The sequence below is a fragment of the Capricornis sumatraensis genome, chromosome 2, assembly GCF_032405125.1.
Source record: "Capricornis sumatraensis isolate serow.1 chromosome 2, serow.2, whole genome shotgun sequence".
NCBI classification, from domain to species: Eukaryota; Metazoa; Chordata; class Mammalia; order Artiodactyla; family Bovidae; genus Capricornis; species Capricornis sumatraensis.
The window spans coordinates 189,361,532-189,819,929 of NC_091070.1; the positions used below are offsets into that span (position 1 = coordinate 189,361,532).

The following is a 458,398-nucleotide window of genomic DNA, read 5'->3' on the forward strand; positions in this document are numbered from 1 at the left end:
TGTTGACTTGAAGCTGGAAGGGTAATGGGATGAAAGAGAAAAGATAATAGGAGTTATTGGGGTTGGCTAAAAGTTTGTTTGGGTTTTTCTAAGATCTTACAGGAAACCTGAACTTTCTGGCCAATCCAATTATCTATCTATCTAGAATGGGCATTCCCAGCACAAGAACATCATATTAGAGGCATGGCAGCAAGAACTACCAGAATGTGTTTCCCCTGTCTGTACCCACAAAGTGGTCCCATATTACTGTCCATGGTGAGCTTAGACGGTGGTAGGTAGAGGGATATGAGCTTGCAGTTGGAGGCAGGGAGGGACCAGTTCCCGAAGTGCCTTGCACTCCATCCTGGAGAGTTTAGACTCTGTTGAAAGTCACAGGAAGCTATTGGGGCCTTGTCATCTGGGGAATTAATTGATCACATTTGCTTTTGGAATCAGTCTTGAGCAGAGGGTGTGAAGGGCAGATGGAAATTGACAAGAAAAAAGTCAGAGATGTGGGTGAGGGGTGTCAGAGAGAAATAATTAGGACCAGAGCCAAGAGAGTGACAACAGGAATGGGGAGGAGAGGATATGTGTGTTTGGGGCGCTCAAAACGAGGTTCCAACGATGCTTCCTGTTTAAAACAAGACGAAGGGTTGAGGCATGAATCGACAGTTACCCTTGTGGCGTAATAGAATGTCTTCGAAAGTTTTTCTAAAAGAATGACATTAAAAGCAGGCACACACAGCTGGAACAGCTTCAAGGGCCCTGATGGAAAGAGGGAGCAAAGCAGAGCTGGTGACATGTCTTGAAATAATGTTCTTGCACCTTCAGAGTGGGCAAGGGAAGGAGAAGTTTGTGAGAGGGAGTGGGATTCAGTGATAATGCAAGATAAGGGGTCAAGGAGAAGGAAAGTGATACAGTAATGAGGAAATAAACAAGGAACCTAAGGAGAAAAGCAGAAGGGGAAATGAGCTGTGTGGATGGGGAGCTGGGCACACTTGTTCACTTCACAGAGGGCTATCTTTGTCTGAGATGCACAGAGGAAAGAAAGGGGAGGGGAGAAGAGCCTTCAGAGAAAGACAGAGGCTGAGAGTAAAGCATGATGGAAGAGGGCAGGCCAGCTGTAGGTAGGACCCCAGCTGCAGAAGGTGGAGAGATGCAGGAGAGGGGAGGGAGCCTGGAGCTTGAAATGGAGCTGGTGGGCAGTCTGAGGTAGCTTGAGAAAGAAGAGCGGGCACAAAGGAGCTTTGAGGAGTTCAAGGAAATCTCACCATTCTAGGAAAGAAAACCTGCGCGTGGACCTGGGAGCACAAATAGCATGAGATACCGAACGCCTGAGGAACTCCGGCAGAAGAGAAGCCTGTTACAGTTTTAGCACAAGGAACAAAGCTGTCTAGGGTGATGGGTGCTGTTCTGTGTGAATCAGGACTGCTAGGCTGGTCAGTAGGAGAAACACTAAGGACAGGAATGTTGTTTAACAAACATTGGGTGGATGGGTGGAGGGTCATCTTTGTTGACAGACGTCCAATCTCAGGGTTTGTTTACTTAGAAGGGGAAACACTCACACATATGAATGCACATATCCCCCAGGAAGAAATGTGTGAGGGAAGATGAGAGGTCTTCACTGCATGCGGGGAAGGGTTCTGGCTGGGAGGGCCTCCAGTGATTCTTTGAGATCCGGGAAATGGACAGCAAGTAAACCTTTGACGCTTTTGTTCAGAATCTGTTACATGACATGAGGAATAGGGTGGAGTGAATATATCAGTAGCTGATGAAACATGAGCAGTCCTTGCAAATACCTCACTTCAAATTTGTTTCTTGCTTTTCTAGCAGAGCAACCTGCTGCCAGATATTTGACCTTTGATCCTTAGTTTCCTTATGGTTTACAGTGTTACTATGATGTTTAGAAAAGGGATGGTTTTTGTGTGTATGTGTGTATACATGATTTGGTAACAGAACTTTTTATCACTAAAAGCAAAGGTATGAAGTTCAAAAGTCAGAGATGGATCAATGAGAATTTCTGCTGTTTCTTTTGGATAAAGTGTAATTCTGATATTATTTCTGATGCTAACAGAATAACCACTTCCTCCTCCTCCTCCCAGGTACCGTTACTGAGGCGTTGCCCCTTGCCCAGTCCCGTGCTGCCCCTTTAGCATCCTAATCAGACATCATAATTACACCTCAGGCTTACAGAAGTGGGTGGCATAATACTTATTTTCAGATAGGGTAACTCAGATTTAGGGAGGTTAAATGACTTGCCTGAAATTTCACCTAGTAAGTGGAAGAGCCAGACGCAAACCTTTGTCTAAATTGAGAGCCTTACTGTCAATTTGAAAGGGGTGGAGGGGGGAATGGAGAGCTGGATCGTATCTTTAGAAAATAGGGTTAGACCATTCATGCTGATGCCACTGCTGTGATCCCTGTGCCTTCCCAGCCAGGTTCCTGGGAAATTTTCTGTGGCCTCTGGGAATGCGAGAGCCCAGATGATCCAAAGGCAGCTCACAAACTGGCTCCTGAAGGAAGAGAGAGCTGGACTTGTCTCCAGCTTAATGCTATGTGGGCTGCAGGGCTTCGGGTATTAGAAGGTAGAAAGGGGTAGAGCCAGCAGACAGTTGTTGGTATTCCTTCTTCATCTGAGGACTGGTGTGGAGATTACATTCTGTCACGGTGAAACACAGAAAAGTACATACTTGAGAAGATAATGAGGAAGGAGGCCGCATCTGAAGAGGGGAAAGCGCCCCGTCTCGGGGGCAAGCACTGAACCAAATGGAGTGACCCTCGGTGACTCGTGTGGTCTTTGTCCATCTGGAAAGGGAAGGAGTGGGTTCCTTCCATCTCTAGGGTCCTTTTTAGTTCTAACAGATTCTATTCTAGAATATAGGAAATACAGCAAGGTCTAGTCACTCTCTGGTTCTTTTGTCACCAGTTTTTGAGGCTTATCCTTAAAGACCTGTGAACTCTATTGAAGCCTCTAGGACTTCTGTGCCATCCTTTTTATGGAGATAAACTAGACAGGACCCTCCTTCCAAGGGCCTTAAGAAGTGGAGAGAGGAAACACGTTGACATGCTATCATCCTGTGTAATTATGTCCATCTGACCCACTAGTCTGGAGGCTTTTTGAAGACTGCGAACTCTGCTTTATCTTTAACATGCCCCCTCCCACTGGTCATGTCTGGAAATGCCTGATGAAAGAGTGAATGAATGGTTGAATACCATCCATGCCATTTACAAAGTGCTAGCTGTGTGCTGCGGAGAAGGCGATGGCACCCCACTGCAGTACTCTTGCTTGGAAAATCCCATGGATGGAGGAGCCTGGTAGGCTGTTGTCTATGGGGTCGCACAGAGTTGGACACGACTGAAGCGACCTAGCAGCCGCAGCAGCAGCAGCTATGTGCTGAGCACATGACACCGATTTCCTCGTGTAAACTACACAGCAATCCAGTAATGTAGGAGCCGTCCTCTCCCCCTCGTTACACTGTATATACAGACACCAGACACTAGTGAATATACAGTTCTGTATATACAGACACTAGACAGTTCAGTCAGTCACCCAATACCTCACAGCCAAGGGGTGGCAGACACAGTTCAGATCGAAGCCTTGACTGTTGCTGACTGTAACCCGTGCTCTTAACTCTCTGGAATGTGCATCTCTCAAGAGGAGGCTGAGGACACCGATAAATCCCTCTCAAAGGGAGCGGTCAATGAACCACCCATTTCTTTGGAAGCAAAATAAAGTCAGAGAAGCATCAATGGGCCATCTCCATGGCACCTTGACATTTTGGGAACATCTTTAATGGGAAACACTGCCATTTGGCTGGAGTTTAATTGCACTGCATTCTAACCCAGTAACTTTTTAGCCCCTTCTTTTTCATTTTTGCTGCCATGAAGCCTGAATTCCACTCTTACTGAGGTATTTAGTCTTTCCTGGAGTATGTCATGCTATCTCCTGCCTCTGGATTCTGCACTTTTGAAATGTAATCACAGGTTTTTGCCTTTGATGCCTCAACTCCATGAGTCTCCTGGAAGGCAGAGCCTGCATCTTAATTACCAGCTAGAGCTGGCATATGGTAGTTGCTAAGTGAATGTTTGTTGAATGAATGTATTACAAATGATTCAAAAGGTGATTTTCTTATGCCCAGAGCCTGCACAGAGAAATAAACTTGTAAAGCTCATTTCAACCACACATCTTGTTGTACGCAGGCTCAGCCAAGTCTGTGATCAAGCCAAGTCTTATGAATTTCTCTGAAATTCAGAAAAACTGAAGGGAGCTAACACAAATCTAAGGAAGAATTTGTGTGAAACATCTAGACTCAGTGTTGCCCTAATTCTCCTGTTTCAAAACATGGTACCATATTTTACTTGTGTTGACTTGCAATGTTTGAAGAATAGTAATCCATCAATACTTCATCTGGGCAGGGGAAAGAAGACAGTCTGCCACACAAATCTTGCAAACTGGTGTCCTGCGACTACTGTGAACCATGGGCAGTCACCCCATTTTGTGTGCTGTATCATGGAAGATCTGGGAATGAGTGTGTGCTTTTGTAAAACCCATCACTTCTTATCAAAGAGCATGTCAGAGCACAGGGGTAGTGCTTACAGTTCTAACATAATTTGCAAACATCCTACATGTGTATTCCTTACTGATCTTACATTACTGTTTTTTTAATTGAAAAAATTTATTATAGCAAAATGCACATACTGTACAATTTACCATCCTGCCTATTTTTAAGTGTTGTGCAACCAGTCTCTAGAACTGTTTTTCTTGAAGAATGCAGTAAAGAACTGTGATTTCTCCTATCCCATAGCCCATGACATCCACCATTTCACTTTCTGTTTCCATGAACTTGACTACTCTAAGTACCTCATATAAGTACAGTCACACAGTATTTGTTTATTGGGGTCTGGTTTATTTCACTTAGCATAATGTCCTCAAGTTTCATCCATGTTCTATGTCAGAATTTCCTTTTTATGGCTAAATGATATTCCATTGTATGTAAGTACCACATTTTGTTAATCCATTCATTCATTTATGGACACTTGGGTTGCTTCCACTGCTTGGCTATTTTGAAAAATGCTGAGATGAACACAAGTATACAAATACCTCCTCGAGACTCTGGTTTCAAATCTTTTGGTTACATACACAGAACCAAAATTACTGGGTAATACAGTGATTTTATTTTTAACTTTTTTAAGAAACACTATACTGTTTTTCCATAGTAACTTAACCATTTTATACCGCCATAATTAGTGCACAAGTGTTCCAGCAGTTTCCTCTACATTCAAGCCAATACTTATTACTTCTTTTTTTCTTTTTTTTTAACTGGGAGCCATTCCTATGGATGTCAGGTGGTATCCCATTGTAGTTTTGATTTGCATTTCTTTAATGATGAGTGATATTGAACATTTTTTCATATGCTTGCTGGACATTCATATGTCTTCTTTGGGAAAAAAATGTCTAAAGTCCTCTGCCCATTTTAAATTCAGTTGTTTTTATTGTTGTTGTTGTTGAGTTATGTGAGTTCTTAATATTTGACCATATATGCGAGGGTTTATTTTTGGCCTCTCTAGTCTACTTTTTCAGCCTATAGTTCTGTCTTTATGGTACTACCACCCTTTTTTTGATTACACATACTGATTTTTATTCTCCAACTAGTGTGAAGTTCCCAGGGTAAGTGCCAGTCCATCTAGAAAATCTTTGAGGTCCAGAGAAGGAAATTGATGTTTCCAGGTCTCACAGCCAGTCATTTGCAGGGCTGGACCTCTGTACTCTTCTGCCAAACGTCCAGCATACTTCCATCAGTATGCTAGAAAACTTGTCTCATACTGGGCCAGGTACTCCACTCTTAGAATCAAAGGGACAAACTTTAACTAGGGTTCTTCATAGGAAAATCATCACTGTTGAAAGGGAAACATGAGCGATTATGTGCTAGATCCTTTAACTCTTATTTCTGAAATTAATGGCCTCTTAATTTCCCGATCACTGCAACCCTTTCATGATCTCAGGTTCATGCGTTCTACCCTCTCATATGTATTTCCACCATCTTTAATACTAGAGTCTGCCCCCCGACCCTGATACTCCTCTTTACCTTCTTTCGTTGATATCTGTTCCACAGTACACAGAGCATCTAACATACTGAATACTTTGCTCTTTTTTTTTTTTAATGTTTGTTGTCTCTCCCCACACACTAGAATGTTTACTCCCTGAAGTAGGGACTTTGCTTTTGTTCACTGATGTATACAGAGTGTTCCCAGGTGGCTCAGTGGTAAGGAATCCACCTGCCAGTGCAGGAGATGTTGGCTTGATCCCTGGGTCAGGTAAATCCCCTGGAGGAGGAGATGGCAACCCAATCCAGTGTTCCTGCCTGGAAAATCCCATAGACAGAGGAGCCTGCTGGGCTACAGTCCATGGGGTCACAAAAGAGTCAGACATGACTGAGATGCACATATAGAGTGCGTGTATAGAGTGTGTGTTTGTGATAGGCAGAATAAGGACCCCCATATATTTCCATGCCTCAGTTCTCAGGGCCTGTGAATATGTCACCTTATGTGGCGAAAGAACTATGCAGATAGAATTAAGATTAGGACCGCGAGAAGAGAAATTATCCCGGATTATCTAGGTGGGCCCAGTCTAGTCACACAGGTCCTTAAAAGCTGAGGCCGTTCCTGGCTGCAGAGAACCAGAAAGATGGCAACATGAGAAGGAATCAACCTGCCATTGCTGGCTTTGCAGCACATGGGAGAAGGGGCCACAAGCCAAGGAATCAGCAGCCTCTGGAAGCTACAACAAGCAAGGAAATGAATTCTCCATTGGAGGCTTCAGAAGGAAAGGTAGCCCTCTTGATAGTTGATTTTAGCCCAGTGAGACTGTTGTTGGACTTCTGCAGCAATAAATGTAGTTACAGTTGTGTTGTTTGAAGCTGGTAAATTTGTGATGATTTGTTAGGGCAGCAGTAGAAAACTAATAGAGTGCTCAGTAAATATTTGTTGAAGGAAAGAACAAGCGAGCCTCTTACCAACATAGAGAGGTGAGTATTCATCCTCATTAAGAGGGAACAGTCTCAGCGAGGGGAAGCCACTTGGCTAGTGGCTCATAGTAGGTGATTAGCAGAGCAGTATCTCTAATCCGATCCTCAGCCACCTCCTTGCTGATGTGTGAGGATGTTGGTGTGTAATTGATCTTCCCAGCCACACACAGCATGTCGCCTGTTGATGCATCCTGGGATGAGGTGTGCAGCAGTGTGGGTGTGTCTCTGGGCTGAGAGAGCAAAGGAGAATGAAAGCACTATTGCACCCTGTATGCTTGAGAGACTTAACTGAAAACCTAAGCCTCAGAGCACGTGCTCTGTACAAACAAACAAGTAAGAGGGCCATCCAGCAGCTTCTTTGCTGGTACCTGCAAGAAGCAGCCACAGCTGCCTTCAGCATCTTGTCTTGGGAAAATGCTCTGGGTCAGGACATCCCAGGACCAGGGGTTAGCATTAGATCTGGGAAAGCAGTGAGCTAAAAATTTAATTTCACACCATCAGGTCTGAGAGAAACCTTGAAACCAGTGCCCCATTGTTAATATGAAGGGGTTGGTAGGGGCCACAGAACTGTAAAGTTGTGTTCTTTGAGAATTGATTGTACAGGCACCACAGATTTATTTCAGTATTTTGGAGCCTCTGTGCATGCGGGTGAGCCAAGGCAGATGGTGTGTGCGGGAGAAAATAGTGGGGAGACTGGTTTCCTCATAAAATTTTTCCATTAAAAGCTTTGCTAGGGCGGTGGTGGGAATGCTTCTTGGACCTGAAAAAAAACAGAGACCAAGCGGACCACAGTGAGCAATCTGTATGAGTGATGTGTGCAACTTCGCTGTACAAGGCAGTACTTAATCTACAGGCGTTGGCACATCATCAGTATTTTAAGAGTAACGTCTTCTATATAAAAATACTCAAGAGCCTTAAGCTTTATGCTCTGGCCCCCACAATGATTACACGATCTCCATGCCTCAGTGTGAGAAGCCCAGATTGATTACCCAAGACTTGTTTCCTGTGGTTCTCTTTCCCTCTCATTTGACAGGTAGCAGTATCCATTTGTTTCATTATCTCCTGAGTTTGAATTGGAAAAATAAGCTAAATCAGAGCAGTCTTTCTTGAGTTATAAAACCAACCATGTGAAGATGCTCTGAATGCCGTTCTGCTTGTATGTAACTAAGAGCCAGCTCCTCACAGTAATTTTGCAGGTGATTAGCCTGTCACAGAGAAGGATCCCTTTGGGAATGACAAAGGAACACAAAGTTGTATTTCTTTACAATAAGCAGATTACCCCAGAGGTTTTTTCTCTCTTCCTCGTCCTCCTCCTGGAAGTCTCTGGAATGAAAATATTTTAGGAAAGGGGTGAAACAAGCTTGGCGGGGGGATATAGGAAATTCATAGTCATCACCTGTTTACATTTCAGATGTCATCAGCAGGCTGTTATGTCTTGCCTGGCTGGGTTATGGAGAAGGACTTAGACACAGCCTCTCTGCTAGGAATGCCCTTTAATTGTATATTTGATGAACTCCTCTTCATCTTGTGTGTCATAAATCAAAGGCTGCCTCTTCTGTGAAGCCTTTCTTGATTTTTCTTATCAGACACAGATCTTAGCTCCTGCTGTAAAATGTTCCATTGTGTGCTTGGTACTGCTTTATGTGTCTCCTCCTTAGACTTATACCTGTATGAGTGGAGAGACCTATGCTATTTCACCTTTATATCTCCAGTGCTGGCATGCAATAACAGTAATAGTAAACACGCTGTTGTTGTTATTGTCATTATCATTATGTTCCAGGCTTTGTACCATTCTGTTTATCTGAATTATCTGAGTTGCTAATCACTTATTAAAAAATATCAATATGTAGAATCATTTTGTCTGTATAGTCAAAGCTATGTTTTTTCCAGTAGTCATGTACGGTTGTGAGAGTTGGACAATAAAGAAGGCTAAATGCCGAAGAATTGATGGCTTTGAAGTGTGGTGCTGGAGAAGACTCTTGAGAGTGCCTTGGACTGCAAGGAGATCCAGTCAATCCTAAAGGAAATCAATTCTGAATATTCATTGGAAGGACTGATGGCTGAAGCTTCAATAATTTGGCCACCTGATGTGAAGAGCTGACTCTTTGGAAAAAACCCTGATGTTGGGAAAGGTTGAAGGCAGAAGAAGGAGATGACAGAAGACGAGATGGTTGGATGGCATCATCGACTTAATGGGCATGAGTTTGAGCAAGCTCCAGGAGATGGTGAAGGACAGGGAAGCCTAGCGTGCTGCAGTCCATGGGGTCACAAAGAGTCAGACATGACTGAGCAACTGAACAACATCAATAATGTAGAATAATTTTTTTTCTGTAGAACAGAAATTAATACAACATTATAAATCAGCTGTACGTCAATCAAAAAAATCTAGACAAAGTCACTTTCAGTTCAGTTCAGTTGCTCAGTCATGTCTGACTCTTTGCGACCTCATGAATTGCAGCACGCCAGGCCTTCCTGTCCATCACCAACTCCTGGAGTTCACTCAGACTCACGTCCATTGAGTCAGTGATGCCATCCAGCCATCTCATCCTCTGTCATCCCCTTTTCCTCCTGCCGCCAATCCCTCTGAATATCACAGTCTTTTCCAATGAGTCAAGTCTTTGCATGAGATGGCCAAAGTACTGGAGTTTCAGCTTTAGCATCATTCCTTCCAAAGAACACCCAGGGCTGATCTCCTTTAGAATGGACTGGTTGGATCTCCTTGTAGTCCAAGGGACTCTCAAGAGTCTTCTCCAACACCACAGTTCAAAAGCATCAATTCTTCGGTGCTCAGCTTTCTTCACAGTCCAACTCTCACATCCATACATGACCACTGGAAAAACTATAGCCTTGACTAGATGGACCTTTGTTGGCAAAGTAATGTCTCTGCTTTTCAATATGCTATCTAGGTTGGTCATAACTTTTCTTCCAAGGAGTAAGCGTCTTTTAATGTCATGGCTGCAATCACCATCTGCAGTGATTTTGGAGCCCCCCAAAATAAAGTCTGACAGTGTTTCCACTGTTTCCCATCTATTTCCCATGAAGTGATGGGACCAGATGCCATGATCTTCGTTTTCTGAATGTTGAGCTTTAAGCCAACTTTTTCACTCTTCTCTTTTACTTTCATCAAGAGGCTTTTTAGTTCCTCTTCACTTTTTGCCATAAGGGTGGTGTCATCTGAATATGAGGTTATTGATATTTCTCCCGGCAATCTTGATTCCAGCTTGGGCTTCTTCCAATCAGTGTTTCTCATGATGTACTCTGCATATAAGTTAAATAAGCAGGGAGAGACTATACAGCCTTGACGTACTCCTTTTCCTATTTGGAACCAGTCTGTTGTTCCATGTCCAGTTCTAACTGCTGCTTCCTGACCTGCATATAGGTTTCTCAAGAGGCAGGTCAGGTGGTCTGGTATTCCCATCTCTCTCAGAATTTTCCACAGTTTATTGTGATCCACACAGTCAAAGGCTTTGGCATAGTCAATAAAGCAGAAATAGACCAGAAGTTAATGTCTGTTGTCATTCTGTGATAGCAACTATTTAAAACATTTTTTAAATTTATATAGAGCATAGCAAAAATAATTTTTAAAAGCTATAATAACTCATATCCTCACACCATAGAAACATGCGCTGACTGCTCTAAATTTTTTAAGATCAAGAGATAGTTTTTTAGAAATCTCATGAGGATTTTCTGAGGTGCCAGAATATGTGAATAACACAGATATAGTTTTTGAGTATTATAAAAATTGTTCACCCATTTAATAATAATATGAATCTATACCAAATTTTAAAAAATCAGTATGAAAAGACAAAGGTGTTAAAAGTACAAAGATGGTGTATAATTGACTCATATTAAGGAAAAAGTGTACTAGACAGTATGGTAACATAAATGATTCTATCAATGACTGTTTATTGATAGACTGTTTATTAAGACCTACTCTGGGCTAGCTGAATTATTTGCACAATACCATATCACCTTTATAGCAGCATCAAGGAAAGATAAAGCCTAGGAGATTTGGGTCAGACAGTTTTTAGTTTGTTGTTAATAATTTCTCTAAGGCTTGATTTTCATATTTGGACAATGGAGACAATAATGCCTTCTTCATATTTGTTGTAGGATTAAATGAAATAGGAACTGTGTCTAGCCCCTTGTAGTTATTGTTGTTCAGTTGCTAGGTTGTGCTGGACTCTTTGTGACCCCATGGACTGTAGCATGCCAGGCTTTCCTGTCTTTCATCATCTCCCTGAGCTTGCTCAAACTCACGTCCATTGAGCCAGTGATGCCATCCAACCATCTCATCCTCTGTCACCCCTTTCTACTCCTGCCCTCAATCTTTCCCAACATCTGGGTGTTTTCCAAAGAGTCAGCTCTTTGCATCAAATAGACAACGTATTGGAGCTTCAGCTTCAGCATTTGTCCTTCCAGTGAATATTCAGGGTGGATTTCCTTTAGGATTGATTGGTTTGATCTCCTTGCTGTCCAAGGGACTCTCGAAAGAGTGTTCTCCAGCACCACCGTTTGAAAGCGTCACTTCTTGATACTCAGCCTTCTTTATGATCCAACTCTCACATCTGTACATGGCTACTGGAAAAACCATAGCTTTGACTACATGAACATTTGTCTGCAAAGTGGTGTCTTTGCTTTTTAATATGCTGTCTATATTTGTCATAACTTTTCTTCCAAGGAGCAAGTGTCCTTGAATTTCATTGCTGTTTGCGGTGATTTTGGAGTCCAAGGAAATAAAATGTGCCATTGTTGCCACTTTTCCCTATCTATTTGCCATGAAGTGATGAAATAGGATGTCATGATCTTAGTTTTTTGAATGTCGAGTATTAAGCCAGCTTTTTCACTCTCCTCTTTCACCCTTATCAAGAGGATCTTTAGTTCCTCTTTGCGTTCTGCTATTAGTGTGGTATCATCTGCATATTTGATATTTTTCCTGGCAATTTTGATTCTAGCTTGTGAGTCATCCAGCCTGGCATTTGCAGGCTGTACTCTGCATAGAAGTTAAGTAAACAGTGTGACAATATACAGTCTGTACATGCTCTTTCCCCAATTTTAAGCCAGTCCATTGTTTCATGTCTACTTCTAACTGTTGCTTCTTGACTTGTGTACAGCACCTTCTAGGTACTCAGTAAATGTTTGTTGAATGGTCTGTTCAACCTTGACAAAGTGCTTGGCACATTTTAACTTATTGACAAAAATGATGAAAGCAATAGCTACCATTAACCGAGTGTTTACTATATCCCAAACACTTTTCTATGAATTTCACATGGATTTACAAGTGAAGTAATGTCTTGTGTTTGCATTTGGCAATTGGAAAAACTGGGACCAGATTGATGAGGTCACTTACCCACAGTCAGTATTCTTGAGTGATGGAGTTCTAAAACAAGTCCTTGACCTTCAACACAAAGGTTTCATTTCTTTCTTCCATGTCTCAGTTTCCCTGTTCGCCCAGTGGAGGAAATGGTAAGTCATATTTGGTGTGTGATTTGGAGATTAAAATTTATCCAGTGAGTGATGCTGAATCTTGTCATCATTTGCATAATTTGGGAGGTGGTTTTTCCAGCTGGTGAACAAGCAGACAGTATTGTTTGTTTTCCCCTGGGGGCACTGCTTGGTTGAATGATGCAGGTCATCATGTGTGTTTCCATCCATAGGTAGCAGTTGCTAACAGGTAGTGATCAAACTCTCACTAAAGCAACTAAGCTATTCCTGGAGCAGAAGACCCAGTCTGTCTTTATTATAAAAAAGTATTTGTTACAAACCTGCCTGTGAGCCAGAGTATTAATTTCATTCTGAGTAGATGATTCTTACTTTGTAGCTCATTAGGTACATTGGTTCACGCTTTAGACTGGAAGGAAAGTTTGGGGAAATACTCCTGGTTTCACAGCTTCAAATGCAATGGGATGTGATGGAGTTCAAAAATCTATCTCATATTTTAAGGGATATTAAAGATCATATACTTTGAAATGTTTTCTTTTTGATCATGTGTTTTGTATGTTAAGCAGTGAGATTCTACCCATAACTCCACACTGTGAAGTTGTTAGAGGCCTGTAAAGGGTTCTTAGGTAGTAGCCCCTCCTCACCACCTCCTCATTCTCACCTTCAGGGACACTCCTGTTAGGCCTTGAGACAACTGCAAAAATCACCCTCAGGCCACCCATATCACAGTTTGAAAATTCCACATTAGCTTCAGCACCCCACAGGTACAACTCAGCTGGTGATAGAGTCAGCATTGCAAAGCCAGGGTCTTTGGGCATTTCTTCCATGATCTTCTCACTTCCCTACCATTCATTTATGTTAAAAGGGAAACTAATCAAAGGTAGAAAATGCTTCAAGTAGCAGCCATTTCAGTAAGCAGTGATAGCCTCCCTGTTCCCCTTTGGGTTCATGAGAAAGGCTGTTAAACATATGTTCTTAACCCACCTCCAAGTTGCTGAGGCATGCTGTGCTACGATGCCAAATTCAGTGCATCCCAGTGACTCCATCTCCCTAATGCACTGCTAAAAATACGGAAACTCACATGAAAGCATATGTTGTGGTTCGCCTTTGATTTGGGCACAGATCATTCAAGTGTGAAAACAAAATGAGTTGCTCCCTCCTCCTCACGCTCAGATTTTGCACATCTGCACTGTACTTAGGGGGGCAATTATAACTTACATTTTATAGGGCTTGGCAATTTCAGGAAGACACTTAATACCCAATATCTCATGTGATGATTAGGGGAGACATTCCAGTGTAGGCAGAGTTACGGGGCTTTATTTATACCCATTTTGGCATTGAGAAAGACATTCAGACTTGAGGTCCTGTGCCCCAGGATTTTCAACAAGGTCGTCAACTCTAAAACTCTTGTTTCTTTGATGACTGCATCCCTCTCATTTTTAGGCAGAGGTGGAGTGTTCCCAGTTTTTGTTTTGTTGCCAAATTCACCTTGGGACTGTGCATGATAACTTAATGGCTGTTTCAATTGTTGGGATTGCCTGGTGGCTCAGACTGTAAAGAATCTGCCTGCAATGAGGGAGACCAGGGTTTGATTCCCTGGGTCGGTAAGATCCCCTGGAGAAGGGACTGGCAAGCCACTCCAGTATTCTTGTCTGGAGAGTCCCATGGACAATGGAACCTGGCAGGCTACAGTACACAGGGTTGCAAAGAGTTGGACATGACTGAGTGACTAACACACACATGTATGTTGTTAATTATTGGGAGACAGTTGCCTTCTGGCAGAGAAGCTGCAGATATGCAGTGACAGGATGGGATTCTGTTCAGAGATCTGGGGATTTGTGCTGAACATCTTCCATTTGTCTCTCTGGGTCCTGGGAGGTGAACCTCTGTGATTCTGTTAGCCTGCTTGTCCTCTGGCTTCTACTTTTGTTTTCCTGGTGGCAACTTGGGCAGGGGGCTGATGGAGGGCCCCGAGTAAAGCTGGGGACTTTTTCTCCATCTCTCTCCCTTCAGGATCACCGCAGGCTGGCTGCTTTTTTCCGCCAGAGGTCACAGACCCATAGAATGGTCTTGTCCACCCAGCCTCTCGGTATTAAGTTCTAATAACCACTCTGCCTGTCCCTGCAGGTTTTGGGGTTGTAGCAGCTCCCCAGGAAAGGCTCCTAGCCCTTCGTCCTGCCCTGTCCCCTTTGGCTTCTCTGTAACCCTGCCTGCACCTTTGTACCTGGTCATTTTATCAACCTCTGCTGTGGTCATCCCAGCTTGAGGAGTTCTTCTAGACTTTGCCGGGCCCTGACTGGTAGAAATTTCTGAGGTAACGTAATGTTATTTTTGAGTCTTTGAGTTACTAAGAGGGAGGTCTCACTGAACAAAAGTCCTCTGCATTACCTTCTAGGTAGTTCCTTTTGCCTAACTTTCAAATACACCCTTCCTTGGTGGTAGCTAAAGTTGAAGACTATATATGTTAATATTTTGTTGCCTGTGAAAAGTGAAAGTGAAGTCGCTCAGTCATGTCCGACCCTTGTGTGACCCCATGGGCTGTAGCCTACCAGGTTCTTACGTCCATGGGATTTTCTAGGCAAGAAGACTGGAGTGGAGTGCCATTTCCTTCTCCAGGAGATCTTCCCAGCCCAGGGATTGAACCCAGGTCTCCTGCATTGTAGGCAGACGCTTTACCATCTGAGCCACCAGGGAAGTCAGATGCCAATGTGGGTGCAAATAACCTGGAGAGCTTGTCAAAATTTCCAGTTACTGGATGCCTCTCCCCCAAAACTCTGATTGTGTAGACAGGTAGTAGGGCTGGGATAGCTTCATTTTTAACAAGATCTGTGGGTTGATTTGATGTAGGTAGACCTTAGACCACTTCTGAGAAATACTTCCTTATATGAATAGACTGCTTATCAGTTTTTGGCCTTTTAACTCTGTCGGATTCCATAATCAAATTCATGTCTTGCAGGTGGACTTAACATAATTCACTGAGATTCTGTGTTCTTGCAAGTGTGTATGCATGCATGCATGGGCTTAAGGGAAATTTATATTTCCTTAAAAATTAAGGAAATTAAGAAAATTAAGCGAGATAGCACCCTGTCTTGTCCCTTAATAAAACTAGTTGATGATGGTAATTTGTTAGTAGGCTTTGTGTTTTCATGAGTCTCTTTGTCTTAGGACAGTTTTCTATTTTTCCCTCCACCTGTCCATTCACTGATTCATGACACATTTATTAAGCATCTATTATATGCCAGGCACTTTGCTAGGTACCAGAGATTAAAAAAAAAAAGTCATCCCTGCCTCCAAGAAGCTCACAAGTAGCTGAGAACAAACATGTAAGCAAATAGGTATTTTGTATTCATCCAACAGATATTTATTGAGCACCCAATATGTTACCAGGGACTGTTTCTGGCCCTGGGGATACAGTGGTGAGTAAAACAGTCTGGTATCCCTGCGTTCATGCAGGGATGAACTTCATGTATGAATTCTTGCAGTTCATACTAATCCTCTAGCAGTAGACCATATAGTGAGAAACAAAGAATCGAATTTTCCCTTACACCTAGAGGAGGCTAATGGACCTTTCGAAGCTAGAGCAGTGTAGGCATTATTCCACTAGGCAGTACAAGCTTCCCCGTGACAGTTCCCATCAAGTGAGTAAGACCAGACCAGACCAAAGCAGTGTGATACTCTGCCCATTGAGCTGATCACTGTAAATATCTGATGACAGATTAGAGAAGCTCAGGGCTAGGAGTAGAAGGGACTCAACCAGGGGCTGCATACTTCAAAACTGCAGTGCTTTGCCATCAGCCCTGGCATAGCTGCCAGTGTTGGGAAATTCTTAGGAAAAGTAGCATATTTTCTGGGTTGGGTGGATATGGAAGACAGGACAGTGGAGTCATGAAGCGGGGACGCTGGGCTTTCTGTGTTACTGTTGGATCATTTGTAGTCCATCCCTTCCCATGCCTTGTTTATTTCTCTGTGAGCACACTTGTCATGGTGTGTGACAGCTGTGTCCCTGCCTCCATACTTATATAAACTCCCAAAAGACTACAATCACAATCGGGTCATCTTCCTATCCCTGGAAGCTACAGAAGGTGGTGCACAAAATGTCAGTTGAATGAAGGAATAGATACATGGATAGAGCAGCTCTTTATTAAATATGCTGGGTACTGTATTAGATTCAAAGGAGATGGGAGTGAGTACATGCAGGTGGCTTCAGCCTGTGGTGGAAGCAGCCACTTATATCACTACTGCGCAGGGTCCTGAGAGTGATGACAGAGGGCCACAGGAGCTGCTGTCACCTCCAGGACAACCTAGTGTGGTGGTTGAGAAGGGGAAGGGGATGAGTGGTCCAGAGTTTGGACTTTAGAGCCAAGCAGCTTGGACTCAATACCTGCCTTGAACATTTGCTAGCTCTGGGACCTGGCCATATGGCGTATTCTTGTCTGTGCCTCAGTCTCCCTGTCTGACCAGCCACATAGGGGTCTAGTAGGATGAAATGTGCAAATCTATATAAAGAACTTAGTGCAGTACCTGGGTCAGAGCAAGCACAAAGGGTTTGAAGTATGAGTGCTGTAGCCAGAATGTGGTGTTCTCCCCTCCCCCTGCCCTAGTTCATATTTGATCCCTAATTCCAATGTAATATTTGGAGGTGGGACTTTTGGAGGTGCTTATTCAGTCATGAAATTAAAAGACGCTTACTCCTTGGAAGGATAGTTATGACCAACCTAGATAGCATATTAAAAAGCAGAGATAATACTTTGTCAACAAAGGTCCATCTAGTTAAGGCTATGGTTTTTCCAGTAGTCATGTATGGATGTGAGAGTCAGCCTGTAAAGCAAGCTGAGTGCAGAAGAATTGATGCTTTTGAACTGTGGTGTTGGAGAAGATTCTTGAGAGTCCCTTGGACTGCAGGGAGATCCAACCAGTCCATCCTAAAGGAAATCAGTCCTGGGTGTTCATTGGAAGGACTGATGTTGAAGCTGAAACTCCAATATTTTGGCCACATGATGTGAAGAGCTGACTCATTGGAAAAGACCCTGATGTTGGGAAAGATTGAAGGCAGGAGGAGAAGGGGATGACAGAGGGTGAGATGGTTAGATGGCATCACCAACTCAATGGACATGAATTTGAGTAAACTCCTGGAGTTGGTGATGGACAGGGAGGCCTGGCATGCTGCGGTTCATGGGGTAGCAAAGAGTTGGACACGACTGAGTGACTGAACTGAACTGAACTGATTCGGTCATGAGGGTGGAACTCTCACGAATGAGATAAGTGCCCTTAACAAAGAGGCCCCAGAGAGATGCTCTCCCCCTTCTGAAGGTGAGGACATACTGTAGACAGCTATTTACAGACTAGAAAGTGGACTCCATCAGATACCATATTGGCTGGTACCTTGAGCTTTCAGCTTCTAGAACTGTGAGAAATGAAATTCTGTTGTTCAAGCCACGCAGTCACAGTGCTGTGTCATAGCAGCCTGAGCAGACTAGGACAGGTGGCCTCTGTCATCAGAGGTGGGTTCATGTCTCACCTTGGTAACTCCCTGGCTCTGTGGCCTGAGGCAAGGACATCGCCTCAGTTTCCGCTACTCCTTTAGTGGTGCTCAGAGTGCTGCGTGACTTCAAGGGCAGTTCTAGGGGTCAGCAAGCACCTGTGGGTCAACCACTTAACATGATAGTAAGGACTCAGCTGTGGTGGAGGAAACAAATGGGAGAAGAGACAGCTATGTGCTTGCTTGGATTGCTTCTCTTAGGGTAAGCTTGAGACTAAGCCCACGGGAACCCCGTTGTCCCCATGTGTGGTTACGTGCTCAGTCGTGTCCGACTCTTTGCGATCCCACAGACTGTAGCCTGCCAGGCAGGCCCCTCTGTTCATGGAATCTTCCAGGCTAGAACACAGGTGGGTAGCCACTTCCTACTCCACGGTGTCTTCCTGACCCAGGAGTTGAACCTTTGTCTCTTGTGTCTCCTGCCCTGGCGGATTGTTTCCCACTAGCACCACCTGGGAAGCCCTGCATTGTCCCTATCAGCTGCCAAATATGCTATCCTCTGGCACAGCCAAGGATAGACCAAAGGGTCTATCAGGGTGATGAAACAAGCTGTAAATGAAGGTACCATCATTTCAGATTAGTGTCTCCAAAACCAGGCAGAAAGAACCCTGAGACCTGGGACAGATTGGCAAGTCATAGCAGGACCCACCACTAAAAGATGGGATGCTGAGCCCTGTGAAAATTTAGGGAGGACTTTCAGCCTTCCAGCCTTACAGGGTGGGCTTGGAGCTACACTCCTGGGATGAGGCAGAGCCCCCCAAAGCTGGCTGTATATTAAAATTTATGTAATAAATACTATGCACGGGCTAGTTCCAAAGCAATTACATCATCATCTCAGGGAATGCAACTTAGGTGATTTATGAAAGGTCCATTCATAAGTGTCTGTAATGTGCCATCAGGACTGAGACCTACCCAGGCAGAACCTTCAGAGGGCGCCAGGTTGTCCTATATGAGAGCAGAGGCCAAAGGGATGACAGGGGCTGGGACTGTGGAGGGAATCGGCCATGTCTCTCAGAAAGGTTAAATCTCTTTGCAACTTAACACTTTCATTATTTTTTCCCCCAAATAATACAGCTCTGAATTTATCTAGGCAGTTTACTTTGGGATAAATTTCTTTTTATGTCAAATATTAGTAGAATGTTAAATTGTATGATCATTTCCCTCCATCAAAATTTTGCTTTCCAGGCAAGAATTAATGTTAATATAGATGTTTAAAATGAGTTAATAAAGATTTACATGTTCTTGATTTATCAGTGATTCATGCATTGAAATGACAGAACTTTGTACCGTAAGGTGATCCATATTATAATGGCTTTGATGAAAATGCTTATCCATTCTTAGAGCTTTTTTGTTTCTTTTCTTGTTTACTTTCCTGTCAAAATATTTAGCCCTTTCATCAATAATAAAATAATCCATTTGTTCATTCGACAGATGTTTACTGTTAAGCTTTTTGTTTGTTAATTGGTTTGTGTGTCTTAATTTGTCACGAGTATACTTAGCATGCCTGTGTCAACAAATTCAGATACCTGCAAAGGGACCTTTCTTCCTGGGCATGCCATAGTAAGGATTTTCAAGCCAGAATTGTACTCACTTAATTAAAAAGCACATACTGCTTTTTCCCCTTTGGGATATGCTTCCTGAAGGGGTCTGAAATAGGCTGGAAAAATCATATCCAGTTCTTCTTTAATAATCCTTTAAGTATCTTCTGATGTGCATTTCAGAATGGTGATTCAGATATAAAATTGTAGTGGGAAAAAATTGAATTTTACAAGACCCAGCGATAATGTTCTTGAAATATGTTCATGTCTGTGCCAGTGTCAAGGGGAGCCACCCTCTCTGATTTATTCCCCTTGGACCAGAATTTGCGACTACTGATTTCCTTTCATCCACTTTTGCTAATAGATTCAGGAAGTAATTTCCAGATGTGGAAACAGTAGCTCATAAATGATAAAATGTAGAGCCTGGGCAATTTGGAAAGGAGATAAACTTATTTAGTCTGAGAAGTTGAGATCTCTTCAGACCACTCCACCTTGCTTTGGACTTGCACTGTTCTCTTTCATTTTCCCGAAGGCAATGGCACCCCACTCCAGTACTCTTGCCTGGAAAATCCCATGGACGGAGGAGCCTGGTAGACAGTCCATGGGGTCGCAAAGAGTCGGACACGACTGAGCGACTTCACTTCACTCACTTCATACTTTGTCACTGGAGAAGGATATGGCAACCCACTCCAGTATCCTTGCCATGGACAGAGAAGCCTGGTGGGCCATGGTACATGGGGTTGCAGAGAGTCGGACATGACTGAAGTGACTAAGCACACATGCTTTTATTTTCCATTAAATACAGGCGTTTGCAGCTAGGCCTGGAGGGTCGTACCAGGACTGTTTCTGTTAAACACAAACACACACACTCTCTCTCTCCTCTTTCTCCCCTCTCTCTCTCCCAGGAAACTTTATATGCTCTTAACTGCTCACTTGGATTATCAGCCTAGCTATGTGTTGTTAAAATTTTATAGCCTCTGAGCATCATTAAGAGGTCATGGAAGCTGGTCAGAGGAGGCAGAGGGATGGAGCAAACAGACCAGCAGCTAAATGTGTCAATCAGTGGTCATCTTGATTTATTTGTAAGGTAGCCATGGAAGGGGAGAGAGATTGAATTTTGCTTGTAAAGGGGATGAACCAAGAAATTTATTATACGTTCATCTTAAAGGTCACATGTATGAGTGGAGAGAGTTCTTGAGGACAATATCATATTATTACAAGATAATCTGCCATACATACTGTGCATGTTGGCACTATGAAAGCAAAGTGATAGTTTCTTTTTTTTTCTTCTGTCTGGGCTCTTCAGCTTTGGGAAAAAAAAAAGACAACCAAAAAAAAAGAAAAATACGAGCTTAAATGTATTATCTTGAAGGCAAAGGCTGTGAAAATCCTTTCAGGGAGCTTGTGTGCCAAAGCATGCTGTGTTAAGTCAGCCGGAGGTCATTACTGTTTTTATTAGGTGATTTTATTATAAATATGATTTGGGCCTCAATCATAAGCAGATCCTTTATGTGTGTTTCTGAACATTCTGGTGGCTCCAAAGCGCTAAATTCCAAATTGGAATATTGATTGTCTGATGGTTGAATTACAGCCTTCTTCAAATCTTGAAGGAGGCCTCAGGGCCCATGTGTCTTTCTGGAGATAAGTTCTCATAACTGAGAGATATAAGGCCTTAAACAGTGGGTCCCACAAGGTGGAAAACCAAAGGCAGACTGGAGTACTGTTCTCCCCCTGGTAAATCAGGAGGTATTAAACACCCCATTTTATGGCATGTATAAGAGAAATTGTCATAATTTGTAAATGTCCCTGAATTTCCTCTCGGGTAAGGCAAACATTAATGCACCCTGCACATGTTTATTATTTCCATGCAAATCCAACTGGACAGTTTTTTTTTTCAATTCTGTAGATTTTTTTTTTAAACTTAACCACAGGCACCTTTCTCAATTTTCCAATTCTATAAATGTCTCTTAGTTTTAAAGTTTAACCCTAACATTTTTAGAATGGCCAAACATACTTTCATCAGGATTTCTCAATATCAGCATTGTGCTCAGTCATTCAGTCGTGTCTGACCCTTTGTGATCCCATGAACTGTAGCCCACCAGCTCCTCTGTCCGTGGAATTTCCCAGCAAGAATACTGGACTGGGTTGCCAGTTCCTCCTCCAGGCTATCTTCCCAACTCGGATCAAATCTATATCTCTTGAGTCCCCTGCATTGGCAGGCGGATTCTTTACCACTGTACCACGTGGGAAGCCCTTCAGTCTTAGTACCGTTGACATTTTGTGCCAGATGATGTACAGTATAAGATGGTTTGCAGTATCCTTGGCCTGTACCCAGTAGATGTCAGTAGCATCTCCTCCTACCATTCCGACAACCAAAAATGTCTGCAGATATAGTCCCCTGGGGGGTAAAGAGCCTCTGGTTGAGAATCACTGCCTTGAAGTGGTGTCCACTCAGAGCACTTCGACATTCTAAACACAGAGCAAAGTGACATCTGAGACTTTTGAGATGCACATGTTCCCCATCCTGAACCCTCCTCCCTCCTCCCTCCCGGTACCATCCCTCTGGGTTGTCTCAGTGTGTCAGCCCCAAGCATCCAGGATTCATGTTGATGTATGGCACAACCAATACAATATTGTAAAGTAATTAACCTCCAATTAAAATAAATAAATTAAAAATAAATAAAAGGAGAGGCACATTCAAACCCCAGGGATACAAACCCTTGTTCATATGTTAACTTCTCCTCCAGCAAGTGAGGCCTGAGGGCAGGGCTGGCTGTGTGTTTTCTGTATCCCCATGGCCTGGGACTTCGAGTCAAGTAATGGGTCCCTAGGAAATATGTGCTGGATGAAGAAGAAACCAATTACCTGTCTCTAAATATGTATTTATCTTTCATAAGCATCTTCTTTTATATATTTATGTATATGCATATGTATGTATCTGTCCTTCCATAAAAACTTGGCTGAGAATTTTTTCTTTTTTTCTTTTCTCTCTCAGCATATAGTGGCCAGCACATAGCAGATACTCAGTAGCTATAGGTTGAATGGCTACCTGGCATGTAAAAAATACATTGAAAAGATGAATTAACAAAACATCCATGGTCACATGCCACCATAGGTGCATTTTTGTGGCAATTGCAGTAGTCTGAGGTTGAATGTGGGATGCTCCACAAATGAACACTTAAGAGGCCAGATACTTTGCCACCTTTGAACATTACACTCAATGCCTTGGGGGCCCAGGTCCAGGGAGGCCTGTTGAATCTTTTTGAATCTGCACTGGCAAGATGGAGAATGTTATGGTTCAGTGGGGGATGAATTATTTCATTTTACACTCCCAGATCATCACAGCTATGCATATAGCCGCTTCCCATTCCCAAAACTGCCCTGGCTGCTCTTCCAGAGTTGTGGCCAATCTCACCGTGATGACTGTATTTCCAAGGACTACATTTAAAGTTATAAACAAGTCAGAGCATCACAACCATTCCCAAGATTGATGCTGAAACAGCATAAAAGTTTACTATTATTGGAAGGTATTTGAGATCACTTTTTAAGCTTTAGATTTAAATTTGTCCTGTGGGCTTGACCAGTACAGTGGTGTGATTTTTAAATGGACCATAAAAAATATTTACAAGGTCCAGTGGATTTCTAGGTCGGGGCTCAAAGCTTGAGGAGGAAAATAGAATCAAAAGGCACTTCAGTTAAAATCAGAAAAGATGGTTGAAACGACCTGGTTCAGCCTTCGTGAGTTACAGATGAGGAAATTATTGGAGATGATATGACTTGTCCAAGGTCACAGATTTTTTTGTGGGAGGGGGGCTTGTCTTTTAAATATCTCACTCTCTCCCCACCCCACCCCAGTAAAATTAGTCCAAGATTCACACACACAGATAAACAATAATTTTCCTAGATTGTTAAAACATAGATGTATTTGGACTTAGAAAATGATAATTTAAAAATAGTCAAGTGCAAATATTTTCTTTTACTTTGTGAGTAAACTAGAGGTCCAGAGAACGGGACCTTTGCTATTATTTATTTAAAAAGCTAGTTACTAGCAAAGCTGCACGTTGAATCCAGGAGTCCTTTCTGTTGAGTTTTCCTTTGGAAAAGCATGCAACTTGCTTATTATCTTATTTTGCACTCTCCTGATTCTAGTCATTTGTTAGCTGATATTTCCTGGGCAGCTGTTCATGCTAGACAACAAGATACAGAGGTTTTCAGGACACGGGCTCTGCCTTTAGGAGCTCACATTTTGATGGAGAGACTGAGAAACGATCAGACAATGCCTGCTGGATATAATATTCAAGAAAGAAGACTGTTGTTTGGGGGCTATTAGTGGAAACTGGCAAAGAAAGTTCTTGGCTGGAGGTGACACCGGCAGCCAGGGAATGTGAGGGTCACCGCAGGAGGAGTGGTGTTTATCACAGGGGCTGAGTGGAGCACTGAGCCAAAAAGAAAGCCTGAAAAGACAGTTAATCAGCATAGTGCCATGCAAGAGCATAGACCTTGATTCAAGACCTGGTTTCCTAACTTCTTAGTTGAATGATCCTGGTTCAGTCCTTCACTGATGTCACCCTCATTCTCCATAATGAGGATGCTCATTAATAATAACCCTTATTTTCATCATACTCACATGTGGACTTGTTTGAGTGCTAGGTCCCCGACCTTGTACATGGATGTTCATCCTGACCACACGAAGAACCCCCATGTTCCGAAGAGGGAAGTTTCCCAGTAGTTCAGAGCTGTCCGTGATTTCCTCTCAAGCCTAAACCCAGAGCCAAGTTTAGAACCTGTTCTGGCTCCAACTATAAGACTCTCCTGAGGATTCAGTGGGCTGTTCCCATTACAGAAAAATGTACGCCATTTGTTTTGTATAATAACATTCCCTCTGTGTCCACTTGGTAGGCCCTTGCTTGGGGACATATGTGTGCATCACTTGTATTTCTTATCCACAAATTTTCTATTCATGATGGATGAGTGAAATATGGAAAAGGAAAATATTTATTTAGAGTATCAAGTTCTTGGTCCTGGAAATGTGGTTTTCTCTGGGTATATGCCTAGGAGTGGGATTGCTGGGTCACATGATAGTTCTATTTTTAGTTTAGTTTTTTTTTTTCTTACTGTTCTCTATAGTGGCTGTATTAATTTGCATTTCCACCAACAGTGTAAGAGGGTTCCCTTTTACAATAAACAGCATTTATTTTTTGTAGATTTTTTGATAATGGCCATTCTGACCGCAGTGAGCCAATACCTTCCTGTAGTTTTATTTCACATTTCTCTAATGCTTAGTCATGTTGAGCGTCTTTTCATTTGTTTGTGGCCATTTCTATTTCTTCTGCATAGGTACCAACCCCAGGGGAAGGGCTGGATCTCTTTCCTCCCCTTCTCTCATCCCACGGTTTGAGTTCTTACTTCCATTGATTAAGCTCTTGCTCGCTGCCAGCCACTGTGATACATCATCATGGCATTCATAGCAGGAATGAGGACATCAAGGCCTGGAGAGGTTGCCTGACTCGCTGCTAGCAAGCAGAGGAGGTAGTGTGCAACGCAGGGTCTGTCTCCATTGTCCCAACTTTAACCATTAAGCAATATTGTCTGTCCTCCTAATTCTTTGGGGAAATTTTTCTGCCACTATGATGAGGCAAATGTAATATTCACTTTTCTAGAGTCCCAAGCGGAGAAGGCAGTGGCACCCCACTCCGATGTTCTTGCCTGGAGAATCCCAGGGACGGGGGAGCCTGCCGTCTATGGGGTCGCACAGAATCGGACACTACTGAAGCGACTTAGCAGCAGCAGCAGCAGCAGCAGCAGAGTCCCAAGCTATTTCCTTTCAATCCCTATTCAGCTGTCCCCTACCATAAAGTGTGACTTTTTCTTAGTGTGTTTCTGATATCAGCCTTTGGCTAGTTTTCGGAGGTGAGAGGAAAAATACCTCTTGGGTATGTTTGCCCATATGCAATGGAAAGACACGTGCATGGCGTGATACTTAAGACTTGAACTTACCAGGTTTCTGTGGGTAGCTGCATTTTGGGGAGCCTTTGTTGTTTTGCTGACTTGATTCTCACTGCAGTGTGCTGATATAGATGTGACTGCCTTCATTTTGCAGAGGTGGAGATGGAAACGCAAATATAAACTGACACCAGTGCTAGAATCTTTGAAAAACTGATGCCCACTCCCAGTAGGTCTCTGAACACACGTGTAGCTCAGGTCTCCAAACATGCAAGACATCTAGCGCTGATTGGAAACTGTCTTTCACACTCCAGGGCTCTTGCGTTTTTCCAGGGTACCATTTTATGTGAGCTTTGTACAGTCATTTTACATTTCTGCGCTTCATTCTTCCCATCTCTTCTAATAGATGCTCAGAATAGTGATGGGAGTAAAAACACAGGTGCTGGAGTCAACAGCCTGGATCCTCTCTTTTTTCCTCCCCAGCTGTGTGACGGTGGATAAGTTCCATCATTTGGAATCTTAGTTTTTGAAGTGAGGATAATGACAATACTAATCTAATGATATATCTATCAAGATGAAATAATTTACATAGATATAATGCTTATAATAGTATCTTACGTATGATAAGCTCTTTCTATATGTATTAGCTACTATAATTATGAACTGGCATTATTTACCATTCAAACATTTCATAAGCCATCACTGTGTGCCAGACACCGTGCTGGATAGTAGGGTGGGTTCCTGGCATCCCTTTCATCTCTGACGTTCCATGATGGATATAAACAGCCAGACCCTCCATCACTGGTGGAAGCATTGTATGGTTCGCTTCAGGGGACATTCTGACTCTATGCTTACAAATTGTTATGTGTGAAATGAAAAATGCATTTAGCTATTACTTTCTTTTACCCATCTTGTTCACGTAGGTGGATTGTATTTTACTACCTAATTAAGAGTAATGGGAAAAAAATGGAAGGGAGCACATTTGTAGCTGATGTGTGGGTTGAAGTTTCCTGAGATGAGAAACAAACTCATAAACAAGAGAGACAATAGCACTATTTAAATGAGGAAATCCATGGATAGCAGCACACTGAGTAATGCCATTTTGCTGTTTTGGGGCCGGGAGAAGGAGAGCATGAACATATTTGCACCTAGTGACCTTGGTCCTGCAAAGAGCAGGACACATTTGGATATGAAAATTATTTTCACCCTGTCATGTTAGCGTCATTCTATCTCTCTGCGCACCTTTCCACTGCTGCACAAATCAGAGATAAGTCCGGGACCTCACGCAAGCCAGATCAGAAGAGGATAAACTGGAGAGGCTTAGCCTGTTTCCTCTTTTTGGGAACTAGCATGTGAACACCAGTTTCTCCTTGCCTCTAGTTTACAGAATTTAGCCACACATACTGGAAAGAGCCTGTTACTTTAGGGTTAGATTATGACTCCTGCTCTTTTAATTATATATTCCTCGCCACCCTTGAGTAAGACATATCTTTCTGAGGCTCTTGCCTTCTTGGGAGTATGGGGCACAGAATTAGACTTGGCCTGATATTCTGTAAAGAAAGCTGAGCGCCGAAGAATTGATGCTTTTGAACTGTGTTGTTGGAGAAGACTCTTGAGAGTCCCTTGGACTGCAAAGAGATCCAACCAGTCCATCCTAAAGGAGATGAGTCCTGGGTCTTCATTGGAAAGACTGATGCTAAAGCTGGAACTCCAATACTTTGGCCACCTGATGCAAAGAACTGACTCATTGGAAAAGACCCTGATGCTGGGAAAGATTGAAGGCAGGAGGAGAAGGGGACGACAGAGGATGAGATGGTTGTATGGCATCACTGATTCAATGGACGTGAGTTTGAGTAAACTCCTGGAGTTGGTGATGGACAGGGAGGCCTGGAGTGCTACAGTTTATGGGGTTGCAGAGAGTCGGACACGACTGAGTGACTGAACTGAACTGATATCCAAAGCCTGGTATGGTGGGAAGTGCATGGTCTTTGCAGACAAAGAGATCCCACCTGACTCATGGCCGCTCCTCTTTACTGCACTGCTCAGAACCTCAGTTTCCTCTTTTGCTAGCTGAGCACAATATTAGCTGTGTCTCTAGGCTGTTGCAGGGTCTAATGGTGTATCATGTGTTTGGTTGGAATGTAGTAGTCCATTTAAATTAAAGTGTTGGGCCCCCTTAGACCTGTTTCTTTATCATGAAATGCAGAATATGTGCAAAAAAGTTTATGATCTCATATGTAGACAATTAATGACCTCATATGTAGACAATTAATGAACAATAAGCAGATGTGATTCATGGGGTTGCAAAGAGTTGGACACGGCTGAGCGACTGAACTGAACTGAACTGAACTGAACTGAAGCAAATAAAAATAAAATGAAACCCCAGGTACCCACTCCCCATGCCACAAAAGAGAACACTATTAATCACTTGAAACTTCCTAAGATCTCCTTGATAGCATCCCCCTGCCTACCCCCCGGGTAACTTCTAGCTTGAATTTCATGTCAATCATTTCTTTGGTGTCTTTTCATAGGTCTCCCTAAACAATTTGTATTTGATTTCATTTTTCTGGCTTTTTAACTTTACATAAATGTAATCTTACCAGAAAACACTTTTGTTTTGCATTGTGTTTTCAAAATTTCTTGCTGTCGATGCATGTACCTATAGTTCATTAATTTTTGCTGCTGTGTAGTATTCTGTTCCTGGGATCTCTCTCTATCTAACCTAGTAATGGAGTCATTTGGTGAGTTTCTACATTTTTTACTGTTATGAAATATGTTGTTATAAATATTCTTCTATCCCTTTGATTTTGAAGCTGAAAAGGTCTTTCCAGATGGTTTGTTTCTTTTTGATGTCTGATCTTATCTGTTACTCTTAGAATATGGCGTTTTTGACTGGACTCAGACTTAAAGGTAGAAGCTCTCAGAGAGGACAGCCTGCATGTCGTGGGAATCTGTTCTTGGTATTTTTCTTTGGCCTGCTTCATTCTTCTGGTGCAAAGCTTAGCGCATTCTGCAGCCTCTTTCTTGTTTTTCTTAGCATGCTGTTTCTTCAGAGCAATAGGCCAACATTTGTGTTGCAGAAGAGGTTTAATAAGACGCGGAATCTCGGGTGCTTTGGTTCTAGGTTCCTTACCTTCATTGTTTAGGGGCTTTCTCACAGCATACTGGCAGACCTCATCCTCTTTAGAGAGATTAGAAAGTCTGCAGATTCTGCTAGCTCCTTTGGGCCCCGGGCCATGAGGAGTGTCAGTGAGTGTCAGTGAGTCCAAAAATATCCTGCTCCCCTTTTTAATGATGATCAAATTGAGAACATTCAGATTGGCACCCACAGTACAACCCCGTATAGACTTGCACTTTCTTTCTTCAGTCCTCCTTGGTCTGTAACAGGAATGCCCTTTACTCAGTAGCAGGTGGGCTCAACCATGGGTCAAGACACCCTGCTTCACTGGGAAACCTTGTTTGTGGTTCCCACCACTAATTCAAACCACAGAAACCTTCCATTCTTCACTGGAACATCAGCAGCAACTTGTGTGGCCATACACTTCTCATGAAAGGCATAACGTTTTCATTCACTGTCCACTTCAATGAGTTTTTGGCGGCCAGTGGGAGGGAAAGAGATGTTCAGCTTCATCCCGAAGCAGCCGGTGACCTCCGAGGCACCATGACAAAGAGCCAGACAGATTTGTTAAAAATAAAAATGCTGCACTTTCTTATTAATGGCTGCATGGGGTCTTCATTGCTGTATGCGAGTTTTCTCTAGTTGCAGCACGTGGGGCCATGCTTCATTGCAATGTACAGCCTTCTCATGGCAGTGGTTTCAGTAGTTGTGGCTCACAGGCTTAGTTGCCCTGCAGCATGTGGGATCTTCCCAGATCAGGGCTCAAACCAGCATCCCCTGCATTGGCAGGTGGATTCTTAATGACTAGACCACGAGGGGAGCCTCAAACAGTTTATTCTTATATCTTACCTCAGCCTAGTTGTTTTCCATATCAGACAGCTGAGGCCTAAGAAAGCAGGGCAAGTCCCCAGGTTCTGCAGCTAGTGAATGGCAGTCGGGGCCCATCACCCAGATCTCTGGTCCAGTTTGGCTGATGGCTGTGGTAAAGGCCCATGTCTGATAGTTTGCCTTTTTATTTTAAGCAATTTCCCATACTTTTGATATTATAATTTTGGAAGTTTTATTTGGGAGAGCTCTTTAAGACTCTCCTAGAAATACGCTGGCATTTGCTGTTGAGATGGTTTTTCTCCCTATCTCTGAAGTTGGGGCTATGCTGGCCTCTGTCCCATTAATGCTGGCCTTGGGCACACCCCATGGCTATGGACCTATCATAAGCTTCTACCCCTTCAGCAGTGAGAGCCCCTGAGACATGTTTCAATCAGGGAAGGAATCAAAATAGACCCAAGATGGCCAGGGGGAAAAACTGCTGAGGAAAGAGGGATCTGATTCCTTACAAGGCACTTTCTTAGGAAATGTCCCTTTACTATAAATAGGAATGGGATATTCAATTTTAGGCCCCCTTTAAAAAAAAAAACAAAACTCTCTAGGACCAAAATTAGATTGGAGGCTGATGGAATGAATATAGGATGGGGTGATTCTGTGCTGAGACACGTCTGAAAGTTTGAGCAGCTGGTGCGGTGGAACAGCTGAGCCGCAAACAAATAGCAGCTTTAGCACTTCTTATTTCAAGATGCCCTGGTTTGTTAGCTCCAGCACTTGACTCACTGGTAAGCTCTTCTTGGAGCCCCTCAGCGTCTCATCCCTCTCTGCTACCCGTAAACTGGGCTACCTTGGTCAAGTGATGCCTCTTTCTGGGCTTCAGCATCCTGCATCCTGTCGTGGGAAGAGTAGCCTGTGTTTGTTAAGAGCTTGTCATGTGCCAGGCACCATGCCAAGCACTCTGTGTGGATCACCTTATTTAGTTTTCACAGTAACACCATCAGATGAGAACGTTTATGTTTTTTGTATACGGACGAAATTGAGCACAGAAAATTGAGTTGCATTCAGCACATTGATCCCAGTGAAACAGGGAATTGGGGAATTGTCCTGGGAGAGATCTCTTTGGGCCTCTGTCCCTCATACTTGTTTTGGACTTCTTTTTTTCTTTCTTTTTTTTTTTTTTGCTGTCTGTTTGTTTTTTGGCCATGCCACATGGCTTGCAGGATCTTAGTTCCCTGACCAGGGATTGAACCCAGACCCTCAACAGTTAGCGTGTGGAGTCCTAACCACTGGACTACCAGGGAATTTCCTGTCCCTCATACTTGGAGCAGGAACTATTGTGTGTTCTAGGTGTCCCCCTTTCCACAAGGCCCTTCACATCTGACACCTGGCCATCACATCACATCTGTCAGCTGTGGAACCACAGAAAAGAATTTGGTTAGGATTCAGAGTTTGTGATTTGCATTTGTTTGGAGAGAATGCCCAAGTTTACTGTCTCCCTTTCACTGACTTCACGTGAAAGTCACTAAGACAACAAACCACTGCAGTCAACCATTTGAAGACAAGGAAATAGACTTGTTTTTCTTATGAATGAATAAATTTTCAAAGGCTTATACTGATTACTTTTTAATGATCTGACCAAATATTTTGAATTCATATAAACACAGTGGAAATTCACTGTGAGGAATGTATCTTCAAACTCAGAGTGGTAACCTGTTTTGTGAGTTAAACTACGTATGCACTGCTGCTGCCGCTGCTAAGTCGCTTCAGTCGTGTCCGACTCTGTGCGACCCCATAGACGGCAGCCCACCAGGCTCCCCCGTCCCTGGGATTCTCCAGGCCAGAACACTGGAGTGGGTTGCCATTTCCTTCTCCAATGCATGAAAGTGAAAAGTGAAAGTGAAGTCGCTCAGTCATGTCTCTTAGCGACCCCATGGACTGCAGCCCACCAGGCTCCTCCATCCATGGGATTTTCCAGGCAAGAGTACTGGAGTGGGGTGCCATTGCCTGCTCTGTATGTATGCACAGTCACGTCCAATTCTTTGCAACCCATGCACTGCAGCCTGCCAGGCTCCTCTGTCCATGGGATTTCTCAGGTAAGAATACTGGAGTGGGTTGCTAGCTCCTCCTCCAGGGGATCTTCCCGACCCAGGGATCGGACCCAGATCTCCTGTACTCCTGCACGGGCAGGTGGATTCTTTACCACTGAGCTACCTGGGTCTTTTCCAGTGAATTAGTTCTTCACATCAGGTGGCCCAAAATACTAGAGCTTCAGCTTCAGCATCAGTCCTTCCAATGAATATTCAGGACTGATTTCCTTTAGGATGGACTGGTTTGATCTTGCAGTCCAAGGAGCTCTCAAGAGTCTTCTCCAGCACCACAGTTCAAAAGCATCAATTCTTCAGCACTCAGCTCTATTTGTGGCCCAACTCGCACGTCCATACATGGCTACTGGAGAAACCATAACTTTGACTAGACAGACCTTTGTCAGCAAAGTAATGTTTCTGTTTTTTAATATGCTTTCTCTGTTGGTCATAGCTTTTCTTCCAAGGATCAAGCGTCTTTTAATTTCATGGCTGCCGTCACCAGCTGCAGTGATCCTGGATCCCAAGAAAATAAAGTCTGTCACTGTTTCTGTTGTTTCCCCATCTATTTGCCATTAAGTGATGGGACCAGATGCCATGATGTTAGTTTTTTGAATATTGAGTTTTAAGCCAATGTATACACTCCCCTCTTTCACTCTCATCAAGAGGCTCTTAGTTCCTCTTAGCTTTCTGCCATAAGAATGGTGTCATCTGCTTATCTGAGGTTATTGATATATATCCTGGCAGTGTTGATTCCAGCTTGTGCTTCTTCCAGTCCAGCATTTCACATAATGTACTCTGCATATAAGTTAAATAAGCAGGTGACAATATATAGCCTTCATCTACTCCTTCCCCAATTTGGAATCAGTCCATTGTTCCATCTCGAGTTCTAACTGTTGCTTCTTGACCTGCATACAGCTTTCTCAGGAGGCAAGTCAGGTGATCTGGTATTCCCATCTCTTGAAGAATTTTCCACAGTTGGTTGTGGTCCATACAATCAAAGGCTGTGGCAAAGTCAATAAAGCAGAAGTTGATGTTTTTCTGGAACTCTCTTGCTTTTTCTATGATCCAGTGGATTTTAGCAATTTGATCTCTGGTTTCTCTGCCTTTTCTAAATCCAGTTTGAACATCTGAAAGTTTTCAAGTCGCATACTGTTGAAGCCTAGCTTGGAGAATTTTGAACATTACTTTGCTAATGTGTGAGATGAGCGCCATTGTGTGATAGTTTGAACATTTTTTGGCTTTGCCTTTCTTTGGGATTGGAATGAAAACTGACCTTTTCCAGTCCTGTGGCCACTGCTGAGTTTTCCAAATTTGTTGGCATATTCAGTGCAGCCCTTTAATATCATCATCCTTTAGGATTTGAAATAGCTCAGTTGGAATTTCATCGCCTCCACTATCTTTGTTCATAGTGATGCTTCTTAAGGCCCACTTGATTTCACATTCCAGGATGTCTGGTTCTAGGTAAGTATCACACCATCATGGTTTTCTGGGTCAATAAGATCTTTTTTGTATAGTGTTTCTGTGTACTCTTGCCACTTCTTCTTAATATTCTTACTATTCAATAGTAATAGTAATCAATAATAACATTTGCATTTATTGAGCACATATTATATTTGGCTCTCTTTTTAGGACTCTACATGAATTAACAAATATAATTACCAGAACTGCAGTTTGAAGTAGGTACCAAACTACTTTGTTCATTTTACAGAGAAGAAAATTGAGGTGCAGAGAGCTTAAGGATTTGTCCAAGGTAAATCTGAGACCAGGCCAGAATGTGTCACATTTAAGTCTGATGGCAGATATTAATACAGAGCAAGTTAATATAGTCACTCTTTGGATGACCTTCATTATAATTCTTTAACTCTGAGACTTTTGCCTCTTCCTGAAAGGTCTAAGGTGAAGGAATCAAACATTGCTTAAATACCTGACAGGGGACAAGTGTTTTCACATATGTTATTGGCTCTTCAATACTGTTCCAGGCCTGTATTTATCATGGCACTTTGTGGTGGTTGTAGGTTTACCTGTTTGACTTTCTCTTTGGCTCTGAGCTATTCACTTATCTCTGTATTGGTGACCTTTTCTGTAGTTAACAAGCCACCCCCAAATTTCAGTCGTTATTCAGGTCAGCTGTATCTCTGCTCAGCTCAGTCCCAAGAGTCTGGTCGTTCCAGAAACCCAGGCTCTGAGGTTCTCATGAAAAAGTGCAGAAATGCCAAAGTCTGCACTGACCAACATTACGTGCCTTTAAGGTTTCTGCTCAGTTGGAGCGCACGTTATGTTTACTTGTATCCTCATTGGTCAGACTAGGAATGTGGCCATATCTGCCACTGGGGCAGGGGACATCCTCTGTCTCCCTTGAGGTGCTGGCAGTCATGTGGCAAAGGGCATGGATGAATAAACCCCTCACTGGGAAGGGCACAAGCAGTTGGGGATCATCACGCAGTGTACTACCATCTGAATGATCTTGGATGAACAACTCTCTTTTATTCAAGAGAAAACTGAAGCCTGGAGATACTATGTATGTGCTCAATTACAGAATTCTGACTTGAGCAAGTTTTACTGATTCCATGTGCATGCTCGTTCCCCATCTGGTTTCCAACATCATCTCTTTCTGCTCTGAAATGTATATTCTATTCTTGGGCCACACTGAGTTTTATGTAATTTATCAAAGCAATGTGTACATTCATAATCTGTGACTTGGTGTATAATGTTCTGTTTGTAGTTGCATTTTCCTCTTCCTATCCTGATAAATGCTCATTCTTTTCCTGAATGCTCACGGCCCCTGAAAGCATCACTTGTTTCTCCTAGACTTTGTTGGGGGGAGCTCCTTCACTCTTCTCTGGTGTTCTCTTACCTCGGTGCTATGTCTTTGCATTTTAGTTGTGTGTGGACTTCTCTCTTTCCTCGGCCAGGCTGAGATTTTCTGGAAGGCAAAGGGGGAAGGGCTGCTTTTTAGGTGTGGGTGCCTACAACAGTACAGAGAAGGGGCTGTAAATGTGCTTTGAGATAATGAATAGATGAAAATTTCCTACCTAAGAACGACACTTGTCAGTGTGGGTCAGTAGTCTTGAAGTTCATGTCTACATCAAGTAGGTTGGATTTACATCATCTCAGAACAAAAGGCCTATGAAATCGGTCCACTGTCATGACGTACATGTATTCCAGCTGCATATTGTTCTTTCTTTTAAAACTCGGCAGTTTTTAGACATGTTTCCACATTGAGTGATTTTTATCCCTCCATTTTCTGGTCGAAAACAGGCACCAATTATTCTCTTTAATTAAGTGGTTTTATGTTATTAATTGTTTCTAACTTACAGAAGTCCCACGAGACCCTTTATATGTTTCGAAATGAAGCCAGGAAGAAAAGTGCATTAATTATACACACAAACTCCTTTTGGCGAATTAAACATGATGCACAGTGAACATGAAATGGCTCGCCCTCCTGGGCTGTCAATCTTGTCATTAGTGATGGCTTGTATTAGTAGTATTGACATGGGCTTATCCAAATTGGATTCTGCAAAGAGTCATTTTAATTTTGCACAAATGTGAAAAGATGAAGTAGTTTGACGTGCCTTTTTTTCTTAACTCCCTCCGTTGCCGAGTGACTGGAGCTTCTCTGGTTGTGATACCAACTTCATATTTTATAGTCCTTGTAAAACACCAGATGTTTCCTTATCAGGCCACAGAGCAACTGTAGGTGAGTCTCACAGGTGGAGATATTGACATTCTGCAGTTAAATCAGGTCATGCCTCTTAAGTCTGCAACCAGAAAGGGGCAGATCCTTCAGAGTTATTCACATTTTTAAATATTTCTCTGAGCAGGGATATGAACAGAGTTATGTCTAAGCCCCTTTCCGATCATTTTCAATGGGCAGCAAAAAGGAATTATTCGTATTGTTTGGGCACCAGTTCTGTTCTAAGATGTGAAAGTGAAAACGTTAGTCGCTCAGTCATGTCCGACTCTCTGCGACCCCCATGGACTACAGCCTGCCAGGCTCCCCTGTCCATGGGATTCTCCAGGCAGGAATACTGGAGTGGGTTGCCATTTCCTTATCCAGGGTATCTTCCCAACCCAGGGATCAAACCTAGGTCTCCTGTATTGCAGGCAGATTCTTTACTGTCTGAGCCATCAGGGAAGCCCCTCTAAGATATATTGATGAGAAAATATGTTTTTTGAACACGTATTATGTGCCAGGTGCTGTTCTAAGTGATTCACAGGACTGGCTCAGTTGATCCTGAGGTGATCCTCAGTTGATCCTACCCTGTGAGGTAGGGTTATTATCATCCTAATGCGTAGTTGAGGCAGAGAGAGATTAAGTCACTCTCTTAAGGCCACACAGCTAGAAAGGGGCAGAGTTGAGATTCAAGCCCAAAAGTTGGGCACTGGATCCCAGGCTCTTAGCTCTGCATCTCAGTGCCTCCCCAGCAGTGATATCATACCCTTCTATTAAGGGGCATATGATCCCCTGCAGGAGGCAGTCAGAAATTCAAAGCAATATTATACATGGCTGTAGTTACGTATGATGATGCCATGGAACATGATCATCAGTCCCCCAGGAGGCATGCATACAGGATTCTGGGACTGTTCTCGGCTACCGCTGAGTTTTTGTCTTGAAACTGCATTGTCTGAAAAGCACAGTACATTTCCAAGGCTTCTTTCTTTCTGAAAAGAGCTTGTTGTGATGTTTAGAATACTTTAGGGAAATGACTCACCTTCTAACCTAAAAAAAAAAACAACAAAGAATCCCTTAGGTTGATTGTCTCTGATGCAATTCACTGAGGACCTGTGTGTGCTGGGTGATTAAGACCCTGAAGAGCGTCCCAGGGAATTGTGTATCCCCCAAAGCAGAAAATAGTTGTTGAAGTTTATTGAGGACTTACTACAGGTCAGTCACCATCCTCAGTTCTTTACACAATTTTTTATTATAACTACTTTAAAAATAGGTGTTTCACCTGCATTCTGCTGGGAATTGAGTATGAGTAAGTTTGAGCTATGTGTCTACTTTAAAGGCAAAGTCTTCCCTCGAAATAAAATGTTGAGATGATTGAGTTTTACTGTCTCTGAAAAGATCATAATATTCAACAATATTCATGGAATATCTCCTATATGTTAAATATTAATAGTATCCTAGGTCCAAGGGAAATAGCAGTGGATCAAACCAAAATGCTGCTCTCAAAATGGAGCTAACATTTTAGTGGAAACAGACAATAAATTCAATGAGCAGATCTAATACTAGATGCTTAAGAGTGATGGGAAGAAATAAAAACGGGAAGGGGGATCAGTTCAGTTCAGTTCAGTTCAGTCGCTCAGTCGTGTCCGACTCTTTGCGACCCCATGAGTCGCAGCATGCCAGGCCTGCCTGTCCATCACCATCTCCCGGAGTTCACTCAGACTCACGTCTATCGAGTCCGTGATGCCATCCAGCCATCTCATCCTCTGTCGTCCCCTTCTCCTCCTGCCCCCAATCCCTCCCAGCATCAGAGTCTTTTCCAATGAGTCAACTCTTCACATGAGGTGGCCAAAGTACTTGAGCTTCAGCTTTAGCATCATTCCTTCCAAAGAAATCCCAGGGTTGATCTCCTTCAGGATGGACTGGTTGGATCCCCTTACAGTCCAAGGGACTCTCAAGAGTCTTCTCCAACACCACAGTTCAAAAGCATCAATTCTTCGGCGCTCAGCCTTCTTCACAGTCCAACTCTCACATCCATACATGACCACAGGAAAAACCATAGCCTCGACTAGATGGACCTTAGTCGGCAAAGTAATGTCTCTGCTTTTGAATATACTGTCTAGGTTGGTCATAACTTTTCTTCCAAGGAGTAAGCGTCTTTTAATTTCATGGCTAAAAAAGGGAAGGGGGATAAGTAGTGAGTTAATAACATTGTTGTGTGCATTTTCACTCAGTTGTATCTGACTCTTTGTGACCCCTATGGACTGTATAGCCTGCCAGGCTTTTCTGTCCATGGGATTTTCTAGGTAAGAATACTGCAGTGGGTTGGCCTTTCCTTCTCCAGGCGCTCTTCCCAACCTAGAGATCGAACCTGCATCTCCTGTGGCTCCTGCATTGCCAGGCAGATTCTTTACCACTGTGCCACCTGAGAAGCCCCAAGTAGTGAGTTAGTTGCACTTTTAAGTAACCAGCTAAGAGAGGACCTCTGTGTGTGTATGTATTTATTGAAGTTTAATTAAAAATCTAGTCACCACCACCACTTCTGCTTAGGATCTATGATTTTTCTCCATTGCTTTCATAAAATCCTTATGTACACGGGCTTTCCTGGTGGTCCAGTGGTTAACAGTCCACCTGCCAGTGCAGGGGACAGACACAAGTTCAAGCCCTGGTCTGGGAAGGTCCCACATAGCATGGAGTAACTAAGCCCACGTGCCACAACTACTGAGCCCCGGCCTGCAAATACTGAAGCCTGCATGCTGGAGAGCTTGTGCCATGCAACAGGAGAAGCCACCACAGTGAGAAGGCCTCGCCACAAGGACAAGTAGCCCCCACGCACTGCAACTGGAGAAAGCCTGTGTGCAGCAAAGACCTAGCGCAGCCAAAAACAAATGAATACAAGTGAAGAAAGAGCCCTTATGTACAAAGTGTTTAACAACATGGCCTTGCCTACCTCTCATTTCATAGAGCCTACCCCCGCCCCCCACCATAAACTGCGCTCCAGCCCCACGGATAGATCTTCGTTTCCTTGAACATCCCACATCCTTTTGTCCTCTGCCTTTTTGTGTGCCATTTCCTCTGCTGGCAACATGTTCTCACTTCATCGAGGAAGATTTTCTGGACATCACTCACTCCTCTAGTTCCACTTCATTCCATCCCACTGTGTCTGACTTAAACTTTATTGGGGTTGTCTTTGCTTAATCCATGTAAAAGGAACGGGTGTACATAGACAAGGAGGAAGGGAAGAGAAAAGGGGAAAAGGACAGGAAGATAAGCCTGAAAGGAAGGGAAATTAAAGTTAAAGGAGGAAGGAAGGGAAAAAAGGAGGGAAAAAAGGGAGAAAGGATAAAAAAGAGAGAAGGAAAGGAAGAAATTAGTTTAAAAAATTTTATTGAAGTATAGTTGATTTACAACCTTGTGTTTAATTCTGCTCAACAGAAAAGTGATTCAGTTATATATATTCTTTTTCATATTCTTTTCAATTATGGTTTATCATAGGATATTGAATATAGTTCACTGTACTGTATTGTAGGACCTTATTTATTATCCATTCTGTATATAATAGTTTGTATCTGCCAATCCCAAACTTCCAGTCTTTCCCTCCCCCCACTGAAATCAGAGTTTTTGATCAGACACCACAAGACCAGAATTGTATTTTCAAGACAGGAGTCTGGAGATTAATTGTGGAGAGGAAGTCATTTAATTCTGGCAGTCATCTGCCCCACTTTGGCAGCTCTTTTGCAGTTTCATTCTTTGAGTCAATAAGACACTGAATTTTCTGTGGCCCCTGGGACTGAACTCTGCTGATAGAAGGAGGGAAGGTAGGGCTGATGAGGGAATATGCTTCTGCAAACTCCTCTTGCCTCTCCCGAAGCATGATGAATCGTAGAAGTCCTGATTGAAAATTCTAATCACAGCTTTGCTGTCCTACAGACCCCACCCGTTGACAGTTGATTCACTCTTTTTCATGCCTGCTGCCTCTCTCTAGTATGGTGGCTCTTATGCAGGAGTCTATCATTAGCAGACAAAGCATGATAAATTGGCCGGGGTTCCCTTCGTCCTTAGAACGTAGGATAGGCTGCTTTTTTTTAGACTGTCAGGGCCTGTGTGGGACATGGTCATGAAGGAAGGAAGTAATACAATATTGGGTGTGCCTGTTTGCTGCTGCTGTTGAGAAAGAGAATGATGCATTATGAAGAAAAGGTAGATTGCGAGCATCCCAACCCCCCACCTGCAACCCAAGAGCAACTGATGCGGAAAATCATTGATCACCATCAGTGCCCCAACGGAGTCTGCGATTTCATTGAAGATGTAATACCCCTTTCAAAATCAGAGTAGTAAACAATTTCTAAAATTAAATCTCAAAAAGAAAAATCAACCCGCATAAAGTCTTTGGACTTTTTTAGGTGATTTAAGATCCAAAAGGATTAGGACTGATTGATTTTGATCTTGGAAGGAGGTTCACAGCAGTTCTGGAATCTGTGGTTTCCCTGGATATGACGCTATGAATGTCAGTCAGATACTAGCTTATTTTATTTTTTAATTTGATTCTAGGACCCCGAGTCTGTATTTAATGTTTCAGTGAGCAGAACAGTTATGTTTGGCTCCAGCGAAAGATTGATAGAAGCGATTTTCGGCTGTGGAATCAAAACATAGTGAAAAAATGTCACGTTTAAATAAAATGCAGTACTTGGAGGCATCATGTGGTCTCATAATAAATGAATTCATGGCACAAAGTTGACACATTTTGAAGGAGAATTTCTTTCAAAAATTTGAGGTGATTCATTTTTATGATTAACTGCAGTAAAAACAATTATGAAAGCATTTTTAAAGAAAAGAAAGAGGAGCTTTGAGGTGTTCGTAGATAACATCCTATTGTCTTCATATGTATACGTTGCCTTATGCAGCCTATGAAGTTGTATGTTTGTGAAGTTTGGCTGAAGGCCCTGGAGCTCTGGGGGTGCTCATTCGTCTCAGGGCTCATTTGTTATTTGTAGTTTGGTAGGGGGAGGGGCAGGGAGCCTTAGCAGAAGCAATGATGAGAAATCCACTGGATTTGAATTCAGAGAGATCTGAGTGTGAATAACTCTGTGTGACCCCAGGCAGGTAACCTAGCCTCTAGACATCTCCCTGTCCGTTCCTAAAAATTGGGACAAAACAAGGTAGAAATGAATACTCGGTGTCTAGCATAGGGCCTTGCATGTACTTAGTAAAGGGTCAAAAACATAATGGCAAGCATCAGTAGTGTTCATTTTGCCAACATGGTTGGGTATTTACTCTGTTGTCTGTTTGAAGCTCTGTGCTTGATATCACAGATCTCAAGGATCTTATAATCCAGAGAGGAGTTGGGTGGACTAACAAGGAGTGGGAAACCAGGAGTAGGAGAGGACTGAACTGAGAGTAGCGTCTCAATTTTGTAATCAAGCCTAGTGCAGTAACTAGTTCATGTGGAGCTCTTGGAAAATATCTGCTGAATAAATTGAGTTGAAAAGGCAAGAAGTGAGATTAGAAGGTTAAAAAAAATCTATGAATTAGCATCCTCCAGAGAAGCAGAACCAAGAAGATGTGTGTATATATAGAAAGGCTTATTTTAAGGAATTGGCTCATGTAGTTATGGAATCTGGCAGTTTCATTTAATGAACGCCTATGTATGCTTCAAAACCCGATTCCTTGTTTATTATCTCTTTATCTCCTTAATGCTATGAAGATATACACTATTATCTTCAATCTACAAATGAGATTATTTGGGGGGGAGTTCAAATTTGAAAGTTGCCTTTTCATGTAAAGGGATTATTGGTACTCATTTTACATTTACTTTTGATTCTCTACTTTGCTTCATTTCCTTTTTGACTATATAACTAGGATCCCTAGAAAATGACACGTGCAAAACACACACCATTTTACATGTGAGGTAGCCTAATAGTTATTTCTGAACAGGGAGAAATGACACGCAAACATGTGTGAGTGCTTGCAGTAAGGTCACGGTCACTGGACTGGGCTCTTTGCAGCTGAATGGCCCCATGAAAGTCAGTGATGGCCATAGCTGAACTCCACTTATTTTCACTCCCATCTGGGGCTCAGTAAAACTCAAGTTTGTCTCTGCTTGAGGAAATCACATAAAAAGATGTGTATGTATGTGAGTGTTCACACACATGTATGTCTGACCCTTTACCCTCTTCCCTTACGTGTATTTGCAGGCAACTTGTTATCCTTATTATCTTTCTCCCTAGAATCATTTGATGTAATTGCTTCACAGAACTCCTTGCGACTCCTTAGTGGGCTGTGATCTTTTATGCCTCCAAACTCCTGAGTTCTTCCTGCCTTGAACGTTCAGCTTCTTCCTCTATCCACCTGACGGACTCCTAGGTATGCTTCAAAACCTCATTCAGATGTTAGCCCTCTGAAGGATACCCTGCCTTTTCTTTGGGCCCCCAGTGAGTTCCGTTCTCTTTGGTGGCTCCTCTTGGACTTGTGTTTGCCTCTGTTGTTGGCCTTATGATGCTGCCGTATAATTAGTTCTGCCCATGAATCTAGTGCCTCTTTGTATTTAACAGTCTTTAGAGTCTGGAAAAAAAACAACTAGATTTGAGTCCGAGATCTGCTCTTTACTGATTTTTGAAACTTGAGCAGGTGACTCAACATTTTTGGGCCACAGCTTTCTCATTTGCAGACTGCAGATAATAGTGTATCTCTTTGCAGTATTAAGTAGGTAATAAAGCAGCTAGCACAATGCCTATCCCATGGTGAGCATCCAAGAAGTGGGGTGCTGGTGTGACTACCTCAGTGTGCCTTTTCCTTTTGTTTTCATTTGAGCCTCTCTGAGGCCAGGAGCCTTATCCTCTGTATTTCTGTATCTTTAGATAGATATAGCACAGCATGCTCAGTTAATCGTGAGTAAATTCTGTGTGAGTTGAATCCATAGAATCATTTTACAAATCCATAGGCTGTGGTTTGCAAACTTTATCGTGATGATTCATTAAGGGGATTTTCATTTTATCTTCATGTCTGGGCATGGGACTGCTTCTCTCCCCAAGAACCATTCTACTAAGTTGATCTGAGTACATACAGAGAAAGCTTGTTCAGTTCAGGCCTCAGGGCTAATTGGAGGCTGTGTTTTCCTTCTCTTGTGCATCTCTCATGAAGCATTTAACATAAGCAAACAATAGCATGTGGTTTGTTATTACACAGCTTTGAACACACAGATGTGGTCATTCCTATTCGTGGATGATAGTAGTAAGGAAGGAAATAGTAGAGAGTGATGAAATCAAGCAGATCTGTTTTCAGATTCTGGCTGTGCCATTTAAAAGGAGGGGTGTGCAAAGACCAGTTCCTTAAGCTCTCTCTGCCTCAGAGTCATCATTAAAACTAAATTGATGCCTCCACTGTGGAGAACAGTATGGAGGTTCCTTAAAAACCTGAAAACAGTTATATGATCCAATAATCCCACTCTTAAGCATTTACTTGGGAAAGATGAAAACTCTAATTTGGAAAAATACATGCACCCCAGTATTGATTGCAGCACTATTTACCATAGCCAAGACATGGAAATGACCTAAATGTCCATCAACAGATGAATGGATAAAGAAGGTATGGCGCATACATATAATGGAGTATTACTCAGCCATTAAAAAAGAATGAAGTATTGCCATTTGCAGCAACGTGGAGAGACCTGGAGATTATTATACTAAGTGAAGTGGGTCAGAGAAAGTCAAATATCAGATGATATCATTTATGTGTGGACTCTAAAAAATGATGCAAATGAATGTATTTACAAAACAGAAATAGACTCACAGACATAGAGGACATAGTTATGGTTACCAAAGGGAAAAGCAGGGGAGGGATAAACAGATATATACTGCTATATGTAAAATAATCAACAAAGACCTACTGTATAGCACAGGGAACAATATTGAATATCTTGTAATAGCCTATAAAGGAGAAGAATCTGAACATACACACACACACACACACATACACACACATATATATATTACTGTATACCAAAAACTAATGCAACACTGTGTTATACTGCAATAAAAAAAAATAACAAAGACAAAAATTAACAAAACAAGAATAGGATAAAAATAGCGTCTGTCCCATAAGCCTGAAAGCCAACTTATTTGATGGGTATGTAGCTTATCACAGAGCTCAGCACATGATAAATTCTGAATAAAGGGTAGCTGATCAGGATAGCAATTTGGGGTGATGTGCCAACGCGGGCTAGAAGAAAGGGCACTAGGCTTTTGCTGTTGAAGGAATCAGGTCCATTTCAAAATGTTTGTGCCACTGGCAGTGGTTTTTTTGTGCTGAAATGAAGTTTTCCATGCCTGTCTTTTCCTGCCCATGAATGAATGAATCCATTTCAGGATAGCTACACAATGGTGAGATTGTGCAATTGGTAAGAAAAAGAGACTACAATCACTGTTTTAGTCATATAAAAATATTCTTTTGTAGTGACTCTTGGACAAACTGCAGATGAACGTGATTCAGTTTTGTCCATAGCTTTTTTTGTGTATGTATTCTTTTCCCCTTAGTGGGGAAAATTCTCCCCAGTCACGTGAAAGGACCTGATGTGGAATTCCACCGTAGCCACTGAACTAATGCGTGTTGCTTTGTCCTTGAAGGTGCCTAAGTGGTGGGACTATATGTTAATCCTGTCCTGAAAGGTGTCATTTAGCAGCAGGGAAAATATGTTACTCTGTGCATTAATGGAAAAGGGATTATTTTCAAACATTTCAAAACCCGGAAGACTCTGTTCAGGGACCTTCCCTTTTTTTCACTACCCATTTAGAGAAAAGATACTGTAGCTATCCACGATTTAGAAATAGGGCTTTAAGTCTAGGGAAGGAAACTTAATGTCAGAAAATTAAAGGTGAAATGTGTGCTGCTCAGGCAGTCTGGATGCTACACAGAGCCCTGTAACATACACACACACACACACACACACACACACACACACACACACACACACACACACACACACACACACACACACACACACAAAACCTTTTACCCAGAGTATGGTGGTGATTTTACAAAAGCAAGGTTAGGGTTACAGAAGTGCTCAGAAATTCTACCAATGCCTGATGGTTTGGGTTGGAAAATATCCCACTTAAAGCAGGAAGGAGAGATAAAAGCAAAAAAAAAATGGAACAAAGGAAGGCTGTGTCAAAGGATGTGGGGCTGCAGAGGAAGGAGACTTAACTCTGTTTCGAATGGGGGAGAGGGTCAGATCACCTGCCCAGAACCTGCCAGGAAGGAAATGGGTCTGAACTGGATGCTGGCTGTCATGGCCTCCCCTGCAGATGGCTGGACCTCCCTCTTAACCTCTGTAGATGGAACCGTGTTTGGGGGAAGAATGAAGGAGCTAGGCAAGTGTGGCTTTTCCCCTGGAAAACTTTGGAGTTTTCTTGGAGTGAGAAAAAAAAACCCATACTGCAGATTGAGGGGTAAATTAGAGGCATTTCTAGATGAGAAAAGCCAAGTGACATGGCTCAGACTTTGTGTAGTCAAGCAGGAGAGAGTGGGCTGCTGGTTGGATACTGAGCCAGCATCTTGGAGATACTTGTCAGGGGGAGAAACACATCCTGGTTGGTTCTTGGAGGGCAGATTGGTTTTCATTCCTGACTCTGGCAAGAAGAGTGAGGCAGGAAGACTATGTGGCCTTTCCATGCCTCAGTTACTTCACCTGTACAATGGGGTGATAAGACCTGTGTCACCAGTACTTGAGACCTTAAATGAGGCAATACAAGATCCATACACATACACGTATATATGTATATAGTGTTGGGCTTGACTCTTAAATATTTCCTGCTTCTCAGCTACCTTCAAGTATTTTGCAGCCATTTGTTTATATGGCAATCATAGATAAGGGTCACATCCTACATGAACAGTTTCTAAAGCTGGACACAGATGCCCCCTGTTCCTGGCTTTTCCAGTGTCCTCTTCTTTTGTAGTCCCTGTGACAGTTTAGCGGTCTTGGGAATTTCTCAGCGGTCTGTTTCCTGCAGTGGACAGTGAGTTTCTGAGGAGCAGAGAAAACCTACTCTCTCTGTACCTGCAGACCTTGTTTCATGGTGCTTCACTTTACTGCCTTCTCAGATACTGCGTCTGTGACAAATTGAAGGTATACGGCAACCCTGCATCGAGAAGTCTCTTGTTAACCTTTTTACCAGCAGCATCTGCTCACTTCATGTATCTGTGTCACATTTTGGTAATTCTTGCAGTGTTTCAAGCCTTTTCATTATTGTTGTATTTGTTATGGTGACCTGTGATCAGCGATCTTTGATTTTACTACAACTTGCTAAAGGCTCAGATCAGTCAGTTCAGTTGCTCAGTTGCGTGTGACTGTTTGTGACCCCATGGACTTCCCTGTCCGTCACCAACTCCCGGAGCCTGTTCAAACCCATGACCTTCACATTGGTGATGCCATCCAACCATCTCATCTCTGTTGTCCCCTTCTCCTCCTGCCTTCAATCCTGCCCATCAGGGTCTTTTCCAGTGAGTCAGGTCTTCATATCAGGTGACCGAAGTATTGGAGCCTCAGCTTCAGCTTCAGTCCTTCCAATGAAAGGCTCAGGTAATTGTTAGCAGTTTTTCACAATCAAATTTTTTAAATTGAGGTATGTACATTGTGTTTGTAGATGTAATGCTATTGTACACTTAGTGACAATAATATAGTGTAAACATAATTTTTATATGCACTGGGAAATCAAAAAATTTCATGTGACTCTCTTGGTGGTCTGGAACTGAACCCCCAATGTCTGTCTCTGAGTATGTCTGTATTTCTATCTCTTAGCAGCTTGCCTGGCACAGAGGAAACACTCAGTAAGTTTTAAGAACTACATCACTTGTCAGTTTCTTTTTTTCAGGTTCGCGTTAATATGTCATTTGAGGTGAATTTGTAGTCTTATGTTCCCCAAATACTCTCTCTGATTGCTCCAGGTAATTGTGATCAAAGGAAGGGCCAAATTGCGCCATCTACTCCATCTAGAAGGGAACCTGGAAAGTTGTCGAACTTAGTTCACTTTCTTGAGCTTAGAATGAAGACAAAGAAGTTTTGCTACAGTGTCAGAGGAGTGATTGCACTCTGACACTCATCCACAGACCGCATTGTGGTAGCACCCTCGTTTTTCCCCTGCATCTCTCACGTACCTGGAAGTTGCCTTTTTTTTTTTAGCGGTCTCTGCCTCAATAGAACTGGGAAGGCCCATCTGATACTTCATAGCAAAACCTTAAAATACAGCTTAAACCAAATAAGAATAGGCCTTTTGGCTTTCCAGGTGGTACTAGTGGTAAAAGAACCTGCCTGCCAATGTAAGAGTCGGGCACGACTGAGTGACTTCACTTTCACTTTTCACTTTCATGCACTGGAGAATGAAATGGCAACCCACTCCAGTATTCTACAGAGGAGCCTAGTGGGCTGCCGTCTATGGGGTCGCACAGAGTCAGACATGACTGAAGCGACTTAGCAGCAGCAGCAGCAGACTTAGCAGCAACCGCCAGTGCATGAGGCATAAGAGACATGGGATCCATCCTTAGGTCAGGAAGATCCCCTAGAGGAGGAAATGGCAACCCACTCCAGTATTTTTGCCTGGAGAATCCCATGGACAGAGGAGCCTGGCGGGCTGCAGTCCATAGGGTCGCAAAGAATCAGACACGCCTGAAGCGACTTAGCATACACATGACAATTTTGTCTCTCATTATGAGTGCTGATAATAAGCGAGTTAAGGATGGACATTTAAATTATGGCTTAGACAACAAAACATCTCTAGGAATGAAATTACTGTTCAAGTTACTTAATGAGATCTTGAAATCACTTAAATGTGAATCTAATCAACACCATGATGCTGGGGGCTCTGAACTCAGAACCAAAGTGGATCATTGGAGTAATGATAAAAAGCATTGTGTGATGACCATTATCTCACACATTTGTGCAATAAGCTAGAGTTTATAAGCCTCTTTCATATCAACAGAATCTTAGCAAATTAGGACAGGAAGGGATCATAGAAATCATGTTGTAATGCAGCCCCTTTATCTCATGAATGGGGGAAATGGGATTTTATTTCCATTGCTTTAAAATCACTTCAAAATGCCTGGAAAATCAGAGCTACTATTACCTCAAGTTTTTCTGGATATTCTTGAATTTTGTATTTTATTACAAATGTTTTGTAAGTATCGTCTTGAACCTGGCCATTTCTATTTTAAATCTAAACACTAAAAATTGAAGAATGAAAAACAGCCAGGAGTCATTTTTTTTTTAATTAAGGTATCATTGATATATACCTTTGTATTAGTTTTAGGTGTCCAGTGTAGTGGTTTGCTGTGTGTATATTTGGGGAACTAATCACTACAGTCAGTTTAGTTAAGAGCCATCACTACACATTATGTTATTCCAACTGTTTTTCTTATGGTAAGAACTTTTAAGATCAACTCTTTAAGCAACATTGCGCATTTACAGTATAGTCTTGTGAATGGTAGTGACATGCTGTATGTTACATCCCAGGGCTTGACTTCTCTTGTAACTGGAAATTTGTACTGTTTGATCACCTTCACTCATTTTGCCCTTACTTCCCCACATCCTGGGAACTGGGATGTTTCATTTGATTGTCCTTGCAGGCCTGTTTTGCAAGGTAGGCAGGGCGAATTTATTATTCCTACTGCACCAGAAGAGGAATACAAGGGTTGAAGATGAGAAATGTCTAGGTCTGTTGATACGCTTTGCTGCTGCTGTCCTGATGCTCCTGAGTCCTCTCCGACTTTAAGTACCCTTCCTTTGTTGACACTTCACCTGCTCTGTCAGCCTTCCCTGCCCTTGAACTGAACTGGCCTCCCACCTTCACTGTTTGCCCTGTTCGATGTCTGATTACCACCTTTTGTTATGGAAGGTATATTTTATTTTATCTGTTGGTTTCCTCCATCAGAATATAAGCTTCATGGGCTTTATTTATTTTGTTCACAGCTAGAATCCAAACACCTGAAATAGATCCTGCCACATGTAGTTACTCAATAAATGCTTGTTAAATGATTGAATGAATAATTAAAGAGGTAGATGGCAAACTCAGATAGTGTGAGGTAAAGAGACTTAGGAAAAAGCCTCACTATATTTTGAGAAATTCGCCTGTCCATTTGATCTGCTGTAATCTCAGCTCTTCATTCATCCATTGAACAAATATTTCAGAGTAAATATTGCTTCTTGTGTTCTGGACAATGATCCAGGTGTTTGGAAGCCACAGTGACAAAACAGATTAGAAAGTCCTATCCAGGAGCGCTTCCACTTTTTTTGAGGGGGGGATGAGTTGTGGAGATGATAATAAATTTAAGAAATAGAATTTATAAATAAATGTATTTATAAATTTATAAATAAAATATATACATATATGTATATTTATTTGTAAATAAATATATAACTTTGCAACTGTATTTGTGGGGATAAGAATTAAAATATGAGGAGACAAGCAAACTAGAGATAAGAAGTATGGGGGTTCCATTCTACATGTGGCTAAGAAAGTCTCTCAGAATTGACTTTTCACTGTTTAATGAATGAAGATGCAATCAGTAATTGTTGAAAGGATGAATGTTTTAAAATCCCAATTGTTTCTGCATCAAAATAACCATGAGATAGCATTCTTCAAGTAAAATGCATAGAATGCTTTCAGACTAGTACCTATGAAATTAAGTTGAATCTCAAATCTAACCTGGTGTGTGGATTCCTCTTCCAGCTTTTCCCTGCTCCTCTGAAATGGGTAAGAACTGCCACATGGGAGCTGACCATGGTGAAGCCATGATGTAGACATTGCTCAGCCCAGTTAAGCCCTTTTGTGAGTAAAAGTACATATCCATGGCAGTCAAACAGCATCCAGGTCCAACCTCACTCACCTCTTCCACTTTCCAGCTCTGTGACCTTCACATTTCCAGGGTTTTCATTCTTCCAATGATGCTGTTAATTTCTACATTAGCCATCTTTCTAACGTGCCTCCCAGTTCCTGACCTACAATAGTAGGTCAACAAACATTCATTTCTCATTCCCTTGTGTATCTGTTTTGCATTAAAATTGCTCTGTTATGGAGGGATTAGAGTACCATGCAAGTGTGAAAAAGAAACAGTCCTTTTCTGTGCACATGTACCAGCAGTAATTGCAGGGCTGTGATACATGATAACCATCTCATGTCAGCTCATAAACGACGGTACATTTTAATCAGATTTTAGATGTTATGAAGGCTCCAAGTAATTACAGTTATTTTTGCCTTAAAATTGTACTGCTCTTATTAAAATTCTTTTATTAAGTCTCTCCGCACCCTGGTAGTTATGGAAGCTTGTAGAATTTCTAAGTCAGGTTAACTGGGCAGGAGACGGCAGTCAGACAGAAGCTCTTATTATTTAGATTCAGGAATAGGTCCAAAGAGATGCTGCTGCAGATCCTGGACTTGCTGGTAGCACTGGAACTCAGAGGGGAGGCAGGCTTTCCTGTTATCTCTGCTGGTTCCTGCTCATTGTTGCTCATCTTTATCCTGACATAGTGCTTTATTTCTCCTTTACAGACTGCCCTCTGGTCCCTTTTCTGTGAGGCAGTTATTATTAAAATGAGAAAAGAGATGCTCAAATACATTAGTATTTGTTCATCCAAAACCCTTTACCACTGGTGTGCTCTGTGTTAGGTATTGAGCCAGGGGATCAAAAAGTCTGTGCAGATGTCCCTGGCCCAGAAGGAAGGCAGATCCAGGACGGGAACACAGATCCCCAGGTGCAGCCTCAAGGTTCTTTCCATTTCACTGTGTCAAAGACTTAGGACCCACTTAAGGGCCAAACTGTAACATTACCAATGATAATCACTCTGAAAAAGATTGGGCTGTAAGATGATACAGATGGGCCAGGATCATGAAGTAAACAAGACTGTGTTTCTGCCCTCAAGTGTGCATACCCTGTCAGGGTAGCACTTGACAAGCCTGACGACATCATCAAATATCACCAGTCTTCTGACCAGGGAGGCACCATGCCAGGGGTGTTACATGCATGCTGTAAAGTCCGAGCAAAGCTTTCTGATGACTGTAGTGTTATCCCTGTTTTACAGATGACAAAACAAAGGCTCTGTGTCTTACATAACTCACCCCAGGCAGGTGTGCCCCAGAGTCTGTGATCTCATGAAGCACTAGTGTTCAGGGGCTGGGGGTGGGGATGGGAACTGCATTTTAATGGGATTGCAGACAGGGGCAGATGTATCAGTGCCCAATTTCCTCACAAACCGCTGACACTTCTCTGTATTTTTTTTTCTGGAACCTTCTCTGGCTTTCCCCTTGGTTCATTGGGGTGACCATGGGAGCCTTCTCATTTGAGAAGCTGCTGGGTATGCCTAAACTCACACCTTTTGAGCTAATTGTGTACAATTTAGCATTCGCAAAGCGCTGACAGTCCTCATTCAAACCAAGTGTGAAAGTTTTTAAATTAGCTTTCACAGTTTGATTCACAAGCAGCAAATGCAAAATGGCATAGGATTCATTTTTTCCAACCACTGTCATGATGGCATCACTGAAGGCTATCTTAGCTCATTTCCTTTAACAGTTAAGAGAAGAGGCTGGCCAGGGGCACTGTTCTTAGTAGACGAACGTTCTAGAAGAGATTGCAGTGCTGTGGTTTGTAAAATAATAGATCCACCAATTACATGTTGGCAGCCTGGAACAGCATGTGTGAAGAGTAGGAACTTTGGAATTGGATGGTCTTGGGTTTGGTATCTTAGTTCAATTGCATACTGGGTGTTTGCAGCATCTTATTCTTGCATACTGGTTGTATGAATTTGGACAGGTCAGTTAAACCATTCTTTAGCCTCAGCTTACCACATTGTGTGGCTTCCCTGATAGCTCAGTTGGTAAAGAGTCTGCCTGCAATGCAGGAGACCCCCAGTTCGATCTCTGGGTTGGGAAGATCCCCTGGAGAAGGGGAGGGCAACCCACTCCAGTATTCTGGCCTGGAGAATTCCATGGACTGTATAGTCTGTGGGGTCGCAAAGAGTCAGACACGACTGAGTGACTTTCACTTTCACTTTGCCTCATTGTAAAATGGAGCTAATGTTTCCAGTTATTAAAAGGCTCTGGTGAGGATAAAATGATAACACTGTATGTCAGCTTGGCACAGCAGCTGACATCAGAGAAATCTCAGTGAGTTAGAGCTGTTAGATTCATCTTGAACTTTTCCTGCAAATAATATTTGCTGTCTTGGAATTTTTTTCCATTAGGAAACATTTATTGAGCATTTGTTGTGTGCCAAGTGCTGTGGAGATAAGTTGATAACAAAACAGTCCTGCTATGAAGGACCTCTCAGTGCAGAGACAGACACATAAAAACGGCCTTATGATACAGCGTGATAAGTGCAGTGGGGCAGTGGGGGTGCAGAACAGCTTCTGATCACCTTGGAGGGAGTGGTGATAGACAATCTTAGGGAATCTTCAATGGGGTATCATCGTACACTGGTCAACATGACCATTATAAAAAAGTCTACAAATAATAAATTCTGGAGAGGCTGTGGAGAAAAAGGAACCCTTCTACATTGTTGGTGGGAATGTAAATTGGTGCAGCCATTGTGGAAGATAGTATGACGATTCCTTGAAAAAATAAAAATAGAGTTACTGAGTATCCTGCAATTGTACTCCCGGACATATATCCAGAAAGAACTAATTTGATGTTCATAACAGCACTGTACACAATAGCCAGGAGGCAATCTAAATGTCCATTGACAGAGGAATGGATAGAGAAATTGTGGTACATATATACAGTGGAATATTACTCAGCCATCAAAATGAATGAAATAATGCCAGGGTTGGACCTAGGGATTATCATACTAACTGAAGTAAGCCAGAGAAAGACAAATATGATAGGATAGTGCTTATATTGGAAGAAGGATACAAATGAACTTATTTACAAAACAAATAGATCCACAGATATACAAAGCAAATTTATGCTTACCAAGGGGGAAAGTGGGGAGGGATTAATTGGGAGGTTGGGATTGATATATACATACCACTATATATAAAATATATAACCAACAAGGACCTACTATAGAGCACAAGGAATTATACTCAGTATTTTGTCATAAACTATAAGGGAAAGAAATCTGAAAACTAATTTATATTTATATATGTATTTATATTCTCTTTATTTACTCATGTATTCTTTTTATAAACTGAATTCCTGTGCTGTACACCTGAAACTAACAAAATATTGTAAATCAATTCTACTTCAATTTAAAAAAAGGAAAACCTTGGGAAGCAGCATAGTTTTGAAAGATACATATGAATCAGTGAGGTAAGGAGAGTTTCAGGGAAAGAAAATAACCCACGACAGAGGCAGAGAGGTGAGAAAGAGTAAAGTTCATTCAGGGAAATTCTAGGTGTTTCCCAATGGTTGCAGCATACTGTATATGAGTAAGTAACTTAACCTGCCTCCACTTTCTCACCTGTAAAATGGTCATAGTTATAGGCCCTGTCTTATAGGGCTGTTGTCAGAATAAAATGAAGCAAGTCAAGGAATATCCTTGGAATACTCCTTGGCACTAAGTAGCATAGAATGTTCTCAATTACCATTAAGCAGTGTTGAACCGTGTTTAACGGATATCATTACTTAAGAGCTTGAGGACTTTGATGATGTCAGAGTACATTCTGTTATCAGAAGGGGTTTTGTACATGTGATATTCCCTAAGCCTGCTTGACCACTAGCTGGATGGCGAACACTTATTTTTTAGAGTAAATTCTTGGTGGTAATCTTTTCTCAGGACCTTTGTGCTCTAAAGTTGGGGAGTACTGTGGTTAGATGCAAGAGATGAGATCTGTGTTCTTGTTCTAAGAGAAATTTACCTAGTTGAGATTCTAACAGTTCAAAAGAGAAAATTAAAAGAATTTTTTATTTCTTTTTGTTTAGGGACCTCTGTTTAATACATGCACAGACACACATACACAACACAACAGTATTGGCGTTGGAGATTTGGAATAAAAACACACATTCAGAGGAGATAGAACCTGAAGGTTTAGAAGGAATGACCCTTTGTTTATTTAAATGTGTTCCTGATATTCATGTCAAGCTAATAGGGTTATTGGGCAGGTGTCAAAGGCATTATGTGGACAAGTGAAAAATCCATAGGGCGCAGAAATGTTTTCTGGCTTATTTGTTTGCTTAGCACTAAAACCAAGATTTGATGCCAGATGATCTCCCTGCTTATTCCCACCATGTACCAGAGAATGAGCCAGGCAAGCTCCCTAGATTTGAATGTCGGGAGGAACTGAGGTGGAGGGGAAGGGTGGGCAGGTTGGACATAGCCCCCAATCAGAGATGCAGCCTTAGGGTTAAGAGCATACACACTGAGCTCAGACCACCACCTCAGGATGTCTGCTTGCTTACCAGTTGTGTAACCTCAGGAAACTCACTGATTTCCATGGGCCTCAATTTTCCCATCTGTAAAATGGGGACACAGAGCAGTAGCTACCTTGTGGAGCTGCCGAGTGTTACCGTGTGAAATTCTTAGGCCAGCCCCTGGGTGTCAGGAGGGCCACGGATTCTACTCTCCTGGAGCAAATTAGCCTGCTTCTCTGAGCCTCTGTTTCCTGTCTTCATCATGCCCATCATCTGCAACTGCTGGAAGGTTGGAAAAAGAGGTGAAGGGGAGTGGGTGCTCAGGATATGGCTCCTTCTGGTGCAGAGTTCAGGGGGCTGGGTACTGGCTATGAAGCCTCTTGCTTCTGCTTCCTCGGCACACACGCCTGGGGAGCGTGTGACGGATCAAACATACAGTGCATGCATTTAGCACAAGGCCAGGCCACAGACTGAAGCACAGTGTTACCTGTTGTTGTGTACTGAGCCCGGCTGGCCAGATTGAGCCTGCACGCTGCAGCCTCCGAAGGGATTGAAGCAGATGTAGATTGTGTCTCCATGTAGCCAGTGAATAGTTACGGTGACTGACTCTCCACAGTGGCAGCGGGAATCAATACAGATGGCTGCCTGATCAATTTCAGTACAGTGTATCTGATAGACTTCACAGACCACGACACACAGATGCAGAGAGGGGATCTGAGGTTTTGCCGAGCCTCCACAGCAGGATGGATTCTCACCGTTTGCTCCTCATTAGACCCAGGGTGCTTATTTTCCAACACAGAACACATGCAAATTGACAACAGGCCCATGCTTTTAGATGTAATCTAGAAGAATGAGCTCATGTACAAGCATTAATTTGCTTAGTTCAGCATCAGGGTTTCCAGAGTTTTGTGATGTGTGTTTCAATTTGGGCTATCTTCTTTCTGGAGAGGGGCTTAAGCTATATAATTAATATCTTACCTCTTCTTTCCCTTTTCAGATGAATCAAAGAGGGTAGGGTTGCAGCACTGTCTACTATGCAAATTCCCTTCTACTTAGGGTAGCTGGAAGGGCACAGGATTTTGCTCTGCTCTCTGGCATCTTCCAAACAAGCCTGAGTGACCAGCCTCAGAAATTTCCATCACAGGACAAGTCTGTTGAATGAATCCAAAGTATTTAGACCTTGCTCCGTCCCTGCCATCTCTACAGAGCCCAAGAGCGCTGCTTCTCTGGAGTTCACTAGGATATTAAATGCTGCTTCAGAAAACTATATCTATTGCTGAATCATGAAAACCTTTTGTTGACACAACAAAGCACTTTTTGGTGCTACATGTCATTTTGTCATAGCTAGATTATAAAGGATCATATCTTATTTTAATTTGACATGTAGTTCTAATTATAATCCTTGAAACCTCTTACCACGTCTAACCTAATAGTGTGCACCTAGGGTAGGTTCAGCAAATACATGTTGGACTTTGATTAAAAGATAGCTTTTAAAAAATGAGAACATAAGTACCTTAAATGTGTCAGCTAAATTCATGTGTCAGGCCTGAAATCATTGGTCTGTAATCACTTCTCATTCCCACTTACCTTTCTTAAACGTGCCTTTAGAAATGGCAGTCTAGTAATAAGAATATAACAGAGTGCTTTGTTAAAGGCTTTAGCAATGGTTTTTTAAAAAGAAGTGCTATGTTTTCGTAAGTCAGGAAGGAGGAGATGAGCAGAAACAGTGATTGACAGGTACTGAGAGGGACAGTGTGTCAGAGTTTCCTGTGTACCATCTCTCATCTCATCTTCACTCAGCACCCAGCTGTTCATGCTGTTTTCCAGATGAGGAACTGAGGCTTAGATAAGCGTGGCCAAAATAATGTAGCTTCTATGAAAAAAAAAAAAAAAGCCTCTGATACTAGAAATGAGAAAAGAAAGTATTTTCTACTTCCAGTCACTACTAGGCTAAAGGCTCTAGCTAATGCATAATGATAAGACAAGAAAAAGAAATAAAAACATTTTAAGAATGAAGGAAAAGATTAAGCTATAATTATAAGCTGAAAAGAAGATAATATAGCTTCTAACTGCTTAGAGTTTATAAACTACCTGCAAATATATATCTCATTCACCCTTTTCAGTAAACTCATCAAGTGGGAATTTTTGACAGTTTTGTGGTTGAGACAACAGAGCTAGAATGTCCTTGTCCAAGGACCCTTAAACCTATCAGGAGTGAGGCTGTGACTAGTACACGGGACCCTGGACCTCAAAAACTGCACTTGAATAATACTGCGTGTGGCATGCTGAGCACTCATTATGTGAAGAATTACAGGCATAGATGGGGTTCCACAATACAATTGTAAGCAGAAATAGATACCATATATGTTTTTAACTAGATCCCTTTGCCTTTATCAGGTTATATTAGATGTCTACTTGTTTCTAATTTTAGAAAAAAATGTTTCAAAAACTGAGCCTTATATCCAGATGCTTGGATTCAGGCTACCAGCTCAATATTGAGAATAGCCAGTGCAGGAGGGGAGGGGATTAAAAGGGCAAAGGACACATATCATAACCATCATCAAAAATGAACAAAATGACACATCTATATGTGTCCCTTATGTTATAGGATTTAAATTTTTCAGGGAAAACGGTCTTTCCCAACTGGGACACAAGGAATGTGAATAAGGAAGGGGGATGGAGAGGGAGGGAAAAGAGACGAAAAGATCATGAACAGAAAGACCTTGGTCGATGCAATACATAAAACAGATAACCCACAAGGACCTAATGTATAGGACAGAGAACTATACTCAGTATTTCATAATAACCTATAAGGGAAAAGAATCTAAAAAGGTGTGTGTGTGTGTATAAACGGAATCCCTGTTGTACAGCTGAAACTAACACAACATTGTCAATCAACTGTATGTGAATTGAAAAAAAAAAAAAGGCCTTAGGGTTCCAGAATTCATGGGGGAACTAGTCTTCTGTGGGCACTCCTGGAAGACCAAAAAATGTGAGAATTCTCTTCTTTCTCTGCACTCCCTCCCTCTCTCCCATGTTCACTAGCACCTACTCCTGCAAACAAGCCCCGTCTAGGTACCAAAGATGCAGTGGTAAGTCAAACAGTCTCTGCCAATGGAGCGGTTCACTTGGTAGCTGGGAGATTTGCATGAGAAACACAACTCACATGCCAGTTACACAGTGTATTAGCATGTGCTTTGGAGGAAAATGTAGTAGAGGAGACAGCTTGAGTGCACAAGGGGGAGGGCTTGTAATTTTAAACAGACACATCAGGGTAGACTTCCCTAAGAAAGTGACATTTGAACCTAGACTTGAGGGAGGTTGCAGGGTCTGCTGCTTTGCTCACTGAGACCAGTGGAGCTGCAGGTGCCAAGCTGGTAGCACACCATGCTTATGGGAAGAATGGCAAGGCAGCCAGTGTGCCTGGAACAGAGCAAAGAGGGGAGAATGGCATCCAAGGAGATTAGAGGAATAAAGGTGGTGAGGCAGGAAGGTCATACAATGCTTTGTCCTAGTAAAAAAATCCCTGATGCTGCAAAAGATTGAGGGTAGGAGGAGAAGGGGGCACCAGAGGATAAGGTGGTTGGATGGCATCATGTATTCAATGGACATGAGTTTGAGCAAGCTCCAGAAGATAGTGAAGGACAGGGAAACCTGGCGTGCTGCAGTCCATGGTGTCACAGAGTCGGACACAGCTGAGCGACCAAACAACAGTGATGAAAGAATCTGATGTGTTTTGAACACCTGCTGTAGGGCAGTCTAAGCAGAGGCAGAGAATGTATGTGGTTAGGAGGCTGTGGCAGTAAGTAATCCACAAGGAAGATAATAGCAGTTTGCAGCAGAGTATTATCTGAGCCATTGATGAGAAGTTCATATTCTAGATGGAGTCTTTCGAGTGCTTATTGGGTTTGTGCTTAGGGGGCTTCCCTGGTGGCTCCGATGCTGCCTGCATTGTGGGAGACCCAGGTTCGATCCCTGGGTGGGGAAGATCCCCTGGAGAAGGAAATGGCAACCCACGCTAGTATTCTTGCCTGGAAAATCTCACAGATGGAGGAGCCTGGCAGGCTACAGTCCATGGGCTCATGAAGAGTCGGACATGACTGAGAGACTAATACTTGTGCTTGCTTGCCAGGTGCTGAGGTGCAGGGCCGTGAAGGGTTAGAGCATCCTTCAGGAGCGAGTGAATAACACAAGCTCTGCGGATGTTCTCCAAAGAGACTAATACTGGGGAGAGGGGCTGTGCTGTGTGAGTGAAGGAGATTGACCTTCAGGGCTCCCATTCTGTCCTGCCGTGTGCTAGGAGGGGGCCCAGAGTAACAACCATTTAACCTGTTTTCTTATCTGTAAAATGGGAAGGTGGTATCTATTTGTATAATTCCTATGTATATAAGTAACAAATACATGTTGCTTAGGGAAATCATATCTATTTGTACATTTGCTATGTATATAAATAACAAATACAGGTTGCTTAGGGAAATATTTATTGGACTGATGCTGAAGCTGAGGTTCCAGTACTTTGGCTACCTGATGCGAAGAACTGACTTACTAGAAAAGACCCTGATGCTGGGAAAGATTGAAGGCAGGAGGAGAGGGGGACAACAGATGACAAGATGGTGGGATGGCATCACCGACTTGATGGACGTGAGTTTGAGTAATCTCCGGTAGTTGGTGAAGGACAGGGAAGCCTGGCATGTTGCAGTCCGTGGGGTCACAAAGAGTCGAACACGACTGAGTGACTGAACAACAAAGGGAAATCATGTTAATAAATAGGGTAGACACAGAGAGGTAACATCTAGAGGCATTTAAGTGTCTGAAGAATGTTATGTTTAGGAGCCACTCTGAAGCCAGACCTCCTCCAATTCCCAGGCAAGAATACTGGAGTAGGTTGCCATTTCCTTCTCCAGGGGATCTTCCTGGCTCAGGGTTCGAGTTCCTGTCTCCTCTGTCTCTTGAATTGATGGTGGAGTCTTTACCTGCTGAGATATTGCGGAAGCCTCTGTAACTGTGTAATTATTGACAACTCACTAATCTTTCCATACCTCATTTGTATAGTGGAAAAGGTGGTACCTGCCTCCTTTAATATGTAGGTTAATATGTGAGCATGTAGAACATACCTAACACACAGTAATCATAACTAATCCCTAGCGTTGCTATGAGTTCCAGGGAAGTTGTTCAGAATATCCTCAGATCATTAGCATATTTGAGCTGCATTGTACCTATTTCCAGGGCATTTTTTAATTTCCATGTTTTCTGAATTCAGATTTTTATCCCATGGTCAAAGAATCACAAAGAAACCAAACCCTTCTATTTGGTTCTGTGTTTGCTCATCCCATGCAATCAGAGTGTCTCTTTAATTTCTTCTTGGATTAGTCATGTTTACCAACAGCTCTAAAAATATGTTCCAGCTTTCAGAAAGAAAACAACAATAGCTGTAACAAGGTATTAGAGTCTATATAAACTTGTCTTGCTTGAAGTTAATGTGAAAAATGTACAGGAAAAAAAATAAAGAGGGGAAATTTGGGAAATTGGGCAATGATGTTTAACCAGAATGACATGTGCATCTCTGAATGTAAAATGCACAACTGCGTTAATGCCTTGCTGCTGCCTGCCATCCTGAGGTTTTATCACATCATAATGCTCTGATGAGGTATTTCTTTGCTTTTTTAGTTTTTCCACTTGCAGATGCCAACAATGATTATTTGTAATTTCAGAAATAAAGATGCTCAAAAGCAACATCTGTGATTCCATATTTTTCTATGGGATTCAGACTGCATGTCTTATTCCTGTCTGTAACCGGGGAATATTTGCAGTCAAACATAATTCCTGTGTACTTGATTTAGCTCTGGGCCAGACTGACTAAAAGGTTTTAAAATGGGGCCCATGCACTCCGTATCTACACTGTGTGGATTCCCGACCTTTTAATCCCCATTTTCTTTAATACAAATAAAGGAGAGTTTATCAGTTGATTCAGATGAGTGGGAGTGTGCCATGTAAATTTCAAGGAATTATGTGCTAAATTATAGGACCCATTTGGGGGCTTAAATATTATTCGCTACTACACAAAACTGGCGTGGATTTTAGTTTAACTGAAATGGCACACAGTGGCAGGCAATTATTTTTGTTATTGTATTTCCTATTCTGGCCTCCAGAACCTAAGGACAATGGAAGGGGATATTCATTTATAGTTTGACCTCTTGAATTGTTCTTGAAATGTAATTTAATCTTCATATCAAGCAAAGTCTAATGCTGTATTTGCCAGTAAAATAGTCATTTGCATTTTTTATTGACAATACAAATTGTGTTTAATCAAGCAGTTGGCCTGTTAGCATTTCCAAATGATTGAAGACCTAGTTTGGTTCAAACTACATCCAGTTTGGGGTCAGATGTATTTTGTTCTTGTTAATTATCGGAGTACATAAAGTTGCTTTTTTAACATTGCGCTGCTTTTTTTCCCTGATGTCCAGGTCCCAAATAGCCGCGATCGCTTATCTCTGGAAGAAAGCCAGAGAGCTCCTAAATTTTTGTTTCTGCATTTGCAAATGTCAGCCCAGCTTTGAAGAGTAGGTAGTATATATTTACCTAATAGAACTAACTTATTTGATCATTGAAAAGACTGTGCTGAAGTGGATGGTAGTCCTGGACCACAGATCAAAAGGCTATGGTTTGCTGATCATTACCAAAAAGAAACAGTTTTCCAGTTTCCAGCTATGTGATACCTCACCTCTCTGAGCCGTTGTTTCATTATTTATAAACAAGGAGGACAGCAATGTCCTTTCACTTACTTTAGGGTTTTCTTGAGCTTTTATCCTTTGAGAGGTAGCGTAGCTAAGCTGGAAGGGATGCCAGCCTCAACCTTTACTATCCAGATGACCTCAGGTAGGCTCACTAATCCCTGCCTCAGTTTCTTCATCTGTATAGAAACTTCACCTATATAGGCACATGAATAGTATTTACTCCGCAGGGTTTTTGTGAGTCACAGTTAATACATGGAAAGCTGTAAACAATGCCTGACTTGTGGGAAGTGCCAGTTTTGCTGCTGTTATCATCATCATTCTTATTGTGAATAGCATTTCCACATAGAGTTATTGTGCGGACTAAATCAGTTCCTATTTGCAAAGTACTTCAAAGAAACCCTAATGCATAGTGAGTCCTCTTAAGTATTGGCTACTGTTTTTATTTTTAGTTAGCTGCCATTTATTAAGTGCTCACTGGATGTAAGGCATTAGGTTAGGAATCCTTGTAGCAATGTGTGGGGAGGAGGAGTTGCTAACATCACTTTACAGATGAGAAAAAGGCTCTGAGAAGTTAGCGCCCCAGCCCTCATGGTGGGGAGCCGGCTGAGTGAGCAGCAGTCAGGCCTGGAGGGCATGCAGTCTGACCCCAGGCAGTGCCCTTTCACATCTGTGTCTCTTCAGTCCTGTGCTCAGGTCCCAGAGTCCTCAGCTTGGAGTATCCCTCAGACACCTGTCCTTTGAGCATTGTTCCAGACCCTTGTCGCACACACGGCTGTGCATCTTTCTTTGGCCTTGCTTTGATCATGGTGACCCGGGTTGGACCACTCTGCCCCACTCACACCTGCCACGGGAGCTGCTACTTGGCCTGGTTGTCTCTACTCTGAGGGAACAGGAGTCTGAGGCTGAAAACCTATTTCAGTTTTCTTTTTCCCCCTAAATACCTATTGCATCTGTTTCTCCCCCTTATTCCCTCCTCCGACCTGCTCTCTGTTATTCCCAATACAGTACCTCTTGTCAATAAATGTATAAGGACAATGATGATGACAGTGATGGGTTCTGGTTTGTCTCAGATTTAGACATTCAGTGATAATTGAAAATATCAAATGTGCTTGGATTTGTTCACAAAAACACAGGTGATAATATTAGCAGACATTAATTGAGAGTTTACTATGTGCCAGACCTAGTCTAAGCACTTAACTGTCTGACGCACCAGTTACTTAGTTATTTATCTAATTTTCAGGGCTAGGTACTGATACCAACTGCAGTCTCCATGGTCTGCAGGGAGGTGGGTAACTGTTAGGAGCAGAGCTAGCGGAGCCTTCGTTTTCTTCTGTTCATCTTTTTTTCTTGATGTGAATTGGTTGGTTGAGCACCATTCACTTGGCACCATGCCGGTGATGCACATGGAGAAAGAGAAGGGCGAGGAGCTGGAGTCTATTAAACACGCATGTGCTAGGCATGGGGCTCCATTCTTTACCCATGTAGTCATCTGTCACGTTGACGACAATCCTGTGAGATAGGTATGCTCTTTCTCTTGTTAGATGTGAACTAGAGTCGTTCAGTGACGTATTTCCCTGACACTGTTACATGACAAAGTCAGGATTTGAGCCCAGGTCTCTCTTTGCACGAAGCTCAGACTTTTGCGGGGGTTTGAGTTCTTCGCTTTCTCCTCCCTCTAGTTTTAAGACTACAGTGTAAACAAAATAGACAATGTGCCTGCCTTAAAGAGACTTACATTCTAGGATAAGGAAGATGTGGTACAAACATACAATGGAATACTACTCAGTCATAAAAAAGAAAGCAAGAATGTCATTTGCAACAACATGGATGAACCTTGGGATTATCACACTAAGTGAAGAAAGCCGTGAAGAAACAGACACTGTGTGATGAAATCACTTATATGTGGAATCTAAAATATGACACAAATAAACGTAGCTATTAAGCAAAGACAGAAGCACAGACATGGAGAACCGACACGTGGTTGCCAAGGGGGAGAGGACGTGGCGAAGGGATAGAGTGGGAGTTTGGGGTTAGAAGATGCAAAGTATTATATACAGAAGGAATAAACAACAAAGTCCTACTGTATAGCACAGAAGTATATTCAATATCATGTGATAAACCATAATGGAGGAGAATGTGAAAAATAATGTATATGTGTGTGTGTATATATATATATATGTGTGTGTGTGTATCATTAATCACTTTGCTGTACAGCAGAAATTAACACAACATTATAAATCAATTAAACTTCAATAAAATGTAGAAAAGAAGGAAAGATTTCGTGGAAGACAGTCAGAGGTCACATCATGCAGGGCTTTGTGGAACAGGGTAAGTGAAAGTGAAAACTGTTCAGTTATGTCTGACTCTTTGCAACCCCATGGACAGGCTCCTCTGTCCATGGAATTCTCCAGGCAAGAATATTGGAATGGATAGCTATTCCCTTGTCCAGGGGTTCTTCACGACTCAGGAATCAAACCCAGGTCTGTTGCATTGCAGGCAGATTCTTCCACCTGAGCCACCAGAGAAGCTCTTACTGGAATAGGGTAAGAACCTGGGAATTTATGCCAACTTCCTTAAAACCTAGAATAAAGTTAGCCATGTGACCTTGAGCAATCCCTTTATATCTCTGAGTCTGCAGGTCTTTAATCTGTTGTGTGTGGGTAGTAATGCCTTTCCTATGTATATCTCAGGAATTGACCATCAAATGACAAGGAAATTTAGAAACAATCTTCAAAAGCCACAGAGAAAGATGGCTAATTTACCAGATATATTTTTCTCTGTAAAAAGAGAAGTCTTTGGAGAGCTGATTTATTTAAAAAAAGAAGAAAAAAAGCTGAGCAGTGGAATTCCTGAGTGCCAGGTCTCTCATTAACTAGTAGTAGAAATAGAAGTAATAATGATGATGATAATAAGAATAAATATTCAGTAGGCTCTTACTGTGTGCCAGAAACCAAGCTTTGATATTTAAATATATTGCTATTTAATCCTAACATCACTGTATAAGACATCGATGCTGTTACTACCTTCATTTGACAGTTGAGGGATGCAGCACAGTGATACTGTCTCTGTTTCCATGTGTTTGGTTGTGAATATCAGAAAATTCAACAAGTGGCCTGAAGAATTAAGATATTTATTTTTGTTATATTATTATATTAAAAGAAGAGTGATAGTAAACTAGTGCTGGGAAATCTGCTCAAGAAAATCATCAAGAACCCAAGATCTGCTGCTTTTCTGATCCATCATCCCTACTGTGTGGTTATTGTTTCTCATGAGAGCAGAGTAGCTGCTGTAGCTCCAGTTTTCTTGTTTCAGTTCCACATCAGGAGAAAGGAGAACCATTGCAGGCAGGGTAAAAGCATTCAACTTGTGAGGCTTTGCCTTTGGGGGGAAGGGATACATTTATCTGTATCTCCTCTGCCTCCAACCTTAGCTAAAAGGGAAGCAGGATCCTGGAATTTCACTTCTTAGCTGAGCAGGCCAAAGTGACAAAGTATGTTAATGAGCCAGGCGCAGTCACACTGCTGGTTAATGGTGAAACAGGTTTCAGCCAAGTCATTTAGACTCTTGGAGTCATAGCCTTTACCACAGTGCTATGGTGTCACCCTACTGGGAGAGGCTTGGGAATCTTGGGCCAGTTATTAACCTCTCTATGCCAATGTTTTTATTTGTATAAGGGGAGTAATAAGAATATTTAAACAGTTGGGTTATTGGAAGAATAAAGCAGTCATAAAGGGATTCCCACAGTGTCTGGGATATAGTCAGTGCACACCAAGTAAAGGCTGCTTGTTTTCCTCTCCCTTTACTGCATGTTGCAGACGTTGTGTCTTTTACAAATTGACGTTTTGTGACAACCCTAGTTGAGCACGTCTGTTGGTGCAGTTTTCCAAGAGCATTTGCCCACTTCATATTTCTGTGTCATGTTTTGCTAATTTCTGCAATATTTCAACCTTTTTCATTATTGTTATATTTGTTATGGTGATTTGTGATCAGTGATCTTCACTTTGATTCACTAGAGGCTCAGATGGTGGTTAGGATTTTTATTAATAAAGTATTTTTAAATTAAGATATGTACATTATTTTTTAGACATAATGCAATTGCACACTTAACTCAGTATAGTGTAAATGTAACTTTTAAATTAAAGTATAATTGATTTACAGTACCTTAGTTCAGGTGTACAACAGTGATTCAGTACTTTTATAGATTACATTCCATTTAAAGTTATTATGAAACATTGGCTCTATTTTCTCTGCTATACGGTATATCTTTGTATCTTATTTATTTTGTACATAATAGCTTGTACCTCTTAATCCCCTACCCCATCTTGTCCCTCCTCCCTTCCATCTTCCCACTGGTAACCACTAGTTTGTTCTCCAGATCTGTTTCTGTTTTATTATATTCACTCATTTGTCTTAGTTTTTTAGATTCCACATGTAAGTGATTATGTACAGTGTTGGTCTTTTTCCGACTTGTTTCATGAAACATAATATCCTCTGGGTCCATCCATGTTGTTGCAAATGACAAAATGTCATTCTTTTTAAGGCTGAGTAGTATTCCATTTATGTTAATACACCACTTCTTCATCTGTTCAGCTGTTGATGGACACTTAGGTTACTTCCATGTCTTACCTCTGCTGTAACTAATGCTGCTGTGAGCATTGGGGTGTATATATCTTTTTGAATTAGCGTTTTTGTTTTCTTTGGCTATATACCCAGGAGTGGAATTTCTGCTCTATTATTTATAGTGTACTATAGACTATAGGTATAGTAGACTATAGTTATTTATAGCCTTTTTTTTTTTTTTTTTTTTTGGCCATGTCACCTGGCCCACAGAATCTTAGTTTTCTGACAAGGGATGAAATCTGCATTCCCTGTAGTGGAAATGTGGTTAACCACTGGACTGCCAGGTGAGTCCCTGTTATTTGTGGTTTTTTGGATGATAGCCAGACAGCTGTGAGGTAATATCTCATTGTGATTTTAATTTACATATCCCTGGTTAGTGATGTTGAGCATGTTATCGTGTCTTGTTGGCCACCTGTATGTCTTCACTTGAAAAATGTCTACTCAGGTCTTCTGCCCAGTTTTAATCAGGTTATTTGGGCTTTGATATTGAGTTGTGTGAGCAGTCTATATGTTTTGTATATTAACCCTTTATCAGACACATCATTTGCTAATATTTTATCTCATGCAGTTGGTGTCTCTTTGTTTTTCTGTCCATGGCTTCCTTTACTGTGCAAAAGCTTTTAAGCTTTACTAGGTTCCATTTGTTTATTTTTGCTTTTGTTCCCTTTGCCTGAGGAGACAGATCCTCAGACACAACTTTTTTTTTTCCTTTTTTATTTTTTATGTGCACCGAGAAACCAAAAAAATTGAGTAACTCTCTTTATTGTGATATTTGCTTTATTGTGGTGGTCTGCAACTGAATTCATATCTCAGAGGTATGTCTGTATATATTAGCCATTTTTACTATTACATTGTTTTTGTCCCTACTGTTAGCAGACAGTTCAGTTTCTGTGCCAGCATTTATGGAAACAGAGAATCAAACAAAATATGACATAACAAGGTTAAGTTCAGTGATGGAGTGAGGGGCAGCAGTAACAGGTGTGAAGGAGATATTGAGGTTCCTTGGAGGTAAATCGAAGAGGTAAAAGAGGTCTAGTGGTTAGGAGTCCTGGTTATCACCCAGGTGGCCCAGGTTTGACTACCGGTGTGGAAATGCCAACCAAAAAGGGTCGGGAAGATCCCCTGGAGAAGGAAATGGCAATCCACTCCAGTATTCTGGCCTGGAGAATTCCATGGACAGAGGAGCCTGGCTGGCTACAGTCCGTGAGGTTGCGAAGAGTTGGACGCGACTGAGCCACTATCACTCTCACTCAAAGAGGTGAGGAACTCAGGGATGAAAAGATGATTGTTTATAGAGATGATGCTCTTTAGGTGGCAAAAAAAAAAAAAAAAAAAAGATGAAGCTGGGCTCATCAGAAAAAAAGAGGAAAGGTTATTCCTGATAGAGGGAACAGCATACGCTGAAAAGGTGCAAAAGCACAGAAGGGTCAGAGTGCAGCACCTCCTGGGGGAAGAGCAAGGCTTTCCAACAGGCTAAAAAGCAGTGTGGGTGTGGGCAAGACTCCTGAGCAATCTTCTTTATGCCAGGTGTTCCCTGAGCCCTAGGGACACGGTGAGCAGTGGGGGGCAACACCTGCTCTCAGGAAGCACCTCCTGTTGGCACTGTATCTTCTCATCTGCTGTTGCTGCTAAGTCGCTTCAGTCGTGTCCGACTCTGTGCGACCCCTAGTCGGCTACCCACCAGGCTCCCCCGTCCCTGGGATTCTCCAGGCAAGAACACTGGAGTGGGTTGCCATTTCCTTCTCCAATGCGTGAAAGTGAAAAGTGGAAGTGAAGTCGCTCAGTCGTGTCCGACCCTCAGCGACCCCATGGACTGCAGCCTTCCAGGCTCCTCCGTCCATGGGATTTTCCAGGCAAGAGTACTGGAGTGGGGTGCCATTGCCTTCTCCGTCTCATCTGCTAAAAGGGGAAGAAACCTACGTGTTGTTAACTATCTGCTCTGTGCCAGATTAAAGGCTAAATGTTTTGTGGACGTTGTCTCACCTAACTTCAAGGTCGTTAGTAAAGTGAAAGGGACTCAGTCATGTCTGACTCTGTGCGACCCCATGGACTGTAGCCTGCCAGGCTCATCTGTCCATGGAATTTTCCAGGCCAGAATACTGGAGTGAGTAGCCCTGTTCCCTTCTCCAGGGGATCTTTCAAACCCAGAGATCGAACTCAGGTCTCCCGCATTACTGACAGATTCTTTACCACCTGAAGCAGGGTCGTTATTACTCTCTCCCTTTTACAGGAGAGGAACTAAGACCCAGTAAAATTAAATCAGTTTTCCAGACTACCCAGCTAGTCGGGGGTACTGCAAGGATTCTGACTCAGTTTTCTCTGACTGCAGAACCTGTGCGCTCTGCTTCCCGAAACCTGCGTAGTGGTACACATCCACCCTCCCCACCCCTCGGTGATAAAATGCAACAATAACCAAGGGCACTTTAGAGCCAAATGCAGTATAAAACACACCAAGTGCTGAGATTTTGTATTTTATTTTAAGAAAAGGGAAAGCCCTTTACTCTTACAGTACATTTCCACCAGCTTGTCAGTTATTCCTCAGCCAGGCTGAGTAGCCAGAGTGGAACTGTCCACGTTGCTTACGTGAAGGCAGATGACTTGATTGTAGTTCAATGCCTTAGCTGTCACCAAGCCGCCTTCCTAAATATGATCCTTATTGCCCTGCTAACCCCTCTATAAACACCACTGCAGTGAAAGCATAAAACATTAAAAACATCCCCTGGGTGACTGCTATTGCCTTTTGAATTAACACCAGAAACGCTCATCTGAGAGAGGTGGTTTAACTCAAGCGCTATTTCTTGACGGGTTAATGAAGATCATATGTTATACTTTAACCTAATATAACACTATCAATTATTTAGTTATTTTTATTGATTGACCTCTTCCAGATTATTTAATAGTAGATTTTTCACTCTATAGAAGATTTAATGCTGAGCACTCAGGCACCTGCTTTCACCATTATGAGTGTCCTCTATAATATAGAGGTATGTATGTGTGTATGTATTTTCTTTTTCTTTTTGGAAGAGACAAATTGCAGACCATCCTGGAATTAATGAATGTGATGCATAAATAAGCTTGCTGAGTCTAAATGTAACAAAGATTAGAACTACAGATGACACTAGAGAAAGGTTTCAAGGCAGATCATCAAACCCGGATGATTAGAATTGCTATTTAAATATGCAAAAAGCAGACAGGCAGCCCTGGAAAGGGAGAGTGCATGGCAAAACTAGTGTCATTACCAACAGTGAGAAGTAGCCCATAAAAAGCATCTATGTCATGACTTTGTAACTGATAACTAGAAAGAGATAGGGAATCATGTCCATTTAGCTTGTGTTATGGAATATAGTATATGTTCCTATGGGCTGTGCAGGGAGGAAAGAAGATGAGACTGGAGGCAGGCTGCCTGGCATCTGCTTCTCTCGTGACACTGGAAAGGGTTTTTTTTTTTTTTTTTCATTTATTTTATTGATGTATAGTTGATTTTCAATGTTGTGTTAATTTCTGCTGTATAGCAAAGTGACTCACTTGTACGTATATATACATGTTCTTTCATATTCTTGTCCATTATGGTCTATCACTGGATATTGAATGTAGTTCCTTGTGCTATACAGGAGGACATTGTTTATTCATTCTGTATGTAATATAGTTTCTCTCTGCTAATCCCAAACTCCCATTTCATCCCTCCCCTTCTCGGTCCCCCTTGGTAACCACAAGTCTGTTCTTTGAGAGTCTGTTTCTCTTTTGTAGATAAATTCCGTGTATGAGTGATGTATGATATTTGTCTTTTTCTGTCTGACTTACGTCACTAGTGTGACAATCTCTAGGTCCATCCGTGTTGCTGCAGATGGCATGATTTCCGTCTTTCTATGGCTGAGTAGCATTCCATTGTACACATGCTCTTTATCCACATCTTCTTTATCCATTCCTCTGTCCAAGGACGTTTAGGTTGTTTCCCTGTCTTGGCTGTTGGAATGGGACTGCTGTGAATACACTGATGAGTCTGGTGATGGTGGGATGCATTGGTCTGCTAAGCCACATCCCTTGACTGGAGCCTAGCTCTCCTTATACTGAACTCCAGGTGCTTTGTGGCTTCTGTGTGAGGGCTGGGATAGGAATACAGAATATGAACAGTAGAATTATGGAAAGGTAGGATACTGGGATGACAGGCATTTTCAAACGCAGGCAGATTAGCTTGGAATTTGTTCCTTGAAGTGTTGTCAACGTCAATATATTTTTCTAAGGCCCATTCCCTGCCAGCCTTTTAGTCCTCTCCATGTATGTATACTCAGCCATAGGTATACATATGTCCCCGCCCTCTTGAACCTCCCTCCCTCCCTCCCACCCCTCTACGGAGCCCTGGTTTGAGTTCCCTGAGTCATACAGCAAATTCCCTTTGGTTATCTGTTTTACAGATGGTAATGTGAGTTTCCATGCTACTCTCTCCATGGACCCCGCCCCCTCCTTCCTCCCTCTCCCCATGTCCATAAGTGTGATCTCTATGTCTGTGTCTCCACTGCTGCCCTGCAAATAATTTCATCAGTCCCATCTTTCTAGGTTCCATATATATGTGTCAATATATGATATTTGTTTTTCTCTTTCTGACTTACTTCACTCTGTATAATAGGCTCTCGGTTCATCCACCTCATGTGTTCCTTTTTATGCCTGGGTAATATTTCATTGTCTATATGTACCACAACTTCTTTATCCATTTATTTGTCGATGGGCATCTGGGTTGCTTCCATGCTCTAGCTATTGTAGATAATGCTGGAATGATCATTGGGGTGCATGTATCTTTTTCAATTTTGATATCCCCTGGGTATATGCCTAGTTAGGGGGATTGCTGGGTCATATGGTGGTTTTATTGCTAGTTTTTAAGAAAATCTCCATTCTGTCTTCCATAGTGACTGTGTCCATTTACATTCCCACCAACAGTGCAAGAGAGTTCCCTTTTCTTCACAGCCTCTCCAGCATTTATCATTTGTAGACTTTTTGATGATAGTCATTCTGACCAGTGTGAGGTGATACCTCCTTGTAGTTTTGATTTGCATTTCTCTAATAATGAGTGATGTTGAGCATCTTTTCATGTGTTTGTTAGCCAACTGTATCTCTTTCTGGAGAAATCTCTGTTTAGGTCTTCTTCCCACTTTTTTATTGGATTGTTTATTTTTCTGGTATTGATTTGTCTCAGCTGCTTGTATATTTTGAAAATGAATCCTTTGTCGTTTCATTTGCTATTATTTTCTCCCATTCTGAGGGTTGTCCTTTCACCTTGTTCATAGTTTCCTTTGCTGTGCAAAAGCTTTTAAGTTTAATTAGGTTCCGCTTGTTTGTTTTTGTTTTTATTTCCCTTTCCCTAAGAGGTGGGTCGTAGAGGATCTTGCTGTGACTTATGTCATTGAGGGTTCTGCCTGTGTTTTCCTCTGAGTTTTATAGTCTCTGGTCTTACATTTAGGTCTTTAATCCATTTTGAGTTTATCTTTGTGCATGGTGTTAGGAAGGGTTCTAATATCATTTTTTTACATGTAGCTGCCCAGTTTTCCCAGCACCATTTATTGAAGAGGCTCCCCATGTTCTTTTTCTTAAAACATTTTTATCTCTTTGGCTTTGGGGAAGAATCACTTTGGCAAAGTCAGTGATTTGGCTACTCACATCTCTAGGGGCCATGGTGGAGCCACCTAGCCCATGGAATGGAAATCCTTTCCTTTGCATCTGGTTTAGTTCTCTGGCAAGCTCGAGCATGTACATTTCCCTTCTCCTGCCAAGGCACAGGAGGTGTGTTCTGACACATGCTCTCATTTTGGTGATCTCTTAACCTTCTTTTTTCCCCTGACATCCTCCATGGCAGAGCGAACCATTTGAACACTCGATTGCCAGATTTGGCAGCAGGTCTAAAGAGGCCCCATCTGCAGCCCTGGAAGCCTGGACGATCGTTTCCCCACAGGTCATGGAGAGATGCACTCATACTCTCAGGAAAATTACTAACTCCTCTGTGGAAGCCACCTGGTGCTGCATAACGGTGATGCGTGGGATAATCCCTTGGAAGATCAGTGTTGCTCTTTCTCTTCTCCAACAGCTCATACTCTAGATTAGCCTATGAAACCCCCAAGTGTGATCCTGGGCTTGTAGTCCCACCTAAAGTTCTTGTAAAGAGGGTTCTGTGTGGGAAAAGGTTGGGAAATGCTGCCTGTTATGGACTGAATGTTTGTGTTTCAATAGTAGTCATATACTGAAACCCTAACCCCCAGATGTGAAGATATTTGGCTTACCAGGTGGTGCCAGTGATTGGTCAAAATCTACCTGTTAATGCAGGAGGTGCAAGAGATGCTGTTCAATCCCTGGGTCAGGAAGATCCCCTGGAGGAGGGCATAGCAACCTACTCCAGTATTCTTGCCTGGAGAGTCCTATGGACAGAGGAGCCTAGCAGACTACAGTCTGTGGGGTCACAAAGAGTCAGACACACCTGAGTGAGCACTCACAGGAGAAGATATTAATGGATGGGGCTTTGGAGAGACACTTAGTTTAGATGAGATCATGAGGGTAGTGCCCCCATGATGGGATTAGTGCCCTGTAAGAAGTGATACCAGAGAGCTTTCTCTCTGTCCCTGCCATGTGAAGATACAGCAAGAAACCCCCATCTGCAAGACAGGAAGAGAGCTCTACAGAAACAATCTGTTGGCACCTTGATCTTGGACTTGCCGGCCTGCGGAAGTGGGCGAAGTAAGCGTATTACTGAAGCCCCCAGCCTGTGGTCTTCTGTTATGGCAGCCTGAGCTTACTGGGAAGCTACCTGCACCATCTTTTTGGTGTTGAGCAGAACATCATTCTTCATTTCCCAGTGAAGGGGAGCAGGGTCGGGGGGGGGACTCCTGCTTCATGAAGGGTAACAAGGGTCATCACAGTGCCAGCCACCAGCAGTAGAAGTCCAAGCACTTCTGCACTCTGCACCTTGGTATCAGAGTTGCTAAGGAAACAGTGCAGCCAGGCACTGGATGGAACCGCTCTTATGTGGCGAAGAGACAGAACAAAATCAGCCCCAATAGTGGGTGCTGCTCCCTCAAGGCAAAGGCAAGGCAATCGGCCTACACACCCTGACCATGTTGCGAGTGTACCCGAGGGCCACTGATGCACATCCTTAAACACAACAGAGGCAAACACACTGAGTCTGAAACAGGAAGAAATATTTCCATAAAGGCAATAAGCCGGACACAACTGTTAGCCCCTGATAAAGGAAGATTCCAGGCCCCTCAGGGACCATTCTTATGTGGCTGAACAGAGGTTGAGGGATTCCATGCAGGAGACTGCCATTCCCAACAGAGAATCACAGTGTTCATGGAAACACTAAAGGCTCTGAGAAATCCTGCAGAGGAGAGGAGAGCGTTTTCCATATGCACCTGTACGTAGAACCCATTTTCAAAACACTTCTGTTTCCTAGTTTTCTCCAGAGGTCACTTTTGGAAAGGTTGGATTAGGTCATAATTTGCCCTCCCTTGCTTCCAGCTTGGGAATCTATGTGTCTGGATCAGACAGAACATGAGCATTGTCTTTTTTGTTTGATCGTGAGAATGGATGTCCCGATGATGGGCTTGTGTCTTAGTTTGGGCTGCTGTGATAAAGTACCATAGAAACTATGCAGCTTATAAACAATAGAAATTTATTTCTCACAAGTTTGGAGACTGGAGGTCTAGATCAGGGTGCCAATATGGTTAGATCCTGGTGAGGGCCCTCTTGAGGGTTGTAGACGGCTGACTTCACTGTGTTATCACATAGTAGAAGGGGTGATACACACACACACACACACACACACGCACACGCACACACACTAATCTCATTTGTGAAGGCTCCACCCTTATTACCTAATCACCTCCCCAGAACCCCACCTTCTAATACCATTACACTGGGGATTAGGATTTCAACATAGGAACTTTAGGGGGGACACAAACAGCAACTTGATTCCAGAGCTTTAGGGAAAAGAGCAACAAGACATGATCTCTAGCCTTCTGAAGCTCACAGTCTGAAAAATAGTAAAATATGTAAATATCTGGTTATAATCACAGCACCTCCATAGAACCAGGCTATGCATATAGTGTTTCATTTAGTCTTCACACTGAACCTGCATGCAGGTGATGTTTATCACCCTTTCGGAGGTGAGGAGAACAAGGTTCAGGAAGGCTACGTGGTTTGTTGAAAGCAGCAGGGTTGAGTTCTGACCTTTGCCCTCCTTCCCACTCTGCTTTGTTGTGTAACCTATGCTTACAAAGCAGACTGACCCCCTTTAGCTGCAGCAAAAACACGGGGGTCTGAGAGTCCAGAGGAGGGGCAGGGCAGTTTGTACTAGGGATTCAGCAAGGTGTACATTAAGTGCCAGCGGAGGTGAGCCTCTTGTCTGCCTGCCTTCAGCTTGAGCTTGGCCTGAAAGGAACTTGGAATTGAAGTTCAGGGAAGTCTAGTGGCTTCTCTGGAAAGCGGAAGTAAAAGGTGAGGAAGGCGCCAACAGAGGGTGGGCTCTAGAGCCCGTGTGCCTAGCAAGCAAGGCTTATTTGGGAAGGGGCAAACATTCCGAGAGCCCCATTCGGGGCAGGACACCAAGATGTCAGTACAGAAAGGAGGCAGCCTCAACCCCGAATCTCGAGTGGTTCTGAAGGAACCAGGTGATACCCAAACAGAGCTACACATGTGGCTGGAGCATGGAGGAGGGGAGCTGCTCTGTGCTGTGCTGGTGTGGAGGGTGGTGGGAGGCGAGACAGGATCAAGACTGTTTTTAATGGATGCAGAGTGGAAAGTGGGGTTCCCTGGTAGCTCAGCTGGTAAAGAATCCACCTGCAATGCAGGAGACCCTGGTTCAATTCCTGGGTCAGGAAGATCCCTTGGAGAAGGAATAGGCTACCCCACTATTTGGGGGCTTCCCTGGTGGCTCAGACAGTAAAGAATCTGCCTGTAATGCGGGAGACTTGTGTTTGATCCCTGGGTTGGGAAGATCCCCTGGAGGAGGGCATGGCAACCTACTCCAGTATTCTTGCCTGGAGAATTCCCCAAGGACAGAGGAGCCTGGTGGGCTACAGTTCGTGAGGTCAGATAGAGTCTGACATGACAGCAGCTAAGCACAGCCCATAGCACAGAGTGGAAAACAGTGCCTTAAAGAATACTTGGGAGCTTACTGGAAGCAGACAGGAGTTGGCAAAACCAGGGCAGGGCCTGAGCAAAGGCTTCAAAGCTGAGGAGGATGGATGTTGGGGGGAGGAGGACTGGCTAGAGATGTAGCTTGGAGATACAGGTAGCAGGAAAGGCAGGTGAGGGCTACCCTGGAAGACCTGCAGAGCCCTGCCACGTGAAGGCATTTAGACCATAAGCAATTCCCATCTTAGTCTCCTCTCCAATATACACTGCTAATTGAATGTTTTTTTATAGACTCCAAGGCCCGCATTAACACGGTCTACTTTTAATTCCATTCAATGGGGGGAAAAATCTCTTGGTTTTATTGACTGCTTCTTTATCTGACTTCACCTAATTGGAAAATAAACAGATAAAATGATACCTTTACTGCTAATGAATAATTCATGTTCTCTTTGTCTTTTGTCATAAAAGAGAGAGCCCAGCAGATCTGTCTTTGAATTAGGATATCTGGTAGGTGAGAGAAAAATGTGAGTGATTAACTCCAAATTGAGTTTCGTGTGCATTTCTGAGAGTCGGCGTCCTCCTCTGTAATGAAGTTTAGATTGGTTCACGTAACAGTTCACCTGGCTCTGGTGGAGCCCAAATTCAGAACATATGAGTGCGATTGACCTGTTAATTTGAAATGTTTTAATCTGCATAAAAATGGATTGTATTAATTGTTTCCCATTAACCAGGACTGACGATAATGTCTGCTTGAATTAGGCTGACTCTTCCTCTGTCTTAGCCCTTTGCGGTTTCATGTGCCCCAGACACAGGTAACTTCTCTCTCCTCCACGTCAGTCATCTGAACGGGATGGGCTGTGTTGCTCTCAGATTAGACAGAAACCCACCCACCATCTGCAGATACAAGTACACATCATCCTCACACCAACTCCACCTCTTGACCCCTCTCTCAGAAGTGTTCCTTTTTTCTAATTAGCCTTGGTAACATTTCTCTACCCTAATCTCACTGGTTTGCATCATTTTTGAAATCTCAGTAAATAACTTTAACTCCTTACAGCAGTCTGTGCTTCAGGAAAAAAAAAGACTGGAACTGAAAAATCCGATTTAAAAAGTAATGTTACTCTTAATTATTTTACAAACATACTCTGAGCTCTCTAGGGGCTGGTCACTTTCCTGGGGACTGAGGATGTCCAATGTGTTTGGACCCGATTCTGCCCTTGAAGACATCATGGTCTGGTTGTGGAAATATTGCTTCCATGTAATAAAAGTTCTGTTATGGTTCAAATCAACCTTGTAGGGAAAGTTCCAGGCCACAGCTACAGTTAAATGAGTGATTGAATCCACGGAACTAAGAAATACTGAAGTTCCCCGAATGTGCCCTGGGTTTTGTTTTTCCTCCCACGATTATAAAGCTAGGTCTAGTGCTTTGATGGGCCTGGGCTAACTTTCCTGTGTATCAGTTCAGTTCAGTTCAGTCGCTCAGTCGTGTCTGACTCTTTGCGACCCCATGAATCGCAGCACGCCAGGCCTCCCAGTCCATCACCAACTCCTGGAGTTCACTCAGAGTTGCATCCGTCAAGTATAATTCAGTGAAACCATAGCCTTTTCTGGGAAGCCTTCCTCAGCCACTATCAGCCTCTTGTCTCACTGGGTGCCCTCTTCTGGGCTCTCACAGCTCCTGTCATAAACAAACTGCCGTTGTATTTATCTTACCATTTGCTTGTCTCTTTCAGTCAGCTGGAATGAAAGGTTCAGTGTGCAGTGAATGAGGAGGCAAGACTGAAGGTGGAATTAAGGGAGAGTTAGATGGTATATCTTAGGCCTGCATCCCTTAATGGGTGGTCCATGGACCAGCAGCTTTAGCATCTCCTGGCAGTGAATTAAAAATACAGAATCTCACCCTCCACCTCAGACCTACAGACTCAGCATCTGAATTTTTTTTTATTATTGAGTTATACTTACTTTACAGTGTTGTATTAGTTTCAAGTGTACAGCAAAATGATTATACATATATATTCTTTTCCAAGTTCTTTTCCATTGCAGTTTATTATAAGATATTGAGTATAATTCCCAGTGCTATACATTAGTTCCTGTTGTTTACCTATTTTATACATGCTAATTCCAAACTCCTAATTTATCTGCACACACACACCGTCACTATCCTTTTTGGTAACCATAAGTTTGTTTTCTATGTCTGTGAGTCTGCTTCTGTTTCATAAATAAGTTCATTTGTATCATTTTTTAGATTCCACATATAAGTGATCATATGATAATTGTCTGTCTTTGTATGGTAATCTCTAGGTTCATCTTGCTGCAAATGGGATTATTTCATTCTTTTTTATGACAGAGAAATATGCCCCACTCCAGTACTCTTGCCTGGAAAACCCCATGGATGGAGGAGCCTGGTAGGCTGCAGTCCATGGGGTTGCAACGAGTCAGACATGACTGAGTGACTTCACTTTCACTTTTCACTTTCATTCATTGGAGAAGGAAATGGCAACCCACTCCAGTGTTCTTGCCTGGAGAATCCCAGGGACAGGGGAGCCTGTTGGGCTGCCGTCTATGGGGTTGCACAGAGTCAGACACAACTGAAGCAACTTAGCAGCAGCAACAGCAGCAGCAGCAGCAGCAGCAGCATATATACCACATCTCCTTTACTCATCATCTTTTGATGGACATTTAGATTTTAGCACCTGAATTTTAACATATCTCAGTGATTCATATGTACATTAAAGCTTGAGAAATACTTGGGTTTGTCTAGGCTGTTGTTTCTCAAATTTGGCTGTGCATTGGAATCACCTGAAGGTCTTTGTAAAGTACTGATGTTTGGGTCACCCATACAGCTTTTGATATACTTCATTGGGTTGTGTGCAGCTAGAAGCTCTCCAGGTGATGCTCATATGTGGCCACATACATGAGCCACGTCTGGACTCTTGTTTCCTAACTTCTGTCTCCTATCTTAGAATTTGCTGTGCTGTGTAGTCATTTTCATTTGTTGGCCTGTCTTCCCTGCCTCTCAAGGACAAGGGCTTTCTTATACATCCTGAGACTCTTACATAGTATCTCTTACTGACCACTGGTTTCTTAAAGTAGATGGAAATGAACCAGAGTGAAGGTCTTGAGTGCTGGATTTGAGGACGAGTGTGTGTGTGTGTGTGTGTGTTAGTCACTCCATCATGTACAACTCTTTGCAACCTCATGGGCTGTAGCCCACCAAGCTCCTCTGTCCATGGAATTCTCCAGGCAAGAATATTGGAGTGGAGTGGGTTGCCATTTCTTCTCCAGAGGACAACATTTAGGAGAACCTATTTTAAAAAGTACTGTCAATAGCTTGGATGAAGAATTGTGGCATGGTTATTAATATAGATGGCACAAAAATGATTCACAATGTTCTCAGTTGGTTAAAGTCTACAGGATATATCAAGTTGTGGGAGCTCAGAGTTGATGGGAAGAGGGTTGGGTGGGGAAGACTCAGTATATTCTCTATCAACAAGAGAAGACTTCCAGGTTTAATTTAGTTAACCTCATGCCCTTGATGCTGCAACAGTGATTATTTATCTGGCTACTAAGAAAATCGCAATACAGTTTTCAAATGCATTCATGAAAGTACAGTATTCACTCAAACAAGTACTAAATGGCTGTATCTCCTCTGGATACCATGCTTTAAGAGACATCATTTTGCAGGCAAAGGTCCATATGGTCAAAGCTGTGGTTTTTCCAGTAGTTACATACAGATATGAAAGTTAGACCATAAAGAAGGAGGAGTGGCGAAGAATTGATGCTCTTGAACTGTAGTGTTGGAGAAGACTCTTAAAAGTCCCTTGGACAGCAAGGAGATGTAACCAGTCAATCCTAAAGGAAATCAACCCTAAATATTCATTGAAAGGACTGTTGCTGAAGCTCCAATACTTTGGCCACCTGATGCAAAGAGCCAACTCTTTGGAAAAGATCCTGATGCTGGGAAAGATTGAGGGCAGGAGGAGAAGAGGGCAACAGAGGATGAGATGGTTGGATGATATCACTGACTCAACATACATGGGTTTGAGCAAACTCCAGGAGATAGTTAAAAACAGGAAAGCCTGGAGTGCTGCAGTCCATAGGGTCACAAAGAGTCGAACTTGACTTAGCGACTGAACAACAGCAGCCACACTTTGAGAAACTAGCGAACATAGTGGATAATATAGAAATCATGTCAAGGCAGGGGGTGTGTGGGAATGAACGATTTCAGAAGAGAGGGTGTGGCAGGGACCTGATTGTTGTTTTCTGAAGGATTGATTGTTGTGTGAGAGCAGAATTGTGCCGCGCTACTCTGCAGGGCAGAGCTAGGGCCAATGGAATTCATGGAGGCAGATTTTGGCTCAATGTAGGGAAGACTTGATGCCAGTGAGAACCATCCAATAATAGAAGCAGCTGCCTGGGGAGATGGTGCGATGAGCGAGCTCTCTATCTTTGGAAATGTTCTAGCAGCGCCTGGATGGCCATCTGTCGTGGGTATTGTGGAAAGATGCATGCATGCGGTGTATGAACAGAATTTTGTGGATCATTTTACTAGTAGTAAATGTGACTGCTGTGTACTGAGTGTCCATGACGTGTGCCAGGTACTATGGTAAGCAAGTTTGTATCCATTATCATCTTTAACCCTTCTACAGCCTTAATAAAGGTGACAGTTATTCCACTTTAACAGAAGTAATGGGCTCAGAGCTAGGATTTGAACCCTGTGCTTCCTGACCTCTAAACCATAATCTTATAACTGTTAACCATCTGCCTTTTGTGGTCCCTTCCCTCTCTAAGATTCTGCAATTTCAGGTGCATTTAGACACCAGATTTGAAGTGACCTTTAAGCATCTGTGTAGAAATGGTCCATTGGAGAGCTGGCCATGAAAGCTTGGGAGTTGAGAAGAGTGGTCAGGATGGCAGGTGTGGACCTGAGCATGCTCTGCCAAGACCTGAGGGTTGATGCCATTGCCTTGGTAAGATTCTCAAGGTGGTGACTGAGGGCCAGAGAGAGGTCCGGAGCAGAGAGAGAGTGTGGGTTGACTCCGCTTTGCTGGAAATCAAAGCCACAGGAGAAGCCATGAGACGTGCTTTCTAGGTCGGAAGGAATGGATTGTTACTGCACGTTGGAAACTTGATTTTTAACCTAAGTAAAATGCGAATGCGACTACAATGTTCATGTTCTAGATGAAGACAATGCGAGTCAAGTGGTGAAACTGGACTCAGTATAACACAGTGACTCATGGTAAAGCTTTCACCCGGCTTGAAATCTGAACTCTGCTTCTCTTAGCTGTTATGTCCCTCCACACATCACCTTCCTGTGCCTCAGTTTCATCATCTGTAAAATGAGGATGGTAACATTCTCTTCAGGCTACCCTGTAGGTTTATTAGGAAGCTTAAGGAGAATAATGCACATAAAATGCTTGACAGTGGCGGATACATGGAAAGCACCTGGTGTTTATATGCAGATTAGTTATTAAATCTAAGTAAACCCTAAAGTAACACAAATATAATAGTTTACTTAAGACATTCTGTCATCTCCTGTATTCAGATCGAGCCACACTGTAAGAAGTCAGCTGTATTTTAAAACATTTAAATGCACAACCAATACCATTAGTTAATCAAACATTTTAGGTTAAAATTCCATCTATTTTTTGTGATTTCTAAACTATTAATATACTTCCTCATTATAGTACCTAGTCTACCATACAGAATTGAGACAGCACAACATAGATGTTAAAAGAAGGAATGTGTGGTCAGACTCCCTGGGTTTAGATTTTAACTTTATTGTTTACTTGTCCTGTGACTTAGAGCAGTTTATTTAGTCTGTCTAAGTCCCTGTTCCTCTCCACTAAGGTGGAACTAATAGTAATACCTACCTCACAGGGCTTAGAGATCAAATGAGATTATATTTAGAGGACTTAGAAAATTGCTTAGGTGCCTGGAGAATCCTAGGGACAGGGGAGCCTGGTGGGCTGCTGTCTATGGGATCACACAGTCGGACATGACTGAAGCGACTTAGCAGCAGCAGCAACCCAACATAGTAGGCGTTCAGCAAATGATGAAGATGATGATGTATCTTGTAAGACAAAGAAATTTAAAATGTCTTGGAGCCCTTGGGGTTCTGTATATATCAGTATTGATTATATGATCCTCTGTGTATGTGTGTATAATCTATATCCAAGTTTTTCTATGAGCAAGAAAGTAATGCATTATCCATGGGTGGGCTTGTAGGGGGTCTGTGATACTCCTGAAATTGTAGGCAAAACTTGTGGGTATGCATGTTTTTATGGGAAAGATCTATGCCTTCATTTACTTCTCTCTGACCTTGTAAAGTTTAAGAAATGTAAGCATGAGAAACTTGAAGTGGAATGTGAAATGGTTAGTGAGAGCAAAATGAAACCCTGGTTGACAGTGATCAGGAAAAAAGTAATTTTGTTATCTCATGTAGCACAGATTCAGAGGTAGGTGGTCCCAAGATCAGTGTAGTAGTTCAGCGATGTGATCAGGTACTGAAGTTCTTTCTTCTGTGTGTCATACTTAGATTAATGCTTTATGGTCCCAGAATAGCTACCATAGAAACAAGTACCGCATCCTTACATGACATCACTGAAAACAGAAAGAAGCCGTGACAGCCAGGATATTATGGTAGGGCTTTCATTATTTGTCTCCTTTCTTTTATCATAGGTTTAAAACAAAACAGACCAAAACCCCCAGAAATTCCCCAGGAAGAACTCTCAGAAAGCAAGAGGCCTCCATCCCTGTTGATTCTTTATGTGCCAGAATGGATTCGTATCACCACTTCCAGCCAGAAGGGAAGCCAAGAAAGCACGTGTTTGGCTTTTTCAGCATCTCTAAGGGAGGTGGGCAAGCAGAAGAGACAGTCTGGGCTAAAGAGCTTTCTAACATCCATGCACCAAAGAAAACATGTGAGCTGATGTGCCACACAGAGGTCATGCCAAGTATTTGCATGTTGAGGGGAGGGACAGTTGTTTGTAAGAGACAGACAATATCTAGAGAAAGAAGCAGGGGAAAGAGGCAGGACTTTCAATGGCTTCAAGATGCTTTACCCTAAGCAGGCATCATTCATCAGTGAGTAATGTAGAGGAAGTGCCTGCATTCCAAATATATGAGTAGAAAAGCTGTCATGGAAGAGTCAGCCAGCAGCTCTTGTTTGCAGCTGCTGCTGCTGACCCACATTTGCCCTCCGCCAGTCCTCAGCTGCTGATCCCACCTCCTGGGAGCTGGTCCGTGAGCGCTGCCAGGATGCTGATGCCCATCTCCATAGCTCCCCCCACTGCTCTCCAGATAAGCTGTTCCTGGGGAAGGAGAGTGGCACCTACAGTAGTAACAGGTCTAGTAATTAGCAGCCGCCCCGGGGCCTTACAACATTTCTGAAGAAGACGAGGTGATTCAGTAAAATCTGTCACCGCCCCTGAGAGTCTCCCAGATGGAAAGACAGGTGGGGATCCCCAATGCTAATGACAGGGAGGCCTTTAACCTGCAGTTGTTAGAGGGCACGGGACAGGAGATGTGGGACAGATGCAAACCACGTGGACATGGAGTCTGCATGTCGGTTGTTGATGGAAGAGCCTATTTTTATACATGACCTTGACAAATTGTGCTGCTCTAAAGGGCAGAGAATCCACTGAACTGTGATGGTGCAATCATGTCAAAATAAACATGCAAAATGTGAAAATACTCTGCAAAGCCCAAACATTTCTCCGTCTCCTCACTGCTTAATCCGGAGGCTCAGGAGTTAGATGAACGTTCATTTTTGTGTGTATTTATTGGTAAATAAAAGTTTGAGTGTTTAATAATGCATTTGCCATACTGAATCAAATACACTAAATTACCGTAATAATTATTTTCTCCGATAGAGTGGATGAATACAGTAAGATCAGTAAAGAATTTGTACATCTCCCTTGGGAGCTAGGGAGCATCTCAAAGAAGATATAACGCTTGAACTGATTCAGGAAGGCTTAGTAGCAACCTGCTCGTTTATGGAGGTTGTGGGTATTATCAGGGCTTTTGTGTAGGTATTTTAGGTGGAGAAATTGCACCTAAAGGGCAAAACATTGTAAAATTCAACAAGCATTTGATATTCTGTTCACTAGGCACTTTCTCCCCCTCTTCAGAAAAAGAAAATCTGCTTTTCTCCTCCTGGAGATGCTTCTTTACCACCTCAACTGTGTGGTTGGATTGCAGCAAGTATTCAATTCTGGCTCTGTAGATACATTTCACTGGACTGGAGGTAAATGGTGTTTCAGGACCAATCAGAATTATTCCTGGCATCTTTTAAGCTGCATATGGGAGAGAGATTTCAGTCAGCTCATCACTAGGGACAAACTGAGAGTAAGGTATGGGGTTTGTTGAGGGCTCTGACCCTGTTTGGAGCTGCTCCTGATGCAGAAACCACACACTTAGATCAAAGTGGCATTGGTTGTAAAATTTCATAAGCATAGTCCCTCTATCTCTCTCATTTCTGTGTTTACCTTTGCAAAAGCAGACTGGGTTCTTCCAAACGGTGGAAACCAGGATCAGCAGTGACTTCTGTATTTCGCTTCTTACTGGGGTCAGGTGAAATGTGAGAGACATTAAAAAAACCAGTAAAAGTTTATAAATAAGACAGTCTTGTAGAATGTTAGGATAGTGTTTTTCAGACATTCATATCCTGTAAATCAGCTGGAGAATTTCCTGTCACACAGATTTTGACTTGGAAGATCTGGAATTGTCCTTAAGATCTGCATTTCTAACAAGCTCCTATGTTGATATTGATGCTTCAATTTCAGAGACCCCACTTTGAGCAGTGAAGTGTTTAAAAATGATGCTTAAGAATTGAGGAAATTTGAAAAGCTGGTGTATTATATGGTAGCATGGGAACACAGGTAGACTTGAGTTGTAATTTTTCAGTAGGGTGATTAGGATAGGCTCATGAAAGTGACATCTGAACAGACTTGAAAAAAGATAATTGTATTAACATGACTAAAAATAAATGTTTTATATATATATATAATTTTCTGTTTTAAAACACCTGTTGGTTAGCTATTGCTAACCCTCAAACTTTGCACCTTAGACCAAGAAGCATTTAGATTCCTCCGTTATGGTAGGTGGCCCTAGCCAGTTAGCTGGTTGCTCTTTCTCAGGATCTCTAATAAGACCACAGTCAAGGTGTTGGCCACTGCCGCTGCACCCGTCTCAAGGCTGGCATGGGACGGATCTGTTCCCAAGCTTGCTCTTGTGGCTGTTGGCCGGCCTCCGTTCCTCACAGACTGGTGGCCAGCGGCCTCCTTCAGCTTTCTGCCATGTGGGTCTCCCCATAGGGCCGATCTGAAATATGGCAGCAGACTTCCATTGGAGTAAGCAAATGGGGGGGCAGCTCGGGGTGAGGGGCACAAAGGGTGGCCAGCAAGAAGGAAGCCAGAGCCTTTCTGTAACCTAATTTATCAACTGACATCTCATTACTTTTGCTATATTCTAATTATTAGAAATGGGCCACTAGGCCCAGCTCTTACTCAGAGGGGAGGAAGTCACCAAAGACGTGAGCACCATGAGTCAGGACTCACTGGAGGCCATTTTAGAGGCTGCCTACTGCAGTGTGTATTTGTGGACCCTATCAAAAACTTGTGTGCCTTACGGCTTAAAACAGATCGTTGTTATTGCCAGTTTGTTTAGCAAAGAGAATCATGGGAAATTCTTGGCTCCCAGCAGAAACCAGGATGGGCTCAAATGGTTCTGATCGAGCTAGATAGAGTTGGCTTTGGCCGATCTTCAACTCTGGAGGTGGGTCCAAGCCTGCTTCTTTTTTGAGACATTCGGGCAGAGCCTCGTAGGCCACCTGTGGGCTTGTGGGCAGCTGAGCTCTGACTGACCCCCTGGCCATTTTAGTGCTGCCAATAAAATTGCCTGAGGAGCCTGCCAAGGAGACAGATGCTGCTGCTGGAGAAACACCTTCTGTAGCCTGGCGTTTGTCCGGTAATTGCTCTCCAAGAGAAAATAAACTCTTCATGTGAGAGGGAAGGTGGATGGTGCCTGATTGTCAAGTAGAGAGATGATTTAGAACAAGTGCTACAAGTAAAGTGCCAAAGATTTTATTAAAAAATAGAAGACATTTGTTTGGAGCTAAAGTTAGGCTTTTTAAAAATCTACTGACTCAGGAAATGCTTCCTGTTTTCCAGGCATAGACTAATACACAGTGAATTGAATTACATGCAGAATGCCTCACCTGTTCCCTCCCTCTTGTTCTGTTTGCAGTCATATTTCTTTTGCCATGGAGAGTACCACTATTTCCTTCTGCTTATAGATTCATAATGTAGAAGGAAAACACTGGCTTAGGACTGACAGTAGTCTTGGGCGATAGGTTCAACCTGTCAGAGATACAGGTTTCATCCTCAGATTTGTTTTCTTTAAGCTGGGATAGTAAACACTTCCCTCATAAGTTGTTTTCTTTATTTTTATTCATTTTTAATTTTTATTGAAGTGTAGTTGATTTACAGCATTGTCTAAGCTTCGGGTGTACAGCAAAGTGGATCAGTTATACATATAACCACCCCACCGCCCTTTTTTAATATTCTTTTCCCATATACAATACTCTGTACTGACAGAGTGTTGACTACTGTTTCTTATGCTATACAGCAGGTTCTTATTAGTTATTTTAAGTATAATAATGTGTATATGTCAGTCCCTACCTCCTAATTTCTTCTCTCCCTTATCCCCTGGTAACCGTAAGTTTGTTTTCTGTATCTGTGACCCCTCTTCTTTTGTGAATAAGTTTGTGTTTACCTTTTTTTAGGGTTACATGTATAAGCAATATAATATGATATTTGTCTTGCTGTGTCTGGCTTGGCTCAGTGTGACAGCTTCTCGGTCTGCTCACACTGCTGCAGGTAGCATCATTCCATCCTTTCTTGTGGCCGAGTAGTGTCTCATTGTGTGGATGCACCACATCTTTATCTGCTACTCTGTTGATGGACTTTTAGGGTGTTTCCCTGTCCTGGCTGTTGTAAATAGTGCTGCAGTGAACACTGGGATACATGTGTCTTCTTGAATTACGGTTTTCTCTGGGGTTATGCCCTGGAATGGGGTTGCTGGGTCATATAGTAGTTCTGTTTTTAGTTTATTAGGGCACCTCCATACTGTTCCCCATAGTTGAAAATGAACATGAAAGTTGCTCAGTCGTGTCTGACTCTGAGACCCCATGGACCATAATTCAGTCCATGGAATTTTCCAGGCCAGAATACTGGAGTGGGTAGCCTTTCCTTTCTCCAGGGGATCTTCCCAACCCAGGGGTTGAGCCCAGGTCTCCTGCATTGCAGGCAGATTCTTTACCAGCTGAGCCATAAGGGAAGCCCAAGACTATTGGAGTGGGTAGCCTCTCCCTTCTCCAGTGGATCTTCCCAACCCAGGAATTGAATTGGGGTCTCCTGAATTGCAGGCAGATTCTTTACTAACTGAGCTATCAGAGTCCCCATAGTTGCTATACCAATGTACATGCCCACCAATAATATAAGAAGGTTCCCTTTTCTCCACACCCTCTTTAGCATTTACTTTTTGTAGAATTTTAAGGATGGCCATTCTGACTGGTGTGAGATGATACCTCATTGTAGTTTCAACTTGCATTTCTCTAATAATTAGAGAATAATTAGAAAATATGTTGAACATCTTTTCATGTGCTGTTTTAGCCATTTCGTAAAGTTGTTTTAAAGATGAAGTTAACACCAGGGGAATATATCTACTCTCCTTGCCACAGAGTAGATATATTAGATGCTATCTTTGTCAATACTGTACTTACAATAACAAGACTAGGAGGAGCTTTAAATGTGAAGTCCTCCATTATAGGCGGGAAACTAAGGCCCAGAAAGCTAAAGGCATTTCCTGTGCTGTGCTGTGCTTAGTCGCTCTGTCTGACTCTTTGAGACTCTAGGGACTGTAGCCCACCCGGCTCCCCTGTCCATGGGGATTCTCCAGGCAAGAATTCTGGAGTGGGTTGCCATGCCGTCCTCCAGGGCATCTTTCCAACCCAGGGATTGAACCCTGGTCTCCCACATTGCAGATGGATTCTTTACCATCCGAGCCTCCAGGGAAGCCCTACAGTTCATATAATAGTTGTGTTCCACCCACCAACCTATCCATACATCCAGTCATTCACTCAACCATCTAATCATACCCACCCAGCCACTCATCTGTTCAGTATTCATTGAGGTGTACTCTCTGACAATGCTGTTCTCATTGCACTGGCTATAAAGATGTGAAGAAGTCAGGAAAACTGCCTGCCCTCAAGGGATTTGATAGACAGTGAACAAACATATTACTGGTAGATTGTAAATGAAATAAATACTGTAAATAAATAGAGATTGAAATGATAGAGAATTACTAGTTGGAGGGACGCAAGGAGGCTGCTGCAGGTTAGGGATCTGGGAGAGGCCGCTTTAAGAATGGCATCTGAAGGGAGACATGTAAGATAAGAAGGAACCAAGGACCCTGATGCGGAGGAACAGGAGGATGGCCGGGGTGGTGGGCACTTCCCGGATCAGATGGGATGTCTGTGGTCATGCCCAGAAAAACACTGGCTTAAATGAAATTGTGAAATTTTGGTCTGAAAGGTAAAGTGGGTTTCTTTAACAAAGGATCTTTCAACATTTTTTAATATACTCATTCATTATGATTTTTCAAGAGATTGGGGACAAATATATAATGAAGTCTTTCCACAAGTTTTTAACCATGATAGCGTTCCTTTCCTCTTCCCTTCCTTCCATCCACCTCTCCCTTCTTCCATCTGTTTCTTTTTTATTTTTTGTTGTTGAGGTATAGTAGGTTTACTATGCTGTGTTATTTTCTGGTTTACAGCAAAGTGATTCAGATATGTGTGTGTGTGTGTGTGTGTGTGTGTGTATATACACACTCTTAATATATTTATGAAACATGAAATCAATAAATAAATTTCACCTGATATATATATATTTATATATACTGAATCACTTTGCTGTACCCCAGAAAGTAACATAGCATATATATATGAGCTTCTGAGGTGGCTTTATAGTAAAGACTCCTCCTGCCAATGTAGGCAACTCGGGTTAGATCCCTGGGCTGGGAAGATTCTCTGGAGAAGGGAATGGCAGCCCACTTCTCCCAGTATTCTTGTCTGGGAGATCCGATGGACAGAGGACCCTGCAGGCTACAGACACTGGAGTCACAAAGAGTTGGACGCACTAAGTGTGCATGCACACATGCATGTATATATATTCTTTCTGGATCTGCCCATTTCTTATTTTTAAAGAGCATCCTAAAAAATAGAGAGTTCTATGGGAAACCCTGGGGGCTTCCAGTCCCTGGCTGCAGTTTCAGCCACAGAACCTGGGATATTGATTTTTCTTCCGAGTGCTCTGATACGTATTTTATATATATATTTGTTTCAGTTAATAGCCCATAAAGAAAGTTGTGGTGAAATTTCTCTTTGGAGAGAAAATGTTTCCTTTCAAGTTCATTGTCATTATTCAGTATGCGCCTGTATTGAATAATGGCCACATTCCCAAAGCTATGGGGAGATTCAGAGGAGTTGATAAATGAGTAAATCACATAGGGAACAAACTCATGCCTGTCTCCTTCCAAAAGGCTCACAGTCTTTGAAGAATGGCTAAGTTACATTTTCTCAGGAATAAAAATAATGTAATATTAAGACCAAGGTCCATGAATCAAGGTAAATTGGAAGTGGTCAAACAAGAGATGGCAAGAGAGAATGTCGGCATATTAGGAATCAGCAAACTAAAATGGACTGGAATGGGTGAATTTAACTCAGATGACCATTTCATCTACTACTGTGGGCAAGAATCCCTGAGAAGAAATGGAGTAGCCATGATGGTCAACAAAAGAGTCCAAAATGAAGTATTTGGATGCAGTTTCAAAAACAGCAGAATGAACTCTGTTCGTTTCCAAGACAAACCATTCAATATCATGGTAATCCAAGTCTATGCCCCAACCAGAAATGCTGAAGAAGCCAAACAGTTCTATGAAGACTTACAAGACCTTTTGGAACTAACACCCCCAAAAGATATCCTTTTCATGATAGGGGACTAGAATGCAAATGTAGGAAGTCAAAAAATACCTGGAGTAACAGGCAAATTTGGCCTTGGAATACAGAATGAAGCAGGGGAAAGGCTAACAGAGTTTTGCCAAGAGAATGCATTGGTCATAGCAAACACCCTCTTCCAACAACACTAGAGAAGACTCTACACATGGACATCACCAGATGGTCAACACCAAAATCAGATTGATTGTATTATTTTCAGCCAAAGATGGAGAAGCTCTATACAGTCAGCAAAAACAAGACCAGGAGCTGACTGTGGCTCAGATCATGAACTCCTTATTGTCAAATTCAGACTTAAATTGAAGAAAGTAGGGAAAACCACTAGAACATTCAGATGTGACCTAAATCAAATCCCTTATAATTATACAATGGAAATGGGAAATAGATTTAAAGTACTAGATCTGATAGACAGAGTGCTTGATGAACTATGGACAGAGGTTTGTGACATCGTACAGGAGACAGGGAGCAAGACCATCTCAAAGAAAAAGAGATGGAAAAAAGCAAAATGGTTGTCTGAGGAAGCCTTACAAATAGCTGTGAAAAGAAGAGAAGCAAAAAACAAAGCAGAAATGGAAAGGTATTCCCATTTGAATGCAGAGTTCCAAAGAATAGCAAGGAGAGATAAGAAAGCCTTCCTCAGTGATCTGTGCAAAGAAATAGAGGAAAACAGTAGAATGGGAAAGACTAGAGATCTCTTCAAGAAAATTAAAGATACCGAGGGAACATTTCATGCAAAAATGGGCTCAATAAAGGACAGAAACGATATGGGCCTACCAGAAGCAGAAGATATTAAGAAGAAGTGGCAAGAATACACAGAAAAACTGTACAAAAAATATCTTCAAGACCCAGGTAATCATGATGGTGTGATCACTCACCTAGAGCCAGACATCCTGAAATGTGAAGTCAACTAGGCCTTAGGAAGCATCACTACAAACAAAGCTAGTAGAGGTGATGGAATTCCAGTTGAGCTCTTTCAAATCCTGAAAGATGATGCTGTGAAAGTGCTGCACTCAGTATGCCAGCAAGTGTGGAAAACTCAACAGTGGCTACAGGATTGGAAAGGTCAGTTTTCATTCCAATCCCAAAGAAAGGAAATGCCAAAAAATGTTCAAACTACCACACAGTTGCACTCATCTCACACACTAGTAAAGTAATGCTCAAAATTCTCCAAGCCAGGCTTCAACAATATGTGAATCGTGAACTTCCAGATAAGCTGGATTTAGAAAAGGCCGAGGAACCAGAGATCAAATTGCCAACATCCGCTGGATCATGGAAAAAGCAAGAGAGTTCCAGAAAAACATCTATTTCTGCTTTCTTGACTATGCCAAAGCCTTTGACTGTGTGGATCACAATAAACTGTGGAAAATTCCGAAAGAGATGGGAATATCAGACCACCTGACCTGCCTCTTGAGAAATCTGTATGCAGGTCAGGAAGCAACAGTGAGAACTGGACATGGAACAACAGACTGGTTCCAAATAGGAAAAGGAGTACGTCAAGGCTGTATATTGTCACCCTGTTTATTTAACTTATATGCAGAGTACATGAGGAGAAACTCTGGGCTGGAGGAAGCACAAGCTGGAATCAGGATTTCCGGGAGAAATATCAATAACCTCAGATATGCAGATGACACCACCCTTATGAAAGAATGTGAGTAAGAACTAAAGTGCCTCTTGATGAAAGTGAAAGAGAAGAGTGAAAAAGTTGGCTTAAAGCTCAACATTCAGAAAATGAAGATCATGGCATCTGGTCCCATTACTTCATGGCAAATAGATGGGGAAACAGTGGGAACAGTGTCAGACTTTATTTTTTGGGGCTCCAAAATCACTGCAGATGGTGACTGCAGCCATGAAATTAAAAGGTGCTTACTCCTTGGAAGGAAAGTTATGACCAACCTAGATGGCATATTGAAAAGCAGAGACATTACTTTGCCAACAAAGGTCCATCTAATCAAGGTATGGTTTTTTTAGTAGTCATGTATGGATGTGAGAGTGGACTATAAAGAAAGTTGATTGCTGAATAATTGATGCATTTGAACTGCTGCTGGAGAAGACTCTTGAGAGCCTTTTGGACTGTAAGGAGATACAACCAGTCCATCCTAAAGGAGATCAGTCCTGGGCGCTCACTGGAAGGGCTGATGTTGAAGCTGAAACTCCAATACTTTGGCCACCTCATGCAAAGAGTTAACTCATTCGTAAAGACTCTGAGGCTGGGAAAGATTGAAGATGGGAGGAGAAAGGGACAACAAAGGATGAGATGGTTGGATAGCATCACCAACTCAATGAATGTGAGTTTGAGTAAACTCCGGGAGTTGGTGATGGATAGGGAGGCCTGCCGTCCTGCTGTCCATGGGGTTGCAAAGAGTTGGACATGACTGAGCAACTGAACTGAACTGGATCCCAGGCATGGTGCTGGATGAATTATAGATTAAACCAATAATGCTCTCAAAGGTTTTGTAAGAAGGTGCCATCAATTCCATTTTTCGGTTAAGAAAATCATGGCCAATGTAGCCATTAGAGCAATAGCGCCATACCTCGGGCCCCACTGTATTTTTAGGAGCCCAGGATCAATGTTTTAATTTTTTAAAATCAGAAGAAGGAAATGAACTTCTAGGGTCAAAGATTACATTTGTTGTTAGACCAACACTGTTGCGAATGGAACTTTAATATATAAGAAGATGGGGCCTCTGAAAGTCACCATTGTGGGACCAGAGGAGGGCGCAGCAATATTGAAACTTTTTTAGAGCCCTGTGGGGACAGATAGACACAATCCCAGCCCTGCGTTCTTTCCCTCCCATCCTGAGGCCCTATTCTCAATTGCTTTGGTGTTGTGTTAGTTGATCAGTCATGTCCAACTCTTTGTGACCCCATGGACTGTAGCTTTCCAGGCTCCTCTGTCCATGGTATACTCCAGGCAAGGATACTGGAGGGGATTGCCATTCCCTTCTCAGGGGTCTTCCTGACCCAGGGATCAAACCCAGGTCTCCTACATTGCAGGCAGATTCTTTACTGTCTGAGCCACCAAGGAAGCTTTTAACCACCATTTTTTTTTTAGTCTAAGCATCCTTTCACAGAAACAGTACTTGAAAACTAGGACTCTGTATTGTTAATTTCGGCACCCTGTATGGTCTGAGAGAACAAGACAGGGAGGCATAGAACCTTAATGCAGAGGGCTTCCTCTCAGGATTCCTGGACAAAGGCACTAGCCCAGCCAGGGTCTTGATAAGAAGGAGGAGAGTTGATAGTCAGATTCTGCCCTGTTTAAGCAGACAGTTCAGTCCCACCGAAGTTAGACTGAGTGTGGAATTCTTCTCCTGGGCCCTTGGATGATGAGTAAGTGGAAAACAGGTGGAAAGCAACAGTGTTGAGGTTTGCACACAGCGCCACAGCCCATCAGCCACTTTTCTGCCAGTAAGAACCTTTGAAAAATGTGGCCTTCATTTCCCTGAGCAAGAGTCCAATGTCAGTGGGGGCCAGTTTGCATTCAAGGCACAAGGCACTTTCCTCCACTCTCCTGTGTAAAATGGAGTTTTACTAAAGCCTTTGGATGATTCTGGATTTCACAATGACTACATTTGATCCTGGGTACATTCGTCCATGCCCTGGTGATGTTTCCCATGGCATTTAGCTTCTGAGGCCATGCTGTCCTTTGACTGAGTTTATCATTAAGAAGAAGTCTCTGAATTGTTACAGAAGGCAGTTGCTTTAGTAAAGGTATAATATGGTCCCTCTTTGAACCTCCATTTCCCTGTCTGTAAAATGAAAGGATGGGATGATTTCTAAACTCTTTTTGAGCTCAGTTTTATTTTTTGAGCTACTACTAAGTGAAAGACCCTAAATTAAGGACTGGGATTTGTTTGGGGGATCATCTGAGATTATAGATGGAAAAATGCCATGTAAATCTTATTCACCTTTATTTTAATGCAGAATAACAACTCTCAGTTACTAGGGAATTAGAGTGGCCCAAGAATTTTACATGCATACTCATTTTTTATGTGCTTGTTGTTCTCCATAGTAATAAAATTGTGAGATGAACCTTAGTGTTTGTATTTCAGAGATGAGGAATTTAGGCTTAGCGAGGTTAGGACACAGTAAAGCTCAGAAGCAGGAATTGAGTCTAAGATTGACTTCACCTCATGGCTGCTGCTGTTTTCATCATCATCATCCTCATGCTATATGTTGCTTTTGTTTCACAGTCCATTGAGAAGAAAGCTCTGTACATAAAGACAACACACTAAGTCGTAGCATGTTAAATTGGCTCAAGTTCAGTTGTTCACAGGTGACCTTTGTCTAGATACAGATTCTGTTGAAAAGGTGTGGAACATTCCGGGGAGAAAGGCGACCAGAGCATGTTCATTTCTCCTGTGAGTTACACTGAATCTCGGTATATTGGGAGCAAAGTGCACTGCAATAAACACATGCTAATCTGCATGACCGATTTTCTTTCCTCTCCTTTGGATGGACTGGGGGCAGGAAGTCTTCTTTTAGAGAGGACTAAACCCCAGACATCCTGGAATGTGAAGTCAAGTGGGCCTTAGAAAGCATCACTACGAACAAAGCTAGTGGAGGTGATGGAATTCCAGTGGAGCTATTTCAAATCCTGAAAGATGATGCTGTCAAAGTGCTGCACTCAATATGCCAGCACATTTGGAAAACTCAGCAGTGGCCACAGGACTGCAAAAGGTCAGTTTTCATTCCAGTCTCAAAGAAAGGCAATGCAAAAGAATGCTCAAACTACTGAACAATTACACTCATCTCACACGCTAGTAAAGTAATGCTCAAAATTCTCCAAGCCAGGCTTCAACAATATGTGAACCATGAACTCCCTGATGTTCAAGCTGGTTTTAGAAAAGGCAGAGGAACCAGAGATCAAATTGCCAACATCCGCTGGATCATGGAAAAAGCAAGAGAGTTCCAGAAAAACATCTATTTCTGCTTTCTTGACTATGCCAAAGCCTTTGACTGTGTGGATCACAATAAACTGTGGACAGTTCTTCAATAGGTGGGAATACCAGACCACCTGACCTGCCTCTTGAGAAATCTGCATGCAGGTCAGGAAGCAACAGTGAGAACTGGACATGGAACAACAGACTGGTTCCAAATAGGAAAAGGAGTATGTCAAGGCTGTATATTGTCACCCTGCTTATTTAACTTATATGCAGAGTACATCATGAGAAACGCTGGACTGGAAGAAACACAAGCTGGAATTAAGATTGGTGGGAGAAATATCAATCACCTCAGATATGCAGATGACACCACCCTTATGGCAGAAAGTGAAGAGGAGCTAAAAAGCCTCTTGAAAGTGAAAGAGGAGAGCGAAAAAGTTGGCTTAAAGCTCAACATTCAGAAAACGAAGATCATGGCATCTGGTCCCATCACTTCATGGGAAATAGATGGGGAAACAGTGGAAACAGTGTCAGACTTAATTTTGGGGGGCTCCAAAATCACTGCAGATGGTGATTGCAGCCATGAAATTGAAAGACGCTTACTCCTTGGAAGAAAAGTTATGACCAACCTAAATAGCATATTCAAAAGCAGAGACATTACTTTGCCGACTAAGGTCCGTCTAGTCAAGGCTATGGTTTTTCCAGTGGTCATGTATGGATGTGAGAGTTGGACTGTGAAGAAGGCTGAGTGCCGAAGAATTGATGCTTTTGAACTGTAGTGTTGGAGAAGACTCTTGAGAGTCCCTTGGACTGCAAAGAGATCCAACCAGTCCATTCTGAAGGAGATCAACCCTGGGATTTCTTTGGAAGGAATGATGCTAAAGCTGAAGCTCCAGTACTTTGGCCACCTCATGCGAAGAGTTGACTCATTGGAAAAGACTCTGATGCTGGGAGGGATTGAGGGCAGGGGGAGAAGAGGACGACAGAGGATGAGATGGCTGGATGGCATCACGGACTGGATGGACGTGAGTCTGAGTGAACTCCAGAAGTTGGTGATGGACAGGGAGGCCTGGCATGCTGCGATTCATGGGGTCGCAAAGAGTCGGACACGACTGAGAGACTGAACTGAATTGAACTGAAAGCCCATCATCCTAAGAGAGCTATAGGGAATTTGATGTCTGACACTCTTTTCAAGTTTAGCTCCCTAAGCCTCAGAGAGATAGGTAGCTGCCTCAGGTTCCCAATGTGATCAGGCTTCTGGAAGCCAGACTCACCAACAGAAGCCAGATAGGCTTAGTCTTCCACCTATGGGATGGGGGCTCCCACGTGTGGCCACCCAGCTCTCATCCTACGTAACGAACTGAGTCACTTGCACAACCACAGCCACTGCGAGGCCATGCGACTCTTTCCACACTGCATGTCATTAAGTCGTTTCCAGACATCATTTTTCTGGCCCTGTCATACATGAAGCTCATAGCTGTGGCCCTTAGCATCACAAAGACCCATGTTCAGATCCTGGTTCTGACACTACCTGTATTTTTTTTTTTTTTTTGAGCAATAGCTGAACTCTCTGTGTCTTAGTTTCATATCTGCCATTGAGATGAAAATATTAAACCCACGTGGCTGCTCTGCAGAGAAAGAGAAGTGACATGTGGGAGTCTAGTGTTTTGAAATCATCTCACTCCAGTGGTAGGAGCTGGATTAGTGGGATAAATGAGATGAGGTTATGATTGTTCTTAATTCATAAAGGTTTTCCTTTCCCAGGTTTGCACGGTGAGTGGATACTGAAGCCGCTGCTGAAAAACCCAGCCTGGTGGGGAGCGTTGCTCTTTGGTAGCCTGTCACCTGTGAAGGGTGTGGTGCCCGTCCTGTGTGCCCTGGCCTCTGGCTCTGGTCTCTGTCTTGGCCTCACAGTTTGCTTCTTCCTCCCTCTCCACTCTGGTCCACACCAGCTGTAGCCGAAATGCAGCCTCTGTACACTGGTGCTTGATTAGACCTTGGAGACAGTTTTGGGTGAAGCAGGAAGAAATAGCTTTATTGCTTTGCCAGGCAGAGGGGGGTCACAGCAGGCTAATGCCCTCAAAACTGGGTGTCCTTGCCCTGGAGGAGATGGTGAGGATGTGGTCAACTTAGGGACATTCTTCTGACTGGCTGGTAGTGAGGTAACTGGGAGTCAGCATCATTAACCTTCTGGTTCCAACCAGTCTGGGGTCTGTGTGCTGTGGGCACCTTAGTTAACTTCTTCCAGCTGGTGGGAGTTTCAGTACCTGTGAAGCATCTTAAAGGACATGGCTCAGAATATTATCTGTAGTCCTTGAGGAGGAACTAAAGGTCTTTGACTGTTTCATGGCTAAATTATTATTGTTTTATTTTGCTTGACTGTATTCCTACCATTCTGTATTTTTTCACTTTTCTGATTAAAAAAGGCAGACAGAAGACATGGGTGGGGGTCTATTCTGAGAAGGCCTCCTAGGGTCCTGCTTGGTTGCACAGCATCCTCACTATGTTTCAAAATGATTGGCTTTTGGGGCTTGCTGTCCATTCTATTTGAAATGTTCATCCCCCAAGTCTGCATTGGTATCACCTTTACCTTTTTAAAAGCTTCTCTAAGTCATATCTCAGTGAGGCCTGCCCTGACTACTCGTTGGGAAATGGTCCCCTTTCCAGCACTTTTTCCCTCTCCACTGTTATTTTCCTCCTCAGCACTTCCCAGCTGTCTGACATATTGCATACATACAGGAGTACCTTATTAAACTGTACCTTGCATTATTGCTCTTCACAGATACTGTTTTTAAGCTTTTTATTGACTGGGAGATTTTTGTAGAAACTAATGCCTGTGACCAACAATTTCTGTTTTGGCTCAGTTCAGTTCAGTCGCTCAGTCGTGTCCGACTCTCCGCGACCCCATGAATCGCAGCACGCCAGGCCTGCCTGTCCATCACCAACTCCTGGAGTTCACTCAGACTCACGTCCATCCAGTTCGTGATGCCATCCAGCCGTCTCATCCTCAGTCATCCCCTTCTCCTCCTGCCCCCAATCCCTCCCAGCATCACAGTCTTTTCCAATGAGTCAGCTCTTCGCATGAGGTGGCCAAAGTACTGGAGCTTCAGCTTTAGCATCATTCCTTCCAAAGAAATCCCGGGGTTGATCTTCAGAATGGACTGGTTGGATCTCTTTGCAGTCCAAGGGACTCTCAAGAGTCTTCTCCAACACCACAGTTCAAAAGCATCAATTCTTCGGCGCTCAGCCTTCTTCACAGTCCAACTCTCACATCCATACATGACCACAGGATAAAACATAGCCTTGACTAGACGGACCTTAGTCGGCAAAGTAATGTCTCTGCTTTTGAATATGCTGTCTAGGTTGGTCATAACTTTTCTTCCAAGGAGTAAGCGTCTTTCAATTTCATGGCTGCAATCACCATCTGCAGTGATTTTGGAGCCCCCCAAAATTAAGTCTGACACTGTTTCCACTGTTTCCCCATCTATTTCCCATGAAGTGATGGGACCGGATGCCATGATTCGTTTTCTGAATGTTGAACTTTAAGCCAACTTTTTTGCTCTCCTCTTTCACTTTCAAGAGGCTTTTTAACTCCTCTTCACTTTCTGCCATAAGGGTGGTGTCATCTGCATATCTGAGATTATTGGTATTTCTCCCAGAAATCTTGATTCCAGCTTGTGTTTCTTCCAGTCCAGCGTTTCTCATGATGTACTCTGCATATAAGTTAAATAAGCAGGGTGACAATATACAGCCTTGACGTACTCCTTTTCCTATTTGGAACCAGCCTGTTGTTCCATGTCCAGTTCTCACTGTTGCTTCCTGACCTGCATGCAGATTTCTCAAGAGGCAGGTCAGGTGGTCTGGTATTCCCATCTCTTTCGGAATTTTCCACAGTTTGTTGTGATCCACACAGTCAAAGGCTTTGGCATAGTCAAGAAAGCAGAAATAGATGTTTTTCTGGAACTCTCTTGCTTTTTCCATGATCCAGCGAATGTTGGCAATTTGATCTCTGGTTCCTCTGCCTTTTCTAAAACCACCTTTAGTTCACAGTTCACATATTGCTGAAGCCTGGCTTGGAGAATTTTGAGCATTACATTACTAGCATGTGCGATGAGTGCAATTGTGGGGTAGTTTGAGCATTCTTTTGCATTGCCTTTCTTTGAGATTGGGATGAAAACTGACCTTTTGCAGTCCTGTGGCCACTGCTGAGTTTTCCAAATGTGCTGGCATATTGAGTGCAGTACTTTCACAGCATCATCTTTCAGGATTTGAAACAGCTCCACTGGAATTCCATCACCTCCACTAGCTTTGTTCGTAGTGATGCTTTCTAAGGCCCACTTGACTTCACTTTCCAAAATGTCTGGCTCTAAATTAGTGATCACATCATCATGATTATCTGGATCATGAAGATCTTTTTTGTACAGTTCTTCCATGTATTCTTGCCACTTCTTCTTAATATCTTCTGCTTCTGTTAGATCCATACCATTTCTGTCCTTTATCGAGCCCATCTTTGCATGAAATGTTCCCTTGGTATCTCTAATTTTCTTGAAGAGATCTCTAGTCTTTCCCATTCTGTTGTTTTCCTCTTATTTCTTTGCATTGATCACTGAAGAATGCTTTCTTATCTCTTCTTGCTATTCTTTGGAACTCTGCATTCAGATGCTTATATCTTTCCTTTTCTCCTTTGCTTTTCGCCTCTCTTCTTTTCATAGCTATTTGTAAGGCCTCCCCAGACAGCCATTTTGCTTTTTTGCATTTCTTTTCCACGGGGATGGTCTTGATCCCTGTCTCCGGTACAGTGTCATAAACCTCAGTTCATAGTTCATCAGACACTTTATCTTTCAGATCTAGGCCCTTAAATCTATTTCTCACTTCCACTGTGTAATCATAAGGAATTTGATTTAAATACCTGAATGGTCTAGCGGTTTTCCCTACTTTCTTCAATTTGAGTCTGAATTTGGCAATAAGGAGTTCATGATCTGAGCCACAGTCAGCTCCTGGTCTTGTTTTTGTTGACTGTATAGAGCTTCTCCATCTTTGGCTACAAAGAATATAATCAATCTGTTTTGGCTGCCCAAAAGTTAATTCTGTTATTTCACTAACACTTTGCAGGTTGTCACATTTAGTGGTTATAACTGACACACCTGTAAAATCTTTTAATTTTTGTGTAATGTTGTCTTCAATGCACTTTTCTGAAGAAGCAAAGGAGCATACTCCAGCACCATGAGTTTCATTTTCCCTTTACGTATCAGAGTCAATTTCTAAGATTGTTTGTCTTTTTGTTGGTCTAATATTCACATTATCTGAATCAGAACTGTATTTGGAAGTACCGTCATCCCCTGAGACACTAATATATATGCTGCTCCGACTATCAGAAAGTATCTGCTTAAAACTCACCGAAAAATTCTCTTTCACTCAAAATTTTGTGATACGTCATTTTTAAAAATGTTGCATTTGTAATATACACCAGGCTGGAACAAAAACCTAACGGAGCAAAATGTGAATGATAATGACAATCGTAAGTTGTATAATGAACCCTTCATCAATTTTAAGCTCTAACAGCTCTGCATGGTAGTGTTAATTATATCACCCTCTAAAAACACTCTCTAAAACTCTAACACTCTGTAAAAATGTCTTCAGTCAATAACATCCAGGTAACAAAAGACCTAACCGCTTCCCTGGGGCTCAGTGGTAAAGAATTGCCTGCCAGTGCAGGAGTCATAGGTTCAGTCTCTGGGTCAGGAATATCCCTTGAAGGAGGAAATGGCAACCCACTCCAGTATTCTTGCCTGAGAAATCCCATGAACAGAAAGAGCCTGGAGGGCCACAGTCCATGCGGTCACAAAAGAATCAGATGTGACTTAGCAACTAAACAACAGTAATGAACAATGTATTAACATATCTCCAGTCAGTAATGTGTTAACAGATTGAAAGTGTGGGAAAACCCTGTGTTGAACAAGTCTACCCTCACCATTTTTCCTACAGCATTTAGTTACTTCATATTTCTGCGTCACATTTTGATAATTCTTGCAGTTATTTCAAACGCTCCACTAGCAAAAAGATTATGACTCACTGAAGGCTCTGGTGATGGTTAGCATTTTTCAAGTAATAAAGGGTTTTTAAATTAAGGCATGTATTTGTGTTTTTAGACCTAATGCTAATGCACACTTAATCGACTGCAGTGTAGTGCAATCTTAACTTTTATATGCACTGGGAAACCCAAAAAACTCACGTGACTTGCTTAATTGCGCTGTTTGCTTAATCGCAGAGTCTGGAACCCACAACATCCCTGAGGTCTGCCTGCACTTGACTTTTTCATTTGTTTTTGTCTGTCTTCTGTCACTAGGACAGAAGCCACATTCCCACAACTGGGCAATGCATGGCAAACAGCCTGCAGTCAGTAAATTAAACTCTTTTGCCTGAATGAATAAAGAAATGTATTTGGAGTTGGAAGGGGGTGGGTGCTCTGCTTGCACTTCCTTGCTTTGATGGTGTTCATGGCAGAACACGTATGCTTCTCCCCACGTGATCACACCTTGCCAAACCCCTTCTCTGGCAATCACTGAAACTCCTAATTGTGATTCCCAGCTGTGAACTTTGTCCTTCCTTCTTTGTGGGGTGGTTCTGGGCTGGGCAGTTGTCCCTTCAGAAGCTGTTCTTTGCAGGCTGATCATATGGGTAATGTAACATTTAATTTTTAAAAGTCTCTGAGTAGAGCTCTTTATTAGAAATTAATTTGCTCAGGTTCTCGGGTGTTGTTTACTTCTAGTGTGCTGAAGTGTCTCCCCTGGTAGGATCTCTTTCTGTCCTCTGCCTGAAGTTCTAGGGAAATGCTTTCTAGAATGTCACCCTGTGCAGCTCAGGTGTTGTAAATTATGTTCTGAGCAGGGGGCACCTTCTGTCTATATCGTGAGCTGAAGTCTAACTCTCCTTTTTTTTTTTTTTTTTAAAGGTTTCCTTTATGCTTTTTGAAATGTTTAAAAAAACAGCTTGTTCTTGGGGCAGGAATTTTGTTAAAGCAAATGATACATTAGAAATTGTCTAATAAAATGAAACTGAATAGAAGTGTTTTCTGTGGCTTACGTTATAAATGGTATATATGTTGGACCGTGGTGGTGTCAGAAAAGGACTAGGAATCAGATGACGGGGCTAGTTGTTTTATATAGCTTATTATTTGGGTACTCTGGGCAAACCGTTCAATCTCTCTAAGATACAGTTCTTATTTGAAAATGAAGTCTCTAGGCCATGGTCTTAATGGCATCCAAGATCCTTTCTAGCTTTAGAGCTCCTGACTGGAAGCCTAACAACTTCAGTCTTAACTTGGATATAGCTGGTTACTAGTACTGGGCCTCTGGGTAAGTCAGCTTCTTTCTCAGAGCTCTAGCTTCTCAGTCTTTCAAAAAGAGACGAAGAGTTTGTGTTTTTTCCAAGGGCATTAAGAGAATTTTATTTCGACACACAAAGGTGAGCATACTTTTTAGCTGTAGAATCCTGATTTATTAGAAGCAACTTCTTACTTTATTGTGATTTCATGGCACTGTGCCACCAGAATGGTTGGATAAAAGGAGATGAAAAGTCATTACATATCAAATTGGCAGTTTTTAAATGGTACTTAAAAAATATATGGATGTTATGATTCACTTTTGATTTTTTTTTTTTATTCCCATCTTAAGTTCTTGACTTGAGCTTGGGGAAGGGATTCAGGCATAGCTTTCATTTTCAAAGGAGCATTTTCAAAGGAGTATTTCATGTCCCTGTTTTTAACCACTGAATTTTTTGTGGGTATTTCTCCCTGGAATTCCTGGGGAAAGAGATCTTTTCATGCTTCTTCTGATCATGTATCCCTTCCTCTGTGGACAGATATTAGCAGGTAATACCTACAAAATCACAAATGCCATGTGAATGACTCTTTGCAGGACCTGCTAGCTGCTTTCTGGAAACCTATTGATAGGCACCTGATTGACAATGACTCTGGTTTTTTTTTTAATTATTAATTTATTTATATTTTATTGAAGGATAATTGCTTTACAGAATTTTGCTATTTTCTGGACACTGACTCATTTTTAAAAAATAAGCCTAATTAAAAATCTGGAGTCATTCATTTACCAGTTTGGCTCTTGGAAGTCATTTAGTATTGTTATCTCTATAACAATAGAGTTAACATGGGTATTATTTCTAATGTAATGAATATTCCTGATTTTGACTGTACATTTGAAATGATGAATATTCCTAATTTAGACTGTAAATTTGAATGACCAGAGGCTGAAGTTCCCTCCAGGGAGGGAAAAGACATCATTTTATTGGGGCCAGTGACTCTACTGGCTTGGCCCAGGTGGCTGTTCAAAGGTACAGAGCTCCATCAGACCGGAGGAGGTGTGGCCTGGAGTCAGCAGATAAAGGAGGTGTGGTCTTGGCAGCTGGGAGTGAGAGAGGAGGGTTGGGACCAGCTAACATGCCAGGCATCCTGGCCATAGGGTCCTGCCCTCTTACTCTCATCCCGCCCTCATCCCCATAGTATTAATTTTAACTCTAGATGATCTACAGGAAAACATAAGACAGAGCTAGGTGTCAAGGTATGAAAAAAAAGATCTTGGAATCCAGAAGACGTGAATTCCAGTCCCATTTTCAACACTACCCAGCTGGCAAACCACTGGCCCATCTCTTCTTGTCCGAACCTGGCGAAATAGGGACAGCAAAGCCTACCTTCCTGCAGTGTCATGTAGATGAAATGAGTGTGTGGACTGGATAGTAGTTGGCAAAACATTGACAGTCTTTAGAAAGGAAATGTCAAATGAGTGCAGAGATGAAGGGGAGACCAGAGGGTACCCTCTAAAGAGAAGCTAGAGATCTTTTCCTCTTCCTGTTGCTGTGTTCTGACAAGGGTGTGTTGTCTTCCTACCAAATGAAGATGGGAGTGTGGAATAGAGCTGTTTGGGCCTCAGACTTCAACCTCCACATGGAGCTCAGGCCAGCTCACCTTTGCCTCCCTGCAGAGAGGGCTAAAGGAGTTAATGATAAAATATCAGAAAGTCATTTGAAGGCTTTTAGAAACACTCACCAGATAACATTGCACACATGTAACCATGTAATATCAATTATTCAGAGCTGCATGGTTAAGTTATTTATTAATCATAGTGTATGTGTGTGTGTTTGTTTTCAAATTAGTATTAAAGTCTTGAACCAGAGCCCATTAAAATAAAGAAACTATTGTTGGGGGTGCTTAAGGAAACTAGCAAAATATTTCTTTTAAAACTTTGTTTAAGAGAAGTCTACCCAGAATCCTCATACTTGGCAGGCAGAAATTCATCTAAATTGTTTTCCAAATTTACCAAGTGCTTTCCTGAATAGACAAGGAGCCTGGGGGTATTTCTTGCAGGAGTGATGAGTTGTGAATCCCAATATGAGATGTGTGTAAAAAAAAAAAAGAAAGTCTGTTTAAAGAGGAAAAAGAAGTTTCTGACTGTTTGGCAAAACAGGTTATTTTTAAACTGAAGAAAAATAGGATTGTGGGGATTTCAAAGATTTTTGTGATTTTATTTGTTCATCTATAGGTGGGATTTTCTAACATCTCATTAGCACAGGGGCAAACTGAGATGTGAAAGGAATGGAAGACTGTCCATCACCTCAGGTGGCCTTCATGCTCATCAGGGGACAAGTTGTAGGCAGATCAGAAAGTGGCAATGTATGCAAGGCAGGGTGACTTTATGGAAATAGTGTGATGTTGGGAGATAGGTGCACGTGGGTTCTAGATCTGGATCCACCTGGAGCTTGATGTTTCATCAGTTCCATGCCTCAGTTTCTACTTACTCAAAACAAAGGTAATAAACCTTCCTAGGTTGTAAAGATGAATGAGACAAGGCATGTAGAATGCTTATCACAGAATGTGGCATGTAGTAGTGTAATCACAACTGTAATTATAGTTTCCTTTCTTTGTTTCTCCCTTCATGCTCTGTCACAAGAGACGTATAGGCTTGACATTCCTTAGGAATGCTGAAGGCTGTGACTAGCTTCCGTGGAGGAGGAGCCGCCCTTGGACCTTGAACTGGCTGTCTTCTGCCAGCTCTTCCAGGATGCACTCTGCTCTCCCTCTTGCCTGCCTCCCTCTACGTGGACTGCATCCATGGGCTTCCTGGCCTCTTGGCCTCTTCTTAGAAATAGCCAATGCTGAGTTCTAGCAAGAGGCTGGAGGGTGGGCAGGAAAGAGAGTAAACAAGTCTGTGTGCTTTGCTCAGCCTTTAGGCTTTCTCTTATCTGGGTTGCCTTGGACTTGCTATATCCTAGACTGAATTTCACCACTCCATTTATGGCAATGTTTTCTACTGAGTTTGCGCCCCATTCTGGTCACCCTTCCCTTCTCTTACCCCTTCAAGCCTAAGAGAAGTAACAAGTTCTGCTATTCTAGCCCTGGAATCCTGGCCAATCCTTCAAGGTTAAGCTTCCACTCAGCCCACTCTTGGGCACATAATCTTTGTACTAATTCTTTGCAATAATACTGTCTTCAGTTTGTCATCTGTTTCACGCTGGGACTTCAAAGAGTGGGCTGTGTTTGATTAGGTGAGGAGGTATGGCATTGGGTAACCAAGGTGTGCTCTGGGGTCTATGACTGATGTAGTGTGGCCACAGCGTGTGTTTCCTTCAAGAAGGATGGACTGGACTGTAAGTCTAGGGAAGATGTGCTGGATGAGAGCCTGAAGGTCTGGTTAACATATCAGTCTTCACATCATAGCAGAGGTGGTTCTTGGTAATTGTTTCCTGATTCATTTTGACAGGTGTCTATTGAAAAGTTAATAGGTATATAGTATAGGAAATAAATAGCAGAAATTTCTCCCCTTTCCTTCCAAATAATGATATGCAAATGAACTAGAGGGAAGGGAAAGAGAACAATATGGCATGATTCTCTCCTGTACAATTTGCTTATATCATCTTATTTATTCTGCTCAGCTGCCATTAGGGGTAAGGTACAAACTTCAGTGGAGTTGCCAAAAGTCACAGAACTGGGACTTAGTGGAGCCATAATTTGAAAGCCCAAGGCCAGTCTGTGAAATGCTGATGTTCATGAATTTCCACCATTGTCAGCTGCAAGATATGAAGAGTGATGCAATTAAGGGTTCAAATGAGAGGTGCAGGCAAGAGCAGCAGGGTGTGAGTCATAGGCTGTTTGTTACAGCCCCACCCCAGGAAGGAGTGTGACATTGTAAGGCCATGCACAGCAGGAATTTCTGCAAGAGTAATCTATGCAGAAGGAGTTCCTCTATAATCTCAGAGTAGTCACACAGCCTGGCATCCCAGACATTGGGGTGTGACTTCATAACAGAAAGGATCCTGGATATCTCCTGGGAACTAGGTCAACTCATTCCAATTGCACAGGACATCGTTCTCTCTCTGCCATTGGGTTTTCTACTTCTACTGAAAGTGATCCCTGTCTCTCCCCTGCTGCTGCTGCTGCTAAATCACATCAGTCATGTCCGACTCTGTGCGACCCCACAGATGGCAGCCCACCAGGCTCCTCTGTCCCCGGGATTCTCCAGGCAAGAATACTGGAGTGGGTCGCCATTTCCTTCTCCAATACATGCATGCTAAGTTGCTTCAGTCATGTCCGACTCTGTGCGACCCCATGGGTAGCAGCCCAGCAGTCCACGGGATTCTCCAGGCAAGAATACTGTAGTGGGTTGCCATTTCCTTCTCCTGTCTCTCCCCTAATTGAACATATATTTCTCTGCCTGGTGGCTTCTCCACTTCTGCTAACTCATAACTTCTGCTCAGTCTCCCCTTGCTGCCTCAGAGCCTCTTTATGTGTATCTTTTCACTTCTGGCCCTGTTACTTGTGGACAGAATCTGTATTAACGAGTTCAGATTCTTGGGAGAGAGAATATACCCATGTTTTCATAAGTCCGATCTGGATCTAACTCTTTCTGAGGGGCCAAACTGTGACTCTGATCATCCAGTCAATTGTCCTTGGGTAAGGGATAGACTTAGTCAAAGCTATGGTTTTTCCAGTAGTCATGTCTGGATGTCAGAGTTGGACCATAATGAAGGCTGAGTGCTGAAGAATTGATGCATTCAAATTGTGGTGCTGGACAAGACTCTTGAGCATCCCTTGGACTGGGAGGAGATCAAACCAGTCCATCCTAGAGGAGATCAGTCCTGAATGTTCACTGGAAGGACTGATGCTGAACCTGAAGCTCCAGCACTTTGGCCACCTAATGCGAAGAGCTAACTCATTGTAAAAGACCCTGATGCTGGGAAAGACTGAAGGCAAAAGGGGATGGCAGAGGATGAGATGGTTGGATAGTATCACCAAATCAATGGACATGAATGTGAGCAAACTCCCGGAAATAGTGAAAGACAGAGAAACCTGGCATGTTACAGTTTATACAAAGAGTCAGGCACTATTTAGTGACTGAACAACAATGAAGAATAGACTCTGTGAAGCTGAAAAGTTTGTGCCTTACCCCTAGTGGTTGCTAAGCTGAGACTCAGATTAGGGAGTGGACATCTCCAGGAGGGGGCATTATTCTGACTATTTTGGTCCACTTTCTGGCCCCCCCAAATTCACATCAGTCCAAATGCAAAATACAGGCAAGGCCTCTCTATGACCTCATCAGTTCAGAAGTCCAGATTCCCATTATCTAAATTATCTAAAATCATATTCCATTGACTAGGGCATGGACGTCTTTGCGAGGTAGGGTATTTTCCTACCTAACCCCAGCACTTATGACTGTGTGTTAAGCATCTTAAATAAATTATGTCATTTAATACACTCACCATATCTGGTGAATATTCTCAGAGCCGTTGTATTTTGCAGTGTTCAGAGTCAGGGGAATCCAATAAAAGGCCCAGTCATGTGGAACCAGGGAGTGAGTCACAAAGGCCTGGAAACTTGTGAATTCTCTTTACCATTGTGCCTGCATTTCCCTACTATGTTGCTGCATATTCAGATTACTTGGGGAGATTTTTAAGCATCCCAGTCCCCAGGTGGAACCTCAGAGCAGTTAAATGAGAACCCTGAAATGGGCGTATGTGCTCAGTTGCTAAATTGTGTCTGACTCTTTGCAACCCCATGGACTTGAGCCTGCCAGGCTCTTCTATCCATGGGATTTGCCAGGCACCAGAACTAGAGTGGGTTGCCATTTCCTCCTCCAGGGGATCTTCCCAATCCAGGGGTGGAACCTGGGTCTCCTGCATTGGCAGGCAGATTCTTTATAACTGAGCCTCCTGGGAAGCCAAAAGTAAATAGTCTTTCCACCTCCTCAGATGATTTCAATGTGCAACAAAGCTTGGGAGCCTCTGCCCTGCGTTGCTTTACTCATCACTAGAGGCCAGTGCTCCAGGGGAAGGGTGCAGATGGTAAGGAAGCCTTCCCCACGGAGGGGTGCTTCAGCTGACAGTCCAAGGCATTGGCTGGGTGTGACAGTGCAGAGGGTATTGTGTGGATAGGAGACACCTACTAGCAGATGGCAGGCCTCCCTGATAGCTCAGTTGGTAAAGAATCTGTGTTTGCAGTTTGCTTGGTATTTGCTGAATGTGATGGAAGTTTTTTAAGATCCCGTGAGAAGGTTCACATAAATACATTCACTAATCAGGAAACAACGGGAAATATGCTCTCCTTTGTCAGAGCATCCGTCCTCATTTATGGCTTGAGCAAAACACAGACCCACGGTTATCACTGTTGTGGATACGTTTTGTGGGTGAGATAATTGTGGAAATTGGGTTGCTTCCCATCAAAACCGAATCCTTTTGTAGAGAAAATTTGAGCTATCCATGTATTCCATTTTACAGTAATTGAGATTGGACTAGCAAGTCATTAGTGAAGCAAAGGAAAATGATGGGCTCTTTAGTTTCTTTTTCCAAAGGAAGGTAGAAAAAACTGATGTTTGAGAAGAGAGAGAAGAATTAAAATGGGTTGTCAGTGGTGGGAGGGAACATGCCCATCTCTTGGCTCTCTGGTTAATGAGAGGGTGGCATCTTTGTGCTGAGATCTCCCTTGAGTGCAGCCAGTAGGAAGGTTCCCCTTGTGGTCAGAACAGGCACTGGGATGTAGACCATCTAGGGATGAGCCCATGCCCAGGGCCACCCTGGGTACCGTGCAGCTTGGGGACATCTGTCTCTTTCTCACCCAGCTTACCACTGGCAGATGTTGGTCTGTGTGGTTCTCTCCCCCACTGTCAACTTTGGAGATAATGAAATGCAGCTTGAGCAAAGGAGAGTCAATAACAGCAGTATATATTTTAGATACATCAGTAGGTGAGGCTGCCAAATGTGATGTTTGCTTATTTAAAATCTGCTTCACTGGGAGGGCCTCATTAAATACTTGTCTTTTCTTTCTACAAGGCCTCAGGGAATGGCCATAGTTCCAAGTTACTCAGTCACATCATGGAGGAAATGGGGATGATAGTAGAGGGCATTCAGTCTCCAAGAGCAAATGGACATTGTGCCCCGCAACGTCATGTGGCTTGTGTGGTTAAAATGAGGACAGGCATTGGCTAAAAAGCTAGGTGATGAGGGAGGTAGAGTTTTAGGACTGGTGCTGGGGAACAGGTATGAAGACCACCTGAGGCCAGTCCCTATCCCTGGGAGGGTGTAGCAGTCACCAGCCTTTGATTCATCTCTCTCTGTAACTCACCCATGTAGTCTTCTGTGTACAGAGTAGGTGCTTAGAAACGTATATAGAATTGATTTGGTTTACAGAACCAGTAACTTGCCGGCTACGTGCTGAAGGAGTTAGAGGTATTTGTTCTTTGAGTATCTTTGGAAAGAACAATTGAAGAGCCTAAGCTTTTTAACTCAGGGGCTCCGCTGATGCAAGCAGTCTCCCAGTTGGTCCCCTTGTCCCCACCATCATTGGTCTACAGCCCCAGGGCGATTCCTAGGTTAGCATCTTCTTGAAAGAACTGACTGTGTCAGCCACTCCCCTCTTCAGTCATTGTGGTAGCCCTCTGTCACTTGCTGGTGAGGTGAAAGTCGCTCATTCGTGTCCAGCTCTTTTCGACCCCATGGACTGTACAGTTCATGGAATTCTCCAGACCAGAATACTGGAATGGGTAGCCTCCTTCTCCAACCCAGGGATCAAACCGGGGTCTCCTGCATTGCAGGCGGATTCTTTACCTTCTGAACTATCTGCTAGTAGATGTTTCTTTAATCACTTCTTTCACCCACTAATGAATCAATTTGAAGTTTGCACCTGGCAGCAGCATGTGAATTTTTAGATACAAAAATTTATATACATATGCTACTGTGAATCTTCATGTTAAAGGAATAAACTATCTATTTTTCATATTAAAATAATTATAAGTAGCGATTACAGAGATTGATGTCTTCACTCCAGTGGACTTGTTTTCAGTCCTGCCTGGGGTCTCCGGATTGCCCATTTTACAGATGAATAAATTGAGGCTTAGACTAGTTTGATAGCTTAAATGCCTAAAAGTATATAAGCGGTCAGTGTTGAGAGTAAGGCAAGAGTCCAACCCAGCCCTCAGCTATTGCTTTAGATTCTGCCAGTTTCTGATACATTTTTGTAAAATCATAGGTAAAGATTTTAGAAGATTGGTTAGAAGTCAGGCCCCAAGAATTGAAAACACTAATGGAATTGTTTTAAGCTTATACACTTTTTCTGATCCTCTATTAGTTTATGTAATGAATTTTCATGGTACAGTAAATACTCAATGAAACTGTGTGATCCATTAGTTAAATGAAATGTTCCTAAGTATGCTGTGTTGCTGTCACATAAATTCCTTCAATATTGCTGAAATCTGGTTCTGACTTTTGTGAGCTTTGAGTTTGATTAAAGAAACACCTTCTGTTCCTCCTGTCATCTCCTTACTAAAGGATGTCAGATACCTGAGTAATAACAGTACCTGCCTTCTGGAGTGGAGCATTTTATTTTCCCCAAAGTACTTTCACGTTACTTTCATTTATTCCTGTTCGTTTAATCCCATGAATTATAGCTCACATTATCCCATTTTACAGATGAGTAAACTGATGGCCTATTTAGGTTTTTTCTGCCCTAGAAATGTCAGACCACCAGATAACTGTATAGCAAGATCCCAGTGGTTTATTTTTCAAGTTAAAAGAAAGCGTGCTTTGTTCAGAGAGAGTTTAAAACAACTTGAGTCAGATTGTTTTGACTGTATTTAAAAATACTGCTGCTATTATGCTTTAGGGGCTTCCCTGGTAGCTCAGCTGGTAAAGAATCTGCCTGCAAGGCAGGAGATCCCAGTTTAATTCCTGGGTCAGGAAGATCCCCTGGAGAAAGGGATAGGCTACCCACTCCAGTATTCTTGGATTTCCATGGTGGGCTCAGACAGTAAAGCATCTACCTGCAATGCGGGAGACCCGAGTTTGATCCCTGGGTTCGAAAGATCCCTTGGAGGAGGGCATGACAACCCACTCCAGTATTCTTGCCTAGAGATTCTCCATGGAAAGAAGCCTGGCGAGCTACAGTCCATGGGGTCACAAAGAGTCGGACATGACTGAGCGACTGAGCGCATTATGCTTTAGTATTACACTCTTCACATAAGTTAAGGAACACTGAAAATTCCCTGTTGGATTTTTTTTTTTAAAGAGAGAGTGCTGATGTTCATGTCCATGGGACCATACACTGTTGATTTTATGAACACCTATAGACCCTTTTCATTTTGTTTCTGGCTTGAGGTATTTGGGCATGGCCTTTGTGGAACCTGTAACTGATCATATGTCCATTTTTGCTCTGTCCTCTAGGACTGTCAAGAAATTTACAGCTTATTTTCTGCAACCTCAAGATTGTTTTTGTGCCCTATTCTTTTTTCTACCTCTAGCTTCATTTCCAATTCTTTGTTCCCCTTCACTCCAGTTTTCTTCATTCATTAATTTTATCCTTTTCTGGAAAATAATTGTATATAAAACTTTATATAAGCTCCCTGACTTCTTTTTATTTTTTTTTTCTTAATGTCAGGTGAACATAACCAACAAGCAACACAATGAACCTGATGTCTCAGGCCAAGAGAGGTCTCCTACTTCTCTGATTTTTTTCCATCCTTTTCTGACATATACAGCTGTGGCAAAACAGGTCTGCTGTGAGGTTGTTAATTTATCAACTTTGTGGCCTTCAGAGTTTTAAACCCAGGATATGTTCTATCAATGTAGGTGTCTTTCTGGATGGGTTTGGTCTAAGCAAATGATGGCTATGAGGATGGTGCTGTTTTATCAGTAGAGAGATGTACTACCTTGAGATATCCTACCACGGTTTTTGTAGCCTTTGTACTTCTGATATCCCTGGCAGAATTAAATAAGCACTGCCATTGGGCTCCACAAAACCTTGCTCTTTCCTGTTCTCTTGACCCTGAAAAGACGTATTATAGAGAAGGAGCAAATTTTGGGCAGTTTCCAAATGGAATATATCAGATTAGTTAGCCCTTGACATTAAAAAAATAGAAAAAGGGTTGACAGTTTAAAGTCATAGTCCCAGGCATGGAGAGGGAGATGGTCCAACAAAGGCTAACTCTGGCTACATAATTAGCGCTACCAACCAGGGTTCTTGGCCTCTTTAATCAATAGAAATTGATCAGAGGCCAGACAAGAAATCCTTTATTGGGGCACCTGCTGCAGCAGCGGTGAATGAGAACAAACAGTAGGTTCCCTTACTGGCTGGCTCCCAGAGAGGGGCAAGCTTTTTCCTTATATGGAGTGAGGATAGAGGTGTGTCCAGGGGTCAGGCTGGGTAGATGGCTTAGGTGTTTTGCCCACCCCTTGGGTGGTGTTTCATGCAAGGGGCATGCACAGTATGCTGCTTTTTGCTCCCAGCTCCTCCAAAGTAGCAATTGGGTTTTTGATTTCCTTGTATCTTTGGGGTTCAGAATTTGCCCCAACTGCACATGCATGCAGTTCCATACAGTTTCTTTGTATTTTATTATTCCAGGAGAGGTATGTTCGGTTGCAGGCATTGCAACACTGAAGCAAAGGGTCCCTGTTTCCAGGCCTGTCAGAAAAGGAGCTTGTGGTGATTTCTGGGGTTAATAGATTAAAATAAAAAGTCTTAGGGTGCAACTCCTGGCATGGAGGCAAGTCTGGAGGGGAGGTCCAGGGCTCAGGAAGAGAGAGACCTGCTTGAAACAACCTTGGTCAAGAGACTTGTGTCAAGTCAAGCATTCCAGGCAGATACAGGATGAAGTTGGAATCTATAATAAGAACTGACAGCCATAAACTAATTTTAAACTCAACTAGCCTTGGGAATTAGAAAGCAGTCCATCCAGGGAGCTGGAATTGGGTCTCAGATTTTTTTTTAAAAAAAGAAAGGTGTTGCCAGAATTCGCTTTGTTACATACTTGGGTGTGTTATGGTCTGAGCTAGGCTGTTTTTTTTTAATTTGAAGATAATTTTAGAATTACAGAAAAAAGTATAAGAATATACAAAAAATACCCTACACCCTTTACTTAGATTCACCTGCTAATATTTCTATCACATTTGCTTTAGCATTTGTGTATTCCCTCTGTGTGTATCCATAGATATACATACACGTATGCTGCATATACATACATACATGTCCGAGATTTGTTTTTCCTGAGTCATTTGGATGGTGCATGTAGCTTAGCCCTTTATGCCTAAATATTTGGTATGTATTCCCTAAGAATGGGCTTCCCGTGTGGTTCAGTGGGTAAAGCACCTACCTGCAATACAGGCGATGCAGGCAGACGCGAGTTTGATCTCCAGGTCAGGAAGATCCCCTGAATGAGGGCACGGCTGCTGCTGCTAAGTCGCTTCAGTCGTGTCCGACTCTGTGCGACCCCATAGACGGCAGCCCACCAGGCTCCCCCATCCCTGGGATTCTCCAGGCAAGAACACTGGAGTGGGTTGCCATTTCCTTCTCCAATGCATGAAAGTGAAAAGTGAAAGTGAAGTCTTAGTCGTATCTGACTCTTAGCGACCCCGTGGACTGCAGCCTACCAGGCTCCTCCGTCCATAGGATTTTCCAGGCAAGAGTACTGGAGTGGGGTGCCATTGCCTTCTGCGGAGGGCATGGCAACCCACTCTAATATTCTTGCCTGGAGATTCCCATCTACAGAGGAGCCTGGCAGGCTACAGTCCAGAGGGTTGCAAAGGGTTGGACATGACTGAAGCAATTGAATACGTACACACACATTCTCTAAGAATAGGTATATTCTCTTACATAGCCATAGGAAACTTATCAATTAAAATAAATTTAACATTGATAGAATATTTTTACCTAATTTGCCATCCATATTCAAATTTGTCGATTGGCTCTCTGATTTCCTTTGTAGCATTTATTTTCTCTCCAAAAAGAGGATCTAATATTTCATTTAGTTGTTGTACCTGTTTAGGTTGTTTTCATCTAAAATATTTCCACAGCCTACCTTTGTCTTTGGTTTGCCATTTTTGAAGAGTGGACTTTTCTCCACATTTTTGTGTGCATGTTCTTATTAGATTCCTGGCCAGGATACTACATCACAGTGATGTGGTCTTGTCAGGATATTACCTGATATCCATCTGCTCATCTCTGTTAATGTTAATTTTGATAACGTGATTGAGGTGTTGTTCAGTGTCTCCATTACATGATCACAGATTTTCTGCTTGCAACTACAGACAACAAGTGAGAAGACACTTTAAGACCTATGGATGGCTTCCTGGATTTAGCATTTACTGACTTTCTGGGACAAAAGATACATTGGGCTCATCTTGTACCTGCCCTCCACAGCTCTGGAATAACCCACTTCTAGAAACTGTCAGTCTTTTGACTAAGAGTTGTAGTAGAAACTAAAATCTGAGTATTAAGGTATCACCTTGTCACTAGGAAACCTTGCTTCTAGACCTGTTCAGTGGACAGGGTAGGAAAATATATGCATATAAACACGTGCACACACACCTATATGCAGATGCATGTTTATTTATAAACCATGAGTTTAAACCCTGAAATCTCCAGTTTCCAAACTGTCCCCACAGTGCTCCTTCCTGGCTTCCCCCTTTCCATATTTTAATGGTTATTCTTGAACAGTGAGAGTCTTAGCTCCCAAGAACATTAAAGAATTTACTTCTTTGCCCAATCCTATAATACATTTAGAATAGTTTCATAATTGCTTTTCCCATAACACTACCAAAAAAAAAGCCTACTAAAAAGAGTTCAAGGTTTGTTTGTGGTGTTCTCTGCCCTGGTTTGGTCCTGTTCATGACAGGTTGTAAACAGTTAAATTCTGTGTTTGTAAGTTATTCATATTAATGATTTCTCTCCCACCCCTTCAGTGACTGTGTTTATGATGCTCCTTTGAAATACAATTGAATTTGTTTCAGTTCACTTCCAGTTTTAGCCCTTCCTCTACTTTCCATTGCTGTTAATTTTACTTTTTAATCTGAGATGTGAAGCATTAATATGCTTCCACATGTAGAAATTAAGTAAAAATCTACTCTGATAAGTGGGACCCTTTGCCATGTCTTTCTACCTGGTCATCCTGTGATTTTAACATCTAGGATCTCCCCATGTAGAGAAACAGCTTCATTGTTTTCTGGTTTGTTTGTCTTGTTTCTTAGCAGATTTATGTATCCTCCTTTCTTACATAAAGACTGGCATACTGTATATTGAGCTAGGCTTTATAAGTGCCCAAATCTCATGATCTTCCAAACCTTGCACTCTTGGTGGTGGTCTTCCCATTATCCTGATGTGGAAACTGAGATTCCTTATCTGTACTGTTGCGAACCATTGTGCCTTATTGATAAGCAGCCTGTTTTCAGTGGTTTCTACTTTAGATGAAAGTGAGTAAGATGTGCCAAATCATGAAGCATCAGGTAGTGGTACATACAATTTTTCATCCTTCAAATTGCTGCCACTTGAAGTCCTACTTCTTGGAAGTCTACCTCTTCATCTGGTTTTTAAAACTGGGTGTCCCTTTAGACTGGAATTTTCAGTGTCTTAGCATCTCACACAATGCTTAAATAAGGATGCGGCACCTGGCCCGGAGAGTTGTTTTTGGCTTTCTGTTTTTCCTTTTTAAAATTGAGATGATATTCCCATAATATGAAATTAACCATTTTAATGTATATAATTCAGTGTCACTTACTTTACTCATAATGCTGTTCAACCGTTACTGGTATCTAGTGCCAAAACACCTCATCTCTACCACAGGAGACCCTGTCACCATGAAGGTGTCAGTCCCCGTCCCCTGCTTCCCCCAGCACCTGGCAGCCCCTGCTCTGCTTTCCATCTCCCTTTGGATTATTTGTTTTCGATAGTCTGGAGGAAAATGGAATCATTTTCACAATAAGTGACCTTTCGCCTTAATTTCTTTCACTTGGCATGTTGTTTGCCAAGTTCATTCACCTTGCAGCCTGTATCAGTACTTTATTTTGTTTTATGGCTTGGATAATATTGCATTGTATAGATAGACTATTTTCTTAATTCATTCTCCAGCTGATGGACCTCCAAGGGGGTCTTGAGTGAAACTGGGGAGATGAGTGGCTTGTACCACCCTGCCTTGTTCTGTAGCCTACTAGCCACGTGACTGTGAACCAGGTGCTAAGCTGACTTGTGCCTCCCTTTTCTCATTTGTCAAGTGAACATAATAATACTATATAACTTCAAGTGACTGAAGGGTCGGATAAGATAATATATGAAAGTTCATAGAAGAGAACCTGGCGAACAGTAGTAGTAATAGCAGAGTAAAGCGAAAAAGTTGGCTTAAAGCTCAACATTCAGAAAACGAAGATCATGGCATCCGGTCCCATCCCTTCATGGAAAATAGATGGGGAAACAGTGGAAACAGTGTCAGACTTTATTTTTGGGGGCTCCAAAATCACTGCAAATGGTGACTGCAGCCATGAAATTAAAAGACGCTTACTCCTTGGAAGAAAAGTTATGACCAACCTAGATAGTATATTCAAAAGCAGAGACATTACCTTGACGACTAAGGTCCGTCTAGTCAAGGCTATGGTTTTTCCTGTGGTCATGTATGGATGTGAGAGTTGGACTGTGAAGAAAGCTGAACACCGAAGAATTGATGCTTTTGAACTGTGGTTTTGGAGAAGACTCTTGAGAGTCCCTTGGACTGCAAAGGAGATCCAACCAATCCATTCTGAAGGAGATCAGCCCTGGGATTTCTTTGGAAGGAATGATGGTAAAGATGAAACTCTAGTACTTTGGCCACTTCATGGGAAGAGTGGACTCATTGGAAAAGACTCTGATGCTGGGAGGAATTGGGGGCAGGAGGAGAAGAGGACGACCGAGGATGAGATGGCTGGATGGCATCACGGACTGGATGGACGTGAGTCTGAGTGAACTCCGGAAGATGGTGATGGACAGGGAGGCCTGGCGTGCTACAATTCATGGGGTCGCAAAGAGTCGGACACGACTGAGCATCTGAACTGAACTGAACTGAGTAGTAGTGTTAGTCGCTCAGTTGTGTCCGACTCCTGCAAGCCCATGGACTGCAGCCCACCAGGCTCCTCTGTCCGTGGCATTCTCCAGGCCAGAATACCGGAGTCGACTGCCATTCCCTTCTCCATGGCAAATTGTGGGTCCTCATAAAATTAGCTGTTTGACCTTTGGATTGTATGAGGGTGGGAGGGAAGGAGAGTGAACCTAAATGTGTATTATAGTAGGTGTTTTAGTGTGTGTTTGTTGTAGCTGCTCAAACCTTTGTACTTTGTTTTATTAAAAAAGGCCTATCTGTTTTCTCTGCTTTGTGGTTTGGTGTTTTTGCACCCCAGCCCTCCCTATCCCCCCATCACTGAACATGGGATTTTACATTTAGAAGCAGTTCAGTAGACAGAATGTCTGTAGTGGAATGTTACATAATTCACATTTAGATTTGAAGAGCTCATTATAAAAAACCTGACACACTTCAGGAATATTAAATTACTGCAGATTGTGTGGAGCAAAGAAACATTATTGAAGCATTTCAAAATTCTAGGCGAGCCTGAATTTAACTGATAGGGTTTCACAGCTTTTACTGGGGAAAAATGATTTGAGTTGTCATGTGGTTTTCTGGGCCTAGAGGACTTTAATCTCCTTAATTACAAAGAAACGAATTTCCTAAATAATTTGGAGCTACTTCACAGCATTTGCTCAACCTCTGGCTTTTGGAAAATTAAAGGGAATGCCAGGGCCCTGGCTGTAGAATGTTCTCTTCTTACTGAAGCTTCCTCATGCACATTTTTATTCAAGATGATGCTAGTTTCCTTTCTTTATTGATATGGGGATGTACTTTAGGAATTCACAAGTAATGCTTATAACACTTGAACACAATCTCATTTTGTTAAACAAGTCGGACACTGGAGATGCCCACAGAATAGACAGAGGTGCTGTATTATGGCTTACAAAGTCAAAGGGAAAAAAATGGTGCAAATCTAATCCAGTTTTTTTTTTTTTCTTTTCTAACTTTTTTTTTTTTTTACTAATCCAGTTTTATACACTGACTTTTAAGAGTGCTTGAAATGGTTTAAAACCCACATATTTCAGTCCATGAAAATGTTTATGGATCAGGTACCTACTGTGTGTAAGCCCAGCATGATGGAAATATCTTAGCTCCTACCATTTCCTACAATTTGTCTTTAGAAAGTAAATTTAACCTGCCATGGTTTCCTCCTCTGTGAAAAGAGGATAGCAATATGACGCTGAGTCTGTGTTGTGACCTTGTATTCCTGTGTTCATAACACAGGAAACTGTTAGTGCCTAATATTTATTGAGTACCTGCCAGGAGATGTGTCAGACACTCTTCCAAGCATGTTACATGTGTGATCACAATTTCCTTAGCCACTCCATTAAGTTGATACTGTTACTCCATTATAAAGGTAGAGAAACTAGGCAAAGAGGGGTTCAGTTATTTCCTTAATATCACATTGCTCCTAAGTGGCTCAGACTATGAAGATTGCCAAGAATCAGATCTTAAGTAAGGAGATACAGTTTCCAGTGAAAGCTCATACTGCTGCTGCACGACAGGCCCCAATAAGTCAAGAGATAAGTTGTTGAGGCAAGGAATAGTGACTTTATTTAGAAAGCCAGCAGAGCAAAAAGATAGTGGACTAGTTTCTCAAAGAACCATCTTACCTGAGTTAGAATTCAGACTTCTTTTATACTAAAAGGTGAGGGTATATGGTTGGTTGTTGCAAACCTCTAGGTGTTTTAATCCTTTGTTCTTGCAGCTGTCCATGTAGGTCAGGTTGCAATGTTTCTCTAAACCTTCAACAAGACAAATGTTTCTTTCTGCCTTACAACTTTTTATCTCTATATGAATGGGAAAATGTTACACCTTTAAAGGTCAGAGCCTTGTGAATGGGCTATCCTGTATATTTCAGGCTATAGACAACATTCTTATCTTACAGCAAAAACAATAGAGTACAAAGGTTAAAGTAAAAGAAACAGATCCAGTATGGAGTCAGATTTGTTCTTCCCTATTACAGTTCCATTTAACAGAGAGATCAGGAAATCTTTCTGCCTAAGATACCTCTTTGAACTGAACCTTGAGAATGTCAAGGTAGACTTGAATAATTCCACAGAAAAGTAACAGCACAATTGAAAACTGGGAAGTTAGGAAAGTGTATCACCTCCCTACTAGACTTGTGCTTTCTTTTGTTGTTTTGGTTGTTAACTTAAAGCCTCCCTGGACATGCTGATACTTCTGCCTGAGACAATCATTTATTCACTTATTATACATGCATTAGTACCTGTTGGTCCTTTCCCTTGCCTTCCACCTGACGAAAGCATCATTCTTCAAGATCACACAGTGCATAGCTTCTTGTCTGTGAAGCTTTATTGACTTTCAAACAAAGCCGAAAACCTTGCTCCTTTGTGCTCCAATCTGGTTTTGTTCAGATCGTGTGTATTTCAGTGCCTTACACGACTAACACCTCTGCTAGACTGAGCTGCTTTGAGGCTAAGAGGTCAGGCCCTGAATCCGTGCTCTTGGGTTGCATGGTTGTACAGTACACATCTGTTGACATGAATGAGCCAGCACTTGCACCTGGCCCTTCTTATGTTCTTAGTAGATATCTGTTACAATGAAGTGACTAGTATCATTAATAAAATTATTTATTCCCCTGTAGGACCAAATTTTGTGACTCTGTCATCTCTTAGGGAATGTTGTCTTTTGGGGGCAAGAGGTTAGGAAGGAGATGAGAGCTTTAGTGGCATGATACAGATAGATGGCGCAAAAGTGGTGGGAAAAGTGCTCATTTTCAACATAGTTTTCCATGTACCCCATTCTAGGAAAGTAATATTCCATTTTCTTTAGTTGCAGTCTTAGGTCCTATACTTTAAGTACATTCATTCAGGGCTACTGTCCTTGTTAAAAAATAGTTTGTTAACAAAAAGCCAATAAGATATCTTTGGATAAAGGTGTGAATTTCCCCATATTTAAGCCCTATTAAATTTTTGTGTGCCTTTTACATTAAACATTTTCTAGTTAAGCCATCTTTAATTGGCATGATTAAGGGGCTTGGGTTATTATTCTTATCGAGCTGAAACTGGCATTCCGGGTCACCCTTTTCAGATTAAACAGTTCTAGAGCTATTGCAGGAGCTAAGAATGGGCTGCACAGTTTGAAGATCCATTTCCAGTAGCTTTATCTTAATATTCTTCAAAAATGGATAACTCCTGAATGTTTATTTTCAACTGAACTCTCACATGTAACTATCAGAGATAGAGACTCACTGGGAAAGATTGTTGACTTGACACCGGGAATACATTCATTCAATTTAAATGAAATCAAATGAGATAATGTATGTGCAGCGGGAGCTGAGGGCAGAGTATATAGTAAATGTATAGTAAATACTGGCCGTAATTGAAGTGGTAATATTATCATGATTATCTCTTCCCAGCACAGTGTCTGAGCTTAATAGTATCTAGTAGTGTGCAGTGCATGTTTATTACAGAAAGAGGGGTGAAATGTGTGTCTGCCTGCTCCTTTTCCTTTTCTCTTCCTCCCCACATTAAATGCTTGTCTGCTCATATAGCTGGGGGGGAAAGCTGACATAAAAATTGGCTTGCTGGAAAGTTTCTCAGCCCCATTTGTCACCTTACCCTTGAAGCCCAATTGTATGTCAGCTGCATGTCCCTTCTGATGCCTGCTCGTGAGGGACACACCACAGGTCACTTCCCTATGATCTGCTTCAGCTGCCAAGGCTCTGGTCAAGCTTGCCTGATGGATGATGGGTGCCTTATTGTTGGAAATGCCTCCACGGAGCTGCTCAGGAAATACGTCTGTGCTGCCTTTTCTGGGTGGTTTTCCATGCTTGACAATAAGAAACATGGAAAATAAAGCATTGAATTTTGCTTTTCTTGAAAGTCCAGTGTTTTAAAGATCTGCTGTGTGTTTTCTAGTTTGAGTTTTGCAAATAAGGCCTCTCAAGCTCTTTGTTTGAGAGCATATGAGCCCTGTCAATGGCTTAATGAAACCATGTGGGCAGTTTTTACATGGAGACCAAGGGTTTCCTGTTTTTGTATGTTTGACAGTTCTTTTGTCCTTCTAATTTCTGATTTCACCAGGGTGGTTATTCTTAGTATTCTCTTCTCTTGATTTGCAGCGCTCGGAAGGAGTGAATGAAATGTGCAACTCGGGGTGTCATTTCTGAAAGGAGTCATTTTCTTGACGAGGAGTCCTCAATGAGCCTGGCCAAGGCCCGGGATCTGTGTGAAGTGGACTAAGGATTTAGTAGGATGTCAACTGAGACAGAACTTCAAGTAGCTGTGAAAACCAGCGCCAAGAAAGACTCCAGAAAGAAAGGTAGGGCTCAATCTGTTCCTTTCCCAATGGCTACTTATTGTGCAGGAGTGGGTTTTCGGTCTTTGGAATAGTACTTGGTACTATCTTTGTGATTGCATATAGTTTTAGAGTCACCAGCATTATTTGGTGTCTTTTTTATTTACAGTATCATGTTTTAATGGCTCATCCTTCTCTGGGTAAAGTCCAAAAAAAAAAAAAAAATCTTCATAATATGCAAGGCCCTACTTAACCTGGCTTCTACCTCTCTCTCCATCCCTCTAGCAATATCACTGCCTAAATCTGCACCACATCCCCACCCAACCCTATTTGCATTCCTGACATTCTGTGTCTTGTAGTTCACATTTGAATATATTAGGTTTGTCAAAAAGTTTGTTCAGATTTTTCTTTAAGTCTTACGTAATGAACAAACTTTTTGTCTAGCCCAATGCCAGTGATTCTCGAACTCCAGGCATGCAAGCATGACATAGAAATTTGTCAAAATACAGACTGCTGAGTCTTGTTCCTGGAGTGTTTGGTTCACTAGGTCTAGGGTGGGGCCCAAGATGCATTTATAACAAGTTCTCAGATGATGCAGATGCTGGTAGTTCAGAGACCAGATTTTGAGAGCACCTAGGCTATCAGGTACGCCCCAGATCCTTTTGTTGCTCTCCACTTTTTCTTAGACTGACCTTCTCCTCCTTATTTTCCAGGGTTGAGCTTAGAAGGGCTCCTGAAGGGCCTTTCCTTACTCCCCAAATTGGGTTACTTCTTTTGTTTGACCAGCACTGTATTAGCTCACTTTATTAAAAACACCCTGTATTTTCACTGGAGAGCTGTACTATACACTCCTTCAGAGCTGGATCTCTCGTTCACCCTTTTAACTCCCAGCAATTAGAAAGTGTCTGACATAGAGAAGGCACACAGGCATCTGGTAGAGAAGACTGGCGTGCATAGTGTGATAGCAGAATGATTCTATTGCTGTTCATGATTTTTGGAGGATTTGTTCCTATGGCTTTATGACCATGTCTCCTTGTTATAATTAGATGTAAGCAACTTGTTGCTTGGTGTATATGTGTGTGTGTCTGTGGTGTGGTGTGTGTTTTCTGTCTGTTTCTTCTCTTTTCCTCCCTGTCTTTAAGACTGTGTATAAGAGGATTAATAGAACTCTCTTTCAAGTCTTAAAATCTGTCAGTATGGGACTGCAAACAAGCTGTCGTTGGTTGCTTTGTATAGGCAGTGATTTGTCTGAGACATAGCCATGCCTGCCCAGTCATGTTTTCTGATGGCATTGTCTGATGCTCCATAGGAAGCAAAGGACATAAATGTAATATATATGCAGTACTTGGACAGTCAGAACCCTAAGAAGGACTATAAATTTTGCTTTAGATGTTTATTTGAAACACAGGTATTTTGGAAGAAGTCTATTTTATCCTTTAAAACCTAATATAAGCCTTGCTTTTTCTGCATGAGAGTATAAGAATAATAGAAGGAAAGCAAGTGAGAGAACAGGTCTTAGGAGGACTGCTACATGGAAAAAAAATTATTGCAGAGCCTGGTATGTACTAGAATTCAAATGCTTTTTCACTGGAAGCTGACAAGTTATATTTTTGCTTCAGATTTAACCTTTCCACTAAATGTATGCTCTTGAATGCTTAATACATTAGAATTGTACTTAATGCATATCTTTTCATTCTTAATTTAAATACATAAAAGCTGCAGCATTCTAAAGAGAGGATTCAGGTTTTTCAGAACATTGGCTTAGTTGAAGATTTGGAATGGGACTGTGAAGGTGACCTTTTGAACTCCTCATCTTCACGTCTTTGGTAGGTCTAAAGTCAACAGAGTACCTGTGCAGAGAGTATCCTCTAGTGAGTGGCTAATACTATGAAGTCTGGGCAGGCAGACCTGTGTTCAGATTCTGCTATATTACTTCCAAACTGTGTGAGCTTAGCATGTGACTTCACCTCTCTGAGATTCAGTTTCCTTTCCCTTAAAATGAAGATGGAATATTATAAAGCTCAAAGGCTCACTAGGAAGATTAATTGAAATAAGGCAAATAAAACACATAATATAGAACTTGGCATATGTTAAAATCTCAAAGAAGTTTATCTGTAATCTTCTCTTCTTCCCGTTTCCCCTTCCTCTTCTCCTTCCTTCTTCTCATCTTCTTCTTTCCCTGTCATCTTTCTCCATCTTTCCCACCTATGCCTTCTTTTTCATGTTTCTTTTCTGCCTTTTCCATTCCACGCTCCCCTTCTTTCTCATCTTTATCAGAATCATCACATTGTTTTCTCTTACCCAAGGCGATCGTAAAAAGTATATAGCTGATTTGTCCAGAACAAGATTTTACAATTATTTGTAATTATGCAACAGTGTTCAGTTCAGTTCAGTTGCTCAGTTGTGTCCGACTTTTTGCAACCCCATGAATCGCAGCCAGGCCTCCCTGTCCATCACCAACTCCTGAAGTTCACTCAGACTCACATCCATTGAGTCAGTGATGCCATCCAGCCATCTCATCCTCGGTCGTCCCCTTCTCCTCCTTCCCCCAATCCCTCCCAGCATCAGAGTCTTTTCCAGTGAGTCAAGTCTTCGCATGAGGTGGCCAAAGTACTAGACTTTCAGCTTTAGCATCGTTCCCTCCAAGAACACCCAGGACTGATCTCTTTTAGAATGGACTGGTTGGATCTCCTTGCAGTCCAGGGGACTCTCAAGAGTCTACTCCAACACCACAGTTCAAAAGCATCAATTCTTTGGCGCTCAGCTGTCTTCACAGTCCAACTCTCACAACCATACAGGGCTACTAAAAAAACCATAGCCTTGACTAGACGGACCTTTGTTGGCAAAGTAATGTCTCTGCTTTTCAATATGCCATCTAGGTTGGTCACAACTTTTCTTCCAAGGAGTAAATGACTTTTAATTTCATGGCTGCAGTCACCATCTGCAGTGATTTTGGAGCCCCAAAAAAGAAAGTCTGACACTGTTTCCTTGTCTATTTCCCATGAAGTGATGGGACCAGATACCATTATCTTCGTTTTCTGAATGTTGAGTTTTAAGCCAACTTTTTCACTCTGCTCTCTCACTTTCATCAAGAGGCTTCTTAGATCCTCTTCACTTTCTGCCATGAGGGTGGTGTCATCTGCATATCTGAGTTTATTGATATTTCTCCTGGCAATCTTGATTCCAGCTTGGGCTTCTTCCAATCAGCGTTTCTCATGATGTACTCTGCATATAAGTTAAATAAGCAGGGTGACAATATACAGCCTTGACGTGCTCCTTTTCCTATTTGGAACCAGTCTGTTGTTCCATGTCCAGTTCTAACTGTTGCTTCCTGACCTGCATACAGATTTCTCAAGAGGCAGGTCAGGTGGTCTGGTATTCCCACCTATTGAAGAATTTTCCACAGTTGATTGTGATCCACACAGTCAAAGGCTTTGGCATAGTCAATAAAGCAGAAATAGATGTTTTTCTGGAACTCTCTTGCTTTTTCCATGATCCAGCCGATGTTGACAATTTGATTTCTGGTTCCTCTCCTTTTCTAAAACCAGCTTGAACATCTGGAAGTTCATGGTTCAGGTATTGCTGAAGCCTGGCCTGGAGAATTTTGAGCATTACTTTACTAGCATGTGAGATGAGTGCAACTGTGTGGTAGTTTGAGCATTCTTTGGCATTGCCTTTCTTTGGAATTGGAATGAAAACTGACCTTTCCAGTCCTGTGGCCACTGCTGAGTTTTCCAAATGTGCTGGCATATTGAGTGCAGCACTTTCACAGCATCATCTTTCAGGATTTGAAAGAGCTCAACTGGAATTCCATCACCTCCACTAGCTTTGTTTGTAGTGGTGCTTTCTAAGGCCCACTTGACTTGACATTCCAGGATGTCTGGCTCTAGGTGAGTGACCACACCATTGTGATTATCTTAGTCGTGAAGATCTTTTTTGTACAGTTCTTCTGTGTATTCTTGCCACCTCTTCTTGATATCTTCTACTTCTGTTAGATCCATACCATTTCTGTCCTTTATCGAGCCCATCTTTGCATGAAATGTTCCCTTGGTATCTCTAATTTTCTTGAAGAGGTCTCTAGTCTTTCCCATTCTGTTGTTTTCCTCTATTTCTTTGCATTGATCACTGAGGAAGGCTTTCTTATCTCTTCTTGCTATTCTTTGGAACTCTGCATTCAGATGATTGTATCTTTCCTTTTCTCCGTTGCTTTTTACTTCTCTTCTTTTCACAGCTATTTGTAAGGCCTCCTCAGACAGCCGTTTTGCTTTTTTGCATTTCTTTTCATGGGGATGGTCTTGATTCCTGTCTCCTGTACAGTGTCACAAACCTCTGTCCATAGTTCATCAGGCACTCTATCAGATCTAGTCCTTTAAATCTATTTCTCACTTCCACTGTATAAACATAAGGGATTTGATTTAGGTTATACCTGAATGGTTTAGTGGTTTTCCCTACTTTCTTCAGCTTAATCTGAATTTGGCTATAAGGAGTTCATGATCTGAGCCACAGTCAGCTCCCGGTCTTGTTTTTCCTGACTGTATAGAGCTTCTCCATTTTGGGCTGAAAATAATATAATCAATCTGATTTCGGTGTTGACCATCTGGTGATGCCCATGTGTAGAGTCTTCTCTTGTGTTGTTGGAAGAGGGTGTTTGCTGTGATCAGTGCGTTCTCTTGGCAAAACTCTATTAGTCTTTGCCCTGCTTCATTCCGCATTCCAAGGCCAAATTTTCCTGTTACTCCAGGTGTTTCTTGACTTCCTACTTTTGCATTCCAGTCCCCTGTAATGAAAAGGACATCTTTTTTGGGTGTTAGTTCTAAAAGGTCTTGTAGGTTTGCATAGAACTGTTCAACTTCAGCTTCTTCAGTGTTACTGGTTGGGGCATAGACTTGGATTACTGTGATATTGAATGGTTTGCTTTGGAAGCAAACAGAGATCATTCTGTCGTTTTTGAGATTGCATCCAAGTGCTGCATTTCGGACTCTTTTGTTGACCATGATGGCTACTCCATTTCTTCTAAGGGATTCCTGCCTGCGGTAGTAGATATAATGGACATCTGGGTTAAATTCACCCATTCCAGTCCTTTTTAGTTCTGATTCCTAGAATGTCGACGTTCACTCTTGCCATAGCAGCTTCTATTCTTGTTACCCTTGTCTGGACCAAGGCACAGGAAAGCACACATATACATTAAAAAGAGAGAACAAGAATGTGCTGGTAATAGGATTAATTCATTTCCTGTTCTTTAGTTTCGGCTATGAGATTGTATAAGGATTCCATTAAACAAATGTTGCTAGCTGGGCCAAAATAAGTAGAACTTGGAAAGGAAGTAAGTAGTTTATATATTCATTGGTCTTGAATCTTGAATATAATAGTATTACTAAACTCTTTTAGTAATATTTTTCTATGATTCCTCTTTGATTTTCTCATGAAGCAGTATATAAATAACCTTATAAGTAAGTTTCCCAATCTTTAAATATTTGTTCTTTTTCTTATTTATTACATTGTCTCAGCCTAGTAGTACAATAGACTTTCCTGGTGACTCACATGATAAAGAATCTGCCTGCACTGCAGGATACCCGGATTCAGTTCTTGGATTGGGAAGATCCCCTAGAGAAGGGATTGGCAACCCAGTCTGTTATTCTTGCCTGGAGAATTCCATGGACAGAGGACCCTGGTGGGCTACAGTCTGGGGGTGGGGGGAGGGTGTTGTAAAGAATCATTAATATGATATTTAGTAGAGAGTAGGTCATGACATCTGGTCCCATCACTTCATGGGAAATAGACGGGGAAACAGTGGAAACAGTGTCAGACTTTATTTTGGGGGGCTCCAAAATCACTGCAGGTAGTGACTGCAGCCATGAAATTAAAAGATGCTTACTCCTTGGAAGAAAAGTTATGACCAACCTAGATAGCATATTCAAAAGCAGAGACATTGCTTTGCCGACTAAGGTCCATCTAGTCAAGGCTATGGTTTTTCCAGTGGTCATGTATGGATGTGAGAGTTGGACTGTGAAGAAGGCTGAGTGCCGAAGAATTGATACTTTTGAACTGTGGTTTTGGAGAAGACTCCCGAGAGTCCCTTGGACTGCAAGGAGATCCAACCAGTCCATTCTGTAGCAGATCAACCCTGGGATTTCTTTGGAAGGAATGATGCTAAAGCTGAAACTCTAGTACTTTGGCCTCCTCATGCGAAGAGTTGACTCATTGGAAAAGACTCTGATGCTGGGAGGGATTGGGGGCAGGAGGAGAAGGGGACGACAGAGGATGAGATGGCTGGATGGCATCACCAACTCGATGGATGTGAGTCTGAGTGAACTCCAGGAGTTGGTGATGGACTGGGAGGTCTGGTGTGCTGCGATTCATGGGGTCGCAAAGAGTTGGACACAACTGAGTGACTGAACTGAACTGAAATGAGGTATCCTTAACTTTTTCTTAAGTTAATAGAAATGCCTTAAATTACTTCTAAGTGTTTACGTTTTTTTTAATATTCATTATTAGTTCCCCTTCATTTATCATTTCTGGGAATTATTTTTTAAGTCTTGAATTTTCATGTTGAAGTTTATGATGCTTTTTCTATATTCATTTCAATGATTGTACATGTATTTTTTCGTTTAGTTTAAAATCAGTAATAAATCACTTATTTCACTGATAGATTTTCTAATCCTCATTTCTGTTTATGATATCTTATTTTACAAGCCCTGTGGTTTTAGTTTGATGTTTTACTTAATATTTTGTTATTTATATTCATCAGCAAGGTTGGTATATATTTTTCTTTTCTTGAACAATCTTTGTGCCTGACATAGGTCAAATTTAATAACCTTACATAATGATATTGGTGGTAAGGAAACACAATAATTTTAGACTTCTTTATGAACAATAAATATTTTTTTCATTTTTGATAGTTTCATTAGACTTTTAAAAAGTTATAGATGCCTATTACTGAAAACTAGAAAAGACAAGGTACGCATGCATAATCCTAAAAATTAAAAATAACTTATTAACATTCGAAGTTACTTCCTTCTGAACTGACTTTCCGGGGTAATATATATACTTGAGATTATGCTGTTCATATGATTTTACATGCTGCTTTGTCATTTGACATTCTATCATAAGTGTATTTCTCATTTTACTACCTGGTATTACAGAATGGAAGCGTTTTTCTTTTCTTGGCAAGATTTAGATGGTTGGTGGGGCAGACATTTTGCTTCCTAAAAAAAAAAACACCTGGTAATGTGAGACATCTATCATGACAAACAGCGGCATAAAGAATGTTAATAGGCCGTTAATAATTCTTCAGAACCCTTTCAGCCTAGTTCTGTGACCCAGGCTGTTGAAAGTAAGTCAGACAGATGCACAAACAAGTCACACTGGAGCATATTTCACCACACAGTGAGTTTCTAGACAGGCCATGTATGAGATGCAACTAGAGTATTCATAGTTCACATAAGGAGGGGATGAAAGTAGTGAGAAATAAAGTTGTTTCCTTCATTTCATTGTTATTGGATTGTGTCACTAGACATGCAGCTTGTCAGAGGTGCTTATTCTGGGAGTGGAATTTGATGGAGGACCAGAAAGAAAGAACGTATACTTTCAGGTTCATTATCTGCTGTTAAAGGGAGAGGGTCAGCCGACACAGTCTGTGGTGATCCTGGCCTTAGGACACTCAGTAGAAGACTGTGGTAGAGGAGTGGGTCCCAGCATTAACAGACATATCTGGGGGTGACTTTAGTGAGCGCCATCTGGAAGCTTAGTGTCGTGGAAGAGTGCTAACTGTGGAGTCCAGCAGACCTGGTTTTTCCTTTGTAACTCTTGTTCTTATCTATTGTGTAACCAGAATTTAGCTCCATTGACCCTTGTCTTTAAGTGTGTGATTCAAGTGTGTGTGTAGGGGGAGGTGGTGGGTATTACTACTCTGCTTGTTATCGGAAAGGTGAGTGAAATTATCTTGGATAAAGGGCCAGCTTGGGATCTGCAATATGGTCAGGGTTAGCTTTTTTGTCCTCTTCCTTCTGAGATCACGGGTTAGTATTTTCTCCCTATTTTATAGAAACACTTGGACATAAACTTAGTCACTTTCCTTATATTTATTTTGGAGCTCTACTCAAGGATAATTGATGAAGAACAGTGACACAGCAACATGCTACCTGGTTATTTCCTCCCAAACTCTGTTTGAACCCTAGCTGTGTGCCTTAGTAGCTGTGCAGACTTTGGGGAGGTTTCTTAGAAAATTTCTGTCAGTTGTGGCAAAGGAATGGTTTCAGGAATGGCATGCTCAGGGTCCTAATCCCTCCACTGACTGGTGAGTCCTGGGAAAGAACTCTGTTAATAATAACTGGCTTACCACTTAGAAGCTCATAAACTTTCATATTTATTATCCCACTGGTCCTTAGGACCTTGGGAGAGTAAATTTGGAAAGTCATATCAGCCCTTTGGTGCAGAGAGAGCTGCTATTTCATCACTTTTTTCTGCTGCTTTTATCCTGCAGGGAGGCAGACTTGGGGTCATCAAGACCTTGAATTTGTGTTTGTACCCCAGACCCCCCCGCTCTCTTGTTGTTCATCTCCAGGCAAGTCACTTCCACACTTTGAGCCTTACTTTCCACAGGCATTCAGTGGATGTAGAACTTGTATTTTCCACGTGTGACATGTAGAAGAGGCATATGTCATTAATTACTTTGTCTGCAAATGTTTATTCAGTCCTAGCCATGAGCCCAGTGGGAGCTTGGTGTTCTGGAATTGGAGCCGGGGGACAGAGACACTGGAGAAGGAGATTCGGGCTCCAGCCAGTACCTATAGCCTAAGAACTTCTGCCTGAGGGGAGGCTCTTCGGACTTCTGTAGGACTCATCCTTGTGGCTCAGTGGTAAAGAATCCACCTGCAGTGCAGAAGATGCACGTTTGATCCCTGGGTCAGGAAGATCCCCTAGAGGAGGAAATAGCAACCCACTCCAGTATTCTTGCCTGGGAAATCTCATGGACAGAGGAGCCTGGCAGGCTACAGTCCATGGGGTCAAAAAGAGTAGGACCTAACTGAGTACCCACACATGCATGTATCTTTCAGAAAACAAACAAACAAACAAACACATATATATATGTTTCCATGTTGCTACTTTTCTTCATTTCCATCTGTTACTATTCATAAATTTTGTGTTTCATTTTTACTCCAATTTATATTTACCAAGTGAAATACTTGGACTGTGAAGAAGGCTGAGCGCCGAAGAATTGATGCTTTTGAACTGTGGTGTTGGAGAAGACTCTTGAGAGTCCCTTGGACTGCAAGGAGATCCAACCAGTCCATTCTGAAGGAGATCAGCCCTGGGATTTCTTTGGAAGGAATGATGCTAAAGCTGAAACTCCAGTACTTTGGGCACCTCATACAAAGAGTTGACTCATTGGAAAAGACTGTGATGCTGGGAGGGATTGGGGGCAGGAGGAGAAGGGGACGACAGAGGATGAGATAGCTGGATGGCATCACCGACTCGATGGACGTGAGTCTGAGTGAGCTCCGGGAGTTGGTGATGGACAGGGAGGCCTGGCGTGCTGCGATTCATAGGGTAGCAAAGAGTTGGACACGACTGAGTGACTGAACTGAACTCAACTGAAATTATGAAAACTTTTTTCACTGCTTTCCTGACCCAAAGCAGGTGGATTTCAGCTTAATATAAGTAACATGATACTCCAGATGTCTATTTACATTAAAACATGAATAACTTGTCTAGAAGTACAGGAAAGTTTAGAAGGAATTAGTGTTTGGGGGCTGGAAGAGCCTCTCTTTCAAGATGCGTTCTTAAGAGAAGAATGACTTGCCCCGTTAGTCGCTCAGTCAGTTAGTGGCGGAGACAGAGCTGGAAGTCAGGAATAACTCCCTGGATGGTGTTGCTTGAGTTTGTGGATTATCAACAACTTCCCTTCTTAGGATTAAGCTCTTCATGTGTTTGCTCCCTCTTTTGTGTTGAAGCCTCCTGGAAGAGCTCATGCTTTAGAATCAGACAGACTGAAATGTGCAGTCAAGGCTCAGCACCTTTACTACATGTATCCCTCAGGCTAACTGCTTAATTGTTTCAAGTCTCAGCTCCTTCATCTTAAAATGGAGGTAATAATACCTGTCCTAAAGTGTTGTAATGACTATTATATGAGTCAAAAATATAAAACACTTAACAGTTCTCTGTATACAGACTCAAGGAAATTTTCCCTTTCCCCTCTGGCCCCCCAGCTGCCTGCCTGAAAGGTGACCTTTTTCTTAGTGCTGCAGGATATTAAAAAAACGTAGAAGGTACCCTTTTTCCAGAGGTGCATGGGGGTAATCAGGCAGTGAAAAAAACATACTGGTCAGTCTTCAAAAGGATGCTTTTTCCAAGAATAAGTGGGAAGTTAGACAGGAAATACAAGGGAAAATGGACCATGTTGTCAAGCTACATTCATTAATAACCATCATTTCTTGTGTGTTTCCTGCATGCTAACCACTTTAGATAAATTGTCCCCAATGAGCCCAAACCTTACATTGCCCCATGGAACACATAAGAAAATAGTGTTCAGAGAGATCAAGGGACTTGCCCTAGGTCATATAGCTGGTCTACACTAGCTGGAATGCACTAACAAGTTTGTCTGATGTGTAAGTTGGTGCCCTCTAAACACACGCATTGGCCCTGTGCCTTGCTGTGGGAGGTGGGAAATGTGAAAAAGGGCTACACTCTTTTGGGGGGATGGACATAGAAACAGGTTAGCCACTTGAAGTCAATTTATGGCACCATTTTGTTTTCTCAGAGTTGGATCTTGGTGAGCTAATCACTCTACTGGTGGTGTGATTTACAGGCTTTGGAAATTCAGTGTCAAGGATTCAAGGATTTAGTAGCAAGACAACATACATTTCTCTGGGGTTGGTCCATGAAGTTCTTGGGCTAAAGGGTTTGAAAAGGAGGAAACACCATTTTGGGTCCCAAAGTCTAGTTTTTATGGAAAGACTGCTGTATCACGTTACATGCAGTAGGCAGAGTCTTCTGTATTCCCCACAAGCACATGGCCTTGAACTTATTACAGGACGCCTCACCCACTGTGGCCATTCCCTGAAGATAAATTCGTTTCTGGCTTCATTGGTGACTTTATTCTAACTGGTTTCTTTAGAAAGTCGGTTTTCTTCAAATCCCGCTGCACACCTGCTCTCCTCCGTGAACATATTTTGTAACCCCAGCAGAGCAAGCTGCAGCAGGCAGAGCAGGAAGCCAGCCTCTGAGACCTGGTCCATGCCTCTCTGCCCCTTTTTCTCTCCCCATCCTGCACCATCAGAGCCCTGGTCTCAGGACACACTTCTGCGACTTTCATGCATGCTGCTCCCTCGCTTGGATCATCTTTCTCACCCTTTTCTCTGGACTGACTCTTGATCATCCTTCAGAACCCGGCAACCATTTGACAGATCCGTCGTCCTTGACACTTCAAGCTTCCAAGTGCCCTTGATGAATTAATCAATGATATTAGTTCCTGCAACCTCCTAAATATCTCTCAGATCCACTCATCCTCTCTCTCCACACTCCCCCTCTCCTCAGGATAGTTTGGGCTGCCTTCATCTGTCATCCAGACCATCCCATCACCCTCCTGAGCAGTCCTCAGGTTTTCAGAATCATCTGTCTCCAAGCTCTTCCTGACACTGCTCACTGATGGGAGGATCTGATCACTTCTGACCTTTGCTTCAGACCCTTCTGTGAACGGTCCCCACTGCCCTCAGGATAAAGTCCATGAGGTTTATCAGGGCTTCAGGGAAGCCTTGCCTGGCCTGTCCCCTTCTTATCTTTCCAGTCACATTCCTTACCACTCTTCCAGAATGATACTACACTCCCTGGCTTAACAGAATTCATTTCAGTTTCCTGATCGTACCATGATATATTTTGCATTTGGAATTTTGCAAATGTTTTTTCTTCTTCCAAGAATAGTACTTAAAAATAATTCTCTTCAAAGCAACTCCACTTCTGCTTTAGCTTCAAGCTAGCTATTACATCCCTGGAAATATTCGGGGGACCCAATGCAACCCACCCAATGCGATCCCCAGTTGTGATCATGACCAGTCTGTGTGCTCACAAAGCACCTCATTTTGCCCATCTTAATACATGGTTTTAATCATCTTTCAGTTCCTCTTTATCCCTCTCTACGCTGGGAGTTCTATGAGTGCAGGAACTCCATCTGGCTTCAGTTTAAAAAGAATAATCGTAATTTAAAAATTTTATTTATTTTTGGATGTGCTGGGTCTTTGTTGCAGCAGGCTTTTCTCTAGTCGTGACCAGCAGGGAGCTACTCTGGTTGCAGTGCTTGAGCTTTCGTTGCGGAGGCTTCTCTTGTTGTAGAGCGTGGACTCTAGGGCGCTTGGGCTTCCGTAGCTGTGTTTCCCAGGCTATAGAGCACATGCTCAGTAGCTGTGGTGACTGGGCTTAGTTGCTCCATAGCACATGGGATCTTCTCTTACCAGGGATCAAACTCATTTTTCCTGCATTGGCAGGCAGATTCTTTACCACTGAGCCATCAGGCAAGCTTCTAACTTCACTTTTACCACTAAGCACAGTGTTGGAAGATGTAGGTGTGCAGCCTTGTTGAATGAATAAGTGAATGAATGACTAAAAAAGCCTCTCATGCCTCGATTTGTGAAGGCTCTTATAGCATACTTCATTTATTCAAATCATCACATCTACCGCATTTTTCTTACACTTTTTTGTTTATTTCTCTGCCTCTGCCACTAACTATGAGTTCCCAGCACAGCATTTGGAGCATGGTAGGCATTCATTAGATGTTTGTTGAATTAATTATCATAAAGTGTGGGGGAGAATGATTTGCACAAGCAGAAAGAAAATTTAAAACCATAAACATTTCCCTTAAGAGCTTGCTCTAGAGATTCTTATTATGTTGCACTGAAAATTCCTCCCATTCAGTGAACCACCTCTCCCTTTTGCAATGTGTGTCCAATCATGTCTGGTGCTATAATTCAGCATGATGTGGGCCATATTGGTAGTAAGAGCTATAAGATTTGCCATATTAGTTCATCCCACTGCTTCATTAAGCTCAGTGTGCTGCCTCTGGCAGTGGCTGGGCTTGAATTTTGATGTTTGGAAGAACAAAGCCCTTCATATTTGCCCTCTGATTTCTATGAGTCAGGTAAAGTTACCGTCCTGCCCAGTGTCTGAGAGTCTTCATCTTTGCAGATATTCAGTAAGTGGCCCAGAGCATGGGGTTTTATTATCTGTGTGGATTTTCTGAGCAGACAAAGAAAGCCCCAGGTGTGTCAGGATGTGAGCAACCCCATCCTATAGTGACAGTTTCTTGGATGGTCAGAGTACAGCATGGTGCAGGATTACATGTTTCTGCCCAGTCCATCAAGAGAGCACCCGTAGGTCAAAGGGAGAGGTGAGGGTCGGGTGGAGATGTCTCATTTAAGCTTGAACACAAGCATCCCCTTATTTCATGAGAAGCAACTGAGGCTCAGATTGATGAACAACTTGCTTGAGATCACACAGCATGTGACAAGTTAGGGACACATTTGCACCTTAATCTCTCTGATCGCAGAGCCTATGCCTGTGCTGAACAGTGGACTGAACTTCTCCCTACTGAATGAGTGTCCTCTTGTTAATTACCTAGTGATACTTACACTGAAAGACATCTTCCTACAGATTCCAGTAGTCACACCATTGGGCTGAGACGGCCTCGGCGGCATAAAGGAGTGATAGTAGACCACGTGGTGGAGGCAGAAAGGGAGTTAGCAAAGCATAGAAGCCCCAGCACTTTACCCCTTGTGACTGTGGTGTGTGAAAGGTTGCTACCTATAAGGGTTCTAGAAGCTGAGAAGGAAACATTTTGCTTTCTTTACGAGGATGCCAGAGAGTCCAGGCTTTCCAGATGTTTTCCAGTTTTCACAGAGTTCAGGATGAGGTGTACTTGAAGGATTTTGGCTGCATATAAATTAAAATACATTTTGATCTGAATTTGGAACAGGTGCTCTGATTTTTCAGATGCCCCAGTTCCGTAAATAGTATCCTTGGCTCAGTTTACCTCCCAGTGGGCACCCCCACATCAGAAATACTAATGAGGATGATGGTGATGAAGGTAACTACTCTCCGCCCACAATTACAGAATCATAGGCAATGTATTCACGCTTTTATATGTATTTTCTCTTGCAGAATAGCCCCTTGAGGTAGCTCCTTATTTGGAATCTCATGCTTGCAGGGGAGAAAACAGAAATAGGAGAAGGGAGACAGAGTGAATGCTGTAATCTCAGAATGAATGCTCTGAAGAGCCCTGTGTTTCTGTCTCACGCATCCATTTAGCAGGTATTACATGTGCCTTACACATACCTGGCACATTCTGAACAGAGTGACCTGCTTGAACCTCCTAAACATGCTTGAGTTTGCTGCAGCAGCTCTCCTTTCAATCTGGAAAAAATCCCCTTCTCTCCTGCTTGCTTTCAAGGTTCATCTGATCCTCTGAGCCCCAGCTAGATGGCATCCCCCTCCTGCACGTAATTCAACCTTCCTTTCTCCATGATTTTCAGCATACCATTTTAGAACATTTTTAATTTAGATGAAGCTCTCCTTTCTTTCTTCCATCTATTAACATTTCACTTACAGACTTCTCTTCCTTGCCGGATTGATAGAGGGGACTGTGTCTTGTGCATCATTTTATCCTCTCAAAGTTGAGAGGAGGAGAATTATTAAAGAATTCCCACTGAGAGAAATGGGAAATGGCATTAATTAGTTGACTACTCAATACAGGCAGAGAATGCAATGAGAATCCAAAAGATTTATGAAGTCTGTAGCCCTCCCATTTTTCAGATGAATAAACATACTCAGATAAGTTCAAAGTTTGTTCAGCATTGCTCATCATGTGAATGGAAGAGCGAGAATTTTAAACTCAGGTCTAAATGATCCAGAGCACAGGACCTTTTTGATATATTCTGTGTTTTCTCCACAGTGGTCATTGAATAGAACCTCAGTGCAAGCTCATTTCCTAGGGGTCTGGTTGCTCTTGCAAAGCAGTGGCGACATATGCAGTTTACTTTTATAAAGAGTTCCTATATCAACATTAGAGATTTCACTTCCTTCTACCTGGGGACTGTGGTCACTTAAGTCTTTCAACCTTTCCTGGCTGGCACTGCTGCTCTAGGAAGAACATGCATTCTAATTGTTAAACCAGAGGCAAGAAAAGCCACGCAGGAACTCACATTGGAAGAAGCCCAGCAGATGATGAATAGCAGACCTGAATCTTATCATGTATTTCAGGATGATGTACGGGACTGTTGGAAACTGCCTTTGACAAATGTGCCCGGGAAGGGGAATTATCTCCAACAATGAAAAATGTTCTTATTATGTGATCCTAAAAAAGGATCAGGACCCCTATCATTGGGGAAATGATTATCCCCACATCCTTTATTAACAGAGATATGGAAGTGTGTGCTAAAGACGATGGACATGGCAATGATGCTGTGATGGATAGCCGTGAGAGCTGAAGTCAGGCTGGACTTAGGAAAGGTAGCCTGATGCTTGATGGCAGACGGGAAATGTGTAACTCTCTCAGGTCGCTTTTAGCCCTTGCTTCCTAAGCTCTGCAAGACTTGTCCCTGCTGTCTTAGTTGAGTATTCAGGGGCTTTTGGCCAGGCTGAGGCTCTGATTAAATAGTAGGAGGGATATAAGTTTGTAGGAAATAAAGCTATTTTTATAGGGGGAAGAAAATGGTGTGCCCAGCATGTTAAATATTTAATCTCATTTTATTTTCACATTTCACATTCATATGTAGAAACCTGGAGTCATAGAGATTCAGTAGCCTGTCCAAGGCTGGAAACCAGCAAAGAGAGGATTTGAACCTGAGCAGTCTGATTTCCAATTCTGCATGCTTTGGTAGCTTTTAATAAATAACGTTCTGGCTGGAGTTCAAAACAGTGGGAGAAGCAGCTAAATGAGGTGTGTATGTGAAGGTGCCTGCTGTCATCTTTAGTACAGAGTAGATGTTCAGGAATGCTAGTTAGGTCAAGACTTTCGATACAGCACAGAGAGCTCAGGTTGATGCTCTGTGATGACCTACATGGGTGGGATGGGAGGTCTTTGAAAGTTCCTTCCTTTCTTCTCCCCTCCCCTGTCTCTTTCCTACCTTCTTCCCTTCATTCCATTTGTGAGCTTTTTCTAAAGCCAGGCAGAGTGCTGGCCACAGAAGAGGATTGTAAACAAGTCCCTGGCTTAAAGACCCTAAAATCTAATATGAAAGGCAGACAACTGAGAAGCAATTATAGTTCCTTGGAGTTAAGTTAAAATCCCAAAACAGAGATAACCAGGTTTCCAAGGACTTCCCAGGGTTTGTGAGATTTAAATAAAGATTCTTGGAGTTCAGATTTCTTTTTTTTATTCAATGAATGCTTTGTGAAATATCTCCTGTTATTACAGGCATTATCTACCTATTAGATTTAAGCCCCCAGTTGCGAAAAATAAATCTTACTCTGTCTTCCAGTGAAAGGAAGGCCAGTGGATCAGACATCTCACTGGGTAGCAACTTGCTCCCCCTTCTTCTTGAGTAAAATCTCCTTCAATATACACACATATTTTATTCATTTCCTATTATGCATAGGACCAGGTACATAGTATGTGCTCATTAAGTGTGTGTTGAACAACAGAGCAAACTATATTAGAGGTGATTCTTTGGCCTTTGGGCTACATTTTACTAGAATCAGTAATTTATATTCCATTAGTTTTCCTTTGATGTTTTAAAATAATGATTACTGTAGTTTCCCCTGCTCACAGAGTTATAGATTGCAAATAGATTTTGTGTAATTCACCAAAGCCAGTCAATTTTAATGGCTGCTTGGAGCACTGTGTAGAAGATTCTGAAATCGTATCCTAGCTTTGAGTGAAAGCAGTTAACACTCAGGTGTATATCTTTTCAGGCTTTTTAGTTTTTTTAGTTCTGCATAAAAGTGTGTGCACACAGGCCTGCAAACACATACCTTCTAGTTTGATCTTCCTGTGCATTTAATTCCACGCTTTTTCACTAAACCTTACATTTTAAGCTGTTTCATGTCGTTATAAACTTTCGACAGTCATCATTTCCAAAAATCCCAAGTGATCTCGTTTTCTTTAGCTTTTACTCAGGAAATATCTCTCCCAACCCTTCTGTCACTGTTGCATTCTTCAGTGGTCCATTCCCAACTTTGCCAAATCTTGCTGAAGTTGGGGCATATACAGAACTGTTTCAGTAGCCAGTGATTCATTTTGCTTTTCCTCCTTCAGCTGATGCAGTGTTTGTCTTCCGTATTTTGTGGCCTAGGGAACATGGTAACTTATTTCGTACAGTGAGAAGAAAACGAGAGATTTTGGGGTGGGCATGGGCCACCAGCATGGGCCACTGTTCTGGTACAACCTTGGCCTTGAGCTTTGCCAATGGAGGCCTCTGAGCTCTAGTGCTTTTGCCCTTCAAATCTTTTAACCTCAGCTTATCAACTTTAATACATTGTCCTGGTGCCTTGATTTTTTGGTTCATCTATTTTAATGTGATGAAATGTAAAAACCAAGCACAGCCTTGTCCCCTCACAATGACTTTAGAGTTTTTCAGCTGATAACCTAGCTTTCATCTGTTAAGGATTCGAATTTTAAACAGTCAAAAATACATTTTCCTGGTATCTATCATCAAGTGATTAGTGCAACTATTTAGTTCTGGTCGTCTTTCCTATTCTTGGTAGATTTATTTTCTCTTCTTAGAATTCTTCCATCGCCCTCTCTGTCTGGGAGACTGGAGATGTCATTTAAACCTTGCTTATTAGGATTCCATTATTTGTCTCTCATATATAGTCAGCTAAATCAAAAAGTCAGACAGTGTTTTTAAATTGCAAATTTAAATGACAATTTATAGACCAGGTCTACTGGAAATTTTCTGTCCTTGGCATCCATCATTGTTTGTGTGTACATAATTTTATGTTCTCCCTTTTTATCTTCTTGAGAGCACAGCACACATGTCTATCAGTAGAATCAGAACTGCTTGCAATCGAACAAAAAAGGCAATAAAGATCTTGAAAGGAAATGAAGACAAACACCCTATACCAGATCTTACTTAAATATTAGCTCTTTTCCTCCTCCTTCCCCTCCTCTGCCTCTTAAAGAAGAAACTTGCATTGTCACTTTTCCTTTTTTTAAGTATTGAAACTCATGGTTTAGATTCAGAGAAAGTAAACATTTGCCCAGGGCCTGAAATATGCCAAATACTCTTAATCTCAGTTAATCTTTTTGATAAACCAGTGACCATGACACTGTTATTGATATTGTGATAGCTAATATTTATTGAACACTTACTCTGTACTGTGGATTGTTGTATCTTTTGCTTACTGTGACTCATTCAAAATAATAATAGATTGTTTTCTGAAGGGGGAAACTGACATTTCATGGGAGGCAACTTGCTCAAGGCCCAAAGCTGAGTGAATGATGCAACTCCCACTTCCAGTTAGAACTCTGCCCACCACACTAGTTTCTATTTTTATTTTCAGTAAAGAAAATTTTGTTTCAGTAAGAAAATTAGGGACCTATTTAGTATCTCTCTTTTATAAGAATGACAAGCTGAAAAGTCATCTCACTATGCCTTGCTGAGTTTTAATTTTGAGCAGGTTGCCTTCGATGGGGTAGCTTTAAACCTTGAAATCATCTTCTTTTATCGGTCCATTTTCTCTGGGATCAGAGTAGATTGGCAAAAGCATTATGATCTTCCATTTCAAAGTTGAAGGATTATCTATCTTGATGGGGCAAATCATCTCTAAAATCCTTCTAAAGCCGGCTGCAGAGGTTGGTACATTTCAGAAAATAACCTGTGGTACCCAGGAACTTCAGTGATGGGAATCAGTGGAGTAAGATTTACACTGGGAGGGCCCACCTTTAACACATGGTCCCAGGGCATCTGTTGTGTCAGGCATTTCCATTTGTAGCAGGAGCCTGAAGTTCCTCCTTGCAGCCTCAGCTCACTGCCAGGCTACAGTGTCAGCAGCAGCTGGTGGAGTCAAGAATTTGTAGGATTCCAGTCAGACATGGGAGATGAGGATATGGGGCCATGAGGAGATTTCCTTGTGTCTGAAAAAAAAAAAGAGAGAGAGGGAGCCAGAGGAGGCTAAGGGAGCCTTAAGACCATAAATGCAGGTTTGACCCTATATGAAACAAAGAGGAAAGGAAGGAAGATAGGATGGGTGGAAACATCTTAGACATCCACAAGGTCTTTGTAGAGTCATTGAGCCAAAGTCGCTCATCAGAGGAATCCTGTATCTCCTGGGAATGGGTTGGCCAGAGTATTCCTGCCCTGATCTATTTTTTGTCTGGGAACAGCTTGTGGGAAGCATAATCTTGGTGCAGATGGATTTCTTTCTGTTTCTGATTTTTATTTTATATTGTACTATAGTTGGTTTACAGTGTCATGTAGGTTTAAGGCATTTAGCAAAGTGATTCAGTTATACATAGGCATATATCTATTTGTCAGATTGTTTTCCCATGTCGGTTATTGCAGAACATTGAGTAGAGTTCCTTGTGCTGTACAATAGGTCCTTGTTGATTCAGTTCAGTCTCTCAGTTGTGTCCAACTCTTTGCAACGCCATGGATTGTGCACACCAGGCTTCCCTGTCCATCACCAACTCCTGGAGCTTACTTAAACTCACGTCCATTGAGTCAGTGATGCCATCTAACCATCTCATCCTCTGTCATCTCCTTCTCCTCCTGCCTTCAATCTTTTCCAGAATCAGGGTCTTTTCCAGTGAGTCAGCTCTTTGCATCAGGTGGCCAAAGAATTGGAGTTTCAGCTTCAGCATCAGTCTTTCCCATGACTATTCAGGACTGGTTTCCTTTAGGATTGACTGGTTTGATTCCCTTGCATTCCAAGGGACTCTCAAGAATCTTCTCCAACACCAAAGTTCGAAAGCATCAATTCTTCGGTGCTCAGCTTTCTTTACAGTCCAACTCTCACATCCATACATGACTACTGGAAAAACCATAGCTTTGACTAGATGGACCTTTGTCAGCAAAGTAATGTCTCTGCTTTTTATATGCTGTCTAAGTTGGTCATAGCTTTTCTTCCAAGGATCATCTATCTTATATATAGTAGTGTGTATATGTTGATCCCATCCTCCTAAATTTATTTCCCTGCCACCTTTCCCTTTTGGTAAGCATAGTTTATTTTTCATGTCTGTGAGTCTGTTTCTGTTTTATACATAAGTTAATTTGTATCTTTTTTAGGTTACACATATAAATGATATTATATCATGTTTGTCTGAATTACTTTACTTATTATGATAATCTCTAGGTCCATTTGTGTTGCGGCAAATGGCATCATTTCATTCTTTTTTATGACCGAGTAATATTCCATTGCATACATGTACCATATCTTTATCCATTCATCTGTCGATGGTTGCTTCAATGTCTTGGCTGTTGTGAATAGTGCTGCAGTGAACACTGGGGTGCATGTATTTTTTCAAATTATGGTTTTCTCTGGTTATATGTCCAGGAGTGGGATTCTTGGTTAATATAGCAGCTCTAGTTTTAGTTTTTTAAGGACCCTCCATACTGCTCTCCAGAGTGAATTTCTGAGTGTAGCACCTGGGGCACCAGGCTATTTTCTTCCCTGCTGTTGATTGTCTGCAAGATGCGCCCTCATGGCCCTCTCTTGGCACCAAACTGATACTCATAAAGCCCAAGTATGATAAGTTGTTATCAGACGTTCCCTCTGACTTCTTCATCTTGCTGCCATTTGGTGCAAACCAGCCATTCAGAGTCCTCTCCCCAGGTCACACTATTCTCAGATAGAAGTGGGCAACTGTGGGGTCGCAGGTGAAGCTCAGTGAGCTAGATTCTCTGGCCAGTTAGTCCAACAAGTTCCAGAACATTCTGTCCTTTCACAGCCTGCAAGGACCAAATAAGAGGGGAGCTACAGCAGCTATTTGGTTAACAACCTGAGAAGAAAGCTTTCTTAGTACCTAGCATTCTTCCTGCACACAAAAGGAGAATGGCTGTCCCAGCCCCCACTGCTCCCCCTGGCCACGAAGGCCTGGAGGTCACATATCTTGAACATCTTGCTGATGGCTGGTGTGCGCAGGGCCTTATTTAAGTCAGCTCCATCAGCCTTCACAACCTGTGAGGCATATAGCCTAGTGATTGTGTTAATGTCTTCAGAATTACGAAGTGACTAGTCACACCTCTTTCTGTTTATTAAGTTATGTGAACTTGAAAGTGAAAGTCACTCAGTCGTGTCCGACTCTTTACGACTCCGTGGACTATACAGTCCATGGAATTCTCCAGGCCAGAATACTGGAGTGGGTAGCCATTCCTTTCTCCAGGGAATCTTCCCAACTCAGGAATTGAAGCCCTGTCTCCTGCATTGCAGGCAGATTCTTTACCAGCTGAGTTACCAGGGAAACCCTATGTGACCTTGGGCAACTTCTAAATCCTTTAAGCCTTACTGTTCATATGTAAAAGGGGAGTGATAGGACTCATCTCTGGGGGAGATAATTCAGACCAAATGAAATCATATATGTAAATGTCCGCACACACACACTCTAGTTTGCTGCTCTTGTGACCTTGACAAAACTAAAGCCCATGTATCATGGCTGATTGTTGGGACCGTAAGGTTTTGAGGGGTAGACTGTGCAAGGCCTTGTGTGTCTGTCTGTTGCTGCCTGGCTCTGTGCTGGAGGTGCTGCTGGTGGTGGAGAGATACCATCTGCCCCCTGCCTGCCTTCAAGCAGGTCACAGCTGAGTGCTCCAGTGTCACCTATTGGTCTCTAAGCACACCGGGCTACTTCACGGCTCCCTGCTCAGCCTTCACCTTGGCCTCCCTCAGAATCACTGTTGCTTGGAACAGAACCTACTCATAAAAGAAGCAACCTGGAAGGCTGGGCATCCTGAGGGCACAAGCCCCACCCTAAGAAGCCAGACACTGACCTGCCCCCTTTCCATCTCTCCAGAGCTGTTCTTGCGTTTTTCAGCTCTGCTTCCTGCTTCTCCCTCCCTGCAGCAGGCTTTCCTCGGTCACTGTGCTCGTGGCCAGCTTTACTGATTTGTTCATTCAAGATGCCAAGTAAGACTTGAGTCACAAAATCCCAATTCTAGGGAAAGAAATTCTGTAAATCTCAGCCCAGTTCTGACAGTGGTCACTCCTGGTCTTCAAGAGTTAGGGATATGTAATATGAGCCAGGTATTATAGCCCACCTTATGGGTCATGGGAGGAGATCACTATGCAAAGTAAGGAGGCACAGGCTGAATACAGCTACTGAAAAGGCTCAGTTTAGATGTCACTTCCTCCAAGAAGCCTTCCTGGACCAAGCTAAACAAGGTGCAAGGATGGTTTAGACCCTCCTGTGTGCCACTTGAAGTTGGGTCTCTGGCCTCTGTTACATTAGATCTCAAGTTGTGCTAATGCGCTTTTCTCAACCCCGTGTCTGTCTTCATACCACATCCTGCCTCCTACGAGCAGGAACAGGATATAGTTCCTCTTTGCAGTCCCTTCCTGTTGCACAGTGCCTGCTGCACAGTAGGTACTCTGTAAGTGTTAACAAATTTGAGCATCACTGGGGATACAGACACATAATTGCAATGTGGAATGAGAAATACTTCCTCGTGACAACACGAAATGGTCCCGTGGGCAAAAATAACAGTCATCCCCAGCCTTCTCCCACCCAAGGTGCCTTCAACATCCATGGATAGCAGCAGAGTGATGGCCATTTTTCCATTTATACTCATGTTCTGTGTCTTTGATTCCAAACTCTTTAGGTTTTGAATGTTAGAGCTGGCTGCAGTTCCTCACTTGATAGCCATCCTGTGCCCCACCCGTTTGTGCCAGTTAGCCACCAAAAGATGAAAAGTTGGGGTTCATAATGAGCTGAGTTGGCACTTGTTCACTCAGCATCTCTTGAGCTAATTAAACTGCTGGAAGGTATCAGGCTTAACCTTTCTGAGGAAGGGCTTACAAAGGCACGTTTGCTATAGCTTTTTCCAACCCTCATTTTAGTTTGGGTGACTGACCTCAAGATCTTAAAGTGAAAAATCTTATAAACCCAGGGCTCAAGCCATACCCATATGCAAATACCCATCCCAGACACGGCCCATGAGAGCTGAGACACGGAGAACAGGCAACAAGGCAGAATGTTAGTGCTGGACAAAGAACAGGTGTGACCTTCCCACTGGCCTGGCCACTTAGGAGAAGTGCAGTAGGCCAAGTGTGGTACCTGGTGCCAAGGTTCTTGTTATTCAGTCGCTGAGTCGTGTCTGACTCTTTACAACTCCATGGACTGCAGCACATCAGGCTTCCCTGTCATTTACCATCTCTCGGAGTTTCCTCAAACTCATGTCCATTGAGTTGGTGATGCTATCCAACCATCTCATCCTCTGTAATCCCCTTCTCCTTTTGCCTTCAATCTTTCCCAGCATCAGGATCTTTTCCAATGAGTTGGCTTTTCACATCAGGTAGCCAAAGTATTGGAGTTTCAGCTTTAATATCAGTCCTTCCAATGAATATTCAGGATTGCTTTTTTTTTTTAGGATTGACTGGTTTGATCTCCTTGCAGTCCAAGGGATTGTCAAGAATCTTCTTCAGCACCACAGTTTGAAGGATCATTCTTTGGCAGTCAGTCTTCTTTATGGTCCAACTCTCACATCTGTAGATGACTATTGGAAAAACCATAGCTTTGACTTTGCAGACCTTTGTTGTCAAAGAAATGTCACTGCTTTTTAATAGGCTGTCTAGATTTTGTATTGCTTTTCTTCCAAGGAGCAAGCATCTTTTAATTTCATGGCTGTAGTCACCATCCACAGTGACTTTGGAGCCCAAGAAAATAAAATCTGTCACTGTTTCCATTGTTTCCCCATCTGTTTGCCATGAAGTGATGGGACCAGATGCCATGGTCTTCATTTTTTGAATGTTGAGTTTTAAGCCAGCTTTTTCACTCTCTTCTTTCACCTTTACCAGGAGGATCTTTAATTCCTCTTCTCTTTCTGCCATAAGGGTGGTGTCATCTGCATATCTGAAATTATTGGTATTTCTCCCAGCAGTCTTGATTCCAGCTTGTGATTCATCCAGCCCAGCGTTTCTCGTGATGTACTCTGCATATAAGTTAAATAAGCAGGGCAACAGCATACAGCCTTGACGTGCTCCTTTCCCGATTTGGAACCAGTCTGTTGTTCCATGTCCAGTTCTAACTGTGGCTTCTTGACCTGCATACAGTTTTCTCAGGAGGCAGGTCAGGTGGTCTGGTATTCCCATCTCTTTAAGAATTTTCCACAGTTTGTTTGATCTACAAAGTCAAGGGCTCTAGTGTAGTCAATGAAGCAGAAGTAGATATTTTTCTCTGGAATTCCCTAGGTTTTTCTGTGATCCTGTGGGTGTTGGCAATTTCATCTCTAGTTCCTCTGCCTTTTCTAAATCCGGCTTGTATATCTGAAAGTTCTTGGTTCACGTACTGTTGAAGCCTGGCTTGAAGGATTTTGAGCATTACTTTGCTAGCATGTGAAATGAGTGCAATTGTTTGATAGTTTGAATATTCTTTGACCTTCTTTGGGATTTCCAGTCCTGTGGCCACTGCTGAGTTTTCCAAATATGCTGGCATATTGAGTGCAGCACTTTAATAGCATCATCTTTTAGGATTTGAAATAGCTGAGCTGGAAATTCCTTCACCCCCACTAGCTTTGTTTGTCGTGATGCTTTCTAAGGCCCACTTGACTTCATACTCCATGATATCTGGCTCTAGGGAGTGATCACACCATCGTGGTTATCTGGTTCATTAAGATCTTTTTTGTACAGTTCTTCTGTGTATTCTTGCCACCTCTTCTTAATATTTTCTGCTCCTGTTATGTCCATACCATTTCTGTCCTTTATTGTGCCCATCTTTGCATGAAATGTTCCCTTGGTATCTCTGATTTTCTAGAAGAGATCTCTAGTCTTTCACATTCTATTCTTTTCCTCTATTTCTTTGCATTATTCACATAGGAAGGCTTTCTTACCTCTCCTTGCTGTTCTTTGGAACTCTTCATTCAGATGGGTATATCTTTCCTTTTCCCCTTTACCTTTCACACAGTGCCAAGATGCTCCATACCTATTGAGGGAAGGATTGTCCCCGACACCCTGCAGTGTCACAAATGAGAGTATCTCCTTCCCAAAGACACTGCTGTGTCCATTGCAGTGTGACCAGCACCTCCACCAGTGCCCAGCACATAACACGTGCCTGGTAAATATTTGCTGAGTGAACAAACGAACCAATGATGAACAGTGAATAAGAACTCTTGAAGGAGAGAGACTTCGATTTGAATCTTGCCTCTCCTACTTCTGAATGTGGTTAACACAAGTCTTTTACTCAGGCTCTTTCAGATCCTGGTCCTTCACTGTTCATTGAGAAGACCAGTATCTCTTATGATTTGGGGCTTAACTATGAAACACTTAGCTTGGTGTCTGGTGTCTGGTATGTAGTGGGGCTTTCCCGGTAGCTCAGATGGTAAGGAATCTACTTGTAGTGTGGGAGACCCTTGTTTGATCCCTGGGTTGGGAAAATCCCCTGAAAAAGGGAATAGCTGCCCATTCCAGTTTTCTTGCCTGGAGAATTCCATGGACAAAGGAGCCTGATGGGCTACAGTCCATGGCGTCACAAAGAATCAGACAAGAATGAATGACTAACACTTTTACCTTTTTTTCCTCGTGGTTTGGGGCTTAACTGTGGAACACTTAGCATGGTGTCTCGTATGGGCTGTACTGTGCTTAGTCACTCAGTCATGTCCAACTCTTTGCAACCCCATGGACTGTAGCCCGCCAGGCTCCTCTGTCCATGGGGAGTCTCCAGGCAAAAGTACGTATCTAACAAATGTAGCTGTTTTAGTAACTTCTGTTGTTAATGGAGTAACTTTAAATACAGCACTTGATACCATGTCTCAATCTATTCATTTACCAAATGAAAATGCTCTTATGTGCTATACAGGGTGAGGGCTAGTATAAGATGGGGAACAGACCTGTATGCCTGGGATCAGTGGTTGATAAATGGTGTATGAGACACCAGCACCTTTAGTAGAAGACCTCGAAGGCTCAGCTAGTAACCCCTCACCTCCCAGAGCAGCAAGCATGTTTGTAGCCAGGCCTGTCTAGAATGTGATGGCAGCTTTCCTGGGCAGACACCCAGGCTCTGCCCTTTCCTTGGCCTTTCTCCCTGAAAGAACTCAGGCTTTTCACAGGCATCTGACTGTATTATCAGACTTTCACCTAGCAAGCTGTTCTTTTCAGCAGCCCGACTGTTACAGTTCTCATAACTGAGCACCAACCCTTCTTTACCAAAAACCCCTTAATCCTTTGATCTTGTCTCAGTCACAAGAAATGATTGTCTGTTACCCTTGCCATACAGGAGTTAGAGAGGATTACCAGGCAGCAGCCTCAGTCCAGCCTTAACCTTCTTCTCCCCCAACAGCCAGTCGTTTCCCGATATGAAATCCTTCTCCTCTCTCCAGTCCCTGGAAAATATCCTTGGGAAGAGCAGAGCTGAGCAAGGTAGCTGGGTTAGAGCAAAGGGCATCTCAGGATGGGGCTGATGGGAATATCCTGGTGGTAGGAGTAGGGGTTCCCTGGTGGCTCAGAGGTTAAAGCGTCTGCCTGGAATGCGGGAGACCTGGGTTCGATCCCTGGGTCGGAAAGATCCCCTGGAGAAGGAAATGGCAACCCACTCCAGTACTTTTGCCTGAAGAATCCCATGGAGGGAGGAATCTGGTAGGCTACAGTCCATGGGGTCACAAAGAGTCAGACACAACTGAGCGACTTCACTTTCACTTTCACTTTCACTGGAAAGATATACAGTACTGCTAAGTGAAAGAAAATCTGCTGTGTGGTTCAGGAACACACCAGGACCTCACAGTCGACAAAGGCCCAGTGTCCAGGCCATCCTGCCTGGCCCTCAGATCAGCTCCAGGAGTTGGCAGTGCCAGGCATAACAAGTACACGATGCTTTTCCAAAACAAGCCCAGGACTTGTGCAGCTTGCATGTGATCACGTGGTGAACAGTGATATTTTCAAGACTAGATCTCAGCTTCTTTTCATGATGTAGTGTTTTTCTGTCGGCAAGGTCAAGGGCTGAGAAGTAACCCAGGTCTTGGCATCCTGATCACTTGCTTGTTTGCTCTCAGATTCATCCTCTACATGTGCATGGCAGGGTACTCTGTGTATCCCAGGAAACGGACATTGCAAACTCCATTCCCTTAAGCTCTCCGGACATTGGGTCTTCCGGCTGGGCTCAGCCAGTAGGAGGTCATGGCGGGAGATTGGAGGTGGGACAGAGGGAGAGCTTGGATACTTTTCCCTCTCCTTCTTCTTCCACTCGTGGCTTTGGCAGTCACTGCGTGTGCTCTGTGGATCTGGGTCCTGCTGGACGGTGGCACCGCCCTGCACCACACAGCCATAGTCCCAGTCCCTTGTCTTGCATCCTGGTCACAGCATCTCCTTTTTCTGTTGGTCTAATCCCAGGACTGCTCACAGCTTCCTGTTCTCGCTAATCCCTGGATCAGTTCCTTTCTCCCTGGCTTTTCAGCTTTTCTAACACCATTGTAAGGTTTCCCCACATAAAATTCTCTCTTTGAAAAGTTGGCAAGGACTCTGCTTGTCTGATTGGCCCCTGACTGATTCCTTTATTTCAAACCTGGCTCCACATTATATGAGAAAACTTAGGACAACCTCTTTACTCACTCAGAAAATGAAGATTTTAGTATTAGAGATGAGATACATATATAGAACCTAACAGAGGGCTTGGTACATAGTAGGTATTTAAGAAGTGACAACTCTTATTATTATTATTATTTTTGCTAATCATTTAGGGGTAGAGTCAGAACGTCTCAAGGAAGGAACCTGGTCTTTTTATTTTTCAATTCCTTGCAGGATGCCTCACATTTAATAAAGAAAATGAACTTAATAAAGTTATATATACATACATATATTTATATACACACACAGAGACACACACACACACACAGATGTCTCAACTGAAAGAGCTGGATGAATTGAGAGACTTTGCCAATGTTATTCTAGGATTCTTTTTTCTTAATTAATTGACCATATATGTGAGAGTCTGTTTTTGTCTCTCTTTTGTTTTCTGTTGGTCTAAATGTCTGTTTTTATGCACCATAGGGCACCACATTTTTAAAAAATTGTTTATTTTTGGCTGTGCTGGGTCTTCCTTGCTGCGCATGAGCCTTCTCTAGTTGCAGCAAGCAGGGGCTACTTGTGTGCACGTGCTTATTGAGATGGCTCCGCTTGTTCCAGAGCATGGGCTGTAGGACATGCAGGCTTCAGTAGCTGCAGCGTGCGAGCTCAGTACTTGTGGCTCAGAGGCCCTAGAGTGTGGGCTCGGTAGTTGTGGTGCATGGGCTTAGTTGCTGTGTGGCATGTGGGATCCTTCTGGACCAGGAATCGAACCTGTGTCCCCTGCATTGGCAGGCAGATTCTTATCTACCGTACCGCCGGGGAAGTCCTATTCTAGGATTCTTCAATTTCTTGGTGAATTCTCTAGGGAAATTATATCACTGTTTTCACTTTGGAAGCCCATTTTAAATGTTAATCACCATAAAGTTAACAATTGGAAAATACCACAGGGTCCTTTGGAAGGTACTTACTATAGCAACATTGTCAGTTTCCTCTTTTTATGGAGGGAGGTGTCACTGATTCTTCTTCCCTAAACTCGCTGTTCAAAGCTGAATGCCTTAGCAGTTCTCAGTGATCATGGCTGCACCCCAGGCTCACACACACTGTTCCTTGCATCGGGACTCTTGCAGGAGTAGGCAGATGTTCCCCGTTGTGGGGTGGGGGATTGTAAGGTTCCCTTAGTCACACTTGGTAAAACTGCACAACTTCCAGGGGGCTTGTCAAACATGCGGAAATCCCTATGTGTAGATATTTATGGATTAGGAATCCAATGTTAAATATTTACTTCAGCTCCTTGGAATTAGAAATGAATTAACAAACCCTTTGGGGAGTTGGAATGGCTTTGGTTTAGAACCAGCCCATATATTTTTCTTCCCGGCCCCCACTCACTCTTTTATGACATAGCAGCATTAGGGAGATGCCCATGAAAAAGATGGAGAGCTCAGCTTTTAATTTGGAGGTTGGGTTCATTCGTTTTTGCTTTCTATATTGCATAATCTGTATTTTCAGAGTGGGCATTCACACAGGACTGTGAGGGCAAAAACTCCACCTTTCAGTGCCAGCCTTCACAACCACACTGTAACACAACCACCTGGATGTTTATCAGAAAACAGCCCTTCCTCAGATCCAGTGAGTGGGCATCTCCACAGGTAGGGACTGAGCATCTGTATGCGTCCAAGCTTGCACTGAGAACCTGAGGAGGTTTCTCTCTGTGGAGCCCCTGGGAGGATCCTGACGTCACAGAGAACACAGTCTTCAGAATGAGACCGGCCCAGATCTGAATCTCATCTCTGCTGGTGGATAGCTGTGTACCTTGAAAAAAACTTTTCCTCTCTCGACTTCAATTTCCTCATCTTGATAGCAGAGATAAAAGTAACTCTGTACTAGTTTCCCAAGGCTGCTGTAAAAAATTGCCACAAGCTTAATGGCTTAAAAAAACAACAGGGACTTACTTGGTGGTAAAGAATCTGCCTTGCAGTGCACAGGACATGAGTTCAATCCCTGGTCTGGCAAGATTCCACATGCCATGAAGCACCTAAGCCCACACACTGCAACTAAGATTCAGTGCAGCCAAATAAGTAATTAATGTAAAAAAATAACAGGAATGTATTCTTTCACAGTTCCGGAGGCCGGAAAGTCAAAATCAAAGTGTCCATGTGAAGGTTTTAGAGGAGAATCTGTCCCTTGCCTCTTCTGGCTTCTGGTGTTGGCTGAAATCCCTTGGTGTGGCCACATCTCTTTATCCTCTTACTCCTCCACATTTGTCCTTGGATTTAGTACCCACCCAAATAATCTAGAATGATCTCTTTATGTTGAAGTACTTAAATATATCTGTAAAGACCTTTATACTAAATAAGGTCACATACACACACAGGATCCCCAAATTGGGACACGAAAAAGATCATTTAAGGGTTGCCATTTAGCCCATTATTGTTGTTCAGTTGCTAAGTCGTGTCCAACTCTTTGCAACCCCATGGACTGCAGCATGCCAGGCTACTTTGTTCTCTGCTATCTCCTGGAATTTGCTCAAAATTCATGTCTGTTGAGTCAGTGATGCCATGCAACCATCTCATCCTCTGTCACCCCCTTCTCTGCCTGCCTTCAGTCTTTCCAAGCATCAGGGTCTTTTCCATTGAGTCAGCTCTTCACGTCAGGTGGCCAAAGTATTGGAGCTTCAACTTTAACACCAGTCCCTCCAGTGAATATTCTGGGTTGATTTCCTTGAAGATTGACTGGTTTGATTTCTTTCTTTCTTTCCATCAGTTCTGAATGGCTAGTACCCATGCCATGAATTTACTTGTAACAAGCCTACTTTGTAGAGATATTGTGGTTGATTGAAATTATATGCATGTACCTATATGCCTGGGGCATAGTAAGCATTTATTAAACAGTAGCTTCTTTTGTTGCAGTTTACAAGGTCTTCGCATGTATAATTCATCCTTCATTCGGTTGTTTATTCATTCATTCACTTTATATTCATTTAAACAGCAGTTGGTGGAGTACCTGTCTACCATGGGCCAGTCACTAGCCAGGCCACGAAGATATAAAATATGAAACACAGTTTCTTTCTTAAGACACAAGCCCTATGTGAAAATAGACAGTGACTATAGCTCAGTGTGACATCTTCATGTAGGTATTTACCAGGGATTGGAGAACGCTTCACAGAAGAGGTAGCCTTCAAGCTCACTTATGAAAGTTGATTAGGAGTTGACTAAACAAAAGGAAGACGTGCATGAGCCACTTGCAATGCTGCATGTATTGAGGCATAAGAAATCATAGCGTTTTTGAGGGATGGTGACAAAGTCAGGGTGTTGGGGCACAAGGTTTATGCAGGGGAGATGAGACAGCCATAGGAAACAAAAGCCAGATTTTATGTGATGCTCACAAAGTAAAAGTAGTATTGATCTCATTTTACTGGGGAAGAAAGAGAAATGGACTTGCCCCGCATCATGTACCTGGTTAGCAAGAGAGCTTGTGCTCAGCTGTCTGCCTCTCCTTTCTCATAAGATGAGCATACCTGAATGCCCTTCTTCCACTGTCTGCCAGGATTCTCTGCAAGGTATTTTTATTCTCTCTCTATTGTGGTCCCTTTGATGCTAGGGGCCATGCCTTGTGACTAGCATGCACCCCTAGCCTGCCTTATGCCTGGCACTCATTCGGCTTCAAGCAAATCTTTGTTAAATGAGTTTCATTGCAGCTGAAATTCTGGTATCAAGCAGGAGAGCTCGCTGTGATTCTTTTTTAAGTCCTCCCTGACCTCAAGCTTCTAGATTGAGTTTGCTAATGTGGGAAGGTGAGGTTTTCTTTGGGGGTCAAAAGACATGGATACCACCTGGGGCCTGTTGTTACTTATTTCTCTGGGGTAGCAGGGGAGTATTGTTTCCCTGCAGAGCCTACTCCCCGTCTGTCACATGCTTTTTTATTGGTTTACAAGGATAGATCTATTTATATTTGCCGTCCACGAGTGCTGCTTTCTCAATAATTCATGGAAACGTCGCACAAAATTAATCTACAACAAGAACTTGAACTTGACTGAAGCTGAAGCCCTTGCTTGCAAATGTCTTTGTTACTGACAGCATATCCATTGGAGCTCTTTTCAGCATTTCCCAAGTTCCGAATTCTCCTTTAAGAAGAAGCAGATTGAGGAAATCATTAATCTCTGACAGTTGTATAGATATAATTAAAGATATATGAATTTAAAAATACCTGCTCTTTCAAATTACTTCCTAAAAGAACAGGGAAGGGAAGAGAGAGTGCTATTTAAAATGTCAGATACAGACACATTAGGCTGGGTAGTCAAAGCACTGTATGCCTGTCACTCATGAAAACTGACAATTAGGTCCATAAATAGATTTTACAGGCTTCCACACAAGAACACACATCCTGCTCTTCTTATCCGCATGAAGATGAGCGTGGATGGCAGCCTCCCCTGACTCGCTGACTCACGGGAAGGGAGCAGGGCTTGGGAGATGCTGAATGAGACATTCAGAGCAAATTCGCTGTGCCTGCGGGCTGAGTGTGGGGCTGGTGGGAGGTGGGGAGCCCACTGATGTTGGAGAAGGATGTGTCAGAGAAGCCCTTCCTGGCTCTTCCATGTAGCACCCACGCAAACTCTGGCTGGTCTCATCTTTCCTGTTGTAGGTTTATTTCCCTATGTGCAAAATGAAATTGGCAGTAACCATCTCTCCCATTCCCATCTCCTACTTCCCAGGGTTGTCAGATCAAATGAGGTTAGAGAACTCCTGGGAAACTTGGAAAGACTGTACATTCATAAACCATTGATTTATTATTACTAACTTGGTAATATTGACAGCTGAGATATTGACATATATACCAGGAAGAGATCGAGTAGATGATCAGAAAGGTGTTAAGACCAAGACATCAGAGGATCAAAGAGAAATGCCAGAGTTACACTGAAATTTGCCTCACCTTTGAGAACAGAAAATTCAGCCACACCCACGTGGGTGAGAGCCTGGGAGGTTGGGGGACAGGCTTGGGAGATTAGGAGACCAGCTTTCAATATTTAGGCTGCATGCTCAGGGGTCTTTACTCTCTAGGGATCAGTCTTCTTCTCCACAAAATAGGGCAAATGGTTCTGTGCTTCCCTTCTCCACAGGATCAATGTGAACTCAAGTAAAATCTCAGATATGTGTTGCAAATTATAATGCCAATATAAACTTTCTAGTTGAAAATAGGTTCATAATCAAATTGGAAAGGGGTCAGAGGCAGGTCAAGCACTCACCTTCTGTCATTCATTCATTTGTTAACCTCATTAAATCCCAAGTGCCAAGAAGGGTTCCCATCATCTGGTAGGTGAACAGTAGATATTTCATGAGTTAAGTTTGTTACATGTTAGGTATTAGGATTTGGGCAGGTGCTTGGGTACAGAGAAGACTGTTGTCCTTCAAAGAGTTCATCGTTTGGTTGAGGGGTTAGTGTAGGGGAGACATATGAACAGATGAGTCTAAAGCAAAATGTTAAGAGCAGTATGATATATACAGAAGATATATACACTGTTTGGGTTTCCCTGGTAGCTCAGCTGATAAAGAATCTTCCCGCAATATGGAAGACCTGGTTTCGATCCCTGGGTTGGGAAGATCCCCTGGAGGAGGGCATAGCAGCCCACTCCATTATCCTTGCCTGGAGAATCCCATGGACAGAGGAGTCTGGCAGGCTACAGTCCACGGGGTCGCAAAGAGTTGGACATGACTGAATGACTAAGCACAGCACAGCACACACACATACACCATATACATATAATATTGCTTATTATATGTATATAAATATATGTTAAGATAGTTTAACAAAAAAATTCAGGATTTTCCATAACATCTTATAGAAGAACTGAAAGGAAGCTTTTGCCCATCCCAATAAGCAGATTCAGAGATATATAGAGAAAGTAAGAAGTGAATACAGATGTATCAATATTTATAGTGAATATATATAGAAAGTCGGGGAGCATAAAAGAAGGTATTCTCCCAGGCCAGAATAGGTGTCTGTATTCCTGGTGTCTCCAGTTTGCCCACTGTGTTCTGTTGTATGGCAAAGAGCGTGGTATTCTTGGACTGTGGGACCCATATTTCCTGAATCAGAGACGACTGCCAAGAGACCTTCTGTCTTAGACTTGGGCTGCGGGCAGAGATGCGAAGGTGGTGAGCCTCTGCCCACGCACCCTCTGAGATGCTTTGGATCCCACTTCACATGATGGGCTCAGTACCTTACAAAGAGGAAGAGTAGCCCCAGTGGCCTGGCTTGATGCAAATGAGCCTCTTAGAGATGCAAATGACTTTCCTACAAAGAGGAAAAGAGCTCTGGGTGTGAGCTGAAAAACGGAGTGACTTAAACCACTGTCTGCTGAAAAAAAGGAGGCAGACTTCCCTCAGGGACTTGCCAGCTCATTAGCGGCCCTGCTTGGTGGCCTGTAGAAATCTATGGGTCTATTGCTCATCCTTGTGGGCAGCCCTGGGGAGAAACCCCCAGGCCAGAGCACAGATCTTGGGCCCTGGAGTTCCAAATCACATGGTACCAGAGTTGTTCACAGCTCTCTGGCAAAACTAAACTTTTCTAGAACTGTTTTGCCTAATGATTGTTATATGATGTGATTGCAGTCCAGCAGGCCTGGTTCAAATGTGACTTCTGTCATATAAAGCTGTGTGACCTTGGATAAGTTACTGGACCTCTCTGAGCCTTGGTTTCCTCATTGGTGCCATAGGAATAGCAATGCTCCGTGACAGGATTGGTTCTGAGTATTAACAGGGACAAGCTCCCTGGCATGTTGAATAGCTTCGTACCTCACTGGGTGTATCCCTTCTTCCTCTCTCTGCCTTGCGTTCCTAGATTCCATTGTTTTGGCAGTCATTTCCTCTGTGGACTGGCTGGAAAACACCCCCTCCCCCAAAGCCTCCATGCTTTTTTCGGCTGTGCCGTGTTCATTTGAGTTTGCTCAATGCACGTCCTAGATGGATGATGAGTAAATGACGTCCCTGTCATTCCATACACAAGAGCAACAATGACATTTCTGTACTTCAGTTTGGAAAAGTAATTTTACTATTCACTTATTGTTTAGTCTGCTTACTGTTCTGTGAGACGGGATATATTGTTATCATTTTACAGTGACTTGCAAGTGACTTGTAAGTTGCAGTGACTTGCCCAAGGTCAGCCTGCTGGTATGTGGCATGTCTCACGCTTCATTCACTTGTTAGCAAGTGTGCATGGGGCACTTCCTGTGTGTTTGCAGAACAAGGACTGTGTTTGGAGGTTCCCATGGGAAGCAGATTTGATTCCTGCTGAGACCCAGCACTTCAATGAGCATTTCTAGCTGCTTGAGATGAGCCAGAATAAACATGGATCACTGCCTTCATAGAGCTTGCTTTCAGTTGGTGGGGACAGAGTGCAGGGATAAGCAGCACATTCTGGGCTTCCCTGGGGACTCAAACTGTAAAGCGTCTGCCTGTAATGCAGGAGACCTGGGTTCAATCCCTGGATCAGGAAGATCCCCTGGAGAAGGAAATGGCAACCCCTCCAGTATTCTTGCCTGGAGAATTCCATAAGCAGAGGAGCCTGATAGGCTATAGTCCACGGGGTTGCAAAGAGTCGGATACAACAGCGACTAACTTTCGCTTGTTAAATGAGTAAGTTGTCAAGAACATTAGAAGATGATACCAGCTATAGGAAACAGATGAGTTAAGGGCTCTGATAGCTCTGAAAGGACTCTTTAGCCTCTAACATCTCTGGTTATAAAACAAATTTTCTTTGATACTGATTTGCTGCTGCTGTTGCTAAGTCGCTTCAGTCATGTCCCACTCTGTGCGACCCCATAGACGGCAGTCCACCAGGCTCCACAGTCCCTGGGATTCTCCAGGCAAGAACACTGGAGTGGGTTGCCATTGCCTTCTCCAATGTGTGAAAGTGGAAAGTGAAAGTGAAGCTGCTCAGTCATGTCCGACTCTTAGCGACCCCATGGACTGGAACCCACCAGGCTCCTCTGTCCATTGGATTTTCCAGGCAAGAGTACTGGAGTGGGGTGCCATTGCCTTCTCTGATACTGATCTGCATTTTGAGAAAATATATGCCAGATCCCGAGGAGATTCATTGCCAAATGCAAGAGTTAAATCCAGGCAGTCCATGCTTTCTTTCAAAGGCTGGGGTGGTGGTGGTGGTTGCAGGAGGGTATCAGAGAACCAGAGTGCCAGTGTATCCCAACAGATTAGGAGGGTATCTTAGATATCTGAGTTCCTTACACGTAGTAACTCATTTAAACCTGAGAACAAACCTGATTGATAGCTATTGGGCCTCATTTCATGCAATGGAAAACTAGCACAGAGAGGTTAATAACTTGCTCAAGTTCTAGGCTGGGAACCCAGGCTGACTGTCTCCAGAATGAGCTCCTTTAACCGTGCTACCTGCTGCAGAGTAGAAACCAACCCCCTCTGATTAAAAGAGCTGGCGCTGTGTGGCCTGAAAACAGCCCAAGTCCTGTTGACATGAGCCGCAGAGTGATAGGGGCAAATGTATAGCAAAATCACTCTGAGTGCGAGGAACCAAGAGTGCTGGACACTTCCAAGTTGTTTTTGACCTTTAGTGGGTCACCTGACTGCTGTGTACCTCAGTTTTCTAATTCATACCCTGGGGGGTTATTGGGTTAGAGGATCTTGTAAAGACCCTTTTCTGTGCTATGTAGCCTCAGAATCTTTGCGATTTATGCCATTGCATTGGCTCTTGACAGTCAAGTTGTCAGTGGCAAAGGTTCTAAGTTTGGAATTCAACCTGATTTAAGTTTGAATTGTGAGTCTATGTTTTCCTGAGGGTAGTGAAGTGGCTTGGAAAAATAGCTTAAATTGGGTAGCTTGAGACTCAGTTTTATGGTCTGCTAAATGGATGTGCCAAATGATCCTGTCCCATAAGGTTCTTATGAAATTTAAATGAGATCATGCATGCAGTGAGTTTGCTATTCTCTCTGGCATTCAATAAGCATTCAGGTGCTGGTGGATTCCTCTAACCATAATATGGTGAGAATTGTCTGGATCACCCACCCTGAAGTGTGGTCACCTTGAAGGAAGGCAGGGACTGTGTTCTCCCTTTCTCCCTGCTCTGGACCCGAGGATGACACCTGGTGTGGAACCACCCTTGTTGAGTGTGGGTGAAGCAATGGAGTCTTTCTGTCTCTGTCTCTCTGCCCACAGAACTGGGCAGCAAGGTGCTTCTTGGCAGTGTTCTTTGTGTATCTGAGAGTCAGTGCTGCATATATTGTATAGTTCTGAGTCTTTAAGGATGCTTTCCATGTTGATTAGACAATGAAGAACAACCTTGATGTTTGCAAACTTGTGTCATTTTTTAAAAAATCACCTCACTCCGTTCTTGCTCAGTATAATAGCAAACAAGAATAAATACAGGATAATGTAAAACCACAGCTACAAGAACCAAAACCCAGACCTGATTATCTTGAAGCTGTGAAAGCCATCTCAGTTAGTTTTGAGGTCCCGGTCTGTTTTTAATCATTCAGATCCCACAGCAGGATTGCATAAACCAGCAAAATCATTGGCAGCAGTTGGCAAGGCAATAAATTTCTCTTAAAACTTATTCATAATCTTTTTACTACTTTTTGTTCACTAGTTGGGCTTCCCAGGTGGCTCAGTGGTAAAGAATCCACCTGCCAAGCAGGAGACATGGATTTGATCCCTAGGTAGGGAAGATTCCCTCAAAAAGGAAATGGCAACCCACTCCGGTCTTCTTGCCTGGGGGAATCCCATGGACAGCGGAACCTGGCAGGCTGCAGTCCATGAGGTCGAAGAGAGTTGGACATGACGTAGTGACTAAAGAGCAGCAGCACACTAGCTGCCTTGTGACCCAAGGAAATTACAAATAACAGTGCCTTCACTTGTGTGTTATTTGGTCTGTTTAGTTTCTCACCATTGCTTTGCTTTGCCTTTGCCCACCAGGAACTAGCAGGGCCTCAAACCTCCCAGAACCTTCCCTGCCCTCTCCTCCTTTAGGTCTTTGCATGTGCCCTCTTCTCAGCCTGGGGTGCTCCTCTCCCTCTCTCAAGGCCAACTCCTGCCGCGCCAGTTAAGAATTAGTTCAGCTATCCCTCTTTCTGGAATCAGATGCCCTGATGGGCTGGCCCCAGCTTGATTGAGGTAACTTTCTTCTCTACTCTTCTAGGATAACCTGCTTCCCTCCTCCAGGCCTCACTTCACTGTTTCAATCACTTCTTTACTTGTCTGCCTCACATCTAAACTATGAGTCTCCCAAGGACAAGAGCAAGTTCTGTGGTCATTACGTCCTCAGCTGGTTCTTAGTGTATTTCGTTGGCTGAATGGTTCATGAACAGGAAGAGATACAACAGGGGCCTGGATGCAGTGAACACCCTGCACAGGGAAGGCAGAGACCAGAGGATATGCTGTAGACACAGGGACTTCCACTTTTCACAACAGCTACTGTGCAACTTCATCTAGTTGTCAATTAACTGTGTCGTGTTGCTCTCCAAGGTGCTTAATCAAACCCATCTCATTAATCCTCAAAAATCTTCCAAGGAGGCGAGAACGTAGAATTTATTTCTTTGTAGCATGAGGAAATGAGACATCAAAGGTGCTGAACCTGCTGCATTTGGATATTCATACAGTTAACTCCCCAGCTCCTGGGGGAGTGGTCCAGAATTCACTCCCCACCTTGAGCCTGCACCTCCCATTCTTTCTCTGACATCATCCTGACATGTCTCCCCCACCTCATCCCACCACCCACCTTCCCACTGCCATCTATTTGTGACTTGCCGTGTCACATCCAGGTTCACAGATGATTTTAGAAGTGGAAAGCCAGCAGTTTAACCAGAATCAAAAGGATTTGGATCATTTGCGTAATTGGGCTAGCCAGATGGTAAATGTAGTTCAAAGTACAAAAATGTAGAATAATTACAAGGAGAAAAAGTAACGCAGTTTATAGATGAGGGAAGTGATTTGGGAGAAAAACTCATTGAAATCATTATCTCGATGTGTTAGGAATGAAGGACAAATAGCACCACTCTGGGTAATAGAGCACGCAGAGTGCCCTGGTGACTCCCCACCTGCTTGGAATGCAGGAGAGAGGGCATTTCCTGAAGCTAGGAAGGGAATGGATGGGGTGGAGAAGGGTCTGGGAGAAGCGATGGTGATTGGTCAGGCAGAAGAGCATTCATGTTCACCTTGTTGGGTGCACGCCTCACGTGCTTCCGTCTTAACTTGTGACCCTCAGTGAAAATCTGTGTCCCCCTGAGCTTCGATTTCGCGTGCGGTAGCATGAATAGGCTAATGCCTGCTTTCCTGATGCTTTGAAGAATATATGAGATCTTGGATGTGAGAAATACATGCACATTGTTCTGGAAACTGAGAAAGTTCACTCTTATGAATATTAATACTATATTCACAATGCCAAAAAAAGAGTCCAGTGCTTTCAATGAAAGGAAGTTGGGAATGGATTCTTTACTAATATGATAGGCTGAACAATGACCCCCTAAGGTATCCATGTCCTAATCCTAAGAGCCTGTGAATGTTAACATTCATGGGACTTTGTAGATGTGATTAAATTACAGATCTGGCATTAGGGAGATTGTCCTGCATTATTCAGGTATAGATTAAATGCAATCACAAATTTTTTTTTAAAGAGGGAGACTAAGGCAGATTGACATAAAAGAATGTAACGTAACCACAGAGGCAGAGATAGGAGTGATGAGGCCATAAGCCAAGGAATGCCAGCAACCATCAGAAGCTGGCAGGGACAAGAGTAGGATTCTCTCCCAGGGCCTCTGGAGGGAGCACAGCATTTCCAGGACTTTGATTTCAGCCCAGTGAAACTGACTGTAGACTTCTAGCTTCTGTAACTCTGAGAGAATAAATAGCTGTTGCATTAAGACACCATGTTTGGGATAATTTTTTTACAGCCACCACAAGAAGTTAATATAAATAGAGAATCCAACCAGCGCAGAAAAGATCTGGATCAAGTCCAGTCTCTAATTTTCACTTCAGTGGCACCCTGGATCATCTAATTTTCTTCATCTTTAAAATGGGATAATAGCATTTTCCATATGTGGATTGTTGGGAATACATAAAAGAGATAATGCAAGTACCTTAACCACTGTAGACACTTTAAAAACAATTGCTGTGCTTAGTTTCGAGTTTTACATCAGGTGGTATTTAGCCAGTTCTCAGAGTTCCAGAGAAGCTGACAGGGCACAGTTTTGGAGAATGGAGGTAAGAGTCAGTACTGTGGAGGCTGCCGGCAGTGTTAATATCCCCTGCACAGTGTGTTAGGAGAAGGCAGGACCATGGAACCAGAAAGAGGCTCAAGTCTGACTCCTGTCCTAGAGAAGTTTAGGGTGGTAGGCAGAGCAATCCAGCAGAACCCAGGATTTGTGCAGGGAAGTCATTCTGGGCCTCTTGATCCCAGGTCTGACTGCCAGCTGAAGAACCTCAGGTAAGACTGCTGGGCCCAGAGCCTAGGTTTCTAAGGACAAATAATGCCAGGCCCTAAGATTTTGAAGTCAATGATATAAATCCTGCTTTCATCAGAATGGGCCCAGGGACTGATACGGGTCTGGTCCAGGAACAATGACTGCCAGACTATTGGGGTCAGTGAAGGCTGCTTTGAAAAATGGGACCACCTGGTTAAGGAAGTATGAGCTGGACTTAGATGCTTCTAGAGAGGGCCAGGGTTTGTGCCACTTCAAGGAACAGCCAAGCTGATCAGTTCACACCTTGATCAAGAAGGAAAACCAGAATATAGAGCTGGCCACAGTCTTCAAAGATTTGAGTCTGAAGGACAAAGCAAGGTGACAGGAAGTGAGGCACAAGGTCAGGATCTGAAAAGATCAGCCATGTCTAGAAAGCTGGGTGCCAGATGGGTGCGAGCTAGCGGTTCTAGCTAAAACTGTGGCTGAAGGTAGGGCCTGAGGGACCCTCGGTGTGTGTGGGTGTGATGTTGGCTCTGATACAGGGAGGCTCTGATGGATAAATATGGAACCCAAAGACCAGAGGGATTTAGCAACTTGCTTAAGGATGTGCGATGTTAGAAACAGAGCTGGACCTAGACATTTTGTCCTTGGCCAAATTTTTCAGCTGATCAAATATCACCTTTTTGTAGGTCTCAGAGACACTTTGCTCTTGCATTTGCAGAGCTTCAGTTCCAGATCCTGCCTCTGTTCTAATCAGCATTCACCATGTAACAACTTTTGTGCTCTCTGATTACACCTCAAGTTTTTGACCATCATTTGAGGAAAGAATGAGCAGGGAGAAAGGGAGAATTCAGGAATAAAAAGTAATTAAACATAATAAGTCTGTTGAGATTAGCCATTAATTTGGATGTGAAATGTAAAATTGCCTTTAAAGTAATAAGGGATAATATTGAGCAATTGTAATATCCAGCCTGGGAAGTACCATGCTGATAATATTGCATAGGGCAGGATAATACGTGTGGCAGTTCCCTGATTTTTGTAGAATTAATGATGTTGGTTTCATTTCACTGCTGATTTAAGATATACATTTCACAAATGGCACATTAAGGCAAATGTATCAAAATTGCACCAAAAGAGCTGAATAGTCGGGAAATGGCAGCCCCTTGAACTTAGCAATTTGATGATATCTTATGTTTAATGCTTAATCAGTAGATATTTACAACTGTTTATTTTAATGCCTTGAAGTCCCAGTTCAATAGACTTATCGGAACTATTGTAAGAGAGGCTTTTTAGTATGCTGGGATAGCATTCTGATTTAGACAGTAGAGTGGAAAAGAGACCAGATACTCTTAAAGAAAAGACACAGTATTTTTTTTTTTTTTTAACAGAACAGAGGGCCTGGATTTTTCTTGTCATCCTGGAAGAGATGTGTTGTTTGGATTTCAGAGAATATATTGATACATAAAGCATATAATAAAGTGAGTTAAGACAATTTCATAACCAGGTTTGACACATACTATATTAACTCCAGACTTTTATCGTGATGGTGCCTGCTTCTGACCTAATGGTTTCTAGGAGAAGCAGTGGGATTGTACAGCTGAATTATTTCAATGTTTTCAGGGTAAAACCGTTCCTTCATTCATTGTTTGTTCTTTTATGCTATTTAATTTATCCTTTCATCAGATGTTTATTGAGTGCCTGCTATCTGCCAGGCACTGTTTTGAATGTTGAGGATTCAGTAATTAAGAAAGAATCAGTAGTCTCTTAAATTCTGTGTTATGGTCTTAAGATAGAGTATCATATGCCATAAGTTTTTTAAAATGGTTAAGGACTTGACAAGATTCTTAAGATCTCAGTGCAAAAGCAGAATGAATGTCTGCTTCAATTTTAACCTTCAGTTTCATCTCTGTGTGTATGTATGTGGGTAGGAGTAGAGGAATTAATTATTAGAGTGAAACACTCCAGATAGTAAATGTGTACACTTTGATTTTGTAGATTAAGTGTGCATTTCGTTTTCATTTCTGTATTTGTATTGTCTTCCACAGTAAATATTCATGGCTTAGCAAGATAAGAAAAGGAAATGGGTATCCAGAATGATTACTGGTTATATAACTGACCAGCATGGATGAGTAGAGGATTTTTAGGAGGTTAGCTAAGGTACAGAGGAAACTTTGTATAAAACAGTAATGTATTTGGATCCTTTGTTTATTGTGTTTTAAAGTCAAGAAGTCCTCTTCTTTCTTTGGCACATTCTTATCACTGACAAGAGCAATGATTTCTGACATGATGAAGGGATTTCACATTAGTGAAGGATTGTTAAAAACTAGCCGCTTTTGGTAATTGATTATTTTGTGTGTGTTACCTTAATGATACTGTCTGAAGGATGAAATATCTTTTCTGCATTTGCCAAGGCAGCCTTCTGTAACCCTGGTGACACTGGGTTTTCCTCACTGCCTTTAATTACTCCATGCAGAAGCCCCTGTTTCATGTCTGAGTGTGCTTCACCCACAGTGAGGGGACCCAGCTGATGAACTAGCCCACAAGAGCTTCCAGAGCTAGTCATGGAATTTGGAAACCATTAGAAAGCCGGGCAATTTCATTATTCATTCACTTGAAATAATCCTGAGACTGCTTTCAGTGACATGGTTCCTTCAGCAAATAAAGATAAGCCAAATCCCTGGGCACTCAAAGAAGGAGAAGATTCTCTAAATTAATTCCAGGCTCAAATAATTCAGCAGTATTTGTAATATTCTGTGCATAAATTGGCAATTTGCTAGAGAGATCAGGAAATGATAAAGGCTTTCTTTCCCCTCCCCCTTCTCATCTTAACAACTGCTGAGGCAGCTATTGGGATAAAAGAAATGTTTTATCCTTAATAAATGTCCTATCGGGTAATGCGCTGATTAAGGATGTCCAAACAACATCCGCCCCTCCCCCTTCAAAGCAATTATTTTTCATCAGAGAGACTGAAATACTTGGGACGTAGAAGATGGTCTTAACATGTCTTTTTTTTGACACAAAGAAGTTTTATATGAAAAATAAATATATACCAACAATGTCAAGAAATACAGAAATATTAGTGCTAAATTCCAGGGTTTCCTCTTGGCAACTGAAAGGTGTTTTAGTGGTTTTGTTTTGTGGTGATTTTTGAAAGATCATTCACTGATGTACTGCTGATCCAGATCCCAAATCCAGCCTTCAGTATCTCTGAAATCTCTTTTTGTCCTTTTCAGCCCCACTGCCATTTGTATGATTTGGATTCTTCTTGGGGAATAAGAGTTACTTACTTGTGTGTCCCTCTCTCTCTGCATTTTGAGCTAACTGCAAACGTGACATGGGGAACCAGATATAGAAAATACCTACATGTTGCTGGCAAAGCTGGGCCTGGAGTATGTGGCTTAGATCTAAGGTTGGAATCAGTCTTCATCCTCCTTGCCCTCCGACTCTGGAGAAGGCAATGGCACCCTACTCCAGTACTCTTGCCTGGAAAATCCCATGGGTGGAGGAGCCTGGTAGACTGCAGTCCATGGGGTTGGACAGAGTCAGACACGACTGAGCAACTGCACTTTCACTTTTCCCTTTCATGCATTGGAGAAGGAAATGGTAACCCACTCCAGTGTTCTTGCCTGGAGAATCCCAGGGATGGCAGAGCCTGGTGGGCTGCCATCTATGGAGTTGCACAGAGTTGGACACGACTGAAGTGACTTAGCAGCAGCAGCAGCCCTCTAAGTCTGTATCTGGAGACCTCCTGGAGTCAAGGTCACAGTTACTCAGCTGGTCAGGGAGGGGTGAAGACAGTGTTATACTAATATCCTCCCCTTGCTTCTTCCCCCACCCAAACAGGGGCAGAGGTGGGACTTGCCCTGATGGGCCCAACACTAGCGCGCTCACTCTCATTATGTAGATCCTGAAACAGAACCACAGATGGTCTGCACTCCACTCCCCACATTCATTCCCAGTCCTGAGGATCAGATCACACACCGCTTCTCTAACTAGAAATGGCAATAGAGAGGGATGAAGGGGCTAATGCTACCCTCCAGTCCTTTGAAAGAGGGTGAGGGGCTCCACTGGGTGGACTCGCTTCAGCTTGATCCATACACCCACCTACCTGGCCCTTGGATGTCTGACATCATGTGTCTAAAACACAGAACTGGTCCTGCTACTCTTCTGCTTTCTAGTCTTCCAGGTTAGCCTGGTTTTAAGCCCATTCATGATGTGCCCGCCATCTACTCCCCTGATTCATAGCTACACTCCGGCCATGCGCAGCTGTTTGTTGGTAGGACCTTAGAGCCTGTGCTCTCCCAGCCCTGAAGCTTTCCTCTAATTCATGCCCCATTGTGCTGGGGGTGGGTGCCCTTCCTCTCAGAGAGCCAGGCATCTGCATTTATTTTACATCCATTGTGTTTCTTAACCACAGCGTATTTTCACTGGCAGTATACTTTTCCATATCTCCAACTAGACATGTGAGATGTCATATTTGGTACACAGTAGAGGTTCATTAACTTATAGTTGAGTATGTAAATGAATGCACATTTGGAGAAAAAGAGCAATTAGCCTTACATCGAATCCATCTGAAAGGAGGTTATCAAACTGATTTCTTGTTGCATTTTGCTTTTTTGTTTTCACGGAAATAAATACTACTTAATGCAGTTCTTCATTGTTTTAAAGATACCCTTAAAATAGCCCTGAGGTTTGTTATTATGATCACTGGAATCAGAATAAGAGCCTTCACCTCATCTTGGCTCCTTTGTAATAAGCTGCATGAGTTCTTCATCCAGTACTTAGGTTGCAGGGACTGGTTTTACTTGCATGACATTTTATCTTCTTGGATGCAGAATCAAATAGGAGAACATGGGCTGTGGGCCAGGTTTGTACTGATAATTAGCAATGGATGAAAGATTTTTTTTTTTTTTTAATATAAGAGAAGGACAAATGAATGTATCTTTGTATTGGCTGTAATAGGAATTTTCCCCTATTATTAAATGTATTCTTTTCAGTTATAGAGAGCCCTTCTTTGATGTCTCTGACTCACTAATATTGGGGTAACAATGGCTGTGATTTATTCTTAAGGACTTAAAGGAAAAAGAAGACAGCCGCAGGTGTGTTTCACTTTCATCCTGCCCAGAGAGTCTCTGCTCAGTGTTCAGGCTTGTGGTCCCGGAGGTTTCTATGGAGCGTGGCTGCTGGAGGGCTCACGGTGACAAAGGTCATTCCCTATTAGTGCCTTGCATCAGTGAACATGGGCCCCTCCCACACCCTCTGATCGCATAGAAAGGCCACCATTTTCTGTTTCCAGAATCACAGTCTCCAAAGAAAGAAAGAAAACTTCTCCCAGCAGGTTTTGTTTGGAAGAAAATGGTTTCAGGGACCAGGAAAGAAAAAAAAAAATCCTTTCTCTTTCCATAAGCAAGCTAAAAGGAAGAATTTTTTTTTTTTTCTTTGCTTTATTTTCTGTTAAGGCTGAGCTGATAAAAGTCCTGAAATGAGAAAATCAGGGGGGCAGCAGTTATAAGCGCTTGTCTAATGATGTCTTTTTCTGTCTCCTCAAGAGTGAGTTTAAGCTTCTTACTGACCATTTCAGTGTTCTTGGGGTTACTCGCTGTATCACACACTAAACCTTTTAAATACTTCGTTTACAAAATTATTCATCTCCAGCAGGCTAGACAGTTTTAAAAGGTTGGCCTCTTAAGGAGCCGTCTGGGTAGAAGATGAAGCTGTGTACATCCTTATGAAATATTCCATAAATCTCAGTATTTCAATAGGTGCTAAGGACACTGGTAAGTAACAGTGATATCAAGGCAGTATAATGACTGGGTTTTCAGAAATGGCCCTGGAAGCTGGCAGCCCCAATGCCATTGTTTTTCTGCTTTGAAGCAAGATTTTACACTTCAAAAAAATGTTTCACATTTACACAGTTGACTATTTAAACTAGCATATTTAAGGGACTACCATTCACATTGGTAAGATGTGTTGAGTTTCTTGGTAGCCCAGGGTGACATGGGGACAACTAAACATATCAAGGCCTTTATTTAAAATAATATATGGGGTCTTCCTTGGTGATCCAGTGGTTAGGTTAAGGCTCCGTGCTTCCATGCAGGAGACACAGGTTTAGTACTTGGTCGGGGAGCTAAGATGCCATGTGCTGCATTGTGTGGTCAAAAAAATTTATTTGAAAAGTTTTTAAAAGACATATTATTTGCTAAAAAAATTTAAAAATAATATATGATTTTGTCTATTAATTCAGTGATACCACATTTTGTTTTACCCAGCCGATTAATACTACCCTTCCCCCTGCCCATGGCACTACCACACACACACAACTTTTGAACACAGTTTAAATCTTGGGTCGCAAAAATGCTGTCTGGATGACTTTAACCAAGTTAGTTCACCTTTATGGATATCAGATTTCTCTTCTGTAAAATAAGGAATAGAAGCATTTCCCTTAAAAGAAATACATGAAATTATGCATATAAAGCATTTAGTAATTTACTGATGTAAAAAAACCTAAATATGTGTATTTACCAAAATAATGAATTAATGCAAAGCTGTTGGCTGGTGAATGAATCTTTGCTGTGGGCCCATTATTCTGTATTGATAAGCATGCACAAATTATGAAAGGCTATACATTTTTGCTGTAATGTCAGGAACTGGAAAATCTTAAAAAGATTTTTGGAGTGAGTCTGTTTTTTATAGACTTTATTGGAACCTAGCTTTCTGTGCTAGGTAATAGGAAAGTCCAATTAAAGAACTCTCTCAGTTTGTCCTTAAAGGATTTTATAGTAGGGTAGAAAGAGGAAGCTAAATGTTCTAGTTTTTAGTATATTTGCCATCTCCCTAGGTTATGACCCCCTTGTGTAGGAACTACCTTAGTTTTACATATTTTTATTCCTTAGTAAATATAATCTGATTATAAAAGATTGAAAGATTACTGACATAAATAGTTATAGTACAAAACCTAGACAGATGGATGCACTATATTCTGCCAATTGAAATGAGGAGCTAACATTTGTCTCCAGACAAAACTGCAAACCACAAAGTTGATGGCAGTGTATTTGGTTCATCTGAGCAAGGGCATGAATTGGTTTCAGCTCTTCTACCAACTAGTTCTGTTGTCTTGGGCAGGCACTTCCATTTCAGTGGGATTTGATTTCCTTCTTTGCAGTTGAGCTTAGGACAGCAAAGGTTGGCTGAAGTTTTGTGGGCCAGCTGATTCTAGGCCCTGGGACCTAAAGGTGGAAGAGACTCAAGCCTTGCCTTTGATTGCCACCTTTGGAGAAGAGGTAGACCTGTACATCCCAATTGTGTGTTAGTTGCTCAGTCGTGTCTGATTCTTTGTGATCCCGTGGCTCCTCTGTCCATGGAACTCTCCAGGCAGGAATACTGGAGTGGGTAGCCATTCTCTTCTCCAGGGGATCTTTCCAACCCAGGATCAAACCCGGGTCTCCTGCATTGCAGGCAGATTGTTTACTAGCTGAGTCACCAAGGAAGCCTGAATGTGCCAAATGCAAAAAGAAAATTATTGCAAGACACACAGAGTAGGACAGGTTTTAGTCTAAAAAAAATAAATTCTCAGAGCAGTATAATAGAGGAGGAAATGCCCAGGCAGAATTTTGAATGGAGATAGTTGTCAGACACAGGAAGTTAAACAGATGGAATGGAGTAATGGAAAGAGCACCAGGCATTCTGGGTAGAGAGAGAACATGTACAAAATCAGAAGAGATATGGTATGTTAAGATCAAATTATAAGCAGGACTGTTTCGTCGAGAGCTTCATGAGAGTGGGGGACATTGTTTTATACAGAGATATAGCTCCAGTTCCTAGAATAAGGTCTGGGACATGATACTCAATAAACTAAAAAATGATGGAGTAGATAAATCAGCATAATACAGAAAATGGATGTTTTTCTCTATATGTCCAAGGACCACATCAAAATTCTGTGCCTGTGCTCAATTGTTTGTCACATCTCACAAGTAAATCATGCATTCCTCACCAGCAAAAAGCACTTGGAAGGCCTTCAGTAAACACGTGACAGTTGAATAATCGGTTCAACTGTGAGTCACTGCTTAAAACCTTTAGAGAAGGTCTAACTTGGCACTGCCCATATCTAGTGATCCTGAACTTAACATGCCTCCCTTGTTGACGGGCATCACAGATCAAGAGGGTTAATTCTCATGATTGTCCTGGGAAGCCTGTTAGTGAAGGCAACACAGCATCTGCAAGAGACTTGACTGGGTTTCATAAGGAGAAGAAAAAGTGTTAGGGAAAAATTCATTGACGATTAAATAACATCCCATACACTATAATGAGGGCCTGAGCAAAGGCAGATACCTGTGGTTAAAGAAAATCACAGCTCCTACCCTCCCAGCACAATTGTGGGCGTCGGGGACCTTCCTGCTTCATTATTCTGAGGAATAGCATTATCAGGGAATTGCAAAGATTTGAGCTTCAAAATCAATATGTGCTGAGAATTACACGGCAGGAAAGCCAGAAACTATAATACTTTGAACACTGTTTTTATAGTCAATTTTGACAAAGTCCATGAAGTCAAACTCAAGGACACATTTTCAGCCCTGACACTTGTTAGCTGATGTAGGTGTGGGTTTCTTCATTTTTTTTCCCCCTTCATTTCTTTTAGAGGCCTTAGATGAGTATATACCATTGGCCAAGCACTATTCTAGTTCTGTGGTATGTTCAGTGCTGTGGATCTGGGTGTCAAGGAGCATACAGTGGTGTTAGTTTAGGAGAATTCCAGCCACTCAGCCAAAATGCATAATTCAAGAGAAAGCAGAGTGAACTTCTTTCTCCTGTAGTAGCCCTGGGCAGTTGATCTGATTGGCAGGCATCTCTTTTCCATGAGCCGTTCAGGAATATAGGCTAAGGAAAGTCCCACCATTTCCTGTAAATAGGTCCAAGGCCTTCCTGGTGCTGGTTTCCATTCTAGAAAAGTAAAAAAGGCCAAGGGAAGAGTGTCTGTAAGTGGTCTTTATGAACAAGACCTGAAAATGGCCCTTTTCATTTCTATTGATACTTTTGGTCCATGGGCTAGAACCAGTCAGAAGCCCACACCTAGCTGCAAGGGAGGCTGGTAAATGTGGCCCAGTGGAGGGGTACAGGTTGTAGTCTCTACCATAGCAGACTACATGAGAAGATAAGTTAGATTCAGAACCCATGGTAATATAAGAGAAAGGAGGACCATGTGCATTTATTGGCTACTGGGTGATAAGCCCCTCGCTTTACACTGCCCCATGAATTACAGCATGTTGTCCTCCAAGTAACTTCAAATTATATATTAAGTTATTTTACAAAAGAAGAAGTGGAGATGTGGAGCATTTTAAGTGACTTTTGATGGTGTTTATTTGAAGCTACAGGTAGAGAATGAAAGGAAGATTTGATGCAGTCCCTGTGTCTATGATTTGCAGGGCAAATGTTTTCACTGGTCAGGAGTAACAATGCAGTAAATACTATTCTGCATCTCTCAAGACAGGGTTTTCATCTGGAGATCATCTGCCCAGGTTCACCATTAGCACATTTTGGTGATATGTGACTTCCAGTAACAGTTTAGTGGATAACACTCCTCTAAGGCATGGAACGGAGAGTCATTCACTTGTTTGACCATCTATCCACCTTTCCTTCATTGGTCCATTTGTTCGTTTGTTCATTTTTTCTTTTATCAAACATATCTAATATTTACTGTGCACATTGAATGTGTTTAGCACTATGTTAGGTATTTGGAATACACAGGATAAGTGTGGTGCCTTGCCTTTGACAAGTTCACTTTGTAGCCAGGCAGTCAGACAGAGAAAACAATAATTAAAATGTTGTAAGATTTTGAAAAGGACATGGGGCAGAAAATGCAATTGGACTGAGGAAAGGGAAAACTGATTCTTCCAAAAAGGGGTCCAAAAGAGAGGATGCACAAAAAAGGAATACATAGATTTGGGGAAATGGAAAGTTTCCCCAAATTAAAGAAGCAACAGGCAGAACATTACAGGTAGAGGAAATGGCACAGATAAAGGAAAAGAGGCATGTGAAAATGAGGTATGTTCAAGACTGGTTTAAAAAACAAAAGCCACGAGGTAAATGACTGTGGGGAGTGGCAGGAGATGTGCGTGGATTGGATCTGAATGTTAAGAATGTTCATCTGTTTCAATGGTGAGTTGGGGTCCAGGTGGTTGTCAAGGTTGGTCTGTACCCTTGGTATGCAGGATGTCACCACCACTCCCACTGTTTATGTCACATAATAGGCAGTGCCAGGATCCATCTGCCCCAGTGGACCTCTCCAGAGTCTGAAAGAAGACATGACCTCTGCAAGGAGTAAATTTCCAGTGCATCAAAAACTGGAATTGCCTTGTCCAGCAGGCAAGCCTGACATGCAGAATGAGTCCTAGAGGTCAGACATTGGACAGATGCAAGATCCAAGGAGACAGCAGCAGAGAAGGGACAAGGGAGGCGGGGAACCAGGGCTTTGGGTATGAGCTTGCTTGACCGCCCCCCATTCCTGGCATTCTTCCTCCTTCCCCAAAACATGTATGTGCACACACATGGATTGTGATTCTTCTACCTAGTGAGAGCTTAGAATTTTTAGAATTTTATTAGCTTAGTTATAAGGGAGAAAACACAGACTTGGGGGCCAAAAAGTGATGGAAAAACTTCTGTGCATGTCAGGATGCGTGGGAGAGATGCACCATTAAACCGGTAATCCTCTATGGATGTTTTCCAAGTATGTCTCAGCTGTTATATTCATTCACAGTGATTTCAGGGACCACTTGTAATTACACCAAGTAAGGCAGTCTTTAAGAATGATTAAAGTAAAAATAATAAAAATAAACATGAAGGTATTAATGCATCATGGCTGATCAGTCATATCTTTTCCATTTAGCGGGTAGATAATTAGCACTGTTAACAGGTGGGATGGCTCAAATGTAAACCAGAGTAGCTCAGTCAAAGGAACCTCAGAGCACCCACTTCAGGACTTTCACAGCTGACAACCCATTTCAACTCACAGCTTACAACCCACTCTCACAGTGACAACCCATTTCAAGTCAATTTAGTAAGTATTTATTGAGTATCTACTAAGCACATGAATTGTGCTGCCAGAGTAACAGTGATCAAAGGATGCTGACCTGAATGAAATTCTGCTTGAAGTTTTTTCCAGTTGGTTAATTATGTTTAGAATTGTGGCTCTAGGGGATGACAAATGGAGATAGTCTGAGAACATAGTTCTGTTTAGATGTGTTTTGAAATGCTTTGTGAGACTTTAGGCTCTTTTATAATGAAAAGCAGGTTAAAATTTGCTTGAAGAATGGCTGGAAGGTTAATGACCTTTAGTATTAAAATATTTGGCAGAAATTAGGAGTCATAATAAGTGACTCCAAAAATTTTAAATGGATTGGGAAAAATTAAGTTACATAGATGAATTATTTAAGCATGATGAAGCAGCCAGCAAGGGGTTGTATGTAGACCTGAGGAGTTACATGCATGTTACTCTCGTCATTGTGAATGTCCTTGTATTTTTCTTCCTCCTGTTTTTACTTTTTTCTTAAGAAGTAAGAATAAGGAAATTGTAAGGGCCAATAGGTCCTGAGATGGTACGTGTTCTGAGCATCTCCTTTAGAAATGCGGGCACCTCCTGTAGCTCCCTGATGTCTATCTCCCTCCACCCCCACCCTAGGAAAGAGCCTTGGCCCTTTTTCCACTCCAGAGGAATCCCTTTCTGTCTCTCTGCCTTTGCCCAAGCAAAGTCCTTTATGACCCCTTTGCCCAGAGTTAGAAGATTAAAGGCAGAAGGGAAGGACCTGAAAATGCTTTTGTCTCCAAGATGCTCTGAATCCCCAAAGGGGGACAACTGTAAAGATGCTTTTAACTCTTAGAAAAAGTTCAGGGAAAGTTTGAAGGTTGCTTTTTTCTAAGACCTTGGAGTTGGGCTTTAATAATTTCAACCATAAATCTATAACCATTTACTTGTGATATCTTTTTCACATCCAGTACCTAGAAAAAAATATATGAAGTGATGCATATATACACATATGAAAAGATCATACAAGTGAAACTAGCTCCCGCAAACCTAAGACTATATGGCTGTCATAACTCAAGCAGACTCTTCTATGAAATTTTGTAACTTTAATGTAAGATTGAGAAATAGGAATTAGGGGAAATTACTTGACTGAGACTGAAGGCATTAACAAGCCGTAGATAGCTCTTGAAAATATGGGCTTTCCTTCAGCTGGTCTTAGAATGCAGGGGGATTAATAATGTAGCTTGGGCCTCGCTGCAGAAGGGATAAACACTGGGTGTTTGAAGCTCTGCAAGTTAGAGGAACAGCCCCATGGCTTCCTTTCCATGGCAGAACCCAGCCAAGAGCTCATAGCATGGAGAGAAGAGAAGTGAAGTTGCTTATTCATGTCCAACTCTTTGCAGTCCCATGAGCTGTGGCCTGCCAGGTTTCTCTGTCCATGGGATTTTCCAGGCAAGAATACCAGAGTAGGTTGCCATTTCCTGCTCCAGAGGATCTTCCCAACCCAGGGAGTGAGCCCAGGTCCCCTGCATGGCAGGCAGACTCCTTATCGGCTGAGCCAGAGGGAAGTCATAGTAAGAAGAGTAAGGCCCTAATTCCCAGGATAGGATCTGGCAAGGGCTCGATGGACTCAGAAAGACCCTCTATGTAAATGGTGACATTCCCATTTCCAGTGAGAAACACTGTGCAGCTGCCGAGCAAGTTAGCAATACAGTCCTATCCTCAGGGCCAGGTTTGCAGACAGACAGTAACTCAGTTATTCTCTGGATGTCCAGGCCCTGTTCTAAGCTATTAATTAGGTCTATGGCCAGATGACCAATTCCAGGCCCTACATTCTAGTGAGACTGATGATCTATTTTCTGCTCCGGGTGATAGACTTGAGACTTGATAGGCTAGAACCTGGGATGTTTCATATGCATGTCTTATTTCTCGATTAGAGGAGGACTGAAGAAGGCCGGAGAGGGCTGACAAAGGTCATAGCCATATAGAACAGTTTATTTCTCAAGGCTTTATTCCTGCTCTTCTTCCTCCTTCTGCTTGTTACATGGAATATTTGTGTTTTCCTTTTGGCTGTTGTGCAACACATACTGTGTTGATTAATAGTTGGCAAGAAACACAAAGCAGTTAAGTTCATGAGTACAGTACACTTATATGGAGCACCTAATCTGGGTCAGGAGATACAATGGTGAATGAGATAATATCTGCCGGATTTCTATATTGCACCCTCAGTTTTCTTTCTTAATATACCTACTGTGCTAGTGGTTACATACACAGAAAAGATAAATGCACGTGTAACGGTTGTCCATTATTTAATATATTTGGATGTGCACAGCTCAGATAACCGTACCAGGAGGTACAAGAAGACACAAGGTCTGCATTTATCTTAAATAAGGCCTTTCCCAGAACAACAGTCAATCCCCGAGGGAAGGTCGATATAATTAACCAAATGTTGATAACAATAGTAATCTCTGTAGTTTAATCACATACATTGAATCTGCAATGGTAAACTCCATGTAATGACTGAAATTTTAATTTCCATAGTACTATCATATCCATCCTTCATTTTCCAAGCCCATCCTCCCCAGCTCATTCTAGCCTGTGTTCATCATTCTTACCTTTCATTAGTTAATTTGTAACATTAGAGGCAATGTTGTCTAGTGGAAGAAACAGTGGACATGCAGTCAGAAAACCTGAGTTTGGGTCCTGGTGCCTGTATTATTTGTGACTTTGGTCCAGGCTTTCCTGATGGCTCATACAAGGACGAATCTGCCCACAGTGCAAGAGACCCAGGTTTGATCCCTGGGTTAGGATGATGTCCTAGAGAAGGGAATGGCTGCCCACTCTAGTGTTCTTGCCTGGAGAATTCCATGGACAGAGGAAGCTGGTGGGCTGAAGACTATGGGTCACAAAAAGTCAGCCACGATGGAGCCACTAACACTCTCCCTTTCACTGGTCTGGCTACCATCTTCTGAGCCTGAGTTTTCCTCATCTGTAATGATTCTGGCATTTTAGGGTTGGTGAGTCCAATCAGATGATGCGTGAAAATTGCTTAAGAGTGGAGCTGTTTTTCCAAAACACCTTGCACTGTGTATGGCACTTGGTAGACGATCGATAAATGTGTGCAGTAAAACCGTTATTTGTCATATGTCTGTATGAGATTCAAATTTGCCTTTTTGAGTGTATTCTTCTTTGATTTATTACATTTCAACTTTTTATAAATGTCTTGTCTCTCTAATCAGATTCTCTGCTCCTTAGGGAAGTGCCTTTTCCTTTTATTTGTTTTGTCCCTCTTTCTCCCTGCTCCCAGGTCTTATCACAGTGTAGAGGTTTAAGAAATGCTCAGTAAATAGTAAAATAGTGCTTCTAATTTCTTTTCTACCACCAATTAATACATATTTGTCATCAGTATGAATGATGTCACTGCTAGCATGCCTAGCATGTTTGATGGTGGGTGAGGTTTGCAGTGTGCCATAGACAAATGAAATAAAAAAAATGAATACTAGTTCAGTTCAAAATAATCAGGGTCAAGAGACAAGAAAGCTTAAGCTTCTGGAAGATACAGGCTGTTTCATTTCTCATCTATGAATTCCGGGTGGAGGGACTGGTTCACAACAGCGGCTCCTTAAAAGTTTGCCAGTTGGATGGATGGATAAATTAATTAGTTAACTGACAAATGACTTGACAAACAGCAAAAGTCTTTGAGAATCAGACGGCAAAGAATTTATTAATAGAGTGTTTTTTTTTGTTGTTGTTGTTTTTCTGAAGAGGAACCTAATTAGTCTGTTTGGATTCTTTCAGGATGAAATAATCTTTTGGGTAAATGAAAAAAGGGAATATCTCTCCAGGCAGGGGAAACAGAACAGGCAAAACTTGTCTTTAATTTTCTTATGTTGAAATCTAATCCAGTCTTTGAGATCTACATATAATTCATTTTAGTTTACTCAAAGTGTTTTCCGTACGTGTGGTAGGAGCTTCTTAGATCAACCTGGTTTTCAGTTTTAACTCTACCTCATAAAGCTTTGAATCTTTGAATAATTTGGAGAATTGCTCTGAGCCTTTACTTTTTCTGTAAAATGAAAATGATGATTAGAAACTTTCAAGGCTATTGTTGGGATCAAACTCATCAGTGCATGGGCAAATGTTTCATAAACTGTGAAGTGCTACTTAACACTAGTTATTTGGGCTATTATTTTTTCTTAGACTGTGTCCTATATACTCAAGACTATTAGGAAAATTATAATGAACACTTTTGCTTAGCTCATTAGCAGTAGGAAATAGGAGTGGCCTTATGAGAAAGAAAGAAAATCTTTCTGTTTCTTTATATAGAGCCCTGATGCTAAAGAAATTCTTTTGGTTGGATGATAAATGTAAGCAGGGGTAATTTATTTTCCAACTTAGCTTACTTCTGGGCTATTAAAAATAAGTCTCAGAGGTGGTTCGTGTTTAATTATAAAGCTTCCCTAAGAGAAGATAAGTCATCTTCCCTTGGGGAAACATTGCCTTTCATCTGGGCAGTACCTGCTTCCGCTCAACATATGTTCCTCATGTCAGGTCCTGAGCTGGGCACTTTGGGTATACTCCCATAGAAGAGGGACAATTTCTGCCCTCAAAGAATTCAAATCCAGTAGTGACAGGTGTCAGAAATGCCCACCACCACCATGGGATATTCTCTCTCATCCACATGTACGGGGAGGCTGGGTCCCTTGAGAAGAGAGAGTGGAGATGGAAACACCCAAAGAATTCTAACTCAGTGTTCTCCTATAAAGCTGCCACTTGCCACACATGGCAAGTTTAAAATTCAATTAATTTAAATGCATTTACATGAAAAATTCAATTCATCAGTTGCACTAGCCACATGTCCAATGCTCACAACCTTCATGTGGCCCACAGCTATCCTATCAAACAGCACAGAATATTTCCATCGTGTTAGAGGGTATGATGAGGAAGCTCCAGGAATCCAGTTCCTGTGCTTTCTCTAGGGGCCTAAGGACCTGATGGGATCCATGGTGTCTGTTTTCACTTGCTTTCTGTCCCTTCATCTTGATCTACCCTGGGATCAGAGTGATATGTTTTACTCTCAAATGGCAAGATTTCTCATTTAGAAGAAAAATCAGTCCTTAACTTCTTATGCAGTGAGAAAAAAAGAAAGTGTTCAGCATGACATAAAAAGAGCATCCTTGGGATTCTTCCCTGTGCCCTCCCTATCCCATGCCCCATGAGTGCTATTGCTGTGTTGAATTCACCATTTTTCAGTTACAACTTGTAGTTTCATTCTCCGAGCTCTTTGCCTACCTCTTGCCCCTTCCCTCTTATCCACATTCTTTGTGTCCATCCTTCACGGCAGCTGTTAAATGTCTACTGACAGGGACTTGCCTGGTGGTCCAATGGTTAAGAGTCCATCTTGCAATGAAGGGGATGCAGGTTCAATCCCTGGTTGGGGAACTAAGATCCTACATACTGTGGAACAACTAAACCCATGTGCTGCAATTAGAGAGCCTGTACACCGCAACTAAGACTCGATGCAGCTAAATAAAAAAATAAACTGACTTTCAAAAAAAATGTCTATTGACAGTTGGTCTCTTCCTTCATTGTGCTTTAGAGCTTTGCTGTGGCATTTCCCATGTCCTACTATAATGAACCTTTAATGTGTCCCTCTTCCTCCTCGACGGAGAGCTCCTTGTGAGCAAGACCTCACTTAGTCACCTTTGAAGGCCATGCTTCTCATAAAAGACAAAGTTGAAAGTGACCATTTGAATGAATGGGTTCCCACATGAATGAATGGACTGCAATGCAAATGGGTGAACGAAAGAGTACGCATGGGACTTCCCAGGCCAAATGAGAATGAAAGAGCCTTGTTAAAGCTTTTGGATCCCCAGACCAATTCTATTCTTTTCTTGGTGATAGAATTCTACCTGACCTCTCAGTGTCCAGAGCCAAATACCTTTGAACTTAGGGTGTTAACCCAAATACTAGGGCACTACCCCCCAAAATGAGTTAATCATACTAGGGAAAATGTAGGTCAGGAGATAAGGAAGCATGCTGGCTTCTGTTGAGACAGATGTTGCTAACAGGCCCTGTGTGTCCTCCTAATGAAGTGGACTATCAATTCTGTGCTGTGCACACCGCAGCAAGAGGGGATGCTGGCATTGTGATGAGTCTGCATGATTCTGTGAGCTTAGCGTTAAGGGGATTAAAATGCAAGCCATAAAATTGTGCTTACTGTGGTGGGTGCAGCAGACGTGATTCAGTAACACACTAGGCGATTGTTATTTGAAAGTTTCAGATGGAAAGCACAGTGCTAAGGACTAAGACAGGTCTAAGTTTGAGTTTTGGCTGGCTCTGCTCTCATTTAATGAGGGACACTGAATAAATTACTTGACCCTTTCTTACCTGTAAAGCACCGGTAATAATAGCTCAACACCTGACATGGATTTGTGAAACCTACATGAGAAGACACACCACCATGTACAACATAGACTCCAGGAGGAAAGGAACTATTGTATATCAGGCACCTTCTGTGACCCAGGCCCTATACTAGATGCTGTATCACGGTTAATTCCCATCACAATCCTCAAAATGTAATGTGATCATTACCACAAAATGATGTCTCCTGTCTTAGACCATTCTCTCCATTTCTGACTTCTTTCAGACATTAGTTAATTTCCCAGGTGGAACTTCAGTAAATCCTCGTAATAGGTAAACTAGTTCATAACATCCTCCACTTAATTATGATGAGCTGACTCACTCGAAAAGACTTTCATGCTGAGAAAGATTGAAGGCAAAAGAAGAAGAGGGCGGCAGAGGATGAGATGGTTGGATGGCATCACCAACGCAATGGACATGAGTTTGGGCAAACTCCAGGAGATAGTGAAGGACAGGGAAGCCTGGCGTCTGCAATCCATGGGGTCCCAGAATTACTTAGTGACTGAACAGCAACAGCAAAACTGTGATGAGAGAGACGTTCAGAGAAATTAAGTATCTTGTCCAGAGGCAGAGATTAAATGGCAGAGCGAGAGTCTAACCCAACATTACAACTACAACTGAGACTTGCCCCACTCCCTCAGTTGGCTATAGTTGTGTGCAAGACAGCACTTCTAGTATTATGCCCTGATCTCTGGAATCTGTGCTATGATGAGATGCCAGTCTAGTGATTGCATTATGTTATGTGCATAGTTTACATTCAGAAGGAAGATTTTCCAGGTGGGGATGATCTAATCACTCAAGCCCTTAAAAACAGAGAGATTTCTGCTTTTAAGGTAAGATTTTAAGATTTCTGCTTTAGAAAAGGAGTCAGAGAGGTTCAAATCATGAGGGCAATTTACTGTGCTGCTGCTGTCTTAGAGATGGAGAAGGGCCCCTAAAAGGTATTGGCATGAACTTGAAGAGCCGTGAGTGGCACTAGCTCACAGCTGTAACTACAGAGAACCAAATTCTGCCAACAACCTGAATGTGTTTGGGGGTGGGTTCTTCTCCAGAGCCCCAGATGAGAACACCTCTGGCCAGCACCTTGATTTTGGCCTGGCCAGATCCTGAGCCAAGAAGCCCGTTGAGCCTGCCTGAGCTGTGAACTCATAAACAGGTGTGAGGTTAAGCTGCCAAATTTGCGATAACTTGTTACTCAGCAACAGGAAACTAATACAAATGCTTTAGATTAGTTTCTGTTTGTTAATAGCGTCTATCTGATGAGGTTATGAGGTGAAAAAAAGTATAAAGCACATAGCACTATTCTTAACATTTTGTTGTTGTTATTTAGTTGACAAGTCGTGTCTGACTCTTTTGTGGCCCTGTGACTGTAGCATGCCAGGCTCCTGTGTCCTCCACTATCTCCTGGAGTTTTCTCAAGTTCATGTCCATTGAGTTGGTGATGCTATTCAACCATCTCATCCTCTGCCACCCGCTTCTCCTTTTGCCTTCAGTCTTGCCCAGCATCAGAGTCTTTTCCAATGAGCCAGTTTCTTGACATTTAGGAAGAACTTAAAAATTGTTCTTCCTTTTACCATTGCACTGATTTTACAGATTGGGAAACTGACGTTAAATAGGTTAAATAGCATGCCCAAGGCTATAGAACTGGTGGGAGTGATGGTGAGAATCTGCAAGAAGGGCTGCCTCTTAAAAAAGTGTGTTCTTTGTGCATAGACCAGTGATTTTTAACCAGGAATGCATGTTGGAATTATTGGCAGAACTTGCTGAAATACCAGTTCTTATGTCCTGATTAGTTATTATGATTCAAGGTCTTGGTTGATCTTGGGTAGCTGTCTTTTGTAATAAAAAGCTTTGTGGACACTTTTAATGTATACACCTGTAGAGTTATTGCCCTAGGTTTTTTTTTTTTTTTAATTGAAGTATAGTTGATTTATATCATTGTGTTAGTTTCAGGTATACATAAAAGTGATTCATATATATGTGTGTATGTATGTGTGTGTGTTTCAGATTCTTTTCCACTATAGATTACTATAAGATATTGAATACAATTTCCTGTGCTATACAGTAGGTCCTTGTTCTTTATCTATTTTATATATAATAGTATGTATTTCTTAATCCCAAACTGCTAATTTATCCCTTTCTTGATCCTTCCTGCTTACATAATCATAAGTTTGTTTTCTGTGTCAGGAGTCTGTTTGTATTTTGTAGATAAGTTAATTTGTATTTTTTTAAAGATTCTATATATGTGATATATAATATGTGACTTCCCTGATGGCTCAGATGGTAAAGCATCTGCCTACAATGCGGGAGACCCAGGTTCAATCCCTGGGTCAGGAAGATTCCCTGGGTCAGGAAGATTCCCTGGAGAAGGAAATGGCAACCCACTCCAGTATTCTTGCCTGGAAAATCCCATGGATGGAGGAGCCTGGTTGGTTACTGTCCATGGGGTTGCAAAGAGTCGGACACGACTGAGCGACTTCACTATCTGTCTATCCACTATATAATATTTGTCTGTCTGACTTACATCTCTTAGCATGATAATCTCTAGGTCCATCCATGTTGCTGCAAATGGCATGATTTCATTCCTCTTTTGTGGCTAACAGTCCATTGTACAAATACACCACATCTTCTGTATCCACTCATCTGTGGATGGACATTTAGGTTGTTTCCATGTCTTGGCTATTGCAAACAGTGGTGCTGTGAACAGAGAGGTGCATGTATCTTTTCAAATTAGTTTTTGTCTTTTCCAGATACATGCCCAGAGAGTTTGAAGAATCATATGGTACTTCTTTTTAGGTTTTTAAGGAGCCTTCATACTGTTATCCGTAGCGGCATACCAATTTATGTTGCCACCAACTATGTAGGAGGATTTTCTTTCCTCCACACCCAGTTAGGGGCCTTTTTAATCATCATCATCACTAAAGGACCTGAACTTGTAAATACATGGATATACATGCTACATATTATCCTTCCAATGGATTGCTGGGACTTTACTGTTTCAGCTAAGGTCCCATTGACCTTGCAGTGGTTGTGGGTGAAAATGCTTCCCTACCTTTCTCCTAAATCATCCAATCTTGGTGAGTAACATGAGCCCAACATTGAATGTATCTGACAACTCTCAGCCCTTATGGGTAAGCCTCCCTGGGCCCTACCTCCACAGTTACATCCATGTCTATAGTTTTTTTTTTTTTTCCTTAGTCCATGGAGGAGGCCTTGCCACTCATCTGACAGCAGCAGGTTTAAATAAGTTTAAGAATAGGAGCAGGAGCTTGCAGCTGTATTGCTGCGATGGGCAAAGCCGCCTTGAGCTGGCAGAGCTGTTGGAGAAGGGCAGTGAAATGCAGCGGGGAGCAGGAGCGGGGTAAGCCCGAGAGGGAGCCCAACTTGAAGTGCTGGCACTTGGCTTTTCATTTCAGGCTCAGAAGTAGGTGCCAGTGTCTTTCGGTTTCTCCTACTCAGTTTTACCTTTAAAACAGTTCCCTTTTCTCCAGACAGCCCACACAGTCCTGTTAGTAATAAATCATGCAATGAACACCTTCAAGGAGACAAAGGAAGGCCACTCTACCTCCTCAGAGGCATTGGCTGCCTGCTGAATGTTTGACTGGACATGGTCGTGATAATGACAGTCCCATTCTAAAAAATTTATACGGCTCCTGCTGTCTTTCCAAAGAAACCACACTCTGCTGTCAAATTAGTTTCTAGTGCTTCTGGGGAGCTGAATGCCAGGCCTTTTGAAATGTCCCGGCTTACATGGTGCCTAATAAATGCCAACTCACATGTTGCTCATCAGATGGGTGCCGTCTGGTGTATTGGACAGAGATTTCAATTGGAAACAGCAGAGAAACGGGCATTTACTAGACTTCTGGGTCTGAGTTTCCTCTCTCAAACTGGGAAAGAGTGTTTAGACAATCTTTAAGGTACATTTCATCTGTTAGAGCTCAAGCAATATATTAAGGATGGAAGTAAGCTTCGTGAGGGGTGGCCATCTGTCTTGTTCATTTCGTATTCCCATTGTCTGGCATGGTGACCAGCAGGTAGCAGTTGTAGAGTAAATATTTGTTGAATAATGCCCGACTGACTGAATGGATGACTAAACTAATGTCAAAGTAATGAAGAAATCCACGGCATGTATTATTGTCTTTTATGCTCATTTTAATGGGATTTATGGAAAAAAAAAAAAGGAAAAAAATAGCTGCTTATATAGTGCCTTTGACAAGTGTATTAGCTGTGATGTATGAGAGTAATGATAGATTTGTTCCTCTTGACTCATCAAACCCCTGGACAGTTAGTCTCTTTATTGGTCTTGGGTGTTTTATAAAAACTTGCAGCGTACCAGTCTGAATTAAATGTCCTGATGGGCTATGGTTGGCAGTGGCCACCAAGGGTGGTGAGTGAGAGAACTCAGAATTCATTTTTCCCTTAGACTTCAGGTTTAAGTTGCTAAGAGATGAAATCTAAGAAACTCAGTTTAGACAAAATAGAGAAACTTTACAGGTTGAGAGCTTAACCTGGGTGGCTTAACCTGGGCTTCCCATGTGGCTTTAGTGGTAAAGAACCCATCTGCTAATGCAGGAGATGTAAGAGATGCTAGTTTGATCCCTGGGTCTGGAAGATCCCCTGGAGAAGGAAATGGCAACCCAATCCAGGACTCATGTCTGGAAAATCCCATGGACAGGGGAGCCTGGCAGGCTACAGTCCATGGAGTCACCAAGAGTAGGACACGACTGAAGTGTCTTAGCACATGCCCTACAAGTAATCCATAGGTTAAGGGAGATGGTGTACAGACCCAGTGAGTGAGAAACTCAGGAGAAACAGTTAAGGAATAGGGAGCTTGATATCCGATATCAGAGTGAAGACTGGATGAGTCAGAAACAGATGTTTCATGCTAGGGCCCCACACGTGAGAGTCTTCATTCTAAAAGTTCCTACCTGCCTCCACTTTTCCCAAAGAGAGTTTGTTCTGTAAGGTGGGTGATCTAGATGAATGGAGAGAATAAGAGTTTCAGCATTAGACCAAAGCGAATTTGAAAGCTGGTGCCATCATTTACTACTTTCATACTCTGGAATGGCTTCTTTCTCGGAATCTTGGTTTCTCCATCTTTAATATGTAGTTAGTAACCGTGCCTACTTGCCAGTGTTACTGTGAAGACTAGGTCAGGTGACAGGTATGTAAAGCACCTAATTCTGTGTCTGGCACACAGCAAGTACTTGGTAAATGTTTGTTTTGTTTTCTCTTTCTCATTCCTAGTCAGTCATTAATTGTTCATTGAGCACCCAGAGTTTGGTAAGCTCTGTGCTTGACACAGACGTGAAAGAAACAGTCTCCTCTCCCCTGTAGCTCACAGCTGAGTGGAAGGAACAGTAAAAACAGTAAGTATACTAGAAATACAGAAGTATGAACTGGGAGTATCGAGAAAAAGAAATGCTCAGTTCTGTTTTGAGGAGTCAGGAAATTTATCCACTTCACTCCATGTCAGGTATTTTGAAGATGCCTACAAAGATCCCCAGTTTGGGGAAAGAAAATGTTCTCTCTTATCTTAAATGTTGTTGTCTGGGATTTTCATTTTAAAGGTTTTAATTCTTCATTTGAGTTGTAGGAATCAGGAACACTTTCTTGATGATCTGTTAAAAATAGCAAGGTCTCACACATGTCAATTATGTGTGGCAAGTGATAATAATAATAGCTAATATTTATCCCTGGTGGCTCAGACAGTAAAGTGTCTGCCCGGGTGACCCGGGTTCGATCCCTGGGTTGGGAAGATCCCCTGGAGAAGGAAATGCCAACCCACTCCAGTATTTTTGCCTGGAAAATCCCATGGATGGAGGAGCTTGGTTGGCTACTGTCCATGGGTCTGCAAAGAGTCGGACACGACTGAACGACTTCACTATCTATCTATCTAAGAATATGACTAATAATTACTAATTCATCTTTATTATGTGACAAGCATTTTTGGAAGCCCTTTCATTCATCATCTCAGTTAATTCTTCACAGATTCCTATAATATACATTTTATTATCCCATAACACTTTTGTTATCCCCATTTTACAAGGGAGGAAAGTGGAGTTTACAGAAGTTAAGTGATTTCTGCAAGGTCACCAGTTAATAATTTGCAGAATTGTGACTTGAACCCAGTTTTGTCTTCAAAATTCATGCTCTATAAGAGAACACGCTGCCTCCAGAAATCTCTTTATTTAGAAAAGAGAAATAACATGGTTGAGTTTAACTGCAAATCCAAATTAGAATATTGGAAATGATGTTTGTTCATTTCCATATAATCATTTAATTTTAATGATCCTATTTCCTTATCAGGATGACATTCTTTTGGAAGATCTGATGAGTACATTTGATATCTTTGTTGTCATTTAATTCACTTAACATCTGGAGCAGCTGTTCTCCCCACCCCACCCCCGCCCTAAGGGGTGGTAATTGTAATCTTTAGGGAAAATTTTTGCTTTTTCTTATACATCTTCAATATTGAAAAACAAAGCAAATGGTTAAACCAATCTCTGAGTCATAGCTGACACATTTTCAGAGTAGTTCTTAGCTTGCATAAAAAAAAGATAATGTAGACACTGTCAGAATGAGAGTTAAAGAGCTCAATTTTGGGTTGCTAGAGAAATCATCTGTAATCATGAGAGAGATTACTTGAGTGTTCATTGAGTTTAGAGCTCAAATATAGAATTCTCTGTAATAGTCACATATTTTTCATATGTTGGGAAGGAGAAATGTATGCTTCAATAAACAAGTCTTGGTGATAAAGACCAAATAAGGAAGGTGGGAACTGTGCATAACTCAAATCTTAGGCTCTTGCAAATTTCCCTCTGATGTTTGGGGCAACAAATCAGGGCTGCTCATCTCAGATAGAGTTCAGGTGAAAGACACTCAACTCAAAGTGAACCCCATAGAAAAAAAGGCAAATTCAACTTTTTTGACAATGAATGTAACACAGGGTATTTGCTTTTGCTTGGAAGCAGAAACATAATTTTGGGAAGGTGCATATGGCCATATAGTTCTACAGATGGCCACCAAAATGTTGAAAAAGTCTCACTTGCAACCCAAAAAACCATTCTGATGTTTCATTGTTGCTTTTTAAAATTATGCAGATTTTAAACATGCAGATAAATACAGAGGCTATTATTATAGATATCAGCATATCTACTTCCTGGTTTGGACAAAGCTTCAGGTTTTTTTTCTTTAAGAACGGAACCTATTCCATCTTTCCTCAAGTGGAAATCAGTATTTTGAGTATGATGTTTGACGTTTCTTCAAGAGTTTAAAATTTTACTGCATATGACATATCTAAAACAAAATGTGCTTTAGATGCTGTGTATTTTAAAACTTTGCAAAAATGCATTCATACTTAATATGAAGTTATCTCTTTACTGTTTGGGTTTAGTATCAATTTTGAGATTTATCCCTGTTGATATAGAAGTAGTTCTGATTCATTCATTTTAACTGCTACTTAGTATTTAGTTAAATGAATATAAAAATACTTATTTACCACGTCTTCTGATGATGAACCCTTAGGTAGTTAACAATGTGGGGCTATAAACAATCTTTAATAACTATTTTTATCTATCCCTTTGGCCTCAAGTGAGAAGATATTGTAAAGCAGAATGTCTAGGACCAGATTGTTGGATCTTGCTATATATGCATTTTCAGTTTTAGTGGCAATTTCCAAATTATATTTTAAAGTGGGTTTCCCAGTTTATATATCCAGAAGCAGGGTGTATAAGAGTACCCTGTGCTCCATATAAAAAGCAATAACTAAATCATTTGTTACTGTTAGACTTTCAGTTTTTGCCAATCTTATGGGCATAGAATGATTCTTCATCTTTGTTTTAATTTGCATTTGCCAGAAATACATTTGAGGTTAGGCTATTTTTATCTGTTTATTGGCTATTCAGGTTTTCTCTTCTAGGTTTCATGTTCATACCCCTTGCCCTGTTTTTATTTGGAGTGAATTTCCTTTTTCTTATTGATATGTAGATCTTATGTGTTCTATCTACACATTTTTTCTTGGTGCCTTTTAAAAATTTTGGCAGTGTTGTTTTTGCAGATGATACAATAAATTCAGTGCAGTCGAGCTCAAAATCCTAACATGTATGGGTGTGTTCGTGTGTTATTTGATGGCTTCTAAAAACTCAGCAGTGGCCACAGGACTGGAAAAGGTCAGTTTTCATTCCACTTCCAAAGAAAGGCAATGCCAAAAAATGCTCAAACTACCGCACAATTGTACTCATCTCACATGCTAGTAAAGTAAAGCTCAAAATTCTCCAAGCCAGGCTTCAGCAATACGTGAACCGTGAACTTCCTGATATTCAAGTTGGTTTTAGAAAAGGCAGAGGAACCAGACATCCAATTGCCAGCATCCGCTGGATCATGAAAAAGCAAGAGAGTTCCAGAAAAACATCTATTTCTGCTTTATTGACTGTGCCAAAGCCTTTGACTGTGGGATCACAATAAACTGTGGAAAATTCTGAAAGAGATGGGAATACCAGACCACCTGACCTGCCTCTTGAGAAATCTGTATGCAGGTCAGGAGGCAACAGTTAGAACTGGACATGGAACAACAGACTGCTTCCAAATAGGAAAAGGAGTACATTAAGGCTGTATCTTGTCACCCTGCTTATTTAACTTCTATGCAGAGTACATCATGAGAAACACTGGACTGGAAGAAACACAAGCTGGAATCAAGATTGCCGGGAGAAATATCAATCACCTCAGATATGCAGATGACACCACCCTTATGGCAGAAAGTGAAGAGGAACTAAAAAGCCTCTTGATGAAAGTGAAAGAGGAGAGTGAAAAAGTTGGCTTCAAGCTCAACATTCAGAAAATGAATTTCATGGCATCCGGTCCCATCCTTTCATGGGAAATAGATGGACTGTAGCACACCAGCCTCTTCTGTCTTCCACTATCTCCCAGAGTTTGCTCAAATCCGTTTCCACTGAGTCGTTATCTATTTTGTCTTATTGTACATCTTCCTCTTTAGACTGTATGTTCTCTGGGGATAGTTTCCTGTATTCATTGCTGAACCAACAGCTCTAGAGTTCCGTAAGATACATTATGTAATAGATTTTCAAATAGTACCTGTTGAATGAATCTATTCTATACTTCAATATCTTGTCTATGTATTTCAATTCCACCAAGGCCTAGGATATAAATGTAGTTTGCATTCAATGTACCAATGGCTTCTTGACAGTAGGGACTTATGATTGAGAGTGTGGGCTTTGGATTCAGAAGGAGTTGGTTTTCAATCATTCTTTTTCTACCATTTACTGGTGGTATGATTGTTTACTTAACCTAAGACTATTTCCCCCCTGTAAATGTTGACGTAATTACAGCACCCTTGAGGAACAAGATCTGACTTGCTTTTTCAGAGACTTGCTGTGGTGACTGCAGTGGGGGCAAGGGAGGTAAGGGAGTGGTAAGGGAATGCACATGGAAACAAGGAGATGATGAGGGCATGTAGACAACTGGGGTGATGAACATCCTCGGCTTGGAGAGGAAATGCTGGAGGGCAAGAGAAACAGCTAACTTCCCCATTAATTTTAAGGATAGAGCCTGCAGAGTTTAGTAAGAGTTTCGCTTGTAAAAAGGCAGTTGAGAATGTCTCCAAAAGTTTGGGGCTGAGAAATTGGGAAGGTTGGAGTTGCCATTTACTAAGCTGGGAAATGTTCAAGGAAGAAAAGGTTGGGGGAGTGCTACTATGGACATTTAAGTTTGAGATGTGGTTTAGATGCCCATGCATAGTTGTGGAGTCGGCAGCTGGGTGGAGGAATCTTGAGTCAGGAAGGATATAGATGCACTCAGAAATCATGAGAACATGTAGAAGTATTGAAGCAATGAGTTTGAGGAGAGGAGAGAAGAGTTTTGAGGTCTGAGTTGTGCTCTCTCAACATTTAGAGGGTGAGGAGATAAGAAGGAACCAGTGAAGAAGACTGAGAAAAGTGGCCAGTGAGGAAGGAAAAAATCCAGGAGAGTAACAGCCAAGAGAAGAGGTGTTTCCAGGAGGCAGGGGCGGCCAACTATGTTCGCACTGCTGGCCTGTCAAGTAAGATGAGGACTAAGAATTGACCCATATTAAGTTAAATGTAAATAGTTCTCTACCTTGTCTTAAAGGTATGTGTGGTGGAGTTTGACCCAGGAAACTTCTCTGACGCAGGATACAGCATGCTTGGGGTTGGTGCATGGGGATGACCCACTGAGATGTTATGGGGAGGGAGGTGGGAGGGGGGTTCATGTTTGGGAACACATGTAAGAATTAAAGATTTTAAAATTAAAAAAAAAAAAAGAAAAAAAGAAAAGACAGACAAAAAAAATTCCCTCCATAATTGATCTCTTTAAAGTGTTCATGAATTATGCTTTTCAGAGACCATTGATTTATAGCTGGGTGCACTTGAATTGGCAATCACTTAGTTGTGTTTTTTATTTTAAAGACTTTTATAGAAAACTTTTAGGTTTACAACAAAGTTGAGAAGAAGGTATAGAGATTTCCCATATCTCTCCTTCCTGCACACAAACATAACCTCCTCTGTTATCATTATCAACAAACTAAAGTGGTACATCCACTTTCACGAAGGATGAACTTACATTGATACATCATAATCACCTAGAGTCCAGAGTTTACCTTGGTATTCACTCTTGGTGGTGTACATTTTATGGGTTTGGACGAAAGAATAATGAGATATATCCACCATTATAATACATACAGAGTGCTCTCACTACCGTAAAAACCTTTTGTGCTCTGCCTGTACATGTCTCCCCTCTTCCTCCACATGCACCACTGGCAAACACTGATCTCTTTATTGTCTCTGTAGTCTTGCCTTTTGTAGATTAACATATGGTTGGAATCACATTCACCTTTTTTTAGATTGGCTTCTTTCACTCAATAATGTGCATTTAAGGTTCATTTCTTTTTAATTGACTAATATTCATTGTCTAAGTGTACCATGGGTTATTTATCCATTCACCTACTGAAGGACATCTTGTTTGCTTCCAGGCTTTGGCAATTACGAACAAAATGACTATAAACATATGAATGCAGGTTTTTATGTGGACATACGTTTTCAGCTCCTTTCATTAAATGCCAAGGAACACAATTGCTGGATCAGATGGTAAGAGTGTGCTTAGTTATGTTGGAAACCTCCAAACTGTCTTCCGTAGTATCTTTACCATTTTGGATTTCCACCAGCAATGAATAAGAGTTCCTGTTGCTGCACATCCTTGCCAGCACTTGGTGTTATCAGTGATTTAGATTTTCCCATTCTGATAGGTGCATAGTGGTATCTCACTGTTGCTTTAATTTGCACTTCCTCATGATATGTAAGGTAGACTGTATAAGTTTTCACACACTTATTTGTCATCTGTGTATCTTTTTTAGTGAAGTGTCTGTTAAACTCCCAGCCCATTTTTTATTTTAATTTTTCACTTTTTTAATTGGAGTATGATTGCTTTACAGTGTTGTATTGGTTTCTACTGTAGGGGAAGACTACCCCTTCCCACATCAGACCCCAGCTGCAAGAATAACCAGAAGAACTATTTTTAAAAAAGGGGGTCTTAATGACCCACACAACCATGATGGTGTGTGACTCACCTAGAGTCAGACATCTTGGAATGTGAAGTCAAATGGGCCTTAGGAAGTATTACTATAAACAAAGGCTAGTGGAGGTGATGGAATTCCAGCAGAGCTATTTTGAATCCTAAAAGATAATGCTGTTAAAGTGTTGCACTCAATATGGCAGCAAATCTGGAAAATTCAGCAGTGGCCACAGGACTGGAAAAGGTCAGTTTTTGCTCCGACCTCAAAGAAGGAAAATGCCAAAGAATGTTCAAATTACCACACAATTGCACTCATTTCACATGCTAGCAACGTCTTGCTCAAAATCCTTAAGCTAGACTTCAAGAGTACGTGAACAGAGAACTTCAAGATGTACCAGCTGGATTTAGAAAAGGCAGAGGAACCAGAGATCAAATTGCTAACATCCATTGGATCATAAAAAAGGATGGAAATTCCAGAGAAACATCTACTTCTGCTTCATTGACTACAGTAAAGCCTGTGTGTAAATCACAAAAAAACTGTAGAAAATTCTTAAAGAGATGGGAATACCAGACCAACTTACCTGCTTCCTGAGAAACCTGTATGGAGGCCAAGAAGCAACAGGTAGAACCAGACATGGAACAATGGACTGGTTCAAAATTGGGAAAGGAGTATGTCAAGGCTGTGTATTGTCAGCCTGCTTATTTAACTTATATACAGAGTACATCATGCAAAAATGCCAGGTTAGATGAATCACAAGCTGGAATAAAGATTGCTGGGAGAAATATCAATAACCTCAGATATGCAGATGACACTACCCTAATGGCAGAAAGCGAAGAGGAACTGAAGAGCCTCTTGATGAAGGTGAAAGAGGAGAGTGAAAAAACTGGCTTAAAACTCAACTTATAGAAAACTAAGATCATGGCATCCAGTTCCATCACTTCAGGGCAAATAGATGAGGAAACAAATGGAAACAGTGACAGACTTTATTTTCTTGGGTTCCAAAATCACTGTGAACAGTGACTGCAGCCGTGAAATTAAAAGATGTTTGCTCCTTGGAAGAAAAACTGTGACATACTTAGAGTGGAGACATTACTTTGCTGACAAAAGTCCATGTAGCCAGAGCTATGGTTTTCCCAGTAGTCATGTACCAGTGTGAGAGTTAGACCATAAAGAAGGCTGATCACCAAGAATTGATGCTTTCACACTATGTTGCTGGAAAAGACTCTTGACAGTCCTTGGACAGCAAGGAGATCAAACCAATCAATCCTAAAGAATTTCAATCCTGAATATTCATTGGAAGGGTTGATGCTGAAGCCCTGGTACTTTGGCCACCTGATGCGAAGAGATGACTCATTGGAGGAAACCTTGATTCTGGGAAAGATTGAGGGCAGGAGGAGAAGGGGACGACAGAGGATGAGATGATTGGATGGCATCACTGACTCAATGGACATGAGTTTGAGCAAACTCTGGGAGATAGTGAAGGACAGGGAAGCCTGGTGTCCTGCAATCCATGGGCCTGCAAAGAGTCAGACACGATGGAGCAACTGAACAACAGCAACAAAATAAACCCACACTTCTGTCTGGCTCTCTACAAGTTGAGGGATTTGCATGGCCTCTTCATGTTCAGAAATTTGTTAGAATACCTCCCAGAACTCAAGAAAGCGGTACACTTGTGATTATAGTACACTTGTGATCCTCCTTTTATAATAGAGGATCCAGATGAATAGCCAAATGAGGAGATACACAGAGCAGCCAAATGGGGGAGGGTAGGGTGTGAGAACATTCATCCCTGTGGAGTCAGGGTGCCCTCCAGTACATCAGTATATTCATCAACCAGTAACCTCCCTGAGCCTCACTGTTCAGAATTTTTATTGAGGTTTCACTATATAAGCATTATAGAGTGCATCATTGGTCACGTGATTAAATTCAATGCCCACAGAGGGCAGGGGACCAAGCTGAAGTTGACCCCTCCAGTCACGTGGTTCGCCTCTCTGGTGACCAGCCCCCATCCTGAATCTATATCAGGGCCCTTCCAGAAGTCACCTTATAAGCAAGGGATTTTTGAATTCTCTTTCAGGAACTGGGGATATATATTTTTTGTTAGACCACAGTGATTATCTTAAAGAGGACTGAAGGAATAATTGAGCTCCAGATCTGCCTCAAAGGAAGATGCTAAAAGTGAGATGCTGTCCAAAGAAAGACAGAGGAAGGACTCCAGTGTGACTCAGGCTGGCACTGATGACCAAGGAAGGCCTGGCTTTTGGGTGGTGTTGGGTAGGACATGGCAGTCAGACCAGTTAGTTAGTTGGCAGCATCTTGGCTCAAGAATGGTCCATCCTTTTGAAACAATATTCTATCATTGCCAGAAGGGAGGTGGAAGATAGGTTGATCCTATTCTCAAACAGTGGTTTAACTAAGATCCTATTCTCCAGCCAGGGGGTTATTAGCTAGGCTATATCTAGTAGGTAATAATTGAGGTTGGCCATAATCCCAGCAGAACCCAAGTAGTAATCAGGGAAGAGAAGGGACAAGGTTAAGAGAAACAGCACTTATTAAGGGCTCCAGTGATGGCCCACTGTGCCAGGTTCTTTACACCTTCCGCAGCCGTCCTTTCAGGTAGAGATTCAGTATTCATCTACATAGGTTTGTTGAGTTATGTCATGTCTCAGGCACTGTAGTAGTCACTGGGGATAAGACTGTGAATAAGCCTGAGGTGGTATCTATTTGAGGAACTTTAAATCTAGTTGAGGATAGTTACAAACTGGCAAGAACAGTAAAATATGTTACTCACAATGCAGGATGCTTGATAAATGCATAGAAAGAAGGTAATAAGAATTAGCCCAAACAGTAAAGAATCTGCCTATAATGTGGGAGACCCAGGTTCGATCATGGGTCGGGAAGATCCCCTGGTGAAGGGACTGGCTACCCACGCCAGTATTCTTGCCTGGAGAATTCCACTGGACAAAGGAGCCTGGCAGGCTACAGTCCACTGGACCTCAAAGAGTTGGATACGACTGAGCAACTAACACTTTACTTACTTAAGTCTGTCTAGTTAAGGATACCTACAAACTGGCAAGAACAGTTAAATGTGTCAAGCATAATGCAAGATGCTTGGGAAACGCATAAAGAGAAGGTAATGTTATAAGAGTCAGAGACAGGCTACCTTCCTACAGCCACCTAGCTGATAAGTGGTGGGGCCAAGAGTTGAACCCAGGTTTTTCTGACTCCACAGCTAGTCTTTCCACAGTGTCACAGTCTAACCTGAAGAGGCATAGAGGTGGGAAGAACGGCTATGCACCGTGGCTCCCAGCCCCAGGGACTGTGGCCCTGGGACTCACTCCCGCCTTGCCCATAGGTGTATGGTGATTGCCATGTGGGCTGAGTGAAGCTGGAGTGCCCACTGAAGAGCATCTATGCTGACTGCTGAGTAGGACTGCCCCAGAGGACCCACTGGGGATGCTTCTCTTTGTTTATTACAGTTCCACCGCAGAGCCCTAGGTATTCTACAGCATCTGCCTGCCTCTGTCCAGATCTGCTGAGGCAGCACATTCTGGGATGGGCTTGGCTTCCATCCACACTGCTAACTAGGAGGTGGTTGGTGTGAGAGACCACTTCTTCTTTTTACTTACTGAACGGATAGCTCTGCTGAGCATAAGAACCAGAGACAGGGCTCCAGTCTGGTCACTTGTAGCTCAAAGAGGAAGTGACAGATAGGGAACTGCAGAGACCTGCTGTCAGTTTCTAAGCCAGCAAGGCTAATTTCCAATTTCTGGCGGGGGGAGACTTGGGCCATAAGGCCCTGGCAGATCCTGTACTTGGGGACAAAAGCCTTGCTGTTACCACACAAAGCATCCTCCTCTGTAACACCTCGTTTTGAAATCTCTTTTTATCTATTTTCTTCTCTCCTTTAAAAATAAAATTGATTCCCAAAGTCGTCACTGAAAGTGCTTTTGGAAACCTCCACTGTCCAGAGTGGTGGTTATTCTCCTCGGCCTCTTGGTCCCTTCTCCCTTTTGCTTCTCTAACAAATGACTACATTGATCGTACTCTGAATAGCACTCGCCTTTGGTTTCTGACGAGCTGAAACAGTGGAGAGGTTTCTGTGCAAAGGTGAGCTATGCGCTGAGCCCTACATAGGGGAGCTCTTGGAGACCTTCTCCTGCCAGGGCATCCAGAGGAAGGATGGGGAGATTTTATACTGCTACAAGTACCACTGCAAGGCTCCACCGGAAGCCATGCTGGAATCTTTGTGCCCTGATGAGGCATCTGGTGTGGGGCAGCTGTGCCCAGACTCAGGCGTGAAAGGCATTACAAGCCATTAATAATAAAATACAAACAATTGCCAATATGTACTTGTTAAAAGAACAGTTAGATTGGATATAGGATTGTTCCTGTCATTAATTTCTTTGATGTTTAATCCTTTCATTTCCCAATGGGAGAAAAATGGGGATAGATTTTCCACTTGCATGCGTGAAATTGAACATCATTATATTTACATCTCTGAGAATGGGTCAACTATGTGAATGTTTTGTGACTTGTGAGTCTAAAGGAAATCAAAACATGTGAGCCTGGGCTGTGGTCGAGTAACTCTAGATTCCTTAGCGTTGCATAAAAGCCCCTAGCCTGGGTTGCCCTGTCCAGCTAGCTGTATCTCTGCCACCCGTTATTCACATTCTGTATCCCAGATTTGCTAACCACTGATCTGCTGGTGCCAAGCCTCCTCGGCTTACGTCCACCTGCACTGTGTCTCCTGAAGCTCATGCCCACCCCCAGCCCCGTGGAGGACTCAGCTGGGCTTTACCCACAGCTCAGGCACTGACCTTCTCCAGCTTCCACTACCCGTGTGTAGTCCCCATCACAATATTGCAGACTTTTCTATTATTCGCTACGTCAACACTCCTTAGAATAGAGCCAGAACTTTGTATCCCTAGTGGCAGAATTTGTTCATGTATTTGGAAGGAGGTAAAAGGGAGGGAGGGAGGAAGGAAAGAAAGAAAGATGAAGGACAGGTAGGTTGGAGAGTCCTGTGTGCTTGGTACCTTTCAGAGTTTTCCTGTGTCATCTCAAGCAGATCTCTTCAACCCTTAAGGTTTTGTTTCTTCAGCTGGAAAAAAAAAAAAGGAATAACAAAAATAATATTTTCCTCACTGAAGTATTACATTTGTAAAAGACCTAACAGTGCCTGGCCCTCGGAAAGTAAGATTAAATGCCAGTTTCCTGCCCAAGTGGTCGCTTTGGGCAAAGAAAAATAAAAAGGAATTCTTGTGAAAGGAACTGGGAAAAATAATCTATAAAAGCCCCACCCCCACCCCCACTGCCACAATCAACTATTAACTACTGCCCATTTTAGGGTTAAAAAAAATTCTGTTCTTTAAATATGATGCAGAGGGCAGTGTTGCAGAGAGCAAATGATATCTTGGGATATTCTGTGGCAGAGAATGAAACGATGTGTGTATTTTTAATCTTTTTCTTAGAACAGTTCAGTCGCTCAGTTATGTCCAACTCTTTGCAACCCCATGGACTGCAACACACCAGGCCTCCCTGTCCATCGCCAACTCCCAGAGTTTATTCAGACTCATGTCCATCGAGTCAGTGATGCCATCCAACCAGAACACTCACTGCAAATTTTGTCTTGATTTCTCAAGGCTAAAGTAGAGAGGGTGTGATTGTACTGAAAGCATGAGTTAAGTATCTTCATGTTACCAATCTCCAGGGTCTTAGCTCACACTTGCTAGCTCAGGAGGGAATGATGTGGAGATTAGGATTCTCATAAATTGTGGACTCAAGCCCCATGTGTGCCCGACAGTCTGATCATAGTTTTGTGAAAATATCACTAGATCTGGGGAAAAGAGATTGTTTATATTATTACTGATTAGGTGACCTTGGTCATGTAGCTCCTCTAAACCTTAGTTGTACAGTGAATATACTGCTTATAATATCTGATGTCAGAAGATTGCCAAAAGGATCACGAGTGATGATGGGTAAGCAGTCTTTTGTGAAATCTGCATGGTGTACCAAGGTCAGTCAGGGTTATGGTTGCTACCAAACATGTCCACAATTCAGGCCTCACCCCATCCAACCTTCTTGGGAATTTTTGTCTTAGACCTCAGGATGAAACAGTTCAGTTGAATGTCTAATTTACAGCTCAGAACACACAGTCTACCAATGCTCTTTCTACTAGTGTCCTTGGGAAGATCCTCTTGGGTTTCCAGGAGGATTCTTGCAACATGACTGCAGCCCAGAGGGATGTCAAAGGATTTGGGAACCAAGGAGACCACCATGTTGTAGCTACAATTGCATGGTTTCCAGGGCTTTGGAAACCTGAAAAACGGAGGCAACTCTTACTGACAGCCTTAAGCCAGGGCTCCTCCAGATCAATCTGGAGCGTGTATTCCCTAGCATTTATGTGCAGAACCATTTCTGGCCCTGTGAAATCTTTTCTGAATAAGCTGGTGAAAAGGTTAGTTGCTCAGTCCTGTCTGACTTCTTGCAATCCCACGGAGTGTAGCCAACCAGGCTCCTCTGTCTAGGGAATTCTCCAGGCAAGAATACTGAAGTGGGTAGCCATTCCCTTCTCCAGGGGTTCTGCCCCACCCCGGGATTGAACCCGAGTCTCTCACATAGCAGGCAGATTCTCTACCATCTGAGCCGCCAGGGAAGAGAAGAGTCTTGCAGAATTTATGTAATCACAGGAGTCAGTGACTGCCCTCTGACTGTGCTGTATTTTGTTGAGAAGAAAGAAGTAACAGGACCTGCCAGCACTCAAAGGCAGCAAACTATACAGAGGCATGGGTCACATCGAGTGGGTCTCCTTTGGGTGGATCAGTCCCATATGGTGTCGGGTAGGGTCTCTAAATAAAGAAATTTTAAAGCACCGACTTGCCTAATCTGAGCTGGTCTAGTTTTTAGTAGGAAAAATAACAGTCTTGTGTATTTTTCATAAAGCCATATTGATTATTTTGAGACAAAATTTTATTTTGGGACAAATTTTCTATATTTTAGTGTTTAAATGCCTTTCTTTGATGAAACAACAGTCATAGTACATATATTTAAAAAAAAAATTCTTGGTGAGTTAAATATGAGGATAGCAATACTATAATAGTTCTTGTGAATTTTTTTTTATTGAAAATTTCACTAATGTGTAAAAGTCCACGACTGAAACTCATTTAATGCATTAGCACTTGATTACTGTCCACTTGAGGGGCCTAGATGATCTTGTATCAATGTAATAGAAAAAAAAAAAGTTAACATGTTTCACTTAGGTTATTTATAGACTAAGCATAGTTTTGTCAGTTGCCCTTCCCCTGCAAAGCTTTACCTTTACCCTGAAGAATACCCTGATGGGAGCGCAGAGCATACCGATCTGGCTCTGTACGTCCCTCTCCCACACCTGTGCAGCCGTCATCCTGAGGCAGAGGCATGGGGACTAAGACCCCAGCATCCTTTGTCTTGGCCCAAGCTGCTTTGTCAAAGCACTGCACCTGTCACCTACGCATGAGCCCAGCTCTCTTCTTGACACTGTTACTTTGTTTCCTTGTCACCATGAACACAGAGCAGACTGTGCAAGGTGCTAAAATGTGGGTTATGGGAGCAAAAAGGAAGGAAGAGAAATTTTGTCTTTAATAGTAAACAAAGACGATTTAGAATCGTTCAAGCTAGGTCCTAACAAAATAGGTAAAATTTTAAGACGTAGATGGAGTGAAGATATTGTAAGTAGATAGAGGCTTAGGTGGTACTAGTGGTAAAGAACCCACCTGCCAGTGTAGGAGACGTTAAGAGTTAAGGGTTCAATCCCTGGGTTGGGAAGATTCCCTGGAGGAGGGCATGGCAACCCACTCCAGTATTCTTGCCTGAAGAATCCAATGGACAGAGGAGCCTGATGGGCTACAGTCCATAGGATCGCAGAGTCAGACATAACTGAGGTGGCTTAGCATGCACACATACAGAAAGGCTTTTACGCCAGAAGACACAAAACCAGGAGATGCTTTTTCTGTCCCCTTTTTCTGCCTGTGCTTGCGCTGTGTCTTCTGCCTTTCCCCAACCTTGTTCCATTTGTGAGTACCATTACTGACTTTCACAACCCGGCTCAGCTGTTTGAGACCTTTTCTGCTTTCCTGTAGCATGGTATGATACCGTCCTAGGGTACTTGTCAACCTTCTGTAATTATGGGCCTCCTTTTCTAGACTGTGAGCTCTTAGAGGCCAAGGATTATTATGTGTTTTACATCCCCAGTACCTGGAGACAGTGTACTCACGTTTGGATGTATGAATAATGACTGAATGGTGATTTGGCGAAGGCAGTGTGAATGTGAGCTCTGCTGCTGCTGCTGCTAAGTCGCTTTAGGCGTGTCTGATTGTGTGTGACCCCATAGATGGCAGCCCAACAGGCTCCTCTGTCCCTGGGATTCTCCAGGCAAGAACACTGGAGTGGGTTGCCATTTCCTTCTCCAGTGCATGAAAGTGAAAAGTGAAAGTGAAGTCGCTCAGTCGTGTCCAACTCAGCGACCCCATGGACTGTAGCCTTCCAGGCTCTTCCATCCATGGGATTCTCCAGGCAAGAGTACTGGAGTGGGGTGCCATTGCCTCTCGTGCCCGACTCTTTGCGACCCCATAGACAGTAGCCTGCACCAAGCTCCTCTGTCCATGGGATTTTCAAGGCAAGAGTACAGGAGTGGGTTGCCATTTCCTTCTCCAGGGAATCTTCCCAACCCAGGGATCGAACCCAGGTCTCTCGCATTGTAGACAGACGCTTTACGGTCTGAGCCACCAGGGAACTGCACCATCGCCTCTACAAGGAGGCATATCTGGATATCAGGGGGTGCAGCGGGAGAGGGCGCTGGTGCATGGGATCAGGTCTTGGAAGAGTTTTAATGCAATTGCAATCATTTACTCCTCAGATTAGGGGGTTGTTGTCTCTGAACAAGACAGTGGCACTGTCAGAACCATGGCTTAGGGCGATCATTTTATCAGGAGGGTGAAAATTCCCAGCCTTCCCCTTCCCTGGCCCTGTGGTTCCGTCAGCCTAGAGATTTGCCAGATACCTTCTGAACTCCCTTTCTGTCGTCTTGTTCTACGTGCCTGGCCTGTTTTGTGTTTCAGTGCTCTGCTTCTGTATTTTCAAAGTGTTTCTTTTTGAATTCCTATGGCCAAGGAATATAGTGACATAAGTTGAAGTTCACATGATTTTGTTTCTGAACCAGTTGGGAAGTGGTCCTCGGGACATGTATCCACTGCCAACAGAGAGCCCAGCTCTGCCTGGTCCATTGTAGCATGCTGACCTTCCCACAGCCCTCAGGAGGTTGGCCAAGGTGTACTAGAGTTAAAATCAATTTCCTTAATGCACTTTAGTGTAGAACCTAAAACACATAGTCTTTAATTTAAATATTCCTATCTTAGAGTGGCATAAGAAGTCAATTAAAATACCAAGTCCTTTAAGTATTGTGAAGTAAATAAGAGGTATTTAGGGAGGAAATTACAAGTGATACCCTGCTTTATGAAGACTAGTTTCTTTTCTTAGGCAGTCTTCCAGTAGAATTATTTGTGCCAGGCTGAAAAGGCCAGTCGGTTTGGCCTTCCACTTCAGATCCTAGAGGGGCTGTGCTTAGAGCCCTTTGCAGGCGTGCTGATCAGTAATAGGTTCCAGTGCCACTCACCCTTGCCACACACAATTACTTGTCTGGGCTGGTCCAAAAGGGGACTTTCTGAAACCTCTGGACATTCCTCAGAACCAATCTGAATTTGTGCAGAAGGAAGAAAGGAGGTGCAGATCTGCCTAGGTCTAGTCGTGGAGGAATAAGGTTGATGGAAGGAGGCAATTTTTTACTTTCAGTGATCATTGTGTTTCCATTAGGAGCAGATGACCTTCTCAGAAAGGTTATAGGATTGTTATTAGAGATCGTCAGAGCTGGGTAGACATTGGATTAATGGCAATTTGTTAAGTTTCTATAAAGAGTGCTTGAACGCAAAATTCATGGGCCAACACAAAGACATATTTTCAAACCTCAAAGATTGTGTGCTCAAAAGTTTTTGGCTTTAGGAGGCTAATATATGTGTGTGTGTGTGTGTGTGTGTGTGTGTGTGTATGTGTGTGTGTGTGTGTGTGTGTGCACGCATGCACACACGTGCGCTCAGTCCTAATTCACAGTGCGGAGTTTTCAGGTGAACCGATCAAGGGTGGGGCTGGCTTTCCCGGTGATGCTTTGATTTGATTTCCTCTTCTCCCACATTCTGAGTGCAGTGTCAAACATGGAACAGTTGGTTTGTTCTAGCAAGTCCTCCTGGGAACAAATGTTTTCTGTTTTTATTAAGTTTCTACTTGCAGATTCTTCCTGAATGTTTTGTCTCCATCTGATTTGGAAAACTGCTTTTTCCCCCTCCATGTTTCATATCAAGCTAATATTATGCATCCATCACAGCATGGAAAGCTGTGAGATCACAGCTTAGGCTGAAGCCCCAGTGCTAACAGCCTCCAGGGGATAAGTGAACCTTCACCATCTCAGTCGGAGTAGGAAAGAGATTGTAAGGCAAGTGGTCATTGCCTTACAAGTGCCTCACTTGCCTTAAGGCAAGTGATCATTCCCCAGTCTGGAATTCCACATGGCCCCTGATGCTCAAATCTCATGAATCCTCATGATTTCTCACTCTGTGTTTTGTCATTTTGTTTTTCTAATCTGAAACAGAAGCCATGCCTTTGTCCTCTAAGGCTGGATTGGCAAACATCAATGTCAAGTTTCTTTGCTTTGGATTTGGATTTATCAACTTATTGTGACCATACTGGAAGGCTCTTGGTTACACTGGGGAAGAAACCTGGAAAAAAGAAATGATGACTTAGTAACTGAGGATGACAGATAAAAAAAAAAAACCTCATCTCTTTGAGGCAGTTTATGATCCCCTTCAAACCAAAGGCTGGTCACATTCTTTCTCCTTGTTGACCCCGTTATACTTTGCATCCCTCTAAAATACCTTTTTGTTCATCTCTTTCCCACCACACCTAACTTCTGAGGGCAGGACTGTGTTCCTCAACTCTAAGTCCCCAGCAACTAGCATAGGGATTGTCCACTGCACATGCTCAGTGGATGATGAAAGTTTATACAGGAGGAGGACCAGAGGGAAATGGAGGCAGGTAGGGAGAAAGATTGGGAGAGAAGGCATATTAACAAGTGTATTAGTCTAGATTCTCCAGAACCCATATGATATAGACATATGGAAATATTTGTGTATATGTGGGTGTATATATATAAATATGTATCATATCTATTGATGTGATATGTAAATGATTATAAATACAGACATATAGAGAGAGATTTATTAATGTAAGACATTAGCTGACATGATTATGGAGGCTGTGACATTCCATGATCTGCCGTCTGCAAGCTGAAGACCCAGGAAAGCTGGGAGTATAGTTCCAATCTAGTCCTAAGGGCCCTGAAGGTGCAAGTCCAGGGACAGGAAAAGACAGGTGTTCCAGATCAAGGAGTTAGGCAGCAATTTCTGTCTTCTTTTGTTCTATTTGGGCTGTCAGTGGATAGGGGAATGCCTGCACCCCCATCAGGGAGGGCAGTTAGCTTTACCCAGTCTACTGACATAAATGCTAATCTCTTCCAGAAATATCCTTCCAGACACACCCAGAAATAATGTTTACCCAGATAGCTGGTTATCTCATGGCCCAGGCAAATCAACACATAAAATTAACTGTCACAGTCACCCAAGAATGAAAAAAAGACTGGTGAAATATTACAAGGATCCTGGGTTAGTCAGATCATCTCATTTTATAGGTAAAGCCTCAGGGTCTAAAAGAGGTCACCTGCCTATAACACACTGCACCCCAAGCTTTGTTCTGCAGTTTTGGTACCTTCTGCTTCCTCTCTCATTCTTTCCCCAGGGAGAGAAAGGAGGAAGACCAGGCCAATGTGATTGGCTTCCTTTTTGTGTTCTGGGTGGAGACTGCGAGTTGTGTGATGGTAGACTCAGATGAGCTGTAGGAAAAGTACTGTCTTTCTCCTCTTCCCTTTGGGTCTGTCCAGGACCCAGAGATCAGGACCTGGTCCCCTACCCACTGCCTGAACTCTAGGTCTGCACTGTCCAGGATGGTGGCCATGGAGCACCTGATTGTGTGATTAGTCAAAAATGGGAGGTACTGGGAGCAAAAAATACACCCCAGATTTTACTACCTTGGTACATAAGAAAGGAGTATGGTGGGAGGGGGGTGCAGTATGGGGAACACGTGTACACCCATGGTGATCCATGTTGATGTATGGAAAAACCAATACAGTATTGTAAAGTAAAAAAAAAAGGAGTATGGAATAGCTCATAAGTGATTTTTGCATTGAGTGTATGTTGAAATGATAATATTTAGATGGGTTGAATAAGATATATTTGTGAAATCCACCTGTTTCTTTTTACCCTTTTCAATGTGACTAGGAGAAAATGTTCACTTGCATCTGTAACACACATTTGATTTCTTTTGGACCTCAGTGCTCTAGATCTGCTAGTAATATGCTGGGCCTTCAGCCACACAGTTCACCCAGCGCTTGGACTCATCTCCCACCTGCTGACTCTGTACCCTCCTGTTCGCTGTTGCGGCCAGCCGCTGCCCATCCCTATTCCTGCCACTTTTCACTGGCCAGACTAGGTCCTCAGGTTCCCGGCTGCCTTTTCTGTAGCTCAGTTGAGGATGGTAGAAATCGAGGTCAGATCCAGCCTTCGGTCTACATTCTGCCACTGATTAGCCAGTTAACCTTGGAAAGGTCAATGCACCATTTTGAATGCTGGATTCTCCCTTGTTTAAAATGAGAGTAACAGTATTACCCTGCCTGTCTCATAGGGTGCTGTCAAGACAAGAATAAAAGAGAATTAGTCCATATGAAGGTGATTTGTAAATTATTGGGTTGGCCAAAAAGTTCATTTGGGTTTTTCCATGGGATGTTACAGAAAAACCTGAATGAACCTTTTAGCCAGACCAGTACAAAGTGACATGCACATGTAATATTACCACTGGTGATGTTTTAATTTTTAAATTCATAATCCTTATTGCCATTATTTAACTGCTGCCTCTAAGTTCCTTTGTGGCATTTGAAACATAAAAGGGTAGGCTGGGTATTCCTCCAGCTCCGTGACTTTATGGCAGGATGCAGGACGCTGTGACAGAGAGAACAGGAGTTTGAAAACTGCCAGCTCCCTGCTCTGGAACCATAGTTGGGTCTCTCTTTCTGGCTCCCTCCACAGAGTGGCTGGAGTGGGCAGTGTTCTGCTCATGTGAACACTATAGTCTCTGCAGTGGTGCTGGGGGCAGCTTCATCCTGGTTGGTATTGTATCATGGCCCTTGAGATGGGGAAACACACTGGGGCCTTCCCAGACCATGGCTTCTTCGGGACTGGAGCTCAGGAAGCTGATCGAGGCTGGTTAGCAGGGCATGGCAGATCACAGCAGTGCTCAGCAAGGATGCCTTCTGGTGCCTGCAGCCCTTTTGTCCTCACCAGCAGGAAGCCCAGGCTCTCAAGGTGGTGGATCCCATCCCCAAGTAGCTGCTACTGTGGTACCCTGCTCTTGGGGTTTCCAGGCCAAGGGCTAAGTGTAGTGAGGGATATGCCCTGCCCAGTAGTCAAGGAGGCAATGAGAGAGGGTCACAAACATTTTTAAAAGATTTTACTGGAGTATAATTGATTTACAATGTTGTGTTAGTTTCAGGTGTACAGCAAAGTGTCAGTTATACATCTCTGTGTGTGTGTGTGTGTGTGTGTGTGTGTGTGTGTGTCCATTTTGGGGCTTGTTCGTTGAATGACCACAATCATTTATCCTTTAAAATAGAAGTGTAGTTGACATACAATAGTTGTTTCAAGTACATATAGTGAGAGATGGTTACTAAACTTCTCCCCATTCTCTTTCAGATTCTTTTCCCATTTACATTATTACAGAATATTGAGTTGAGCTTCCTGTGCTATAGAGTAGCTACAAAAACCTAGGTTTTTGTAATCTGTTTTATACATGGTAGTGTGCATTTGTTAATCCCAACCTCCTAATTTGTCACTCCTCCCCTCACATTTCCTCCTTGAAAACCATAAATATGATTTGAAAATCTGTGAGTCTGTTTCTGTTTTATAAGTTCATTTGCATCACTTTTTAAAAATTGGATTTCACATATCAGAAATATCACATGGATTTGTCTTTCTCTAGTTTACTTCACTTAGTATCTCTAGACACATCCGTGTTGTTGCACATGGCATTATTTCATCCTTTTTATGGCTGAGTAGTAGTCCATTGCACACATGTACTTCATCTTCTTTTTCCATTCCTCTGTCGATGGACCTTGAGGTTGACTGGATGTTTCCACAGCACTTTGAAATCCTTATTCTGTAGCCCTAGTTTGCAGATGATTTAATGGAGACACCCAGTGGTTAAGTGATGTCTTCTAGGTCATTCATCTGTAAAATGGGAAGGAGCGTTTGAATGGGTACCTCATATTCCTTCCTATGCATCATGTATCTGGTAAAATATAGAGAAGAGAAAAATCTTCCTTTGCAGTTCAGTGTAACTCTCACCCCTCTTCCCTGTATGGCCTCTGTGCAGATGTTCCCCTCCTGACCACCTGTGGGGTCCCACCCCTTTCCAGTGGTGAAGCATTTTAGAGACTCCAGTTCTTTCTTCCAAAAGCTTCCTACTGAAGAGCCTAAATGAACCCTCAGTGTTTTCATTGACTTTTCTGATCTTCCAACTCAAGTTAAAAGCATCATTTTGCTTCGCTGTCAGTCAATTTCACTTTTGTAAGAATTTTAAAGATGTATAAGCCCCTAAGGTGACAGTCTCAGCCTGATGCTGTCACACTGAGCTGTGTCATATTGAATTCTGTCACTGAAAAGAAACGAAATGAAATGCACCCAGGTGTAAAATTCCAGGCCTTGTTCCTTCTTATCAATACCAGATTAGAATGGCAGTGTCTAATATTATGAAATGGATATGATGAAGATGGATGTTTTCACTTTAATGGGTAGGTAGTAAAATGTATCATTTGTGTATTTATGCACACATGGTGAAAACCAGTTTATTTGTCCCCCTTTTACATTTTAAGTGTGTTCTATTGGTAATTAGACTTGATGCCTGTTAAAATGTAAATACTCTCTTTTTGTCCTCTTTTTGAAACCCAATGAATTTGATTGCAACCACATGGTGTTTCCATCAAATTTACTGATAAGTCTATTGGTTTGAGATGAACTTTTATCTGCATGTGTATATGGGTATGTGTATTTAGGTCTGGTGTCTTGCTGTGTTTCTCAAAATGCAGATTATTTTTTGAGATGGCAAGTTGATGAATGAGGCCTTTGGTATACTGCTGATGAGACACAGCAGTCTACAAGACATGAGGCTCTTATAACATTTACCAAGAAACCACTATCCCTCAATCTCCATGTCCCCCAACAAGCTGGGTAGGCTAGCTCCTGCTGACTTTACCTCCAAGGAAACAGGCTGGGATGTTTTATTTATTACTTTTGAGTTTTATCTTTATTCAGTAGAACAGTTTATTTTCAAGAGTTTTAATGGCAAGAAAATTTTAAACGGCTGTCTTATCTTACAATCTTTTTCAAGTATGATTTTGGTTATGTTTTCAAATTATAGCAATAGACATTTTCCCCTAAAATATTAATGGAAACTGTATGTCTTTAAATCATACAATAATGATGACTCTAGCAACATGATGCTCATTAATATTAATACCAGTGCTAATGAGAGTAGCTTCCATAGGTCAAGTTTTTAAGCACTCATTCAGATTTTTTTTTTCTATCTTCCCATTTAATCTTCACCATAATCCTAGAAGTTAAACATTATTATCTCAGTTTTCTTAATGAGGAAACCGAGGCTTAAAGAGGTCAATTCATTCAGCTAAGGTCACACCATTTGTAAGAAGCTAAACTGACATTTTAGTTTTGGGCTTTTTATTCCAAGCTATGTGACTTTTCTATAATAATATAAAGACCTTTTCCTACAAAATTGTGTTGTGTGTATATCACAGTAGACCAGGTATACTGAGGAAGTGCCTGGTGTGTATGAGGGAAAGATTGACGATGCAGGTATTGGGATCAGAGGAGGGGAGCAATGGTGAGCCATTGAATTAAATAACAGTAAGAGGGCAGTGTGTTGTGAACCAGGCATTATGCCCATTGCTTTCTCCCACTTTGCAGTTGCTGGTTATCCAGTAGCAGTAGTCAAAGTTCAAGAGCAGATTAAGGTCAAATAAATCAGCCAAATCTTAGCTGTCAGATCTGTTCATCTCAGTGATGGGAGATGTGAGTTTTATTACAGGGAGGTCCCCTTAGCTGGCAAAACAAAGGTGTGGTGAGGAATGGAAGCTGACTGCGAGGCATTCACTCCTTCCTTAGGTAAAAGACAGTATTGATGGCAGCAAGCACAGGCCGCAACAGAGGCACAGGTTTTGGTGAGGTCGGAGTGATAGCTTCCTGTGAAAGGTGTCGGATTCGTGATCTCTGAAGAAGAAGATGTAGCTTCGGGACCAGGGACCAGGCTTGATCACTCAAGAGCTTTTGTGTAGCAGAGTTTTATTAAAGTGAAAAAGGGAAGAGAAAACTTCTGACATAGACATCAGAAGAGGGTGGAGAGTGCCCCCTTTGCTAGTGTTAGTGAGGGAGTTATATACTTTTTAAATTATTATGATGAATCAAAAGAATGTCTCAAGGTTGTAAAGATCTTACTAGACCCACTCCCATAATTTATATTTTAAGATAACAGGATTAGCCAGAAGGTTTTCTGGAAGGAGAAACTGTCCTCAAGCAGGATACATTGTTGTTACATAATCCTTAGCACAGAGTTTAAACTGAGTTGTTTGTTGTGTAATCGTCAGTTCTGGGCTTAAAGAAAAAAGACATTTCATGTGACTTACACTAAGCAATGTAGGTCTGCCCTCTGATGCCCTTTTGCAACACCTACCATCTTACTTGGGTTTTTCTTATCTTGGACGTGGGGTAAGATCATGGCATCTGGTCCCATCTCCTCATGGGAAATAGATGGGGAAACAGCGGAAACAGTGTCAGACTTTATTTTGGGGGGCTCCAAAATCACTGCAGATGGTGACTGCAGCCATAAAATTAAAAGACTCTTACTCCTTGGAAGAAAAGTTATGACCAACCTAGATAGCATGCTCAAAAGCAGAGACATTACTTTCCCAACAAAGGTCTGTCTAGTCAAGGCTATGGTTTTTCCTGTGGTCATGTATGGATGTGAGAGTTGGACTGTGAAGAAGGCTGAGTGCCAAAGAATTGATGCTTTTGAACTGTGGTGTTGGAGTAGACTCTTGAGAGTCCCTTGGACTGCAAGGAGATCCAACCAGTCCATTCTAAAGGAGATCAGCCCTGGGATTTCTTTGGAAGGAGTGATGCTAAAGCTGAAACTCCAGTACTTTGGCCACCTCGTGTGAAGAGTTGACTCATTGGAAAAGACTCTGATGCTGGGAGGGATTGGGGGCAGGAGGAGAAGGGGACGACCGAGGATGAGATGGCTGGAGGGCATCACTGACTCGATGGACGCGAGTCTGAGTGAACTCCGGGAGTTGGTGATGGACAGGGAGGCCTGGCGTGCTGCAATTCATGGGGTTGCAAAGAGTCAGACACGACTGAGCGACTGAACTGAATGGAACTGAAGGAATGTAGAGAAGAAAGATGTTTATTCTTTTTCCTTCTTGAGAAGTCCAAACCGCTATCTCCTCCTCAGGGACCCTGGACTTCTTATCGACCTGCCTAGGAATTGACTCTCAGGAGGGAGTTGGTCTTCTCTAAGGGAGCATTATGATCTGTGGCACTTAGATGAGAAACCTTGTTAGAAAGGGGAGCAGATGGTCCTGGGCCCTTCCGCATCCAGATCCATTGTCCTCTGCCGTTCCAGTACCATCCATAGCTGCAATTCTGTGCCAGCTTTTCTGGAACTGAGGATAGCCATTCTGCTAATCAGGATTGTTGACATCTCTTGCAGCCCTTAACCAATGGCTCTGGCCTTTATTATATAAATACCCCAGCTCCTTCATCCTTTGGGTAGAATAGTTGAGGTTGTGTGTTTTACTCTATTTTCTAGACTTTTCTGGCTTCTGGTTTAATAATGGACTTTCTACTAGCCGTCTTCCTTCCCTGAATCACCTTTCCTTCCCCTGCCAGTGTTTCTTTCCTCTCCTGAGTCAGTTACCTGCACTGGAATCCTTATTTCAGGGCCTGCTTTAGGGCATCTAAAAGTAAAACAAGGAAGTGTTTTCCCAGCTTGGTGTCCCAGAAGGTCATATGCTATTTCAAGGTCTTTGACCTTTGTGAACACTTTGCACATGACCTGACAAATCGGCCATCAATTTGTCTTGAGCTGTGGCTTTATTAAACTTTTAAGAACTAAGCCCTTTAAGATATAAATACCTAGTCCATCCCAAGACTTGCAGCTTAGCCAGAGGAAATAAATATCTAGCAAAGCTTCCCTGGTAGCTCAGTTGGTAAAGTATCCGCCTGTAATGCACGAGACTCCAGTTTGATTCCTGTGTTGGGAAGATCTCCTGGAGAAGGGAAGGGCTCCAGTATATTCCAGTATTCTGGCCTGGAGAATTCCATGAACTGTATAGTCCTTGGGGTTGCAAAGAGTTGGACTAGACTGAGCAACTTTCACTTTGAAACTTTCACAAAGGCAGCTTACGCTCCTTTTGAAAAGAGAGAGAGAGGTTAGAAATTTAATTCATTAAAGTACTTCTGTAAAAGGACACACACTTTTTTCTTTCTTTTTTTGCTGCTCTTCTTTTGGGGAAAATCACGAACTGAAGAAAGTGTCATCATCTACATTCCCATGATACCTGGAGTAAACGGTATTTGTTAACAATAAAAATAAGTGTGACTTTCTTTGGAATGTTCTACACAAGTCAGACATTGTACACACATGACACGTGTGTGTTGTGATGCCCTATCTGACACACGAACTTCAAAGGGGCTGAAGGAGCATATAATTAAGCCCAGGTCTTCCTGACCTCAAAGCTCCTTCACGTTTCCCTTTGTCTACACACTGCCTCTTGATGGAGCCCCATGCTTGGGACTCAGCTCTGATCTGTAGACACAGGCCTGCCGCAGAACCGAAAGGATCGTGGACTTTTACATGGGTCTTTAGAGGAAAGAGAAACTGTGTGAGAGCCAGATCTGAGCTGCAGCACAGTCCTTTGAGGAAAAGAAACAGCCACCAGCCGCAGCCTGGCATGTGATGGTGCTCCTTTGTCTCGTCTAGTGAGAGAAACAGCACATGGAGGAGACAGGCCTGGGTCCTAAAATGTTCACTGAAATACAAAGGAAAGGTGAAAATAACCCGAGTGGCGTTGAAGACTCAACGGTTTTTTTGTAGAAACTTAGACTATTCCTACATTACCACTATGCATGTGTGTATAGTCATGTCTGACTCTTTGCGACCCCTGGACTGTAGTCTGCCAGGCTCCTCTTGCCCATGGAATTTTCCAGGCAAGAATACTGGAGTGGGTTGCCATTTCCTTCTCCAGAGGATCTTCCCGACCCAGGGAATCGAACCTGCATCTGTTGTGTCTTCCACATTGGCAGGCAAGTTCTTTACTAGCTGAGCCGCTGGGGACACATCTTACCAATAAGGCAGTCAGAGTTAGGCATTTGGGTAACCAGAGCCTGGATCTCGGACTGCCCAGTGGAGCGCTGTCTGGTAGATGGAGTCCCCACTCCTTCAAGGTGGGGAGGAGGGTGGTGATGAAAGAGATCATCTGGTCCACCCTGATGTCTTTAGTTCTATTTGCTGAGCATTCCTTCCTTCCTTCCCTTCTCCCTCCTCTCTCTCCCTGCCTCCCTGCCTTCCTTCTATCCCCACCTCTTCCACAAAGCCTTTCTAACAAGCTCTTTCTTACCTTAATTACAGAACAAAACCAGCTTCCTGCTAACCCCTTTGGACTTCAATTAAAGGCATATTTAACTGTGTTCCGTGCTCCAGCACCATCAACCCTAAATAGCACATGAGCACTTTTGCAGTGCTTAATGTAAATTTGTTGAAAGTGTACATTATTTTTCATTGACTTTAAATTGCATAAATGCTCATTGAAAAGGATAAGGTGAATCGTTACTGGAGAGAGCATTAAAAAAGAGAGTGACAAAGAGAAGAGCCAATAAAGGCGTGTGGTTTCTAAATGCAGATGTGCTAATTTTCCTTTGCAGCCCTCATTTGGTTGCACTGTGTGAATGTACTTGGAGATGTTGTACATATTAATGAAATGAGGTTTGTTAAGCTTGTGTACTAGAGATCCAAGTTGAAATAGCATTGCCTTTGAGACTAACAGTCTCAGGTGGCCGCTTAGTTAGGTGCCTGACCTGAGCAAGGAAGTTTGCCTTTTTTGAGGTTCAGTTTTGATTATTAGAAAATCTGGATGAGATGATGTATTGAAGGTGGTTCAGATGGTGAAGAATCTGCCTGCAGTGCGGAAGACCTAGATTTGATTCCTGGGTCAGGAAGATCCCCTGGAGAAGGGAATGGCCACCCATTCCAGTATTCTTGCCTGGAGAGTCCCATGAACAGAGGAGCCTGGTGGGCCTAGTCCATGGGGTCACAGACAGTCAGACGTGACTGGACAACTAATGCACTTTCGCTTTGGTTATTAGAAAACTGGATGAGATGACGTATAGACACATCCTGGTCTCTGATGCATAGTAGGTGGTCAGTTACTCAGTTCTCTTTCTAGGTAAGTAAAGTCTCTGACTTTGGGGGCTCTAGTAGGGGGAACTTTGACACCTGATCCCCTATTGCCTCTTTTTAAAAAATTTTAATTAGAGTATAATTGCTTTACAATGTTGTGTTGGTTTTTGCTGTACAACAACATGAGTCAGCTATAATTATACATATGTCCCCTCCCTCCTGAGTCCCCTACTTGCCTCTTGATTAAGTTCAGAAAGTGCTAGACCTACCTTTTTTGTTTACTGCCTGGCACCTGGAAGGTGAATAATAAATATTTGTTAGAAAGAATAATGGGTGACATTAGCTGAACCAGCACATTGCAGTGGAGGTAGAACTGCCGGGAAACCCAATTTCGTGAGAGGTTTTGGTTTTCAGGACTCATAAGGTACCCTGTCTCTTATTAGATGGTCTCACAAATTCTCTTTTGTGTTGGGTGAAGAGGGACTTTCACCCCATGCTTTAAGACAACCAAGGAACTCTTTAATAATGAGAGAATACAGGAAGGATCCCAGTGCCTTCAGAGGAGCCCCATTTTTTTTTTCTGGAATTCCATTAACACCCTTCAATGGATGGCCTTGAATTTCCCACAGAGCAGCTTTGTTTTCCAAAGGTGACAGACTCCTCTGGGAAATTGCTGCAACCATCTTTTTGTCTCTGTACTGAAATCTCCTTAAAATCAGTGTGGTGATGCTGCTGCTAAGTCGCTTCAGTCATGTCCGACTCTGCGACCCCATAGACGGCAGCCCACCAAGCTCTCCTGTCCCTGGGATTCTCCAGGCAAGAACACTGGTTGCCATTTCCTTCTCCAATGCGTGAAAGTGAAAAGTGAAAGGGAAGTTGCTCAGTCATGTCCGATTCTTAGCGACCCCATGGACTGCAGCCCACCAGGCTCCTCCATCCATGGGATTTTCCAGGCAAGAGTACTGGAGTGGAGTGCCATTGCCTTCTCCAAAATTAGTGTTGCCATTTGTATTTTAATGGGGGAGGGCGGTTGAAGATCAGTTGCTATTTTTCAGAGCCTCCTAGACATATATCTGATCACAATGAATAAAAGACAACTTTGGTAAAAGTCAATGGCAATAATAAACAGCACATCAGCCTTAGTTACACTTGCTAATTCAACTTATATTTACTGCTTCCCTACTCTATGAAATATTTTACATACACTTCTCTAACCCTCCTGACAGTCCCAGCAAAGCCTTTGTTAGGGTCCCCATCCCTGCTGTGCCTAGCAGGAGCCTAAAATGATTTTTCTGAGATTATGTCATCAAAGTGCCCTGGAATCAAACTCTGCTGACCCCATCAGAGACTGGGTTCCTTGATGTTTCAGGTATGGACTAATTCCTAACCTCCTAGACCCACTTGGAGAAACATTCAGCATTTTTCTAGACTGCTAGAAAATTTTCTAGACTGCTAGAACATTTCTTGTTCTGTGGATCTTTAGATATGTGGAGGTTCATCGGGAGTGGAAGCAAGGGTGAGTCTGAATAAATGCTACCCATCCACCCCACTCCCATTTCAAAAGATCTGTCTTATTATTTTTTTAGATTTGAGGGTTTCTAAATACTATTTAATTTGGAAAAAAATCTGCTCTTATTGTTTTTAAAGCACTGCTCTAAGAAGACTTTGAGCCAAGCCCACAGAGTGTGCCTCCTTGTCCTCACTAGTTTTCCAGAACTAGACTATGTTGTGTTACACCCTTCAAGGAAAGAGGCCTTGGGAGTCTTAGAAGATGAAAAACATAACAACGTGGGCTTGGGTTGGAATGGAGACAGTGTATCTGATGCAAAGGCCACAGAATGCAGTAAGCTTTACCATTAACAGTCCCTCAGAGGCCTTTCTTCAGCTGTCACGTGGTGGGGTTGTGTAAGGATCCCCACTGGCCAATTTGTTCTTGGTCAGTTTAGTTTAAAGGCTGGCTCAGTTGGTTTTCTAGCTGCCATTGCAACTGCATTGTGACAGCCGGTCTCAGGGGTGACTGATTCCTTTCCCCCCAAAGGCCCCTTTCTCACTGTCCCAGGCCTCTGCTCATCCACACACTTGTGTGTCAAGTCCCACACTTTCCTTTCCTTTCCCTCAGGGAGCTTATAGTCTAGCAGAAAGGGATACATGCATAGGCCAAGGTAGATGGAGAAGTCAAGAAAATGGACAGGGAGGTGACAAGAGGGGACTTGAAGGATTAGTAAGTGTTCATCTAGTGCAGAGAGAATGAGGGGTCTTTCTGTCAGATTGTCTGAAACTTTGATGTGTGACCAGTGGCTGGCATTTAATTTTGGGGGTTGTGTTTGGGGTTGTGAGCAGGTGACATTCTTTCTCCTACTGCTTTGTAGCCAGTTTCCTCTGCCTGAAACCATCTCTGCATGACTACTCCAAACATCTCATCCACGTAACACAGGTCCCCACTTAACACATGTCAACTTAAATCCCCTTTCCTTCAGAAGTCCCTGTGATGGGACTTCTTAACATGCATTTGCTCAAATTGATTGTCTGTCTGTTTTCCCTGCTTGTACTGAAAGATCTTGGGAAACAAGGCCTGTGCCTGCATGCTCATCACTGAGGAATGAATAATGGAAGACACACCTCGGAATGTGGGTTAAATCCAGTTACGGCAAGCCTTGACTTTGGACTTCAACTTGAAAGCAGTAGGGTTCCTCTGAATTTACTGAAGTGGGGAGCTACATGATCTGATTTGTACAGAAAAAAGATAATTGGTGCCTATGTGATAACTTAACCATAGGTTTTCAATGAGAATCAAATGAAATAATGAATAGATGTGTATTTTTTTTTCAAATGCTCTTCTAAACTGTAAAGTGCTTATCCGAATGGAGGGAATAGCCACTATATATATTTTTTGACATCTGCTGTTCAGAATTAGTATATCAGAGAATGAATCCTCTCCATCATCTTCCAGTTTCTAATCTTGATTCAACTGTTAATTCAGTGATTAATTCCACATTCCATTTTCTCTTCTTCCTGAGTGAATGCAGGTAAAGGGATCCTAGTTAGAGACCTGGCCTCTCTTTGCATCTCAATACGCTCCCACGTGGAACTGCCAAATTCCAAAATGCTATTAAAATGAGCAGCACACCAGCAAAAATCTGTCCTCATCAAAAATTCAGGAAAATAAAAAGATGTAAGGCCGCATTTTCAAAGGATTCAGCTTGGCCCCTTGTGCTTCTTTGTGTGTGCGAAATGTATTTTTTTGCACCTGCAGGCACAGTCTCTATAAGCCAACTATAGCCTCCAAATTGCCAGGGCTTAAAAAAATAAATCTGCCTTTCAAATCCAGCCCAGAAGCCCAGCAATGAAACAAGAATGGGGGGGCAGGGCTGCCTAAATCTATTTATAGGAATATTGGGTGAGATAATTACCACCTTGAAGCTTGTTCTCAAATACCTCTGCTTGGCAGAAATATGTATACCACACTCAGAGATTGAAGGGAATCCTTAAAGGTGGCGGATTACTTGAATTTGTGACAGTAGCAACTTGAATGCCTTCTTTTTCCTTGTGTGTGCTTGCATGTGGTCAGTTGTGTCTGTGTCTGACTCTTTACAACCCCATAGACTATAGCCCATGAGGCTCCTCTGTCCATGGAATTTTCCAGCCAAGAATACTGGAGTGGGTTGCCATTTCCTTCTCCAGGGGTTCTTCCTGACCCAGGGATTGAACCTGTGTGTCTTGTGTCTCCTGCATTGGCAGAGATATCCTTTGTCACATGAGAAGTTCTTTTCCTTGACCTATTTTTTAAAACAATCTATACAAGATGTTTTTGGAATTTGAACTGCTCACTCACTCATTCATGTATGCAGTCATCTTTCATTGGAATTTCATAGAGCTCATCTATTAAGTACCTGCCAGGTTTCAGGCTCTGTGCTAGGCTCTGTGGATTTATTGGTGAACACAAAGCCAAACCCCTATTCTTATCCATCTTCCGCGTAAGTATGAATTACAGCCAGCTATTGATCATTCAAAGAATTCTTTACAATTGTGATAAGAGCTCTGGGAGAAAATGCTACCTCTGTCTAGAAAGGAAATTTTGATGAGAGCAGTGAGTTTATCTGTTGTGTTCCTTCTGAATTCTCAGGTCCTGCAACTAACTGTCCTAATATACCTTTCTGCATGAATTTAGAAACACAGAGTGTACTTTCAGAGTACAGATGAGAGGGCTGACATGGACAGTGAAGCCCAGGAAAGTGGACTCTTCTCAGGATGTGACATTTAAGCTGAGACCCGAGGAGTGACTGGGAATTTGCTGGTTAAGAATGGGCACAGGTAGGGAGTGGAGAGTTCTGAGGGAGGGAAGAGTTTGTGAGAAGGCCTTCCAGGGAGACTGAGCTGAGTGCCCTTGATGAGCAAGTCTGGAGACAAAAGCAGGACCTGGGTCATGTGGGTTGTTGAAGGTGACAACCAACATGTGGAAGAAGTGCTTAAAAGGGTCCTGCTCTGGGATAGTCCTGCTGGGGGAATCCAGAAAACTGTGCAAGGTGGTGGCATCACGTGTGCTGGATCTTACAGGACTGGTTTGTGGGAAAGATTTGGAAGCTGATGGATACTGACTTTTGGCCAAGGCTGTAGACACACAGCTAAGTTCCAGGGGAGTAGGGTGGACACAGAGTGAATGTTTTTTGACTAACAATGAATGAATGAATGCTACTCATACCCACCATGAGTGCCTACTGTGTGTCACGCAATAAGCGATTTTATTGACAAAGGTACAGAAACTCGATGGCAAGGGGGTTTCTTTGCACTTTTTCTTTTAAATTTTATTTATTTTTGGCTACTCTGTGTCTTTGTTGCTGTGCATGGGCTTTCTCTAGTTGTGGCGAGCAGGGCTGACGCTTGTTGTGGAGCATGGGCTCTAGAAGGTGCAGGCTTCAGTAGTTCTGGTGTGTGGGCACAGTCGTCGCAGCTTATGGGGCACATGAGCTTAGTTGCCCTGTAGCATGTGGGATCTTTGCAGACCAGGGATTGAACCTATGTCCTCTGTACTGGCAGGCAGACTCCTAACCACCAGAGCACTGGGGAAGTTTGTCTTTGCACTTTTTTCTGATGGCTTTGCAGAAGTAGCAGTAGCTTCTGATGTCAGACTTAGCTCCTAGTGTTGCTTAGCTGTATGGCCTTGAGAGAATCACTAAGCTCTCCGAATTTAATGTACGTAATGCATCAAGCATAGTGGCAACCTCATAGGAAATGATACCCTGAGAATCCTCTCATCTTCATTTGTTCATTCAAGAAACATCTTTTGCATACCTAGTATGTCTCTCACCCTGGGCTTAAGTGCTGAGGACCCTATGAAGAATTAAGACATTAAGAAAAATGTCTTGCCTTGCCTACCTACTGCAGGTAGCTTTGTTTTATCAAGTGAAAATATGTATGAAGATGTTTTGTAAATTGGAAAGTCATGTATAAACATGAGGTTTTTTTATTCTGTAAACTTGCCTGTTTATTGATCATCACCTTCAAGCATTAACTTACAAAATTATAAGTGAAATAACTTGTGGGGTTGGTCAAATGTAATTATTAAAATTTTCACTAGCATTTGTTTTAGTTCTTATTAAGTTCTAGGTGCTGTCTTAAGGGCTTTATGTATATTCACTCATTGAGGCTTTGTCACATCTCTGTGCAGAAACTGAGGCCCAGAAGGACAAAAACTCTTGGCCTAGAGTATACCATGGCAAGCACCAGACTGCAATTTGTACCCAGACTGACCTGCCTCCAGATCACACTGTGGTCACCAGTGTATAACATATTGTACCAAGATTCAATTTTTATTTCATCATCAGGTTAATCCTGGCTTAATGCCTCCCCTCTGTGTCACAGACTGAACTGCATGTTACATGAGGGCTGAGACCATGGAGATGTTTACCCACTTTGCCTAGAACAGTACCTGGCGCATAGTACGTGTTCAATAAATATATGCTGGATGCATCCTTTCTAGCAACTTAAACACATTATTTGAGGCAAACCAGTTGACCTCAGGCTAGAGTGTTGCTGAGCCACGGCTATGCAGCAGCTAAAGATAGTCAAGGTGAAAGGGGGACAGGTGTGTGTGCGTGCTAAGTTCTTCATTCATGTCCTATTCTTTGTGACCCTGTGGACTGTAGCCTGCTTACCTTCTCTGTCCATGGGATTTTCCATACAAGAATACTGGAATGGGTTGCCATTTCCTTCTGCAGGGCATCTTCCCCGACCCAGGGATCAAACTCGCGTCTCTTATGTCTCCTGCAGTAGGTAGGTGGCTGCTCTGTGTGCATGGACTTAGTTGCTCAGTTGTGTCCGACTCTTTGCGACCCCGTGGACTCTAGCTCACCAGGCTCCTCTGTCCATGGAATTCTCTGTGCAAGAATACTGCAGTGAGTTACCATGCCTTCCTCCAGGGATCTTCCCAACCCAGGGATCGAACCCAGGTATCCCACATTGTAGTTGGATTCTTTACCATCTGAGCCACCAGGGAAGCCCAAGAATACTGGAGAGGGTAACCTGTCCCTTCCGCAGGGGAACTTCCTACCCAGGAACTGAACCGGCGTCTCCTGCATTGCAGGCGGATTCTTTACCAGCTGAGCCACCAGGGAAGTTTGTGGCTGCTCCATGGTCACCAACAGTTTTGTATCCAGTAGGGGGCAGTATTCAGTTTTGCCTAAAGTATTCAGTATCCAGTTTTCTAATGATCTCATCTGAAATATAGGGACTTGATTAAATGAAATATTGGTTTGCTTCACATAGTCCTACGAGGACTACAGCATTGACAGCGGTGATATCTTAGAGACCAAGATCTCTTGGTTCTAAGCCCATAGGCTTCAGGAGTGCTCACAGTTCAGGAGCTTGGGGACCTGTCCTTGGCCACACAGCTTGTTGATGGCACAGAACCAGGGTTTAGGCTCAGGAAATAAAGTGACGGTCTGCTATACCGATAGTTCTGGGACTGCTGTTTTAGTTCGTGTCCCATGTTTTCCAAATTTTGAGACTGACTGATTTGGAGGTCAGGTAGGTGATCAACATGGGGATTGACAGGAGAGCAGGAACAGCCCCAGGGCTTCTCATTCGGGTCCACATTCATTATTCCCCTTCTTGGTGAACTGAAGGGAACATATTCCCCTTTTTTAAGCCCTCGTTGCCTGCTCATATGCTATAGGAAGATTCCTGTGTTCGCTTTGCAAATGGATGCTGCAGGTTCTGACTCCTGCCTCATTGCCACCATGCCCTGCTCGTAGCACCCTCCTGACCTCAGGGCACCCCTCTACCATATCTGTGCTCTCGCTTCCTTTCCTCCAGCTTCCAGCCCTGCTCACCTCCTGCTCAGATTATTAAACTCAGCACAGACATCACCTCCTCCAGGAAGCCATCCTTGAGTTCCCCTTCCCAAGCTTTTGGGGCCAATCCCCTTTCCTCCCCTACTATCTGGTGCTTGCCTGGGGGTGCTAACTACTGTGAAAGTTTTGATAGAAGGCTTAGTCTAGATTCTTCTGTGAAATCAGAGTTGATTTCAGTATATGGCACACAGTAAATACGTAATACATATTTGTTCAAACATGGAAGTAACGAATTAACTATTCCGCTAGGTGGCAAATTATGTTGGGTGGGCCTCAGCTCTCTTTCACCTATCTTTGGAACTCTTTATTTTATGCTCTTTGCTGTACCTTTCTACTCAAGTGACCCTTATGGCAGAAAGCGAAGAGGAACTAAAGAGCTTCTTGATCAAAGTGAAAGAGGAGAGTGAAAAAGTTGGCTTAAAGCTCAACATTCAGAAAATGAAGATCATGGCATCCGGTCCCATCACTTCATGGAAAATAGATGAGGAAACAGTGGATGACTTTACTTTTCTGCACTCCAAAATCACTTCAGATGGTGATTGCAGCCATGAAATTAAAAGACGCTTACTCCTTGGAAGGAAAGTTATGACCAACCTAGATAGCATATTAAGAAGCAGGGACATTACTTTGTCAACAAAGGTCTGTTTAGTCAAGGCTATGGTTTTACCAGTAGTCGTGTATGGATGTGAGAGTTGGACTATAAAGAAAGCTGAGCACTGAAGAATTGATGCTTTTGAACTGTGGTGTTGGAAAAGACTCTTGAGAGTCCCTTGGACTGCAAGGAGATGCAACAAGTCCATCCTAAAGGAAATCAGTCCTGGGTGTTCATTGGAAGGACTGATGTTGAAGCTGAAACTCCAATATTTTGGCCACCTGATGGTGAAGAGCTGACTCATTTGAAAAGACCCTGATGTTGGGAAAGATTGAAGGCAGGAGGAGAAGGGGACCCCAGAGGATGAGATGGTTAGATGGCATCACCAACTCAATGGACATGAGTTTGGGTAAACTCTGTGAGTTTGTGATGGACAGGGAGGCCTGGCGTGCTGCGGTTCATGGGGTCTCAAAGAGTTGGACACGACTGAGTGACTGAACTGAACTGAGCCTGAATGCTCAACCTGGCCAGACCTTCCCCCACCCCCAACAGACTCTGGACCCTCCTTGAGAAGGTTTGTGAGACTATGCATTGCATCTTGGACTTATTTGGACCCCTCAGTATGCTGTTGTGTGTTAGCTCTACTTGGCACTAGGCTAGACCATGCTGCAATGGACTGGTCATTCTTCTCATTTAATGGACAATGAAGCATGGGCTCAGACATGGGAGTCTCTTGCCTCATAGGCACAGAAGTGGTCATGGAGCTGCCACTGGGCCTAGGACTTCTGACTCCAGATCCCATCATCTCTTCTTTCCACATGGCCCCGTCTTTGGTAACAATGATCTTATTCCCTAGGCATCCACAGTTGTGCTACCAATGACTTCCATGATATTACTATAGTCAGAGTTGTTCTTGCACCAAGAAAATGTGGAAGAAATGATCCATCCTCTTGCTTACTCAGGGGCTTCCCTCATAGCTCAGTCAGTAGAGAATCTGCCTGCAATGCAGGAGACCTGGGTTCGGTCCCTGGGTCAGGAAGATCCCCTGGAGAATGAAATGGCAACCCACTTGAGTATTCCTGCCTGGAGAATCCCGTGGACAGAGGAGCCTAGCAGGCTACAGTCCATGGGGTCACAAGAGTCAGAAACGACTTAGCGACGAAACCACCACCACCACTTGCTTACTTGTGGCTGTCATGGCTGTGGTCACATTTCCCCCCCAGTGTGACACAGTTTCACGTAATGATGGCCACCAGGCCATTAGGAGACAAGCCAGCTGTTGCTTCCCTCATGTTTGGGAGCTCATGTACACCCGTGGTGGATTCATGTCAATGTATGCCAAAACCAATATTTTGTTGTTGTTGTTTTTAAAATTTAGAAAAAAAAAATGCAAAGGAGAAAGAGTTTGGGGCACTCACTGAGGGACTGAGGAAGGCTTATATTCCTGGCATGTAGAGAGAGTAGTGGGAAATGAATCTCTAAACTTAGGGCTTTGGGACTATGCTCAGGAGTTTGGATTTTACTCTGACTGTGGTACAGAGGTTATGAGAGGTTATATTATATTTTGCTTTAGGACTATGTCTGTCTTCCCTTCTAGGCTGTGAATTTCTTGCGGATGGAATCATACCCTCAGCACCTCCCTTGTCCCCTCCCCATCCTCCTGCCATCTCTTACTCTGTATGTGGTGGGTGTTAGTACAAGTTCAGTGTTCAGTAGAATAGGTGCCAAGGAGGGAAGGCTGACATAATGAACCTAAAGATGCTAGAAGTTATTAAGATCCCTTCTCATTTCTCCCAGCTCATGTTTTAATGTCTTTGAACTCTATTGGTAAAAGTTCGGCAGACAGAATTTATACGAAAAGCAAGTTTTCATTGATTGTAATTGATGTTTATTATGTATATGGAGCCTCATTATTTTATGTGCAAAGAATGTTTCTTTAGTGATACTCTTTGGGGAGATAATGCAAAGAGCCCTTCTCTTTCATTTTTACTAACACCTCTGCAGTTTGCTAAATCATCACCTTCAAACCATAGTCTAATCCACTGGATTGCTTTCCAAAGCACTTCTTCTAACATTACATTCCCTGGGTATTAAAAAAAAAATAACTGACTCTAAAAGAACTAATAACTGACAAGTGAAGCTAAACAGGTGTTTGTCCCCTTCAGCCTTTTGGTGTCTGTGTGCCCATCTCTCATAGCTGAGTGATGGAATTTGCGGTCTTGAGGAGACGATGTTACTCAAAGGGGATGTGATACCATGCTCTCTAATGAGTAGTCTCTGGATATGGAGGGAGCTGAATCTGGTTCTAAAATCAGGCTCTACTGCTAATTAGCAGTGTGAGATCTTGAACAAATCTCCTAATACATGAAAGCTCCAGTGTCCCCATTTGTAAGTAAAGTAAGTATTCATGTTGTGGTTTTAACATCAGTGTTTGAAAAGAAAATGTAGAAAAGTGCTAAGAAGAGTTCAAACAATAGCAAGTACTAAAGAAACAGCAGTTGTTGTCATTTATAGTTAAAACCTTGCTTCTTGCCATGGGGTTTTAATCGAGTTAGTGAACTTTGGTGCTTCCATATCTTTATCTCTAAAATGGGGAGTAATGTTAGCAGTAATAGGTGTATTAAGTGGATCACGTGATCAAGAGTTTAGGAAGTGCTTGGCATATGGTAAATCCTCGATTAATGTTAGCTTCTCTTATTACTAATATCAGTTATCATCAGTATGGTTGCTTCCTACTTTCAAATGCCAAATAAAAGTGAATTTCCAGACTACATAAAGGCTAAGTTTTGAACAAGCAAAAGGGACTGTATCAGACATTATTGATACTTCACTTAATGTGATATGCCTGGAAGCTAAGAGTATTTTCAGTTTCTGATTTATCTGAATGATTGTCTGTGTTGTGGTAACTGTAGTATTCTGGAGTCTCCCCAGTTTGGTTGATGCCATTGAAGATGCCCAATAACTCAAGGCTCAAAAATTATCTTCATTAAACAGAATTGTTACTTCTGCTTAGATCAGTGTTGGGTGAAGACCAAGAATTATTAAAATGGTCCGGTCACAAAAGGACAAATAGTGAATCATTTCACTTATATGAGCTACCTGCTAAGTCGCTTCAGTCGTGTCCGACTCTGTGCGACCCCATAGATGGCAGCCCACCAGGCTCCGCCATCCCTGGGATTCTCCTGGCAAGAACACTGGAGTGGGTTGCCATTTCCTTCTCCAATATATGAGCTACCTAGAGGTGTTAAATTCATAGAGTCAGAAATAGATTGGTAGTTGCCAGGGACTGGAGTGGGGAGGAGAAATGGAAAGCTATTATTGAATGGGTACAATATCTCAGTTTTGAAAGATGAAAAGAGTTGTGGAGATTGGTTGGACAACAATGTGAGTATATTTAACACTACTGAACAGTATACTTAAAAATGATTAAAATAGTAAATTTTATGCTATGTGTGTTTTACCACATTTTATAAAAATACAGGATGTGATAAAAGCACAACTTAATGGCTTTTAAAGAATAGGCATGATAGTGGAATTGTAAGGTTTTTTTTTAAGCAAGGGAGGGCTAAACTGCACCCCCTCTGCACGTATCATCAACACTGCTGTGCCCCTCTGTGGAGAAAGGATAGGAAGGTACCCAGAAGGGCCCGGCCAGCTGCAGGTGGAGAGCATGGACTGAGGGGACGGCAGTGCTATAGTAAGAAAGACAAGTGGCCAAAGCAGAGGAAGGATGATATGGATGGTGCTGGTACAGCAGTTCGCCCTTCCTGAGTGCAGGGCACAGTTCACAAGGCTTTGCCTGTTTTAACTCAGTCCTCTTTCACAGGTGAGTAACCTAAAGCCAAGAGAGAGTAAATGACTTAGCCAAAGGCACACCTGTAGTTAATGGAAGAGCTGGGATTTAGCTTATATGCAGAGTACATCATGAGAAATGCTGGACTGGATGAAGCACAAGCTGGAATCAGATTTCCAGGAGAAATAACAATAACCTCAGATATGCAGATAACATGACCCTTATGGCAGAAAGCAAAGAAGAACCAAAGAGCCTCTTGATGAAAGTGAAAGAGGAGAATGAAAAAGTTGGCTTAAAACTCAACATTCAGAAAACGAAGATCATGGTATCTCGTACCATCACTTCATGGCAAACAAATGGGGGAAACAGTGGAAACAGTGACAGATTTTATTTTGGGGGGCTACAAAATCACTGTAGATGGTGACTGCAGCCATGAAATTAAAAGATGCTTGCTCCTTGGGAAAAAAGTTATGACCAACCTAGATAGCACGTTAAAAAGCAGAGGCATTACTTTGCCAACAAAGGTCCGTCTAGTCAAGGGTATGGTTTTTCCAGTAGTCATGTATGGATGTGAGAGTTGGACTGTGAAGAAGGCTGAGCGCCGAAAAATTGATGCTTTTGAACTGTGGTGTTGGAGAAGACTCATGAGAGTCCCTTGGACTGCAAGGAGACATGAGTTTGAGTAGACTCCAGGGGTTGGTGATGGACAGGGAGGCCTGACGTGCTGTAGTCTGTGGGGTCACAGAGAGTTAGACATGACTGAGCGACTGAACTGAACTTAATTTTCTGAAGGGCTTCCTCAATGGCTCAATGGGTGTGAATCCACCTGCAATGCAGGAGACATGAATTTGATCCTCAGGTCAGGAAGATCCCCTGGAGAAGGAAATGGCAACCCACTCCAGTATTCTTGCCTGGAAAACCCCATAGACAGAGGAGCCTGGTGGGCTACGGTTCATGGGGTCACAGAGAGTCAAATGTAACTTGGCCTGCACGCACGCATGTAGGCCCACAGCCCATAGTTTAAGTACTGTGCTCAGCCGCGGTGCTGTGTTGTTTTTCTGACACTAACAGCAGTTCCTGTGGTTTCGTCTATTGCAGTGCTGCACTGTTGTTACAGTATGGTCCTCTGTTCAATCTCACATCCATCCTATCTTTTGGTTTTCACCACAACCCTGGGAGATCAGCAGGAGTGGGCATTATCACCCACTTGTTACAGATTAGGCAGTTTTGCAGCTCACTGACCCAAACAGAGTCACTACCCCCTTGAACACCAGGATTTTTCCCTCAACTCTGCATGAGTGGTCCAAGACTGACTGTACACTCTAAACTTTGCACAGGTTTACTTCAACATTACGATCAAGATAGAAATCTCCCATCACCGTTATGGAAGTATACGTGGTTCAGAACTTTGAGTGGAATGGTGATTATAAAGGTTTGTTTAACTTTCTCTGAGCAGGGGATAGGCAGGGGAGGATGATGGGAAGTTATCAAGGAGGCCGGAGGACATGGTTCTCAGAGCCTTGCCTCAGGAGCATGTGAGAGGGCACAGTCAGGGTGACCCTCAAGACATGAGTCAGTGGTAAAGGAAGGGCTAATGGACAGCCAGACCCAAGTACAGACTGGACAGTGACTGGGCTATAGGTAATGCCGAGTTGTTGTTTTGAGTCTTTAAATCTGTTCAAGCATCCCCTGAAAATTCTCAGATCTGAAAGTGTGCCATGAATACAAAAAGATAAAACGTTGCACCATTCTGTGAGGTCTTGCAGGTGGAGGCATCTCCATACCTTAGTTAAGGAAAGCCAGGCCAGGAAGGTAATAGCTTTTTGATAAAAATGCAAAATCCCAAAGTAAAGAAGTCAAGGTCAAATTCTCCTTGAAGAGCTCCTATTTTCAAGTTCCTTTCTCATGAGCATGCATTCCCCATCAGTCTTGATTCCTATTGCTTATGTTTTGGCAGCTGACAACTCACCAAATATATACCTATTTCACTGTATATATTTCACCATAGCATTATTTCACTCCTGCTGCCCTGTGTCCTTTGAAGTAGTGTGGCTCATGTTGGCAGCTCCTGTTTTCAGGTGAAGAAACTAAAACTCAGTGGAGTTAAGAGACTTAACTGACAAGTCAGTAATTACTTCCCGATATTAAGTCTCATCTTTAGACCAGGTGCACAGTCCTTGGTACCAAACAACATGTAATTCTGAAGGATCTCCAATTTTCCACTTAGACGATAAGTCACAGAGCCGCTTAGATGGTACTGTAGCACGCCACTCTTCCAGACCCCCAACAGAATCCAACTCTGAATTGCACATGGTTCTGTTTCTCTGTACTTCTTTTATGGTGGTCTCTGGGTGGTGCATGTGCCTTCCCCTGTGCATTTCATCTTGGGTCTGTTGGATTTGGGCAAAAGTCTCACAGAATGGATTGAGTTGTTGTATACTGGGGGAAAGCTCCGAATAGGCATTTTACAGAAGACGGAGTAGTCTCAGGAGCTAAGAGGTCTTCCTGAGGTTCATCAGGAACTGGAACTTTTTTCTTGAGAACAAATGTGGCTATTTTAAGGTCTCGAGGACCCTGATTCTGATCCTGGATCTGCTCCTTTATTAGCTGTGGGACCACGACCAGCTCACTTCACCTCTCTGTGCCTTAATGTCCTCATCTGCAGAATGTGGTTTAGAAAGTCTGCTTTTGTGCTTAAAAAAATTGAGTGAGAGCGTCCTTATGGAGTGGGAAGCACTTTGGCACATGTTGGTTATAGTTGAAGCTGATGTAACCCTCGTTGCTTTCCCTTCTCTTCTCGGAAGCAGTGGTTCTCAAAGTGTGGCCCCCAGACCAGATTAACCTCACCAGTGTACTCAGCAGAAACTCACATTTTAGGCACCTACTCTGGGGACCGGGTCGGTGATCCGTTCCTTAACAAGCCCTCCAGGTGATGCTATGCTCACGCATATTTGAGAACCATTTCTCTCAAGTCATCTCCCTTTGGGAGTTTGTTCCTGTTTCTAGCTTCTGAGTGGGAATGAACACTGATTTAAACATGATGCCTCAGGCTCTGGGCCCTTCCCTAACACCAGTTTCTGTTCAGCCCTAGCGTGAGCTGCTCTACACTCCTGGATATCCTGCATGGTCCCTCGGGCATGATGGGCCATTATGGTAGTTTTGTTTAATTTATTTTCCCCTCTGCTATTCTCTGCCAACAAATGTTGAACACTTTTGAGAGCCGGCCAAATATCCCGGTTTTAGACAAGCCTCCTTGTCTTCTTAATTGCTCTCCTGTGTGTCTCCCTGGAATGGCTGTGCCCATCCATCCAGGCTCCTCTGCAGACAGTGGGTGGACAGGCCTCATTCTCCTCATCAGTGACAATGCGGTGGCACCTTTGTCGCTCCAGGCTCAACATCATGACCTGCCTGCCCTCTCGCTGTCAGAGATGACAGGGGTCTCAGGAAAGCAGGTGGCAAGTGCTCTGGAGAATCTATTAGGGTTAGTGATTCCTGCAAAACCATTTGCTCCAGCCAAGAGATTGCTTACAAATAACTCTGTCTCAACAAGCCAGGGTCTGTTATCCACTAATTATTTTTGGATTAGGAAGGGCTAACAGGACTTGGCCTTGGGAGGTCAGAGTAGTTTGAGTAGATAACTAGGTTGCTACGTTCCCCAGAGGAAAGAAGGATCTGTGAGATCAAGGCTTCAGCATTTTGACTGAAAGGAAACCATGCTCTTGTTTTTTCTCTGATAAATGTGGATAAAGGACTACCTTCGTATGATCTGCCAAATGTCAGCTATTGTATCTTGTGGTTGAACCACTTGGAGGATACTGATGCTGTGGCATCAGCAGCAAAATTCTTAGTAAGTGACAAGGAGCAGGAGAAGAAGGAAAGACTAATGATTAGGAGGTGACTGGGATCATCCAGATAAGTGGTAATCCTGATTAAGGCCATGGAGTGGAGTGGTCAGGTGAAGTCCAACAAGCCTGGACTTGAATTTCTGTGCCCTCTCCCTCCCCTCTCCTCTGAGACCTTGGGCAAATTAAGAAAGAGTCTCTGTTTGCTGATTTCTCAACTGAGAGAAAATAAATAATCCTGTGGCATCACTATGAAGATTAAGTGAAAAACTTTTGAAGATGAATTTATTTTAGCCAAGGATCCAGTACATAGTGAAGACTCAGCAAAGGCGGGCTCTAGTTATTCTTACAGGAATAGTGGTCATGAATCGATGTGGTGAGTGAGGCAGAGAGAAATGTCTAGGACGGTACCCCAGGAGTCTTGGGATCACTGGTAAATGAAACAGTTTGGGGTAATGAGAGAAACAAGATGGAAGTCAAGCCAAAGACCAGAAAGTAGCAAGGAGAAGCCAGGTAGATGTGCATAAAAGCACTGAGACTTTGAGTAAGTCACACACACACTCACCCCGCTTTGATGATGACATCAGACAAATGAGGTGTGAGAATATTTAAATGATGGCTCCCAGTGCCTCTTCTCTGGGTCATTATGAAACAGTGTCCAATTAGCTATGAGCCAAATTCTGATCTTATTTTTTTTCATTAGTCCGGAACACTTTTTTCTCTGTAAAGCCCCATTTATAATTTATTTCTTCCTTCGTACCTTCTCTTATAGATCACACACATTGAACCATTATCATATGGTAGTGACTCATGATGAAAAATTCCATTTCAGAGTGTAAATGGTCAATGTGCCTAATTGAATAGGAATTCTAAATTAATTCTGAGGTGGATTATCAGTGAAATGGTTTGCCTGAGCGGTCTCTGCACTGTACTCAGGCACGGCACAGGGCCATAGGGCATGGCCTTTCCCTTTTCACTCTGTTTGCTAAAGAGCCAGACAGACTTTGGGTGAAATCCCAGCTCAACCAATTATTGGGCAAGTAATTTTTGGCAATTTACTTAACCTCTTTGTTAGCCTTACTTTTGTCGCCTTACAGTGGGGATAAGAACATACATGTGTGTCTTATATTTACAAAGTCTTCCCTGATTTCCCCAGCCTGGTTTATATGTGTTTCTGCTGTGTTCTCACAGCACCCTAGACCTTCCTGGTCGTGGGCTTTTGCATGTTCACTTAGAATTATCTGAATATCTGTCACCCTTAGATGTCTGTGTTGTATATCGTTGTGTCCCTGGCTCCATCCTGAGTGTGCAGAATATAGTAGCTGCTCAGTAAAGACTGGCTGAGTTGAATTGAATAGTGTGTCTTTGAGAAGTTGCTTTGTCCTGCCACTTTCATGTGCCTCTTAGTCATCTTCAGTCTCAGGAGGTGACCATGGAAAGATTCTTGCCCTATAGATTTTTATTAATAACAGTCCTTTGAATCCATTGACTGCTTCATTGTTCCCATAGCCCTTTTGTGTCTGGGACATCCCTGGCAGGTACAGGGCTTGTGCAGCTGAAGGGGGCAGAGTGGAGCTCAGCAGACAGGCACTAGGTCTCTATCATCACAGGTATGAAGTCAGGTCAGTTGAAGAGAACTGCTCTCTGCACCCGAGCTAGCGTGACTCCACAGCCCTTGTTCTTTGGACTGTGTGTTCCTTCTCCTAATTCCTCTCTGTCTTGGGGTTTGCTCTTAGATGTATCTCCATCACTTTTCCTGCCAGTATTTTTTGCCACTTCTGTATTGGTTGCCTGAAAGAAGATGACATTCTACATATGATATAGGAAAATTTGCTCAACCTAAGGATTTAAAGATCAGAGACCCACCTCTTTCTTTAGAGATAAGCACAATCATTTTGATAACTTTGATCAGTTGTTTTAGAAGTTGATCACTGATGTGCCAGGGTTAAAAATGGAGGGAAACTTCTTCCTTTCCGTAGTTAATTTTGAGCTTCTATCCTCAGCCCCCAAACTTTATTCAGAAATTAATGCTTTTATTCTTGACTCAGATGTTCCTTGTGGGTATTTCTGGGGTACTCTCCAGCCTTAACTTGGCAATCTCAAAGGACAGGATAGCAATTCTCAGGGGGATTGTCAGCCCTAAGGGAGGGGTGCTGTGTGAGCAGTGGCCACATGACCAGATTTCCTGGGAAATTTCTAGTTTTCAGTATGCTGTTGCACAAGCCATCAAGCCCATTGACACCTTTGGTACGTGCACTTTCCAGAATCACTTGGAATTTGCTGTGATGCATTATCATAAGATGTGTGGAGTTTCTTTACATTCTACCTTACTACAAAGATGATGTGAGTAGATTTATAGTGATACCTAATTATAAGGCATATTAGTTACATAACTAATATGAAAACAAGAGATAGTGGATAAAAATCATGCAGTAAGGTCCTGTTGTTTGGTGTGAGCCACAGTTGTGACAAACACAACCAGTTTTAATGTTTATAGTGTCAGTTCAAAGCAGAGTTGGTCAGGGGAATCACAGAAGGTATGTGCTTCATTTAATGTGGCTGCACATTTGTAAATTCAACATGCAGTATGAGGTTTTTATACCACATGCATGCTAAGTTGCTTCAGTTGTGTCCCAACTCTTTGCAACTCTTTGGACTGTAGCCAGAGAGTCTGGAGCCAGGCTCCTCTGTCTATGGGATTCTTCAGGCAAAAATACTAGAGTGGGTTGCCATGCCCTCTTCCAGGGAAGTTTTTATACTACTGACTTAAAAATTGGAAAATGTGTATCCTGGGATCTTTTCAGATTGTACCTTTCTGGGTGGGAAAATGACAATAGCCATCAAAATTTGGCATTCCAATACATAATGGAAATCAAACAGCCTTGAACTAACAATTTAGGAATTTTCTAGACCCACTCAATAGACAAATAGACTGTTATTCAATTATAGAACATATATTATTTCTTATGTAATTGAAAGAGAGTAATTTCCCAGCAAAGCATCCTAAGACTGCTGGCAAGACTTCATTTGGAACACAGATGTCTTTACATCACTAATGGAACTTCACTAATGCTAAAATTCTTTAAGTTCAGCACTGAAAGAAGACTGTTTTGCACACTTTACAAATAATATGCCTCTGTGGGGGTGAATGCTGACTCGTACAATTCAGGTGGTGGCTTATGTGGATATTCATAAGGTCCCTCTTTGCTGATTATGTCAGCACAACCTCTATTGAATTATGGATTGGGTATTTAATCAAGGCCTGTACCTTATTATTAGCTGTGTAACATTCCATTGTTTCAGTGGAAAATGAAATTTGTAAAACCTGATTCACATGAAGAGCTAGGGGTCCACTAATAAATAATGTTTTACAGGGTACTCTTTTTTATTCTTATAATCTGTACCTGCCAGGGAAATGAGAATACATAAAGTACACCTCGCACCGGTGGATCAGGGAAGCACTCCTGTCAGTGGTGGCTAGCTAGACCCCATGTGCATGTTTCATGAGCTTGCTTCTCCTATCATAATCCTGAACTTTGAGTCAGGGCTGTTTCTGGAGAAACACTAATATATGTTAGAGAGAATTTGTATTCTAATCACTCAGGAGGTTTGATTTAGTCTGGTGATTCTGACCTCTTGGTTGCATCTTAAGTAGAACACTTAATAGTACCATTGCCAAGGATGTCCCTGGTGATCCAGTCGTTAAAACTTTGAGCTTCCAATGCAGGGAGCATGGGTTCGATCTCTGGTCAGGAAAATGAGAGAGGGGAACGAATCAGAGGAGGGCAGGGATGGAAGCAGTATAACCTCTAACGCGTGCTCGCTCATTGAATTAGAGAATCCTTTCCCTCCAAAGTATGTTACAAGTTTCTACCTGAATCAAACTGTTGTAATTTGCCAGGTCCTGAAACACCTATGACTCACAGAGGGCTTTCACCCGCATTCTCCTTCCCTGAGTGGGAGGGGAGAGTCTTCTCTAGCCCTGAGGCCCATGTCAGTGTAAGGAGGAGTGAGGTGCCTGGATGTGGAGAAGCAGAGGTTCTGACTCTTTTCACATTCTTGTTATGTGACGGGCACTTAACTCTTTTTAGGAAAGTCTTGATTTAAAAAAAAAAAAAAAAGATGGTAAGAAAAAGTGGAGTGCAGCAGGGAGAACTGGTCCATTCTTAATAAATTCCCTCCCCACCATCAGTCTTGTCTGACGATGCCCTTTCAGGCTTTAAGACAACTGCATCTCCTCCATGAAACCTCCCGCACTCTCTTTTGCTTTTCTTCCTCTCCATTCTCCCATCATTTTGCTGACTTCTTCTGGTCTCCCTAATAGCGTCTGTTTCATGAGAGCACTGCCTGTCTCCCCTGGAAATCATGAATCCTCTGAAGAGAGGGATTAGTTACTCATTTTTTCTAATTATTTTCCTCCACAGTCAAATGCTTGGTGCGCAGAAGGCTTTATTGCTCCAGGTAAGCTGGTTTATGGCTCACAAGTTATTAGGAAACAACTGTAGTTTGATGAAATGGCCCTGGGGTTTCTGCATCTGATTGCCTGGTGGGCATCTCCATCAGAAAGTGCCAAAGGCAAGAGGTAAACATGCCCAGAAAGGAAGGGATCAACTCTCTCAGCCCCTTTCCAATCTCCCTTCTCTGTTTCTCCCCCCAGGTAATAGTAACGTTATACAAATATGTTTTCTCAGCCCATGATCCTGGGAATTCTTTCTTCTTCCCCTCTCAATACACCCAATATTGATTCTCTGGCTTCATCTCCTGCGTATATTTCTCCATATGTTCCTGTCTCTCCATCTCTACAAGTTTAAGCCCAGGTTTAACTGTGCTTCCCAGAGTATCTATGCCTTGTTGTCTGCGCCTTGCAGCTGGAATGACCTTTCTAACACCCAGACATGTTACCTAAGTTTTCTATTTAGAATTCTCAACAGCTCACCATCATCTTTGCCTCCTCGTGATCAGCTCTGTACTTCCTCCCCCAGCCTCTTCTGTTTGTGCTATAATGCTTTGTATTTTATCGTCTAAAAATCTCATCCTCCCTTGCTGTTGCACTGAATTTTTTGTGATGATAGAAATAGTCTACATCTTTGCTCTCCAGTATGGTAGGCATTAGCCACATAGGCCTGTTGAGTACTTGAAATATGATTGATGTGACAAAAGAGTTGAATTTTTAATTTTATTTAATTTTACTTAATTTAGATGTGAATAGCCATATACTTGGAGAAGGCAATGGCACCCCACTCCAGTACTCTTGCCTGGAAAATCCCATGGACGGAGAAGCCTGGTGGGCTGTAGTCCATGGGGTCACTAAGAGTCGGTCATGACTGAGCGACTTCACTTTCACTTTCCACTTTCATGCATTGGAGAAGGAAATGGCAACCCACTCCACTGTTCTTGCCTGGAGAATCCCAGGGACGGAGAGCCTGGTGGGCTGCCGTTTATGGGGTCGCACAGAGTCGGCCACGACTGAAGTGACTTAGCAGCAGCAGCAGCAGCCATATATTAGTGTCTCCAATCCATGTGCAGTTGCAGGAGACATGGGTCAGGAAGATTCCCTCAGAGAAGGAAATGGCAACCTGCTTTGGTATTCTTGCCTGGGAAATCCCATGGACAGAGGCCTGGCAGGCTAGAGTCCCTGGGGTCACAGAAGAGTCAGACATAACTTAGCGACTAAACAACAACCATATTGGACAGCACTGTTCTGGGCTCTTTATACGAAAGTATCCTTTACTGCTATACCTTGGATCAAGGTTTGCTCTCTCCACAATGCTCGTCCCTGAATCCTTTCCAAGAAAACTCGTACCGGTCTGTAAGAATCAGCCCTGCTACTCTCTACTCTCCCCTCACTCCTGCTAAAACCTTTCCTGCAGATGAGGCTGAATGTGGTGCCGCTTCAGCCTTGTCCTCACCCCCACCATAAAACTCATCGTGTATTTTACTTTTACATTGTACAGCCTCTTGCTCCTGTCTTTTCCCTTCCGTCTCCTCCACTGAACAGAGGCTACCTCTGGCGTGTGCATGCTTCAGTCCCTTCTGTCAGGGCTGATTCTATGCAAACCCATGGACTGTAGCTCACCAGGCTCCTCCATCCATGGGATTCTCCAGGCAAGAATACTAGAGAGGGTTTCCATGCCCTCCTCTAGGGGATCTTCCTGACCCAGGGATCGAACCCACATCTCTTGCACTGGCAGGTGGGTTCTTTACCACTAGTGCCTCCTGGGAAGCAGCTGCTTCCAGAGTAGGAGCTAAATCTCTTCCCCATGGTATTCCCAAGGATATTGCACAGTACCTGCTGCCCCCAACACAGCAAGGAGCCTTGTGATACAGGGTAAGTGGACAGGCAGTTCCACATTCTGGCCCCCTTTCTGCTACTTAACAATTCTGCAGCCTTGGCCAAGTCCACCTCCCTGAGCCTTAAGCTTTTCGCCTGTCAGTGGACCATTATGATTCCTTCATTGTTCAAGCGATTATGAAGATTACTGATAAAGTACATCAAGTCCCTGGGACGTGTGCACCCTTGGTAATTGATAGCTCCTTTTATTAGATGTTCTGTACATGTTTGAGCCTTTCTCTCTGCAATTCCTCAGGTACTTGAGTGCTAATCAGTGTGTTAACCAGTTAATTAGGATTCACTTTTTACGACAGCCCTAATAAGGCAGTTATGACTATCACATTTGATGGTTGAAGTCATACGCCACAGCTAGGATAGTGGCTTAACTGGGATGCAAACCCAAGTTTGTTTGAATGCAAAGCCCACGCTAGATTTCCCCAAGACCACTCTCACATGAATTTGTACTTAATTCCAGGTAATGATGCACATATTCAATTAAAGCAAATCATGGGGGAGATCATTTTAACACAGCCAACAGAATAAGTGGAGAAGGCAGTGGCACCCCACTCCAGTACTCTTGCCTGGAAAATCCCATGGACGGAGGAGCCTGGTGGGTACAGTCCGTGGGGTCGCGAAGAGTCAGACACGACTGAGTGACTTCACTTTCACTTTTCACTTTCATGCATTGAAGAAGGAAATGGCAACCCACTCCAGTGTTCTTGTCTGGAGAATCCCAGGGACGGGGGGCCTGGTGGGCTGCCGTCTATGGGGTCGCACAGTCGGACGCTACTGAAGCGACTTAGCAGCAGCAACAGAATAAGTAAAACAAGCAGACTTGGGAGACTGCAGTTGCATTCTTTGTACAGAGTTTCCATTCCCTACCTGCAATTTTTAGGTAAAGAGATAAGGAAGCATTTAATCCTTCCTCTCAATTAGACTGTGTAATAGATTGTCAGGAGCATTTTCAAGATAAGTATTCAATGATAGTATTGTGAAGTACATTGATCAGCTGCATTCCCAGAAGTCTCATTGATTATCAGGTCTGTGTAAAGCAGAAAGGCTGCTACTGTCTGATCCTTGGGGGACTCAAACTTGAGGGTTTGAAGGTGGTTCATAGGAGCTTCAAGTCAGGCCCTCACTTTCTGTATCTGTACAATAAGCTTTGCTTTTGAAGAGACTCAACTGGAGCTGAGATGCTGGCCCCTTTATTGACATCACTGGGTTCCTTCCCCTTCAGTTGCTTTTTGTTTTCTGAACATCAGTTCCCTTCTCTGCCACTTTAATGGAGTATCTTACTATATAAAGGCACTAGGTTTTATGGGCACTGGGTCAACCTGCTTCTGGAAAGGCACCTGTCACTGAGATAGAGCTCAGCATTGACGTTTGAGTAGACAGCACCAAGAGGCCCGCATGTGATGTTAGTGAACACCTGTGGTAAGAAGCAGCCACCACACCTAAGAGCCTTACACAGAGCAATCCATTTAATCCCCACCACAGTCCTATGTGTTAGATACTGTCTGTCCCCATTTTATAACTGGGAAAAGAGACACACAGAGATTGCGTAACTTGCCAAAGACCACACAGCCAGTAAGGTTAGAGCTAGGATGTGAATCTAGGGAGTCCAGCTTTAGAGTCTTTGCTTACACTTACAGCGCTGTATTGCCTTTCCATTGTCATATAGATGATTATAATATGAGGTCAGATGGTGTTAGTGGTTAAGATTGGTTCCCAGAAGTCTACATCACAGGATTACTCATATATTAAAAGCTTTTTAGTAAAGACCACTGCAATGGATCACTATAGGTTTACTGAGTCTGAATCCCTAAGAGAGGGCCCAAATTAAAAAGTATCCCCAATTGATTTATATGGACAGCCAGATTTGGGCATCACTACCATGAGAAAAGCACAAGCTGGAATCAAGATTGCCTAGAGAAATATCAATAACCTCAGATATGCAGATGACACCACCCTTATGGCAGAAAGTGAAGAGGAACTAAAAAGCCTCTTGATGAAAGTGAAAGAGGAGAGTAAAAAAATTGGCTTAAAGCAAAAAAGAAGATCATGGAATCTGATGCCATCACTTCATGGGAAATAGATGGGGAAACAGTGGAAACTGTGTCAGACTTTCTTTTGGGGGGCTCCCAAATCACTGCAGATGGTGACTGCAGCCATGAAATTAAAAGATGCTTACTCCTTGGAAGAAAAGTTATGACCAACCTAGATAGCATATTCAAAAGCAGAGACAATACTTTGCCAACAAAGGTCCGTCTAGTCAAGGCTATGGTTTTTCCAGTGGTCATGTATGAATGTGAAAGTTGGACTGTGAAGAAGGCTGAGCGCCGAAGAATTGATGCTTTTGAACTGTGGTGTTGGGGAAGACTCTTGAGAGTCCCTTGGACTGAAAGGAGATCCAACCAATCCATTCTAAAGGAGATCAGTCCTGGGTGTTCTTTGGAAGGACTGATGCTAAAGCTGAAACTCTAGTACTTTGGCCACCTCATGCGAAGAGTTGACTCATTGGAAAAGACCCTGATGCTGGGAGGGATTGGACGCAGGAGGAGAAAGGGACGACAGAGGATGAGATGGCTGGATGGCATCACCAACTCGATGGACATGAGTTTGAGTGAACTCTGGGAGTTGGTGATGGACAAGGAGGCCTGGCGTGCTGTGATTCATGGGGTCGCAAAGAGTCGGACACAACTGAGCGACTGAACTGAACCATGAGAAAACAGTACACCCAAGTGCTGTGACGGTGCGGATGAAGAAGTGAACCAAAGGCAGTACTCAAGAGGCAAGTGTTGGTTAGAAAAGGAGAGATTGCTTCATTCAGGAGGCCAGCAACCTGGGGAGAGGGTGGGCTTATGTCCCACAATCAACTCCGTAGATTCTGCCTGGCCATGAAAGTTTTTAAAGGGAAAAGAGGGAAATGATCTTAGTTAATCTTTGAAGTTGGGGATCAGATTCTTCCTCATTTTCCATTGCATGCAGATTTGCTGACTCACTGTGATCTTTCTTTAGATGCTGTCCTGTTCACACAGTTTGCTTACAGTGTTACTGGGAAGCTGGGGAAGAGATGCAGTTATCTGTTGATTACTTATTCTTCATTCCTACTTCTTTAATCTGAGAAAAGAATCAACAAGTTATATACAAGGCATTGTATGATCAGGGAGTTGCAAAAGTCATCCAATTTTGATGCCTGGGGCATGTGCTCCAGGGGTTAGATTAAATATTGCCTAGTTATCTCACAGCTATAATTAAGATTTTAAAGTTTGAGGTGAACAGAAACAGGCAAACAGGAAACGACCAAAAGAGCTAATTCTTCTGCAGAATTGTGAAGTGAGGAGAGAGCAGGTGTTAAGGAGAGTTGGCATTTGGACTGGTATTGAAGGATCAATAGTGGTTAGCTTGGTTTCCTCTGTGGGAATAAATCTGGATTGTGCCTGGAAAGTTATGGGCTCTCAGGAGAGAGAAACAGGGACAGAGACACCTGTATTACTTCCTCTTCAGTGTAAGTGTATGTAGGGAGCTTAGTGATAAGAATGTCATGTTACCCAGGACCAAAATTAGAGTGGAATGTGTGCTGCAGTTCATAGGGTTGCAAAGAGTCAGACATGACTGGGCAACTGAACAACGACAAGCATGGCCTATATGGAATGACATCAGAGCCTTCACAAAATTGCTTCTGAAAATCCTTGCCCATATGTCCACAAACCTTGAAATCTCTTCCAGTTTTGCTTTTTGGCTTACTTTTGCTTGCAGCTGGAAAATAAAAAGTCCTGGGTGGCTGACACATTAAAACGTTAAATATTAATAACAGCACAACTTTTAATTTTTACGGCATATACCCCTAGGGCCATAGTAGAACTGAGGGTACAGGTAAAAATTGTTATTCAACAAAATAAAGTTTGGGTTAAAACTACTTGTGAAAATAGAGTGAGATGGTCCTGGCTGAGGAGGGGGATGGTGGAGACCAGAGGTAAGAGGACAAGACAGGGATCCTTGGTCCCCTTTGCTGTGCTCTGTTACCCAAGACTCGCTGGTAATTTCCATAGTCTGTAAACCAGATTGTTCTTAGAGTCTCTAGAAGAGCGAAGTGAAGATTTATAGCTTGGTGGGAGGATTAACTTTAGCCGGGTGTGAAAAGTGTGTGCTGAGGAAGGGGTTCTTACAAGGCTGCCACTTTTTCATTCTTCTTTCCCTTTCCCTCCCTCAACTAAGACAAAAAGAAAACAGAGACTAATTTGAAAACACTAGAACTGGTTGGTGAAAATCGGCATGCTGCTGGCATCCTCTGGTTGACTGATTAATATCCTAGGATCCGTGTTCACCATCTGTCCTTATGCTATTCTTGTTTAAATAGTACTTTTCCTTATTAGATATAAAAACAAGCCATTGGGAAAACAACAACAACAACAAAACAAGCCATTAGATATACTACTACAAACTTACAGGAAACTAAAACTTCATACTGCCTCTGTCTCCAGCACACATGCCCACACACACACACATGCGCACACACCCCGGAAACACACACACACACCAGGAAAAAATTCAACTTAATAGCTAGTCATTGTCTCAAGTGCACAAAAATATTTCATGTATGTATTTTCTAAAGAGGATTTCACTGCTTTCCCCCGGCTTTTAAAGCAGGTAGGATTGAGGATTAGAGGTGATTTATTTGGATGATTTCAATAATAAAACTCAAGGGGAAAATTGGTTCATACTGAATACAACCACTTTTCATAAAATGCAGCTAAAGGCCTAAGAACGAATCTGAAATGGAGACTAGACCTGCCATTTGAATCAGGGACAAATACACACTTTGCATCTGACATAAATTCTCCTAGGCTCCCATTAGGAGTGAGGCAAGCAGGCAGTGAAATTGATATCTCACCTGTTGTTGCCCCTTCCTGAGCTCTGCTTCTAGAAGCGATTAAGTGACTCCAGGTACAATGGCTGGGATGTAGCCGTTGGGGGGTTCCCCCGTCCCTGAGATGTTTAGCAGATTGCTGCATGTTAGGCCTTGATCCATCATCCACCTAGGCTGCTGCTGCACTGGAATCTCCTTTAAATAAAAGCAGCAGGGGTCTCTGAGCGCCACAGCCTGGAAGAACAGCCTTATGTCATTAAACCGGGTGCTGAAGCCTCACTTCTAATCCACCTCAAATCCCCAGGTGCCCTTAGGCTACGTGGTAGAGTCTGAATATGGAATTTCAGGATTGCTATGTAAGGTTGAACTCTGATGATACTCTTCTCCCCAAACAAAATATTCATTCCTCCTCCATTAAAAGTAACCTGAGTTGATTGTTTTCAGTTAAAGAAAACCTTTAAAATGTTATATAATATTTTGTGTCTCATTCTCAGCGAACCTTTAATCTCTAGGAGGCACAGAAGGGGTTGGGGGGCAGCTCCCTTTTATTTCACCTAATAGATGCCACACACTTTGCTAGGTACCTGTGTGACTGGGTATCTTTGAGTTATTTTCAGTTTTATATTATGTGACATGATAAAAATAAAAAAGTACAGAAACATTAATAAGACATAAATGGACAGCCTAATGAATGATTATAAAATGAATGCTTATAAAACCCATATCCAAATCAAGACATTATAACATAACCAGCATCCTTAGAATTTTCCCATGTCCCTTCTTAAGCATAGTCCCCTCCTTTCCTCTAACAGAAACACTCCTGTTTTTTATGACACTTTCTTCCTTGCTTTTCTTCATGTGCTGCTGTGCTGCTGTTCTTAGTCCCTCAGTTGTGTCCAAGTCTTTGTGACGCTATAGATTGTGGCCTGCCTGGCTCCTCTGTCCACAGGGATTCTCCAGGCAAGAATACTGGAGTGGGTTGCTATCCCCTTCTCCAGGGGATCTTCCCAACCCAGGGATCAAACCCATGTCTCCCACATTACAGGTGGATTCTTTACCATCTGAGCCACCATAGTTGATCCATAAGTAAAACAATCCATAGTTTTATTTTTCAAGATTTTGAATTTCATATAAATGTGAGCACACAGTGTATATTCTATCAGGATTATCTTGTTTTGCACAACTCTATAATGCATCCACATTGCCACAGGTAATAAAATATTTTTTAGTTCATCTGTGTTTATTGGCATATAGTATTCCATTGTGTGAATATGCCACAGTTAAAAAAAATCCATCGTAAAACATCTGTGCTTGGAGCTCCTAGAACAATTTTTTAAAGTGTATACTCTCATTTACATTAGCTTTACATTCAGATGAAATGGGACTGCTAGGTTGGAGGATGTATATATGTTTATATTTAAATAGAGGGTTTATATTTAAACATAGAAGGACACACCTCTGCAATATTGGTTAATGCTGAAACTAAAATGCCAGTCATCCAAGGGAAGCCGAGAATATTCCTACCCTCACATGCATCCTCTTTTTGACCCTCGCAATCATCCCATGAAGTAGATACAGCCATAACTAGATTGTTGATGGGGAAACTGTTCTTTAGAAAGGTTAAGTCGCTTGCCCCAAATCACATAGCTTCAGTGTGAAAGAGTATGCATTTGAATCCAGGTCCATCTGTGTTGCGCTTAACTGCTCTACAATAATGCTCCAGATAAGGAAGAAAAATTCAAGGAGGAAAATCTAGCCTATTAAGAATGTCAGCCTGGAAGCCAGCTTTCCTGAAAAGGAGACTTTACAGGGGCTGTCATTCTGCTAGGTTTTGCATTGAGTGTCCAATATTTGATACTCTCTGCATCGTCCAGTAGTATTTGAAAGTGAAAGTGAAGTTGCTCAGTCGTGTCCGACTCTTTACAAGAATGCTATTAGCAGAGAACAAGCAACATCTGGAATTTGCAAGGAACACTGCAGTCTTTCTGAGAAATTCTCCAGGATTGGCCATTGTGATGCTATGTTGAGGCCCTGCTATTTCAGTGCAGATATGCCATGCAAATGGTTAAATTTTCCTCATGTTCACCACAGAGCTAAATGCAAAGGCTTTAGTTGTAATTTGGATGTAATTTTTTGTGGTGATATAAATACGACTCTATTTGAAGTGGGTTGAATTAGAAAACTCATGAATAAAATGCTTTGACATAATCAGAATTATAGAGCAAGGAATTGACCTACTTTGCAGGAAGACTCCCCCAGAGTTCCTTAGCTAATAGTACATTAACCCAACAGAGAAATCTTCCTGCTAATAGCACTTAGCAGAGAAGATTGGAATCTGCAGTTGGTCAGGTAATCAAAAAAAAAAAATTATTTAAACTGGGAAATCATTTAAGAAATGACTCATGTTTCCCTTTATATTGTATTTCAACTGAAGACATATAATAAATGTACATAAGGTTCTTGACCTTTTGATGTCAGTATAAGGACTTTTCTTGGGATACAGATTTGCTAATTGAAGTGCTGTACACTCTCCTAATAAACTCCATGCCTGTAAAACATGTCTTCTATGATTACCAGTTTAGGTTTCTTATAAGTGGCATGAGGATTTACAAACATTTCCAAAGTAACCAGAGAGAATCCTTCTGGGTTTGTGTGCTTTTTCACCTAATTCTTTTTAGAACACTTTCTTTTCACAACTTGCCCGTTTGGATTGTTTCCAGTTGTTGAACTTCATAGAAGTAACACCTCCCCTTTCTTTGTGTATTCATGTTTCACTGATACATGTAGTATTTAATGATTATATACTTAACAATAACAGGTATAATTCTCATAAGCAGGTATGGGAACAAATGTGTGAGATTCTTGGTAAACACCTAGCTTAACGGAATCAAACAGAAATCAAGTAGCCTACCTAACAGTGTGAGGAAGGCAGCATCAGACAGTGAGAAAGGTCAAATACATTACATTGGTTAGCTTAGGAGATTTTTTTTTCCTGTATGTCTTCTATAGAGTTGTTCTGTGGATATGATGTATAGTAAGGCATATAAACAGACTAGCATAAAAAAGTGATGAGTACATAGTAGGATCTCAGAAAATCATAGCTTAATTTTTTCATCTTTTCCCACACCTATCAATTCATTCTCATTGGATGGTTATCATTGGTTTCCATATTTAGTTTTTCTACTAGCCTATGAGCCTGTGGGGATAAAGGGCATGCCAGAGTCATTTGCTTTCTCTCCATTATATTGCTTAGCATCTAGTAGGCCACCTGAAAATGTGTTTTAACTTTTGCACTTGGACCAGGGTAGGGATTACTCTTAGGGGGAAGAGCAGGAGAATTCTGGTCAAAGGGCCTGTGTCTGAGGTGGGGATGCCAAGAGCAAATGCTAGGGATTGGCATGTGACAGGCGAGGGGGTAAGTATGGAGATACCATCACAGGTACCAAGGCTGTAACGCCCATGACTTGATCCTGATGGGGTTGGCGGGGCCACAAAGTGCCAAGTCAGCCTGACTTTCTCAAGTACCCTTCTGGGAGCTTCTTCCTTTGTGTTTCAGTCTAGCCTGCTGCCAGGTAAGATCATTTTATCAAAGTTTTTATGGAGAGGTTTGCCAACCAGGCAAGAGGATTCTTACAAAAGGAACCAAACATAATTCCAATCCTAGAAACTTCTTAAGAGCAGTGACCGTATCTTACTCATTTTTAGGTCTGTCTCTTTAAAAAGACAAATTGGAAGTTCCATGAGTTTCCAGACTTTCAACAGTCAACAGCCTCAGAGCCCCCTGCGTGGACTGAACTTACTGTGACGCTTCCTTCCTGGGGAAAAAATATACTTTCCAGTTGTTGACAACTCTGTTAATAAGAATCAAACCCTCTTTATTAAAGCCATGTCTAAACAATAAAATATTTCTTGGACCCTATGCCAAGTTACAAAGAAAAAAGTGAAATGGCCTTTATGAAATGTGGAGAGCAAGACCCTTTCTGTGTTAGCTTGCTTTAATGTGAGAAAGCTGTCTTGAGCAAGTCACAGAATGCAGTCTCCTCTCTCTTGCTTTTCTCTCTGGCACTTAGTCTTTCTCTCTCCACCTGCTTTTCTGTCTGGCAGTTAGTCTCTCTCTCCACCTGGGGGCTGTTTTCTGGCTTTAATAACCCATGATTTGGAATCCGCATAGTATAAGGGGTAAGCGGCTGATAGCAAGGGCCAGGTGCCTCTGATCACTATGCCTGTCACATACAGCACTGTTTTTCTGATGTCGAGGCTCAATATCAAGGACCACTCCTTGGGACCAGTCATCAGTGGCAGCAGGCAGATCAAGTAACCAAAGTTTCATTATGGTCAGAGGTTATATAGCAGAAAGGGCACAGATGGGCTCATTAGGTTCAGGTTCACATTTCAGCTCCATTCTTCCTACCTCTGCAGTTTGGCCAGATCACTTCACCTTATTGAGCCTGCACCTCTTCATCAGGAGACAAGAAAGCGTTATGTCTTTTCTTTTCCATGAAATTGTTTTGAAGATGAAATGAGCTAACATGGCCAAAGCACCTGTGTAATGAATTGTGTACCCACCATCCCTTCCAGTTTTCATGTGTTGACGTCCTAACTCCTGGCACCTCAGAATGTGACCTTCCTTGAAAAATAAGGTTGTTGCTGACGCAGTTAATTAGCGTGATACCATTAGGGCGGGTCCTAGTCCAGTATGGCTGCCGTCCTCACTAAAAGGGGAAATTAGTACATAGAGACAGACATGCAGGGAGAAAGCTGTGTGAAGGTGATGGCAGGGATGCATCTGTTAGCCAAACAGTGCCAAAGACTGGCAATAAAAGCTAGGCAGGAGCCTGGAACGGAGTTTCAACTACAGTCCTCACAGGGAACCAGCCCTGTTGACACCTTGATCTTGGACCTCTAGCCTCCAGAACTGTAAGACTATATATTTCTGTTGAAAGCTGCTCAGTTTGGGGTACTTTTTTCCAGCATCCCTAGGACAGTAATGCACGTCAGTACATATTAGTTCCTGACCTTTCTTCCATCTGTCCCTCCTCCTCCTCTTGTTCAGGCGCTCAGTCGTGTCCAACTCTTTGTCACCCCATGGCCTACAGCCATCAGGCTCCTCTGTCCATGGGGTTTCCCAGGCAAGAATACTAGAGTGGGTTGCCATTTTCTTCTCCAGGGGATCTTCCTGAACCAGGGATCAAACCCACACTTCCTGCTTGGCTGGTGGATTCTTTATCACCAAGCCACCTGGGAAACCTCTTTCTCCTCCTGTGGCCTCCTTTAAATGTATCATGTAAGTGTGCTGCAGGACCCTTTTCGGGGACGTATATCTGGGTGTGCTAAACATGACATTTCTGCTCTTCCTAAGAACACAGAGAAGAGGGGTCATCCTTTCTCAGATATGTAATGTGTATTTTTTAATCCTCTGGGTCGTGCGTGCAGTCATCTTCAGCACACACATCCTGCTGCAGGAGATTTGACAATGAGAACAGACTCATGATACCAGCCTGAAAAGGAACAGATAGAAACACGCTACTGCTTTTGTCATCTTGAAACAACATTTTTAAGGCATCTCAGAGAGCTGGGAAAAGAGAGGAATTCTTCTAGGTCTCCTGTTTTTCCACTGGCAGGAAAAGATATTTACAGGTGTGCAGAGGCCGCTAGAGGGATCAAGGAGAGCGGCTTCCCTGAAACCATCCGGAGTGATTTGCATTGTACAGAGAGAGCACAGAACATTTCACTTTGCCAGTCATATTTATTGAGCAATTTTTAAATGTAAAAGGGAGTTCCTTCTGCGTGTATAGTCAAGGCCATGCCCCAGTGCATCACTGGATATTTCCTTGATATTGTCTTTATTTGGTACAGCTTCACTGCAAGTTGGTGCTACATGGAAAAACCTCCACCAGACTGGTTGATAGCGTATTTGTCACCACTCTCAGCAGCTTTCTCATAAAGAAACTCAGACTCTGGGAACCAGCAACACTGATCCCCTGACTCAGAGGAGTTTTCCAGCCACAACGCAAAACAGTTTCTCTTTTCTCCTGAGCCATATTGAACCCTTTGCCTTGATCTGAGAACCTAGGATTTTAGCTCCTTCAAGTGTTCAGGTAGCAGTGAGGGAGCCAGGGCTCCTGCAGAGCGAGCCGCCTGCAGGCTGCAAAGTTCCAGCAGAGAGAGGGTTTTTGAAGTATCAAAAGCTCCCCACCTGTGGGTGATTTCCATGCAGAGACTGAGAGCAAGAGTAGCTAACCCATGACCTCTCCAAAACTCACATCTATTCCAGCCCTTTGAGGAACAGAACCATCCCTTTTGTTTTCCCAGACATTGCAGGAATATAAAGAAGATGAAGGGTGTATAGATTAGGGAGAGAAAAGAGACAATGGGGCCATCTCAGAGGGCACTGGAGCTGGACTCAGAGATGTGCGTTCCAATTCTGCACTTGCCAAGTTACCAGGTGGGGAAGCGCTTCAAATCCCCTGTAGCTGCTAGCATCAGAGTATCTTTATCTGTAACATCAGTTCATAATAAGTACCTGGCAGGTCTGTTGCCAGGATTTTGTGTTGCAGTGTATATGAATGCACCTTACACTTTTGTATGTATCTGTCAACCTGTTTTGTCTCCCCCATCTATCTGTCACATTTATTGAATGATTACTTTATGTCAGGCACTTTGCTAAGTATGTCATATTTATCAGTTACACACTTAAAGGAGGCAGGGTGTTGTTAATAGTTAAAAATCACACTTAAAGTGAAGTCGCTCAGTCGTGTCCGCCTCTTTGTGTCCCCGTGGACTGTAGCCCACCAGGCTCTTCTGTCCATGGGATTCTCCAAGCAAGTATACTGGAGTGGGTTGCCATTTCCTTCTCCAGGGGATCTTCCCGACCCAGGGATCGAAGCCAGGTGTCCCACATTGCAGGCAGGCACTTTAACCTCTGAGCCACCAGGCACTACTTAAGTTCAAATGAATTCCAGGTGCCTGTGTGACCTCGGCCAAGCCCTTTTTATCTCTGTAGGCCTTGGTTTGGGCTTCCCAGGTGGCGCTAGTGGTAAAGAACCTGACTGACAATGCAGGAGACTTAAGAGACACAGGTGTGATCCCTGGGTCAGAAAGATCCCCTGGAGGAGGGCATGGCAACCCCCTCCAATAGTCTTGCCTGGAGAATGCCATAGACAGAGGATCCTGGCAGGGTACAATCCATAGGGTTGCAAAGAGTCAGATACGACTGAAGCAACTTAGCATGCACACATGCAAGCCTTGGTTTCCTCAGTCTGTGTAATGGAGAGAATAGCAGTGGGTACATTAAGGGATTTTTGTGAGAAATCAGTGAGACGGAGTTTGCAAAATATATGCACAAAGCCTGGCACACAGTAAGTGCTCAGTTCAGTTCAGTCGCTCAGTCGTGTCCAACTCTTTGTGACCCCATGCACTGCAGCATGCCAGGCCTCCCTGTCCATCACCAACTGCTGGAGTCTACTCAAACCCATGTCTATTGAGTCGGTGATGCCATCCAACCATCTTATCCTCTGTCATCCCCTTCTCCTCCTGCCCTCAATCTTTCTCAGCATCAGGGTCTTTTCAAATGAGTCAGCTCTTCGCATCAGGTGGCCAAAGTAAATATTAGTAAAAACAAAAAGAACTTATTGAAGAGTGAGTTTCTCCATAACTGCTGAAGGGATACACATACCTATAAGGTTGTCAGGTACCTCTGTCTGTGTCTAGATTTTAGCTGTGTTAGAAAACGTATTTTGTAAATCACTTGAGTTGTTTGTTAACATGCATGCATGCCCATTTCAGTTTATCTGTATTTCTTTTGTTTGTAAGAAACTTTTCAGTATGAGCTAAAGAGAAAGGGACATTTGGGAATGTCTGAGAATGGAATTCATAGATTGAGGGAGAGAGATCAAGGGAAAAAAATGTATTTTGGAAGAAACTCAATTCATCACATAAGAGAAAACCAGGAGGCAAGATCTAAAGATTTGGGACTGGTGGACAGAGGTGGGAACAGGAAGGTGACTGGCAGGTAGGGTAAGACAGACTCTTGCTTGTGCCAGAAAATGTGCAGGAAAATCCATGGCTATGCAAACATGGAGAATGTATTTGGGGACCTGGCTTCCAGTGGGCTTTGCTTGACTGAAGCAAAGATCTTATGTTGGGGAAAATAGGAGTGAGGAAAAAGAAATGAATTTTTTTTTTTTCCTAATTGAAAAGGCTGTGGTCTTCACAAGGTCAGGGAATTTATCCATAAGGTTCTCCTCTAGCTCCCCAATATTTAGCAAGTAGGCATACAGTAAATATTTAATGAAATACTGAATCATTGACTGAGAAATTTGTTTCATTTGGTTTGGAGGGAAGTGGAACCATTGAAGACTTGTGAATAATGGAATTTGCATTTATAAGAGTACACTGTCTGAAGAGCATCTTATAGTTCTCTAACAAATGGGCTTGAATAGGGAGAAATATTAACAGATAAACCAGTATACCATGGAATCATCTAGGGAAGACTGAGGACCTGAATAAATGTGGTGACAGTGAGGATATTTTGAAAATATTATTCAGAGTTCTTATAATGTGTGTGAAAGCTATGGTAAGGTAAACGGGAAATAAAAGGCTTTCCAAGGTTTCTACCTGAATAAAGGGTGGACTGCTTGTGACAGTTATCTGACATGTTACCTGTATTACACTGGGCATTGTCCTAGACACTGAGGACTCAGCGATGAGTGAAAATCACAAGTGGTACATCACATCTGCGAGCCCAGTGCGCTTGGTGCTTTTGCTGATGTTGCCGTAAATGAACAGTTAGGTTGTGGTGACTGCACTTAAACTCGGGCTGGTGAGGCTTCGTGGCGGGTGGGGAGTTGGCAATGGTATTGGGCATTGAGATGGAAGAGCTGGTTTGAGTAAAGGAGAAATTAGTCATCTGAGTTGTATACATACTGAATTTTGCTCATTGTAGTAAACTCAGATGGCGGCATTTATAAGGCAGTCAAAAAAGTGAGCATGGAGCTCAGGAGAGGCATTAAAGCTAAATCTATTAACTAGGATGTCATCTAGGAGAGGTGAGATTGTCAAGTGCAAAATGAAGACCACAGACAGAATGTTAGGGAAAACCTCCGGTAAAGATCTGGCAAGAAAAGATACAGCAGTCAGGAAAGGAGGAGAACCAAGATGTTAGTCACAGAAGCATAAAAGGGGTGATACCTTTAGGAAAGTGGAGACAGTGAGATGTCCAGTTGTGTGCAGGGGTCGAGAAGAGTGAGCGTGGCGAGCGGACTGTTGAAATAATAATTGCTTGATGTGTTTACCTTCATGAGAACACATCGTATGTCACCAACTCCATAGTGGTCTGTTGCTGTGTCATTTTTAGTGAATCTGGAACCAGATATGTCTGTTTGCAGATCTGGTTGCCTTTATGATGCTTCACTTCTCATTTGAGTCCTAGCCTAAAATGAGAAGTAAAAGACTGAATTTCCACCTTAATTCCCCTTATTTCACCCAGACTTAGACACTTTCTCCATAATGCGGACCATGTGACAATAATGTTGCTTAGCGAAGACACCCTGAACACCCACAGAAAAGAGGTAGTCTTCAGGTCCCTCCAAAATCTGAGCACAGGTAATGGATCATACTGGAAAGAGTTAACTTTGGAGTCAAATTGGCACCATTGAATGCAGCTGCCTGTCTTTCTTGGCCAACTCCTGTCCCCTCTGATGCCTAGTATATTTTCTGTACATGAGCATCATTTACCATGTGCCTACTATCAGGAGGGGCTCAGGAGGGATGCCCAATAATGTGGAGCAGTTATTACTGTGCAGAGTTAGGTAAAGGCTCCCTTGCGGCTTTTCTCATCTTGCTTTCGCCTTTAACCAAGGCAGAGACTGGACCTCTATCCCCTACTTGATGTAAATTGTGCATCATTTGAGACCTGGCTTCTTCAGTCTCACCTCGTCTTGAAAATTTTCTCCAAGGACCTTGCTTCAAAGTCCTGTGTCTTTTCTCCAAACCCCTAGGACACTGCTCAGTATAATATACATGCTAGTTACTCCTGGGCTGACCTGGGCCGTGATGTTTTTTGTTCTTAACTTGTTTTTCTACCTTGATTTCTTGTTTCAGAGTGTATGTTTAGTTCCTTGACTTGACTGTAAATTCCCTGAGGGTAGAAAGAGGCCTTATAATTTATTGCACCTATAATTTGTGGCTATTTTGTTTCTTCTTTGTCTTTCCATTCTTTGGAAGATATGACCTAGCAGGGGAAAATATATTATTTAGAATAAAAAATGCCTGGACTGGAAATAATTAGCAGCTAAATGTAGATTATGTGACATGGAAGAAATTATCCTCCCACTGGGAACACAACTTTCTTCCTCTGTGAAATTGAAAAAAGAATAATACCTCCCTCATAATGTCACTGATGGCCTAAACACTGCATAATTGGTCCTCAGTTATGATGTTTTCACCACTTCCCTAGATCTTACTAAGGTGTGCAGTACTGAATATATCTATTTTCTCTGGACTCCTTAAAAGATTTGCCTGTGCATCCCATAGTCCCCCACTGAAATGTCACCTCTTCAGTACAGCCAGGCTGTGTCTTATCCATCAGAATGTGAGATTCTTCCCTGGCCCTCCGTTTTCACATCGGTGGCACCTTCATTTGATGAAACACCACCTTTGATGAAACTGTACTTCTTCCATTAGACTGTGATTTTCTTAAAGGGAGTAATTCCATTTACTCACTTTCTCAGGGAGAAAACTTAGGCAGAGCGGAAATATATACAGATATGAAAACAATATAGCTGGAGTGAATCCTGTGAATCAAATCTCCTTATTGGCTATGTGAACTCTGGGCAGGTTTCTTGATTTCAAAAGTCTTCATCTGCACATAGGAAGGTCATAGCACCCATTAGGGCTGTTGTATGAGACAGATGAAAAGTAATGTATATAAAAATGTTCATCACTGTATCTGGAGCACAGTAGGTGTTTAATACATGGCAGCTCTAGCCCCGGGCATCGTATCAGTTACATGAAGGATGCTCACAAAATGTTGGCTTAATTAAACTGAAGGGATTTAATACTTATTTGTTTTCCATTGATCCGTTATATCCTACTATTGCTGATTATCAACATTTGTCACATCTTCTCCCTGGCACTTTACTACAGTGGTTTAAGAAGCATTAGGATTGTGCTTGCAATCCTATGTTGAGCTCTTTGGAAAGGAGGTGCTTTGTTGAAATCACCAAGGCCGTGTAGGCATTCAAGCTTTTGTTATCTGATCAAATAGACTTGTCTATTTTTCCTTGTTAGCAGAAAGGAGACCAAAAGAAGTTGCTTAGAAGATAATTGTCTCTTATACATAAAATTAACTGAAAGCTAAAGTTAATCTCCAAGGAGATAAACTACAAAATTAAACAATTTGTAGCCTGAGATCTTGGTGATGACAGTGGGGAAAGATCATCAAAACTGAAATTCTTTCTCTTTTCATGGCTTTATTAGCAGGTATGAAGCTAGGTAGAAAGACTCAAAGATAAAGCAGATTCTCTGGGGCAGTGCCCTGAGTACCACCATCTACATCCCTTCCATTCGACAAGCATTTACTGACTGTCTACTGACCACACAGAGGTGGGCCAGGGGCCAGATGTACAGAAATTAGTATCCATTATTAATGAAAGCTTTGTAGTTGCAAGTAATGAAAGTTGACTTGAATGGACTTAAATATAACAAAGGGACACAGTACTGAGAGTTGTCTCACAGGCTTAAGGAAGGGTGTGTGTGAACTGAGCCTCTGGAAGATGAATCAGGGGTTGGGAATCAGTAAGGATATTCTGGGGCTTCCCAGGTGGCTCAGTGATAAAGAATCCAGCTGCCAATGCAGGAAACACAGGTGACACAAGTTCAATCCCTGGGTTTGGAAGATCTCTTGGAGAAGGAAATGGCAACACACTCCAGAATTCTTGCTTGGAAATCCCATGCACAGAGGAGCCTAGTGGGCTGCAAAAGAGTCAGACACGACTGAGTGAGCAGGACCACAAGCAAGGATACTCTACTTTCTGATCTTTCTTTCTCCTTTTCATTTTTTTACAGTGTTTTTTCTCTGTGGTCACCTCTTGCAGAGCAGCTTTTCCCTTGGCTTTTTATAAGATTGCCTTTCTGTTACCCAAGCCAATGGCAGGAAAAGTTGGCCGCCCAGAATTCTATAACCTAGCCACAAGGAAAGATTGACTCCTCTCTGCTTCGGTTCTCAATTTCCAAGGCTGGGGCTCTGATCACCACAGCTTGGACCAGGTGTTAGCATCTGGTCTGGTCAGCAGGGGCCAGAGGGTCAGGTCATATTGTATAAACAAGGTCACTGTAATGATACTGCTGTGTGGGATGGGGCAGTCAGCTGGGGGTTCAGTCACTAAGATTGGATAGATATCTTTAAAGTTGTCTAGTCATGCTGAATGAGGCCAAGTCCCAATTCTCACACAGTCAGTGAGATAGGGGGAAAAAAAGTGTTTTTAGATGATGATATGATGATTTTTCAGCATCGACATAGCTCAGTCTGTACTCTGGGGCTACATTTAAACTGGAGGGAAAAGACCTCATACTTAACGGAGCACCTCTCTGCCAGAAGGACTCCTCTCCCACATCCTGGTTTCATACTCACACATCCAAGTAGGTCTTGTCTATCCCTTATGATAAATAAGAAACTTCCCGAGACTTGGTGGGGCCTGGGGCCCTCATGACAGAACCAGCATTTGGGGGTTGCATCTGTCTGCTTCTGAATTCCACACACAGTCCACAGAGCTGGAATCTGAAAGGTCTTAAAGGGAACCTGAAGTCACCCGGATCCCTTGGCTCTGTCTCCATCACTGATTAGAATGGCTTTATCTCAGGAAGGGAGCCTGCCTTCCACTTGGCTCCCTAAGCCGTAATCAAGACTCATACTGGACTCCTTCCTTTTCCTGTCTCTCCCACAGACAATCTGTGAATGAGTCCTATCTGCCTTTCTGCAGTGTCTCTTTTGATTCAGCCCATTTTTCTCTGTGTTCATCCACGATCCCGATCTCTTCTCTCACCTGGATCACTACCTTCACTCCCTTTTACCAAAGAGCAGTTGGAGAAATGGTTATAAATGCCATCATGGACCTGCATAACGCCTTCCCCCCTCAACGCCATGGCTTTTAGATGGGCTTAGAAACAAATCCACACCCCTTACCTGACCTCCTCAAGAGACACATGCAGGAGCCCTGCCTCCCTCTTTGCTGCAGCTCCCGCCCCTCCTTCTTGGATCGGCTTCCATCACACTAGTGTCTTTCTGTTTTGTAAACAGGCCAAGCACATTCCCTCCTGGCACGACTGCCCTTTTCTTGATGTTCACATCTCGCTTCAAATGTCATTTCTCCCGAAATGTCTTCCTGGGCCAGCCTGTCGAAATTAATTGTTCCCTACCCTGCCCCAGTCAGTCTTCATCTCATCAAACTGTTTTATCCTCTTCATAACACTTATCACTCTCTGGAATGATCTCGTTCATTATATATTTGTAGGCTTATTCACTTTCTTTCCTCTTCAGGTCTGAAGCTCTAGGAAAGCAGGGGCTTTCTCTCTCTTGTCCATGACTGTTGCCTGAGACCTGGGCCAGGGTTGTGTGGTGGGCATTCAACACATGTTTCTGGTGTGAATGGATGAATATTAGGCTGCCTGTGTTAGAAATCCAGGGGTGTCAGGGCTGGGCCTGTGCCCTTGCATTCATTACTGGCAATGTTGGGGGGCACTTAGTCACTGTCTATTCCAGCACATTCCACTTAAGCCCTCCATCACTGTGATTTATCTCTGAGTTTAATCAAATGTAATTTATATCGCAGCCTCCTCAGTAAATAATTGATTTGCCCTCTCTGTTGTCTTCATCACAAATACTTCTTTGTACTCTAAAGAAATCATTTAATCAGTCGATAGCATACACAGCCCTCTTGTTTAGAAGGCAGATGGAAGATAAAGCGTGAGTCTCGCTCCCACCAGAATCTTTTAGGACCAAAATAATCTCCTTAAAAAATAGTCTGTGGGCAAGTTGGCAGCAGAGAGACTCAATTAAACCCTCTTTTTTTTTTTTTTCCTCCTAATGGAGATGACCCTGTGAAAGTTGTGACTACTGCAGAAGAAAGTTCTTGGCCAATTGTAGGCTTATATGAAAATAGAAACCTTTGTTCATTTGTGACTTAATTAACCAGTGTCTGGGTCTAAAAACAGGCTTTCAAATGTTGGGTGTTTGTGCATGGGGTGTGACAACTTAAAACTGGGAGTTTAGCTGTTCTGTGCTGTGCTATGACCTCAGCTTACTGACTAAAGCTGACTCCACTGCTTCTTGCTCTGATCTCAGTCACCTGGCTTCCCATGGGCAGCATGTTCAGAGCTTACAAGGGATTCGTGTGTGATCCAAATCAGACTTCCTTCCTTCACCCTCATTGTTTCTTCCCCTGAAAAACTCTGGGAGAGGTAAATCTTGCATTTGTTTTCACATTTGCACTTGTCTGTTTGAGCCCACACTTCTCTGGAGCAGAAGGGTAGGGGGAAATAATGAAACATCATCGTTGATACATGTAGAAAGATTCCATGAAGCTGCTCTCACAGGGAAAATCCATCTTCCTCCTGTCTTCAGCAGAAATTCTCAATATTGTATCTCTTTGCACTGTTTTAATTGGAAAGATCTTAACTGTCCAATGATAGGGAGTTGGTTAGATAAATTACACCACGTCTATAGAATGGAGATATTAGGCAGCCACTAAGAATCATGTTACAAAAAAATATCAATATGGAAGAAAAGATGTACTGCCCTGCCTAATGAAAGAAGCAAACTGCAGATGTACAGTATGAAAACATTTTTGAGAAATGTACATTTGTGTGTGTACACTTAGGAAATTTTAGTAGGGCATATCCTCAAATGCAACCATAGATATCCCTGGAAGGAATTCTGGATAACTTGCCCTCTTTTTCCTCTCTTGCATTTTCCAGATTTTAAGATTTTGAGCATGTTTGCTTTGAAATTGAAAAGGAAAAAAAAAGTTTTTTTTTTTAAAGAATGGAAATAGAAAAAGTGTTAAAATATATCTGTTATTTTTCATTGGAAAACAAGATAACTTTCACTTGTCATCAGCTCCCAGGGGTAGGTGCCTACTCCAGTACTCTTGCCTGGAAAATCCCATGGACGGAGAAGCCTGGTGGGCTGCAATCCATGGGGTTGCGAAGAGTCAGACACGACTGAGCGACTTCACTTTCACTTTTCACTTTCATGCATTGGAGAAGGCAATGGCAACCCACTCCAGTGTTCTTGCCTAGAGAATCCCAGGGACAGGGGAGCCTGGTGGGCTGCCGTCTATGGGGTCTCACAGAGTCGGACACGATTGAAGCGACTTAGCAGCAGTAGCAGCGCGCAGTATCTGCTATCATATACATTTGCCAAAGGGAGACAAGTTGTGAACTTTAGAAAAGCAAACCCCAGTGGACCTCCCAGTTCTGGTGGTGGCAGGGATGCCCTTGGATGGGAGATCACCCAGCTGACTCCTACAGACTCAGCTACCCAAAACAGCTTTGCCAGGGGCCTTTGAGTTGCATTTGGTGAGTGTTAGCCCTGGATTTGCCCTTTTGATTAGGCTTAGCCTCATGGAGTATCAGACCTGGTTACATTATTGGGACATTGAGTGCTGCTCCCCCAACCCCCACCCCAAGCCCTCTCCCTGTTACTCTTGGGTTATTACAGACACTTGCTGGCTTGCATCTCCATGTCAAGAACTCCTCTGTATCATCTATCAGAATGCTTTCTCTCAAATGCACTGCTTTTGTACTGTCTTCCATCAAGTTCCCAGGAAACCAGTGGTGGAGATGGAGATTTGCTTAGGAAGCTTATTGGGGAAGTGCCTTCAGAGTCAGTGCTGATGAGGAGTGTGGGTGGCAGGGCTGGGCAGAGGGAGGAGTTGACCCTGATGCAGCTGCACCAAAGGCCTCAGCTGACCCCCACCATTCCCCAGGGAGCTCTTGAGCTGCCTTCAGTGGCTTCCCCAGTGGAGGGTTGGGCTGTGGGCCTTCATATTCAACCCCATCTAATCAGCCAGTTATTGATTGGATGCAAGCTTTAGTGGGGCTATGGAGTGAGATGAGGGGAACCTGGCCTTGGGTGAGGGACTCTTTGGTGGTAGACAGTTCTCTGAGAGCAGCTTACCCAAGAGCCTTCCTGGGTCAGCATGTCACCTGGGGGAGGAGTCTTCAGACCAGAAACTGGGTCTCACCACATGCAGACTGCAGTTCACAGGAAAGAAAGTGAAAATATTATCAATATATGATGTGAGCCAGGAAGTGTTCGGCTCTGTTAGCTGCTTTACCCTTACAGTGGCATACAGTTCTTCCAGTAATCCTGCAGGAGGAACATTGTTAACTGTCTTCTGTGGAGAGATGAAATGACTTGCTGCAGGCCAGGAGCCTTCGAATGACAAGTCCCCCCTGAACTCTGTTCTTTCCCTTTCATCATCCTGCCCCTCCCCACCCTTAGGTGCATCATCCCGACCTGCCTTCATCCCCGCAGCCCTGCAACCATAACAGGACCCTTTCTTTTGCAAATAACAGAATCAAAAATGAACTCCATGGCTATGGATTTAGACCTGCCCTTCCCTTGCTTTTTGTTTCTTTCTTGCTTTTATGGGGTTTTTTTGTTTTGTTTTGTTTTGTAGTTTTTTTTTATTGGTGTAACATTGGTTTGTAACAATATATAACTTTTTCATGTGCTCGACCTTTCAGTTCCATTTCTATATCCTCTGCAACATGTTCACCACTAAGACTTTCCATCCGTCACCATGTAGTTGATTCCATTTACCCATTTTACCCTCCCTCTAACCTCTTCCTCTCTAGCAACCACTACTCTGTTCTCTGTATCTACCTGTTTGCCTTAAAACTTTGACTTCAACTCCATTGATTTTCCATCACTCCTGGCTCCACCTTTTCCGAGCTCTGTGGTCTTAGGCCAAACTTTACCTCCTGGAGCCTCTATTTTCTCGTCTGTAAGAAGGGACTAAGAATGCATGCCACGCTAGGTGGTTGTGAGGAATAAAAGAACAGTGAAGGGGAGCATACACATTGTTTAAAGCACATTCTATGCCTTGCACTGTGGCATCAGCATGAGATAAAATATTGCACACCTGGTGCCTTCCCTTACACACGGTGGCAGCACACGCTGGTTTTACCCTCTCTGCCCCATGGCCACTAAGAAGAAGACACACACCCAGCTACCCAAAGACCTGAGAAGAAATGGTGTTTGCCGTCTTCAGGCTCTTGGTAAGCAAGTGAGAAGAGAGAAAGCTTCAGATTAGAGGCCAGGATGGTTAATCCTTGTAAGAGGCTCAAGTTAGCAGGATCTACCAAGCTGGTACACCTTCATGGAGGACTTCAGGACTCAGCAATGGAGGATTATGAATATCTTTATAATCTTAAGTCAGAAGATCTCAATTTTTTTTTTCCATCTCACTGTTCCTTCTTACATGGAGATATGACTGACATGCCTGACTTCTGATTGAGAAACATTGCTGGGTTTGCAATGCTGCTAACCTGATTAATAGCACCTGAGACTTTGGGCATCATGATGAGAACTTAAACTTGACTTTCCAAAGTTATAAAAGGCTATGTCTGTGTGTTTGGGAGAGAATATTGAAAACTCTGGATTAGTGAGAGCAAGTTCCCTTACTGAGTGTATCTTTATTCAGCAAGTATCTGTTGAGTACCCACTCGATGCCCGGACTGTGCCAGATGCTTGGGATGCACAGGATGGTCACGCGAGCCCTGTGGAAGCAGCTGCCAGTCCAGTGAGGGGATTCCTGGGCCCAGATTCTTCCTGCCACAACATGCCCTCCGGCAGCAGGAGTCGCCGCAAGGAGTACGAGTCACACCCCACACTGACTTAGCATGATGGTCTCTGCACTTGTCCTTCACAGAAACTTGAAAACGGGGTTTGAAAGAGCGCTGGCAGGAAATTGTTGGTTTAAGGATCTGTCGGAGTGGCATGACGTGCCCAATGATTGTTTTCAGCTGTTATTGAGCTTATTAATGATGTCATACAATGTTTGTAATAGATTTGTTAAATGAACACCTGGCAGAAAGAAAACAAGCACTAGTAGACCTCTGTCAGGAAAATGAAAGAAGGGCCAATTATCCCAGCATAAGAATTGGCTCACGTATGTTTCACTAAAGGACCCGCCTTGTTCCTGTGTGGTTCCTAATCTGACTCTGCCTAGGAGTCAAGCTTTGAAAATGCAGATGGCCAGCCCCTCACATTAGAATCTGTAGAAATCTTAGTGCCCCATTCTCTAGATGTCCTTTATATGGAGAGCATATTTCCAAAAATACCAGAGAGGAGGATTTTTAAAGAAAATGCCTGTAGGAGTTATAGGTTGAATACTTATTTTAGTTCTTAATTAGTTTACCTTTTAGCAATGATGACAGCAACCATATTCATAAAAGTGCCTTTTAACAGTGTGTTGTTCCCCTTATTCTGCTCACTGCCCCACTTGTTAATTACAGAAAAATCAGCATTCTCCCCTACACAATCAGCATACATAATTTTTTGTCCACTGCAAATCAATACCTGGATAACTGCAAGATAGAATTCTAAATAAAATAAGTTGTCTCTGCTCCTGGGCCCCTGAGATTCTCCCCACAATCTGTTCTTAAATCGGACAACCTAACAAACAATAGAGCTTTCTCAGCAATGGACAGAATGATGTTGGTAGGCTGGGGGTGGGGAACTCTTTGAAATTTTCTTATCATCAAGATGAATGGCCTAGTAATTCAGGGAGATATGCAGAAGAAGGGAGGAGTTCTCTGTTTGGATACTGTGTTAATAATTTGTAAGGTCATCTCCCTATAGCCTTCAGGAAGGAACTTCCTGTTCCTAATTGCAACCTTATTCCCAGGAAACCAAAACAAAAAAAATCCCAAACAGCTGGGACCATAACTTCTAAAGTGGTGTGACTTTGCTATGGTTAGCTTTGGGCCACTGGTGCTTAATGTGAAATAGATTATTTGGGGAGGAGGAAGGCAGTAAATATTTATTGAAAGACTGCCATGTGCCTGGGAGTGTGCTAAGAGCAAAATGTGTATTATCTCACCAAATCCTTCCAAATGTTCTAATTGTTGTTTAGTTACTAAGACACGTCCAGCTCTTTTGCAACCCTTTGGGCTATAACCTGCCAGGATCTTCTGTCCATGGAATTGAATTCTCCAGGCAAGAATACTGGAGTGTGTTGCCATTTCCTTCTTCAGAGGATCTTCCTGACCTGGGGATGAAACCCTTGTCTCCTGCATTGGCAGGCAGAGTTTTGACCACTGAGCCACCAAGGAAGCAACTACCATAGTTCAGTTAAGTTTAGTAGCTCAGTCATGTCCAACTCCTTGCAGCCCCATGGACTGTAGCACGCCAGGCCTCCCTGTCCATCAACTACTCCCAGAGTTTACTCAGACTCATGTTCATTGAGTCGATGATGCCATCCAACCATCTCATACTCTGTTGTCTCCTTCTCCCACCTTCAATCTTTCCCAGCCTCAGGGTTTTTTCAAATGAGTCAGTTTTCTGCATCATGTAGCCAAAGTATTGGAGTTTCAGCTTCAGCATCAGTCCTTCCAATGAGTATTCAGGACTGATTTCCTTTAGGATGGACTGGTTGGATCTCCTTGCAGTCCAAGAGACTCTTAAGAGTCTTCTCCAACACCACAGTTCAAAAGCATCAATTCTTTGGCCCTCAGCTTTCTTTATAGTCCAACTCTCACATCCATACTTGACTACTGGAAAAACCATAGCCTTGACTAGACAAAACTTTATTGGCAAAGTAATGTCTCTGCTTTTTAATGTGCTCTCTAGGTTGGTCATAACTTTTCTTCCAAGGAGCAAGCATCTTTTACTTTCATGGCTGCAGTCACCATCTGCAGTGATTTTGGAGCTCAAAAAAATAAAGTCTGACACTGTTTTCACTGATTCCCAATCTATTTCCCATGAAATGATGGGACCAGATGTCATGATCTTAGTTTTCTGAATGTTGAGCTTTAAGCCAACTTTTTCACTCTCCTCTTTCACTTTTGTCAAGAGGCTCTTTAGTTCTTCACTTTCTACCACAGGGGTGGTGTCATCTGCATATCTGAGGTAACTGATTTTTCTCCAATAAATCTTGATTCCAGCTTGTGCTTCATCCAGCCCAGCGTTTCTCATGATTTACTCTGCATAGAAGTTAAATAAGCAGGGTGACAATATACAGCCTTGACGTACTCCTTTTCCTATTTGGACCCAGTCTGTTGGTGTATGTCCAGTTCTAACTGTTGCTTCCTGACCTGCATACAGATTTCTCAAGAGGCAGGTCAGATGGTCTGGTATTCCCATCTCTTTCAGAATTTTCCACAGTTTATTGTGATCCACACAGTCAAAGGCTTTGGCATAGTCAAGAAAGCAGAAATAGATGTTTTTCTGGAACTCTCTTGCTTTTTCAGTGATCCAGCTGATGTTGACAATTTGATCTTTGGTTCCTCTGCCTGTTCTAATCCAGCTTGAACATCTGGTTGTTCATGGTTCACGTATTGCTGAAGCCTAGCTTGGAGAATTGTGAGTATTACTTTGCTAGCATGTGAGATGAGTGCAATTGTGTGGTAGTTTGAACATTCTTTGGCATTGCCTTTGTTTGGGATTGGAATGAAAACTGACCTTTCCAGTCCTGTGACCACTGCTGAGTTTTCCAAATTTGCTGGCATATTGAGTGCAGCACTTTCACAGCATCATCTTTTAGGTTTTGAAGTAGCTCAACTGGAATTCCATCACCTCCACTATCTTTGTTCATAGTGATGCTTCCTAAGGCCCACTTGAGTTCACTTTCCAGGATGTCTGGCTCTAGGTGAGTGATCACACCATTGTGGTTATCTTGGTCATGAAGGTCCTTTTTGTATAGTTTTTCTGTGTTCTTGCCACCTCTTCTTAATATCTTCTGCTTCTGTTAGGTCTATACCATTTCTGTCCTTTATCAAGCCCATCTTTGCATGAAATGTTCCCTTGGTGTCTCTAATTTTCTTGAGATCTCTAGTCTTTCCCATTCTGTTGTTTTCCTCTATTTCTTTGCACTGATCACTGAGGAAGGCTTTCTTATCTCTCCTTGCTATTCTTTGGAACTCTGCATTCAAATGGGTATATCTTTCCTTTTCTCCTTTGCTTTTTGCTTCTCTTCTTTTCAGTCATTTGTAAGCCCTCTTCAGACAAGCATTTTGCCTTTTTGCATTTCTTTTCCATAGGGATGGTCTTGATCCCTGACTCCTGTACAGTGTCATGAACCTCTGACCATAGTTCTTTAGGCACTCTGTCTATCATATCTAATCCCTTGAATCTATTTCTCACTTCTTGTGTATAATCATAAGGAATTTGATTTAGGTCATATGTGAATGGTCTAGTGGTTTTCCCTACTTTCTTCAATTTAAGTCTGAATTTGGCAATAAGGAGTATCCTAGAGAGGGCTACAAATAACTATAGCGTTCTACAGATGGAGACTAACACTCAAAAGTTGAATGACTACCCCGGAATCGCACACACACAGGTAGGCACAGAGCTACTGCAGTGCCTTCTGACCCTGGAGTTAGGCACCCATGCCCCTCACTAGCAGCGTGGCCTTGTATTCCATACCATTGACCTCACTTCCCTTCTGACCTCCATTCCCTCGTTTCTCAGTGGGATGCAGTCTGCCTCCAAGGTGGTTCTCAATTTTCAATTAAGTAGTTTATGATTATGGAACAGACACACCTGCTTTCAAATGTCATCCAGCTTTTCCCTTTTCCTTCCTCATTCCAGCCTCTTGTTACAGAATGAATGTTTGTCTCTCCTCCCCCGACACCCTCCAAAAGTTTATGTATTGAAGCCTTAACCTCTGATGAGATGACATTGAAAGTGGGGCCTTTTGGAGATAATTAGGTTGTGATTAGGTCATGAGGGTGGGGCCCCATTGGTGGGATTCATGCCCTTAGAAGAAGAAGAAGACAGAATCAGAGCTCTCTCACTTGCTCTTTCTCTCCACTGTGTGAAGATACAGCAAGAGGGTAGCCATCTGCCAGCCAAAAAAAAGGACCTTCCCGAGGGTCAAGTATGCCAACACCTTGCTGTTAGACTTCACAGATGTCAGAACAGGGAGAAATTGATGCCTGCCATTTAAGTCACCCTGTATGTGGTATTTTGTTATAGCAGCCTGAACTAAGACACCTCCTTAGGTGTTTAAGTATCTAAAAAAGAGAATTGAACGTTCAGCTTAACATAAGAAATATGTTGGTGTTGACCTCTGCTAGACAGAGAAATACGGTAACTGTCAAAAGTTAGAAGAATTCACAGCCAGACTGCCCACAGTAGAAAAAACAATCCTGGCTCTTGCTTGGCTTTCTGTGGCCATGATCATTATAATCTAGGATGCGTGGGGGAGGTAAAGAGAGAACAATCGTGGGTGTGAAATATCGTTTATTTGGCCATTAGCTGTCCTGAGTGAACAGCCTGGAGTGGGAGACCGATTATGACTCCAGTGAATTCTGTGGGCTCTCTGCCTCAGTGTCGCAGGAAATGCTAATTGCCTGCTTCTTTGTGATCTAGGCTTCTGGCCAAGGGGCTCGTTTTTATTGATGTTTCTACAAGGTCACTCCCAGTGTGGGACTTCCAAGCTGGGAGTGCCTTCTGCTCCAACACAGGGACGTGGTCTTCTTCCTGACAGCATCCTTGAGGCCTGCTCAAAATAGGTAGCTTCCTGGGTGTCCTCAGCACTGTCTCCATCTCAATTCAGAGGGTCATTTCCTGGTTATGAGGTGAGCAGGTTGTAATGAGACTGAGGAATGCTCTTCCCCTAATGGCATGAAGCAAAGGCAACAGTGAACTTAACTGCAGGTGTGACATTTGCTTCCTCCCATTAGGGATTTTATTCCTTGAAGAGTTAGTGACCCGCGCTCATGCAGTGGATTGGAGATAAAGTCTGTTTGGAAGGGGTTTATAGTGACCCTGTCCACTTCCCCAGAGTGATCCAGACTCTGGGAGTCAGTGGCCTCTTTTGAATCAATAAATAACTGTATTCGTGTATTCAGTTATTCAGTAGAGCTGGGAACTGTGGGTCCATTCTCTGCCTGGCACCATGCTATGTTCAGAGAACGCACCCCGTCCACAGGGATTGAAAGTGTAGAGAAAGAAACAGGCTTGAAGACAAAGTCGCTGAGGTGCCACAGTGCTGTGTCAGATGCTGTGAGGGAATTGAGTGAAAATGGGTCTGTTTGTTAGGAAAACGCCAGTCTCCAGGGATACCTTGGCTAACAAATCTAACACAGTCCTGGGCTTTCTGGACCTCCCAGAGGGATGAGAAGGAGGAATTTAAACAGATGATTACAAATGAGATTAATTTGTTGCAAGAAGGCAGGGGGCTTATCAGGAGAGTACTGTGGTCACATCTCAGAGGGGACCTCCCAGATAGACCACTGGGATAGAGAATCCTGGGCCTGTGGCATTGTGCTGAGACTTCAGGTGTCAAAGGGAAGTGGGGAGGGGCTAGGGGGATGAGGCAGGATGAGGATGGGGGTGTGGTGGCTTCAAGGGCCAAAGAACAGCAGGTGCAAAACTGCAGAGCCCAGCAGACATTTGCTCAGAATATGGCTTTTTTGAGAGACAGGATGAAGGCCATTGTGGCGAGAATGTGAAAAGTAGAGGGGAGGGTGGTCCAAAAATGAGGCCATGCATTCAACAAGGACCAGATTTGTCAGGGCTTTGTAAGATATGTTAAGGATATTAATTTTAATTATACTGAATATATACCTATCTTAAAGTTGTATGCTCAAAAATATTTTACAGATAGAGATGTGATTTTAAAAACTAAAAAAATTCCCAGAGACCCTGCTTCTGTGGATTTAGGCAGACCTGAGTTTAAATCTTCGCTGTAGAATCTACCTGCTGCTGCTGCTGCTAAGTCGCTTCAGTCGTATCCGACTCTGTACGACCCAATAGATGGCAGCCCTCCAGGCTCCACCGTCCCTGGGATTCTCCAGGCAAGAACACTGGAGTGGGTTGCCATTTCCTTCTCCAATGCACGAAACTTACCTAGATGAGTCAATTTAAGCTACGTGACCTCTCTGAATTTCTGGCTCTGGACTCAAAATATGTGGACAGCATCACATTTAATGTGAAACAGTAAACTGAGCTCTACAAAGTGCAACCATACAGTTCTGGCCATGGTTAGAGTCTCTAAGTATTAGTTCTAAATGGCAAAACTTTGTTTTGAAATTCTCATTCTGAGGGCTCAGTTTGAGAAATAGCACCTCCCAGGAAATTTTCTGCATAAGAAGGTTGCTGTTTGACTTCTTTCTGTTCCTAGTGAACTTCCAGGATTACTAGTATCTGAATCAACTCAATTTGCTGGGTCTCTGCCACTAGTTTCAGTATCTGAATGGGTGGGATTTAGGAATCCCTGTTTTTTGTGTGTATGTGGGGTGTGTGTGTGTTTTAAATGGGCAGTTCTTAATTAAACTATACTTAGAAAATGACTGCAATAATCTATTGATTTTTCTACCAGAATGTAAGCTCTGTAAGTACAGAGATATTTCTATATTTTGGTCACTACTATATCTCTAGCACCTTAGAACTTATAGTGATCACTCACTATACACACACACACCACACATACACATATATATTTTTGAATATGAATGATCTATCAACCAATAAAGAATCAATGAGAGTTTTATACTTCTCCAAATGTTGCTACACTATTGTTACTGTTTTAATCTAATCTATCCTCACAACAGACCATAGCATTAATAGCTCCTGTGGTCTAAAGAAGCCCAAAAGCTTTGGCTTGACTTCTAAAACTCTTCTTGATTAAGTCCCTCCAGCCTTTGTTAGCATCACTTGAGCTGTGTGCTTAAACAGAGTGCTTTGCAAGCATATTGATTGGCTCAGGCTCACTCCAGATCAATATACTAAAAATCTATGGAGTAGTATTTGAAAAAGTTGCCAAGATAATTCTAAAACATGTCTAAAAGATGTGCATGTATACAATGGAATATTACTCAGCCATTACAAATGAAATAATGCCATTTGCAGGAACATGAATGGACCTAGAGATTATAATACTGAGGGAATTAAGTTGATCAGAGAAAGAGAAATATCATATGATATCACTGATATGCAGAATCTAAAAAGAAATGATACAAATGAACTTTTTACCGAACAGAAACCGTTGAACGAACTTATGGTTACCAGGGAGGAGAGGTGGGAGGAAGGAATAGGCAGTTTGGGAGTGACTTTTAAATACTACTGTGTTTTAAATGGATAGCCAACAAGGACCTACAGGAAACACTGCTCAACATTATTCAACAACCTAAATGGGAAAAGAATTTGAAAAAGAATAGATACATGTATATGTATAACTGAGTTACTTTGCTGTACACTTGATAGTGTCACAGTATTATTAATCAACTATATTCCAATATAAAATAAAAGTTTAAATAAAAGAAACAAATCCAAGCAAACAAATAAAACTTAACTAGGGTTGAGAAACACTCAGTCTAACATGACTACTCCCTGGCTTTGAATATTACCATAATCTTAATTCCTCTAGAAAGCTTCTTCCTTACTTTTCTACTTGTTGAATCTCTGCTTCTTACAATCCTTCCTCAAATGTCATCTCACCTCTGCAGCGGTTGCTTGTCCTCTCCCCGTCAAGCAGAAACAACTTCTCCTCCCTTCAGCTCTATATGACATTCACAGTTCTGATCATCTCAACATTTTGTAAAGCTATCTGTGTCTCTTTCTGAAATGTGGCTTCCAGACCAGAGAAGAGACACTTTTCACTCCCCTAGGTGCCACAGGAATCTGCAGTGCCTTGCACAGAGAACATGCCGAGGCAGTACAGTGTACAGATGGTGATAATATAATTAGGGTGACCACACAATTCATCATCCAAACTGGGATACTTCTCAGAATAATGAGGGGTGCTGTAGAGCAGTGTCAGGACATAAGGTATAAACAGGGACTGTCCCAGACACACTGGGAATATGAGCATCTAGATAGCAGCAGCCAACATTGATTACCTCTTACTGTTTGCCCCTCACTCTCCTCCATACTGTCTGTGTGGCATTTCGTTGACCTACACAGTGACCGTATATGGGAGCAACTGTTCTTTTCTACACTGAACAGAGAAAGATGCTGTGGAAGACCTTGTAAAGGGACTTACCTAAGGCCACGCAGTTACGGCAGGGCTGGGAGAGCTGGGACTTGAACTCAGGTCATCTGAATCCAGAGCTCAGGGCTCCCCATGGAGGAGCTCAGGCCTCAGAGTATCACAGGATGAGGCTCTGTTCTGAGCCGTAACTGAAATAACTTTAGCTACCTTTCTGGATTTAGTTTCTTCCTCTTGAATAATGATGGCACGTCCTTCCAGTAACCTTACAAGATTAAATCAGACAAGATACGAGAATATCAGGCAAGGTGTATGTACTTGTGCCTGTCTTAGCAGTAAGCTATCTTGCAATTTACAACAAGCTCCATATGACATCTACTCAAGTAACCGTGGCACAAAGTGAGAAGTAGTTAGTGCTGTGACAGGTCACAGGAGGCCCCATAGCCTAATGGTTAAAAAAGCATGGCATTTTGCCTAAGACGTGGAGTCAAATTTAGCATACCATGTTCAAATAGGCATTTCACCAAAGTGGATAGGCAAATGGGCAATGAACACATGAAAAGATGCTCAACATCACTAGTCCTGCAGACAGTGCAAAACACAACCATGGTGAGATATCATGAAACCCCTACTGGGATGACTAAAAACAGTGACGATAAGAGATGTTGGCAAGAACAGCTGGCGGAGAAATTGGAACCCTCATACTTTGTGAGATTTTAAACTGGTAGAACCACTTTGGAAAAACAGTTTGATAATTCTTCAAAAAGTTTTAACAGAGTTACTGTATGACCCAGCAATTTCTCTCCTAGGTATAATCCTAAGAGAATTGAAAAATATGACTATAAAAACTGGTACAAAAATAGTTCATTTTAGTATTATTCATAATACTAAAGAAATAGAAGCTAAAATGTCCACCAACTGTTGTGGTATATCCTTACAATGGAATATTATTCAGAAAGAAAAAGACAAAATAATGATACATGCTATTACATGGAATGATCTTGAAAATGTGATGCTAAGCAAAGGAAGCCAGTCACAAAAGACCACATATTACATGATCCCATTTGTGTGAAATGTAATTGCCTCCAGAACAAGCAAGTCCATAGAGACAGGAAGTAGATTAGTGGTTGTCTAGGGCTGATGGGTTTGGGGAAGATAGGGAATTACTGCGAACAAGCACAGGTTTCCTTCTGGGTTGATGAAAATTTTATGAAATTAGCTACCAGTGATGGTTGTATAACTATGAACGTACTAAAACCACTGAACTGTATACTTTAAAATGGTGAATCGAATGGTATAGGAATTAAATCTCAGCAAAGCTGTTACCTAAAAAAATTCTGGCAGTGCCCTTGGCTTTGGGCATTGGTGTCATCTTCTATAAAATAGGGCTCATGACAAAGACAAACTCAAAAAGCAGGTATAAAGATAAAAGATTGCATGTAAAACTTCTGGCTCAGTGACCGATATCATAAATGCTTGATGACAGATGATTTTCCTTAAACACATGGCCTTTCTCTTGCCCATCCAAAAACAGAGGGTCAGTGGTACTTTCAGCCGACTAAGCCGGGGATTCATGATGACTTCGGATGCGTGAAGATTGACCCTCCCTTCAACACCCTCAAGTCATATGTGCCCCTGAAGGAATAGCCTTATGGCTCTGGTATCTGTTATTTATTTCTTAACTTATATATCTGAGACCTCGCTCAAGATGTGCTCATGAAAAATTACCCTTTTAATGGTAGAGCATTTAATGAGAAACTGGATTATCTACTGCATAAGTGCCCTTCATACAAATTAGCTTGGCCCTGGGTCCTAATCTAAATTGGACTCTCTACTTTCCTCTAAATGGCCTAATATTTTCTTATTAATCTCTGCCCTCATTCACCTGATCTCGCTCTGCCTCCTCTTACAAAGTGTACTCCTCAGCAGAGCTCTGTGCCCTGACAAATGTTTCTTAAGGCTGTCTTTGTATCTGACTTATGGACATTTTTGGGACATGACCTGGAGTCTGGAATGTGTATGTTCCATTTTCAAGCCATCTTTCCACTGGCGTTTTAATGCTGCCAGTATATTAAAGATTTGGGTGAGGTGAGTTTTTGTATAAGTATCATCTCAAGGGCTTCCCATGGTGACTCAGATGGTAAAGAATCTGCGTGCAATGTGGGAGACCCAGGTTTGATCCCTGGTTTGGGAAGATCCCCTGGAGAAGGGAATGGTTACGCACTCTATTCTATCCGTATTCTTGCCTGGAGAATTCCATGGACAGAGGAGCCTGGCAGGCTACAGTCCATAGGGTCACAAAGAGTTGGACATGACTGAATGACTGACACTTTTATAGGGAAGTCGGATAGATGAGAAACAATTAATCATAATTAAAAGAACAAGCTTGAAGACATAGACCATAAGCAAACCGCAAGCATGGGCTTTGGCATCAGACAGATCTAGGTTCAGGTCCCACCCATTGGCTTTGTACAAGTTGCTTGGCCTCTCAGACCTTCAATTTAGATCCTAGTCTATAAGATCTGGGTAAGAGTACCTACCTCTAGGATTATTTTAAGGACTAAACAAATTGATGAATATAATGTGCTGTACATAACATGATAAATACTACCTGGTATTGCCATTATAGTTAAACTTTAGAGGAAGTTCCAGATAGTCAAAGAGATGTCATTAGTGATTGAAATAGTGTCAGGAATTGAAGAAAGAGTAAGATAAACTTCCCAAGAAATAGATCAAACCATAGGCCACTCCTACTAAATATTGTTTAGCAATGCAGAGAGAGGTGACCTACAGTGCCCACAGCTAGATGTCAGTATAGGGTGTATCATGGCAAGTGTTATTCTTTTTGTTCTTAGCTTTTCTCTGACATCTGCCCTCACTGATCCCAGAGGCTTAATTTTTACATTGATTACACATTCAGACAAATCATCCATGTGTTATATTTGCTTACTGGAATTAATTCAGAAACTTCAATATACCAGGAGTCAGCAAGAGTGCGGTAGAAAAAATATCAAGTGGGATTTGGGGACGACAGGTCCAGGACTAACTCTACAGACACCCCTTCTCTGTGCTCTCCTGCTCTCAGAACTGTATCTTCTAGGTGCTTCTTTTACTGAGCTGATAACAGGGGCGGCAGCTACCGTGTATAGAGAACTTACCATGTGAATGCATGCTATTCACATGCTATCTCATGTAAGTTACTGTTCATAATAACTCTGAAAGTGAATATTTAATCTTCATTCAATAGTTAGGAGATGGAGGCTCAGCAGACAGTTTAGTTGACTTACAAGTGAGAGCCATGATTTGACATGAGGATGTCTGGCTGTAAAGTTTTTGGCTTCTTGTATACCTAGCATAACACACTACATATTTTTGTTTGCAGTCATCAAAAACTTGAGCCTCTAGGGGCATAGACTTTGTCTAATTCATCTATTGCCAGTAAGTAATAGCATCTGCCACAGAGATGATGCTCAGTAAGGGATGAATGAATCAATGAATGAAATGCATGCCGTGTTCTGTCAGTAGAAAGGCATCACACAGTGGTTAGCTATTACCGTTGTGTTTTTTTTCCTGTTTTAATAACTCTCACCCCCGCTTAATAGAAGGGCCTCAATACGTGCATCATGTGGATAGAGAGAAATGGGCTGAATTATCTCTGATATCCTCACCTCTGTATTTCCAGCAGATGAAAGAAGGCATGATGGAGGCGGTATCAGAAGTTGAAGTCCATGATGTTCCAGGAGATGAATATCAGAAGCCTATGGCATTCCAGGCTTAAGGACCACATGTTTGGGACTTCCCTAGTGGTCCAGTGGCTGAGACTCTGTGTAGGGGGTACAGGTTTGATCCCTGATCAGGGAACTAAGATCCCATATGTGACCCCTCACCCCCCCAAAAAAAAGAAAAGAAAAAAGAACCACAGGAACAATGCCCCAACCTGTGACTCCTCTGATGGACATTTGATGAAGTTAGAGAGATTCAAATTCCTATATATTCTGTTTCTTCTGACTGTGTGAATATGGACAAGCTATTTGAATTCCATGACCTTCATCTGGGAGCTGGATATGGTTGAGCTGTGAAGAATGGGAATAAAGTTTATAAAACATCTCACAAGAAACACATACTCTGTTCACAGTAACTTTACTGTCTTTATTTTAAGTGGATGTGTTTGAGCTTCTGGTTGATGTGTCATAGCAAAATATTATGCTAATAATTACTGGGAAATCCCACTGCAAGTTATGGAGGCACCGTACCGAGTGTGGAAGGTTATTTCTGTGCACACATGAGTTAACAGAATAGATATTGTAAAACCATTCTTTGATAATTGACCCTGGGTCATTACTTGATACAAAACAATTACTCTGGAGCCTCCTTATAAAACAGCCCATAGAATTGGGTGTAAGGAGGGTCTTGGACCCTGGCCAAAGTCATTTTAAATGCTGGAAATACCAGAGAGACTCAGGGCTAATACTATTCTAACAAGGGTGTCAGACATAAACTTGTAGTGGGTAATGATCATTTGTTGACAATCTAGTGTGCATCAGACTCCATATTGGGTATTTTATATGTGTTATCTGGCTTTTTAAAATCTTCATGCCACTTTGTGGTTGGTTACTTTTTAATTTTTTTCTTTGTTTCTGCCTGAGAAAACACAATTTTAGAGAAAATCATGTAATCTTCCTGAGAATTTGGAAGGATAGAGCCAGAATTTGCATCCAGGAGTGTCCTCATTCTTTTGTACGTGATCCAATGATTTGACTTTCCTTGAACTTAGGTAAACCAGAGAACCAGTCTTGAAACTGTGGATATTTAAAGTCAGTGGGTCCTGAACACCTACATATCCGAATCCTGCTTTTCTTTCTTTTTAGGTCAGGATCGCAGTGAAGCCACTTTGATAAAGAGGTTTAAAGGTGAAGGGGTCCGGTACAAGGCCAAACTGATTGGAATCGATGAGGTTTCCGCAGCTCGGGGAGACAAGTTATGCCAAGACTCGATGATGAAGCTCAAGGTACTATGCCAACATTTTATTATAAACAGTGTACATTTGATATGACCGAGAGGGAAAAATGATTACAATCACTCTGGCAAACATATTTTTATTTATTCATATACTGCTATACTACTTAGTATCCTGGTGACTCTCTGCATTTATATATTGGGAGGATATGTCCCTCATTTAGCAAATATTTATTAAGCATCTCCTGTGGGGATGTGTTTTGCTACTCCATGTTTTGCAGTTATTGATATGATAAAAACACATCACATTTTATTCAATATTATCTTCATTGTGTAGTTCCAACAAAAATAAAAGTACCAAATCATTAAATCCTACAGTCACTCAGATTTTATAGGTTTTTCTACTTTATTTTTTAATAACTTTTCTATATTCTACCATATGAATATGGTAAAAGATTTTATGTTAATAAAACTGATTTTATTCATCCATGTAATTTTTAAAAATTTATTATTTTAATTGGAGGCTAATTACTTTACAATATTGTAGTGCTTTTTGCCATACATTGACATGAATCAGCCATGGGTGTACATGCGTTCCCCATCCTGAACCCCCCTCCCACCCTCCTCCCCATGCCATCCCTCAGGGTCATCCCAGTGCACCAGCCCTGAGCACCCTGTCTCATGCATTGAACCTGGACTGGCGACCTGTTTCACATATGGTAATATATATGTTTCAATGCTATTCTCTCAGATCATCCCACCCTCGCCTTATCCCGCAGAGTCCAAAAGTCTTTCCTTTACATCTGTGTCTCCTTTGCTGTCTCACATACAGGGTTATCGTTACCATCTTTCTACATTCCATATATATGCATTAATATGCTATATTGGTGTTTTTCTTTCTGACTTACTTTACTCTCTATAACAGATTCCAGTTTCATCTACCTCATTAGAACTGATTCAAATGCATTCTTTTCAATAGCTGAGTAATATTCCATTGTGTATATGTACCATAGCTTTCTTATCCATTCATCTGCTGATGGACATCTAGGTTGCTTCCATGTCCTGGCTATTGTAAACAGTGCTGCGATAAACACTGGGGCATATGTGTCTCTTTCAATTCTGGTTTCCTCGGTGTGTATGCCCAGCAGTGGGATTGCTAGGTCATAAGGTAGTTCTATTTCCGGTTTTTTAAGGAATCTCCACACTGTTCTCCATAGTGGCTGTACTAGTTTGCATTCCCACCAACAGTGTAAGAGGGTTCCCTTTCCTCTGCACCCTCTCCAGGATTTATTGTTTGTAGACTTTTTGGTAGCAGCCATTCTGACTGGTGTGAGATGTTACCTCATTGTGGATTTGATTTGCATTTCTCTGATAATGAGTGATGTTGAGCATCTTTTCATGTGTTTGTTAGCCATCTGTATGTCTTTTTTGGAGAAATGTCTGTTTAGTTCTTTGGCCCATTTTTTGATTGGGTCATTTATTTTTCTGGTATTGAGCTGCTTGTATATTTTTAAGATTAAGTCTTTGTCAGTTGCTTCGTTTTCGATTATTTTCTCCCATTCTGAAGGCTGTCTTTTCACCTTGCTTATAGTTTCCTTTGTAGTGCAAACGCTTTTAAGTTTAATTAGGTCACATTTGTTTATTTTTGCTTTTATTTCCATTATTCTGGGAGGTGGGTCTCCTTGTAATTTTTATTAATATTCCCCACATACCTTACAATAAAGGGAAAATATTTTTTTAAGTGATGTGTAACTAGATATTGGTATTTGGAGATAGCACAAAGAGATTTCTGATTTAAAATGCTTTAAAGAAGCCTTTTCTTTGAGAAATCTAAGAAATTGGGAAAAATTTTAATATAGAAAATAAGAGAATTATATTATTAAGTAGCCTTTAAAAGCATACAAAATCATGTATTGTCTGTTCCCAGATTCCAGTCTCCATGTAGTCTATGCTGCTTTTTATTAAAAAAAAGTAATATAAAATATTAGAAAAATTATTTAATAAGAAATCTATAAGTATCATATACATTTAAGATCTATAATTTAATCCTTTTTTTGATTATAGAATTCAAAAAAATGCTGTGTAAAAAGTTTGAAAATACAGAAAAGAATAAGAGGGAAAATTAACTTACAATCGCACTACACAAAGAAAATCAGTATCAACACTTTTGTCTTATTAACAATCTTTGTATCTTTTTATACATTTGTGTATATATATGTGAATCACATGCATATATGTAGTGTAATTGGAATGACCATTTATAGGTTCATATCTTGTTTTCTTCCTTACCTAATAATATACATCATATACATTTTTTTCATATTTTCAAATAGTCCCTGAGGATACAACTTGGTCAATATCATTTTTTTAATGTAAGAAAAAGGGAAGGAAAAAAAGGTTGGCCAAGTGCCTAGTAATATTATATGGGACAGTGTCTATAAAATGACTTCTTTGCCTTTTCTTTGATAAATGTTTAATAAGGCACAGTTATCATCTTTGTTTATATTGTACACATTTTCTCAATGGTTTATTTTAACATGTGTGTCAGATTCTAAGACTCTTTGTAGTCTAGCTATAGGAATCAGTCTTTTTAAAAAACTCTTAATTTTCTAAACTGTGTATCCATTACTTTCTTTTCTGTTACAAAGCAAATTTTATTTTAATATTTCTAAATCTACCAGAAGGCATACCAGAAAACGTATAAAAGATGTTAAAATCACGAGTTCACAGATTGCCTCCTTGGAAGAGGTTAATGTATCTTTTTATGAAAAGAATAATTAAACGATGTTATGAGATTTTAGGACAGTCTAATAATGAGCCCTCTTCTTTTGCCAAATTCAAATCTGGGTAATAAGCAGACAAAGGAGTCCAACAGGAAGAACTCTAAATTTCAGCTTTATGACTGATAAATGCTGGTCTGGAAGGCATCATACAGCGACACAGCCACAAGGCATCCTTGAAGAAGACAGGCTGTCCAGTGGGTCTGTGGGACAGTTGGCTAACTGCAGCCCTCCCTGTTCACTCCCACTGCCCTGGAGCAGCACTGTGACCCATTTATGAGATCACATCAGAACTCACCCTCTCTACCAACAGGTGGATTTTAGAGAGAACCCAGAGGAGACTGTGCCATGCCTGCTTCCCCACTGAGACTCTAATCAAGAATGGGCCAGGACCTTAATTCTTGGTGAAGTTGGTCCTTACTGAGTATGGGGCCAGGCAGGTGAAGATGTGCTTTGGACAAATATGAATTAAAAGACATCAAGAAAATCTCCAGTGACTGGTTCTCACCCAGAGCTACAAGTCTATTCAGGACAAGAAAGAGGCTGATGCATCCTCACCCAGCACCCTGATAGATAGCATTCACCAGGTGTGGGTCACAGACCAGCTCATCAGCCATCTGCCTCTGTAGAAGCATAGAGGTCTCAGCGGATGTGAGGCAGGAGTTGGCTTGTGTACCCTGAAGTTCTCCCTAAAGATCAACATTCGCACAGGCTAGCTGGACCAGCCTGGTGCTGACTGCTAAGCTTGTGTGTGTGTGTGTGTGTGTGTGTGTGTGTGTGCGCGCACGCACGTGCGTGTGTCTTGGTCACCTGCAGCAAAGTGTCCCACATGTCACCCCTTGTGACCAAGTGGTCCGCAAACCCCTGAGGCTTAGTCTGACCATAACACACTCCTGCCAAATGCTCTGAACTTGTAGAGAGTTCTTGGTTTCCAGACAACTGTCTTTCATTATTTGCAAGTTGCAGAGAAGAATGTTGACATTTCCGCTCCCAGTGGTGTTCCTTTAGGAAGCACAGAAACAGAAATGATCGATTTTCCATTTGGCCACCGGCCCAGGAAAGAAAGACAAAGAAGTAAAAAATGTCTGTTAGCCTTGCAAAAAGGCCCGCTTGTTCATGTCAGGCCATATGAGAAATTTAAAAAAAAAAAATCTGTTTGCTAGACTCTCTGACGCTGGTTGCCTGTTGTAGAGGTTTTCCCCTTGGATTATAGGGATTTAAAAGGGGATTCGTAATGTGAGTTTGCGTGAGCCATTGCCTGTCCACCAGTGAAGCCTCATTGTCTTTGTATTTTAATTTAGTCAGCAGAGCACTTTTATATATATTATCTCTTTTGATCTTGTGAGGTAGCTATTAGCCTCCTTGTTTGTAAGTAAGAAATCTGAGGCTCAACAGAAGTTACAGGATTTGCCCCAGAGCCTTCATTTTAATCTGGAATAAGCCCAGAATTCAAACCCAGATCTCCAGATATCTCGTGTTTGATAGACTATTGTTAAGTGCTTCCTTCTATTCTGTTTTGTATCTACACTGAAATCTATCTTGGTTGCCCAGCTAGATTTTTAAACCCCTACCTGTAAGCTACTACACAGTAGCCGCACATCATTAACTTACAAAGTACTCACCTCTCAGAGGTATTGGGCAAAATGGTGTCTCATAAAGACAGTGCCTGGAGGACTGATTGCCGATCCTGAAGTGAATCTGTTAGTCAGGGTCCTGTAGGAAACAGTCACCCCAGCTAGGTCAGATGAGGGCACTTTAATGAAGGAGCAACTCGTGCAGGGTAGGCCAGCTTAAGGTAGCAAACAGGCTGGTGAGGCACCAAAAACTAGAAACAGTGGGAAGCTGTTCCACCCCAAGGAGAGATGTTAACTGGAACCCAGGGAGGGTGGGGTTGAGGAGGAAGTCCCCTTGCCAAGCAAAAATATATCTAATGCTGGAGATTGTAGAACAGGGATGGGAAGGAAGAAGAAAGAAATACCCGGACCTCTCTCCTTCCCCCGCTCTGACATCCTGTCTGTGCCTTCCTTGGTGGAATCCAGAGGACGGGATGCTCAGAGGACCTGAAAGTGCAAAGCTCAGGGGCCAGTCTCTGGGTGTAAAGTGAGGAAGGTATCTGTATCCCCTTCTTAACTGGGAAAAAGTGAAACTTACCATGAGTTTTCCCCCAGAGACTGTACAGCTGATTTAACTACTAGGGCTGAGACTGGAGACCAGGTTTAGTTCATGGAGCTTTCTGACATACCATTCTAGATATATGCTAGGCCTGCAGCCTGTTGTGTGGGCTCACCTGCTTGACCTGTTCCCTGGGGATCACAGTCATCCCATCACGGGCATGCACCCTTGCTGCGTGAAGTCTCAGTTCTTCCCTGTGCAGCATCTTATTGGACTCTCATGGCAATCCCTGACTGGACAGGTCAATCCTGCCTGGTGTGCCTGACCCCGTCTGTGTGCATACATTCCTTCAGTAAGATGCTGCCTCGGTGTGACTCCCTCAGGGATGCCTGCATCAGTCATTCCACACAGTGCCCAGCACATGGCGTTGTTTCACAGTATCAGGATTAGTACCATTGGTGATGGTCAGTCAAGTTTGCTGGCTCTCCCTGCATGCTGCACCCCGTGATACATGCAGTACGTGCACGGTTTGCTCTTGTTAAAAGTACGAGTAATCTCACTTAGAGTTCTCCTTCACTACTGCATCTGGAAGCTGGGGGACCCACCTTTTTTTCATCCATGCTACCCCATAGAACCCTTCCAGAGGAAGGGACCCTAACATTGAAATTCAAAAGATTGCTGTTGGAATTCCCTCTATGTCTTCTTAGTCCCACGAGGTTTGGGGCAGTCACTTGACCCCCTGACATTTTGTCATATGTAAAATAAAGGAGGTAATCCTTCCTTCCTAGGATTGTGGGGTGAGCTAAATTATGTAACATGTAAGAGAACTCCTTCCACTTGGTAGATACCCAGAAAACACCTGACTCTCATTTCCAGGTTCCCAACAATGACTTCCTAGGCCAGGTGGCTAATATTAAACCCAGAAACCCCAAAAGATGCCTATATACATATCTTCTAATTCTCCAACCAGCCCTGTCACCTGATCCTCCGTCGGCTCTGCCAAACACCCTGGGGAGGTGTGACCCTCCGGCAGGCTGTCTGGCGGCAGGCTTGCTTGGACTTCAAGTAGTTTTTCAGGGCTTCACTCAGGGTTGTGTCTCACAGGAGAAATGTGCTTGGTAGAACTGGAGTTTATTTTCCCCAAAGATTGTACCATGTACATCATCCTTCTCTCTTGTATTCGTCCTGGGAAGCTGTATCACCAACAGTCCCAAGCGGAAATGCTCTCAAACATGCTCTTCCTATCCCTCTTTACCTGCAGCCATATTCTGCCAGGGAATTCTTGGAACCATTTGGAACAGGAAGTGAAGGGTAGCATTAGCTAGTCAGCATCACTGTGTGTTGGGAATTAGTGCGGTTTGATGTTAGGTAATTCCAAGAGCTGGGGGTTGTTAGGACTGTTTCGGAGATGGGGTCGTTGAAGCCACTCTTTTTGACCAGAGGAACTGTGATATCTTCACGTTGGAAGGACTCAGACAAGAAAGAGAGGCTGCCTACCCGTTGCCACAGTCCTTCCAATGCCTCCATTTATAGCAGGACTACTTCTTGTTCTCTCTTTTGCATACTTCTGGATCCTGAAGTTGAAGGTCAGGCTGCAGAGCGATGGCAGCATCAATTACTTTTCTCCAAATCAACCTAAGAACACAGATCTCAAAGTCAAGGTTTTCATAGATTCAAAACCTAGATTGTTCACTACTCGAGTGAGGGGAGAGTCACTTCACTTGTTTGAGTGCCTTTTTTATTCCAGTCTCCATTCTTGACGCTGAGCACGCAGAATGAATAAAACAGAGTTCCCATTATGCCTGTTGAGCTTTTGTCCTATTGGACAGAGGCAGACAGTCAACAAATGAATATACAGTATGCCAGAGGGTTCCATAAGGGAAAAAGATGCAGGGAGAAAGATCAGATGCAGTTTGGAGTGGAGGGTGGAGGGGTCCGAGACAGCATCTTTGCTTGGGTGACACTGAAGAGAAATAGGAACTACCCCTGGGGTTGCAAAGACTCTGAGCCTTCTCCCATGGCCATAAAACCATCTCTCAGTGAATTTATGGGAAAGCAAGCAGCACACTGAGGAATCTAGAGACCTTTGAACAGGAAGAGGGGTTGAAGACACAGAGGGCTTCACCTGGAGTAAGTCACCCGGTAACTATGTAAAGGGCAGTCATTGGAGGAGGGATCTTATGTCAGTGGGTACATCCCTAAAGGTCAAAAGAGTAACACCAGGTAGGATTACAGGAAAGAGCTCTGGGCTTATTAGAAGACGTATGTAAGGAAGTAATGACTCTTGCACCAAGAGTGTTGAAAGTGGATGTGTGGTCTCAACTTTCTAACCAGTTCTCTGTACCATCTTGGAACTGTCTACCCAGCTTATCGAACATCATTTTTCTCAGCTGTCAGTTCAGAAATTTAGACTGATTACTTTCAAGGTTTCCTGTGACTCTAACATTCTGTACATCTGTATGTCGGAGGTACCTGAGGATGAATGGGTGACTCCCGAGGGAGTGAATTTCTTGTTACTAGTTCCCAAACCGAAACTGGACCACAGATGCTAAGGGTTGGTTTTGACATCCTACAGTGTACCAAGCACAATGTACTAGGTACTTTCCACATGTTTTCGTTTCCTTTTCTCAAACATGCAAGAGAAGTATTTACATTCAAGGAAGCAGAGCTAAGAGTTAAGTCATTTGTCCAAGATCACAGCCAGAAGTATAATCCAGATGTTTCGATTCCTTAGACTATTTCCAGTACCCAGAGTGAGTATAATCACACAACCTTAAGAGAATGCCCCTTCCTTGTGCTGGTCACACTGCTGACTCTGTTCCAGAACATGCTGTGCTGAGAACAACACAAAGGACTTTTTTCTCTTGGGAATATGAAATCATTATTATTTTAGACTTTACTACTCTGAAAAAAGCCCAGAATGATTATTGGTGAAAGATGGACTTAATCTCCCCTTCTGTGGAAGCTAGTAGGGATGAAAGGGTTAGTAGCTTCAAAACACCTAATGCAGAGTCTGCAACAGTCCTAGAGCATAAAGCTCTTGAATGTCCTCATCCTCTGAGTCGTACCCTAGTATGATGCCCGTGAAAAGTGAAGTGAAAGTGAAAGCCTCTCAGTCGTATCTGACTTTGCAACCCTAAGGACTATACAGTCCACAGAATTCTCCAGGCCAGAATACCAGAGTAGGTAGCCTTTCCTTTCTCCAAGGGATCTTCCCAACCCAGGGATCAAACCCAGGTCTCCTACATTGCAGGCAGATTCTTTACCAGCTGAGCCACAAGGGAAGCCTGTGCTTGCCTATAATTGGCCACCACAGAGGCTAATTTAAGAAGCAAGTGTTTTTACTCTTAACTTGCATCATATCAACTTTGGAAGGGACTCTTAATAGCACATTCATATCATAATTTCTTGAGTGCCTCCCACCCTCCAGGGACTGTCCTAGGTACTAGAGAGAGAGTAGTGAGCAGAGTAACATACTCACCTTTTATGACATTTACCTTCTAATGGACTCATAGACATATCTTCAGTATAGTAAAAAAAAAAATTTTTTGGAAAAGTGGAAACAGGTTTTTGAGAAATAGAAGCTCTTGGTAGGTGCTTTTCTTGAAAGCACAAGAATGATTGGGAAAATGGTAGAAGAACATACAAAATATGTGGGTTAAAAACTCAAGCCATAGGCAGATGACGATCACATTTTTCTAAACAGACTTGAGACATGCAGTCTGGCAATATTTTTTCTTTTCTTTTTAATCTCTATAATTAATTCATAGGAAAAGTTTTTTTCCAGAAGTATGAAATTAAAATCACATTTAGGAACATATCCCATGACTCATCTTTATTTAAAAGGTTAAAACCATATCTAATACAAAACCCAGAAAAGATCTTAACAAGAAAACCATATTGTGTTTATCCTAGGATCTCAGATTCTGAGCCGACTATCTAGGCACAAAGGAGGCACTCTGTATTCAGATATTTGTTTATACAGTTTTTGAGCAGTGAGGACAAGTGTTACCCTGAAACGTCAAGAGGATGCAAGCCCATTGGGAAAGATAGTATGGAAGTGGGGACGAAAAAGAGTGTGCATGATTGGTGGCATTGGTTCATGGTATCTGACATGCCTTTGGGACCAGAGGGAATTTTCAAATGAAAACACGAAAGTAAAAACCACATCCTTCTTTTCAACAGGGCGTTGTTGCTGGCGCTCGTTCCAAAGGAGAACACAAACAGAAAATCTTTTTAACCATCTCCTTTGGAGGAATCAAAATCTTTGATGAGAAGACAGGGGTAAGTAAAAGAATCACATGGCATGGTGAAATTGAATCCATTGACAGATGTGCCCTTAAAAGCCTCCACTCTTCTGGGCAGGAATATCAAACAAGCATAAAAACACATAAAGCAACTGACAAACTTGATCAACTGTGATCGTTCATCAAAGGGCGGCCCTTCCCTGACTTGGCCACAGTATGACTGCACCGTGTTTCTTACAGTGTAATTGGGATAAAAGTGTCACACAGTCCTGGTAATGCAATGGGAGATTGATGTGCTTTGAAGAGCAGTGGGTAATGTGACAGTTTCAGTTAAATTTCCTTGTGTGTTGGCAACTTTAATGACATGCGTCCTAGAGGGAGATGTATGGGGGTCTTTTGACTTGGTCAAAGCATTCAGACTCCCTTGAATTGAACCTGTGGCACCTTGCAATTGGTGTCATCAAAAAGAATAAATGGAGTTTTCAATGTTAAAAAAAAAATCTATCACTGCATGATGAGGAAATGTAAGGGCTGATCTGTGTGTTGAACCCACTGAAGATGTGGTTTGTATTTTCATCCACCTCCTGGCAGCAATTAGCTCCTAGGTTTATCCCCAGGACTTGCCTAGCATTGTTGACGCTGTTCGTTGATGGTAAGGGAAAAAGAGAAAAGGTTTTTATGATCTGTTTTGTCCAGAGAGCAAGAGTCAGATGGACATGACTTTCTTTTATCCACTCAGTGCTTTATAGTGTCTAACATACTTCCACCTATATCACGTCCTGTGAACTTCACAGGTAGTTTATCAAGCAATGTATAAACAATACTCAGTTAACCAAGCTACTTAACCTTGTCATTTTGCATTACAGATTTCCCCCTTTGTTCTGACTCATATTAAGAGACAATAAGGTTAGCAGGATGATAATTTAATAGTAAAAAAATTTATTTTTTTGAAGAAAAGTTACTCCTGATTAGTAATAGCATAGACACGCCATGGTCTTGTGGGATCCTGGGGGCAGAGAGCTTTGGAACTGTAGAAACTTGAGGATATTATTCATCCTTTATCATCCTTCATGGGAGTGAACTAAGTAATGTGGGTCATGCCGAAGTGAGAGATACTTTCACAAGGATTCATATACCCTGATATATGTCATCATCTCCAGTCTCTTCCCAAGTCCACACCTGCCCATCACCGTGACACTGGCATCACCAAAGGGACAGAAATGACAGGGATAGAGTATCAGATACTTTATCTTGTATATCTTACTTTTTATTCTTGTGTTTTGGGGTCTTGTTATTCCATCATGTACCCCAGCATCAAATAGTCCTAATCACCAAACTTTAGCTAATGAGTAGAGGTAATTTATATTCTTTACTTTTATCTAAATCCTCACTCAAGGGTGGCTAAACTGGCCCCAAAGAAAGATACCACCAAACCTTGAAATGTGATTTTTGATTCTTTCTTTGGACACACACACAAAATACCTGAAAAATCATCATTTCGGCTCAAAGCCATTTGGCGTTGTTGGGAAAAAAATGTCATATCCTAGTGGAGATCCTGGATGAAGGCAGAATTAAGTGTTATCTGTCTGACTTAGTCTGCTGGCTTACCTTAGGCTCATACCTTAGGGCTTTTGCAACCATAGCTTGTTAATTTGTCTTAACACAAGTCTAGGGAAGACTGGTAGAGAGGGCTGAACGTTCAAGCCTGAAGTAGAGGTGAGTGTGGGGCAAGGCACTCTGTATTAGCAGGGTTGATCTCTCCAAAGACTTGTTCAGTGTTCTGTGTGACCCAGGGAACAGAACCAAGACTTGGTAGAAGTTTCTAGGAAGCAGTTTCAGTTTATGAGGAAGAAGAGTTTCCCACAAGTCAGAGCTGTTCAGCATTGAGATGGACCACCTTCTGTGCAAGTGAGTACACCATCCCTTGGAGGATTCAAGCAACAGTCATACGATGGAGATATTGTGGAAGGAAGTCAAGCAGAAGTTGAGGTGTTGACCAAAGTCACATCTTAGTCGATTCCCCAGACTCGTTTTGATAGTTTGTTTCTCCTTTAAATCCATCCCTATTGGATGTGACTTATCTTCAGATAACTGGAGGTTATGAGCATGAACAATTTACTAAACTGTTGTCATTGCCCAGCAGGGACCCAACTGAATTTTGCAGAATAAGAGTCTCAGTGGTGTTTTGTCCTACTTATCAAAGAAGTGGAAAACTGGGTCTTTTTCATTTCCAATGACAAATTTTAGTTGTTTATCATGTCAGAAGTATTCCTGTTCAAGCTTGGCTGTGCTATTTTTTTCAAAACCAAGAAAAGAAACATTAGCAGAACGTGACAATAGCTAGAATTTTAAAAATCCAAAAGCTGTCAAAAATGTTTTGATCCCAATTAAAGAGACCCTTTGCAGCAATTTACACCTTGTCTTGAATTTCAAAGGGGTTCTTGATCCCAATCCTTATGTGAGTAAATTTTATTAGTAGTATGTTGCAGGAAATAAATCAATATCAAAAGCTGTCCATATGTTCAGATATCTAGGTATTGCTAATATATCAAAAGTATCAGTGAGAATGCAGAAAATGTCATAAATGAGCTCACTGTTACTACTAATAGTAGGAACAATAGCAAATTAGGAGTAGAAATGGTTTCATGTCAGTATGTGACTAGGTCCTCAAAGCAGACCAATGTGGGAGTGATGTCATCTTCATTTCACAAATAAGGAAATTGAAATTCTGGGATTATTCCTGATTTGACTGGAAACTCAAATCAGACCTTCCAATCCCAAATGCTATGTCTTTCCAGGGAAACTCACTAGCTTTCTTCTCTCCTCACTTGCAATTTTATTCTACTGTATGATTATTATGTGTGCCATTAAAAATCATAAATATTGCAGGAGCCTAAAGTTAAGTCTGTTTCTTGGGATAGAAGGCAGTGGTCTGATTCAACTTTTCAAGATAATTCCACATTCTGTTGCCAGTCACAAATGGATTTTGCTTGTTCACTTAGTTTAGCTGGCACTGATTTGTCACTATTATGTGCACCATTTTATGCATATTATGTACATTATAGCAATTCTATAAAGTGCTATTATTAGCACCATTTTACAGATGAGAACACTGAGGCCCAATCAGTTTAATTATACAGTGCTCAAATGGCAGAGCTGAGATTCAAACCCAAAGTCCTTGGTGCTAGTAAGGTACAACTAATAATTACATATTTTTCTTAGTATTTGAACTCCTAAAACAGAAACATTATAAACTAGGTGGCTTATAAACAACGACATTTATTTCACAGTTCTAGAGGCAGGAAAGCTCAGGATCCTGGCCCCAGGATTTGAAGTCTGGTGAGAGCCCACTTTCTCATAGATAGTGCCTTTTTACTGTGTCTTATCATGGTGGGAGAGGGAGGATGCCTTCTAGGGCCTCTTTTATAAGGGCACTAATCCCATGTATCAGGGCTCCACCCTCATGACCTAATCACCTTGCAAAGGCCCCACCTCCTAATATTAATGCCATCAGAATTTCAGCATATGAAGTTTGAGCACACACTCAGAGTCAGACACGACCGCAGCGACTTAGCAGCAGCAGCAAACAGACCGTAGCAATCTCAAAGTTTATAAATGATTTCCTTTCATATATATTAGAGCAGATTCAGTATTATCCCTGTTTTACTGTCATCATTATTCACTTTCATTTTAATGAGCTTTCCTGAGTGAAGATAATAGGGGTGGAATTACTGCTGGGACTGTCTTGTGGGTAGAATGTTGGCAGGGTAACCATGGTTACCATGTGGTCAGGAAAGACTGCAGTGGATGCTTGTTCTGTGCTACATAATGTTCTGTTTCCTGAGGATTCAAAGATGAAGAAGATGTGTCCTTGTCCCTGAGGTGGTGAAACCAGACTCACAAAATGAACTGACCCGTGCTGAGACACAGGTGTGAATGGAGTTGTCAGTACTCAGGGGATGGAGACAGAGCTTTGCTTGAAATAATCAGGAAAGTTTGCACAGAAAATGGCACCCTGATTTAGCCGTGGAGCAGTGAATTGGAGAGGACCAGATAAGCAAGTAAGGGAAGAGGAAAACGTATTTCTAAATGTGCAGATGTCTAAAGGAGAAAGGTGTGTGTGTGCACGCACGTGTTCATTCTTTCCTTCAGGAAATATTTATTGAACATGTGTATCAACACACAGGGTAACAAGGCTGTGTATTTTTGCTCATCACTCTTATATATCTGGTTAGCACTTGAAGTCCACATAGTAGGTGCTCAGTAGCACCTATTGCACACAAACTAAAATGACTTAATGATCATGAATCAGCAAGTGTATGCAGAACAACTAGGGCATAACAGGGGAGAGGTGGAGAGTGGCCCAAGGTTGAATATTGTCCCTCATAATAGAGGGGTGAAAGTGAAAGTGAAGTCGCTCAGTCGTGTCCGACTCTTTGCGACCCCGTGGACTGTAGCCCACCAGGCTCCTCCGCCCATGGGATTCTCCAGGCAAGAATACTGGAGTGGGTTGCCATTTCCTTCTCCAGGGGACCTTCCCAACCCAGGGATCGAACCCAGGTCTCTTGCATTGCAGGCAGACACTTTAACCTCTGAGATGATGTTTAAATGCAATGGCTGCACTTACATTTCGGAACTGGTTTAAACTCTTATTTTTCTGTGAAAACCAGATATTACCCTTGTTTGTATCTCATCAAAAGCAGGACTGTTCTCCCTTTATTTCTAACAATATTTGGAATGGACTTGGGGAGAGCAGCTGAGGTGGAGCAAAGGAAGGTGGTCCTAGGGAGGGAGACAGGAAGGAGGATGAAGGGGCTACAAAGCAGATGCTGGGACCTGGGATACCCTGTCATCCTGAGAGCTGCTGAAGCAGCACACAGGACTCTCAGGGACTGGATATGGTGATTAGCCTCTAAGCAAGACCATATGGTCTACAGCAGGCCTGTAGACAGGCTTTCATGATCCTGTCTCATTTGACACCCAACAATTCTTGGAGGTTTTATTACCCTCCTTTTACAGATGAAGCTTCCCTGGGGGCTCAGACAGTAAAGAATCTGCCTGCAATGAAGAAGACCCAGGTTTGATCCCTGGGTTGAGAACATTCCCTGGAGAAGAGAATGGCTAGCTACTCCAGTATTCTTGCCTGGAGGAGAATTCCATGGACAGAGGAGCCTGGCAGGCTACAGTCCATGGAGTTGGACATGACTGAGTGACTAAATGTTTTACAGATGAGTCATCTAAAATATAAGTACAGTGTGTGGCTTGCCTGAGGCTACACTGAGCAGCAGAAATTGAATTTAAATTCACATTTGTAACTCCTAAGCTTGTTCTGTTCCTTTTACCCCAGAGATTCTCCACTTGACTGGTTCTATACCCATAAGGGCTGTTTTGGAACTTAATGTAAGCATTTCGGGTGTTCACAACTTTGGGGGAAGGGGGTGCTTATATAGGAATTCACTGGAGGCAAGGATGCTAGACACTCCACAACGTACACACATTCACACACAATACAAACATTTCCTGGCTATATGACTTTAAATGCCTTACCACACTTTCATGTACGTGAAAATTTTATTTATAATTATCTGAATGTAAAACCCAACTCTACAAATAAAAATGTAACTTCATATTCATAATAGTGCATTTTCCAGAGTGCACCTAAACAGAAAGATGTGCTTTGTTTTGATGGAAACTCGCCAAGAGTCGGTGGTCACTTTGGAAAACCACTCCCCTGTGATTGCTCTTCTTATTAAGTCTACAGTAGGGCACAGCTCCCCATATCTAACCATCATGTTCACAGTTCAGTTCAGTTAAGTCGCTCAGTTGTGTCCTACTCTTTGCGACCCCATGGACCACAGCACACCAGGCCTCCCTGTCCATCACTAACTCCCAGAGTTCACTCAAACTCATGTCCATTGAATTGGTGATGTCATCTAACCCATCTCATCCTCTGTCATCCCCCTCTCCTCCCGCCTTCAATCTTTCCCAGCATCATGGTCTTTTCAGATGAGTCAGCTGTTCACATCAGATCGCCAAAGTATGGGAGTTTCAGCTTCAACATCAGTCCTTCCAATGAACACCCAGGACTGATCTCCTTTAGGATGGACTGGTTGGACTTCCTTGCAGTCCAAGGGACTCTCAGGGTCTTCTCCAACACTACAGTTGAAGAACATCAATTCTTCAGTGCTCAGCTTTCTTTACAGTCCAACTCTCACATCCATACATGACTACTGAAAAAGCCATAGTCTTGAGTAGACAGACCTTTGTTGGCAAAGTAATGTCTCTGCTTTTTAATATGCTGTCTAGGTTGGTCATAACTTTCCGTCCAAGGAGTAAGCATCTTTTAATATCATGGCTGCTGTCACCATCTGCAGTGATTTTGGAACCCCCCAAAAATAAAGTCAGCCACTGTTTCCACTGTTTCCCCATCTATTTCCCATGAAGTGATGGGACCAGATATCATGATCTTTGTTTTCTGAATGTTGAGCTTTAAGCCAACTTTTCACTTTCCTCTTTCACTATCATCAAGAGGCTCTTTAGTTCTTCTTCACTTTCTGCCCTAAGGGTGGTGTCATCTGCATATCTGAGGTTATTGATATTTCTCCCAGTAATCTTTTTTTAATTTAAATTTATTTATTTTAATTGGAGGCTAATTACTTTACAATATTGTATTGGTTTTGCCATACATCAACATGAATCTGCCACGGGTGTACATGTGTTCCCCATCCTGAACCCCTCTCCCACCTCCCTCCCCATACCATCCCTCTGGTTCATCCCAGTGCAGCAGCCCCAAGCATCCTGTATCCTGCATCGAACACTCATTATCAGAGAAATGCAAATAAGAACCACAATGAGGTACCATTTCACACCAGTCAGAATGGCTGTGATCCAAAAGTCTACAAGCAATAAATGCTGGAGAGTGTGTGGAGAAAAGAGAACCCTCTTACAATGTTGGTGGGAATGCAAACTAATACAGCCACTATGGAGAACAGTGTGGAGATTCTCCTGGTAATCCTGATTCCAGCTTGTGCTTCCTCCAGCTCAGCGTTTCTCATAGTGTACTCTGCATATAAGTTAAATAAGCAGGGTGACAATATACAGCCTTGACATACTCCTTTTCCTATTTAGAACCAGTCTGTTGTCCCATGTCCAGTTGCTTCCTGACCTGCATACAGATTTCTCAAGAGGCAGGTCAGGTGGTCTGGTATTCCCATCTCTTTCAGAATTTTCCACAGTTTATTGTGATCCACATAGTCAAAGGCTTTGGCATAGTCAATAAAGCAGAAGTAGATGTTTTTCTGGAACTCTCTTGTTTTTTCCATGATCCAGCGGATGTTGGCAATTTGATCTCTGGTTCCTCTGCCTTTTCTAAAACCAGCTTGAACATCTGGAGGTTCACAGTTTATGTATTGCTGAAGCCTGGGTTGGAGAATTTTGAGCATTACTTTACTAGCGTGTGAGATGAGTGCAATTGTGCGGTAGTTTGAGCATTCTTTGGTGTTGCCTTTCTTTGAGATTGGAATGAAAACTGACCTTTTATCTGGACTTATTTGGCTCTTCTTTATAAATGTCAAATATAAAGGAAAGTTACTCTTCAGTTGCTAAGTTGTGTCCAATTCTTTTTAACCCCATGGACTGCAGCATACCCAAGCTTCCCTGCCCTTCACTATCTCTCAGAGTTTGGTCAGACTCATGTCCTTTGAGTCAGTGATGGTTGAATGCTTTCTTAAACCAAAATTTATTCATTAATTAAAAGAAGGCTCATTGTCATTATGTTCTTCATTTGTAGTTGTAACTAAGCCTTTATATATAGAAACATTATTTTTTGATCAGAAATCATCATTTTTTTTATTCTTTATGTTTTAATTAGGACATTTTGATTTGCTTAAACTTTATGTGTGTAGTTAGATTATATAATCATTACCAGACAATACAGTAAGATACAAGGTACTGTTATATAAAAAGGAGGTTTTCATCAGATAAGGTTAAGAATCCGTGTATAGATCATGCTGCCATTTCCTTTGGTTTATTCATTTCACAAATACTTATTAAGGGAAAGGGACATTCTACATGCTGGGTGGGGATGAACTAGCCTGAAACCTTTTCTTCAAGAAACCTACAACCTAGGAGGTAAGACATATATAATTAAAAACTCAAGGCAAGAATAACAAGAGAAAAATGCAAAGTGATCGTGAGAGTTCAAAAAAAGAAATTACTTCTTCCATCTGGAAAAAAAAAAAAAAAAGATATGGAATGATTTAGGACCAGAGGGTTGATCCTTGAAGAATGGGCAGAGTTTCAAGTTGAGACGTAAGAGGACCAGTGAGTGACCAGACAAAGGGAATTATGAGAAGTGTTTACTGAGGCCCTAGAATGAGAAAGCAATGAAGGAGGCCAGGTGTGGAGAAGAGAGATGGCCAGATATTCTGGACTGGAGGATGTGAGTTTGCTATCAGTGAGATAAAACTGAGAAGGTAGGCAGGCCCAGTTGTGAGACCTGGAATGTAAGACCAAAGAGCTTTGGTTGAATCAGGTCCATTACAGCTCAGTTATTATTCAGTATATTCTATGGCCCTGAAGCTGCACTAGTTACAGAGAGGTAAGGACATGACTGTAAGGTCATCCTTGACCTATAAGCTGCCTTTGTGCAAATCAGGGGAAAATCCCTTTCTTTGGGGCTCACTGCCTGGGATGACTTTTGCTGGGAAATGGCTACAATAATTAGACATGTTTTTGATAACTGTGTGATGACTGGCTCCCCATAGAGCTGTGCAGTGCACCCCCTGCTCCGCGGAAGGTAGCAGATCTGGGAGCATCATCCGTGCATGAGCAGAAAGCTGGGGTCCCGTCTTGCCATTTCTTGTACCCACCATGCACTGCCCAGCTTTCAGGACTAGCTCAAGGAGACCTCTCCACTCTGCACATCCCTTTGCCCTTCATCACTCAGTGAATACCTCAAGGTCCAGTAATGTCAACAGCACTAACAACAGCAACACAGGACAATAGTGACCACTTATCAAGACCTTTCTTGGGCCAGGTACTTAATTAAACTAAGTGCTTTATGCATTTCATTCTCCAAGCAGGATTCATACTGGGTCTGTCTGAATCTACAGCCCACACTCCTCACCACTGTGGTACTGGCAGCAGAGAGTGAACAGAGTGGAAGGAGCTGCCTTGGATCTGGTCATGCCCAGCTATGTGGTCATAAAGCAGTGCGTTTTATGAATGACTCTGTACCTCTTTTGCTCATCTGTAAGATGGGGATAATCAAAGCACCTATGTTTTAGGGTTGGTGCAAGATTAAATTTAATCACTTTAATTTAATCATTTAAATTGTGATTTAATTTAATCACTTGAGACATAGAATTGTGCCTGTTATAGTAAAAAGCTCTAGATATTAAATAATATTATATTATTAGTTCTATTAATAACCAAATAATAATAACACTCTATTGTTCTCTCTCTGATATGGGCTTTCTTGTGTCCTCCCCTCAGAATTAAGAAATCCTATCATATTCATTCTGCATCATCCTCCACTCACCTTTGTCATAGCACATGGTGGTCCGTATCAGAATGAGCTTACTCATGCTTCCATCAGACTGCAGGCTCCATGAGGTACCTGGTCTCGTCCATTGGTGTATCTGCAGGGTTTACCACAGGTCCTGGCAAGTGACAGAGATGTGCATGGCACATTGAGGGAAGAGAGGGGGGAGGAAGTCAGAGAGAGATGGAATGAAAGAGGAAAGGAAGGAAGAAGAAAGTGAATAAGTAAACTTATAACAAAATACTGATTGGGCTAGATATTGGAGCCCAAGATGCTGCGTACCAAAGATGCTAGTTTTGCCATGCAGGCAGTGAGCATGGAAAAAAATATATACATGGTTCAGGGTTCCTCAGTCCTAGGATGTCAGGGATGGAAGGTCCCTTAGGCATTGACTCACCCACAAGTGAGTCATTTACAAGTGAAGAAATTCAGAACCCAAAGAGAGGAAGTGGCTCCTGAACCTTTTATTAAATGATGTGCAAAACACCTAGGTTTGAACATCTCTCGGGACAGATCTGAGTCACTCCCTGATGCTCACAAATCAAAAAGTGGAAAGCATCCCCTTCCCTCCCTCCTCTTCCTCACTTTACCCTCCTTCCTCTGTGCTTTTTTCTCTTTCTGTCTCTACCGTCTCTGTACTCTTTGCTCATTTACTTCAATGTTCAGGCTCCCACAGCCTGGCAGCTGCCCCAGATCCATTTTAATATCAAAGAGAATGAACATCTAAGGGGAAAAATTGGGCCTCTGTATGTTCAGTGTCTTGTTGGATGATATTGGATTTTAATTTATCACAATAAGAAATCAATTTATAGCTCAAAACCAACATATTTTTAGAAATTGGCCCTGTCAGGAAGCTGCCACTGTTAGATAATTTAGACAGGATAATTCATGACAGAGAAGAAAAGGATGCTCATATTACTCTGGAAAGTGAGACCACGAATGTTGTCAAGTAGATTTGGTAAACTCAGAAATATACTGTCTTTCCCTTAATGAATCATTTTTATGAATTTTGGTCTTTAAGGAGATAAAGAGATGATATTTTCTGGGCTAGCTGCTTTTACATGTTTGGTCTCATTTAATTCAACGCCCTAAGAACTCAGCTACATATTATTTTTCCCATTAAACAGATGGGGAAACTGAGATAGAGAAGTTAAGGGATTTACACAAGGCCAAGTGACCAACAAATTAGAGAGCCGGGCACTGACTCTAGCCTGGCATGGTGGGAAGGCCCATGTTCTTGTCAGTGCCCAGCAGCTGTCTTTCTCTTTTCCTTTTTTTAAATTAAATTGGAGTTAAGTTGTCTTACATTGTTATTAGTTTCTCCTGTGCAGCAAAGTGAATCAACTTCATAATGTCCATCCCCTCTCTGTCACCACGTAACACTGAGTAGAGTTCCCCATGCTGTGCAGTAGGTTGTCATTAGTTACCTGTTTTTTACTGAGTAGTGTATATATGCGAATCCCAATCTCAGAATTCATTCCACTTGCCCTTTCTCCCGTTGGTGCCCATACGTTTATTCTTTATGTCTGTGTCTCTATTTCTGCTTTTCACATACGTTCATCTATACCATTTTTCTAGATTCCACATATATGCATTAATATACAATGTTTGCTGTTTCCTCTTTCTGACTTATTTCGCTGTGTAAGACACATCTAGCTCCATCCACATCTCTGTAAACGGCATAATGTCGATCCTCTTTATGGCTGAGTAATATTCCACTGTATAAATGTGCCACGTCTTCTTTCTCTCTTTCTCTGTTGACGGATATTTAGGATGCTTCTATGCCTGGCTATCATCTGTATTGAACCCTCTTACACTGTTGGTGGAAATGTGAATTGATACAGCCCCTATGGAGAAGAATATAAAGGTTCCTAAAAATTAAAAATAGAATGACTATCAGTTCAGTTCAGTTCAGTTTCTCAGTCGTGTCTGACTCTTTGCGACCCCATGGACTGCAGCACGTCAGGCTCCCTGCCTATCACCAACTCGTAGAGTTTACTCAAACTCATATCCATTGAGTCAGTGATGCCATCCAGCCATCTCATCCTTTGTCATCCCCTTCTCCTCCCGCCTTCAATCTTTCCCAGCATCAGGGTCTTTGCAGATGAGTCAGTTCTTCAGATCAGGTGGCCAAAGTATTGGAGTTTCAGCTTCAGTATCAGTCCTTCCAATGAATATTCAGGACTAATCTCCTTTAGGATGGACTGGTTGGACTTCCTTACAGTCCAAGGGACTCTCAAGAGTCTTCTCCAACACCACAGTTCAAAAGCATCAATTCTTTGGCACTCAGCTTTCTTATAGTCCAGCATCCATACATGACTACTGGAAAAACCATAGCCTTGACTAGATGGACCTTTGTTGGCAAAGTAATGTCTCTGCTTTTTAGAATGCTGTCTGGGTTGGTCATAACTTTCCTTCCAAGGAGTAAGCATCTTTTAATTTCATGGCTGCAGTCACCATCTGAAGAGATTTTGGAGCCCAAAACAACAAAATCTGCCACTGTTTCCACTGTTCCCCCATCTATATGCCATGAAGTGATGGGACTGGATGCCATAGTCTTAGTTTTCTGAATGATGAGCTTTAAGCCAACTTTTTCCCCTCTCCTCTTTCAGTTTCATCAAGAGGCTCTTTAGTACTTCTTCACTTTCTGCCATAAGGGTGGTATTATCTGCATATCTGAGGTTATTGATGTTTCTCCAAGAAATCTTGATTCCAGCTTGTGATTCCTCCAGCTCAGCGTTTCTCATGATATAATCTGCATAGAAGTTAAATATGCAGGGTGATTATATAAAGCCTTGACATACTCCTCCTATTTAAAACCAGTCTGTTGTTCCGTGTCCAGTTCTAATGTTGCTTCCTGACCTGCATACAGATTTCTCAAAGAGGCAGGTCAGGTGGTCTGGTATTCCCATCTCTTTCAGAATTTTCCACAGTTTATTGTGATCCACACAGTCAAAGGCTTTGGCATAGTCAATAAAGCAGAAGTAGATGTTTTTCTGGAACTCTCTTGCTTTTTTGATGATCCAGCGGATGTTGGCAATTTGTCTCTGGTTCCTCTGCCTTTCTAATCCAGCTTGAACATCTGGAAGTTCACAGTTCACTTATTATTGAAGCCTGGCTTGGAGAATTTTGAGCATTACTTTACTAGCATGTGAGATGAGTGCAATTGTGGGGTAGTTTGAGCATTCTTTGGCATTGCCTTTCTTTGGGATTGGAATGAAAACTGACTTTTTCCAGTCCTGTGGCCACTGCTGAGTTTTCCAAATTTGCTGGTGTTGAGTGCAGCACTTTCACAGCATCATCTTTTAGGTTTTGAGGTAGCTCAACTGGAATTCCATCACCTCCATTAGCTTTGTTCATAGTGATGCCTCCTAAGGTCCACTTGACTTCACATTCCAGGATGTCTGGCTCTAGGTGAGTTATCACACCATCGTGATTTTGGGGTCATGAAGATCCTTTTTGTACAGTTCTGTGTATTCTTGCCACCTCTTCTTAATATCCTCTGCTTCTGTTAGGTCTGTACGATTTCTGTCCTTTTTTGTGCCCATCTTTGCATGAAATGTTCCCTTGGTATCTCTGATTTTCTTGAAGAGATCTCTAGTCTTTCCCATTGTATTGTTTCCCTCTATTTCTTTGCACTGAACACAGAGGATAGCTTTCTTATTTCTCTTTGCTATTCTTTGGAACTGTGCATTCAAATGCATATATCTTTCCTTTTCTCCTTTGCTTTTCGCTTCTCTTCTTTTCACAGCTGTTTGTAAGGCTTCCTCAGACAGCCATTGTGCTTTTTCATATTTCTTTTTCTTGGGGATGGTCTTGCTCCCTGTCTCCTGTACAATGTCACGAACCTCTGTCCATAGTTCATCAGGCACTCTATCTATTAGATCTAGTCCCTTAAATCTGTTTCTCACTTCTACTGTATAATCGTTAGGGATTTGATTTGGGTCATACCTGAATGGTCTAGTGGTTTTCCCTACTTTCTTCAATTTAAGTCTGAATTTGGCAATAAGGAGTTCGTGATCTGAGCCACAGTCAGCTCCCGGTCTTGTTTTTGCTGACTGTATAGAGCTTCTCCATCTTTGCTGCAAAGACTATAATCAGTCTGATTTCGGTGTTGACCATCTGGTGATGTCCATGTGTAGAGTCTTCTCTTGTGTTGTTGGAAGAGGGTGTTTGCTATGACCAGTGCATTCTCTCACCAAAGGTTTAATGAGCTTTTGCCCTGCTTTATTCTGTACTCCAAAGCCAAATTTGCCTGTTCCTCCAGGCCATATGGCTCAGCAATCCTACTCCTGGGTATATACCCAGTGAAAACCATACTTGTGAAAGATACATGCACCCCGCAATGTTCATTGCAAAAGTGTTTACAATAGTTAGAATGTGGAAGCACTCTCTTCTTTCCATGGGCGTAGTTAGGGCCTCTGGCAAGCAAGCGACCATTCATTTGTTCTCCAGGGGAGAGCTCTAACTGCTCTTTGGGTTGTTGTTATTCAGGCCACCCCTGTGACTAAGGGTTTATGAGCTACCATTTGGGCCTCTGAGGGGTGTGTGGGGTGCTGGTCTCAAAGTAGCAAGTGCCTCGATGTGCAGTGTGACCTTGGGTGGCTCCTCTGCCCACTCTTTGGTACTCATTCCTTATCTGAAGACCATGGTCATTCCTCAGACTTCTTATTAAGGTCCAGGTAGTAAACTTGGCAGCCTTATGGCCTCCTCACCATTTTCTTTTGCCGGTGTCATTTGAAGGCCCCCACAGATGGTATGTAGACAAATGAGCTTGGCGAGTTCCCATGAAACTTGCTTTGTGAGTAGCTGGCCCACAAGCCATAAGCTGCTGGCTCTGTGCTTGGTTACTGTGGAGTCTTCTAATTTCCCCATTCTCACCCCATGACAAGCCTTGCAGGAGCTTGGGGTGAGCACTAGCTGAAGATCTCTGGTTTCTCACCTCTGGGCCCTTGCTGTTTCTTTGGTGGCTTACTTTGGGGATGACATTGAAGATAAATATTCAGCTCTAGGAATCATGTTAGTTACTTCTACCATTTGTGGTAGAATAATTGCCAGACTCTGTGCTAAGTGCTTCATATATATTTTTCTCATGTAATTCTTACAGTCCAAGGGTTAGTTACTTGTTATCATTCCCATTTTACAGAGGAGGTGACTGACTACCCTTAAATTTTAATCCATTTATGGATTCAGCAAATGTTCACCGAGTACGTACTATGTGCAAAGTAGTATTCTCAGGGGTGTGGATACATTGATGGATAAAAGGAGGTTATCTCTCTAGTGTTTATGTTTTAATGCAGGGAAACATACAAGAAACAATGCACATAAATAATATGTGCATCTAATACTTTTTTAAAAAGTAATGAGTGCTAGCATTTCCCCACTGTACCTCGTTTGTCCTTGCAAAAAGGCCTGTGACATATGTACCTTGTAAATCAAAGATATGAATGTGCTCTGGGAGCTTCCTTTAGATTTGAGGGTCAACTGAGTAATGGTAAAAGATACTTCTGAAAATTCTCACCCAAGTTCCAGAGGCCATTATACTTGATAAATCAGAGCTGTCCGTTTGGCTGTCTCTGCCTTTGTTTAGATGGCTGATTGCTTTATATGGAGTCTGCTATTTATTGTTTTTCTTTCTTACGTGCTTATTTTAAATTTTAATTTAGAACTCATTTTCTAAGACCGTGCCTCATTTATTTAATAGGTACTTCTATTTTAATGAAGACACGCCTTTCAGGAGCTGTTTGTATCGAAATGGTGATGCTGTGATTAGGCCCAGCCCTGATCAGATGGTTCTCTGTGTTTGTCTCAAGTACTTCTTGGTGGCAGCCAGAGGTGGAGCAGCATTAATAATTCTGGGAACAGTAGAGAAATGCGTGTCATAGAAACTGAGACCCCAGGTCAAGGTGAAAGTGAAAGTGTTAGTCTCTCAGTCGTGTCCGACTCTTTGTGACCCCTGACTATAACCCGCCAGGCTCTTCTATCCATGGGATTTTCCAGGCAAGAATACTGGAGTGGGTTGCCATTGCCTTCTCCAGGGGATCTCAACCCAAGGATCAAACCCTGGACTCCTACATTATAGGCAGATTCTTTACCATCTGAACCGCCAGGCAAGTCCCAAGTCAAAGTGAGAGCTGGTAAAATCCACCTCTCAGAGGAGAAACTCTGTCTGGGGGGATGTGAATGGTGGAACCTGGGGTCTGGATGACCCATGTCATGCAAAGAAGTCTGGGCTTGTTTTCAGAGGGCCTGAATTTGTATTGTCACTTGAGCTGTACTGATAAATACAACAATAACCATAATAGTGATGATAGTGATAGCCCTTACTGTTGTCCCAGATCTTGTTCTTGTGTGCTTTACACACATCTCATACTTCTATGAATCACTGAACCTCTTAGTGGCTCCATGTTCTCCTCTAGAGTGTGAAGGCATAATTAACTAACTACGCTTTATAGCAGTCTTACCAAATGGCGTATTATCTCTGGTTTACACAGGATGGCACTGAGTTTCAGAGAGATGTAACGAACTGCCAAGATATCTCGGTGAATGAGGACTGCCCTGTCCACGACATTATTTTGTACCGCACTGGTTTGCTGACCACAACAGGGAAGCTGATGTGTGGTTGTATCTCATGTGAGTGGTTAGGTATTACCTGTAACAAAACACTTCAGTGGTATCCTGGCTGACCTTTTCATCAGTCAGGATATCACTGAAGCTCCTGTTGTTTTGTGCTATAGTTACAGACTTTATTTATTTGAATTTGAATATTTATATATTGATGCTAAAATTTAAAAATACATATTTTTTAAAAAATCTAGCATCATCAGTGAGATGAATCTAATGCCCTCCCATTTTATGTCTTATGCTCTTGGTCACTACTTCTTTCTGATACCTTTTCCTGCTTTTCTATAAATGAGGAAAAACTGTGCTAAGCTGTTAAACCATTTGCACTCCCTGATAACTTCCAAACATGAAAAGTAGAGAGAATTTTAAACAAGAAATAAAAATGCTACACCGTGAGTAATTGGAAGCCAGGGTCCACTATTGGGTCACTCTTGTATCTACCGCCTTCTGGCACATAGTAAGCTCCCAGGAGATACTTGTAGAATTTCACTGAATTCCTTCATTGTAGACATCAGGCAGCCCTCTGATCCACCTTCTTGTCTAGCTGTGTCCACTTGAAACCTTTGGGCACTGTCGGCAGCATCTGAATTTTAAGAACAGTTGTCTCCCTGAGAACAGTAAGTAGCAGCTCTGCTTCCTCTGCCCTGGGAAGTCATATCTGCCCTTCCTAGAGTTCCTTTAACTTCTAGATGAATAGAAGGTTCTAAAAAATGCCTTAAAGTTTTCATATAATGTATTCAGCCTCAACTTCCACTGTTATTAATGACCTTTATGCATATGTAACTTGTTTTCCCTCATTTTCCTTTTCCCCATCCATCTAATTTACCTTTGTCGTCTTCTTCTTCCATTTTCTCTGCTCTCATATGCATGTAGATATAGTCACTTTTTCCCTATTGCCATATATGTTTTCCAAAGACATTACTAAGCACCTACTATGTATATAACATAGAAAGTAAAGAAATATAGTGTATTATGCAAATAATGGAAAGGTAGTATCTAATTTAGGGGAAGGAAAGACTTTACTATTTTGACCATCTACTGTCGGTTGAACTCTATACTATGTGTCCTCAGACCATCAGTCATTTCTGACTCTTTGCAGTCCCTTTGGCTGTGGCCCACCAGGTTCCTCTGTCCATGGGATTCTCCAGACAAGAATACTGGAGTGGATTGTCATTTCATCCTCCAGGGAACCTTCCTGACCCAGGGATCAAACTCGCATCTCTTACATCTCCTGTGTTGACAAGCAGATTCTTTACCACTAGAACCACCTGGGAAGCCTCAACTCTAAACTAAATATTACAATATAAGTTCCTGGAGAATAAAAATCCTTGCCTTCTCCCACTCATCCTGTACCCTGCCAGCAGGCAGAGCTTCCCCCAGGGATGGGAGTCCCTTCAGGGTCTGGGGACCTGTGCCTCAGAATTTTGATACCTGGACTCCCTGCAGCCTGGAACGTGTGAAGATATGCTTTGATGCAAAGGATGAGAGAGAGGAGGTTAGCCTGGGAGAGGGAGTGAGGTTGTGAGGGGTGACCTAGGAGTGTTATATCCATTGTGTTGAGTGAGTTACATGCATGGTCTCCATTCCTTTAGGTCACACTGAAAGTGAAAGTGAAGTCGTGTCTGACTCCTTGCGACCCCATTGACTGTAGCCTACCAGGCTCCTCCCTCCATGGGATTCTCCAGGCAAGAGTATTGGAGTGGGTTGCCATTTCCTTCTCCAGGGTATCTTCCTGACCCGGGGATCGAACCCAGGTCTCCCGCATTCCAGGCAGACACTTTAACCTCTGAGCCACCAGGTATCAACAAACCCATTCTACATAGAGTCCTGATCATGGCGGGTGGCAGAGAATAGAGGTACTCCAGGCACTGAGGACAAAGACCAGTGATCTCTCAGTTCTGACTCGAGCCCTAGGTTTCCATCTGTCTGATGAGCCCACATTGGATGCAGCATGCAGCCGTCTCAGCCTTAGGCAGCTCAGTCAATATTTCTTTTGGGATCACCCCAGTACTCCCTTCCTTCAAGCTGCCTCACTCACATAGCTCAGGGATTTGCCTGGCAGGATGGATTTGACTTCTTAAGTGATTTAGAAAATCAGATTTCAAAGGTGCAAGAAATTACATGAGAAGCATGGCCTCCATATCTAAATACAAAATGCCTGCCCCTCCAGAGACGGAGGTTTGAATTTTTCATGATATCTGAGAGATGTGTAGACTGTTTTGAAATTACATGTTTAAAGTTTTGAAAATAAAGATTGTATTGGCCAGTGTCTAAACTCAAGACAGTCGTAACCTCACTTTTAAGGAAAAGATGCTTCATCTTCAATATAAATGGGTCCAAGGAGAGTGTCTGAGGCTCAGATACAGAGATATATCATCTCATGACTCCATGCAGGGTCATCTATTCACCCACATAAATGGACGTGCACATTTTTTCATGTGTATCTCTGTGCTGTCAGAGTCTGTGCCTGTATTTTTTCCTGCCTATCTCTGGCCTGTGATACAACCTCCCTAGCACTTAACAAAAGTTTCTTCGTCAGATACAATGATTTAAAAAACAAAACAAAACAAAAAAAGTATCTCTTAGGTTTGAGAATCTCTTTGTAGTTTGGGAAGTATTTTCACTTTTTTCATATAGCTGATCTTTGCATTAATCTTACAATATGTGGATAGAGGAGCCCAACAGGCTATAGTCCATGGGGTCACAGAAAGTCAGATACAACTTAGTGACTGAACAAGAATGTGTATTTCACGTGCAGTTTTATTGGTGAGAAACCTGGAACCCAGAGAGTCTAATTGCCAGCCCAATGTCACACAGTGATAATGGACAGAGACTAATCCTTATTTGTATTTTATGCCTTTTCTATTTATAATATAAAAGTAGCATATATTTATTATAGGCAATGTATAAAATATAAGAAAGTCATAAGGAAGAAAATGCAAGTTACCTGAAATCACACCACTGAAAGAGAAACCCAGTCATTATTTTGGTGTGTATACCAACAGTCTTCTTTAATGTGAGTATATATATATTTTTTAATTGAAATTATACTATAATACTGCTTTGTGATCTACTTTATTACTTATCCACATTTTTCCTTTTACTAAATATTTTTAAAATATTTAAAAACTTGTTTTTAAAATTTAATTAAATCTCATTAAATAAAATTTAAATAAAAATTAAAATGAAATATTCCATTTTATTAAATGTTTCTATAGAATCATTTTTATCTACTATAAAGCATTCTAGTATGAGTATAATGTTTTTTAATATATACCATATTGTTAGTATCTGTATCTCTGGGCACATATTTTTATACACATTTGTTTGTACTTCTTTTAGTTAATTTCCAGAATTCCTGGGTCAACAAGTATGTCTATTTTTAATGCTTTGGTCTTTTTTTTTTCCAGGGAGGTTGATATTATGTTCTAGAAAGTTGTACCACCAGAAGTACAAATACTGTCTGTTTCACTGCATATTTGTCAGCATGAAATATTACCATTTACTTTAAAGTATAAATCTTTAAGCTTTATGATACTAAACTTTAGTTTTAATGCCTCTCTCTTAATTTCCTTATCTGTTCATAATAGTCATTATGAGGCAGCAGCGTAATAATGAGAGAATCTGTCTTCTGCGCTGAGACTAATGGTCCATTGGTTTTACCTGCAGATCTGAATGATGTCAAAGGGCATTGAGAATTGGCTGAAAATGAATTTCTCACAGGGCTTGGCTTATCAGTTCTCAAGGTGTTAACTGTCCGTTATCTATTTTGCCCTTGGTCATATACTTTCTCTGAGCAATATTTAGGGCATTATTATTGATTCTCCGTATCTGAATAAATGTCACCAAGAAGAGAAAACTTGGCAATCTTTACTATTATAACTTAAGATTTATGATCTTCGGCTTTCAGGCAGAATAAAATTTTTTTGTATATTCATTCCTGCACATAAAGCTGTATAATCTTGGCCAAGACCTTTTATCACTCTGAGCCTGTTTTCACGATTATAAGATGGAGATGGGGATGACTTTGGCTTTCTGCAGAGGTCTGTTGCAGTAATTCCAGGGGACAGAGTGTGTTTGGAAGTTCTTTCCAAATAAATGCTCCTTGTTGATGTATTAATACATAATTTTTGTCAGAAGAATGAGCTGGCACTTACCAAATGTTTAGGAATGAATAAATTCCTCCTTTGACATTCTTTCTAAGAACTTTGTCTAACTTATACAGAACAGTTTTATTGAGCAAGAGATGGTGCCTAGGTCCCAACATTCAAAATTAGTAGGATCTAACCAGTCCATCCTAAAGGGGATCAGTCCTGGGTGTTCATTGGAAGGATTGATGCTGAAGCTGAAACTCCAATATGTCGGCCACCTCATGCGAAGAGTTGACTCATTGGAAAAGACCCTGATGCTGGGAGGGATTGGGGGCAGGAGGAGAAGGGGACGACAGAGGATGAGATGGCTGGATGGCATCACCGACTCAATGAGTTTGAGTAAACTCCGGGAGTTGGTGATGGACAGGGAGGCCTGGTGTGCTGCAATTCATGGGGTCGCAAAAAGTCGGACACGACTGAGCGGCTGAACTGAAAATAATGAGATTTGACTGTAGCCCCCTTTAGGACAGCTCTAGGATCCTCAGGGCACTCATCATATTGCTCTTCTGTCCCCAGTGCCTATATTCCAGCCACCTAGATAAGGTCTTCAAGAGAACTGAATGTACCTTACACCTCATTTCTCTAGCCTCAGAGTACTTTCTGCACAAATCTGCCTTTGTGTATATTTCTCTTTGTGAAACTAGTATATGAATATCATTGGGAGAGTTAAAGTCAATTATTTTATAGAGAGTAAAATTCCACCCTTAAAAAACCAGAGCTCCCATCGGCACCTTGGTGAAGTCATTTGTTTTTCTTTCCCTGATACTCTCATCTGTAAAAATTAAATTTTTCTATCAAACATTTACCTAGTGTGCCTTGTGTCCCAGTCACAGAGATATGAAGATGTATTGGAAAAACCCCCTTCCTCCCCAGGACTCATGATCCAGCAGCTGAGTAAACAATCAATTATATGACTGTGTGATAAGCAGGATCATGGGATGACCGCCTCACCTCAGGTTCATACGTGCGTGCTTCTGTACTAATGACCTGAAAAGGAAAGCAAACAGAGTTATTCTAATTAAACCAGCAGATGATACTTAATTGGTCTGTACAGGGAATGTTGGTGAAGTAGACATCTAATACAGATACTGCGTAGAGAACAGAATCACCAAAATGATCATCTCAGATCATTTCAAAAATCCTCTCAGCATCATCCCCAGCTGACCCCCATGATGAAAGAGAACCACTGTCAGTTCTAAATGTGCCTGTCTTTCTCGACCTTTGCACATGGATTGCTGTGGTTTGGTTTTATTTTTCTGCCTAGACATTTTTTCCCCTGCCTTCCCTCCACCTACGCTCTCTGTGCTCCTTCCTTTATTTGGCTGACTCCTGTTGCTCCTCAAGTCTTCTCAGCTTGGGTACCATTTGTTAGAAATTCTTCCCTAACCTACCAACCTAGGTATGGTTGTCTATAGTTTCATACACCAGCCACTTCGATTACAGTAGTTATTAAACTATATTGTACCAAAGGTAGACGCAACCCAAGTGTCCATCAGTGGGTGAATGGATAACCTAAGTGTGGTCTATACAGACAGTAGGATAGTGTTCAGCCCTAACAAGAAGGGAATTCTGACACATGCAATAGCATGAGTGACCCTTGAAGACATTGTGCTAAGTGAAATAAGTCAGTCTCACAAAAAAGCAAATATTGTAGGGTTCCACTTACATAAGGTTCCTAGAGTGGTCAAGTTCATAGACACAGAGAGTACAAGGGTGTTTTCCAAGGGTGGAGTTGGGGGAAAATGGGAGTATTTGTTTGACAGGTACAGTGTTTCCTTTGGGGATGATAAAAAAGGTGGTGGAAATTGTTGGTGGTGATGTTGGCACAACAGTGTAAATATGCTCAGTGCCATTGAACTGTATACTTAAAATGATTAGAATAGTAGTTTCTCTGTTTGTAGTTTCTCTGTTATGTATGTGTTACCACAGTTGTTTAAAATGTGTTATAATTGGGTATGTCCTGACAGCATGTTTTCCAATACATATGTGCCCTTGAGAGCAGGAACCATGAATTTTCATCAGTATATCCTCAGTTCTGGCACACATCTTGCAGATAGTAGGTACTCAATTAAAAAAAAAAAACAGTTGAGTAACAGAATAAACGTAGAAGTTATCTATTATGACAATATCAAGCTAATACATCCTGATTTTCTAAAGGAAACTCAAACTATGAAAGGAAAAGTGCCCAGACTAAATCGCACAAGTAGTTAGTGTCCGAGTCAGGATCGAAACTCAGGTGCTGTCAGCTCCAATCCAGAGATACCCTTTTCTTCATGCCAGCCTTTATGTGCCATCACTTTTCACATACCACTCAATAGAACCAGAGGAGTTGGATGCAGATAAATGAATGTAAAATGCTATATCTTAAATTAAAAACGATTTCAGAAGACTGAAAAGAGGGTGGAAAAGGAAGGGGAAATAAAGAGGCTGATGTAAGACTTTCCCTGTGATATAGTCACTTTTCATTTGCTTTTTGTTTTTTTCCAATCTCTTGCCATGTAACCAAAAGAATTGGAGTGGGGAGATTGATTGGACAATCAGCTGTTTCCCAAGGGCTGTAACAGAATCCCAGTCTTTTAGGTAATTTAACCTGGAAGGGGGTTTTGCTATAGGGAACAGCCTACATGGTTGGGGATGGGCAAGATGATTTAATAGGCCTCTTTCTGCCCTAATTGCTAATCTTCCTTGTGGGAACCCCCTTCTTGTGCTGCATTAAAGACTCCATTAATTCGTTTGTATATAAATTCAAGCCACTTCGGTTCTGTCACACTTCTAAGAGGCTCCCATTCGAGAGTCTGTGGTTTGCATCACCCATTAAGATTTACTGATAAGAAAGACACATTATATATTTTATTACCTTGTCTGTGAAGCACATGTGACAACTATAAAGTACATTCACATATAGTATGAATACCTGTCAGCGTAATTGATAAAGTAGTCTGTAATAAAGGTAACTAGAATGGCATTCCTAAATGCTGAGGTCTCTAAGTGCTGAAGGGGGGGCGGGGTGGTGAAAGGCACTAAATAAATCCAGTCTTTCAGAAATTGCTGGCATTTTAAAATAAAATAGCCAACCAGAATCCTTAGGCCTGCATTTCACTTTCAAGTGTAATTATTTTATGTTGCAATTCATATCTGCTGACACATTGGAATCAACTCAAATAAAGGAATGCTATAAATCTTGCATTGTTTGGATTAAGCACATGTTGATGCTGGGACAAGTCTAGGAGGAGGCTGCTCCTGTGTGTAAACAGTTTAAGAAAATCAAATGGCTGGAAAAGATGTAGATGCAGTTAAGATAAACGGTCTACCAGCAGCCTTCCAGCCTGTTTAAACATCCAAAGATGTGAGAGGCTCAGTACTTTATCCTGGTAGTGAATGGTAGCAGGCCATTATAATAATATGAATAATAATACTAGCTGACACTATCAATTATTGGGCTTCCTCTACATGTCTGCTACCTACATATATTAGCATTTTATCCTCAAGACAGCCCTACATGGGAAGTATTACCAGTTGTGTTATCTGGAGCATGCTGTTTAATTTATCTGTAACCCAGATCATTCATTTGGAAGTGGAAAATGATTACAACAACCCTCACAAATGCCACGGGGTTGTTGAAAGGATTCAATGAGGTCAATGAACATATAGTGCCTAGAACAGTGCCTGACACACAGTAAGTGCTCGAAAAGTAGGAGCTGGCAGTATCATTTTCACTTTAAAGAGGAGAAAGTCATAGAGAGGTTCTGAAACTTGCCTACTTGGAAGATATGAACTTGGGTCTTTTTCATTCCAAAGTAAATCCACGCCACACTTGCTGCCTGTGTGCTACATGTTTTCTGTGTTAACATCATGCTTTGGTCTTTGTTCTGACTTTTGAGCCTGAGATGCAGTAGGTTTGTCTTCCCTTCATCCCTGTTGGTCTCCCAGCCTGTCAAAGCTGGGGACGGCGATGGAGCAAGATTCCTTGGTAGAATCTTTTGTTTTCAACTGATACCTGCTGGTGTGCTACAGTCCCAGAGGTGCCTGCCATGCTGCAGTCCATGGGGTTGCAAAGAGTCAGACAAGACTGAATGACTGAGCTGGTCTGATACCTGCTAGTACCTTACTACAGCTTGTGTCTTATCCATATGTGAATTAATGTGGCCCCTCAGGTGGTGCATTGGTAAAGAATCCACCTGCCAATGTGGGAGATTTAAGAAATGTGCATTCAAGATCCCCTGGTATAGGGAATGGCAACCCACTCCAGTCTTCTTGCTTGGAAATTTCCATGGACAGAGAAGTCTAGCAGGCTAGAGTCATAGGGTCCCAAAGAGTCAGATGTGATTGAGCACACATTTAGACTTTCACTCTTTTTTGTTTTGTTTTTTGTTTTTTGAAGGATAATGCTTTACAGAATTTTGTTGTTTTCTGTCAAACCTCACCATGTATCAGCCATAGGTATACATTTATCCCCTCCCTTTTGAACCTCCCTCCCATTTCCCTCTCCATCCCACTCCTCTGGGTTGATACAGAGCCCCTGTTTGAGTTTCCTGAGCCATACAGCAACTTCCTGTTGGATATCTATTTTATGTTCACTCCTTTTTGCAGCGTGATCTGTCTGCACTTCCTCACAACCCCACCATGAAAGTCCATTGGCAGTTGTGATGGCAGCTCTATACTCTTAACTAGAACGTCTGTTTGAATGATGGCAGACCGTTGTTGACTTTGGCCAAATGTTTTTCTTCTCCAGCTGTTTGTAATTATACTGGTTTTATGAGCTAGAAAAAGTACTAGAGACAGGATTGGGCCACCTCATATACCTTTATCTAAATGTCCAGTATCAAAAGACATAATAAATGCCAGCTCTTCCTCTGACGGGCTGTGTATCCTTGAAGGCCACTGGGATACAGTTTCCCAGATGTGCCAGGCTATATCCTCAACTCTTTCTGCAAATGTACCAACCAGCAGAGCTGTGTGTCACAGAGTACAGGCTGAGGACACGTGAGGACTGACTCTTCACACCCCTTTCCCTACATTGTGTTGAAACTCCCACTCTTTTCATAAGACTTTTATAACCAGGGCTGGAAAGGAAGTAGACTGCAACATTCCAGGAAGATTTTTAATGTGAGAGTGCAGATAAAATAGGTTAGGAACAGAACGAATGCTTGGTATCAATACAGAATCAGAAGGGAACATACATGGTCAATCCTAGTTATACTTGTCAGCTGCATTGTCTTGGCAGGTGATACAAATGCTCTGGAAACTCAGTTTCTTCAGTTGTAGGTAATGATATATATTGCACTGCTCTGAGGATTTGAACTATACTGTGTGTCAGAAATGCCTTGAAAACTGCAAAATCCCATGCAAAGTGTTAATTGCTGCAAAAGTGGAAAGAGGGTGACATTTAAGGACTGAGACAGAAGCTCAAAGAGCAGCTCTCCAACTGACCAGTTGTGTGATCTTGGGCATTTAACGTCCATGAGCCTCATTTTCTTTTTCTGTAAAATGGTCAAAATAATCTACATACCCCACACCTCTTTCCCAGAGTGGTTGTCAGGCTCCAGTACAATGTAAGTGAAACTGTTTGTTTCAGACTTAAACTCTAGAGTTCTACAAACGTTAACAGGTTTATTATAGGGATGGCCAGGACATGGAGTGGCTCTGTTCTTACAAATCCAAAGGGCATCTCTGTAAATGCAGTTAATTTTCCGATTGAGAACCCCTTACTTTTTACTACAAGACAATTTCCAGCTTTCTCAGCCAAATGACTCTTCTCATCTATTTCATAACCTTCACTAGAGAAAGTATAGAGAGGAAACAGAAATCAAAGCCAGGAATCATTGGGCTTTTCCACATAAGTGTGAATTAGAAGAGCTGTGACTGTCTTGGCCTCTCATTTTGCTGTCTGCTGGTCGATGTTTGTACAGGGGTGGGATGAAGTCACTGAGATCTCTATTCAGGATAAATGCTAGTTCTGCTTTGTAGCCGAAGATATATGCCAGGACATAAAAAGAATTCTTTCCATGGTGCTCCTATTAATTCATAGCAGTTATAGAGAGCTGTAAAAAGCCACCTAATTACTTCTTCTTCCTGTGTATATTTCAAAGATGGCAAGTATCTCAGTAGTTCAAGGTAAGTCTAGTATTAAAGCCATTGGGCTATCATCTTCTTTCTTTCTCCTGTCTTGTAACCATCAGCTGAGTCAATGAAAGAGAAAAGCAACTCCAAGAACCATTTTTATCCTTGTGCTCCCTTTATCCTTCTATGAACAGATGAGTCCCTGAGTTGTCCTCTTTGCTCCTGCTGTTATCTGTTTGGCCACTTGTAAAATGAGGACAATTGTTGGAATAGCTTCTAAAGAAGTGTGGCTCGTGCAGGCAGTATGGCTGAGGGACCCTGTGAAGGCCTCCGCCTGCCTTCTGAGCTAATGTATGCACAAAGGCAAAGTACTCTGAGATGAGAGCCATGTCCCTAAACAGTCCCTGAGCACAATCTGCTGAGCTGCAGAAAGAGCATGTACACATGTTGTTGACATGTATGTGTGATGCATTAGCTCATGGACGGGTGAGGAGAGATGGGCTAGCATGCCCATGTAACACCTGGCAGTAGAGGCAAGAACTACTGTTTCATGTCATCTGCTCTCTGTGGAACAGTGTTCCACATGGCCTATTGAGGCTCCCTCACTAGCTTGGTAGGGCTTTCCAGGTGGCACAGTGGTAAAAAAAAATCCACCTGCCAATGCAGCAGATGTAAGAGATGAGGGTTCGACCCTTGGGGTGGGAAGATGCCCTGGAGCAGGAAATAGCAACCCACTCCAGTATTCTTGCCTAGAGAATTGCATGGACAGAGAAGCCTGGGGACTGTAGTCCATGGGGTCACAAAAGAGTTGGATGCAACTGAGCACTCACAGCAGGTTGTTAGTCAGACCCTTCCAAGAGAGGCTCCAACCCAGCTCAGCTTCACATCCTTTTCTTTTAAGAAATGGCTCATTTCCTGTCACTCCAAGTGAGGACCAGCCTTCTACAGGTCAGAATCTGTTTTTTAAGAGGCCAGCTCAGGAAAAAACCCTAGCCCATTTGAAAACCCTGCTTTTGCTTTCTGAAGACCCGAGAAGCTTTAGCTCATCCTTCTAGAACTGGTGTTGTCCAGTGTAGTAGCCTCTAGCTGCGTGTGGCTATCTGGGTTTAAAGTAGTTAGATTTTGATAAAATTTGAGAACACAGTTTCTCAGTCACCCCAGGCACACTTCAAGTGCTCAAAAGCCATATGTGGCTAGTGGCTACCTGTGAAATAATAGGAGAGAGAGAGAGAGTGTGTGTGTGCGTGTGTGTACGCTCATGCGCTCAGTCGCTCAGTTATTTCCAACACTTGTGACCCCTTAGACTGTAGCCTGCCAGATTCCTCTGTCCATGGGATTTCCCAGGCAAGAACACTGGAGTAGATTCCCATTTCTTCCTCCAGAGGATCTTCCTGACCCAGAGATTGAACCTGTGTCTCCTGAGTCTCTGGTATTGGCAGGTGAATTCTTTTAACACAGAGCCACCTGGGAAGCCCAAAATTATAGGAAATATATACATATTGGTCTCTACCTCCAGTTCTTTGCACAGAGCTCCTAAATCCCTCAGAATTTCCTGGGTGTTGGAGTTTCATCTGTTCTAATGGAGCGACTCTGGGTGGGCTTCTGGATGGCTCTTCCGTGAGGGCTGGACACACCAGGAAGATCAAGCCGTGATAAGAAGCTTGCAGTTTTCAGCGTGACCCCCTTCTCCTGAGAATGGGAAAATGGGCTGAAGATTGAGGTACTGATCAGTCATGCCTACGTGACGAAGCCTCCACAAATTGACCAGAAATGTGGGGTCGGAGAGCTTCTAGGTTGGTGCCCAGGGAAGTCCTGGGAGAGTAGCCCCCTTGGGGAGGGTGCAGAGCTCATATGCTCCTTCCACAGACCTCACCCTGTGCAGCTCTTCCATCTGGCTGTTAGTGTCCTATCCTTTTATACCAAATCAGTATTCTAGTAAGGAAATGGTTTTCCTAAGTTCTGGGAGCTGCTGTGGCTGGTTAATCAAACCTGAGAAGGGAGTCATGGGCACTTCTGACCTATAACCCATTGATGAGAAGCTCAGGTAACAACTGGGACCTGTGAATGGCATCTGAACGAGGGGAAAGTTTTATGGAAACCAACCCTTACCTGTTCTATCTAACCCTATGGCCAGGTCCTATCAGAGTTGAGTTACATTGTAGCTCACCCAGCTGTTGTCTCAGAGCACTGCTTGTTGTATGTGGGGAGAACCACATACATTTGCTGTAAGAAGTATAGTAAGCATGGCTGTAGTGTAAGTAAGAGTAAAGGAAAAACATAAAGGAGGAGTTGGGTTTTTTTCCCTAAAAAATACCATGTTGGAAAGTGTGCATAGATAACATTTCCTTCATTATAGAAAGTTCATTCAGACAGGGCTGTTCTAAAGAGTTGGTTTCACACTGCCCTGTGATGGAATTGCCCACTTCACACTGTGCCAACCCCATGCTAAATACTTTATAATCCCCTGAACATTTTTAGAACTAAGTGTGATTGAACACACAAGCAGCCTGAGGCTTAGTGGTGTCAACCTGCCTGAGGATACATGGCTCAGAAGAAGGTGAGCTGGGACCGGATTCTGGGTCTCTCGGCTCTGAAACTCACTTTCTGAACCGCTCTTCTGCACTGGCTGTTGATGTCTGTGTCCTGCAGTAGACGCAGTCATTGCCTCTGTTAGTTCCTACGTAGCATTTTCTGTGAGCCGGTGGGATGTGGCTGGGCTGAGACAGTCTAGGCTGATGCTAGCACCAGGGGTGCTGAGGATGGTTTTGGCCATCCATTTTGCACTCGTTCCTTTGTTAGGAACTTAGCAGACTAACCACTTTCCATGCACATACCATACTTAACTCTCCTAATAACTCCATCATGTAGATACAATTATTATCTTCCCCCTGCAGATGGAAAACATCACAGCTTAAAAGTTAAATAATCATCATGGTGGTTGGTATGTGACAGAGGTTGAGACCCAGGTGTTCTGAACGCAGCAGCCCCTGTCGTGTCTGCTGGGTCTTGTTACTTTGACCCTCTTCAATCTGATTTCAGTCTTACTACCCACAGAAGGGTTTTCCACCTCTTTTGAAATGTGGAGGACCTTGATGCATCTTCTGCTTGCTTTGGGAGAGTAAACAGAGCCAGGTGTCTGAGTGCAGTGGATGCTTCTGAGCATGGGAACTTATCTAGTCCCTGGAGAGCTGGCCTTGTGCAAAGGCTGGCCTTCTCCCTTGGCCACTGAAGTGTCAATCGATGCAGCAAATACAGCTGATTGACTTCTTGTCAGAGCCCCATTTTGCAACAATGGACAACATCTTCTGTAATTTGAAAACTGATTACAGACCTGCAGTACCGGTTTGCTTTTTTTCCCAAACATAAATGGAATTTCTTGAGCAAAAGCTTTTCTGGCTGATTCCGATACATGTCCAAGGAGGTTTCTTTGCCAGCCCCCTTTAAGTTAATCTGTTCAATTACAGTGACTGAACTTGAAGACACAGCAAAGAAGAAAATAGCACCATGTGCATTCCATTTTCATTCATTAAGAACTGAGCCTAATAAAAAAGATGAACCTTCATGAACAGTGTTTATTCATTCCATTTTCTCATTTATCTGGAGTGGTCTGTTAACTAATAAATTATATCTATGAAGTTGGTGTATCTGAAGTCCTAAATACAAGATGGCTGGGGAGGATAGATGCAAACATAGCAGGTGGTCCCCACCTCTGCATTCATATTTTGGTCAGGGAGGAAAATTTAAACAAGGATCACCGAGGCATAGGGACCAGGTCAGTTGCCATAGAAACTGCTTCTTACAGTGACTAAGGCATCACCAAAAGCAGTAGGAAAGTGTTCCAGCCCCAAGTTGAATTCCACTCTGAGAGTGTGTCCATTCTGTATTCCTTAGCCATCCTTGTCAAATACTCTTCAGGAATAGGGGCATTTATGAGAATGAGCGCGTGCATTGGAATGAGAGAAGTTTGGATTTTGAGGGTATGCCCTGTACTTGCTAGTGAGGAGAACAGCCGCTAATATCAACCAGAATGGATTTTCATCCTAGATCTGGAGTCAGAGTCAGCCTGTAGCCTAAATGGAGTCCACCACCTGTGTTTGTACAGTCACAAGTTAAGAATGCCTTTTATGTTTGTTCATGGTTGGAAAAAATGAAAGAAGAAGATTTTATGATGTGTGAAAAGTACATGAAATTTAAATTTCATTGTCCATAAATAAAAGTTCATTGCAGCACGGCTACTCTCATTGCTTTACATGGCTGCTTGCATACACCATGGCTTGGCAGCACTCTCCGTCCTTGCTTCTTGGAAGTCCAGCAGGATTTCTCGGGTAGAAGATAGCATGAGGGTCTGCGAGGCCAGGAACTGGACCACCCCCACATTGATTCACCCACTGGGCTAAAACAGGAGACATTCACGGGCATGATGAGAACTTGCTAAGCAGCTGTGTTGATGTCCACTGACTCAGGATGGGCTGGCCTGGAGATTCACAGTGGACGGCCACAGCCCCTACCCTGAAGCCCATCTTTGGCTGTCAGAACACAGGTCCCTGAGGCTATTCTATACTCTTAGCCTCCAAGACTGGAAGCAAATTTCTAGATAGGTGGAAAGGATATTGAAATTAAGCAGACCCTTTGACTTTCCCTGTTAGACCCTAGAGTAAAAGAAGGTATGACAGCAAGAATGTCATAATGATATTACAGACTTTTAGGTGTTAGAAACTCAATTTATCCATAAGTGCTTAATGGGAGGAGTATTACCTTAGTTGGCAGATGCTGAAACTGAGATTCTACTAATAGAATATTTCAGAGCCTGGAGCACAAATAAGTTTTTTGACTCCTGAACCTTACCAACAAATCCACCCTAAATTTGAAGCAGAGATTATTTAGTCATTTATCTGTGCAACAACTATTTATTGATCATCTATAATAAGCCTGGAGGCTTCAGCACTCAGGGAACAAGACAGATGAGGCCATGATCCTTTTTGCCTTCTATTTTATTGGAGGAATCTGACAGTAACCACATAAGTAAATAAATAATTTCAGTTAGCAATAAGTATTGTGATTTTTTTTTTTTTAACTCAGGGTAAACTGATAGGGAGTGGCTGGCAAAATTAGATAAGAGGAATGAGGGAAGGCATCTCTGAATAGGGGACACAAGCTAGAGCTTGAATTGGATCAGAATGAATGAACGAGAGCATGGGATGAGGGAAGAGTGCTGTGGGGAGACAGGTACCAGCAGGCACTTGTGCTCACAAGAGGAAACTGATATATCCCAGGCTTGATGGTGCACCAAGGACCATGTCACCAGCTGAAGAGGGGCTGAAGGTGCAGATCGGTCACCCTTACTTGCTCTTGTTGACAATTCCATCTCTCCCGTTTTCTCCCATCCAAAACCCACCCATCTTTCAGCTCCTCTCGCAGAAACTTTCCTAGGTTTCACCACCGGTAAGTAGTCTCCTTACTTAAACCCTTTATCTATACTCCCCTTTTCTTTTTAATTCTAACATATTCTCTCCTGTGTTGTACATCAGTTCAGGTCAGTTCAGTTACTCAGTTGTGTCTGACTCTTTGCAACCCCATGGACTGCAGTACACCAGGCCTCCCTATCCATCTCCAACTCCTGGAATTTGTGAAACTAAATTCCACATATATGCATTAATATACGATATTTGTTTTTTCCTCTTTCTGACTTATTTCGCTGTGTATGACAGTCTCTAGCTCCGTCCATGTCTCTGCAAATGGCATAATGTTGTTCCTCTTTATGGCTGAGAAATATTCCATTGTATAAATGTGCCATATCTTCTTTATCTCTTTCTCTGTTCACAGACATTTAGGATGCTTCCATGCCTGGCTATCATATGTATTGAACCTCTTATACTGTTGGTGGGAATGTAAATTGATGCAGCCACTATGGAGAACAATATAAAGGTTCCTTAAAAAACTAAAATTACAACTGCCATTAGTTCAGTTCAGTTCCATTGCCCAGTCGTGTCTGACTCTTTGCGACCCCATGGACTGCAGCACACCAGGCCTCCCTGTCCATCACTGACTCCCGGAGTTTACTCAAACTCCGAGAGTTGAGTTGGTGATGCCATCCAACCATCTCATCCTCTATTGTCCCCTTCTCCTCTTGCCTTCAATCTTTCCCAGCATCAGGGTCTTTTCAAATGAGTCAGTTCTTCACATCAGGTAGCCAAAGTATTGGAGTTTCAGCTTCAGCATCAGTCCTTCCAATTAATATTCAGGACTGATTTCCTTTAGGATGGACTGTTGGATCTCCTTGCAGTCCAAGGGACTCTCAAGAGTCTTCTCAAACACCACATTTCAAAAGCATCAGTTCTTCAGTGCTCAGCTTTCTTTATAGTCCAACTCTCATATCCATACTGGAAAAACCATAGCTTTGATTAGATGGACCTTTGTCGGTAAAGTAATGCCTCTGCTTTTTAATACACTGTCTAGGTTGGTCATAACTTTTCTTCCAAAGAGCAAGGATCTTTTAATTTCTTGGCTGCAGTTACCATCTGCAGTGATTTTGGAGCCCCAAAAAATAAAGTCTGTCACTGTTTCCCCTGTTTCCCCATCTGTTTGCCATGAATTGATGGGACCGGATGCCATGATCTTAGTTTTCCGAATGTTGAGTTTTAAGCCAACTTTTTCACTCTGTCCATTTATCAAGACCAGAGTATAGTGTAGTAATTAAGACCATGGCAATGGAGTTAACACTAACTCTGGGTTTGAGTCCCAGCTATCTAATGGATTATTTGAGATAATTGCTTGATCTTCCTAGACCTCAGTTTCATAATGCATGAATGGGCATAATTATAATGCCTATAGCATAGGGTTAGAGCTGAAACTGAAATAATACCCATCAAACACTTAGTTCATAGTAAGCACTCAGTAGATGCAAACAGTTGTAATTATTATGCCTCATGGCCAGTTGTTTGAGAGCAGTGACTGTGTATCATAGACGTTTATATGTGCATTATCTAGCCTAGTGCCTAGAACACAAATTCAATTCAGTCATTCAGTTGTGTGCGACTGTGACCCCATGAATGGCAGCACACCAGGCCTCCCTGTCCATCACCAACTCCTGGAGTTTACCCAAACTCATGTCCATTGAGTCGGTGATGCCATCCAACCATCTCAACATCTGTCGTCCCCTTCTCCTCCTGCCATCAGTCTTTCCCAGCATCAAGGTCTTTTCAAATGAGTCAGCTCTTCGAATCAGGTGGGCAAAGTATTCTAGTTTCAGCTTCAGCATCAGTTCTTCCAGTGAACACCCAGGACTGATCTCCTTTAGGATGGACTGGTTGGATCTCCTTGCAGTCCAAGGGATTCTCAAGAGTCTTCTCCAACACCACAATTCAAAAGCATCAATTCTTAAGCGCTCAGCTTTCTTTATAGTCCAACTCTCACATCCATACATGACCACTGGAAAAACCATAGCCTTTACTAGACGGACCTTTGTTGACAAAGTGATGTCTCTGCTTTTTAATATGCTGTCTAGGTTGGTCATGGAGAAGGCAATGGCACCCCACTCCAGTACTCTTGCCTGGAAAATCCCATGGACAGAGGAGCCTGGTAGGCTGCAGTCCATGGGGTTGCTAAGAGTCAGACACGACTGAGCGACTTCACTTTCACTTTTCACTTTCATGCATTGGAGAAGGAAATGGCAACCCACTCCAGTGTTCTTGCCTGGAGAATCCCAGAGACGGCAGGGCCTGGTGGGCTGCCATCTATGGGGTCTCACAGAGTTAGACACAACTGAAGTGACTTAGCAGCAGCAGCAGATTGGTCATTTTCTTTCCAAGGAGTAAGAACACAAACAGTGCATAGTAAATATTTTGAGTAAATTAATGAAATCTTCATTTTCTCTGTAGATATAACACTGAAACATTATAGGATTTCAGAACTAGAAGGAACCTTTAGCTGTCAAGAGGAAATGGAGGCCAACAGAGATTAAAGAGTTTAAGCCCAACATTACAAAACCTGTTGGTGGTAGATCTCAAAGCAATATCTAGTCCCTCTCAGAACAGCAGTGTACATAGAAGCAAGTTATTGATAGCTCTGAGGCTAACAGAGCTCCAGTTCTCCAAGATGAGCCCCAATTTAGAATATTGTGTCCCGTTAGAATACCTGTTTCTCTTGAACATATGGCCTAGTTTTTTTTTAAATTAATTTACTTGTTCTAATTGGAGGCTAATTACTTTACAATACTGTGGTTTTGCCATACATCGACACGAATCAGCCAAGGGTGTACATGTGTCCCCCATCCTGAACCCCTCCTCCCACCTCCCTCCCCATCCCATCCCTCTGGGTTGTCTAGTGCACCAGCTTTGAGTGCCCTGTTTCATGCATTGAACTTGGACTGGTGATCTGTTTCACATATGGTAATATACGTGTTTCAATGCTATTCTCAAATCATCCCACCCTCACCTTCTCCTACAGAGTCCAAGTCTGTTCTTTATATCTTTGTCTTTTTGGCTGTCTCGCATATAGGGTCATCGTTACCATCTTTCTAAATTCCATATGTATGTGTTAGTATACTGTATTGGTGTTTTTCTTTCTGACTTACTTCACTCTGTATAATAGGCTCCAGTTTCATCCACCTCATTAGAAACCACCACATTCAAATGTGTTCTTTTTAATAGCTGAGTAATACTCCATTGTGTATGTACCACAACTTTCTTATGCATTCATCTGCTGATGGACATCTAGGTTGCTTCCATGTCCTAGCTGTTGTAAACAGTGCTGTGATGAACATTGGGGTACATGTGTCTCTTTCTATTCTGATTTCCTCAGTGTGTATGCCCAGCAGTGGGATTGCTGGGTCATAAGGCAGTTCTATTTTCAGTTTTTTAAGGAATCTCTGCGCTGTTCTGGAAATGGTGACAGAGGCTGGTCTTATTCATCTTTTCATTCTCAGCAGAGCACAAACCCTTGGACAGAACAGATGCTCTGTCTACATACAATAAACGAATGGACACATACGGCTACCTTACTTACAGCTCATTAATGTAAAAGTGCTTATGTGCAAACTCATCTCCAGGTTTAAGCAAAACAAAGTGTCTGTTGAGTTATGCTTCCTGTGTCACAGAGTAACTTTCATAATCTCAGGCCTTGCCCTGTCCCCATGGCCCGTCTGATAAGAGAAATGTCTCCCTGGAAATTTCCTCCTCCCTTGGAAGTAATATGCATTGATCCATCCATGATTTGACAGCTTGTGAGCCTTTAAATGACAGCTGGGATATTGATTTTTGAAGCACAGCAGATTGTCTTTAGAAATCATTTAAGGGGTTTGGATTCATGTAATCATTCAGCAAATACAGAGGAACACCTACTGTGTGCAAGGCCCTTTTCCTATTTAGAAATTAGGAAAATTAGGAAAAATAATATCTCCGTCACAAGGCTGCTGCAAGGAGGGATAAGTGAGACAGATCTTGTAGAGGACTGAACACAATGCCCAGCACACAATAATTCCTCGGAATATAGCTGGCATTTCTAAAGTCTGTGTATTCAGAAGATTGTGACAGTGACTTCAGTGATGAAGAAAGTGACGCAGAATACTTGGAATTTGCACACTGCAAAGCTGCTTTTCTTCCTTCCTTTTTTCCTATTTATTTTTTTGAAGTATAGTTGATTTCCAGCGTTGTTAACTCCTATTGTACAGCAAAGATATTCAGTGAGGCTCAAGAAGAATGGGAGAGGATATATATGTATATACTTACAGCTGATTCAGATAGTTGTACAACAGAAACTGTACAACACTGTAAAGCAGTTATCCTGCAATTAAATAAATATCCTATGATCAACCATAATGGAAAAGAATATTTTTAAAAATGTATATATATGTATGACTGAATCTTCCTAATTTTTTAATTCACCTTTTTATTAAATCACCTCACCTATGAATCAAGGATGTCAGGCAAGATGCTGCCCGAAATCCTCTCCGTTCTCATGATACCCTGACCCCCTCTGTATTGATACAACCCTGCTCCCCTGAGACCCTGATAGTACTGATCATTCTTCCACTGCTCTCTCTTCCTTTTTGTCTGCTTTTGTTTATTTTGTTATAATGCACTTGTTTATCTGATTCTGCCCTCTGTCAACCTGTGAGTCTTGAGGACAAGAGTAGGTTCTTATCCATCTTGGTTCCCACCAAGTTTAACAACAGAAGTTGCTCAGGAAGTGCAAGATGTGTGGGTTCTACTCCTTTAGTCCTTTATCAACTTTATGCCTTTAGAGGGACCTCATTTCTTTCTACCATTCAGTCAAAAGGAAGCCACTCTATATGTCTCAAACACTTTTCTGTCTTTTGAAGACCTCATATTGTATAAGTGAAAATTCACATTTTTATGATCTCTGATCCTTCATGGCTCTCCTTGGACAAGAAACAGAGAGGAAGCTCCACCCTACCAACTGGACCTCTTTGGGACTGATCCAGACCCACATACATCAAAGATGGGTTATGCTTGTTGTTTATAAAAGAGCTGCACACCCTGTGGAATGTGGGAAATGACCTAAAATTTGTGATGAAGTAGTTAAATTGGGCGAACAGAACACTCACTCCTCCCACCCACTGTGTGGAGCTGGTCTTAATGAGCCTGTGTCTTGTTGAGATTAAAGGAACTAAAAATTCCCCCCCAAGGTTTGGTGCAAAGAAATAATACTGGGAGAAAATAAATGAACAGAAAGAGAGATTTCAAAACATCAAATAAAATAGCAGAGGCTTTATGTGTCATTTCAGATCTTATTTCTTTTTTAGAAAAGGTTACCCAGTGTGATCATGGTTGCCTAAGAGAAGGAGAAAGAAATTAACAGAAGCTGAGCACCTACCACATAAGACAGATGAGGCAGCAAGGCAGGTTTTAGTCTTTGTGGTTTGACAGGTACGGATGCTGAGTCTACCGAGGGCAAGGGATCTGCCTGAGGTCATCCCAGATAGGAAGCAAGGGAGCCTGGATTCAGACTCTGGGCTCCCAGCCCCACACTCATGTTTTTCTCCCCAAACCCATCAAACAGGGGCATTAGGAATAGGGCTCTGAATCCCATGTATGCCCTAGAAGGAAATCATAGCAATTATCAAATTAGAATAGGAAAATAGAAAAAAGCAAAAGGACAGAAAGAAAACTTTAAGGAAAATCAAAGTGGCACAGTACAATCAAGCTGGGTTGTGGAGGCTGTCTTTGCACATACTGTTTAATTGGCGTTGTATTTTGAGGGTTAGATTAGAGGAAGAAGAAAAAAGACAGTGTTCAACCTGATTTGCATGAAAATGAGAAGAAGGGGAAAAAGTGGGGTATTAAAATATGTGAATCGAATCCTTAGATCTCTGCTTCGCGAGTGGTGCACGGTAGAACTTTTAAATTGGCTACATTGCTTTAATTGAAATATAGAATTGTAATAACACAATGTGACAGGCACCTACTGAGGAGGACTGCGGCTGCTCCCACCTCTCCCTGGAGCAGCAAACAACAGGAGGATGGAAAAAATATACACATCGAGAGCACTTGAAAGGGCTTTGTTCTTTTCCAGGCTCTTTTGAGGTTGACTTTTGAAAACTGCATTTTTTTTTTTCTCATTCGCTCCAGGGTCCAATTAATCCATACCACCCCACACCACCGCCATTCCCAGCATGTGCTTCCTGTAGAGGTATTTTGCATCAATTAGGGTGTTTGTTGTATACTGGGTACAAGCAAAAGAATTTGTAAAATATCCAGATTTGTCTGCAAGGATCCTGAATCTGTTGATAGCCTGAACTAAACTGAGGAGTTGGATGGGATCTTAGGTCCCCCTGAGGTTCCCCTTCTGTCGCTGCATGGCTGTGATCATTTTTAAGTGTACCTAGATATTGACGTTTATTGCAAAGGTACTTGACCTAGAGTCAGCACTGGGAGATGGGCTTTAGTGATCAGGGATAGATGTTCATGAGGGCATGCAGTGAAGTGACCTAATAACTGGAGGTGGACAGCTAGTTTTCTTTCTGACATAGCTTCTCAAAGTCCCAGCACACCTCTATTGACAGAATTTGCACTGTGATAGGATTTGGTTATGACCAGTCCTGATAGACCACTCCCTCAGCCCTCTTCCAGCTTTTTCTATAACACACACTCATGTCTCATTTCTCAAGCCTCTCCTTCCATTTCTGAACATATATCTCAACCAGATGCCAGGGAGTCCAGGTTGTCTTGATGTCAATGTTGGCCCCACCCTGCTTTATCCTATAGGTACACTGGCTGCTGGCAACACATCAGCTCTGTTTCTACTCACTTCATCTTTTCCCATAGTTTATGCCTGAAACATACAGTTCCCTGGAAATATACAGCTTTTCTGAGCCATAGAGCATAGATTCAAGTAAGAGGCTGTGACTGAAACCAATTTAAGCCCTTCCTACCTTCATTCCCAGCACATCTTCTCTTAAGGTCAACTCGCTTTAGTGTTAAAAATCAACAAATGTTAATTGCCAAAAAAAAAAAAAAAAGGTAAACTGTCAGGTATAGATTACCATGGTGTTCCTCTTTAAGCTAGTTGTGGTGAAGGACAGGTCACTTAATTTTCCAATTCATCGAGGGCCAAGAGGTGGTCTTGCAATGAATGCCCTGTGCCACGCGTGACTTACCGTGTGAGTGCCATGATAGCTAACCTCACCAGCACCCGTCTCTGTGAGATGGGACTGCTGAGCACACACCTGAGTGCTGCAGCAACATTGTCATAGAAGTTTCTGGACAACGTCTTTGTACTTACCTTGTCATGCACCAGTAGTAATTTACAGGCCATTTCTGGTCTGCAGACCACAAAATGTGATTCTGGGCATTCTTACCTTCTCATTCCCCATGGCACGTGGTGTTGTGAGGTGGAAGAGCCCCGTTCCCTCCAGGACCTCCTGTCTCTGGCGCCGTTGTTCATCCATTCACACAAGCCATACACTTGATCCCCACGCTCTGACTGTGTTAAGTCTTGTTGAATTTGCCTCTTACCCATCTTAGACCCACCCACCTTCCTCATCTCATTGTCCATCACTGTAATCACAGCACCACCATCTTACCTGGATGTTGGGCCTCCTACTTGGTGGGTCTTTCTTATAAACTCTCTGGACCCAGTTCTCTCTATAATGCAAAATCAAGCCCCAGCAACCTCTTTAATATATACACAGAGCAGGTTTCTCTTCTACTTAAAACTCTTTGGTGGCTTCCTTTGCTAAAGATCACAGCACTCAACATGGCCTGTGAGGTGCTGGGGGCCTTTGTCCCTGTCTGCCTCCCTGAGTCACCCTGTCCCCACTCCGTCCTCCCCAGCAAACCTGGCCTTCTCTCAGTTCTTTTAAGTCCTCTGCCTTCCCACACAAAACCTACTCAGGGCCTTTGCTCCTGCTGTTCTCCCCAGAAACCCAGTACATATTGCTTCTCTACTCTAGGGCTCTGTACCTAGGTACTTTGCAAAGAGGGATCACACTTAACCCTTATATCCACATGGTGTGATTAATCCTATTTTTATTTTTATTTTTATTTTTTTATTTTTTATTTTTTTTTCCTTTTTTTTTTAATTAAATTTTAAAATCTTTAATTCTTACATGTGTTCCCAAACATGAAACCCCCTCCCACCTCCCTCCCCATAACATCTCTGTGGGTCATCCCCATGCACCAGCCCCAAGCATGCTGTATCCTGCGTCAGACATAGACTGGCGATTCAATTCTTACATGATAGTATACATGATAGAATGCCATTCTCCCAAATCATCCCACCCTCGCCCTCTCTCTCTGAGTCCAAAAGTCCGTTATACACAGCTGTGTCTTTTTTCCTGTCTTGCATACAGGGTCGTCATTGCCATCTTTCTAAATTCCATATATATGTGTTAGTATACTATATTGGTGTTTTTCTTTCTGGCTTACTTCACTCTGTATAATCGGCTCCAGTTTCATCCATCTCATCAGAACTGATTCAAATGAATTCTTTTTAACGGCTGAGTAATACTCCATTGTGTATATGTACCAAAGCTTTCTTATCCATTCATCTGCTGATGGGCATCTAGGTTGTTTCCATGTCCTGGCTATTATAAACAGTGCTGCGATGAACATTGGGGTACATGTGTCTCTTTCAATTCTGGTTTCCTCGGTGTGTATACCCAGCAGTGGGATTGCTGGGTCATAAGGTAGTTCTATTTGCAATTTTTTAAGGAATCTCCACACTGTTCTCCATAGTGGCTGTACTAGTTTGCATTCCCACCAACAGTGTAGGAGGGTTCCCTTTTCTCCACACCCTCTCCAGCATTTATTGCTTGCAGATTTTTGGATCGCAGCCATTCTGACTGGTGTGAAGTGGTACCTCATTGTGGTTTTGATTTGCATTTCTCTGATAATGAGTGATGTTGAGCATCTTTTCATGTGTCTGTTAGCCATCCGTATGTCTTCTTTGGAGAAATGTCTATTTAGTTCTTTGGCCCATTTTTTGATTGGGTCGTTTATTTTTCTGGAATTGAGCTGCATAAGTTGCTTGTATATTTTTGAGATTAGTTGTTTGTCAGTTGCTTCATTTGCTATTATTTTCTCCCATTCAGAAGGCTGTCTTTTCACGTTGCTTATATTTTCCTTTGTTGTGCAGAAGCTTTAAACTACAGGCCAATATCACTGATGAACATAGATGCAAAAATCCTCAACAAAATTCTAGCAATCAGAATCCAACAACATATTAAAAAGATCATACACCATGACCAAGTGGGCTTTATCCCAGGGATGCAAGGATTCTTCAATATCCGCAAATCAATCAATGTAATTCACCACATTAACAAATTGAAAAATAAAAACCATATGATTATCTCAATAGATGCAGAGAAGGCCTTTGACAAAATTCAACATCCATTTATGATAAAAACTCTCCAGAAAGCAGGAATAGAAGGAACATACCTCAACATAATAAAAGCTATATATGACAAACCCACAGCAAACATTATCCTTAATGGTGAAAAATTGAAAGCATTTCCCCTAAAGTCAGGAACAAGACAAGGGTGTCCACTTTCACCACTACTATTCAACATAGTTCTGGAAGTTTTGGCCACAGCAATCAGAGCAGAAAAAGAAATAAAAGGAATCCAAATTGGAAAAGGAGAAGTAAAACTCTCACTGTTTGCAGATGACATGATCCTCTACATGGAAAACCCTAAAGACTCCACCAGAAAATTACTAGAGCTCATCAATGAATATAGTAAAGTTGCAGGATATAAAATCAACACACAGAAATCCCTTGCATTCCTATACACTAATAATGAGAAAGTAGAAAAAGAAATTAAGGAAACAATTCCATTCACCATTGCAACAAAAAGAATAAAATACTTAGGAATATATCTACCCAAAGAAACTAAAGACCTATATATAGAAAACTATAAAACACTGATGAAAGAAATCAAAGAGGACACTAATAGATGGAGAAATATACCATGTTCATGGGTTGGAAGAATCAATATAGTGAAAATGAGTATACTACCCAAAGCAATTTACAAATTCAACGCAATCCCTATCAAGCTACCAGCCATATTTTTCACAGAACTAGAACAAATAATTTCAAGATTTGTATGGAAATACAAAAAACCTCGAATAGCCAAAGCAATCTTGAGAAAGAAGAATGGAACTGGAGGAATCAACTTGCCTGACTTCAGGCTCTACTACAAAGCCACAGTCATCAAAACAGTATGGTACTGGCACAAAGACAGACATATAGATCAATGGAACAAAATAGAAAGCCCAGAGATAAATCCACACACATATGGACACCTTATCTTTGACAAAGGAGGCAAGAATATACAATGGAGTAAAGACAATCTCTTTAACAAGTGGTGCTGGGAAAACTGGTCAACCACTTGTAAAAGAATGAAACTAGATCACTTTCTAACACCGCACACAAAAATAAACTCAAAATGGATTAAAGATCTAAATGTAAGACCAGAAACTATAAAACTCCTAGAGGAGAATATAGGCAAAACACTCTCAGACATAAATCACAGCAGGATCCTCTATGATCCACCTCCCAGAATTCTGGAAATAAAAGCAAAAATAAACAAATGGGATTAATCCTATTTTTAAACTGAGAAATCTGAAGCTCAGAGAGGTTAAATAGCTGGCTGTGTTAGTCGCTGAGTCGTGTCTGACTCTTTGCAATCCCATGGACTGTAGCCTGCTAAGCTCCTCTGTCCCTGGAATTCTCCAGACAAGAATACGGGAGTGAATTACCATCCCCTTCTCCAGGGGATCGTCCCAACCCAGAGATCAAACCTGAGTCTCCTGCATTGCAGGCAGATTCTTTACCATCCAAGCCACCAGGGAAGCCGCAAGAATACTGGAGCAGGTAGCTATTCCCTTCTCTGGAGGATCTTCCCGATCCAGGTATCAAACCTGGGTCTTCTGCATTGTAGGCAGATTCTTTCACCATCTGAGCCAAACAGCTTGCCTGGGGTAAAATGAACAGCTTATTAGTGAGATCCACACACAGCCTGGGAGATCCTGGGGTCTCTCCAGAGCCCTCACCTAGTTCTGGGCCTTAGAGGGCCTCCGTGTGCTGAGATTAGGGAATCATACTATCTTCCTGTCTGCCTCCTCCCTTGCCGCAGCGAGATATGCCCTTCCATGAATCTCTGGGTTTTGCTTTTTACCACCATCCTCCCCACCAGAGCTGACCCTACTTTCCTTTTAGCCTCTCATCTCACTTTCTAGATGATGTTAGCACCCAGGGATTAAGTATTAGGCAGAGACTAAAGAATGACTTGAAATATCCCCACTTTGTCCATTTTCTCTGGAGAGGCCTGGGTTTGTAGATTTCTCAGATGGGGAAACAGTGGAAACAGTGTCAGACTTTATTTTTGGGGGCTCCAAAATCACTGCAGATGGTGACTGCAGCCATGAAATTAATAGACGCTTACTCCTTGGAAGAAAAGTTATGACCAACCTAAATAGCATATTCAAAAGCAGAGACATTACTTTGCCGACTAAGGTCTGTCTTGTCAAGGCTATGGTTTTTCCTGTGGTCATGTATAGATGTGAGAGTTGGACTGTGAAGAAGGCTGAGCGCCAAAGAATTGATGCTTTTGAACTGTGGTGTTGGAGAAGACTCTTCAGAGTCCCTTGGACTGTAAGGAGATCCAACCAGTCCATTCTGAAGGAGATCAACCCTGGGATTTATTTGGAAGGAATGATGCTAAAGCTGAAACTCCAGTACTTTGGCCATCTCATGTGAAGAGTTGACTCATTGGAAAGACTCTGATGCTGGGAGGGATTGGGGGCAGGAGGAGAAGGGGACAACCGAGGATAGATGGCTGGATGGCATCACTGACTTGATGGACACAAGTCTGGGTGAACTCCGGGAGTTGGTGATGGACAGGGAGGCCTGGCGTGCTGCGATTCACGGGACGCAAAGAGTCAGACACGACTGAGCAACTGAACTGAACTGAAGACCAGGTCTTAAATTCAAGGACTTTCCTCTCCCTGATCCAACTCTGCCATTTTGAGGAGGGAGCTGTCTGACTCATATCCAGGACTTGGCCATTTTCCACTTCTCATCTGGAGCTTCCTTGGGCACCAGACAGAAAGCTTCTGAGCTAACAGTTTCCAGGAGACCTCAGCATATTCTGGCCTCTTCACACATGCAAATATAAAGTTAAAAATGCATTTACATGAATAAATGAACTATTCAGGAGATTGAAAAAAAATTTTTTTCCATTTGAAATATGAGAAAGAGAATCCCCTGAACTTTGCAACTTCATGATATCCTATACTTTGTGTCATGGGCCTCCACTGGAAGCAAGAAAAGCTCTGAAAAGAAGAGAATAAAAGCTTTCTTGATGAAAATAGTTGAACAGGCACTGGCAATGGGAAAAATTCATATGCCGTAATTATAGATTTTTGTTTGTTTTAAATCCTGGCACTCAATCTGTGAGCTCAGTTTAATAATAAAATACTAGAATTATGCATGCAAGTGCAAATTTGGTATCATGTCAGTCAATTCCAAACACTATTTACAGACTGGAATCATTACAGTGCATTAATATAATGAAGACGGCAGTGTAGTCTATTTCAGTGTAGTGTCGTTAAAACATCACCATAGGGTGGTGGCTGTAGCTCTTCTCAAGCTTTTAAGTTTATCTCAATCCATCTTAACATCCTTTGAGCTTTGTTACTGAAATGGTTTGGATTTTGCTATTAGCAAAATATGTGTATGTTAATTGTTTGTGATTCTGCAGAGAGAGGGAGGGATGGGGGGTGAGCAGGGTGGGCCGAGAGAGCTTGGGGAAGGGAGAGAAAGAGAATGAATGAATGCAGCAGGGAAGATCCCCTGGCCAAGGTTTTGTATAAACATGCTGCCGTCACTGCAGAGATCACACTGCTTTGGCATTTGATTGATCACGTGTCTACTGCCTCACTAGTTGGGGAGCTCACTGAGAGCATGGACCCTTGTTTGTTTACCCCCAAAATAGTAGGCAGTGTGATATAGTGATAAAAGCAGTGACCCTGGAGCCAGATAGCCTTCATTCAGTTCTCAATCCACCAACCTATGAGCTTGGCAGCTTTGTGTAGTTAGTTCTGTTCTCTATGCCTCAGTGGCCTGACTCATAGAGTGGTTATGGGAATTAAATAAGTAGGACCCTAGAAATATGGCTGGTGCATCGAAAATGCTCACTGAATATCAACTGTAATCCTTATCTCTCTACTCCTAGTGCCCTGAACAGTGACTGGTATAGAGTCAATGATGAATCAGTGTATGAAGGGTGGGAGGATAAATGGATGGTTGGGTGAATAAACAGCATAGCTATAGTCCAGAGCACACATTGCTTATTTGCATCTATAGCGTTCTTTGTATCTCAGTGGCTCTGCCAGAATCCAGGCCTCTTTGTTGAAACTTGAGGCTGCCTGGAGATGACTGGACTTGGTTCAGAGAGCTAGCGGAGAGGCAAAGAAGTTTGCACATTAGGGACTGTGGTTGAGCCTTTGCAAATGTGCAAAACTGAGAACTGATGCAGAGGTCGTTATTAACTCACACATGTAACAGGATGTTTGCCTTTCAACAAAGGGTGACTAATTAATGTAACAGTTGATTATGTAGCTCCCTTAATTTGTTACTGGTTTCCAAATACCAAAGTAATTATATCACTAAGGGAGGACAGTTGTTAGAAAGTCAGTGTAGAAAAGAGATGGAAAAGGGGTTGACTGTTGATTCTGAGTTCTGTTTGAATAGAGCCCTGTGTTGTGTCTGACTCATTAGCAGTTTCCAAGGCCCTGAGCAGAAGTCAAACCCTGTGCCCTGGCAAGGGTGAGACTCAAGGAACAGGGCCTCGTGAGTGGATATGAAAGAACTTTGGAGTCAGGCTGACTGGGTTCAGATTCTGCCCCTGCTGTGGACTTAGAGTGTTTCCAGCGCCCACCTCTGGAAATGGCACTACTAAGAGTATCTCCCTCATGGTGGGGAAGTTGGAAGGATTGCAGTGCTTAAACAGGGTCTGCCTTACAAGGGCTGAAAATTATATTTGATGTTATTATTTATGATCTGATAAATCTGCTGCAAAGAGATGACTCACAGGAAAGGACCTGATGCTGGGCAAAATTGAAGGCAAAAGGAGAAGGGGTTAGCAGAGTATGAGATGGTTAGATGGCATCACCGACTCAACGGACATGAATTCGAGCAAACTCCAGGAAATAGTGAAGGACAGGGAAGCCTGGCGTGCTGCAATCCATGGGGTTGCAAAGAGCTGGACACAACTTAGCAACTGAACAGAACAGAATTATTTATGATCTATCTTCTGCTTTTTCTCTCCAGTTTCATCTCTAGCCTTCTCCTCTGTGGATCTTATTTCTCATTCCCTGCCCTCCACAGTGAGCCATGCCTACTCATACCGCTCCCTGGGACTCACTGCTTCAGTCTCCTGTCCCCACCTCTCCTGCCCGTACCCTTCTTCCAGCTTGGCAAGCTCCTATTTAACCTGCATTCTTTTTTTCAATTTTTTTTTTATTGAGGTATATGTTGATTTACAATACTGTGATTATTTTAGGTACACAGCAAAGCAATTCAGAGATGTATATGTATTTTTTTCTTATTTCAATTATTTTTCATTATAGGTTATTACAAGACATTGAACATAGTTCCCTGTGCTATTATTATCTGTTTTTATATATGATAGTCTGTATCTGTTAATCCCATAATCCTAATTTATCATTTCCCTTTTCTCCTCTTTGGTAATTGTAAGTTTGTTTTCTATATCTATGAATGTCTCTATTTTGTAAATAAATTCATTTGTTCTAATGTTTTAGATTCCATGTATAAGTGTAATCATACAATAGAATATTTCTCTTTGTCTGATTTACTTCACTTAGTATGATAATCTCTGGATCTATTTATGTGGGCATTATTTTGTTCTTTTTTATGACTGAGTAGTATTCCAGTGTGTGTGTGTGTGTGTGTGTGTGTGTGTGTGTGTGTGTGTGTTATGCATGTGCATGCAAGTATGTATAGCGCATCTTTTACATTTCACCTGAACACTTAGGTTACTTCTGCGACTTGACAGTTGTAAATAGTGCTGCTGTGAACACTGGGGTGCATGTATCTTTTCGATTTAGAGTTTTCATCTTTTCTAGATATAGTCCTTGGAGTGGAATTTCTGGGTCATGTGATAACTATTTTTAGTTTTGTAAGTAACTTTCATACCGTTCTCCACAGGGAGTTCACTCCCACCAGCAGTATAGAAAGTTTCCCTTTTCTTTGCACTCTCTCTAACATTTATTATTTGTAGAGTTTTTGATAATGGCCATTCTAACTGGTATGTAGTGATACTTCACTGCAGTTTTGATTTGCATTTCTCTAATAATTAATGATGTTGAGTGTCTTTTCATGTGCCTGGTGACCATTAGTATGTCTTTGGAGAAATGTCTATTTAGGTCTTCTGGCCAGTTTATTGTTTTTTGATATTGAACTATATGAGCTATTTGGAAATTAAACCCTTGTCAGTTGCATCATTTGCAAATATTTTCTCCTATTCAGTAGGTGTTCTTTTAATTTTGTCAACAGTCTTTTGGTGTGAAAAAAAACTTTTGCATTTAATTAGATTCCACTTGTTTATTTTTGCTTTTGTTTCCTTTGCATTAGGACACATATCCCAAAAAATATTGCTACAATTTATGTCAAAGAGTGTTCCACCTATGTTTTCTTCTAGGAGTTTTATGGTTTCCAGTCTTACATTGACATCTTTAATCCATTTAAAGTTTCTTTTCCTTTGGGAGACTGACCTAGGAAAATATTGTAATTCAAAGAATATTGTGCCTATATTTTTCCTATGGGTTTTATGGTCTCATATCTTATTTTTAAATCTTTTGGCCATTTTGAGTTTATTTTTGTGTGTGGCATGAGGGAGTGTTCTGACTTCATTGATTTACGTGCAGCTACCTGGCTTTCCCCTCACTACTTGTTGAAAAGACTGTCTTTTCTCCCTTGTACATCCTTGCCCCCTTTGTCAAACATTAGTTAGCTATAGTTGTGTGAGTTTATTTCTGAGTTCTCTATTCTGTTCCATTGATCTATGTCTGTTTTTGTGCCAATGTCATGCTGGTTTGATTACTATTGCTTTGCAGTATTGTCTGAAGTCTGAAAGAGTTATTCCTCCAGCTTTGTTCTTTTTCCTCAGGATTGACTGCTTTGGCAATTCTGGGTTTTTTATGGTACCATATAAATTTTAGAGTCATTTGCTTTAGTTCTGTGAAAAATATCTTGGGTAATTGGAGAGGAATTACATTTAATCTGTAGATTGCTTTGGGTAGTATGGCCATTTTAACTAAAATAATTCTTCTAATCTAAGAGCATAGGATATCTTTCCATTTCTTTGAATCATCTTTGATTTCCTTTAATACTCAGTGTGTAAGTTTTAAACTTCCTTGGTTAGGTTTATTCCTAGGTACTTTATTATTTTTTATGTGATTCTCCATGGGATTATTTTTTTTTTACTCTCTTTCTGGTATTTCATTGTTAGTATAAAGAAATGCAACAGATTTCTGTATATTAATCTTGTATCCTGCTACCTTGCTGAATTGATTTACCACTTCCAGTAGTTTTTATGTCTATAGATTCTGTAGAGCATTCTGTATAGAATATTACATCATCTGCATATAATTATAATTTTATGCAGAGGTAATTTTGTACCTCTTCCCTTACAATTTGACTACTTTTATTTCTTTTCCTTGTCTGATCATTGTGGCTAGAGCTTCCAATACTATGTTGAATGGACATGGTGAGAGTGGGCATTGTGTCTTGTTCTTTTAGCAGGAAAGCTTTCAGCTTTTCACTGTTTAGTATTATATTGGCTGTGGGTTTTTCATAAATGGCTTTTATTATACAGAGGTATGTTCCTCTGTACCCACTTTGCCAAGAGTTTTTTTTACTATGAATGGATGTTGACTTTTATCAAATGCTTTTTCTGCATCTATTGAGATGATCATATGGTTTTTGGTTTTTGTTGATGTGGTATATCACATTCATTGATCTGCATATGTTATGATCCTGGGATTAATCCAACTTGGTCATGGTCTATGATCCTTTTTTTACATTAGTGGATTTTGCTTGCTAACAAGAAGCTGGAATCAAGATTGCCGGGAGAAATATCAATAACCTCAGATATGCAGATGACACTGCCCTTATGGCAGAAAGTGAAGAGGGACTAAAAAGCCTCTTGATGAAAGTGAAAGAGGAGAGTAAAAAAGTTGGCTTAAAGCTCAACATTGAGAAAACGAAGATCATGGTATCCGGTACCATCACTTCATGGGAAATAGTTGGGGAAACAGTGGAAACAGTGTCAGACTTTATTTTTTGGGGCTCCAAAATCACTGCAGATGGTGACTGCAGCCATGAAATTAAAAGACGCTTACTCCTTGGAAGAAAAGTTATGACCAGCCTAGACAGCATATTCAAAAGCAGAGACATGACTTTGCCGACTAAGGTCCGTCTTGTCAAGGCTATGGTTTTTCCAGTGGTCATGTATGGATGTGAGAGTTGGACTGTGAAGAAGCCTGAGCTCCGAAGAATGGATGCTTTTGAACTGTGGTGTTGTAGAAGACTCTTGAGAGTCCCTTGGACTGCAAGGAGATCCAGCCAGTCCATTCTGAAGGAGATCAGCCCTGGGATTTCTTTGGAAGGAATGATGCTAAAGCTGAAACTCCAGTACTTTGGCCACCTCATGCGAAGAGTTGACTCATTGGAAAAGACTCTGATGCTGGGAGGGATTGGGGGCAGGAGGAGAAGGGGACGACAGAGGATGAGATGGCTGGATGGCATCACTGACTTGATGGACGTGAATCTGAGTGAACTCCGGGAGTTGGTGATGGACAGGGAGGCCTGGCGTGCTGTGATTCATGGGGTCGCAAAGAGTCAGACACGACCAAGCAACTGAACTGAACTGAACTGAACATTTTGTTGAGAATTTTTGCATATATATTCATCAAAGTTATTGGCCTGTGAGTTTCTTTTTGTTTTTGTTTTAGTGTCTTGGTTTTGATATATGGGTGATGGTGCTTTCATAGAATGACTTGGGCAGTATTCCTTCTTTCTGCCTTAATCTTTTAGAAGAATGTGGGAAAGATCAGTATAAGTTCTTCACTGTATGTTTAGTAGAATTTCCCAATGAAGCCATCCAGCCCTGGAACTTTGTTTGTATAACCTGCAGTTTTTAATCTAACTAAACCTTCTTCCTTGAAGCAGCCCTGTTTCTTCCAGGCAGAATTGGGCACTCCTCCCCTTCTACTTCTTTATATCTTGAACATATTATGTTTCAGTGATTTTAAGATATTTTTTCTCTCCCAGTTTAACATTTCTGCAATAAGCAGTTAGCTTACAGTCTGTAGTATCTTGCAGTCAATGCAATACAGTTTGTTTTGTGTCTAGTATCATTATTTGTATCTGAACCACCTGAGGATAGAGACTGTGATGTATTGTCTTTGTATTCCCTAGTGCCTAGACAAAGCACGCAGCCAGGGCTGTTAAACAAATAGGAAAATAAATTGACATACAATATGACTAGGAGTCTGATTTTGTCGGATAGTACAATCTTTGGATGTATGCTACCATCTGAAAAATAATAGAGCAGCTATGTAGCACTTACTATGTTCCGTGCAATATTTAAAGCACTTACATATATAAACTGTTTACTTACTTTTTCTTTGTGATAACCTGATGAGGTAGATTCTGTTTTAATCTTTATTTCTTATATAAGGAAACAGGTTCAGAAAGGTTATGCAATGTAGTGGAGCTAAAATTGTCACCCCAGAATGTCTCTTTGGCACGTGAATTAGTTCAAGCTAAAACAGTCAAGCTTCAAGAGAGTCAGGAAGAAACTTTGACCTTCCCCCTAACTCCCTAAAAAAATTTAGAGAGAGGACCTATTTCCAGAATACAGCTGTCACCAAAGATAACCTGCAAAGAACATGAGCTAGGTAGGGCAAGAATACAGGAGTCCATTCGTTTCCCATTGTCTCTGCATGGCCCAGAACATTTATTTACCAAACCTTTGCTTTTCTAACTCCATGTGAATTGCCCTCTTCCCATTTGAAGCCCCAAACAAGTACCCCCAACATCCACTTTTATCTTTAGCTAAAGATGATTTTTAAGGTGATGGCTTCAGCTGTTTTTGCAAGTTACTTAGATTTCCTCAGTCTTTCCTTTGTATACATGTTACAGACTTTTGTTAGATGTTTTCTCCTATTAATCTGTCTCATGGAAGTTTAATTCTTAGACCAGCCAGAAGAATGCAGAAGGGTAGAGGAAAATTTATTCCTCCCAGACAGCAGCATCCCCAAGATCCTATAGCTTAGTGATGATGGAGCTGGTATTTGAACCCAGGTGGTCTTGCTCCAGAGCCTGCAAAACTCAAATAATATGATCCCCAGGGCTGTCAACAGTAGGTATATTTAGTGTATTATCCTAACAGTTTCCCCAACTGTTGTTGATTATTATTTTGGTTTCCTAAATGGGGCCCCATGATTGCTCATGGTCTGATAGAACATCAGTCCTTAAGTTGTAATCTTCCATTTTTCCTTTCACAACTTTAAACAAGAAATAAGCCATAACTTATTCATGATAAGTCAGTGACATTTATATAATACAGTTTGAATTTTTTCCACTGTGGCTTATAGAATGCTTTCATAGGATGTTAGGGTTCAAAGGGACAGTAGAAAGAAACAGTCCCAGCAGTTTATTTCCTCTGTCCTCCATTTCTTCTGTCTTCTACATATACTGGGCCCCATTAGATAATTATGGGTTCTAAGAGCTGTCCATTCTGAAGGAGATCAGCCCTGGGATTTCTCTGGAGGGAATGATGCTAAAGCTGAAACTCCAGTACTTTGGCCACCTCATGCAAAGAGTTGACTCATTGGAAAAGACTCTGATGCTGGGAGGGATTGGGGGCAAGAGGAGAAGGGGACGACAGAGGATGAGATGGCTGGATGGCATCACCAACTCAATGGATGTGAGTCTGAGTGAACTCCGGGAGTTGGTGATGGACAGAGAGGCCTGGCGTGCTGTGATTCATGAGGTCACAAGGAGTCAGACACGACTGAGCGACTGAACTGAACTGAAGAGCTGTTGTCACATAAACTTGAGTTCAGACTCCACTTGGATTCTTATTATTTGTCTGACTTTTTCAAGAATCTTAATCCTTCTGATGCTTAGTCTCCTCATTTTTAAAACTGGAGTTATAATATTATTTTATATGGGTATTGGGGGGATTAGATACTATATAAATAAAAGACCAACCACAATGGCACCAAGTAGACAGTAAATAAATGTGAGCTATTATTTTAAAAAGAAAGAGGCTATATATCTACCTTCAATAAAGTTGTCAACAGTAATCAAAATGGAATTTTTTCCTGCCTTTGGTTGAAGTTATATCAACTGTGTGAAGTCATACTCTATAGCCTATTCAAGAAAAATAAAGCTCCAATTGGTAGTTAACCATGTCTTTAATAAATAAATAAAAGTTAGACAGCGATGAACTACTACTTTGTATTAGTGACATGTCCCACTAAAGTATTGGGTGCCATGTCCCCAAACCTGGAACTCATGTAAGCCTTAGTGCTTCATGAGGCTTTTAGGAGTTATGTAATGCCCAAGTAGGGAAGAGACTTGCTCCCCACCTCATACCCATGGCTCCTCCACATTTTTAGCTCCTGCTGGAGCCACATGAGTATATCTGACCATGAACTGAAGTGACATACATCACTTTTTGGCCCAGCTCATATGCATCAGATGCAACCCTCTGGCTACTTCTTCTCCTACCTTAACAATTATAGGGCCATGGGATGTGATTTGAAGGCATCCATTAACCTGAGCCCAGTGAGACTGTACATCAGAGCCCCTGCCAACCCATGTAGCTGCAATCCAATATGAATTTTAGTTGTAACAAGCCATTTAGTTTAATGGTTAACCTACCGTGTATTTAATATAGTAAATCATAGACCTTCAAAGGTACGATATGTCAGGCAATATTTGTAAATGTTAATTTTTACAACTGAAATAAATTATTGTCCATTCTTTCTTTACTTCCTTTATTGTATCCATCCATGCATCAATCAGCCTATGTATTCAACAGACATTTTTCTACCACTTGCTCATTGCTTTATTCTTGTCTGGGTGCGTATATGCATGTTAAGTCAGTTCAGTCATGTCTGACTCTTGGCGACCCTGGGGACTGCAACCCACCCGGCTCCTCTATCCTTGGGGTTCTCCAGGCAAGAATACAGGAATGGGTTGCCATGTCCTCCTCCAGGGGATCCTCCCAACCCAGGGATTAAACCTGCATCTCTTATATCTCCTGCATTGGCAGGCGAGTTCTTAATCGCTAGCACCACTTGGAAAGCCCCTCTAGTCCAGGTACTAAGGATGTAATACTTAAAGGCCCCATCATCCTACCCTCTTGGGGCTGGGATCTAGCTGGAGAAACAGGCAAGAAAAATCTAGAATTATAATTGATAAGAGCTGATAAATAAGAGAAGTGTTATGGGAATCCAGAAAGAAGGACATTGATCCCAGTTTTGGGAGGAAATTGAACTGGGTGTTGGTGGATAAGCAGGAACTTTTTATTGGTTCTGCAAATGTTTATTGGTCAGCTACTATATGCTCAGTTCTAGGCACTGTGGATATAGTAACAAAGCAGGCGAGACAGTATATAAAGACATAAATAAGAACAAATTAATTTCAGAGTAATATTATGAAGCCCACAAAAAAGGGTGATGTCTTAGGGATGAGCTGAAGAGGGCAACTTTAATTGGGGTCAACAGAGAGGCTCTTGTGAGGAAATGACCTATGACCTGAGTTTACCAGGGCCAAGGGGCTTCAAGGCCCCAAGGAGACATGAAAAATGCAGCCCTCAGGGTAGACAGGGATGTGGAGCAGAATCTTAACAAGCTTAATGCTATGTTAGATATGGCTGGGACACTTCATTTTTCTTTTGCTGACTGTTTTAAGTTCCTTTGCTTGAAATGGGGAGTTTAAATCTATTTCATGCAGTGACATGCATGCTAAGTCACTTCAGTTGTGTCTGACTCTGTATGACCCTGTGGACAGCAGCCCACCAGGCTCCTCTGTCCACAGGATTCTCTAGGCAAGAATACTGGAGTGGGTTGCCATTTCCTTCTCCTCATGCAATGGAGGTATCTATTATTGGACTTAACGTGTGTTTACTTTAGGCATTTCAGAAAGCAGTATTCTGAGAAGAGCCAGGAAGGAATGAGCAGTAAGCGTTTAAGCAAAGAAGTTGAGCTAGGCAATGGTGTGCTTTGTGCATTTGGAGAATCCACAGGCTCTGTTGTTAGAAAGGCCTGGGTGTGAAGCCTAGCCCCAGTGCCTTTCAAACTGGTTGATGTTGGGCAAAGGATGATCTCTCTCTGCTTCAGTTTCCTCATCAATTAACTGGTGATATTAATAATAATAGCATCTTTTGTATAGGCTAATTATGGGGCTGAAATAAGATAGTACATAAAAGTTCTTAGCATAGCAAGTTGCAAGACTTCCCTGGTGGTCGAGTGGTTAGGAATCCACCTGCCAGAGCAGGGGGCACGGGTTTGATCCCTGGTTCAAGAAGATCCCATCCTTACCGAAGCCCATGTGCCTAAAGCCTGTGCTCCCCACACACTGCAACTAGAGAGTAGCCCCTGCTCGCAGCAAGTAGAGAAAGCTGGTGCACAGCAGCGAAGACCCAGCACAGCCAAAAATTAATTAATTATTTTTTTTAAAAAAGAGTCAAGTGAGTCAGCTCAGCATGAGGGAGAGTGTGAATTTTAGTTGATGGAGAAATTATAGGTTAGTCTTGGAAAGCTATAGCCAAAGAAAGGCTTTTAACAGGAAGCCGTCAGTTGGTAAAACTGAGGGAAATTGGGTAGGTGAGGATGCAAGGCAAGTGATGAGGATGTAAGGTTGTCAACAGTATCAGCCAGGGTGATTGGAAGGTGCTTTTCTGTGTTATAGAAGGAAGGCAGGGCTACTTTCCCAGAAACCAAATCTGCAAAGCCCTGCCTTGTGACTTCCACCCAGCCTGGCCTCCTGGGAATTTGCCTCCAGTGATCCTGGTGTGATTCAGGCACGAGAGACAAGGGATGGAGCATAGGCAGTGATGAAGTCCTTCAGGACCTGACCACGGAGAGTTCCCCACAGGAGGCACTCTCTGGTACAAATTTCCAGATAATTTTAGGAGATATAACATGGTCAGAAGGAAACCCTACCCATCCTAAGAAAGTTAGTATGCCATGGAAGTCTAGGGTGGAACTGGCTGATTCTAGCATGACTGCACCCAAAGTTTCCCCTTCTTCTCCTATCTGTAACTGCTCTGATCTCAGGCCCTCTAACCTTTATAGAGAGCAGCTGAGAAAATGCATCTGGAAACCAAATCTCCATGCATGTAGATGAAAGGAACAAGCGTTTGGATGTTGCTGCTAGAATTGCTCAGACTCATGAGGAGGGGAGAACGATGGAAGGGTTTGCAAGGTGATGTTAGGCTCTGTTTCTTCTTTGAAAATGGCTGTAGTAAAGGAGACACAACCAAAGCTGCCTGCAGTGTCTGCCTGAGAGCAAGTACTCCATAAATATTACTGAAGGAGTGAAAAAATAATGAACAAGTCAAAATAACTCTGTTCAAGTGGAAGAAAAAGGAAAAATAAAAGGTTTCAAGATGTCAGCTCCTAGATTCTTGGCAGTAGATCCCAGGGACGTTCTGAGCCCTCTCCTAGGTTCCTGCAGAAATCATCTCATTTAACTCACAAGTTTATGATGTGAACTTTATTAGTCCCCATTTTACAGATCAGGAAACTGAGGCACTTAGAAGTAAAATTATTGCCTACAGCCATACAGGTTGTTGGAAGACTGGGATTAACTCATCACCACCATTGATTGGAAGTTTGTTAAGAGCCTGATCATGTGTATTATATACAATATCCATTTTATTCCTCATAGTCATCCTGCATGGAAGCTGTTGTTACTAGCCCCATTTTGTAGATGAGGAAACTAAGGTCAGGTTTCCCATTGCATGTTAGATAAAGAGAGAGTCCTCCAGTGCTGCTTCAATGTCTGGCTTCCAGGCATGAGTCTGGAAATGGGTTCACAGGGCATTCAGTTCAGTTCAGTCGCTTAGTCGTGTCCGACTCTTTGCGACCCCATGAACCGCAGCACGCCAGGCCTCCCGTCCATCACCAACTCCCAGAGTTTACACAAACTCCTATCCATTGAGTCGGTGATACCATCTAACTATCTCATCCTCTGTCGTCCCCTTTTCCTCCTGCCTCCAATCCCTCCCAGCATCAGAGTCTTTTCCAATGAGTCAACTTTTTGCATGAGGTGGCCAAAGTACTGGAGTTTCAGCTTCAGCATCATTCCTTCCAATGAACACCCAGGACTGATCTCCTTTAGGATGGACTGGTTGGATCTCCTTGCAGTCCAAGGGACTCTCAAGAGTCTTCTCCAACACCACATTTCAAAAGCATCAATTCTTCTGCACTCAGCTTTCTCTATAGTCCAACTTAGCTATATGTTGCTTCTGTGCTAAGAAGCCTCCAAGCCAGCAAAGGACAACAGCTCTTCAGCAGCACAAGGTGCTCAAACTCCCGAATTTTTGTCATGCCTCCATAATGCCAAGAAGGAGGTGATGGGGAGCCGTCTACCTCTCCCTGAACCCGTGCTTCACTCCTGTCATCCATGCTGCTCATCAGCTCTGGAATCAGCCACAGAAAGAACAGTCTGGACTCAGCCATGCACCGGCAGAGTAGCTGTGAGCACCCAGCACTGTCTGGCTCTTGCATTGTCTCATCAGCCTTTTACCTGTTCTTCTTCTCCTTGTGGGAATGATGTGAGTGAAGCCCCCTCCACCCTCTCTCAGTCATTTGTCACTCTTTGCCTCAACCAGAAACAGACTACTTCATTTTGTGTATAGGAAAGGGAGGCCTCAGAAGAATATATATATATACATATATTTTAAGTTAGGAAAAGAAATTGTATGATTTCTAAATGCTTGTGTCTAGTCTCAGAATGCAAGCACTTAGGGCTTACCCCATCTCTATACTGGTTAAAGGCATCTCCCATGGATTCCTCATCAATTACCCTGTACTTCCTCTCTCAGGGCACCTAGCACATCACATTGCTATTTCTCCTGCATGGCTTCCCACTAGACCTTGAACTTGGGGGGTAGGGTGGGGGGCAGGGGGCCATGTCTGTTTCATTATAGTGTCCCTAGTTTCCCGTTCAGTGCTCAAAACATAGCGATTACTCAATGAATAATTCTGTTGAATGAACAAAGACATATGTAGAGTGGAGATGACTCATGTCACCCTGGGAATGTGTTCTTACGATGCTGTGGTTCTCCCAGGAGGCACACTTCCTTTTTCTGGCCCAGTATAGAGACTCAGCTTCAGTCTTTTTCTATATCTAACTGCATGTTCCAGAAGGAGAGGCATGCAAGTGAGTCTTCAGGAAACACCTCAAAGTGTCAGACAAGCCTCAGTTCAAATCCTAACTCTACCAGTTCCTTACTGGGGAGTGTTGGGCCAGTTACAGGGTGCTCTCAAATGGGAAGGGGTTGGGGAGAGGACTTCCCACAGTAGGAGAAAGGTACATATTCAAAAAGAAATAAGAACTGAAAAAAGAAAAAAAAAAAACCTAATACTTGAATGATGTTTACTAGATGTAAGACACTATTTTAAGTGTATTGAACATTATAATCTACTTAATCATCACTGTTTCAATGGACCTGAATGTGGGCAAACTCTGGGAGATAGTGAGGGACAGGGAGGCCTGGCGTGCTGCAGTCAATGGGGTCACAAAGAGTCGAACACAACTCGGCGACTGAACAACAAGGATCATCACAGCTCCTCGTGGTGTAGGAACTTTCTAACCTGAGGCTCATTTTACAGACCAGCAAACTCAGACACCGAGAGCATACGTGTTTACCCAAGGCCCCACAGCTAGTGAGCGGCAGAGCCAAGACTTGAACCCAGCAGCCTTATTCCCAGTGCCCATATTCTTAACCCCTGCATGTATTGTTTCTATCAAAATGACACAGAAGGAGCTTGGATGTCAGCCTCAGAAGGTCTTTATGGGTGCTGATTTTCCATCTGCTGCTACATATGACTTTGGGCAGAATACTTAGCTGCTCTGGGCTATGTAGGTTCCTTATCTTATCATGAGGGGAACAAAACAAGGTAGTGAATGAGATAATACATTAGATAGAGCTTTAAAAGCTGTAAAACTCTTAGCATCTCTAAGTATGAAGTGGATGTTAGTTGTTAGATGTCAAAAAGCCTTGAATGATAAGATGAGGTACTTGCCTTATATGCATGCCTTGAGCCTGCAAAAACAATGAATTTTTTTTTTTTTCCAAAACAGGGCAGGATGGAGGTGAGGAGGGAGAGTATGTAGATGGATGGAGAGATAATTTATCAGTATTTTAGAAGACATACTTCAAGTAGAGGACATTTAACAAAGGAAATGTGTAAGAAACAGCATATTATCCTGGCCTTGGACTTGGGGATTAGGCAGTTGCAGTGGGTGTGGTGGGCTGGATGTCCAATCCCAGGACTTCCACCTTCTAGCTCTGTGAGCCTAAACCTGCAGCTTCACCTCTCTGAGCCCCAGTATCCTTTTCTGTCAAATAAGTGAGAATAAAACATTTCTCATTGGCTTATGAGAATTAAGTTTGATCCTGTAAGAAGAGCATCAGGCTAGTAGGAGGTGCTCCAAAATGTCCCCCTTTTTCCCACTCACTGAGCCCCTTTTCCCCTTCCATTGACATGATGTGGAATTTCTAGATCCCTACTTTGTTGGAATTAATTTCCTAAAGTGGGGAGACGGCATCCAGAATAAACACTGAGTATTTCACCCTTTTGCTTACCTGCTGCAGGTGCAACTGGTGGGGGAAACTCTCTTCAGCAGGGGTCTTTGTTCTGCAGCAATTAAGGCACCTCGCTAATCCTTCTCCTTCCCAGATGCTCTTGAAGCTGTATTTTTAGCTCATCTCTTTTATACGCTTCACTCAAAAAACATCTTATTATTCATTTCAAAACTTGACAACTCCTATCACTTTGTCCCCTCGTTCCATTCTCATACGCAAAGGAAGAATGAACTGTAGCAGCCTCAAGCCAGCCTTCTGCTCAGTGGAGACCAGAGATGCAAGAGTTTCTTCTGGCTGCATCCACTCCTGGACTAGCTCTGGGAGTCGGCTGGGAAGCACAGATGTGCGTTCCCATCCATATCTGCCTTGTATTATAAGATGTGCAATTAGATGCGGTGTGTAGATGCACTCAAGGGTCCCGCACGTGCTCCTGTGCAGACACAAGCCGGGAGTGGCCGCACAGTTCTGGGACCAGACTGAAAAATCATGACAGAGCAAGGATGAGCCTTTCAATGCTGAGTCATCTACTCAACAAACACTTATTAAGCATTGACTATGCGTAAGAGTTTGTGCTAGGTGAGCACACGTATTTGCATAAACAGAGAAGATATTCCCTCACAGGATATGTTTTGAATGACTTTGAAATAACAATGGCACATTTATTAAGCCCTTACTGTGTTCTGGGCTCAACATGCTGTCTGTGTGTGTGATTCATATAGTTCTCATAACAACTCTGAGAGATGGAGACAGTTATACCCAGGATCCAGGTGAGAAAGCTGAGTCACAGAAAAGGTTTGTGCCTAACCCAGGGGTCAGAGCCCATGAAAAGAGAGGCCAGGCCTTGACCTCTGGCTCCAGAGCCTGGGCTCTTAACCTTAACCACTGAGTCATCCCCTCCCTTTTCTCTGTGCAGATTGCCTTCCACTCCAGGGCCATAATAAATGAGGTCATGGACAACCCATTTAGCCCAGGGCCTGGGCTTTGCACTGTGGTTGGAGATTGTCATCACTTGTATGGTATCAAAGATAAACACAGCTGGATGTCACCATAGTAAAACAGATTTTATTTAGGAACTCCTCCCAGTAGGGAAAAGAACTGAACTTTCCAATTTGGGCAGAGGTGACTGGGGTTTGATGTGAGAATGACAGGATGGGGGGTGGGGGGAGTTGGTGAGTGGGGACCAGGTAGTGTCAGGGAGCAAAACATGACAGAAAGCAGGAAACGGGGGTTCAGTCGACATGGAAACTCATCTGGGTTTGATAACTGGCCCTTATCCAAGCTTAGGCGCTAGCCTCTCACAGAGGGTGGACACAAACCTGTCTCCAAGTGTGGCTGGAACAATCAATAAATTCTTTTGGCAGCTTTGAATTTTCTTAGGCAGGGACTTTGATGGGTGCCAGAGCCATTAAGAATGTGGCCTTGAGCTGTCAGAAATGATGTTAGTGTTTAATTTAAGTCTTCAGAGGCCAAGGTGGAGGTCTCATCCTGCAGAGGGCTAGACAAGAAGAGGAGTCCAGCAGAGAAGTCTGGCTAGAGTTGGACAAGGAGAGTCTTTATCTCTAGTTCTTCCTGCTTTCCATTGCTGGTCCCCGTGATCCTTGCACCAGCTTGGCTCTGGGTGAGCCACTACTGTTCTTATTCTCATGAAGATTCCTAAATGGACAGCCAGACATGTTACAGAAAGGTGCACAGATAACAGGTCATCAGGTGACAAAAGGGCAAGTGTTTTGAGCATGAAGACAGCAGACAAGAGGCTTAGGGTACAGATTTGTTCAGTTGCTCAGTCATGTCCAACTCTTTGTAACTTCATGGACTGTAGCATGCCAGGCTTCCCTGTCCTTCACCATCTCCTGGAGTTTGCTCAAACTCATGTCCCTTGAGTTGGTGATGCCATCCAGCCATCTCTTCCTCTGTCACCCCCTTCTCCTCCTGTCTTCAATCTTTGCTAGCATCAGGGTCTTTTCCAATGAGTCATCTCTTCACATCAAGTGGCCAAAGTACTGGAGCTCAGCTTCAACATCAGCCCTTTCAGTGAATATTCAGGGTTGATTTGCTTTAGGGCTGACTGGTTTGATCTCCTTTCTGTCCAAGGGCCTCTCAAGAATCTTCTCCAGCACCATAATTCGAAAGCATCAGTTCTTCAGTGCTTGGTAACAGAAACCTGTCAGAAGTCCCAGCACCTTCCTCAGTGGTTCATCCCTGGGATCTTGGTAGAATCCTCAGAGCCACATGATAGGCCTCTGCAATGGGGCCCTGCCAGCCTCTCTCTCCTTCAGATCACACTAGAAGGTAGTTCTGTAAAGAATACACAGAGTGGTCAGGCAGATAACCTCATATCTGTACCCCTTGACCCCTCAATCCCAGAAAATTACTTCAAGCCAACTATTCTCCTGTGGCTTTTGCACGTGCTGCTCCCCTTTCTTGCCTTGCTAGCTCCTTAGCTTTTTGCGAGTCAGCCCAAATGCCTCCTCTTCCAAGCAGCCTTCCCGGCAGGGTTAACTGCCCCTATTGGCAGTTCTTGGCATCTCTGAGTAGGCACCACACCTGACTGTGATTGTCTAGCCCCAGCCATGTCTTTCAGACTATGTGCTCAGGAGGGCAAAGACTGCCTCCAGCCACATGCCTTTCATGCCCTGTGCCACCATATAAGTCACCTCATAGCACGCCTTCAGCTGAGGCCTGATGCAAGAACCTGGGTTGTTCATCTCTTTGCCTGCTGTGCGTCCTGGCCCTCCCAGATCCCCCATCACCTAAGGTCCCCAGCACCTGGCAGCAGACACGTGCAGTCCTTCCGGTGGCCTTCTGAGCCAGCATCTACCAAAAGGGCATGTGGAGGCCTGTTACCAAGAAAATAGTGGAGCCAAGGAATGTTCCAGACCCATCTGACCCTGGCACGCAGAGCCTCATGCTGTGAGATTGGGAGCATTTCCAGTTATCTTCAGAAACTACCAGGGCAGGCAGTGAAACAAAGCGGCACCCAGCCCTTATCACTGCCACCACCAGCATCGCCATTCACGTTTTTATAAGACAGAAATCCTGTTCATCTGTGGATCTTGGATGGTGGGCAGGGAGCAGGGGTTAGAGGTGGATGAAGGTGGGACCTATCTTCAGCTTGCAAACATTTTTGCCATGTTGTCACCAGATCAGAGAGCATCCGGCTTTTAGAAGCCCAGTCTGCAGTCTGACCAGTGCCCTCAGGGCCTCCTCTCCACAAAACAGCCCAGTTCACTAGAAACCATCTGTCCACCTGTGAGCCTCCATCTCAGACGCTTCAGCTGTGCATCCCCTTGGCTCCCATGCTGATGGCCCCCAGCAGGGAGGGGCTGCTCAGTTCCCTGTCCTTCTCTAGCCTGAATATGGACTCCCTTCGCAGCCTCCTGAAAGGGTCAATTACAGAGTTGAGTGGGGCTTTCCAGGTAGCTCAGTGGTAAAGAGTCTGTCATTCAAGCAGGAGACATGAGACATGATCCCTGAGTCAGGAAAGTCCTCTGGAGAAGGAAATGGCAACTCACCCCAGTACTGTTGCCTGGGAAATCCCATGGACGGAGGCAGGGGATTCTAACCCTGGCAACCTGCAGGGACTGTAACCCTGGCAGGCTACAGTCCATGGGGTTGCAAAGAGTTGGACATGACTTTGTGACTAAACAGCAGGAGCAGAATAGTCAAATAGAAAGCCACTGACAATTTCAACCACCCAAGTTTTTTAAGGGGCTTCCGTGGTGGCTCAGACGGTTGCCTGCAATGCGGGAGACCCTGGTTCGATTTCTGGGTCGGGAAGATCCCCTGGAAAAGAAAATGGCAATGCACTCCAGCATTCTTGCCTGGAAAATCCCATGGACGGAGGAGCCTGATAGGCTACAGTCCATGGGGTCGCAAAGAGTCGGATACAACTGAGCGACTTCACGTTTCTGGTTGCTCAGAGGGTAAAGCGTCTGCCTGCTATGCAGGAGACCCGGGTTGGATCCCTGGTTTGGGAAGATCCCCTGGAGAAGGAAATGGCAACCCACTCCAGTACTGTTGCCTGGAGAATCCCATGGACGGAGGAGCTGGGTAGGCTACAGTCGACGGGTTCGCAAAGAGTCAGACATGACTGAGCAACTTTATTTTCACTTTTTATAAGTTTTTTAACCTGGCCTTCAAAAGCCTGCATTCCCTGCTCTCAAATCTCTCTTAGCACACTCCACTCTCTGCTAGCCGTATGGATTAACCATCCCAAACTGATTGTAGTTCCCTATCTATAATATGATGTTTGATGCCATCAGGTCTCTTTGGTATCCCTTTGAATGGAACATCGTTCTTTTGTTTTTTTAACTTTTTATTTTATATTGGAGTATAGCTGGTTTACAATGCTGTGTTAGTTTCAGGTGTACAACAAAATGATTCAGTTATATATGTATATATATATATATATATTATATATATATATATATATACATACACATATCCATTCTTCCTTCAGATTCTTTTCCCATGTAGACTATTAGAGTATTGAGTAGAGTTCCCTGTGCTATACAGTAGGTCCTTGTTGATTATCGATTTTATATATAGTAATGTACTTTATATATACCAATGTGTATATGTCAACCTCTAACTCCAGTGACAGCTAGCATTTAGATTTATATGTGGAATCTAAAAAACTGATACAAATGAACTTATTTATAAAACAGAAACAGACTCACAGACTTCAGAAACAAATTTGTGATTATAAAAGGGGAAGGGTGTGGGGGGGGAGGGATACATTAGGAGTCTGGATGGAACATCTTAATCCCTACCACCCCCAGGAGCACTCATTTTTTACCTAGTCAACTCCTACTAATCTAGTCCATTCTGGCCTCCGTTCCCACCTTGTTCATACCTTTATTATTGCAGGAACACAGTATTCTCTTATTCACTCAAAAAACTGTGACTGGGCACCCACTAAGTGTCAGTCACTGTGTTGGGGATGCAGAGATGACCAGAGCCTGATGCGAGGACTGCTTCCCTAGTATTCACAGACCAATGGAAGATACAGATGGTAACCAGGTGATCAAGCCCATGAAGGGATAACTACAGACTGTGCTAGGTATTAGGAAGAAAGAGAGTGGGTTTCTTTGGAACCATTAAACAAAGGCACCGAGCGCCCCATCTTCCCAGAGATAGGAGATTCCCCCAGGGCCACGATTCTGCCCTCTATTCCCAGCACAGTGCCTGCCACAGAGTCAAGGGAGATGCTCCGTTACTGGAGCTGAGTTGTGGAAATAAGTCAGAGCTGGCCCAGCAGGCCGTGGGATTTGGTGCAGGAAGTGCGGAGTGACCAAGCTAAGCCTCCTGATAGCTGCCCTCACTTGAGTGCTGCTCTCTCTGAGTCCGGTAGAGACAGAGGCCAGAAGGAGGAGATGTGAGGATAAGCGAGTAGAGAGCTAGGTAGAACCTGCGGATTGCTGCCCGGCAGGAGGCACTCTGATGTGATAGAATGGGCGTGGAGTTTGCTGCCATCCCACCTAACTTTCAGCACCAGCTCTGAATTTCACCATTGACTGAACATTGACTGTACAAGTGGCTTACCAGTGAGCGGTCCCCAGCCTTTTTGGCACCAGGGTCCAGTTTTGTGTAAGACAATTTTTCTATGGACTGGGGGTGGGGGGATGGTTTTGGTATGATTCAAGCACATTACATTTATTGTGCATTTTATTTCTTATATTATTACATCAGCTCCACCCAGATCATCAGGTGTTAGATCCCGGAGGTTGGGGACCGCTGGGCCCCTGTGAGCCTCAGTTTTCTCATCTCTAATCAGAAAATAATAGGGCGAAGGGTTGGAAGGTATTACTTCATGTCAGTTTTGCCCCTGAGACCCTGAGGTGAGTTGGAGGACACAGTTGCAGGATGGTGTTTGGTGCTTTTCAACGAAAGGGGCGATTTTGTGCTAATTTCTTTTCCTGACAGTTCATTTTCCAAGGCAGCAGCCTAACAAATCATGGGGCCAATTAGTGTAAAAGAAACAATTGATCCTGGTTCTCAGCTCAGCCCACCACCTCAGTGGTTTGGTGGTGTTTATTCAGGGAAGCGCTGCGCAGCACTAAATGGGAACTAATTGGATAGACACCATTATAAATTGCATGGCCTTGCACCACACTCAGCGTCTGAGTCAAGTCGCCAGGTCTGGCGGAAATAGGAAGACTAAAGGCTTTGCTGTCCTGCATTGACAAGCAGAGCAAAGCTGGTAGGGGCCCATCTTGCCCCTCATTTTACAGATGGGAAAACTGAATCTCACTGAGGGAGCAGAGATGGGGCTAGAAACCAAAGATTTTATTGTTTCACTGTGGTATTCTTTTGGTAAACTCATCAAACAAAGGGATCTGGAGATAAAATTAAGGCGATCGTTGTGTTTCTTTCCTGGAGCTGCCATAACAAAGTATGACAATCCAGGGGTTTAAACAGAAGTTTGCTGTCTCATAGTTGTAGAGGCTAAAAGTCCGAGATCAAGTTTAGGCAAGGTTGAGTCCTTCTGACCACTGTGAGGGAGGGTCTGTGCCAGTCTCCTGGTTTCTGGTGGTTTGCTGGCAGTCCTGGGTATTCCTGCGCTTTTGAACACATGGATCTGTGCCTTCATGTTTGAAAGGCAATCATCCATGTATCTGTGTCTACATTTCTTTTTGTTGTTGTTTTTATTGTTATAAGGGCCTTAGTCATATTGGATTAGAGGCATACCCTATTCTAGCACATGGCACAGTGGTAAAGAATCTACCTGCCAAGCAGGAGACGCAAGAGATGAGAGTTCAAGCCTGGGTTGGGAAGATCCCCTGGAGAAGGCAGTGACAACCCATTCCAGAATTCTTGCTTGGGAAATCCCATGAACAGAGGAGGCTGGTGGGCTGCAGTCCATAGGGTTGCAAAGAGTCAGACATGATTTAGCAACTAAACCACCAACATGTCACTGTTTAGTTAACCCTTTAATAACATGGGTTTGAACTGCACAGGTCCACTTATATGCAGATACATACGCATATGCAACAGATACATATTCCAGTACACACAGTGTATGGTTGGATGCAGAACTGCGTATACAGCGGGCTGACTGTAGAGTTATACGTGGACTTTCTACCACACAGGGTGGGGAAGAGTGGGGCATAATGTCCCTAATCCCCCTGTTGTTTAAGAATCTACTGTATTTCCAGATAAGGTCATAAAGTCCTGAAGTTTAGGACTTCAACTTAAAGAGTTTGGATAGGCTACATTAAACATGTAATGATGACAGACAATTTACAGAATAAAATCTTTGAACTACCAGGGTACCAGGATCTTACTTAGTTTCCCCCCAAACAAATGGACTTAGAGGTGAAGGTACTGAAGTTTAGAGAAGCTAAGTAATTTGCCCAGGGTAGCATGTAGTACAGAATAGATTTGAATTTCAAGTGCTGGCGTGTGTCTATCCAAAGTCATGTGTTTCTTCAACATGCAAGTGTCTAACTAAGACGGATCTTAGAAGCCATATTCACCACCACCACCACCTGCTATTCACCTCAGTCTGTGAATATAAATGAAAACACCAGCCTTCTCACTCCTAATCCAGCGTTCTTTCCACTGGCTGCATTTGAGTCACATCACTTTCTCGTAAGTTTCTGTCTGGCATTCAGGACTTCTTTGTGACCAAGGCAGAGGTTAATTTCAGGCTGGTTACAACTCAAAAAGTAATTTTCCATTAAATATAATGACCTCGTTTCTGCAGTGACTTGTGGCAAAACATGCTGTTTCATTTCTATTCATTCACACTCATTTGCCTACTTGCTACAATAATTTTACACCATAAGCTGAAATGTTGAAATCACTGGTTACATTACTAAACACCTACAATGGTTATTAGGATCCTTCATGCAGAAAGAGACAGAAATAAAAACACGAATTTTAGGAGAACGAGAGTAGAGGCAGTTAAAATACGTTGGATACTGTATTAGAGTGCACAGAGGCTACCAGCCATACCTGGCATCAATCCAGGGTCTACCTTATCAGCAGTGTGACCTGAAGTGAATTTCTCAGCCTCTCTGTGTCTCACTTACCTCATCAGTAAAAGGAGGGGAAATAGCATGTAAAGCTGTTGGTTGAGTGAAATAAATGAGGATTACATACGTAGAATACCTGGCGTGATGCCCAACACATACTAGTCATTCTCTGGATGACTGCTGTGAGGGAGGTTCTGTGCCATTATATATTTAAAATATGTAATGAAAGTTAAATCTGAATCTGTATGAATATTTGGAGAATCTACCAAGTTCGAGATATTTTCCCATCCAGAGTTTTGAAAGTATAAATTGTTCTCATATTTATTCATCCTGTACTTTTACAAATATTGTTGCAGATAGAACCACAACTGGCTGATGTTTATTTATGCTGGCCTTGGGAAAGCACAAAGGAACAAAGGAAACTGGCAGCTCTGTACTGAGCTCTTCTGAATGCACTGAACGACCCCTTGTGTTTTGGACCAATGGCTGCCTGAGGTGGACTTGATAAAGGCCTTTTGTCTGCAGCCTACTTTCAATTAAGTCATTGAAGTGTTCAGTGCCTTGATTTCTCCTGTTCTCAGAGAGAGGAAAAGGGAATGGGCCATAGAGAAAGGAGCACGTTGAGATTTTCAAACACACAGAGAATTTCACCTTTTGCCATATTTGCTTTACCTTATTCTCCTTCTCTTTAGATAGGTTAAGAGATCAATAGATAAACGGATATCTAACTAATAAGCAGTTGCCTTAGGTGTGCTCATTGCTCCTGGGGTCTCATGTTTCTAGTCCCTTTCTGCAGACAGTGCTAAGGATATAGATTTTAAATGATGAGCTCATATTGATATTTCCAATTCAAATTACAATTATTGGCTTATTTCTTAAAGTCTATATATATAGATCTAATTTTTCTTTCACTGGAAAGCTTGCTTTCTAATAACAATGTATTTGTATATATATTTATCCTAAATTATAACCAAAGCACTTTCAGAATTGGAATTCCAACACGAATTACTGCTAGCAATAAAGCAGGCATAGATTTGAGTGACAATGAAATTTGCTAAAATTTCCTGTTAGCCTGATATTCCCTGGGCGAGTCACTTCTTGCTAAGCCTGCTTCCTTTGGTCTAAGATAGGGATAATGATGATCACTGATTCAGAAATCTTTTCATTGCGAGTAATATTAAACTCGCCTCAGTCTTAAGCAATGAAAGGAATTCACTGATTATGTAACTGGAAACTGCGGGGTTAAATTTCCCAGGATAGTAGGATCCAGCCTGTTAGATGGCATCATACAGTGTGATGCTCTCTCTCTCTCAGCTCTTCTCTCCTTCCTGATGACCTGATTTCCCAGCAGATTTTCTCACCATCCTCTGGTTACTCCAAGACTATTATCCGGGGAGCTCTTAAGGAAGGCCTAACCTGTGGGAACCATGCTTGGTGACTGAACACTGTGTCACATAGCCATTAGATCTTAAACTCAGTTGTCTGGGGAAAGATCCAAAGTATGAAAACCTTACTGTCTACCAGACATGCTGCTAGACACATTAAGTGATCTTCTCCATATTCCTTTGAGGAAGGGATCATTCCCATTGTACAGATGAAGCAACTGAGGCTCAGTGAGGTAAGGTGACTTGCCCACGGCCACATAGATGAGATCCAAATCCTTTCATCACACGACATGCTTTTTCTGAAATGGGAAAGGACAACACAATATGCAGAGTACTCTGAGAGTGAAGCAAAAGAGGAGCACCCTGACTTACGCATGCACACTTACTGCCAGCTTTTGAGAGCACAGACTGCATCTTCTTCATCTCCATATTTCCAGGGCCCAGTGTATCCTAGTACCGATGGGCTTTTAGGCATGAATGTGAACTGAACGTGAGAGGATAGCTAGTCCACCTTTCTGCCAACTGTGACCATGTGATAGCACATCCTAGGTCATGGGATGTTGGATTTTGATTGAACCCCAGTGATAGGAAACTAGTACTTCATACAGAAGCTGGTTTCCTGTGGAAGGTGGTTTTTATTTCTCCTGAGCAGAAATCTGCTTCCTTGTCACTGTGGTGATTGCTAATTGATTCAGCACACCTGGCTCCACTTTGCCTGTTAGACAAATTTAAGCCAAAATCATAGGTTGGGAATGCTTTCAGCTAGTTAACTAGTTCATCTCCCTATTTTTAGGCAAGAACTTTACTCACATGGTTGCAGAGCTCTGTTTTCATAACATATGTTCAGAGAGTTACTGAGAAGAAGCTGTCTTTTATAACTGTTGTCTTGTTATAAAGTTTCAGAAGAAGTGTCAAGAGCAGAAAAGGACATGAGTATTTATTGAATTCGACCTCCTTGTTTTAACAGCTGAGAAAATAAAGTGTTAGAGAAACAGAAGTAGAGCCAGTAGGGTTGTGTGTTGGGGGGCGGTTTAGGGACAGACTTGGACTCAGGATTTTGCTGACAGTTTCATTCATTCACATTATTCATTTAAAAATAGGTACTGACAAAGTCATAGCGACAGAAAGTAGAACATGGTTTCCAGGTTGGCTGTAAGAAGGAGAGGGAGAAGTTAGTGCTTCATGATACGGATGGTCACTTTGGGAAACGGATGGTGGTGATGGTTGCAGAGCAGTGTGAATGTACTTAATGTCAGAGAACCATGCACTTAATAATGGTTAAAATGTAAATTAAAGTTGTGTATCTTTTTCTATGATAAAAATATGTAAGTACTACATCCTTACTATCTATCAGGTCGTTTACCTGATTTGGGGATGAAGAATGAGAAAAATATTGTTGCTACCATTCTGGAGTGGAAATATATATGTCTTTATGTTGTTGTTGTTTAGTTGCTCAGTCTTGTTTGACTCTTGTTGCAACCGCTTGGACTGTAGCCCACCAGGCTCCTCTGTCCATGGGATTTCCTAGTCAAGAAAACTAGAATGGGTTGCCATTACCTACTCCATGGGATCTTCCCAACCCAAAGATCAAACCCGAACCTCCTGCGTTGCAGGTGGATTCCTTACCACTGAGCCACCAGGGAGGCCTTATATCCATATATACATCATGGCAAACTAAAGAATGGTACCACGTGGTAAAGTCCAGGAAGCTTAGTATTTTTATGTAACTTGTATAAATTAGAATACTTTTTTGCAAAAAAATTAGTAGAAGTGAACAAACATCCAGTTTTTAAAATCACTAGTAAATTCACCATTCAAAGGAAAAACTCCTATTAAGATTTTGTTGAATGTACTTCCAGACTTTTTATACACGTACATATATGGAGAATCATACTTTTTTTCAGAAACAGGATTATATTGAGCATACTATTTGGTGATATGCTGTTTTTCATTCATTAGGATGTTTTAAATATATTTCCACAGCAAAAAGTACATACATTCCCAAGATGATTTTTGGCTAGCTGCATATTGTTTCATCTTAGAGCAAAATGCAGTTACTTCAGCGAGTCAGATAATGCTCAACACTTCAGACATTTCTAACTTTTCAGTGTTCTAAACACTGCAGGGAGTATCTCATATCTAAGTCTTTTACCACAACTTACATTATAGATGCTCAGATCCCTGCAAGAAGAATCATAAGGTCAAAATTTATGCATATCTTTAATGCTTTGAGATAGCCAATCTGCCTTTCAGAAAAGTTGCACCAAATCACACTCCCACAAGTAACAAAAATAACCAGAATGGCCAACATTTACAAAGCCCTTGCAGTACGTGCCTTGCACTGCTCCAAGCCCTTTACGTATACCAGACTAACTCATCAGTCTTTCTAACAGGACCATGAGAGAGGCACTCTTTGTCCCATTGTATCAATACATACATTAATGAAATCCAGTAGCCCAAGAAAGTATCTGTTTCCCCACACTTTTGTTAACACTGAGTATTATGGTTTGTTTTTTTTTTTCATTCTGGTGGAGAAAAGTGGCATCTCACTTGTATCTGGTATATTTTATATGAATCAATTTAATATTTTCAACAACTTATTGGGTTCTGTATCATTCTTTGTATAATATAAAAAAGAGAAGGCTCAGAAAGTTAGACATTCCCAAAGCTATGTAGTCGATGATACAGCTTGGATTTGAATTATGTTCTCTCTGGCTCCAGTGTTAACATTCTTTCCTCTGTTAGCATGCTACCTCTTTAGCTAGAGTCTGGGATCTTTGGACATCTGGTCTTGTCCTTGAGTAAAACATTCTAGAAGATTGCAGGATGGGAACTTAGAGAAAAATTTACTCTGACCTGCTCCATTGAGCCTCAGACGATGGGGTGCCTGGGGGCTGGTACAGAGGTTGCCTCCCAGCCTTGCTGGCACTGCCATGTAGCAAATGCATCCAAAAATATGTTGAAAAAGAGAAAGGCCTTTATAATGAGCCTGGGCCTCTCTTTGTCTAGTGAGATTTTAACTACTGTAATTGCCTGTAGTGTGAAGTAGTATATTTTTCATGTATCTATTTTTATTCTGTATCTATCTGCATATCTGTTTTTTTGTTTTGCTTTTTTGTTAACTCACTTGAATCCTGGTGGGTATTTTTCCTGTGAATAGTATAGCCTCGGGAAACCACACCCTCTCATACACACATATACCCCCACACAATAATAATATGAAGGCTAAATAGGCTAGAATTTATTCTTTAAAAAAAGCTAATGGTAAAGTCTGAGCAGATGACTTTCTAATCCATACTGTATTTAATTGGCTGTATTGAACCATACTACAAATTAAGTCTTCTCCGTAATTTATTCTGTCAGACAATAACCCTGCAAACAATTTGATACTTCATTTAAACATTGGTAAATGGCTCATGGAAATGCTAAGAAAAAAAATGGTAATCAGAGAAGGAACCCTCTGTTTACAGAATAAATCCTATGTGAAATATCATGAATTAACCTGATGTAGTCAGTCACTGAGCATTTATTGAGTGACTACCTTGTGCACTGTATGTCTTTGGATAGCTTGGTTCCCTCTTTCTCTCTCTCTCTTTTTTTAAATTATTTCTTTATTTATTTTGGCTGTGCTGGGCCGTCATTGCTTTTTTGTGCAGGCTTTCTCTAATTGCAGCCAGCGGGGACCACTCTGTTGCGGTGTGCAGGCTTTTTATTGCAGTGGCTTCTCGTGTTGCACAATGCAGGCTCGAGGCACACGAGCTTCCGTAGATGCAGCTCACAGGCCCTAGAGTGCTGACTCAGTAGTTCCGGGGCACAGGCATGTGGAATCTTCCCAGATCAGGAATCGAACGCATTTCCCATGCATTGGCAAGCAGATTCTTATCCACTGAGCTACCGGGGAAGTCCCTTTGTTCCTTCTTCAATTCACAAAACCTTACTTGTGAAGTTGCTCAGTCGTGTCCGACTCTTTGCTACCCCATGGACTATAGCCTACCAGCTTCCACCATCCATGGGATTTTCCAGGCAAGAATACTGGAGTGGGTTGCCATTTCCTTCTCCAGGAGATCTTCCCAACCCAGGGATTGAACCTGGCTCTCTCACGTTGTAGGCAGACACTTTACCGTCTGAGCCACCAGGGAAACCATAGTTAGCACTTGTTCAAAAGGAACAGTATTAGGACCTAGGATAAGGCTGAGGAGAACCTGACATTATCTTTTTTTTTTGAAGAGTTAACATCCCAAAGTAGAGAGAAAACATGTGCACAAATGTTCTCCAGATGTTTTGTTTTCAGGACCTAAAAGCATCTGCCTGCTTCATTCTTTCTGCCTAGAATGCCCTTTCTCTGGTTTTCTGAGGATTTCCCCTTTATTCTTGGAGACTGAGTCCAAGGTCAGCTCCTTTGTCAAGTCTTCCCTGATGCTCCTGCCCATTTCTCCTCTGCTCCTTTCCTTCTCCAGGGGATCTTCCTGACCCAGGGATTGAACCCAGGTCTCCCGCCTTGCAGGCAAATGCTTTAACCTCTGAGCCGCCAGGGAAGCCCTCTGCTCCTTTACAACACCTTTAATATCAAGTTTGTCTTATTATATTGTGATTGTTAGTTTCTTTGCCTGCCTGTTCTTTGAGACTGCAAGGGTCTTGAGGAAGGGACCATGTTTTAATCACTTGGGCAGATGTAGCACTTAGAATGAGATCTAGAATGTATTAGGCACTCAGTAATACAGTTATACAGTGTGAATAACTATATGCATGGACAAATGTGTAACAAAACTAAGAAGGTTGGAGCATCCCAGATAGAAGAAAAAAAGTACAACCCAATGAATTCTAAAGTTGGGAATTATTATTACAGGGAATAGGGGAGTTGAGGAAGGTCCCTAGATGAGCATGATGTTGGAGCTAGGCCTTGAAGCATAGGTATAATATAGTTAGGTAGAATTGATGAAACATGGTTAGGGTAAGAAGAGGCAGTCAGCAGAGAAAACAACATACATAATGGCACAGAGATGGGAAAGTCCAGAGCCCAAAGGGGATGGTGACCCCTTCAGATTATTTTTATTCCTAGGAGGAAAGTCAGACTGGGTTGGCAAGGCTGATCTCTGAATTGGCCTTGAAATTCTGTAGCAACAATTTCATCCACAATGAGAGGGTTCAGAATAGGAGTAAATGAAGCGGTAGCAGAAAAATCAGGAAGACTCTCTTTTTAAAACCAAATTATCTGCTTTGATTTTTCGGCAGTGGTTTAATACCTAGATTGGGCTTCCCCGGTGGCTCAGATGGTAAAGAATCTGCCTGCAATGCAAGAGACTCTTGTTTGATACCTGGGTTGGGAAGATCCCCTGGAGAAAGAAAATGGCTACCCACTCTAGTATTCTTGCCTGGAGAATCCCGTGGACATAGGAGCCTGGCGGGCTACAGTCCATGGGGTTGCAAAGAGTTGGACATGACTGAGTCACTAATACCTAGATTATGTTTTTCCAAGACAAAAGCTCTTTTCCGAAGGAAGGATGGAGGAAGGGCGACCAGCACCTGCCTTTCTTCCACTCTCTCCCTCTCCCTCTGGCCCAGTATTTTCTGCATCCCCAGAACAACACATGATGTCTTGAAACTCCCCACAGAAACACTCATGGGATGAAATGGTCTTTTGTTTTTTCTGTTACCAAGGACTTCACCTCCCCTTTCTGGCCTTGGCTGCTCAGCAGATACTGCAGGTGGCAAGCCCCTGAAAGTGCCCCTCTGGACCAGGTGGTCAAGACCACTTGTTCTCTGAGATTCTAATAGCTGGCCTTGACCCCAGACCTTCTGACTGGTGACCCTTTCTGACCTTACCAATCTGCTGGGATCCAAACCCTCAGTTTGACCTCCTTCCTTAGTTTCCCTTCCTCATCCTAGCTTATCAGGGATCATGGTTTTGTTGTTGATCTATGGAGCCAAGAGTCTAAGGGAAGGGGACCTTGATTCTAAATGACCTTGTTTCCTTTATTCAATGCTTTTCCATTATGAGTAGGGAGAGTGGGGCCTGGATTAAGTATTGGTCCGGCCAGAACACCTTCTGGCCCTCAGTCCTTTCATGAATGAACTCACAGTTAAACTATATGATGTTTTCTCTGGCTCCACCTGCCTTTGATTTGTGCTGATAAAACCTGCTTGAAGACATGGAGCAATTTGGAGGCTCAGTGAGCAAGTATTTGCAATGTCCTCTGAGTTGCCAAGATGAATGTGATAATGTGGGATTAGAAGGATTCTAATATGTTTGTATTTCCAAGGATCTTTATGATGTTTGCATGGTTAAGGTTGGAGAAAGTGGAGACATAATCCCTGTCTGACTCTTCGTTTCCAAATGATTGAGCCAATTTCAGAACAATCCTTTTTAACACATCATAAAATTAACTATGGGAAAAGATAATGTTACAATATTTTTAAGCCCTTCATGCGCACACACAGCTACACTTTGTGAGGAAATATTAAGTATAATCAGGCATTAAAAATGTTTTGACTTTAAAACACTTAATGAGGATTCACAGATAAATTAAAACATCTCCATCTGCTGTCTGCATAGTAGGTGATATTTTACCATTGCACAATCATCTCCGAATCTAATTCCACCAGGAAGACTTCTAATCGCGGTTTAATTTTAGAGCAATATTCCACTTGGCAATCAATAAAGTGCTGTCGTCAAACTTTGATTTAATAGGCTACGTGGATAACATTCACTGTATTATGCAGAGAAAGAAATACTTGTAGGAAAGAAAGAGAAGGAGGATGCCTTTGTCTCTCACTTTTCTCTGCTTTATCCCATTCGAGCTCACAAAAGCCTCTAAATCAATACCGCCTTGTTTCGTGAATATAAATCTCATCAATTTTACATCATTAACACCATGGAAAGCTACTGCTCTCTGAGCAGTTTTTCTCTGCTAGATAAATATGCCCTCTTAATAAAGCAGGAGCAAATGGATCCTGGTCATTTTACTAATAAACACTTGCTTCTTCCCCAACTTTGTGTCAAAATCAACTAAAATTATAAAGTTGTCTTATGGCCACTTAAGGGGCTAGGGTGACCAAGCAGTGATACCACCCTCCATGCATTATGTCTAGTTGACGGTGGGCAACCTAGACAGGCATGAAACCCACAGGGAGCATCTTAAGAGTAAGAAAGAGGTGAGCGAATGGCTGGCCTCTGGAAGGTAAAGGTGCAACAGCAAATTCTACTGCAGAAATGATTGCTAAGGTCAAAAGCCTGAAAAGATGGCAACAGGCTGGGAATGGACATTTGTGAAGGTCAGGGCCAGCAATCCAGAACTAAGTAATGGTCATCGTAAGAGGCAGGCACCGCTGTCCCGAGAGGCTGGCTGTGTGATGTGAGATCTAGATGATTAAAGGATCTGGGAAGATGGAAGGAGACCTGGGAGAAAATCTACTTCAGTGGTTCTCAATATTTTCATAACCAAATTCTCCTCGTGTTAAATTTCTCCTTCCCTTCACAGATTCAGTAACATAGGAGGCTTGTTCAGTAAAATTCATTTATACTCATTTACTTTCCGATTTGGATTATTTGAATCCATCATTGATTGCCAAAGAGAATCTGCTCCAAGGTGAGCTAAGGGGTACAACAGTAACCAGATATAATTCTCAGCATTTTTATTTGTGTGCACAATAAGAGAAGTCATCTTATTAGGAATAATTATAAATTTATGTTTAGCTTTTTGAAATGTTGAAAATTGTCTGGGACCTCTTTTCATTATTTTTAATGATCCCTATAGATCCAGGACTTTGGGTTAGAAGCCACTGGTCTGGTTCAGAGTTCTCCTTTAATAGAGGAATAAACAGAGATCCAGAGAGATACAGTGAGTGCCTTGTGTTCACGTATAGTGGTTAGAATTCAAGCTTCTTAGCACCCAGTATAATGAAAAGGTCCTTTGTAAGGACTTGAAACACATCATATAATGCCTAGATACGTATATAAACCTTTACAGAGTACTGTTTAATGAGCATTATTTTAGGTACATTTAATCTAGAAAAATGACCATAAAGATCACCATCGCTTAACAGGATGGTGGATATTGCTTGTTGAAGTTTAGTTAACAAGGGCAGGAAGGTCAGTTTCAAATGATGTTTGAATTACTGATCAGCAGTCCCAGTTGAGTTCAACAACTGTGAGTCAGGCACAGCACTAGGTACTAGGATGACAAAGATGAAGACAGAGTCAGGTGTGGAAGGCCAGGATTTAGGAAAATGTATCAGAGAAGGAAGATCCATGAAAGCAGGCGCCCAGGGAGCTGTGTATGAGGAGTCCTTTGGGAGTTCCAGTATCACTAGACTGAAGTTCTGGGAAACACAGAAAAGGGAGGAATCTCCTCTGCAGGGAAAGAAAGGGCAAGCCTAGTTCAGGGGATTTCACAAGGCGGTGTGATTTCAAATGGGCTTTTCAAGAGGAATAGAATTCAGGCAGGTGGGTGTCTTGCAGACAGAGGACCAACACACGAAAAACCTCAGAGGTACGGGTCTAACCCAGTTGGTGACCTGGGACAAAACAAAGAAGGATGTTTGATCCTCAGGTCAGTCTTATCACTGCCACCTGTTGGAAGATTGTCATAACCGTGCACATCTGTGGTTCTCTGAATGCAAAGGGCACCCCTGGTCTTTGTACAGTGTACCCCGTTCAGCAGGACAAGCAGAGGCCCTGGTTATGTGAGTGTACTAAATATCAATGCAGAGCTCAGACTGGGCTGTGTCATGAGGAAAGATGTGGAAGGAGCCTCTACCACTGAGTGAGGCTGACTGGGCCCGGCAAGCGGAAGAAAGAGCCACCATCACAGCTGCTCACTCAGCATCTGAACAGTCCTGTTTATCTCTCTGGTCACAGCATCAAGACCATGGGAAGGAAGCCTCCATTTCTCAAGGGCAGGCACAGCTCTTTTTTTCCTTCCATCTGGACCAAACAGCTTTTCCAAAGCCCTCTGGGCTTGTTCACACGTAGCAGAAACACATCTCTTATTGATCAACAGCTCGGAGGGAAAGTCCCCTGAAATAGGCTCTTCTTTTTGTCTCTCACAGGCCCTTCAGCATCATCATGCTGTTCACGAAATTTCCTACATCGCAAAGGATATCACAGATCACCGGGCCTTCGGATACGTTTGCGGGAAGGAAGGGAATCACAGATTTGTGGCCATAAAAACAGCCCAAGCGGTGAGTAGCCCCCTTCCAAGGAGGATGCTTTTCCTCGTACCTTTTCTAAGATAGCACAGTCACACCATTAGTCTTCGGGGACCGATTGTGACATGTGACTCAGCGATGCTGACACTCAGCTTCCCATCTAGAAAAGATAAACAGCCTCGGAGCAAAGAAACAGGCTCACGCCCATCCAGTTGTGTTGTTGTTGCTTTTTCTAATGGGTATTTCGTAATGACTAATTATTTTCCTTTCTGATTAAGCTGGATGGAGGCACACTATACAAATAAGTTTCCTTGTGTTGCTAGCCTCATTTAAAAAGAAAATAAGAGAAAACAAATAGCTGTTTTGCATAAGGCCTACCCTAATTTTATTGTATTCGAAATTACTAATAAATAAAAGCAGTGCCTTTTATGCTTATGATTATTATGAATTTGCAAATATAATTAGTTGAAGAAATGAACTTTAGCCTAGATGCAATTTGCTAAACCAATATAACAAGGTAGAATTAATTAAAGATGGAATGCTTTCAGTTTAATAGAAAAAGGAAGGGCTGCGGGTTGTAGCCAGCAAAAACAAAAATTGGTCGCTGCAGCTCAGTAAGTAACTGTCCCCTTATTCATGTGCTTTACCACCTTTTACTCCAGGCTGAACCTGTTATTCTGGACTTGAGAGATCTCTTTCAACTTATTTATGAATTGAAGCAAAGAGAAGAATTGGAAAAAAAGGCACAAAAGGATAAGCAGTGCGAACAAGCTGTGTATCAGGTATACCTGTGAATTTATCTTGGTACCAGAGACAGCAGGGGCTTAAAATAAACAGATATGAAAACTGACAGTCAAGGCTTCTCCTCCTGCTGCCAAGTAGAAATAAACAAAGATGAAAGGTTCCTGTGTAAATTACAGGCACCGAATGCATGCCATTAGAAACGATCCCTATTCTCTGAGATTCTAGACATATGAGAGAAAGTGAAGTCTTAAAACTGGGGAAGATTTCAGGGGAGGGGATCTAAGGAAAGTCAATTGTATTTGCTTCTTGTTAACAGTGGGGGTGGAGCGGCTACAAGGGTTTTCTTTTTTTTTCCCTGCCAGTTTTCTGCCTTAATAACCCACCAGCCTCTCCTACCCAGAGCTGGTTTCTTCACTGTCCTGTAATTTCTGAGTACAGTCTCACATCTCTCGCTTTATATCCTCTGCTTTTCATCCTCCCTTCTCTCACTCTGCTGTAGACAATTCTGGAAGAGGACGTTGAAGATCCTGTATATCAGGTAATTTTGGAAACTAGTCGGGGTTGAGGGTCAGGAAAGGCCTGGGCCTGTGGTATAGGCATTTTGTCTCCACTGGCTGCAGAGCCTGGAGAAGGACCAAGATTATTTCTGAAGATGAGGCCTGCCAAGCCCTCCAGGAGCAAATTTCCATAAAAACTAACAGAAGTTTGGCCAGCATCAGTAGCATGGGATTTAGAAATAGGCTTCTCCCTTCTTGCCCCTGCTTCAGCCTTCTCAGCAATCTGTGTAAGTTTGATCCCAGAGCTGAATGTTTGCAAGAGTCCCTTGAATATTCTGAGTTCATTAGAGAGACTGAATAATGAGGTGGCTTCAGTGAGTTAAGAACCAGAGATGGGGACTGACATTTTGGCAAAATTTGAACATACATCCAAAGGATGGTTTGTGAGCTAGGGAAAGAACTGGGAGGAGAAGTCTCTCTGGCCCCTGATTGTCCAGGCTGCCCCCTGACTCCCTGGCTCATGCCAGAGGGGCTTTTGTGAGTGGGGGAACAAGAGATCCCACAGATGTGCCTGCCTATAGCTTTCTCTGCACTTCCTTCAAGGTTGCAGCCTAAGTGTGGGTAGAGATGGCTTCTCTTGGGTTCAAGTATATGCTCTGTTTTAACAGATGCAGATGAGAGAGGAGGCCTCTCCCACTCTGTGCTTATTCCCAAGGAGAGAAAGCAGCCAAACATTTGACTTATGGGGCATAAAAGACAATCTGAAATGTACATTTCTAACTGGGACACACGTGGGTTCTATCTATGTATGTCACACATGCATTCTGTAGTTTCACAGAATGCATAGTTTCACACGAAAGCTGCCACTGCTATGATGAAAAGAAAATAATATGGATAAGAAATTAATAGAATCTGAATAATTTGAAAGAGAAGAAGTATCTAACATGGATGTAAATAAAAGTCAAAGGTGCATTTGATGTCAGGCTTTGTTTTAGAATACAAGGGGTGTGGATTCGTCTATAGTATGAGCTCAGCCCCTGGCTCATGGGCTCGGAGAGTGAAGAACATAGTCCTTTTTGAAATGGCCCAGTCTTTTAGAGTCTGAAACATGTATATGGAAAATTTGACTTCAGTATTTAAAACTGAGAATGTAAAGTAAGGTGATATGTATGAGATGAAGGCGTTTGCGGCTTCTAAGCACATCAGAATTGGCTTAGGACCGTGGGCCTTAGGGAGCAAAGGGGACAGACCCCTGTAACCCGAGTTGGCAAAGTTGGAGTCCCAGGAGACATCATCCCCACACAGCAGTTCCCTCACAGGGAGACACTGCTGAGATCAGTGCCACTGAAGGAAGGGGTTATATCTCCAGAAAGGTCTGCAGCGCCTACGCAGTCCTGACTAAAAGGCTGACCATCGGACCATGGCAATTTTCCTTAGAAGAGGCAGGAATGTGCCAGGCCACGTAGAATGTCAGTAATGTCTCTTCAGGGTGTTTTCTCTTGTGCCTGTGTCTTTAATGCTTACTACAATTTGTATCCTGAATTCCAAATGCTTTTTTTTTTTTCCCTCTTTCATTTTCTCCTTAACTTTTCCTCTCTGGCTGCTGCTGTCATAGTACATTGTGTTTGAGGCTGGACACGAGCCAATCCGTGATCCCGAAACGGAGGAAAACATTTATCAGGTATAAATCACTTTCCTCTCCTTCCTTAGCACCGCCACCAGTGAACGCACAGAAGGGGCTGAGCCACCAGGGGCTCTCTTCTCACTCCCAGTCTCCACCTTGCTCTGTTGGTCTCGTTCTGTGCTTGTTAAAATACCTCTGTGTGAACTGGCTCCTAGTTCCCTGCCGTTTGCCAGTAGTTTTCATGCTTGATCATTGACATGTTTAATGGCCAACTGGGTAGAATATTTTAATTTTTAATGGATCTTAACTATTTTCAGTTGACACAGAAATCAAACATTCCATTTTACTAAGTTAATCCTTTGGAGGGTTGTTGTTCAGAATATGAGGATCCTTCATTTCTCAAAAGAACGTGCTGTTGAATTTCTTTAAAAAGTCAACAGCACCACTGAAAATGAAGGCCAAATTAAAAAATGCTGTTTGGAGACAACACTGGGAATGTTAACTGAATGAAAGAAAGTTGAACTAAAGGTTTTACTCCTTCTGAAGGGAAGGTAAATTAATATTCTTAAAAATGTCTGCTTATGTGAAGAAGCCTAAACACACATTTTTTAAAATTTATTTTACCAAAGTATAATTGATTTACAATGTTGTGTTAATTTCTGCTATACAACACGATGGTTCATTTATACATGTATATGCCTTCTTTCTCATACTTTTCTATTATGGTTTATCACAGGATATGGAACATAGCTCCTTGTGCATTACACAGTAGGACCTTGCTGTTTATCCATTCTGTAGATAACAGTTTGCATCTGTTAATCCCAAACTCCCAATCCTTACCCCCACCCCTCTCCCTTGGCAACCACAAGTCTGCTGTACACTTTTAAACTCGTTAATTCTCCTAAATATGCTGTAAAGTAGGTATTTTAATGCCACTTTTTCAAGGGGAGACTGAGGTTCTGAGAGGTTGAGTAGCTTCCTCAAGGCTGTACGGCTGTTAAGAGCTGGGACCAAACCCACACTGCTTCCCCTGTGCTTTTCCACCAAAGAATCCGTGTAATTACAGCACAGCCACACATCAAACAAATGTGCGACCTCCAGTTTTTCATTAATTAGAATTTTAGCCCTAATTTAAAATATAAACATTATGGAAGCAGGAAAAATTTTAATGTATTTAAATAAGTAATTTTAATTTTCTTAATTTACTCAGTTGTGTGGTCTGCTATACTGCCTTGGGCATGCATTACTTGTGTAATAAAAGTAAAACATATTTTCAGTTTTCATCAAATGCACAGAATTCTAAATGACTAAAGTATGTAAGTTCTACCAGTACCTCGGTTTAACCAGCCCTAGGGGGTAATGATCTATTTCTATCCACAGGTTCCATCTGGGTTCACGTGCGAGCTTGCTCTTTGAGAATTTGTCTAAAATCATTACTTACAAAATTTCTGTGTTTGAACAGAAAAGTTGCATATCTGTCCTCAGTGTCAAATTTTAAAGTCCAACGTTGCAGTGTCTCAGTACTGATACTGAACCAAACTTGGGTCCACAGACAAATCTACTGACACTGGATTATGGTGAAGGAAAAAGCAGAGTTTATCGCAGGGCACCAAGCAGGGAGCCTGGGGCTGCTAGTACTCAAAACACCCAAACTCCCCTCAGGAAAGCATTTTAAAGGTCAGGTGAGGGAAGGCAGTTGCAGGGTATGTGATCAGCTTGTGCACAACTCTCTGGTTAATCATTTGGTAACAGGATGGTGTCACAGTATTGTTCCTTAGGCATCAGTAGGTCTGGGCGCTACATGCTCATGGGCATCAAGTAGTTAATTTCTTCAATTTGTTGGCAATTTTAGCATCTGCAGAACAGCTCAGGAAATGTGTATCAGATCCTATTATCTAGGTACTTGCAGAAGATACGAGGCAGGAGCCTGTTCTGGGAAGGCCCCTTAGGGTCCTGCTCAGTTACAATGTGACGCCAGTCATCTGAGGAAGAGAGAGAACCTTTTAAAATAAAATTAGGTTTTCCAATATAAGAGGTTCTTGAATTTAGACTTACTGTAGTTGGCAGGGCTTCTTTTGTGCCCTGTCGGGGTCTCTGGGGGGCAGTCTAGTGTACTAGGAAGAACTGGCTTTGGGAAGCAGGGAACTGGGATATAATTCTGACTCTGTCACCACTACCTTTGGCTAAGGGGTAGCAAGCAAGGCACTTGCCCCCTCTGAGACTCAGTTTCCCCAGTGATAAAGTAGGAGAATAAGTTCTCCCTAAATCACGTGTAGGCATGAGAATGGAACAAGATCACAAGGAGACTGTAAAAAAGAAGTTTCACCCCAGGTCACACGCTGCATCCGCAGCCATTAAGCCACCGTGTCAGTCCCTTTCCTTTTCTGGGCCTCAATTTACTTATCTATAAAATGAGCAAATAAGATGGAAGTTTCTCCTGGGCATGGCCCTTTTCTGTTCTTTGCAACTAGTACCTCAGCACAGGACTGTTAAAGAAGCATGCTACCTTGCTTTACAGAGCAACAAGACTTAGAAGTGCTGTGCCTGTGTGTGTGTGTGTGTATGTATGTATGTATATATAGTTTTGGTAACATTTCTCAAACAAGGTCTCCGTGAATGGAGGCTTACATACTGTATCTTCTATGTCTCATAGCTACCCCAAGTGGCTCGAGTCATAATTCCCACTTTACAGATGAGGAAAGAGAGTGTCACAGACATAACATATGTTACCCAGGCTTACAGAGCTAGCAAGAGGTAGAACCTCCCACTCGCTGACTTCTGTACATAAATAAATAAATCCAAGGGCTCTTTTCAGTTCAGAATATCCTTGATGATAAGTTTAACGAATAAATTCTATATAGGTTTCAAGTCAGTATCTAAAAGTCACCCTTATGTTAACAGTTCTGACATCCAGGATCTTCCTCTCTGTCCATAATTAATAGGAAGTACCATTTAAGGGAATGACTGTTCTATTGCTCTCTGTTGGAAGGGCCTCTGGTCATCTTTCTCTCTTGTCTTGCCCGTCCACTGGGCCTCATTTTGCTTTACAAGAAATAAGCTCTTGGGCCTGAAGATAGCCTGTGCTTTTAAGGAGCTGCTACTGGGACCCTCAACATTTTTTAGGGCCTACAAGTGTCCCATATTTATTCTTCCTGGGTAGACTTCAATGTTTCTTATACTTTGGCTTGGTCAAGGTAGTCTCAGATTTTATTTTATTTTATTTATCCTCTGTTTTCTGGAATGAGGGCCTAAGGTTTTAGCTGTTTTGTGGCCTCAGGAGAAGTACCTAACTTTTGTGTCTCAATTTCCTGGGCTACAGAATATAGATACTATAGCCTCTGCTTCTAGAAGTGGTATGAATATGTGAAGCAAACAGGACAACACTTGGTACATAGTAGGTTTTGTGTAAATGTTAGTTCCTTTCACTTCCTAATGCCATCAATATCAGTTGCTGCTTGAGACGTCTTATGATGATGTATTAAGTGAAGTAGAACATGGCTTGTTCACCTTATCTTGTCAGAGAGCCCAGTGGAAAGCTGCAGCCTCACTTGACTTTGCTATTTATAACTCCAACACAAGGGAGGGAGAGACTCTTGAGTAAATGTCACCTCTCTTTGAGGATCAGTAGTCTCATTTTCCAAACTGGATTAATAATAATAATAATTGTCTTTCTATTTGCATGCCTCAGAAAAAATTATTAGTTGTCTTTTTTAAAACAACTCAGAACCCCACAGTACAAAGCGTTTTTACCCATCACTTAATTCTGACCCTTCCAACAACTCGGTGAGATGAGAACAGTTGTAATAACTACCATTTTAAATGTGAGAAATTTAAGTCCTTCATACTTAAGTGATGGGCCCAAGGCCAGAGCCTCTGATTTTAAAACCTAGTGTTCCTTCAGACTTTAGCAAGCTTCCAGCATCCATCACAGCTTGCCAAGGGCACATTCTCCAAGTGTGTTCATTCGAAAATCATTTTAATTACCCAAGATTTGTTACACATTGTTATTTTAAAACAACATGTCTCTAATCCTATGTTACCCAGCCGTCAACCTGCCCCTCCACACTATTAATACATCACTGCACTGAAAGTGTCTTCTGTATGGATGATCCTTAATGTATAGTTTTTAGAGTAATTTCATTTATTCGTTCAACAAGTAGTTATGTATGGAGCACCAGCCTGTGCTGGGTGCATCAGGATGTAATAGCGACACACAGCCTGGTCCCCACCTTCAAGGTGTTTGTAGGTAACCCCTTGGATACTCATGACAACCAGATAAGGAAACAGGTTCAGAGAACAGTGACTTCTCCAGGGTCATAGAGCCTGTGGCAGAGCCAGGATTAGGAACCAGACCTTCCACCTCCTTTTGGTCCAGGACGGTTATCACTCTATACAACATCATATTACTGAGATGGTCCACAGACGGGACATACCAGTTACGGGAAGATGAGAGCCAAGACCAAGGCACTGTCTGGTCTTCATCCTTTCAGTGTTTCTGCTAGGCTTTCTGTCTTTAGCACATATGTGGTAAATGTGTGATGCTTAGAAGTTTCTTGTTTAACCAGTTATTTACAGGTGGGGAAACAAAGGTAATAAAATATCTACTGAGCCCTCAGCAGGCTTATAAATCAGTCAGGATTCACAGTGACCGGGAAGCTGCAGTGTGGTTTGACTGTGTATTTATCTTACAAATAAAGCTCCTTTTATGCCCTCCTTCAGTAGCCTGATGACTTTTCCACCTCCCCCAGTGAGACAAGGAGTGCTGATAAGTCAGGGGCCACATTCGTCTTGTTCACCACATCATCCTAGGAAGAGCACAGAGTGCAGACACTTAGTAGGTTCTTGGTACCTTTTATTTCTTAATGAAAGGATGCACCAGATATTATGAGTACAGAGGAATGCTCCACCAGTACTCTAGTGGTGCTCCCAACATGATGTTTTAGCTGAAATAATTCTTAAAAGACAAACAGGCAGGCTGATATCTCACCCATGGGACAGCCAAGCCGAAAAGCTTTTTCAATTATACACAGTTTGGGTTTCTCCATCCTACTGCTTCTCCTCCATTTGCAGGCATAATTGAGAGTCAGCTGCGGTTCAACTTACTAAGTGCCCATAGTGAGCAGTGAATTGCAGGGAAGAGAAAAACACTGTTCATTTTGCTCAGGCAAGGGTGAGCTGCTAGTGAAAATAAAAGTGAGGGCTTGTAATTTATTGGCCCTTGTTAACAAGGACTCTGTAGGCATTCTTAGAGGGTTCCTTTTGGAGGGAGCTTACTTATCCGGAGCAAAGAAATTACATTCTTCATGGGCTGCCTGCAAACTAAAGTTTGCAGGAGTAACTCTGAAAGTGCATCTTCTGCACAGCCATGCTCACTCAGAGTCCTGTTGTTTTGCCAGGATGTGCACAAGCTTCCAGGAGTATAGAATGGATGTCAGAGGACAAGAAGCACCCAAATCTCCTGTGGGAATGGTGGGAACAGGGGGGAGCTGCAGCTCTGTATAATGCAGTAGTTCAAGGCAGACCATGCAGGCTGATGCTCCTGGCCTCCCACTCACAGAGATTAAATGAGGATGTATGTGAACATAAATGTTTAGAATACTGCCTGGCACATAGAAAATGCTCTGGCAGTGTTAGCTCATACCGTTAGTGATAAATGTCTTGTTCCATAGCCAGAATGAGATACCTTTGACTCTGATCACTTCCTAGCTGTGAAACTTTGGGCAAATTTCCCTAACATCTCTGAGCCTCACTCTCTACTACTTAAAGTGGATATTTTAATACCAACTTCTTAGGGTTAGTATAAAGATGTTAAGGTAAGTGAGAGTGAAAATGGCAAAGGGACTCCAGGAATAAGCTCAAATTCTTCTCTAAGCTGTTCCAAGCCTAAAAGATAATTTTTCTTAACTATTCTCCACAATCCTCGATGACATACTTACGTAGCAGACACCTGCTGAATGACTACTGGCTCTTATGTGCCATGCCTGCTTTTAAGGGGCTCCCTGTCTGATCAAAGAGAGACCAGTTATCAGACAGAAAACCACTACTCGCTGATCCCTCCCATGGAGGGTTTGAGTTAAGCTTTGCTAGTCGCTGAGGATGAACTGGTGTCAGAAACTGGAATGTTTCAGAGCAAGGCTCCTGATAGATTCATTTGAAAAGTATTCCACAAGTCCATTGTTATTCACATGTATTTGAGTACATATTTACATAATATATCGATGGCAAAAGACATTACCGTTCTAACACTTGACAGTATGATGGTGCCAAATAGACTTTTATTATTTACTGTCTTTTCTCTTTGATGTATAACCTAAACAAGAAGCAGAGCTGAAGTTCCCATTTCAGTGAGGAGCTAAGTGACTTGCTTAGGGCTTGACAGTTATCACATGGCCCAGTACGGCCAGATGGAAGAGGAAGAGAGAGGGAGGAAAGAAGTTACAGAGGAGTGTTGGAAAACCATCGGAGAGTTTTTCGATTCTAGTCGCATGCTTTTCCTGCCATGGATGGACCCTTTCCTTAAAGAAAAACCTTTGGCAATTATCAGATAGTATGTGAGTGATCCCAACAGAAGCTGTATTTTGTTTTAGGACCTGGATATTTGTTGAATTTTAAATAACCTGGATCTCAAATCAGCCTGGAGTACTTCAAGCTCAGTTGAAAACTGTTTTTAACAACTTTAGGCAACTCCTAGCACCTCCCTGGCATCATCTTTGTCTTTGGTGAGATGATTATTTTTTTCACCACATGATCTCTGAGGCCTCTGCCTTTTGCGTCCTCTGCTGTGGTACTGTGAGGAGTCCAGTGGCAGAGACATCCTGCAAACCTTTGCGGAATGATTCACACCCCCTCTCCTCCACCAGCTTGCCTGAGAGAAGGAGCCTGGCCTGATATTTTCATGGTACCAGCAGCTCCTTCTTCTGCTGGAAGTTGGCCCCTCAGGGGCTGAGTTCACACACACTTAGCCAGTGGAAGGAAAGGCTGGTTGCTTTGTTCTTCAAAAGCAGAGTACCAGAGTGTTTTAACTGTGTTGAATTTGATTTTTTCATAGGTTCCCACCAGCCAAAAGAAGGAAGGTGTTTATGATGTGCCAAAAAGTCAACCTGTAAGTGTAAGTACATCTCCTCTCTTCTGCTGGGTCCCCACAACCTGGCTTTAGACCGAGGCTTGGTCTTCAATCCAAGGAAGGGAGTCCACAATCCGCTCTTACGGATATGGATCACCACCTATACGGCTTTGCTGAGGACGGCATGCTGGGGACTCCTCAGTGGGTGAGGGGAAGGCGGTTAGAGGTGGAGATGATGGGGCTGAGTCTGCATGAAGGTCTGGCTCCCTGAGGGGTAATCTGCTGAATCATGAAAACTCTTATGTCCAAGGGATTCAGAGTCTCAGGTGTTTTATGGAAAAAGTCTCCAGCCAAAGACTCCATGATGCCTGGTCAAGTAGGGGCAGTTCTTGGTTCTGCGAAGAGAGTTGTCCACTCAATTTGAAAGTGGTCAAGAAGCTTCAGAGAGACAGAACAAGGGCTGGCCAGGGCCTTTGGAGTGTGTCAAGAGTCCAGTCAGTGGTCAGCACACTATAGAAGAGGCCATGTGTTGTCGGCTTGCAGAGAACCCAGGGGGCCTGCTGCACCTGGACCCCATCTGCTACGGGGACTCTTGGAAGTCTGAGATACAAAGGAAAATGTTCAGTTGTGTGTCACTGCTGGGCTCAGAGCCATGCTTGAGACCTTCAGTGGCACTCAGAAGGCACCCCCTACCTAACCCAGGCAGCCCTGAGGAGCCAGTGCAGGCTTTGAGTGGGGGGGACTGTGACCTTGCCTTAGCTTGTGTAAAAGAATTGGGGTGTGCTGTTGACTTCATTCAGCCATGGGTGGGAGGAGCACCAGTTCTGAAGTCATACTGACCCTCAGGAACCCAGCTCTGGTCCTAACAGAGCTGTTGTGAGGCTAAATGACCTCATCTGGAACACTGTTATCAGTCCTGGACCCCACACCATGAGAGACATAGAGACAGCCCTGTATGTGTCAAGATAGGATTAATAATGGGGTTTGAAACCCAACTGAGTGAACAAGTAGCAGAAGGACCTGAAAACCTTTGGCCTGGAGAAATGACACCATGACTATGGAGGTGGCCATCCCTAGGACCGTTAAATGGAAGAGGGATTATACTGTTCTGTATCTGCCAACTCTTGGAACTGAGACAGGGTGGGTGGCCCTACAAGAAGGTCAGTTCTAACTCCAACTAAGGGTGATCTCCTGATGGCCAGAACTGCTCAAGGGTACAAGCTCCCCGTCACTGGAGCTGTTCAAGCAGAGCCTCGAAGGCCACCTATCAGAAAGATGATGGTAGGGGGAGGGGCGGGGACTCACACATTGAATGGCCAGAGGGGCAAGCCTTTGATACCTTTTCCAAGCCTGAGTTTCTGGATTCCTCCAATCAGGAGTCTTTCTGGTCCCTTCTTACCCTCCCCTGGCTCCACTCCCCTTTTTCCTAGTAAACTTTCTTTCTGACTTATTTCCATTTCTCTATCCACTCTGCCAGTATCTTGAAACCATCCTATCCCACCTAAATACAGCTTCCAAAAGTCCATGCATGTTAGTTTTGGTAAGACGACATATCTGAATACCAGCCCCTTTAAAAGCGCCGAGTGTAGAGACAGAGCAGAAGGCATGCAGTGTAGGGCCGTTCAGAAAAAGCAGTTTTTCTCTCAGAGGCCTTTGCATTTAATCAAGCCTGCTTGTCACCAAGACACCGGTCTGCTCTTCATGCTTCAATTTGGTCCAGCCCCCACTGCACAGCTCCCTCCAGTTCAATTTGTGCCTAAATTGCCTTACTTGCCCCTAACGGGCTTAGATACGTGAGGAAACATGCTCCATTTGCTGCCTTGGTTTTGTGAATTTATTAACCAGTCTGGCCACACCACCTCCATGCTTAGTAGCTCCAAAAAAAGAAAAAGAAAATCCGGAGTTCTCAACCTGACATAGACGGCACTCGGGTCCCAGCCTCTGCTGTATCTTTGGCCTGCCTCATCCTGGTCCAGCTCCACTGGACTCCTCAGCTTCCCGAAGCAGTCACACCCTCCCCACCCTCCCTGCAGCCCTCCCCCAACATCCTGCCTTGTGTTTGGGGGAGTCTTTCTTGATTCTCCCAACAGTGTCAGCACGTCGCCCCTGCATTTGTGCCTCCACACCTGTCATTCCTCCAGGAGTAGTCCACGCAGTGTTGGAATCCTTCTTCCTCAGGAGCTTCTGGGAGCTTCCTGAGGTCCTTGTGTTACCAGAAGCAAGCCCTGGGCCTGGTTCGTAACAGCCAGACACAACACGGCTACGCTAGGGATAGTTAACAGATATATGAATGCTTCTTCCTTGTAGAAGGGATTTATGAAAATTCTTCCTATTTTTTTTTTAATGAGAATTTCCTGCTTCTCTGATTCCAAATAGTCATTGAGGACGTATGCTAAGGTTTTGCTTAGAAAATGTCGGGGTTGCCTGAATGCCCCACAGTGGCTTCCAACCCATTGTTGCCACAGACTCTCAGAAGCATCTGATGGTGATAATGGCTTTTCCATGAACTATCTCAGCATTTCTAAAAATCTGAGAGAGGGAGAAAGTGAAAAGCATAGTCTCAAGTTAGAGGCAGATGGATGCACCTGGAATCTCAACTCCTGTCTATCCTTACTGCCTGTAAGGCTTCTGATAGGTCTCCTTGCCTCTGAGGCACAGTGTTCTCATCTTCCAAAAGGAGTTACTGATACTAACTTGCAAGGTGATTTTGAGGATAAAATAGTCTGTGTATTGGAAAGTTGTTCCCACTTGCCTAAACCTCCCGGAGATGTCTTATGTGTCCTGTGTCCCCCTTGCTCTGACGTCTTCCCTTGCTCCAGGCTTCCCCTCAAAGCCCCTCCTCTCTGCCAAGTGCCTTTCCCCAGGATATATCTATGTGCTGAGAATCCCTGCCATACTGTCGCTGTTCATACCTTCACCATCTGCTCCTTACCCAGAAACACAAACCAAAGACAGCCAGGCATGTTCCAGGGGAATCTGGGGGCTCCTACAAGTTTCCCACAAGAGGGGAGACTGCCCAGTGGTCTGTTAGCCTGGGGACCACCTGGTTTCTTCTTCCTTGGGACAGATCTGCACAGTCCTAATAAAGGACTCAGCTTGGTGCTGTCATTGAGGAAAACCACCATCCAGCCCAGAAATATACAACCACCTGATCTTCAGAGTCAGATCTGGGTATGGCTCTCGTCCTGACCACCTATTAAGGGTCCTTGAGTAGCTTTTTGCATCTCTAAGCCTCAGTGTCACCATCTGTACAAAGAAAGTAATGTCTGTCTTATAGCTTTGTTTGGCAGATTAAAGATTTATGTAAAACCTTTAATAGAGGTCATGGAGTAGATTAAATGAGAACATTTCCACTTGTTGCTGAAACAAGCAATGCACCGGCCAACAGTTCTCACAGAGCTGAGGATTGCCAAGTATTCTAAGTGACTGCCCACCTCCACCAGGAAGCCTTCCTTGCCCCAGAGTAATCAGCCTCTCTGGGATACGTCTGTCCTTCTCTTTGTGATGATCATAAAGGATTATTTTCTCTTAATGTATCCACTGAGCCATTGGACCTTGGGTCCCTTAAAAGCCTGGCTTTGGGTTAATGATAGCACTTACCTTAGAGTTTTTGCTAGGGACTAAATGAGCTTAAATATGTGAATGAGCACAGGACTTGGTACACAGTGAGGATTCAGTAGCTCTGAACTATTATTATGCTATCTGTTTCCCTTTCTTTTCTGTGAGCTCCTTGAGGACAAGAATTACGTTTAATCATCACTATCCATAAAGAAACTTTTCTTGGGATTTCTGTTCTCCTTGAAATTTTGCTTATAGACTCGTTGCCCAGAAAGAAACACATGTCCATATGTAAGTTTTTGTAGGCCTTGAAGCCAACGAGATCCCTTGATCTCAGCTCTAGAACCTCTGTTCTAAAGCCTCAGTTTGTGGCTCATCTTCACTCTTTCATGGTCAGAGAGATACTCAGTAAGGGGCAAATTTGGCGTATTAGGGATTTCAGAGGTTTAGGGCAGCAGAAGTCCAAATTCATTGTGTTCATTACATTGTTCCCAGGTGGCACTAGTCGTAAAGAACCTGCCTTCCAGTGCAGGAGATGTAAGAGATGCTGGTTCAGTCCGTGGGTTGGGAAGATCCCCTGGAGAAGGGCATAGCAACCACTCTAGTTATTTTTGCCTAGGAAATCCCATGGACGGAAGAACCTGGCAGTCCACAGGGTCACAAAGAGTTGGACAGGACTGAAGTGACTTAGCACACACACATGCATACAGGTTCAGACAGAAAGCCAATTCTGTGTTTCTACTCCCTCACATTCACCTTCCCTGGTGGCTCAGATGGTAAAGAATCTGCCTGAAATGAGGGAGACCGGGATTCAATCCCTGGATCTGGAAGATCCTTTGGAGTAGGAAATGGCCACCCCTTCCTGTATTCTTACCTGGAAAATCCCGTGGACAGAGGAGCCTGACGGTCTGCAGTCCATGGGGTTGCAAAGAGTGAGCGACGAACACTCCCGCTTTCACCTTTGCTCATCCCTGTCCAACTGGAACACCCTCCTTGTCCCATAAACTTAGGATGCTCAGCTGTGCTGGCCCTTTTCCTGTTCTGTTCTCGTAAATAACACGTTAGGATGCTTCTGTTTGCTTATTTTACTTTGCACCTATAATAACACCTTCTTCCAGCAGATTTGTTCTTGAGATCATGCTTTGCTTCCCACCATCATTTCCTGGGAATTTGAGCCCAGATAAGGATTAATCCCACTCACTGCTAGAAATATACATTCCATCCCTTCCTGGTCAAGGAAGTCAGAAGCTATGCACAGGGTCTGATCTACCCTGTATCTTAAACAGGTGGGTCTGTTTCTATGTCAAGGTCTCTGAAACCTGGTAGCATAAATGCTTGCTGCCAGGAAATGTTAGTTGGCTAGAGAGTTAGGAAGGAGACACAGATGTATAGAACAGTCTTTTGGACTCTGTGGGAGAGGGCGAGGGTGGGATGATTTGTGAGAATGGCATTGAAACATGTATAATATCATATATGAAATGAGTCACCAGTCCAGGATCGATGCATGATACTGGATGCTTGGAGCTGGTGCACTGAGACGACCCAGAGGGATGGTACGAGGAGGGAGGAGGGAGGGGGGTTCAGGATGGGGAACACATGTATACCTGTGGCGGATTCATGTTGATATATGGCAAAACCAATACAATATTGTAAAGTAATTAACCTCCAATTAAAATAAATAAATTTATATTTAAAAAAAAAAAGAAGGTACAACTTGGGCAAAGCCCTGAAGGATGAGAGGATTTGAACAGGCAAAAGCGACATGGACGCACCTCTGGGCAAATCACTGGGGTCCTGGTTCCTGAGTCCAAACTGCCTCTAAGTAGCGACACTCAGCAGTTTCTCATCAATTTCCTTCTCAAAGAGGTGGGCTAGATAGGTAGTCTCCCTTTCTGCCAGCTGATGATGCTGTCATATTCTTTAGACAAATACCTTGGCCTCTTTGCGGATGTCAAAAATGTACATTCCTAAACGGAGAGGAAAGTGTCTACATCCATTATTTACTGCCTTTTGCACCCTGTTAGCCTTTGGACATGGTCTGGTTTCACAGCGAGGCATTCTCAGGCTGCTGAAGGGCCCATTCCAGACCCTTTTGTGCCTCACAGCGCTGAACTTGGTTGAGAGTCTCTGTGAAGGTCAACAGTTTCAATGACAGGAAATACTCCACATTCTTCTTCTCCCCTACGCTCACCCCCTCATATAATATTCTTACAACTGAATAAGATCTTTTCTCCTTCACCTTATAATTGCCCAGTTTAAAAGCTTTTTATGTAGTTGTATTAGACATAAAAGACTTTCTAGTTATTAGTAATAATGAGTCAGTGATTACTAGCTGAACTTTTTTTGGCCTTCAAAAGAAGTTCTGGGAAGTTTGGCATAGTGGTAAATAGGAAGGACATAGGTTGTCAAATGGATGCTTTGGTCTCAACATTAATTTCCTTTTGGTGTAACATGGATTCAGAAATTGAAAGGAATGAGCAGACCTCCTTGAGATTCTCTCTTCCCTTTGTCAGTCGCTTTGGCTTTCTGAAACTCCTTTTCTTGGGCTGCAAAGTGGAAAGGATCACCATCTGCTAGTAACACTTCGGGGCTTTCATGAGACTCACACATCAACATGAAACATTTTCTGTGATGCTCAGGGGTCACTTTAATGAGATGCTGGGGAAGTCAAGATTGAAGGATGGTACATATTCGTTACCTCTACTGATTTTATGTGCTGTTCTATGATTAAGGGAGGGTCTTCCCAGGTGGCTCAGACAGTAAAAACTCTGCCTGGAATGTGGGAGACCCAGGTTGAATCCCTGGGTTGGGAAGATCCCCTGGAGAAGGGAATGGCTACCCACTCCAGTATTCTTAACTGGAGAATTCTGTGGACAGAGGAGCCTGGCAGACTACAGTCTATGGGGTCACAAAATGTTGGACACAATTGAGCAACCAACAGTTTGACCTGATTAAGAGAATGGCCCATGTTTAGTGACAAGAGAGGTCAAAACTGCTCTAAATATATGAAAGAAATTGAAGACCATCTGAGCTGATTTTCAGAAATGACAGCTGCTCAAAGTAGTGAGTACTCTGGCCCTAGGAGTGTTCAGGCAGCGCATAGTGGTTCTATACGGAATCCTTATATTGTAAAGGTGACTACAGTGCTAGGCTTCAAATTCTCTTATCTCCTCTGGCATTCCATTTGCCCTCATGTATTAATACTTATCTCATCATCTTGTTCCCAAATAGCTCAGCTGCCAAGCCATGTACCCCAGAGACCTCTCTGTCTTCATTATTATCATCTGGCTTCATTATTAGAATCCTGTCTTCAGAAGTCTACTCTGAAATGCCCATCAATAAGTTGTGGCCTTGCCCAGTGAAATCAGTGCTCTGGATAAGAAGTTAACCAACTAGTGTAATCAGCTCACCTCACTGAGCAAGCATTGGCCCAGAGTAGGTGCTTAAAAAATCTGTTCCTCCTTAATTTCCTCCTATAGAACTTGAAATCAAGGCTCTAGACCAGTCTGTATCCTCAAGGCTGTAGGCCAGTCTGTATCCTGTATCCAGTTTATCAGGCTGGATGAAACTGATAAACATCCCAATGATCAGATTTGAAGTTGAGGGTTCCATTCGGTTTCTTTTATGATACCAGGACAGGAGCCATATGTACCGGATCTAAGGCTAACATAGCTGTGGGAAAAGCAGAAAGACCCCACTGAGCATCTCTGCCCCAGACAGCCTAGGCTCTGGTCTTGGATGATCTCTTCAGTAACCACAAACCTGCAAGGTAGTTGTCATTTACATATAAGGAGTCTGAGGCTTTAAGATTTCACAAAACTCACAAAGCCGGAATTTGAACCCTGTGTTGTTCTGACTCAGGTACCCACATGATTCCACTAAAATAATGCTGCCATTAGGTTTCCAGAAAATGCAAAGTCCTCCACCTCCTCACCCTCAACTGATCAGAATCAGTACTTGGAACTCAGTCCCCAGCTCTGATTACTCATTGCTTTTGAGTTTTTATAAACACTCGGAGCTCAGGAGGCCTGAGGCTCTGTGTATGACTGTGAACACCTCTCTCCTTCTCTAGAGCCTCACTCTGCCTGGCACCACTGCTTTCCTCATCCTGCTGTTGAAAAGATGTTTTGGAATCCCAGAGAACAAATCTTAATGAGAGCAGCCTACCTCTGAAACTCAGAAACCTGCTTGTTTTCCTGCCCCTGCCTCCTGCACGCCAAACTCCTTGGTGTTTTTCTATGAGACCCCTGTCCCCCAGCAGTCAGCCTCTGGATGGCTTTCCTTGCCCCGGATTCATTTCCATGTTGCTGCTGCAAATGTAGGAAGAGGCAATCCATTCATGGGAAGAATTGCAAGAGTTCTCTGGACAATTGTTTCCTGCACCCCCAGTCCCCATCATTCACGGCAAATAAATTTTCATTCACAATTTAGCAGTTGGTTTTTCCTTTAGTTTGAAATCTGAATCAAGATGTTGCATAATTGGATTAAGTCTAGCCTGAGCATTTGTCACTCACTTCCTGATCCAGCACCACATTGTAGAGAAATTATAATGATCACAACACAGTGAACAGAGGTGTCCCAAGAGAGGAGATCATCTCAAAGTGAGAAAAAGGAATCTGAATCTGCATATTCCCACAAATGAAAGCGAAGCTTGCCTCTTCTGATGTTTCTTGAGTGGACTTTCTTTGAGCTGTATGTAAACTTTTTCCTGGGATAGAATCCTAAATTTCTAGAATCTTAAAGTTAATAGGAATATTAAAAAATGCTGTCTCGTTTAACCTGCCCACCAAAGCAAAAATCCTCCAAGCCGTGTGATAAGTGCAAAAAAGCATTTCTGACTCTTGGGCTTCAGCTCACATACCTGCAGTGGCAGACTTTCATTAGTTTTGTAATCCCAGGCCTCTGATTGCTATAAAACCCTTCTCTCTTTGGAGTTCCCTTACAGCTTCTATTCATTTCACTGTATTTCTTTCTACTTTATTTCATTTCATTCTTTTTTTTTTTCATTTCATTCTTTTCTATTCATCCTATTCTTTCATTCATCCATTTGGCAAGTGGTTACTAAGAATCTCCTACCTGCCGTACAGTGTTCTATTCCATAGCAATATAAAGATGAATAAGACCACCTGCTTAAGAAAGTTAATGGTCTCAAAAATAAGATAGAATATAAAAGCAATCCCAATCAATATAATCAAGGCTGTAAGAGGCTGTGTACAAGAGGCCCTGGGGGCAGTAGAGGGGCAGTAAATTTTGACTGAGGAAGTTTAGTAAGGTACTTACCTGGGGGATAAAGTTTGAAAACTGGACAAAGGGTGGAACACTATACAGGAAGAGGAAATTGAGTGTTTCAGTTCAGTTCAGTCGCTCAGTCGTGTCCCACTCTTTGGGACCCCATGAACTGCAGCACGCCAGGCCTCCCTGTCCATCACCAACTCCCGGAGTTCACCCAAACTCATGTCCATCGAGTCGGTGATGCCATCCAGCCATCTCATCCTCTGTCATTGCCTTCTTCTCCTGCCCCGAATCCCTCCCAGCATCAGAGTCTTTTCCAGTGAGTCAACTCTTCACATGAGGTGGCCAAAGTAATGGAGTTTCAGCTTTAGCATCATTCCCTCCAAAGAAATCCCAGGACTGATCTCCTTCAGAATGGACTGGTTGGATCTCCTTACAGTCCAAGGGACTCTCAAGAGTCTTCTCCAACAGCACAGTTCAAAAGCATCCATTCTTTGGCACTCAGCTTTCCTCACGTCCAACTCTCACATCCATACATGACCACTGGAAAAACCATAGCGTTGACTAGAGGGACCTTTGTTGGCAAAGTCATGTCTCTGCTTTTGAATATGCTATCTAGGTTGGTCATAACTTTCCTTCCAAGGAGTAAGCGTCTTTTAATTTCATGGCTGCAATCACCATCTGCAGTGATTTTGGAGCCCAAAAAAGTCTGACACTGTTTCCACTGTTTTCGCATCTATTTCCCATGAACTGATGAGACCAGATGCCATGATCTTTGTTTTCTGAATGTTGAGCTTTAAGCCAACTTCTTCACTCTCCTCTTTCACTTTCATCAAGAGGCTTTTTAGTTCCTCTTCACTTTCTGCCATAAGGGTGGTGTCATCTGCATATCTGAGGTGATTGATATTTCTCCCAGCAATCTTGATTCCAGCTTGTGTTTCTTCCAATCCAGCGTTTCTCATGATGTACTCTGCATAGAAGTTAAATAAGCAGGGTGACAATATATAGCCTTGACATACTCCTTTTCCTATTTGGAACCAGTCTGTGATTCCATGTCCAGTTAGAACTGTTGCTTCCTGACTTGCATATAGGTTTCTCCAGAGGCAGGTCAGGTGGTCTGGTATTCCCATCTCTTTCAGAATTTTCCACGGTTTATTGTGATCTACACAGTCAAAGGCTTTGGCATAGTCAATAAAGCAGAAATAGATGTTTTTCTGGAACTCTCTTGCTTTTTCCATGATCCAGTGAATGTTGGCATTTTAATATCTCTGGTTCCTCTGCCTTTCCAAAAACCAGCTTGAACATCTGGAAGTTCACGGTTCACTTATTGTTGAAGCCTGGCTTGGAGAATTTTGAGCATTACTTTACTAGCGTGTGAGATGAGTGCAATTGTGTGGTTGTTTGAGCATTCTTTGGAATTGCCTTTCTTTGGGATTGGAATGAAAACTGACCTTTTCCAGTCCTGTGGCCACTGCTGAGTTTTCCAAATTTGCTGGCATATTGAGTGCAACACTTTCACAGCATAATCTTCTAGGATTTGAAATAGCTCAACTGGAATTCCATCACCTCCACTAGCTTTGTTTGTAGTGATGCTTTCTAAGGCCTACTTGACTTCACATTCTAAAATGTCTGGCTCTAGGTGAGTGATCACACCATCGTGATTATCTTGGTCATGAAGATCTATTTTGTACAGTTCTTCCGTGTATTCTTGCCACCTCTTCTTAACATCTGCTGCTTCTGTTAGGTCCATACCATTTCTGTCCTTTATCGAGCCCATCTTTGCATGAAATGTTCCCTTGGTATCTCTAATTTTCTTAAAGAGATCTCTAGTCTTACCCTTTCTGTTGTTTTCCTCTATCTCTGCATTGATCGCTGAGGAAGGCTTTCTTATCTCTCCTTGCTGTTCTTTGGAACTCTGCATTCAGATGCTTATATCTTTCCTTTTCTCCTTTGCTTTTCGCTTCTCTTCTTTTCACAGCTATTTGTAAGGCCTCCTCAGACAGCCATTTTGCTTTTTTGCATTTCTTTTCCATGGGGATGGTCTTGATCCCTGTCTCCTGTACAATGTCATGAACCTGTGTCCATAGTTCATCAGGCACTCTATCTATCATATCTAGTCCCTTAAATCTGTTTCTTCCTTCCACTGTATAATCATAAGGAATTCGATTTAGGCATAACTGAATGGTCTAGTGGCTTTCCCTACTTTCTTCAATTTAAGTCTGAATTTGGCAATAAGAAGTTCATGATCTGAGCCACAGTCAGCTCCCGGTCTTGTTTTTGCTGACTGTATAGAGCTTCTCCATCTTTGGCTGCAAAGAATATAATCAATCTGATTTTGATGTTGACCATCTGGTGATGTCCATGTGTAGAGTCTTCTCTTGTGTTGTTGGAAGAGGATGTTTGCTATGACCAGTGCATTCTCTTGGCAAAACTCTATGAGCCTTTGCCCTGCTTCATTCTGTATTCCAAGGCCAAATTTGCCTGTTACTCCAGGTGTTTCTTGACTTCCTACTTTTGCATTCCAGTCCCCTATAATGAAAAGGACATCTTTTGGGGGTGTTAGCTCTTAAAGGTCTTGTAGGTCTTCATAGAACCGTTCAACTTCAGCTTCTTCAGCATTACTGGCTGGGGCATAGACTTGGATTACTGTGATATTGAATGGTTTGCCTTGGAAACGAACAGAGATCATTCTGTCATTTTTGAGATTGCATCCAAGTACTGCATTTCAGACTCTTGTTGACCATGATGGCTACTCCATTTCTTCTAAGGGATTCCTGCCCACAGTAGTAGATATAATGGTTATCTGAATTAATTTCACCCATTCCAGTCCATTTTAGTATGCTGATTCCTAGAATGTTGACGTTCACTCTTGCCATCTCCTGTTTGACTACTTCCTATTTGCCTTGATTCATGGACCTAACATCCAGGTTCCTATGAATATTGCTCTTTACAGCATCGGACCTTGCTTCTATCACCAGTCACATCCACAGCTGGGTATTGTTTTAACTTTGGCTCCATCCCTTCATTCTTTCTCCAGTTATTTCTCCACTGATCTCTAGTAGCATATTGGGCACCTACCGACCTGGGGAGTTCCTCTTTCAGTATCCTATCATTTTGCCTTTTCATACTGTTCATGGTGTTCTCAAGGCAAGGATACTGAAGTGGTTTGCCATTCCCTTCTCCAGTGGACCACATTCTGTCAGACCTCTCCACCATGACCCACCCGTCTTGGGTGGCCCAACACGGCCTGACTTAGTTTCATTGAGTTAGACAAGGCTATGGTCCTAGTGTGATTAGATTGACTAGTTTTCTGTGATTATGGTTTCAGTGTGTCTGCCCTCTGATACCCTCTTGCAACACCTACCATCTTACTTGGGTTTCTCTTACCTTGGACGTGGGGTTATCTCTTCACGGCTGCTCCAGCAAAGCACAGCCGCTGCTCCTTACCTTGGATGAGGGCTATCTCAAAGCCGCCCCTCCTGACCTTGAACGTGATATTTAAAGGCACTGAAATGTGGAGAAGCCTCACATATCCCAGAGGCTGATGAACAGTCTGGGATGACAGGAGCACAGCATGCCCTCTTGGGAAAGGAGACAGGGATCCCAAGGGGAGGGAAGGAAAGGGCCTGAAGTGTGACTCTGAGAACCTGGGAATTTTGGCAAGGCCACTGTCGCTTTCAGGTGGTGGAGTGACCCTATTGGAGACATTTTTCAGCATCACTCTGGCATATGGCAGGTGGCTCGGCAGGTGGCTCAGCAGGTGGGGAGGTTGTTGCATAGCTAATGGAGTTATCTATGCATCTACATCAGGATGAAGCCCGGAACACAGAGTCCATACCAGGCAATTTAATGAAGAGACATGAACATGAGGAACTAGTTACAAAGGTGTTCAGTTCAGTTCAGTCGCTCAGTCGTGTCTGTCTCTTTGTAACCCCATGGACTGCAGCACGCCAGGCCTTCCTGACCATCACCAACTCCCGGAGTTTACTCAAACTCATGTCCATTGAGTCAGTGATGCCCTCCAACCATCTCATCCTCTGTTGTCCCCTTCTCCTCTCACCTTTAGTCTTTCCCAGCATCAGGGTCTTTCCAAATGAATCAGCTATTCGCATCAGGTGGCCAAAGTATTGAAGTTTCACCTTCAACGTTGGTCCTTCCAATGAACAGTCAGGACTGATTTTCTTTAGGACGGACTGGTTGGATCTCCTTGCAGTCCAAGGGACTCTCAAGAGTCTTCTCCAGCACCACAGTTTAAAAGCATCTATTCTTCGGCATTCAGCTTTCTTTATAGTCCAACTCTCACAACCGCACATGACTACTGGAAAAACCATAGCCTTTATTAGACAGACCTTTTTTGGCAAAGTAATGTCTCTGATTTTTTAATATGCTTTCTATGTTGGTCATAGGTTTTCTTCCAGAATCAAGCATCTTTTCATTTCATGGCTGCAGTCACCATCTGCAGTGATTTTTGAGCCCAGAAAAATAAAATCTACCACTGTTTCTCCATCTATTTGCCATGAAATGATGAGACTGGATGCCATGATCCTAGTTTTCTGAATGTTGAGCTTTACACCAACTTTTTCACTCTCCTCTTTCACTTTCATCAAGAGGCTCTTTAGTTCTTCTTCACTTTCTGCCCTAAGGGTGGTGTCATCTGCATATCTGAGGTTATTGATAAAGGTGTTTAAAAAAACCAAATAGGCAACAGTGGGGCAACCCAGATGAGTCTTGGTCCGAAGTTGCTACCAGAGTTATCCCTCGAGCTCAACAGACAAAGGAAGGCAGTGGTGTTGGCGGAGCCCAGGAGTTGGGGTCTCCAGCAGCCACTGGGACCACAGAGGGAGCTGCCCAGCCGGAGGCGACACCACCTGGAGAGGTTTGTCTGGTAGAAAGCATGGAGAAACTCGCCCATTGCAAGAAAACTGCTTAGAGAGAGCAGGGGAGAAAATCACAGTTTTCCTTCTCTCCCACCATCCACCTTCTGATCCTGGCCTCCTCTTGGTCAAATTTACATGGAAATGAATGGCAAGGGAGCCCGAGCATTGTGGTTTATTGGGATTGGTCACTGTCATTCAGCACAGAGCAGGGACAGGCAAGGATGGTTCTGAGGGCCAAGTGTTGAGGGGTAGGCAAGTGAGGACCACTGTGGGTCTGGACTGAGGGTGAGACCCTGCTGACGAGAGAAAGCGGGCAGGGCTGTGTGTACATTTGAGTGGATGACGGGGCTATAGATCTAGATGTTCTTGCCGATGTGGATGGTGAGACAGATACAAGCTCTCTCCGAGGTGGAAAACTCTGGAACATCAGATAATGGAGTGATCTGAGCCAAATGCCCTGTCTCCTCTCCTATAGCTCTGTCCTTTACAGACATGCTTTTTTATAGCTCTGACTGCTAAGAGGGTTTGTTCATCAGCCCTTCCATTTGCTGTTTTCAAGTTCTTGTCAAAGGTAATAGTAATCCCTTTCATCTCCCTCTCTGTTTTCAATCCATGGCTCACATCAGGGCCCAGTCACATTGCCACCTTGAATGATATCTGGTTCTTTCTCCCAGGGTTAACAATCTAGGTTCTCGTGAATGGTTGTACAAACAGGGTTGGAGATGGCTCAATGTTAAGTCATCCCCAAAACTTGTTTTCCATAGTAGTCAATATAGAAGGGATAAATGGGTGTGTCAGCGGTTGCCCGATTCCCTGCTTGCTTAGTTGTATATTGGCAAAAATCACATATACATAAAACAGTGATCACTTCATTCCTCTGCCACTGGTCTTCTGGAGGAATGGTCTTTAAACTTTTTATAAAATTCAAAATTCTTTTTTTGAATGATATGTGCCCAGTAACCTTCTGTACGAACAGTTGAAAGAGGAGGATGTGGTTAGACCCATGTTGAACCCTAAGGCCCACCCACCTGGAAACCCTCTACCTTCGTCTCTCTGAAGAACAGAGGTTCTAGAAGGGAAGAGGTGCAGAGAAGGTACTGTCAAAGAATCCCGCAGTTATTCCATGGGTGGGAGAAGTTGGGCGGTCAGATGGAGAAACCCTTCATATCATTTCCCATCAAGGCTTTGTTATTGGACAATCAAATTCTGAGTGCAGACCAGGACTGTAGACTTTAAGAAGCAGTGAAACAGCAGAAAGAGCGTGACTTTTTTTTTAATTGGAATATAATTGCTTTACAATATTGAAACTGCATGTTAGTTGCTCAGTCATGTCCAGCTCTTTGCAACCCCATGGACTGCATGCCCTGTGTCCATGGGATTCTCCAGGCAAGAATACTGGAGTGGGTTGCCATTCCCTTCTCCAGGGGATTTTCCTGACCCAAGGATTGAACCTGGTTTCTGCTATACAGTGAAGTGAGTCAGCCGTATGTACCCATGCATCTCCTCCCTCTTGGGCCTCACTCACACCCCCCACCCGCATTTCCTGCCCATCAGGGTCACCACAGAGCACCGAGCTGAGCTCCCTGTGCCACGCAGCAGATCCCCACTACCCCTTCACACGTGGCACTGTACGTATGTCAGTGCTAGTTTCCCACTTTGTCCCACCCTTCCCTTCTTCCCCTGTGTGCACGTGTCCACTCTCTCTGCATCTCTATTCCTGCCCTGGAAACTGGTTCCTTTGTACCATTTTTCTAGATCCCACATGTATGCATTGAAATTTGAAGCAATTCAGAACATTATTCTTCTTAACTGTGTGAATCTAGGCAAGGTACTTTATCTTTCAGATTCTTCTTAGTGACCAGTTAACAATGTGGGGAGAGCTACCTCCCTGGATTCCTGTAAGGATTAAATTAGAAAACAGATGTGATTTCTGTTGTGTTTGCCCAGAGCAGGTATTCAGTGCTTGGTAGGCAGCGTGGGAGTACACTTAAAAATGGGAGCCTTGCAGACTGACCACTTAACGGTTGAAAATTTTCTGCCTCTATTACCAGCTATGTAAACTTGGGTGGGTTATTTAACCTTCTCTGAGCCTCAGTGTATTTGCTTATAACGTGAGAATAATGATTGTGGTACCTGCCTTCTGAGAACTTGAATAAGGTAATACATGTGGAGCATTTAGAACAGCGCCTGGCATATAGTAAGTACTACTCAATAAATGTTAGCCATAGTTGTTGTTATGAGCTATTCTATGAACAAAAGGCTATATCAAGTATTTCAAGAAATATGATGATGAGTAAGACCTGGCTTAACCACTAGGGTGCTTTTAGGGTCCTGAGAGCACTGGAGGGAAGGGTAAGAGGCTGGAACGTTTTCCATTCTCCTTGCTCAAGCAATAATGCTAACAAGACCAAGCTTAAATGAGGGTGGGGCTGAGCCTGCAGGAGAGTGCCAGGGCTGTGGGGTGAGGGTAACAAACAGGTGTGATACCAGATGTTGAGCACGCTTACCAAGCAAGGGACTGTAGAAGGCACAACGTACTATGTCAAGGCATTCCCAATTACTCTGAGACGTACATCTCTTCTCTATGTAAAGACTATTAGGGATCAGAGAAGTTAAACAGCACAGCGAGAAGAGGCATCACTAAGGATCTAATCCTGCTCTCTCTGACCCTAAAGGTAGGGTGACCTAGTTTATCATCCGAACTGGGTCACTTTTAAAGGGAACGGGGGATTGCTATTAATAATTATGTCAGGACAATAGGTAGAAACGGGAGTGATCTGAGGTAACCCAGGGTGCAGGTCCAGCCTACCCACACACAAGAAATGCTCTTCCCACTGGGTCCAGCTGTCTCTAAGACCAGAACACAGTGAGATTTCAAACAGAGGTGGGAGCTCTCTATCCGCTTTGTTCCTGAAACTCTTTGCCAGTCACACTATCTATTCTAAAACAAAGACAGTACTGCCCCCAAGATACAGGTGCCCCAATGCACGCCTGCTCCTTCAGTGGGCATAAATCAGATTCCTCGGAGCTCTCTGATGTGGGAAGAAAATGGGATTCCGGGGTATCTGTTAACTGCTGCTGCTGCTGTGAGTCTTTCCTTATCCCTCTAATATAGATCGTTAACATCCATAGAACCTTAACTACAACATCTCTAATGAGCAGAGCTGTGATATACCGTTTCCCCATAAATATCCATTGAGGCTGACACTCGTTCTCTCCCGGTACAGTAATTCAGTGTTTCTGGATAAATCATCGTGCTCAGGCTCTTTCTTTCTCTCTAAATGCTGTTGTTAGTGGTTGCAGAAGAATAATGAATGAATTCTAGTTGTAAAAAAGGGGAAAGAGATGAATAAATGGTCACGGAGAATAAGAGAATATAGACCAGTGACAGTCCCAACCCAACGTGTGTGAAGCCTGTTTTTGTGATCACTTAGAAAGGAGGCAAGAAACAAGTATTTGCAGAGTATTTACTGGGGGCCAGGGAGTACATACAGTGCTTGGCAAGCTGCATCCAGATCAGTGATTCCCGAATACCACATTGCCAAACAGTCATTGGTGACACGTTTTTTTGGCCGTGTGGCATGTGGAAACTTAGTTCCCTGACCAGGGATCAAACCTGTGCCCTGCCCCCTGGATTAGAAGGTGAATCTTAACTGCTGGATTGCAGTGAAGTCCTTGGTGACACTTTTGAACTTTCTGGGCCCTCAGCCCTATAGATGTGCTTTCGTAGGGGTTGCATGTGTTTATATTTAAAGAGAGATTGATAAAGTTCCCCCAGTGGATTCTGACGCATCCCACTTATCTAGTTTAATTAACATGCCAACTATTATTTTCTCTGTTTTGTGGATGGGAAGAGTGAGGTTTCGTTGCTAAAGGGAGAGGGAAGTACAGTCTGATGATGCAGGAGTCTCTTGCTTCTCCAGTTGTGCACAAGGATCAGCTCGTGTTAAGGGAACATTCACGCTCACTTTTCACCCCACGTTCTCCCGTCTCCACCTCTCACTTTTCTGTCTGTCACAGAGACCTGTCAGTATGTCATCACATTTCTTTCCGGCAGCTTAGCCGCTGCCGGATCTTCTGTATTACTCCTCTTTCCCACCACCCCATGCTGTCAACCCAGTAGTCTGGTTGTCCCCCTTTTCCTGTGTTTGTAAGCTCATAGCCTCGTCTCTTTGGCTGTCTCTAGGTTGTTGTTTCCACGGTCACCTCGAAAGTCCTAGCCCCTTACCCCATCATCATTGTAGAGATAACACTTGCCGTGGGATCAGGCCCTGGTCCTCCAGAGAGGATGTAGTGGACCTGGAGGGGTGGGCTTCTGAACTACCCCTCTCCCCAGTGGCTGCTCCTTCCCAGCCCCTTACTTTAACCCTCATCGTAAAACACAAATTGTCTTACACCTTTTGTTCTCCTCACCCTAGAGGACTGGTTAAGAACATGTACTTTAAAGCTCACTCACTTTGGCAAACATCCTAGCTCTGCCACTTACTAGCTGTGTGACCTTGGGCAAGGTCATCAACCGTTCTGTGCCTCAGTTCCCTTCTCTGAAAGTGAGGACAACAATAGCACCTACGTTTGCCGTGGTAATTAAGTGAGTTATTATATGAACACACCTTAGAGTGGTGTCTGGCTCGTGGAGAGGAACTTTTATCTAAGCATCAGCTATTATGGTTATCGTCATGCTTGATCCCTGCTTGGCCAAGAACAGATGAGGTCTTGATATTACTATTTACCCCTTCCTTCCTTTTTAGACCAGAATGGACTGTTTGGTGGTGTGTTCTATAGATAGAGTCAGTATTTCTTATAATGACTGGATGTCAAGGTGTGGAAGAGAGAGGGATCAAGAGGAGCTTATATATTTAGGAACTTTATGGATCTATCAAAACAAGGAATAATGATGTCAACCACTTGTGACCAAACCAGAAATATCGATTAAATCAAAAAGGTCTTTCTTAGAACAGATATAGCAAGGATGTGGCTAAAGAGGGTTTCTTCTTGTGGGATCTGTATGGGATCTCACCAAATCTGCCATCCTCTAGCCCTGGCTCCATGGTCTTCAGAAATGGGTTGCCCACCATCAGAGAACAGGCAGGAAAAGAGACCAGAGCACAGACATCAAAGTGACAAACAGAGTCTTCCCTTGTCCCTGTAGAGGTATGTACAAAATGTCCTTTGTGTTTTAATTTTATAGTTCCTGCGGGACTGGAAGGTACTCCTAGAACTAGCCACTGGTCACTTAAACATCTTTCTATTCAAGCATTCTTTCCTTCCTCCTTCTACAAATACAGTCTAGTGATCATCGCGTCTGACACACAGACACAGGCGCTGTACAAGTCAGGCCAGGCCCCATCCCTTGCCCAGCTCACACTTCACAGGAGAAGGCTCCCAATGATCTAGTAAACAGACACACAGTGCATGCTGCTGCCGCCGCTGCTGCTAAGTCACTTCAGTTGTACCTGACTCTCTGCGACCCTGTAGACAGCACCCCACCAGGCTCTTCTGTCCCTGGGATTCTTCAGGCAAGAATACTGCAGTGGGTTGCCATTTCCTTCTCCAATACATGCATGCATGCTAACTCACTTCAGTCGTGTCCAACTCTGTGCGACCTACGGACAGCAGCCCACCAGGCCCCTCTGTCCACGGGAATTTTCTAGGCAAGAATACTGGAGTGGGTTGCCATTTCCTTCTCCAAACAGTGCATGAATGCTAGCCAGAAAACCAAACAGGAAAACCTGACATGAGCTGGGAGCTAGGACTGCATTTAAGTAAATAGTCAGAGGAGGTCTAGGGATGTGACACCTGAGCCAAGTCTGAATTATGAGAAGAAACCAGCCTGATGGAGAGTGGGATCAGGACAGGGAAAGGTAGGGTCGAAGGCCTGGGACAGAAATGTTGTAGGGGTCCAGGGGGAGCAGAGGGAAGGCTGATGTTGGCCAGAGCTTGGTGGGAAGGGGAGAGTGGTGAAGGATGGGTTCTGACTCCGAGGCAGCAGCTGAACGTGGACAGTGGTATAGACAGCGATAAGGAGTTTGAATTTTATCGCAGATGTAATGGAAGTCAGTGGAGGGTGTTCATCAGGAAGTGAACTTGATTTGACATTTTAAAAATATCACTCTGGCTGCTGTGTAGGAGATGAACTTAAGGGAGAAAGTGTTAAAAGCAACAGTTCAGGCAAAAGAGGATGCCACCAAGACGAGGGAAAGGGCAGGCAGAGGTGGGGCATGTTCTAGAAATGGAGTCAGCCTTTCTTAAAGAATGATTGGATGTCAGCTTATGGAAGAGAGAGGGGTAGAGGCTAACTTTTACCTTCGAGGATTTGAGCATCCAGGCCTGAATTGGTAGCCTTGGTAGAAATCAGAAGACAAGGAACGAACAGACTTTAGGAGATGAAAAATTCTTTGAACAAGTTAAGTTTGAGAGTCTGAACAGTATGGGATACAATCATTTTATCACTTGCTGGGAAGTAGGGTGAGCCTAGGCATTGGCTGGACTTTGAATGGTGAGGAATATCTGAGACTGACTGCTTCCCTTGAGCCCCTGATGGATGTTGCTAATGGAACGGGCTTGATTAGAAGAGCTAGAAGAAGAGCATATTCCTGTTCTTATGACTTTCTCTGGAACATCTCCCTAGTATTTCTTTGAAGTTAGAACCAGAGTTATTTACTGATTGTGAAGTCTCATTCCGTCAAATGACAGTGGATATGACATCCTTTCTGGAGTTTACAATAGCAAATGCCGTGTCTCAGTGAGTGAGTGAGTTAGTGTGTGTGTGTGTGTGTGCACACGCGCACATGCTGAGCATTGGAAAGCACCATATGGACCAGCATACCCTCTGCCTTGTACACTGTTCTATCACCATGTTTCTTTCTGTTCACTCGTCTGTTCCCTTGTATAAACAAGTGCCTCCATTTACTCATTCCGGGTTGTTTTTTTTAATCTGTCAATTCAGTGAGTTTCCTTTTGTGTGCTAGCCAACTGGGTATTTAGACATTAGGAAGATGAAGAATAAGGTACAGCTTCCCATGCAAGGAACTTAGTGTCACGAGGTGATAGTCTGCATAGAGAAGAGAGAAAGTAATCAACCATTACAGCATATATGATGCCCAGAGGAGGACCGTGTAACCCCTTCTAAAGGTTTGGGACAGATGACTAGACCCAGTTCTCCAGGGTCTCCTGATGAACGAGGATGGGAAGGGCTGCCAGTCATGAGGAGTGGCTTATACCAGTGCCTGAGAGAGTAAGAAATATAATATACTGAGAGACCTGTTAAGAGAGCAAGGGAAATCGTGAGACAGAGTTACAAACTATTTATAGGCTGGACAATCAATCTGAGACAATTATAGATAATGCTCTTGTAAATTTCCTCTGACTCCAACCTGTAGGCTGCCTTCCAAGTCTAGTTTATTGGTGAACATCACCTCCCTTGATACTCAGAGCTCTATGAAGGAGTCATTCTCCTCACTGTCTCACATATGAGCAAGCTCCTTAGGGCCTTAGTTTCCTTGTTGTAAATTGTGAGCCAGGTTTCTCTGCTCTGACTTCTTGTCTCCTCTTAGTTTGTTCACCCATGAGAGGAGTTGTGATGGAAATTAAGGAACTAGACTAGGAGTTGGGAACTTGGGATTTCATCCCAGCTCTGCCGCTAACATTATCATGATTTTGAAAATCTTTAAGACCTCAGTTTCTTCATCTGAACAACAGATAGGGTTGAGTTGGGTTGGAGATGTTTATAGCCTCTTCTAGTTCTACTTCCCTGCAATCCTGCAATTCAAAGAACTGTCCAAAATGCCACAAAATACCATCATACTCTGCAAGGATACTGCATTGTATTGTTGACTTAATGTTTAACCCACTGATGGAGATCTTGGGCTTCCCTGGTGGCTCAGTGAGTAAAGAATCCACCTGCAATGTGGAAGACCTGAGTTCAGTCCCTGGGGAGGGAAGATCCCCTGGAGGAAGGCATGGAAACTCACTCCAGTATTCTTGCCTGGAGAATCCCAGTGGACATAGGAGCCTGGTGGGCTGCAGTCCATGGGGTCACAAAGAGCTGGACACGGCTGAGCAACTAAGCACAGCACAGTGGAGATCTTGCTGTGTCTCAGGCACTTTGCTCACTAAGCTGTTACCTCAAATCTTATTTAGGGAAGTCCTGTCTTAGAAGGTAGATAGTTCCCTAATTCTACGATAAAGAAGATTCAAGAGATGGGTAAACTAGTCAAATTCCAACCGCATGGAAACGGAATTCTTGTTTTGGTCATTTACAGAGGAGTTGGCTTCAGCCCTGCAGCAGTGAAATGGTCCATGGGCTGTGAGAGTCCTCCGTGCGGTGCCCCTGTCATCACACTCCTCATGCTCTGACCCGAACGGGCTTCCTCCCATTTCCCTCACTTGACGGTTGCAGCTCAGAGAAGGGACAGCATTCCAGTCCTCACAAGATTGGCCCAGTGCCTTCCTCCGCGTATGCATTCAGGAACGGTTTATTAATTATGAAATGAATGCCTAAGATGTAAAATCTGCATTCTTCCAGAGAAGAAAAGGAAAAAACATTGTGCAGGGAACGGCTGTCAGAGCAGCAGGCAAAGCAAGCCCCCGTGACTATTTTTTCCTCTGCTGTGACATCTCTCCATTTGTGATTTCCTCCGATTTGCTCTGCCTTCAGCCTGAGCCTCTGCTGCTCTTGCCTGGTTTCAGCTCCATCCAATATTTCTCGTTACCGTTTGGGTGCCATCTGGACCGCGGGAGTAGCCTCTCTAAGAGAGACACAGCCACGGAGAAGGAGCTGCCTGCCTGCCTGAGCATCCCCCTGCCCTCCTCCCCAGGAGTGTGCTGAGAGCCTGTCATCCCACTGACAGGAGCCGATTTCACTTTTCTGTGATTCTCATTCACCCCTTTTCAAAGTACTGAACTAGCGCCAAATCTTGTTAGGAGTTTTTGAAAAATCCTTTGAGTTTTTACGAATGTGGAACTAGAATAATAGATTTTTTTTAAGGAGGTGAGATCAAGAAAGAGAGAATGAAAAACAAATAATTATAAGCTTCAGGAGATGATTTCCCTTACCATCTCCGACGAGATGGTGTCTCGTTGTCACTGTACGTTTAGACCTGGGCAGGTGTGTTTATTCTGTTGACAGCCAGCAGAGTAGCCAAGCCATCTTGCAGCCTGCCCCTCACCCCACAGAGGAGCCGCAGCAAGGAAGGGGCTCTATATTCTAAAATCCTCACCGTCACTCGTCAGAGCTTCGGAATGAGGTCATGGGTTGGGGCCAGGATCTAGAGCCCAGGAAGCTTCCATGAGTATCAGAGCATAAAGTCATCTCCAGGGCTTCTAGAGAAGCTCCGTGGTAGGCTGGTGTTTTCAGCATTTATTCTCAGTTCCCAACACTGCCACATCTGGAGCTATCACCATATTAACAACTATACCATCATCTCTTTATAGTCACTGCCTCATGACAATAGTATCGAAACTATTAAAACCCCCAGCACTACAGATGCCACTGTCTCAAAATGTCTGACCCACCACAGTGGGATCAGTTACCAGTGGTAGTAACCACTGGCATGAATCATGTCGTTACTCTGAACTATGTATTACAAGCTTCATGTAAATTGTCTCATTTCTGACACCAATCGTATGATCATTGCCTGTCTTCTTCTAAGGGCAAGGATTGTATCTTAGCATAATCGCTCAATAAATAGATATGGAGGGGCTGAGGGACGGGTTAGGACAGACGTCACTGTCACCACCGCCATCACCCCAGACTCTGGGCACTCTCATTTCCTTAGGTCAGACTTAGCGCTTAGTATCTTAGCACAATTTTCAGCCTGCAAATTGCACCTCCAATCCCATCTTTAAGTGTATTTTTCAAGAAAATAAGGGATGTGTTTTAGAAGATATGGGCCTGAAAGCATAGAATCGCCCACTGGAGGTCTGAAATTAAGAAAGGCAGTGGAGAAAAGAAGGGTATGGGGTAGATGGAGTGAATGATGTGGCTGATGGACTTCACTGTGCTCCAGCCTTGCCAGTGTTAAGCTTTGGGTAAAATGTGTGGGAGCAGGAACCCGCCGTGACCAGTGTCTGCCGTGTGACAATTATGTCACACCTTTAGCCTCTCTTCCGAGTGACTCTGTTCCTTCCCTGGACTAGTGTTTCCCAAATTTTGCCGTAGCCTGGAACCTGCCCACAGTCACGTACCAAGCATATAACCCCGTGGCTTTCCTTTCTTCTTCCCTTCCTTTCTTTCCTCCTCTTCTCTCTCTTCCTTTCCTCTCTCCCCCCACTCTTTCTCCTCTTCCCCTGCCATCTCTTCCTCCTCCCTTCTTCCCCCTCCTCCTCTCTTCCTCCCTCCCACTGTCCTTCCCTCTCTGTACTTTTGGGAAGGGAACTGACATCCTTTGAGATGTTACTCTGTCACGTGCTGTGCTAATTCTTTTCATGTGTGTAAACCTTCTCAGCAATTGCATGTTATAAGCAGTATTTTCCCTATTTTCTCTGGGGAGAAAACTGAGGCTCAGAGTAAGGAAGGAATTCATCCAAGGATATATCAATGATGAAGTAGATGGTCAAACTGAAAGCTGTTTTTGGAGTATAGTCTATTTACAGTGTTGGATTCGTTTCAGGTGTACAGCAAAGTGAATCAGTTATACGCATACATATGTCTACACTTTTTCAGATTCTTTTCCCATTTAAGTTATTACAGAATATTAAGTAGCGTTCCTCCTCTATACAGTAGGTCTTTGTTGGGATTATTTTATACATAGTAGTGTGTATATACTACTCACAAACTGCTAGTTCATCCCTTACCTCCCACTTTCCCCTTTGGTAACCATAAGTTGGTTTTCAAAGTCTATGAGTCAGTTTCTGTTTGGTAAATAAGTTCATTTGGGTACTTTCTTAGATTCCACGTGTAAGTGATATTATATGATATGATAATCTCTAGGTCCATCCATGTTGCTGAAAATGGCATTATTCTTTTTATGGCTGAGTAATATTCCATTATGTAAATGTACCATGTCTTCTTAACCCACTCATCTGTCCGTGGACATTTACTCCCATGTCTTGTGACAGCCACTGTTTCTAACATTTGTCTTCCCAGTGCCCCTGGCCTGTCCCTCCTAAAATCATGAAGTTTCTCACTTTAAAAGCATGCACATTGGTTTCCTTGGCCTGAGATTAAAGTTGGAAAGTTCAAGACTCCAGATTTAGGGTCCGTAGCCACAGATGCCCCTGTTCATTCACATTAGCCTAGTTTGGTCAACGTAGTGCCCTAATCTTCATGAAAGAAGTCTACCTTTCTCTTACATGCCCCTGAATAAAGCACCAGCAAATTCCTTCTACCTCTAGTCAGCATCCTGACTGTCTTCTTGCATGTTAAGAAAGGCCTTTTCAACATACATATCTATTGACACATGAATGGATAAAGAAAATGTGGTATATACATGTGGCGGAATATTATATAGTCTTGAAAAAGAAGTCTGTCCTTGCTTACGTAACAACTTGGCTGAACCTTGAGGACATTATGCTGCACGAGATAAACCAAACACAAAGAAGCAAATACTGCAAGATACTGCTTATATGAGGTCCATAGTAGTCAAACACATATAAGCAGAGAAAAGAATGGTCGTTGCCAGAGGTTAGGGAAGGGGAAACGGGGAGATGCTGTTTAATTGGTATTAAGTTTGTTGTGCAAGATTAACTCCTAGAGATTGTGCCCCTAATAATACTGTATCGTACACTTGAAAATTTGTTAAGAAGATAGATCTCATGTTGTGTTCTTACAACAATTAAAAAATGGAGAGAAATGAGGGCCATTTTAAACCAACTTCATTTTTAGAAAGTTGGATATAAATATTTCATTGTCCCAGGGATTAGCAGATATATTACACTTGGGTGCACTTCAAGGGAAGATGTAACTCTCATTATAAGATCTAAGCACTTCCCTCCACCCTCTAGCTGTCTAGACAACCTTGGGGCCCTCCTAAAATGTTAATTGGCAGAAGGAGAGCCGTTAACTGCTGAAATACAGCCCAGATTTGAGTAGAGCCAACTTCTCAATCACTACAAGGACAGAGCCACAAAGCAGTACCAAATACTCCATTAGAACAAGACATTCAGTCTCACAAAATCACAGAGCCCCAGATCTCAGTAGGCTGGGACATTCTGGCCGTTAAAGAGAGTTCCATTCTGTTCGAATGATGATAAGGCTCCATGGATTTCCACCTGAAGTTCATTAAAAGTTTCTAACTTTTAAGGTTAAAGTTGTTAACCTCCTTTAAAAAAAAAAAAAAAAAAAAACACCAATATTTGGCTCTGGCTTAGCCCAGGCAATGACAAAACTTACATCCAGAAGAAGGCTGTGGTTTTTGCAAACTGAATTTGATTCATGGCTATCTAGACATAGCAAAGAATTCAGTGCTCCCGTAGAACCTTTCTCATCAACACAAAGGTAGGATATTCTTTAAAGGAATAGAAGAGACTATATAAGGAAGGAATATATCTGGTATTTAGAAAGTACCTAAATCAGGCAGCTGAAGTTTTTTTTTTTCTTCTTAATGTCTATTATCTAGAGCTTTGATGTCCAATACAGTAGCCACTGGTCACATGTGGCTATTTACAGTGAAGCTAATTAAAAATAAATAAAACTTAAAATGCAATTTATTAGTCATACAGGCCACATTTGAAGTGCTTAATAGCCATGTGCAGCCACTGGCTACCAAATTGGAAGTACAGGTGTAGGACTTTCCATCATCACAGAAAGTTCTGTTGGACAGGGGTGCTCATGAGAAAAATCATTCGTTAACTTCACATTTTCTACTCCCCATCTCAAATCCACCCCCTACTTTGTTCGTCAGGTGCCAAACAGAGTTTCTCTGCCAAGAAGTAGGAAAGTGGCTGTTTACTCTTGGCTAAAGGCAATAGAGAGCATAAACTCCTAGATACCCCAGAGGGAATTAGTCTTCATTAGCATGTTGTCTTCATGGTTAAATCACTCACCAGGGAAAGGCATGCAATTCAAATGCTTGGAATCACTAGGTGCGTTAATGGTGTCCACCTTGGTGCACTTACAGATCACTTAAGTTAATCCATTTCTCCTGAGCCTTCTAAATGGATAATTGAATTCATTCTTTTGCAGCGCTGGCTTAGGTTCTGTCTGAATTGAGATCTTGATGCGTTGTGAGCTCCCTGTCCCACTCCTGTCCCACCTTCCACGCTAGAATGATGATATATCCTGGCTCTGCTCTGAACTTTAGGAAAGCATGGCCCATGTATCAGTCATCTTTGTATCTCCAACGCCAAGTCAGAACACAGCGTGTGGAAAGCACCCAGTGAATGTTTGCTGGAGAAATTCATTAATCAATTATGTAATCAATCAAGATGTCTTCATTTTTCCCAGTAGGACTTTCACTAATTATTCCTACAGAGAGTTCATTCCCCAGCACAGTGCTTCACAAGTCTGGCTTCCTATTAGACTCACCTGGGGAGCTTTTAGAACCTACCAATGCCAGGACCTCACCCCAGACCAACAGAATCCAAATCTCAGCTGGCGAGGCCCAAGTATGTGTAGCTGTGGAAAATCTCCCCTAGAGGATTACATTGTGCAGCCAGGGGTGAGAACCACTGCAGGTTTCTGATTTGGCAGCTATAAATAAGTTGTCATCCTTTTTGATGTGTTCATCCCAAGTCCCATCTCATCCACTCATATTCTTTTAATTGGTAAGACCATTTTAAAAAAATAATTTTTATTGGAGTACAGTTGCTTTACAATCTTATGTTAGTTTCTATTGTACAACAAAGTGAACCAACTCTATGTATATGTCTATCCCCTCATTTTTGGATTTCCTTTCCATTTATGTTGGAACATTGAGTTCCCTGTGCTATACAGTAGGTTTTCCTTAGTTACCTATTTTATATATAGTAGTATAAATATATCAGTCCCAACCTCCCAGTGCCTCCCTCCATCCCCTTTCCCCCTTGTTGTGCATACATCTTTGCACATAAGATCATCTCTACCATTTTTCTAGATTCCACGTATGTGCATTAATAATACAATATTTGTTTTTCTCCTTCTGACTTACTTTACTCGGTATGACAGTCTGTAGATTCATTCACATCTCTACAAATGACTCAGTGTTATTCCTTTTTATGGCTGAGTAATATTCCATTGTATGCATGTACCACAACTTCTTTATCCATTCACTTTTGCTGTAAGAGTAACATGAATCTGATCTTCTTACACCCATGGGATTTTTCAGGCAAGAGTACTGGAGTGGGGTGCCATTGCCTTCTCCGTCTTAAGAGTTACCCTACTCAGTTATGGGACAATAGTGTCCCACTGCTCGAGATAGATTGTGGGAAAGTAAACTTCATGTGGAAGCTTTATTCCAGTGTCTTAATGATGCTTTGGGCTAGAACTGTATTGAAACAACAGAAGAGAATCTCTTCTTTTAAACCTTCACCAGAAATGGAAGTTGTGAGTAGACTAGATTGCCATATTGAGATTTTAAGAGCAGAGTACAAAGCTGCGTGCATGCTATGATAGTAAGTGTGAGGAGTGTATCTAATAAGGGGAGAACAAGACTTGAAGGTAAATGGACAAAAGCCCTAATAGAGAATGTGCGTAAAGCAGGACCTGGGGATGCAGGGAGACTAGGGAATGGATTCCAGGTTCCCCCCCTTAAGAGTCAACTGAGAGAAAAATGCAGAGACTGGAAGAGTCTTCTGATGGCTGGGTGAAGTGCCCTGAGTATTCCTTAAGGCTGTCCCGGGCAGGAGGAAGGAAGTCCAAGAAATGACTGAGCTAGTATCAAAACAGGACTAACTATATATGCCAGGTACAAAGGGTATGGATGGGAAGATGCTCCCAGCAAGACTGTGTCAATAAGAGAGAAAAGAGGGAAAAGATGGGCTCAAGAGTGGACTGGACATTCAGAACTAAGAGCAGGAAGTGTTTGGCATCCTTTTACACAGGACCTAGTCCATGTTCTGAAGTGGGCTGGTTTCTAAAGAGGGGCTTTCCACAAGATATTTTTACTTCTCCTTTTCCCCAATATCATAGAGTAATAGTTTCTTAATATTAAAAGATGGGTGCCTGTGCATTGCAGAAGTGAGCTAAAAGAAATTGATTGAGAGGATCCTAATAATAGCTATGATTTATTAAGTGTCTCTGTGTGCCAAACAGCAAACAAAGCACTGCACACACATCTCGGTTAATCCTCTCCATAACCCTAAGATGATGTTATCACTGTCATCCCACTGAGAAAACCTAGGCTTCACGACTTGTCCAGGGTCACACAGCCAGCACGGGGCACAGTCAGGATTCAGTCCATATCTGTGTGACTCCAAAAAGGCACATTTACACCCACGTCTGGACCAGTCTCCATCTGGATTTACAGAAATGGCCTCCTCACACCCTGGCCCCACCCCTCATCAGAGACCCCCTCTTCTGTCACCAGCAAAGTGACAGTCTCACACCAGTGCTGGCTAGCCTCACATGTTTTCATTATATGGTGGGGGTTTTATGAGACTCTACCACCGGCTGTTTTTCAAATTTATTTAATTCATCCATCATGCTCTGAAGCCATTTGCTTTTTTATATTGGACAGATGTAATGAGATTTTGGACACTAAAAAATGTTTTTATTAAAAGTTATGACCCAGAGCTAGCTGGTAGGGGCTATGCCATAAATCCCAGGAAGTGTGGGAATTTATGAAGGAGGTAGCAACATAACCTTAACCTTTCAGGCCACACCAGAGGTTATAGGGTAACACTGTCTCCCCGTCTCTAGCCAAATAATAATTGTTGTTACTGTTATTTCTGCCATTATCCAACCTGATCCTTCCTCGTCTTCTCTCGGCCACTGTTGAATCCTGGCGAGCCAGCGCCTAGTAGGAGCAGGTGGTTGATGACAGAACTTGCTGCTGGTTTGGCTTGAAGGCTCTGCCGTGGTGGGCACGGGCATGTGTGTTGCCCTTCTCTGTGACCCTGTAACTGGGGCTGACTGATGTACAGTCACATTTGCTACAGACGGAGTGGAAGAGTTCATGGCTGATGGTTCCTCCACTCCTCCATGGCTAGCAGGAAGCTCTCCTGAAAATTAGGGAACAGTGCAAGTATTTCTGTTCAAGCATAATCATTCCAAGTTAATGTCAATATTATCAGACTTAGACTACTGTTACACTGCTTGGAATTCATCCCAAGCATAAAAACATGGTCATTGTGTATATATGGAGATATTATGCGCATTGCCTACAATATATATTAATGTTGTGACTTTGTTCAATTAACATTCTTTAAATAAAGCTCTGGGGTATCAGATGGTAAGCCAGGGTTCAACAGAAGACCACCAGGGAGTTGAAATAGAGGAGTTTATTGGTGCAGGTCCTGGAAGAAGAGCCATATGCAGAGGTGAAGGGAGGAAGCAGGCAGAGAGAGCAAGGCAGGGTCTGGGGCACTTGCCTTTATTAAAGCTCCAGGGTAGAGTGCTTTAGCGTTCCTGGTCTGAGGCCAGATTGGTCATTTCAAACCAAAAAGAGCAGGGTCTTGGTAAGTGTCTAAGGAATCTTATCTAAGGGTCCATAAGGCAAAGCCCTGGGAGGCTGGGGAGAGTGTAGCCGTAAGAGCTGTTAGGATGGTCAGATCAGGAACTGACACTGACTTATGACTCTGTGGGCTGTTATCCAGGACCTACTTCACTGGAGAAGCTGGTGTCAGTTCAAGGCTCCTGCAGGCCGCTTGGCCACACAAAGGGGATGCTGAGGCAGCGGTATTATGGAGTGGTGTAGCAAAGCTCTCAGCAATTATAAACAACAAAGTACAAAATTAACAAAATGATTAGATTTGGTCAGCTGCTGCCTATTTTTAAAATCATTTATTCATTCATATGTATTTTTTTCGAGCACTGCCACGGGGCAGATCCCCCATGACCTGCTGGGGATGCAGGAACAAACACATTGTGGTCCCTGTTTCAGGAAGATCACTGTTTAACGGGTACAGGTGATATGCTGTTGCTCACAGAGGATGGATTTCAGCTCAGGGGACCAAAGAAATCTTCACAGAAGAGATGGCCTTTCAGCTGGGTTTGAGGAACTGGGTGAGCTTTGAGTTTGCCAGGCGGACAGAAGCAGTTCAGGCAGAAAAGGCACTTACAAAACCAGCTGTCCACATATTGCCCCAAAGGTCAAGTTTGGCTAAAGCACATGATAACACTTTTAAAACAAAAATCTCAAGGGTAAACATCATGCTCTTATCTGCTGTCACCATTGAGACTGGCTGGGTCAGGTCTGTAATTTCAGGAAGATGGACTTTAAAATTACAAACTCCCTATGGCTTGTATTTCCTAGCCAGGCACGTGTTTTATCATCAGTTTATGCTGGGAACATATTCCAGGGTTTTCACAGCACATTGGCAACCACTCCCGCCTCCTGTGACCATAAGAGTGTAAACCATAGATAATGTCATCATTAAACACATAAATCCATGTCATTTGTGTGTCATTCACTTCATCCTCATTCATCATCCCTTACGCTTTCAGAACGGCCGTGCGTTTGAGGATTTTGACGAGCGGTTTGCCGCAGCCACCCCGGTAAGCGCAAGAGGGTCCAGCCTGGTTAAGGGTTTCACGTCATTGTCCCATCACTCATTTCATGCTCATAAGTCATGCCTTGTGGTTACAGAACAGAAACCTGCCGATGGACTTTGACGAGATTTTTGAGGCAACAAAGGTAAGGGCTCCATGGTCTTGTGATGTGAGGGTTGTTCTGGTCATTCTTATCCGCTCTGTTCAGCCTCACTCTCCTCAGTGCTCTGCTCTGGTGCCGGCCTGTGCTGATGTTCAGAGACTCCTGGTGGGCCCCGCGGTGAGGGCAAAAAGTAGGAGAGTGTGTGTGTGTGTGAGAGAGAGAGAGAGAGAGAGAGAGAAACAGTGTGTGTTGGAGAGGAAATGACACCCCTTCATTTCATTCAGCAAACATTTTTCAATCTCCTAATGTGTCCCAGGGATTCTAATAGTTGCTAGAGATGCAGTGGAGAGGAGGATACAACCCTTATCCTCAGGGAGCTCAAAGTGTAACACAGTGTGGTATTGCATAGCATAGGAGAGGGCAGATGGGATTGGTAGAGAAGGCTAGGGTAGGATTGCCTAGTGGAGTGGAGTGTAACATATTATAGTGGAGATTCAGCACTGAACAGGAGCTGCTCAGTGCACCTATGGAGATAAAAACCAGTGTGGGTGAGGGAGAGGGGAGGCAATGGCACCCCACCCCAGTACTCTTGCCTGGAAAATCCCATGGATGGAGGAGCCTGGTAGGCTGCAGTCCATGGGGTTGGGAAGAGTCGGACACAACTGAGCGACTTCACTTTCACTTTTCACTTTCCTGCATTGGAGAAGGAAATGGCAACCCATTCCAGTGTTCTTGCCTGGAGAATCCCAGGGATGGGGGAGCCTGGTGGGCTGCCGTCAATGAGGTCACACAGAGTCGGACATGACTGAAGCGACTTAGCAGCAGCAGCAGCAGCACCTATGGAGATAAGACTGCTATTTGGTCCCCATCACCTGGAATAGAGGTGCTGGTTTGCAGCCAGTGTTTATTCAGATTGGTTAATACATTGGTGAGTGAATGTTGTCACTCCTGAGTACATGTGTTTGGGAAGTCTGCAGAACAAGAGTTCTCAACCTGGGCTGCAAATTAGAATCATCAGAAAAAATTTTAAACTTTGAGTTACTAAACTACCTCAAACCAACTAATTAAGAACCTCAAGGGGTGGGGACCAGGCATCCATGCTTTTCCCTTGAGTGTGTGTGGCTAGTCGCTCAGTCGTGTCTGACTCTTTGCAGCCCCATGGACTGAGACATTCCAGGCTCCTCTGTCCATGGGGATTCTCCAGGCAAGAATACTGGAGTGGGTTGCCATGCCTTCCTCCAGGGGATTTTCCCAACCCAGGAATCAAACCCAGATCTCTCGCGTTACAGGCATATTCTTTACCAACTGAGCCACTGGGGATCCAAGGCTGACAATCCGTCTAAGGGTCTCACGTAAGCTGTTTTGGGGCAGTGGGATGGGGTACAAATTGAGTTAGAAAATACTTCCCAGGAAGAAATAAAGGTGTCTAGTTTGTGTCTCGAAAGATCGGTAGGAAAGGCAGTGGGGGAAAGGTCTGAGTGTTCTGGTCAGAGGAGGAGCATGTGCCAAGGCCCTGAGGTGGCCCCCTCCTTTCGTGACCCCTGGTGCTTCTCTAGGAACGTGGTCCTCACTGTGTCTACAGGTCTGTCTTCCCATAGCACAGGCAGCTCATGAGACTCAGTGGGGGAAGATGCCGTATGCATCCCTGTGTCCCCTGCTTTCGGCACAGTAGCCGATGTACAGTAGGGACTACATGCTTGCCCTAAAGGAAGGAGCACCTAGTGCCGAAGCTGAGGGAGTGGGTCTATGTAAATGTGTACTCTGGTCAGTCATGGACACCTCTGCCTTCTTCAGTGGTGCTTTCAGAGTTTCTCTGCAGGAGGGGTCTAGGAGTCTACTTGCAAAGGTTTAGTGGAAAGAAGGACCAGGGGACTAATTATGAAACAGCAGCTATAGGGCATTCCAGATGCTATTGGAAAAGCATCACGGATTCATAACAGAGAGTGGCTTGGGAGGGGACAGGCCTGATTGAGATACTGAGGAGCTCCAATAGCCAAGCATCTCCTCATCCTTTTCACTGGCTTTGGCAGCTTATGCCCAGGACCTAGAGAAGGGGCAGAATCTGCCATCAACAACCACATCTTTACCTGAAGATGTCTGAAGGGCCAGGAAGGGGAAGGCAAGGAGGAGTCTTGGGTTGACCTTGGAGATGACTTCTTCAGAGGGACATGAATCATGGCAGGACTTGTAAGAACCCTGGCTTCTGGTTAGAGAATATTATGGGGCTGGGCTTCCACCATGAAGGATGGCTAAGTAGGGCTGGGTAAAGGGACACAAGGATAAACAAAGTGCTGCTTGGTCTATGGGTCAAGCCCAGCTGTTTTTAGCTGACCAATCAGAGGTAAGTCACCTTAACTTCAGGCCTCTATTAGCTCATCTGCAAACCAGAGATAGTGGGAGAGATTCCTGTGCTGCCAACTTCACACAGTTCAGGGAGCATCCAATGTTACAGTAATGTGTTGGAAAATACGTTATAAACTATGAAGTGCTCTACAAATGTGAATGGTTAGTTCTATTCTCATGAGGCTGTTAAAATGATTAATTACGACAATATTATCAGATGGAACATGGCTTCTTAAGTTACAAATAAAAGAACCAGGGTTAACAAGGGGGAGAGGGGCTGTGAAAATAGATATTATTCCAGATCCTCAATCATATACTGTTATTAGAATTATTTTTAATTTTATGGCCTAAGAATCCCCTTTTTCTATAAAATTTAATTAACTCAAGGTTCTATTTAAGCAGCAAATCCAATGGAATGAAATAACAATCTATGTTTTATGCCTCTGCATGTTTTTTCTCGTTTAATCCTTGAATGGAAATCATCTGGCAAGAGGAGAGTCTGTAGCTCAAGAATGAAGGTTATTTTAAAAGTTGTGCTTAAGGAGAAAATTAGCCAATAAATTATATTTATGATGTTAGTAAAAGTGTGCCACGAGTTCACCACATTTGAAATGTAACTTGTGCAACTTAATTATTAACTTCATTTTAATATTTTCCTACCACTGAAAACAGTCATGGGCCATTTGCAAAGCACTGAGCTTCAAGGGCCAAGAAGCCCAGAAACCTCCTTTGAACGCATTAAATAGAATTATCCCTTCTGTGGGTTTGGGAGAGAGCCTAAGGGTTGGCACTGTTTCACCAAATAATATAAACTATTGCTCACATGCTAAATAAGCCTTCCCAAAGACAAGCAAACGTTTATTATTATATCTGAGGATTGTCCCCACTAGACTATAAGCTCCCTGAAGGCTGAAAATTGACATTCCTCCTAATTATGTTCCTAGCACCGAGCACAGGGCCTAACACCTTACAGTTGTCCAGTGTGTACCAGCATATTATGTAGTTCAGTTCAGTCACTCAGTCATGTCCAACTCTTTGTGACACCATGGGCTGCAGCACACCAGGCTTCCCTGTCCATCACCAACTCCTGGAGTTTACCCAAACTCATGTCCATTGAGTCAGTGATGCCATCCAACCATCTCATCCTCTGTCGTCCCCTTCTCCTCCCACCCTCAATCTTTCCCAGCATCAGGGTCTTTTCAAATGAGTCAGCTCTTCACATCAGGTGGCCAAAGTATTGGAGTTTCAGCTTCAGCATCAGTCCTTCCAATGAATATTCAGGACTGATTTCCTTTAGGATTGACTGTTTGGATCTCTTTGCAGTCCAAGGGACTCTCAAGAGTCTTCTCCAACACCATAGTTCAAAAGCATCAATTCTTTGGCACTCAGCTTTCTTTATAGTCCAACTCTAATATCCATACATGACTACTGGAAAAACCATAGCCTTGACTAGACAGACCTTTATTGGCAATGTAACGTCTCTGCTTTTTAATATGCTGTCTAGGTTGATCATAACTTTTCTCCCAAGAAGTAAGCATCTTTTAATTTCATGGCTGCAGTCACCATCTGCAGTGATTTTGGAGTCCCCAAAAATTATGTAGTTGTGAAAGAAATTAACATGTATAGGGCCCTACTGTGTGCCAGGAACGATTTATTTGATCTGAAACCTGAAGAGGAAGGATTGAAAGTGAGTTTATCAGGCTAAGATGCTTGCTTTTCAGCAAAAAAAAAAAAAGAGAATCTTTTGTGCCTTTTTCACCAAGCTTACCCAAACTTCAGAGTCCTTCTAGTAATATAATCAATATATCTCCAAAGGAGATATTATCATCTCTAATGTCCAGGTAAGAGAAAAGTGGCGCCGAGGAGCTGCAGAGATTGTCAGTGGTAGAACTCAGATGCAACCCCAGGGATGGGACTCTTCCTGGGCCTAGAGCTCACAAGTTTGTCAGTAGCGGAGAGTGTTCCTTTCTTTGTGTGAATCTTGGGGATCCCACTTTGCCTGGTTAAAACATATTTCTAGGGCAGGAGTCCTGTCTGCCAGGACAGACTCTCCCAGTGGTGTTTTTCAGTCCCCTGATTAGAAACTATCACTTTAAAGTTGGAAGATGAGCAGAAAGTTGTTTTTTTGTTTTTTTTTTTGTTGTTGTTGTTTTGTTTTTTGCAGTGGACAAATTTGTACAAAACATGATTATATACTTTAAGTCAGGCTATTTGACTCCCGGCCATAGACCTCCTGCAGCCTCTGAAGCTGGAAGTGTACACTGATTAATTTCTGAGTGTATCTTAAAGGGCTTCTCCCACTGCTCTGGCTGGCCTTGCTCAGACACTGAGGGATGATGGATGGGAATATAGTTGATACAGTATCCACAGTGATAGAGCTCCTCAGAGTGATTAATTGTGTATATACTGGGTTGTTTTTGATACCCTTCCTGGTATTAAATGATACATTTTCTCCTCCTCCAACTGTATTTTTTATCTTGAAGATGGATTCTTTCAAGGACTGTCATTTGACTGCCTGCTCTACATGCAGAAAATTCAAGTCCTGGCCTAGGTGGTCTTGAGGTGACCTCTGTGAAACTCAGTTTATTCATCTGTAAAAATGGGGATGACAGTTCATACCTTTCAGGGTCAGTGATAATTACTGAGAAGTGGCCGTGAAGTGGTGACTTGCTATACTTGGTACAGGAAAAGCACTTTGTAACATGCGGATATACTCAGGAAAGAGAAGCAAATGATAAAATTACCTCTTGCCTTTGTCTCCTGGAGAAGAGAGACAGTGATGACACTGGATGGTAAATATGTGTAAAATGGTATTATTATTGCTTATGCAAGGTGGCTAAGCCCAGATCTGCTTGACTAAGCCCAGATAGACAGCCAGGCACACTGAAACAATAACTGATTCTGGCTGCATCTGAGATGCTGTCTTTGGGATCAAGAAGTATCATAATGACCAACTGGGTTTATTGTTTATATAGTCATGATGAAAAAGGGAAATACATGTCCTCAAATCATACTGTTTTTAAAGCATTGCCCAGCAGCATCAGCTCCCCTTGTGGTTACATCATTATCCTTTTGTCTTTTCAGGCTGTGACCCAATTAGAACTTTTTGGGGACATGTCCACCCCTCCTGATATAACCTCTCCCCCTGTAAGTATGCACTGTGTTTGGAGACCTGCATCTCTTTCCTTTCCTTCTTCAGTTTCATGGTGACAGATATATGGGCTTTGGGTAAAAGAAGCTGCTGGTGGATTTCAACTCGGACTCTTCCAGCTGTGTGACTTGGGCATACTAACTAGCAATTCTAAATGTCAGTTTCCTCTGCTTTTTTTTTTTTTTTTAAAAAGGAATTATAATGCATGCTCTGTTTTGACAAATAAATGAAATCATGCGTCAGCAATTACAGACTATCACTGGGGTGCTTGCCATTATGCTGGGCAGCGGAAAGAGACAGGAGCAGGGTATGGTCCTTGCCTGCAAGGAGTACAAGGTCCACCTGGGAATATGGGTGAGAAGCTCCACAAGACAGCAGATGAGATGAGACATTTGTCATCTCCTGCCCAGAACCCGCACAGCAGGGTGGTCAACCCAGTAAAGGAAGCCTCTTCTCCCCCGAACCTTTCAGCTCTTTCCTGTCTTATTCCCTTATTTCCTTCCTTTCTTCCTCTTTTCATTTCTTCCTCCCTTCCCACTTGCTTGCCGGCTTCTCTGAGCTTCTCAGGAAGCTTCGGATTCCCAACTGTAGTTTCAGCCATGCTATCTCAGTCATTGCTTGCACTAGGGTGGAGTTCACAGGGAGCTGAAGTAAAATAGAATCCCAGTGCTTTGAGAATGGGAGGCATTCAGAGGCAATCCTGCAGCCACGGCAAAGAGCCAGGCTAGCCCCTCCAGCTCCTGCCCAGTCCACTCCCCGGAGGTGGGTGGAGAGCAGTCAGCCACAGCTGCACCCGCTGAAGCTGCTGGGAGGGGGCGGCCCCTCTGGGGACCACACGTTTAGCGCAAACCCAGGGATGGTGCTACAGTTCATTGGCAAGCTGCGCCTCCCAGAGAAAAGGCTGTAACCTCACTGAGGACAGATGGCAGGAAAGCCTGCTGCCCACAGCTGCTGCCAGGGAATCTGAGCACAGTTGCCCTGCTTCCAACACCTGGTACCCAGAGCAGCCATGAAGGAGGGGCCAGCAGCTCCTATCTCCAGGGAGGCTGGTTGGTTCTAGTGAGGCTTTCTCTCCCCACTTCCAGGGAAGGCAGCTGCATTTCTGAACCATGGGGCCATGGAGCTAGAAAAGTCTGGAGTGATCTTCTAGCCTTATTAGCACCTTCATTTTACAGATGAACACACCAAGTTCCAGACAGGGCATGTGACTCACCCAAGGTCACACTGGAAGAAAGCAAATGGCATTGATTATGGTCTAACGTGCTTAATGCAGCAGCTCGTGGCTGTGTTTCTGGCCCTGAACCTGAGTACCATCCAAATGGGTATTTAATAATCCTCAGAACAATGCTATGCCTCCTGCAAGCTGCTAATCTAAAAATGGCCTTGTCTAATTGCCATGGTTTCAGGATTAATTGCTTGCCCCAATCTATTCCAAGGGGAAAGAAATAAAGACATTATGTCATCAAATATGCGTACTCTGTTGGCAAAAGTTTTCTGGAAAGGCATGGACCTTTAAAGAAACAAGTACTCAAGTTTTGATTTCAGTAGCCCTCACCTTATCCACCACCTCATGGAGGAGACATTTCTGAAATTCCAGCATGGGCTAGGATCGAGAGTTGGCAGCTGCTCTAGCATCATTTTTATCATCTTCTTGAGAACATTTGCTTCTTTTTGCAAGTGAAGGTTCAGGCAGGATTCTTCTGGGAGGCACAAGGACCCAAGGGTCTCTGTTCCACTTGCTAATCTTGATTTATTTAGCCAACGCCTATTTATTAACCATGTATTCAGTGACAGCCTTGAGCTGGGTGCACAGTAGGTCCTGAGTGAGTGTATGTCAGTTTGAATTAACTTCTAAAGGACGAAAGCCAGATATTATGGGATAATATGAGGGCCTGAAGACACCCCCAGAGGGTATGGGCTCAAGCTAAATAGTCGTGAGGCTGGCCAGTGTTAGCTGAGCACCTGTTCTGTGCTTCAGCATAGTACTAAGTGATTTAAATGCATGATCTCATTGAAGCCTCTCAGCAGCTCTGGAGATAGGTATTGATTTTCTCATTTTATGCTCTGTATACATAGCAGCGCATGGTCTGCAGTTCACAAAAAGTGGCCAGGACCAGGGCTTGCTTCTGCAGCATCTCCCCACTTAACTTCTGGGCCTGCTGCCTCCCCTCCTGGTCAGCAATAAGGCTCTCCCAGGAGCCTCACACCCTCCTGCCTCTCTCTGTCTGACAGACTCCTGCAACTCCAGGTGATGCCTTTATCCCGTCTTCATCTCAGACACTTCCAGCGAGTGCAGACATGTTTGGTTCTGTACCTTTTGGCACTGCTGCTGTACCCTCAGGTAAGCCCTCTTCCGCCTTCCTCCCACCTCCATGCACCAAGAAAAAGAAAAGGCTGACTGAACCAGCTGCCAGGTTATGCCAGACACCTGTGGGACGACCATTTTCTCCCTGTGACTCTTCAGGTGACAATGAGAAGCTGCCATGGGCAGGGAGTAGTATGCTTACCAAGCTTTGGTATGTGGGAGGCTGGAAACCAGTCATGTCTTGAACCTGAAAGGTCAAGATTCCAGATGTATAGCTTTGGGGAGCTCAGTGCACATACAGCTGTGCGAATCAGTGCAAATCCTGATTGGCACTGTCAGCTCAGTTGGATGCGGGGAAGGTGAGCGTGGGGAAGGGGCAGCTATGCTCCACCGACCTCTTGAGGTCTGAGTGATAGAAGGGGTGGAGGCCGAAGGAAGGGGAGGTTCCCCATGCAAAGAGGAGCACTTAGGAGTTCTGCTGACAGTGGACAGTGAATTGCAGTGGAGCTTAGTGACTTAGAGAGTATTTGTTCTATTTTCCAAATATTCTTTTACAACAGGGCAAAAATACAGATAGTAACAGTGTTACAGGTGCACATTGGTGGGGTCTGAGGCATCTTGTTTCCATGGCATTAGGCAGTCCGTGAAGCCAGCCCGTTCTACCTGGACATGGCCAAAGGTGATATTTTGCTGTTGGTTTTGTTCAGTCGTGTCTGACTCTTCATGACCCCATGGACTGCAGTATGCCCGGCTTCCCTGTCCTTCACTACCTCCCAGAATTTGCTCAAATTCATTGAGCAGAGATAAGTGGTATTATTTATGCTGTTTGCATACAGGAGTTCTTAAAGACCTTTTTTCCCTTAACTACATATTTGAAATATGTGGCTTTATCTTTCTTTTTCTACTTTATTTATATAAATGACAGAGTTGATATGTTTTAAAATATCAATTTCTTGTATTTTTCTATAACTACTTTTAATTATATAGTGTTAGAAACAAATTCTTGCCACCAGATATAAACCTTATTGTTACTTAAAGTAAAATTAAAATTTCATACTCTGTTCTGAAATAGTTATTCCTCCTGAGCTGAAGGATCACTTCTAGAAGCAGCAGAGATTGGTAGCTATAACTTACAGTTGAGAATCTATAGGTAGCCTAGAAATGTCTCTAATTGCTAAGCCTCCCAATCAAATCTGTTTTACCCAAACCTATACTGGAACAGTGGCAATAGTTTTCCTTACCTAAAATGGATATTAAAATGTCCTTGGGAATAGTGTCATGGAATCTGTCGTTTTAAGTAAGAATAATAGTTTTCCATCAGAGATGGACAATCTTCCTGGGCTGTCAGCCTTGCATTCAGAATAACCATGCTTTGTCCCATTTGATTCATGAAGATATATTGGGACAGAGGATGGGACCTCTAGGCACCAAATTTACTCATTTTCAGGCATGTTTATGCCATAAATGTTCACTGAGTGTGCACTGTGGGCCAGGTCCTATTCGAGGTGTCCTGTCTGTGTCAGTGACTACAATAGACACAGACCCCTGGCCACAGAGAGCTTACTTTCCAGTGCGGAGAAGGACAACATGAAAATGAGTAACAACATAATCTGTTAGGAATGGTGGATGAGGGGTACGAACAGAAGAAACTGTGGAGCAGAGCAGGTGTGAATGGAGGTGATGGTCAGGAGGAGGGGCTCATGCAAACATGTGATATGAGCCAGGAAGGTGTCAGGGTCAAGAGTCCTCCCAGTGGCCCCTCCCAGCCTCCACCCCCTTTCTCTGTAAGCAAGAGGGGCTGGATTCAGTTCTGGCCCTTACACTCGACTAAAATGCCTGAGAACCTGCCTGTACTGCTCTGGGCCCTCTGCTCAGCCGGGGCCAGGTTATGGCTTTAAAGAACTCTATTTTACAATCTTACCACTTGATCAGCCATGTTGCACACTGTGGACAAACCACTCCACCCATTCAGATTCTGTTTCTTTAGCTGCTTAAAAAAATGATAGATTACCTCCAAGATTTCAGTTTTTACAATGTAAGTCTAAAATTAATTTCAGTTAGCATATTTTTGCTTTCTTACTGTACTTAGGCTCTGCTGAGAAACAATACTGGGCTTCAGCTGGTGTTAAACTGTCTGCCTTTTTCTTCCCTGAACTGGCCTTTAAAATCTCTGCAGCTGCTGAATCTCCATCTCGCTGTCCCTAATTGCCCTGCCAGTGCCAGGGAGGTGGGAAATGACCTGGGGTGTGTAGTGCAGTGAACAGGCTGAGTTTGAGCCCTGGCTCAGCCATTTATCTATAAGCTTTAGACTCCTGGGCAAATTACTTAACCAGTCAGAGCCAGAGTTTCTTCATTTTTATAACTGAATTTAAAATAATACTTACCTTGCAACAATATCATGAGAATTAAATGAAATAAAATCAAGTGCTTCTGAAAAATGCTGGCATGTTATAAATGCTTTGTGTAGAAAATGCTAGTATTATTGTTACTCTGACATCTAAAGTAGAAGAAAATATGTCTTGTTTTTACCTATTTTTTTTTTTTCCTTCTTGGGATGTTCCCTTTTAAAAAAATGCATGTAATACGGTTTAGGTTTTTGACCTTATGAGCACATGGCAGAGCTGGCCTGAAGGGCTGGAGAGTATACTCTATAAATACAGACCCTTCTACTAACCAGCTATGTGACATTCAGCTATATAATTTCAGAGCCTCAGGGAACTTATCTGTAAAATGGGGATGATGATTCTATCTCATTGAGCTGTTCCTGAATTAATCACATGTAGTAAAACATTTAAAACAGTACCTGGCAGTGTTCACATAAGTAAGCCCTCAGTAAAAGTTCTCTGCCCCACTCACCAGGGATCCTGACTCTTCTACCCATACTCTGGGTAGCCACATCAAACCTTCCACTCTGGAAGCTGTCAGTTCCTTGTATGCAGATTAAAGAGATATATTTCAATATTTATTTATTTATTTGGCAGTGCCAGATCTTAGGTGTGGCAGGTGGGGTTTAGTTCCCTGATTAGGGATTGAACCCAGGTTCCCTGCATTGAGAGCCTAGAGTCTTAGCCACTGGACCACCAGGCAGTCCCAATTAAAGAGCTATTGATAACAGCCACCCCAGAGACTTGTTGAAGGATCAGCTTCACAAAAAAATGTGAGCTCCACTAGGGTGAGGATTTATTTTATCTATTTATTTATTTTTAATACTGTCTTGTTCTTCACTGAATCTCCAGAGACAGTGTTTGCCACCCAGGAGGACTACTTTTGAACAAATGCATCAAATGACATATGTAGATGAGAGGTACCACACAAGTTCTGTAATATGTTGGAGAAATCCTTCTGTTTTCAGTGTTTTCTTTTTCTTTTCAGTGTTTTTTCCCCCCAGATAATGAGGGTATTCCCAGGTGCAGCATCTGGTTATAAATTGCAGTTTTCAACACTTTAAAAAATCTAACTGCAAGGCAGTAATGCAGGTGGTTCCTTTCATTGCAGAGAGAGATTTATGATTGATCTGAACTTCATGGCATAAACAGATGCTCATTGGCACCTCCTTCTTCTGCTGTTGAATGTTAGCGAATAAATAGTTACTAAGCTGTTAAGTGGCTGCAGTGGCCGCCATGCAACGGCTTTCCATGTCTAATACTAGCACAGCCCTGCCACTGAGATGTCCCGTCAGGGACACACAATGCCACGTGGCCAGAAAGCCTTAGCTCACAGGTCTGGGGAAAGCCCCCATTGCTGGGACCCCCCCCCTCAGGAAAACCAAGTGAGACCTGCAAGTTCCAAAACATGATACCTAATTACCCTTGCTGTCTTTTTTTTTTTTTTTTTGAATATTGTACTTTGGTTGAAGCAGATGGCATGAAGCCAGGGAGACATGCTAACAGCTCTCTCCAGAAAAGTGTGTACAGCCCATCTGTTGGTTCCTTGTGGAAAAAAGGGAAAAAAGGATAGGGGGGAAAAGCCTGCCACCAGCAGTAGACTGACTCATCAGAGATCATAGCACTTATGGTTGCTGGAGTTGGCTTGGACACTTAGAAAAATGCAGTGAATTTATTCCACTGTGACTCAGTCACCTCTATCTAGAGCCTTTCTCCAGCCTTAAGCATTTATGGAGCAGTGGATGTGTGCCCACAACTGTGCTAGACACTACTCACAGGGGCTCTCTAGTCTAATGAGGGAAGACAAAATCGCTGTGCAGTTACAACACTGACTTTTTACTGTGATGTGCACCATGATAGAGAAGAACACGAGGAACTGTGCGTGACCAGAGGAGAGCCCACTGAGTGTAGAGGGCAGCAGTGATGCTGAACTGAGTCTCCAAGAGCGGAGGAGGGACAGTCACGTGAAGGAGGGATGGGTTCCATGCGGGTAGACCAGCAGAGGTGAGGGAGCAGGTTGTGTCGTTTGCAACTGCTGCAGGGAAGGGTGCCAATGAGAGAGCAAATGGGAAATAGGGGTGAAGAGATGAAAAGGGGCTGACCCCATAGCCCCAAAGATAAGCTAAGGTCTCTGGGCCTCATTTCCTAGGTGATGAAGCACTGTACCGCTGACCCTTGAACAATAAAGGCCTGAATTGCACAGGTCCACTTATATGTGGATATTTTTCAATAAATACTACAGGAGTACTATGTATGATCCAAGGTTCGTTGGTTCCATGGGTGCAGAACCAGGTACATGGAGGGTCAACTGTAAGTTACATGTGGATTTTCCATTGCTCAGGACTCAGTGCCCTTAACCTGAGCACTACTCAAGGGACAACCGTATTGGCATTTTAGAATATGGTGGCAGTGAGGAGGGTGGGATGGAAGCCAAGCATAAAAGTCTGACTGGAGACTGAAGCCTTCCATCCATTTACCAAAATGGGCATCAGGGTTGGCATGGTAGGAAAATCCATGGGCAGGTCTTCACCCTGTCAGATTCAGTGCCCCTTTTTATAACAAAAATTTATTCTCCTTTTCTATCATGAAATGAAAATCATCAAGAATATAAACTATCTACACAGTTGTTCAAAATCAATGTAGTGTCTTAGCTATAATAGAAGAAATGAAAGCAAATTTATAATAACAAGATATGTTTTTCCATTAGGAAATATCCGGGTGCCACCACACTGGCTTCCCTCATAGCTCAGTTGTTAAAGAATCTGCCTGCAATGCAGGAGACCTGGGTTTGATTCCTGGGTTGGAAAGATCCCTTGGAGAAGGAAATGCCAATCCACTCCAATATTCTTGCCTAGAAAAGGACGGAGGATGCTGACAGGCTACAGTCCATGGGGTCTCAAGAGTCAGACATGACTTAGCAACTAAACCACCACCACGCTAGAACACATGCTAAGTGATCCGATGTGTGCACCTAAAGCCAACAATAGAGTAGACCAACCAGAATAGGGGTGTTAGTGCTGTCTTCAGTGCCGTGAACAGGGACCACAATTTTCCAAGTTGTTGATCCACTCTTGACTATGTTCCAAAGAAACAAAAGTATAATCTTCCCCAGTGTATGCATTTCTGAAAAATTAAGTGAATTAAAACTGTGCAAAGAAACTTTAAATTTCCACGTAATTCAAACTACACTCAATTAATCACAAATTCTTTGTCATGCACGTCATCTCCCATATTATAGGAGGTCTAGTATCAACGCTCTTGGCCCTTAAATGTCAGTACTGCCCCCTACCCCACCAAGTTTTCCTGACAATCAAAACACACCCCAGGAATTTTCTAGTCATCCCCTAGGAGGCAGTAGAGCTCCCACCAAGACCCATCGAACCCCGTCAAAGTCAATGGGAAAATAAGAAAAAGGAAGTTGCGGAATTCTTTGTTGTTAAATTTAAGTCATTGTATTATTCTATGGCAGGCAACCTAAGCAAGCTGTCAGCACCAAGCCTCTTCACTTTTTGCTACAGGACGATACAATGATTTTAAAAGGAGCACAAGTGATACTTATACCATAATAACGAAAACAATATAATTTCCACTTATTAAGTGCTTACAACGTATTAGGTATAGTATTAGGTGCTTCGCAAAATCCCTGCAGGGCCGATATCATTATCTCCATTTTAGGGATAAGGTGATTGGTGCTCAGAGAGGGAAAGTAGAGTGTTAGTATGTGTTCTCATTTCCTTGCACTAGGACCAAGGTGATCTGATAAGGATATTGTCTGTTTTGTTTGTTGCCGCTCCTGCCTCATTCCATAAAAGTACTGAACACAATTAATTAGCAGGAAGCCTGTGTTTCTGTGTCCACCCCTTCTGGAGCCTGCTCTCACCTTGTAAGGAAATGGACTGGCTTTGAAAGTTGGCTCCCTCTCTTATGAAGCAGTTGAAGGGCAGGTGGATCTGAGGCCTGCGCATGGGTGAGGCAGCCCACGTGTCATCTCTCTGGGTTCCCCAGTCATCAACACAACCCAGGTCATTTTGGAAGCTGCTAGGATACCATACATCCACCCTCTTTTTTCCTGTTCTCACCGTTCTCTACCTGCAAACTCCTTCTGACAGCCATAAAAATGCTTATTTTGAGAGATCAGTCTTCATCTTCTACTCTGCCTAGACTGGTCGTCTGTCTCCTGGGCTTGATTGCACCCTGAGAAGGGTGGGAACCCCTGGAAGGACATGGGAGTCTCCTCCAGGCCCACAGTAAGCTAAAACATCTGATGGTTGGACCAACTTTATGGACTGTGCTAAGATCAGAAGTCAGCCTTGGCCATTTGGCTGAGGTAGTAGGGGGCAGTGGAGAGAATGCTGGCTTTGGAGACAGATAACCTCAGTTCAGACCCTGATTTCAGCTGAATGTCCACTGTGTGACCCTGTGCAAGTTACTTTTCCTCTCTGAGCACCAATCACCTTATCCCTAAAATGGAGATAATGATACCGACCCTGCAGGGATTTTGTGAAGCCGTGTAGCACCTAATACTAACCTAACATGTTGTAAGCACTTAATAAGTGGAAATCATGTTGATTCTGTTATTATGGTATAGAGTATCACTTGTACTCCTTTTAAAATGATTATATCTCACTGTAGCAAAATATTATGGTAATGTAAGTGAGCACACCCCCTGGAGTTTTGCAGTGACCCATCTGTGCCCCTATATGTGGTATTCCTAAATAGATTACTAAACTACATTTTTTAATCTCTAAGATTGGCATAACAATAATATATAATAATACCCTAGAGCTACCTTTTATTGCATGTTTTTTACATATCAAGGAAGGTATTAAGTAACTTTTAGGCTGTGATTCAAATCATACTAATGGTTAACATTTACTCAATATTCATTCTATGTCAGCCACAGTCTCTATATCTTAAATGTATAATCTTAGTCTTTAACCCAACGAGGCAGAAGGTATTTTCTGCCCATTTTACAGATAAGGAGAGGCTTAGAGACCTTCTTAAGCTCTCCCCAGATTCCACAGATAAGAAGTGGCAGTCTGAATTTTAACCTTGGTCTCAATCATCTTGCACATGGTTTTGATGCGGAGAAGGAAGATGTTGTAGCCCGATTTTGCAACAAAGAGCTTGACTCTTAGCAGAAGCAATGGGGATGCCCTCAGTCTAGCAGGAAGGGGAAGCAAAATTCAAGCCCAGATGTGCCTTTTTCCAGCACTCTGCCCTTCCCACTGAGCACACTGGCTCCTGAGCTGTATGATGTCAGAAACCTTTAAGAATGGTAAGACTATAACTACTCTGAGAACTATACCATTATTTTTATTACCCCCAAATGCCTGCCTGGCTTGCTCCCTCACTGCATTCTAGTTTCTACTTACAAGTCATCTCCTTAGAGCAGTTTTTCCTGACCACAGCTGTAGAAGGCAGACCCCGGGAGAGCAGGGACTTCCTCATACTCACCTTTGCATCCTAGCACACAGCCTGACTCTGAGTAGTCCCTTGATACCTTCCTGCCAATCACTTGACTCCCTGAATGCTTCTTGCCCAGGGCTCCTGACTCTTCTGTTTTGCACCTGCAGGTTATGTTGCTATGGGCGCCGTCCTCCCATCCTTCTGGGGCCAGCAGCCCCTTGTCCAACAGCAGATCGCCATGGGTGCTCAGCCGCCAGTCGCTCAGGTGATGCCGGGGGCTCAGCCCATCGCATGGGGCCAGCCGGGTCTCTTCCCTGCCACTCAGCAGCCCTGGCCCGCCGTGGCCGGGCAGTTTCCGCCAGCCGCCTTCATGCCCACACAAACTGTTATGCCTTTGCCAGCTGCCATGTTCCAAGGTCCCCTCACCCCCCTTGCAACCGTCCCAGCCACGGGTGACTCCGCCAGGTCAAGTCCACAGACCGACAAGCCCAGGCAGAAAATGGGAAAAGAAATGTTTAAGGATTTCCAGATGGCCCAGCCTCCGCCTGTACCCTCCCGCAAACCCGACCAGCCTTCCCTCACCTGCACCTCAGAGGCCTTCTCCAGTTACTTCAACAAAGTCGGGGTGGCACAGGATACGGATGACTGTGATGACTTTGACATCTCCCAGTTGAACTTGACACCTGTGACTTCTACCACGCCATCGACCAACTCACGTGAGTGTCCTTCTCTGGAGACATAAACCCCTGAGAACAACTGATGCCTTTTTTCTGGTGTCAGAGAAACCAGCTCAGTTGCATTCAACAGGCCTCTTTGTTTATATCACTACTACTGCTGCTAACAATAGCCTCCCATTATTAGATGCCAATTATATGTACCTTCTCCATGCTTTACATGTGTTATTTCTATACTCCTAACGATGCTTATGGCAAGTTTCATTAGACCTGTTTGAAGATAATGAAAGTGAGATTCAAAGACAAAGAAAATAGACAAAAGGGTAGAATTGAGTACAAGCCTGTTGTTTTTCTAGCATGTCACCCTGCTGCTTCCGTTTTTGTTCATTCGCTCCTTCATGTGTTCATGTATGTATATCCCAGCTCTGATACATAGTTTTGGGTATGGCTTATTGAACTAAAACTGAATGGAGTATGTGCATTTAAAAATTTTTAGGAACAAGGATAAAAAAAATTAGAAAATTAAGATCAGGAGAAAACGCAGGCCAGAGATAGAGCAGTCATAAAGCCTCCCACAACAGGTAGAGTAGCAGCCAGAATTTGGCTCAAAGCTTCGCATAGTCAAAGAAAAAAAAAAAAGTTGTTGTAGCAGAACACTCTGGACTCCAGAGAGCAGCTTGATTATTTCTTAGGTCTGTGCCAATGAGCAAGTCATCTTATTTCTTTGTGCCTCAGTTTCCTCAACTATCTCAGGCTAAGGATCATACAAAGCGTTCAGTGGCACAGGTGCTAAAACATCACAGCCCTCAGAGACTAGGAAGTATTTTTATCATCATTGTTACGGCACATCGAGTGGATTTACACAGACTCCTGGACTGAGGTTCTAATCCTGCCTTCTCTACCCCAAGCGGTATCTTTGGGCAAGTGTGTGACTTCTTGTAACCTCCTGTGTCTTGGGTAGGATAAGTGATCTGGCTTCGATATCTGTGTGCCTTGTCCTGTTTGTGGCATTCAGTGATTTCCGCGCCGCCCCCCCCCCAACTCACTTTTCTATTGCCAGCCTCTGGCAAACCGGTACCATGCAGCCAAACAGAATCCAGATACACTGGGGTACACTGATGCCAGCTTGACGCCAACCCAGGAAGGTGCCTGGCGATCCAGCCTGAGCCTTACCAGTTGATAAGAGGAAGGAAAAGGTTCGTGACACAGCAAGGTTGGCGTTTTCATTACTGTCAGATGATACAGATCACTGCTTAGCCAATACCATGAATTGTTAAAAGAATCTAAAATGTTAACACAATTAGATAATGTCACTTCAGCCAGGTCCGGCTGGCTGAACCTCTTCTATGGGTATAAATAGCCTACTTCTTCTCAGGCCATATGATCTACATGGTGGGGGCATCTCTATTTACTCCAACTCACAAGGTTTCAATGAAGAATCATGAATTAAAAAACAAAACAAAACACTATAAGAAATGACAGCCATGAGTAGATAAGCAAGCCTCTTTTGAAAGCAAATGTCTCTCTTTCAAGGGGCTGATGTGCTAGCTACATATAAAAAAGGGAAGTATAAATTCTCTGAGGACAGGGAATATGTCTTAGTCATCCTCGTATTGCTGCACTTTTTTCTGATGCTCTTGTGGTATCTGGCACATGGGAGGTATTTTGGAAGATTGTAGAGAATGAAGGGAAAGGAACAAAACAAAAGCTACTTCGTAACTCTTGTGTTTCCGAGCAGGGCTTTGTATCCTTGGCACTATTGAGATTTGGGGCCAGATAATTCTTCACTGTGGGTGGTTGTCCTATGGATTGCAGGTGTTTAGCAGCATCCTTGACATCTACCCACTGGATGTCCAGTAGTCACTTCCTCTTCCCCTAGCTTTGATGATGAAAAATGACTCTTGATAATGCCAGATGTCCCTTTGGGAGTAAAACTGTCCCAGATTGAGAACTACTATTTTAGAGTATAGAGGTATTCTATAAAACCTAAAGGTTAAACACTTGCATAAACAAACAGTTTTGCATCCCACTGATTACATCCAGGATGTATGAGCAGTATACCTCTCAGTATTGGTGGCTTGGTCAGGATTCTCAGCCTTTAGTAAGAAACCACATCAAACTCACTTCAGAATCCAATTTCACTAATAAATATTAAGCGTGTGCTGCATATCAAGGTGTTTTCACATAAACTATCTCTTTAAGCCTACTTCCTTTTACTTTAAAAAAAAAATCCTATGTTTTAAAGAAAATGAGTGCAGCCTATCTTTATATCCTCTGTCCTTCAGTATCACCTTTCAGATGTTTTGGGTAGAGCAGAACCAATAGTGATCCTCAGATAGAAATAGAAAGGCACAGTGGGGCTGAGCAGTATCAGATTTGTGCTAACTCCCGGGGCTCCTGCTTCTTCACGGTTGTGTTAACTCTGAGAAAGGCACTTCATCTCTTTGAGTGGCAGTTTCTTCATCAGAAAAAGACAGCAGGTACAGTAGTACCTGCAGTGTTTATATTGGAGGGCGTGATGAATGCAAAGTGCCCAGCACCGTGTCTAGCTCACTGACATGCAGTAAATAACGTCATTCTAAAGATGCTAGAGTTACAGAAGCAACTCACCAAGTTTTATAATCACTCACTGTCTGATGAGCAGCCAGATTTTGTAAATTCTGGGAAGTAATGGCAGGGAGACCTTATCAATGGCTTTTAAAGTTCAACTAGTAAATCAAGTCCTATCCTCCTCCCCCTTCCTTGGGGCTGAGCCAGTGAGGAGTATTTTCCATGCCAAGTTAGAAATTATGGAAAGGAAAGTGGTTTCCAGTGGCATATTTATTATAAACCTCTGGAATAAAGAAGACAAGGAAATTGTGGGAAGGTCAGGACAGAAAACGCAGATGCTTATGGAACGAGGGAAAAAGCATCAGCTGTGAAGTTGCCTTTAGCCATGTCCATTTCCCCAGATCACTGAGACACTCTTCATTCACTCTTCATTCAGTAGGTTTATCAGACACCTACTACATGCCAGGATACAAAGCCTGCTTCCACCTCTTGCCAAGTCTGAGACCTTGAGCAATTTGGCAACCTTCACTGTCCTTATCTGTAAAACTGGAGGACCCCTACCTCAAAATGGCTTTATGAGGATCACAGATATTACCTGGGAAATTTGATGGCCTCTGATACATGGAAGGCATCCAGTAAATGTGTCACACTGTCATCATCTTTATTTATTCTTATTGAAATAATTGTATGAAATTAAGAAAGAGAAGGAAAGAAAACTATAGTCCAGTGGGTCTCAACATCAGTCTGCGGAAACATGGAGTTTCTGATTCAGCAGGTATATCTAGGGTAGGATCCAAGAATGTGTATTACCAACAAGTCCCCAAATGTGACTGATGCTACCAGTCCAGGGAACATCCCTTGAGGACCATTGCCTCACCCATCCCTGTGGACCAGCTCCTCCTGACTGTCAAGTATTTGAGAGGACAGGATAAATAGATAGAGAAGAGAGATTAAACTGTTCAACTGATTTGACTTGTGATGGGAAGAGGTGTCCTGGGATTTGACTCAAACATAACCAGATCCCAGGGTTTCCGTGGGGTAGAAACAGTTGCCTCCGGACACTTAGGATGTTTTCTCTTTTTGCATTGTCTCCATGTAGCTCCAACCCCAGCCCCTAGACAGAGCTCTCCATCCAAATCATCTGCATCCCATGCCAGTGATCCGACCACCGATGACATCTTTGAAGAGGGCTTTGAGAGTCCCAGCAAAAGTGAAGAGCAAGAAGCTGTAAGTGGCCAGTTTGTTCTGAGTTGTTCCCCCCCCCCCCGCCCCATTTAAAACTTCTGTATCTAAAATAAACAATGCATGAGGAAGCCCATGTAGAAAAGAATGCTGATTCAGACTCTTAGGTTCTAAAGGGGTGACTAAAGGGGTTTTCTTTTATGTTCAAATGAGCAGCTGAAAACTGTTATCCTTTCATTACATTGTTGCAAGTTCTCACATTTGCCGAAGTGGCATGCTCTCAATGGAGTGCTGCCTTCTTTAAAATAATGGATGATATGTGTGCATGAAAATGTACCCAGCTGTCTTATATTTTAAATTACTGAAAAGAAAAAAAAAGTGTTATCTTCTTGTGTTCTAGCCTGATGGGTCACAGGCCTCATCCAACAGTGATCCCTTTGGTGAGCCCAGTGGGGAGCCCAGTGGTGATAATATAAGTCCACAGGCCGGTAGCTAGATAGCACAGGTCTGGGTAGGTATCTGTCCTTTTGATCTCCCACCCTTAAGCCATCCGCTCTCCCTTTTGCTTGTTCATTGCCTCTGAAGTCGCATCCCTGATGTTCGCACCATCTTCCTGGCCTGAGCGTATCCCTGATGTTTGCATCATCTTCCTGGCCTGAGCGTATCCCTGATGTTTGCATCATCCCGCCTTGCCTGGTGTCTGTTTTCCATCTTGTTTATCCTCATGGATGCATGACCTTTGACATGTATTGGGATTAGGGGTAAAGGTGAGGAGTGGGGAATGGTCATACTATTCTATTACCATATGTTCTGAGTCGGGGCGGGGAGTGGTGAGGCATGGTCAGAGCTGCTTAATGTGGATTCAGTGTCTGAAAGCATCAACATTCTGAGATGGACACATTCTTTCTCAGTGAGATGTGGTCCAGATGCTTAGACCCCTTCAGCAGTGTGTCACAGAATTTGCCTACACTCCACAGATCTAAAAGAAGAAAAAAAAAAAAAATCACCAACCAAACACACTTCGAAAGGCAGACTAAGAAACAAAACAAGCAGTGCTTGAAATAAAACTGATAGAGATGTGAGATCATGGTAGCCTGTTTTGTCTGGCCGAAAGGGGCCCTGCACCCTTTCTGAAGTGAAAGTGGAATTCAGAGCTGCGAAAGTGGAATTCAAAGACGTGTGGCATTCGCTTCTGAGGCTCTGCTGTTTGCACCTGTCTGATAGCCGGTGGCTTGCCACCAAACCACTTCAGACTCCATCAGCAGCAACTTCGAGAGAGGTGTACTTACATTTACTAGAAGTGGGTTTAGGCACTTGAATTTCAATACATCTGATTTGATGGAAAGAAAGAGGGGCTGATGAAGCCAACTTTCCCAGGAGACAGAAGTACCCCCTTGTTACCCAGACATGATTTCTAAGGTCACTCCTTGACAAATGTCTTCAATTTTCAGGTGCTTTTCTAGTTTTCCATAAATGCCTAGGACCGCAAGGCCTTAACCGGCAGAGCTCCATTTTTAGGCCTGAGTAGCATGGTCAGAACCATTAAAATGGTAAATAGTTTTCACTGTTCACAAATGGATTCTGACACTACCTTGGAATCAGTTACCATTTGTGTGTAAGTTATTTTGATGGTTATTGAAAGCTCATAGAGTATTTTCAAAGTGCGTTTTGTTCATAGATTTTATGATTAGAGCATCTCACATACCATACATTCTGCCACATTTCACCTCAGTACAATATATAGCACACGAGAATACCATCATGTCATGCAAACACCCAACTAAAAATGTAGTCTTACAAAGCTATTTGGGGGGCTTGTGATAATAGACAGAGTTGACGTTCCAGGAAAGGCAGAAGTTGGAGATGATGGGAAGATGCCCCAACAGGTTATTCTGCCCCTTTCAAATGCTTTGTTTCACATGCTCACCTTTGCCTTGAAAAATGTGATGAAGTATGGGTGACAAGAGCCATTCGTCAGCATAACAGCCAACGTCTGATCCTAAAACTGAACTTCTAGAGAACAGAGATGACGGACAGCACTTGCAGATCGATGCCTCACACCCTCATCTTTACGCGTCTGTTCTGCTTGAGATAGTTGTGCAAGCTGTTTTGTGGGGCTTCAGCCTGTTCCGCGTTGTGTTTGATGCTCTGTCTAGAACCCCAGGCCAGGGCCGAGTTGTGAATGGGTGTGGCATAGTCTTGTGGGAAGAGCTCAGAATTTGGAACTTGAGTTCAGATTCTAGCTCAGCTACCTAACAGCAGGAAATCTTGGCCAAGAACCATACTTGCTGTTGAGTCTTGGTGTGCTTATCTGCTGCAGGGCCTGGTGTATCCATTACCTTAACTGAGATGGCACATAGAGACAGACACTCAGTACTCAGCTTAAAAATCTGGGTTCTGGAACAAGGGAGAATTCAGAATCTGGCACTAGCACTTATGAGCTATGTGACCCTGAGGAGATGTCATAATAATTCTCTATCTTATTTAGAAAGATAAGGATAAAAATAGCCTCCCTCATGAGGTTATTGTTTGGACTAAGTGATATGTCTGGAATTCTTAACACCGAGTCTGACACACAGAAAGTAGCTGAGCTGTTAGTTGCCATCAGCAACACCAACACCATCACCATCAACCCAAACCGTCATCACATGTGCTCAATAAACGTGGTTTACCACTCCCTTGGATTTTATACATTTAGCCCTTGTGTTGAATAAATTCCACCATAAGGACCCAGGCCATTGCCTGGGAGGTTTTGCTTTGTAATTTCTGTTTGTAGGTAATTAGTTTTCAATATGCCTTAAAAGAGCTTTGGGAGAAAAAGAAAAACCCTATTTCTTAGTTCTCTGGCTCACCCTGCCCCAAAATCAGAATGACACGTTTTAGGGCCTCAGGGGCCAACTCTCACTTCTCCAAACAGAGCAGCCTTATCTTATATTCACATGTAAATCATAATAAGTAGTTCCCAGCTCCAAAGGAGGGCTGGGCTGTAATCTTCAGTGAAGCAGTTTTCTCCCTGGGAAAGCTTAGTCTGGCAATTTCACAATGGCCTATCAAGGATCACATGCCAAGAGGCCGTTGCTAGCCTTGCTGACACATCCCACAGAGCCTTAGCCTTGCTAAGACACCCGCATAGTGGTGGCGGTGGTGGTTTAGTCGCTAAGTCGTGTCCGACTCTTGAGACACCATGGACGGTAGCCTGCTAGGTTCCTCTGTTCATGGGATTCTCCAGGCAAGAATACTGGAGTGGGTTGCCATTTCCTTCTCCAGGGGATCTTCCCAACCCAGGAATCAAACCCAGGTCTTCTGCATTGCAGGCAGATTCTTTACCAACTGAGCTACAAGGGAAGCTCCCAAGACACCCACGATGGAAGTCCAAAAGGGGCTTCTGGGCCCCTCCTTCAACACAGCACAAGCCACATTTGATCTTTCTCTCTCCATTCCATTCACCCATCCATCCAACCAGAAATTTACTGGCTGCAATTTCTTAGCGCCTTTCCAGGCATTTGGAGAAAGGATACACCATGCAGGGCTAGTTACGTCCACAGCTCTATTTTCCCCTCTGCTTCCATGCAGTTGGGAAGCAGGAGTCTCAGCCTTATCATCGTTGCAACCATTATCACCAGCTGCTTTTTATTAGAAATGCCCGCACAATTCTGAGTAGGTAGGTGTGACATCTGTAAGAGGAAACAGACGGCCTCAATCCTCACAGGTGGACGCTTTGGGGCCAATCTCAAACAGCATTTCTGTTTTAGCAATAAGGGAGAATATCTTCAATTATTTCATGTTTTCCCCTACCCTCCTATCTGGGAGAAGCACGTGTCTGTGAAAGACTGGGTCAACAAGGGCACAAAAAAAGAACCCAAATAATATTATAATGGCTGGTGTGGGAATGGCAGGTAATTTATACTCCACTGATGTGTTGCTGGAGCAATTTTAAGGGCGAAATGTTAGCTTTTGAGGAGATGAAAGAAAAATGAAAACATGTATTTGGTTAAATAGCTAAGTAAATAAACTGCCTATCAGACTTCCCCAGCTGTCAAGTCAAAGTAGCATCTGTAACAATGGAGAATTGTTTGGTCTGTCTCCCTTAGTAACAATAGATATTGCCATAAATAATAAGTCACTGTCGTTTTTTTTGAAGACCAATCTTCATAGTGGGAACCCAAGACACATAAAATATTACCTGATGGATTTTTAGTGTTCAAGGGAAAGAAAAGCAGAATGTTAGATGCTTTGGGAGAGAGATTTGGAAAAATAAAAATAAAAAAAGGAGAGAATAGAAACAGATGCCTAGAGTCAGAGTCTTGGGTCTGAATTACAGTTCCTAAGGACGTGATCTTAGGCAGGACCTTAGCTAACCCCTGGAACCCCACTTCTCACACATAGATGAAAATGAATCATGACAACAGCTCCCTCCTCAGGCTCTCCTAGGATCAGAAGATATGAGTATGAGAGTGCTTTATAAGCTTTGAAAGTGAAATAGCACATATTTGGCATTATTGTTACTATTTTGCTTTTAAATAGAATCACATAGCCAAAAGCCTTAAAACAGAGAACCACAGAAATGGAAAATAACCACTTCTTCACAGGAGCATAGTGGGCTCAGAAGCTAGTCCAAGCCAACCTGGTCCAGGCAGGAGATGGGAAAGCCTGACTGAGGGCAGCGGCGGCCAGGTTAGAGACGTTGGCTTGATGCCCAGGGAAAAGATGGAATCAGGAGGAGGTTAAGGCTGAAGGCAAGTGGGAAGAGAGGAAGAAGAGGGCATGCACTGGGATGACTCCTCGGGTTCCTGCCTGCCCCGGGGATCTAGGTGGGGCCAGGAACTATGCTAAGGAACACAGAGCAGCAGGCTTAAGCAGAGAAAAAGGCAAGTTTACTTTGGGACCAAATGTTCTTGAGGTTCCTTTGAACTTCTAAGTTCAGATGCTGGTAGACTGCTGAACATGAGACTCTGGAGGACAAAGGCCCAGAGATGGAGATTTCAGCATGATTTTCAGCCCCTAGAGTAGTGGGCAGAGCTAGAATCCACTGATCATTTAGACCTGAGTTCAGCAAACACTCTGTGAAGGATGCATGCTTTGTGGGCCCTCGAGGCCTCTGTCACAGCTAATCTGTTCTACTGTTGTAGCAGGAAAACAGCAAAAGACAGTGCCTAAGGGCTGGGTGTGGTGAGTTCCAGTAAGACTTTATTTACAGAAGAACTGGCCATCACTAAAACGGGCTGATGGGCTGTCCTTTGCTGAGCTGAGTTAGTTCATGCTGTTTCACAAATATGGCAGGTAAGGTAGAGAGGTTAATAACTTGTTGAAATCACAAGAATCACATGTAAGGAGGCTAGGATTTGACTGTAGACCCTGATTAGAGAACTTAAGAGCACTCAACCAAGACCAGGACACCTGGGTTTTAGCAGCCTCTGTTTGACTTAATTGCTTGTGATATGAGGCAGATGGCTTCATTTCTGGCCTTTGGTCTTCTCTTCAGAAAAGCAGTTCCTCAGGCCCTCCTAGCTCTTACATTCCAGGACTTCTAACCTGTCCAGTGTCAGCCAGCTAGAGCATGGAGACCCAATCCTCAAGAAGTCTTCCGACAGCACCCTTCTCCCAGGTTGTCCTTATTCCCACCTCATGAAGGAAAGGCCAGAAGTCCCTGAAATGCAGGGACTCTTTAGGGGTTCCAGTGACACTCCATGTGAGATGTAGGACCCTCTCCTGACCACCAGGAGCCTACTCAGGACAGGCCCACTTGCTTTTGGCAGAGAACAGGCATCAGCAACCTCAGTGCCCTCATCTGCTACAGGACAAGTTAAAAAAAAAAAGTGATGTCAACATGCAAAGCAGATTACTGGTGCCCATCATTCGTCTTACTGGGGAAGTGCAGAGTTGATCAGAATGAGTGTGGACCTCCTGGGAACTCAGATTGTGCACCTGTGTTCACCAAGTGGGTTTTGGCACCGTGAGGCCCCTGGAAGCGAATGCATTCGGCAGCAACTTCAGACTCTAAGGTATTACCATCATATCCATCCTTTGTTTTGAAGGCTTTCCTATCCTAAAAGCCAGATTTTCAGGCTGAAAGTAGTCAGAAAGCTTTGTCATTTCCCCTTTCCTTTGAATAAAAAAAGAAAGGAAGACTCCTGCCACTTGTTAAAATTCTTTATGTCATATGAGCTCACTTATTACATGTTACATACAGGACCATGATGTTGGTGTTACAAGCCCCATTGTAGAGATGAAAAAAACCCAGGTGAAATGCCTGCCTCAGTTCATACAGGTAGTTAGGAAGATTGCGGGAGTCTTTGTGGCTCTAAACATTTTTCATGGATTTAGATGGCACTTTGAGTTCTTTCCGCCTTAGTTTTACTCCGTGGTTACCATCCCCTTTTTCATTTTCCCAAGCCAGGAAATGTAAGACCCTGCTGAGGAAGGCCCCAGTGTTAGGGCTTTAAAGACCCCGAGGCTGAAGTTGCTGCCTAGGCAGGGTGATGATGACGGCCTCAAGCTTTGGCTCGCCTCCCAGCTGCAGTCTGACCCCCAGCTTGGCTCAGCGTGGCTCTCACTCCCCAGGCGCCCAGGACGGGGCAGAAACGGGCTTGCTCAGTAACCAGATTGCATGGCGCGTGACCTCACGTCCAAGACCACCTTTCTCAGCATGCTGCGTCTTCTCCCCACTCATCATCTGTTTTGGACCAACTTTTGCTTAATGTGGCCAAGCTTCCCCAAAACAAACACAGTAAATTTAAAGTGAAGTCATAAGCACAATTGAAGTGGCTTTCCAAAGGGGCTCATGAAAATGTGGGATTGAAAACTATGTACCTTTGTACTTCAAGCCAAACGGCTGGGAAGAGGTAGGGAGAGTGAGGGAATATGCACGGAAAGGGGAGTCCAGGCCCTGGGCTGCCCTCCTGGCTCTCCACTGTTTCCTGTGGACTTTTGGCAAAACACCCCTCACATCCGGAGCCCTTCATTTCTTCCTGCCAGGAAGGAACTGTCAGACTGAGAGCCCTTGCTTTGACATTTTACAAAAGGGATCGCATGGCAGTGGAGAGGACAGTGGGCTTAGGAAAGACCTGGGTGTGTTTACGTGAAACGCTCAAGAAAACAAATCTAACCTACAGTGGTCAAAAGCAGATCAGTGTGGCCACAATGGTATGAGGGGCTGACTGAGCAGGACATGGGGGAAGTTTGTAGGGTGAGGAAATGCTCTACAGCTTGATGGCTCTGGGGAGGCCCAGATAAGTGTATGTATTTGTCACAGCTTATGAAACTGTACACTTAAAATGGGACCATTTCCTTGTATGCAAATTACACCTCAGTGAAGTCGATTTAAAAATAAGAAATAGGTAAATTCATAGAGATGGAAAAGTAGATGAGAGTAGTTACTAGGAGTTAGGGGTCAAGGGGACTAGGAAGTCACTGCTTAATGGGTCTGTTTGGGGTAAAGAGAGAGATTTAATAATGAATGTCTGTGAATTATATGCTTAAAAATGATCGAAATGGCAAATGCTTTGCTCTAAATGTTTTACTGCAATAAAAAAGCTAAAAATGTAACAAATGTGATTATATCCCAGTTCTTCCCTGTGCTGGCTGAGTGACCTTGGGCCAGTCACCAAACTCTAGGGAGCCCTGCTTCTTCCCTGTAAAAGAAGCTAGGAATACCCAGGGTACAGACTCTGCGATGTCCAAACGAGACCACGGCTGGGATCAAGGAAAGCCCTCTATAGACTCTGATTTGGTTTCTGTAAACATATAGTCTATTAATACTCTTCCTTCTGTGATTCTACTTGGTTTTTCGGCATGAGCTCATACCTCATACTTAAATTTGTCTGCAGACACATGGAAGTCTCTGCTATCCACAGGGCCCTGCAGCCAAGCCCTTTAAATGTACTCTGCAGTCTTTCCACATAGTTTCCCAGGACAGATCCTGTGCCATTATTAGGTTTCTTAACAGCCCAGTTACGCTATAAAGAAGTGTCAATGAAAGAGATGGAATTATTAAAGCCACCTACCGGTGATTTTTAGGCTGAAAACCATCTTCTATAAAGGAAAGATAGAATCACTCACCCAGATAGAAGAAGCCTTACCATCTGGGGAGTAATTTCTCTGTGCCAGACTGTGTGCTCAATGTGTGTTTTCTCCTTCAGTCCCCAGTGAGGACTTCTAACCTCATTTTACAGATGAGAAAACTGACACCCAGAAGGGTTAAATAACCTGCATGGAGTTGTAAGGTTACTAAGTAGGTGACAGTGGAAAGAGAACATGAGCGTGACAGCCAGGGGCCAGCCCAGCCCTCACAGCTGGGCCCTTGGTGTTCTGTTGCATGTAAGCAGTTTCACAGATGAGCATCAGACAAGGCACCATGATGGGTCAAGGCCCATTCAAGACCACTCAGTAGCCATGGCTGCCGTGAACATCGTCCAAGCTCCAAAAATGACCCAACATTATTTGCTCCTGGCCTTAGTCTTACTCTGTGTGTCCTGCCTCCCAGGTAAGAATTATTAAGCTAATCATGCTTCCTGAAAGTACCTAACCCAGAGAGAAACCTTCCTTTCTGGACACTCTCCATACACATCTAATATAAGCTTAATCCCATAAGAAGCCCTTTCTAATCACTTCTTCCAGACTTGCCCCTGGTTCCCCTCATTGCAATGAGCAATAAATCAAACATGCTCAAGTGCAAGTGTGTTCCCAGCGGTCTGCAGGCAGTTGGTAGTAGGAATACCAGCCTGGATCTGCCCAATGTCACATCCGTGTGGGTATACTCTTTCACTGCATCTCCCAGAACATAGGGTATTCAACTTACGTCAAAGGCTAGAGAGTTGATTTGTTTTCATCTTTACTGCATGGTTTCTATCTACTTTGTTGTCCTCTAGAAACAAAGATTATTAATATGCCAGATTCACAAATGAGCTTATTAAAGTTCATAAGCATTTGCCAACTTAGTGGCACCCCACTCCAGTGCTCTTGCCTGGAAAATCCCATGGATGGAGGAGCCTGGTGGGCTGCAGTCCATGGGGTTGCTAGAAGTCGGACACGACTGAGCGACTTCACTTTCACTTTTCACTCTTCCTGCATTGGAGAAGGAAATGGCAACCCACTCCAGTGTTCTGGCCTGGAGAATCCCAGGGATGGGGGAGCCTGGTGGGCTGCCGTCTGTGGGGTCGCACAGAGTCGGACACGGCTGAAGCGACTTAGCAGCAGCAGCAGCAGCAGTAAGAGAAGCAACTTTTTATTTACTCATTTACATCCTCATGATCTGTAAGTAGGTGTGCCTGCCAGGTTCCGAGCTTGTGCTCAGAATGTGAGACACAGATACGAAAGGTACAGCGGAGCTCACTGTGTAGACAGCACTAGGAGGTAATGTGATGGCAGTGTAGGCATGGGTCTCTGCAGGGCACTGCTGGAGTCCAGGAGCAGAGTGGTCTGCGTTACCTGCATAGTCCAAGAAGCCCTTCTATTTGGGCTAGCTCCGAAAGTATGAACCTGTAGGCGCGGGACAAGGAGAGTTCCCCAAAGTGGAAGAAACTGTCTAAGCAGAGTCTCAGGGTTGGGGAATCTTACCATGTCAAGGGGACCAGGGGCTTCCCTGGTGGCTCAGACGGGTAAAGAATCTGCCTACAATGCAGGAGACCCAGCTTTGGTCCCTGGGTTGGGAAGATCTCCTGGAAAAGGGAATGGCAACCCACTGCAGTATTCTTGCCTGGAAAATGCCATGGACAGAGGAGCCTGGCAGGCTACAGTCCATGGAGTGGCAAAGAGTTGGACACAACTGAGCAACTAACACGTTCACTTTCAAGGGGACCAGGAGAACAGAGCAGAAGTGACCTAAAAGAGAGTGGAAGTAGATGAAGCCGATGGGAAAGGGAGCCACGTTGGAAGGGCCTCCTGGGTCATTCTGAGGGGGTGTGTCTGCAGTATCCCTAGGGACTTAAGGAGCCTGGAGGGTTGTTTCAATCAGGAAACTGGTATGACAAAATCCCTTGCTGAAAGATCATTCTGACAGAAGCATGAAGAATTTTTTTTTTTTTTCAAAGCATGATATATGTGATCAGAAGGGTGACTTTTGATTCATGGTCTGGAAAGGGGCATTTATTAGTTCTAATGGTCTATGAGACTAATAGGTCTTATGTGCCCAGTGAAGGAACTTTGACCTTACCCTGTGGCTAATGAGGAGACTTTGAAGGATTTGAAGCAGGGCAGAGATATGGTCGGATCTGACAAAATAAAACAACAGCTATCAAAAATGTGCTGTGTTAATGTGTGATTCCATTTAGGCTTTTTGGAATGCCAAAAATAGCCTAAAGACCTCATGGTGACCTTGCCAGAAGTCAGGTCAGAAATTTCTGGATCAAATGATTTCTTAGTTCCCCTCTAGCTCTTGACAGTCTTAAGATTCTGTAACAAGGAAGGTAAAGCTGTTTCCAAAACGTATAATGCATCAGAGTGTCAGACTTTGGGATTATCTGCTGCTTGGGGTTTTCCACTCCAGTGCTCCCCTTCATTAGTGGGGATAATTGAGAGTTGACTGCAGTCGTTACTGCTGTTGTGATGGGTATTTGAAGCTAAATTCCGGCAAGCAGGAGATGTGTGAATATTTATCTCAGCTGCGGAAAGTTAATGCAGTGTGGCATTAATTACCCTGTCTGAGCCTGCTGTCTTCTTCTGTTTTTAGGTGTCATTCTCAGTTGAATAAATTAGTTTCCAAAATTAGAATAAAGCAAATGGTAGGGTGAGATCAAGGCAGCCTGGCTTCTTAGGGCATCCAGAAAGCCGAGTGAGCTGAGAAAGTCTACCCAGGAAAGAGAAAGCTGCATTGTTGTGGCCCAGCACAGGACAAGGAGATGTTGTTTCCACTAGTGGTGCTTCACTGCTTCACCCCTTTATCTTTGCTCCACTTACTCCACCCCCAGAACACAAACACACAGAAAAGTTCCATGTTTAGCCTTACCACAAGTATCTGACACATTTCAAGACATTGGCAGAGAATAAATTAGGTGCTTAATAAATCATCTTGCTATAGCTTTTGCTCAGAATTTGATGCTGAGAGAATAAAGCCAAGGGAGAGTGTGTTTAGGACAAAGGGATCAGAACAGTGAAAAAAGTAGAAACTGTATCCTAGACATTCACATTCATTCAGCAGACCTTCTTTGAGCACCTACGATGCTAATTCTATGTGTAAAATGGCAGACAGAATGCACAGGTGGTAACTCAGAAGTCAGGCATGGAAGAATAAGCTTTCCTACTTTATGTCATCAGATATTTGGAAGCAGAATTATACTTTTTTTTTTTTTAACCTTTTCAAGGACAATATGAGGTCCCATGGTTGGAAACCATGCAGGTTTCCAATTGGCAAACTGTTTTATTACACAACTGTATGCCTCCAAGAGTAGGAAGCTTCTTGTTCCTGGAAGAATACAGAGATAATGAACTCTAGAAGAAAATATGCTGGACTTGATCTCAGGAGTCCTGGATTCTGTTTACGGCCTGGTTACTAAGTAACCTGGTGACTCTGGGGAAGCAAAAGCTCTCTTCATTGGGCTTCACATTCCGTCTTCTTGCCCATCCCCACATTACAATAAAAGCAAGCAATGCAACATATTAAATCTATGTGAGCAGCACATGACTTTGAGTTCACACAACCTCTTTGATTTTCAGTTTTTTACCTGCAAAATGAAGATAGAAAGAATAAAATCCACTCCTGGGATGGTTAGGCAGATAAAATATTGGAATGGCCAAAAAGTTTGCTCAACTTTCTCATAAGATGTTACAGATGAACTTTTTGGCCAACCCGGTAAGACATAAAGGTGTTTTATATAAATTCCAAAACACTCTACGACACCATAGCTGGAAGACTTTTTGCTTGTTTATTATGGGGTTTGTTGTTGTTGTTATTTAATGGCAGGTATTGTAATAAATGAGAAAAAGCACTGGAACTTACTTTTAAGTCTCAAGTCCCATGTGACTTACTAGCCGTGTGATCATGGTCAAATTACTTAACTTCTCTGTGCATGGTTTCTCATTTGCAAAAGAGATAAATCACTGCCTTAATCACTACATTCAGAAGACAATGTACTTGAAAATAGGTAGCATGGTGTCAGACACATGGTAGAGCTACAGAATGCCAGTTCCATCTGCTGGTTCAAGAAAATAAGCAGCTGAAAAGGATCTATACCCACATAGCAGGAGGCAGGCTAATATACAGAATATGGCGGAATTAAGATGTCATTGTGTCCATTTAATTCTGGTACAAATATCTTGAGAGTGAGAGCATGAAAGTCAACTTTAACAGAATGGCCTGTGCATGCTTCAGACCAGTATATTGAACTGATCTGCTTGGCCAGTGCACCCTGGTCCATTTCAGTATGAACTGAAGTCTGAAGTGACTTCAATGAGGCCAAACGCCATTTCCCATCTACATTTGGTTGGAATTTTTGCTATGTCATATGTTGGTCAAAACCTTGTGTATATCTTAGGACAGCCCCAGGGGCTGCAGGCAAGTGACTGACCAAACCTGAAGCTGCAGCAGGAGCGGATGGAAACAAGCCCTAGAAGCTTTCAACTAAGAGCTAATGGCATGATTGCCATTCTCTTGCTCTAAAGCATGCCCAGTCATCGCTGCTTGCAGAAACCAAAGAGCAGTTTGAGACAGAATTTCAGCGATCTCAAGTGGACGTTCATAAAACTGTCTTGGAAAAACGTTCACTTGATGTATGATCATTGTTGCCGTGTTCTGAAGATTCCTTTCAACTGCTTATTTTCTTGCACGTTCCTGCCAAACACTATGCTAGAGGCTTTATATATATTCTCTCTAATTCTCACAAGAACCCTGTAGGGTAAATGGTATTATTCCCATTTCATAGTTGGAGAAACTAAGGCTCAGAAAGTAAAAGTATCTTGTCCACATCATACAGCTGGTCCAGCTCTGTCTGCTAGACCCTGTGATTTCCCTAACAGGCTCAGCTTGTAAACCAAGGGCACAACTGGGTGAGTTGTTCTTCTTAGGGATGAAAAAGGATGCCAAAATGACATGCACCATGAATGAATAATCCCCAAATAACCTAAGGTCATTCATCATAAACTGTCATCTTTCTGTTCTAATCCCAAACCCTCCTTCCCAAGCTGTCTCAGAAAACCCTATTGGGAAAAGAGCGGGTCTCATTTTGTCCCTCTGTCCATAGGAGCCGGAGCCTCTCTATGCGCAGATCAACAGATGTAAGAAATAGCATCAGTGCGGGCTTGTGGCAGGTGCTTCAAGACTGGCATGGAAATCCGCATCGCGACAGGCTCTCTTGTATTCTTTCACCTCACGTCATCCCACGAAGAAATTCATGATTGCCCAATGGAACTCCTTTGGAAGAGGGAACTAAGAGGTTTTGGCAACCACTGGCAGAGGTCTATGGCAGCACAAAAACAAACACACTGAAGTATAAAAAACCAGACCCAGCATCAAATCACAAATCAAGCAAGTGCTCACCCAACAAATATTCCAGGCTCTCTCAGTGTGGGTTTAAGATGACCCAGTATGGGAAACCCTAATTCTCTTTTTATTTCTCAGCCTGTTGACCACTGTAAAGACGTCTGATTTGGAGTGACAGGCCTCAGAGAGGTACATCAGGGTTGGCACTGACGTCATTTAGGCGAATGTAAGGTCTCTGTCACCACAAGATGCTCATTCGTATGCCTTTTCACATAGGATGGTATAATTACAATGCTCCACAAGGCCTGGTCTGCCATTTTTTCCCCTTTCCTTTGTCATGTTTGAAATTAATGAGTGTACAAATTTTTGTATTGCTTTTGACTTTTTTTTTTTTAATATTGATGAAGAAATCCAATTGGGGAAAAAGGAAAAAACCCTATATGAAATGAATTCACTTGAAATCATCACAAGACAAGTAAGTGGCTGATGATTCTTTTTGATTAAGAATGTTGCCAGAACAACCCTTTAAGCTCTTCTGCATCCTGGTGAAGAAAGACAGATTTCGGTTTAACCTTCACTCTGTGAGTAGGAAAGGACATCGAATCCCATTGATGAGAAAGATGAAAAGTACATCTGATATTTCCTCAGAAGCTCTAAACTCTTAAAGTCCAATAAAATGAGATTTTTTTATTTTTCCGATATCTTGCTGCTGTGATGCTATGCAGACAAGTGTCTTCTCCATGTGCCATTTCAAAGAAAAGTCATTTGCCAAATACTTCTGGTACAATCCTGGTAATGTGGTTTGGGATTTTAAAAAATCAACTTGCTAATGGAACAGTGGTGACATGAATATTCAGAGTAACAAACTGATTCTGTGGTCACAATGGTTCATCTCTATCTCTTTTTGTACATCAGAAAATTCAAATGGGATTTTTATTTTATAACTTAAAAAAAAAAACAAAAACCTTACCATTAAACTCTTTAAATATTTAAGGGAAATGGCTTTAAGGAGTTCTAATGAAAAAAAAAAATTGCCCGTTTGTCTTTTTTTTTTTGTAAATATAAATGTTAATGAAAATGCTTTTTTAATAATGCCATTACACTGTAGAGAAGGTAGCAGATTGAGTGCAGAATGTGACAAACTTGATGGGTGGGGCTCACTTTCCGGAAACTACTCTGAAGCCTATGGTAGGAAGTTGGAGTTCAGGGACAACCAACAGGAACAGTCAGCCAATCAGCAGCTAGTGATCAGGAAGGGAGCACGTGACTCCAGCCTCTCATCTAAGTCTTTCTGCGAGAGTACAACCCTCTGTGTAAAACAAGAAAACAGACAGTCCACGCTCTGAAGGCCTGTCCTTCAGATTCTGAAACTCCCTCCCACCTCTCCACTCCCACTGACCCTGTAGACACCACTGGACTGTTTGTACGTGAAACAGAAGAATTTAAGCTTCCTTTTTTTTACATTTATGAGACAAAAAGTGCAGTGTTTGGTTCGTATGTTTAGCACATGATTTTCATAAAGAATCTATATATTTTTGCCCTACAGAGAATATTGTTCTACAGGTCAACTGTGTTTTCCTGATGTTCCTATGCAGTTACAGTATGTTGAATTGAATGGTTTGACACTAAGAAGAAAACTTTAAAGAATCATGGGATGAATTGGATTGCGGGTGGGCCTGATTATCCTTACTTGGTTTTAAAATTTGAAAAGTAGAATTTACCTTGATATGATGGACTGCCATCGGCCTGTGTACTTGGATACTTTGTATCAACAGAAACTAAAATGATTTGGAAGAAGGTATACTTGGTGACCAAGGAAAAAATTGAGAAGTCAAGGTACTTGTTACTGTTTGAAGCCCATGTTTTACACCGTCAGGTCACTGGAATCTAAATGTTTTCCAGTTAACTGGCAAGTGTCCATTACAGAATAAATGTGTCACCTTAACATGGAAAGTCTGAAGAACTCGAGAGCTGAAAAGGGCCATTTCCTTTCTCTGTAGCTGTCGCGTTTTGGTTGACATGACTTCTCCAGGACCGTGCATACTTTGGGTGAGCTGATGCTTCCGTGTGAAGGGGACAGTGGGAAAGGTGTGATAACCGTGAGAGTCGTCCTGAGACCAGTTCAGTTGCGTTTTCTGGGGATTTGATGAGATAGGCATTTCCCACAGGGCAGTAACTTAAATTGCTCTGTTGTCCGTGATTCTGATTCTAAGCCAGTGGTGCTATCTTCTCCCTCAATATGGTTGTCTTGAGTTTGTCTTGCAGTATCACACCCTTCCACTGATTCTGCGGGTTGCTTCTGACACATTCAGAGTGAACTCTGGCTGATGTGGCTGTTTCAGGCCCACCATCTGGAGCTCGTTTCATAGCGGAAAGTGACAGCCCAGGGGATCCGTCATCGGTCATTGAGTGTGGGTGAAAATGTAGCTGGCTCTGAACTTAATGAAAATGGCCCCTGTAATACATTAAAGTGAGGGAAATAAAGTCAAGATTTTAAACTGCCATCCATGTTATCATTGGCTGAATTCTGCTGTCTAATAAGCACTGTTTGGGGAACTCAGAACCACCGTATCCTATCCAAGGAAAACAGTGAGATTTCTAAATAAGAGCTGAGGTGCAGATACCAAAAGGCCATGGGGAGTGTGCACAGTTCCAGTTAGACTGATAGAAAATCCACGTGTACAACTGTTAATTCCTCATCCTTCACTAGCACGAAATTTGTCACTTTAAATTTTGAAACCAGGGAAACACCACCTGTCATTCTGTTCCCATTCCCCATAGCTCTCTTTACATGCCGCGAGACTTTTTTGATAATTCGTACTCATCCCTGTGTCTACTGAATCCCCATCATGTAATGTACCGGGCACCTTCTTTAAAAAAAAAAAAGTTTACTCTGTGGGTTTGGTTCATTTCAATTTCTGTGTTCTGACATATTTTTTTAATAAAGATGAGAAAGAGAAAATGACTGTTGCAGTACATTTCTAGACCTACTTTAACTTTACCTCAGATGACAGTTTGTTAACATATATGGACACATTATTTTTAACTTTATGTACAATGCATTCAACAGAACAGCAAAATTTTTAGAAATTTTCCATTAATTTCTGTAACACACCATGTAAAACTGTTACAAATAAACATGTTTGAGAACAACACCTTAGCCTGGTTTTATTCCATAAGCTTCTACTGGATATTCAGGTTGAGGAATTGGAAGAAGAAACTGCCTCTCTCGAAACTTCCATTGGATCAGGTGAAGGACCTGGCAAAGGACCAGAAAAAGAAAGCTCCACTGAGGAGTTAGGTCAGTTTGTCTTCAGTTCAATTCAGGTACTGGCTCTACTTGGAAAATCACAGTGAGGAATGAGGAGGCTGTTGTCAGAAAAAGCACCCCCTGTGTAGATGCGGGGTTTGGACCGCACTTAGCGTGGGACTTTAGAAGTTGGGAAAGACCCCAGGACTTACCCTATGGATTTATATCTTCTGCTAAAAAATATAAAAAATAAAACATAAAACCTGCTAAACTGTTGGTTAGAAGACCAAGCTTAACCTAGACTGTCAAAGAATTTGCCCCATAGTTCAAGATCGTCTGCTGTAAGAGACCCAAAGAATGAAGCATTTATCTTCCTTCACATTCCAAACACAATCCACACCAAAAAACATGAAGTCTGGAGCCGGACCTTGACTTTTATGTTTTGAAGAACAGAAAGAAAAAAAGTGTGTGTGTATTTATGTGTGTATGTATATGTGTATCATTTTTATTTTCTCTTGTTATTAAATCAGCTTGTTGATCCAGTAATCAGCCAGATTACAGATTATGATTAGGTCTTTGGGATGCCAAAAAACACCTCTGTTCAGGACTGGTTATGTTAATGGTTGTATAAACATATGCCCTCAGTCAGGTGTCATTTAATAGAAAGTATTAAACAGATGTTACCACCAACTTGGAGAAAATGAGAGAAAGGATTCTCGCAAAATAAATTTGGACCAGATAGAAGGAACAACCTTCGTACAATAAGAAATGGACTCAGTTGTTAAAGATGTTATAGAAGGCTTTCTGAATAATAGTGCCTCATACTTGTTGAGCAGCTATTAGGTGCCTCAAAGACACTCCATGCTAGATGGCCATTGCCTTAGTTAATCTTCCAAGCGTTAGACATTATCCTCAATTTATAAAGAAACTGAGACTCGGAGAGATCAAATAACTTCTTCAGCTAGCCAGTGGTAAAGTTAAGAAGTTTCTTTACTCACAGTTGATTTTAACTTTTTTTAGAAAGCTGGATATTCACCCTTTTTAATAGTTCTAAATAGTCCTGTTGAAAAGCTTGATCGCCTGTGCCTCTTCCCAGAACTGTAGTTGGTGTTTGGTAAATAAGTTAGATTTCTAAGTTCCTCCAGTTGAAAATTTAAAAAACATGAGATGTTAGTATCTTTAATATGTTGCTATCTTTGTAATTTCTTTTTTAATTAGCACTTTGAAAGGGTATGTGTCAGAGGGATTAAAAAAAAAAAAAAAACACCTTTCTGCCCAGCTGGTTCAAGTTTAGCTGAAACCAAGAACTGGTGATTTACTTTCCCAACCTAAATGCATCTTAAAGAAGTGACAAATTAAAAGGTGTCCTATTTAACTGTTAGGCGGATGCCAAAATAAATCAGGCAGACATATCTGCTTTCATTTTGTGCTTGAGAGCAAACCCTTGTTGTTTTGACAGTAAATGGTTTTTGTTTTACTCAGAATGACAGTAGGAAAAACGCCTAGAATAAAAACAGGTTTCATTGAAATCAACCTTCAAAGCTTTGAAACCTTTTAAAAGATGTTTAAATTCAAGGGAATTGGAACAAAAGTGCCTGAAAGTTTTTTTTTTTTTTAATGAACAGATGTAAATGGCTTGCAAGCCATTTAGTAGCCAGTTCTCAGTATTTATGTTAAAATCTTCATAATAGCTGCTACTCTCGCGCTGCTCCTGCTATGTATGTGTCACTCATGTTCTAGCTATCATTTCTACATTTTTACACAAGAAGAAAAGAAACGGGCCCCCCACTTTACAGCTTAGGAAACTGAAACTTGGAGATGTTACGAAACAGCTATTAATTAACAGAGCCAACGAGCTCTCCCGGAGGCTGTTGAGGTTCCCAGGGTCTCACCTCCAGGTCTCTTTCCTCTCTCCCATGTTTGCTTCTGTCTGCAGGCTTTCTAAGATGTCAGATGGCTCACGCACCCTCTGTAAGATACTTTTAAAGTCTATCTCTATTCCACTAAAAGTGGTGTCTATTAGAAACATCACGCCCAGCCTTACCTGGGCTGACTTAGTGCAGAAATGGATTCTTCAGTAAAATGACTAGATATTTTTCTAAAAAGGAAAAATTCAGTTTTATTTTTAAGAACAGTGATGACTCTAACCCAATCCAATGAATATATAATTGCAAACAAAACACTAGCATTCATTTTCTCATCTAAGATACAGAGGTCTGAAGAGGGAGTCTTTTTGAACAGGTTCATCGTTTGCTGAAGCATATTAATGACTGCCAAGTGGAAAATGTCCAAATATTCTTGCGAGATGCCAGCCTCTGATGACTTGGGTCTTTAATCTTCAGAACAACTTCTTGCCACTCTGTTACTCATGCAGGGGCCGCAGCCTGGATAGGGAACCAGCAGGGGTGGTGGACGAGGGAACAGGCAGTGATCAGGGCTGACATCTTGTCAACAGTAAAATGCTCAGTTGTCTTTTTTCCTATTGTAAGGAACTCTACCCTGCCTCTTGGGGAGGCACCCTGAAATCTGTCTTGTTTCAGATGATAGAAGTTAGTTACCATAGTTCATGGCCATGAGCTCAAGAACCTAGGAACTTAGTTATTAAAGGGAAGTTATTTCCTCTTACCTGTCTGTGCCTCTTCAAACTTTCATAGGTGGTAAAAGAAAGGTGGTCAGTGACCACACAGTCCCTGTTTATTCTTTTAAAGTAAAGCAACGTCATACCATAACCTAAAAATAAAGGAACCGATAGTTGATGGTTAGTCCTCTTTCATCAGAAGAGAAGTGATGCAAAAGTCAAGCAGGTACGTAGTCAATAGTTTTCTTGCTGTGGTGTACTAACCGTAGGCAGAACCTGGGAAGTCGAGTATTTGACCAGATCATGCTTTGCTTAGCATTTGTCTCTCTTTTCCCAAAAGTGGAATGTACTGTCTTTACTGGTGAGTTAATATAGATTACAGAGGGGAGACTCTGAATTCAGAAAGTCTTGGTAGTGTATAGCCGTACCACTCTGAACTCACCCAATCTTATCAGGAAGTCTCCATGTAGGTTCTGGCCCCACAACTTTGGTCACTGAATGTAATGTTGAGATGATAATATCTTCCTCATAAGGCTGCTATGAGACATAAATTTGAAATTTTCATACCTGGACATAGTGAATCCTCAAGTTGTAGTTGTTTAGTCCTGCCCAACTCTTATGATCCCATGGACTGTAGCCAGCCAGGCTCCTCCCTCCAGAGGATTTCCCAAGCAAGAACACTAGAGCAGGTTGCCATTTCCTTCTGCAGGGGAATCTGTGTGACCGAGGGATGGAACCCGCATTTCCTGCCTTGGCAGGTGGGTTCTTTACCACTGAGCCACCAAGGAAGCCCACACATCTGCTCAGTACACATTACAGTACAGTAAAGAAAGTGATAGCTATTGTGTATTTTTGTATTTAATTCTTTCACTTTATCCTTTCACATTTATTATTCCAGAATGGCAATGGATGATTATTAATTCTGTTTTATTGTCAAAGAAAAGCCAAGAAGCATACATATATCTCTTTGAAATCTTTTTCACTGGCAAACTTTGAAACAAAAACATATCATGGATTTATTCATGTAACAAAGAGTTATTAAGCACATGCTATGTGTGAGGATCTGTGATAAGCACTGGAGATTCAGAATTTTTTTTTTTAAGATGTCTATGTGATTATTCCCACTTTAAGAAGTTCGGAGTCTAGTCGGGAAAAAAGACTAATAGGTGAGTATAGTAGGGTGAGTGCTGGAAGAAAGGCATAAGCTAATACTGTGGGAATGGTGGAAGAAAGCTATACAGAAGCGCTGATGGTTGAGTTGTGTCTTTATAAATGAGTAGGAATTCCTCATGAAGCAGCGGCAGTGGAGGCCAAAGCTGTAGCTGAACTGGCACAGCCAGTGAGCGTGGCGTGCCCGGAGTAAGTAAAGGGAGAAAATGATGCACTATTTAAGGTCTTGAATAATGCAGAAAAACCAGTTTCTCAATTCATATTTCCAAGCTAAAATAATAAAACATCAAAAATAGTACCAATTATAGCCTGATCTTCCTAATGTATAGTCAGAAATTCCTAAATAGTAGCAAATTAAACACAGCTGTAAACCATGACCAAATAAAGTTAGTTCTTGGAATGCAATTAATAGGTCAAGAAAGACTGTCTCATCTTAGTGTCTGCCAGAAAGGCATCTGGTAAAATTCATTATCCTCTTTGAGAAAAACATTAGAAGCTAAAATTATAGAATTTCCTTCACATGATAAAGAACGTCAATCTCAAACCAATAGGAAACATAGCAGTAAAACTTGAAGGCATCTGCTAAAATGAGGTGGAGGTCAAGGCTGTCAACCATTACCTCTATCACCTAGCAGTATTCTGAATTTAAGGCATTAAAAATGGGGAAGTTGTCAGTGTTTGCAGATAATATTTTCTAATGGAAAATATCTACCAGAAGCTGTAAGAACTAATAAAAGAATCAAGGTGGTTATTTTTTAAATATATAAGAATCAGTAGTTTCAATATTACTGTGAGTAACCTTTTAGAACACTTATTTTTAATGGAAAAATACATTCCATAAAAATAACAAGAATAAAATATGCAAAAGTAAATTTAATACTGATGTAAGTTCATAAGATCTAGATATTTTTTCCTTATAAAACCTTGTAACATGGCACAGAGAAACAACAAATTCAGGGAGGAAGTTTCAAGATTATACAAATGTCGGTTCTTAATTTGCCACAGTTCAGTTTCAAACATAATCTCAGTTCTCCATCTTCAATCACATATTTATATTCAGTAATGTTCTAAAACATATCTGAAGAGAAAATCATGTGAGAATATGCAAGAAAAAAATAATGTAATGAGGATAAACAGTCTATTAGATCTCAAAACATAAAGCTAAAATCACTTAAAGTTTTTGGTATAGGACAAAGAATAAAATGACCTATGAAACAATGTAAACTGTAGAAGCTAGCTCAAGAAATTAGTGTATAATTAATCAATGGATAGTTGTAAGTATTCAGAGCAGTGGGGATAAAGACTATTCAAAAATAAAAATGGGATAATAAACAGAAAAAAGTCTTGCTTCACATCATATAGTTAATTAAAATCCACAGAAATTACATATCATATGTATCCATCAAAGCATATGAGAAAAAATTAATGATTATTCATATGGGGTAGAAAACAACCTCATAAGTCTAATACCAAATGCGGAAAATATGTATTTATATAAATGGGTAGAGATTTAATTTCATGAAAACTTATGTTTAAAAATGCCATAAACAACAGTAAAAGGTCATGGAAAAATTAGGGAAGTATTATTAAAAAAAAAACTTTATTATCCTGAATACACAGAAAGCTCCTAAAAGCTTACAGGAAAATACTTATAGAAAAGTAAAGAATATGAACAAACAGTACCCAAAGAAATGCAAAAAGCCCATAAATAATAGCTAGAGGTAGAAAACAGCAAAATGTTTTATCAATAGGGAGCATATTAAATTACAGTACTATGTAGCCTTTCTTCAAAATGAAGTAAGTCTAAATAAGCCTATATGAAATAGTGTCAGCAATTAATAAGAATGGGTTTGGTAAGTTCCCATTTCTGTTAATAGTATAAAAATATGTATGTAGGTATTTATCTATCCATAGAAGATTTTTATTATGTTATTCATGAAACTGCTCATTCATTTAGTAAGCATCTATTGAGTGTCTCCTGTATGCCAGGAGTGTTGTTTTCATTGAGCAATATGAGACTTGTGCTAACCCTGCAGTGAGTAACCTTAGAGAGGGGGACCTCAAAAGGGAGAAAACAAAATTCTCACTTCATTGTGCTTTTTGAAATTTTATATTGCTACAAACCTTATGTTTCCAATATTCTTATGGGCCAAGAAGTATTTATTTGGCTGTATAAAATTTTGTAATCAAAGAAGTCTGTCAAGACAATGTTTTCCTATCAGATCAGCAATGATTATTTCTTTGTTGATGAAGATATGAGGAAGCAGACACCCTCAAACACTGACTGATTCAAAGGAATTTTTAAATCAAAATCTTTAAAAGTTGCATAACTTTCAACATGGTAATTCCATGTATGAGACAAACTTAAAAGATGGAAATTCCCATGATAATGAACAAATAGATACTAAGATATTCTTCACTTATTACATATAATAATGAAATATTAGAAATTAAGTTTCTAATACTATGAGACTATCTAAATGTTATACCTGTAGAAAGGGAGGCTATGCCTTTATCGTCAGTGATAAGCTCCTTGAAGACAAGGGGCCATGTCTTTTTATTTATCTTCAGCATCAGCAAGTATATATTTATGCATATGAGTATGCAGTCACTGAAATAATGTTGTAGAACCTATATTTTGTCTCAGGATTTCCCATGCCATTTTTCATTAATAATTCAGTCTAGCAGAGGATAAAATCATGTGCACATTATGATCTAATTTTGGTTTTAGGCATATACATACATCCATAGAAAAAGCTTACAAAACTTTGGTAGTAGATTCATATAACTTCCATTTTGCTTCTTGTGCTGAGTTTTTTGGGTTTGTTTTCCAGTTTCACACAGAAGTGATTTCTCACGGTAAGCTTCAAACCCTGCTAATGAAGCAGTTGATAGAGATCCATCAGTCCCCTTCTCAAAGTAAGCTGATCTTTGACCAAGGTTTAAGTGACTCACTATCATCCTCTAAACAGGTTCAGGGGGACCGTAAGAAAGACCAAGTATCCTGCCCTGCATGCATTCTTCAAGAGGTGAGAATGGTTTGGGGATGGCTGGCCAGTTGTATAACTTGGATAGACAGCAACTCTGCTAATACAGCAAACACAAAATTCCAGTCCAGAGCCAAAGATGTGTTAGAGATTATGGCGCTAGGTAAGCTGGAATAAGGAGAGGGCACAGAGATGCCTATCTCCAAGCCCCTGCAATCTGCCTCTCTGCTCACTGCTGTCACAGCACCAACATGCCCCCACCTCCCCTCACCCCAAAACATCATGCCATGATCGGAAGACAACAGTCCAAGTCCATCTATGAAGCCCCTTGTTTATCATTTATAACTTATAGTAATGTTGTTTTATCCAGCATGCATGTTTTATCTGTTTTAATAAAGATTATGAACAAAATTTTATATAAATATATATTTATTTTTAATATATATTAAAATATATATAGTAAAAGAAATAAAGCTCTCATAAGTTTCCTCCTAACTCTGCTCTCTCTGCCAACTTATTTTGCCATTAATTTTTTTTTAGCTTTTTTTATTTCTTTTTTAAAAATTTGTTTATTTTAATTGGAGGCTAATTACTTCAATTTGTACTTAATGTTAAATTTAAATTCTATATGTTTTTAATTACATAGAAATCATAAATATATTCTTAAAAATAATTTGATATGACATAAAAAATGAACTCTTGACCATCTTTCCCAGAGAAAACCAGTTTTCAATTGTCTCTTCTAGATTTTCTAAGTATTTCCACTCACAAATGTTTACCTCAGAAATACATAGTTTTACCTTACAGGAGTTTGGTTTTTTAATATGTAAGTAGTATGCTATGCATAGAACGTGTTTTTCTTCATGGAACCATGAGTCTGGAATATTATGTCTCATGTATGCATAAATCAATACAGATGAATGTTTGTGTGTTAAATACTGAGGAACAATATTCTTACCATAAGGTATACAAATCTTCATGGTACAATTGAAATTCCAGCTGCCCAGCTCTGTCACACAATAACTCTGTGATGTTGGCTGAATTAACTTTTCTGAGCTACCATATCCTCATCGTAAAATGGAGATGAGATTATCATTGTATTAATAATGAGGCATAAATGAACTGGTGTTTATAAAGTGCTTGACACACCTAAACCCCAGGTTCATGTCTGTTAAATATGAGTACAGTGAGGTCCGCAGTTGGTGAAGAATGGAGCTGGATCTGGTCTCGCAGGCCCGGGTGGCTGCTGGTGCACCATGAACTCCACCATGATCCTCTCTGGGAAGAAGGAGTGAACACCAACTCCCACACTGCCAGTAGGAAGTAGAGACCCAGCAGAGAAGTGGCTTCATTCAACTATGGTGTGAGCTACTGTGACCCTCATCTTCCCACTTTCAAGGCTCTACCTGGGCTGCTCCACATGGTTAGACTCTCAGCCTCACCCTTTCTCACTTTCTGAGCTTCTCCGTTGCAAGGGGCAGTGGGGTAGGGAAAGAGTGGTAGGTGAAGCCTCCAGCCCTTCTCCTACAGAGACAGAGTACCCTGAAGAGGCCAGCGAAGAAGTGCTACCTGACTCACCACCATCCACACCTCTTTCCCTATAAGAATTCTTACAGATCCACCTTGATCACGCGTGTCCATCTGTACCCCCTTCTACATCCCACTACCACTGCAGGACAAGCCTCGTAAGGTGGTCACCTTGTCTTTCCTCTGAAACAATGTCTGCAAAATATTCCTAAGCATTCCTCTGCCTGTTGACTCTCTTCTAAGAACTTCCATGGCTCCTTGTTATTAATTCCTATAGACTTAAGTCTGGGTAAGTTTAATATTTCCACCCAGGCTTTCCAAGAGACAAGGAAAAATTAAAATGACATGTAGCAGGTTTCTGGAATTCCATCATAAGATTGCACCCTAAGCAGTTGTTACCTCTCCTCCCTAGATCCCCTAGAAGCTTTGATGGCAGCTCCACCCTGCTCAGCAATGAGCCAGTTCTCACCGTGGAGGGAGTTGGTAAACACCACCAGCAAGTGGGGTTTAGAGTTGACTTTGCTGTCCCCATCAGAGTGGGAGAGAGGAGTCCCCCAGAGTGGCCACAGGTCTGACTCTTGAGCCAAGCCTCTGATTCTCCCCAGAGGTGGGATCACGTCCTGTCTCATCAGACTGGACTGCTGCTTGAAGTCCCTTCTCAGTCTCCCAGGGTCTGCCTCTGCCTCGTTGCTGAACTGGCCCAAACACAGTGACCACTTGCCTCAGACGGGGCTGACCTGTGACCCCCCAGTCCCTTCTGCCTCCTTACCCCCAAACAGCTAGTGCCGGATTCTGTCCCTTAGCAGCTCACTACTTAATTCCCCTTTAAAGTTTCCCCCCTTTTCACCAGGCCCTTCTTTCCCCACCTCTTCCTCAAGGCCTTTTTTTTTTTTTTTTAATAGAGGATGGTATTTGAGATGAAACATATCTATATTTTTGGTTTTCTTCTCACAACAGGCCATGAGGTGAGTGTTTTAACTTGCATTTTAGGAAAAAAAAAAAAAGGAACTGAAATTCAAGCCAGAAAACATGCTCTCCAGATAAATGGTGTGGCCAGAATTAGATGAGGACAGACCCCTCTTTCCTTGACTGCTCTATGCTTCCTGGGGACAATGAGTGAGTAACTGCCTTCCCACTTTTGTTTGGGATACACCTAGATTTCAGGAAACTGCTGCTCATGGTTGGCTGTGATAGCTTTCTCTAGCTCTGTATATTTACCTAAACCAAAGATGAAAGGCGCTTAGTTAATATCTGTTACATTAATGCAGCTTCCCTGGTGGCTCAGAGGTTAAAGCATCTGCCTGCAATGTGGGAGACCTGGGTTCGATCCCTGGGTCGGGAAGATCCCCTGGAGAAGGAAATGGCAACCCACTCCAGTATTCTTGCCTGGTGAATCCCATGGACGGAGGAGCCTGGTGGGCTACAGTCCACGGGGTCGCAAAGAATCGGACACGACTGAGTGACTTCACTTTACTTCTTCACATTAATGCATGTGGTTTGCCACTAACAATGCCATGTTCTCTCAGTGGAAATGTCTGGTTTATAGATCATAAGGAGAAGGATTTATCAAACTCCACATGAGCTTAACTCAAAAAATAATATTCTTCAAAGCCATCCATGCTTTGTGCTGATGATGTTTTAGGTGGAGTGAGGATTGAATTTTTGCAAGTGCTTCTATCATTTGCAAACCACGGGCAGCACTGGAAACTCTCACCTCAAGGAAGATGTGCTTCAGCAGATTTGTTCTTCACTGAAAGAAAACCAACAAGCCAGAGGCACAAGGAAAGTTGGCCAAGGGAAGTATCTCTGTAATGGTGCCAGATTCAAGTTAATTTCACTGTGGATCCCCAGACTCACCTGAGGAATATTGAGGAGGGTGGCAGTGGCATTTTGTGGGGCTAGGAACCAGAGAAGGGAATCTATATCAAGAAAGCAAGAGTGAGATTGAGAAGAGCCTCAAGATCGTGAAAGAGAGCCTGAGGATAAAACACAAGGAAGAAGAAGCCAGTCTCCAAACAGGTGAGCAGGGGGCAGAATGTGCGTAGAGACACCTGTCAAAGCCAGAGGATAGAGTGAAGGGCTCTGAGTCAGGGGAGTGAGGCAGCTCAAGTGTCACAAATAGTATCCTGGAGATAATGCTATGGAGCCAAAAGAAGAAGTAGGTCCTTTCCTTGGGATAGTCAAGGAAGGCTTTGCAAAGGAGGTGACATTTAGGATGGATCTTGAAAAGATGAACATGGGTTCTCAGGATGGAGGATGGGGATCCGAGAGGAAAGCCCATCCAGACAAAGGAAATGACAGGTACCAAGTAGCAGAAGTCACAGCATTTAGAATTTATCAAAGGAGATGATCCAGGATTTGACCCAGAATATCATGCATTTTCTTGTAGAAAAGAGGAAAGGAAAAGAAAATAGGAGAGGGAAAGCAATGAGGGAAAAGAGGAGAGAAAATGCCATTCCATATTAGAGATATATTTTTTTCTGCCTTACCTACCTTTTGTGTAATATCCAATAGTTAATACAGAAAGCTATGAAATAGGAAGTATGAAAATGGATTTCAGTTCTGGAGCACTGAAGCCATAGAAAGTGAGTTCCAGGGGAAAATTAGAAGTCATTCAAGATGAAGTTTCCTAACATGAACATTTTTTCTTTCTTTTATGCATCCTTCTCCTGCCTACTTCTTCCCTTCTCTAATTTCTGAGGTTAGAAATAGGACAGGGGTGGAATTTAAATTATTTTTTTTGGTTTCTAGCAGAATTTAGGATGTGAAAAAAATTATAGGTAAGCACTTTCATTTTAAAAATGAGAAAGTTGAGGTCAGAGTACAGAAGGTTACTTTCTCAAAACCTCAGAGCTAGTGAATGCCAAGACTGGGAGTAAAGCCCCCATCCCTCCTTTCTTAACCCAAATCTGTGATCCTCACTTCTCCAAGCAACAGCGAGAACCTCTGCCTGCCCCTTCATCCTGCCTTGACGCAGGACACAAGTATGGCAGGATACCCCCAGGGTCCAGGACCATCCCATGTGGCAACTTCAGGATTCGCCAGTGAATCCTACTCCAGAGAAAAAGACTCAGGTGTGTTGATGCCTATCAGCTAGCTCTTTCTTCTCCGGGGACTTCCAGGGATCTGTCTGAAGAACCTTTGGTTTATTGTCATTCCCTGGGGATTTAAGAGTTAAGAAAAGAGATGAGGAGGGAAGGAGAGCGAAAGAAACCAGATTCCAATTTCTCTCCAGCAAAGGAGAACTAAGGTTTGACATAAGAGTCTTTGACTCAGACCTTACCTTTATTGAGTAATAATGTTATTGCAATGGCACCCCACCCCAGTACTCTTGCCTGGAAAATCCCATGGATGGAGGAGCCTGGTGGGCTGCAGTCCATGGGGTCGCTAACAGTCAGACACGATTAAGCGACTTCACTTCACTTTTCACTTTCACGCACTGGAGAAGGAAATGGCAGCCCACTCCAGTGTTCTTGCCTGGAGAATCCCAGGGACAGGGGAGCCTGGTGGGCTGCCATCTGTGGGGTCGCACAGAGTCGGACACGACTGAAGCGACTCAGCAGCAGCAGCATTGGACTTTGCTTTGGTTCCAGGTACTATGAAGGTGGTGTGTCCACATCATCTTTACCCCTTAAAAATCCCAGAAAGGCTTCAGCATCCCCATTTTGTTGGTTAAAAAAACCATAGAGAGTTTAAAGCCCTCAACCAAGGTTACACGTCTGACAACTTTGGCAGCCTCAGGATTTGAGTGCAGATCACCCTGACTCCAAATCTTATTTTTAAGAGCTGTGTGACCTTGAGCAATGCAAGTTCCTCATCTGTGACACAGCAAATAATAATAAAAATTCATGTTGTGGAAAGACTCATAGAATAAATAAATCCAAATAAAGTAACTGCTACCTATCAGCATTGCCATCAGGATTAAATGAGTTGATAGGAGAAAGTGCTTTGTAAACTGCCATACACCATACAAATTTTATCATTATTATTATTTCCAAAAATATGGTTGTTCCCATAAAGTAGTCTGTGGCATATATTTATGGCAACATGACTCAGAAACAATTTTCATTCTGATGGGTTGCCTCCCTATCATGTTATTAAAAGGTTAGGGAAAATGAACAATGGAGGATTAAGATTAGATCTTTCACACATGAAACCACAAAATCAATAAAACCCCCCCCGTAATCCTTCCGACGTTGTGAAGAAATATACCCGAGGCACCTGGAACGATTACTCCAAGAAATGTCAACAGGTATTGACAAGAAACCTGGCAAGGCAGGCTTGGCCGCCTGCCTCCCCTCACTCTAGCATCCCCTGGAAAGCTGAGACTCACTTTTGGAGACAGACATGGAGCAGGGAGGGGACTAAGAAGAGGGGCACTTTTCCTTCTTACAAAGTTCTGTAAAATTTGTTTCTGCAATTGGGTCAGAGCTGCCTGGGAAGAATGATAGCCTGAGCAGCACTATGGGGAGCATGTGATTACGCTTATCTGTGGTCAGTATGAAAGCCCATTTTTTATAAAATCCGCTGTGATTATCCTTATGCTATGATAGTCATTAGCACTGTGGTTCTTATTCCGTATTTAGAGGATGCCAACTCTGTTGCTGAACACCTGCGTGATTGGGGCCAAGGCTGAAAAGTCAAAGCAGTGCATTCTCCTTGGAGGGTTTCTTCTTCCTGCCCAGCTAGGAAGGGATGCCTGGAGATGTCAGAGTTCTGGTGATTGCTGTGGTCCGCTTTTGGTCAAAAGTCTGAGATTTGGCTAAATTTAAGATTAAAACCTGGCCCTAGGGTGCCTTGAGATAGCATGCTGGAGCTCCCTCATCCTTTCTGCTTAGGTAAGGGCACATCAAGCTGGAAAACGGCTATGAACCAAGAAGGGAGTCTCACCAGATAGCAACTCTGCTGGCACTGTGATCTTGGACTCCCAACCTCCAGAACTGTGAGAAATAAGTTTATGTTGTTTATTAGCTACCCAACCTGGTGTTTTGGGATAGCAACCCGAATATACTGAGACACTCACATTTGCACCCTGCAGCAGGGCTACAGAGTCTGTGCATACCCATGACCCACATTGTCCTCTCAGGAGATGGGGGATTCCTTCTTGTCTGGCTCGTGCACAAAGACTGTGATGTCAGTTTCCAGGATCAAGAGAGCCTCTGAGAAAATGGAGTGACACACCTAGGCAAATGCAGTTATTCAAACATGGGTCCAGAGTCATTTGACTAGCACATTCAGGACAAATAGAAACTAGCGAAGTAATATTTTGCATAAAAATCAAAATTGTATTGAAATTCACACAAGACTTCTAAAATAATTCGTTTGTACACCAAGCAGTTTTTTAAAATACCTTTCTTGAGCTGGTGTCATCTTCATTCAGTCACTCAGTTGTGTCTGACTCTTTGCGACCACATGAACTGCAGCACACCAGGCTTCCCTGTCATTCATGATCTCCCGGAGTTTGTTCAAACTCCTGTCCATTGAGTGAGTGATGCCATCCAGCTATTCATCCTCTGTTGTCCCCTTCTCCTCCTGCTTTCAACCTTTCCCAGCATCAGGATCTTTTCCCATGAATCAGTTCTTTGCATCAGGTGGCCAAAATATTTATTGGAGCTTCAGCTTCAGCATCAGTCCTTCCAGTGATATTCAGGACTGATTTCCTTTAGGATTGACTGGTTTGATCTTGCAGTCCAAGGGACTCTCAAAAGTTTTCTCCAACACCACAGTTCAAAAACATCAATTCTTCGGCACTTAGCTTTCTTTATAGTCCAACTCTCACATCCATACATGACTATGGGAAAAACCATAGCTTTGACTATACAGACCTTTGTAGGGAAAGTAATGTCTCTGCTTTTTAATACAGTGTCTAGGTTTGTCATAGCTTTTCAGGATGAGATGGTTGGATGGCAGCACCGACTTTGATGGACATGAGTTTGAGCAAGCTTCAGGAGTTGGTGATAGACAGGGAAGCCTGAGGTGCTGCAGTCCACAGCGTCGCAAAGAGTCGGACACAACTGAGTGACTGAACTGAACTGAACTACTTCCAAGGAGCCAGTGTCTTTTAATTTCATGACTGCTGTCACCATCCACAGTGATTTTGGAGCCCAAGAAAATAAAGTCTGTCACTGTTTCTATTGTTTCCCCATCTATTTGCCATGAAGTGATGGGACTGAAAGCCATAACCTTTGTTTTTTGGATGTCGAGTTTTAAGTCAGCTTTTTCATTTTCCTCTTTCACCTCTATCAAGAGGCTCTTTAATTCCTCTTAGCTTTCTGCCATAAAGGTGGTATCATCTGTATATCTGAGGTCATTGGTACTTCTCCTGGCAATCTTGATTCCAGCTTGTGCTTCATCCAGCCAGGCATTTCACACGATATACTCTGCATGTAAGTCAAATAAGCAGGGTGGCAATATACAGACTTGATGTACTCCTTTAAACCAGTCCGATGTTCCATGTCCAGTTCTAACTGTTGCTTCTTGACCTGCATAGAGGTTTTACAGGAAGCAGGTAAGGTGTCTGGTATTCCCATCTCCTGAAGAATTTCCCACAATTTGTTGTGATCCACACAGTCAAAGGCTTTAGTGTAGTCAATGAAGAAGAAGTAAATGTTTTTCTGGAATTCTCTAGTTTTTTTTTCTGTGATCCAACTGATACTGGCAATTTGATCTCTGGTTCCCCTACCTTTTCTAAATCCAGCTTGTACATCTGGGAGTTCTCAGTTCACATACTGTTGAATTCTAGCTTGAAGGATTTTTAGCATTGCTTTGCTAACATGTGAGATGAGTGCAGTTGGGTGGTAGTTTGAACATTCTGTGGCATTGCCTTTCTTTGGGATTAGAATGAAAACTGACCTTTTCCAGTCCTGTGGCCACTGCTGAGTTTTCCAAATTTGCTGGCATATTGAGGGCAGCATCATCTTTTAGGACTTGAAATAGCTCAGCTGGTGAGTCAGTATGATTTAGATGCCCAGGTGATTCAGCCTTAACATTAACTCTGCTATTCATCAATACTGTGTAGGAACCAAGGCCACGGCCTTCCTCCCTAGCACAAGCTGCAAGGTGGGTACTGGCTGCACCTAGATAGACATTAATGTTCCCTCTGCCAAGAGGGCTGTCATTCTAGTCTTGTCCACTCTGGGTGCTAAACTTCTCTCATCAGTAGACAGATACAAGAGTCCATCTGAATTGTGTATCCTGCCAAAGGGACATATACATTGGAATTTATGAAATTAACCATAAGGACAATGGCAATAATATTAATTGTTAAAATTTTTTGAAATCCTGCTATACAATGGCACTGTGCTAAACACCCTCACCCACCTAAACAAAAACAGTCAATAGTTTGACACAAGTCCACTCATCCAGCAAGAGGCAGGCTTTGTTTACAACCAGACATTCTGACTGCAAAGCCGGTTCTCTTAATGTGTATGCAAGGCAGGCCTAGTGTCATATGTCTGTTGTGACCCAGTAAAGCTGAAATAATGTAGAACATGCTGAGGAGATGCTAGGCTGGGGTCCTGGTGTTGACGTCTTCCTCAGCTAAGGGTGCAGCCTCAGTGCAGGCTGAGCTTTGCCTCCTGCTTTGTTTTGCTCGTCTGCTCTGTTGATTCTCTTCTGAGTGTCCCTGCTCTTCTCTCTGATGCTCTGTCTCAGCATTGTGTCATTTCCATGTATCCAGAGTCTTTAAATCCTTTGAAGGCAGACCTTGGTCTTACACCTGCCAGTTCTCAAAGTTGGTGTGAGTCTTGAATCCTGATCAGAGAATTGCTGCCTTACCTGTGAGTCTGGAGATGGTGTTCTCCCAGGGTGGTGGGACAGTGGCATACCCAGGTCTCTAATCAAAAACGCCCACCTCCCTCTGTGAGCCATAGTTTCTAGAAACAGTGGTTAAAGAAAGGTATTTGCGGACTCTGGAGGAGAAAGAGGCTCTCCTGATTAAGGCATATTTAAAAACAACAATGTTATTAAACGATGCCACTTCTTGAATGAGGAGGCTGGTCTCCAAAGATGGTTCCCAGTGAACTACACCTCCCTGCATTCACACCTGTGTGTCTCTTCCTTCCACAAGGGCAGGCCCTGTGACTCACTGTAACCCACAGAATGAGACAGAAGCAAAGTAGCACCAGTTCCAGACTAGAGCTTTAGTCTAGCAGCTTCTTGGAGCTCTGAACTGGCACGTAAGAATCCCCAAGTGGAGTGGTCACCTAAAGAAGGGGCCCTGAGGACAGAGGCCCCAGAAAACTGCCCAGCCGAGTCAACAGGCATATGAGTGGAGAAGCCATCTGAAATGTTCCAGAACCAGTAGACATCATATAGAACAGAGATGACCACTCCTCCTGGGCCCTGTTTAAATTCTTGACCTCCAGAATTGTGAGTAATAGTAAAATAATTGATGTTTTAAGTCACTAAGTTTTGGGAAGATCCTTTTTTAAAATGCATTTTATTGAAATATAGTTGATTTGCAATGTTGTGTCAATTTCTACTATACAGCAAAGTAATTCAGTTATACATATATATATATATACATTTATATATGTTTATATGTGTGTGTGTGTACATTCTTTTTCATATTCTTTCGCATTAGAGTTTTTCACTAGATATTGAGTATAGCTCCCTGTGCTTTATAGTAGGACTTGTCCATCCTGTATAATAGTTTGCATCTGCTAATTCCAAATTCTTAATCCTTCCCTCCCCCTTGGCAAGCAAAAGTCTGCTCTGTGTGTCTGTGAGTCTGTTTCTGGTTTGTGGATACGTTCGTCTGTGTCATGCTTTAGATTCCACAGACAGCTGACATCGTATGGTACTAGTTTTTCTCTAACTTATTTCACTTAGTGTGGTCATCTCGAGGCCCACCCATGTCACTGCAGATGGGACTGGTTTATTATTTCTGAGGGATGGGCAATATTGCATCGTATACGCGCACCACGTCTTCTTTATCCATTCATCTGTCAATGGACACTTAGGTTGCTCTATGTCTTGGCTGTGGTTAATAGTGCTGCAGTGAACCCTGGGGTGCGTGTATCTTTTTAAATTATCCTTTTCTCCAGACACATGCCCAGGAGTGGGATTACAGGATTTTATGGCAACTCTGCTTTTAGTTTTTTGAAGACCTCCATACTGTTCTCTGTAGTGGCTGTACCAATGGTATGGAGGTTCTGTGAGATGATTCTTCATGGCAACACTGGATAACAGAAACTCTGTGTGACAGAATGGAACATTATTAATTGCATCGGTAATTCAAAATCTGATCACTTAACCCCTATACTGTTTGGTTTGGGTTTCCAAGTGTAGGTAAATTTTCCCAGAGTTCCTTCCCCTCCCCAAGCCATCACCCTAATAATATCAGGCAAGTATATGATTTTACTTATAGTCACCCAGGTCATCATTATAGATACGTACAATTACTCAAGTTTATTTCCTCTAGGAACCTGGGAGCTCCACGTGGGCAAGGAACATGGGTTTTATTTACTGCTACATCCCCCACTTTAACCCAAGGCTCCCTGCACAGTAGACATCAAAAATATCTAGATATTTGAATAAACATAAATACACTGGTATGAAGTTCAGAGGAACTAAAGCATAGACTGAGAAATATTCATTTGCCAGGCTAAGAAGTTTGAACTTGATCCACTAGTGAGTGAATGAACAGATGAACAAGGTGGCTTAAATTTCACCATTTTCCACAGTTAATCCACAAAATCAATGCAACTACATAATCCATTGAGTCATTTCAAGTCCCCCAGGTAATTAGTTTCCTGGCATATTGCCAGGCAGAATCCTATTTCCCCTTCTCACGCATTTCTAGCATTCCTGGAAATAATCTGAAATTAGAAAATGAGTACTCCATATTTTATTTTTAAATAACTGCCTGTACTTTAATCTAAAAACATTTACAAAAGCGTGTTACTCTGTGTTGAACTCCAGGCATTTCATTGCCTATGCCAGTAAGGCCAATGGACTTTACGGGGTCAGTGAAATATCCTTAGACACTGGAAACCAGAAGAGTGTTTCATAGAAAATATGATGTACTGTGCTCCAATATGAAACATACATTTATGTATAGATTCTGAGAACCACTAGGTAACCTATGAATCATCCGCTTTGCCCACGTGTGGATCCCAGACACACTGTGGCTTCGTGATCGTCCTTGAAGTTTTCCCCAGTTTGAGGACTGCATTAAAAGTATACTTTTCATCACTGTCATGACTCACCTGTCTGCTAATGTTTCTTCTTTACCCCTTCTTCTCACATATACTGTAGAGTCTCTCTGATCAGTGCGCTTGTCAATAACTAGGAACGAAGCAGTATGCCCTTTCCGGCCCTAAATCACTAGCTTAAGTCTATTTGTACCTAGGAGGGCTCTCCCTGATCTTTCCAAATGCATTTGATAAGTGCATCCCAGATGATGGAGGCAGAACCTGCACAGCTGCCTCTCCTCTCAGCATTCTGGCCAGCCCTGCCTTTGGAGCTCACCACTGCCTTTCCCGTCTATCTGGCTTTTACAGTGCTGACCACCTCATCAGTGCTGATCCTTGTTCTTGACACACTCCCTCTGTTTTCCTGAACTGTCCTGCTGATGCTCAGTGTCTTATATCTGTTCCTGTCTACTTGCAGCCAGAGAGAAATACATACCTACCCTTTATCAACCATCGACAATAGAAGAAACAGGGCATCTGTGTAGATCCAGAGAGAAACACATATCCATATTTATTTGCAGAGATGTACATATAATACAGAAACAGAATCCCATACCCATCAGCAGAAAGGACAAACCAAACCCTGGAGTAGACAGGGATCCTCGTCTGCTGCTTTTCTGCCAGCATCAGCACTGTGTTGAAGATACTGGCTACTGTTTAGAACCCATGACTCCTTTCCAAGGGATATTTGCCAGTTCCATGGGGGTGAGAATGAGAACTGTGGGAAAGAGAGCGTATTAGTTTAGGTAATGTGCCATAACAGGAAAACGCTGAAATCTCTGCAGCTCAGCACAATAGAAGTTTATTTCCTTTTTATTGGCATTTCTTATATTTTTATTTTTAATTAACAATTTTCCTTAATCTTCATACAATTTTAAGATTACACTCTAGTTATTGCAAAATATTGGCTATATTTTTTTGTGTTATACAACACATCCTTGAACGTACATTACATCCAATAGTGTGTGCCTCCCCCTCCCTGACCCCTTTTCTCCCTTCCCTCTTCTCTCCACTGGTAAACACGTTTGTTCTCTGTATCTGTGAATCTGCTTCTTTTTTGTTATAGTTACTATTTTGTTCTACATTTTACATTCCACATTTAAGTGACAGCAGAGTATTTGTCTTTCTCCATCTGACTTCTTTCACTTAGCATAATGCCCTCCAAGTTCATCCATATTGTTGCAAATGGCAAAATTTTGTTCTTTATATGGCTGAGTAGTATTTCATTGTATATACTCTTAGCAGCTCAACACAATAGAAGTTACTTTCTTGCTCAGGCATAGACCGTTCAGCAGGCAGTGGGGAGAGTTTCTGCTCCACACAGTCATACAAGAATCAAGCCTGCCAGAGTTTCCACTCTTCTCTAATACTGACTTCCAAGGTCACCATGCTGCTGCTGCTAAGTCGCTTCAGTCATGTCTGACTCTGTGTGACCCCATAGATGGCAGCCCCCCAGGCTCCCCATCCCTGGGATTCTCCAGGCAAGAACACTGGAGTGGATTGCTATTTTCTTCTCCAATGCATGAAAGTGAAAAGCGAAAGTGAAGTCGCTCAGTCGTGTCCGACTCTTAGCGACCCTACCAGGCTCCTCCATCCATGGGATTTTCCAGGCAAGAGTACTGGAGTGGGGTGCCATTGCCTTCTCCCTCCAAGGTTACCAGAGGTATCCACATTTGGCAGGTGGTTGAAGGAAAAGAGGAAGAGGTGGCACCCCACTCCAGTACTCTTGCTTGGAAAATCCCATGGATGGAGGAGCCTGGTAGGCTGCAGTCCATGGGGTCGTTAAGGGTCGGACACGACTGAGCGACTTCACTTTCACTTTTCACTTTCATGCATTGGAGAAGAAAATGGCAACCCACTCCAGTGTTCTTGCCTGGAGAATCCCAGGGGACTGGGGAGCCTGGTGGGCTGCCATCTATGGGGTCGCACAGAGTCAGACATGACTGAAGTGACTTAGCAGCAGCAGTGTTAACCAAAGGAAAAAAAAAAAAACAAGCGCAATGTTAAAGTTGTGAATTAAGTTTTATCTGGGGCAAAATGAGAACTATATCCTGGGAGACGGCATCCTAGTTAGCTCTTGAGAAACTGCTCCAAAGAGGTAGTGGGGAGGCTCAGTATATATGTGATTTTGGTCAAGGGGAACTACATACAATCAAGCACATTTATTTATTAATTTATTTATTTGCAGAATGTTTTCTGCTAGTCCTGAGGAGCAGATGTCACCATGAAGGAATTAAGTGCTTTTCTAAATATGAGAGAATGCAAGAATTGGGCTCTTAAAAATATCTCTGATAATCTCTCTCTCTCTGGAGGTCTGTTCTGCCAGTTTTTCCAGAGCACAGAGTGCCTCACTTCTGCTCTCCGACCTGAACTCCCTTCAGGAGGTGCTGAGGGTCAGCAGCTACAGCAGCACCTGATTTAATCCCTGCAGAGGTAGATGGCAAGTGCCAATTTGTAGCTGACGGTAGAATGGCACAAGGGGGGGCAAAGTGGCACTCACACTTCTCCCTGTATTTCACGTGACTTTAGTCATAGACCCAGGCAGAATTGTAGGGGTGCCAGGAATGTAGTGTAGCCAACTGCCTCAGAGGAAGGGGCTGGGGAGCCATATTGTCTTTCCATGAAAAGATTGGAGTCTTCATTCATTTTACCGGCTATTGTTTTTCCCCCTTCTCATGTTTCTATTTCAGAATAGAGACATTTCCTTTTCTCCCATGGGTTATTGTTTGCCAATTAGTCCTCCAAAGAGCCTGCTGCCCTCTCAGCCCATTCATACTTCTATCTGGCCCCATTTGGCACCACCCTGGTGATAACACCCCGGCCGTGGATGAGTCCCAGCACGAGGCACCACCACTGGTGATGCAATCATCACAGCGGGATGCCAAGGGCTGTTTTAAATCAGGTTCCCCAAGACTCACGGAAAAACGTACAGAGGGAGAGGGTGGGATGATTTGGGAGAATGACATTGAAACATGCATACTATCATGTAAGAATCGAATTGCCAGTCTATGTCCGATGCAGGATACAGCATGCTTGGGGCTGGTGCACAGGGATGACCCAGAGAGATGTTATAGGGAGGGAGGTGGGAGGGGGGTTCATGTTTGGGAACTCATGTACACCCGTGGTGGATTCATGTCAATGTATGGCAAAACCAATACAGTATTGTAAAGTAAAATAAAGTAAAAATAAAAATTTAATAAAAGAAAAGAAAAAAAAAAAAACCTACAGTGGAAACCTTGGAGATGAGGGATTCCCAGACACTGATGAGGACTCTGAAACAGCAGGAGGGGTGTAAAGCTTTTCCTCCAGAATTCTGGAAGGTGAGCCTGGAAGACAAGGAACTCGACTTAAGACAGACAAGTCTGGGCACATTAATCCACAGGACCAGGTGACCAAGAGAGCATGAGCTGTGTGGAGGGGGGCTTCTTGAAACAGCTGCTAAGCTCAGCCCTGGGTACTTAATATACCCTTCTTAACAGAGAACCGTAATCTCGGTCGTAATAATCCCACCTCTGTGCACAGTTGCATTGTTTACAAAGCCATTCACAAAAAGTATGTTATTTGCTTTTCTCAACGACAGGAGACAGATACTATGTTTATGCCCTCTTTTCCTTTGGCACCACCACTGCCCTAATTCAGGCCCTCATCATCTTTCAGAGGACTATTATAACAGTCTGCTAACCGGTCTCTCTGCTCCAATTTGCCTCCCTCTAATCCATTCTCTATACTGCAGCCTAGCAATCTCTCTCACAAAGAAAGCTGCCCCCTTCCTTCCCTCCTGAAACCCATCAAGAGTTCCCCCTTGCACTGAGGATAAAATCCATATCATTAGCCCTGCCCATCGAGCCCCACTTCTGACTCCCATCTGCCTCTCTAGTTTCATTCCTTTCCACTACTCAAGCTGAACTCCAGACTCCAGCAACACTGACTGTCTTAGGTTCGCCGCACATGCTGTGTAATTTCTCACCTTTGCATCTTGATTTTTCTGGCCTCTTCCTGAACTGCCACACACCCTCCCTTTTGTGCTTGGTTTGTTAACTCCTCCTGACCCCTGAGGGGCCAACTCAAGCATTACTTCTGAGAAACATTTCTCAGTGACCACATGCACACACACGCAGGTGCACACATGTGCACACACACGCTCAGCTAAATCCAAACCACGGTCCTGCCCTGATATATGACTGTGTCTGTCCCTCTCACCGTGGTGCCAGCTCTTACAGGAAGGTCCGTTAGATATTCATTCGTATATCTAGGCACCGAGGATTGTACCTGGCATCTAGTAGCTCTCAGTAAATGATTATTGAAATATTATTTCAACAAGCCTACACTGGAAACTAGGGAAACCGGTGCTCGGAGGGCTTAAGGGATTTGTTCAGGATATAAACTAATAAGTGAGAGAAATGAAATGCCAATCTAGGTCTGTCGGTTGTCCTCAACAGTTCAGACTACTCTGCACTGCCTTCAAAGAGACCACAGGTGATTCTGTGAGCTGAAGAAGTTCTAGCTCTTGAGGGAATTCTTGCTTCTTGTGTCATTTTATTTTTACTTCTTTTGAGTCTCATATCCTTCTGGAATCTGAGGAAGGCTATAGACTTTTTCCTATAGAAAAGCACGCATACACACTGAATTTTGTATGTAACAGAAGACTGTATTAGCCAGGGTAGGGTAGCTGTTGCTGTAGTAACATATAGACCACAAAGTCTCAATGAAATAGCACAATTAAAGTTTAAATCTCACTCATAGGAAGTTCCTCATGGATCAGCAGGGACTCCTCAACCAGCGTCAGGGCTGTAATCTCCCTCCATCATAAGACACTGTTACCTTAGCGCATGCTTTGAAGTCACCAGCACAGAAGGAGAGAGAAATGAAGAAGGCACACTGGCTCTTAACTGCTTCAGCATGAAGGTAGCATGTTTGAGGTGGACTGCAAAATGTCTACAGATTCTCTCCAGCAAGCCTTGATGCATACCCCTTTGCAAACTGACTCTGCTTTTCCTATCAACAGATATTATCTATGTCTCTATCTCTTGAATGTGGGCTTGGCCATGTCTTAAGATAAATACTGCAGTCAAAGGCTTTAAAAGCACTTGTGCTTTGGAGCCTATGCTTTCCTGCTGCTCTTTGGAACCATGAAGACCACTGTGAAAAAGCCTTGGTTAATTAGTCTTTTTTGGAGACATGCTGCTCAGTTATCCCATCGCACTGGCCAACAACCAACATGTATAGACTGAAAGGATGGATCCTCAGGCTGTAAGTAAGGCCATTCTGTAGCACCCAGCCCCTTGCCAACCCTCTTAACTGGCTGAGGTTGCATGAGTGAGCCCAGGCAAGACTAGCAGAACCACCCAGCTTATTTAGCCCAGAATTACTTGATGACCCAAATAATTTTGAGCTTATAAATGGCCATTCTTTTAAGCTAGCAAGTTTGGGGAGTATTTGTTATACAGCAAAAGCTAACTGCTACAAAACACTGGGTACCAGGAGTGGAATGTTGCTGTAACAAAATCCCAAAACATGTAGCATTGACTGTGGAGCTGGAGGCTAGAAAGTTAATTATCAAAGTGGGGGAAAGCAACACTGTCAGTAGGTCCATAGACCTGGAGCTATGAATTACCACATAGCATTTAAAAGCCTGAAGGCCCCTGATTGTTTTAAAAACCTCTTCCCTGGCCAAAGAAGAGAGGTATGGCCAGAGAATGGAGAGGGAGGTGTGATCACTGTACTAGACATTCACCAGGCCTGGAAATTCCTAAGAGGACGTTTGTAAAGCCTAGGAATTATAAAAAGAAGAGGTTAGGAATCAGGAAGAAAAAAAAAAAAACTTGAATCTAGTCATAGATTTATCTCTTAGCAACTCTAGAACCAATTGAGGAACCTTATCTCAGAGGCATGTAAGATGACACTTCGTTCTTTTTGTCAGTATCAAATAAGATGATATATGGGGGAAACTGTTAAATTGCTAAGAACTGGAGAAGGAAATGGCAACCCACTCCAGTGTTCTTGCCTGGAGAATCCCAGGGACGGGGGAGCCTGGTGGGCTGCCATCTATGGGGTCGCACAGAGTCGGACACGACTGAAGTGACTTGGCAGCAGCAGTCCATGAAAAATACCTGTATTATCACCACAGCCTGAGGCTGAGTAGCACCTAAAGCCACCAGGGGGCACTATGAGGCTGGAATTCCAGGAGACCTATTGGTGCCTGGAATCAAGCCCAGAGAAGTCCATTGGGAAGACTTTCTTGAGAAAGTGATGTTAATATGAAACATAAGGAATGACTCATATTTAGCTACATGGCACATATTCTGAGCAGAAGGAACAGCATGTATAAAAAAATCTAGAGGTGAGTGAGCACCTGATTCATTCATGTAACTGTTCTCTCTAAAATGTGTGGCTTTCTCTATGAGTCCTTCAAGTTTAGGAGGTTGAATAAGATCCCCATCGTGTAAAGATGTGGCTCCTCTTAAAGGCAAGCAGAAACGAGAAAGGACATGGATCTTTCTTGAAATGCAATTTTCTGCTTGTTTACAAATGATTAACTACCACAATCAATTGTGTCAAAGTTCAGGTCATTGCATCCTTTGGGACAGCGATGAGATGGTGCCTTGAGCTTGGGATAATGACAAGTAGAATGCACACGGGATGGTCTGAGAGCAGAGCTTGTGTTCTGTGTTCTGGGCACAATTAATGTGAAGGGCCTTTGCCCTCTGTGGCTTTCCATCCATCCCCTTGCCACTCTTCCTTATTTGCACTCCCAAACCCCAGCCTAGCTGTTTCAGCAGACAGGGCAGGACAGGGAGCAGGCCGGTGCTTCCAGCCTGTGTCAGGAAATAAGTCAAGGGTTTAATGTTTTATATAGTTAAGCCTCAAAACAACCTATGAGCTGAGTATTAATGAATCATGATCCCCATTTTCCAGATGGAAAAAAAATAGTCTCAAAGAAACTAGGTAGCTTGTTCAAAGAAGTCAAATCCAGTCTGTGTTCTTTCTACCAGACCACCGTCAAGTTGCCCACTGTCTGTTTCCTCTTAAGAACCTCACCTACATCCACCTGAACAACAGAGATAGGATGGTTGTCGTCCACATTCCTGCAACTCTCTATGGTCTGAAGGTTGGTTTTGTAAATGCCTGGTCAGTGAAGTCTGGACTTCAACTTGTCGATTCTGAGAGGTCAGTGGTAGGGATACATTTGAGAGCTGGGGCCATTTGTATATGACCTTTGAGTTTGCACTATGCCTCTTTCACACCACACTTCTGTGCTCCTTGCCACAGGCAGGGTGGGTACCACCTCCAGGTTGGGAGTCAGGGCTAATGCTTTGGCTGCAATGGACCTGAAAATGTAAAGACACACCTCACATGTGGCCACAGGCAATCGTTTCTAGGAATCATTTCTACAGGTATCAAAGTAAACGTTTGCTTGGATTATGCCATTTCAGGAGACCTTTAGAGCACATTCCTAGTGGTCCAGTGGATAAGACTCCATTCTTCCAATGCAAGGGGCACGGGTGTGGTCGCTGGTTGGGGAACTAAGATCCTGCATGCCTCGTGGAATGGCCAAAAATGAAAACAGGAGATCCTGAGAATCACGGTTTGTCTTCATCCTGTTTAATGGTGAAGCTACCTAAAAATGGCAGGGCACAGAGTGCCATTCAGGACAATGAAAAGACAAAGGGGAAGCACTTTTCCAGGCTCAAATAAAGCAAGTCTGAATTGCCCTACATGAGGGGCACCTGCTTCTGCTGTGCTGAACCATCGAGTCCTCTTCCCTTTGACATGGGAGAGATGATAGGTGAAGGGTGCAGGTGATAAGTAAAAGGTGTTTATTGAACTTTTTCATGTGCTGCTATCACTGTGGCTCTCAGGGTTACCAGTGAATGCTGGAGACAAGTGTTCAGTCTGTTACTAATACTCTACTATACATCGCTTTGCAACAAGGTTAGGGCAACCATCTCTTTATCCCTAAATACAATGAAGTCCTACATTACTTACGTAGTAACAGTGTGTATTTGGTTAATTAGTCTTTTACAGCTATGTGTATAATTCCTGTTTGTGAAACATCTTCGTATTCATTGTCTCATCTGCCCCTCCCAACTCTTAGGGATGGGTAGGCAGGGCCCTCCCAATTTTACATGTGAGGGAACAGAATCAGAGACCGGAAAAAAGTATCAGCTCGCTCAGAGATTACACAGCATGTGCCAGGCACTGTTCAAAGTGCTTTAAATATTTAGATTTATCTAATTTGCACGACAGCCCTGTGAGGTGGGCACTCTTATGATCCTTGTTAGGTAGAGGAAGCAATTTGGGCCCAGAGAGGTTAATCACTGGCCCAGGGTCACACAGCTGGCAGCTTGAACCTAGACAAGCTCTAAAGCTCTGTAGCCTCTTCAAATCATTTAGCTAGAAAGGGGCAAACCAGAATTCAAAGCCTGCCTC

The 458,398-nt window shown here is 42.7% G+C and overlaps 1 protein-coding gene, 1 non-coding gene and 1 pseudogene across 3 annotated transcripts; 2 read left to right on the forward strand and 1 right to left on the reverse strand.

Annotated features, from left to right (window-relative positions):
• Positions 1-7,021: 7,021 nt before the first annotated feature.
• LOC138070239 (small ribosomal subunit protein eS6-like) lies at positions 7,022-29,094 on the reverse strand (annotated as a pseudogene).
• A 90,455-nt stretch (positions 29,095-119,549) lies between these two features.
• On the forward strand, positions 119,550-415,345 carry DAB1 (DAB adaptor protein 1). Of its 2 annotated transcripts, none has more exons than XM_068965481.1 (13): positions 119,550-119,616; positions 267,094-267,233; positions 276,259-276,357; positions 353,489-353,620; positions 354,250-354,369; positions 354,831-354,869; positions 356,444-356,509; positions 363,501-363,560; positions 400,279-400,341; positions 402,578-402,686; positions 410,611-411,159; positions 414,767-414,894; positions 415,250-415,345. In XM_068965481.1, the coding sequence occupies exons 1-13, from the start codon at positions 119,550-119,552 to the stop codon at positions 415,343-415,345; spliced, it is 1,668 nt and encodes a 555-aa protein (XP_068821582.1). The 2 variants fall into 2 exon arrangements, with proteins under 2 accessions (XP_068821582.1, XP_068821583.1); XM_068965482.1 differs by having other exon boundaries at positions 363,501-363,554.
• TRNAC-ACA (transfer RNA cysteine (anticodon ACA)) lies at positions 179,346-179,418 on the forward strand. The gene has a single exon. It is a non-coding gene; the product is annotated as a tRNA-Cys (tRNA).
• Positions 415,346-458,398: the final 43,053 nt, after the last annotated feature.

Bases quoted from the DNA above. Each gene is read 5' to 3' on its own strand.
- DAB1 (XM_068965481.1), top strand. From the start codon at position 119,550: ATGTCAACTGAGACAGAACTTCAAGTAGCTGTGAAAACCAGCGCCAAG. The intron at 354,370-354,830 runs GTATACCTGTGA...ACTCTGCTGTAG, and splicing joins GCGAACAAGCTGTGTATCAG to ACAATTCTGGAAGAGGACGT. The intron at 400,342-402,577 runs GTAAGTATGCAC...TCTGTCTGACAG, and splicing joins CTGATATAACCTCTCCCCCT to ACTCCTGCAACTCCAGGTGA.